General features: G+C 40.2%; 62 protein-coding genes, 2 long non-coding RNA genes and 1 other non-coding gene across 121 annotated transcripts; 33 read left to right on the top strand and 32 right to left on the bottom strand.

Annotated features, from left to right (window-relative positions):
• Positions 1-38203: 38203 nt before the first annotated feature.
• Positions 38204-40470, top strand: LOC111601602. The gene is made up of 4 exons (XM_023318266.2): positions 38204-38721; positions 39350-39731; positions 39798-39934; positions 39994-40470. The coding sequence occupies exons 1-4, from the start codon at positions 38599-38601 to the stop codon at positions 40081-40083; spliced, it is 732 nt and encodes a 243-aa protein (XP_023174034.1). The 5' UTR covers positions 38204-38598; the 3' UTR covers positions 40084-40470.
• LOC111601610 lies at positions 38783-39042 on the bottom strand. The gene has a single exon (XR_002751565.1). It is a non-coding gene; the product is annotated as a U11 spliceosomal RNA (small nuclear RNA).
• Positions 40471-40809: 339 nt separating the features above from the next.
• Positions 40810-42709, bottom strand: LOC111601597 (gustatory and odorant receptor 63a). The gene is made up of 3 exons (XM_023318262.2): positions 42448-42709; positions 42243-42392; positions 40810-42187 (listed from the first exon to the last, which is right to left on the bottom strand). Exons 1-3 carry the CDS (start codon positions 42658-42660, stop codon positions 41060-41062), a joined length of 1491 nt encoding a protein of 496 aa, XP_023174030.2. The 5' UTR covers positions 42661-42709; the 3' UTR covers positions 40810-41059.
• A 337-nt stretch (positions 42710-43046) lies between these two features.
• Positions 43047-44710, top strand: LOC111601598 (hsp90 co-chaperone Cdc37). The gene is made up of 4 exons (XM_023318263.2): positions 43047-43293; positions 43354-43557; positions 43614-44273; positions 44329-44710. The coding sequence occupies exons 1-4, from the start codon at positions 43261-43263 to the stop codon at positions 44611-44613; spliced, it is 1182 nt and encodes a 393-aa protein (XP_023174031.1). The 5' UTR covers positions 43047-43260; the 3' UTR covers positions 44614-44710.
• Positions 44711-46675: 1965 nt separating this feature from the next.
• On the top strand, positions 46676-48054 carry LOC111601600 (dnaJ homolog subfamily B member 13). Its single transcript, XM_023318264.2, has 2 exons — positions 46676-47792; positions 47848-48054. The coding sequence occupies exons 1-2, from the start codon at positions 46808-46810 to the stop codon at positions 47967-47969; spliced, it is 1107 nt and encodes a 368-aa protein (XP_023174032.1). The 5' UTR covers positions 46676-46807; the 3' UTR covers positions 47970-48054.
• A 299-nt stretch (positions 48055-48353) lies between these two features.
• LOC111601596 (patj homolog) lies at positions 48354-51071 on the top strand. Its single transcript, XM_023318261.2, has 2 exons — positions 48354-49924; positions 49986-51071. The coding sequence occupies exons 1-2, from the start codon at positions 48416-48418 to the stop codon at positions 51048-51050; spliced, it is 2574 nt and encodes an 857-aa protein (XP_023174029.2). The 5' UTR covers positions 48354-48415; the 3' UTR covers positions 51051-51071.
• Positions 51072-51084: 13 nt separating this feature from the next.
• LOC111601601 (protein JTB) lies at positions 51085-51918 on the bottom strand. The gene has a single exon (XM_023318265.2). The coding sequence runs from the start codon at positions 51812-51814 to the stop codon at positions 51350-51352; it is 465 nt and encodes a 154-aa protein (XP_023174033.1). The 5' UTR covers positions 51815-51918; the 3' UTR covers positions 51085-51349.
• A 274-nt stretch (positions 51919-52192) lies between these two features.
• LOC111601560 (nuclear transcription factor Y subunit beta) lies at positions 52193-55675 on the top strand. Of its 3 annotated transcripts, none has more exons than XM_023318202.2 (4): positions 52193-52428; positions 52694-52828; positions 54386-55066; positions 55178-55675. In XM_023318202.2, exons 1-4 carry the CDS (start codon positions 52311-52313, stop codon positions 55579-55581), a joined length of 1338 nt encoding a protein of 445 aa, XP_023173970.2. In that variant the 5' UTR covers positions 52193-52310; the 3' UTR covers positions 55582-55675. The 3 variants fall into 3 exon arrangements, with proteins under 3 accessions (XP_023173970.2, XP_023173971.1, XP_023173973.1); XM_023318203.2 differs by lacking the exons at positions 54386-55066; positions 55178-55675 and adding exons at positions 53081-53707; positions 53765-54318 and having other exon boundaries at positions 52196-52428; XM_023318205.2 differs by lacking the exons at positions 52193-52428; positions 52694-52828; positions 54386-55066; positions 55178-55675 and adding exons at positions 52966-53020; positions 53081-53707; positions 53765-54339.
• Positions 55676-71784: 16109 nt separating this feature from the next.
• On the top strand, positions 71785-73223 carry LOC111596514. Of its 2 annotated transcripts, none has more exons than XM_023310779.2 (3): positions 71785-72067; positions 72146-72455; positions 72829-73223. In XM_023310779.2, the coding sequence occupies exons 1-3, from the start codon at positions 71838-71840 to the stop codon at positions 73186-73188; spliced, it is 900 nt and encodes a 299-aa protein (XP_023166547.2). In that variant the 5' UTR covers positions 71785-71837; the 3' UTR covers positions 73189-73223. The 2 variants fall into 2 exon arrangements, with proteins under 2 accessions (XP_023166547.2, XP_023166546.2); XM_023310778.2 differs by having other exon boundaries at positions 72823-73223.
• An 11864-nt stretch (positions 73224-85087) lies between these two features.
• LOC111596521 lies at positions 85088-114459 on the bottom strand. Its single transcript, XM_030225318.1, has 15 exons — positions 114298-114459; positions 110938-114225; positions 109480-110042; positions 100174-102026; positions 99563-100082; positions 98610-99503; positions 97692-98180; positions 97431-97607; positions 95152-95535; positions 90825-90894; positions 88233-89019; positions 87252-87795; positions 87027-87189; positions 86820-86926; positions 85088-86753 (listed from the first exon to the last, which is right to left on the bottom strand). The coding sequence occupies exons 1-15, from the start codon at positions 114427-114429 to the stop codon at positions 85616-85618; spliced, it is 11109 nt and encodes a 3702-aa protein (XP_030081178.1). The 5' UTR covers positions 114430-114459; the 3' UTR covers positions 85088-85615.
• A 4139-nt stretch (positions 114460-118598) lies between these two features.
• On the bottom strand, positions 118599-120002 carry LOC111596506 (mitochondrial import inner membrane translocase subunit TIM50-B). Its single transcript, XM_023310768.2, has one exon. It carries the CDS (start codon positions 119846-119848, stop codon positions 118613-118615), a length of 1236 nt encoding a protein of 411 aa, XP_023166536.1. The 5' UTR covers positions 119849-120002; the 3' UTR covers positions 118599-118612.
• Positions 120003-120085: 83 nt separating this feature from the next.
• On the top strand, positions 120086-122819 carry LOC111596505 (ATP-dependent RNA helicase p62-like). Of its 2 annotated transcripts, none has more exons than XM_023310767.2 (5): positions 120086-120643; positions 120730-120759; positions 120829-120912; positions 120971-121746; positions 121812-122819. In XM_023310767.2, the coding sequence occupies exons 1-5, from the start codon at positions 120580-120582 to the stop codon at positions 122667-122669; spliced, it is 1812 nt and encodes a 603-aa protein (XP_023166535.1). In that variant the 5' UTR covers positions 120086-120579; the 3' UTR covers positions 122670-122819. The 2 variants fall into 2 exon arrangements, with proteins under 2 accessions (XP_023166535.1, XP_023166534.1); XM_023310766.2 differs by having other exon boundaries at positions 120086-120646.
• Positions 122820-122939: 120 nt separating this feature from the next.
• LOC111596512 lies at positions 122940-127654 on the bottom strand. The gene is made up of 5 exons (XM_023310777.2): positions 127566-127654; positions 124229-124707; positions 123461-123598; positions 123105-123293; positions 122940-123040 (listed from the first exon to the last, which is right to left on the bottom strand). The coding sequence occupies exons 2-5, from the start codon at positions 124695-124697 to the stop codon at positions 123012-123014; spliced, it is 825 nt and encodes a 274-aa protein (XP_023166545.2). The 5' UTR covers positions 124698-124707; positions 127566-127654; the 3' UTR covers positions 122940-123011.
• Positions 127655-132571: 4917 nt separating this feature from the next.
• On the bottom strand, positions 132572-134935 carry LOC111596517. The gene is made up of 6 exons (XM_023310781.2): positions 134794-134935; positions 134542-134641; positions 133516-133750; positions 133312-133449; positions 132999-133178; positions 132572-132784 (listed from the first exon to the last, which is right to left on the bottom strand). Exons 3-6 carry the CDS (start codon positions 133730-133732, stop codon positions 132762-132764), a joined length of 558 nt encoding a protein of 185 aa, XP_023166549.1. The 5' UTR covers positions 133733-133750; positions 134542-134641; positions 134794-134935; the 3' UTR covers positions 132572-132761.
• Positions 134936-139496: 4561 nt separating this feature from the next.
• On the top strand, positions 139497-140028 carry LOC111596520. The gene is made up of 3 exons (XM_023310784.2): positions 139497-139578; positions 139643-139913; positions 139967-140028. The coding sequence occupies exons 2-3, from the start codon at positions 139682-139684 to the stop codon at positions 140011-140013; spliced, it is 279 nt and encodes a 92-aa protein (XP_023166552.2). The 5' UTR covers positions 139497-139578; positions 139643-139681; the 3' UTR covers positions 140014-140028.
• A 1167-nt stretch (positions 140029-141195) lies between these two features.
• On the bottom strand, positions 141196-142103 carry LOC111596515 (39S ribosomal protein L17, mitochondrial). Its single transcript, XM_023310780.2, has 2 exons — positions 141743-142103; positions 141196-141685 (listed from the first exon to the last, which is right to left on the bottom strand). The coding sequence occupies exons 1-2, from the start codon at positions 141938-141940 to the stop codon at positions 141257-141259; spliced, it is 627 nt and encodes a 208-aa protein (XP_023166548.2). The 5' UTR covers positions 141941-142103; the 3' UTR covers positions 141196-141256.
• Positions 142104-142344: 241 nt separating this feature from the next.
• On the bottom strand, positions 142345-143057 carry LOC111596518 (DNA replication complex GINS protein PSF1-like). The gene has a single exon (XM_023310782.2). It carries the CDS (start codon positions 142973-142975, stop codon positions 142373-142375), a length of 603 nt encoding a protein of 200 aa, XP_023166550.1. The 5' UTR covers positions 142976-143057; the 3' UTR covers positions 142345-142372.
• A 134-nt stretch (positions 143058-143191) lies between these two features.
• On the top strand, positions 143192-148848 carry LOC111596508 (staphylococcal nuclease domain-containing protein 1). The gene is made up of 5 exons (XM_023310771.2): positions 143192-143335; positions 143392-143591; positions 145089-145929; positions 146172-147607; positions 148012-148848. Exons 2-5 carry the CDS (start codon positions 143490-143492, stop codon positions 148420-148422), a joined length of 2790 nt encoding a protein of 929 aa, XP_023166539.1. The 5' UTR covers positions 143192-143335; positions 143392-143489; the 3' UTR covers positions 148423-148848.
• Positions 148849-148881: 33 nt separating this feature from the next.
• On the bottom strand, positions 148882-150412 carry LOC111596511 (augmin complex subunit wac). The gene is made up of 5 exons (XM_023310776.2): positions 150338-150412; positions 149708-149874; positions 149599-149643; positions 149275-149542; positions 148882-149215 (listed from the first exon to the last, which is right to left on the bottom strand). The coding sequence occupies exons 2-5, from the start codon at positions 149709-149711 to the stop codon at positions 149041-149043; spliced, it is 492 nt and encodes a 163-aa protein (XP_023166544.1). The 5' UTR covers positions 149712-149874; positions 150338-150412; the 3' UTR covers positions 148882-149040.
• Positions 150413-150421: 9 nt separating this feature from the next.
• On the top strand, positions 150422-158900 carry LOC111596507 (disco-interacting protein 2). Of its 2 annotated transcripts, none has more exons than XM_023310770.2 (16): positions 150422-150818; positions 151623-151694; positions 151771-152211; positions 152275-152657; positions 152888-152978; positions 153047-153599; positions 153661-153998; positions 154141-155466; positions 156086-156195; positions 156260-156341; positions 156401-156505; positions 156577-156946; positions 157008-157668; positions 157730-158178; positions 158243-158391; positions 158456-158900. In XM_023310770.2, the coding sequence occupies exons 1-16, from the start codon at positions 150716-150718 to the stop codon at positions 158557-158559; spliced, it is 5337 nt and encodes a 1778-aa protein (XP_023166538.1). In that variant the 5' UTR covers positions 150422-150715; the 3' UTR covers positions 158560-158900. The 2 variants fall into 2 exon arrangements, with proteins under 2 accessions (XP_023166538.1, XP_023166537.1); XM_023310769.2 differs by having other exon boundaries at positions 156035-156195.
• A 36-nt stretch (positions 158901-158936) lies between these two features.
• LOC111596509 (probable G-protein coupled receptor Mth-like 14) lies at positions 158937-161348 on the bottom strand. Of its 2 annotated transcripts, none has more exons than XM_030225286.1 (6): positions 161202-161348; positions 160743-161144; positions 159883-160585; positions 159333-159466; positions 159184-159269; positions 158937-159124 (listed from the first exon to the last, which is right to left on the bottom strand). In XM_030225286.1, the coding sequence occupies exons 1-6, from the start codon at positions 161321-161323 to the stop codon at positions 158946-158948; spliced, it is 1626 nt and encodes a 541-aa protein (XP_030081146.1). In that variant the 5' UTR covers positions 161324-161348; the 3' UTR covers positions 158937-158945. The 2 variants fall into 2 exon arrangements, with proteins under 2 accessions (XP_030081146.1, XP_030081147.1); XM_030225287.1 differs by having other exon boundaries at positions 159883-160570.
• Positions 161349-163723: 2375 nt separating this feature from the next.
• Positions 163724-177920, top strand: LOC111598078 (nucleosome-remodeling factor subunit NURF301). 4 transcript variants are annotated; one of them, XM_030225292.1, is made up of 13 exons: positions 163724-163796; positions 164408-164865; positions 165470-169387; positions 169445-169825; positions 169882-170208; positions 170276-171817; positions 171887-172020; positions 175647-176100; positions 176163-176724; positions 176787-176930; positions 176995-177358; positions 177431-177515; positions 177590-177920. In XM_030225292.1, exons 2-13 carry the CDS (start codon positions 164577-164579, stop codon positions 177793-177795), a joined length of 8406 nt encoding a protein of 2801 aa, XP_030081152.1. In that variant the 5' UTR covers positions 163724-163796; positions 164408-164576; the 3' UTR covers positions 177796-177920. The 4 variants fall into 4 exon arrangements, with proteins under 4 accessions (XP_030081152.1, XP_030081155.1, XP_030081154.1 ...); XM_030225294.1 differs by having other exon boundaries at positions 163771-163791; XM_030225293.1 differs by lacking the exon at positions 163724-163796 and adding an exon at positions 163811-163891.
• A 787-nt stretch (positions 177921-178707) lies between these two features.
• Positions 178708-180608, bottom strand: LOC111598081 (arrestin domain-containing protein 17). The gene is made up of 4 exons (XM_023313127.2): positions 180466-180608; positions 179582-180078; positions 179338-179523; positions 178708-179278 (listed from the first exon to the last, which is right to left on the bottom strand). The coding sequence occupies exons 2-4, from the start codon at positions 180032-180034 to the stop codon at positions 178898-178900; spliced, it is 1020 nt and encodes a 339-aa protein (XP_023168895.1). The 5' UTR covers positions 180035-180078; positions 180466-180608; the 3' UTR covers positions 178708-178897.
• A 2106-nt stretch (positions 180609-182714) lies between these two features.
• On the top strand, positions 182715-187218 carry LOC111598079 (ras association domain-containing protein 10). 5 transcript variants are annotated; one of them, XM_023313125.2, is made up of 6 exons: positions 182715-182797; positions 184757-185313; positions 185373-185695; positions 185771-185835; positions 185893-185979; positions 186518-187218. In XM_023313125.2, exons 2-6 carry the CDS (start codon positions 184762-184764, stop codon positions 187198-187200), a joined length of 1710 nt encoding a protein of 569 aa, XP_023168893.2. In that variant the 5' UTR covers positions 182715-182797; positions 184757-184761; the 3' UTR covers positions 187201-187218. The 5 variants fall into 5 exon arrangements, with proteins under 5 accessions (XP_023168893.2, XP_023168891.2, XP_023168890.2 ...); XM_023313123.2 differs by having other exon boundaries at positions 185771-185979; positions 186563-187218; XM_023313122.2 differs by having other exon boundaries at positions 185771-185979; positions 186521-187218.
• Positions 187219-187296: 78 nt separating this feature from the next.
• On the bottom strand, positions 187297-188576 carry LOC111598080 (osteopetrosis-associated transmembrane protein 1). The gene is made up of 3 exons (XM_023313126.2): positions 188222-188576; positions 187963-188147; positions 187297-187903 (listed from the first exon to the last, which is right to left on the bottom strand). Exons 1-3 carry the CDS (start codon positions 188538-188540, stop codon positions 187502-187504), a joined length of 906 nt encoding a protein of 301 aa, XP_023168894.2. The 5' UTR covers positions 188541-188576; the 3' UTR covers positions 187297-187501.
• A 581-nt stretch (positions 188577-189157) lies between these two features.
• Positions 189158-226911, top strand: LOC111597779. Of its 10 annotated transcripts, none has more exons than XM_030225304.1 (15): positions 189158-189650; positions 196694-197018; positions 202346-203823; positions 215274-216372; positions 220921-220941; positions 221040-221944; positions 222017-222369; positions 222432-222631; positions 222699-222876; positions 223333-223386; positions 223511-224111; positions 224613-225396; positions 225475-225611; positions 226158-226426; positions 226484-226911. In XM_030225304.1, the coding sequence occupies exons 3-15, from the start codon at positions 202353-202355 to the stop codon at positions 226748-226750; spliced, it is 6339 nt and encodes a 2112-aa protein (XP_030081164.1). In that variant the 5' UTR covers positions 189158-189650; positions 196694-197018; positions 202346-202352; the 3' UTR covers positions 226751-226911. The 10 variants fall into 10 exon arrangements, with proteins under 10 accessions (XP_030081164.1, XP_030081166.1, XP_030081162.1 ...); XM_030225306.1 differs by having other exon boundaries at positions 224595-225396; positions 226200-226426; XM_030225302.1 differs by having other exon boundaries at positions 224595-225396.
• On the top strand, positions 197405-198400 carry LOC111598077 (WD repeat-containing protein 61-like). The gene has a single exon (XM_023313118.2). It carries the CDS (start codon positions 197405-197407, stop codon positions 198398-198400), a length of 996 nt encoding a protein of 331 aa, XP_023168886.1.
• Positions 211696-213588, top strand: LOC111597180. Its single transcript, XM_023311742.2, has one exon. It carries the CDS (start codon positions 211696-211698, stop codon positions 213586-213588), a length of 1893 nt encoding a protein of 630 aa, XP_023167510.2.
• Positions 213713-215091, top strand: LOC111597181. Its single transcript, XM_023311743.2, has one exon. The coding sequence runs from the start codon at positions 213978-213980 to the stop codon at positions 215004-215006; it is 1029 nt and encodes a 342-aa protein (XP_023167511.1). The 5' UTR covers positions 213713-213977; the 3' UTR covers positions 215007-215091.
• Positions 226912-231512: 4601 nt separating the features above from the next.
• Positions 231513-235364, top strand: LOC111597783 (purine nucleoside phosphorylase). Of its 5 annotated transcripts, none has more exons than XM_023312652.2 (3): positions 231513-231859; positions 234071-234142; positions 234431-235364. In XM_023312652.2, exons 1-3 carry the CDS (start codon positions 231756-231758, stop codon positions 235284-235286), a joined length of 1032 nt encoding a protein of 343 aa, XP_023168420.2. In that variant the 5' UTR covers positions 231513-231755; the 3' UTR covers positions 235287-235364. The 5 variants fall into 5 exon arrangements, with proteins under 5 accessions (XP_023168420.2, XP_023168419.2, XP_023168422.2 ...); XM_023312651.2 differs by having other exon boundaries at positions 234068-234142; XM_023312649.2 differs by lacking the exon at positions 231513-231859 and adding an exon at positions 232029-232281 and having other exon boundaries at positions 234431-235353.
• Positions 235365-235686: 322 nt separating this feature from the next.
• Positions 235687-348768, bottom strand: LOC111597740 (supervillin). 11 transcript variants are annotated; one of them, XM_030225268.1, is made up of 19 exons: positions 348663-348768; positions 319227-323319; positions 290792-292481; positions 287030-287391; positions 284480-284962; positions 283779-284227; positions 283601-283706; positions 281681-283196; positions 276553-277160; positions 275070-275204; positions 270182-270683; positions 250281-250473; positions 250068-250217; positions 239746-239887; positions 239176-239689; positions 238956-239113; positions 236881-238896; positions 236574-236821; positions 235708-236503 (listed from the first exon to the last, which is right to left on the bottom strand). In XM_030225268.1, the coding sequence occupies exons 1-19, from the start codon at positions 348675-348677 to the stop codon at positions 236264-236266; spliced, it is 13620 nt and encodes a 4539-aa protein (XP_030081128.1). In that variant the 5' UTR covers positions 348678-348768; the 3' UTR covers positions 235708-236263. The 11 variants fall into 11 exon arrangements, with proteins under 11 accessions (XP_023168416.2, XP_023168415.2, XP_030081133.1 ...); XM_030225267.1 differs by having other exon boundaries at positions 250068-250473; XM_030225269.1 differs by lacking the exon at positions 284480-284962 and having other exon boundaries at positions 235709-236503; positions 250068-250473; positions 348663-348692.
• Positions 242601-245626, bottom strand: LOC111597784 (formin-J). 2 transcript variants are annotated; one of them, XM_023312657.2, is made up of 2 exons: positions 245497-245626; positions 242601-244046 (listed from the first exon to the last, which is right to left on the bottom strand). In XM_023312657.2, the coding sequence occupies exon 2, from the start codon at positions 243893-243895 to the stop codon at positions 242927-242929; it is 969 nt and encodes a 322-aa protein (XP_023168425.2). In that variant the 5' UTR covers positions 243896-244046; positions 245497-245626; the 3' UTR covers positions 242601-242926. The 2 variants fall into 2 exon arrangements, with proteins under 2 accessions (XP_023168425.2, XP_023168423.2); XM_023312655.2 differs by lacking the exon at positions 245497-245626 and adding an exon at positions 244238-244339.
• LOC111597786 (probable cytochrome P450 4d20) lies at positions 255535-258068 on the top strand. Its single transcript, XM_023312660.2, has 5 exons — positions 255535-255843; positions 255901-256287; positions 256346-256415; positions 256930-257126; positions 257204-258068. Exons 1-5 carry the CDS (start codon positions 255681-255683, stop codon positions 257926-257928), a joined length of 1542 nt encoding a protein of 513 aa, XP_023168428.1. The 5' UTR covers positions 255535-255680; the 3' UTR covers positions 257929-258068.
• On the top strand, positions 258770-259934 carry LOC111597785. The gene is made up of 2 exons (XM_023312658.2): positions 258770-259185; positions 259247-259934. Exons 1-2 carry the CDS (start codon positions 258787-258789, stop codon positions 259601-259603), a joined length of 756 nt encoding a protein of 251 aa, XP_023168426.1. The 5' UTR covers positions 258770-258786; the 3' UTR covers positions 259604-259934.
• On the top strand, positions 344823-345652 carry LOC111596970. Its single transcript, XM_023311446.2, has 2 exons — positions 344823-345421; positions 345509-345652. The coding sequence occupies exons 1-2, from the start codon at positions 344897-344899 to the stop codon at positions 345641-345643; spliced, it is 660 nt and encodes a 219-aa protein (XP_023167214.1). The 5' UTR covers positions 344823-344896; the 3' UTR covers positions 345644-345652.
• Positions 345838-347060, top strand: LOC111596971. The gene is made up of 2 exons (XM_023311447.1): positions 345838-346138; positions 346808-347060. Exons 1-2 carry the CDS (start codon positions 345854-345856, stop codon positions 346925-346927), a joined length of 405 nt encoding a protein of 134 aa, XP_023167215.1. The 5' UTR covers positions 345838-345853; the 3' UTR covers positions 346928-347060.
• Positions 348769-363956: 15188 nt separating the features above from the next.
• Positions 363957-365592, top strand: LOC115483415. The gene is made up of 3 exons (XR_003944347.1): positions 363957-364154; positions 364290-364626; positions 365516-365592. It is a non-coding gene; the product is annotated as an uncharacterized LOC115483415 (long non-coding RNA).
• LOC111596968 (WD repeat-containing protein 35) lies at positions 365490-371752 on the bottom strand. The gene is made up of 11 exons (XM_023311444.2): positions 371450-371752; positions 371275-371386; positions 370784-371220; positions 370548-370716; positions 369893-370468; positions 369726-369829; positions 367614-367891; positions 366940-367554; positions 366578-366885; positions 365739-366516; positions 365490-365686 (listed from the first exon to the last, which is right to left on the bottom strand). Exons 1-11 carry the CDS (start codon positions 371471-371473, stop codon positions 365503-365505), a joined length of 3585 nt encoding a protein of 1194 aa, XP_023167212.2. The 5' UTR covers positions 371474-371752; the 3' UTR covers positions 365490-365502.
• On the bottom strand, positions 367941-369470 carry LOC115483414 (uncharacterized protein At4g17910-like). Of its 2 annotated transcripts, XM_030225276.1 has the most exons (3): positions 368858-369470; positions 368664-368784; positions 367941-368610 (listed from the first exon to the last, which is right to left on the bottom strand). In XM_030225276.1, exons 2-3 carry the CDS (start codon positions 368758-368760, stop codon positions 367955-367957), a joined length of 753 nt encoding a protein of 250 aa, XP_030081136.1. In that variant the 5' UTR covers positions 368761-368784; positions 368858-369470; the 3' UTR covers positions 367941-367954. The 2 variants fall into 2 exon arrangements, with proteins under 2 accessions (XP_030081136.1, XP_030081135.1); XM_030225275.1 differs by having other exon boundaries at positions 368664-369467.
• Positions 371753-372029: 277 nt separating the features above from the next.
• LOC111596972 (uncharacterized protein At4g17910) lies at positions 372030-373703 on the bottom strand. The gene is made up of 2 exons (XM_023311448.2): positions 372841-373703; positions 372030-372780 (listed from the first exon to the last, which is right to left on the bottom strand). Exons 1-2 carry the CDS (start codon positions 373607-373609, stop codon positions 372056-372058), a joined length of 1494 nt encoding a protein of 497 aa, XP_023167216.2. The 5' UTR covers positions 373610-373703; the 3' UTR covers positions 372030-372055.
• Positions 373704-374073: 370 nt separating this feature from the next.
• On the top strand, positions 374074-381504 carry LOC111596973 (glycerol kinase). Of its 4 annotated transcripts, none has more exons than XM_023311449.2 (3): positions 374074-374553; positions 378582-379208; positions 379571-381504. In XM_023311449.2, exons 2-3 carry the CDS (start codon positions 378587-378589, stop codon positions 380680-380682), a joined length of 1734 nt encoding a protein of 577 aa, XP_023167217.2. In that variant the 5' UTR covers positions 374074-374553; positions 378582-378586; the 3' UTR covers positions 380683-381504. The 4 variants fall into 4 exon arrangements, with proteins under 4 accessions (XP_023167217.2, XP_023167220.2, XP_023167219.2 ...); XM_023311452.2 differs by lacking the exon at positions 374074-374553 and adding an exon at positions 374797-374947; XM_023311451.2 differs by lacking the exon at positions 374074-374553 and adding an exon at positions 376582-377105.
• Positions 381505-383114: 1610 nt separating this feature from the next.
• Positions 383115-388482, top strand: LOC111596974. 4 transcript variants are annotated; one of them, XM_023311455.2, is made up of 5 exons: positions 383115-384232; positions 385545-385714; positions 385783-385845; positions 385911-386094; positions 386164-388482. In XM_023311455.2, exons 1-5 carry the CDS (start codon positions 383431-383433, stop codon positions 388209-388211), a joined length of 3267 nt encoding a protein of 1088 aa, XP_023167223.2. In that variant the 5' UTR covers positions 383115-383430; the 3' UTR covers positions 388212-388482. The 4 variants fall into 4 exon arrangements, with proteins under 4 accessions (XP_023167223.2, XP_023167222.2, XP_023167225.2 ...); XM_023311454.2 differs by having other exon boundaries at positions 386161-388482; XM_023311457.2 differs by lacking the exon at positions 383115-384232 and adding an exon at positions 384596-385463.
• Positions 388483-389114: 632 nt separating this feature from the next.
• On the bottom strand, positions 389115-392436 carry LOC111596969 (probable chitinase 2). Its single transcript, XM_023311445.2, has 5 exons — positions 392305-392436; positions 390695-390791; positions 390462-390626; positions 389903-390408; positions 389115-389837 (listed from the first exon to the last, which is right to left on the bottom strand). The coding sequence occupies exons 2-5, from the start codon at positions 390777-390779 to the stop codon at positions 389172-389174; spliced, it is 1422 nt and encodes a 473-aa protein (XP_023167213.1). The 5' UTR covers positions 390780-390791; positions 392305-392436; the 3' UTR covers positions 389115-389171.
• Positions 392437-392890: 454 nt separating this feature from the next.
• Positions 392891-396317, top strand: LOC111596967 (DDB1- and CUL4-associated factor 8). 2 transcript variants are annotated; one of them, XM_023311441.2, is made up of 6 exons: positions 392891-393361; positions 393428-394076; positions 394434-395255; positions 395313-395455; positions 395524-395767; positions 395829-396317. In XM_023311441.2, the coding sequence occupies exons 1-6, from the start codon at positions 393198-393200 to the stop codon at positions 396189-396191; spliced, it is 2385 nt and encodes a 794-aa protein (XP_023167209.2). In that variant the 5' UTR covers positions 392891-393197; the 3' UTR covers positions 396192-396317. The 2 variants fall into 2 exon arrangements, with proteins under 2 accessions (XP_023167209.2, XP_023167211.2); XM_023311443.2 differs by lacking the exons at positions 392891-393361; positions 393428-394076 and adding an exon at positions 394345-394371 and having other exon boundaries at positions 395829-396315.
• A 336-nt stretch (positions 396318-396653) lies between these two features.
• LOC111596976 (dynein heavy chain 12, axonemal) lies at positions 396654-409272 on the bottom strand. The gene is made up of 9 exons (XM_023311459.2): positions 407059-409272; positions 406823-407003; positions 404095-406764; positions 403713-404027; positions 403416-403658; positions 402266-403342; positions 398415-402192; positions 398033-398352; positions 396654-397970 (listed from the first exon to the last, which is right to left on the bottom strand). Exons 1-9 carry the CDS (start codon positions 409116-409118, stop codon positions 396741-396743), a joined length of 11874 nt encoding a protein of 3957 aa, XP_023167227.1. The 5' UTR covers positions 409119-409272; the 3' UTR covers positions 396654-396740.
• An 832-nt stretch (positions 409273-410104) lies between these two features.
• On the bottom strand, positions 410105-413381 carry LOC111596975 (ankyrin-3). Its single transcript, XM_030225277.1, has 5 exons — positions 412538-413381; positions 412190-412477; positions 411793-412125; positions 411629-411732; positions 410105-411569 (listed from the first exon to the last, which is right to left on the bottom strand). Exons 1-5 carry the CDS (start codon positions 413061-413063, stop codon positions 410685-410687), a joined length of 2136 nt encoding a protein of 711 aa, XP_030081137.1. The 5' UTR covers positions 413064-413381; the 3' UTR covers positions 410105-410684.
• A 74-nt stretch (positions 413382-413455) lies between these two features.
• LOC111596855 (DNA polymerase delta small subunit) lies at positions 413456-414933 on the top strand. The gene has a single exon (XM_023311292.2). The coding sequence runs from the start codon at positions 413564-413566 to the stop codon at positions 414863-414865; it is 1302 nt and encodes a 433-aa protein (XP_023167060.1). The 5' UTR covers positions 413456-413563; the 3' UTR covers positions 414866-414933.
• On the bottom strand, positions 414909-415492 carry LOC111596857 (U6 snRNA-associated Sm-like protein LSm8). The gene has a single exon (XM_023311294.1). The coding sequence runs from the start codon at positions 415209-415211 to the stop codon at positions 414924-414926; it is 288 nt and encodes a 95-aa protein (XP_023167062.1). The 5' UTR covers positions 415212-415492; the 3' UTR covers positions 414909-414923.
• Positions 415493-415531: 39 nt separating this feature from the next.
• On the top strand, positions 415532-416383 carry LOC111596856 (39S ribosomal protein L46, mitochondrial). Its single transcript, XM_023311293.2, has one exon. The coding sequence runs from the start codon at positions 415546-415548 to the stop codon at positions 416329-416331; it is 786 nt and encodes a 261-aa protein (XP_023167061.2). The 5' UTR covers positions 415532-415545; the 3' UTR covers positions 416332-416383.
• A 561-nt stretch (positions 416384-416944) lies between these two features.
• LOC111596849 (spectrin alpha chain) lies at positions 416945-434166 on the bottom strand. Of its 4 annotated transcripts, XM_023311280.2 has the most exons (8): positions 434088-434166; positions 423715-427835; positions 423092-423166; positions 420271-422194; positions 419608-420211; positions 419374-419403; positions 417650-418250; positions 416945-417581 (listed from the first exon to the last, which is right to left on the bottom strand). In XM_023311280.2, the coding sequence occupies exons 2-8, from the start codon at positions 427702-427704 to the stop codon at positions 417453-417455; spliced, it is 7353 nt and encodes a 2450-aa protein (XP_023167048.1). In that variant the 5' UTR covers positions 427705-427835; positions 434088-434166; the 3' UTR covers positions 416945-417452. The 4 variants fall into 4 exon arrangements, with proteins under 4 accessions (XP_023167048.1, XP_023167049.1, XP_023167050.1 ...); XM_023311281.2 differs by lacking the exon at positions 419374-419403; XM_023311282.2 differs by lacking the exon at positions 423092-423166.
• LOC111596850 (protein disks lost) lies at positions 428523-434165 on the bottom strand. Its single transcript, XM_023311285.2, has 2 exons — positions 434088-434165; positions 428523-432261 (listed from the first exon to the last, which is right to left on the bottom strand). Exon 2 carries the CDS (start codon positions 432153-432155, stop codon positions 428523-428525), a length of 3633 nt encoding a protein of 1210 aa, XP_023167053.2. The 5' UTR covers positions 432156-432261; positions 434088-434165.
• A 143-nt stretch (positions 434167-434309) lies between the features above and the next one.
• Positions 434310-434840, top strand: LOC111596852 (ragulator complex protein LAMTOR4 homolog). The gene is made up of 2 exons (XM_023311287.2): positions 434310-434542; positions 434600-434840. Exons 1-2 carry the CDS (start codon positions 434397-434399, stop codon positions 434814-434816), a joined length of 363 nt encoding a protein of 120 aa, XP_023167055.2. The 5' UTR covers positions 434310-434396; the 3' UTR covers positions 434817-434840.
• Positions 434841-434922: 82 nt separating this feature from the next.
• On the bottom strand, positions 434923-436564 carry LOC111596851 (vacuolar fusion protein CCZ1 homolog). The gene is made up of 4 exons (XM_023311286.2): positions 436390-436564; positions 436236-436333; positions 435449-436173; positions 434923-435389 (listed from the first exon to the last, which is right to left on the bottom strand). The coding sequence occupies exons 1-4, from the start codon at positions 436525-436527 to the stop codon at positions 434938-434940; spliced, it is 1413 nt and encodes a 470-aa protein (XP_023167054.2). The 5' UTR covers positions 436528-436564; the 3' UTR covers positions 434923-434937.
• A 297-nt stretch (positions 436565-436861) lies between these two features.
• LOC111596862 (polyubiquitin-C) lies at positions 436862-441013 on the bottom strand. 2 transcript variants are annotated; one of them, XM_030225289.1, is made up of 2 exons: positions 440949-441013; positions 436862-439379 (listed from the first exon to the last, which is right to left on the bottom strand). In XM_030225289.1, exon 2 carries the CDS (start codon positions 439367-439369, stop codon positions 437078-437080), a length of 2292 nt encoding a protein of 763 aa, XP_030081149.1. In that variant the 5' UTR covers positions 439370-439379; positions 440949-441013; the 3' UTR covers positions 436862-437077. The 2 variants fall into 2 exon arrangements, with proteins under 2 accessions (XP_030081149.1, XP_030081148.1); XM_030225288.1 differs by having other exon boundaries at positions 440685-440993.
• Positions 441014-441310: 297 nt separating this feature from the next.
• On the top strand, positions 441311-443148 carry LOC111596861 (very-long-chain enoyl-CoA reductase). The gene is made up of 5 exons (XM_023311297.2): positions 441311-441554; positions 441637-441864; positions 442357-442573; positions 442632-442747; positions 442817-443148. The coding sequence occupies exons 1-5, from the start codon at positions 441409-441411 to the stop codon at positions 443019-443021; spliced, it is 912 nt and encodes a 303-aa protein (XP_023167065.2). The 5' UTR covers positions 441311-441408; the 3' UTR covers positions 443022-443148.
• A 388-nt stretch (positions 443149-443536) lies between these two features.
• Positions 443537-446088, top strand: LOC111596853 (anaphase-promoting complex subunit 5). Its single transcript, XM_023311288.2, has 2 exons — positions 443537-443776; positions 443831-446088. Exons 1-2 carry the CDS (start codon positions 443657-443659, stop codon positions 445964-445966), a joined length of 2256 nt encoding a protein of 751 aa, XP_023167056.1. The 5' UTR covers positions 443537-443656; the 3' UTR covers positions 445967-446088.
• An 82-nt stretch (positions 446089-446170) lies between these two features.
• LOC111596854 (mitochondrial import receptor subunit TOM22 homolog) lies at positions 446171-447923 on the bottom strand. Of its 2 annotated transcripts, none has more exons than XM_023311290.2 (3): positions 447733-447923; positions 446788-446832; positions 446171-446699 (listed from the first exon to the last, which is right to left on the bottom strand). In XM_023311290.2, exons 1-3 carry the CDS (start codon positions 447751-447753, stop codon positions 446391-446393), a joined length of 375 nt encoding a protein of 124 aa, XP_023167058.2. In that variant the 5' UTR covers positions 447754-447923; the 3' UTR covers positions 446171-446390. The 2 variants fall into 2 exon arrangements, with proteins under 2 accessions (XP_023167058.2, XP_023167057.2); XM_023311289.2 differs by lacking the exon at positions 447733-447923 and adding an exon at positions 447012-447361.
• Positions 447924-450178: 2255 nt separating this feature from the next.
• On the bottom strand, positions 450179-486524 carry LOC111596848 (calcium-binding protein E63-1). Of its 5 annotated transcripts, XM_023311274.2 has the most exons (8): positions 486368-486524; positions 475460-475779; positions 473052-473090; positions 472939-472978; positions 460105-460248; positions 452453-452612; positions 452249-452397; positions 450179-450294 (listed from the first exon to the last, which is right to left on the bottom strand). In XM_023311274.2, the coding sequence occupies exons 2-8, from the start codon at positions 475493-475495 to the stop codon at positions 450272-450274; spliced, it is 591 nt and encodes a 196-aa protein (XP_023167042.1). In that variant the 5' UTR covers positions 475496-475779; positions 486368-486524; the 3' UTR covers positions 450179-450271. The 5 variants fall into 5 exon arrangements, with proteins under 5 accessions (XP_023167042.1, XP_023167044.1, XP_023167045.1 ...); XM_023311276.2 differs by lacking the exon at positions 475460-475779 and having other exon boundaries at positions 450180-450294; positions 486368-486522; XM_023311277.2 differs by lacking the exons at positions 472939-472978; positions 473052-473090; positions 475460-475779; positions 486368-486524 and adding exons at positions 465548-465745; positions 466426-466687 and having other exon boundaries at positions 450180-450294.
• Positions 486525-487144: 620 nt separating this feature from the next.
• Positions 487145-489022, bottom strand: LOC111596847 (transmembrane protein 267). 2 transcript variants are annotated; one of them, XM_023311272.2, is made up of 3 exons: positions 488788-489022; positions 488264-488712; positions 487145-488202 (listed from the first exon to the last, which is right to left on the bottom strand). In XM_023311272.2, the coding sequence occupies exons 2-3, from the start codon at positions 488555-488557 to the stop codon at positions 487819-487821; spliced, it is 678 nt and encodes a 225-aa protein (XP_023167040.1). In that variant the 5' UTR covers positions 488558-488712; positions 488788-489022; the 3' UTR covers positions 487145-487818. The 2 variants fall into 2 exon arrangements, with proteins under 2 accessions (XP_023167040.1, XP_023167039.1); XM_023311271.2 differs by having other exon boundaries at positions 488264-488728; positions 488788-489020.
• A 707-nt stretch (positions 489023-489729) lies between these two features.
• Positions 489730-491573, bottom strand: LOC111596846 (aldo-keto reductase family 1 member B1). The gene is made up of 6 exons (XM_023311270.2): positions 491454-491573; positions 491175-491342; positions 490939-491111; positions 490741-490885; positions 489999-490196; positions 489730-489940 (listed from the first exon to the last, which is right to left on the bottom strand). The coding sequence occupies exons 1-6, from the start codon at positions 491529-491531 to the stop codon at positions 489749-489751; spliced, it is 954 nt and encodes a 317-aa protein (XP_023167038.1). The 5' UTR covers positions 491532-491573; the 3' UTR covers positions 489730-489748.
• A 1559-nt stretch (positions 491574-493132) lies between these two features.
• On the top strand, positions 493133-496993 carry LOC111596858. Its single transcript, XM_023311295.2, has 2 exons — positions 493133-494330; positions 495117-496993. The coding sequence occupies exons 1-2, from the start codon at positions 493276-493278 to the stop codon at positions 496294-496296; spliced, it is 2235 nt and encodes a 744-aa protein (XP_023167063.1). The 5' UTR covers positions 493133-493275; the 3' UTR covers positions 496297-496993.
• Positions 496994-497986: 993 nt separating this feature from the next.
• Positions 497987-498273, top strand: LOC111596860. Its single transcript, XR_002751272.2, has 3 exons — positions 497987-498049; positions 498145-498159; positions 498224-498273. It is a non-coding gene; the product is annotated as an uncharacterized LOC111596860 (long non-coding RNA).
• A 7-nt stretch (positions 498274-498280) lies between these two features.
• LOC111596863 (probable H/ACA ribonucleoprotein complex subunit 1) lies at positions 498281-498726 on the top strand (the record flags this gene model as incomplete). Its single annotated transcript, XM_023311304.2, has 3 exons — positions 498281-498415; positions 498476-498522; positions 498602-498726. Coding segments are annotated over 3 exons (294 nt in total), but the record flags the coding sequence as incomplete, so codon positions are not given.
• A 2432-nt stretch (positions 498727-501158) lies between these two features.
• Positions 501159-502005, bottom strand: LOC111596859. Its single transcript, XM_023311296.2, has 3 exons — positions 501863-502005; positions 501323-501450; positions 501159-501258 (listed from the first exon to the last, which is right to left on the bottom strand). Exons 1-3 carry the CDS (start codon positions 501927-501929, stop codon positions 501181-501183), a joined length of 273 nt encoding a protein of 90 aa, XP_023167064.1. The 5' UTR covers positions 501930-502005; the 3' UTR covers positions 501159-501180.
• A 7945-nt stretch (positions 502006-509950) lies between these two features.
• LOC111604485 (zinc finger protein 528) lies at positions 509951-514318 on the bottom strand. Of its 2 annotated transcripts, none has more exons than XM_023322573.2 (2): positions 511708-511857; positions 509951-511638 (listed from the first exon to the last, which is right to left on the bottom strand). In XM_023322573.2, the coding sequence occupies exons 1-2, from the start codon at positions 511853-511855 to the stop codon at positions 510170-510172; spliced, it is 1617 nt and encodes a 538-aa protein (XP_023178341.2). In that variant the 5' UTR covers positions 511856-511857; the 3' UTR covers positions 509951-510169. The 2 variants fall into 2 exon arrangements, with proteins under 2 accessions (XP_023178341.2, XP_023178340.2); XM_023322572.2 differs by lacking the exon at positions 511708-511857 and adding an exon at positions 513256-514318 and having other exon boundaries at positions 509954-511638.
• Between the last annotated feature and the right edge of the window lie 6899 nt (positions 514319-521217).

Genomic DNA, 521217 nt, shown 5'->3' with positions numbered 1-521217 from the left:
GTGACGGCGCTGCTGAAGAGGGAGAGCTGCCTGCCTGATGGCTGACGAGGAGCGGGAGGAGCGGGAGGAGCGGGAGGCGCGGGAGGAGGAGAAGTAGCATCGTCCACTCGACACTCGAGTTGCCAGTCATGTGGCAGCATTCTAGTGTTGCACTTCAGGCTCGGCATTAAGTGCACAAGCCATCGTATTAATTGAATTATAAGCCTAGATTATGCAAAGATTTCCGGCCAGCAGCAGTTGAAGTCGATCCGACGTTCGATCAGACAGAGCAGCAGCTGGTCAGCAATTTGTGTGCATCATCATCAGGCGGGTGGCTGTGCGTGACTTGACATTTATTCAGGACTGCACTTGTTTGTAATTGTCGAAAGGAGATCGGAGAACGGGCAGGTCGCAGTCATAGCCGTTGCCACAACACGTTACAAAAATATCAACAAATCGTCATCATTAATAATGATCATGCTATCACTATATACATATATATATATATATATATTCACACACATATATATTTTTTTGGTGGTTCATTTGTCAAATTTCACCGCGCCTCTGACTGAGATCGACAACAAGATCGAGAGCTCGAGATCTGTGAATCAATGTTGTTGCTGCTGCCGTTGCCTTTGCTGTTGCTGTTGCTGTTGTTGTTATTTGAGCAAACATTCAACACTTGAGGCAAGAGATTTTTTTTGTGGCAAGCTACAACAACTCAATTCCCAAATACCCCTACCTACCATCTCCATCTCCATCTCCATCTTCAATTCCCCAATTCCCACTTGCCCGGCAATGAAATTATGAATGATGTGATACTTTTGCCATTGAGATGTTTTCACAGTCGCGGGCGCATGACATGCCCCAGCCATATCTTATTTGCTATATCTCTACATCGCATTCGGATACGGTTATATGGGCACGGGCATCGGCATGGGCATGGGTATGGGTATGGGTATGGGGCATGGACTGAACGGAACGGGTTAGCTGCCGGTCTGACTGCCTGGTTTATGATCGAATCTTGGCTGTTGTTGCTGCTGTTGTTGCTGTTGTTGCTGCTGCCGTGTTTGTGTTATTTCTGCTGGAAATGAGCGATCGCGTGCAATAATTTGTAGAGCTGTTGCTGTTGCTCGAGCAGCGTCCAGAATCGTATCCAATGTCGTTGCTGCTGCTGCTGCTGCTGCACATGCTGCACATCATTTTTCAAAATCATTCAAACACTTGTTAAATATTTTCTTAACCGATTGATGATGATTGTGACTTTGCATCGAATGCTGTGCTGGATTCTTAGCAGAGGCACGCGGACTTATCGACACATAGACATTCATCCTGCCACTCGATGCACACACACACTGGCACAACACAAACTTATTTGTGTTTATCAATAGATTCTGTTGGCTGTTGGCTGTTGGCTGTTGAAAAAAGGCCACGGCTCGAACCCTGTGTGCCAGGCATTGACTTATTACGATTTGTTGGCCTTTTCACGTCGCTGAAATTAATTGATATCTGTGGTATGCGCATTGTTATTGCCCCAATGCGTTGAATCTCGCTGATGGTGTTGCTGTTGATGTTGCTGCACGCCTGCAATCGGCAACGCCACAATGTCTGCACTTTGTTGATGCGGATGAGCCGCTGACATGCGGGCCACTTTTTGCCTTGATGATCGATTACAGAACGTGCCGCCCGCTCAGAAAATGGGGTCAAGTGTGAGAGACTCCATGTTGCTGCGGCTGTTGATGATGATGATTGGGTATATGCAAATCCCGACTTCAGGCACAAGCGTTGTAATTTCCATACTCACACTCACACCGACAGACAATGGGCAAAGCTTTCAACAGTTTTTGAAGACCAACCTCAGCGCTGTGATGTGTCTCCTTTTTACTTCCATCAGACACAATCTTTGTTCGCCGTTCACCGTTTGGGGTCCCTCCTGTGAGTCATGCCGCCTGGCATTTTAATTGATTTTGGCCGAATAATCTTGTGCCATGACTGAAGCTGCTCTCGTTGTTGTTGCCGCATAACTCACTGGCACACGTCCTGCTCCTGCCAAGCACGTACTCATAGCCCTCCAGCTGCTGCTTACCTAGCCTGTGCCAGAGATTGGACATTTATCATGTTGCCTGGCCATTGCCGCGAACTCTCACTGCGTAGGCGTTGTCCGCTGACCACCGAGTTGAATGTGCGTGTGTGTGTGCGTGTTTGATTACTGCAGTTGTGTGTGTGCGTGCCATCATTGGGCGTTGGAGCACGTAAAAATGTAACACCAACTGCAAAACTGACAACTTACGCAGCAGCGCTGTCTAGTTAGCCATTTTATAGCTAAACTTGGCTTCCAACTGTAGCCATAATAGGCAGAAGCAGGCAGCTAGAATTGATTAAGCATAGATAGATGATGACAATGATGATGATAATGATGAAGATAATGATGAAGATAATTACGATGATAAAGAAAATAATAAAGATGTTGGTAATGAGGATGATTTAGATGATGATAATGATGGTGATAATGCCAGGAATCATCATAGCAAAAATGATGTAATAAATGATAATTATGATACAAGTAATAATGATGAAAGATGACGTTGACAATGATGATGATTATGATGCTTATGAACTTGATGATTGTGATGATGATGCTGGTGAAGATTATGCTGATGATGATCATGAAAATGAAAAGAAAGTTCATGGTGATGAATGATGAATAATAATTATGAATGACGATGATAATGAACAATACTGATGAATGATGAATAATGATTATGATGGTAATAATAAAGAATAATAAAGATGAGGAAGGATGAAGATGATGAATGATGAATGATGAATGATGAATGATGAATGATGAATGATGAATGATGAATGATGAATGATGAATGATGAATGATGAATGATGAATGATGAATGATGAATGATGAATGATAAATGATGAATGATGTATGATGACATGAATAATGAATGATAAATGTTGAATGATGAATGATGCATTGAGAATGATGAATGATGAATGATGAGTGATGAATGATGAATGATGAATGATGAATGATGAATGATGAATGATGAATGATAATGATGAATGATGAATGATGAATGATGAATGATGAATGATGAATGATGAATGATGAATGATGAATGATGAATGATGAATGATGAATGATGAATGATGAGTGTTGAATGATAATGATAATGAATGATAATGAAGAATGATGAAGATGAATGATGAATATGATGTTGATTGGGATGATGATGCTTATAATAATTATAATGATAATGATGATGCTAATCATACAGAGAGCCATATTGATAGTCAGAGATAGGTCTAGGCCAAATTCCATTTCCATTATTTCCATATGCTAACAATATATAGCAACAGTAGATCTGGCTATATTCTCGCTAGTCGTCTGCACTGACAGCTATTGCTGCTTGTCCAGGGCGCTGTCCGCCGTACCAACCCTTTGCCCTCAAAGTTTGCTTAACTGTGCGCGCACAGGACACCCAGCTGTGGTCGCACAGGCCAACAAGCCAAGCGGTTGCTGCCGTAGCCAGAGCCAATGCAGTTGCTGTTGTTGTTTGTGTTGCAGCAGCAAAGACAAGACAACAACAACGCCAACAACAACAACAGCAAGAAGAGCAACTGACGACGACAACTTTGCAGTTCGCCTCAATGTTTGTGCAAGCAACATTCGCATGCAAGTCAGCAAAGTTTGCATTGACACGCAGCAGCAACAGCAGCAGTAGCAGCAGCAGCAGCAACAGCCGCCACCGCCGCCACAGCAGTCGAGACGCATTTGCATAAAGCTGGGATGGCAGCAGCTGAGGGTAGGGGATGCTGAAGTGCTGTGAAGGCTTCCACCGTTGCTCTGCTGGTGTCATGGTGCCAAAAAAACCAGACAAACGCAAAGTGCACAGCATGGCAAACAGCAGCAGCAGCAGCGGCAGCAGCAGCAACTTTGCTGGCTATGATGAAGATGGACGTGTTGCTGGTGGCTTCACATCAACGGCAACAGCAGCAACAACAACAACAACCCCATTAGGCCTCACATAAACTGCATGCAACTGGGCAGCGCGCTCCTGTGGCGTGGTCATGTTGCTATTGCTACCGAGCTGAGTTGCTGACTTATGGCAATTGCCAATGCAACATTTGTTGCCAGTTGTTGTTGCTGTTCGGCTGGTTACCCCCCGCAAACATTTGTTTCAACACGTACGCGCAAATGAGTTTACAAGGTGCGATATTCATGTTGCTGCCGTTGCGATGTTGCTGCCGCAGTTGCAGTTGTTGCTGGCTGCTGCTGCTGCTGCTGCTGTTGTTATCCATATTTACTATGCGCCGCATGAGCAACATGTTGCCAAGGCAGCTTTGCCTGTATATAAAACATTTTGCTGGCTAATCGTATTTTTGCAGTTTTATATTAATATCGATGCAGCAGCAACAACAACAACAGCAACAACAATGACAACAATCTATATGAAAAACTGCGAATGTTGTTCGATTTGCTGCCTCATTTTTTATTCGGGTTTGCCACAGCTGCCGCTTTTTATAATTTTAATTAACGCATTCGTTGCAGTTGTTGCTGCTGCTGCTGCTGTTGCTGTTGTCGCCTGCTGCCTGTTGCTGATGTTGTTGTCGTCTTTGCCCAACATGCTAAAAGGTGTTAATTGGCGAAATTTCCATGTAGAGACTAACCAAAAGGAAACAGAACTTTGTTGTTGCTGGCAACTGTTGCTGCTGCTGCTGCTGCTGTTGGCGTTGTCGCCTTGCGCCTTGTCAACAAGATTTGCTTTATTAGCCAGCTTTCGGGTGGTGGCTGCATATCCGCAGCAACATGCCACACACCAGCAACATGGACTTTGTTTCAGTTTTGCTTTTAATGAGTCGACGCCGCGTGCCCCGCGTGCCCCGCGTTGCAACGCGTCTGTCTATGCTGGGTAAATATTTTCATGGTTTAATTTCATAAAATATGACAATTTTAACTGGCGGACGCTGACATTGATCATTGAAATCCCTAAGTTATCGCTGCCTATTCACGCCGCTGTCCGCATCACATGAATTATGCGCGGCACAGCAAATCAACTTAAAGTGCACAGCAACACAGCTCGACAGGGCAACAACAGTGCAAAAAGCTCCTAAATTTTACTTAAGAACGTGTGCGTTCAACGCCATCAATGGGCTGCCATTGCCCATTGCGCGTTGCCATTGCTGGCTGCCCCCATTGCCACAGTGGAGCGGCCACAGCACCGCCTCAGATGATGACGATAATGATGATAATCATTAACACCTTTTGCCGCACAGAGAGCGCACAGCGGCACAATACGCCCCAGCAGACTACCCCATGCCAAAAAGCAACAACAGCAGCAACAGCAACAGCAACAGCAACAGGAGCAACAAAAGCAGCAGCAAAATGTATACGAAAATAATTCAAAATGAAATTTGCTTTATGATGCGCAACCGGGCGACGTGCCTACGCACAGTGGAACGCATATGATTGAAAACTTAGAGAAATATGTTTGCTTTTTCAGCACTTGCCATTTCACTAGGCCTTATCTGGAAAGCTAGCGCTGATCTGTTTCATATAGTGGCCCAAGCAACTGGCTGCACTCATCTATCGAAGCCAGCACAATCAAAAAATTTGGTTTAATTTTAAAACTTATTAATGAAAAGCTTTATATACATTCAGTCCATAAGAATTTGTTTAATTATATATATTTTTTTATATATATGGATTAGAGTTTGTTTTGTTTGGATTAGAGTTTGTCTCAGAAAACTTTTTCACTTTTTATTCAATATTATATATTAAATAAAAAAATGTATATTCGTTCATATATTTTATTCAGTCCATACGTATTAAATTGTATATTTATATTTTTTAATATTTTTGAATTTATTAAATTGAGGATTATATATATATTTTTTTTATATATATTTTTTTATATATATATTTTTTATATATATATTTTTTAATATTTTTTAATTTTTATTTTTATTAAATTGAAGATTATATTCGATTAGGGTTTGTCTCAGAAAACTTTTCACTTTTTATTCAATATTATATATGTGAAAAGATCAGTTAATAAAAATATTTATACCACAGAATATTATTATTAAATAGAAGCTTAGCTACTTTAGCTAAGCTTTTGTATAGTCAACTCTTCTTATAATTTTCATGTATGATGCGAAAATACTCAAATATAAATTTTTAAAAATTAATTTTAGCTATGATTTATAAGCAATTTTACTTCATTGACTTACTGCTTTTAATAATATTGAGTGAGTATAAATTTCTGTATTATATATAAAAATGCATATTTAATAATTACTATTTTTTTCTTGCTATTTATTTTTATATTTATAATTTTTTATTTCTATTTCTTTAAATATTTTCTAACTAAGTTTCCTTTTCACATTAAACATATTCCAGGATCCTTTTCATTGATGCCATTTCATACAGCTCTTGCCCCACTGTAGCACTGGCTATCTGCGTTGATATGAAATATGTGCCGGTCGGCAGGCAGCGGAGATTTATCGAGCGCGAAATGTAATACGCGAGCAACATATCGTGCCGTTCCCTTACTCCTTCCATGCCATGCCATTCCGTTCCGTTCCTGTGCCCGCCCGTTCAGCTTAGCTCGATGTGAGTTGAAGTCCAGTTGTCCCGGTCCGCCCGTCTCCTGCTCTGCCATTCAGTTCGGCCACCGTTTTGGTCGCCACTTTGAATTGGCTTAAGCGACGCCGCCAAGAGATAGACGCTAGGTAGGCCCGGATGGCGGGTGGCGGTCGGCGTGCGTCGAGGCGGTCGGTGACTCGAGATGTGCGATTCGGCGCGCTTATAAACTGCATCCTGCTGGGCGCACTCCAAACGGTTGCCCCGACTGGACATTAACTAATGCATGCATTTATTTTTTTGTTGTGTCCAAAAGCCACCGGCAGGGCCCGACTGCTCTGGTGCTGTGCTTGCTTTCCACAGTGCTGGTGTGTGCGCGCTCCGGCCTGCTCCAATAACTCATGGTGACACTATTAAAGCGACGATTTGTAGCTGGGCATAAAATAAATGCGGATTAGACTTTATAAAGGACAAAATGCTCATGACTGAATTTATGCAGCAGGCATTTGTGGGCGTCACTGTTGGCGTGTTGGGCGTGGCAGACGGAGGGGGTGGGGGGCCGCAGTTAATTGCGATTTCAAAATCGTTGCATGTAGCACACGAATGTTATCAAAATCAGTTGAGTAAATAAACGTAACCAAAGCAAAGCAAACCCCAGCCCAAAGCGCAAAGCCCAAACTCAAATCCAAACTCGAATCCACTCGACAAAACACAACTCAGCCCGAATCGAGTCGACAAAAATAACAAACGTGACAAATTTTGTGAACTCAACTGTGAGTGGCAGCAAAAAACAAGACATAACAACAATGACAACAACAACAACAGCAACAACAACAACAACAGCAGCAACATTTCGATGCAACACAAAACTTTCGAAACGAAGGCTGCGCGCGGGCGTGGGCGTGGCAGCAACTAAAACAGTCGCCAACTTTTTCAGGCGTCGGTCCATGCGCGTGTGGGCGTGGCACCCACTCACTCAGCTCCTCTATTTGCCATGTAAACACAAGTTTTTGGCGCAAAAACAAAAACAACAATTGAAGGATGAAATTTCGAGCCGAGGAAATAAATGCGAATCGCAAGACTTCAACCCGCATCGCAGCGCCTCACAGCTGCCAAATGAAAGTGCAGGAGAAAACTGCCCTAGCCATGCCCCCACACAGATTTCAGCTGTTTGCATTAGGCGCGAAATGTGGCAAGTCCATTGCAAAACTAACAGAGGAGTTCAGTTTTCAGAGGGTTAGTTAGAATTGGGATAGTCTCAACTCGACACTCAGCAGCTAAGGCAGGCTTACTTGAAGCAATGAATCAAGCCAATCCTTTACTTTGTTTTGGCCTTGGCTTCAAATCAACTTTGAGCCTTTGAGCTTGGTTTATAAAGCTTGTTTTCTATGCTTATAATATATATATAGAATATTATAGAAATCTATAGCTCGCCTCAGTTTGTGGCACATTTTTATAGATTTCTAAACAACAATTTAAATATAGCGCCTCATGCTTTTGTCAACTTTTTGGTAACAGGCTGAAGAAGGCATGGCTAGCGCCATAAAGAAATTCTGTTCTTGAGCAGCACAATGAGCTGAGCAAGCAACATATATTTAGAACTTTAAAGAGTTTTTCATACACTTCAAAGTCTATTCACAGTCAGCTGAGAACGAAAAATTAAAATTAAAATTATTTTTCTAAATAAATATTTTATTTTTTATATATTTTCTATTACATTGTGAAGCTAATTTGTTCTCTATATTTCTCAGCTTCAATTATAGCTTTAAGTTCTGAGACCAAAGAGCTATTAAGCTCTTTATACATATATATATATATATATATATATATACATTTATATTTATATATATATATATATATATACATTTATATTTATATATATATATATATATATATATACATTTTTATATATAAATATAAATATATATATATATATATATATATATATTCCCTCAACAATCACAAATCTCATTCACTTCTAGCATTCCTCTTTAATCCATTTAGATACTCGCATATTTCAACTCTTATATCTATGCCTCAATGGACATTAGTCCAAGATTCCTAATTGTTCCATCGAGGTGTTAGGTAAACATGCCACTGCCCCTTGTCAGCCTTGGACCCTTTGCCCAATGCTGAGCAACAACAACAACAAAAAATAAATAAAAAGTAAAAGTCGAGAGTTAGGAAGAGGGCCAGGGCAAGGGCAGTCCCTGGAGCCGCTGCTGGGGCTGCGTGCGTTTCGACGGGCACGTAATGAGGGTCAAAACGCGTGTAAATGCAATGCAAATGTATGTTAAAGTGATTAGCAGCCTTCAAAGAGATGCCTGGAAGCTGGGCTGAGAGGGTGGGCCGAATACACCAGAGGCTGCATTTGCGCTAAACCTGAGCTGAGTTGAGCTGCGCTGAGCTATGAGGTGGCGGAGGCGGAGGCGTTCTCAAATCCCCGCACAGCAGCCGGCAATAAAAACAGTTACAGAAACAGAAACAGAAACAAATAAAAAAAAAAGGGAGCAAGCAGCAGGAACAAATCATGACGGCAACTATTTGGATGGATGATGAACTTCCATTCGACACTTCATTGAAGTTGACAGATGTGGGCTGGGCTCAGCATTCGCAACCCCAGACAACAACAACAATGCGAGCATGGAGCACGTGTGTGCTGTCGGCTGAAATTTTTGTATTTATGCGAGAGCTGCGAAGGAAACATTTACAAATGAAGTTGTAATCGGAAGTTGTTCGTTTGCAGCGCTGTCCTCACAGCCTCACCCTCCGACACCCGCTCAACGCCTTTCCATGCACAATAAATTGAGCGACAATTGTACAAATTGTCAAGGCGGAAACGCTGCCAGGGATAGTTGAGCAGCTCAACAGTGCGACGGGAGCAAATGGCGAGTCCAGCGTGCGGGCTAGAGGATTAGGTGACTAAAAGGGGTGCTAGCTGTGGCTACTGTGTGTGTGTGTGTGTGTGTGCATCCTGCATACATATGTTCACTTTGTGTGTGCTGATCCTTTTTTGGCCGCAAATATTTGTTTTTAATAGTCGCAAACGCGATGTTTGCGAATGCAAATAGGATTTACCAATTGAATGCCTATTAAAACAGGGTGGGCAGAGTGGGGGCGAAATAATAACACTTGTTTCACGGCACAAGCTGTTTGTCCAACTGATTAGCCAGTTAGTTGCCCAATTTGACATATGTTGAGATTGCGTCGATTGCTGCGAGCTCAGAGACACTTAATATAGTTGTTGCTGCATGCGAGCTACCTGCAAACGAGAGCGAGAGAGATCGGATGGAGTCTGTTGCCTGTCTGCCTGGCTTGGCTTGCCTCGTGTTGCCTTGCCTTGCCTTGGCTTATCTATAAAATTCGATCGTTTTGAAAACGCTCAAAATGTGATGTGGTGGCATTTTCAACTTGTCTGCGTCTTAATATTTTTACTTTCTTTATGGTGCGCAATAGTCGAAGAACTGGTTCACGGTTGGTCGGTTGGGGGCCAACGGTTTCCGGGCTAAGATCGGACGAGCGTTTCATATGGACATCAGTTGGCTGCGTGTGCCGCTGCTGTTCTCGCCGTTGTTGCTGTAACCGTGTCGTGTCCATTTCGATTATCACCAAAGTGAGTAATTTAATACCAATTTGGCGGCCATGGGGCATCGGCATAGAGTTGACAGAGATATGCCCACTTCAAATGTCAAATGCGAGCAACAGATGCAACGGCAGCAGCAACAGCAGCTCCCATTGGATGCTCGCTCTCTCTTTCTCTCTGTGGGAAAATCTCTGATCTGAGCATTGAGCATTTAACTGGAATCTTGAGATAACCGGACAACGGCAGCTGCCCTGCAGGACCGACCGTTGGCTTAGCCAGGTGATTACATTGAGCTAGTGGCTGTCGCCCTGTGACAATTTACATGACGCACTCAGCGATAAGCAGCGGCATTTAGCGACAAACTGGGTGCACAGTTCAAAGGACTGAAATCGAATTGCAGCTATACATTATGATAATTTCGTGGAAAAGATACTTAAGGGAACTTATAAATAGGTTGACTTTAGCTTTAACAGGAAATAATGGCGATAAGCACAAACCGTTGTTAAAAGCCAATATGACTTACGTCTTCTCTATGAAATGCTCTTAGCTAGAGGTAGGCTATGCGATCTGTGGGCTTTATTAGTGACATAGTGTCTTTTCAGCTTATATGTAACTCTTTGAGCCCTTTGCTCTCTTTATAGGTTCCTCCTTTATAGACTACAACTCTTATTTGCTTTTTCTCTCTTGTCCCTCTTTGTTTATGCTCCAATTTTTTTAATTTTAATTTCTTAATTACACAGCTTTCATCACAATATCGCAGGTACTCCTATTTTTTCTTGTTCTGGAGCTCTGCTCTTTGAATCTTAAGCTAACTCTATTTATTTCACTCGCTTGCATTATTTTCTCTCTTTTACTAACTTTAACTCACAGTCACTTGCACTGCATGTCTCTCTCAATCCTCGATTCTCTTTCGTGTTCTTTGTCTTTATGGTTGTATTGCTTTCTCACAAATCCTCTCTCAGTTTTTTGCCTTCTTTAACTCTATTTTTCTTCAACTCTCGCAGTCTCTATATAAATATATCTGTCTTTCTTTCACTATCTCTTTCCTTCTCTCTCTCTCTTTTTCTGTCTTTCTCTTTTTAATATTTCGATATCTCATCTGTTTTTCATTCTCACATCACATTCTCTCTCTCTCTCTTTCACTCTTTTATTCTGTATCAATCCCTACCCTTACGTCTCTCGTCTCTCGCTTGCTTTCAATCTGTCTGTCTTTGTCTCTCTCTCTCTCTCTTTCCGTTTTTTATCTTTATTTTTCTCTACTTCCCCTCCTTCTCCTTTCTGCTCTCTCTTCATTTCTCTCTCTCCTTCTCTCTCTCGCTATTTGTCCCTTCTCTCTACTTTTCTACTCTTAAACTACAGCCTTTCTATGCAATTCTCATGCTTTCATTAAAGTTATATTGAAAACTGCCAGTCAGAACTTCTGTATGATCCATATCCTGATAGCTAAGGCCTAATATGTAATTCCCTTAGCCACATCCAAATCTACATCTATATTACGTATTCCCTGGCAGTGTAAAAAGAAATCATCCTCATTATTAGAACACTTGCAGCAGATTATTGGCTTTTTAAGTGCTCATAAAATAAGAGTAACAAAAAATATTGTGCGCCATGGTGCCAGAGTGAAGAAGATCAAACCGTTGTCTCTCGCCCCAACGTGATGAATACATTTCCCACGTTTTTTTTTTTTGTTTTCTGTGCCGGCAGAGATTTTATTTTTAATTTATTCAGAAGAAATCTGGCTGCAGTAATCGAACGGGAAACCGAAAAAGACAACAACAAGAAGAAGAAGAGGCAGAAGAAGAAACCTGCCAACCAACTGATACGAGATGATGTCTATGACTACGACTGGGTATATATCTTTGGACTCCACTGGACTGGCCTGGACTGGCATCGGGTTACATTCTTTTGTCGGAAATTTATGACTGTTCGGAGCGGAGCCGTCGGTCTACTACTGTGGAAGCAAATGGAAGCGGTGGAAACGATGGAAACGGTGGAAAATGCCCGCGTGTTTAGCAGCATTTAATGGCTCATTTCGGCTTGATTTCTTTTGCCTGCATATGGGCCGAAGATACGATGCGTTGCACCACCAACTGCATAGAAAACGATGTTCGATTTTGGGACTTCCTAGCTTTTTTTTATTTTTTTTTTGTTGGGGGCTGCCTTTTAGCGGAAAAGCTGTAAAACTTGTTGAAATGCTTGTAAGATGGTCGTAAAATGTGCACAGTGAAGAGTCTATTACAATGATGCCATATCGCTGATAACAAGCTCCGACATGAAGTCGGGTTGAAGTTGAAGTAGGAGTCGAGAGTCGAGAGTCGAGCGTCGGCAGTCGGCAGTTGCTTTAACGGCATTGGAAAGGTGCAACGAGACGCCACTTGGGGCTGGAAAATTGAAATGCAGAGTGGCCATAAAATTGCCAAATGGCCAAGGAGCTGCAGCCACATTGTTGCCCAGATACTTGAAATTTAAATGCTGCGTTCTGATTTGCGGGCGTTCACTTAGCGCGGGTGCCAATTGGCAACGCCGCTCGTTAAGCTGAGAGTTATTGGCTAACTCCTCATATTGCTTAACATGTGCACAAGACTTGCAGCTAATTGAAAAAGAAGCTGCTTTCACATATTATGGCAGGGCATGAGTTATGTGAGATATATTTAAGAGATACTCGAATTTTGATATCTTCAACTAAGGAAGAGGGTAAATAGCAATACTTTTTGAGCAGAGCTCGCATATATAATATATATAATATATATATATAATCTCTCACACAATAAGGCTATAAATAATAACATAAAACTAATTAAAATTGGGACTCACACAAGACGACTCAAGTTGTTAAATAAAATAAAATAAAATAATTATAATATCAAATTCGAAGAGAAGAACCTAAGCATTAATATTAGCATATCTAAAAATTTATTCAAATTTGAATAATTTTTGAAACTGAACCACCATTTAAAGGTCAATTTATGCTTCAAATTTAATGTGCACTTTTAATTTTTTACGATGTTTTCTAACGCTTTTAGCATCGAGAGAAATAAAAAGAAATTTGCATAGATTCAAGCGAACGTAAATGAAAACTAGTTCAAGTGGTGTACTCAATATTTTGGCCATTAGTGTAATTTACTTAATTTTGCCAGATCAAAGGCTACCACTCTGAGCTTCCTCACTCTGCCCCAAGATTTTTCTCTTAAATATGCAACCATAAAAACTAAAAACCATTTGAATATATCAAGTGAAATAAGTTAATGCACTAATGGATGCTCTTTCCTGTATCGTTCGTATGTCGTCCGACCATTTTAGTAGCGTTATCAAAATTCATAAGCGATTAAACATTTAAAAGCCCATAAGAGATTTTCATAAAAAAACGATTTAGCGGCGCACGAATATATATATACATGTATATATATTTGAAATTAATAATACGATATGCATATGCAAGACAATAAAACACAATAGAAAAAATACTTGTTTCTGTCTTTCTTTTTTATTAAGCCAAAAGCCACAAAATGATAATTGTATTTGTGAAAGACGATGAAGGGAAATTATGAGCGCGAGCGAAGTTTAAACAGCGACAATTAATCAAACGCACAGACCGGGGAGGGCGACTTTATAGAGAGAAGGAGAGATAACTCTATTATGCATGACTACAACAACAACAACAACCACATTTTAGTAGCGACTAGCAGCGATTTACAAGCGTTTATCATTTTCGATTTTCAATTTTCGATCTTCGATTTGAGTTTCAGTTTCTGTTGCAGCTTAGGTTTCAGTTGCCTAGATAAATGCGATTAGAATTCTCGTTTCTCTGTCGCTGGCCTGAATAATTTATTTGAATTTTGTGATCTGTCAACAGGTTAACTTAACTGACTTTCCCAAAAAAATGCTAAGAAAACTGTGCCCGCTGGCAAAAGGGTTGTTTATCTGCCCATCAGCAGCGGCAGCGGCAGCGGCGGGGGCATAAATTAACTTGTTATGCTGCCCATGGGAAAAACTCTATTGATGCCTATCTGTCGTCTGGCTCTATCTTCTATCTACATCACAGACTTATGGCCATTGTAGCAGACCACAAGCCGCACTCTAAACATGACACACAACACATTTTATATATATATACGATATGTGTATATATCTATAGAGTGTGGAGGAGTATGCTTTGGTAGCGTCGTAATTACCGGATTAAGGACACGTGCCGTTGACTTCCCATTGACTTGACGCCCTCTCACTCTCTACCTCTCTCTCTCTCACTCTCTCTCTCGCACTTGACGTTCGTCCTTTTGTTTGAGTGCATAAGCCGCGTGCGAGTTCTGCTCGCAACTTCTCCTGATTTAATCATAACTATGCGCCTTAGATAAGGCTGGAACTGAAATCAAAATACAATTTGTTGTCGCGTTCGCATTAAAAGTCAATCAATCGAAATTAACAAGTTAACAATGAGAAACGAAACGAAACGCAGCGCTACGAGACTCCCTGCCCAATGATAAATACTCGATATTGTGGGAAGCACCCCGAGCGACGAATCGAACTGGAATCGAAAAACTGGACGAACGCGCCGCGCCATTCATTGTGTAATTATGTGACAATGCGAACTGTCGCATATACATTTCGTCAGAAGTCAACTCAAAAATGGAAAAAAAATAGCGCCTGAGGACACTCGAAAATGTGAAGGCCTTACCAGCTCGGACTCATTATAGACGCAGCTCAAGTGTTGCAGGGGGTGTGCGAGGCGCGTTGGCATAAAAAGTATTTTAACTTTATATAGATGAGTTGGGCGTACCGCTGTTTATGGTAAGGGTATTCTGTAGTCGAACTAGAGTTGAGCAAGCTAGTAAAACAAGCATTAGCTGCGCCTCAATTTGAAACTTAATTTGGCTATAAGCTGGTGGCAGAGCTGGCATTAGAAAATAATTGTAACCAGAAGACTAAGTCTAGCAGGTTTTAAGAGTATAGCTGAGTTTGGTAAGGGTATTCTGTATCCACTAGTCATTGGTTCACTAATTGCACTCGTGGCTATATAGACTATATAGATAAAAAGTTATAAAAAATATGAAAAAGTTAGTGAGGTGCTGGTATAAACAGCTCTTAAATGCAGCTGCTTTTGTTAAAGGAAGTAAAGTAAATAGCACAAACTACTTTTAGACAACAGCTCACTCAATATACCCGCACCTTACAGGGTGTATACTGGTTATGAACACAATTTAGCATACAAACTCATAAAGAATACTAAATACCCAACTAGTTGCAACTGCTTCTGGTAAGGGTATACTCGAGTCAACCTTTTTGCTCAGCTAGTAAAAAAGCACCATAGACTACCATGAGTATGGTAGGGTATACTAGAGTCAACCTTTTTGCTTAGCTATGCTTTTGGCATTGACTTTGCATAGATCCCTATCACTATTTGTCTACTATTTTTCTGTGAGCTACCATAGACAATATGAGTATGGTAAGGGTATTTTCGAGTCAATCTTTTTGCTTAGTAAAAAGTCTAAGTTAGTGAAAAAGCAAATGCTTTTGGCACTGGTTTTGCATATGGATCATTATTTGTCTACTATTTTTCAGTCTGGTGCCATAAACAATATGGATTTCACGCCTAAGCCAAGTGTGTCTGGTTGTGGGCTCATCAATTTGTCGCTGCTCCAGTTTTATGGCTGCTTAACGAACAAAAAAAAGTTTAAATAAAAGAGAATAGAGTCCGAGCTGGGCATAAAGAGCAGCTTGAGTAGGGCATATGTCAAGTGGAAACAAGTCGAAGCTTATGGAGCGCCCATAAAATCTATAATTCGAGCTGAGCGATAAGAGTTTATACACCTGAAACAAATAAAATAGCTTTATTCTTTGGAATTTGATTTTTTAATTGATTTGAGCCAGACTTTGATTCGAATAGTTTTTTAATTGATTTCCAATAGGAGATCAGACCTGAACTGAACCGGCTGAACGCATTTCACAAATATATTTCTATTTCTGTTTTTTTATTTACGTTTTGCTGGACATAAAAAGTGGAGCTCGACAAATTTAATGCGTCTTTAATGCGCTGGAAAATAATGGAGGCGCTACACGAATTCCGCCACAGCCCCAAACCTCAGATTATGCACGAAATAATATTGGGAAAACAAGCCATAAAAATGCGACAAATGTGTCGAGGCGAGTTTAAGTGGTCGTACCTTCAGTTGAAAGCTATCAAAGATAATATGCATATAACACGTTATACTAAGAAGCATTATCTCTTAGCTTATGTTTCACTTGAGCCGAGTGAACTGTGGCCTCAGTTACATTTGCCATTTGAACTCATTTAACTAAGTGAAATATTGATCGAGCTGCTTAAGCTTTGCTTTCAGTTGCACTGCTTGCTGCAGTTGAGCTGAACGTTTACGAATGCAGCACAAAAAGGAATTGCAAATAACCACCAAGTGCGCTGATATTTATATAAAGTTTAGCTTAGACTCATGTATATAGTTTAGGAATAGATAATAGAATTAGATATTTTGTTTTTTGTTTTGTTGTATTTCTGTTCTTCTTTTCTTGATGTACTAAAGAAACTGAGAGAACAATGATGTTGAGGCTCTTTAGTAGACATTCCTTATCCTTATAGCCTGGTAATTGATATTGTTCTAATTATATATTATATTGTTTATATATATATATATATATTATTTATTATATATATATTATTTCTTTTATATATAAACTTCATAGGAAATATAATAAAAGCTTCACAGCCTCTTCGCATTATTCTCTTGGCCTTAAATGACTTTGAGTTTTGTGACTAAAGAGTAGTAAAATGTCGAACTTTAGTGACTTGACTTAGTTCTAAGTGCTTAGCTAGGTAGATAGTTCTTAAGAAAGTTACTACTAAAACTAAATCATATATCCTTGCTTGCTGCCTCATTAATTTTTTTCTATAAATAATATTATAAAACTAAATCAAAAGCTTGACTATAGTTTGAGAGTTACACTGCAAGAAAATTAACGCAAATTTACAGTTAAAACTAGTTTCGCTTTAGGCTTATGAATAAATGCCTATTTTCTATACAGCCAGGAGCTCAAGTCGTATATGCCTAAGGTTTGGAATATATATAAATATGCATAGCAATTTTATATTATAGTAATATTATTTATTATTTATTAATTTTTTTTATAGCACAACAGTATTAATTATTAAATTTTTTATAGCATAACAGTATTTTTTATATTTTATATATTTAAATCCTTTTTTTTGCTGTTCTTATTAGACTTCTCCACAACAGAGCTCACCTTATCACTATCAAAGCCAACACAATTATTGAACTGTTGCTACTTTATAGATCACTAAGAAGACCTCTTAACTGTATACATTATGTAACTCAACTCAGTCTGCGAAGTTATCTTCGTACACCTGAAAAAAAAAGGTGCACATTGCAGTCTTCCTACGACAGAGGCGCTCTTAATGTGGGGGTTGTTCAACTGGGTTGTTGTTGACTTTTGTTTCTGTCCATTTTGTGTAACTGTCTCTTGTGTGTGTGTGTGTGGGTGTGTGTTTGTTTCACTTTGTGTTACACCAAAAATGCGCCGCAAAGCCAAACGAGAGGCTGTTGCAAGCGCCAATGCAAAGTGCAACAGCAGCGGCAGCAACTGCAGCCATTGCACTTTGCATAATGGCTTAACACATGGGTGTGCGTGTGTGTGTGTGTGTGTTGGCGCTGTGGTGTGCAGCCATTTTGTGTCTGTGTGCGTGTGTTTGTATATCATTACTTATCAGATACTTATTATGAGCACACGATATCGTATATTTTGGCATGCGTGTGCTGCTGCCTGGCTGTGTGTGTGTGTGCGAGTGTGTGCGTGTGTGTGTCACATCTGTGTGTTTGGTAAATATGCAAATGAGCCTGTTTGTTGCCACTACTGTTTGCCATTGTTGTTGTTGCTGCTGCTGCTGCTGCTGCTGCTGCTGCTGTTGTCGTGCGTTGATTATTGTTGTTATCGTTGCCTGTGTCGGTGTTTTTGTAGTTGTTATTGTCGGGCACCGCCAACGACAAGCCCGCAAACATTTGATTATGATACGAAATCGATATAATTTAAGCGATGCCAAACCAGAGAAACGGATGCGCACAGTTTGTGAGTGGAGCAGCAGCCCTGCCCGGCTCGCCTAGCCTTTGACGCTCGCAGCTTTGTTGACTTTGCAAAAATAAAAAAAACAACAACAATAAAAAAAAGTGGCAAAAACTGTTGGCCAAAGTCAACAGCAAGCTTGCTACCTTTTGGCTTTTATGAGACGCTGCTGCTGCTGCCATTCATCATCCTCTCCGCCCAGCTGCAGCTTGGCGGCTTCCGCACACATCGCGTGTTGAGAGCGGCGCACATTTTAACGCCTTTTTATGTTTTGCCGCCAAACAAGTGCAACTCTCTCAGCAGCAACTGTGGCAGTGGCAGCAACAATTGCAGATACACGAAAACTAATTACAGATTCTAATCGCGTCATATTTTTGCGTTCAGTTAGGCTGCGTTTCGTGCGCGCGTCCCATCAATATTGGAGCCACGGCGAGCTTTTTGCACTGCCATTGGCCCTATGTGCCAGCCCCCCAAAAAGCTACACACATACACACACACACACACGCACACACACATAGTGTTGCCGTTCGTTCGAGTTGTTAGCATTTCTTTGGCCGTTTGTTATTTGTTTCCTTATTTTTTTCTGTTTCTTTTTTTATTATTTATGTTTGCTTCATAATTCTTTTTCTTTCTTTGCGCTATTTTGTTGACTAGTGCAGCGGAAATGGCTGTAGACGCGGAAGTGAATTGTTAGGCGCCTGCGACAAAAGGCCCTTTGGCTGAAAACTTGGCTGGAATCTCGGGAAAGCAATGCAATAGCTGATTGAGTTGCCGAGTTATGTCGAGTTAAGTATTTGTATAGCTAAAGAGTTGGGCAAATGTGAATGGAAACTGAGGAAATAGCACGAGTATATCTGATATTAGGAATTGCTTAGCTAAACAGAGCATAATGAGAGGAAATCGCCCAATTGGAAAGGAGCTTCCGACAAACTACAAAAAATACTTGAGTTTGATTTGGAAAGGAAATTTCTAAATGATGGGAAATTTAAGAAAATGTTTAGAAGAGTTAATACGTGGGTAGTTTTAATAGTTTTCGAAAGTTTAAGCGCTAAATTAAATTGTATTTATTATATATATATATCTTATAGATCGGTCGCTTAAAATATAATAATTATTTTTCAAAATTTCAATATTTATTTAAAGAAACAAAAACCAATTTTAAAGGCAATTCAAGCCATTTCAAAACTGTTTTGCCGGCGCTTAAACTTCTTCTCTTATTTCATATACCCTAGTTACAAATTCTACGAAATTCCGGCACAGGCCAAAAAGCCGCAGCCGCATTCACAGCCGCAGCCGCAGCCGCCGCCGCAGCCACAGTCGCAGTCCGGAGTCCGGAGTCGCTGTTGTTGCAGTTGCCAGTTGCCAGTTGCCAGAGGACAACGTCAAACCACGGCAAAAACTCATAACTCAAATCGCCAACAGCTGTTTTTTCCATCGAGCAGCAGCAGCTGAAATTGAATGCAGCGAAACACCCTGTAACGCACGTATACGCTCAAACCCACCGAAACACACACACAGACGCACACAGTCGCAAGCGAGCTGAGCGACAGGCAAGCATTAAGCGTGGTTGAATATTGGGCAACGCCCCTTTAGTTTGAGTGAGTTTTTCTGCGCGCTCTTTGGCGTTGACATTTTGAGTGAATTGGCTTGAGTGAATTTAGCAGAGCGCAGACGCTGAGCATAAAAACAAAGCAGTAAAACAAAACAAAAAGAAAACAACAACAACTGGCACACGTTGCTGGTCATAAAAGAAGCAACAACAACAACAGCAACAAGAGCAGCAACAAGCGCCGTTCTTTTAACGGCTTTCAAAACAAAATGCCAACCATGAGCCCATGCACAACAACAACAACAACAACGCGGCGAAAACTAAAAAGCAAAATGTGTTGAGCTATGCGTTGGATAGCTGTAAAGCTCGCTGCCACTGTCGCTGTCGCTGCCGCAGTTGACGTCGCGAACGTTTGTTTAACTTTTGCGCATTTTGATGTGCGACAGCTTCAACTTTTCAAGTGCTTGCGCTCCACACACACACACACAGCTGCATATGAAAGCGCATGTGCCTGTGTGCGTGTATGTGTGTGCCCTCTTCTACATCCTGTCACAGGCCGTAGAAAATATTTATGCAAGTCAAGCACCGAGCATTTATGAACTGTCAAACATTCTCAACGCAATTCCAATGATTTTGATACTTTAACATTTTCGTAAAATGGCTGGCAGCCAACAGGCTGGGGTTGCAAAAGGGGGCCACGCAGAGTACACACACACACACACAGATACATAGTTGCACGTGTGGCACACACAGACAGTTGAACTCGCATTGGCGTCAAATTGGCGGTGTTAGTGCATATGTGGGTGTTTTCCATGTGGTGAGTGGCTCGAGTGACGAGTGTCGAGTGGAATGGCAGAGCAGCATGGCGGTTGCCCATTTGCCTCTGTGTGCCTGACTGTGTGTGTGTGTGGCATAAATGTTGCACGCGGCGTATGAGCAATTTTCAAGTGCCAGCGCTAAGCCTTAAGCTGACATACTAAAGAGTTTCTTCTTTTTTAGGGCAGCTTTAAAACTGACGTCGGAGATATGCAGTTGAAATTTCACAAATGGGCGTGTACTTAAAGCGCCTTACGAGCTGTATAAATAATAAAGTTGAATATAATATTTTTAGTTTAATTGCGCTTGATTAATTAATTTATCAGTATAAAAGTTTGCTTAATCTAGACTACACACCATGAGGGAAAAGTAAAAAGTTTCGAAATCTGTTGAGCTTTCCCTGAATTGTATTAAATATATATGAGTTTTGACCTATTTCAGTTATGCTTGTATCTAAATACAGTTTTGTTCATAAAAATAGTAGCTTAAATAAAACACATGAACTACTTGAAGTATGAAAATATCATTTGGACTAAAGACTTAATGCATTTTGATTAATAAATTGTATTCCTAAGCTTAGTTACATGATAGTTAGTTCAACTATCTGATAGCTGCCTACCTATTCTACCTAATCTTACCCCTAACCTAAACTTTTCTAAGACGCATATTTTTAGATATTCCATATAGCTATCAAAAGTATCATTAGGCATAAGTCCATTAAATTTAGATCATATATGAACAGTTTACATTTTTAGCCCATTTTATAGAGGTATCAAGGCAATATTTGGTTAAAAATTTGTAACAATTTTTGATGTGAAATTGGGCTAGGAGAGAAAATACGAATCACTCAATTCTCATAAGTTCTGATCCCTACCATTTAGCTATCAAAAGTATCATTAGGCATAAGTCCATTAAATTTAGATCATATATGAACAGTTTACATTTTTAGCCCACTTAGTAGAGGTATCAAAGTAATACTTGGCTAAAAATTTGTAACAAGATTTGATGTCAAATTGGGCTAGGAGAGAAAATACGAATCACTCAATTCTCATAAGTTCTGATCCCTACCATTTAGCTATCAAAAGTATCATTAGGCATAAGTCCATTAAATTTAGATCATATATGAACAGTTTACATTTTTAGCCCACTTTATAGAGGTATCAAGGCAATACTTGTTTAGAAATTTGTAACAATTTTTGATGTGAAATTGGGCTAGGAGAAAAATTACGAATCACTCAATTCTCATTTAAATGCCTAGACTTCCAAAAAGTTATGAGACTATAAGTTCTGATCCGCACCATTTACCTATCTTAGGTATCATTTCATCAGAAATTCAGAGTTTAGCTCAAATTAGTTGAATTTTGGGCAAGTTATCGAAAGCATATAAAACATTGACGCATGTCTATATCCAACTACATTTCAGCTAACAATTGTTAACTCTTAATGTTCTCATCGAGCTATAAAACTTTCGTAGAAACAATGCGTTCACACAATTTGAGAAATTCCCAGATCCTTTGGCACAATGCCGAAATCAGTGGAGTAATCAAAGGGCGCTACACTTGATCATGCCGATGGCAGGCAGTCGAAGGGAGGCGCTCTATAAAGAGCCACGGCAGGGCAAACATTGTAAAGTCGTAGTCGCAGCCGTAAAGCCAATGGTCGAGTTCATTAGAAGTAAACCGAGTTCGAAGGTGAGAATGGGCAAATCAAATAGAGTTTGCCAGGTAACAAAGCAGCGCCCAGTGAAAAGGTAGCGCCGCCTGCGCGGCTCTCGCGCGGGCGCTAAGTGCGAGGTGTGAAAACGGTCAGTGAAGATTTCCCTGAAAGAGACGTCCCAACTCAGACCCAGCGTCGGCTTTAATTGTATTTGTAATTTTCATGCATTTACGACGCTTTGAGCAATTTGGCGTCAACTTTTTAAATCAAATATGTCGACGGAAGCTGCAATAAAAGAACAAAAAGTTGCTTAACATATTTTCTCTACTTCTGCTTCAGCTTCTTGCTCTTTTTTGGTTTTCTTTTTTTTTTTTTTTGCGCCAGAGAACTGGGAGTTGGATGGCCGAAACAAAAGGCAGCCGTTGCTCATTTGCATGGAGGGCGCAAAAAATGGAGCTGTGCTCTAACAGGATATGCCGAGCGAAGCACCAATAATCCTTTTAATAAATATGATATCGCAAAGGACCAAAAAAGCCACAGCCACAGCCACAGCCACAGCCAAAAGGCTTGCCCACTACCCACTCCATAGATCCCTTCGTGTCGGCTGCCGCTGCTGCTGTGTTGGCATCATTTGCATTTTATGCAAATTTCACAGCAGCAACGTTCCAAAGGATACACAGCAGAGCTCAGAGAGCAGCCAGCTCTGCTGACTGAGAGAGCGACAGAGATGGAGCTCTAGCTCCACAAAGCGAATATGTAAATGAAAAGTACTGATGTTTTTTAAAAGCTTCCAAAAATAAACAACATAAAAATGCGCAAAATACGAAATGGAAATGGAAATGGGAATGGAAATGGGAATGGAAATGGGAATGAAAATGGTAAATTCACAAAATGCATATTTGCTCTTTGTTATACGACGATGGCCAAGTGAGGCGAAAACCGTTTGCCAATGCGCTTTGGAGAGTCTTTAAGGCATTGAGCCTGGTTGGAAGATCTTTAATAGATATATATATATATATGTATATATATATATATATATCAGATCATATATAGATATATATAGATATACTTCATATATACTATATATATACTACAACTATGCTTGAACTACAATATGATCTCATCATAATCCATACACTCTCATTTAGAGCTCTATAAGAGAAAGGCTTTAATCATATTTTGTATGTTTCTCAAGCTCTAACTTTGCTATAACTATGCCATAATTATACCATAGCTTTGCTATAAATTTGTTATAGCTATATACACTTGCAGATCTTTCATCATAATCCATTTAAGCTTAAGGCATAAACGTGCCTGCCTTGAACCTTAAAGATCTATCTTAAAAATATGACATTATAATCATTGTTCGCTAAGCTTTTGATTAATTATTAATTAGCTTTTAAGCCAACACAGATTCTCACTATTCTCTTGGCTTAAGGGTTGCGTTTCAAGTATCAAACATCAAGAAACAAGTATTATATACCTTTAAGCCTAAGATAGCTCTCAAGACAAAGATGTATATTAATTTATATATAATGCATAATAAATAGATAAAAGATGGAGGATAGATAAAAGATACATTCTGGATAGATAACAGATATAAATTATGCAAATAAAAAAATATAATGCACTGAAAATAATAATAAGGTAGATAGATAGATAATATATAGCTTAAAGATAGAAGGCAGATAAATTATAGACAGATAAAAGGTAGATAATAGCTATATAATATATAGAGTAAAGAAAAAAGATAGATAGATGATAGGTAGATATTAGACAGATTAAATATAGATGATACATAGATAATAGATAGATACTAATAGATAGATAAAAGATAGTTTAATAGATAAATAATATATGCTAGACATAATAGATATAATAGAAGCTAGATATGAAAATAAGAGGAAAAAGATAGATAGATAGATAGATAGATAAAAGATAGAAGACAGATAGATTGTAAGCAGTTAAAAGATAGATAATAAACAGCTAAGATATGCAGCATAGATAATTCATAGATAACAGACAAATAATATTTAATTAGTTTCTCTATTCCAATTGTCTCTCAAATATATATACAAAAAACCTTTGCCGTTTGCTGTTAAGTGAAATTCGAATAGATAAAAGATAAATCATAGATATATAATAGATGGTTGTTGTGACACCTGTCATATAGCTAACACCTCCCAGCTTCATAGAGCATTTCTCATTCGCATCTAACTCAAATTCGTATTTACTTTGATTTTTTTCTTGTTTGTTGGAAAATATTGTCGAATATTTTCGACAGGCGAAGGCAACACAAATACACACACAGTCACTCACACACATATGCTAATGCAAACACACACATGGCGTTAGAGGGAGATGGCAACAGCTGTGTGTTTTCTGCTTTCCCCCTTTCGCACATATTTACATGCAAATTGTTTGCTTTAAAATATGCACAAACTTTTCTCTCCATTTTCTTTTTAGCCAAACGCAAATCAGAAAATAGAAAATCAGATGAAAAAAATCAAAACTCCAGAGAAGTATTTTTTATTATTTTAACATATTTGGCAGGCAGCTGTGCGGTGGGCGTGGCAACAGCCCACTTAAATAATTAACAACTCGCGCGCATTCCCCCATCCGCAGCACCTGCAAAGGCAAAGGCACAGGCACAGGCAAAAGCAATCAAAGGCCATTGATCCATTATGCAATATATACATCAGATATATGTGTATATGTGAATTTTTTATCGCCTAATCATTAACAACAATTGTGCGCAATTTGCCGCAATGATTATCAGCGGCAAACAAATATGCAAAAATTGATCAATTTATGAAAAACCGAAAGTGCAAAAGGGCGTGAAATAAAACTATAAACCCAGCGGGCTTTAGGGTTGCGATACACACACAGATATATATATTTTTACAGCGCATTAAGTCGCGCGTTAAATTCGATTTGTTAATTTACAAAAAGCCGCAAAACTATTTGAGCGAGGCGTTGCCATGGCCAAAAGGGGGCGGGCAGGTTGTGCGAGTGTCTGCGCTGTGGTTAGTGCTGCGAGCGGGTGTTGGTTGCAGTGCTGCAAGTTGTTATTATTATTTATGAAGGCAAAGTTCTCGTGTTTCAAACATACATTTATATACATATACTATATATTATTTTGCTGGACGGCAACAATAAAATCAATTGAAATGTTGGCAAACATGTCAAAATAAATTATACACAAGTGTGGGCTGTTTACCAGTTGGGTGTGCGAGTGTCCCAGTGTGTGCGTGTGTGTGTGTGTGTGTGGCAACCACAGAAACCGAATTTTAATTTGCACGCTTGCAGCATTTGTTAGTCAAACTGGTTGAGGTGGTTGAGCAGGACGAGCAGACCCAACCCCCAGTTTGAATTGAATTGAAAACCCAAACCCAAACCCAAACCCAAACCGAAGCTCGAACCCTTAGGGAACTAAGCGGCTTACAAAGTGCTCAACGGAGACAGGAAATGTCGCTAAGCCCATCGGACCGCCAACCCACCCAGAATGGTGTCCGCCCTCGAGAGTTGCGCAACTTTTACGCCTATTTGCGGGCATAATTAAGTTAAAGGCCGAAAACAACAAAAGAGCGACCAAAAAGTCGAGAGCTGCACTTGAGTAGCGAAGTCGAGGCGACTTCATTGTTCCATTTCCCACAGTTGCGTGGACGGAGACGCAGTTACAGTTTCGGCACCTTGCGGCATAGCAGTCCAGGCTGGCTGGCATTGGGCCCCAGGTGAGGTTAACCCATCATAAATCAACGGGCCACGAGAAAGATCATTAAAAGCGAATCTCGCTATCATAATAAAGAAATCACACGAGAAAACAAACTGAACGAGCGACTCTCGCTCCCGCTCTCCCTCTCGCTGCTGGGCTCTTTATTTGATCGCTCAATCAAAATGATAAATGGAAATTAATATTTCTTAATATTGTTTACAAAGTGAGAATTATACACACGATCATTGCTTTGCATTCCCAACAACTACAAATGTAACATAATGTGCAAAGCTTAAGCGCTTTTTTCAAATATATCATTATCAAATGTGGGATAAATACAGAGCGAGAGAGGGAGAAACGGAAAGAGAAAGAGAGGGGGAGATAGCGTTAGAGTTGAGGAGAGAAATTTACTGAAGTTTTGCTGAATACTCTATAAAATGTGAGAAAATGTGTCAGAAGACTTTACCTGATGTAATATAATGTAAATTTTAAGTACTTTATAATCAAATTTATAATCTATAAAATATATAAAAATACTTTAAAGTTAGTTAAGATCTCCTGATTTATTTCAAAATTTAGCAATAGCATTCGCAACATTTGAAATCAATTTATCATTCAGATTATGCTTGGCCTAGTCATAATTCTTTAGGCCAGAATATGCAATTCATAAATCTTAATCTACAGCAGAAGATGTAAGCTGTGTTGCTTTGTTGTTTTATGATTTAGAATGCGAATGAGCAACAGCAAAAAGAGAAATTCATGAAGCGAATTCATAAATCAATATGCATTTTTTATTGATATATTTAAAAATCTGAAATTAAAATTGCTTAAGTGAATATTAACTTAATATAACCAATCACTGAATAAAAATTTAGATTTCACAAAATTAAAAAAATAAGCAGCCTTGTTCACAAAAATAGTAGTGCGACTGAGCACAAAATGTTAGGCAAAACAATTCACTGATAAACACAATATTTTGAAAATAATTTTAAACGAATATTAAAATGAACATATTTATTATTTGATTATATTTTTTAATTTTTGGTGTGCGCTTCAGTGCTTAAGAAAGAAAATTCTCAAACTGCGGTTGTTCAAAAAAATAGTAGTGCCTGCTAAAAGAGGAAGAAAAAACTGATTTGGCATGTATATATAAAGAAAATCTCTTCAAAATTATTTATTACTGTTATTCAAGCTTTAAAAACTTAAAAAAAAATTATTAAAATGTGGAAAACAGAAAATTGTATAAAATTTTCATCAAAATTTGAGCTCAGTTGCTTCCAATTTTAAGCCAAGTCGCAAACATCCTTTCGCTGGCAAGTGTATAAAATTGAAGTCTACCAAAAAATTACATTTATATTAAAACACACACACTTATACACACACACTCATACACTTACGCATGCCATTTGATGGGAAATGCGCTGCGGCCAATATTTCATTGCTTGAGCATTGTTTGATAAGAATTATTGCAACATATCAATCACGAGGTTAAGTGGAGCTGTGCGGCGAGCGTTGTGAAATGTGACGGGGCATGTATCAAGCGGCACGCAAGCGGCCAAAAAAGAATGAAGCAAAGAGAGAAACCACAAAATGAAAACATTAAAAACAACAGTCAAAAAAAATATGTTTAACTAAACAACATGAGCAGCAGCAAGAGCAACAACAACAACAGCAATAGTTGTGGCAACATTCATCAACATCAAAAACAAACAAAAAGGCGCGAGTCAAAGCCAACAAACAAATAAACAGCGTAAGAGATGGCCATAGAGACTTTTGTTGTTGGCGAGAAAGTGAGACAGCGAGAAAGAGAGAAACGCCCCAACCCCCAACCCCAGCCAAGCCCAACCCCTGACCATAGCCAGCAATTTATTGCGGCTAGTTGAGACGTCTCAAAACTTGCCTGCATAGTTGGCCAGCTGAGAGATGGGAAGCTGGAAGATGGATGCTTGGCTAGCTGCCCCCGTTGACTTTGACGCCGCTTTTGGCGGTTGTCGCGGTTAGCTCGACGCGGTCGACTCTCTGCCCCTGACTTATGGCCCCGCGCGCGCACTTTGGCCGATTAATTGACTTCTGCGCAGGTTGCCCCAACTCGACTTCGGACTGAAGCCTATGGGGTTCCAATTAGGGCATGGCTCGCCGATCGCTGCATGCAGCTGCGCAGTCACTGTGAAATTTCGGGCAGGAATATTGAATTGAATTATAGCTTAGATCTGATAGATATATGTGCCATAAGACGCAGTGAGGGTGGATAGAAGATGAGAATGAAAACTTTGTAGATATCGATAATCTTTGGTTGTTCATATGGATTGATTGTTGGTCTGAAGATATATAAACGAGAGATGTTATACGGAAGTTATAGATAAGATACTATACTATACTTAGCTTGGACTACAGTTATACTAAATACTTATATATGCTACACTTATACTATTCTTAGACTATGCTCATACTTTACTTATACTATACTTATACTATACTTATACTGTAATTATACTTTACTTATACTATATACTTATACTATACCTATACTATACTTATACTATACTAATACTATACTTACACTACACTTATACTATATACTTATACTATACTTATACTATAATTATACTTTACTTATACTATACTTATACTATATACAATAATTATACTTTACTTATACTTTACTTATACTATACTTATACTATACTTATACTGTATTATACTTTACTTATACTATATACTTATACTATACTTATACTATATACTTATAATATACTTATACTATAATTATACTTTACTTATACTATATACCTATACTATACTTATACTATAAACTTATACTATGTTTATACTATATACTTATACTATAATTATACTTTACTTATACTGTAATTATACTTTACTTGTCTGTGCCCTTGAGATGGTCAAGAAACGAGTCACAACTTGGCAATCTCACGGGAAAAGGCTTTCTACAGTATCTCTAGCTCAAATCTAGGTCTTTAATATGATATACAGATAATTAATTAGATTTGCACCTGGAGAAATCGACATTGCAAGGTCAAGCTGAAGCTCGGATCATTGAAGTTCGAAACGTTTCATGACTCACTTTATGCTTATTGAGACTCTCATGATCTAAAATGTTTGCCTGCTCAGAGGTTCAAACCAGCCTCCAGAACAGATTCCCATTTATTTAGGCGCTAGACTCTATGAAAACGCTTGGAGATTGGCCTATTCATGCTAAGCTAAGCGCTTCTATGTTGCACTATAGAATATTTGACTATATTAAATTCTTTTTTTTCTCTCCTAGACTATTCTCTTCTTTATCCTTACTTTATACTTACTTTAATATATTCTAAAAATAAATTAGAATATATCAAAATGATTTTAAAAACACAAAAATAATTTTCTGCGCTTTATAATCTTTCTCTCTGGTAATAAATATATAAAGCTAATAAAATTTTAAAATTGTATATTATTTATATATATCTCATAAATAAATATAATATATTTATATATTTATACTTATTTACACCTTATATATATCTGTCTATATATTATTTCAGCTAATGGTCAGCGTCAAGCCACCCTCTTGAAAACTAGTCCAAATTGCCGAACTCGTTCCACCCCAAAACGTGACCCAATATTGAGTTCGCATTCAAGTGCGGCAGACTTTAAGCAAATTAGCAACAATGACAACAACAACAAAATGTTTGCTTCTCTCGATCCAAAGCCAGATCCGAGTGTGACTCCGGCTACGGCTCCGACTCCGACTTGACAACACGCTTGGACGCAGCGTGGTTCGCCTAATCGTGGCACGTGCCTCGACATACATAATCACAGGGCTGACAACAAATAAAAATAAATATGGCAAAAAAAAAGGGTCGAGTGTATGGAAAAAGGGCAACAGCAGCAGCAGCAGCAGCAGCAGCAGGGAATCCGCATGCGAACTGCGAACTGCGAGCTACGAACTGTGGCACACAAAGATAATCCAATCTTATGCTGCTAATTTTACAGCATCAGTTGAAATAGAAGCGCAAAATAAAATCAACTTTTGTGTGTGTGTGTGTGTGTGTGTGTGTGCGTGTGGCCATGTGGTTAGGGCTTTGAAGTTCTTAGGGCTGGGGAACTGAAAAACCGCTGTGAAACTTTTGCCAAAAGCCCAGACAAATAAATTCGATTATGTGAGCAGTCGCCAACCCCCACAGGCATGCACAGGGTGTCGCCACAGGGTGGCTCCATTGTGCGTGTGTGTGTGTGTGTGAGTTTGCAAGCAAAAGTTAGCTCAAGCCCCTTAGCCTGGCTAATTCTAATTCGTTTATGTAGTTCGCATTTTGCATAGTTGCATAAAATATGAAAATTCAATAAGCAACGCCACTTGCACGCCCGCCTAATTGTGCAGCCACGCACCTGTTGGGTGGCAGCGGGTGGCGGCTGGCTGCACGTGCAGCAGCCAAGCTGTGGGGCACGCACGAGCTGCATTCGCAAGTGGGCGTGCATAATTTATGTTAATTTGCCTGAGAAAAGCGCCAAGCCGAAGCAACAACTGTAAAGCTATATACATATACAGTTATGTCTGCATATATACGTATATACACGAGTTGTATAGTTGTATATTTGTGTATGCCTCAACTTGCCCAGCCAAGTCAGCCAGCTAATGAGCATTAACGGCCTCATGAAGCACATTTCAAATGTAAAATGCAAATGCAACAGAATCAAAATGTTGCACGGCCAAGCAGAGCTGGCGAATCTTACAAGGAAAAGTAGATAAAAAAAGAATTTTTAACATTTAACATTTGAACAACTTATGGGAATGCAATAAATGTGAATTTTAATATATGAATAAATAGCTTGTAAAAAAACACAAACTTTGCGCTACTTTTGAGCAGAGAGAAATTCTGCGACTAGCAGACTTTGAAGCGCTTGGTTAAACCGAAGCTAAATCAAATTTATTTATATCTATATATATATTATATAATTATAAAAAGTATATAAATAACTCCATAATATAAATTAAATTAAGAGTTTATTATTTATTGTTTTCAACTGCTCACATTCAGCACTACTATTTTTATGAACAAGCGGCTTTCAATGCACTCCACTAAAAACCAATTAACTCTGAACGAACTTAACTCATTTTTGTCCTAATTAGCTTCTTCGTGTTCTATTCAAAACTAAAAGCTTGCATATTTTTATTTTTTAACGAATAACATAGTTTTTAATTTGGTTTATATTTTGTCTAGTTGCACTACTATTTTTATGAACAAATCTATAAATCAGCTTTAGCTTGAAAGAAGTTCTGCTCTTGCACAACTTGAAGCTAAAGAAATTGAAATTAAGTTAACAAATCTGAGCTTTTAAGAATTTCATTTACCTAAATTTCTTTACTAGGCAAATATGGGAGTTAGAACAGATATAAGGCTAAGAGGCGGGCAGCACTTAGACTTATATTCTTATAGACCTAGACGTATATTCAAATATATAGAAAATATAATTCATATAATATAATTATATATAGGAAATATAAGTACAACTCAGTGCCTGCCTCACACACTTGTGCCTCTTTCCAGCCCACACTAGACTCTGCTACCTGTGGCATAACCCTTTCACGCCCCTCTTCAACTACTCGCAATTGTACAGAGCATAACAAACTAACTGCGCGCCACGCTTCATGCTTCGTGCTTTGCATTCACATCAATTGGGCGGTCACAGCATAATTATTATTACTCTATATAACACATGTCTCTGAACAATCAGCCCAAAAGTGATTAAAGTTAATTTTTAGGTATCTCCCTGTCTCACTCTCTCTCCTTCTGTCAATTAAAAGATCATTGTGCGGGTCGCGCACTTCATTAAATGTCAATTTGTTGACGTTCATTGACGGCACTAATAACTTCATTAGGTGTGCCCAAAGGGTTGACACCCCAACACATAATGCTTAAAAATGTCCAAAAAGAATAATAATAATAAGCAGCAGGGACAGAGGCAGAAGAAGTCCAAGTTGTATAATAACCCGCATAGGAATACCCCTACAAACTTTGTGTTTAAGTTTCGAATTAGGGGCAATCCTGTGCAGCGAGAATTTTCTTTATTTTCATTTTTAGTTTTTCTGGCCCAAACTTGTCGCAAGAAAAGTTGCTGCTGATTTTTATTTCCGGTTGGCAGTTTTCCATTTTGCATTTTCCATTTTCCATTTGCTGCCTCTTTGAACATTATGCACACTGCAGTGATTTTCACAAAAGATGCAAGACGCACACACACACACACACAAATATAGATATATATATATATATATATATATATATATATATATGGAAAAATCATTGCCAAGCGAAAGCTAGAGCTAAAGGACGTCGAAAACTTTTGCTGCTTTGTACAAAATTCATAAAACTTCCGCTTGGTCAGATTGGGGGCGCAGCTGATGGGCGTGGCTGTTTGGGGCAGGGGTTGGCTGCTAGCTGGCAGCTTTGCCTGTGCAAACAACAAAATGGCGCATTTTAAAGCGCACCCTAAAGAAAAACTCTCGAAACATTTTCTCATGCTAAGCAGCGCAGAAATTTGCTCCTTTTTTTTTGTGCCTTTGCCGTTTTACTTTGTTGCCAAGTTTGGCGCCCGTCGCCATTTTTACTATTTTTCTTTTGAGCTGCATGCTCCGTCTCGCTCTTTGTGGTGTGGGCGGGCTGTGCGTGCGCAGGGCCGGCGGGCGCTTGGCGCAAAAATAAACAAAAATCAAAGTTGCAAATAAGAAGAAACTACAAAGTAAGTTAACATAAAAAGTTCGACGCCTTCGCCTTGTTTTTCCGAAGTTTGGCCAGGGCTTGGGCTGGGGGTGGGGCCATGGTGCCATGGCATACTTAGCTACCCCCCACAAAGCAGGCAGCACACAAAAGATTTTGTCGAGCACTTTTCGGGCAACAAAAGCCGGAAGCAGTCGCAGCTGCGGCAGCTGGAGCAAGGGGAGCAACGTCGTCTACATCCTCTCAAGTGCTTCCTCGGTCGTGCTGCGGCTGCTGCTGCTGCGGCTCCTTCTCAGCATGCAGCCAGCGATGTGGCCGCGCAGCCAAGCGCAAGGACGACAACGACTGCGACTTAGCTGCTGGCAAGCTGCCTCGCCTACCTCGCCTGCCTCGCCTACCTCGCCTTGCTCCTTGGGCATGCTGATCACGTTTATTTATTGTGCACATAATATGGGCGCACATCCTTGCTTCATCCTTGTCGCCGGCTCCATGCTTTTCTCGACTGCTCCTACGGCTACGTGCGACGCATGCATCGCTGGACACGCTGCTGCTGGCTCGAGTTTTTCCTCGTTTTCTTCTTGTTTTCCTTCTGCTTTTCAGTTTATTCTTCTGTTTTTTTTTTTTTTTTTTGTTTTTCTATTCCTGCACAGAAATTCAATTATCGTGAATGCGAATTTTTGCCCGATTCGGAATCCGATTCCGCTTCGCATGTTTTGTTTCAAGCATCGGCAGACTCGGCGAACTTTCAGCGTATCAGCATTTTATTTGCTGTTGATTTATGCAATGCCCAACCGCCCCACCCAGCGTCCTCTCCCCTCCCCCAAGCACCCAGCTACCTCACGGGCGCCCCCATCCCAGCGCGCCGTGCTCACTCAAACAATCGCTGCTGGCAGCGCTGTTGAATATTTGCCAAGTATGCTGATTGAATTTTTTCCAGTTGACTAAATGATATCAAGGATATTTGCCAAAGCAGCGCTCTGTGCCGCCTCCAGAGCCGCATCCGTTTTAAAGGCTGGGCGCATAGCTTTAGTTGAGCTTTAGTCAGAGTGAGAAATGCTTAAATAAAGGCGACTAGCTTGGCAGCATTGCCTGACTGGAATGTGTCGTAGACTGGTCAGCTGTGTGTAGGGAAGTGCTCTTCTATGCGATTTTCATGAATTCATCTAATGCTAGGCTTTGGTATCTTATGACTATTTCAACTTGCAGCTTTCTCTTACTTAATTTGTTTGTTTGTCTCAATAATTCTCGCTCTTTTTATGTCAATCTGCACCTGTTTTGAAGACTTACTATCAGACGGACTGTGTATATCTTTCTTTCTCTCTCTCCCTCTCTCTCCCTCTCTCTCTCTCCCTCTCTCTATCTCTCTCATTGTGTTACAGCCTCTCTAACTCGTACACTACCTTACAATGTATTTGTATTTTCCCATCAATCTTTCAATCTCGTTTTTTTTTTCTTTTAGAGCTTTATCCTTTCTCTCTATCTCCTTGTCTTAGACTGTACCATCTGTCGCTCTCTCTCTCTCTCTCTCTCTCTCTCTGACACATTCTATTCCAGCTTTCTCACACTCTATATATCTCCCTCTCACTAACTCTCTCACTCTTTCTCGCTCTGTATTTTTATCTCTCCTACAATAAACCCTTCTCCTTTCCACTCTTTCTCACCCCTACAGTTGATCTTTCTATATCTATATATTTTTCTCTCTTACAGCCTATCCTTCTCCCTCTCCCTCTCACTCTTCTTCTTGTACAGTCTATCACTCCCTGCTCTACTTTTCTATACCTTGCCTGCCCTATCCCTTGCTGTCTCTCTTTCTCTGCATCATCTTAATACTATTGTCGTCTCTCTCTCTCTTTCTCTCTCTTTCTCTATCTTTCTCTCTTTCTCTCTTTCTCCCCTCTCTCTCTATATGTTTTATTCATTCTCTTTCTCTCTATCTCCTGTCATTCTCCTCACATATCACACCCTAATGCCTTACTTTCTCATCTCTTTTACTTGATCACACTATAAGTTCTCATAATCGCCTCTCTACGCAATTCTCAAGAATTCAAATCCAATTTACAACTAAATTCGTATCTTAAGAGCAGTATGCAAGTCAATAATATATAGGGCAAGTCTTTTGATAGTGTTGCTGCAGCCATATCAGCTGCTCTTAATTACAATAATCAAGGATGCGCCTTGCTCGCAGTCAGATGTAGAGGAGCTGATTGATATCAATATTCAAGCTTGGCCAACGTGCCAAGTGATAGATACTTGGCTTGGCAGTCCACATCTGGAGAGTTGCAATTAAATTGCAATTTGTTGCTCATTCAGCCACACACGAAGCAAACTGCACAGCTAAGCATTATCCTGGCTGCTGTCCTGGCTGCCAGCTGGCAGTTTGTCGTTGCTGCCGTTGATACGGACCGAGGCGGACCAGGGCAGGGCATGGGAGTATTATCAATTTCCAATATTTAGACAGGCAACTAGTAATAATCACGTTTGCTCAACGTCAACCAAGCAGCATATGAACTATGAGTGTCCTGCCAGCACAGAGTCCTGCCGAGCGACGCGTGGGCGTAATTAACACTTTGTGCCCGTGCAGCAAATCGAGCGGCTTAAACTGCACCAACAGCAACGAATGAATTAATTAATATGCCCAACGTGTGGCCTGGCTGTAGTCCTGGCTGCCATAAAAGGCGTTAAATTGACACAATTGAAAACACCCCTGAGATTTGTGGGCGAGAGGCCGTCGCTCCCACTGCCTCGCTGTGGGTTCAATTGTTGTCGCTGCCGTTCAGCGAGTGCGTTTAATCGGAAATGCTAACATCTTCATCGACGGCGATAAAAACTGTGCACAAGTGGCCAAAATCGCGATATGCGGCTCTGCGCTCTGAGCCAACTCTGTTTGAGCCATGCAAATATGCGTATGCGTAACAATTGATATTTTGGGCAAACATTCGCATGCGAGCAGCCAGAACGTGACATGACTAATGCCAGCTCAGCGCCACTTGAGGCACTCTTGAGTCTTATATATTTATTTAATATCGACGATGTATGTGGAGTAAATGGAATTTTGTATAATTAGATACAAATATGAATAAGCTGTTAGGATAACTTTGAAGAATTTGGTGATGAGCTCAGAGGAGAGTTTTGCACTTTACCTAATAAATAAATAAATAAATGTAAGATATAATATAAAAATTACTGCCCACAACATCTTTATAATTATTTATGTATATATTTTATATATCTATCCACGCTTCAAATCAAACCTCTTCCAACTAACTTTGCCTTAGTTCTCAAGCAAGTCTTAGATATTTTTAGATATTATATATACTGCATAGAAGTCATATATACTGCGCCTTCACTGTAGTTGCCAAAACACAATTGAATTTTGTTTCTGACGACCATTTTCTAGCAACCATTTATAGGTTATTTTTAAAATTTTTTAAAAATTATTAACTAAAATTTGACAGAACCAAATTTTATTTTATTTCAAGAATAATAAAATAGACTTTAAAAGAAAAACAATTGCAGAACTTTGACGCGATAGATATAGAAAATATATGTATGAATAAATAGGGTAATAGGAGTATTCGGAGGTACGCCAATCAAAATCTGTGTGCTAGCTCGATATATAATATATATAAATATATATATGTATATATAAATATATACCTGAGGCATTCATCACAAGAATTGTTAGTCGAAAATGAATTAAGTTTTTGTCTCGCACTTAACAACTTCCTCGGGCTCAACCCAGTGCATCTGCCCAATGCAAGACCCAAGCCATTTAGCTGTTGGCTTTGTTTCGTTCCGAGTGCTACTTGGCCATCAAATCTGTTTCAATTGCTGCCTCTGAGCAAGTGACTGTCAAAACAGGCAAACAAATTGTGCAAATAAGTCGAGCGAATGTTATTTATGCGCAGACAATTTTTCAGTGATTAAATAACGAGAGCGAGAGATAGAGAGAGGGAAATCGAATCGATTCGCGATCGAATTACAAATAGTGAAATGACATGAAAGTCTGGCTAGCTAACCAGGCAGATATATATATATATATATAGACTAGACTAGATCTCGAATCGGCTGCACGGTTAATGGCCTGGAGGTGTGCATGCCAATTGTCATGCGCTGAAATGCTTGTTAACAACAGCGATTGCTTTTGCTGTTCCAGCTCCCACTCGTCGTCCACTCGTCGTCTGTTGTTTTTTTTTAATCAAAGCTGGAGCAGCAGCTACTCCTGCTCTCGGAGTGGAGCGCTCCTCCCCCGTGGCAATAACGCCACACATTTGTAATGTTGCTTCTGTTTTTTGCAGTTGCAGTCGGCGAGCTGGAGAGCCGGAGAGCTGGAATTGCGCTTAGAAGCATTTTACAAGTTACTTTAAGGCAATCAATTTGTGGCCCCAGCAGCTGGGGCCAAAAAAGGTGCAGGCAGGTGGCTAAGCAGGGGAAAAAACCAATCAAAAGAGCGTTGCGAACGCAAATTGAACGCCAAATGGTTGCAAGATGATATTTCAATACATGCAGCAGCAGCAGCAGCAGCTCAGGTTCTGGCCCAAGTCCAGGTTCAAGTCAAGGGGCCATAAATTATGTGAACGGGCGACGCCTGCGCGTAGTTGCTTACTTTTTTGCAGTTATGATTATCGCGCTTCCAGCTTCCAGTGAGCGAGCGCGCGAGGGGTTGCGGAGCCGTTGCGGCCGAGCCGTTGTTGTGTGCAAACAAATGTAAAAAATTTTTAATTGACTTTTGGATTTGCGCCACCGCGCCAACAGTTGCAGCACTTTTTTTATGGCCACTCGCGTGCATGCAGCTTAAAAGTTAATAAAACACGCCCAATGATAACAAGACGCAAACCAGAGAGACAAGCAGACAGACAGCCAACATATTTTGCCCCTGAGGTCTTCATCATCGGCATCATGATGATGTTGGAAACATTGTGATCCTTAGCCAGCTCGTAGAAAAACAATCAATTAAGCGCGCAAGTAGCTGACACAGAAGGAGCGCCAGTTGCCAGTTGCCAGTTGCCAATGCCAATGGCAACTGGCACGACTCCAACTCCAACTGCACGTCCAACTCGAACGCCAATATGAATCCAATGCGATTCCAATCCGACTTTGGCTCTGATTCGCATTGCTTCACAGTGGCCAACGGCGGCGATTGGCGTTTTATGGCCTGTTTTGCTAAAATTTATGTTACATTTTTATAGTTCAGTGTAAATTGACTTTTAAAATGTAAAATTTATCATAGCAAACGGGCCGGCCCGGCCGTTGCGGTGCTCCAAACGCTTTTTAATTGCTTTATTTTCTCATATGCCGCACATACATCTGGCAACGCTGCCAACTAAAAAGCTTCCATCAAAAAGCTCACACGATAAACATCTGCGCGTTTTCAAGCACACAAAAAAAACACCCCTTGAAACTTAAAGCTTTTAAGGGTAGTCAAAGGAGGCTTCTACTAGATCTACACAAAAGATAAACAAAATATTTTTTATACCCTTTGAAATAGTTAAAATTTATCTAATGAAATTTATAAGTTTTAACAGTTTAATGAAAAACTAAATACATATACTTACCCCCTTTAGACTCAATCTTAGGGAGAGCATACAGCTGTGTGTGGAAAATAAACAACTGTCAAGCTTTTCAAGTATCATAACAGACCTTGGTGCCGTTTTCTTTTGCGGTCTCGCGAAAGCTTTTATTAAGTTTAGGGCACAACGTCGCGCGTGTGTTGGTAGCGAGCCCTAATTCTCAACCCCCAACCATTTTGAAGCTTCTTCATTGGCAATTTGGATGACGAAACACAGTCGCGAGCAGCAGCAGCTAAAGTTAAGAGTCGCTAAGGAAAAAAATCCATAAATTGATTGTGCGCCAAGGTGTAAACAACAATAGAAGCTAACTCAAGGAAAAACCCCGGAAAAATCATGCTGCCCGCGATCCGAACGGGTGTCAAGTGGAGCTGTCGCCAGAGCTGGGACATGCTAATGTCGCCCGTCACCCCACGTAACTTGCGGACCACAGCGCTGTTGACGAGCATCTACCAGCTGGTAAGTGGAGACAAGGACCCCTCATCTTCTTATATATCTTTATATAATGTATTGGATTAAGTGGGGCGCAGCGCACGGACTGCCGGCACGCAGATAAATCTGCAATCCGGCTGTTGCAAACGTGCAGCCACTAGCCCCAAACACAAAAATTATGCACTGGATATGCAAAGCCATACCCCACTGGGCGCGCTTGGACCCATCGAAGGCGGCAATGTGACGCACGCCCCCGCCCGCAAAAAGCGTATGAATGGGCCAACGGCACAATGCGTCTGCACCAATATTCCTAAATATTGGAATGTGCCGAAGACGAGCACCCTTTTTAATAATTCAAGTGAAACAAGCTGCATATAGCTACATACAGTGCTAAAACCGGTTGAGAATTTTTGACGCATTTACTGACACATTTTATTATACATAGAAATTTGGCAACACTGCAAAGATCAACTAAATCGACTATGACTGTAATCTGCAAGCCTTTTAAACTCATTCACTAACCCTTATTGTTTGACACTCAAATCTTTGTCTCACTCTGACGTTTGCTTAGTCAGAGGTCGTCTGATATTGTTTATTTATAGAATTCGTATATCGTTACTTTACATGTTCTCTTTTATTCTCTTTTTCTGTCTAGCTCATTGCGCACTCGATATTGTTTGTTGTGCTGCTCTGCCTGGCGCATGCGGAGCAAATGCGGAATCTGCTCGACATGGATATATTGGATCAGAAGGATAGCGGATTCTACAACATGTCGCCATTTCACAACGATATGCGTTTGAAGACGGCTGCTCAACTGGCAGATGCTACCGAAAATGCACTCTACGTATTATCTGGTATTGCCAGCGTCTATGCATTGAGTGCTATAGCCCTATTCTTTGGCGTGTTCAAAAATAAACCAAGTTTGATAATACCCTGGCTGGTAATTGAATTTCTAGGCGCAATAGCTGTGGCTGTTATTATATTCATGCTAAAAGATACGAAATTACCGATACTATTTGGCGGACAATGCGCGTACTGTGAGTAATTCGACTAACTTTTCTCTTTTAAATTATGTTCAGACTTAAGATTCTTTCCCACTTTAGTAATCATCTGCTATACAATGCTCCTATTGGATGGTGTCAAATGGTATGTCATGCATAGTTTCTATCAAAGTCTACGCACAATGAATAAACTGCGAGAGATTGCAACTGTAGCAATACCCTGCCCAGCACCAGGCGCTGTGAGTTTAACCTAACCTAATCCATAACCTATAGAGAAACTAAAGCATTTTCCATTTAGATACCCTATCAGTTTCGCAGAGAGCATATGTACTTGGGTAGCAATGGCTATAAGCATATACTGACTGAATCACCGGATGGACAATGTTAAATAACGTTACAAAAGACCAGAAAAAACTTCGGCAACATAAGAATTAATCATGCACACCACCCCTCCCTATCAATGCATCGAAACTTCCAGCATCAAGTGTCTTAATAATTTTTGCAATCTCATTTTATTCCTATTTTGAGCGTTTTTTGGAACGTGTGTGATATGGTAAAACAGAGATAACTATTTTAGATAGCGAATGCAACGAGAAGGATATATAAATAGACATATTCTTATGGCAATATATACACATACATACATACATGATTAAAACACTAGCAATATATATTACAGTATGTTAGATACACACTAACTATTTTCAATGTAGTGCTTGAAAAATCTCACTTAAATCTTTACTCCCGTTTAGTAACTGTAAACAATTTTACTTAATTTAAATAAACAGAAATTAAAATAGATGTCCAAGAATGATTTAAAACAGTTTCGCCGCTGGGTTTGAACCCGGGTATTTAAGGCTTAGCGTAGCAATTGTCTATACGTTGAGCTATGGCCCAGCGAAGCTCGCGAGCTGCCACATATCAATATGTTGGCATATTAACTGTATTAAGTACTATTATCTGTATAGTTGTCTCCTTTGCACACATTAAATTGAACGCAAGCCGTTCCCATTGGCCAGTTGTAAATTACTTAGATTAAATTGAAATTTGTGGCTAACCCTTAACCCAAAAATAAAAATTATAAATATAAAATTTTAATACTTAATGACCGGAATTTCTGTATTTGTTTTATTTTCACCTTTTTTTGCGGAACAAATAACAATAAATAAAGCTCTAACAAAAACATCGCTTGCGATAACATAACTAAAGCAAAATGTTTAAATTTGGCCATATTCATATTGCTTTTTAGATTATACAAATATATAAGTAATTCGCTCTTATGCTATGCTATTCTAATGTTGTTTAGCCTCTGTGCTGGTTTTTGTTTACTTTCTTTTTTTAGCTTCCATTTACCTTGACCTATTTTAGCCTTTGCGGCCACGCCCAGATCGGTTAACTGTTGTCGAGGCAGTTGTTGTTGTTGCTGTTGTCGTTGATGGTGCAGCTAAGGTGCTAGGGGCACCGAGTAAGGTCATGTCATTGCTTAAACTATCCATTAATAAATCGACCACGGTAATATTCGAGTTGCCATCTCCGTCGCCCTTGTCTGTTGGAATGCTGATCTGGAACTGGAGCAGCACCACCAAATAGGTGACCATCGTGGTTAGCAGACCCTTGAACAGAGTACGGTTCACATCAAAGAACCCGCCACAATTGATATTCGACGGATTCATTTCGGTGGCACGCAGAAACATATTAATCTCCGTCTGGGCATCCGTATTCATCCAATTGAGTTCGACCATCAAAAGTTTCTTTTGAAAATTCGTACGCACATTCACCGAGGCATAATGCGCCTCATCGCATATATAGAAGAGTAAGCCTATATTCCAAAGCGCGGTTATGGTCAATCCGATATCCTTAATGCCGAATCCCTCCGAGAGCTGTGACATAAGTCCATAAATCGACAAAGTTATGATAAAGAACAAGTAGAGACTCATGAATACGAAAGTGTAGCAGAGTGCATTGCCCGTATCCCGGGTCAACTTGCTCAAACGTAGCCAGAGGACACGATAATCGGCCACCATAGCAGCGGGACCAATATGCTTTAGAGCCTTCTGAAAACGTTCTGCCAACAGATAAGCCGTTGTGCTAATTGCCTCACAGATGAGAAACCACCAGGCGCCCAGCATGGCCGTCAAGTTGTCCAATATACAATAAGGCACCACCTGGTTGAGATTCAAATCCGACATGGTTATGTGTGTGATAACAACAGAGAGTATCGATAGTATTGGCAACACGATGGCAATGTAGACCGCCTTCTGGCGCAGATTTAAAGGCAAACTATGACCAGAGATTTGATAGTAGAGCACCTCAAAGTCATCCCAGTCATTGAACAAACGTGCGATCTTTCTTGCCTCCCACCAGAGAATCGGAATAACGATAATTGGAAGGATATTCACCAAGAATAGATACGCAATGACTGCCTCCTCGAAGGGTCCGCTAAGCGAGCGCACAGCATGAATACGATTGTTGGCCACATAGCCCACATAGAACTGAATCAAGTAATTAATCCAAAAACTTTTAGTCATCAGCGTTGGAAAAACTCACCGCAAGCAGCATAAAGAAAACGACTGAGTAAACAAAAGCAGCTGAATTTAGTGCAAATTTAGCTCGAGAAGGACCTCGCCGTACCATGGGCAGGACGCCAATAATTCGCAGAAACCAATTAACCGGTGCAATATTGCGATAGAAAACGCTCTTAGAAAAAAAAATCTTTAATAAATACAATTTAAAAGTTTAATTTTGTGCTCACCGGTGTAAAATCTGGATTATTGGAGCCAATTGTGCTGATTGAGCTTCGTTTTCCATCATTGGGTGGCGCTATATAATCACTGTCCAACCGTTCAGCTAGTCCAATGGAATACTTCCGTACGCCATGTAAATAGGCCTGTGCATTGCCACTGTTTATGGGCTTGGCATTCAGGAATACCATGTCCGGTTTTTTGCGTCTATAATAGCTGGCCATTGTTCTTGAACTGTGAGTAATTTCTATTCCTTGCCTAGTGCCTTGGGCTCAGTTATGGTTATTAAAAATGCATTTAACCTCGCCCTTTATTTGTTTCTTATTGTTTGCATTGCAAGACCAACTTGAGTTTCCTGTTGATTTCGTTTGTTTGTCTTTTGCATGCATTAACCTTAACCATGTGCCCCATTTTCAAATTTGTGTCAATGCGCGCCCAAGCTTCTACAGTGTTTTTGTTACTCAACACTGTTAAGACTATCGAAAGCGAATTAGTTTTCTTAGAGCTGTGTATCTGTTATGCATCGTATTTAATACATAACATAATGATATAAATGTCATGCCAAAATGTCAAACGAACATTTTAATTTCATAGTCAGTAGTATTATCAAATTTAATATTTTGTTTGTCATTAATTGTAACGATAAAGGCTGGAGCTTTTGCGTTTTGAATTACTGTGTCAATGAATGTTATGCGTTCCATCGATTACAAGCAGCACTATCACAAACAATTTCTTTTATCGATAAATTGATTGAAGTACATCGCTATATTTCTAGAACTTGCAAAGAAAAGCCGATAAAACAATAAAAAAATTGCATTGCCAAAATGGTTGATTATAGCAAATGGAAAAACATTGAGGTCAGTGTACTTAAAAATAATTCAATTAAATCAGTTAACTACATTTGAAATTGGTTACAGATTTCCGATGATGAGGACGAAACACATCCTAACATTGACACGCCTTCGCTGTTCCGCTGGCGACACCAGGCTCGAGTCGAACGCATGGCCGAATCGGAGAAGGAAAAAGAAGAATTGAAGAAAAAGAGACAGAGCTTCCAAGCACGTCTTATTGATGTAAAGGAGCGCATCAGCAAAAAAGACGGTGACGAGGCGGCTCTTCAGGTGATTAAAAATACCTATTATCAAATTGGCCATGACTAATGCAAATATTATTACAGTTAGAATTGGAAAAGATTGAAAACGAAGGAAAAGCGCTCGATCGTTATGAAAGTGAGCTGGCGAAGAAAGAGAAAAAAACTCCTTGGAATGTGGATACAATAAGTAAACCGGGCTTCGAAAAGACTGTGATCAACACGAAGCCTGCACGCACTGCAGATGAAAACTTGACTGAAGAGGAGCGTGAACAGCGCATGAAACAGTTCGTCAAAAAGAACGAGCAACTGTGCAAACAATACGGCATGCTGAGTAAATATGACGATTCCAAGCGCTTCCTACAACAGCATGTGGAATTGGTGTGCGAGGAGACAGCCAACTATTTGGTCATTTGGTCTATAAATTTGGAAATGGAGAAGAAGCATGAGCTGATGGCTCATGTGGCGCATCAGTGCATCTGCATGCAATACATATTAGAGCTGGCAAAACAGCTAGACAGAGATCCACGCGCTTGCTTTAGCTCGTTCTTTTCCAAAATCCAACAATGTGATCCTGAGTACCGGCAGCAGTTCGATAGCGAAATTGCTGGCTTTAAGGGGCGAATTCAAAAGCGGGCACAAGAAAAGATGCAAGAAATCATAGCTGAGGTAGAGGAGGAGGAGAAACAGCAGCGCCTGGGACCAGGTGGTCTAGATCCCGCAGATGTCTTTGAATCCCTGCCAGATGTAGGTTAAAACAGACATGTAATAGACTTATTTAATATAAAAACCTTCCTAACAGGAACTGAAAGCTTGCTTTGAGTCTCGCGACATTGAGCAGCTGCAGAAGATTATTGCCACCATGCCGGTGGAGGATGCCAAGTATCATATGAAACGTTGCGTTGACTCTGGACTCTGGGTGCCAAATGCTGCCGATGCGCCTCAGGACAAAGATGAATCAGAAGCGAAGGTCGACGATGCGGCTGGCACTGAAACAGCAAAAGCGGATGCAACGGAGAAAGATAAGTCAAAATCTACCAAGGAGGAGCCAATCTATGCTGGCGTTAGCAGCGATGACCTCGATTGATCCGTTCCACCAGCACTCTTGTTGCATGTTTACTCTATAAGTTTAATTTTAATATAAATGTGTCCCCCCCCATTATGAGTTAATCAAGTTCAGTTTGTATATAAATTAATATGTTGCTGGTCCAGCGATGAACTAGGCGTCGGTGGCAGGTCCAGCGTTGATCGGGTATTTATAGTCTTAATCAATAAGTTGCTGGTCCAGCTATGAGCTAGGCGTCGGTGGCAGGTCCAGCGTTGATCGGGTAATTATAATCTTCTTATGATGATTATGTTGGAGGGTTTGACTTCACCCCCTTTTCTATTAACTGGCCTTGTGGCTCAGCAATGATCAGAAATATAACAATTTGATTACGGCGGTGTGCCGGAGTAGTGCGGGTTTATTCTTCAAACTTCAATGCAAAACTGATTTTTAGCTACATAGAATATTTCACTTAAGCTAAGCCAAAACTCGCATCACACCACAATGTCATGGTCGGCAAGCCGACTCAGCAATCTTAGGCAATAACGGAAACTCTTGCAGTAAACAAAAGTATCTGGTTACCGCCGCTGACCATTGCAGTTATAGCGCGCTGATACAAAGTATGCAGTGTCGCAATTGCGAGGGCTGTTTCTTAACTTACGAAACACGCGATAGCGAGGGTTGGTTATAAACTTATGAAATACCCTATATTAAATGTTATGTGTTAACTACTCCCCCTTCAAGTGTAAGGCCGCCCTCGGCCGACCCAATTCCGGCGACGACTTCTCGTAATTGCTTCGCAGACTTCCTTGCGTCGATGAACCGCCAAAGGGTGAGGCCAATGCAGATTAAAGCACAGCATATACCTCCAATGATGAATGCCACACGATAAGCTTGATCAGTTCCGGCGTCTTTCTTGAATTGCTGTATCTCCTCCAAATTACGTTCATTTAAACGATGAAGATAAGGGAGGCTGAGGACATCTTGGCTGGCAGTGATGTTCAGCAAGGGAGAGTTGGCAATGCCCGGGACTCTATTGCGTACGTTGTTGTGGTTGTAAAACAGAGTCCCGTTGATCGCGACTCGGTCCCCGAACGTAATGAGATGCGTGCCGTGTACTTGGATTTCAGTGCCGTTATCCACCTGGATCCTTGCGGACCCGTCGTTAAGAATGATGATTCCATCATCTACGTGGGTGATTATTTCCAGGTTGCTCGGCTGGATTTCACAGTGTGCCGTGCCACCTGCATGGAGCTCTTTGGCACATGAACTCTCTAATGCCAGACGACAAAAGGTGGCTCCAGGTGAAGCGGTGCAACTCTGCAGTGTGTGGGTTTTTCCATCGCATTCGGCTATGACGTTGTCAGGCAATCGCAATATGAAATTCTTGTGAATGACAGGATAAATCGTAATTTTTCTGCAAGCTTGTTTAATATGATTTAAATTCCAAAAAAAAAAAAAAATTTTTTTTTTTTTTTTTTTTTTTTTTTTTTTTTTTACGTTGGGCGCCAATTAATATGTTGCTGGTCCAGCGATGAACTAGGCGTCGGTGGCAGGTCCAGCGTTGATCGGGTATTTATAGTCTTAATCAATAAGTTGCTGGTCCAGCTATGAGCTAGGCGTCGGTGGCAGGTCCAGCGTTGATCGGGTAATTATAATCTTCTTATGATGATTATGTTGGAGGGTTTGACTTCACCCCCTTTTCTATTAACTGGCCTTGTGGCTCAGCAATGATCAGAAATATAACAATTTGATTACGGCGGTGTGCCGGAGTAGTGCGGGTTTATTCTTCAAACTTCAATGCAAAACTGATTTTTAGCTACATAGAATATTTCACTTAAGCTAAGCCAAAACTCGCATCACACCACAATGTCATGGTCGGCAAGCCGACTCAGCAATCTTAGGCAATAACGGAAACTCTTGCAGTAAACAAAAGTATCTGGTTACCGCCGCTGACCATTGCAGTTATAGCGCGCTGATACAAAGTATGCAGTGTCGCAATTGCGAGGGCTGTTTCTTAACTTACGAAACACGCGATAGCGAGGGTTGGTTATAAACTTATGAAATACCCTATATTAAATGTTATGTGTTAACTTATACGTTGAGAAACGATACCTCAAATCAAATTCTCAGTAAACTGCGCATGGTTTTTCAAATAATAATCAAGCTATCCACTTACATAAACTCTGATAATAAAATCGGTTTTATTTAGTTGAACTATCAATATCTATCAAATATGAATCGTCCCGAGCTGGACTATTACTCTGTGCTGGACATTCCGCGCAATGTCACCAAGGAGCAGATTACCCTGGCATATCGGCGCATGGCAGTTCGTTTATGTCCGCACAGGGATAAAAAATATGAGATGGATTTTGTGCCACTGGCCCAGGAGGGCAAATTGACGCATTTGTCGCCTATGTCAGAGACCAAACAGTGGGCGTATCTAAATATGGCATTTGATGTGCTAGGCAACGAGCTGTATCGTGCCATCTATGATCGATATGGCGAGGCAGGTCTGTTCGAGGGGGTGATGCTGCCCAATGGCTATTTCCCACCCTATCAATACCATGGCGATCATATGAAGGTATATGAACGGGTATTTTCCAGCTATTCGCCGTACGCGAATGTTATTGATGCCATTACCAATCCCCCTTGTTTGTATGCTACTAAAGAGCATGGTATAGGTGTGCGTCACAAAGATGCGGATACGGAACGTATTATATACTTGTCTTTGGAGGAGGTGCGCACAGGTTGTGTAAAACTTATGCATGTGTGGCGTCAGGAGATTATTGACGTTAAAGAATCACGGCTGGAAAAGCGAAAGCACACACTTAAACTCATCATCCAGCCGGGCACTACTGCTGGCACTCGCTATTGCTTTAAGGAGGAGGGTGATCGCTATCCAACGACCATACCAGGTGACATTATATTCATTGCCGCCGACAAGCCGCATCCGACATTTGAGCGCCGCAACATGCATGACCTGGTCTATCGCTATGATATCAATATAGCTCAGGCCTATACGGGATTTATCTTCTTCGTGAATACCCTAGACAAGCGGCAGTTAAAGATCGTCATCTCGGATGTGGTAACTCCAGGTTACCAGAAGATTGTGCCATTGGAGGGTTTGCCCAAGTGCCGCAATCTGGATGCTGTGAATGCAATTAAGCATGCCAATAAACAAATTGAAGAATTTGGTGATCTTATAATAGAGTTTAATTGTAAATTAATCAACAAAACTAGGAAACAGCTGATTATTTAACGGTTTTTTCACAGATATATTTCCAAAATACTTAACACCAGAAATGAAGAAATTGACACGTGAATTCTACACGGAGTTTCGTAAATTGGAAATGGAACTGGAAAAGGAAGAGGAAATGCACAATCAGTATTCATAGTATTTTAATTAATTTATTGTGAAAATAAAAATTGTCTGTAGTTCAGCGTAAGCAGCATACCTAGCGTGAAATATCGGTGAAGCATTATTCGTGTATCGGTTAGCGTATTACATATCGATAGGTTATTCATTTTTACGGACAGGTAAAACACAGCATAATTAAAAAACAGCAAGTAAAACAACAAAGAATAATTTGTGCTAAATAAATAAGAAAACGTATTGTATAACTATTGCAGTCTATTGAAACTCGCCATAAACTCGAGCAAAGCAACAACAAATTGAATAATACGATAAGCAAAGTGATATTTGGCTACATAATTCAATTACTGACACCTGTGCAGTACGTCCCTCCCCCATTCCTTCAAGTTTGCTACGGAAATTCCAGCGATACGCTTGAGTGCAAGTGGAGGCTGGCTAGCTGACCGCACCCACAATTAACGGTACACAATGCACCTAAGCGCCGATATTTCCAGTGCCCTCCAGCAAATCGAAGCTGTGAAAAAGGGCATTGACGACTCAGAAGATGCAAAACTGCAAATGCAAACGGCGGATAGTTTAAATACGATAATGGGCATATTAACAGATCCAGTTTTTCGCACCATTGCCCATGTGCAAGAGTCACTCTTCGAGCTGGGGATACAGCTTGGCCAGCATCCGTCCATGTTGCCCAATGACTTCGACATTGATGTCTCGGGAAATTTAGTCCTCAGCTTGAATGGAGGTGATGTTATGTACGATTCGTCGGCCCCAGCCAGTCCGGACAAGTCCAGCTCCACGGGCGGCGACGTAGAGCAACGTCCACAAAGTCAAAATTCCAAATCAGCCGCTGCGGATTTATATGCCACGGACTATGCCCAGATCCAGGCAATTGAGCTTGTCAACGATGGCACAGGTCTGGGTTTTGGCATCATTGGTGCGCGCAATTCTGGAGTCATTGTAAAGACCATTCTGCCAGGAGGCGTGGCCGATCGCGATGGTCGCCTGCGATCTGGTGATCACATTCTCCAGATTGGCGATGTGAATCTGCATGAGATGGTGTCTGAGCAGGTAGCTGCAGTGCTGCGACAATCGGGAACTCACGTGCGTCTCGTTGTGGTGCGTCCCATTGAGCAGAGCTTGCCTACGCCACAATATGCCTTGGAGCCGGGCAGCGCTGTGGTGCCCACTCGTGTGCTCGTCGATCCCGCTGAGCTGGAGCGTTATCTCATTTCAACTGGCTATCCGGAGATCTTTGGAGAGAGTTCGACGGCCTCAACGCCACAAACAACGACGGAGGATGAACGCTTTGTGTATCGCGGGGAGACTTCGATGCTTATTGATCCCAGCATCGATCTGGATGAGCTCCTGGCTTTGCCCGAAACTGAGAAACTGCAGGTGGAACTGAAGAAGGATGCGAATGGATTAGGTATTACCATTGCCGGCTATGTTTGCGAAAAGGAAGAACTCTCCGGGATCTTTGTAAAGAGTGTCTCTCCGGGCTCGGCGGCCGATCTAAGTGGACGCATACGCGTTAACGATCGCATCATAGAGGTGGACGGTCAATCACTTCAGGGCTATTCTAATCACCAGGCTGTTGAGCTGCTTAAAAAGTCTGGTCAAGTGGTTAATCTGCGACTAGAGCGTTATCTACGCGGACCCAAATACGAGCAACTACAACAAGCTATTGCTGCCAATGCCAACGAAAAGTTGCCTACCAGCTCACCGGGCACGCCCTCTCGGGCGCCCTTACCCACACCCACAGCTACGCCTTCATCTACGACAGTTAGCAGAGAGATAGAGGATGAGACGTTGCCTGCACCGGAGGCGTTTATGATGACCACGCCGCCATCGAGCTCTCTGGCTACGACCACCACGCTGAGCAGCTTTGGCGCAGGCAAGCAGTTGGTGGCTGTTCGAGATTCGTTGGAAGGAGCGGCTAAGATTGTAGCCACAGATGTGGTGGCTGATAAGCAGGAAGTACATATAAATATATAAACTTTAAATATATCAGATCGCTCACATTTCTCCTTGCTTACAGACAGCTGTGCATGCCAAGAACTCGAGCCTTATAACACGCCACAACTATTACATGGAGTCGGAACTGACCGAGGAAATGGAGTCGGAGATTGTGCGAAAATGGCAAAAGATAGTGGGCGCCGATATGGAGGTGATTGTGGCGCAAATTAAAAAGTTTGCTGTTGGCGGGTTGGGCATCTCATTGGAGGGCACCGTCGATGTGGAAGGTGGACGCGAAGTGCGCCCACACCATTATATACGCTCTATACTGCCCGATGGACCGGTTGGAGTGAATGGTGTACTTCGCTCTGGCGATGAGTTGTTGGAGGTTAATGGCGAGCGACTCTTGGGCATGAATCATCTGGAAGTTGTGGCCATATTGAAGGAACTGCCATTGGATGTCCGTATGGTGTGTGGACGTAGCAAGGTGACGTCTCTGCTTCCCTTCTCGGATGATACGCTGAAGAAGCTAAGCAACAATTTCGAAAATCTACTGCCGGCAACAGATCGTCTGGTCAAAGCCAAATCCGATGGCAGCCTAGCAACAGCTGGATCGGTGTCTGATGCGGACTCAGTAGCCGTAGCTGCTGCGTCATTTAACAAGTTGAAATCTCGTTCACTGGAACCACTCACTGGCTTGGCCATGTGGTCGTCGCAGCCGCAGATTATTGAACTGCTGAAAGGCGATCGCGGCTTGGGCTTCTCCATATTGGATTACCAGGATCCATTAGATTCGAATGATACACTGATTGTCATACGTTCGCTGGTACCTGGCGGCGTGGCTCAGCTGGATGGCAGACTAATACCTGGAGACCGTTTGCTCTTTGTCAACTCGATTAATTTGGAGAACGCTTCACTGGATCAGGCTGTGCAAGCCTTGAAGGGTGCGCCGAAGGGCGTAGTACGTATTGGTGTGGCCAAGCCGCTGCCCATGACGGATAATTCATTGAAGGCATGCAGCAATGCCAGCACCACCAGCGAAGAGACGTTGGATGCTCAGCAATCCCCACCAGCGTTGCCCACAGTAGCGCCTCCGACAGCCGCCAAGGGCGCCGAGCCGGATTTAATACCCGACTGGAGGAAATAGATGCTGCCGTTTAAAAGCTGTTATTATTATTATATTTATATTAAGCAAACAATTATATTATGCACCAATTGTGTTGACCAGAGCCGCCGAAAGAAACGCGGCTCGGCTTGTCCCCAACCATGGACAGCTGCATTCCCAACAATCGCAATATTTTCATTCCCCTTGGAGTATTAGTTAAGTGTGTGTGAATTTAATGTACTTACAACTAAATAAATTATGCAAATCGTTTACAATATTAGTTAGTTCGTATATGTACTATATACAATGATGAGTATCCGATAACGTGGCTCTTTGCTGAGCTACTGCTCCCGATTCAACTGCCTTTCGATACGCATATAGTTGCGCCTGGAGAGCACACGATCCCTTGCATAGCTCACCAAATAACTGAGCACAGCGATCACAAATGCAATAGCTTCGAACTTTATGAAATTGCGCTGCTCGATGAGAGCCACTCGATCACAGCTCTTGGTCACAATTTCGCCGCTTTTGCAGCGCAACACCTCCTTGTAATGAGTGTGAATGCAGACGCCGAGACTGCGACTCACAATATCGAACTCGGAGCAAGGATGACACTCCTGAACAACGGTGTAGGTCTCGTGTTTCCAGCAGGTTGAATTGTTCTCGATGACAAATCGTTCACCACGACGCCGAGCAAAGCTGCCCTCTGCTGCATAGCGGGATTCAATTATTAGCACTAGAATGGTGACTAGGGTAAGGGCGGTAAGGCCCAACACCATGTGATGTTTTTGGCAGTTCTCGAGCATATTGTGTTTACTTATAATGGCAAAAAAGAAATAAACTTAAATGAAAGTCAAGTTTGTTTTTGCTTGCACAGCTGTTGAACTAGGGCTACACAAACTTAATCACTCAACCAGTTTAAGCGATACTAGTTAACGATATATAACAAACGTGTGTGAGCTAAAAGATTATATCTTAAAACCCTAGTAAAAATAAAATGATTACACTTCAAAAATAACAAAAACTGCAATTAATTAATTTTATTAGATTTGTAATTGAATAAAGTCATGCATATCTGTATATCTGGATTTGTCCTATATATCGTTTTAGTTGCTAATGCATTACGCTAAGCATCGACACACGAACATCGATACCTATCGATAGTACGGGCTGTTTACGAAAAAGTAAAACATGCAAATACCAAGGAAGGGACAGAGACCAAAACAATTACGAAGATAGCCACAAAGGGAAACGTGGAAAATTTATGAAAATCTGTGAAAATTGTGTGGTAGCGCATAGAAAATGGTGCTTCGGTCGGGAATTATAATTCCATTTCAATTTCGCGATACTAAGAAGCTGCTCATGATTGGCGTGCCCGAGGAGAATCGAAATTTAAACATATGGGACTTGAAGAATGTTGGTAAGCCTTGTTAACGGACAGTAGCAGGTGCTCAACGGTAGCAGGGGGCGGGGGCTTGGTACAGGAGGCAACGGCGCACGCTGCCGCAGGCCCAGGCAGGTCGTTAAACTTAATTGCCTTCAGAAATATGTGTGTATAAAGAGCAACACCCAAAATGTGTTTTAGGGCTGCAAACGCAGCATAAATTCTGATTTGGACATTGGAATTAATCAATTTTTTCCCGTTTTCCGTTTTGCTACTATTTCTGATATCATTTCGTTTTCAGTTCGCGCTGCATTTGGCATCTACAATTTTGAGTTTCGCAACAAAAAGATCGGCTTTAACATACCCGATGAACTGCTGCTACATTATTTGGCCCAACGTCACGACCTCACAAATTTCGTTATTGAAATAAGCCAAGGTAATTGCATATAGCCATTTAAGTTATCCGCGTTACACACTAGCGTTTAAGCCTTTTAACAAAACTTGGAACCATTTACATATACATACATATACATACAATTGTATATTAAAAACAATATATCTGAATGCGAATGCATTTGTAGATCTATCTGTGTATATAGACGCGGCAACCGCTAAACGTGCTTTGCTTGTAAGTCTCTCACAATTGCACTATAATAAAAATCCACATTGAAAATGCTCCCTCTTACAGCGCTAGATGATGGACACGCTAAGGAGCTGCTGTCCTACGAGCCTTCCTGCTCAATGGCAGTAATAAAGCAGCAACAACAGCAGCACCAACAGCAGCAGCAACTTCATAATCCACATCCAATACAACACCACGTGCCACTGCCTCAGCGCTCTAATGAAAGTGTCAGCCATGCCCACGACTATGTGGCTGGCCCCCCAGCCTTACCTGGATCACAGCCAAATTCGCCAGCCTTAGGCGTATGCAATGAGGCAGTTGACTCGCCGTTGGAGCATGCGAACAACTCGAATTCGGATCATGCTGAGACAAACCAAAAGCTGCGGCTCACACAAACCTATGCGGAACGCACGCCCGAATCGTTAACACAATCAATAGATCCGATGGACATAATACCTAAAGCGGAGTCTGAATCGGAAGCTGAGCGTGCTGCTCGTGCTGCTCGCTTTCAGGCGCGGGTACAGCAACAACAGCAGCAGGTGCATCAGCATCAGCAACAGACACAAACGCTGCATCACTCGCTGCCTTCCCAGCAGTTCTTCTCCAACTATACGCACAGTCTGCCGACTATGACACCACCAAATACGTCCCAGCAGGCGCCCTACACTCCAGGTCTGATGAGTCGATTTAGAAGTGAGTAACAGCGGGTTATGAAGAAATTATATCTAAAACTGTTAATTTTACTTCCAGAACGTGGCGAGCGCATGTCCAAGGACCAAAAAGAATTGTACGTCAAATTCTTCGAGGACAATCCCTGCATGCTGTCGAACCATCGTCGGCACGATGGCTTAACCGAGCCACTGTGGGGCAAGTTAGCGCACATGCTCAATAGCGTGCCGCAGGGCGCTGTGAAGAATGTCGATGATTGGAAGCAAACGTTCGATGCCTGGCGTTATCGTATTTTCATGTATACACGATACAACTCCAAGCTAAGCATGTCAGAGACGAGCGACCCTAAAAACTTTAAGCCGCTGACAGCGACCGATCAGAAGGCCTATACCATGTGGACCAGTCATAAGCACATTGCACCGCCAGATTATGATAAAATGGATATGTTTGTGCCACTGGACGAGAGCACAACGGCAACGAATAGCTACGACTACTAAGGCAGTCCACAAATCCCCAATAAGTGCAAATGTTAATGATAATCAGAACGAAGATGATGTGTACTTTAACTAATGCTAAGCGCTAAATACATTATGTTTAAGCAACATATATAATACAATTTCTGCTTATCTATTTTCTATTTTTAGACTTAAGCACGTTTTTCTATGTAACCTTTGAGACTAACATGTTCCCCTTTGTTTGCAGTGTACGATGGCGCCTTGGACAACTATGTGCTTCATCCCCAATGCCGCTGCGGTGCTCAAAAGCTGCTCAACGATTCGCCCACGCCAGAGGAGCCCACAAATCTGTGCCAGAGTAACACGGTTATAGACGCAGTGCCTTCATCGGCTACAATGACGCTGCCTCCTTGCGAGGATGATGAACAGGAGAGTCTGAAGTACCGCATCGATAAGGCTAGTAGTGGTGCTGCATCTGCGGAGCTGGGCATGCCCGCCTATGATCCATGCACACCCAAAATGGACTACGACACGCAAGACGAGCTGCCGGATTCGCCGCACTCGCCACACCCACAACAGCAGCTACAGCAGCAATTGGTAACAGCACCGTTGCCATTGCCGCCACCACCTTCACATATTCCGCATCATCATCAGCACGACGACGATCAGCAGCAGCAGCAGCAACAGCAGCAGCAGCAACAACAGCAACAACAGTTACTACAGGAGCGCATACAGCATGAGTTCATGCTGCAGCAGCAGCAACAGCATCAGCATTTGCAGCAACAGCAGCATTTAGCGCTGTTGCAACAACAGGAGCAACAACAACAGCATCAACAACAACAACAGCAACAACAGCAGCAGCACCATCAACAGCAACAACAAGGCGTCAACATGGCTTTAGCCCCAACGGGCACAAATAACATTCGACGTAAGTAAAACATACGAGACAGTCAGACGGTCAGACAGTCAGTTGTAAGCTAAAGGGTATCTGCTTGCCCATATTCAATTTTATAATAACATTTCTCTCTCTTATCCACAGAACGCAAGGAACGCATGTCTAAGCGCCAAAAGGAGCTGTACGTGCACTTTCTGCAACAGCATCAATTCATCAACGATCATCGACGCAACGATCCCGTGTTGGACCCGTACTGGCTTAAGTTGGCGAATCTGTTGAATGCGGTGCCACAGGGCGCGGTCAAGCATGTGACGGAGTGGAAGCAAACCTTTGACAATTGGCGATATCGTATCTTTTTGTATGCGCGCTACAATTCGAAGCTGCAGGATGAGGAAGCACAGAATCCGCGCAACTTTAAGCCGCTGACACGCACCGACAAGCAGGCGTACATAATGTGGATACGCAATCCGGATACTGCGCCGCCGGATCTAGATAAAATGCGCAATGTGTTCTGCAATCTGGAGGAAAGTACGACGCATCAGGACTAAAAGCCAGCCGGTCTTTCAATAGGCCGGCTCATCCGCAAGCGCTTTCGCAAATTGCCATTGTTCTAGTTTATAAGAGACGGTTTTCTATATATGCATATAAGCACATATATTTTGTTTTCATGTTAATTTCGTGTAATTTTATAACTGGAAATGCATTTTCCCTTTATTTTTTTTCATTGTTATGCTAATATATGTATAAATATATTAATTGAGTAAATTGTTTATGTACAAGTGGGAAGTGTGGCAGGTGAGAAAAGGCAAATGATTTAGTAGTAGCAATTGGTTTGAGGCAGTGTGTCATGCGAGGGTAGTATAAAACATTTTTGACCTAACAAGAAAGAACAAATTCTTTCAAAACAAATGTAGTTCTTCAAGTTAAGTGTTAAATAATAAGTTCTTCAGTAGAATCCTTATACATATTACATATTCGAATGTCGTTCTTACTTAAACAACAGACCCAACAAAACTAAAGGTCAGGGCAAGTTGTCCAGATTGAGCCTTTTATAAAGAATCTTAAAATGCAATTCTGGCCCGTATGCACTTTCAAACTACTTTCGCTTAAATCAATGACAACAAAGGTTGTGCAGGATAGCATCAACAACGAGAAAAAAAAACCTTGAACCTTAATGGAGTCTTGTTCTGTCTGAGAGTAGAATTCAAAGTTGACAAACTCCTTTCGATATGAACTGAATGAATGTATTGTTGCTGGTAGAAAACATGTGTATTTATCTGTGACTTCCCTATCTGAGAAATACGAATCGAGATCTAGACACCTACGTCTATGTAGACTTCTTATGCGTTGATTAATTTGCTGCCCGCGGCGTACAGCATCCAATCTGTGGGTACTTGTCGCACATGCTTCGCCTGTTGCTGCTGCTGCGGCTGCGGCTGCGGCTGCTGTTGGAAACTAATCCGGCAATCATTAATTAACTGTTCAATCAAATCCGATACGCTCAATGCTGTTGACTGTCTGATGTTTTTTTCCTTTATTTTTTTGGGCGCTGCACAGAACCGAATCAGGTTTATTAACAAGCCCGACACTTACATGCATATCAGCTAAGAAGAGTTTCGAATTTTGTTTGCAAATTTATTAGAAATATTTATATATATCGACAGATATATGCAAATGTCATACAGATACGTTGCAGAGTCTTAAGCGTCTTTGCAGATATTTGCAAATTGGCTCATAAACTGCTCAGCTGTCCGGCCGCTTGTCGCTTATCTCGGCGTCGTCCGTTGCCAATTGCCATTACTAATAAAGATAAATGAATGTGCGCTCATTAAATAAAAGGCATTGAGCTGGCTCTCTACACTGTGCACTGCCAGCATCAACTAGCTGGCTGGGGCTGTCATGTCGATATCTATTCCAGATCTGTAGCATTCAGTCAAGCGTTCAAGATCAATAATATTCTCAGCATTAGCATATGCAGCATTCAATATGGCAAAACTGTAGGCCGTGCCAGCTGACAGCCTCAGCTGGGTGGCTTTGGATTTATAAATTATGACAACTGGGCCCAAACAATGCTAACTGTAGTAGCCATGCATAAAACATGATGTAACTCAATATAGAGCACAAAGTACATGGCAGAGTTAATGATCTTGCGGTTTGCATACGAGCTTTGACATAAGGACGGTTCAGCGTCAAGTCAATGCCAAGGAAAAGTGCGCATTTGTGACCGCGTTAATTAAAGATTTTATCTAAGGTACTTTGTTTATGAATTATAGACTTATTTCAATATTAATTATACAAATTATCTTATGCAAGTATCGATAGAGCAATTTCCATTTGTTCAGCTCATTTTATATGGTTTCACAACATATTTTATATGTAAATATTTCTATACACATTCAAGCTCATCTCTAGTTTATCTTATCTTATCTTAGTGTAAGACTTCAGTTTACGCAATGAGTGGGAAAAATATACATAGATAGCTGTCTGTTATCTGTCAACTTATCACAGCTGACGAAAAACGATAATTTTATTTGAATTAAAATTATGAAATGGCTATGAACAAGCGAGGGAGGTCCAAACAGTTTTTTAGATCAACGAAATAGATTTTATAATTTTTAATTAATATTACTAACTTTAAACAATGCATACAAATATATATATATATATATTTATGCCTTGCCTTATCAGATCAATGCCAAGGACCAGATGTATTGCTTTTTTTATGGTTTAAGGTTTTGCTATATTAGATAATTAGCTACAAAACTAGTTTTCTGAAAGCTTTTTAGCTTATAATAATATATACTTAACTAAAGATACATCATTTATCTGATATAGTTTATTTATTATATTTATCTCTTTATATACTTACCTCAACCTATATTCACATACATAGTTAAGACTTTCTGCATAAGTTGATAGCCAAGCAGCAATACATTAAGTTACTTTTCAATCTCTAAGCACATCTCTTTAAAACAGCATTAGCCGCAGCTTGCCTTAAAGCTCCTTTTAGCTTCTCCATCATACTCTAATTCTTGCAGTTGCATTAGCTGCCTGCATGGCCGGGTCTTGCCTTGCCTTGGCCAATCTTAAGCTGTTTGCAAAATACTATAAATTAGCCTGCCTGTCACTTTCGATAGTTTACAAAAATTACCATCAGATTATGTGGACGCCGAAAAATTCTCCCACACTCTCTAAGAGCCGAAAAAAGCCACTAAGCTGCTGCTAGCAGTAGCTGCCACTTGTACGGCCCACAAAATCATCAGATCAATCATAAGCACGAGAAAAAAAAGCAAATGTGCTGTAAAGAAAAAACGATAAAAAGACCATAAATGCGATAGAGATCTTTTGTAAGACCTGTTTGGTACATGGCCCGCCCCGACATCAAATCAACTTGTCAAGCCAAAGCGTTTTAAGCAGACATTTCTGTTGATTTACTATTGGAACCAAATACACACTCGCATAATTGCAAAAACTTGTGTATGCTAATCGATCGTCCGCTTGATTGATATGGCCTTTTAATTATATTTACATTTTAATTATGGCTGCTTAAGTGCCCTGAACATGAGCCACATGCATACGAACAGAGTTCTATATACCTTTTCGGAAAGTTCAAATAAAAATGAGATAATACAAATTGAGATGAGCAACAATTTCTCTTCAAATTCTGAGTGATATGATATGATATTTATATACATATACTATATATGATATATATGATGTTTTTGGCTGCAGCACAGTTTGGCATAAATTCCAATTCCAGTTTAGCCTTCAGATAAGGCGTGAAGTGTAGCACATACAAATAGAGACTTATGCGATATATATAACTATTTATGTATATAGGCCTACATATGTGTGTGATATATATATCAAATTTCAATGTCGCTCACGTAATGTCAATGTAGGCTCATTTTTGTGTTTTGTTTCGGCCAAAACGTTTTGGCCATTAAAGAGGTCAGGGCTGTTCACTGGCTGATAGCACGTGTATATATATAAAATAATCCTGCTGTGCTGCGCTTCATTAAAGCATTTCCAGATATATAAAACATCATTAACATATTTAATGCAAAGGAACGCCAAAAATTTATCAAAAGCTGCGTAAATTTGGATGCTGCATCAAATTAAATTTTTTTTGCTTACATAAATAAAAATATTCCTGATTAATTAATAAAAAAGATGTAAAAAATTGCAATTTATGCAAACGCTTCAGTAAATGCAAATAAAATATATGTATGTATATATATATATATATTTGTATATAACAATCAAATTCCAGCTACATGTCCAGCCGGAAGCTGCCCTAGCAACATATGGGAAAAACTCGCTTTGGCAACACAATGAAAAACCAAAATAAAAACGAAAAACGAAAAATCAAGCCGAACTGGCCGAGAGCCAGTCGGCAGGCAGCTCGCTGCTTCGTTTTGTGTCTCGGCAAGCAGCTGATGCACAGAGCTGCGGCCGGAGACCAGAGACCTGAGACTTTATGCTGATGCTACCACATTTGCTGCTTTCAGTGTGGCCCGTGTCTCCAATGTGTTTTGTCACGCTTAAAGCGCTGCCCTCGGTATAACAAAAAAAAACAAAACGATAAACGAAAACAAAACAAGCACAGTAAACATTCAATAAAACAACAGCAGCAGCAACAAATAATTCAGAAATGTATGTGCAGTGTCAACAGATGATGCAAACAAATATAAAAAATCGCATTACAATGGTGTTAATTATGATAAATATATATTCACACACACACATAAGCATATGCATCTGTATATATAGACACTAGTGCAGTTCTCAGCCAGTAAAATTTGGCACAACATGCCAAAAAGGCCATGCAAATTCCTTGCTGCAAAACAAAAGACTTAGGCAACGAACTTGCGTGTAGCTATGCAGCTATGCGCCTGTAGGCAGACAGGCCACAGCCCAAAAAAAAAACACTCAACTGCTGTCAGAGCCGTGTTAAATTTATGCAAATAAATAAATCAAAGCCAAAGCCTAAGAGCCTGAGCAGGAGGCGTTGTTGTCGTTGTCGTTGTTTCTTGCAGCACGCACTAAAAAATAAAAAATATGAGAAGTAAACGTCTCACAGAGTTGGGCGCACTGCAGTTTTTAAGGCCGCATAAATTAAGCGCCGCAAAAGTGGAAGGGAAAAGTTAGCAGCATAATTGAAAAATTAAATATATAAAAACAAAATTAAACTTAAGCTCGTATCATGTGCATAATAATACGAAACTAAACGCATTTTTAATGGCAACAGCATTGAAATGAGTATTTTCTAAGGCTTTCAGATGCATAACTAGGCAGTCACTTATACAGTAGTTATGCTGTTTATAAGCCGGAAATAGTTTTAGATAATTGCAGGTACTCAGCGCGCGTACACAAAACAATCTAAAAAACTTCTTTAAATTTGTTTTTATTTTTTAGTTGCATAAAAGAAAGAGAGAGAGAAAAACTAACTATATAAAAGGAATCCATATAAAACAGAACTGGAATGCAAATCGTGTTCTAGTTAGTACTTGTTCCAGTGCACTGGAAAACGAGTTCACAGATCATTAAAACCCATATACTCATCTTAACTAAACTAGTTTCTCAACTTAAGATATTAAACAAACTAATTAAATATATATATATATATATATATATATATAGATAGAGAGTGTTCAATACCATTTAAGATCATGTACAAGTAGTTCACTTTACGCCTTTAAAACACGTTTCAAAATCGCAAAACTTTAAGATTGAAGTCAGGTATTATCATTCGATATATATTTATATATATATATACATTGGTCAAGTTACTACATAGTCACGTTTTTTTGGGCAGCAGCCATGACACATAATAATTCTTTTGACTTTTTATAAGTCACTTTTCAATTTACGATGCCAAATGATGGAGCCGGGACAGCGGTGCAGACGGTACTTAGCATGCGTGGCATGCGCTTACATTTGGCTGCAGTCGCGACACTGAAAGACTGAGTCTAAGAGCCGAAACCAATTTAAAATTACTCGCACTTTTAAATTTAAGACAACAAAAATTACAAAAAAAAAATAATTGTCATTTAAATTGTTATTTACGCATGCGCGGCAAGCGCCGACGTTGACTGCGGCGTCGCAATGCCGACTGCAAAAAAAGTTTGACTAGGTCAGTTAGCGAACATTGCGGGAAGTTTATTATCAGCTGTCAGCGGGTCGCAGATCTATTTACGAGCGTTTGCAATTGAGACTGCAAATTGTCAGCGTCACCAAAGCAAACAAACAATCGCAGCAATCGGCTAACTTTAGGCGACATTCACTGTGGCAGTAGGGTCCAGTTCAGTCCAGTCCAGAGATTGCATAATGAGCGTACAGTTCATTTGATATTTTGCTTCAAATCTGATTTGATATTGTCACATTGAGCGTCATCGTCATTCAATATGCGAACAATGCCGAGCGTCTACAATTACCGGCACACAGTAACAGTCCCAAAGCCGACGCCAAGTCCGAGTCTCAGTTGAAGTCGCAGTCTGTCAATGGAAAATGTTTTCATAACTAACTCTAGCAGCAGCGGCAGCAGCAACAGCTGTGAAACTCGACTACAAACTAATAACAATCATTATAAACATCGCAAATAGAGGACAGCAACAAAAACAATTACATGTGTATATATAGAATCTATGTGTGTGTGTGTCTGTGTGTGATATCAAATGCCAAATAATTGCAACGACGACGACGACCCTCAAAAAGCGAAATGAATTAATGAAAATATTGATATATGCTCAGACTATGCGCATAATTACAACTATCAATAATCAATAACAAATAAAACCAATTTATTTATGCATTTTTACAGCTAAACTTTAATTTTGATTACAAGTTTCAAATTACAAATATGGTAAGTAATCAATAACAAAATAAATTATATTAAGTTAATTTTTAATCTGGAATAACTACAAAAGAAATCGAAAGGACTTTCAGATATGATCTGTATATTTATACATATATAAATTATCTCTTTATATATATAAACAGAACTCGCATATGAATAATGTTCTGGAATGTGCTTCAGGTTTTTTAATTCATTGACTGGCCCGCTGCTTACAGCTGTCTGCTAACAAATGCAAATACAGTGAGAGAAAAAAGGGCTAGAATAAACATGTGCATTCCTTTCTTTAGTACATTCCTCACTATATTCTTGTCTGCCAATAGCAGCAAGAATTTACTTTAATAAAAAAGGGTTTCTCAGAAAAGTTCTTTTTCTAAGTCTTTTGTATGGCATGCAGAAAAAGTTATTTAAAAAATGTCAATATTTAATTTGAGTTCGCTGTCTAAGTCTTTTAATTATCATACCAGAAAAGCAAACTAAAAAACTATTTGATCAGTTTTAAATTTATGCAACAGGGTTTAAGCAAAAGGAAACTCATCTTCAAGACGTTCGTTTCCTAAGTCTTTTGTTTGTCATATGCCAAAAAGTTAGACAGAACCTTTTCAATCTTTGATTTAAGTACCATTTTCTGTCTTTTTTTGCGCCAAGTGTATTTGAGCACATAAGCGTGTATATGGAACGTATACGTAATTTCTCACAACTTTATTCGAAATTAAAATACTTAATAAGCTGCACAGCCGCACGAACTGATTTAATCAGCAAACGTAACCGCAAAAAGTTTAAAATTAAAGAAAAAAAAATAAAACTGTCACACACTTCGTGATTATAAATCATGATGAGAAGTCAACCGCAAACAGAATACGTGCATAGCCATAAACTTGAGATGAATATCATTTATTTTGGGATGAGACATATTTGCGCAATTGCATAAAGATTCGGCTTGGCTAACACACGAGCTTATTAGCAGCAGTAGGGGTACTCATATTGTGGTAAATTGGATTTTGCTTGCCATTTGTTTTTTTTTCTTTGCTCTCGCAGCAAACAATTGACAATAAGGCAATGACCTACAATAGACGTTGTTCTTGTTGTTGTTGCTTATTGTTTGCAATGTTCTTGTATCTAAGTTTGTGATTTACCGTTGAACAATGCGCATGCGGTTTGTCAGAAGCAGAAGCTTGCCGAAATTTAGCTTTCGCCGAAGTTTGTGCCTTAAGTCATTTGTTTTCCACCTTGTACAGATGCGCACCGGAAGCATGTTTTGTGCTCTTGGTGAAATCAGCGTCATTAATTGACAAATATACAACTCTATAAATATATATATAGTTATTTTTGCAACATCATTTAAGTGTAATTAAGGTTTCTTTTGCCAATTTTTGGCATTTTTTTTTTTCGTTTAATGAAACGAACTTCCTCATATAAACTCAGTGGATTGAGCAATTTGGTTAGTTAATTTCTCATGAAAATTTAAATTGATGAAACGCTTCACACTCTTATCTAAATGCCATTAAATATTTCATTCCAAAAACAATTTGTCAGCCAATTAACTGATGGGAAATGTAAAAACAAATATTAATTATCTTTAACAATTTCTATTGTGATGCTAATTCGTTTTGGGTCTCATAACTAATACATAATTGATACGGTATATGAGATATGTGCGCATATCAAATTATACAAATAGCTATGTGAAATGTTCGAAAATGCATATTTTATGCAAAATTTACAACTTAAACTATGCAAATTATAAACTCGAGTCTCAAGATTTTGGTTTTTTTTGTTTTTGAATCAATAATGCAGTTCAAATCGAATGGCTGCTATTGAATGGGCAGCCAATTTGGTTGGTTAACTGTAACGGTAGCACATTGACCTCTTGGCCAGTTGAGAGCTGCTGTTGCACTGGCCCATTGTTGTGGCCGAAAGCAGTTCGATTTATTTATTTATTTTTACATTTTCACAACACGAACGAAACGAAATTCCAGACAAACGTCGAAAAGTTCAAACAGCTAAGTGCCTGAGAGGCATTAACTCGAAGCTCTCCAACCGCTGATTAGCTGTAGCCATAGCTTTAACTATTGTTGTTGTTGTTGCAGTTGCGTTGCAGATTTATGATTAGCGCCCAGTTAGCCTCTGAGCAACAGACAAGACGCAGCGAATGCCCTACTCAAAATGCAAGTTATTATGTTGAAGGTTTTTTGAGATTTTTTTGCGAAACGTCGGCTACGCCCCCAAATGCCACAAATTCAATGAGCCGTGCTGATATCAGGCTGACCAATCAGACCTGCAACAAAAATGTTGCAATTTTTTAATATATTTTATTGGCAAAAGATGTTTCAGCTGCCAATTGAAGCGCGCATGGTCATAGATCAGAGATCTAAGCTAAATTGCGTTTAATTAAATTTGCTGACACGCCAAATGCATGTTGAATGTGTCAAGAAATTATTGTAGAGGTCAAGTTTACGAACACCTGGAAGACGTATAAGCTGCGCTCAGCTATAAAGAATCAGATACACCTACAGCAGTCACACAGTCAGACAGTCGGGCAGGCAGACAGGCATTGAGCTGTCTCTTGCTGAATGGATTCGCGATTCCATTAACCCCGCCAAAAACGAAATATTTTGCCAACGTAATTGAAATCAACATGATGTCTATTTATTTATTATCTTATTTGCGTTTGCTATTAAATTTCGCTTGTTTATTATTTTTAGAGGCTGATTGACTCCCACGTATCGAAATTTGAGTCTTGAGTTTTGACTTTTGGCATAGCAATTTTTTTTTTTTTGGCATCAATGAGGATTTATATATATATATATTTATGAATTGTATTTATTATTCTTTTGTTGTAGCTGCTTGAATAGCATGGGAACATGCTGGCAATTAATCAAGATGCAGCTAAATGGATTGAGGAATTTTCAAGCAATCAAAGCTGTTGACTGAGGCGAAATTTTGCAATATTCACTCAAAGATGATTTAGCTCTTATTTAAGTCTTAAGCCAGGCATTCTAAATGTGGTTTTAGAAAGCTTCACCGCTTGTACATTCACTAAGACAAAACTCCACTCAAATTCACGCCAATCAACTATCGTAAGTCAAGCATCTTCTGTAGTGTGCGATACACGACATCGACACCATCGCCACAATCGACAGCATCGACACCATCGCCATCTTCATAATTTGTGATCCAAAAAACCGCTAAAATACTTCAGATGCCAACAACAATTGTACAGCACCATTCAAAAACGTGTGCGCTCAAATGCCTCACAAGGTTGTTGTGTGTCGGCTCAATAGACAAGAGACTTGTATTATGGTTAATAGCCCGAGCCCAAAGCGGCGGGGCGAGGGCAGTTACGGCAGCTCGAGCTGGCCAAAAGCTGACGAGGAAGCTGCCACCGAATGTAGACGTATCTATTGAACAATGCGAGCAATGCAATGCGATCTGACCAAAATTTTAAACATGTTCAAGAGGGTTCTGTGGCAAGTATAGTCGATAGGGCGACACCCTGTAATATTGGAAGAATAGATGATATTTCTGGGTGACGAGATTTTTCCCTCATAACTTTATGAAACATTAAGTCTTCTATAACTTTTAGCTTTGAAACATATTTATGTCAAATAGCTTAAGGCTAAGCCCTTACAGTTACGTTATTTTCGTAGAAAACTCGAAACAAGTATCTAAAAGCTTAAATATATTGTTGATTTGCGTATACAAATTCTCAAATCTAACATATAGTTCATTCTAGTTAATCTTTCAAAATTAATGTTGACATCGATATTTATCGGTTTTTGTATTGAAGACTTTGGCTAGCTTAATTTCAGCTGCGAATAATGAATGAAAATTATAAACAAGTTAAGTTAAATTAAAGCCTAAAAAGGCGAACTGTCAGACAGATAGACAGAAAACTATCAGATCAACAGTTGGCGAATAGATAAATCGATAAGGCAGACATTTGCGTTGAGCAGCAGATTTTTAGATAAGCCAAAAAGCATATGGAGCGATAAACGGACAGAATGACAGAAAGTCAGATAAACAGACAGAAAGACAGATCGATTGGCAGAAAAGCAGATATAGATAAATCGATATGACAGATATATGCACAGGTAGGCAGATAAGTATACATATATTTATTTATATATATATACACTATATATAGACATTTTTATATTTACTCTCCTCCACTTTGGCTATGTTACATAATCGCAGGAAAACACTAAGCCCCTATCTAACAATTTTGAATATAGGGTACTCAGAAACCGTTAAATGACTAAGCCCAAAGGCAAGCTAATGCCAAATAGTTTGAGCAAATGTTTCAGCTTTTAAAAGCGTGAAACAAGTTTGCTTTTTTCTTTTCAATTTTGTCTTTTTGGTTGCTTCTATGAAATTGGCCAACATTAGGCTGTGACAAACAAGCGCAGCCGCAGCAAATGTAACCAACTGCCAGAGTGAACAGCTTGGTGTTAAAAAGCCATGTTAAAATTTAACGCCAGCTTTGAAGGCGCAGCACGGACAGACGAGTCGATGGGGGCGATGTGTCATGTTGTTTGTTCTGGCCACAAGGTCATCAAAGCACGCTGAGCTAATTGATGGATGGATGGATGGATGGCTGGTTGCTCGAATGCAGTGAGCGACAATTTGGCAAGCCTTGAACTTCTCCACTGAATGGAAGAAGAAGAATAAGAAGCAGTAGAAGTAATAGCAGCAGTCAAGACTTTCAGCTGGCTAGCTGGAGGCCTAGGCCAGGTCAATGGTTAGCCCTGGTAGTCAAAGTTTTCTGTTTTTATATGCAAATGAGGCGCATTACCTGAGACGTTGTAATACAGCAACTAATTACTTGACACGCTTCGACTGCTCGCTCGCCGGGCAGATGAAGTCATTTTATGGCTGTAGCTGTTAAACCCTTTATTTACGGCTCTGTATGTGTGATTCTCGAATCGAGCGTCAGCTACGCTCCAAGCGTCAACTGAAGGCCAGCCAGACAGTCGGGCAGCCACAAGTCAGCCAGTCAGCGAGTCAACGAGCGTCAGCGAATCAGCTGTGCCTGAAGAACACAATCCAACTGTCTGTCTGACCATTCAGTGATCTGCCGGATGTCTTCTTTGCGTTTCTCTTTACGGATTTAGCTCTTGCGCTAAAAAGCGATTAAGATGTAAATTTAATGACTATGTACGCTAAGGTTAACATGTAGAATACAAAATTTATGGCTAATAATTTTTTTTATAATTTTGACACATTGATAGCACACCCACCTGAGATTAAGCTGTCTTGTCAATGCATAACTATACGCGGTAAAGTGATATAATGTGTACCTGTGCTATATACATATAGCTATAGTATAAACTGACATTTCCTGTTCTATGCGCCTATAATTTATGCTGTCTTCGAAGAACTGATGTTGTATTAGAGGCTATGACTAGGCAGACTTTTGGGAAATAAGTATTAGCAAAAATATGCTTAGCAATCCCACTGTTTAGAGGAAATTGATTTAGCTGAAACTGAATCCCAAATAACTTAAGTTTTACAAATTTCCTGTACTTTATGCAGATCTTATGCTACCTTGAAGTACATCATATTGTATAAAGAGCTAGTATATAATTGAAATATCAGCTCATAATAAGCTCCTTTTTATCTTGCGATTTGCGTACGCTTCAATTGCCTATTTAAGCAATTATTTTCACTTCACTTCAATTTCAATTCATTAAGCCCAAAGCGTAGGGGCTTCCCCTGCGAGCTCATGCAGCTTAAGTATGAAAAATATTATAATATAAAAAAATTCAAAAATTCAATAACTGCAAACTGTGAACGAAAGATCATGAAATGCCCTGAAGAAATGATTTTCGATGGCTCATTACATATTGAATTGATATATTGAATGCGATTTGATTAATGATTTTAAAGCCAATTCGTGATGCTGTTGCAACTTTCATTATTGTTGATCTTTGATATTTCTGCCTTTTCGACTAGACTTTCATCAGCCACCCACATCTGATGCTTTTTTCTATGAATATATTCATTTATCATTTTGCAATGTTGGCCCGCATTCGCATGCTTGCCAAACTCTATGCAGCGCCAATTTTAACAATATTTCTATGTATCAATAATTAATAAAGTGCAATTCAAGCCAGCCCGCATGCCATGAATTTCAAAATGTGAAGAAACAGCAGCAGCAGCAGCAGAAGGCCATGCCCTCATGATAGATATAAATGATTTCAATTAGGGCGTTTAAAAAATGATTATGGCTACTTTTTGATCCGTTTAACAATTTTTATTTTTATTTTTATTTTCTGCTAATAATGTTGCTGCTGCTGCTGCTGTTGCAGTTGCAGTTTTCGTTGTTGTTGTGCAATAAAAGACAATGCGCTTAACGGGCTTCGGTGTTGCACTCGATGTCAGATAAAAGATTGCCCCGACCGCTGGACCACACTGGACAGCTGGCGCCCCCGCCTAGCACACTTTTCTGTGGCTCTAGCCACATTAAATTAAATCTAAGCTTGACCCAAAAAAAAAAATACAAAAAACTACTTAAACGTTTGCACAAAATTTCGTAAAAATATTTGCAGCTTTGTTAAGCACTTAATTTGCAGCTGAGCCAAACTCTAAGCGGAATGCCGAGCAAATCGTTTTAGGATAATAAATGATTATTTCGCTGCTAAACTGCGTTAATCAAAAGTTTAATGATAATGGACTGTGGCTATGGACGTGTTCAGCTCTGTTTATTGATTGTTTTTAATTAGTCGATTATTGTTGCTCTTGTGGCTAGAACAACGCCCGCCCTAATCGCTCGATCACGGTTCATTCCTGCTCATTACGCCAAAGCCGTTGAGGGAGAGTAGGAGGAGTCACAAAAGGTGATATCCATGTTGGGTGTGCCGTCCAATTACAGCGATCCCCGGCGATGCTGTTACGCCTTTTTTACACAAAAACCATGTGCACGATATTGGAGTTCATTCAACCGGCGGGCACTTAAAAATATCCACATTGCGCAGCGTAATTCTGAAAAACCTTTTATTGGCCTGCCAATCCACAGCACACGCACAGCAGCCAGATTTAAATCTAACAATCCCGACCCAAGTCTCGCAATTTAATTAACATGATAAATGCGAGAAACTCCGTGAGAGTTGCCAAAGAAAACTATGCGAATACTTAGGGCGCACATGGCGTATACATTTAGCCATACACTTAGCGAAACGAGGAAGATATTAATGTTAATATAAAAACATACCTTGCCTACGAAGCTTCACGGGACGTATACATAATTTGTGCTCTTTGAGAAAATGTATAAAATAAATTTTAGTTGAAGAAGATTTCTGTGAGTGACAAGCTACAAGTAGCGTATACGTATTACGATGAAGTTAAAGACAAAAACAAGGAACAATTCAAGAATCTTTCTTACTTATGTCCAAATCTCTGCCGGAATGTCCGTTTTGCAATTCATCTAAATTCAAATTATTTCACTTAAATAAGTCTGTCTAGTTTTTCGCTAAGTGTAATTATCTGTGAAGCTAAGTGAATTTCAAGTTCAAGGCCACCGTCATTATGTGTCGGAAGTGACAAAGAGCTATAAGTAGACAAGCCAAAGCCCCTGATCGCAATTGAGTGGCTATTGTTGCATAATATTTCTGATGCCGTCATGCTACTTAACAACGGAGACTTGGCAGAGTGGAGCTGCCCAACTGCGCCATTAAATTATCTCATTGGCGTCTTCGACTTATGCTTTGATCTCTTTTTTTATTAAATTATCGGATTGAATTTGATATGCAGCGGAAATTAAAGCGCCTACCTGATATGATCTGTTTATACAATTTAGCCGGCATTACAACATCTCGAAAGCAGCTTCCAAATAAAAATTAATTTAATCGCAGATTTCGCAACCTAATGGACCCAGTCTTCGTATACATTAAATCGCTGGGTAATGAACCGAGCCATAAAAAGTGAGACTTCAAAGCAGACATTACTTGCATATCTTGTGCTACGAATTTGGTTAATCGATCACAGTACTTGAATACACAAATTCCTATTTGCTATGCACACGGCGCATTGTCGACATAGCTGAAATTGGCATTTGTTATTGTTATTATTGTTACCTTGTGCAAATAATATGCATATCGCCAATAAAAAATCATATGTATATGCGTGGACATCGAACGTAGCCTTTATACTACTGATTTATAGCAGTTATTCAGCTGCAAGCTTGAGTAGAATCGATGTATATGGTAGCTTTCAGGAATAATTGACTAAGAATCGATATTCATTGTGGGCTGACCTAAAAATAAACATCGATATATAAGCCAACTAATTAACTTAGAAAAAGAATCGATGCTAGCCATAATAAACACAAGCTGTTATTTCTAGTTAACCAACAAAGAAACGATATAAGCTTATAACACGCCTGACAACTTTATTCATTTGTGAGTTACACAAATATTATGCACTTCAACCAATTAAAGCCCGTGCACAGATTTATAGGTTAAGTAAGTGGCCGTTCGTTAGTCTTGGCAAGTTAGAAAAGAATGGATTTGCTAAATTAGAATGCAATGGTCACACTCTTAATTCAACAGGCATGTCAACTTTATTTATTGCGATTTGCAAGTATAAATAAAATATACGATCACTTCATATTGGTTAACATATGCCTGGCAATTGTTCAAGTAAACACATATTCAATTTGCAAAGCAAATGGCAAAAACAACAACGACACATTCTCATCATCAGCGAAAAAAAAAACAAAACAAAAGAGGATCAGACAGCAGACAGTTATTCACCCACACTCACACACACACATATCCGACAAGCGCTACTGCAGTGCATTGGCATGTTGCAGGTGGCATCGATAAATCACGAGTATCGATATTTTTTTTGTGCGCGCATTGTCAAAAGTGCCGCCGATTGACAAATTGGCAACGAGCAAATTTGGCCAAGGAGAGCGTCGTGTGTTGATTGTGAAAATTGTATTGTAAAATCGATTAACCCCCTCAGCCCAGCTGCTAACACCTTTGCCCCAAGCATAAGCATTTAGCACCTTTCAACTGTTGCTGTTCAGCTTTTTGTTTTCCTGCAACTGATTTCCATGTTTAATGGCTCGTAATTGATCATTAGCCGCAAAAACACTTAGAGAACCTGCGACAATGTTGGCAATGCATAAATAAATAATAAACGGTTATAAACCGAGCCAAAGCTTAAGCTTTCATACATTCAATTTTTATATAAAGCAATAAACGCTATATAAAAAATGTTAGATAATAAAAAAAAAGCTTTGAATGCAGCCTAATTAATCAACATAAATCAATTATTAAACAAACCAATTCAATTAACAAAACAAATGCTGACTATATATATTTATCTATTTGTGTATATAAATATTTATCGAATCGCTATAAATCATGCTCCAAATAAGGGGGGACACAATGACTTTGAACTTTTAAACAGTATCTGCATTAGGCCTAATAGTGTTAACAACTTGAGAAATTTTCACACAACAACAGCATCGGCAACAACAACAAACAATGGGACTAAGCTTACAACAATTTGTGCCGCTTATTATTATTTAATTTTACACTTGACATTGTTGCAAGACGCGTAATTATAAATTTTTTTTCTTTATTTATGATCGAGTTCAAGAGCAAAAATTTGATTTTTGTTTCTTAATTTTTGTTTTTGTTTTTGCTTTTGGTTGCATCTAATCGCTATATAAAGCGCATTTAATTGGCTTAGCTGAGCTGTTGTTAATGTGGCAATTGCATCGCAAGCTTTAAGGCAAAGTGAGTTGGCAAGCAAATAAATGTTTTACATTCTGCAAATTGGTACAAGTCGTTCTACACACATACATACGTGACTACATACATACATACACATTACTATTGGGGGCGAACGTTCTCAAGGCAAATGCCTAAACGAAGCAATCGACGCAATCGCTGCCAATCGCTTTGCAATCGATTACTTTTGACAAATTATTACCACATGCATTCACCTTATAAGTTTCTTCTGTTGCAGCCTTCCATTTGCCTGCTGCTAGTCATCTGCCTCGCCGCGTGCAGCCAAGCGATACGCGTGGATTGGGGCACCAATACGGGTCCAATACTGCCACCGCCTCCACGTACCACGCCCGCACCGCCTAGCCGGCCATACCGCGAACCGGCGCCTGTTTGGGAAGACCTGAGTGACGATCTGCCCAACCCGCAGCCTTATGTGTAAGCAGCAATCGAAACTGCTCGGCTTCGTTGACTTGGTTGCTCGCTCACTTTTCAATGAGTTGTCTCTCTTTACAGCTATGTGCTGCCGCCTCCATCTCGGCCGCGTACCTGGGTCATACCCGCTGGCCCCTATGCACCGCCGAACTACAACAATCAGCCGCCCAAGTACAACTATGGCCAGTTAGTGGATACCTATAGCAATGGAGGAGCGGGACCAGCAACTGGCACTGTCACTGTGCCGGCGCTGGCCGCTCAGTATGTGCCTGGAGTGGGCATCAAGTATACTGCGATTGCGCCCAACAACAACAAGCTGCAGGGCAAATACAATGCGAAGACCAAGAAATACAAGGCCTACGAGAAGGCCAAATATGCGCCATGGAACTATGTAAGACAATACGATAATCGTAAGCGTTATCTGCGCTACTGATATGCATATACTTATAAGGAGTCCGTTGTTCGTTTTATTAAATTGCGTGTACAACAACAAATTAAAGCCAAAAAAAAAAACTACAACAGCAACAACAACATCTAAACGCTTTTGACACTTTTGTAAATGCTTTTTACACAATCGCTGTACAAAGTACTCCCACTGCACACCTATACACAACCACAGCCACAATCACCCACCCACCAGTCGCCACCACTCGCCAACAGTTGCAAATCGCAATCGCATTTGCTTTCATGCTCATGTACCACGTCCCCACGTTCATGTCCATGTCCATGTCATAATCACATGCATCATCTCTTTGCAGTTGCAGCTGCTGCCCGTGGAGGAGAAGGCGCTGGACTGGCAGGAGGCGGAGGAGGCGCCAGTGAAGGAGGCGCACTCCGAAATGCCTCTAGACACACTTAGCTCCTCCACGACTGCAGCGCCCAACAGCAATAGCAGCAGCCCAGCAACAGCAACAACAACAGCAACTTCAGCAACGCAAACATCAACAACGCAACAACCAACAACAACAACAACAACAACGACGACGACGGCCACTATGTTTGCCAATTACAAGCTGGCACATGAGAAGAGCGCCTACCTGAAGAAGCACAACAAGTTGAAGAAGCTGCTCGAAAAGTTGCAGGCACCCAGCAACCAGACGCAAGCGAACGCGACCTCAAGTTGAGCGATGCATAAAAAAAATTTAAAAAAAAATCGAAAAAAAAAAACGAAAAAAAAATAATAAAAAGTGAATATATGCGAATTATACGTTAAGACTTGCCCCAAAATTTGTAAATACATAATAAATCGAATACAAAAAAAAACACGTTTCATGCGAATCGATTCGCTCACATAAAAAACAAAAGACTCAGGCAACAAACTTGGAACTTGCGTGCACTACAACGGGGCGTCAAGTTGTGCCTTAATAGCGCACCGCGTGGCAAAAGGGTAAATACTTAGTAATACACACACTACACTCTAAAAACACACACACACTCTAAACACACTTGGCTGTTAGCGGTTAGCTGTCAAAGTTATAACGGGGCCAGGTTATGTTAGCTTGAAACGATGATTGGTACTTTCTTGAACGGCTTTTCATAGCTGGCGGCAAGCGCAATTAGCCCGATCGTTTAGTAATATGTATGAACAGCTTCTGGTGGTCCATCATTTAAATGCCGTTGATCACAGAGCGGCAGACAGACCCTGACCACGGCGGCTGCTGTCAACATGCGCCACACATCAGCCGCAGCAACAAAATCATTAACGACCGCAAGCAAGAACAACAATGTGCATTACCAACTGGCGGTTAAGGCTCACTGATTTTTTCCAGTGTATTTTTGGCTGCTGGAGTCATTAACCAGCGCTAATTTCCATCGCATTGTCAACGAGTTTCGGTTTCAGTTTTTTTCTCTCTCTTTTGTTTCCTTTTTGGGTGACTTTTTCTCGTTTGTAATTGGTTTTGCTTAGCTTTTAATTACGCGCGCTTCACGATCTCAGAGCATAGTCTGCATCCATTTATAATAATTAAGGGTACAAAATTTCGAGATAAGATTTCTGCTTGTGTTACACAAAACTCCTTAATTAAATACAATTTGTTAAAATTGACAACAATTTAACGGGCTGAAGCTAATTGCTAACGCTGATATACATTGCAAAGCAAGTGGTAGGTATGTCTATACAAATATACACATATATATATATATATATATATATATATATTTTTTTTTTTTTAAATAATTTTAAGCACTTGGGCTGTTCTTGCTAAGTGTTCTACGTTAGCAACAGCTTTTGTGCTTAATAACTATTATTTTCTTGTTTTTATGCTTTTTGTTGTGTAATCATTTTTTATAGCTTTTCTAAGTATATTAATTAAATGTTTTTTTTGCTTATTCATTTCTTATTATATGCCTTTAATGTATTCTTTTTTAACGGCATGGCTTCTGAATGGCAATGAATGGAATTTCTGGAAAACATTTTGTGAAGAACCTACATGAAATAAAATACATGCTTCAAATCAGCTGGCTTATATACAACTTTTTGATGGTATTCATATCTTTCGATTTATCTTTAGTTTCTTAAGATATTAAGATATCTAAAGGTACATATCTATATAGATATCTGTATAGATCTGTGTGCTTTTAGATATCTGTGTCTTAAGATATCTGAGCCTATTTAGATGTCACTATCTCTCACTATCTTTCTCTTTAGATATTAGTATCTTAAGTTATCTTTATCTTTAGAAATCAGTCTCTTTAGATATCTATATCTTATAATATCTTTCATGCAATGAGCTAATTGCTATATTAAAACATTAGCAAACATATTAAAAATCGATAAGATAAGCATTTTTCGCAGACAGAGCTTATTTACTTTGAAATAAGTATAAAAAATGAATTAATAATTTCAGTATGCAAATTTAATTAATAATTTCAATCAAATATTAAAAATTTCAAATGGGCGTAATAAGTGGATGTCGCATTAATCAATGTTATCGCCTGAATGAAACAAACGAAACAAACAACAATGTTACCCATCAATAAAATTACGCAAATTTATCTCAACGCTGATTTTTTCTTTATAAATAATGTCGCTTGTTGCCCAACTGAAGTCAATTAAATATTGTTAATTTAAATCGTAATGATAAATATATATATTTGTTTTTGAATACGTGCATTGATTGGGAGTGTGAGAAAGAAATGAGCAGCAAAGCGGGTCCGTTCGACTGATGCAATCAACTGATGAATGCATGAGTGTGTGGGTGGGTTTGTGTTTGTATATGTGCGTGTGCTTCCTCCAATTCAAGCCTGATTAACATCAGCTTGTGCGTTCTGATGGAGCAAAACACCGCTTCCTCTAGTTCTCGCCTCTCCTCCAGTCTTCCTCAAGTCCTCTTCTGTGTGTCTATATAAACACATAAATAATTGTCTATGAGTGTGTGTGAGTGTGTTTGCATGTCTACCTGTGTGTTGAGTGCGTTAAGCAATGACAGTCAGTTAGCCTTGGGCAGCTTCTCTTACCTCTCACAGCTAGCGCGCTGGTCTTACAGGTGACTGTGGCTGCCATAGACATGATTCCCGCAGACGTTGTGCACGATGTACAAAATGTGCAAACGGCTGGGAGTAAAAACTCGTAGTGTTGAAATAGTGGGAGTAGCGTAGCTAATACGATGAGGTTCGGCTACAGACGGTAGATTGTGCATAGATCCAATTATATTTACATTCAAAAAAAAAAAAGCTTATGAAGAAGAAGAAGTTAAGATGAAAGACAGCTAGAGATGTCAGGAAATACATATGCATAACGAATGTAAAATTCAGTTAACTGGAGAGCTTGAAAAAAAATAAAAAAAAAAACAAAATTAAAAAATAAAATGACATAAATAATAAAAAAGTAATAAAATAAAATAAAATAAAAAATAATTTAAAGAAGAAAATAAAATAATATTATAAAACTAAAATCAAAAATAATGTCCGAAGTAAAATATATAAGAAAACAAAAATAATATTAAAAATAATTTAGAATAAAACAAAAATTAAAATAAAATATACTATAAAAAGTAAAAAATAAATAAAATAAACTACAAATAAATAACAAATAAAATATACGAGCAAAAGCAACAAATTTGTTTCAATTTGTTTTCCATAAGTCAATAATTTATTTCCTTTATATTACACTGAAAGAAATTAGAAAAATATTATATGCGATGCAAGCAAAAAAAATAGATAAGATAAAAAAGTAGAAAATCGAGAATATATATATAAAATCAACAATAAAAAATTAAATTATTCATATAAGAAAACAGCAAAAATGAATAAAAAACTTTAAAGCTATAAATAACAAATCAACAAACAAAGCCGACATCACATTGATTACAACAACAAAAGAACAAACAGTTGAGATAAAATAGATTACACACATGCTGAACTGCTTAAACATATTAAATTTATCTTGGTTAACCTCGTCACCTTTTGCTGAGCCTCAGTTGCATCATGACTGTGTGGCGGGCGCACTTTGCGTATGCGCAATGCTCAGGCAATGCAACCGCAGCAGTAGCTGCAGCTAAATCAGTGCCAGGCCCAATTCCAAAGAGCCAAATCTGAGCTGAGACATGTGTGCAGCTGGCGAAATTAATTTGATTAGAAACGTAACGAAACGACTCTGGCAAAAATCATTTGGCGGCTATTGGGACCACTGAGAGGTGGGCAATAAAGCAGCAGCTGGGCGACTTCCTAGCCTCGCCGAACTGATGCTGATTATATAGTCACGTTGTTAACTACATCTTCACGGTGCTGAGAGGCGCAACACAAAAAGAGCTTGCAGCGTGTGCTGCTGCTGCTGCTGCTGGTGCATGCCACAGTGGCGCAATCGAATCGAATCAGAGCCGACATCTTTCACACTTCGTTAAAGGTAACGCGGGCAAAGCCACCGCCAAGGCAATTTATTGTCAAAAGCGAGAAGCGATAAAAAAAACTGCAATATGCACATTATGGCCAAGACTCGAGGCTGCTGCCACTGCTGCTTCCACTGCTGTTGCTGCTTTAGTTGCAATTCGCTTTGGCCCTAACGTGACGGGCCACACCACATAGGCTTGACCCGTCAGCAAAGGCACAAACCCCCAGCCGGACCCGGACTTGAAGGCAAAGCCCAAACCTAGTTTTTGTTAGCCGGTGATTGCCCCGCTTATGAGCCAGGCCAACGATCAACTTTCTTTCGCTCTTGCATCATGTTGGCCAAAGTCTGGATACAGTTTACAGTGCAGCACGTTTTGGCTAAATGCAAAGATTTGTACAAGTGACGCCATCGCGCCCATCACCAGGGCAAACAATTGGCCACTCGCAAGAGCCAGGCCCATCATCTCTAGCATTAGATAGTCAAGCCCAACTCCAACTACAGAAACTCCAACTACAGAAACAGCGCCAGTTCCAGCTCGCCTTGTTGCCGCCTGTTCACAGTTCATAAAAATCAATGCCCTTTTGATTAGCCACGGCCATAATTGAGCGTTGAGTGTTTTCTGAGTTGTTTGTGAAAGGCAGCATCCATAATAGAGAAATTGTCTAATTAAGCTTGCGCTTTCAATTGGCCATGGTCCATATTACGCATACGCCCCATTGCAAATCTAGAGTTTTCTGCGAGCGCGGCTCATTACACAATTTTTAGTCAGCATATTTTACTTCTTTTTTCTTTACTTTTTTTATCACTTGAAATTGTGGCCAATGGCGTAACCAGTTAACCAGAAGAAATATGATTTTTAGTTGTGGCCAGCTGAGTTCACAGACAAAGTTCAGGTTTTTCCTTGAAAGTTATTAACATGAAATTATTGTCATAACTCACAGCATAACGAGTGGCAAGCCAATAATCAAGGCGCATCTTCTGGCAGGCCGACTGAGCGCTCTGGCAAGAGCCTGTCCAGACAACTGGCAGACACTAGGCCAGGAAATACGAGTTTCGGCTGAAGCGTGTTTCCTTGGCTAATTGTAAAATGAAAAATACTTTGCACTCTTTTCGCTTTAGTTTTCGTTTTCATTTTCATTTCTATTACAATTTCCAAAGCTGGCCAATATTAAATAAATGCGCCAAGCGACGGCGACGGCGACTGCGACAGCGGCAGCGACAGCTTACATGTGGCACATGTTTATTCATAATAGCCAACACGCAACTGGACCCGGTTAAGCTGCAGAGAGATACAGATACAGATACAGATACAGTTTGAGCTGCGGCTACAGCCTGCAGATGCAGCGATCCCCAATGGACGTGCTCATATAGCCAGTCAGACTATATAGTTAGTCGGTCAGTTGCAGTTGCAGTTGCTGTTGCAGTTGCAGCCGAACGCCCCAGTTCCACACTCGACTCGACGCCCCATCAATGAGAAATGAAAACATTTTATTTGTTTTGTTTGAGCTGCTTTTTTCTATTGATTTGTTGCCAGATTTCTTGTTTTCCTTGCGCGCTCCGTGTTTACATAATGAAATGGCTTTAGCCAGTTGGCTGGCCACGTTTTCAATAGTTTGCACAGCTATGCGGGTGCTTATCTCACATGGTTCAGCTCGTAACAAGGCATATGCCATCTATAAAGGGGGGCCAATCAGCAGAGAGAAGAGTGGAGAGAGAGGGGGCTGAGGGAGGGCACTGCAATCGTGTCATGCGATGCTAACCTTATTCAATGTTTATTGTCGTTATCGTTGCCAATGTTGTTGCTGTTGCTGTTGCTGTTGCTAAGGCCTCGCAATGTCGTGGCGCTACCGTTAGGTTGTAAATGTTGATGTTACGAGCTCTATTAACTCCACTGAACAAAATTAATGTTAACGATCGCCGAGAAATGCAACTTTTAGCTATGAAAGAAAAAACTTTGCAAAAATTTCAACAGAACTAATTTCAAGTTATCTCAGAATCTACAAAACAGTAAAATTAATGAGCTGTACACAGAAAAAAAAAACTAAACAGCTGAAGCAATATTTCCTTTACAAAGATACTAAAAATAGCAGACCAACAGATAGAAATGAATTAACTTTAGCTGGAATAGAAGCAAAATTTTAAAATATTCTGCGAGTAAATTGGAGTTGCAATAATATAAAAATATATATAAAATATCTGCCTCGATTCCTACTTTAACTGTTGGTTGAAAATAATATTATATTTTATTATAATTTTCGGATTTAAAATATTGTGACGTTTTATATTAAATCTTACAAAAGGTCTCTGGGGAAAAGAAAGACTAACGAGAGCGCATTTCAAGAGAGAGAGAAAGGAATAAATATATATACATAAAACTCTCTCTTTCCTTTTTCACAAACTTTCTATCTCTCTCTCTCTCTCTCTCTGCCTGAAGTTGGCGCAATCTCCCCTATCATAATTCCACTCTCTCTATCTCTTTCGTTCACTATCTTTCTCACTATCTCCCACACTCTCACTCTCACTCTCAGCTACCTTTCACTGTCCAGTTACCCTCTCTTTCTCTTTTCACCTCCAATTTCTCCATCTCTCACACTCTATTCTTCCGCCTAACTCACACTCTCATCTTCTCTCTCTCTCACCGAACAATCTTTAACCTAGATTCAATATCTTCTTCCTCACATATTATGTACAGCAGCGAAACGAATTTAAAATGAAACGCTTTAAGTAGATTTAAGGTTTTTATTTTGTAGTTAATTGAATACTTTGACGCAGACTGATCACCTTCGTCATGGCCATTGTGCAATAGCTGCTTCTGCTCCATGCTTTTATTTTGATTGCTACTTCAGCTTAATTCAGAGCGAGTGCCCTTTCAGTCTACTGCAAATGCAACTCTCTTTTAGCTGGTTTCCTTGACTTGACTGAAAGTCAGTTGGCACTCGGTTTAATTGCGACAAAGTCATTAAAAAAGTGCTCACTGTACCGGAGCATTAGCCAATTAAAGTGCGCCTAGGACAAATCCGACAAATCAGATATAAATGCAACTGAAATTCGCTTCGATTCCGCTGGACAGCGAGCAGTGAACGAAAAGCGAAAACGCGAACCAGTTTTAAATGCAAATTTTACATAATGTGCTCCAAATGGGCAGCAGCTTCACATAAATCTACAGACAGGTCAACAACATAAACAACAACAACAACAATAACACGCGACAGCAATGACAATGACAATTGTATGCAAAAACTGCGGAAAAAGGCCAAAGTAGCCGAAAAATACAACAACAACAACAACAACAACAATAAAAACCTCTAAAACGCGAGACATGCAAAATGAAGTTCATGGAAAATCAATTGCATGAAAGTTGCCCCAGACCAAATGAAGGGGAACTGGAGCTGCACTTTGTCGAGACTCTGGCCTAGCTCTGTCTATGGCTCTGGCTCTGGCATTCGAATATGAGTCGTAGGCTCTACCTGCGCCTGTTCGATTTATGGTATTGAACTTTGCTTTATGCAAATTCAAATTTACAGTTAACAGCTTTTTTTAATTTTTCATAATTTTTTGATTGTTAGAAAATGAAAGTCTTCCTTTAACACTCGCCAATGTGTTTGAGTGTATTTTATGTCGCGCTATTTAAAGATGTCTCGACAGTTGTCCCAAAGCTATCGCAATTCTGATTGTCATCAAATATAATAATCGTTTCAAATTGTTTTCATAATATTATGTTTATCACTAAATTCTATTATCCAACATCAGTCGCACTACTATTTTTATGAACAAGGCATTGCTCTGCTTCGATTTTTCAGTATAGTTAACGAACTAAGTTAACTAAAGCTAATGCCCTGACTTGTTGTCTAGTTGGCGAATTAGTTCAGCAATAATTCGATTTAGCAATCTGACCGCCCTGCTCCAAAACTCACCTGCACGCCAGCCTTACCTTGCCGCTTTGTTCAGCAATAATTGCAATTGGCGCACTCTCTATATGCAACATGCTCATATTCATGCCCTGTTCGACTTCTATGCAACGAGCACCCACCTTATTGTGAGTGCAGCATAAAAAGCAACAAAAGGGCATGATGCCGCACTTTGTGAAAAGAAACGGGCCAACAGGGGCTTGTAACTGCAAATTAGTTTGAGCACCATAAAAAGCGGGCTACAAAACTGCAACAACAACAACAACAACAACCACAACAACTATAGCGAAGCTTGCAAAAGTTTTTTTTTGGAAAATGAAAATCTATTGCAACCAAGAGTTAAGCCAATGGAAAATCGCCTTGTGCAGATTTTTCATGGCTGATTGTAAAAGTGACGCATCATATGGGAAGCTCGATTGTTAGTCAGTTGAGTCAATGACATTCTAATACACACACACACACATATACAGATGGCACATTTATAACTCATTTTGTAATATGCAAAACGTGCGCCGACAATCTCCTTTCTGAAAGCCTCGTGTGCTTGCGTGTGTCTCATGCTTGCATGTATCTCAGCTTAAGAATCGAATCGAATCGCATCGAATCGAATCGCATCCAATCGCATCGCATCGATGCAGCATGTCACAATTGAATCAATGCTTAAAAAAAATAAAACAATAAATGCAAATAAAGACATTCATGAAAAGTTTCGACACTTCTTTAATAAATATTAGCTATTGCGCAAAAAATCTCATTAAATATAAACTTAACTTAAACAAAATTCATTAAGAGTTCACTTTGCTTACATTTGGCTGCAAACCGCAAAGCGAGTTCAAGAGAGTTTGATTTTATTGTGGTTTTTCGTTTTTATTTTTATCTCTCGCAAAATTGAGAAGTTTGGCACGTTTATTGTTCGCTTTTGTGTTCAATACGTGGCTAATTTTTGTTTGATGATAAAGGAAGTGGAGGAAGGCAATTAGGGATGCTAAACTAATCCATTGTTTGATTATTATATATATACATAGCAAACTGACGAAATGATGATGATGATGACGTACAGTAAGCATAAAGTAAATGATATCTCAATGGCATATTAGAGGCATTCCCTAGAGTTGAATGGTATCTCAAAAGCATATTAAAAAATTAAATTAAATTAAATTAAGAAGTGTATTGAAGGTATTCCCTAGAAATAGATGACACTTGTAAGCCCTATTAAAGGTATTCCCTAGATATAAATGGTAAAAGAGATCTCAAAATGTAGTGAAGGCATTCCCTAGAAATAAATAGGCATTCCATAGAAATAAATTATGCTTATAATCCTTTTTAAAGGTTTTCCCTAGATCCTTTTATATAAATTATGTATCAAATGTATATTGAAGGTATTCCCTAGAGATAAATTATATTTAAAAAGTATATTAAAGGCATTCAATAAAAAAAGGCAGCTCCTAGATATAAATGATATCGCATATAAATTGTTATACAACTTCTTACTAATGCACAGTTAGCTTTTAGTTCGTGCGAGCAAAAAAAGTACACAAAGGGCATTCCCTAGGGCGTGGTGAAAGGCACAGAAGTCACAATACTTACTGCATTTAGGAAAATTTCTATAATTTTCTTGTAGTCCGATCTCCGGTCTTGGCTGATCGCTCAACTAGCCACATACCACCCATCAAACATTTCACAGGCTGACTAAAAGAAAAAATGAGGCTTAAATTATTGGGCTGGCATTTAACATGACAGCCACATTAAATTGTCCACTTTGGCAACCTGTGCCGGCACCATATACGAGTGCTATATGCGAGCACAAAACAGTTAATATAGGTATATAGCCAAGTTGGCTGCCGGCGTTGCTATAATTGAGGTTTGGCGACTCGGCTCGGCCCGACTCGGCCCGACTTGGCCCGGCCTGGGGGCATTTTTATTGAAGTATCTGGGCGCGCTCTCTTAAGGAAATGCACAGACGCCAACAGCTGAAAAGATTTTAATTGTCACTTTCGTTGCCGGGCGAAATTTCAAAAATTTTAATTCAAATTTAATGCGCTCAAATGAGTTGGCCATTGTGCAAGAAGCCACCACAGCGCACAAGAGACACAGAGTCGACGAAGTGCGAGCATAGCTTACTTTTTGTGCACTCGTATCTTTATATTTATTTTCAGAGGTGTTTGGCTCGGTTGATGTTGCAAGTGCTGCAGCTCGTAAGTCAATCACTTTGAATCCCATTTAAAAACACTCGGCAACAGATTCAATTTGCTACTTTATGCAATAACAGCGCGCGGACTTAGAACCGAGTCTTAATTAGGAATAGCTGGGACCAGTTCCAAAGCCGTGCAGAGCCGAGTTCGGCCTTGAGCCAGTTAACCAGAAGATGCCGTCGATTTGGTAATCCGTTGGCCATCAGCGTTGAGCAACGGCCAACATATTATCTGCGGATAATCCGTTCGCCCGAAGAACTAGTCGGACCTCAGCCAAACTCAGTGGCTGCGTCGGTCTCTCACTCGCCGACCGGTTACAATTATGAATGGCTATTACTAGTTATTTAAGTCGAATTCAAATTAAATTGATTTGTAAATTAGTCGTGTCATTAACTAACGCATATGCTGTCTCCTGTTGTAGTTTGTTGTACCCCTCCCCAAAAGATCTATCGCCAATTAAATTCGTTCTCATTTGTAAAACATACGTTTTATGGGGCGTATGCTTGATTTGCGTAAATTGCAACATTGAAAAACGATTAGCATTCATTAATATTTCAAAACTAGTAATAAATAAATTATTATTACTGAATTGCAACAAATCGCATTCTTGTACAACTAGAACACTATCGAATAAAATATAAAATGAAATCAAACATTTCACTGCATACTCTTAGGCTTCAACAACAGAGCTCAATAATAGGGTTTAACATAACGAGATACTAGCGAGACACCTCAGAAAGTCAGCGAATATTTCTTAAATTATATATCTACATAATACACAATTAAAATAAGCATTCGCATTAATAATATATTTATCAGTTTCAGTGTATTTTACAGACCAACAGCAATATGTAGTATTTATTGGCTTAACAGTAAAACTTTGAAAAACGCGCCTTTATCATTACTCCAAATTGCTCTGATTAACATGACGTGAAATTGCATTGAACATGTAGAGAGAATTTAGCATTATTTGTTATGTTATTTAAATTTGCTATGTTATTAACGGACGTTTCAAGAATACTGTCATTTAACAGTGCTGTTGTTATGTTAATGTTAACATTATTTTTCTCTGCGAGTATTCAAATCGATTCTCAGCCGATTATTTTGCTATTTGTATAAGTGCGCGCGTTATTTGATTATGAGCTATACTCTATTAAATTTTCAAATATATATTTGTTCGTTCTACAGTGCCATGACAAAAACCTATTTACTATTAACTTAAATGGATAAAACTTTACTCCGCCTGAAGTAATGACACCTGATGACGACCGTTGGTTGAATAAATATTGCATAAGCGAAGCTCTTTATTTACATTTATGTTTTATCGCAATCATTGTTATCTATGTACATTGCCCAACCTTTTCGAGCTTCAAAATAGCCCTAAATTGTAAATAAAATCTTATCAATGTATCATAGCGTATATCTGCTAGACGAGCAATCGATCAAATATTAAGTTTTATATAAGTAAATGTCGGTTTGTTGCTATGTACTTTGGAATCCGATTGATAAAAAATGTGGTTTGTTTATGTGCTCAGTAGACAAAGTAAAAAAAAAGTATCGAAGAATTGTCGACTAGGGTAATTAGCCAATGGGTGATAACTGTGCATAACCCTATGCATTAATAAATACGCATCTATGGAAAAGTCAGTTAATATTTTATATATTTTATTTTTATATTTAACTTGTGAATTCCGCACCTGATGTTTACATACATATAAAAGCATAGATTATTTAAATGATATCAAGGCCGGAATTCAAACACATCGCTGATTAATCTGGCAGCCAAATATACTTGATAGGGTGGTCCAGAGATAACATTTGCAAGAATCATATTTGTTTTTACAAAATCTATTAAATAGTAAATTGCTTTTAGAACATTTTAACTCAATATTATCTTAATAATAATATATTTCAACTTATTTTGGTATATACGAGATTTTCTTAAGAAAAATTAAATTCGCTCATGTTTTGAAAATTTCCTTGTTATGCTGAATTGTTTAACAGTTTTTCGATTTTCGTTTTTCGATTTTCATTTTCTTTTTGAATAAAAATTACAAGGTATAATTTGATTAAATATACTTGCTCAATAGTTTGTCTCTATATTGTGTAACTCAATATTGCTAAATATTTTGATAACCTGTTGCTAATTAACGCATATTTATTATTCTGGTAATATACAAATGGCTATAATATGTTTTCAGTTTCTTGTGTTTGTTCGTAGTTTGCCAACACGTGCATATGAGGCGGGAGTGGTTAATATTAATGCACCAAAACTAAAAAGAAATAGGGCAATAGGGAAAAAATAACATTAAATTGATTAAAAACAAAATTTTTTATTTATATACAGATAACAGGTGGGCGATTTTGGAAATGAATTCGGGACGAGATTATGAAAATGCAAAGAGAAAAAAAAGAAAAAAGAAAGAAAATAACAGCAACAAATCTAAAATAATTTAAAAATACGTTTTTGTGTGAATATTCGCACAGGCATTATTAAAATACGGCTATTATAAGCATGTCACATAAGTTGTATTTTAATGTTTGCACTGCGATGCCTACGTAATTGCATATATCCATATGCATGTAGTGTAAATTATAAGTAATTATGTCTTAAATAGGAAAACTAAGCAAACGAACTGTTTGCCTCTTGTTGCTCGGCAGCGGCGGCTTTAACCAATTCGATAGCCGCAACACGTGCGGCTGTCAACGTTAAGTCCGCATCGAAGCCTGGCTTGTGGGTTGGTGACTGACTCGGTGTACAGTTGGAACTCTTTGGCTTGCGAAACCAGTTGCCCAGCCGGCGACGTCCCAGGGACCCAGTTGACGTCGTCGAAAGCTGTTGCCCAGAGCCGTTGCTGGTGCTGCTGGCAATGGCGTCGCGTGACTGTGATTTTTTGGGTAGCGTATCACAAGAGCGATACGGTGATTTAGCTGGTGATTCGGGTACAGAACTGTCGCCACTTGCTGATGCGGTGCCCTGAGCGTGCTCACAGTCTGCTAGCTCATAGTCGGATTGGTCTGAGTAGTAGCCTGGCCGTTCCTCATAGTTGAACTCAAAGCCCGTCATTTCGGACACGTACAGTGCCTTGCCGCCGAACTGTCGCTCCAGGGCGAGCGTATTGAGAAAGCGGTGCTTGCGGTTGGCCGAGCGGAAGCTAAAGTCGTACCACTTATCTCGCGACTCGCAGTAGATTCTAAGTGAGTTTTTGATTGTGTGACCAAACATTTTTCCATCACGCACGTTCACGATGCGGCAGCGATCTAAAAAGATTCGCCCCTTATAAATGAAATTGCTGCGTTTGATAATATCGCGTTTGCAGTAGATCAGCTGGTTATCGAATAGAAACAGGGTGCAGCTGCTATTCCAAAGGTTCTGCTTCTGGCGCGTCGCATCGACTTGAAGGAAGAAGCGTGTGCTGTGCAAGTGCAGCGGTGGCCCCTTGAAGTTTTGAAAACTCGACTGATGTCGCGCTATGGTCTCGCTGTGTCGTTTGCCTTCATTAACAGCCTCCGTAATGCCCCGCATCTTTTCCAGCGCCCCATTAAGGGTGGCATGCGTATCCGGAATATCACACTGGGATACATCTATCTGATCGTAGTCTAAATTATCTGTTTGGCCAGCAACTTCTACGCTAATGTTGCTGTTTAGAGCAGTCTTAATAATTTCATTGAGGTGCAGTGGATAGCGGCAGATGCGTTGCACTGGCGCCAGCAGATGCGCAGACAGCGGTAGCTCAGCCAGATGTTCGGATTCGCGGCAACTTCGGAGAAATAAATGCGAGATATTATTAGTGAAAGCGATCAATGAGTAAATAGTATAAACTTACTTCTCCAAAATAGTGCGTGCATCTTTGATGCGTTCATAGGATTCGAGTTCAATGAGTGCACGGGGATATGCATTGCAGTAGGTGGAGTAGCAGAGGAATCCTTTGTTCTAACAATACAAGAAAATATAATTAAGGATGAGATATTAAAGCTTGTAACTAATATATAACTATCTATATTATCTATATCTATATACCTAAGAGACTTACCATCTTCAGAAAGACCTTAGATATTTGATTTTGTTCGATGCCCTGCCGCAAGGCGTCCAGAAACTTTCGCTGAAACTTGTAAATGGCTGTGATATTCGAGAATATAAGTCGTATGCTGTTCGGCGAAAATATGTCGATGCGTTTGCTCATGGCAGGCAAATACCTATAAAAGAGATAATTAAATCAATTTGAGATCATTTATCGAGCAAAACATTCGCTGCTTACCCGTCACATATGGAAGCCAGCAGCTTCACGTAATTGATTTCAGTTTCTAGAAGTTCACGTATAGCGCCATTCCGTATGGCATCGTAAGCATCCGGCAGTACATTGATGTGAATTGATGGCATGAGTATGGATGTTGGCGGCGTTTCAATGACTATAGTGGTAATATTAGTTTGATCCGCAGTCAGCGTGGCGTTGGCATCCTCATTGGCTGGGCTCAGTTCACAAACGGGCACTGGAACTTGAAACTCTGCATCGGATGCCGCAACTGCTGTCTCTCCCAACATCGTCTTATCGGCATTAAAATATGCATCCAGCTCACAGCCATGAATGATGCGCACAAAGTCCTTAGGAAACCAGCCCAGTTCTGGATCGAGTATTTCTTCCACAAGACTAGCATCCTCCTTCTTAATGCGTCCAAACCACCAGGGTCCCACCTCCTTGCGCAATATCTCTATCAAAGTGCCACGCTCGAGACCCAACTCCTGCGGACCAGCCGCCGTGAAGTTGTACAGCACTTCCGCATAGACGGGACAATAGTTGTTAGCTGTCGAATAAGTTGATATGAATTAGTGCTTATGTTTATTGTAAGTTAATTGAGTAAAGTAATATCATTTAGCTTTTATAGTAGTTTTAATTAGCTATAGCTTCAGACTGCTGCTAATAGGAGAGACTGACTTGAATCATGTTTGAATTGAGAGACGTGAATTGTTTAGTTATATCTCATGACTAACAAGTCGATATGGACTTGGCTCTCTCTTTTTGCCTGTGACAAAAGAAATCTTATAAGAGCCGAGATTTCGTTACTTATTAGGTAAATTTCTATATAAATGAAGCTCAAATTAAGTGGCATGTTGCCACTTTGATAAATAATGAGCAGATTTCTTGTAGACTCTGGAAGACTTTACGATCTAACAATTGGAACTTTCTTGCAGCTTTCATTCAATATCTTTAAACTTATCTTATTTCAAATTACAAACTTACAATCTTCGTGTGAAGCGATGCTGTCACTATCGCTTTCCTCATTGTCGGTGCGGCACTTGCCATACGTATCCAAGCCGTTGGGCTGACTGAGCGAACGCGTGGGCAATGATTCGGGTGCTTCGCGTTCTCTGTTGCAATTGTTGTCCAGATTAAGCTGATCGAAGGCTGGTGACTTAACAGCATCCTTCTCCAGTATGCTGGTCGCCTTGGCCGAGTGACAGCGGCGTATGGAGCGTGTCTTTGGCTCCATGGCATTTGGCATGTTGGCTGGCACAGCAGCTGCTCCTTGACGCTGGCCGCTTGCCAGCGCGCGCATATAGTGCTCATCCTGTTCGAGCTCAATCTGGATACCCGAATCACCCGAGTTGCATTTGTCGCGGCGATTAAATTTCGTTTTGCGACGTTCCTTTGAAGAGCGCCAGATTAATGGACCAAAACGATATTTAGCTGAGCCTGCATCGACAGCAGTGTTGCCTGCGGGAGCTTTCCCATTGCCAGCAGTTGGCGCCGTTGCTGTCGCAGTTTCCAATGGTAACTTACTGTCCGTGCTACCGACAGCTGCTGCTGCTGTTGTTGCAGGAAACGGCGTAATTTGCAACTGATTCTTGCTGTGTAAAAAGGGCAAGTTGCGCTTAAATTTCTGTAAGACGCCTAAGCTGTTGCTGCTGTTGCTATCATTGATGGCTTCACTTGTAGCATCCACTGCGTGATGCGCCTCCGTAGGCTGCTTGGACGATTCCGGTGAGCTGGTTAGTGTTGGACTGGAGACGGCGCGCATCTGTTGTGACTGCAGCAGAAGAAACAAATATATGTGGTTAAAACTGTTCGATTGAGATCGGCAGCTGCTGAGATGAAACCACATCTATATTATTAACAACAAATGATACCTAACTACTTAAGTTTATTTGTAAACAGAAATCAAAGGCATCACTGACGTCCATTTGCAGAACGAATACACTTCACTTCAGAATCGAGTTTTTGTTTTGTGTCTGTTCGCGCATTGATTTCTTATCGAGATTTTGTTTACTTTCTCGAGTATTTTTGTACATTTCACAATAAAATTGATAAATCAACTCATTTGCCAGCACACACAATTGACTTTTTTGGGTAAAGTTATGCGCGTACAGTCCATGAAAACCAGACCACAACAAAATCTTATCAAAAGGGTTAAATAATTGTGAAAATGGAACTATAAAAATATGGAACAGCGACAACGATTGCTGATTAAAATCTGAATCACAATTATCGTGGCTAGGAGGACGAGGTGGCGTTACCTGTAGCAAGCAGATTCGCCACTTGCAGCGTCGCTCGCTGGGCATTTGATCGTTTGGCAAATGGCTAAAGTAGGTGTGCCGCTTGCTTCCGCCGGACTGTTTGGGGCCATCCGGCATACCCTCATCAAAGCTCCAAAACTTAATCAGACCATAGGTGTCCATGAGTGTTGGTATTATCAGTTTCTTCATGGTTCTCTACTCTTTTTTTTTTTTTTGCCAACACTGGGCAAAATATCACCGCCCGCTGGCAAGTGTCAACGGTGGACGTGATAAATAATAACTGAGTGCGACAATTGCAAATGCGACGCTGCGGCAGCGACCACAAAGTCGATGCCGATGTCGATTTCAGCGTCAAATACAAATGAGCGTGTGCCTGTGTGTGTGTGTGTGTGTCTGTGTGTGCCCTTCTGTTGTGGAAGTGCGGGCAAAGTTTTGATAAGCGTTGGCCAGGAAGGTGGGGCTGACTGGCTGGGGGCCGTGAGTGTTTTTATTATGTTGCGCTATTGGTTATTGTCTGCACTGGGCATTCAGTGTTAAGGGTTCGAGTATCTGCTGATTTAGTCAGAAGTCAAGTGCCTTTATTAGATTAGCAAAGGAATTGCATTGACGGAGCACGAGCCAACACACTGACAATGCTGACATTGTCAATTGTATTCATATTACAATCCCGGACTTGAATGTCTGCCAGCCTGGGTCGTCACCTTACGCAAATACATTGTTGCATCCATAGTTTTTGTTTATCTTGATTAGTGTTTACCCTTGAGTCAATGAAATGCCCAATAATGATGATGAAGGCATTCAAGTCGAAATGACATATTCGAGTGCTTTTCGAAATCTATTTTCAATTCATTTGTGTTAGCAATCTTAAGTTGATTAATCTAAGACTATCTATGAATGGTGAATTGAACTAAGATGTGAACTGAACTAACATAGATTTCTATCTGTATCTGTATTTGTATCTGTATCTGTATCTGTATCTGTATCGGTATCTGTGTCTGTATCTGTATCTGTAAATGTATCTGTATCTGTATCTGTATCTGTATCTGTGTCTGTATCTGTATCTGTATCTGTAAATGTATCTGTATCTGTATCTGTGTCTGTATCTGTATCTGTATCTGTATCTGTAAATGTATCTGTATCTGTATCTATATCTGTATCTGTATCTGTATCTGTATCTGTATCTGTATCTGTATCTGTATCTGTATCTGTATCTGTATCTGTACCTGTATCTATATCTATATCTCTGTCTGTATATCTCTAATCTTCATCTTCATCTACTTCTTTATACAATTATAAAACATAAATTTTAAATACTTACCAAGCACTCGTTAAAGCCATTGCATCGTATGCCAATAATGCTGATATTATCCTTTCCATGTCTGGGCAATCTGTATGGAAAGACAACAAATAAGAAAGAAAAAACATTCAGTTGAGTAAAGTTCATCAAATTTCTGGGAAGAATTAATGCGGTTTGCGCAATTGTTTGGTGTCAGCAAACTTAATTGAATGGGCTACCTGAAGTTACGTGATTTATGATCGCATGGGGTTGACCCGAGCCGACCCGCATATTGCCATAAACTTTTATACGGCCTGTAAATCTTTGGCAAAATCTTCACTGCAGAAAATTAGGTAGTTTTTCACTTGGAATATGCTGGAAATGCGACACCAAGGAAAGTGTTACGGCCACAGGTAAGAACGTGTCTTGCTACAATGGGCGTGGGTTGTTAGTTGTAAAGAGCTCAACTTCAAAACAAATGCCATTGCATTGCCTAAGCAATGGTTAGTTCTATGCTGGCATAGTATTAAATATTATTGGAAGTCCTGCTGAAGGACATCAGGTAAGTAAATACGAGTCGAATAAATAGTGTATATAGGAAATGGTATACAGGCTATGGGGGAAATAGGATGTAGGAAATAGGACATAGGATATAGGATATAGAAAATAGGATAAAGGATGTAGGAAGTAGGATATAGGGAGTAGGATATAAGTTATATGATATCCATTCTTAAATAAGTCCAGCTTCCTTTGCAAACAAAAATAGCTAAGATAAAATAGCAGCAAACGAAAAGAAAGTGTAAACAGATGTAAAAAGGTAAATGAGTGAAATTCTATTCATTGTAAAACACAGGAAATGGCTTCGCTCTGAAGCAAGAAATTACACTCCGCTTCAGCTGCATTATGTTGTGCAGGTACCGCCTGTATCATATGTACTTTAGTTATTCAAATGTCACGTTTGCTAAAACTATATACTAGATATATCGAACAGATGAGTAAAGTATCTGGCTGGGACAGCTTGCCACGCGAGCAGTAATTGAGTAATGCAACTGCTGATCAGCTCATATCACTCACTATTGAAGTTGTTCATACTTCGTCTTACCTTTGCAAAACACGCGTATTAAATCGTTTGCACTTTCCGCTCGATTTCAAGCGATTGCCGAATGCTGTTTGCATTGAAACTGTCATCGATTCTGTATTTTTCATTTTCATATCCGTTTTATAGGTATTTCGCAGTTTTTTCATTTTCAAAAGGGTTAAAACCAGTTCTAGTTGGGATTATAAATACTTTTCGATATATATTTATAATTTAAAAGCTCGAAAAAGTTAAGGTTTATAAACAGGCTTCACATTTTTTGTTTTATGCACTGCGCAGCGAAAGGCGAGTTGTGCCTACGATGTTGACTAGGGCAGACTGATCAACAGGGTACTCAAGGCCTGCACTAAACGAGCCAGAAAACAACCCTCCTCAGGTTCTACTTGTTTTGCTCAATTTTGTATATAGCGAGGGATGCGAATTGAGTGATTTTTCAGATTGTTGATCATGAGCTCAAAAACAACCCTCAGGAACAACTGTCGTTTAACAATGAAGAGGGCTGCGAATTAACTTGGTTTAGGATCTTTGATTTTCACTATGCTTAGACTTCAACTCAGGGACTAGGGCAACATAGAGTATGTTTTTATATACTTCAAAATCCTTGTTTTCTTATTTCTATATAATAACATATGTCCTATATCGCTCTACAACAGCTTGACAATCTATTTAGTCATAACACTTGTCTGGCAAAGATGTCTATCTGAGTGTGTTCAGTGCTTAAGGAAACAGCTGTTGCGAGTTTCCTTCAGGCTTTACCTAAGAAAAATAAAGCAGCTGCACAACTCACTCAAAAGTATCGAAAATGTGCTCAAAAAGGATCAAAGAGGAAACTGCATACAAATTTAAAGTAACGAAACATCTGCCAGTGCTGAAATGCCACACACACAACCAGTTTGTGGTGGTGCTGCAGCCATAGAGTGTATATAGTGTTTACTCTCCATTTACTCTTCAGCTACCTTACGTGTGCATGTGTGCGTGTGTAGCAAGAATATACGATGCATTATACGAAATGTGGAAGTTCCATTTTTAGACACCATTCTGTACGGACTGTGTAACACGTGCTACTCGCGCAACTGATTTAGTGGGAAGACAGACTAGAGTAGAGTAGAGTAAATATTTAGACTATAGAGCTACAGCTCTATACGTTGAGCCCAACAAATATTTGATTTACTCAAAAAAAAAAAAAAACAAAATTATATATAATATATTTCCAAGTTAAATGCATTTACAGGTCCAAGCATTTAAGATCTTGAGGCACATACAATTACAAAACAAAAAGCAATTAGTTAGATAATGGCCCAGCTCTTATTACATTCTTTATATCCTTCTTACTCACTGTTTTCCTAGAAATATAAAAGATGAAAAACTAATGTCATTGAACTTGCAGCTGCTATGACCATGAAGTAGTTGCTTGCTCTAAGCGGAAGTACCTAACTAGGATATGCCGCGCTGTGACGTCCTTTCAACATTCCAGCTTACTTCCCACACAAATACTTGAGCTATTTATAAATCGGATGTATTTGTGTTTGCCTCAGCCCTACACTATGGGAATTGCGTAGTTGAGTTCCATTAAACATTCGTTATAGCATGTCTATATGGCCTAATCTGATTAAGGCGAGGTAAACAAAAATTACAACATGGATTTTTATAGATAGCCATCAGTATACGTCGCAAGAAAACAGTAAAGCTATTTCATACTTCTATACTGTGTTCGTTTGATGAGAATGACCGATATCAGATGTGTTATCAATATCACTTATAATATAGAATTTTTGATTTTCGGCTAATGGTTTTACTTCTCTATATGGCCATAAATTCAATGACATCAATTTTTTTGTATATATGTCTCAAATTCAACATAAGGAAACTATATACTTTTTATTATAGACTGTATACAGTGGAACTGCCTTTAGTCACATCTTGAGCTGAACAAATGTGTTAGCTGGCCTTATCACATTTTTAGCAAGAGCAATTAAAAATTTTTGATAGCTATGGAATTCGGTTTTTGACTCTTTGTTGAGTCACAACTATGTCATAGACATTCTTAAACGTTTTTTGTTTTCTTTTGGAGAGTATTAGGATTGAAAGTAATAAATTGTGAAATGTTTTTTTAATGAATGCGATTGTATAGAAAAGGCTATTAACAGCTAACGCTTTTGCGTAAGTTATCCAAAAGAAAAAGTTGGTTTTTGGCCAAACAACTAGTTACGTTCGCTTTCAACTAAAATAAAAAGCAATTGCAATGCAAAAAAATTAGCAAATACTGTATACTATAGTTTAAGCTTTAAGTAAGCGTGGGCTTTATTATGTATTGAATTATTATCTATTATCTCCAATAAATGTGATTATTTAACCACTTTTACCATATTATTAAAGCTTAATTATTTGACTTACGTCTGCGCAGATGGCGCTACTGTGACTGTTGTTGCAGCGTCATCTGTGGGATGATTCCAATGCATGTGCACGTTATCAGAATTTTCAAGGGACATACTATCAAATTAATGTTTTATAGCACGGCTGCTTCTGGCACAACTGATATCGCCTATGACATAGGCATTGATTTTTATATTCACACTGTCTTTATTCGATGCGAACATTGGAGCACATTCTGTTGTACACATAGTCAGTGCTGAGTTTTAAAAAGTGTATGACTTTTTTACTTTTTGTTATTGATTTCGGTGTTATTTTATTTATATATTTTTGGCAAAATGCCCAGAACGCATACATACATGCATATATGTATATATATGATTGCGCATCAAATTTTAGCGTCGACCGGCAAATTGCACTTCAATAACTAAAACATCTTTATAAACTAAATATAATATATTTAGCTACTACTCAAAATAACCATACATTAGTTTTTAGGTTTCTTTTAAATTTTTCTTAATTTTATCCCAAAAAAATTGCATCCGATGCGCGCTGCTTTTTCCTTGATTAAAGACAACAAATATTCCCTACCCTTTCAATTTACTCACAATGGAAATGCTAAACGTAAAATGAATCTGCTAAGCTCAAAATGGTCATGTTAGCTCACTGCATCCCAGCACTCACTTTCTCTACAACGCCAATTATTTAAATTTTTGCCGTAAGCATCTTTGCACCTAACCAGCGGCCATCCAACCTTTAGGTATAACAATATTTTTGTATAATTGAACACACATTAGAATTCACACAATACATATACATATACGAAATTGTGCAGTGAGTGTGCAGCTGCCGTAAAAATGTAAACAAGGGTGAAGTGAAGAAAAAATGCATCTGTTAACTTACATCTGGTCTGATTGCGCTGAGACTGCAGCAGGTGCAGTCATTGACAGCGTTACATGATTCGAGCACATATTTGTTGCGTTATTCATTGTATCGCTGCTCTCGATTGGCTTGCAATACGCGGGAATGGGTTGCTGTTCGCATTCGTTTGATTGCTTTTCGTTTTTTGGGCTTAATTGCACTGATCCATTGGCACAATTTGCAATGGACACACTATCTAATTGTTCAGCCAATGCACGCGAACTATTGGCTGAATTGCAATCTTCTTCGTCAGATACTTCGGGTTTTTCTTTCTGCTTCACGCACATAATGCATACATGAAATTCTTTGGGAGATGCTGGCTGAGATAAACTTATAATTGTAGACATTGCCAATGATGTTGCAGTAGTTTTTGAATTTAGTTATTTTGTTGAAGTTAGTGTTTTTCACTCAATATATTACCATCTCAGCTCTTGTATTACACAAATGCGTTTGACATACTACATATGCATACACATTCGAATATATATCTATGTATGTATGTACATAAATTATTGCGTCGACCGGCGAGAGTGCACTTTTTTTAATTAGATTAATTGACACAGATTGCGTTTCACAATTATTTCTTGGTTTCTTTAAAAAATAAAATCTATGACTATTTCAGTAATTAATATTATTAAAAATGCATATTAATTATTTTATTCACATAGTCTATTCACAAATTATTCACGTCTCCTTAAGTTGACATGCAACCGTCTCCGACGCTTATTCTTCGACAATAATTCAACAACAAACATAATTCACCAGCTATCGACTTGCGATACATTTTCAGGTACCAACAATTCAACTCAAATTGGTACTGTTAAACTCAAAGTGGTCATGTTAACTAAACTATAAGATGCTACATCTATCTATAGCTTTAACAGATAATTCAAAAGCATTATTTTCGCGCTTCTTCGTGCTTATGAATTTCAATTGTAATTAATATTTTAAAGGCAGTTTACTTGTAATTTGATAATGTAATGAGTTCTTTTTTATTTTAGTTTATAAATATGTAAGATAGATACCTTAACATTTTGCCATGCGCAGTGGCAAGCTGAATATTTGGTACTTTCCAAATTTAGTATAAAAGTATAACAGAAATATGTAATTGTATACCAGTTGCTTAAGACATCTGTTATTAAATCCCTTTTGAATTTTCTGCATCATTAATTGCTATTAAACAGATTAACTTGTCTGCTTCTTTACGTTAAGCATTTCATTTCAAATTGATAATGTAAATGTTAAGAAAGTTCGAGGTTACAAAAATGTTGTTGTTATAGCCTGAGGCCAAAAATAGAAAAATCACTTCAAAGAGTCGAGACATGTCTCATTTGGGACTTTGTTTATGGCTGATGTGTGTTGTGTGTGAGCTTGTATAAATAAGTAAGCTTAACTGAATATTGTCGAGCACTTTTGACGAGGCCTTAGATGATTGCTGTTCACAAAGATTTTTAGATCAGACGCACAGAGGTAACTGACACACTGATCCATTTGTCCTAATAACAAAAATTGCTCGGCTACTAAGTACTTTTTGTTTTAGACAGGAGGAATCTGTTGACAGAGGAACAAAGAGACTCATAACTTATTTATAGCCTCGCCAGCCGGCAAGTAAAAATACTGAGTAAAAATAATAAATGGCCTAAGGTCTACGCCTGTCTAAATACATACGTATGTATGTGTATCTGTATGTCTGCATGTATGTGTGTGCCTAAAGTGCAGCTGTGCAATGGTTCAGTGAACTTGGCTAAGCATTGGAGTCGTTGGTTTTGTGTCAACAAGCCTTAGAATTTCTTAGCTAGGTGCCTATCTGTACGCGTATACAAAGTGTAAAGAGTATATTAGTTTTGCGCAATGTCCTGACTGTGTGGGCGTAAGGAACTGCAATATGCACTCATGCTTAGCCTCGTCGAAAAAAACTATTTATTCTACAGTCTTAGAACTCTTATCAGCAAAGAAAACTCTGTTGATTCTCTACACACTATTTATATTTGAACCCTGAACGGGTATTACGCAGTTGGCTGTGCCCGCCTGTTACATTGCAGGTTTTGGTTTGTTATTTTGTTCCAAGAATCTTACTGTTTTTTCTAGCTTATATAGGGCAATTTACTGAGTGAGTCGAACAGCTGCAAACGTTTTAACTTCCTCAAAAAAGGACTAAAAACTGAGCTTAAGTTTGACTTATAATTAAGGAGTTTTTTTTTTTTTTTGAGAGAGAAACTCAAATATTAAATAACAAAATCAATTTCTAATATTAAACTTACCTTAAATCAGTTGCCATTGTTGGAGATTTCTGTTTTGCTGTAATTCTGCTCGGCAGGGAGTTGGAACGTTGCCGTTTGTAAACTTCAGGCCAAATGGGGAATATGACTTTTTTATTGCGGTAATTCTGATCTGTTAACTTGCTCTGCTTTGGCTTTTCCAAGCTACTTTTCATATAGCTAAAAATTAGATGTAAAAAATTAAAAAAAATTCTTTATTTATAACAATTTTCTGAGCATTGATTTTAGCTTAGCTAAACTTACCTCATCGACGTTGCCGTCGGACTGCCACTGGTTGGCTGTGCTTCGTTCATGGACGAATCAGAGTTTCCCAGAAGCACAAGTGAGCTGGCTGTCAGTGGTATGACACGAGGTCGTATAACTGCTGTGGGCTGTCGCTGAGTTTTGCTCTTAGTGGATTCTGCATTGACGCCACCGCTGCATAGGAAGGTCCATTGTGGACCTGCAGGTGCAGGTGCATTGTTGACGCGTGGAGAAATCGTTGATGTTTTGCTTATGTCGAACTTGAGGAAGTTTCCGTTTAGAGCCACTTTGGAAACATGTTGTTGCGGCTGTTGTGCATCTTTCGACACGAGAGGCACAGAGTTTTGTTTACCTATTGCGGACTGCTCTAATGTGACAGGTGCAAAATTTGGCAGGCTGCTGGCGCCGGTGCCGCTGCAGGCGCCGCAACGTGGCCAATAGTCACCAGACGTTAGACTCTTTCTGCATTTCTTGCCTTGCGCTGCTGGACTGCAAAAGATGCATAACAAGAAACTAAAAACTGTCCAAGGGCCGCAAGGCATTGTGCGTTTTCGTATGCTCAGGTGATTTTTTCTTAGGTTCTCTTAAATTACATTTAACTCGCCATACTCTAGTCCATTACCCATTATTTGTTAGTCGATAGTGTTAGCATAAAGAAGAAGTAAATATGAGTTAGTTGACACCGGTTCAGTGTGCATAAGCAGTCTTGTTACAACATGTTGAAGCCAACTCTGGGAGCTGGCTTTGGTCGAATTAGTCGCTGAAGCTTGGCTTTGGAATTGTGTGTTTTGATAGGGGCGACCTTTGGTTGAGACCTTTCGTGCGTTTTCAGTTATAGTTTACAGAGAGACAGTTAGTTTAGTCATTATCATAGTCGATAGATCGATATATTTTTATGCTTGTCAGTCGATTCAATACCTGCTGCTGCGCGGCAGTGCACCTGTCGTCGGTCTGTACAAATTCTCATCACGCGAACTGGAACGCTGTGGCTTCAGCACAGTCGTTGGGTGCTCATAGATGTGCGTTTCGTTGCTCATAAAGTTCAGCTCACTGTTGCCGCCCGAATTGATCGTTTCGCGGTTGCGCAGCTGCACGGGAATCTCGTAGTCGCTGTCGCCACGACGAAAGTTCATGATCGGCGATTTCCTTAGCATCTCGTAGGTCAGCTCATGATCGCACAGGCGCGTGCCATAGCTATTGCCTTGTGGGCTGCTAGTGCGCTGCGCCGTTAGATGGATGTTGTTCGAAGAGGAGCCGGACGACTGGGGCGAGCGTGTGGTGCCCCGCTCATGACCAGCTGCACCCACTGGCGAGTTGGATTGCCGCAAGCGAACATTGGACGTCGACTCGTTGCCGGGCTGTAGAAAATGAAGGCCCGAGCCACTGCTGCCATTGTTGTTGTGCAGTGCCTCGCGATAGTCCTCGTCAAAGGAGCGACTCTTGTCGCAGTCCAGGCGCAAGCTCTGATTGCCAGCACCGTCGCCGATGCAGCCGCTGTTGTGAGCGGAGCGTGTGGCATTGTTACTACGATTGTAATTGTTGTAGTCAAAGTCGAAGGAGCGTGCCTTGTCCACGTCCATAGTCTGACGCTGTCGCGTTGAGCTGCCGCCAGCTGCGCTCTTTGAGCTGGACAATATTTTGTTCGCTGATACCGTGGCACGCAAGGAGTTCGGAAACATGCCCGTGATTGCCTGCTGATAGTGCACTGCTGCCTGCTGCTGCTGCTGCTGCTTCTGCATTGGGTTCGCGCCGCTGACAACTTTCATGGCTTTTTGTGTGCGATTTGGTGAGCGTTCGCTCAGCTGCAGGGATCTGCTGTGAGGGACTTTAGTTTATAGACTGCTTAAGAGACGAACAGCGACTCTGCTTACCTGGAGCGACGTATTAGATGCTCCTGGTCCACCTGCTTGGCTGCAGAGCGTCCCACGGAACGGCGATAATTGACAGAGCTCGCGGCATTAGCGGCTGCAGTAGCTGTGCTGGGGCTGCCATTCAATAGCTCGTGCGCCTCGCCGCCGCTGTAACTGGAGCTCGAGGAGCTGCGTGAAATGGTCGGCGGCGCCTTCTCGTCGTGTCGCTGTCGACGCTCTAACGTATTGCTGCGGGAGCTAGAATTCTGACGTGAGGCAATCAACGAAATCTGAGATCCCTTCCGACGTCGCTCCTCCGGAGTCAGCGAGCGCGATTCCGGCGTTAGCGAACGCTGCTTTCGCAAGCTGCTCGACGAGCTGTGCGAGTCATTGCGATCAGGTGTTAGGGATCGTTGACGCTGGTTCTTATACGGCGAAATGCTGACGTTGCTCGTGCTAAGGTTGGGAAATTGATAATTAGTTGCTGAAAGGAATTCCGTAGAGCTGCCATCTTCGTTGTCCAGCTCGTCGTTGGAAAGATCTGTGAAGGCATTATGGAAGATTCAGATCATATGAGTGGGTAAAGACTTTAATGGAATTTAGAGCAAGAACTGATAGAGAGTAAAGCTCACCTGAACGCGCGCCGCTATCACAAGAGTTAAGTCGATTATTGATGGTCATATCGAGGCTGCGGAAGCGCGACATGCCCAAGGCGACGGGCGGCTGGACACCTGGGCCACTATTGGCAATGCAGTTGAACTGAGACTTCCGCGAACGTCCGATCACATTGTGGCTCTTGGAGCGCTCAAAGGTGCGATCGTGCCGTGAGCGCGGCGAGTACTTGGCCAAGTTGCTGCTAGCCACGCTGTAGGCCGGCGGTGCTTCCTTAACGGACGCATTCAGATAGGCTGTTGTTTGCGGCTGCAGATACTTGGGCGAGTTGTCGCGGCTGCGCAGAATCCGGCCGGAGGTGGTGCCCTCACGTTTCGTCAAGTAGTTCGGCGAGTTGCCAGTCAGCGTGCTGAAGTTGAGCGAACGCTCGCGCTGCACCGCCAAAGATGGCATGGCTAAGGGCCGCTCCGACAAGTTGTCGTCGAAGCTGCGCGAAAATGTCTCCACGTAGCTGTTGGTGGGCGTCGATCGGCGCGTATCGTACTCAAAGCTGCGCGAGAAGACCATGCCCTTGCCACTGCCACTGCCATTGCCATTGGCTGTGGCAGTGGCACTGACAGTGCCGGGGCCTTGCCTTAGCTGTGGCTGCTTTTGCAGCATTGGCTGCACCACTCGCGACTGTTGCTTGGGCGAATATGATTGAAGATTGACTTTGCGTCGCTCCTGATGCCGCAGGGCGCGACTGCTGTTGCTGCTGTTATCCTGAAATGCGGGCGGAGGCGAAAGAATAGGCGTTATGGGTGGCGGTGATTCCAGATCGTTGTTGACAGGCAGAAAGCCGGGGCGCTCGTTGAGTATGCTGGCCAATTGGGGATCCATGATTCGATAGCCTGGACGCAGCGCTGGGTCCCTTGATGAGATGCCACCTAGACGCGCCTCATTGCGCTGAATCAGCTCCTCGACCTTGGAGCCCACAAACTTGGGCTCTCGCTCACAGCGGCTTGACGACTGATGGACGAACGACCTGGCCAGTTCCGGCCGCTGGGCATGATCCACTTGTATAACACGTATGGAGCTGCGACCATGTGGCTTGTCCATGATACCAGAGTCGCCATTGTAGTGACTGTAATTGACGCGCCGGCTTTTGGTATCATTGTTGGAGTTCAGCTTTTTGCTAACTTGCACCCAGCCCGATTTGTTCAGGAAGATCTCCTCCTTGTTGCCGGCACGCGAGTGGGACTTTCGCATGGCATCGGGTATGCCGTAGAAGGTTTCACCAAACAGATACGTGGGTACGCCAGCATCTGTGGATGCTGTAGCAGCATTGCCAGCGCCACCATTACCACCCATGTGGCAGAGCATTCTACGCGCCTCCAGCTTCTCGTTAAAGTTTCGCGTGGATGCCTCAAGACTCTCACGTCGCTTGGCGACGTACTGCTGGAATGCGGAGAGATTCTGCTGCAGCTGCTTTTCCTGCGGCAACTTCGGCAGCTCAGCATTTAGCGAATCCTGAACTGAATCCCTTTGCGACTTTTTGCTTCGGTGCGGAGATTTTTCTGCCGCATCTCCATATTCCTGTTTCTCCGAACGCGCCTGCGGCTGCAGCTGCTGCTGCTGTTGCTGCTGCTGCTGTTGATGATGCTTGGAGGGACTGGTGCGTAAGCGTGTGCGTCTTCGCTTGGGCGGTAGAGCGGGTAATGGCAAGCTGCTCAGATCGAGCTTGTCGTGCGTCGACGAGGATAGTTCGTCGTTCTGGGACTCACGCGTAACTGAGTCACGCGTCAGGTGACTATCGTCCGAAAATGCCTCGCTGGAGTCGAGGCACGTCAGGTCCTGGCAAGTGATTACTGTTTCTGTAGGCACTGTAGGATCTCTGAAAAGTCAGATCAAATAATCAAGTCAATCAATTCAGCTAGATTGGACACACTTTATTCAAGTTTAAGCAAAGCTTACGTAGGCCCTATATGAAAACTATATCAAACTTACAAAACGTGTTTGCTTCGAATGTTAACACCCACGCAGACCTATAAAATGTGGCTTGCCTTAGATTATATACGCAAGAAGCTCTTCACTCAAGAAAAGCACAAAAAAACAGAAAATCTCTGAACATATGGCATTATGTATTTTGAGTTGAAGTAAATACTTTTCCATATAAGGAAAGCAGTTTGTATACCCTGTAATCAGCGCAATCAAAGGGTATGATGAAGCTGTATGTTGCATATATATTTCTACAAATATCGCTCAAGTAACTTAAGAAAACATAAATTAAATGAATGAGCTGCTTACAAAATATCTTCTAGCTGTGCTCTCTCTCCCTGTCCCTCTCTCTCTCTAGCTGCTTCAACTTGTTTCTCTTTTCGCCTTAAGTGGGTTTGAGTTTGTCTGTAGCCATGGTAAAAATTCTTTGAGTTTCTAGTTTCCAAATATAGTATTGATGTTTTACCACATTTCATCTTGTATCAAAATGATATACATACATATATAAGCATACGTATGTATTTATGTATATAAATACAAATATATTTAAGAAACGATTGTGAAATCTTTATGAATCAAATAAGTTGCGTAATTAATGCATCTGTCAGCGATGCCTGTCTGAATGCATTCCTAGCACGATTATACGCTGAACCCATTTAAATTTTTAATTTCGGGTATATTTGTTTTGTTAAAGTGCATGAAACAGAGACTAGACTAGAGACTAGAGACTAGAGACTAGAGACTAGAGACTAGAGACTAGAGACTAGAGACTAGAGGCTAGAGACTAGAGACTAGAGACTAGAGACTAAGGACTAGAGACTAAGGACTAGAGACTAGAGACTAGAGACTAAAGACTAGAGACTAGAGACTAGAGACTACAGTCTAGATAATAGATAATAGATACTAGATACTAGATACTAGATACTAGATACTAGATACTAGATACTAGATACTAGATACTAGATACTAGATACTAGATACTAGATAGTAGATACTAGATACTAGATACCAGATACTAGATACTAGATACTAGATACTAGATACTAGATACTAGATACTAGATACTAGATACTAGATACTTGATGTTTAAAGCTAAAATCACAAAAATTCTTAGTTATTTTATCACAAAATAAATCCAACTTCTAATTCAAATACAAATGAATATATTATTAAAAAGAATTTTAATTTCTTTCCATGTTTCATATATTGAATGAAATAATAAGTTCCATTTGCTGAAAGTTTCATTGCAATCACTTAAGTAATGCAGCAGTTATTAAAGCAAACGTTTGGTCAACTGAAGAAGCCACGTGGCAATTAGCGCCCAGCTTAAGCATTTTCGCTCTGCATGCGCACAAATACATGCAAATGCGTGCACGCTCTTTCGAGTTCTATAAATAGAATAGCAATTGTGATTGAATTGTCGTGAATTGTCAGCTGCTACTTAAGCTGTACATGTGTCGCCATCGGAACAAGTGTTGAAGTGGCGCTGGGATATGAGACATTGCCTGCAAAATGTATGAAGTCGTGAGAAGGACTCAGGTTCGAATCGCATCGTGTGAAAGACAATTATTTCTATTTTACAATTGTACGTTGCTATGCAACAGATATTGGCAAGAGAGGAACGACACTTCTTCGCATCTTTTTATTTTAAGAAAAACTTTATATATATAAAAATCAAAAAAGTTCAGCTTCCATTAAGTACAAATTTGGAGCGAAGACCATATGCGTCTTGTGTTTGTGTTCGGCATTACGAACAAATATGCACATAACTGTATATATGTATATGAGCCGTGTCTTTCGTAACTTGTAATGTGTGTGCGTCTGATGGATATGGATGGGCAACAGCAAAACAACAATCAATTTCACTAGAACAACAAAAATACACATAGAATTCGATCTATCATTTTCATGTGCCATGTTTCCCAGCATCTGCTATTATCTTCGGTCATGTGTTGAATGTCAGCGCGTTTGCTGCCGCCTAACTTTTGGGCGAATGTATTGAAGGTAAGAATATGATTTTAGTAAATTAAATATGTATATTTAATTTGTCTTAATAATTAATAAGAAAAATAACAAAAATACATAATGAAAATCGAAATTAGTGGATTTTCATTTAACTTATACAACTTTTGCTGCAGTATCTAAAGACTCTGCATGCATTAAATAAGATCCAAATACACTTTGCGTATTGACAAATTGGCCTCCTATGGTCATTGCCCGTTGGGTTCAATGAGCAATTGGATAATTGCTCGAATATATCAATTAATAGGCGCATGGCTAAGAAATTGCGAATTGTTGCTTCCTTATGCGACCGTATATTATGTAGTTTACTTAAAGTTTTTTTAGCGAACTGTAAGAAAGTGAAATTTGCACTTAATAAACGGGAAATGCCATGGTACACACATCCGTCTGAGCAACGAGAGACACGTTTGACACCCTGTAACTGCAGCAAGTCGTTACGAAGGGTATATTGAGTGGCTTAGCTGAGATAGATCAATGCGTGATGTTATCAAACTTTCATCAATATAATTGAAAGTGATGCACAACAATGCAATTCCTTTTTCGTTACTGCGCTTAGTCTTTGAATTCTCTATTATATATATACTATATATAGTAGTTGTAAAATCCGTCAGGAATGTTGCATCCACATAGGCAACGCATAATAATGCAACCTATAAAACTGGTTTCGCCTGTCAGCGCATGGCTTCGTGCTGCGTGCTTCGTGCTTCGTGGGGCTATTGTATGTTGAGCATGGGTAAATCGATTGCACTTGCCATCCAATTTTTACTTGCACTTTCGAGTCGCTAATGTTGCAACCCCCCAACCCCCTGCCCCACGTCTTGCGAGTAAATTTGCTATTTCTGCAAATGCAATCGCAAAACTGGCCTAACGATCCGTGGCGGCTGCCAATAGTCGAAAGCCAATGACCAAGAGCAAATTATGTGGCGGTCATAGAAAACAAGTTTTACCGCTTCAATAAAAATGTTGCACGAAAATATAGCGAAGCAATTCCGCGTCGACTAACAGTTAGTCAATATTTCATCAAGCGATGTACTTAGTTTATCTATATTTACACTGGCCTAGTCAATATTCTTCACTTAATTCACAAAAATCCGTTTATTTCTGAGCGAGGTTCGCCACTTGACTGACAGCAATGGCCTCCATGCGGCGCGTGGGTGTTTCAGCCGAAACTCTTCATAATTGATGAACCCTTTCAACGGAATATCTTCTCACTTCAGCCAAAGCAAGTCAAGTACGCCCATCATCCACATTTCGTATTAACCAAGTTGAGCGTTTGCCCTATGAAATTTACATAATCAACATAAAGTGATTTAAGCGTTGTCAAGCAGCTATTGGACTAACTTTTCAAATGGCTCTTACTTGCAGGATGCAAAGGCTTCAGTCGAAACTGCTAAGCAGACTGTTGAGCACTATGTGGTATTTTCTTAAACAAGTCATATATAGATACCTAGGCATATGAAGAGTCCCTTACGGTATCTCCAAACACAGCAAGAGACACATGCAAAAGTAGAGGAGAAAATACAACTGATGTATGTATGTATGTATGTATGCATGTATGTATGTATGTATGTATGTATGTATGTATGTATGAATGCATGTATGTATGTATGTATGAATGCATGCATGTATGAATGTATGAATGTATGTATGTATGAATGAATGTATGAATGTATGTATGTATGAATGTATGAATGTATGTATGTATGTATGAATGTATGAATGTATGTATGTATGAATGCATGAATGAATGAATGTATGAATGTATGAATGTATGAATGTATGAATGTATGAATGTATGTATGTATGTATGTATGTATGTATGTATGTATGTATGTATGTATATATGTATGTATGTATGTAAGTATGTATGTATGTATGTATGTATGTATGTATGTATGTATGAATTTAGGTATGTATGTATGTAAGTATGTATGTATGTATGTATGTATGTATGTATGTATGTATGTATGTATGCATGTATGTATGTATGTATGTATATGTATGTATGTATGTATACGTAAACTAAGACGATGACATCCTTAGACCTTCCGTTCAGGGTGATTTAACATGAAATTTCTCATTATTATTTCTCCTTATAATACTTCCATCAAATCCACATATGCATTGCCTCAAATTTATCAGTTATCCACCTTATTGTACAACAACATTCGCATGACAGTCGCCCATAAAGACTAAACAAAAAGATACAACAAACATAGCTGACCTTGCTCTTATGGACTATCCATATGGGCTTTGATAAGGCACTTTTCGAAGGCATTCAAGTTGGGCCAACTAACAGGTCATTGCGCATCAATTTGTTATTGTCAGTGGGGGAGCACAAAGTACTTTATATACGAGCAATGCTCCTTTGATTTTGAGGTCAATATATGAGGCATAAAGCGAAGCTTTGAAGAGATTGCTCTCTCCATGGCATTATTCTAGTTACAGTGCAGCAAAAAAATCCTTTTTGGGAACGTAACAAAAATTTATAAGCAATAAGAAAATAAATAAAATTAAAAAATACATACGAAATTAATACAGTTTTATTATTTCATTAATTTTGCAAAAGAGTTAGAGCTAAAAGGTCCATTAAAATCATGTGTTTGGCTGAATCAAGTCTTCGTACACTTTGCTTTCCCAGAAAGAGCACAATTTTGCATAACGACATTCAACGAATTTTACTCAAGTGGATTACTGTGAAATGCCATGAAAATATTTACCTATTGAAGAACAGCAAGCTATTGGAAATTCTTGGCAGAAATTGCTAAAATGATATAGCTCAGTCGTTGCACAGAATTCAATCTGGATGAAGGACAAAGGGAGCATGATAAATAAACCAAAATCAGCTAGAACGAAAGCTTTCTGCTCAGCTTAGTTTCAGCTATAACTTCAATTGACTTCGATTCCCTTAATATACGGCTTAAGCCACCTAAAAGTAATTATTTCTCTAACTTTAACAAAAAAATAATCAAGATTTGCGAACTTTTGGCTGCATTCTGCCAAAAGCTACACTCAATTTAATTTTAGAATATTTTTCGCCGCAAATCAAATTTGTGATATTATTTTGACGTATACTTAATATGTTAGAGCACTGATTGCTTTACCGTTATGAAATTATGATTACCATTTGTTGGCTTCATTTCAATTTTGTGGCTCTTCAGAACCAATTCAATTGCCAAGCTGCCTACAAACTCGATGGATGCTACTCTTTGATTTGTGGTCGTGTTTACTTTTCTTTTGTATTGTATTTCTGCCGAAATGCAAATAGAATACATCGAATTCCCACACACACACACACACACACACGCACGCACGCACGCACACACACATACATACACACATGCACACAAAAAAGAAGCAAAATATATATTTTCTGTTTGCTTGGCTTTGTGCGCAGGAAATATATTTTCCGCAAATTATTGATTACCACAAAAAAAAAGATATTAGAAAAGTATTTATAATATAAATGAGAGCAGAGCAGCATATGAAATGCCGTTGCTTAAAGGATAAATGTAGATGAATAGCTGTAAATCGATTTCCATTTAAGTAAAATGTAATTTAAATTGTTGAATGGAATATAGAACGAGGTTTTAGAAAATTTTTAAAAAATGATTATATTTTACTTCAACTGTAATTCGCATTCAATATGGAAAGCATTTTTTTTTCTGTTATTTTTTACTACCGTTGAATTGAGTCTTAAAATTATTTGAAATTAATTTTTTTTCTCTATTTGTTCACCCCATAATTTTTTATATTTAAAAGCGTTGTTAACTAAAATAATTTATTAAACAAAAATAAGAATAAATAAATTAAGCTATAAAAAAATCCAAAACAAAAAATGAAGTTATAAAAAAAACAAACCAAAAATGAGAATATTCAAAAAAATTATAAGCAAGAAACAAAAAAAATTGTTGTACACTTTAAAAGAATTTTAAATATTTGTTTGCAAATTTCATTTTAATTTTTTTTAATAGATATTTTTTTTAACTTTTAAATAATAATTTTTTGTTTGCCCTAAAATTTAGCAAATTTAAAGTATTTATTTACTAACTAATTTTAAAAAATTATAAAATAACATTAAAATTTTAATTATAAACATAAATTATATTAAAAAAAAGTCTAACTTATTTTTAGCAATTTATATATATATATATATATATATATATATATATATATATATATATATATTTCTTTTGCCAATTTAATTTTCCATTTTATTTTTTTTTTTGCCACTTCACAAATTGAAATGATTTACTTCTTATATGCAGTTGAGTTCGCTTGGCTGCCTCAAGGCTGCACTTGGCTTCTTATAGTGCTCTATATAATTGGAATCCCTTGACAATTCGGCTCATATTTCGCCTTTATGCATAAATCACATCTCTAGCGGCAGTTCGAGTATGAATTAATTAGCTATAAATGACAGCACGACCTGACGCGGTTAGCCAATTAATTACTGAGCCGCAGCAGCAACAACTACAGTTACTCAGATTGCAACATTAGGCAGTGTTAGCTTTACATATTCCAATCAGAACTTGAAGCTTAGCTGAATTCTAGTTGGAATGAAGTTTCTTTTTATTAACTGCCAAAAATCTAGGCCAGATTTTTACTATTAAAAATATTAACCATTACCTCTAAAAATAATTATAAATTCCACAAATAAATGCCAAGGTCAAGCAAAGGCTTTAACTATAAATAGCCCAGTTAAATAGGGAGTTATGAATAAAGCTTAACCAGTTCACTACGCAGAGACTATTAAATATAGATATAACCTTCACTTCAGACATAAAGATTTCACTTTTAAGTTATTTAAAGAGCTAATAAATATATATAAAAAAAAAATAAATAATTAGAACACTATTTAAGCTTGATTAGCTCTCGCCTACGCTGAATCGCTTCAGACGTCAAACTATTTCACCATATATATATATGTATATATATATATATCGCCTGGTCAGCAGTTGCATTTATGCTAATTATTGATCAGATTTATTATGAAAACTTTTTGCACTCAACATTTGCTGCACACACACATAGAGTCACTCACACACACACGCGCGCATACATGCTTTGCAACTTTTCATGTTTGTAAAACGTTTTCTGCTTTTATGATTTACCGTAAAGCACTCACTGATTATCGATTGTAAGCACAGGTGCAACAAATTTTTGGAGTAAAAACATTTAATGCGCACAACAAGTGTTTCAGTTGTTCAATTAGTTAGTTAAAAACTTATGTATGCATTAGGTAGTGTGTGTGCGTGTGTGTGTGTGTATCTATATTGTTACAGATTAGCGGCAGTTTAGTGTGTGTTTCACGTTAACGCGCGTACCTGTTCGTTAGCGTTGCGCTATCCGTGTGTGCCGACTTGCAACTGAGCTCCAATGTTGCGCCAACGATTGTTGAATCGCTGGCGTTGGCAACATTTGCTGCCAGCGAACTGGTCGCTTGCCCCTCCACATTTGTTGCGTCAACATTTCTGGTCGTTAGCTCGGTTATGTTCGCATCATTATTGTGTTTTGTTTTGCTCGCTGCTTCGATGTTTGTTTTGACTGTTGCTTCGCTATGCTGCCGACTCGCTGCTGGCTCGCTCTGGCAACATGTAGCGCCATCTTTTTTGTTGCCAGCCTCTGCTGATGCTGCTGATGCTTCGGCAACATGTTCGTCGTTTGTCGGCTCTTGACTCGATGCCATCGAAGCTCTGCTTGTATCCATTGTTGTGCTTGCTAATGCGTTTTCTTCATTGGCCTTGGGCTGTTGTTGTTGTTGTTGCCGTTGTTGTTGTTGTTGTTGTTGCTGTTGTTTTTGTTTATTCTTATCCACCTTCGGGGTCAGTTCCATTTCTGGTGTCAGCATCTCAGGCTTATCAACCTTTGACTGTCTTACAGACATATCCTGTAAATATGTGAAGTTAGAAAAAATGTATAGAAATTTTTGCATATATTTGTCAACTATTTGTATCTATAATTAACTCTTTTTCTTTTGAGTGAAAAGAGAGTATATAAATTTTGTGCCATGTTCGTCTGCTTGTCTGTTTGAATGCCAAGCATTTCGCAGCTATTGAGGCTAGAGACTTGGAATTTTGCATATAAGGTAAGTGTTTTATAGCCATGTTTTTTTTGAAACGTTCACTAAAGATGCAATAAAATATATTTTAATATAGAAAATCGTATATCTAGTTATTTAAGAGAGACTTGAACTTCGCCTCGAAAATTTGAAATTTATATTTTAAATATATATATTAACTGTTAATTAGCCACGCCCCTAGAGGTCGCATTTAAAAATGCTCAACACTTTATTAAATATTGATATATGGGTAAGTATATATGTAAAGCTGCGCTTACTGGGGCGTGGCAAAAGGGGCTGAAGTGTTAGCTTCTGCAGTTTTAAAATTTGAGCTTCAAAATGTTTTCGAGTCCCTTTTGGGAGTAAAAATAAATTGAGCTGTTCTGTAGGTCAATCAAATATTTGATCTACTACACTGAAAGCTTATTAAATTGAGGCAAAAATATATCTTTAAAATTTCTAGAAATCTAAAATTTCGTTAGATCACTTCTGATCATCTCTAAAGATAGATCTGACAGCGGTTGGGGCAAGAGCAATTCGAAAAAATTAATATCTTATAAAACCAAGCTCTTTTCGCAGCTGTAAGGAGTATTATGCAGTCGTACACGCCCGACTGCAGCATTGTGACTTCCTCTAAGAAACTCTAAACTAAGATTTCAATTTACTTTCAGTAACTTTCTGGCAATTCCAATGTTTCTAGGGCTATTTTAGGCTAAAGACCTACCCCATTCTGTTGATCTAGGGAAGTGGCTGACTCTGTGGCGCCTTCCATCAAGGGCAGAGTCACCAAAGCTGAGTTTTCGCTACGTGCATCGTAAAACACATCATCGTCATCCGCTTCTGGAGCAGCTTTACTTGACGCCATTGCCACATGGCTGTTGGCAACATCCTCCACTGCCGCTGCCAAGGCCACAGCTGTCTCGATTTCCTTGACCGTTCCGAGACTAGTTTTGGCTGCCGTTTGATCTAAGATTGTTGGAGTTTCGCTGGCTTCGCTCTCCAAGGAGCGCGACTTGGTGTCATCCCGTAGACCCTCCATGTTGGCCTTCAGCTCTTGCAAGTCCGAGTAGGTAGCTGGCGAGGGTGGCGGCGGCGCGGGTATGTCCTTGCGACGGGAGCTGGCCGGCGGATTGGTCCCACTTGAATGCGCCTTGCCGCTGCTGGTGCGATGATGTTTCTTGCCCGACGTTGCAGATGCCACAATTGCCTCGCTGGGGGCTGCAGGTGCACTGCGATCACGTCGCTCCCGTGGCTCGGTTTCCTTGTGCTTCGCCCTCTGCTTGTTGCTTTTCGGCTCTTCCTGCGACGTTCCCAGACTTTGCCACTTGGGCACGGCGCCAGTGGAGGAAGCGACGAGTCGATCCAGTGAGGGATATTCCCGCCTTTCGGTTGGCTGCGGCTTACGACTACTTGACGCGTGGCTCGCCTTCTCCGCTGGCTGTTTCTTCGGCTGATTTTGCAAACTGGTCCTTGGCGCAGGCGTTGGCTTGGCGGCGTTGCTGCCACGTCCTTTGCTGAGCGGCAATGTGGTTACGATTGGCCCCGCCTCCAGTGGCTCGGAGGCAGTATTCGTGGGACTCAGTCGTGGATTGTTGTTGCCGCTGTTGCGGTGCCCGCGACGCGTCGACTCCAAGCTGTTATTGCGCTGCATTTCCGACTGATAGATGCTGCGCTTGACATCGTTCACATGCTTGAAGAAGTCCATGGCGTACTTGTTCTGCTTGAGATCCAGCGGCGGCGGCGGCGGCTGCTCCGTTGCCTGCTTGTAGTTACTTGGCTCCGTTGGTCCACTCGATGGCAATGTGCCGGCGGCCGTTTTGCGCGGTATGCCACTGCTGCCGCCGCGCGCCATCGAGCCATAAATATCGTCGAAATCGGAGCTGAAGTAGCTCGACGAGCAGTCGCAGTTGCGGCACTCATAGCGACTGTTGTCCGAATTGCTGCAGCGCTCCGCCGGAGCTCTGCTCGCCTCCAAGCCAGCGCTCATAACGCCATCGAAGCTGCAGCGCCGGCAGTCATAGGCAACGCGACAGTTCTCCGTGCTGCCAAAGAGTCGACGCTGATGCGCGCTCGCATTGGACGAGAACAGCCCCGAGCGATGCGGATAGCGCGTGTAGCGCTGCGAGTTGTCGCTGCTGCGCAGCGAAAATTCGCTCAGTATCGAGGCCTTCGAGTCGCTCTTGTACATCTGAGACTCGAACTGATCGAGCAGAATCTGCGAGCCGCCAATTGGCCTGCTGGCCGCATACATCAAGGGATGCAACGGCGGCGCGCCCACGCCTTCGATGGCATAATAAATGTCACCTGTGGCCGGCGCTGCGAACACATTCGCCTCCAGACGCGCCATTGTATTATACTTGTGGTATGGCAGTGAGTCGCTAGAGGACGACGACTTCGTATTGATGCGATGCACACCGGCACCAGCAGCACCACCTCCATTCTGATAGCCCACAATATAGCCCTGCGGCAGGTGTGCGCGGCGCGGTGTCACCTGCGCCAGCAAAAGGCCTCCGCCCACAGCATAATGATTTGTTAACGGATGACTGGCTACGTTGTGTTGGTAGGACTTTTGATGTGGCTGATATTGATTAAAGCCAACATAAGCTTGTTGCTGTTGTTGTTGTTGTTGTTGTTGTTGCTGATGATGTTGTTGCTTGTGATGCTGCTGCTGCTGCTCAGTAATCGTCGCAGTTGTGGCGGCTGCTGTCGCCGTTGACTTCTGAAATTGCAGTATCGGATTGTATTCACCTGTAATGGCCACAGGTGTGGTCTCAATTTTATATACGCCCGGATTATTGGGATTGTAGGACTGAAACTCGAGTATGTGCGCCGCCGGCAGCGTGCGCGCCGTACCCGCTGCCGCCTGCTTCTCGTTGCCAGTGTCCTGCTGCAGCTGTGCACTGGCACTGGCACTGGCCGTGGGCTCAGCTTCGATCAGGCAATATTTGCAATTTTCATTGCTGCACTGCTGCATGCACAGCTCGCAATCGGCAAAGCCGACGCCAGCATCTGGCAAGCTCTGCTGATGCTGATGCTGATGCTGGCTCTTGCCCTGGCTCTGGCTTTGGACCTCATCATCGGACTGCACAGCTGCGGCTGGCTTGGCTGTGCTGCCCTTGAGCTTCGAGCTGGAGGAGCTCGGCGTATCTTTAAAGAAAATCTCCTCATAAATATTCTCCTCGCTGCGCGTGTGCAACTTCTTGCTGCTGTTGCTGGCTGCATCGGGAGCGCTGCGTTGCTTGTCCAGCTTTTTGGAGCTCTTCAAGCCCTCCTTGAGCAGGTAGTAGTTAAAGCTCTTGATGCCGATTTCGCCGCGCAGCAGACGTCGGCCAATTGGCACTTTGACCGTCGCCTCTGAGTTCTGCGCTGAGCTGCGCACCGAATAGATCTCGTCCTGATCGCTCGCTCCGCGGCCCAGCTTGACGTCTGCTTCCAGATATTGCTTACGACTGTGCTCTTTGCGCGATCGCGTTTCGTTCTCGTAGCTCTGTTTGGCCTTCGCTGTGAGCTGCTGCAGCTGCAGCTGTGCGCCCTTGCGACTGTTATCGAGACTCAGATTTCGTTTCTGCTTCGAGACGCGCTTCTGGCTCACGGCTTTCTTATCGTTCTTATCGGCCAAGCTGCGCTCCAAGCTGAGCACGCGCCGCGGCAGGCTGCTCTCCTTGAAGGGCCTCGCCTGCTCGTTCTCTGAGCTGCTGGATTCAAAGTCGTAGTCGACGCTGACCACTGTGCCACTGTTGTTGTTGCTGTTGTTGTTGCTGTTGCTGCCGCCGGCCTTGATCGGCGCATTCATCGCATACTTGAGAAAGTCTTTGGTCAGCTGACTGCGCTTGCCCAAGGAGCTGCTGCTGGCCACCGACTGCGCAGCGCCTTCCGCACACAGCTTGTAATCGCCCGACGACTTGCCCGAAATGCTGCTGCGCCGCAGCGGATTGGCTAAGTGGCTAATGTCCTCGGTGTAGGCCGGATCGTCATAGATGCGATCACGCACAGCTGCTGAGCGATCCTTTGACTGACAAATGTGTGAGAATTCGCTTAGCTTGGGGCATAACAAGAATCAAAAACTTGACAATTTTTCACTTACCTTGATTTTGATTTTCTTACGACTGCGATGCGGCGTCGTAACATCCGTCAGTTTGAGTATCTTTGGTCTGATTGGGCGTTTCGTTAACTTGGCCCGATCGTTTACCATGTCCAGAAAGGCCTCCGTTGCCATTGCTATTGGTTAATTACTAAATTGGTTCTATGGACACTATTTGAGAGGTTTTATGGAAGTTGCACTTAGGCTAAGGCAAACTGTACAGAGTGACCCAGCAAGAGTGATGCTATTTGTAATTATTATAGTTAAGCAGTTGCTTAAGTTATAGACAAAATTCTATAGTGAAAATATGGTAAAATATTTGCCATTTAATTATTTAATGCCTTTTGTTTACTAAATGTGGGAAAGTTATAAATTAAAAGTCAAATTACTGAGCTACCAACTCACTTGTTTATACATAACATTACAAGAGCTGCACTGCTGGCGGCTGTATAGCAAAAATATGAATAAAATTTATTTTTATAAATAATGGCATACATGTGGCTTTTAAAGCAAATTATAAATAATGTTTTATATTAAATAATTTTTTTTTTATTGCAATTTCTTGTGCTATCACTCTTAGTTGGTCCCGCTATATTTTCTTATCATTTCAAACACTTTAACAACATTAAGTGGTTATATATGAGCTAATATAGTTTTTGTGTATAACATAATTATTTGTATTGTTTTTATAATTGTATATATATTTATGCTGTATTATGACTGCTGTATTATGACTGCTGCCCTTTGCAGTTTGACTTTTGTTTTGTCTGTTTTGGCGTTTGCTCTGCGCGCACATTGAGCCTGGTTAAGCGAATATGTTTAGGGTGTGGCTGTAGTAAAACTTATGAAGCGTATTTGACAATTTGAGTGCACTAAAATATAATTGAGAACAGAATAAAAACCTTAACAATTTTGCAGCTACTTAAATGCAATTTGTTGGCCAGCAAAAGTTGAAAATATTTTCAGCTGACAGTTTTTCTTAAGCATAAACATATGTATATAAATACGCATACTTGTGTATATATACATATATATAGATAAGCGTATTTAGTTAACTATTTGGAATGTTTCAGACAAATTTTGAGTCTACTTCTGGGCAACTGCAGCTGAGCGAAGGAAAAAACTGCTTTGGAATGCGATGGCTCTTGACGGAGGCGACTTGTCACCATATTGTGCACTATTGATTAGAAGTGATTGAAGTGCGAGCATAATTTGATTATAAATTTTCACTACACGCCAAGAGTCAAATGTTTGGCAGAGAGGAAAAACTTGATAACACACACTTTTGATCAATTGAAATTGATTTAAAGTTCTGCTTGGGCCCATCGCCTGTGCATATCAATTTTGATGTACTTATTTACTATTCTTTTTTTTTAACACACTCACACACACACTCGCACGCTTTTACTATGTAACATCTACTCAGCAGCGCCTAATGGCATTCATCTTCGAGTTACGAACCGAAAGGCTACGGCGCGACACACGAACGCAGCGTACGTTCCGTGCAAACTGAATAACATTTACTTTGCGGCGTTACCAAAAGCTTTTTGCAAAAAAAAAAAACCTCATATATATATACATATGTACGTATATCGAAAACGGAATTTGAAAACACACTTTTCAGCACCTATTTAGCAAACTGATGAAAAAGCTCCCAAATGTCAGTTGCGTGCAGCAGATGTGCCAGATTCGGCAAAAGTCGCCCATTTCCTTGACGCTGGCTTAGTGAAAGTGAGAGGCATCTCTCTCTCTCTCTCTATATATATAAATATATCCTTGTCTTGAGTGGCGCATGCGTTAGAAATTCTGAGTTCCGCTTTTGTTGCCATTTGCAGCGTGTTGTGAATGCACTAGCTGCAGCACAGCATCCCTTGGCTAGGACTTTCCATATTGAAATATGCTTGGAATATTGTCCCAAAATCCATTTGAATATGTTGCCATAGTTACTTGGCCTCTACTCTAAGTAGTCGTAGTAAATCGGGCTTGCTTGAGCCAAAACATTGAGATTTCTCTTAAATTGCCCATGGCCTGTTCTCCTGTTCAGAGTTGCGGCGCATGCCATTTGCCAGACATTGTGAATATTGTGAATTGTTGATTGTTGAAATTGTTTTCGGTTTGTTTTAGCACGTGTTTCACTACACACAAACGGCGTACGCTGCATAATTGTAGCCGGCAACATGTTGCTGAGTTTGCGTGGGCGAAGCGAGACCCACGTGTGCGTGCTGCATGTGTGTGTGTGTGTGTAGAGTTGTTATTCCTTTTGTATATGATTATCCATAAGGATACATATACATATATATATTCATAAATATATTTCATTTAAACATCTTTGATATTCTATTTAACATAGGCTCAGGCCATGGCTGGCTTATTGTTCCTTTGAAGCCAGCATTGGGTTGTCATGCTCGTGCACAAAGTGAAGAGAGTATATTGGCTTGATGATATGTCAATCTTGTTTATAGACAGCTTGCCAGACTGTTGCTGTAGCAGCTAACAAGATGAACTTTAAACTCATTTTAAACTCTTGTGTAATCTCAAATGTTAATGTTAATGTTAATGTTAATGTTAATGTTAATAGTAATGGTAATGTTAATGTTAATGTTAATGTTAATGTTACTGTTACTGTTACTGTTACTGTTACTGTTACTGTTAGTGTTACTGTTACTGTTAAAGTTAACTATGTATAGTAATATATATCATTTAGCCTTAAAGGCTGAAAAATTTGAATATATATACCAGTATATACAAAAACCATCTATATAGTACAGCTCTAGTATAGCTATCTCTGGATGCTTAAAATCTTCTACACTTGTCTAGCTAAAATTTAAATATTTCACATTTAATTATAGCTTATATACGCCTCTTGAGTTCGTCGCATATCAGCAATACTATATCTTTCTCAGTCTTAGAGCTAGCCTTACCAATTTGTGCAGCTCTATCACTTTTGACTGCCTCTAAACGATTGACTTCCTGCGTAGTAGACCTTAAACTATTAACTGAATACCCACAGATATACTTGAAACGTAAACGAGTATTGCGCAGTCAGTAGCAGGCGACTACAGCGCTTTCACTTGTTATTCCTTGTACTGCATATTGGATGATGCCAAATGGGTAAACTTTTTCAATTAAAAACTTTAAATATTTTCACGTTTTTGAGACAAATTTATTCTAATTGTAGAACGTTGACCAATATGTAAACAGCAAGACTTGTGTACCTGTAAGAATATATATATACATCATGTGTACATCATATACATCATATATATACAATATATATACATCATATATGCAATATATATACATCACATGTATACAATATTTACACATCATATATAAATCAAATGTACATCATGTGTACAACATATATACATCATATACATCATGTATACATCACATATATACAATAGATATACATCATATATGCAACATATATACGTCACATGTATACAATATTTACACATCATATATAAATCAAATGTACATCATGTGTACATCATATATACATCATATACATCATGTATACATCACATATATATAATATATATACATCATATATGCAAAATACATCACATGTATACAATATATATACATCATATATAAATCAAATGTACATCAAATATACATATACATCACTTATGCATCATGTATGTACAATATATATACACCCTTTAAACATTATACATCACATAAATACATCATACATCATATACGTACATCATTCAAATGCTCTCACTGAGTTTTGAGTCACTTTCAAGTCAAATACAGAAATGTCTGGATGCATCGACAAATATATCAATGGAAGGTCTGGGAAACAAGGAATTATATAGAAGAAGTTCACATGGACATTTTCTTATAGTTCTAATGCTAACAATTTGGCTGCCGCTCATCTTGTATACCTTGAAACGGCAGTTTGACAACTTGAAGCGGAGACGTCATATTGCCAACATTAAGAAACTGCAGCTGGAAGTAAGGCGAAAACTGAAACGGGAACAGCTGACATTCAACGTGACTCGAAGTATTTTGCATGCCAGCATGACGCAGTGCGGGGCCAGCAGGGTTAGGAAAATAGACCAGCTGACGGATCTGCAAAGTCTGCATCACGACATCAACGAGCAGTTGGAGAAACTTGAGATTGCGCTAAATTGTTAACGAGATTTCCAACTAAATTAACCAAGATCAATAGTCAGAAAATTAATGGTTCTTCGATTTAAGAGTAAATAAATATTATATACACATTATTTTTAGCGTAATTTGATAAATCACAACAGTGCAAAGAGAACGTAAATGTCTAAACCTATAAGGCTGCAACAATGTACCTTTAGGACTTCATGAAACCGCGGGACCAGTTCTTAACCATTGGCTTTGGCTTACTTAACTTTTCAAACTCATCCGCCTGCATCTGTTCAGAAAGCTTTCGCTGATTGTCACGAAATTTGGCAATGGGCTCTTCAAATTGATTATAATATTGTAGCACCTCACGCACATCGTCTACTTCGCTGCTTCCCAGAACGCTCAGGAACGAGATAAGATCAAACAGAGTTGTGTCGTCGTCGTTGCCGGACCAACGGGGTATCGAAAACGTATTCCCCGGATGCATTTTGGTCGAGTTCTTGTCCCAATCAACGACTACCACACGCTTCAGATCGCGGTTTAGATTATCAAGATTCTTCACATGGTGACCACCTACAAAGTGAGTTGAATCGCGCACAAGACGGTACATGATATATCCGCTGGGATCAAGAGCGTCGAGCAGAGGAAAAACGGTCATTCCCTGCTCAGCCGTATAAACAACGATTTCAAAATACTTGGAACATTCTCTTAAGAAAACGTCGACGCCAGGGCGTTTTTTAAATCGCCATCCTGTTTGGTAGGTCCAATCCGGATGGATTAGCAAGTCCTTAACCTCAAGTACCAGTGTGTAGGGCGGCTGAATGTACGGTGCCTGTAACGGATCGGGCAGTAATTTTTGACTTGAGGGCTCCTGAATGAACCTTTGAAAATGGTTCATCGACTTGAAAGTGCGTGCCATGTATTGTTGTACCAATGGCATTGAACTGAACTCATCTGTCACTTCGTTACCTTGTTCATCCAGCGACGGCTTGCCAAAGAAGTAAATTGCCCAAAATGAAAATATCACGCCTCCTACTCCAAAGACCCCAAATCCTATTTTCATACGCTTCCAGGCCCGCTCCATTTCTCTAAGTTCCTCCTCTTCCTCCCGCTTACGCCTATCGCGACTTGCCTCATCATCCAACTCCATGGATGTTTGTGGAAACAACTTGGACAATATCTGCGTTGATGTTTTTTCGCACGTGGAATAGCGTCGATGGATCAAATGCACCAGGTGTGGTGGCTCCAAACAATAGGAATATATATTACTATGATGCGGAGTCGTTCGTGTTTCTTTACACTTAGTACCCTTCTGTGTGTGTAGCTTTACACTGCTAATCATCGTATGCCATAAGCCTGAAGTTAGCGCCCGAGAAGTATTAATGAGCTTGCGGCCGAAGCGTGAGCCTCCGTACAGCATTCGCCCTAATGCGATTGGAGTCATTTGCAAATTGTAACGTATGTCTGCAGATTCAAATAAATGAATTATTTTGATTTTCCAATTTACGAAATGGCCACTGAAAAATTTGACATTTTTGTTTAAATCAGCCGAGTAATTTTTTTTTAATTTGTTATTTTTGAATGGTCACTAACCGATGACAAATAAAGTACGCATGCTGTTTTAAAAATTGTAAATATCAAAATTATTATATATTATATATAAAATAGAAAATAAAAAATAAATATTATTTTAAATGTTGCGCGCGCTTAAAACTGACCAAGACAAATGCCAGTGCTGCCAGCTCTTCACTTTCTTTTGCTAAGTGCAACCAGATCGTCAAATTTTAATGGCACTTTTGTTTAATAGTATTGCGAGGAGAAGAATGGAGACAAGAAGACAACAAAAGAAATACAAACGATGCCACCTCTTCATTTTTATAAGCGCTACCAGATCGTCACATTATAATGACACTGTTAGGTGAAAATATCGAAATAAGAAGAAGAAAGCTTTTAGAAAAAACAATACAACAAAGGACACATAATTTTGCAAATTTATAATAAAATTGCACAAAAAAAATATTGTTGAGTCTATATTTGTAATTGTTAAATGTTCACTTAAAGTACCCACAGTACAAAAGCTCAAAGCAACGAAGCACAACAAAAGTTAAAAAGGCCCCAAATTAAAATTGGGTTTCTTTTTTACCGGTTTCGTGTTGAAAATAAAGTAAACTTTATATGTCGCCACCTCGACACAGTGGCTTTGGAGGCGGTGGAGGTGGCGGTGGCGGCGGTGGTGGAGGTGGTGGAGGTGGTAATGTATAATATTTGATAATAAATAAAAATAAAAGACTTGCATTCATCAAATAATTTAAACAAATATTACAGGACGATCGGGCTTTGGTGGATATGGAGGTGGTATGTACGAATTATCTATAAGCTTTAACATTTATATAAATTTAACTATCTTAAAATGAATAATTCCAGTACGTTCTGGTCGCATAGAGAACCGTTCACGTCGTAGTGGCGGCATGAACCGAGCTTCTGGTGCTGCGAATGATGATTTTGGCAGTAAGAAATTAAACGGTTTTTCATATATTTACCATAATAATAATCAATTTTCGGCTAGGCTTGCACATGATCAACTGGTCCGAGATGCGATTGCAGCCATTTCAGAAGAACTTCTACCAGGAACATCCGAAAACTCGTAATCGCTCGCCAGAGGAAGTCGCTGGCTATCGCAGCCAGCATCAAATCACTGTGCGTGGCATGGCGCCCAACCCCATTCAGTGCTTCGATGAAACATGCTTTCCAGACTACTGCATGAATGAAATACGTCGTCAGCGGTACACAGAGCCAACACCAATTCAGGCCCAATCGTGGCCAATTGTTATGTCGGGCAATAACCTAGTCGGCATTGCGAAAACAGGATCGGGCAAAACACTTGCCTTCATACTGCCCGCCATAGTGCACATCAATGGCCAGCCGCCATTGAAGCGCGGTGACGGCCCCATAGCGCTGGTCGTGGCGCCCACCCGCGAACTAGCCCAGCAAATTCAAACGGTGGCCAATGATTTTGGGTCCAGCTCGTTTGTGCGGAATACATGTATTTTCGGTGGGACACCGCGTTCCAAACAGGCAAACGACCTACAAAATGGTGTTGAGATTGTGATTGCGACGCCCGGTCGCTTGCTGGATTTCCTACAGAGCGGCACAACGAATCTGCGGCGATGCACATATCTGGTACTGGACGAGGCTGATCGGATGTTGGACATGGGCTTTGAGCCGCAGATACGAAAAATTCTAGGACAAATTAGACCAGACCGTCAAATACTAATGTGGAGCGCGACGTGGCCAAAAGAAGTGCGTCAATTAGCCGAGGACTTTCTCGGCAACTACATACAGGTAATTGGAACTCCATGCACTCTTCGAGCATAATATATAATAAGTCGATATTTCACATAAAACAGATAAATATCGGCTCCTTGGAGCTGTCAGCCAATCATAACATACGACAATATGTTGAAGTCTGCGCTGAACACGAGAAAGGAGCCAAATTGAAGGACCTGCTGTCACACATTTACGACCAGTCCGGCATGCCAGGGAAAATTATCATATTTGTAGCCACTAAGAAGAAGGTGGACGAGCTGGCGCGGTTTATCAACGCTTTTGGCGTTGGCGTCGGCTCCATACATGGCGACAAATCCCAAATGGATCGTGACAATGTTTTGAATGACTTTCGGAGCGGCCGCGCCAACATTTTGGTGGCCACCGATGTGGCGGCACGCGGCCTCGACGTGGACGGCATTAAGTATGTCATTAATTTTGATTTTCCACAATCATCGGAGGACTATATACATCGCATTGGTCGCACTGGGCGAAAGCATTCCACAGGCACATCCTACGCATTTTTCACACGAAAAAATGCGAAGTGTGCACGCGCCTTGATAGAGATCCTGCGGGAGGCCAATCAGAATATAAATCCAGAATTGGAGCATATAGCCCGCGATTCGGGTGGCGGCAGTGGACGCAGCCGTGGAAATCGCGGACCCACCAGAAACTACAACGGCGGCAACAATTCATTCAGTGGATTCAATGCGACGAATGCGAATGGTGGCAGCGGTTCAACAGGAAGATCCAATAATTTCAGCAGCTTCCGTGGCAGCTATAATGCGTTTAGCGAAGGTGGCAATCACTTTAGCTCCACGAGCCACGCGACAAATGCCAACTTCAATGTCAGCCAGGGCCAGGGCCAAGGCCAAAGAAATTTTGGCGCTGGCTCCGGCTTTTCATACGGCAACAGATTTTCGAATTCGGCGCGCCATTGAAAAAGAATTGTTGAGCTTATCACTAAGTTATTATGAAATTGTTTCAACTTCCACTCATCTCAGCTCATCTCATGACCCATTTCGTATTTATTGTCACTAAATATTATGACATGAAGATTTCAATCCTCAAGGCATATGCAAATGATATACAAATAAAAAAGTTTTTTTTATAAATGTCCAAAATGCAGCGAAGAAAATAATTTAAAAAAACAGTTTACAAAAATATTTATATTACTATTGGGCAGCGTTATTATAAATCAACAAATTGAAATCTTAACGCTATTAATGTTTTCCGTGTATGTTGCTAAATACTATGTTGATTTAGATCTGTGCCCCAACGCCTCAAGCCGGAGGCGATGTCTGACGTGTGCCTGGAATTGATATCAAGTTAGGCGTTAGTTAGTTGTTGGCCAAGTGGTGTTAGAGCCAAGTTACCTTTCTCCTTGTGCTTGCGCACTTTGCTTGAGCGACCGCCGCTGGCTGCACCTGGATTGCACTTCTTATTGATTGTGCGCACAAGATCGCAGCTCTGATGGCTGCCGTCCTCCGAAACCTTGACCTTATCTTCCCGTGTCATTTGCCCAGCTTTGCACTCCGACCAGGTGCCCTTATCATATCGGCAGGCTAAAGTGAAGATGAATGTGTATAGTTGTAATTAATGTGTGGGCTAAACGAGGGCCGTTCAAAAAGTATTGCAACTTTTGAATCGAGCGGCAGATGACCAAAATTCTGATAATTCTTGGGTTAACATAAACTTTGAAATACTTTTATATAGTTTAATTTGTACTTACATTTCTTGCACTTTTTGTGTATGGACCGAGTGGGCTGGCAGTTGGGCATGACCTTCTTCAGAGTTATCGTACGCGTGCGCATGTTGGTCTTGGCATCGCATTCCGACCAAGCACTTTTGGCATAATCACAGGATTGTCCTGAAGATTGATTATGAAATTTATAAATATATTTAATTTATTCTTCTAATCGATTATTTTATATTTTTTTTTTTATTTCCTTTTTATGTATATGAAACAATCAACATTTAATAAGAATTCCTCCAGCAAATACTTAGAATCTGCGATTAGAACGTGACCAAGCAAGAGTGATACTATTTGCGATTCCTATATTACGGCAGTTGTTTAAGTTATCGATAACATGTTGCTGCTAAAATATAAAGTACAATTTGCCATTTGATCAGGAATCATTTTAGGCCTATCATATATATGCAAATAAAAAAACTTTACCCAAATTCAAACTCAGCTGTCAGCAATGCTGGTAGTTGTGAGGCAGAGTTAGCCATTCCAGATACCTCATTTAAAGCTATTTGAATCAAGTGATACATTCTATATAATGGCATGACTGAAGCTTCTATTTAAAGCTGCAAATAGTGTAATATCTGAAACCATTAACGTTTTAATGCAATTTCTTTTGCTATTACTCCTATTTGGTCAGCTCTTATATAAATTATTTTTAATATCAAATACTTAATTTTTATAGCTCTATTAGCAGACCGTTATTTTAATAATCTTTGGCTATAAGCTCTTATGTGAAAGCATTGAATTTACCATTTTCTGATGTCTTTGCTTTGGCTCCTGATCTCTTGTTCGCACGATGGTGATGATGCTGCTGATGCTCCTCGGTCTGTGGCTTTGGTCGCTGCTCCTTGCCGCCGGTTGCAGGTGACTTCTTTGAGCCCGGCTTGCGAGCACCGGCTGCATCAGCGCGTTGCATCTGGTTATTTGCCTTGTTTGATTTTCTGTTGTTCTTCACACGTTTATTACCACCCGTCACCGGAGTCGTTGCCACAGGCAGCAACTTATCAGGGTCCGCTTCACGCGCTGGCCGCACTATAACGTCGCCGGAGTAGCTTTCAAGGACCAGGCTTGCACCACTGGCGAGTCGCGCCAATGCTGCCGAATGAGTCTTACCGCCTCCACGATGACCATGGCCTTGGGTAAGCGTTGTCAGCAGCGCCAACATGGCCAACAGGCAATGGACAATCGCCCGTAAAGTTACGCGAGTTGAAATCAACATTTCAGACTTGCTGAAAATACGAGACGATACGAACTTGAATATATATATATATATATAAATATATATATATATATATATATATATGTATATATATATATATATATATATAAATATATTATATATATTATATATATATGGTATATAGATATACCAAAAGGTAGCAAAAATTATTAAAGCAATTTTTGTTTTATTTTAATTAGCTTTGGAGCTTTGTGTGACCTGTGACCTTATTTATAAACTACTATGCTTATACCTCAGGTGCTTATACCAGGTAGTAGGCAGAAGGCATGATTAATACCATAAAGAATATATATAATCTTGATCAGCAGAAATAGCCAAGTCGATTTGGCTCTGTTGAACTGTTCGACTCTCTGTGCTCTATATAAATCTTGAACTCTAAGGCTCAAACTAGAAATCAAATTTTAGTAACTATAGCAATAAAATTGATATTAAAGAAATCGATAATTATTTACGTAAAATCGATCAAAATGCTAACAAGCTTCAGCTATTTAAGCGTTGCTACTTCGAATCTTGAAGAGAAAATGTTTTTTTTTTTAGTTTTCGTAGTTGTTTTTATTTAAGGCTTAGCTTTTTAGCTAAGTACACATATGAGTGTATAGCTAGAATTTCGAAAAAAAAAAAGCTGCTCGCAGTACGAGTATCTGCTAGTGGAGCACTTCCGGCTAAAGCACTCTAAATGGTTTTAAACTGATTAAAGGTAAACAATTTGTATAAGATAGAACTGAACAGAACTGAAGAGTGACTAAAGTTGCCTCAGACTTAAAGTGTATATTTGTTATATAGTCTGTGACCTGAGTTAATTACTATTTTGTGTTTTTTCGCTATCACCTGCACGGCCACAACTTTAGCAACATCTAGAACAACGTAGCCATCAGCTTACATTTACGTAACTGGCACAGCTTCTGCTGGTAACAAAAAAGTTAATAAACAAATTTGAAGTCGAGAAAAAAACATTTGACATGGCTAGTAAAACATAGATGCTTAAACAAAAGCATAAATTAAGCACTCTCAGAATGCAACAAAAACAACAACTTGAAGCAAACAAACAGCGAGAACCGAACAAGTGCCAGAGTCTAGGGCTAGCCACAAAACATTTTTACAATTTGCACTTGCAACTAGTCAACAAAGTTGAAAACTTTGGCTTAACCCGAAAACAACTTTGAAATGAGGCAGCGTGAGAGAGAGAGACAGAAGAGAGTGGCAGGGGAGAGGGGTGGAACGAGAGGGTAGAGCTTTAAGTAAACAAGCCCAAGTTTGTCAAGTTTCAAGTATCATTTTCATTTGAACAAGTAAAATATGAACAACTGAAATTGTTTGTCTGAAATTGAGATTATTTTTTGGGTAGCATCTGCCCTCGGAGAGCAGATCTATAAAAAACGTTCGGCCCACATCTGGACAGCATGTGCAGCGAACATGATTTCCTCTGGCTTATTTCTGTTCCAATTAAAAATACAAATTTATGATTCAATGGCGACAAAAACTACATTATTTTATCAGAATTTTGATTAAGCTAATGAACAACGTTGAACGGGAAAACATGGCAGATTTTATGATATTATTTTGCGGAATATTTCGCATAATTTATGTTAGTTCAAGGCATTATGGAATTATATACTCGGGAATTAAATACTCCTGATCAGGACTGAAAATCTGACATTTAATTTAAAAGTCTAACTAGTGCCAAAGTTGTTCAACAATTAATTTCTGCTTTGGGTCGTGGTATCTTCTAGTCAAGCACTGCCGACTAGAGCTGACTTGTTCTCTTTGCAGTTTGCAGCGCTGGCTTTACTCACGATTGCAATTCTCATATGGTTAAAGCCTAGCAGAAGCAAGCAGTAAAGTCTATTGATGATAGAACCGGAAGGAGCTGGCTCTATTGTTAACTTGGCTAGCTGCCCTTTTTTGTATGACAGCCTGAAAAGGAAAACTTTATTTGTGAATATATATTTATGCATTTGAATATATGCAGACATTCTACTCTATCTATCTATAGATATATTTGTGCCTCCTTTGAGTAGTTTGCAACCCATGCATGCCTCCAATTGGCTTTTCTATTGTTCCTTGGCTTCAATGCTTGCCCTTCCATTGTCATTTTACCTAGCCCAAGGCAGCTGCTATCCGTGTTCCATGCAAGTAAGAGAAATCAATGCAACGACAACTTTTGTAAGTAAAGCAAGAACTTTCTCAGAAGAAGGCCGTGAGCACTGCCGTTGTTTATATAACTAGATGAAAGTCTATTTTTCTATTATCTAGGCCAACGATGATCGAGATTGAGTTTCTTCTATGTTTACACTACGAATAGTAGGCGTGGCTACATAACAGGTTGCTTGGTCTAATGAGCACATGTACAGTAATCCAATTGATTTAGAGAGTTCTAGTTTTATGGCTTTAGATACAGGTATAAGCTGCAATGGATATTGGAGTTTCCTTTACAAAGATCATAAGAAGTCCTCATATGCCAAACCCTCACTTGTTGTGTAATAAAAATCTAAGCACTTTATAAGGCAAAACACGTGGAATTATTTATTCCAAAGATCAAGTCCTGAGCTTTCATTGCACAAAACCAATATACTCTTTTCACTTCATACACGAGCATAAAGTCAACTCAGCTTAATCCTTTATCTGCTTTCTCTTAACTCTAATCAACTCAACTGATAAAAATTTTTATAAATATTGTTTTCCAGTTGATACAATTTTCTATAGTTTTACTCAAGAAATTCTTGTTTTTCCTATGGCGCGCGCGCACCTTAAACAATAACACAAATAACACTGCAGAGAGAGCGAGACAGAGGATAGAGAGAGAAGGAGGGAGAGAGCGAGTTAAGCACTCGAAGGCTTCACTTTTACCTGAAGTTAATGCACTCGGTTGATTTTTCGTGAAGCTTAAGCTAAAAACACAATTAATGAAGCTATAAAAAATAATTTTTTTATTTCAAGACGCGTTGCCGCTGCCGCTGCCACTGCCGATCGACGTTGTCCAGAGCTGAGCGAGAACTGAGTGAAGCTGGCCGCGACGCGACGTGACGCGACGCTGCAACAAGCAACACTTGAAATTCGAGAGGCAACAAAATAACTCAGCTTGCCACACACACTCAATACACTGAGCGAAATAGATTGAGTATCTAATGGATTAGACAGTAACTGAGGTGACAGACGCTGTTATATCTATGGGTTTATATATGTTTATATATATACATATATATATATATAATATATATATACATTTATATGACTCTTATCTGAAATATTTGTTATTTTAGTGCAACGTCCCAGCAAGTGTCACCAAGCAGCAGCCTCTATTCATCCATATGATTGATGGAAAGTAAATGCATATTATTACCGATAAGACCAAGCGAGATAATGTATATATATACATACATATATATTTATTTATATTAATATAAATATAAACAGCTTTATTTGTGCAGCACTTAAATACAAACTTGCTAAAAAAGGCAAAAAGGAAGTTCATAATTCATTGATAAAAATTATATTTATATAAATGCTGACCCAGCTAGAGTGATACTCTTGCTAAAAGCCTTAATTCAGCACATGTTTAAGTTATTGACAAAGGCTTAATTTTGTAAGCTTCAATAAGATATGCCATTCGAGCTTATATTATTTATGGCCGGCAATACTTAAGCAAATAATTATAAAATAAAATCGAAATTTAGGCTTGCTTCTAAGTCGAGTTAAGTCTTTTGAATCTTTAATCAAGAGCTTAATGTAGATTGCTTTGAAGTGCACAATTTATATTGGAAATAGCAATTAATATTGAAGAATTCTTATAAGATCTTACGCCTAGAGCACTGATATAGCATTGATATAATATCTTAAGAGCATTGATATAATATCTTAAGCCCATTCTCTGCTATTGCAGTGTCTTTTGCTATTTCTCCTATTTGGTCACCCTATACAAAGGCCAGCCAAGAAAGTCTTAATGCACGCCGAGAGTACGCAATTGTGTAACAGCAGCCAGATCCAGATTCACAACATATTTTACTTATGTAGGTATATATATGTGTGTGTGTCTGTGTGCATGTATGCGTGTTATTACTCTCTATTCCATGAGAGATAGGAAACAAGTTTTGAGTGAGTTTTTGCTTGAGTGGGTCAGAATCAAGACAAATTCAACGTCGCCGGCAGAGTGCAATGTGGACACTGTTTTGGTGATACAAAAAAAAACTTTTCAAGTGGTAATCGAAAAAGGCAAATGGTCTGCAGCCTGGCAATGAAAAGTAAATTAAAAATAAAAAAGAAGCAAAGAAATAAATTTATAATAACGCTGATGTTGTTGATATCGTAAATTCATATAAGCAGCAAATTGAATGTCTGTATGTGCAAACGAATGTAAATGCATTATACAGTAAACATATGTGTACATGTGTGTACTGGTGCTGTTAGAAGTCACAGATTGTACGGCAATAAGGCGGCGTTATAAATACATATATACACATACACACATATAAACATATGTATGTATGTATGTATATTTACTTTATTTGCTTCTTTGTTTACTTTTCAGTTTCGTCTTTTAATACACATGCATGTATGTATATATTGCATTTGTGTGTTTGCATGCCTGCATGTATGTATATATGTATGTGTCTATCTACATACGAAGATGGTGTGTATTTGACCAGTCGCCAGAGAGGCCAGAAGGCTGCAAGTTTACAGACAGCCGACAAGATTTGTTTGTTTATGTGCAGAGTTCGCGTTTTCCCAGCAAACACCGTAAACAACTTGGATTTGGCTTTAAAATTCAGTTTACAGTATGTTGGTCTCATTCTTTTTTTTCTGTTTTTTTTTTTTTTTGGTTCTTTTTCTGCGCATGAGCATTCACCTTCTACTGCTTATGCTAAAATATCCATTTTTTATTCTCTCTCCGCCTCTCTACACTGGCGTTCTCCTTGTGAACCTGCTCTCTTTGCTGCCCTGCACTATGCTCTCACGCTCTCTTTGACTTCACTTGACTTGACGCTCTCTCTCTCTCTGCATTTGTCTTACATATTTGTTGGGAAATTTCATCTCAATTATATGTTGATGTGTTGATATGTACCTTTTTTTTGCCCGGATTTTTTCACAGGAATTTTCTTATGTCAGATTATTATGGGTGTGCGATAATTTATAACAGACTTAAGATTTGATATACATATATCTGTAATGAATGACAATAACAAAAATATGTGTATACAAATGTATGTATGTATGTATGCTAAAATTAAGTAGTCTTTCTTTCAACTTATTCACACACACTTGCACAAGTAAATATCTATGAATGTATTTATGTATGTTTGTATTTATGTGTAGTCATCAATGACTTCTGACGCCATTACGTTGTTAATGTGGGAAACGTGAACTTAATGAGCGTGTTTTACACTCATATACATGCATAAGCATACATAAATACACATATCCATTCATTCATATATACTTGTAGCTTTTACCCCAAGCAAATTCACCCAATCGTATATAAGATGACGCGCTTAAAACATACGCGACATACGAACATTTTTTGCAGAAGCACAATCAAATTTAACTGCAACTTGATACCGACCCCACAGTTCAAGCTGATATATATATAAATATATGTATACATTATGCTTTTTGATGACTATGCTGTTACTCAGTTCTTTATTCACACTTCTTCTCTTGATTTAAATGCGCACGCTGAACGTTGCCCAGTTCCATATTCCTGGCTTAGCAGTTCCAAATGTCAATGGCTTCGTATGTATATAAACACGGAAGATGTGAAATGAATGAACCATATATAGATAGGCATAAACATATATGCATGTATACTGAATTTGAAATATTAATAACGTATGTTGTGAAATGAAATAATTAATCAATTAGTTATATCTAAATATATGAAAATATCCAATTAGCGTAGAGCTTATTAACCAGACACACCTATTTTCTAGCGCCTGGCGTTGTGACGTTATGATTAAGCTAAATTTCCTATCATCCCTCGACGACCTCTTAAACAGTTCCAAGCTTTTTGTAGCCCGAAACCATTAAGAATTGAAATTGAGGGTATATCCGTTCTGTTTAAATTGTTATTATATGCAGCAGTAGACAAGCTCGACCTCATACTTTAGATGTAATCTTGATTGGAAGCAATAATCACGTCAATTCAGAGCTATTCATCTGTCTCTCTGAACCTTGAACTTGAAATCTATAAGAGCTAGATACTTTATATATAAAACTTGGATTCTTTAATTACTATATCTTGTGCTTCAGTCAGTCGATAACTTTAGCTGCTGCCATAAAATCCAACTTCACTTTTAATTATTTAAGAATTTATCTTAAGATAGAAATATATGTAAAGAGAAATATTTTTTTTGTCAGAAAATGATTTTAAGTTAAGACTTTTAATTATAATATTTATAATATTATTACGTACATATATGTGTACCAGAGTGTGTGTGAATCCATGCAGAGATACAAGCTACAATTTTGAGATAGCAGCTCAAACGCAAGTTCAGGGTATCTTCCAGTTGGGCACGCCCTAGTCTAGAGCTTTCTGACTTGCTTGGCCCAGAGCACAAACGGCATTATGTGTATAGACGGAAAACACATTTCGGTTAGGTTAGAAAAAACTCTTCTAGATTTGGTTTTTATTTAAATCTTTATGTCAAGTTTTTTATTTATAATATTTGATGTAATTTCAGTTATTATTTTTATTTTTGTTTTTTTTTTTCATTTTTGTTATTTTTGTATCCTTCATGGTATTCTTACGGTATGTATATAAATACGTATGAATGCAAATGACTATATTGTATGTATATAATTTCTGATTTACGTGTTGACTCTCCGAATAGAATGAAAATAATTTCAGTTAAACACATTGACATTAAATATTCATATAAATTGTTGTTTCCACTACATATAAGAGTGTATGTATTTCGTAACATTTACATAATTTGATGTATACGAAAACATGCCCATATGTAAACACTCTAATAGATCATACAGTTGTATGGTATGAAAAATGTTTGTTTTCTTTTCTCTTTAATTAGAACCGGACCTGATATACTTTTACAACTATTAGAATCAGTTCTAACTGATAAAATCTTTTTGTTTATGTTTTTTGGGAGAAAAAGGTTTTTGGTAAAATAACATATAAAAAATTTCTCGCTCAATAGAAATCATAAATTCCGTTGGTAGTTAAGATTCATGAACAGTACTATTAGTCATATATAAAGTTAGGGTATATAATATGTAGGTTTTGGTTTTAAAATACGCAATCGGCATTTGGAGCCATTGGCCTAGCTCATCACTCATCGATCATCGTTCGTTCATATTACTTTTGCAATACTATTGTATTACTCTTTACAATATTTACACTAAGTGTTTTTTTTTTTTGGTTTTTTTTTTTTTGTTTATGTTTTGTTTATTTAATGTTTCGCATTTTAAGTGCATGCCTAAAGGTTTTACTTATATCATTTCATATTCAAAATTCATTTTCATTCTGCTCTCCTTTTTAGTGAGATCAAATACAGAAGCTGATATTTGCAGACGAACATTTTACATCATTACATCAATTATATGTTTGAATAACGCTTTGTTAAGTATGAGGGAGGTTTTTTAATTAATGTGTTTTATGTAAAGTTATTTGTTTATGCATAACTCGGCTAATGCTTTATAAGAATTGTCAGACAATCTGCCGGATTATTAAGTGTATCCTATTATCCTCCGGTTCAGTCATATTGGTTTTTTCTTTTTCTTTTTAACTTGGATAAAACTTGAATAAACTAAATTTCTTTGATTTTTGGTTCCACATAATATTTTTAATTAATTATTCATTTGTTCAAACTCTATGTTTTTAATATAGATTTTATGTTGTTGTTTTTTTCTTTTTGTTGTAAAACAAATCTACAAATTTATTTATGTATTCAAATATAATGTTTACGGTTATGTAGGTTTATTTTTTACGGTTTTATTTAGAGTTCATATATATTTTTGATAAACGAGAGTTTCTGGGAAATAATCTTATATTTGACTTTAAAAAAATCCGTAAAATATGCTACCAGAGTTCACTTAAACACGTCCTTTTCGAGCAGCTATGGTTTATGGTAAGAAGCCAAGGAAAAATTGTTTTTTTTTATATAGAAATTGTTAAGGGAATCATAGGAAATTATATAAAAATATATATGATATCTGTTCAACTCATGACACTCTTTTTTGCCTACTTCAGCTTCGGCATAAGCGTATACTTGAACAGACCTCTTATATATAAATTTATATAAATATATATAAAAAATATTTTTAGCTAACCTTTATCCTTATTCTTGCGCTGTTCCTTGGCACTCTTGTCCTTGGACTTGCCGGGCTTGCAGTTCTTCTTGATGATGCGTGTTGACTCGCATGATGGATCACTCGTGGCCTTCAATTTATCGGCTCTGGTCATTTGGCCTGTGACACACTCAGACCAAGAACCCTTTTCATATCGACACGCTGAAAAGAAAAACAGAAATTTAAATAGTTTATAATATAAATATAAAGCAAAAGAAAGATAATTAAAAAATCAAAAAGGTTTCCCAAATCTTATTATTAATAATCATATACTAAAGCATATATCAAATTATACCCTTTTTGCACTTCTTTTGAATAGTGCGAGTTTGATCGCAAGCCGGATCGCCCTTTTTCAATGTCAAAGTTCGTGAGCGTGTATTGGTCTTGGTATCGCATTCAGTCCATGGATTTTTGCCATAGCGACATGAGAGGCCTGTAATCGAATAAATATAGTAAGCAAATATAATATTAAAAAATATTAATTAATATGTCAACTCACCATCGCTCTTTGTGCCGCGTTCGTTGCGTATTAAGACCTCGTGATCATCTTCCTCCCAAATCTCACCTTGTGTCGCCGCTGTCGGCTTGGTGAACTCGGCCACGGGCAGAGCCAGTGGCGTCTCCTGCAGCTCTGTGGTGCCACTCACTAAATTTGGCAGCAAAGTCGACCATGCCACGATCATGGCCAGCAAGAGCCCTTTGCAATTGTGACTCATTCTGCGTTTGTTGATTGCCTGAAAATTTATTATTTTTTAAGACATATTTTTAAAAATGTTTAAATGCCAATAATAAAGTCTAAAAGTTATACCATAAAACATTAAGAAATCGACAAATAAAAGATTAATTAAAAATATAAATAGAAAAAAATTAAATAAAAATATAAATAAACAAAAAGAAAAACTTAAAAAATAATATATTAAACATTATAAGTTAAAGTTAGTTATTTTTATGAAAGTAATCAAAATATAAATAATTTAAAAATAATGTGAAGCAATATAAATAATTTAAAAATAATCTAAATCAAAAACAATATCCAAAATTTAAAAAAAAAAAAACTTATAAAAAATAAAAAAAAATAAAATAAATCTAAAACATTTAATGATACATTCAAAAAAATAAATATGTTAAATAGAAAAATAAAATTACAAAATAATATAAATTTAAAAAAATATATATATATAAAAATAAGTTTATGGATTGTTTTTAAACTTCAATTTACGATTATCAATTATTTAAAATATATGCGAAGTAGAAATTAAAAATTGAAATGATAAATGTTTTTTAATATTATATATAAGTTATATAGACATGTATAAAACTAAGGAATTTGTGGTCCAGGCATATCATTTGATTGCATATAAGTAAATATAGATACATATATGTAAAATTCTTGTTCTTCTTTGTGTATAGAAGAGAAAGAAAAAATATAGAAAAAAGTCACCTGCCCACGCTCCTTAACGCTGGGCGCTCCCATGAGTTAAATTTTAATTAAATTAAAAACAAAAGAAATTCATTTTTCGCTTACCCTGTGCAAACAAAGCGTCCTCAAAAGTGCTCAACTAAGTGTGCAGTGACGCAATACGTGCTGTAGATTCAATAGACCCAGACACTGGCACCAAGAACCTCTGCAAAGGCACAAATTTTTGAGTAACGCTCGCCAAAGGCTGTGACGTTGCTTAAATGTGAAAATATGTGAAATCTTAAAGATTTTCGTTTTCGGATTTTCTTTCTTTTACGTCTTTAGTCGCCAACTGCGTAGCACAATTCATGAACTAACCGTTATACACACACAAAAAGGTGGTGGACCACCGCTCACACTAGGGCCAGTGGAATCGGTGATTGTGACTGTGGATGAAGCTGAGCACCGTTACAAGCGGGAATCACTTCGGCAGCAATTTTTCCTGAACTGCTGTCGTTGCGCGTCTCTTTAAAACTGAATGGCCAAAATATGCGAAAAGCTGCAAAAAGCCCCAGCCAGAGTATCCTGAAGGATGTTATGCTCTCATCTACGTGAAACACACACACACACACAATCTCTCTCTCTTCTATCTACTATGCTCTTGCCCGCCCTCCCTCTCGCTCTTTCTCTCTCTCTCTCGCACTGTCCCTCTCTCGCCGTTTTTATCATAATAAAGCTGCGCATGTTCCAAAAATAGACGCCTCACACAGCTGCAGTTGCTTCGCTTCCTGTTTCAAGATGTTTTGCCTTTTGTGCAGCTTTAACTAGAATTTCTCAGATAAAAATAAACTTATTCAAATATCTACTTATCATTAGCAAGAGATTAAAGCGAGATTATGGGAAAAGGCAGAAAAGACATTTAATCAACTTTGTGATATTCGTTTCGCATAGAAAACTCATCTATTCTCTATGTCTATTGTGCTGCATTTGATAAGAGCTGATTGAAAGTCTTAATTCAGCTTGCCCTTCATTTATGATTTTTTACCTATTTACTAGATATTTAATGGACTCATAGGATAAGATATCGATAGGATAACATACTGAGCTGATAAAGAACTATCTAATTATTGTATTTTGATATTTTTACTTATCATGAACTAGCATCAATATTGCCTAAACTGACAAACAGACGAACAGTTAGCAAGGCAGACATAGCATCAAACCAATATACTCTTTTCACCACCTGAACGAGTATATGAAGCAGAAAATTTAACTTAATGTGGTTCTATAAATATTTATCTCAAAAATAACTTTGCATATGATATTATTATTATTATTATTATTATTATTATTATTATTATCATTATTATTATTATTATTATTATTATAATTATTATAATTGATATTATAAGCTGCTTAAAGAATCTAGATAAATGAGTTTGAGCTGCGTCACACATGTGTACTTAATATATACATTCATTTATATACAAATTGTCTGTACCAGTCGGTAAAAACTCGCAGAGGCTATTGAGACCAACAGCCGTCATAAAATTTAATAATGCAAATGTAATTTAGTCACACGGTCAGTCCAAGCGCAGTTCGAAAAGTCCAATGAAATATTGAAGCACTCATAAGCAACGCACAAGCCACAGCTCAGAGCCAAGTACGCCCCAGTACAGCACAGCCCACCCCCTCCCTACCACCCACCACACACTTGCTGCGATTATGTTGCTTACCTGAAAGTCTGATTTACATATGTAGATTATTATGATTAAACATATATCTGCTGGATCTTTCAGTTAAAACTGCTTAAATTTCGATATACTTAAAATAGTCAAAAGAGATTTATATCGATTTTTGAAGTGATTGCCAAGCGATAATAGTGAAAATCTTTTCAGTTCAAGTCAAATTTCAAAAAGTATTTTTCTTTACTTTTTTCTAAGTTTAAAAATACCAACAAAAAAATACCAAGGAAAACTTACTTAAATTTTGTAATATACTTAATATTCACATCAGTTGAAGAACACTTTATCTGAAGTCTGAACACAATCAGCTAGAAGCTCATAGCCATACAACCGACTCTTAACGCAAACTGCTGCAACCCATTTGGCCATTTGGCCATTTAGCCACTGGTGCAACGTTGGTGTTGGCCAACGGATGCAGTCAAGCAGCAGATCACGTGCCTCGAATTCATTTGTAATTTGTAATGTCTATAAAGACAGCATGTGCGCCTCTCTCCTAATTGTGCGAGTGTAAAACTGTGCACATCAGTGCACAATTGGGTCAAAGGTCCGAAATGGACATCTCCCATTTTAAACCACTCAACTTTTTCGATTTATTCTAACATTTCTATGCTCGCTCAACAAGTATGAAAAGAGTATATTGGTTTACTTTTTCTAATGTGTTTAGGCTAAAGTCATTGGGATCAAGGCATCGAATAGAATATGAACGAGTCTTACGAAAGTTTTCTTAAGGTTAAAGGTTTCGGGTTTAAGGTTATGTTAATGCTAAAGACCTGTACTAAGTAAACATATGTCCACCCCTTTTGGGGCGTGCTCAAACTATATCTTTATCAAATATAAAGCTAGAATCCAAAACTTATGGATTTGTATCAGTGTTGAGCTTCTCTCTAGCTAAATCTATCAACTAATATAATTATTGAATCCCGTACAAGTATTTGATAGTCGTGTATGCCCGCTTGGAACGTTCGCTGAGCTCGGTAGAATCAAGCTACTACACTTGACGTGTATTCATAATAAAGATGAAATGATAAATACAATCGACAATGAACACGCAGGGCAAATCTCGTTTATCTCGTGGGAGTAATTTGAAATATTTGTTTATTGCTTACACTTGAACCTTTTTTTCTGCTTCAGCCAAATGGATTCCGGCTAATATTGCGCACATGATATGTGTATGCTGATGCTGTACGCTGACCCATATAAATCCCCGGTCGCCCCCCTCCCACCACTTGCACAACCGCAAAAACAAGTCGATATCGGTGCGCGCGTATCAGCAAATTCCAATAGTAACAAGGCAAAGGCTTTAAGCGTAGCTGCTAAGGGATGCCCTGGGATATGGAGCTCAGTTAAGGTGTAAGCGCAAATACAACTTATATAGATAACAAATAGATGAAGTGCATGGCGCTGCTGTTTATTAAGTCTGATTCGACATGGGTTTCTCTCCCTCTCTCTATCTCTCTGTACCTTTGACGTTTACAGGGTATAGCTATGCAACTACATTTATAGTGAGCTCAGTCTTGGGTTGGATTTTTGCCAATTTTTTTTTGCCTGCTCGTATGCGTGGCATTCATTTGTGCTGTGCTGCCTATGCTGCTGGCTCTGCTGTTGTTGTAGGTTATTGCTGTTGCTATTGACTTGTGCTCGCAGTAATATTTTCATATTGCCTACTGAAAGATTAAACCACAAAATATATTGCTTCTTATAGCTTGTTCATATCGGTCGCGTAGCCATTTTATTGCAGCTAAGGCTACTTATAGTAAAAAATTACATTTTAAAATGCTTTTTTATAACCTATTAGGGTAAGGGATAATATTTAGCGTGAGTTTCATATGAAAATATGTAAGGTTTTCCATATTTTCAAGTAATGAAGCACGCAAGCATTACAAATAGCAACCTACTAAGAGGTACACTGAACAACAGCTAAAAAAAAATTTAAAAAAAAAATAATATTTGAAGAGTAGTTAAAAAATCGACCTGCATATCGACCTTCATCCGCATTCTGCAAGACTCGAACTCGAGCCTGCTGCTAATGATATAACACACTGCTTAAAACCTCGTCTCAAACAGCGGCACCACCCCACACCACCTAATTCAATGCCAAATGCATAACTAAGCTGCCAGCTAGCAAATCAAATTCAATTCAATCGCTTTCGCTAGGCTATTTATAGCATGCCTATGAGGATGCACGTTTGTGCATGTATGGGTGCACATGCACAGGAAAAATGCTTAAGCTTCGCGCTAATTGCCACGTGACTTTGCCAAAAGCCCACAGAACTGCTTTAATAACTTTTGCATTACTTGAAGGATTTTGATGAAATTTTCAGCAAATGAAACTTAATATTTCATTTAATATGTGGAACATGCTAAATTTATGTAAATTCTTTTAAATACATGCTATATATGCAGCTGAACTTTTAGTTTATAGTTTGTGTGGTTAAAGTAGCTTTAATTTAACATACAAAAATACATAAAATTATGTTAACTTAACAAGAAACTAAGCACAAAATTTGGTTAATATAGCTCTAAAGGTGAGCGAGTTATGCGCAAATAATTCAAGCTCTCTATTGATTTCATGAGTTATTTTGCTGAGATATTATGTATGTAATTTGTATGTATGTATATAATATGCATGTGTTATGTCTCCATTGTTTTACATATGTGTGTATGTATGTGTGTTTGTTGAACTTTTCGCAGAGGCAAACTACATAAGGATGCCAGCAACAACGTAAGCAGGAAATGCAGCCATCTTGACGTCTGTGGGCACACAAGCAGCACACAAATACATACTTAAGTATGTTATGAGTGTCATCAAGTGATGTAAGTCGTTTTTTACATATGTATGTGTATTGGATCTACAAAAACACATCTGAGTGTCCGTTTATCCAATAACTTTAAACTTTTCAGAACTTGTTTAATACATTTCATGTCGAACTTGTGAATGAATCAGAATTGTGACGCTTATGCGATCGGCCTAGTGTCCGATTTGTCGACCCATAAAGTTCACGAACTCTGCTCGCAAATATGGTTGAGCTGCACGCAACGCTTCCGCTAAGCAACACTTCCGATTCAGCTGAAAACGGTGTTCCAGTTAGATGAGCAACGGCATCGGAATTCGTTGGGTTTTCGCCGGCAATAGCGGGATAAACAATAGCGCACTGCGATTGTGCCCAATGTTTATCATTGTGTCGGTGAGCAGCAATGGCAATAACAATAACAATGCGCCACAATCGACGCGTTGTCATGACAATCGCTAGGCCAGATGGGGGGATTGAGCTCGTCGACTACAGGCGCAGACGAGCGAGAGCGCACAGTAGCGTTTAAGCTCCCCAGTGATAATCAGTTGGATTCAGTTGTCGCTTCTTGCTACGAAGCACATGGAGTATTATCGCTAAAACTAAATGCCAAATCTATGTGCCAATAAGTAAGTTGTTTATATCACACGTCTATGATTGCCAAACGTTAAAGTCTCAGCAACTACTTAACAGAAACGCGTGACTCACTCAAAAGTGCTAAAAGTCTGAAGTATGCCTTCGTTTCGCATCTCATCCAAAATATCATTGCTACTACTGCTGCTGATCTGCGTGGCATCCATACTGTGCGTCTTCTCTCTGCCGGCTTTTGAGTATTTGAGCAATCAGTGCAAGGGCCTGGACGACTGTGATCACTTTCTGCCCATTTGTGCGGCCTACACGAACGAGCATCAGTTTTTCTACAGCCACTGCGATATGTTGCGCGAGATCTGTCTGACCGGCAAAGGTAAAGTTTGAATTGAATAAGCCAAAAAGTGACTAATATTGTATAATCTATAGATTGGAAAATGGACTTTTTGAGCCATTGCAATGTTAGCAAGCTTTAGCCATACCTCGCCGACGGACTGCTTGTTATATAGGTTCTAAAAGACTGATATTTAATAAAAGAAAATATGCAATTCATAAATATATTGCATCAAAAATCCATATTTTCCTATTTCTAATAAATGCATATAGTATAACTGTAGAGCAGTACAGCGTAAAATGAACTTTAATTAGGTTTAAGAGGTGCATAGCTTTTCGATCTGCTGTAAGTTAAGGGTACATCAAGAATCGAGAGCTTTTCAATTAGATCAAATAAAAAAAGTTTTAATAGAGGGAGAGAGAGAGATAGCAAGTGTGCTCTAGGCAAAAGTGCCCGACTAGCAGATACCTTGAATCCTGAGAAGAGCTGCTATTTCAATCACACTACCTTTTTTCATGCAAATCAAAGCTTTCAGATCTTGTAATATTCAAATTAAGCCCAAAAAATGATCTATTCTAATCCATAATTAACATAGTTGCCGTCCCCATCTGCCTGTTACATACGTTTTCACAAAACCAATAAACCCAGATTTGCCATACTCAATGTGTTCAGGGTATAACAACGAACCAAGGCTCAAGTTACTAACAATATATACACATTTGTCAATAGATCCATAAATATAAATCATTTAAATATATTTTCTGTGTCTTTCAAATTACTTTTAATTACCCAGAGCTCTAGCCTAGGCTTGACAGCAACTAAAAAGTATGCAGTAAACATATAGTTAAGCAATTGGCTTTATATATTATACTTTAACTCATTTTTGCATTTTTTTTAAATTTTGGTTTTCCTATATTTCCATCAGAGTTGACATAAAAAATGACGTTTATTCCATTCTGATAGGCCACTCCGTTGAGTTTGTAATAAATTATAAAAGCCACAAAGCTTTCATACGTGTTTTATCAGCTCCAAGCTGCAGATATAAACACGCGCACACACACCAATGCCAAGCCATAGGCTGTTGGCCCATCCTTTTTAATAATTATATATAGAAATACCCATACATACATATACATATATATACACGTGTAAGTAAATACATGTATATACATAGATATGTATTTATTGCGCGAGATTATTTGAAAGGGATGGTCAAATTAAAGCTTTATCAAGCTTTACGCTCTCGCCCGGCATTCTCTCCCTCTCTCATGTCCGTCTCTCTCTCCCTTCAACACATATGTAAATACCAGCAGCTTAACATCTCTTTATATTATAAATTAGCTTAGAAAAATGTATTATTACTTTCATTGATTTACAAGAGTTAACTATGCTTTGGGCGCTTCTTCGCTTTGCTCTGGCTGCTCGGTTACAGGTACTTGTGCAGGTGTTGAGGGCGTTGCATTCTCAGTCTCAGCCGCCAGTTTGTTAGCCAAATTGGCCAGTTTCTCACGTCGGAACTCCTTGCGCGCCTCGTCCAGCAGTACATTGTGCAATAGATTGCGATTCTGGCTGTTATCGGGAGTAAGTACGGGAAAAGGATTTCCACGCAGCTCCAGCACGGATTTTCTATAGAATATTCCGGGATAGTCACGTGGCGCCTTGAACATGCGCGTGTAGGATATGTTGGAGTTCTCGTAGCGCGGCACTAACACTTTAAATAGTTTGTGCACAAGTTGCTTTTCCAACAGCCAGTAGTCCGCCAGTTCCATGGTCGCTTTGTGTCGGTCGCCATGGCGTATAGCATTTGAGATGAGCTGTAAAGAATTTATAAGTTAGTAAAACTTAATAAATTTCTTCTAATTAATACTCACCAACTCTGCATATCCACGCGCTTCATCAGCGCGATTGTAAAACAATTCAATGCGTTCGTGTTTGACCAGCGCTGTCACGGTTTTTCGTAGCTTCAGTAGGCGGCCTTCTGGGCCATCGACGTTCTTTAAATGACGTTTGTTTGGACGCACAGCTATTCTGAGCTGTGATATTAGCTTGCTGACATCGGCTTGATTCATTTTAAAACCAAATTTTAATTCACTAAATCTGGGTTCACGTAATGATGGCCAGTCCAATCAGCTGAGAGAACAGAAGACGTTTAACATCTGATTACATGGTATTAACAGCGCACATTCGATTGTAACTAGAAACATTTTCGATACTTGGTTATATACTAAATATAAAGAATGGTGAAATGAAAGTTAGACATAAATAAAACTATTTATACGAACTTACAAAAAATCAAGCACACAATTTAACTAAACTATCTAGTTGGCACGTAAATAGCTAGCCGGTACGTAACAGAACCAAGTGAGCAGCTATCGAGAAAATCTATCGATTGCTTCGTAACGATTACCAACCAATTGAATAATTTAAGCGTAATTCCATTAGCAACATAATAATCATTGAAGTAATATTTGTCGATGATTTATTTCTCTTTTATTTATACCTTACGCTATGTGCTGCAGAATGCCTTGACGTACCAGCGGTTCCACCTGTGCACGGGGCAAGTAATGCTGACTGTTTTTCCTTAAATGTACCACTTCGCCATCGTCGAGTTCAAATTTGCCATAATTCTCAACGCAACGCACCTCGATATATAGAGATTTTGGTGGTCGTAAGTTTCCAGTTAAGTCAATGCCCTGTCCATCACCAACGGAACGCATATATGCGGCCAGAGATTTAGAATAATTGTTGAAAAACTGCACTTCTGGCTCACAAAGTGCCGGTTTTATATCACTAGGTATAATAGGTCCGAACTCCCAACGCATGGCTTTGATACGCTGCATTCGCTCATAAAGGTAAGCTAGCAGGCATCGTTTATTTCGCTGTAGTGCAGCATGCCTGTAGTTAAGCAGGGGCCACAAACTCCGATCTCCCGAACTGTTGTAATTAGATGCCTGGGCCACATTCTCCTCAAAGATAGCCTTAATCTCCTCAAGTACCTGTCGTACACCGTCATCGTCGAATCCTGGTATAGTCTGCGACGATCGCTGAAGATCCTTTAACAAATCAAAGGCAATATCGCCAAACATTTTATTTGAACGGCTCATTTTTGTTGATTAGGTACAATACATAAAATTTCGCGCTTTATTATAATCAACACTAATAGGGATGGAACTCATCGCAAAATTTTCATATATGATCTGGTCATACAATTTTATAACTTGAAAGTGGATTAACAAAGTAACATATTAATTCTAACTCTATATATATTTATATTTAAAAATATTTGTATACATGTATACATACATTTATTAAACTTACTTAATTTATGTACACAATTTAACTCATCTGAGCGTATCTAGTATTTTGGATAAATTAATTATCCAATTGGTATTTTCGTCAAGAGTGTATTTCGGACCTTGAAGTATTTGGTCACACACAGCTTACTGAGCAGTGAAAATTCTGAGGTGATTGTATTGTGTGGTGTGTTCATACTCAATTAACTTAATTAAGTTAAAAACAGTGTTAGGTGCACTTTAAATCAACGTGAGGAATTCAACCCGCTTACTAAAACAGCCACGTATAACGGTCCGCCGGTAAAAACCGCACGCGTACGAAAATATGGCAACTGCAGCTAACACGACAGCTGGACCAGCGAAAGACGGTGCGCCTGCACCAAATGCACCAGCGCCTCCAAAGACTTTAAACGGCATTGTGAAACAAGTAAGTGTACTTTTAAAGTGTTTTCCAGTCTGTGTACTATTTAAAGCAAACTCAATTACATGGAGTAAAGAAACCTCATATAACTAATATAAAATATGTGATTATCAGCGTGGCAAATACGGCAAATGCCACTGAAGCATGTGCGAAAGAGATGCTCATATAGGCGAGTTGTGTGAGAGTGACACGTCGCACACGCTTACACACTCATACAATGGCTGAATAGCATAACGTAAAGAAACGAAAGTTATCGAAGGTGCCAACTTGGCAGATTTTCTCGTTCAGCTGTGGTTATAAAATGTATTGAGTACAAATTCATTTACATATAACGTGAGCATATGTATTTCAGGCATACTGTTGCCACTGCCACAATTTTCCCTGTCAACGTCATCAGTCCGTAACAACTTGCCGGCGTTTTGAAACATGCGTTTTTATCTGATAAACACACATACATACATAGGCACAAATTTACTTGCCGTGCGGTACGATTAATACAAAACTATTCGTTTCTAACCTCAAAAAATGCTTGCACAGGCGCAAAACGTATGCACATACATACATAAATGTAAAAACATACATATTTACTTGCATGCATTTTGTATATGAAATGTATGTACTTCCGCAATTGTTATTGTTCATTCCTTATTTAATTTTATTTATATCGTAACAATGAGTACACTTTTAGCTTGTTTCTTTTTTAATACTATGTATTTATAAATATATAAATACATGTAAAGAATCTATCAAAACGGACACATGGCAGTTACTAAAGGTGGTTATCAACGGTTATCAATTGCAACTTATTAAAATCGACTTCACATGTGATGACGTTGCAAGCACTTCATAGCAGTAAAGCTGTGTTTTTGTTTTGCGTTAGTCCGGTCCAATGCCGCGTCATCATTCCAATTTGAATTTCCATCTTACAACTTTTAGGTGAAAGACCTGTTGATATTAAAAAATGCCGGAAAGCCGTCGCATGACAACACCTGTTTATAAGTTTCATGCGCTTAAGTTAATAGGCCATAAAAATCAGTTAACTTATCGCCCATGCGTAGCTCTCTACTAAAGCAATTGTGGCATTAAATAGGATAATTTGACCGATTAAAACCTTAACTTTTAAAAGTATTAATCTTTATGTATATTATAAATGTGTGCGAAAAATCTAAAATTATTAAAGCAGCTCACAAATTGATTACACAACTATTTAAAAACAACAAACCCGTTAAAATTGTATCAGTATAAAAATAAGCGGAAAAAATAATTCCATTTTTAAGGGATTATCCTAAATATTCACAACACTTCCTCAATTTGCCTGTATATAATTGGGCGTTATCACATACACATAGTATGGTCACACCAATTTGGTGCAGCCCTTTAAAAGACCAAGTTGGCGCCACCTATCGACATACTAGCTCTCGAAAACACGTGCTTACATTACTTTGTCTGCAAAGATCGATTTCATTTTAACCTCATTGCTTGTGTGGCGTGCGTGTATTTCAGGTGCTATCTGGTGACACGGTTGTTATTCGCGCCACCAAAGGTGCTCCGCCACCAGAGAAACAAATCACTTTCTCCCATGTACTCGCCCCGAAATTGGCTCGCCGGCCTGGTGCTGGCGGCGATGAAACCAAGGACGAGCCCTGGGCATGGGAATCGCGCGAGTTTCTGCGCAGTAAACTGGTCGGCGCCGAGGTAACTTTTACCTTTGACAAACCCGCAAATTCCAACCGTGAATACGGCTTCGTCTGGTTGGGCAAGGACAAGGAAACTGGTGAGAACGTTGTTGAGTCCATTGTACGTGAGGGTCTCGTAACTGTTCGCCGCGAGGGACGTCCTACACCCGAGCAGCAGACGCTTATCGAACTGGAGGATCAAGCGCGTGCTGCTAACCGTGGCAAATGGGCGCACAATGTTAACGCTGCCGATAAAGTGCGGAACATTAAGTGGGCGCATGAGAATCCAGCGCATATCGTCGATATCTATGGCGGCAAGCCTGTTAAGGCAATCATCGAGCATGTGCGCGATGGCTCCACTGTGCGTGCCTTTTTACTGCCCGAATTCCACTACATTACACTTATGATATCGGGTATTCGCTGCCCTGGCGTGAAATTGGATGCCGACGGAAAACCTGACCTTAGTGTCAAGGTTCCCTACGCCGATGAGGCTCGCTATTACGTTGAAACACGCCTCCTTCAGCGCGATGTCGAGATCAGACTAGAATCCGTTAACAATTCTAACTTTATTGGTACGATTTTGTACCCCAAGGGCAACATTGCTGAATCGCTGCTGCGCGAAGGCTTGGCCAAGTGTGTGGACTGGTCCATGGCCGTTATGAAGACAGGTGAGCTATTGAAGGTCTAACTTCCATTGGCAATTGGCTTGACGTATATAGTGCCCTTTTGGCTAATGCCTTGTGTTGTACTATGTATTTTCAACTGTCGTTTGCCAGATGAAATTGGCGGATTCCAAGAATATAGTGACTGTATCATTGTCACTGCGTTCATTTCACCCCGTCTACAGATATTTACAAACAAACAGAGACTTGTATAGATGACTTATGATAATTTTGTTTATTTACTATAGGAGCTGACAAGTTGCGGGCAGCTGAACGTGTTGCGAAGGAGAAGCGGCTACGCCAGTGGCAGGATTACCAAGCGAAAACGCCTACTTTCAACTCAAAGGAGAAGGACTTCACGGGTACTGTGGTCGAGGTATTTAATGGTGATGCTATTAACGTACGCCTTGCCAACGGACAGGTGAAGAAGGTATTCTTCTCCTCCATTCGGCCGCCACGTGACCAACGCGCTGTTGTTGGTACAGACGGCGAGGAAATCGTAAAGGCTCCACCACGTGGCAAAAACTATCGCCCACTTTACGAAATTCCGCATATGTTCGATGCGCGTGAATTTCTCCGCAAGAAGCTGATTAACAAGAAGGTGCAGTGCAATCTGGACTATATTTCTCCACTGCGGGATAACTTCCCGGAAAAGCACTGTTACACTGTTCTTATCGGTGGCCAGAACGTGGCTGAAGCAATGGTGGCCAAGGGCCTTGCCACTTGTGTGCGTTATCGTCAGGACGATGACCAAAGGTCATCTGCGTACGATCAACTGATTGCTGCCGAGCAACAAGCTATCAAGGGTCTGAAGGGCCTTCACGCTAAGAAGGACAACGCAACGTTGCGCGTCAACGATCTTACTGTCGAGCATTCCCGCATCAAAGTGCAGTACCTGCCTTCTTGGCAACGCGCTTTGCGCACAGAAGCCATTGTTGAGTTCGCCGCTAGCGGCTCACGCCTGCGTCTATACGTCCCCAAAGATAGCTGCCTGGTTACCTTCCTACTTGCTGGTATATCATGCCCACGTTCTTCGCGTCCAGCTCTCAATGGCATCCCAGCCCAGGAGGGTGAACCTTTTGGTGATGAGGCGCTGACGTATACACGCGAGCGTGTGCTGCAGCGTGATGTATCCGTGCATATTGACACCACCGATAAAGCAGGCTCATCGGTTATTGGCTGGCTATGGACCGATCAGAATATTAACCTTTCTGTAGCTCTAGTCGAAGAAGGTCTTGCTGAAGTGCACTTCAGTGCCGAGAAATCTGAATACTATCGACTGCTCAAGAGCGCCGAAGATCGTGCCAAGGCTGCCAAAAAGAACATTTGGGCCAATTACGTAGAACAAGTGCCTGAGGAGAAGGTTGTCGTCGAAGAGGACAAGGATGAGAAGGTTGTAGTAGAACGCAAAGTCAACTACGAGAACGTTATCGTGACTGAGATTACCGAAAATCTGACATTCTTTGCCCAATCTGTCGACAATGGACCTAAGCTTGAAACATTGATGAGCAAGCTACATGCTGATTTCCAGGCTAATCCACCTATTGCCGGCTCGTACACGCCCAAGCGCGGTGACTTGGTCGCTGCTCAATTCACCTTCGATAATCAATGGTATCGCGCCAAGGTGGAGCGCATTCAAGGCAACAACGCCAGTGTCTTGTATATTGACTATGGCAACAAGGAAGTAAGTATTCAGATAAATATTAAAATGAACTCCGCAAGCTCCTTAGATCCGTTTCTGTCTCGAAGCGAAACGCATGAGTCATAAGTTTGCCATATAAACAATGCACACATGTTTGACGTTAGCTGCGGCCATGAAGTGATGCACACCAAACTCTACAGCAATCTATGAGTGTGCTATGTTCAGGGAACATTGATTTATCCGCACCAAGACTCTGCAGTTGGACCATATTTTTTGATCCAATCGTTGAGCAAAGCGGCTCTAATTCTGCGTGTTTCACATGAATATAACATGCTTTTTGTTGGGGGCATCCAAGACATGGCGCAGTGACAGTCGGCAGTGTGCGACAGAACCACTACCTTTACAAAGATCAGCATTACTAATCTGTTTTCTTTTGCTTATTGTAGACTCTGCCTATTAGCCGGTTGGCTGCCTTGCCACCTGCCTTTAGCAGCGAGAAACCTCATGCTACCGAGTACGCACTCGCCTTAATCGCACTGCCCGCTGACAATGAGGACAAGGAGGAAGCATTGCGCGCCTTTTCTGACGATGTGCTGAACCATAAAGTGCAGTTAAATGTTGAGTTGAAGGTCGGCGGTGGTCCCCATTTGGCCACCCTGCACGACCCAACAACGAAGACGGACTTGGGTAAGCAGCTCGTTGCCGATGGACTTGTGCTGGTTGAGAAGAGGCGCGAGCGTCGGCTCAAGGAGCTTGTGGAGCAGTACAGGACTGCACAGGAAGCTGCCTTGGCTGCACATTTGGCTATTTGGAAGTACGGCGACATAACGCAGGATGATGCGCCCGAATTCCGCTAGGAGATGGTTCAAAGCGTGCAGTAGGCAGGCGGCGTGTGGAGCGCGCGCTGCTGGCTGAAATGTTTGTCTGCCACATACCCGCCCTTTATATATTACAACAACAAGCAACAACTTAATGAATATGAAATTACTAATTCTATAAATACACTCACACAAACAAACACACCAATTTATATACATATATAAATATATGATGCATATAACCACATTGAAAACATTTGAGCAACAGGAAAAAAGAGAAGAAAAAAACATGGAGGAAAGGTTGAAACTTGAAACATTTGTATGCTTTAAGCAGCTGATAAACCGTTCAAAATTCGGTTTTACGGTTTTTAAAACTTTAATAATTCTTTAAACAAATATACAAACATACAACGTAAACAAAAACTAGCAGCAATTGACCATTTTGTAAACGGTTAACTTCCAATAAAATAGAATCAAAGTAAAAATCGACAAGTTACATTTTTTTGCATGCATAAAGTTTTTCTATTTGTAAACCTAAGCGAAAAGTTAAAGCTCGATTATTTTAGATTTGCTGATTTTGTGTTATGGTAATTTTTTTGAATCAACTGATTAAATAAAAACATATTAAAATCATTTTTATACAAAAACGAAAAGGATTTATTTCTTTTGCTCTAGCAAATCGATCTTCTCGATAACCGTCTCAATGTTGAAATCATCTGGCACTTTGAGGCCCTTTTGTCTGTCCACAAGAGCCTTAGACTTACCCTCGATTTCATTGATTTGCTGTTGGACAGCCATCGTGGTCACGCGATTACTAACTGTTGTTGTAAATCTGTGTGAATTTTGAATTAAACAAAAATGGATAATATTTAATCATGCTCATTATACTACCTTTCTAATGATGCAATGTCTTTTTCTGTTTCTTCTTTTGAAATCTGAAGTTTTTTTAACTTTCCTGCCTGCTGGGCCACAGTTAGCTTGCTCTCGATATCCTCGCGCTTCTTCGTATAGTAAAATTCGCGTAAATAATTTAAGTTAAGTTCGTTTAGATTTCCGTCTGCTTGAATTTCAACACATTTGTCCAGCAACATTAAAACATCGTTTGGCAAGTCGCAAACCTCAAAGTTAACGAGTTTCAGAATCTGTTCCAAGTGTTCTCCTACAAAACTCGTTAATACTTAATGTTGTCAAAGTTTTTTTATTGTGTTTACATACCCAAATACTTTAAAGCCTTCACCTCATCTTGCAGTTTTATATAGTCTAAAAATCAGAATCAAACATTAATTTCAAATACGAAAACGCTTGCAATATTTTAAAGACGCACCCATTTTAACGCCAAGATGAATAATGAACAAAACAAACTTTCTTATACCGGTTCAATCAATTAGAAATATAATTTTGGGGAAATGGCGCAAAGTATTAAATTCTTTTCGTAATGCAGATTCAAGTGTCAGTCTCTGAATGTGGCAGAGTTATCGATATTTTTCAGCCCTGAAAATCGAATATTTAATTTGATTTAAATATTCCCATAAAACTATTTTTTTAGCTAATCAGACATGTATTTCCTTGTTTTACCACATCTGAAAAGCAAATATATAAGCTGAATTTAACATTATTTGAATAGCTATCCTATTGATTTTAATATAAATTTTTTATATTTTGCCATTCGGCTTACAGTTGTTACTCATTGCATATTGATAAGGTTGTACATTGCATTCATTCACTATTCGCTGTGAACGTGACACGATGTGACGTCACATTTGAACTTTCTCTTACTATCTATTTATATTTGAATTCAGTTTATTATGAATAGTCATCCGCCTTGATCATAGCATGTAATAACAAAGTCTTTTTAATATAATATTTTTGAAAACAAGCTTTTGTCATATACAAGATTCTCAAGATGTGACATCATGCGCAGTGAGAGCTAAGTGATGCCCATTTATTTGCTTACCTATGTTTCTCACAGCCATGGCTTCTACTTTTTCTTTGTTTATATATACGCGTTTGTCGGTGCGGTTACTGTTGGGGCTTTTTAGCACGGGCTGGTGTGTTAATTTGTGCAAGCAAAATGCAAAATATTAATACAATTGTGAACAAATAAATAATATAAATACTGTGCTTGACGCAAACGTCAACTTCGTTAAATGTATTTAATGTATTGCAAATCTATCGATTTTTAGAAACGAAGTTGCAAACTAGCGGTGTGTCTGTGTGTGTTTGTATGTTTATGCGTATGTGTATGTAAGCTTACATACATTTGTATGTATATTCTTATGTACTAATAGAAAACTCCAGCCATTAAGAAAAACAGCAAAGGTCCATAGCAAAAATGTCTGCGACGGCTGCCAATTTTTTGGGGATGGACCTTATCTCATCACTGCCAACTGATGTACGCGAAAAGCTAGCCGAATTGGAGTTGGAGCTATCTGAAGGTATCAAATTTTAATTGTATACATGAAATTTAGATTAAGTTTGCAACGCAATAGACATATTAATTAATAGTTTTATATGGTCATCAATATAAATAAACGGTGCTCTTTCTCTATCCGATAATATCGATAATGTAAAATTGGAACACGATGTACTCGTAACCTGTCATGGGTAACATCAGATATTTCCACTAGGAAATTACCGCAGACAGCAGTCACTGCGGGTAGGCAAGAGGGGCTGAGGGGTGGGGGGTCTTTGTCATCGCGCCAACCCCTTTAACTGCTATTCATATAAAGCGTCTGCTTGTGTGCGGTTTTGTGGGATAAACGACATGTGTCTGCACGTTCATACATACATACATATGTGTACATGCATGCCTGCATGTGTCGTATGCGCTTGCATGATTACAGATGAGCACATAGCACATATATTTTTTAGGTTTGTATGCGTCTGATGATATGACATGATGATTATTTACATAAATATATACATATATATATATATATATAACAGATGGGTTCTTCAATTCTTTTGAGAGGTAGTTTAGCCTAATATGCGTATGTGGATACATACATAGCACAATCAATTAATAACGATACACTAAGGCATATCTGTTAGGTGTGGCTTATCAGTTTGATGATAACCCAAACCCGGGTTCGGCGTATGTAAATAAGCTAGATATTTTGAAGAGTAGAAAATAGTTTCATTTCTGTGATTGTTTATTTTAAGTAATGATATATGGCAAGGAATTGGGTCATATCATATCAATTTCGTGTAAATTAAAACTTATATTTGACATTTTTCAGGGGACATCACACAGAAAGGATATGAAAAGAAACGGGCCAAGTTATTGCAACCCTATCTTAAGAAACAGGAATGTAAGTATATAATGTTGTTGTCCATTCTGATTTGGCCAAATGAGTTTATTAACGGAAACAACGTGATTATTAATAGTAAACGATGTGGAAAAGGCAAAGAACTTGCCGCCACCGCCATACTACAACATAAAAGATACCAACAATAGCAACAACAGCAACAATAGCAACGTCAACAGCGATGGCGTCATCATTTCTAGTGAAGGCTATAGTTATGTGACTGAAGTACCTTCATTACCCTCATCACAACAAAGGCATTCCAAAAAGTCTGACTTCCACCAGCCTAGCTCAGCCATATCAATATCATCATCATCCGCAACGCCTCAGGGCGGATCTGGTGCACCTGGCTATGAGAATATGCGACCGCAAGGCGGTGCCGTCGGCGATCCCGGCTATCAGAATACCCGCGAACCCAACACCTTCCAAAACCATGGCGCACATCCCCCATCAAACAGTAGCCAGCATCGGCAACGCCGAACACAACGTAAAGTAACGCACAATGAGAAACGATATCATTCCGGTAGGTCGATTAAGAGAGAAGCATTATATTCAATTATCTAATTGACGCGTCTCTTTTGAATAGAGGTGCGCCAGGAAGCTGTACAACAGGCACTGGCTGCGCTTAAGAGTCGACCAAAGCCGAGCCTGCCAATGCCCTCTAAGCGCAGCTCTGTGCTTAATCGGAGTCCCGGGTGCAACGATGAATTGGATTCATCCAGTGATGACGAATCGATACCAGAGGAGCTCATTTCACCCGACAAGGAATATAATTATCCGCGTGATCATATAAGTAACAGTATGCTGCCTCCGGAGCCAATTATAAAGCCGCCAATACGTGAGTCATCCATGAGCGCACAGCAACAGCATTTACGACACGATGTCAAGCAATCTCAAGCGCCAATCCAGAAATATCCATCGTCGGGCAGCGCCGCCGAGCGACGGCCACCGCAGAATTTACCGCCTCTGGTGAGTAGCCCAGACGAAACGACTTCATTATTTATGTTCAGTTATTGCTTTGTGCTCAAGTCGATTGCTCACAGTTTAAAATTAACAAAATACAATTATGAGCGCTAGCTAGACGAATTATTGATGACCCAATGACATGTGCTAATGCACTAGACAGTTAGATAGACAGCTAGTTAGATTTATATACATTTAGAACTTTGTTTTCAAATATCTTTTTGCTCCGTGCGCAGCCCACATCGGACACTTCGAGCACAGACTCCCCACCAATTGGATATAAACGGGATCATGAATTTACTGATAAGGCCTATAAACAAAAGCATTGTAAGTATATCGCTTTCTCCAGATCCAATTTCATTTTAATCACTTATCAATTTCTATATTCCGTTTAGTTAACGCACCAGACATTACACAGTTTAACAACGCACACCGCATCGCTGATCGGGTTACACGTTATGTGAACGTCTCTCAAACGGAGCTGAATGAAACTGATGCGAACGGCAAATGGAAGGTTTCGGCCAAAATTCAGCAGCTGTTAAACACTTTGAAGCGACCCAAACGACGACCGCTGCCCGAGTTTTATGAGGACAATGACATTGAGCTGGAGATAGCCGCCAATCCCAAGGATCCGAATGCACCCAAGCCCGAGGGTAGCACCATGACTCCAGTGCAAGGTGAACAGCTCTCGATACCAGCCGGCTTACCGCGCACACTGGAGTGTGCGCTCCAACGCTACGGCATGAATTCCTTTAAAAGCTCAATGGCCACCGTCTTGGATCCTAATGGTAAAATTACCACAACACTGACCTATGGCAAATTGCTATCGCGTGCACAAAAGATCGCCTACGCGCTGTCCACAAAAATCTTTAGTAAAGGACCTGAGCAGGTGACACTGAAGCCAGGCGATCGTGTTGCTCTGGTCTATCCAAACAATGATCCCTTGAGGTAAGTTTTTGATCTGAAACACTTCTTCGGCCCCATATAATATTCTGGAGTATTTCTTTAGTTTTATAACAGCCTGGTATGGATGCATGTTTCGCGGCTTGGTGCCGCTGCCAATTGAATTGCCGCTTTCAAGTTCGGACACGCCACCACAGCAAGTGGGATTTTTACTAAGTTCATGCGGCATTACGGTGGCTCTAACATCGGAGGCATGCCTCAAGGGACTGCCCAAGTCGGCAACTGGCGAGATAGCCAAACTGAAAGGCTGGCCACGCCTACAGTGGTTCGTGACCGAGCATTTGCCCAAGCCACCCAAAGATTTCAATGTGGGCAATTTGCGTATTGAAGATACGGCTGCGGCGTATATTGAGTATACAACTGATAAAGAGGGCAGTGTAATGGGTGAGTTCCTAGTTCAGAAGTTTATAAACAAATGTGCTTAGCCTCATAGTCTGGCTCTTGTGATAAACTGCACGCTTTTCAATTGATTTCTTTTGGCATTAAAGTTAACTGACGTCGACTCATTCAACTCTTCTCCTTTCAGGCATTACTGTCAGCCGAGCTGCCATGATCAATCATTGTCGTGCATTGACAATGGCCTGCCATTACACTGAGGGTGAAACCATAGTCTGTGTGTTAGACTTTAAACGCGAGGTTGGCTTATGGCATGCCGTTCTCACATCCATACTGAATGGCATGCACGTGGTATTCATTCCGTATGCTCTGATGAAACTGCGCCCATCGTCCTGGATGCAGCTGATAACGAAACATCGGGCTTCGTGCTGCCTGGTGAAGAGCCGAGATCTGCATTGGGGCCTATTGGCAACAAAGGATCATAAAGATATCTCATTGGCTTCGTTGCGCATGCTGCTTGTTGCCGATGGCGCCAATCCCTGGTCGTTGTCATCGTGCGATCAGTTTTTAAATGTATTCCAAGCTAAAGGCCTGCGATCAGACGCTATTTGCCCCTGTGCCAGCAGCTCTGAGGTGTTCACAGTCTCGCTGCGTCGACCGGGGCGCTCATCTTCAACTGGTTTCTGTCAATCGGCGACTGGACGCGGCGTATTATCCATGGCCGCACTCTCGCACGGTGTGGTTCGCGTTGACAGCGAAGATTCTTTGACTTCGCTCACACTGCAGGACTGCGGCCAAGTTATGCCAGCCGCACAAATGGTAGTTGTTCGCTCAGAGGGCGCACCGGTGCTCTGTAAAACGGATCAGGTGGGGGAGATATGTGTGACGAGTGGCTCAACTGGTGCTAGTTACTTTGGACTCGATGGCATGACAAATTCAACATTCAAAGTCCAACCCCTCTTGGAGGATCCAGAGCAGCCGAAGGAGAGTGGCGGCACAATTGTGAGCAGCCCCAAGCCAATTAGCGAAGAATACTATGTCCGCTCAGGCCTCTTGGGCTTCCTGGGACCCGGTGGTTTGGTGTTCGTGTGCGGCTCACGTGATGGCCTGATGACAGTCACCGGTCGCAAGCACAATGCAGATGACATCATTGCCACGGTGCTGGCCGTCGAACCCATGCGCTTCATCTACAGAGGACGCATTGCTGTATTCAGCATTAAAGTATTGCGCGACGAGCGCGTCTGTGTCATAGCCGAGCAACGGCCCGATTGCTCCGAGGAGGAGAGCTTTCAATGGATGTCGCGCGTACTGCAGGCTGTTGATTCCATACATCAAGTTGGCATTTATTGTCTGGCACTTGTGCCGCCCAATCATCTGCCAAAGACCCCGCTGGGCGGCATACATTTGTGCGAGGCGAGGCGTCGCTTCTTGGAGGGCTCCCTCCATCCGGCAAACGTTCTAATGTGTCCACACACGTGCGTCACCAATCTACCAAAGCCGCGAGAGCTGCATCAAGGTGAGCGATTGTTTGCTTATTTGGAAATACGGCTAGCATATAACCTATTGTTAATCTATTGGCTTTGTTGGTTCCTATCTGTGCTTTCTTTATACATATTCGTATCTGATAAAAATACAAATATTGTTTTCCTCTTTTTTATTAATCACCAACAACAAACAACTACAACTACAACAACAATGAAATGCTGCGGTTGCTTCCCACTATGCCCACTACAATAAATACGCACCACTAATAAACAACAACAACAAACAAACAACAAACAAACAACAACAACAACAATTACTACTACTACCACACTCACCTCAACACTGTATCACATATACATAATACAAAAAACAATACAATACCTATACAAATACCATCAAAATATGTCAACAACAACAACTAATTGCATTGCTGTGCTTTCAAATTAACAAAATTCACAATTAATGCATTTGCATACGATCTATATAACTCATACTGTTAATGCGCATATCCAATCGAAATCCTTGTACAAAAACAACAATACCATTCTACTACTAACTACCAAAAAAAAAAAAAATAAAATAAAAAATAAACCAAAAAGGTGTGCAAACAACTGCAAAACTAAGCTCAACATCTGGCTGTGGTATTACAGACACGGGTGTAGGACCCGCCTCCGTCATGGTTGGAAATTTAGTGCAGGGCAATCGTTTGGCTGTTGCACACGGACGCGATGTGGGCATGGCTGAAGATGGGGAGCGTAAGGTAGGTCAATCGCGCGCTAGTTAAACTCACCAAATTCCTAACTAATTTATCAATTTATGAACAGCCCCAATTGATAACGGGTGTTCTGCGTTGGCGCGCTAACACCTCGCCGGATCACATAATATTTACATTGCTCAACTCAAAGGGTAAGACAGAGTCCATATTGAATGGATTTCCTTATCTAAGACTTTATATATTTCCGTAGGCGCCATAGCAAAAACGTTGACCTGTTCTGAGCTGCACAAACGTGCTGAAAAAATTGCTGCCCTGCTGCAAGAGCGTGGAAAAATTGAACCAGGTGATCATGTTGGTAAGTTTGAAATAGCTCGAGATCTTCTACACAGACTCAGACTAAATACAAGTTTCATCTTAAATTTCTAGCGCTGATATTCCCACCTGGCTTGGACTTGCTGTGCGCCTTCTATGGGTGCCTTTACCTTGGTGCAATACCTATAACAATTCGGCCACCGCATCCACAAAATTTGATAACAACTCTGCCCACTGTTCGCATGATTGTCGATGTTTCGAAAAGTGGAATTGTGCTCTCTATACAACCGATTATTAAGTTACTAAAGTCAAGAGAGGCGGCATCATCAATTGATCCGAAGACCTGGCCACCCATACTCGATATCGATGATAATCCCAAGCGTAAATTGGCTGGCATAGCAACGGTCTCGTTGGACTCCAGCGCTTATTTGGATTTCAGTGTATCGACTTGTGGTCGTCTAAGCGGCGTCAATATAACTCATCGGTAAGAAGTGATCAAATTAATCTAAGCTGCAATAATCTAATTTTCCATGTTTATGCAACAGATCTCTGTCTAGTCTGTGCGCCAGTTTAAAACTGGCCTGTGAGCTGTATCCATCCCGTCATGTCGCCTTATGTCTGGATCCATATTGTGGCCTTGGCTTTGTTATGTGGACTCTTATAGGCGTATACAGTGGCCACCATTCCATTCTGATTGCCCCCTATGAGGTGGAGGCCAATCCCAGTTTGTGGCTCTCAACGCTGTCGCAGCATCGCGTGCGCGACACATTTTGCTCGTATGGCGTTATTGAGCTATGCACTAAGGCATTGAGTAATTCGGTTCCATCGCTCAAGCAACGCAACGTGGATCTGAGATGTGTGCGCACATGCGTCGTTGTTGGGGAGGAGCGTCCGCGCGTGACACTGACCCAACAGTTTTGCAAATTGTTCCAGGGCCTCGGCCTGAACACACGCTGTGTATCAACGTCCTTTGGTTGTCGCGTTAATCCAGCCATATGTGTTCAGGGCGCAAGCTCGGCTGAAAGCGCCCAGGTGTATGTCGACCTTAGGGCTTTGCGCAATAATCGTGTTGCATTGGTCGAGCGAGGTGCGCCCAATTCGTTGTGTTTAATTGAATCGGGCAAATTGCTGCCTGGTGTAAAAGTAATTATAGCAAATCCAGAAACTAAGGGTCACTGCGGTGATTCACATTTGGGTGAAATTTGGGTAAGTTATTATTTAACTAATATAGAAACATTTTAATGGCAAATTCCTTTTCCATATTTAGGTGCAAGCTCCGCACAACGCTAATGGTTATTTTACTATTTACGGCGATGAGACGGACTACAATGATCATTTCAATGCCAAACTGGTCACGGGTGCCACCTCGGAGATGTATGCACGCACCGGATATTTGGGCTTCTTGCGGCGTACCGAATGCTCTCAGGCAGCCTCCATATTGGACGAGACCACACCAAGTGTAGCAAGTCGTGACAGTGATACAGAGTCATTGAACTCAATGAGCCAATTGCAATTAAACTTTTCAAACACTTCGCTGGGCGGCAACTCGGAGCATAGCCTGGTGGGTGGTGCCGTTAATTCCAGTGATCAGGAATTGCACGATGCTGTGTATGTGGTTGGTGCTCTGGACGAAGTGATTTCGTTACGGGGCATGAACTATCATCCAATAGATATTGAAAATTCGGTATTACGCTGTCATAAGAAAATTGCCGAATGGTAAGTTCTAGATTATAGCTTGCAAAAGGAACCATTAAAACATTCCGACTCATTTTCATCTCAGCGCTGTGTTCACTTGGACCAATTTGTTGGTTGTTGTTGTTGAACTGGATGGCAACGAATCGGAAGCGCTAGATTTGGTGCCCTTAGTCACAAATACGGTACTGGAAGAGCATCAGCTGATTGTGGGCGTTGTTGTAGTCGTTGATCCTGGTAATTGCAGTTTATATACTAAATCAAAATGTTTGTTTCATGCATTGAAATTCTTCCATTTTAGGTGTTGTGCCCATTAATAGTCGTGGAGAGAAGCAACGTATGCATCTACGGGATGGTTTTCTGGCTGATCAGTTGGATCCCATTTACGTAGCATACAATATGTAAATAGTATTATAGCGCTAAATCCTGCGCCATCCAAATGTATGACACACAAATATTTATTCATCATCATATAATGACTTTTCCTTGTAATCATGAAACACATAACAAAAGAACACAATTAGATTTGCATGATTTAGAAGTATTTGACATCGACAAACAAACAAACAAAGAAAAAATAACCGAAACGAAATTGCTTCATCCTTAAAAACGACATTAAATCATAGTTGATACAATTACCACACTGACTCTCCTTATCCAAAAATGCCCAAACTCAATGACACTTTATGTATAAAAGTGACGACAGCAGAAAAACACAATATTAACAACTTTCTTTATGAAATGCAATAAACAATTTATATAAATAAAAAAATTATAAGATGACTAAATTCTTATGTAGGATTCAATGGTTTGGTAACCGCTTGCAACTCGGTGCCGTCACTGATCGTATGCGTGCCGCGATCATGCCACCAGCGGCATATTATAGTGCGACGTCTGCGTACGACCAGAAAGATAAGCATGATCCAGAGGCCTTGAAGTCCATTTATCATATCACAGAGCAATAAATAGACTAAAATGAAAATAATACATTATTTATTATATTTTGACATTATTTAATCATAGCGTTACCTTCGTTTCCAGGCGAGTAGAACGTAACTATTTCGAAAAGCCAGGCTAAGATGATGATAATGCCCAACAAAGCTACACACTTGGCGCTGTTAACGAAGACAGAGTTTATTAATTTATAATCTAGGACCAATTTAATTTCAAGCACATACTCTTTTTTAACATCCTCGTATTTCTGCTGATCAAATGGGCGTATGGGATTCGCATTATCCTTTTCATCGTCATTGGCACGCAAATAGCCGTTGGTTTTGATGCGTTGAAAGCCAAAGAAAGACATTACCATTACCTAATAATAAAGGAAGAGAGTTTATATTAATATATAGGTATTATAGAATTATATATTATAATACTCGTTCATGAAATCAAAAGAGTATATTGGTTTTGCGGAATCTTTGTCTTGCTGTTCTTATGAACGCAAAACCTGGAGGCTAAAAAATTGAAATTTGGAGCAAATAATCGTTGGTACACTTGTCTTATAATACGCCTCATAGAGCCATGGTATATACTATAGCTGATCTCAGAGAAATTCTATTGTTTAAGCTGCTAGAGACTTGGAATTTTGGAGTTGGAATTTGAGTTAAAGCCCCAAAAACCACAGAGATCTCAAAATTGCATTGTCGAATATGATTTTTGGAATACATTTATCTATAAACAAGTTTTATGCAGTCCGAGATGTCCAACTGCAACATTCGTGAAACTTACCAGAAAGCTAAGACCCAACAGAGTCGAAACGGGTGGTATGAAGTAACGCTGTGATTCTCTAATGGATTCCGTGAGTCCCTGCTGGAAATATGATGGCATGCCCTGCAAGCCCTTCTGCACGGTCAAGGTAACTAGGATAGCTGGTCCAACGATGGCGAATGCACAATAAGCGCCAAAATTCACAATGGTCCACGTCTTATTGAACTGAATGTAGCGCGGCAGCTTGTACCAAATATTCAGCAAAACATTGCAGCAAATGCAGAAGAACCAGAAGAAAAAACTCAATATGAAAAACTGTATGACATAGCCGATGAAGCCGCCGGATGGTATGTCATAGATGTGGACCATCGAGTGCACGAAATAGCCGCAGGCCAAGCACAGCGACATCATGGCCAAGGACCAGCCGTGCAGGTTGCGCAACAGCTTCAGCGTCAGGTGCAAATAGGTAACCAGCAGCAGGCAAGGCATGCTGATTAGCATCATAATGGCCACAATGACCACCTTCGCCTTGGACACCTCCTCCACCTGCGTTATGCATATGAAGGCCAGCAAATGGCCCGATTTGTCCTGGTCCAGGCAGTAATTTTGCTGCACAGTATAAGACTCGTTGCCGTTCTTGTCGATGATCAGGAGCGAACCATCTTGCAGGACAAAAAATAGATCTTCTGTATCTTCGTATTGAAACGAGCTGAAAAAGTTAACACTGCAATGAATACAAAGAGTTACAGAGCACCAAAAAAAAACCACAACAATAACAACAGATATCTTAGATATATGTATATATATATATATATATATGTATATATATATATATATAATTCCTGATGGAAACTTCTGTGAAGTCTTCCGGAGCTACATACCTATTACAGGGATTGCCAATTTCGATGGGCAATTCTGTTGGGATTTCCAAGTCTTCAATGCAATTGTCATAGAGCACCGCACTGATGACAGTTGGCTCAAAGCCCAGCACGGCATTATCGCACATTGAGTCGCTCTGGTTTTCACGATAAAAATCCAAGTTTTCGCCCAGTGGACAGCATTTTTGTATCCTGGAGCTAGACGACGCTATGGGCTGACTTCTCGACTTCTCGCGCTGTGAACAGTCCGTGGGCTGAGCTTGTTTCCGGACAGCTGTCAGCACGGGCGCCCGTGTGCTCGGCACTGTTGTTGTGCTCCTATTCTCTATCGAATCATTTGACATTGGCGTCGTATAAACATCGATGGAACTTGTATTGCTCAATCGTTCCCATGTCGTGCCTGTACTATAAACAAATGGTAGTTCAATTAAACGGTACACCAAAGCTAACAAAGCTAAGAACCTGTCAGTGGCCAGTACATCCGTAACACTAGAAACATCTTCGGCTTTGGCTAGCATCAGAATAATGCAGAGGTGTGTCACAAGACTTATTTTTACATAATATTTCCAACATTTTGTGACCATTTTAAGTGTATTGCAATATTTATACTATTTTCTCTTGTTAAATGTAATTCTGTTAATGTTAAACTGAAAAGAAAACAATAGAAACATTATTTTAAAGCAAATTACAAATTAAGGTTATTATCATTTATCATCATGATCATTAGAATCAATATATATAATATCATCATGTTCATTATGACTTAAAAATAAACTAAATGAATATAATTATACAAAGTTATAGTCATGAAAATCATTATTATTAATCATTATTATTAACATCATTATGATCATCATGATAACTATAAAAGTCGTTAGGATTATAATATTTTTTAAAAATCAAACCATTATTTAACATTAAATTAATTATAAATAAAATAGTAGTTAACAATAAATAAACTAATTCTACAAAAATAAATAAATAAAATTTTAAATAAAATATTTAAAACTAATAAAATGAGTACTTAAATTTATTTATATATATATATATATATATATATATACATATACATATATATATACATAAATTAATATTTGTGTTTTATTTTCTTTTTATTTTTATATATTTTTTATTTTATATATCTTTTTAAAATATACATACATATATATTTTATATTATATAGATATATATTATGTAATTATTTTTATTTAATGTTTTTTATAATTTTTTGTGGTTTATATATATATAAAATATTAAATAAACATATATAAACAAAATATTTTAAAAACAGTTAATTTTGTATTAAAAATACTTTAAACAAACAAGCGAATACTTAAAATAACATTAATAACTAAAGTAATAAAGCAAAAACAAGTACATAAATAGTAAATAACAATTATTTTTGTATATAAATTGTGCATTGCATTCCATTGCATTGCACTGCACTGCACTGCACGGCACCTCCGATCCATACCAACTTAGGGAGACGACTGAACAAGAGCTGTAGCGAGCTCTGCCTTTTATAGCTGACCGATTTTCACTCAGACTTAAACAGAGCTCTTGAGCGGAGTTTGCTCTTTTTTATGCTCACTTACTTTCACTCAAGAAGTAAAAAGAGTATATTGGTTTTGTGCATTACTTAAACAGAATATTTAAAGTCAATAGACAATCTCATTATTACGGTTTTCATCTTAATTATCATTAATTAAGATTATTATTATCATTATGAAGCTCGGCACTTGTTTTTCTCGCTGTTACATATTTACTCAAATAGAGCTGAGTTGCTTTGGAGTTAGTTTTCATATGCTCTATTTAAGCAATGCAAATACAACGATTAAGATGGACAAACAAAACGCAGATGACCAATTAGACTGAATTTAACGCCAGATCAAGTGCATATGTGAGTGTCTGTATCTACGTTACGCGCATACTTCTGTTATACTGTTACAAATGTACATACATACTTCTGCAGAAAACAGTTATAATCAATGGGTTCAGCGTAAAATTAACGGCTATCAAGAACAATGTTCTTGCTTGTATTATCTTTTACGTGTCTACTCCAATTATAAGGCGCGTTCACACTTATGACGTCATATTAATGAGTGTGTGCTGATCAGAAATTCTTGTTATTTTGTGAAGAACAGCAGTAAAATTACTTATGACTTATACATGCCCGACATACATTTGTATCGGCCATATATAAATGAAAACATTTTTCTTTAAATGCAATGATAAGCAGACTGACGACTCCACAGAGTAGGGGAGACATTGTTGTTATTGTAATATAAAACTAATAATAGCGAAACACAGGCCACAGTTGTTGCTTGCTATAATAACTATAATAACGTATGCACGAACACAGGTGCAAGCCAAAAATTCAACATTAAGGGAGACAGGTGTGTGTATGTATTGGAGGTGAATCTTTATATGGAACTCACATGTCAATAAGCCAAATCGTTTTAGTTAACACAGTTGATGTATGTGTTTGTATATTATCTGAATATTATCTCCACTAATATGACAAATTATCGAATAATACTTATCAACGTAAGTAAACGTTTTCTTACACAATATCGTTTCGAACATTTAACACCTTATTTTGAAAACGCAACCGATGGGCGCGCACAATGAAGTAATACTAGCGAATAAATGCGTCCAGCACATAAGTGCTGTAGGCGCATAGCCGCTGATAAGATAACGAAATATAATCGCAGGGCTACAGAAGCCTTTAGTATTTTTAACACAATTTTCTAAAAATAATATGTATTTTTAATTTATAATTCTTACTTCTAAGATATATAACTAAGTTTAATGGAAATAATGCAACGATACCGGCGTAGTCGTCATTCGATTGCCAATTTGAAAAATTAGGATCTTATTAACTGATATCGATAAGAAACCCGATTGCAGCACTGCGTATAACGCTCATGCAACCATGTACAATATAGTACGTTAAACGACTACTAGATGTCGCTTGCGACATTAGCAAATGAAAGACGCGCTGTGATTGGTTGACTGTACGCTATTCGGGTTACTAGTGCAGAAGTAAAATGTAAGGTAAAAGTCGCTCCAACAGTTTGCTTAAGAATAGTTAAATAATATTAAAAAATAAGTATTGCAACGCGTTCGCAATGTGATACCAAGTTTAATGGGTAAATGGCATTAAATATAAATGTCAATTGTGCTAATCTCACATAACTGTGGCAGTCTGTAAAAATTTTTTCGGTTTTATAAATGGCGGACAATGTGCGTTGGCTTCAGCTCTATAGACACACGCACACTCACTTATTCAATTACACATACAGACACGAACAATTGTGTGTGTCGAGTACCTAGCACTACGTTAAGTATTGAGAATGTATAATTTGGCAAACCTGGCTCAGGGCAAAGCATCCTTAACTGTGTGATTTGTGCGTGTGTGTGTGTATATTATTTTGGCGCCATATATGCAATTAGCAAACATTTTTAATATTCGAATTGTAAACAAAATGTTATTTCTATGAGATTTTGTGAATTTTATCGATTTTTTCTGCACATGTACATGCATACACATATGCGTCAATACAACTGTATGCGCAAATGAACGTGAGCGAATACCAGTTACAGTTGATGTTGCATTTACCAGTAAATTGTTTTTGTTTTAACAAACTTTATTTTTGTGTTTCTAGATAATGTGCGTTTTTCGAGAAGAGCTAAGAAAGAAATAAATCGTATTTGAGATACCAGAGTACGCACACACGCTAACACTTTCACACACGTACGTACGATAGTTTTAAGCAGAAAGTGGGTGGCGAAGGCATCAAACGCAATAACGACGCAAAGGCTGATCAGAATATAATGAGTGGTCGCGGTAGCCGGAAGCGTGGACGCCCGCCAAAGACGCCAAACGAGCGCTCATCGGGACGTTTCAACTATCATCTGCTCAAGAAACCAAAATATCTCAGTGAAGGTAAATCCCAGCCAAGCACTCCATCGGCGTCGCGCTGCATCTCACCACAAAGCGATGAATGCAGTCGCGGCAGCCACAACAATCGCAGCGGACGCGGTAGCGGATCAAAAAGGGGCCGTGGACGTAAATCGAACGCTCACGCTAACACCAGTACCAACAATTATTCAGGAAGAAAAGGTAAATATATAATAACAAAACAAAGGAATAGATTAAAATAATGTAAACATTGTAATATTGGAGCTAAACATGAGATAACGATAATAATACCATTATGATTGTTATACATAGATCATTATCACTAAGTAGTACGTATTTGGGGTGAATATTAATGGACTCAGCAGTCTGAAAAAAATCTGTCAAGCTTTTTTTATACGAAAGCAAATTGTTAAAACTCCATTCCGATTGACAAGTAAAGTAATGTGCTATTGTCCTCGATTTTTGAACGAAATTGTACAAATTGTAATTAGTTGCAAGGCTGTTAGTCTTCAAAAGGAGTCCAAAGAGAATAAAAGCGAGGAATCGGTGACAAAAATCGATCTTTTACGTTCGATTTTTTCATTTAACGACTCCACCAAGTCTGGTTTAAAGCCAGGAATAGGTCTAGAAAGAAGAAGAAAGGGGTGTAAAATGACAGGCATGAGCTCTGGTCGTTTAAAGGGTAAATGTTGAACATATAGGCACAGATATATATATGTATATATATATATAATATATATATATATATTGATGTTATGTATTGTATTGTAATTCTAATTGTTTTCCCGTCTAAAATTTGTGACAGGTTTCGAGTCGGAGTATCATTACGGCTCGGATTTCGGTGATTCGGATGAGGAAAAAACCGATAATGAAGATGATTTGCTACTTACGCCTAGCGATGATGAAAGCTTGGATGCTGCCAATGAGAGTGAGTCCGAGTTTTCAGTCTGCAGTTTTACACAAAATGGCTTAGGCCGACCACCGCGTCCGCCCAGCCCGGAGCCAATTTGGCTGCAAGAAGGTCGAGAATTTGAGCCACTTCAATTGCCCGACTCGTCTGAAGATTTATTTGTAGACAATGCGCATGTTTTGCGCGCTGTAAGTATTTACGAAGTATTGAGACGCTTTCGTCACTTGGTACGACTTTCGCCTTTCCGATTTGAGGACTTTTGTGCTGCACTGGTCTGTGAGGAGCAGAGTGCACTGCTCACGGACGTTCATATAATGCTCCTGAAGGCGATATTACGCGAGGAGGACGTACAGGGCACACATTTTGGGCCGCTCGATCAAAAGGATACTGTTAATATAAGCCTATACCTGATAGATGCCATTACCTGGCCAGAAGTGTTGCGCAGCTATGTGGAAAGTGACAGGGAATTCGATCGTAACGTTTACAAAATACTCAGCACTGGCGAATATCCCTATACAGGCGTCGAACATCGTCTGGTTGTGCTGCAGTTTTTGGCTGATCAATTTCTAACTGCCAACTCGGTGCGCGACGTGATGGTGCAGGAGGGTCCCATACATTATGATGATCATTGCCGCGTTTGTCATCGCCTCGGCGATTTATTATGTTGCGAAACCTGCCCCGCTGTCTATCACTTGGAGTGTGTCGATCCGCCTATGAACGATGTACCTACAGAGGACTGGCAGTGTGGCCTGTGTCGCTCGCACAAAGTCTCTGGAGTTGTCGATTGTATTCTGACGCAAGAGAAACAGGGCGTCCTCATACGTCACGATAGTCTCGGCGTGGATCGACATGGTCGCAAGTACTGGTTTATTGCGCGACGTATTTTTGTAGAGGATCAAATCGACGGTGTTACTTGTTGGTACTATAGCACGACAGCAAAATTGGAGTTGCTGCTGAAGCGTTTGGATGCAACAGAGCTGGAGACTCGACTTGTTTCTCAGCTGACTGACCGTCAGGAAGAAATAGAGCGTCAGATGAAGCTAACCGAGTCGCTCACCAATGAGCACAAACATAACAAGCGCACCTTATTAGATCTAGAGAACGAGGCTACACAAGAATTACTCGAAAAGGATTCGTCCAATATTTCAACAGAAGAAAGTAGCGATCAAGCGGGCGAGTCCGCTAAGAAAGCTGAAGATAGTAAAATGATAACGCGTCAAAAGACAAATCAATTAAACAGCGGCACACTCTATTTCAAACTGGGCATGGAGCAGGGCTTTAAGAACTATGTTAACCAGTACGCCACCAATCCCATAGCACTAAACAAGCCGCAACGCAATGAGGAGCGCGATAAACGGCGTCATCTCTCCCACAAATTTTCCCTGACAACTGCCTCCGATTTCAAATGGATTGGCATTACAATGGGTACATGCGACAACATTATCACAACACTACGTCAAACCCTGCTTAACTTTGAGTCGAACATAGCTGCGTCCTTCATGAATAGCAATTGGCTGACCAACAAGAAAATGTGGAATAATGCTGTAATGAATGCCAAACGGGCCACAGATTTCGCGGCTGTTATGCTGCTGTTCCAATCGTCGCTGAAGAGCGTCGTCTTTGCCAATGTGTGGCACGAGCAGCTTGGGCACATGCATCTGCAGCGGATCACAAGCGGCGAGCGTGAAGAGCGCAAAAAGCAGGAGAAGCGTGAAAAGCGTGAACGTGACGATGAGGAGGAGCGAAATCGTCTCGCTTTTAATTATATCAAATATTCGCTGGGCCTGAAGCATCAGGTCTGGAAGCAAAAAGGCGAAGAGTATCGTGTTCATGGTCAATGGGGTTGGCTCTGGCTATCCAGCAGTCGACGCTGCGGCGTTCGTGTCCGGCGTACACGTGCCCAGCCCTTGACACACAATCGCATCTATGTACACTACACGTTAGGTGAGGAGAAGAACGTCAATGAAGTTATCCTCGTTGATCCGCGAACTCAGCGCTTCATTCAGCAGTGTAAGACAGTGCATGATGCGGGTCAGGTGTGCCATTATTTGCCCGAACAGTACACACACGTAAATATTGTCGAGGACGTTGGTGAGCGGGTCAATGGTGTTATTGATGTGAGCAAAGCATTGTGTGAACCAGGACGAATCTATTATCCAAAGGTGGCGCGCAAATGTCGCCTGGATGATTTGCTGGAGCGGCGCACCAAATTGGCGGAGGTCGAGAAACAAATTTCTATAAAATCGGATGCGGATGGTGATATCAAGCCACTTTTAATAACAACAACAACAGCTAATGGGACAGGCAGCCATAAGCAAACGTATCTAGAGAAGCGTTTAATGCGCCTCACAGAATCCTCAGGCAGGAGTATTCCATCCAACGTTAACTTAGATCTCGTCAACTCACTAGCCAAGCAAATACAAACAGTGCGTTTGCAGTTCAGTCAACTGAATCGCTACGCCAAGACCTTCCGCTGCTATACGAAGGAGTGCAATACGAATTCAAATGCTGTTTCGCAGATTACTCAGAACACGTGTTACTCCCCTCTCTGCCTACAGAAAGCACGGGCCAAGAAAGAATTGTTGTTGCTGCTGCGCAAGGCACACACAGCTGGCAATGGCTCGAAGGAGACGGTGGCAGCGATTTTGGGTGCAGTGAAAAAGCCGTCCATACTCGAACAGAAATTAACAGAGGGTAAAAAGGAATCTGTCCAATTGGCCATCGATGAGTCCGATGATCACAAATTACACGAAACCGAAGCGCCCCTCGACTTGCTGCAAGACTGGGAGCAGGCACGCGCGCATGCAGTCACCTTTAGTGATCATTTGATCACAGGTTGCCTACTGAAAGAAACCGAGAATACAGAGAAGGTGCAAGTCAAGGAGGAGCAAAGTACAGCAAGTAGTCTGAATCCGGACTCAAATACTCAGGACTCCGACAAAATGGACTACATTGAGAATATGGACGTGTGCAGTAATGTTGAAATAGAGAGCACAGAAGATTCACTGACTGTGGCAGCGAGTTCAACGGCAAATATCGACGATATTGATATGTTTCCCGGCTTGCGTCGCAAGCGCACACTGAAGCCTAAGAAGGCATATATTGGCACCAAAGATGTATTAGACCAAACTTTGGACAAAGATATACCGCTCAACAAGCAAAATCGTAGATTTCCCATTACTCAACGTCCTGTTAAACGTGAGGATGTCACCAAATATGAGCGCGAATATTTTGAAAATGGCAATGAACGTGTTTACTCCTCAACTTCACCCAGAGGTCGCGTCTATCTGCTGCGTGATGAGTCCAAATTGTATGAGCAATCTGTGAAAGCTGATGATAAGACAACAGTTGTCAAGAAGGCAAATTATGCGCGCTATCCGCTCATTTCCAATTTCCTGACCCATAAGCAAAAGCGTAGTCTTTTGGTCTTGCCACGCTACGAGCTGCTTAAGCTATCCCGTCTGGGCGGTAAAGCGCCGGCTAGTGGCTTTCATCATGCCGCCAAAAATAACTGCATTTGGCAATACCAGTGCTCTAGGCCTCTGTTCCGTACATGCTGGTCATATCGTACATCCAATGCCACAACTTTGTCGTGCATAGCATTGCAGTTGCGAATCCTATGGTCTTGCTTACGCTGGGATGATATGATTGCCAAGCCGCCATCCGCTGATGGAAAGCATCAGGTTACAACAGAGAATGAAATCGTGACATTAGAACTGCTTAAATTACGGCACGCCGGTCGCTATGGTGAGAAGACGAGTTATCTCCGACGCAAGGTTGTTATACCTTTGGAGATGCCAAAGACTATCAGGGGTAAGTAACAGCTTCAATTTGATAGATTTCATAATTAAGAATTGTCAACTTCCTCAGAGGTAACTTCAATCCGTTCGGGTCTGCGCAAACGAAAGCGCGCCGAATCCCCCCAACCGACAGAACCACAAATAAGCGAGGAATGGGTGGATGAGGATAAGCTTGAGCTGTGGGAAATCAAGTTTATTGGCGAGAAGCAAGAAAAGGCACGCTTAGCCACTGTGACACGTTCTGTGACTTCGCGGCAACTGGAATCAAGCAATGGCTCCGGTTCTAGTGTGTCCGCCATTGGCAGTCCAGGCGGTGGACGGGTTCTGTTGGCACCAAAACCTGGCGAAGATGTCAAGGATAAAATGGAACAGCAATTGAAGCTACAACGGGCAGCTCATCAACAGCGTAAAGTAATTGGTGTCAACGAAGTCACGCGTTCATCAACACCTGGTAAATATTTGAAATTCATAATTTAATAAATTGCTAATATAATCAAATGCTTGCAGTTAAAGGACAAGTGATTGGTAGTAGACGTGTGATAGTCAAGAACCCGGATGGAACAACGCGCATCATACAACAAGCAACCACACAATTGGCTCGCAGTTCAGCATCAGCAGCATCGTCAGCAACAAGCCCCTCGCCGTCTTCGAATGCATCGCAGGGCAATGCCACATCAACGACACCCGCTTCCACGCCACACAAAGTACAAATTATACGTGGACCCGACGGCAAAGTGAGCGTTCGTGGACTAAATCCAGGACAGCAGCTGGTGCAAATGCCAGACGGCAAACTGCATGTCTTAACGACAACAACATCAAATGCAGTGACATCAAGTGAGTGCATCAAACAGTTGTTATTTATCTTTATTGTTGTATATATAAATTCAATTCATGCGTTCAGGTGTCAAGGGTAAACTGCCAATAAAAACACTGACTGCGCCGGTAGCATCACATGCGCTGCCAACAGCGACGGGTGCTGTAAATGCAACATCTCCAGTGATCAAACAAATTGCAGTAAAACATGTTAACATAGCTAAATCACCGGGTGCGCAAACCCTTGCATCATCTCAACGTGTTACTCTGCCTTTAGCACAAGTGAAAAATAAATTATTGCTTGCGCAGCAGCAACAACAACAGCAGCAACAGCAGCAACAGCAGCAGCAGCAGCAACAACAACAAACTGGTCAGACCAGCACAGCTTCGCCAATTGTTCAGAAGCTTGTGCCGAAAGTTGTAACAACTGCTTCGCCGAATCAGCAATTGTTTGTTCAACCTGGCTCAAAGTTGCTGGTCACACAAGGTTCGCAAGGACAAAAGGTTATCATATCTGCATCACCAAGTCAACAGCAACAGCAGCAAGGCACTGCAACAGTACAACAGCAGCAAATTGTTCAAGCACAAACAATTCAACAGCACATCCAACAGCAGGCGCCACCACAGCAACAGCAGCAACAAATTGTGGTTAACCAGCAGATGGGCAGTCAGCCTACACAAAAGGTGATACAGCAAATTGTTAACACAAGCAACGTGCAGCAGCAAATTGTTGTTGGTGGGCAGCGCATAATATTGAGTCCTGGTCAAACGATCGTTACGCAACGCAATGTGCCGCAAAGTCAAGCCCTGCAAATGGTACAGCAGCAAATACAAACACAACAGCAGCAACAACAACAACAACAGCAGCAGCAACACATCGTACAGCCACAGCAACAATATGTGGTGCAAGCCAATCAAACTGTTCAAACGACACCCACAACGCAAACAAAATTTGTTAAACAGGTGGTGGTGCAACAGCAGCAACAACAGCAGCAGCAGCAGCAGCAACCACAAGTGATCGAAGAGAAACCACAGAGCAGTACTACTGAAAACGCTGAGACAGCCACACAACAAGTGCTTGTACCCAACTCAACGCTGGCTCAACAACTGGCGCAAGGCAAATTGCAAGTGGCAACAATTAATGGACAGCAAGTCATTGTCAAGCCGTTGGGCAACAATCAAGCTCAAATCGTGGCACATATTAAACATCAGGGCGATGGCAATGCCCATATTGTGACGAACAATGCCACGCCCGCCGTAGCCCAAGCGAGTCCGCAAAACTCACCTGCTAAACAGACGCAGCAGCAAACTGTTGTGCAACAAAGTCCACAGCAAGTCGTTATACAGCAACAGCAGCAAGTTCAGACGCAACCACAACAACAGCCGCAGCAGCCACAGCAGCATATTGTACAGCAAGTGGTACAGCAAGCGCCAGCACAACAGCCCTTAAGTGTTGAAGAGAGTCTCCTGCAGAATCAGCCACCTGGCACAGTGATCAAGTGTGTGACGGCACAAGTATTGCAAACGGAGCACGGACCACGTATTGTGCTGCAAGGACTTGTGGGCAATGACTTTACAGCACAACAACTGCAGCTGGTGCAAACGCAGGTGAAGCAACAGCTAATGAAAGGTAAATGCTCAATATACTATATATCGCTAAGTTGCACACACTAAAATACTATATATCTTTTGTCATCAGCCCAAGAATCTAATGGCAAGCTAGGCGTTTTAGGCCCTACAAAAATCTATTTAGCCGTGCAGCCAGAAACAACGGCACAATCGTCACAGCCGCCGCCCCTAACGCCCGTGCACCAAACGGCGACACATCAACAAGTGAGTAGCTTTTAAATGCAAAAATCATATAGGGGCGAGAGAGAAAACGCGCGGAACTCTTAAGCACTTAAATAAAACGTAGGCAGCGCTTAAACCAACCAACCAACCAACCAACAAACCAGTCGACAAATTATTCAAGACACATTGTTATATCAATAATAATTTAAAATATAATTTTAAGTTAACATTTACCAGAGAACAAAACGCATGTTGCTATGATTTGGAGTAATTTTCATTTATCAATTTATTTTTTATTTTCCTTTTAATTTTTACTTTTGTTTTGGTATCTATAAATTATTTGTTAATCCTCGAAAAATAGTTTACACATTCCACTGTGGAACGTGAGAAAAGCGTGATTTAAGCAATTGCCCAACGAATAGTTCGCACAACAAAAAGGCTTAATTTTGCAATATAATTATTTGTCAACTAATTCTCCAACATACAAACACAGAAAACGTACATAATGCTACACACATACACACACACACACCTCTACATACACAGACACACGCACACATCTATAAATATATACAGACTCTCATTAATAAATTATATATTGTGCAGTTGGCGAATATATATTCTAGAAACGTGCATTTTCTTCAACAAATTTTAATTATCATTTAAAATATACACGTATTTATTTAATTTGTTTAATTTTTAGTACCTTTTTTATTATGTTTATAATTAGTCATGTAATTTTAATTTAATGCCATCTAAATACTTATCGTTAAGCTTAAGAGAAGAACGAAAACAAAAACAAATAGCAGATAGTTGATAATACATTCAGCACATTGGTTCAGCCCACACCTGAGCATTTCAACTGAGTTTGTTGTCGTTTTTTTTTACCTTTACCTTTTAGCGAGCAATTTAACAGACTGTGACCGTAATTTTTAGCGACCAGGGCAAAAGTATTAGACAAACGACGCGTGAAATGCGTGTAGAATTTTCTTGCCTAGATTTTCAACATTTTTGGTTTTATAACTATCTATCTCTATTGTCTATGTTACTTGTAATGTATGTAAAGCGCTTTTTGCAATAAACGAAATGTATTGAAATATACAAAATAACGATGACCAATCCTGTTTCTTTTCATACAATATACTCAAGAGCAGATCAACTAAAAACATAAATGAAAAAATATATATAATATATATATTATATATATATGTATATATATATATATATAGCTGTACATTTATTAATTCTCACTTCTTATATTGATAGATTCTACTGAGACACAAAACAAAAAATAGAAAAATAAATTTATAAAAAAACAAATCAAAATAAAAAAATTATAAAACAAAATAAGTATTTTGAAAGCGTAAAAAGTTGGGCATCACTTTAATTCAATTTTTTATTTTCAATTCAAAAATCAATTACAAATTTATTAAGTTTTTTTCAATAATTTTGTAATATTTGTAATTTAAAACCAAAATATTTTATGCATTGTAAATATTCTAACATAAGATAAAAAACAAACAAAATTGCAGCAGAAACTGTGTCGCCTAACTGTTAATTCGAGGGGTTAGCCAAAAAAATTAATAACCTCACACTACCTGTAAACACCTGTCACACACGCTCAAAAATGGACGTCCAAAAAGAACAACCAAAACGCGTAATTCAATTTCATTTAAAACTAATAACTCTTAAGGCTTTGACACGCATATATTTTCTCCATATTTTCAAAGCCCCTTCCTTTATTTTCTCTATATATAATATATATAAAAAAAAAGAAAACCTAAACAAACTAAGCACAAATAATTTTATTGAAACTGTGGTGCGTAAATTTTTGTTTCTGAGTTAGTTGGATGATTATTTGCAAATTGGCCTTTGTGTTGACAAAAAGCGCTCGCTTTCTATATATATATAATGTATGTATGTACGTATGTATGTATGTATGTGCATACATCATACATATACATATTCATATGCAGTAATTCAAAATGTATGTATGAAAAGAAATCGTTGTAATTCCCAGTGTAAGCAAAATATATATGAAAAAAAAAACAAAACAAAACTCGATTTACATATGTTAAAAAAAAAACAAAGACTTTAATCAGATATCAGTTGAATTAGTTAACAAAAACAGAGACCGAACTAAATTTGTTGTTTCCATGGCCAAATTCAAATTTGCTTTAAAAAATCTAATAAAAACAAATAAAAATTTATATATATATTATAAAATATATATATAAATATTGCTGAAGAGATTAACCCACACACAGAGTTTTAGTTGGCTGACTTATAATACATATATATATTATATATGTATATATATGAATCGGAGGCAGTGCTGGTATTTTAATACCAAATGGCAAAAAATAAATAAAAAACGACGAATTTCTACCCCTACGTCCCGCGTAAGCGCATGCAAAAAAGCTATAAAGAATATATATATATATCTATATATATATATGAATTAATAACACAAAGGCTTAACCATATTTGTAATCATCTCATCTAAATCGAAATAAATTTTTACACTTTAAAAAAAAAACGAAAAAAAAACGAAAACTTAAATACCAGAGTTTCACACACACACACACTAACAAAAACACGCAACGTATCAGACAGTCAGTCAATCAATCAATCAATCATAGCTCATACTACACGAAGCTACACGAAAAGACGTTCAAAAATTAAAACATTTTTGCCGCAATTTTCATAATAAATATTTTAAAAGCAAGCTTTTTTTTAAAGAACTAACTTTGTACCATTAAAAATCAATTTCGAATACCTTTAAAATATATAAATCCATGCTGCCACTACTTAAAAAAAAACCAAACCAAAAAATGAAAACAATCCAAAACGTTATCAAATGCATTGCCTAAAAAAATCCGTGTGTCAACAACTACAACTCCCAAAAAATGAAAAAAAAATATCACGTGTTAATCTCTTCGTCAAAAACCAACTACTACAACAACATCTCAACCACAAACTACTACAAACCATAACAAAATCGTAAAAAGGTTGCCTGGAATAAATACTACAACTGATCTCTGATTAAAGCCAGGTAGGTGCCTTATCATATCTACCATTTAACATACCTTAATTAGCAACTATCGACATAAATAACTATAGAACTATATATATATATATATAAATTAGTTGAATATTGTTTGGTGTAAATAATATGATGTTATACGATATACAATTAGGTTGGTGGCATCTCAATTGTGTACGTTGTAAGCTCGAATTATGTTGTGCCAGGCGGTGATCAAGCTAAGCCTGACAACAATGATGATGACGATGAAATTATTGTTGTGTGCAGTCCGCCGCGTAAGAAGGAAAAAGCTCTAGCAACAGTTTCCCCAACAATCGCTGAAACACCAAGCGAAGCCACTGTGACGTTGGCTAACCCAAGTGATGCGGTTAGCGCGGATGCAAGTAATGATGATGCATGCAACAACAGCAACAGCGACGACAGCAGCAACAACAATAACAATAACAATAACAACGATGACAACGACAACGATAACAACAGCAGCAACAATAATGAAGTTAGTTTTAAGTCAGAGGCGGAATGTGAAGAGCTACCTGTAGTTAATGAACAATCTAATCATGATCATATGCAGAAATTAAATGAATTTGATAGTGCTAAAGCCGTCAATCGATATATATTGCAGACCAACGATAACACCAGCATCAACAGCAACAACAACGACAACGACGCCACCGCGCCTTCAGCTAATAATGAGGAGGCTGCCCCAGCCAACGACAGTTGCTCCGCAGCAAACAGCACAAGTGCCTCTGGCAATGGCATCGAAGTCGACCTCGACTCCAGTTGTCTTGCCCAAGCTGATAAGCATAATAGCATCACAACAACAACCACCGCCACCACCATTATCAACAACAACAACAACGGCAGCAGCGGCAGCAGCAGCAGCAGCAGCAGCAGCAGCAACAACAACAACAACAGCAACTACAACAACAACACAGCTGGAGCAACTGCTACGGAGGCGAACGTAGACTATGCCGTAGTGGCATCATCAGGCGATCTCTGTGCGACATCCTTACTGCAAGGCAGCGAGAATGAGCGAACCGAAGATTTTGTCGTAACCAGCGGCTACATACAAGAAAGTAAGCTAATATATCAAGTAAATCACTTGACTATATACTCATCTAAGAAAAATCTTTTATAGCTATAACAAATGTACTCAATCAAGGCAATCTGAGTCCAGAGCTGAAGGAGAAATTGGTGAACATGCGCCTGAAGCAGGAGCAGCAAAATTCGCAGAACTTGGGCGAATGGACGCCATCAGCAAATAGATCGAATTCTATAAGTGAATGCGCCAGCACCTCTAATCGCCGACGCACTGCTTCGCGGCATAACAATAACGACGATGATGAATGGAAGATACGTACACCGTCTAAACGTCATCATGGCTTGCCCACCGTTAGCCAGAATAACAATAGCGCAGTTAAAAGCAATCGAAAGCCACTGCCTTTGGAGGATGCGGCAAACCTGAGTGAACCCAAGCAAACGCAGTTGGAACGCCATAAAGACTTGCTAAAGAAGAGCATCTTGCGAAAACGTTCGCTGCTCGAACGCAATTTACAAAATGAAATTCGCGAGGAAGTTGAGGCCAAATCCAATCGGCATGTGCGGGCCATGAGCACAACAACGCCAGAGAAGCCAATCGAAAATGAGCGCACGTCAGTGTTCACTGAGCGTCTGATGGATCAAAATACAGAGCTCAAACGGTTAGTAGAAGTTATAAACTTGTTTTCTATGGCGAAACTATAAAATATCAATTGAATTGCAGGCACAGCAAGCCGTCAATTGGCCGCAGTCTTGGCGCTGAGCCGACAACACTGCACAACAGGCACGGAGTTGGTCGGCCCAAGAAGTTGACTCGCAAGAAGGAGAAGCTATATTGTATATGCCGCAAACCTTATGATGACACCAAGTAATGCAATGCGCAGTGCATATATCTTATAGTACTTATTAAATTAAATTTTTTATAATTATAGATTCTATGTTGGTTGCGACTTGTGCAGCAATTGGTTCCATGGTGATTGTGTTAACATTACCGAGGAGGCGTCCAAAAAGCTAACGGAATTCATTTGCACCGATTGCCAGAAGGCGCGTGAAACTCAACAACTTTATTGCAGCTGTCGGCAGCCTTACGATGAATCACAATTTTATATTTGCTGTGATAAGTGCCAGGACTGGTTCCATGGTCGTTGCGTTGGTATTGTCCAAAGCGAAGCGGAGTATATTGACGAGTACGTTTGCCCGGAGTGCCAGCGGAATTCGGATGCGAATATTGCAAATATAAAGAGTCTAACGCAGAGTGAAGTTATTGAACTCAAAAGCTTAATCAAGCAAATACAGGTAACCAGTCAATTAGCTTTGAAGTCAAGTTAGTTTTGTCTCTGACCCAACAATTATATTTCTCTTTTGCAGTCCCACAAAAGTGCCTGGCCATTTATGGAGCCGGTTGATCCGAAAGAGGCACCGGACTATTACAAAGTGATTAAGGAGCCTATGGGTATGCTCTTCTATATTGTTATATAAACTGTAAATTTTAGTCTAAAATCTTCGACTTGCTTCTCTCATGCACAGATCTCAAGCAGATGGAAACGAAACTCGAATCAAACACCTACAGTAAGCTCGCTGAGTTCATTGGCGATATGACGAAAATCTTTGATAACTGCCGCTATTATAACCCAAAGGAGTCCTCATTCTACAAGTGTGCTGAAGCACTTGAATCGTTTTTTGTACAAAAAATCAAAAGTTTTCGAGAAAATGTTGTTGGTCAAGGCAATTAAAAGTCATTGGAACGAAGCTTTGGCTGTTCATACAATTGGCACCGGTTGCAATGGATTTAGTTGGGTTCATCACAACCATTATAAAAAGCAAAAGAAAAAGCAAAAAAAATAATGATTTTATATAGGTAAAAATAAAAAATAAATACTTTTACTACAATTAAATTTAAATATACGTAGAGGTTAGCCTGCTCTAATATACATATTACTGTATTTTTAAATATATATACATTATATAAGTATATAACATTAACTGAAGCTAATATATAAGTAGTTGTATTCTTTTATCTTATAAATATAAACGGAATATGAATTTCGTAATTAATTTCAAACAATTTTAAGTTGAACTTCATGTGAAGAACAAGAACAACAATCCAAGTAGTTTTGCCTATGTACAGCCAAAAATGATATGTAAATAAATAACACACACCACACACACACATGCATTTGTTTTGATACATATGTATGTACAAAATATAACAATATATGTAGTATATAGTATATATATATGAATATGAATATTATTTAGAGGATTTATCACTATATTGCCTGCACTTATGAACGCCTAATGCGAGTTTGTGTCAGTGAACGAGCAATTGTATTATATTTGTAAATAAAACAGATAAAAGTAACTTGAATTGTTGTGCACTGAATAACGGTTTGTGATGTGGAATATATGAAATCTAGTAATATTTAAAAAGCTCAGATGTAGACTTAGTAAATTACCATAAAACAAATGCTATAAAAGTTTTAAGGCTCAGATCGAGCGAATTAGATAGAGCTATAAATAGTAGGTAAAGGGAAGAGGTAGCATACATACCTGTATAAGTGTTGCACATGGTGCAGATTGTACGGATATATATATCTATATATATGAAAGCAAACAATAATTGAAACGACGTCAGCTCATTGCGGGGTTTTTCGGGTATCTCCAAGTCGGATGCGCCCGACTAGAGCCCACTTATTTGATTTTTTTAGTTTTGTCATCCTTGAAATATTACAAGTTATTAAGAGTTAAATAAGTTATAAATTAATGTATGGCAAAAAATATTAATCCAACAACTATTTGTTTTGCTTGCATCGCATCGAGCGGTTATCGTATTTGTTATGCATTTGGCTTTTCATGTAGCCACGGACGGAATATGGGCAATGTCGAAGGGTAATGTGTGTCCGGCTTCAGCACAGATTCGGGCCATGTATTGGAGACGTCATTAGCATTATTGCGGAATGGATATGTGGCCAATACAATTGGCAGCTGCAATTTGATTTCCTTTTCCAGAGACTTCGGCTCGATGACGAAGAAGACGTCGTACGTAATTTTGATCAGATGGCAACCGTGGAGATTGGTTGGCGGCAACGGCGGCACATAGAGGCTGTCATTGTGCCACTCGTCCTTGCCGCCCGGACGTATCTTGCCACGCACCAAGACGGCTAAGGCGCGCTTTTCCGTTTGAACTGTCTTCCCGCGAGCCAAATACTCAATAGTCTATAAGACAAGATTTGATTAGACAGAACATTAAGCTTCGAGTACTTTTCTGAACTTACCTCAGTTAGCGATGCCTTGGTTCGTTTTATGGTAACGTTGCTAGCATTGGATATGAATGCTGTGACGAGTATATTCTCGCCGGGCACATATCCACCACGATCCAGGACCACACGACATTTGATCTGACCTCCACCCACGCAGGCAACAACGCCCAGTTTGTGTTCCACCTCGCAGGTGAAGGGTTGCTATAGAGAATTTAGGATTAGCAGTTTCCTTTAAAGTACAATACAATACTTTATTTACCGATAGTATAGGCTTCTCCAGGTTCAAATCAATGGGATTCATAACGATGAACACTTGATGGTTCTTGTGTGTCAGGCCTTTGGGTTCGCGCAATGCTGCGGTACAGAAATACTGTATCCAACCGAAGCTGCCCAGGAATGTCGAAGGCAAGCCGATGGGCAGACCCAATTTGAAGGGAAAACTATGTATGCCTGGCGATAGTATTGCAGGACCCTGATCCACATCGCCCAGTAAGCGCATGCGAAAGTCTATGTAATTCTCTTTGTCGTAGGTGCGTTCCTGTCGCCCACCTGCGCGCACCACGCCCTCGCCCACCACATGGAAGTGCAGACCCAGAGCAGGTGTCTCATCTTGTAGCTCAATAAGTACGCGTCCCGACAGAAACTGACCCGGAAAGTACAGCAGCGACGTATTATCGAATATAATCAGAAATTTCAATAATTTTCGAGGCATATTTCTGCTTTAAGAGTTCAGATACGCTTATGACCTTGAAATACCTGTTGTATATAGGTAGGAAAAAACGATGAATTAGTATAGCTTAGTTAAGTTTTAAATGCTTTTTAGATACACATATCTAATGAACTATTTGTGTCGGAGAGAAATTTACAATAATTTTTAATTGCCATTAAACGATGCAAAAATCGACGCAATCAAAGCTTTTCCCTTTTTAAGTGTCGCTGCAGATTGAGCTTCATTATACACACACGCACACACACATTCCCACACGCGACATACACAATATATACAATATATACATATTTTCGTTTGAACAATCCGTTTGTGGCTTTATAAACGTGGGTGCAACGCCAAAATGCTTATATACTCGTACAATGCCCGAATACACTCATATACTCATTGACGTTTTGTTTGAATACCTCTCGTACCTAGCTTCGTACGTTGCGCTATTATTGCTTTATGTATTTTTCTTGATTTTTTATTTTCCTCTTTTTCTTTTTTATTTTTAAACTATCTCAGCTGCGCAAGCGCTTTTGGGCCGCTCCAACAAGTTAACAGCGCGCACTGACGATTGTTTAACAACTAAAGCTGTTACGATTTTCAGCTAGCTTAGTCGACTCGGCATCATTTCTAGAGATGGTACAGGTACGTGCTTACTCATGCGAGCAGACTGAGCTAATGAAAGCTACGCTACTGAGTCCCATTTTATCCAACAATTTAGAATGAAAATCAAAATATATCAACATTTAATAAATGTAAACAATTATTTAAATGTATTTTCCTGTTTGAAATGAATACATATATAAATAGTATACATTTAATATTAAACTTGAGCTGAATAGAACCAAAAAAAAAAATAAATGAAACATTTATCCTTTTTAGCAAATTTCTATTGAAAGTCTTATTACAACTTTTACTAACACAAAATATTTAATAAATATACAATTCGCTTCTTGTTTTGGCAGAACTTAAATATTTGTAATTTGCACATCTCTATTTAAGCTCTTTTTTTAAGTACATACATTCAGGCTTATAAATGTCTGTTGTGTTGACGCTGAGCCAAAATACAGGTTTGAAGCTAGTTTGAATTGCTCAGAGAGCGATTGGGAGAGCAGAGAGAGACAGAGAGAGAGGTGAATTAAGCTTGACACTAGCAGCGTTAGTTATTTGCACTCAGAGTGGTGAAGTTGGGGGTGAATATAAGACCAAATTCAAATTATGCGACTATGATCAATGTTTTGACTAAAGCTTTTTTTATTATGTTTGTGCAATAGTTTTTTGGTCATAATAATTATAATATACTGTTAAATGGAATTAATATAATATATTTTTTTTAAATATTTTCTTAAGAGCAAACCAAATTAAAATATTTACATTTAATTTAATATTTTAAAAAAATTTCGTTAAAAACATTTAATTATAAGAAAGATCAGACATGATAAATCTTTAAAAACTATTTAGTCTTAACTTTACACCGAAATTGTGAGCTTTTAAAATCAGCTTCACAAGTTATTATAATTTTAGGTAACTTTTGCAGTAGTTACAACCACTAAACTGAAAGTGAAAGGTTAAAAACCGTAGCAAAAAAACTTGACGACATGAAAAAATAACAACTTTTTGCAAGTGCAAGCAATGAGGAGGAAGGGAAGGAAGGACGACGTCACGTTTTAAATGGACTAAACGAAGTCAAAACCAGACTTGACGATTGCAGTTGGATAACTTAGGAAAAGTGGTAAACTTGTTAGATAGATACAAACGGCTCTGCTACACATAAAAGCTTTTTGTAATTGTGTTTTTATTCACTATTTATACACCTGAATCTTTAGTTTCATAACACTTTGCAGCAATTGCAAGCAAACAAACAAACAGTCGATTGACTGCTAAAGCAGCATAAAATTTATGCGGCTGGCGAGACCAGATCAGTTAAGCTTTGACGTTACATTAAGAGTAAAGAGAGGAGAAGCACAAGAACTTTTGACTTCTGTGTGTGTGACACACTGCAACTGGAGCGGAGTTTACAAAAACACACACATTTTTGGGTACCATTGTATTGCATGACAATGTGCTTGTGTGTGTGCGTGTGTGCCTGCTAAAGTGCTCGAGTCTGGGTCCGTTACGTTAACAAAGCTGCGATGTTACATTAAGAGTGAAAAGAACTTTTTTGGTTGAATGATTTGTGTGTGTGCTCCAGTGCAAGAAGAGCGAAGAGAGCAGCAACACATCAAATTCTGTTTGTGTTTGTGTGTACGAGCGAATGTCTCAGCTGAAGTGCTTGAGCATAGCTCCGCTACGTTAACTAAGCTACAACGTTGTAGTAAGAGTGAAGAGAACAGAAGTACAAGATTATTATTATTTTTTGTTGTATTGAGTCATCTTTGTGTATGTGACATACTGCAAGAAGAGCGAAGAGCTCAGCAGCACACCAATTTGTGTTTCGTTGTGTATAAAAAAAACTTGAGTCTGTGTGAGCGTTGACACAGTATTAGCTAAGTTGGCCCACTGCCAATGAACGTATATATGTATGTAAGTATGTATGTATATAAGTAATGTGCGGCTTGTTTTGAAGCTCTTCAGCGTGAAGCGTGAGTTTCTCTTCAAGCTGCACCTGAGAGTTGAAAGCTTTTTCTTTTGTTATTTTTCTTTCTTTTTTTGGATTTTGTCTTCAGTTATAGAGACGACGCCAAAAGAGTTGGTTGGGCTTGGCGGCGGGCCAGCAAGCAGTTGTAGCAGGTGTAAATACCAGAAAACACATAAGTCGATGTATGCTTATATATAAATATATAAATGAAATATAAATACTTAAAGAAATTGTGCGCTGTTTCAAATCGTAACAAGTTCTTAATGACTGTCTGTGAAATAATTGGGCGAAACATTAAATCGGTAGTCAAAAACAACAATAAACAGTGCCAAAGAACAAGTCGAACAACAACAATAACAAGCGCTTTGGAGCGTGTAGTTTATGTGTTTTTCTTCTGTGTTAGCTTAAGAAATAAGAACCGTTATAATTGCCACTTTTATGTAAATCAAAAGAGCTGTTATGCTCGTTCGTTCCCGAATAGAAAGGAGTATTTGGATTGTGTTCAATGTCGGAGATTGTTTGAATGCCATATTTATGCCTTTTGTGGGCGTGTCAAAATGAAATATGGAAGCTGTGTATTGCACAGCTTAAGAGTTATTGAGCTACACGTTCGCAAATTAATAGGAGTATATAGATTTGGCGCAATGCTTACTGGAAGCTTGGAGATTATTCGAAAATGCTATAGTTCCCAAAATACAGCTTTAGTTCCAAAAAATATTGCGGTTAAATCACTTTTATTGAACTACCTTTGTGATACAGCTTTAGAATTTCTTAGTCTTTACAATTTATTCTCTTGAGCGATTATCACACAGTCAGTCAGCACCTGACTCTACGTGGTACTTACCAACTTTTCCAAATTATATTCCCTTAAAATTGTCTGTGGGCTAAGCTTCATGCGTACTTTACAATGATTCGTTGTAACTTTCTAAGCCCCAACTTAATTCCACGCTCTCGACATAATTTAGCCATTATTAATGGAAGTTAAAGATTTGTGTACACTTGCAAGCTGAGTTGGCCAGTTGATCAGTTCGTACTATGAATGCGATAAATTACTCTGGTCATTTTAGTGCTTCCATTTTAAATGCCAAACAAACTTCGTTTTGGGTGTGGTAAACCTGCTGCTGTCTGGTTACTAACGAGCCGTAGAGTCGTAGAGTGGCCAAAATGCCATGGTGTCGGCGATTTGTAATTCTGCTCGAGTCACAACATACACCCCATACTATGTATATATATATATATATCTGTGTATACACATAGACTTCTTCCCAGCGCCCATTCTAATTTGCTAATCAGAGTAAAGAGACGCTCTTTACATACATAAAGACTGTCGTTTACATTTATGTAGATTAGGTGTAATAAACTCCCTAAGAGTGTATATCTAGAACTACATTACGAAACGTCAAATGCTGGTCTAAATTCGTATTCCTATAGAAAATAGGTGTGCAGGGAAAATGAGCAGAACAGACAGCAGAAGGCGTGGCACTAGACACTATATATAGTATATATATTCCTGAGTTATACATACTATGAATACTATATATAGTGTACTACATATAGTGTATCGTTAGATATATATAAGGCTAGGTTCTCCAAAACATTCTATAGTAATAATTTATAATTTTGCTTCGATAACTCCTACCTTAAAATCGATAAGAATCGATAGTTCAACTTGCTGTAGCTGTAGTGTTTAAATTTAATGTGTAGATTCCCCTTCTCCCTTCCTTCCCACCTTTTTGTACACGTTCCTTTCTCTATCCTACCAAAATATAAGTCGAAATATATAGATATTCATCTACACTACGCCATTATATATGTGATTAATACTAGGTGCAGGGTTCAGGGTATTCGCTAGTCGGGCACTCTCAGCCAGAGCTCACTTTTGGTTTCTTGTTCTCTGCAGAGCTTTGTAAATATCCATTTCATTTAGGAAATTGAACAAAGCAGACGCAGTTCTCTTACGGAAGTACCTCTTTGTTCGCTTTGATTTGTGACTCAGCTGAGAAGCCAAAGGAATTCAGTCTTTGAAGCTGTTTCCTCTTCAACTTGTTTTCATTTGCTTTACAACAAATGTGAACAAATGTAAGAAAATCTTTGGTTTTTAAGACTAACTCGTTGCTTTCTCTCTCTCTGACTCCCCTCAGTGCCAATGATAATGCTGAAGCAGGAATCAGTATCCTTGAAGAAAGCCTCGGTCTCTGTCGTTGCTCCCACTTCAAATTACGCACATTTTGTCAAACAAAACCGGGAAATTTCTTGTAATGCTGACATTGATATGAGCCCCGATGTGCATAATGCTAGGGATAGCTTGCCAGATCTGGTTTCGGTCACGATGGATGGCGAGAAACATTGGGTCTCTGGTGTTGATCCGAGCACGACATGCACCGATCTGATATGTGCGCTACTCAGTTATAAAGATCTCGAGGGAAAGAGCAATGAGCAGTTACCAATATACCACACGTTATGCCACAAATTGGGTAGATCCATTCAGACGTCTAGCCAAAACACAAGCCACAAAGCAACATTAAGAACAAATACCAAAGAAAATGAACAAACTTCTTATAGCAAGGGTCTCAATACCAACTTACATCAATATGTAATTGTTAAACAATTGCGGGACAGTCGATTCGAGGAATATTTAGATGGTAGCACTCGACTAATGGATGTCATTCCGACTGCTGACAAACTGGCCAAAAATCAGGTAATCCAAAGATTTCAACTTCCATATTCCGTATTAACATAAAAAAACCCTACTTCCAGTGCGAGCTCCAGCTCAGGAATCTTGCAGTCGACTCTACAGCGCGCATCTGTAATCAGATGGAGAACCAAATGTTCTCGATGCTATCCATGTCAACCGATAAGGACAGCGGCATGGGCAGTCCCGTGGGCAGTTCCCGAAGTGAACGATACCGTCGAAGGCGTGGAAAAGCACATAGAACTGGCGTGACGACGGCAGGTCCAGCATTACCAAAGCAAACTAAGCAATTGCAGACACAGCCTGGCACTCTGAATCCGAATGAGCATCTTATGAATATTATAATGGCCCAGGATGAGACCATAAAGAGACAAATCTACCTGCTGAAGTAAGTTCGAATCTCTCGCACTCTCTCTTTCTGAGAATAGCTCTCCACGTTTCTATCTCTCACTGCAATCTCTAGTCAAAAGGAGCAACAAATCCTGAAGATTGAGGACGAAAAGCATCGAGCAAGGGCACTGAAGTTGGGTAAGAACTATATGATCGATACATACTTGAATGCACTAGGTAAAGCACCAGATAAAGAACTAGATGTACCTGGCTTTGAAGACCAGCTGGAATGCGTAAGAAGCTCCAACAAACTCGGGCCACAGCCCGCATGTAAGCAAGAAGGTAAGAGCTACAATGTAGGAATTACAATGTTTAGCACAGTTTTAGAACAGTTTTAGTGTAGTTAAAGAACCCAATAAATAATGAGTTGTACAATTCCTAACACTTTTAATATATTTTTAGTACTGCTTCACTTTTAAGTACATTTTTTGTTGTGCATTCGGAACACGTTTTACTATTTTAGTAAATTTCAATAAATTGTAGTTTCGTTTTAGATATATTTTAATTTTAGTAACTTTTTAGTACCAATTTTTGAACAATTTAAAATTATTATCTTTTGGTTCATCTTCAGTATTTTAGTACATTTTTAGTACAACTTCAATAAATTTGTATTTTTATGGCACCATTTTAGAACAACTTCAAAACAATGGGACAAATTTAGTACATTTTTAGTACCAGTATGGTATAAATTAAGTAGATGCTTGAAGTAACTTGAGCAAAGTTTTAGTATAAATGTCTATATTTGTACTCTTTTAGTACAATTTAAATGGAATTTTAGTACATAACGAGTTCTCAATAAAAAACATATATATATTTCTAGTAGATGCTAAACAACCCGGTGAGACATTTTCTAATATTTCGATAGATGCGAATATTTATTGGCTGGAAAAGGTTTACACGTTAAATATGCGACTGCAACGCGAGGAGGAGGAGTTGCTGCGTCTGCATGCCAAGGTGCGTAAGCATCAGATGCGCCACGCCTATCACACGAAGGACGAGGTGCTGCAGCAGATCGACAGATTGGATACGAGCTTGGCCAATCAGGTGAACGACATCTACAGAATAGAGCGCCAGTTGTTGGTGGCCAATGAGCAGCTGAAGGCTAAGTTGGGCGTACTCGAGAGCTTGGGCAATGAGCTGGAAGTGATGCCAACTGCAGATCACGAAGTGGCTGTTGCGACAACAGCTCTAACTCTCAAGCTCAATGAAGACCTGATCGCGCATCGGAAGTCCATAGCTGAGCATTTGATACAAAATCTACAGGAAAAGGAAGGAAGACAAAACTATGTCAAGAACCTAAGCAAAAATAATGCCAATGGCAGCGATCAGACGGATGCCAAATTGTTTAAGAAACAACTATTTTTCGCAGTCGATAATACTGAAACTTTAGATCAAAAGGAGGAACAACCCATGACAAGATATTCGTCAAGTACCGAAAGTAATACGCTTTTGACCTATTTCGAGGCTGACGTCGATATACAGAACTTTGGTACACTTGTTTAATTTATATAAATTGGTTTTTATAATAAAGCTCTTCGATGTAATGGGACTAAGCTTCATGTACTGTTACAATTTACATTGGTTCCAATCTGAGCAACGTTTTTGTATTATATCTTAAGAACAACCTGTATATATTCATTGTTAAGCGCAAATAGTGAAAAAGAGATTCTTGATCAATATTAAAATATAAACTTAAACAGAAATAGTTAGTAAAGTTTACACTAATTTATATAGTAGATTATTATTACTTTTCATATAAAAATGACACAGCATTCATGTGTTTATGTGTTTATGTGAGTGTATGTCATGCGCAAGCACTTATAACGGTGAATCCCCTAACAGTCGTTTGCTTAGTCTTAGGATTCAGAACTGGTTCATCATCGCTCGATGAATCTGAATAGCTAGTGTTTAACACTTTCGATATTTTATTAAGCTTTGCGTCCGTAACAGCTGGCGGCTCCGCCGGCGTTGACATTAATGCAGCTGTAATGAGCTGATGTGTGGAAGGCGCGTCCAGTCCTGGTTCCTGCTCGTTGAGCAGTCCGTGATTAGCCTCGCGCCTCTTCGTGAGCACAATGGCGCCGCTGTAGAGAAAAAGAATTGGCACCACAGCGACAACGACTACAGTTATTAGAAATGTTGTCATTTTCACCTCACGCTGACAGCATTTAAGATCCTTGGACCATAAAACGCGCGTTTTATTCATCTGAAAGATAATAATTGTTAACTGTGAAAACAGAATAAGAACATGTAGTTAACACTTACAATATCCTGCATGTCAAAGCATATTTTGCCTTTGCTCTCCTTGTCCAAATTCTTGTAAAAGTTGTTCATGACTATGTACTGCACGACACACTTGCTGCACTTATTGCTGGGATTTTCGCTCAAGCAGCTCGAGAATTCCCGATACGTGTTTGTGAAGATATCGGAATTGTTGTGTTTGAAGCACTCTGTTTATGGATTAGGTTCACAATGGATTAATCACTTAAATCATATGATTCATATTTGAATTAGTCAGTCTTACCATCACAATAGGCTCGGTCCCAGAGCCCCTGCATCAAACTTTGTGTGGTTGTTAGTATATTCAAGCGATCTGCATCTGTGTAGATCTTGGAACAGTTTTCAAATTTCATCAGATTATTGTATGCGGTTGACATTAGGTCAAATGTTACTTTGCATGCATTGCACAGGCGAATCTCATTTACAGGTAATGAGAACCTTGTGTTGCAGTAAATGAAGTCCTTTTGAGCGTTAGCCAATTCGCGCAAAAAAAGGTCACAGTTTTTGGATAAACTGGGCCTTGTTATGCAGATAACTATAATTATTAAAAGAAAAGTTCGCATCTTTAGACGAATGAATGCTGCTCAGCAGATAGTTGTTCACTGACGAATTTGTTGGTTTATGGTCACTCAAAAGTAAAACGCTAACAGTGCCATTTGAGCGTTACAGCTTTACTTTTTCTCTGCGCTCTTCATAATGGTTACTGCTGTTATTCGCATGTTACTTGCCCTTGCCTTTGCCTCTCTCTCTCTCTCTTGTTCTCGCTCTCTTTTCATACACGATTATTCTGCATGAGTTTGCATAGATACAGTTAGTTGTGTTCGAGTCGTCGGCGCACGGTGTTATGGGGCGTATTGAGCGGCACCGAAATTTTTCTTTGTTCATACAAAAATATTTTAATATCCGCGACGGACGTGTGTTTTGCGGACGGCAAGCTGAATAATTCAAATTGTTTGCCCAGGCAAAGTACACTACGGAGTAACCAAGTATTTTTTCTGTGTTTGTGAAGCTTATAAAGACCATTCCTCCTGGTCAAAAATGCCCAGGGAACTGCGCAACACAGTTGACCAAAATATTTGCTCAGACGACGCGTTTCTACGTACATAAAATAAGAAGAAAAAATAATGAATTAAGCCGAAACGATTTTTAACTATAAAAAACAATAACAACTGTCTGTTGGACCCTTTTTGAAAACAAAATTGCAATTTTAATGATATATGCATGAGAACATGTATACATAACTGTTAATTTGCAGATTTACAGACCTGAAAAAAACGCAGTTCGCTACGGAGTACACAAACCCGAGTTAAATATACATATGCAAAAAAAACATGACAAAAAGGAAATTGTTGCTAAATAATCATGTATTGTGCATATATGCATATCTATACATTCATATGTGTTGAAGTGAATGCAAAACAAGCTGCAAACGTAAACTTGTGAACGTGGACGCCACTCCTTTTGCGCAAAAAGAAAAAAAATTAAATGTAAAAAGGCGGCGTCGTCGTCGTCGTCTGTGCGTGGATAGAGATTGAGTGAGAGCTGCTGCGCCGGAGTTGAACTTCGCATATGCATACATACCAACAAGCATAGGGTGTGTGTGTGAGTGAGTGTCGGCAAATTTCTACAGAGCACATAGAACTATTGCTATTGCACACAACAAATTGTGATAGGTAGGTAAAGCGAATTAGATTAGATAAAAAAGTAAAAAATATGGTAAATATCGTAAAGCGGCATTTTAAATGCTTCTCTTCGGTCTTTGCCGCCTGGTCACACTGCGCAGAAGTTGAATACCAAGGCAACGCAATGCAAAATGCAAGCATAATTGTGATATATTTATGGCAACTGATCGAACAGCTGGCTCGCTACCTTGGGACACCTGGCCAAAAGCTGACACATTGCATTTACAGTTTCTTGAACATAAAACATTGCTCCTTTCCCTGTGTCGATACCGTTTTTGCAGTCGTTTTATAACTGGTTTTTAATTCGACTTGCGCAGTATTTGGTCAAACAAGCTAAAAAGAAACAAAAATCTCGCAAACAGCAAAAGGCTTGCCAGAGAGGGAAACTGTTGATCAACATAGCGGAGAGGAAGACAAAAAAGAGAGAGGGAGAGAGAGACAGTCGCTAACATTGCAAAAAAAAAAAAACAATAACATGAGTGTGATAATCTACAGCTTTCGCTTTTGCTTCTGTTCTTGCTGTTGTCTTAGGCTCTTGTCCGTTCTTTCTTTTGATTATGCTTTGTTATCGTGCAGTTGTTTTAATGGATCTTCGTGCTGCTCTGCTTGTTTATCGCGCATCGGGCTGCCTACGATTTATGCAAATGTGCAAAAGACTCCAATTACATTTATAGTTCCGCAACAAGAATTCAGCAACCATTGTGTTTGCGAGTGTATGAGTGCTTGTGTGAAGGCCACATTGTTGTTAGTTTCTATACTTGACATAATATGTATATGCATGTATGTGTAGTTTTGCACGCACATTAGTGTATGTTATTGCATGCATATCTGCCTATATATGTATGTTTGTATGTATTTCAATATGCACATGTGCATTCTCTTCCTACCATCGTGTCCACTATTTGGAGCTCTTCTTCCTCTTTGTTTATTTTTAGTGTAGAATTCTGGTTACAAAACATATTAATTTCATTGCCTCCATTTCAAAGTCGCTCTGTCTGTTGTTGTTGTTGTTTTGCTATTATTGTTTTTGAGGTTTTTTTGTTGTGTCTTCTTTCGCCCTCTTTGTCTTGCCGAAGCAGAAACAGTTGCGACGTCGATGTCAGCAACAGCAGCAGCAGTGGCTGCTGCTGTATTGTTTTTATTGCCTTCTCCGCCCCTTTCTCTTTCCTCCTCTCTCTTTCCACCAAAAAGTTTTTGTGTGCTTGAGGTTAATACTGGGTTGGGGTCTGCCCGCTTGTACATCGAGTCTGGTGCTGCCGTTTGTATTATATAAATATTGTTTATTTATAGATTACCGTTGGCTTGCACTTTGTATGTAGAATTCATCTTTTTAATTTGTCGCCAGTATTTAAATTTGTTAATCGCCTACGCTGGCGCCCATTAATTAGTCAAATGCGACTCGCAACTAATTGCAAATTATTCTTAATTAATGCTTGTCCAAAAAAGTAAAAATACTCAAATATAAACTTAGCGTATGCATAAATACATAAAATTAATACTCTATGTGGTAGCTTTAACACAGATCTCTCAAGGGAATAGAAGATAGAAGATCAAAGATTGAAGATAGATTCGTAGAAGATATACATATATTATACATATAAAAATTATTATATATCTTAGCCATTTGTGTCCCTGTGGCTTACACTGAGCTAAATTGCAACCTCAGATTCGCTGATTCGCTGAGTAATCAAATAAATTACAATTAAATTTAATATCTGCAGGAAATCGTTGTCCATGTAAGCTAGACAATAGTATTTCTATTGTCTGCAAAAGTCAACAAATATTTACTGAAACATAAATTACAGTTATGTGCAGTCTACAGATCAGGTTAATTAATTTGATTGGCAACAGTAAGCAAAGCTCTAAGTTTCTAATAAAATAAAAAAAAAAACAAGACAATTTACCATGCCGCTTGTTGTTGTAGGTAGGGCAAACAGTCGCTCACTTGGCTGTCCCGGTCGGAGGCAGTGACAAGGGCAGGGGCATGGGGCTAGGCGTTGGGCTAGAGGTGCCTACTCGTTCTTGCAAGCATGTAACGGCTGTTTCAAGTACTTCAACCTTTCTTGATGCTGTGCTTAGACAATGCAATGTCCACTTTTTGCAGTCGCAGTTGAAAATGAATGAGGCAAGATTAAGCAACTGTGGCATCAGCAGCAGCTGTTGAAACAATTGCCAACTGGCGAGAATATGTTGCTTATTCTGGGCTCTTATACTGTGTGGCATTTCTTGAGTGCAGCCATGCCCACACAAAAAGTGTGCGGCAAGGGGCAGACAGCAATGCAATTGCATAATGCGGGCCTTAAGTAATGTTTTTATGAGGAAATAGTTTCCTCTGTTTGCCAGAGTTGCTGCCGGATATAAAGGATAAAGGAATTATAACTAATCAAGGGTGACCTAATATTCCTGTATTTTTTAATATAATTATAAATAATTAAAAATAGGTTTAGCTATTTGGCCGACAACATTTGTACATACTTACAAAGTCGATCGATAATCATTTAATTTATTAGACTACCTAAGCTAATTCCGGATAAGCCCTGCATTGGGGCGACTCCTTTTTCATATTTGATGGCTGCGTGGGCTGCTTTCACCCCGAACATGTTGAAAATTGCCCATATTAGATTCGGTTGACCAGCGAATGTGAGGTGTGCGTTCGATTGTTTCGCTTTGCCTTCATTTATTAGCCAAATTGGCAGTTGACCAAGTGAACAGGAATTGATGTGTGCAAATTTATCAGCCAAAAAGGGTGCAAAGTGCGTGTCTGGATGCGCCTAGCCAATGGTCCAGGAAGTTCAGACGGAGCTTTTGCTTTATTGAATTTCATATATTTAATGCAGTACAGAGAGAGAGAGAGAGAAAGAGATAGACAGAGCAACAAACAGACAGAGAGAGAGAGAGAGTGAGAGAGAGAGCGAGCGAGCGAGCAAGAGAGAGGCTGTGCAGGAGAGAAGGTTTGTTGCTGAAGTAGACTTGCCTGGAGCGCTTCGCCGGTTACATAATGACAAAAACGTTGCTCATGACATTCCGTTGCGCATGGTTGGGCATGAGTGGATTCGGAATCCCGCAAGGGAGCTAGGTGGTCCGGGTTGGGAGGGCCGTGTGTTGTTGCTGTTGCCTCTGTTAAACTTTGTCTACCTTACTACCATTGTAGTTGCTCCGTTGTTCGATTTTTTTACATTTGCCGAGTTGCTTTTAATGTGCTTTTCTTTTCTTTTCTTTGCTATGCTATCCTGTGCATCTTAAGTTTTGCATTTCTAAGGGTTGTTTCTTGGCTTTGCTTTGCATTCTTACATGCACTTCGTGCTTTTTTTTTTTTAAGTTTAGTGCAGCTTCTGCAAAGTACAGTAAAACACAGCGGGCGCAAAGTGTAAAGCGTAAATTGTGTGCTTAAGGTTGACTCAACTTTGCACTCTCCGCTTACTACCCATGCTTCCATCCCTCTATTTGTAACAGCGGCTGCATTTCGACTAGCATTTGGCACGTTCGCAGCTTCTTTTTATTGCGGCTGCAGCCACAGCGAGTTAGAGCCAATTTATATAGATTTACACTGAAGAAAAAACGTGTTAGCATACGTATATTTCATTCAATTGAATCTATATGTATAAATAGAAAACAATTACGACTTCATTTAATTGAATAATTATTCTGATTGCAAGCGAAGATTCATACTTGAATAGAAACTGATTTTTAGCTTTGATTAGATTCGCAATAGCTCTTTGTTTGTTCACAGGCTAATTAACAAGCACCAAAAACTAGGAAGATTAATTTCTACTATGTGCTTAGACTATATATAACATTGATAAGATAGAGAGGCGTACGACAGTTGTCTGAGTCATGGAATCCATTATTGATTGAGATTCTCAGCCGTAGCAGACATGGTGACTATCACGCGGCTACTGTTTGAATTTTGATACCCTCTGTAGAAAATTGTTTGGGGTATATTGTTTTAACACAAATATACATATTGCGGACGGATAAAGATCGCAAATTCAGTGATAAGCTATGTCTGTCTCTGAATATCAGGTAAATGGTACACCTCTATCTTATCATTCATACGTAAAGAACCACAAAACCAATATACTCTTCTCACTTCGTGAACGTGTATAATCTTTCATGTTATTTTAGCCAAGTTGAGTTCGGAGCTGGCAAAAAGTTTTTCAGACCAATGAAGCAATTATAAACTAACAAGATCGATTTATGTTCTTATAATCAATTCCCAAATCAAATTGCAATTTGTCACAGTAAACGAGAAGATTTGACGAAGAATCGAGATGAGAAAATATTGATTTTTAATTTGTTCGTGATTCGTTCGTTGTTTATGATTGTTGCTTGAAGCGTATCAATTGAGTATAAACGCTTTAATGTAATTTGGTTAAAATTGCTTTTCGACAATGTCACGCTCTCACTTTACGGATTACGCAGAGAGGGAATCGACTCTCGACTCTCGACTCTCGACTCTCGACTGTCAACTGTCGCCTCACGACACGGCTTGACTTGGCAACTTTTCGCTTTCGATTTTAAACTGTTACCAAATGTGATCCAGCTTGGTAGTATATAGTTTATATAATTCACAGTTGTATCAAAGATGTGTTGAGATTTTAAGGCTAATAAGAGAGTAATTTAATATTTGATTTTCTTAGACTTATCTTATTTCTTTATGGGAATTGGCCGAACTATAACATGAAATTATCTATTTGTAGAGAAGGACAAAAGATAGATAATAATAAGGATAAAACTTAAAGATAAATTCACTATCTATCAGTGGATTCCACATTCAGCTTCATCTGGTTTCTCTAGTAAAACTGTATACATTAAGATAGCGACTGCTTAAAACCAATATACTCGATTCGCGCGGTGAACGAGCATCAAAATCTCTGATCGTCTGTAATCGATTAGAGTGACGGATCTGCTTGTTGGAAAGCGTATATCCGCATTTTTGCGAAGACTTCAAGCCGATTGACTTGTCTGGCTGAGCTGAGCAAAAGCTCCTTGTTGCGTCCGCTTTCATGGCGGGCGCTCTCAGGGGAGTCCACAGAAAGCGGTGGAAGAAGTCCTATTAGTGTCAGGTTCATTGCCAGCCATTCAACTCAACTTAGCTGCCGTTGAAGCCGCAAGTCAACTAAATCGGCATTTTAAGTGGCTAAGTAAGTCGTGCAGTAATACTTAACTAAACAAAATTTTATACTTTCAGTCGTAAGATTTAGCCGTGAGTCTGGTTTGCAATTGCAGTCGAAAAGGCGAAAATTTCAACTACAAAATTGATAACAATTAAATGGGAAATTATAATTTTTTTCCCATTCAATAATTTTGATTCTATTTTTTTCTAATTTATTTTCTTTTGCTGCCTAATTTACAAACAAATTGCAGTTTGTTATTTATGTATTCACAGTTAATTAAAATGGAAATGCCGCCATGCCCACATTTAATACAACATTTACATGGTACAGCGCGCAGGCAATTTATGTTATGAGAAACATCGAATAGACATATATGCAACCTGGTCTAAACGGTGTAATTAATGGAAAATATCGTGAGCTCGTTCAGGTGTAAAAGACAAACGAAATATGATAGCTAGAAGGAGAGAGATAGAACGCGAAAACCGATAATCGAAGTGAGCTAAGGGAACGTGTTCTGCAATTTAACTTTCTGTTAGAATTTTTAAGGTTCTTATTGGTAAAATTAGATCAGCTTCATCAAATGTAGCTCGAGCTCTAGATATATTTAATCAGTTCTAATAGATTATAATTAACATCTAGAAATCAGCAGCAGCTGCAGCTTAATAATTGTCATTTAAGCTAATGTCTAAGCATTGCCCATAGAAAAGAGAACGCCTTTCTACTGACTTGACCCGATTCAGTGTTTGATTGCAACACAGATACGCTAAATGACATCGAGACGCAACATAATGTGTTGATTGCCTTGTCTTATGGGTTACAATCCAAATGCTGCTGATGAGTCGATGATATAAAGCTAACTCTGGCAATTTGTTGTTGTTGCTGGCTTGAAGAGTTTCACATGAAGGCCGCTGGCCAATTCAATGAGTGTGGGATTTGGAAATGACTACTTTTTATGTGTGTGTGTGTGTGCGTTTTTTGACGATTTAAGCCACTTGTCTTCGCTTTGTTTTGCACTGAGCCAACATGTTGAGTATCTCGCTTTTTATCATAGCCATAAAAAAGTATGTAACTCGAGGCGCTGCGATAGGGAAGTCTGATAAATCTTGTAAATTACATTGAAGACTGCGTGCTCAGGTGTGTGGCTCTTCGGGCTCTACGGCCGTCTGGTTCTGTTCTAGTTGTTTGCCACATGGTCACGTTGACTTTTTATGGCATCGCCGGTTGACCCATGCGAACAAGTTGTTCATGACCTTTTATGGTGCTTTCTGTACATAGCAAGTCGAAACCAAAACGGAAGATGATTCCATGACAGGTTTACTTTTAAGGTGTAGGGGATCTTAGTAAATAGTTAGAGTTAACTATTCCGAGAAGTTGCTTTATATGAAATAATCCTCATAGTTTAGCCGAAAGTCGTGTGACCCACTCGATGTTAGTGTAGCGACTTTTGTTTTCATTTCTGATGGCTATTGAAATTTGTGGCTATTTGTTGCTGTTTTTGTTTTTACTTATTGGAAGGCTTTCAGTTGAGGCGTCAACGCGTTTTGTATAAGAAATTTGCAGCACTTTCTCTCTCGCTGCTGTGGGTCTCTGTGTGGTGCTCTGCGGTGCTGTGGGCGCTGCCTTGGGCATTCAACCTCTGATCGCATTGCTTCATAGAGCCAAAGCTGCGAGACTTGAACAAATGGAACTAATGGCTTCCGTTTGAAATACTTCAGAGCCAAGTCAAGACGAAAGAGCCCAAAAAATAAAAAACTCATTTTGACTGCCTTTTTTGGCGTTGCTTCGATAGGCGCACACAAAAATAATGTGGCAATTCTGTTGAGTTCGTTTTGCTAGGCGCGGTTCAATGAACCGCGCGCCAAGTTTTCTTCAACTGCAAGCAAAAATTTAATTTGTTTCTGTTATTTTGTTTTGCAGAAATTTGCATTTACAACAAACAAAATGCTTGGAACGGCGGTAGCTTGATTAGCAAACAGCAAGAACAACAAAAAATTAACAACAACGAAAACGACGCTCGCCACGCTTGGGTGCCATCAGCTGGGAGGAGTAGGTGGGACAGCAGCAACAGCAGCAGCAGCTATTACAACTATCAACACCTGGAATTAACACAGCCAAACACAATTGCAATGCCAAAACTTTCTACAGACGCTAGCGCTTAGCTGTTGGGCATAACCCCAAAACTAAAGTCAATTCGAAAGCAACTAACAACAGCAGTTAAAACAGGACACAGAAATTAAGACAGGTGAGCAAGCATCTGAGTATTATCCGCTTAAAATAACAATTCATTAATATGGATCTTTGATTGAGTGTTATAAGTCTGCAAAATGTCTTGAAGGTGCGCCAGACTGATGGCTGCACAGATATGATTACGCGTTGGCAGAACAATGAGTAAATCTTGATAGCTTATGCTGGTTAGAAAAGAAACCAAATATAATTGATCTTAAGACTAAAGATCTTAAGTCTTATTAAGTATGCTAAGCCTTAACGAATTGTCACTAGATTAGTAGGAACAGAGATTACTTCGTTTTAAATATCTAGGCAGGCGTTATTATGTAGTGATAAGGCAACAGTCAACAATTAGAAAACAAGTAGAAAATAGACAGTAAGTAGAACGGAAGAAAAAGCAACATGGAGCAAACAGCAAGCGTCGAAAAAGAGCCGGAGAACAGAATGTGGTGCTGTGCCTGGGGCTTGATCAAGCGACAACAGAATGACCAATGTTCCGAGGATGAAGACGGATTTACACATACCAAGCTCAAGCCCAAGGAGTTTGTCATTACGGGCGGCATTCAGCCTCAACTCAAAATTGTTCACATTTCGCCCAGCGAGGAGAATGTCTTTCCGCATGAGTACAGTCATCAGCTGCCCGGAATGGGCATACATAACGTGGCGTTAAGTTCCGATAATAATTGCATCTCTGCCGTCTCTATGGATGGCAATTTGATGCTGCTTAATGTTAAGGGTGGCGTACGCTTGCCACGGGTCAATCATTGTCACGTTAGTAACTTCTGGTCAACGGCTTTCAGCCGCAACACCGACTGTGTCTATGCGGGCTCGGGCAGTGGACACATTTTCAAGTATGACACTACGTTGGGTAAGCTGCAGCACAGCTATGACACGGATCGCTGTGAGAATGTGATGGGCTTGGCCATCAGCGGCGATCAGCGTTTGGTGGGTGCTACCGACTATGCGGGCAATTTCACACTGCTCGACGGCTCCACGGGTCAGGTGCTGCGTCGCCGCAACTATAAGAAGCCGCTGCGAAGATTAGTCTATGATCACAGCATGCGCCACGCATTGGCTGCCTGCGATGATAAAACCATCAAGGTAATCGATTTGCCCAGCGGCAGACTGCGAGAGAGTCTGGCGGCACACGATGCGTTTGTTATGTCAGTGGCTGTATCGCCCGATGGCTTGCGATTCGTTAGCGGCGCATACGATGGCTCCATCAAGGTGTGGGACGTCCGCACGACAAAGAGCTCGTTGTCCTTTCATTGTGGCAGCAATTCGAATCTATGGGACGTGGCATTCAACAAGCTGAACAACAAGATCAGCTTTGTCGGCGACGGCAAGGGCCTTAACATTTACTACTGTTTAGGTAATAGGGAAATGATGCTTGTCTAGAGTCATCTATTTTTTTTATGTATTGTGAAAAATGTTGCATATTTTATGAAAAAAAATTGCATGTATCTAGTTTTGAAACATTCACACAGAATACACACCATATTGTCCTGCAAAGTGAATTTAGATGTCAAGCTTATGCATTTGACGGTTGGCGGCTAACAGTTGACCGTTGCGGTGCTACTAGAATTCCTGTTTAATAATTCAGGTGAGCTCTTTAGCTACTAGTCGTTATCTAGCATTTGGCATCTGCTGTACGCCTTCATCATTGCATTGACCATTTCAATTAAGCGTCGCATCCTTTGATTCGTTCGTGATTTGCGGTCATATTCATGATATTGCGTTGGCAGATGCCAGGCAGGCGAGATTAATCACTTCAATTGGCGAGTTGGCAAGTTGGCCTCATCCATGACTGGGGCTTTAGGCCCGACACACAAACAACTCCACGCCGCTCTTGGCCAAAACCACAAAGTAGAACCCACTTGAGCAGACTTGCCAACTCGTTTTCCCACCATTAAATTGGCATAATTTGTCGAACAAGAACAGCCGACAACAGCGAAGGCAACTTGTTATACCCATTGAAAATGTGAGTTTTTGGGTATGCTCTTCCGGTAGGCAAAAGTCGATTCCTAGTCAAAGACTCAATATAAATAACTATTTCAAATTAATTTCTTTAGTACATATCTTCTAGATAGTTTAGCATACCAAAATTGTAATCAATATTCACTTAGACTTAGACTAGCTCAAATGCGCAGCTCTATAATCTAGTCGGACTGTCGACTGGCATCAAACTTCCAGCTCTGGGTATAATCTAGTCGGACACTGCCGACTAGACAACTCTTACTTGTTTTTTCCATTGCTGTTGTTGGCTTTGTCGTGTATCAAAAAACACTTTTTGAATTGTGAATTCTGTGAATTGTTTTGCTGCTGCCGTTGTGTCTTGCCTACGCGAAAATTCTTTCGAGTTGGCAGCGAATACATAATTCTCTTGCTCTGATATCGCGAAACTCGAATGCAATCAGAATGAGACACAAAACAATAGACCAAAGTCAAATGAAGTCTGATGAAATCCTGGGAATTTTGGACTGTTGAAATATGTAATAAAAGAAATGAAATTTAAATATGAATTCTAATTGGATATTTGATATAGATCAGTTAGATACTAACAATTGAAGTGAATGCTAATTAGATATATGCGAAGTGGGTTTTGTTCACTAAATCATCTTATGCAAGTCGAGTTTTTACCTTTTTTAGCTTGCCACAGCAAGTACTCGAGCTTAACTTTTTGCTACCTCACTAATTGCAGTCAATCTCCATGGTAACTGTTCTCACCTACACCTTGTTGCACCTTTGGCAATCTATCGTCAATCTAGCTGGGAGCTATTGTTCATTGTTGACATTGTTTCTCTCTTTCTTGACACAATTATATCATACGATATCGTGTGCTATTGTTGTTGCTGCTGTAATTGCTGTCAGAGTTGACGGCACGTGTTGCCTTGAAGTTTGAGCTGCTTTTCTTTTGGCTATCCTTGAGCATTGTCGAATATAACGAGCGCAATTTAACGTTTTTCCGACTAATTAGTATTCGTGCAAATATTGGGCATTAGTATTGCCATTAGTATGACTGCAAATTATTATGGCGCAAAGTGTAAATATGATCAAGTAGCTTTCGTTTGTTTGCCCAATATGAGTTGTGTTTACTCGTTAATTGTTGTGCTCCACATTTGATTGGGTACAAACTGTGTGTAATATTATATGCTCATCATGAATTGAGCTGTCGATGGGTAATGCATTATTCAATTTGCGTGTCTTCGTGGCGCAGCATTTCCCTGTGGCACTCGCGTCGTATACGTGATATCTGAATGCAGCTACCGCAGCACGTTTTATCAGCTGCGCTTATCTCGCTTGTCTCTTACTCTCCTGCAATGTAGCAACAATATAGTCAGCATAGCCAGATCAGAGACTATTTTTATCTCAGCTCTGTTTGGTTTTATCTTGTTCATGGCCGCAAATGGCATAACAACTTTAGCTGAGATTAGATAAACGCAGCGCAGCTCGTGCCGGGCTCAATGTGCCTTTTGTCTATGTGTGTGTGTGTGTGTGTGCGTGTATCAAAATCAGCTTTGGTCTATATTTCTTTGTTCTCTTGCATTGTAACAAGTTTTGTGCCCAACTTTGTCTGCTTCCACATAGTGCACAATTCTCTGCATTGTGTGTTGTGTGTGTCGCGTGTGTTGTGTGTGTGCGTTCGCTATCTGTGCCATTTGTTTGCTTCTCTCCGTCATTTATTGTTGCACTCGTATTGACTTTGTGATAATTTTGTCATAAACCAAATATACAACTCAAAAACAAGTGACTTAATATATTTGTGTATATATAATAATAATAATAATAATAATAATAATAATAATAAAAGTGTTTCATTATTCATTGTGCTCAACTACTATGTGCATTGGTTGTTTAATTTACTGTTAGCTTTTGCTCTTGTATAATGCAATTATTCAGCATTTTATTGAAAGTTCAGTTCTGATAACACTTTCCATAGAACACTTTTATTTTCATACTCGTTCACGAAGTCAAAGGAGTGTATTAGCTTTTTTAAAGTACGTCTCTCTCTTTTGAAACTAGACAAGCTTAAAATTAGAAATATGTTTATTATTTATATAAATTTGATTGAACAACGCGAAATACTATAACTTATCTAAGATAAATTATATGAAATGTTGAATTTATGCTCGTGTAGAGTAGCCAGATCTAAAGTATTATATCTACTATATCTTCGAATATTGGGGGCGTGGCAAATTGGCTAAATCCTTTGCAGTTTCTTAGCCAGAGCTGCAAACGTATTGAGTGAACGAGCATTATGCAGTCGATGACGCTCGTCTGCTACAGTTTCATTTGTTGTTATTTTGACTGATTACTCACGCCCTGGCAATCGCTGTAGCGCACTCTAAGACTCGCTTGGGCCCATCTATAAATGAATACCCATACATTAGGTGTACCGATAACAGTTACCTTTGCCATATCAGGGGAAGCAGAAAACAAAAAAAAATAAACGAAAACAGAAAATAGCTTTCAATGTCGATGCAAAAACATTTGCTTGCTTTGCACACCTCACTCACTCTCTCTCTCTCTCTCTCTCTCTTTCTCCCTGTTTGAATTGCTCTCCCTCTCTCTGTCTATTTCTCTCACTTTGACCCTATAGCTGCCAACGCCTTTTTAGCAGTCTTTAACGAATTTTGGCTTAGTTTGATAGTAAACGTTGCCAAAGACTTTCACACACAGTGCTTAGCTCTCGATCTGACCCACCCAGGGAAACTGCGCTTGTTAATAAAAACAACAAAAAATAATAATAAATATAGCATTAAATTATATTGAAAGCAGAAAGTGAAAAGTGTAACGAAAGTTAAAGCAAAGGTGCAATAATGGCACAGGTAAAATTCACGATTTTGTCACTAAAGGCAAACGATTTTGTGATATCAATCAATTAGTCATAGTCAAAATTTAGTTATATTTTAAGTTTACAATCAAGTTTCATTCATTACTTTTAGATCAAGTATGGAGAATTTTAGTTCCAAGTTTATCAGTTACCACTACTTTTTTTGACAATGTCATAATTATTATTAATTGAATTTGCTCTAACTATTTTTCTTCTATTTTATTAGTTTATTACTCTTAGACCCAATATGTGTAGTTTTAGATCCAATAGACAGATTTTTTTCATTCTGATTTTCTTTCCTTACCAACATGGACATAATGTTATTTAACTAAATTTAATTTAATTTATTCATTATTTTTAGACCAAGTATGAACAGCTTTAGATCAAATATAGGTGATTTTTAATTTATTTTAGTTTATTACGTTAGGTCTTAGTGTCAGAGCTAATAACTATCATTAGTCATAGTCGAATCGGAACGTTATCTAATTTCTATTTGTTCTCTCTTTTAGATCCACTATGGAGAAGCCCATGCAGCATGCGCCCGCTCCCGTTGGGAAAGTCTCTCAGATTGCCAACATCTTTCAGCGAAAACCCATTGAAATTCAGCCGGTCGAGCAGCTGAGTGCCGTTGCAGCAGCTCACGCAGCAGCAGCCGCTGCAGCCGCGGCTAATCCAACAACAAACGTGCGCACCGAATCCCACTCGGCCAGGTTTAACAATGCTCGTGCACTCTTCGAAAAGCTGGGCGTGGAGTCTACAAACACGAATGTGAGCACACGTCTGATGCGCAGCAGCTCACGCGAGGATAATCTATACGAAGGCTCAGATCGTTCCTCATCGCGCTCCTCGGATCGTTCACAGTCGCCGCCGAAGCGACGCATACCATTCCCATCCGGCGCCAGCCTCAACCAGAGCAACAACATTTCACAAAACTGCACGGATCGTTTGAATAACAGTAAATTTATTGTGGATCCTACGCCAGCTGTCAAATATCCGCAACACAATCTATCACGACTGAAGTCGGAGGAGTTGAATACAGTGGCCGTGGCGCCGCCAACGACTGGTTCGGTCAGCGCACTCTTTGCCAGCGGCGGCGGAGGCGGCGACAAGCCGGAGAAGCCCGAACGCAAATTCAATTCGAGGGAGCTCATCGAGAAGCAAAAGAAGTGGACCTCACACTTCACCAAGACAAAGACAACACGCACGCACAGCGATCTCAATCGTTGCGATATAATACGCACGGTGCCCGGCACGGGACTAATTATGGATGTTGAGCGGACACCCAAGGCCAGTCCGGAGCTGCGACAGCATGCGATTGTGGTTGCCGGGTCGACACCCGGTGCCACACCGCCGCCGTCCTCAATTCCACCCGAGATTAAGCCACGAAGTGGCAAGATTGGCAGCCCCGTCAAGTCGCCCCCCTTGCCGCCCATTCCAGCCGTTAAGCCAAAGAATGTTAGTCCCGTTAAGTATAACGCAGTGACTACTAAATGCGCCGAGGCAGCGCCTCCGCCGCCACCAGCTAAATCGGCAGCTGTGACGGCGGCCATGCAACGTTCAGCGCTGCTGCAACAGGAGCAGCAGCAGCAGCAGCAACAACAGCAGCAACAACTCAGTGCACCTGTGCCACCTGAGAAGCCACGTAAAAAATCCATTGATCTTATTGAGGATGCAGTGCCAATAACTTGCTCAACGCCCTCGCCCACCAGTTCGATGAGCGCCCATCTGCAAGCAGCCAAGCGAGGATCTATAGACGCACCTGTCTCTGGAGCACCTTATGCAGGTAACAGCAATGGCCTCAGCGGCAGCACCAATTCGGCAACATCTGCCTCGCCAGATCAGGCCAGCGCAGCGTCGGATCCCTCCTCGCCCGTTTGCACGGAGGATGAGAAGCAAGAGAATGAATCCACTGAGAAGTCGGATAACGAGCATTATCAGAACAAATATAACAGTGTGCCAAGGCGACGCCGACGCAGCGACAACGAAGGTAGGCTCGAAATTTATGATTATTTTTTTATCCTTATGTGGTTGGCTCTATAAGGCAGACTCGAGTCTCAGAAACAGAAATAACTGAAATGCCTCTCTAGCTGCCTGTGCGAATATATACTTGTGTCTAAGAAAGGCAGATGAAAATATGAAGTGTCCATAGCTAGATATATATATATATATATATATAGCTTACAGAGTTTTGTTGATTAACACTTGAGAATACTTGATTTTCTCTATATATCTACGAGCTCTGGGAACGTAGGAAATCTGCTCTCTATAGAGCTAGGACTATCCAGCTGCTTCTTCTGCAGACATGTCCTATGTTATACGGCTCATCCGTTGAGTCGGAAAACAGCTGAACGAGTATTGTGCAGTCGGTTGCAACATGCTCAGTTGTTGCAGCTGAGTTCAAACACCTCAACCGATGTCTGTGTGTGCTAAGAGCCCCTGGGCATAGTTGTAGACTAGAGAGACATGGAGTTCGAAGTGAGCCGACGTTAGTTTGTGCGCACATTGGTCGCCAGCTTGCTGCCCTTACAGCCAGCCCATCGTTTATTGTAACATTCTTTTTAAACTGCGCACAATTCGTGACTGCAATCGCCCGCCCCTTGTGCGCCTCCCCCCGCCGTTTATTGTAGTTTGTTGTGAGGTAGGGGCAACGGCAGCGGTAGCGGCATAGGCAGAGGCGCATTCCAATATGGGTCAAACACAGCAGGCATATCAAATGCAGCCCCCACGGCTCGAGCAGCAGCAACTGCAGCATTCCAAGCTCTATGCTCGTCTCCTCCTCGTCGCCAGGTTCTTCAGTGTGCAATGCAATCTGCTGTCGACCATCTCGCTGCGTCTGTGTGTGCGACGACTTGGCGGATTTTGTTGGGATTCTCTTGATATGGCCAGCAATCGACTGAGACGCAGCAGTTTGCCTCTCCCGTTCCCATACATGAAATTGAATTAATTCTAGATTAAGAATTCAAAGATGCGTTGTTCTTGCTGCCTTTTGCCACTGCTGATTACTAAATTGAGCTACGAAAGAAACGGCTAGATCTGGCTAGAGTGGCATCACTGCTCCTAGCAGTGATAATACTCGCTGAATGCCGAGCTATGCACATGCGACCTGCCTATCTGCGCAGCTGTTTCTAGGAAAGCGAAATCGAATGGAGTGCATTGCGGCCTGCAACATTTTTTAATTCATAATTCTTAAGTGCTCAGCGCTGTGTGGGCGTGGCCTTACCTTGATTCTTGATCACAGAGTTGATGCTGCTGCTGCTGCTGTTGCTGCTGTTGTTGAAGACAAAGCAACTGGCAGGCATTATCACTTGCAATTGACTTGGGGTAACATACCCTGTCTTCATCTTGACTCCATTGAGCCCCATTGAGGCCGTGAATTATGATGTTTTTGTGATTTAATATTTTGTGTTTACGAGAACTTATCCGATTTGCAAGCTAAAAACATTTAATTTAAACAGCTTTACTTAGATCTTAATTATAATATTCTTATTAGAATTTATATGCCTTCGCGTATAGCTATAGAATTCGCATAGAAAGAAGCACACATGAATGGGAACTGAATTCCACTGGCAGAACAGGAGGGGCGCCCGTAGGTAGGGTGGCACCCGCTGAATGGGGCTGGCTACCAGTCGCATGAGTCTATAAATAAAACAAAGAGGACTTTAGTTGAGCACTGACACAGGGGCAGGGTGCTTAAGGGCCAGTGCAGCACTAATATCAAAGCAAATCCGCTATTCTATGTCTATTTGAAAATATATATCGTGTCTGCCAAAACGTTTGACAGCTTTGCTCCACTTTATGTTTTCTATGCGTATATATAAATATATAATTAAAGAGACAGAGAATCAACGTCGAGTACGAAGACAGATGTGCCTTGTTTTTGGTTAATCCATTCAAACATTCAACCATATTGACATCTTAGAGAGTCTGTTGTCTGTCTGTTTGTCCAGAGACTAAGCTGGAGAAACGCTGCAGCTGTGACTGAAAGTTTCTAAACAGGGTGCAACAAGTTTTTAGCGTGGACTCAAACCACATCAATAGAGGCTGGTCTTAGCAAGTGCAACAACCAGTACAAAGCTTTTAACATTTCATTGCCGCTAGATGGCGACAGCTGCTCTTATTTCTTAATACATTTTTTGTTTTTTTTTTTTTTCATTTGAATTTATGAATTTAGGCCAGCATTATCAAAGAACAGACTGACTAAACTTATATATGTATATAAGGAGGTTTATGTGTAAATCGAAAAAAAGTACAGGGCATTCATTAGTCCATTACGCACTATTTAGTGTGTACTCCTTGAGGTCAATGCCCTCATATTGCGTGAATTTTTGACAGCCACTTCGCTTAGTTGTTGGACATATTTATGATTTAGATGTTTGCCCACCCAAGCAGCATTCCCTGTTGCTTTTCTTGAGTGGGAAGCTCAGTTTTTCCATAACAAATGTGTACGGACCCCTGTTTTTTCTTGCGCTGCTCGTTGTATTACAAACTTAGTTCTGAAAACCCGAATTCTCGAAAAAAAATTATGCCTAGTGAAAAATGCCTAGTGTCTGTGACACCCTGTGACTCTGTGCACCCTGTGAAGCGAAACTTTTGAGCTGTCTGGCTGCTGCTTGTCTGCGAATCCCCCAAACGGTGGGCAGTTTGCCAAAAAGTGCGAACATAGAGCGAGAAAGAGAAAGAGCGATATATATATAGAGAGAGAGAACAATGTGAGAGAGTTGCTCATTTGCAACTGTAGCCGATCAAAAAAAATTCTTTCAATCTTACAAAATTTTGCGCTTGATCATTTTAGTTAATGTCGCGTTTCGGTGGCGTTTCCATTGATAAAGCAACAAGAATTCAAAATAATTTGATGCTGCGTTCGCATTTCAATTGCCCAAAATATTTCGTTCATTTCGTTTAAAGAAAACTAAAAACCTAGAAATAATTATTAAAAGATAAATTGTGATAAAAAAAATTTCAAATCCAAAGACGAAGCATTGTAAATATGGAATCAATTGTGTTGTGCGTTTTCAGATGATTTGCCAGTGTCAGAAAAGAAACGCGATTAATCGCTGGCATTATCATGGACATGTGTTCGAAGCGTGATTGAATATTACTCGAGATGTTCGATATGTGTTTAGTTTTTTTCTATTTGAATGAAGGTTGCACATTATGCGTTGATTATGTGAGCGGCAAGTTGAAAGTATAGTAGATATGGGCACAGATTTTTGATTCCCAACTGGGAACTTAGAGATATTACAGAGGATGCGATCAGCGGAATAAAGGCGAAATGGATTTTTAGGCTATTCTCATATATTTCATAATTGATTTTTAACTCAATGAAGATATGGTATATCTTTGATACTTTTATTGCGCTTCTAAAGGTCTTATAAACCATAGAGCATATTGCAAGGGCTCGTCGAAAAGTATGTGTCTAAAGTATTCAGTTGGTTGTAGTTTTGGCATTATTGCAACATAGCAACAAGCTCAAAAATAAAACAAACAACAACTATGAAGGCAAGTTGCGATGCTTACAATTTTAGAAATTCATTCTAAATTTGTCTAGCGACAGAAAAGAAACAAAAAGAAGTAAGAATGTTGCGGTGGGCGGGCGCCAACGACTGCAAAACACTCGTTCACGGTTCAAAAACAGGTTCGAAAGGAAGTTTGCATTAACTTAACTAACAGATATTGCAGCTCTATTTGCAATTTTGCCTAGATATACCTGTGTTTGCATAAAACCAATATACTCTTTTGACTTCATGAACGAGTGTAAAAAGAGTCAATGGCTAGACCAATTTGTTCGCTATTGTTGATGGATAAACTTTTCCGTTTCGCTATAAAACGTTTTGTTTTTTAATTTTTATATATATTTTTATCATGCTTTTGGCATTTCTCTGTTCTGCGTCGATTCGAAATTATTTATTAATGTTTTGTTGATATTGAGCACATCTGAAAAATTGCCTTTGCGCTTAGACTTGCATCATTATTTCAATTGGAAGCCACTTTTCGCCTCTCAGCTGGCCTTCGCTCTTACGTTTATTTGTTATTTTTTCCTTCTGTTTACTAATTGCTTATCAAGTCTATTTACTTGAGCGGAAATGCATTTACTTTGGCTATGTGCATTCGAAAGCGACCTCATTCTCTTCATTGACACGCATTCGCCCTTGCCATTCGCTTTTCTCACTCTTACATTAAGTATTCATGATTATTTAATTGAGATACGGTTGATAACTAATTGGCGTTAACTATACTCAAGGGTATGTGTCCTGTGCCAAGTTCTAACTATTTAGAATTGCTCGTTCCTTTGGGTCAGTCTACGATAACCAAATGTGGAAACTACTTGCTCTTTTGCTTGGCTTGTCTATCAGCTCCAGCTCGGTATTCCAAAATGTCATCGACCTGGCAGACAAAAGTTGAGCTACAAGTTAGCCGTCGAAACAAAAACGCAGCCTTTATTATGCGCAGTGATGTAGCCAAAGAGTTCCTGGCACTCACATATAACTCTGAGTTTGGACGTCCCACCTATCATATTGTCAAACAGTATCTAAGATCCCTGCCGGCCACCTATATCCTGCCGATGGGTTCACCATTTCGCTATAAGTTTCAGAGTATGTTAAGTACCTTCTATGAGCATGGGTTCTTCGAGTATTGGTGGCGAATGGATGTTCTTCAAAGGAGTCGGAGCTCATACCATTCCGACGAGTTTTTCGATGAACTTGATGAGCAAGCGGACCAGGAGGATGCAGCAGATACGGCAGAATGGCGCAAAAAACGAGTGGTTCTCACTTTAGAAATTCTGCAGGGTTCGTTTTACTTGTTGATTATTGGGCAACTTCTGAGCATTTTCGCTTTTATCATGGAGCAGGGATATTTTCACTGGCGTCGGCCAGTAATCAACGTTTAATTCGAATTGCGAATCTTGAGAATATTCTTTCTTCTAGCGCTGAACCATGTCAAATCTAATTGTAATTCGCTTTTAATAGCGTCGTGTGTGAACTAAAAACAACTGCGATTTAAAATGTGCCTCAGCATACGAAAATTATTCGAAACCTGTCGAGGTTAGTAAAAGTGTTTTCCTCCATTATTATTTGCAATAAAAGAAGTGGAACATACTATCTAACTATATCTATTTTTTATGTTAAACATATGTACATATATATGTGACTTTGCCTCTTGGGAGGTCCCTCCTATTGTTGATTAAACAAGCCATTTATGTTTGATTTATTCCCATCGGCTGTTCATACTATGTATATGTCTGACCGTCCTATTTTATGGTAACTTCTAGTCGGTCAGTCCTAGCGCAATCACTCTTACTTTTTAGTTTTTTTATTGCTTCTTAATTGAATCAACACGCATGTTTAATTGACATTAATTTGGTGGACAAGCATTTAGAATCCTTCTCAACTTGTTCAGGAGCTGTTAAACAGTCACCGCAACAACAATGTGGGCGCTATTCGGTCTTATTCTCGGATTATCCAACTGCACAGCGACTAACGCTTCAGCTGCTACACTGGGTCTATCGGAGATTAGCTGTCGCATTGCCAAAACGGAAGCAGCTCAAATCACCTACATCTATCGCTGCGTTAGCTGCCTTGCTTCTAACTCTGTTTCCTATCTGGAGTTGGAGCAGGATCTACACCTTTGCATTGGGAGTCAGTTGCCCAGCTGCGTGCGCAGCTTGGAGGCTCATGAGGTCGAACCAATTCGTAAGCCGAGCAGCATGAATATCTTCCTCATTCCTGCTGGCGACGCGGGTCAGCCTCTGGTACATCGAATCGTGGACATGCTGAATCCACGACAGCCACGCCGGCATTTCCATAAATATTTGTTCGTTTGGCCGGAAGCTAGCGAGGAACAGCTAAAGGAACTCTTTGAAGGTTGTTGGAGTAAGCAGTTGCTGTTTGCCCTGGCCATTACCGGACCAGATACTGTCTACGATTTCCATCCGTTTGGAGAAGAGGGCAAGCAGCTCACAAAGTTGATGCCAAACACTGATGTCTACTACGTTGATAAGTTAACTAATTTGAGAGGATTCGAACTCCGCTTCTCAATGTTCAGTCATCCTCTTCGGGCTCTGGCTTTAAATCCAGTTGAAAGCAAAGGTTACAATGCCACAGACGGCAGCGTTGCCCGACTTATAGCCAAAACACTGAATGCCACAGCTCGGTATATTACACCTAGTGATAATGAAGCTTATGGACGTTGCCTTCCGAATGGCAGTTTCACGGGTGTCGTCCATGATTTAATGAATGGTTCGACCCACATTGGACTCAACATGCGATTCGTGCTAGAGTGCATTTCGCCACACGTTGAAAGTCTATATCCTTATAGTCGAGCTGACATCTGTTTGGTGGTGCCTGCCGCGGGAATGCAGCCAGAGTTCCAGATTTTTGCCACTGCCTTCCAGAGATCCGTGTGGCATTTACTACTTGCGAACTTCCTTATAGCTCTTGTACTCTTTGCCGTATTGCAGTTGCTGTTGGAGAAAATTGTCGGAGAAAGGCGCTGTCATTGGTACGATGTTTTCGAAATGCTCTTCAAGACACATTTGGGCCAACCCGTGAATCGATTCTCGGGAACTAGTTCTCTGCGGATTTTCCTCATGGGATGGATTCTATTCAGTTATGTGCTGACAACAATTTACTTTGGCAAGTTGGAAAGCAGCTTTGTCCAGCCAAGTTTTGAAGAGGAGGTAGATACGGTGGATGAGCTTATGCCACTTGGATTACGAGTACATGGGGTAAACACAATGTTTCAGGCTGTGCGCACTTCCCTATCAGATCACCAATATAGACTACTAACATCAAACGTTAAGGTGCATCCTCTTCAAGATAGTGAACAATTCTATGAGATACCAATCAGTCGTCGAAACAAGAAAGATGCATTTATCATGCGTACTGATAAAGCAAAAGAATTTCTGGCAATCACCTTTAACTCTGAAGTGGGACGTCCCACTTATCATATTGTCAAACAGTATCTAAGATCCTTGCCGGCCACCTATATCCTGCCGATGGGTTCACCATTTCGCTATAAGTTTCAGAGTATGTTAAGTACCTTCTATGAACATGGGTTCTTCGATTATTGGTGGCGAATGGATGTTCTTCAAAGGAGCCGGACTTCACAATCCGACGAGTTTTTCGATGAACTTGATGAGCAAGCGGACCAGGAGGATGCAGCAGATACGGCAGAATGGCGCAAAAAACGAGTGGTTCTCACTTTAGAAATTCTGCAGGGCTCGTTTTACTTGTTGATTATTGGGCAACTTCTGAGCATTTTCGCTTTTATCATGGAGCAGGGATATTTTCACTGGCGTCGGCCAGTAATCAACGTTTAATTCGAATTGCGAATCTTGAGAATATTCTTTCTTCTAGCGCTGAACCATGTCAAATCTAATTGTAATTCGCTTTTAATAGCGTCGTGTGTGAACTAAAAACAACTGCGAATTAAAATGTGCCTCAGCATACGAAAATTATTCGAAACCTGTCGAGGTTAGTAAAAGTGTTTTCCTCCATTATTATTTGCAATAAAAGAAGTGGAACATACTATCAAACTATATCTATTTTTTATGTTAAACATATGTACATATATATGTGACTTTGCCTCTTGGGAGGTCCCTCCTATTGTTGATTAAACAAGCCATTTATGTTTGATTTATTCCCATCGGCTGTTCATACTATGTATATGTCTGACCGTCCTATTTTATGGTAACTTCTAGTCGGTCAGTCCTAGCGCAATCACTCTTACTTTTTAGTTTTTTTTTTATTGCTTCTTAATTGAATCAACACGCATGTTTAATTGACATTAATTTGGTGGACAAGCATTTAGAATCCTTCTCAACTTGTTCAGGAGCTGTTAAACAGTCACAGCAACAACAATGTGGGCGCTATTCGGTCTTCTTCTCGGATTATCCAACAGCATTGCGACTAACGCTTCAGCTGCTGCACTGGGTCTATCGGAGATTAGCTGTCGCATTGCCAAAACGGAAGCAGCTCAAATCACCTACATCTATCGCTGCGTTAGTTGCCTTGCTTCTAACTCTGCTTCCTATCTGGAGTTGGAGCAGGATCTACACCTTTGCATTGGGAGTCAGTTGCCCAGCTGCGTGCGCAGCTTGGAGGCTCATGAGGTCGAACCAATTCGTAAGCCGAGCAGCATGAATATCTTCCTCATTCCTGCTGGCGACGCGGGTCAGCCTCTGGTGCGGCGTATCGTGGACATGCTGAATCCACGACAGCGACGCCGGCATTTCCATAAATATTTGTTCGTGTGGCCCGAAGCTAGCGAGGAACAGCTAAGGGAACTCTTCGAAGGCTGTTGGAGTAAGCAGTTGCTGTTTGCCCTGGCCATTACCGGACCAGATACTGTCTACGATTTCCATCCGTTTGCAGAAGAGGGCAATCAGCTGACAAAGTTGATGCCAAACACTGATGTCTACTACGTTGATAAGTTAACAAATTTGAGAGGATACGAACTCAGATTTTCGATGTTCCGTGATCCACTGAGAGCACTACCTTTAGAACCAGTTGAGAGTAAGGGTTACGATGCCATTGATGGGAGCGTTGCCCGTCTGATAGCCAAAAGGCTGAATGCCACAGCTCGGTATATTGCACCTAGTGATAATGAAGCTTATGGACGTTGCCTTCCGAATGGTAGTTTCACGGGTGTCGTCCAGGATCTGATGAATGGTTCGACCCACATTGGACTCAACATGCGATTCGTGCTAGAGTGCATTTCGCCGCATGTGGAGCATTTATATCCATACAGCCGAATTAATATCTGCTTGGTGGTGCCTGCAGCGGGAATACAGCCCGAGTACCTAATTTTTGTGACTGCTTTTCAGATAACTCTGTGGCGCCTGTTGCTGGCTAACTTTCTGATTGCTCTTGTACTCCTTATCGTATTACACCATTTTTTAAGGAAAATCGTAGGAGAGACTGGTTGTTGCTGGTACGATGCTTTGCAATTGCTCTTCAAGACACATTTGGGCCAACCCGTGGATCGTTTCTCGGTAATTAGTTCTCTGCGTGTGTTCCTCATGGGATGGATTCTATTCAGCTATGTGTTGACGACAATATTCTTTGGTAAACTGGAGAGCAGTTTTGTTCAGCCAAGTTTTGAGGCGGAAGTGGATACGTTAGATCAGTTGACGCCACTTGGCTTGCGAGTACACGGAGTAATTACGATGTTTGATGCTGTGAGCTTATCGCTATCGAAAGAACATTTCAAACTGCTTACCAAAAGTCATCGTGTACATCCTCTTCAAGATAGCGATCACTTCTATGAGCTGCCAGTCAGCCGTCGAAACAAGAAAGCAGCCTTCATCCTGCGCTTAGATAAAGCCAAAGAGTTCCTGGCAGTTACCTATAACTCTGAGGTGGGACGTCCCTCCTATCATATTGTCAAGCAGTATCTGAGGTCCTTGCCGGCCACCTATATCCTGCCGATGGGTTCACCATTTCGCTATAAGTTCCAGAGTATGTTAAGTGCCTTCTATGAGCATGGGTTCTTCGAGTATTGGTGGCGAATGGATGTTCTTCAAAGGCGTCGAACTTCATCCCAATCCGACGAGTTTTTCGAGGAGCTCGACGAGCAGACGGACCCGCAGGCGGAGGATGCAGCAGCGGATATCGTGGAACGGCGTAAAAAGCGAGTGGTTCTCACTTTGGATATTTTACAAGGCGCATTTTATTTATGGATCATTGGTATTTCATTGAGCATTTTGGGTTTTTTAGTGGAACAGGGATACTTCTACTGGCGGCGAGCTTGAATAAAATATCAAATATTGGGTTAGGGTTAAAACAAGGTATATATGGTTATGGTTCTTGAAACAGATTTGTTAACCAGAGAGCGAGTCCCTGTTGCCCTCTTTATATATTATAAGAATTTATTGTCATTTACACACATTAAAAAAATATTGACAAAATTCCGGAATTTTTCGTTCTAAATTCAACAGCAAAATTAAAAGACGCTGCGCACGGCTTCTTAAGTGATTTTGTTCCATTCGATATCAACTGCAAAACAAACTTCCTGAATAGTGCCATAAGTTGGGGTTTCTTGTTCCGCTGAAACCAACTGTGCGTCTGAGTTTCCACGTCCGTTTAGGGACTTGGTTGTTTGCGAGAACTGAAAATAGGTTTCTTCTCTCGTCTATTAAAAATGGCAACTGGCTATTATGGATCATCTGGGCAACTGCAGTCCTCTCGTAATGAGAAGCAGTCAACGAACGCGGATCGTCCAAAACGGTGCGCAGCGCCAACTGAAAGAGGTAGCGAAACTAGCATGAGAAAACTGAGATGTTCAAGAAGTCGATTCGACGAAAGCGATGACGAAATATCTGGATTGGAAAATGTGCTCAATCACGATTTTAAGCTAATGGTGAGCGTAACTCCCAAGCCTGAAGAGGCATTCTGTCCAAAATCGTCAGACTATCAGCTGGCCTCGCATTGGTACAAGAAACTAATCAACTGGAATTGCCGCACACTTGAACAGATGCGCTTGCGGCACCGGTACATGAGTCACCTGAGCGTCTGTTTACATAAGAAGCGGCTGACCGGTATTTTCAAAGAGGTGCCCAGCATCGAACTGACTTGGGTTGACTTTACACAAATGAACAATACTTTTGGTGCATGTTGTACAGCAACAATGACCAGCTCGGTTGCCTGGCAGAATATGGCACTAATGATGCTGCCACAACAATTGGCAAGATCACCTGGTAGCTGTTGCGAACAGCCGGCCAAATCGGAGCAATCGGACTCTCGCTCTGCCGGCGGCAGCAACATGCGAAAGCTTTCAAATAAGCCCGCACACAAAGTCACATGTAAATTGAAGCCGAAACTTGTGCCGAGACATTTGGCTGGATCGGAGGACTTGCAGAAAAGTCAACATGACTCTGCCGATAGCCAGGCGGCTTCTAGTGGTCAACAGCATCATTGGCCCATAGACGAGCAGGCGCGCACGGATATGAAGTATCTTTTAGAAGTGATCAACAAGGAATTGCGAGGCCAGCAGAATAAGGAGACGGATGAATATCTGGAGCTGGAGATGCGGCGCTATCGTGACTTTTACGCACGCCATAGGCATAATGATCCTGACTTAAAGGCCAATGTGGCTGCGGGTCCACAAAAAGAGCGAATCTTCATGCTTATCAATATGAAAAACGATTTGGTCAAGTTATTGTCTGAATGAGAAATTCAAGCGCCAAGTTTTTGTCTTTTGTATGTTATTGTAGCTGAACAATAAAGTTCTTCATGTTCTATGGCAAAATGACCAATGTGCTCGACTTTTTACTCCAGTAGATTCGCTCAAGTAAGAAGTGGACATGGCTTTTCTTTGGGTCTAACAAAAGTATATAATATATGATCACTCGAGGCTCAAACTCGTCTCCTCCTTATTGACTAAGCCAGATTTAAATGTATTTTCTATATTTTTACACGTTTTCTTCTCCCGTTGCAGGTCAGAAATCTGTAGACGAGGCAACAGTGCAACAGCAGCCGCCACAACATCAATATTCCAGCTCGAATTCCGTAAACGGATCTCCACAGCGTGTGGCCAATAAGCGCAGCAGCATCACCGTAAATATGCCTGCAGCAGGTTTAGGTCAGCGGCCACCTAGCATCATTTCGACAGCCAGCCAGGATGAGGTTGGCTGCCTGGATGAGGGTAAAGACGGCATCAAGGCGAAGCTGCAGTCACCATGCGATGGCAACCAGGAGCAGCCACACAGTCTCAACTATGTGGACGTTGGCTATCGTCTCAATCCCGATGGCAGCGAGTCGCGTGAGGTGTTCAGCTCCGAGGCGGATCTGTATGTGACGGCAAAGGTGAGCGATATGCAGCGCAAGTTCCATGGCGCCAACGGGTTCGTCCAGGAATCTAGCACAGTCTATGCCATTATTGTGCCGGAACAGCAGCAGGAGCCACAGATGGCAACACCTGCTCGAGTGCTATTGCAGTCGCCGACTACAAGCGTGGATGGGTCGCCGTTACATCGCGGCGCCTTTAATTCACCGCCAGTGGGCGTGGTCTCACCCATACGGCGCGCCAGCGGACAGCAGCAATGTGAGCAAAATGGTGGAGGCAATGACGAAACGTGCAGCACTAAATCCACTCCCCAAATGTCACCAGTCAAAGGTATTGCGCCCATTGCCTCCATTGATCCGCACGAAGAGGAGCTCAACCTAGAGGACGAGGAAGACGAGCAATTAGCTGTCGAATATGTAGATGTGCTGAACGAGGACGAAGAGGAGGAGGAGGAGGAGGACGAGGCACCAGTTTTGCCCGAACGATGTGCGCCTGCACTGGAGCTTCAAGATCTGGAGTATGCGGACACCAGCGCTGGCGAGGATGAAGACGACATGTTGCAGCACTTGAATAGTAATGTCATTGATGAAATGATCAAGGTGCACATAACGCCTGCAGCTGCAGCTGCACCTGCGCCAGCACCTGCTCCAGCTCCAGCTCCAGCTGCCGCTCCAGCCGCGGCAATGCCTCGTGATGATAGCTTGCCAGATGCCATGACAGCCGCTGAGGCCGAGCGACTGTTGAGTTCAAGGTGAGATATGATCCCTTTGATGTCCTCATGCATGTGTATATATTGGTTTATCTTTTTATCTGTTCGTCTAGAATAATACTACAACTATATCTTTAAGATCAATCACGAACGCACAGCGAGTATTATGCAGTCGGTAACGCCCGACTTCCAAGTTCTTGCTTGTTTATAAATAATCAATTTAGTTTGTAGTGAAAGCATGTTGTATGAGCTAATTAATTGTATTTATTTATTTAATTTAAATTACGTTTGCAGTTAGCCAAACATTTTTCAACATAAGACTTTATTATTCTCTTCTCATATTCTTCTTTATTTCGTTCTTCCGGATTCATTCACTCTCAGCTTGTATACATATTTATCTTAGCTTTCCTGGCTTTCTTTGTTTCAGCCAAAATCAACCTTGTAGTCAGCGTCTTTGGATAGAATTTGCTGCATTCAAGGAATGCTGTTCACATTTTCAACCTTTTACGCAGAGTTCAGAGATCTTTCGTTTGGCTGCTTTGAGCTGGCAACCGGGCACAGTGACCTTTACCCCTTTTTGTTATCCATAATCTTAATGTTCCGACCATGCATCAATTTGCCTGCGCTTTGCTCTTGCCTCGTAGTCATTAGTCATAGACATACGCAGCGGCCAGGTGTGACCCACAATATGGCTGGACGTGCAATCTGCCCTCAGGAGATTTTCGCACTTATTTATTTGGATTTCTGGCCTGGTTTGGACTTTGCTAATGCCATTTGCACACTGGGTTATTTTTGAGTGGGTCGCTGCCTTTGGAAAATGTATATTTATAATCAAAAGAGCATTCAAAATTGTTTATGAAGATATTTAGTATAGAGTCTAAATATAGAATTGCCTTAGAATTCGTTTTTACAGTTCAGTTACTCTTCCTATGTCAATTAGTCAGCCAATCCATTCAGGCATTTGTTGCTGCTCCTAAATTTGTGTGCAAAAACAAAATAAGCCATCAAAGCACTCAGAAGAAGCAACTCCAGAGCAGGAGGAGTCAACGAGAGAGACGAACAGGCATTGAGTGCTGTTAAAACTGTTCTCATCTGTTGAGTGGTTTTCGAGCAGCTTTCACTCATGGCCTCTTCTTTCCTTTACTCATTTTGCTTGATGTTTTTGTGTGCATTGACAGTAAAATGACTCAGAAAAAAAGGACTCAACAGAGCTAACTCAAGGGCAGCAGTAAGCAAAAGAGAGATAGCGCTAGAGAGAGACAGGTAGCAGATTCAGTACAGTTGGCTGTTGAGTGTATTTCTGTTCTCACTCGCTCTCTTGCTTGCTCTCGGTCTCTCTCGTCACAGCCTTCGTTGACTCATTTCGCTTTCGGTTTGCAGTTTTTCGAGCAGTGGCCGTGCAGCGTGCAGCATAAACGGCTGCTGCTGCTGCTGCTACTGCTGTTGCTTTTGTTGTTGTTGCAATTCAGTGAAAGCAATCACATGGCCGCCATTCGTTCGCCTGTCGCATTGCTGTTGCATGGCTCCTGAAAGTGCTTGAAAAGCTTGAAAAGCAATTGGCATTTTGTATCGTGTTTCAGCGTCGTTTTAATTAACATTTTGTGCATGAACGAAAAAGGCGACCAAAAAAGAGCAAAAACACAGTTAAACTTAATCGGTACGGAAGAAACTTTAATTAAAACGTAACGCATACGCCTCATATTACAATATTTTCGCGACCGAGCAGAAAAATTAAAGCATAAAGTGTTTGAGGCTCTTTCTTTGGGTATGTGCAAAATCTATAATGAAAATAATTTATTTATATACCGTTTATGTTTACTTTCGCTGCTCATCCATTTGAATGTCGTCTAGCAGCTTAATATTTAATTGTCAACATCTGTTTGGTGTTTGACCAGTTCTTAAATATGTTTCTAGCCTGGACATGAGTCAGCCCAAAAACCAATATTACAATTTGAGCACCCTTTTGACCACGTTGCGTGCTAAGTTGGCTTTTTGTATTATTTAGAATTAATACGGTATTCCGTCTAGTATGGAATACATTAAGCTTCAAGCAAGGCAGCTTAAGAATAGTATAGAATATAGTTTTAGTTCTTATGATATATTATATATAAATCAGGCAATAGCTTGTCTGGCCTAAAAATGGAATACACTATTAATAATTTTAAGTCATTGTTGAAATAAATCACAGAATTTCAAATGGTTTTCGCTTAGGCTGCAATTCTTTAGCAATTGTCTCGTCAATCCAAGCATCAAGTAGCGTCTCCTTTACAAACTGATGTTAACAGAAAATTAAATCTGCATTAATTGCTTAACTTTTACATTTACTTGCTTCCCTTTCTTTGTATAAACATTGCTTGCTTTCTCTAAATAATAAAGTTCCTCTTTGAAGGTTTTCAGACTTTACAACTTTCTTTTAATTTATAGCTGAATTTAGTAAACATATGCTTATTGAGCTTTAACTAATAAATAAGTTAGTTAAATTGAGCTACTAGCTTAATTCCTCTATCTATTTCTTAGCACACTCAAGCCTTTATCTACTGTCCGGCATTTGTGACTCTTGTTGCATACTTAGTGTGGTTGTAGCATTCTTTATTTTTTGTGTTATGTCCGAACAGCGTCATCATTCACCTTGACTCAGTTTTTTTTTTTTTGTATTGGGTCCGAGTGCCAAAAATCAGGCCACAGAACTCACTTTATCAAACTGGCAATGAAAAGTGCAGACAACTTGTATAATTTACCGGCCTGCAATTAATAAAGGGCAGCTGCGCTAACGTTTTTCCTGGTATTGGCCAAAAGCTGAAAAGTTCACTAATGGCTAAGCATTAATTCAATTACAATTATCAACAATGGCTGCGTCTCGGCTGTATGACGTCACAGTGTGTAGAATCAACCTTGCAAATGCACTCAAAAACGAAAGAAAAGAAACCACTCGATAGGGACAAAATGAGAGTTTGAGTGAGTGAGTGAGTGAGTGGGTGGTTAGAGAGGTTTGTTTTGTTTCCCGCTATTTTGGCTGCTCATTTGTGTTGCAATGCTTTCAATTTTATTTTAGCTCTGTTGTTCCTTAAATTAATTAAAACCATATGACAATGCCATAAGAGTTGACCATGTTTTTAACACACACACACACACACACACACACAAGGTGTGTTCTTATGTAAAACCTCTCTCTTGTGGCTTTCCCTAATGAGCATTGCCCTGCTCTATCAGCATGCCACGACGCCAACAACAACAAAAGCAACTTGGCCCCTTCACTCATTTCGCGTGCACTACAGCAATAACTGTGTGCCTCCCTCTCCCTCACTGACACTCGCCCTTTCCATAATTACATTTGACTTTCACATTCTTTGCGTTTCCATTGTGTTTTACGCATTTAAGGACACACAAATTGTGTGCTGCGTATTGACTGAAGACTAAAGTTAGCAAATTATTAGAAAAACAATATTAAAAATCGAAACTTTTGTGATTTATAACTAAACGCTTATAGAATATATTTCTATTCTAGTTTTTGTTTAACTGCCTCAGTTTGTTCATTTCATATACATAGGCTCACGCTGCGTATACGTAATGTGTAGTGTGCATTGCGTTAAGTATACGAGATGTGTGTTCAGTGAAGGTGCAGCTAGATACGGATAGAAGCAACACATCACACAACAATTTAAAACAGTTTTTGTTTGTTTTTAGTAAAAACTAAAAAGTTGCATAAAAATAAAATTTATTGCGGACTTTAGCCAAAGAAACAAATTGAAATTCAGTTAATGTATCCTGCACATAACTATTTATAGAGTGCAAATGAGAGAGGTAATAGAAATGCTAACAAGGTATTCAAAACTGCTGTTTGCCGTGTGCAGCTTCGTGTGTTGTTTGCTGAGGCAGCTTACCTCATTATCAACAACATAATCAAGCTCTTAGAACATGCAACAACAGCACAGTTGCGTACTAAATGAGTATGTAGCTAGATGTGTGTGCGTGTGTGTGTGTGTGTGTGTGTGTGTGTGTATTTTAGCTGATTAACAACAAGAGCAGACGACAGCAACTTTGCCATTTGCTGGCAGTAATTACCAGGCGCAGACAAAGAATACCAGACGCACACACACACACACACACACACACACAGACGCATCCAGCATACAATGACAGCTAGTTCTTGCTAACACGTGACGTCACGCACCTGGCGAGAGTGACACAAACACACTTAAACGTTAAATGCACCCCACTTACGCTGCTCATGGCACGCTTTCCGCCGCTCAGGTGTCGCATGCCAAGTGGCGTATACGCAATAATTTTATATTCACATAACACGCCGACCAGCTGCCTTACTTGTATTTGATGCTCAAATAAACTGACAACAAAATGTACTTTACGCCAGAGTGCATGATTATTATTTGTAATTAAATTAAACTTTAATTTGCATGTTTCCAGCATATTTATATACATTATATTACCTTTTAGTTTAACACATATTTAATTTGCATTATTTTTAAAATTTTCTTTTTGTATTTTGATTTTGCATTTGTGCCGTACTGACTGTTATTGTTGCTTCTGTTGAATGTCCTGCAATGTAAAACTTTTGCGTATGTGTTTGTGTAGCATTTTGGAAAACAAAATCAGGTTTGTGTGCGGAATTCGATCCTTGCGATGCTGCTGCTGCTGCTCGTTTAATCGTGTTAGTAATGCCAGTATCTATCTATCTTATCATCCATTGACAGACAACAGTCGCTGCTGTCTGACGAGCAGGCCAAAGAGGTTGAGCAGATACTCAACGTCTCGCCCAACGTGGGCGTGGCTGTTGCTGCCGTTGTTGCCACAGCAACATCGCCGACCAGCATCAAGAATCTCATCGAGGAGCAGTCCACAGGCAAACAGACAAAAGACACACAAATTGATGCTGTCCCAGTGTCCGTTGTCGCAGACGAGGCAAAGCCAGCTGAAGCAGAAGCCGACGGCGAAGTCGAAGCCGTAGCTGGAGAAGAGCTAGTTGAAGAAGACTTTGATTCGGATGACGTTGAGGCGGTGAATATTGTGGGCATAGGACATGCAGTGGCCACGACTGCTGCATTGAATGCGACATTTGTTAAGGCGGATAGTACAGAGACAGAAAACACAGCAACAACAACAACCACAACAACACCCTCAACTGCAACAGCGTCGACTACAAGGCATGACGAGGACGAGCCCGAGTGGCTGCGGGATGTGTTAGAGGCGCCAAAGCGTAGCCTAGAGAATCTGCTAATAAACACAACGACACATCGAGCAGAACTAGAGAACGGTTACGAGGCTATTGAGGGAAAACATTCCGATTTAAATCAGACCTATATCACGGGAGAGTCGCTGCACGAATCAATTGTCTCCGTGGAGTCCACGCAATCAGATGCAACGTTCAATCAGACGACCACCATCGACGACAGCATCATCTCGAGCAAGCACAACTCAACGTATTCGTTAGCGGACGTGGAGCAGGCAACCAGTTCAACTATATTGAGCACTGGCCTAACCGAGCTAGACGACAGTCAGTACTACATACCGGAATATCCGCCGGTGCGGAGCAAGGAGGTTCTGGTCGAGGCGGGCGTGCATTACTTTGAGGATGGCAACTTTTGGATGGAAGTGCCCGGTGGGTTGAAAGCTTTGCTTTGACTTTCGTTAAAGAAATTCAATTATTTTCTTTTTCAATTTATCCAAAAAGGTCTGCTAGACTTTGACGACGACGACTGCTCATATCCGCCCATCACAGTTCGAAAGAATCCCAAGGTGCGATTCAGCTCCGGCCCCATACACGTGTATTCAACGTTCTCTGTGACTGACTACGATCGCCGCAATGAAGATGTTGATCCGGTGGCCGCGTCAGCCGAATATGAGCTGGAAAAACGTGTCGAAAAGATGCACGTGTTTCCAGTTGAATTGATGAAAGGTCCTGAGGGTTTGGGTCTTAGCATCATTGGCATGGGCGTTGGTGCCGACGCTGGCTTAGAGAAACTAGGCATATTCGTTAAAACGATCACAGACAACGGCGCCGCAGCACGTGACGGACGCATACAAGTGAGTAAATTTCATTCCCCACAATCTGTACATCATATTTATAATCTATTTCTTGTCAACAGGTCAACGATCAGATAATCGAAGTGGACGGCAAGAGTCTGGTGGGCGTTACCCAAGCTTACGCAGCTTCAGTATTGCGCAATACATCCGGTCTAGTCAAATTTCAAATCGGACGCGAACGAGATCCCGAAAACTCCGAGGTCGCCCAGCTCATACGGCTGAGTCTGCAAGCGGATCGAGAGAAAGAAGAACGCATTAAACGGTAAGTGGATACCTATCGGAACTATTCAGTCAAGAACTTATTTGATTCACCTTTTGTTTAACCATAGGCAACAAGAGGAGTACTTGCGACGCACGCTCGACTACTCTGAGGACTCGACACAGCCCGTATCCGCTAATTCAAGTGTGTGCGAGGGACCGTCGAGTCCCGTGCAGGTCGAACATCCAATGGAGGTCGAGGCCACACACTCGCAGGAGGTTGAGTCGCTGAAGCGACTCCTCCAGGAGGTTTGTGCATTGCGAATCGTTTAGACAATCAAATTATATTTAAAGTTGTGCTAAAATCGTGTTCTTTTTCTCTCCTTTTGCTGAATTTCAAAATTGGTTTGTACCACGCGGAAATTGAAACACAGCATAAAGCGGTAATTGGTTAAACGAAATACAAAATGTCTCTAAAAGATACAAACAGTTCGACTAAAGTCAGTCCTCATTGCATCATCAAGTTTTATTTTGTTTTTATATCGGAAAGAGTTCATTGAGCTGATAGCAGTTCGTTTATAAGACCATTATCTGATAGCCATAATCATAGAAATGATTATAAGCTCTTTAAGTCTTAAGCATTTTGTGGTCAAGAAAACGATTATACCTGATAGCTAACGTTGCCAAGGGTACATCATTAACTGAACTTCATTTTGTGTATTATTTATTATTTATTTGATTTTTGTTTATTTTTATTCCATCCAGAGCGAAATGTGTTGCATGGTTAAGGAAGAAATTATTCAAAATCTTAAACGAAAGGTTTGTTCATTACAAATTTTTAATTTAATCATGATTTGTTCATCAACCTCATATCATCCCATCATCACAAATAATTCCACAGTTAAAACTAATTATGATCCCCTTCTTCCTTCCCTACGTGCAGTTGGTCAAGCTGGAGACAACGGGAAATGAGAATGAATTGCTCAGCGAACGCTTGCGGCAGAGTGAGCGTGAGCTGGGCAACATTAAGAAGGAGGCGGCCAATCTGCAAAATATGCTGCAGCAGTCGCAGGCCCAGTACATGGCATTGGACAAGAAGTACAACAAGGCCAAGCGGCTGGTGCGCGAGTATCAGCAACGGGAGCTGGACATGTGCCATCGCGAGGAGTTCTATCAGCAGTTGCTGCAGGAGAAGGACACGGAGTACAATGCGTTGGTCAAGAAGTTAAAGGATCGTGTCATCCATCTGGAGCATGAGCTGCAGGAAACGCAACGAAAGGCTGGCTTTCCAGTCGGCTTGCCATACGACAGCGCCACGCTAAAGCTGACGCCACAAATGATGCGTAAGACGCCGCCCAAGCCGCTCTTCCACAAGCTGGAAACGGAGCTATCCGATACGGAAATCTCCGATCTGTCGCCCGATGGCGATGGCGTCAAGACGGCAACAGTGGAGCGCAAAGTTCCCGTCAAGGACGAATTAGACGCGGCCGTGCCGCAGCACGAGCTGCTGGACAACTCTGTCAACAAGACCAAGATCGAGCTCGGTGAGTAGACGGTCCATTATTAGCTTTTGTTCAGCTGCTCGCACTTCATCAATTCAATTTCAAATTCAAATTCGATTTCGATTTCGATTTTGTTTTTGCTGTGTGTGTGGAAAATCGTATCGATTAAGTTCGTATTGTTCTTTGATGGAGTTTAAATGCTTTGTCTCTGTGCTAAATGTTTTTGTTATTCTTCTTTTTGTTCTCTCTCTCTCTCTCTCTCTCATTCTCTCTAATCTCTCTCGCTCTCTCTCTCACACACACACATACTCTTTGTATATTGCCGCTGTCGCTCAATTTGATTTGTGTTTTTGATCTGCTGCGTGATCGTGTGCGTTCCATATTTGTTTGTTCGTTTGATTTGATATTATCACCGCACTGCTGCGCCTCCTGACCACTTTCACACCTACACACACACACACAATATATATACAAATAAAAATGCAAAAACAAAACTCGCATCGAATCACAAAATCTAAACAAAAGCCTCCCGTGGTGGTCTAGCCAATCGCCAGCTGCCATCGTCAAACGTGCCCAATGGCAGCAACACCAATGGAGCCAGCGAGCTGCTGCTTAATGGCAATTTGTCCAAGCGTAGCAGAAGCAATAGCCGCAGCTCCGATTGCACACTGGACGACAGCGATGAGGAGGAGGAGGAGGAGGTGCAACTGGAGCAGACTGCCCACATTTTGGCAGCGAGTGCGCCGCCTACGGCGCATGAGAGCATTAGCCTATCCAATGGCAATTCGCATCTGCTGGCCAATATGAACAACTTGTTGCAAAGTCATCCGCCTGCCTCGAATGCAATTATCGGCAGTGGCATTATCCCAGCTTCGAACGGTCATGTGGGCACCACAACGGCCATACTGCTGAACTCGACTTCGACATCGGCGTCGTCCAGCTCGTCGAATCAGTCGACGGCGCGCGAAGCACAAATCAATCAGCTGTACGCTCAGGTACACAAGGATCCCAGCAAGCAACAGCAGCAGCAGCAACAGCATCAGGCATCCAGTTTGTTTAAGACTGCGCTGGGCTCGCCGGCCGATGCTGGAGGCGGCTTGAATGACTTCCATCGGGGCAGCATGACAACCTTTGGCACTGCCAGCAATCGTGATCTCAACAGCTCGTACGATTCAATTGTGGGCTCGAATGATAAGCTGGCCGAAGCGAACGATCAAGGCGAGAACTGGATGTATCCGAGTCGACGACGTGTCGCCCCCAATGGCACCAAGCTGCCGGGCTCCAGTTTCACTGACCAGCTCAATCAAGCACTGTCCGATCGTGAGAGGTGGGTGATCACGCAAACACACAGACACGCACTCACACACTGTTACACAAACTATACTATACGTTCGGAATTTTGCAGGCGTCTTGGGGACGGCTCCTCGCGCCACTCCAGCGACGATTACACGGAGATCAACAAGAACCAAAGCGCCGCAGCGATCAACTGCAAAACGCTGATCAATGAGATTCGCCAGGCGGTCAATGAAGCACAGCCAAAAGGTGAAATAACAATCAAATAATGACTCTCGAAATCGGTTGCCACAACAGACCGTTCTTCGATTATCTATCTTAAAAACTAACGCAAATTCTCTATCCCGATTATCCACAAACTACTTTAATACGTTGAGAGCCAGCAGTTCATGTGCACATAAAGACATTCTCTCTGTTTGCTGTATACATACCAAATTGCTAAAAAGAATATAAAAATATTTATGCTGTTATACCTAACTGTTATACTTAACTGTTATATTGAACGTTTATACGTGTGCCATTTCATTGAACGTATCCCTTACTATACTAAATACTGTTATACTCAACTGTTATATTGAACGTTAATACGTGTGCCATTGCATTTAATGAATCCCATTCTACATATGCCAAATTGTTATAGCCACTTACGTATCTTCCTCTATCTATCCGTTCATAAGGTGCATACAACATGGCATCCAATAAGTATTAACATGAAACTATTATCTCTCTCTCTCTCTTTCCCCCTTTGTTCTCCTGCTATTTCCACTAACAAAACGCTTTGTAAATCGTCTAAAGTTAAACAAGTTGTTCCGCAATCGCTCTCCCCGCCCGGCACAGTGCCCTGGCAGCAACAGCATCATCATCAGCAGCAGCTGACACAATCGGCGCATGCCACAGGGCCGCCCTCGCCGACGAGCATGTCGTCGGGCTGCTCCTCGCCCGGATACTCACCCAGCCGAACTCTGGATCTATCCGGCTCCAGTTCTAGTTTCTCGGACCGAAAAGCGGCGGCTGCTTGCTACAATTACAAAGGCGGACCAGTGCACGAATGGACCAAGGAACAGGTAAACACATATCAATACAATCAAAATGTTATATATGAGACAATTTGAGTAACGCAGGTGGGCCACTGGTTGATGGGCATCGAGCTGGAGCGCTATATACCTGTCTTCAAAGAGCACAACGTGGAGGGCGGCGCTTTGCTCACGCTCGACTCAAAGGACTTCAAGACCTTGGGTGTTTGTGGCGACGATAAGAATCGGTTGAAGAAGCGCTTGAAGGACCTGAAGGCGAGCATCGAAAAGGAGCGCAAGGACATGGAGCGAGAACGTCGCGAACGTGAAAAAGCCATACGCAAGGCCGAAAAGAAGGCGGCCAAGAAAAAATAAGTAGTTGAATTCTAGACTTTAAGCAACAAAGTAGCCAAAAACCAAACCATATATGTATGCATACTAAGCAGTCAAAACATCTCTATGCATACCCCAACAGATGCGTTTAAATATATATATATATATGAGTATATATATTTATAGGAATAGAACACTTATATACACGTATATATTAGTGCATAAACTTATAAAAGTAATATAAGAAGAAACACATAAATTATTTGTACAACACACACACACACACACAAACACCCACACATACACACTTACATAGAGATCTATGATACGTACTACGTTTTAAACTATTGAAATTAGCACAGCATAGACGTATTTATCAACTATTCTAAAAATAAACAGTGAAAGTAAAAGAGAAACAGAACACAGACATGGTCCAGGGTTGGGTGGGTCAGGGATGCCCAAACTGACAAATCTAAGCATTGAAATCCACAAAAGGTTTAAAACACAACTTAAGTTATCCAAATCGAAAGAGAAAGCATAAGCACACACCAACATAGAAACATAAAACAAAAGAGAAAGCGTTGGACTGACTGATTTTTATGAATTATTTTTAGGGAAAAGCGAAAATAATAATAAAAAAAAAAAAACAAAAAAATAATGAAAATATTAATAAAGGAATCACTTACTTGAATTGAGAATGGCATACGAAACAATTGTACGACTAGAACACTTAAGGAATTCTCTGAACAGACTTGAAGCGGCCTTGAGCAGCTGCTTTGACTAAATTTACAAGACACACATGAATGTACTAACAATTTATCTTAAAAATAACTATAAATATCGATAAATGTTTAATATTTAAGTTAATTGCAATGCGGCAAACAAACACACAACACGCAACAAACAACACAATGTCTGTCACTTTCTTTGTTTTCAATAGCAATTACCTTGTGCAATTTTTAGCATAACATTACATTACAATATATATATATATGTATCTCGATAATGTGTAACAAGAAATGCATTGTGTTTGCCAAGATAGCTGTACCTTTTGCTAAAGTATTCGTATTTGCTTAATGATATGATTCGCAAGCCACTTAAGTACTTAAGTCTCACAACTAAAAGTCGATAAGATAATTGATCGGTTCATGGCGAGTTCGTCGTCAATGGACCACGTCAGGTTAAACATTGAGTGCAAAGATCTTAGCATAGAGATGTCCAGATATTCATATGTATTTGTGCGTTTGCTTGTCTCTAACTTTATGTTTCAGCGTGACTGCAGTTTATCATTACTTTACTTTTGTATAAATATGTTTAGTTGATATATTACAAATATATATGTTTAACATGATATCTACATTACTTTTTGCTTATCTCTTATTATTTGTTATTTATTATATAATTTTATGCTCAAAGTTGTTTCGATTGATTGGACTTTTAAATTAACGAAGTAATTTATTCTGTAGAATTTTGGTATATTGTTTGCTTAGGCTGAAACCCTCTGGGTGATAATCGAACAGGTTCAAACTCGATTTGCAAATTTCAGTTTTTAAATGAAATCTATAGACCTAAAATCATAATTTTCATAAATATTCATTTGACTTTAAATGCTAAATAGTTTAATAACAAATTAAAATTTAAATACATATGTATGTGTGTATATAAGTATATGAGTATACATATGTGTATGTATTTGATTAGCTCGCCATATATCAAATACACATTTCATTTAAATGACAAACCAAGTATTGCATCCATGTGGAAAACCTTGTTAGAACCTAACGCCCACACACAAACACATTCGTGCCTTTGTCATTGTGAAAACCGTCCCAGTTTTTGAATCACAGAATATGGCCAGCAGATCTGTTCCCCAAACTTCTGCCTGAATATGTGTTAAACCATTTCGAGTGCCGCAAATGCCTTAAATGATAAATTTATGGAAAATTTGAGTTGCCTTTTAGGAAGTTTTTCTTTCTCTTTTTTTCGCCGGTTTTTGCAATCAAATTGAATTTTGCTATTGGGTTTCAGGTTTAACCAAACGTATCTGATTTAAAGATTAATTTCACTATGATTTTGTATAATTTTCGTCCCTCATCGGCATTGGCAGAGAGGCAATTTGATATGCATATGTGTGTATTCACTTTTCAAATGCATTTTCATATTGATTCTCGACTGTTGCAATTAATTTTCGTATGCTTGAGTGTAATGCAGTTTATAGAAGAAATCTGTTTTAAGCCAGTTGAGATCTTTGGATATATCTCTAAAAAAACAGTAAAAGCACAAAAACAATAAAAACAATAGCAATGCAACCACCTTGGCTACTTTATCAATCTATATATATTCAAATTAATTGAAAAATCAATAAAAATAATTAAAATAAACAATAACAAAAAGTATAAATAATAATATTTTGTTACTCCACTCTCATAATCGAAGTTATTTATTATGCATTAAGAAAGCTTTTTCAGTGAATCTATTAATAATTAGTTTTTTCCTGTTATGTACTATAAATCTGACATTTACCCGCAGAAATAGGGTAAAAACCGTTTGACTACGTGTCTTAAAATATTACCTAATGACTTACGCTCGTAGCAAATAGGAGCAACGTGACAAATACATAGACAAAAGTGAGTGAGTCGTTTCATGTACACATTGAAGTCCATTTGATAGACTATACACATAGTATACACAATTTATTTTTATTTTGCGGCTATATATCGATTATAACTTCTAATGCGGCTTATGTTATCAGAAGAATAGAATAATAGTCACCAGGTATTTATATACTAGACGAATGCATTTTGTAGTAAAACCAATATACTCTCTTTACTTACTGAGCGAGTATAGCAACTACTTACAATGTGTCTCTAATGTCTTCCCGCAGCTGCAACTTTTCTCTTTGGGAGCAGAACCTATTTATTTAGTAAAAATTAAGCAAATGCAAGCACAGTTTTATTTATTTATTTTACTGAGACAAAATAGTATAAATATGTGGCTTGGGCTACAACTAGTTTGCGGTGCCAGTCGACGCTTCATAAAATTTAATTTTAAATGCCATTAAAATACTCTTAAAAACTCTCAAAAAAATACCAAAATTTCTAAATTGAAAATACTAAAAACTCAATTCTTTATAATGGTTTGGCATCAATGACAAACTTTGTGCGTATTCCAAACTTTGATGCTGGGTACACATAAATGAAATATGTAAGAAAAATACACAAAAGAATTTCTGCTAGGTAAACTAATTCCGCAGCTGAGGAATGCGCATGCTGGACCAAACGTCAACAAATTTCATAAGGGGATTTTTTCTTAATATACAAATATTAATGCAGCTCAAGTACTGTTAAAGGCGTAGCTAAGTCGTCACTATATGTACATGTAACGAATATACTCCTTTCGCTCAGTGAACGAGTATAGCCACTTGATGGGTGTATCGTAAATACGTTTTCGTATTGTGCAACCTTTTTTTGTTTTCCCGTTTTCTTTCAAAGATTCAGTCAAGAGATAACTAACTGAGAATCTGGTTCTGGAATTTCATCTTATCAGTTGGAAATTTTCCATGCCTTCGGCTTAGCCAGTCGATCGTCGGCTACCTGCTGCCATAGTCGGAGATCAGAAACTGCTAGAAGTTGGTCATCTTTCACAGTCAGTTTCATAATTCTTAAAAATATTGAACTTAATTAGAAAAGCTAATCTACATGCTCCGCTTATGCGTGCTCTGAGCTATGCGTGATAAGCGTGGTTAGCGGACACTATGAGCTTTTTCCAATAATTGCACAAAGATTAATAAAACTTGTTTACTTGGAATTCAATTCGCATCAGGCGCACAAATATAACAACTCGATGACGTACAGCCTCGGCTGGCTGTGCCCCCCTCGAAGCCGAATTGATAACCCGGCGTATTTCAGTTCAGTTAGGATGACAGCGGATTAGTGTGTTTTTTATAATTAGAGTTCCTTAATTTAAATCTTAATGCGCGTCATTTGCAGCTGTTGCCAGGTAATGCAAGCTGCAGCTGCGATTATATACCTATAGTATATGCACTCTAAATGGGCTTTCACTGCTTCGCCTTATCAATCGAATGAATCGAATGATTTCAGCATTAAGCATGATTTTTATTAACTTTTTCGCCTTGTTTACGGAGCACACTTTCTGTGATAAGAGCGAGCAGGGCGTGGGGCATGTTTTAAAAATAAAATTTGTATTTTTTAATCGGAGTTCGTGACAAAACCTGGTCTAAGCGAATCGCATTTTTGTTTGTGCCCCAGCCAAATTGGCATTTTCAATGAATTTATAAACTATTCTCGCATAGTTTGAAGCACTGACGACCTGAGTTCCTATCGAGTGTCGCAATAAATTCGTATTTAGCACCGAAGCTTAATCTTATCTGGGAGCCACTTTTAATTGGTGATATTAATGGCAATTTCGAATGATTAATTGAGTTTATTGAATTTCTTATCGAACCGGGGGCCTGTTTACGTTTCTTCCTTTATGTATTTCATTTTCAGTTTTGCTTGTTATTATTTAGAAATCTATTAAATTTGACCAATTGAATCGTTTGAAAAGTTTCGATTCCGGTTTATGCGTCTGACGTTCATATAACAACGAGCAGCGGCAGCCGCAGCGTCGATCCTAAATTGAATCTTAAACAATAAACGTCGACGGCGACGGCGACGCGCACTGTGAAGTAGACAGCGCAGCTGGCGCTGGCGCGGGCGCCGGCAGCGCGTATCGACTGCGGTTTAAAAGGTGCGGCGTCAACGACGACGCGGCTCAATTATCAAAGAACACTCGAGCAGTCAGGCAGGCAGCGCAGCTGGGAAATTAAACGGCAACTGAAACGCGAAACGCGTAAACACAATAAAGGAGAACTAAAAAGAAAATCGCGACTCTAAACGAGATAACAAAAGACATTCCAGTGGTTGGACTTCAATTAGTTTTGATTTGTTTATAATAAATCGGCGAACGGCGCTCATTAGCTATCAGTCAGAGTGTGAACCATCCGCTGAGATACTAGACACAATCTAAGTTATATAACCACGGAAACATGACCGGCTACAACTCGCAGAACGACGTGGCTTCGTCCAACGGCAACCAAGCTGGAGCCACTGGGCACAAGTCGACGGAATATATTGCCCAGGAGAATCATACGTGAGTAGGCCCTGGAGCAGGGCGTAGTCCTTGGCCCATTTGCATATTAGAACAAAAGTGCAATCAATAATATTACATTTCGTGAGTTAACCAAGTTATTAATACGTGACCTGTTTCCCAGCAAAACGAGTTCAAAGGAAATCGAATAGGCCTTGAGTTGGGCATGTCCGAGCCGATTTGGATTTCAGTTTTAGTGTTCTAAATTCTCTTTTCTTGTTGTGTACAAAATTTGACTTTGAAAATTAAACGCTGGCTCTGCGCTTGCGGCCAGGCTTCTTGCTATTATCCTCACTTCGCACAATGTGCTCGCGCGATTGCTGTTCCAAGGGCGGTGTCAGCAGGACCAAGGATGGGAATCCCTGTGAGAGAAGAGCAGAAAAGCAAGAAACTGATATTATAGTGCCCACACCTCAGAGTTTGCTGTAAGTCGTCGGATCTGGCTTGACCGATGTCCGAGCACCAACAGCTGTGCACATGTTGCCCTCTGCCATCTCAATTCGTATATCAGCTCTATTGAACTGTCCTTGATCTTGCCGCTGAGATTGGACGTTCGCAGCCGAACATAAATTAAGGGATTCCAGAATACCAAATTGCTGCCCATAGGGTTATCAGCTTGCCTAGTGTTCGTCCATCTTCGGGCTGCTTGCGAGATTACGAAAGCGAATTTGCGTTGATAATTCCTGTGTGCTGGAAATGCTAATGCCCCCAAGCGATACGTTGCGCCCGCTTCGACTAATTGTTGATAAGTATTCCTTGCCAATTGTGCGTAGAGCGTGTTTTGACCCAGTTAGCCAGCAGTTGTTCTTGATTGGCTAACAAAAATGGGCGTGTGCCACGATCTTGACATAGGCCTTTATCTGAGACAATTAACCAGCTGCGCTCTTAGTTACCAATTGGCAACAGCCGATAAAGCCAAGTGTAGATTGCTATTTGTTTTTTACTGTATGCGAATCTATTGATTATGATTGAGTTTGGAACTGCCTCAGGATCTGACATCTATTAAAATCAATATCAGTTGCCAGCTGATAAGCAGCTGCAATGTACCTCGAGCACAGTGTATCTATTTGCAGCACTTGTTTCCAGGGTTAGAGTATCTCCTAGTCGAACCGCAACGATCTCCACATGTTTCAGTTTAGTTTTCAAACTGGTTGCAGCAAAGTTTTGCGTCTTTGCTAAAAAACAAAACTTTTATTTTGGCTTTCGAAGAATCGTTTCGATATATATTCAATACATTTAGCATAGCCGGTTTCAATTTAATTATTTGACGTTTTAGCTTTGGCGAATTAAGTATTATAATTTACTTTTAAATGCTAGAGCTCATGTAAAATCAAATGTTCTCTAGATCGTGTTTGTTGCTTATACCCTGAACCCATTGAAAATTCAAATTTAGGGTATATTGGTTCTGTGATCATGTGTGAAGGAGGCGTGGCAGAGAGCGTAAAGCTTATTTATTCTTGAACAGGATATCAAACTGAGTCGATTTAGCCATTTGTTCGTCTGTATATCCGTATAAGCGGAAGGATTTCATTAACTCAACTAAACTCAACTTAATCTCAACTAGGATCAAAGTAATTCAACAATTAAGGTTGTATGATTGGTTTCTGGGTATCTCCTAGTCGAGCATGCCCCACTGGAGCACTCTTGCTTGTTTGTTTTATATTGCTGATCAATAATCGCGTGACGAAACTTTTACAGCGATTTCATTAGCGGGACAGTTGTCTGGCTGAGGGAGATAACCTGTAGCCAGGTCGAAGTGCCCCAATACCTAATCAAATTACATGACAATCGAACGAAAATAACATGAATTCATAAACAATTTTAGTGTAGAAAGACGATTTTCATGCTAGTGAAAATGATTCAAAATGAGAACTTTTCCACCTCTGATAAGCATTTGTCCATTTCAATTGGGCTTGAATGAGACTCAAATGATCTAACACAGCTATAAGCTCTATATATGTGTCAGACGAGGTGTGTTTGAAAAGTAACGCAATTGTTTTGTATTTCCTTAAAATCATCTTAAGAATATCTCTTTGTTCCCTTCAAAGGGAAGCGCATTTCTCGTAATCCAATAAGAATTTTATACCTTTTACTGGCATTAAAGAACCCATTCCATTTGATCGGTCCACGTATATATATAGCATTCCTTTTGATATGTATTTATGTTTTGGCAAGTCTAACTTAATTTTGAACTTTTTCAAACACTTCCAGCAGAAGCGACAACCGCATTGTATGCTCCCTGACACCCGACGAGTTTCGGGCTGTGCGCATGATGAGCGAAGACATGTTCGTAGACAAATTTATATCTGATACTTAGTGTGTGTCTTGCCAATGTCTTTATCACATTCGTGCACATTCACAACATATTTCACTTCACAAATTTGTTTACCATTAAACTAATTGCACGACGTTATTGTGATCGATAGAAAGCATGCAGAATTCTGGCCACTTCATCGTCTCTGTTTGCGCCAAGCGTAGGCACAGTCACAGTCACAGTCATTTCAATGTACTTTTCTTCTACTATACTACTCCACGCTAATGATCGATGTATTTATATGTGTGTGTGCTTTTTAGGTATCCTTATGAAATGATTCAGGAGATTGCTGACTTTCTTGTGAAAGGATCTGGGATCAGACCTAAAATTGGCATCATTTGCGGCTCTGGACTTGGATCCCTGGCCGATCTTATACAGAATCCCAAGGTCTTTGAATATTCGAAAATACCAAACTTTCCGGTTTCCACTGTGGAAGGCCATGCTGGCAAACTAGTGGTCGGCTGCTTGGAGGGTGTCAATGTGATGGCGATGCAGGGCCGCTTCCATTACTATGAGGGCTACCCGCTGGCCAAGTGCTCGATGCCGGTCCGCGTGATGAAGCTCTGTGGCGTTGAGTATCTATTCGCAACGAATGCAGCTGGCGGCATCAACCCGAAGTACGCCGTGGGCGACATCATGCTAATGCATGATCATGTCAACATGCTGGGCTTTGCTGGCAACTCTCCGCTGCAGGGTCCCAACGATCCGCGCTTTGGGCCACGCTTCCCCGCGCTGGTCAACTCCTACAACAAAGACCTGATCAATAAGGCGATCGACATTAGCAAAGCTATGGGCATAGAATCGAGTGTGCATGTTGGCGTCTACTCCTGCCTGGGTGGACCGACGTACGAGACCATTGCCGAGCTGAGAGCTCTGCGCATGATGGGCGTCGACGCGGTTGGCATGTCGACGGTGCACGAAGTAATCACGGCCCGCCACTGCGACATGAAGGTGTTCGCCTTCAGTCTGATCACCAACAAGTGCGCCACCGAATACAGCGAAAAAAAGGACGAGGAGGCCAACCACGACGAAGTCATGGCTGTGGCCAAAAACAAGCAGAAGGCGTGCTGTGAGATGGTGTCTCGCCTTGTGGCAGAAATTCAAAAATCATTATAGACCAACAAAACCCTACGATTCTAGACTCTTTCATAAATTTACAGTTTTAGCTAAAATTTAGCTATTTTAATTTAAGTATATGCCTAATACATAATTTTAGAGAAGGTTTAAATAAATCTTAACTATAAATCAGGCAATGCAGTTTGCTCTAAGCCGTAAGTCAGGCTTTCGTTGGCCAAGTTAAATAGTTTAAAGTTATTCGTAGCTGTTCAAGGTTTGTCTTTAACCAATTTCTATTCGAAGAGTTACTCATTCATGGATTAAATCTGATTCATTGATCATTGCCAAATGGATTCGAAAATTCACTTTTAGCAATTGGTCCAAATTGCTTTGCTAAGCGTCTTATAAATAAATTCCAAAATTAAGTACAAAGTAGAGCAGTAGAACCGAAGTTTGTTAATTTAAAAATTGTATTTGTTCAGTAAAAGCTAAATAATATAACATAGAATTGAAACATAAGAGAAACATATGCTAAATTGGACAAAGAATTAGATTTAAATCAAATTTTGATTACACAAAAACTATGAACATACGAAAGATCATTCGTATTTGCTTAAACCTTTTCTGTTTTGGCTCTTTAAAGTGACGTCGACAAAGCACTACGTGAAATCAAAGCACAGCAACTTAATATGTACAGGGTATTAAATTCTAGTGTTTATTGATAGCTCAGTGCAAGTTCACGATCATCTTCGTGCCTTTGTGCCGCCTGCAATCATATTGTGCCGTAATCATACGATATAAATGTGTGTAAAAAGGTGTGTATATGCGTATAAATAGCGTGTGTATATGTACGTTAAGTAAAGTACGAGAGTATATAGAGATATGCGCATGGGTATGTCATGTGGTAGCTGTGCACAGTTCTGGTAGAGTACACAGTGGTCGTATATAAAGAGTACGAAAATATTTGGTTGCAAGAGTAAGTAGTTTGTGATTGCGTTCACTTAAAAGTCTATATGGTCACATGGTAGTAGTTTCGCTTAGAAGAGGCCGCGCTCCTTCTTCAGCTTGGTCTGCTTCCACACGGGCAACTGGTCGAACTCCGAGCGACTCACGCCGAGCGCTTGCTGAAACTCATTCGTATTCAAGTAGAGCTCCAGGCGCGTAGGCTCAATGCCTTCCGGCAGTGGGCGCGCCTTAAGCACCTCAAGCGGATACTCGGTCTGGGTCATTTGTGCGAGCATTTCACTAATGGACATGGCCACATCGGTGCGACCATCCTGTAAGACAGAGAGTAAACGTGAATTTGGCTTTCATAGAGCACCTACACTTGGAGAGGAGTTCACTTGCCTCGACGTTGATTTCACGAACATCGTCGCGCTCGCACCAGTTGGGAAAGAGTGCTCTGAAGGCCACTGGCTCCAGGCCCGCCCAGACAACGTGGCCCTTGATGCCGTGGAAGGCAACCGCTTCGTTGTCGCCATGCTTAGCACGCCAATAGTCGACGGCCGTTTCTAGGGCGGCGCGTCGCTCTGAGATCCAACGGTTGACACCAGCGCGATTGTCGTTGGTGGGGCTGCTGCGATCCTCGGTGTTGACTGCAATCAAAGCGAGATTAGATCATGTCCAATAGGCTCAGCCTGACTCGGAGACTTACTTTTAATGTCCTCCAGTGGCCACCAGCCCATCCAGAGCCACAGCTCGTCGCCGTCGTCGAGCAGGAAGATAGTCGGCTGCCGGGCATTGTAGAGCTGGGCCTGTGAGAACGGATACGGGGATTGCAAGTCTTGGCAGCGCAAGGGATCGAGTAGCTCGTGGGCCGAAAAGACGCCTTGCGTGCTCGAGAAGTTGAACATTCGCATCGTGTAATCGTAGCACTTGGTTGACTTCAGCAGACTGCCATAGTTGGGCGTCTCGGAGAGACCGAGCGCCGTCTTACAGGCATCGCACTCGGCGCCCTCCTCCAGCTGCTCAACTGCGGCACTCGCACAGTCGAACATATCAGCCGGCAGCTGCTCCACCAGCTGCTGAGCTGCCGCTAAGGCGACGCTGCGCGTGTGGCTTGCGCTCTTGCAGCCGTGCCAGACAAGTACTTGCCCCTCGGTGCCATGGACTAGAAGCATGGAGCTGCGCGAGCGCAGTTGCCGTGCATCGCATTGGACTTCCTGGAGCAGCGATTCCTCTGGCAGATTGCCTTGCAGCTGGTACAAGCGCCACTCGGAACGCTTGGCCAGGCACTGGCTCCTGCGACCCTGATGCTGCCACAGCTGGCCGAAGAGTCGCACAAAGGCGGTGCACTCATCGCCTTGCGCCACACGCATTTGGGCGCCCTTCTCCTTGTCCAGCTCAACGGTCAGCAGTGCTGCGGCGCCCTTCTCATTGGCACTCGAGTCGACGCCCTGCCAGGTGAAGTAGACGCAACGATCGCGGCCAACCGTGCTGCGATTCGACACCTTGCCACTCAGCTCGCGCACTGTGACCGAAATCTGATATATCCAGCGCACAATATAGCTCTCCGTGGAGTAGAAGTGGCCGTAGGTCTCGCGTGCCTCGGCCGCATCGAAGTTGAACTCGTGGATTTGCCACTTATCAATCGACTTGCTAATTATGTCGAAGTGGCGCATTGTGTCGTTGTCGTAGTAGAAGTTGCCACGGCCCAAGTTGGCCAGCTCGAGCACCAGGTTGGGCTCCAGATAGGGTTCGCCCTTGTGCAGAGTGGCGCCATTTGGGGCGCGCACCACCTGCACACCGTTGGCCAAGTAGTCCTTCTCGAGATCTTCGCGCTCCAGCTCTGGCCAGTCGCTGAACTTCTCCTTGAATAGCACCGTCTCCATATTTTGCGTAATCCTGCCGAGCACACACCAATCCGGGCGCTGGGGGCAACGCTTGGCATACTTCGTGCTCTCCCGGCGGCCGACGATGCTCGCGTAGTTCAGCGGATTCAGATAGCACTGGCCATAATCGGCGGCGTCCGAGGCATCGAAGTGCTCCTGGGCGAGCCGCATGGCCGCCCGCTTGTCATCCGTGCTGGCATTCTTGCCATTCCAGACGTACAGCTCGCTGCCAAAGTCAAAGACCAGCACCTTGCGTGTGTCGAGCATCTCCACCTTGGGTATGCAGCCCCAATACTTGTCGAGGGGCATGAGCACGTCGTCCTGGAACTCGTAGATCTTGTTTGTCTCGATCAGACTGCTCTCGAACACGTCATCCTCGTCCGCATGCCCGGAGTCGGCGATCGACGATTGTCGCTCCTCGGATTCGCCCAGCAGCGACCAGAACTGGCGCCACTCGCGCTCGTTCACGTACTTGCCGTCGGTGAGGATCACCTCCTGGGTGGCTGTGCAGCCCAGATCCTTGTTCTCTATGATGGCAGCGCAGATCTTCTTGCTGCGCGAGATCTCAATCACATTGGCGAACGAGCCCACGTAGCGGAACAGCTGCGTGCCCGCAACCAAGATGAAGCAGTCGCCGCGATTGAGCGACACCTGTGCAGGTGCCACCAAGCGCGTCTGGACGTGCGTGCGCCCCTTGACATGCAGCAGCATCAGTCGCTTGTGGGGCAGCCATGCCTGCTGCAGCGGCAGCGCCGACGACTTCAGCGCCACCGACTTGAAATCTTCGATCGAGGCCAGGCCCGCAATGGCCTCTGCTGCCAGGTTGCCGCGTTGTCCATCTGCCAAATGCGGATCGATGAGGGAGGCTCAAGCAGCAGGAAAATATTTCACAACTTACATGACTCCAGCTTAAGGCGTCGCAGCTCCCGCTCGGCAACGCCCGTCTTCAGTTCCGTGTACTCGGAGCGGATGTCGCTGCGTGCGGCCAGCGTCTTGAGCGGATTGCGTGCAGCGCGTCGGCCCTTGGGACCCTGAATGTGGCGCTTGCTGACCAGACTGAAGAGCGAGAGAAAACCATCAGAGCTCAACTCAGCTCAAGCTGCAGCTGCTCGACTTACCGCTCCGTGGACTTGATGTCATCGAAGGCGCTTATCTCCAGCTCGAACGATTCGTCGTTCGCTTGGCCCTTGGCCTGGACGCCAAAGAAGCTCTCGAAGGTCTCCGCATCGTCCAGTCGCGGCACTTGAATGCGGGAGCCCACATTTGTGGCCGCCTCTGCGCTCTTGTTGTTGGCCAGCTCCTTGTGCTGCTTGGCATTGCGCGGCGAGCCGTCCGACTCGGAGCTGCTGCTGCTGCTGCTGCTGTTGCTGCTGTTGCTGCGCGTCAGTGTGACAGCCTCCTCAACTGTGACGCTCAAGCTGCGCTGCAGTGCACCCGCTTTCGTGGCGTTGGTCACCATCATGGAGGGGCTCTTGGCCAGGCCCAGCTGCGGCTGATTGGCGCTGCGCACCTCCAGCATGGGACACTTCTTGGCCGCATCGTTGGGCAGCCGCTCGAACTGCAGCTCGACTGGCGATTGCTCCTTCTTCTGCAGTCGGCCAGCGACTGTGAACTTCTTGGCATCCGTTGGCCCTGCGAGCAATGTTTGACTATGAAAACAGCTGCGCAGCTGCGTCACGTGCACTTACCTATGCGCTGCTTCCAGTTCTCTGAATTCGATTTGAGTTTGCCCAGGCGATCCGAGACTTTGCCGCCCTCAAGGCTGGCCACGATCAGCGGCGATGGCGGCAAGGGCTTATCAGAGATCGATTGGGCCAATGAAAGTGATTCCTGTGCGGGAGGAAGGCAGTTAAAGAGCAATTAGTACGTCTTGAAATGATTGTGGGCGTTGCATGGCAAATGTCAAAAGCAAAACAACGAAATTGAAATGAATTAAGCGCGCACATTGCCCACAGAAATGGTCATCAGTCAAACCATTTTGGGCTGCTTAGATTTAGATTTGGCCAACATTTTGCTCGGTTATAAAACTTGGGTTATTCCCAGTTGATAACATGACTCACTGGCCTGGCCTGGCCCGGTCCGTGTTGGCTGTTTAGTTAGAAGGGTCAACAGTTTGTCAAACAAAATCCATTTACCAGTTTCGCTTTTTGCATTTTACACACACATCCGAGTCACACCTTAAAGCCAAGTTAATTGATTAGCCAAGCTCCAGAGTTGTTAACAGCGCGCCACGGGATCTGTGACTGAGCTACTCGAAGCATTTCATTGCCTTGTCCCAAAAAATTAAAACACCGAGCAACTGCGCAGTGGAAGGTGAGACAGGTAACGATAGCTGTAAAACAAATAGCCTTAAAGAGAGGCGGAGTGAGAGAGCCAAGTGCGATTAGATATGGGCAGCTCGCACTGATAGCCAACTAGCGACTGGGCTCAAAGAGGGGGCGAGGCAGAGACAGAGGCAGAGCGAGACTGAGATAAGATAAGCAACAGCAAGAGAGAGCAGAGAGAGAGCAGAGAGAGAAACATAGTTCAGATTGTTTACTTTTTCGTTCTAGCTGCAAGTTGAACCCACAAATTTAGTGTAAATATCGCATATTTATGCTTGTGGCACACTGAAGATAGCTGCGGATTACCTAGGGCCTATCGCTTGTGGGCATAGACGGCACAATAAATCATCTGTTATCATTGCATTTGTTTATCGAAATTTCCAATTATTGGCAATGCGCATGTGATTGAATAAGCCAACGCTTTGTTACGCTCGCAGCTATCAGCTACTCACAACCTTCGCGGATGATAGCGAAATACAATGAAATTCTCCTCAAGTTGATCAGAATGCGTCATCCGCGGGGCAGAGCACGGCTTTGTGGCTTAGCTGACGATTGCGAGCGCCGTGTTTACGATGAATCATCTCAGCATTAAATGTGATAATAATAAAAAAGGGTCAAATCCAACTAAAAGGCAAATAAATAAATACAAAGACGACCTGAAGTGACGAAGCCTGAATACGCTTTGTTCAATCCATATAGACTTCACAATATACATATTCATAATATTTGTATATTTAGCTTTCCTATCATTAAGTTGGCAATATTTGTTAATTAAAGCCAAATCAACATTTAGCCAGAATCATTTGATCAGTTACCCTAAACTGGGCAGCTCGTTGGCCATGGGCTTTTGCATACGCCCACCTGTTAAGCTGAATTTGGCTAAGCTGCTGGCCAAATTTGTTGTGGCTGTTGGCAGAGGCTACCAACTGCCTCAACACTCACTCAGTGAGACATTTGTCCAATTGGAACAGCTGCAATTGAGGCGCCATGAAAATCCAATCAGAATTCGATGCTCGATGATTTGGCAGTTGGAAAAGTAAATTTACTTTAAAGTGGTGCAAACAGCAGTCACCTAGTTGCAAGCAACTTCTGTAGTTGTGCGTAGATAATAATAATAATAGAAATAGCAATAGAGCAGTCACTACTATTTCTATGAACAACTACAAGAATTGCGCTTGCTGAAACGCCTTTTCCAGAGAGCAGTAGCTTAGCTCAGTAGAGTATTTGAATAGCAGTAAGAACTCGTTGCTTGCCTTTTTTATCACTAACATAAAGCGTTATCGTTGGTGCTATTATATCTTTCGCAAGCGGCCCATTCATTGATCTCGACTAAAGTGAAGCAGCCTTTGTGAGGCAATTCCAGGCGAGTGCTCAGCTCTGCTGATAAGTTCTTCTCTGTTGCGCCTAGGGTCAAAGGTATTTGCACTCGAGCATCGTAAATATATCCATAAAGAATTTGATTAATGATAGCAAATATATATATATAAATATATATAGCCTGAATGGATTTGTATTCGATTTGCGCTTTGCAATCTAAGAAAATTAATCATCATAATAAAAGCCCAAATGCCAATCGACAGACAAATTTCTTTGGCTAGAACAGATCGGAGCTGTTCTGCGGGCTAAAAACATGCTGAAAATGAATGTTTATTAAATAAAAGAAATGTGTGTATGCAAATTAATAAAAACAGCTGCAAAGCAGCCAGACGCAAAGCACAAATTTTTCATATTCTATTGCACTTTTCTCTCTCTCTCTCTCTCTCTGTCGGCAGCTGTTGCAGACATAAATTAAATGAAATTCTTACAATTGATTGTCGTAAACCATTTATTTATTAAATACATATATATATATAAACATACTCTTGTGTATGTGTGTGGGACATAAATAATACTAACTACAAATTCGTAGTCGTCGAACCTTTGCTTAGCGAGTGCTCGAAGCATTTTAGTACTTTTCATATTTATTTGTCACTTGAGATAATTTGGTTGGTTTTTTTCGTAATTCAATTACGGTTTTATTATTAAATCATAATGACAATAGTAATAAATAAACAGTCACAGGCAACTGAGAACTGAGAACCAGAATAGCGACCAGGCAAGCAGACGATACGTGGCACCAAAGGACCCTCTCGCCCATGCAACTAAGCACAAATCGAATTCACTAGGCATAATTAATAATTATAGTCATTGCAGAAATAGTTATAGTAATAATAATCCATAACTGTTATTCCTCTATGTGACTTTTATTTGCTTAAGTTTTCGCTAATTAAACAAACAAAATGCAACTGGCAAATGCTGCGCAACAGCCAGGGAAGGGCGAAGGCCGAGGCGGAGGCGTGGCGTATCGTATGATTATGAGTCAAGCAAGCAATAGATAAGCGAGCAAGAATGAGATAGAAAGAGACAGCTGGAGAGGGAGAGGGAGAGAGAAGCATGCTGAAAGCCTTTCGAGCTCGCACATGGCACAAACTAAGTGACCCGAGAGCAGCTGAGCTAGGAATGCACTCGGCGTCAACTGAACTCAGCCCAACTCATCAGCATGATCTCAACTGGTCTCCAGCTGCTGCAGCGTCGTCTCGTTGACAAACAGCGTCTCCTGCTCCTCGTTGAGCAGATCTGTTATGGAGTAGGCGGACAGGGGCCGCGAGAATCTGCGCTCCGAGAGTATGTCGTCGATGCAGGTGATGGGCGAGAGGCTGTTGCAGTCGACGGGCTCCTCGGCGCTGCGCGCGATGGCCTGGAAGATGTCCTCCATGCTAGACTTGAGGCATAGTGCCGGCGGCTGGCGCAGCAGCAATGGTGAATGTGGCTCAGGTGAGCTGCACAGCGGTGATGCCGTTGAGGGCGTGGCTGAGGTGCCGAGGCTGCGTCTTATGCTCGGCACAGGCATTGCCGACATGGGCTCCCAATCATTTACTGACTTTTGTTGCTGCGGCTGCGGCTGCTGCTGCTGTTGCTGCTGATCCTGCAGCTCCTGCCACAGTTGCATGGCATGCTCAATGTGCTGCATCTGTGTGGCAATGCTGCCTTTGCGCGAGACGCAGGGCGTCGTCTCGCTGGACCCCTCGCTGGCGCCCAGCAGGCGCACTTCGGGCAGCGCTACAGGTGTCACGCGGCTCACCTGCCGCGTCGTATTGCCCGACTCGAACATGCGCGCAATCTTTGTCACATTGTTGTGCTTAATGGACGGCAGCTCCGGCCGGGTCAGCGGCTGTTGTCGCTTCGGATAGACTCGAGTCACCGGCTTGCGTTGCTTCGGCTGCTTAGCCGGCAGCTCCTGCGTCTGCGCCTGGGCATTGGCTTTGACATGGGCGTGGCAGCACAGCTCAGGGCCATAGCAGCGATGGAATTTGTGACGATTCGCCTCGAAGTCAGCGTCCGCGAACCGTTTCATGCGCATCAGCGACTTGGGCAGCAGCGTGAGCAGGACGTAGGCCACCAGTAGGTAGGGCAGGTAGTTCAGCCATTGCCAGGCTGTCTCCAGATACACTTGGTAGTCGCTAGCGGTAGTCATTGCGGCTAATGTAGCTGCTCTTTTTCTGTTACTATCTGCAATTTGCTTTCGATTTCGCGAGTATTTATTAACTGTTTCCGTTGGCAAACACAATTCTGATATCGTTTTCAGTCTTTGATAAGCGACACTTTTACCATGACATCACGAAACACTAAATTAAAAAAAGGTTTTTGCAAAACAAATTGTAAATAATTTTTATAATTTTTGAAAATATTTAAAAATATTTTCAAAATATCTTTATACAACACAAAAATATTGCAAAAATCGCACAATCAAATATTTACTGTCTGCATTTTGCAATATCTTTTTGTTGTCCTTTCTCTTTCCTACACTCACACACACCTTTCGTTAAGTGCTTTCTGTTGTGGTTTGCAATCAGCAGCCGCACAGTTTGTCCTTATATTAATGCATATATACAAAAACATATTCCAACGCTCGCTTTAGTATCTTGGACTGACATCTGATATCCGCACAAGGCTGTCTTTTATTTATTTTAAAATTCTTTTGTTTTTCTTTAGATATTTATTTTGAATTTGTTTTTGCTTTTGCTTTTAGGCGCGTTTTGCATTCCGACGCACCCAACAGTCGTTCTCTTCGGCTTCTCGTCTTAAATTTAACTGAACGAACGACAGCGAACGCAACTTTTATCAAGCTGCGGCGCTCTCTGTAGTCTTGCTTTCTCTCCACTCGTTTGGCGGTGCTCTCACGCTCTCTCACGTAGTTATTCTTCTTCTGTGCTTTATGATGTTTGTCTTCGTTGAGTTTCGATGACAACGTCGCGAACGCGGTGGCAGCTGCACTTGCGCACTTAGGTTCAATAATTGTAGTGAGCGTACAAGTAGTTGGGTTCAAATTGGAGCATCATTCTTATTGGTAATTTATACATAGGTCAATGCAGCAATGTGTGTTTGTGAATGTGACCAATCAGCATATGAATTTCTTCCATTTACCATTCATATGACCAAGTGGTGGTTTCCAATTAGAATATTTATTGGTAATGGATTATACTGCTTAAACAACGTATACTGATTAGATCTATTTACGGCCAGTTAGAATGTTCATTTGGCTTGCAAATTTATTCGTTTTCCGCTTGGTTTCCATATATTCACACTAGTTTTATTTTATTTCGGATTGAAGAATATTCTATTCGTTTTGCGATGAGGTATCGTGTATTTATTTTTAAAATATTACGTGGACTTCGATTTGTAATAGTCACAAAATGCGGGCAAGCGTAATACAGCGCATAAGAAAGTTCTCAAAAGTGAACATGTGTGAGTCTACGTGAGTGTATGCGCGTATGAGTGAAACGACCAGCCTTGAAATACATTTATCTTAATAATTGTCGTGAAATTTGTGTCAACGTTTCACTACTGTAAATGCAAATGCAACTGCAAAAGTCAAATAATATGTATGAAAATATTTATTTGAGTTTATATAATTCGCTTCCTGCTGCGCCGCATTCGACAGTTTATGCAACTTATTTTCGCAGTCAGGAAACTACTTCACATTACTTTTTATGCAATCAGAGCGAATGGAGCGTGCGAGAGAGAAAGAGATAGCTGCAGCGGGAGCGACAGCGAGAGAGTTCAATATACACACACGTCAATTTTGATTTGCCGCTTATCAAATTGAATGTCAATGGAAAACGGGCAGCAAAAACAAAATAACGCATAACAATAACAATAACAATGGCGAAATGAGTTTTGCGAGTTGCGAAGCGCTCGCCTTGGAGTCGCGGCTCGTACTGCGGCAGCGCTCAGATCGGCAAGCTACAAGTTCCGATTGCAGACTATCAAAGCCGGCTTCGAAAGTGTGAGTGAGAGAGAGAGACAGCGGGAGAGTGGAGAGTAGAGAGCGGGAGAGTGAGCGTGTTGTTGTTGACTCGCAGGCGGCAGACAATGAAAACAGACTATTTAAATTAAATTGAGCGCAAACAGGAGAGATCTTAGGCAGCAAAAGAGATGGAACGGGAGAGGGTGAGAAAGAGAGTTTGCAAATTTACTGACATCTCAGTCAGCGAAGGCGAGGGAGCGGGAGAGGAAAAAAATTTGCAAATTTAGTGACGAAGGGCCTGATGCGTTGAAATTTGGATAAATCATTAACTTAAACGCAGAAAACATGAATCATTTCTTAAGCAATCTTTCAGATTGATACGTATATACACTATATGTATGTGGCAGAGCCGCTTAAAGATGATGAAAGTCAGATAAATAGCCAGCTTATCGTGCACAGAACAGAAATGTGCAAAAGAAAATAATGAATCACATAAAGACACCAAAAATAATCAGCAATGAGCAGAGAGACAAGCGACAGGGCAGAGCAGGGCAGAGCATATGAATGCGACCCAACTTGCTTGTAAGAACGTTTTTATATAGAAAACAACAATAATAACAACAACAACAACAACAACAACAACATCTAGCTACTGTCATTGCGTCTTGGCGAGGCATGGACTAATGAACAAGTACAGCAGATCAGCGCAGCAAAGCAAAGAAAAAAACAACATAATCGCAACAGCAAGCGAACAATACACGAGTATAATAAACTACGCAGCAGAGGGGCCACAGATAGAGCTGGGGATGGGTGGACGGAGAGATATGTGTATGTATGTCTGGGCAAAGCAGCAAGTATATCAAATTCACTAAAACAATTTACAATAGCTAGAGGAAGGCAGAGGCACAGGCAAAGGCGAGGCCAAGCCCAGTTGGTTGTTTGGGGGCTTTGCTTGGCAGATGAGCACGTTCAAGATCAAGCCGCAGATCAAATGCAGCCACAGCTGCTGGACCCAGCAGCAGCAACAGCAGCAAGAACTACAAGAGGCAGCAGCCACAACAGAGGCAATAGCCAAGGGGCGGGCGTGGGGCGCATGTGGAGTAGAAGCTACAACTCAACCCAAACACTAGCGCTGCTTGGCTAGAGGAAGCGAAGTAAATGGAGTGGAAGCTGCAGCTCAACCCAAACACAGCCCAACAACCGCCTTCAGTTCCATCCTTTTTATTTGATAATTGTTGTTGTTGCAGCTTGTTGCTGCCCACAAGGCAAGTTTTTTTTTTTTTTTTTTTTTTTTTTTTTTTTTTTTTTTTTTTTTTTTCGTTTTTATTTCTTTATTTTGTTGCAGCTTATTGTCTTAGACTCTATAGCGCATTTAGCTCTAAACCTTAACTAATGGGAGGGCAGATATGCCAATTATTCTGCACTTGTAGCTACTATCTTAATTAGTTCTAATATTGTCTAGAGGATGCAATCTCTTCAGTCTTCGCCTATTGTTGTTTATAGCCAGGTTGCTTGCGAGATGGTTAGGATGCGCTGCAAGTCTGTCCGCGTATCTTGAACTGTGTCGCCCAATGAGTTCAGCAACTGTGGGAATTGCTAAATCCCTATGTAAGACTGAGTTTCTTACAAACCAGCTGGCTCCAGTCCATCTGCGTAGTGCTTTATTCTGCAGGGTCTGAATTTTGTTCCTTGTAGTCTTCGCCGAGGAGCCCCATAGAGAGATACCATATACGAAGGTTGGGACAACTATTGCCTTGTAGATGGCGGCCTTGCTGCTGTAAGACAACTTGCTTGAAGCTCTCAGCATCCAGTCGAGGGTTTTTAGCTTGCTTTTGCATTTTGAGGTTACTTGACTTATGTGCGCTTTAAAAGTCAGCCTTCTGTCAAGAGTGATACCAAGGTACTTTACTTTTGAGGCTTTGGGAATAGTGGGCCCCAATGCAACGCTTGGGCAATCTCCTCTTCTAGTGGCGAAGGTAGTATGTACAGACTTTTGTGCATTAATGGTGATACACCACCGTTTTGCCCAGCGTCCGAAAGAGTCCAGATATTTTTGTAGTGAGTCTGAAGCTTCTTGCGCAGATACGTGACGTGATAAGATGGCGGTGTCATCTGCATAGGTCGCTATGAGTACTGCATCTGTACTTCCTATATTTGGCTCGGGAGTTGGCATATCTCCTGTGAATAAAGTATAAAGTGTTGGGCCTAGAACACTACCCTGTGGTACTCCAGCCATAATTGGTCTAGTCAAGGATACTGTTTGCCCCCTTGACACTTGGAAGGTTCTTCCAATAAGGTATGAGGATAGCAACGCGAAAAATGGGGCTGGAAGGGTGGTCCTCACTTTCTGCAGCAGTCCCAGGTGCCAAACTCGATCAAACGCCTGTTTGATGTCTAAAAAGACGGCAGAGCAGTACATCTTTTCTTCAAAGGCTCCAAGGATATGGTGCACAACTCTGTGAACCTGTTCCGGTGTACAAGGCAAGTTTAGCTAGTAAAAAATGAAGAAATGTAAGTTGGCAGGCAACTGCTGCAGCGTAGGCCCTGCTCTCTCTATACAGCAGACGGTCCATAATGCTGTCTTAGCTGATTATGATGATGATATGCCTGGCAAACGTGGCCACTTGATTGTTACGATTCAAGCCGAATTCCACCTAAGAACTGCCAGTGTGACCTTTCCTAGGTAGAACTAATTAGTCTCCAACTTACATACGACGATCTGATATTGATAATATAATGGATTAGTAAGGAGTAGGCTCTACAACTGAGCTACATATAATTATTGCTGATTCAATTCAATTCAATTAAGTTAACTTAAAATCAAATTCATAAATTGATTTTTATGCATAAACCAAACCAAGCCCAATCTAAATACAATATTTTGTGCACACGATAAGCTGATTCATGCAATCAGTTTTCATAGACTTTCCAACGGCCTTGCCCCACTGTTACGAGTATGGCGCAGGCGTCAAGTGCTTGAGCGTCTAGTTATGTACTATCTACATATATATATATATGTATCTCTATCTATATTTGTATCTGTAACTGCTCATGTAGACAACTCTTCAACTTCAAGAAGCGTGAACAACGACAATTCAAAACTCATTTGACTCGTGCCCACATCCCTGGGTTAGATCTTTCAAAACGGTTTGACATGAATTTGCCTCGGAAATTTCTCCCAAAGCGACAAGCTGCTGCCATATAGAGAGTCAGACGGGGGCAGCTCACGTTGATTATGATGATGCCCAAAAAGGCGTGGCGGTTGTAATTAAATGTGATTACTTGAACATTAGAGTACAACAGGCTGGGGCGAGGGAGGTGTCTGAACACCCAACAGACCCGCATAATTATAGGCCTCGGCGTAAAGCGCTCTTAATAAGGCAAACAGAGAAAGGAGGCGATGGGAAAAGTTCACTCAACTTAACTTTGGCGGATTTCATTTGAAGTTCAATACAACAATTTTTTGCAAGTGTTGGAACAAAATGTCACCTAGCCATAAAAAGTCCGACAGGTAATTGGTAATACAGACGCGCAGCCGTTAAACGAAAGTAAAACGCCAAATTCAGCACACTTAACCGGGCTGGCAATAGTAGAAGTACAGTAAAAGCTTCATAACAAATCGGATTTACAGCCTAAAAAGCTCAAACTTTCTTGAAATTCTTTAAATATCGTTTGTATACTCTGCTTGTTGCTGTCAATATTTACAGTGTTAATATATATATTTATATATATACATATCTGTGTCAAATTAAATCACTTAATGTTTTTCAAATACTCTTAAAACTGAGCTGAAGTCAATGGTCAACAAAATTCAATAGAAAAATAATAGAAACACGTATAAAAATAGTAGCATACTTTTAGGCAAACATTTAATGGCGCCATCTATCGTTAGGCAGAATGCGTTGACTGCTGAGGCAGTGAACTATTCGACATTAGCTTAAAATTACAATTGGAAATTTAAGGTTTTTCGAATGAAAAACATTTAATTTAAAATATATAAAAAATAAGGTAAAAAATGTGATTAGTTATTCGTTATATATATCGGTCTATAATAGACAAATATCTTCATAATATCAATCTGATTTAAGTTAAGTTCAATGTGTATTTCTTTGAATTGTGGTTCGCACTTTTTGACTAGCTCTCGTTTAGCCAGCGCCTTTGAACGCTTGGCTAACAGCTTGGAGGCAGGCAAGAGAAACTAAACTAAAGTTAGTTAGCAGCAAACGTTGCGCATAATTACAAAATTGTTGCAAGCGACAATAAGGAAATAGTTTTCACGCAAGTGCGAAAGCAATTGAAATTGCGATTGTAATGAAAAACGGAAAAATGGAAAAACTTGTTGGCAACAGAGACCAGAGTTGGCTCATAGATTAAGTAAATCACAAAACTCTGTACTTACATTGACGAAATTCTCTCGACAAATATCGTCGACCTCATCGCGCTTGCTGATGCGCTTCTTCCAGTCGTCCTCGCCGCTCTTCTGCAGCGCTGCCAAACGATCGGCAATGGAGCCTGTCTTGGCGATATTGCGCTGATCGGGACCCATAATCTGAGAGTAAACAACGATTGAATTGGAAGCGACGTCAATGTGGAGTGTGCCAGGTAAACTCACCTCAGTTTCTTGATCTTCTGCAGTGGCGTCTGTGTTGAGAGCTGTATCCTGTTGCTTATCTGGCTGCGATTGCGTTGATGTGTTCGGCTTATCGGTATCTACATGACGCAACTTCACAAACCCACCTGCATTAAGTGGCGGCAGTTGGGGGCCGGCTATGCCCGAGTAACTTTTGCTTTTCGCAATGAGATTGCTGCAAAGAGATAAACACAAAGATAAACTGTTAAAGAGTGTGTGCTTGTGGGTGTGTGTGTGTGTGTGTGTGAAGCGTATCTCACAGATACTCGCACATCAAATGCAGTCAGCCAGCAGCAATCGGCATTCAGTTTGCTAGATGATTTCGTTGCCTTTTCTATACGCCCCAATCATTCCATTAATAACAGACTCGTGATGCAGCATTTTCTGTGCCACTAATGAGGATCAAGCGAACCAGAGTTGATAACTCTTAATGCTTTTTCCGAAAACCCGAATGCACATTCTACAGCACAGGAAGCAATCGTCGCTACATTTGCCAGGCAAACTTTCTCTCCTCATGGCACATAATTTATAAATGCCAGAAAGACATTTTAGTCAGATACGTTGTTATAGCTAGGCTTAGGAATAGCTTTAACTTTGCGATCTGCTCATGATCAACCTGCAGTTGGGCTTAAGTTTTATGGAAGATAGGATATAAGTAACTCCTGATACGATGAGTTTAATAAACATGCTTCATGGACGTGGCTCTCTTGACATATTCTAAGTATATAGCCTAACTGGCTTCAATCTCTTCTAGAGCGAAACTAGTGAAATAACTCTAACGAAACATTTCCTTCAGTCCTATCACAATAGTGCCTCATTACTCATTTTATAATTAAAACTAATTTGATACGAAAACAACATGAAATAAGTAGATTAAGTACAATTCGTATGGTCATTAGCTAACACAATTGGCTTGTAATTCGTACAGTTAGATTTTCCTTTAGGCCTTAGTCATTCAGCAAACAAATAGCCAAGATTTGAGTCGATGCTCAGCATGAGTCAGAAGATTGTAACTTACAGTTTTCTTTGATAGCTTCACACTGAGTTCAGAAATTAGCTTTATAAAGGTAAAGTCTGGTAGATAAGACTGCGGCACAGTTGTAGAGTCACTGAGAAACACTTAAGACCGTTGCACAGAGCGAGTGAGTGAGTGCGAACTGAACGTGGCAAATGCCTGCAGACGATTGAACGTTGCTTGCAACGACCATCGAAGCTTAACACCTGGCTAGTGGCTAACGCTGGTTTAGTGCCTGCAGGTAAACACAAAATCCCGACAGTTAAATTGCACATTAATTTGGAAATTCTGACAGCCTGTTGACAGACACTCAAAGTGGGAGAAGCAGGTCAAAATTTGAGCAGCGAGCTGCAAGTTCACCAGGTGCAAAAGAGCAGGATAACTACCTGAAGCCATGACCAAACAAGTTTGTCAGTCTGTTGACAGAACATCAAAGTTTTTGTAATTTGAATTATGTGGAAGCTAACAAACGTTTAGCAAAGAGTCTCAAAGTCAACTTAACACGAAGAAAGCAAACAAGACACAAGCTTAAAAAATATTGATAGATATATCAGTGTAGTCTCTCTCTGTATATATATATACTGATCATGATCTTTGAGGACATAGCTTATGCCCTGATTGATTTGAACACTTGAAAATCTAGCCTAGTTAGCACCTCGTTTTTTTGCAGTGTAAATCAAAGTAAAAGCGTAGATAATACTTGAATTGCATGCAGTCAAAATAACTTATGGCTCGATAGGTGATTGAGTAATAGGTCAAAGTTCACAGCACACGCGAAGGTCTGCCGGGCAGCTCCTTTTGCGGCGAGGCCTTCCTTTGTTTACACACCAAATGCACAAATTGATATTGAAACAATTTAGCGTTCAATTAGTTTGAGTGGTCAAGGTGTGGTCGGCCTGGTGAACACCCGCCCAGCTGGCAGCCCACAAACAAGTTTTAATTCCCTTTCAGCTTGGCTCGCTCCGGTTACCTAATGAAGCTGTGAAAAACAGCGAAAACTGACAGCTAAACTGCTAAATGTTATGAATTGCATCACTTGCTGCCGGGGCGAGTTCGAAGTATTTTGTAATTGAATTATGCACAATTTGCGATTCATAATTCGTAATTATCATTTTTGTACAGCACGCGATCAGCTGACTCCGCAATGATATAACAAAGTGAATTGTTTTATGAACTGTGCTTAGCACGGCATAAACAATTCAGGCGAGTCTTAAGCACGACATCGGCCAATAAAATGTAACGGAGGCAAGGCTTCCTCAAATTCAAAGATCTTCAATGCGAACTTGAACAGTTGTTGGCGCGGTTTGCAGCAAGGTGAGACTGAAGTGCAGCGCGTCAGGGTTACGGCTCGAGCTAAGTTCGCACTTGTCTAATTATTATACGATTTATTGGTTACACTAGTAGCAAAACCGCAAAACTAGCAATCCAAGCGATCGCATTGCAGCTTCGCTGCGCTGTTCAAATGTAATCATAGACATCTCAGACTCAAGCAAAATGAAACTTATGCAAGCCGAGCCCCGAAACATAATTGCAAAAGATTTGCTAAACTTTGCGAGCTGTTCAAGTGTCATCGCCAACCTCTTTTGGGGCTGCCCAAAAGGCACTTGAGTTAAAGATCGCGGCCCAGAGCTTTCCCACGCGGCATTTCATTTGTGGAGCCTACAGCTGAGACTCCCTCAGCTCCCGCGATGTTAGTCATTATGCAAAATTACAACGTCAACGCGATCTTTACATCTTCCGACCTGTCCCCCGACCTGCCTCGAGCTCAATTTACCAGTCGCTTTTGTTCAAGCATTTGCGCTTTTAACTTTTCATTAGACTGACCTTCGCTGACTCTGAATCGCAGCTACCCAGCATTTTTCGCTTTTCGTTTTGCCCACGTTTTAGCTTTTTAAATATTATTTTTAACAATTTCAGACAAATTTTTACTAAATTCTATGCACGGTTGAGGTGTTTAAAACAAGTTCAAGGCGGCTGATGATGTAAGTATATATTTTATAAAAATTCTATCTATAGTAACAGCTAAACTTAGACAAAACAACTTCGACATCTGAGCAAGACGACTTTTGTTTTTTACATCTTGATTATCGACTCTAGCAATATGAGTATCAGTGCTAGCAACATTTGCTTGGTGTTTTGGTTTTATCAACATGAATAATAGCCTTAGCAACATTTAACTAATGATCTTAGCAACATTTGGTAATGTATTTGGGTACATTCTGAGGCTTGTTTTTGCCTTAAGAAGAATGTTGCCAAGATGAATATATGTCCTAGCAACATCTAGTATTAGCAACATGTTAGCAACACGAGCATGACTCCCAGCAACATTTGAACAGCTGTTTTGCATTGTTGCGGACAGGCGCAGAGCTGACAGCACGTGCTGCATGCAAGCGCAGCCACCCCCATTAATGTTAGCCCCACCATGCCTCAAATCACCACCCCCCAACCCCACTTAGAATAAGCCCAGACATGTTTTTCTATCGTTTGCCGGTTGCCGGGGAGACCAAAAACCAATACCAAACAAACTCCATTCTTTGTTTGTTGGCGATAAGTTTGGCTCGACAGAGAATGGAGGGGACAGGAAGAGCGGAAGCTCTCGCAGAGAGTGAGAAGGGGGTTTAACGCAAATGACGCACCAAGTGGCCAGAGCAGCAGACTGTTCGACTAATAGCTATGAAAATGCATTTTTGGCAAACGTCGGAAACTGCGAGCAGACGACAAAGGGAAATATTTCATTCGCTCTTAAATTCTATGTATATTTGGGGATGTTCTGCGGTTGCCTTGGTTGGGTTGTTGCTCCAGACGTGCCTCACGTGCAATTTCTGCTGCACTTCAGCTCCAGCTACAGCTGCCGGCTGTTATTGATTGCTAGCCACTCCCTGATTCTGTTGGTCTAGCTTCAGCTCTTGAGATATTGCCGACAAGTTTGTCATAAAGTCTGTGCGAAACCAAAATCTTCCGGTTTTGGTTTCGTTTCACATTCGCTTCATGGGAAAATCATGAGTCAACAACAATTTACTGTGTTGACGGGTTTTCTGATGTGACGCTCCCGTTTACCGTTTTGTCTGTTACAGAACTGGCTGGTAGACACTTTGATAACTTGTTTGATTCGCTGGCCCAGCCCACGCAATAAACATATCCGGCGCGCTCGCTCGGTCTTGCCTTGGCCGTGACTTAATTGAGCGTACACGAGTGTATGCCCCTAAGTCCCTACCCCTACCACTACTCCTACTCCACATCTAACTGGCATGAACTCTGCGCCAAGTTCAACTCAACTTCAAAAACTAAAACAACGGTTGTCGTCGTCGTCACAGTCCATTCAACTGTAGCTCGAGCCACAGCTGTTGATGTTTCACTGCCGGGTTGACAAAACCTTTAACTCATATGTTTGTGTTGCGTGTGCAGCATGTGGCCTGAGTTTCTACTAATCTGAGTATTTTAGGTTCCACACTGATACTCGTATATTCACATATAACAAATCTAATTGATGCAACAAATAATTGTTGCAGCAGAATTTAGAACCCGTTTTAATAGAGATACATATTTGTAGGCACTTCGCAATGTTTCTGTTCCTTGACACGCAATTTCAGCAGCATTTTGTTATCTTTGTGTCTGTTGACATCAAATTTGCAGAAGAAAGCGAGTGCAACAGATTACAGCTTAGCGTGCAGTGCAGGGTGTTTCGCCGCTGGACATTGCCCACTAGAGCACTTGATAATTTATATTCTCAGATAATACGGTTCAATTATTTTGCTAGCGTTTTTTTTTCTATATTTTTAATCGCATTGCGCAATGCAAACAACTCAAACTGAGCGCCGCTCAAGTCACGATTTGATACACTGCGAGAAAAGAGAGCACATGTTGTTCCGGTTGATGCAAAGTCAGTGGCCAGCCAAAGTTCGCAGCTTAACAATGACATTTTATTAGATTGGCTTTTAATTATTAGTATTAATACGAACATGCTACAATATTTCGCCGAGTGTACACTTATACACTTATTGTTATGCATGAATACAGCTCGCTGTCGAACAGTCTGATAATCCGCGCACTTGCTAGCTGTTAATGAAGGCAGTTTATACGCCCGTGCTATGCCAAAAGGGGTAATACTGTTGCAACATTGAAATATTTAGAACGACAGCGACTAAAAACCAGTTTGGGGTAAGCGAATCTCCATCTAAAAGTGAGGCTGACACTGCGCTCCGCTGACTCCGACTCGGACTCGGACTGAGGCAGGGTTAGCCCGGCTAGCGCCTAGACAGATAGCACAGTCAAGTCGCGCACGCCGCGTCGACTACAACATAAAAGCGAATCTGTTTCTATATCGCAACTTTCAGTAACTGAACAAATCTGCGCGCGCTTTTATTAATATGTGGCTGACCTTGTTAGTTGGCGCTTTGACCCTGCTGCTGGCCTGGGACTTTGTACGCAAGCGCCACAGCTATGCCACACTCAGCAGATCGGGCATTACGGGTCCCCTCTCGCTGCCTCTGGTCGGTTGTGGCTTCCAAGCGCTGCAACTGGGTGCAGACAGTGAGTTCTAGTTCGCCTGGCAGCCCAGCTTTTGCTGACTTTCGCTTTCTCGCTTAGATATTATCGACTATGTCGGTGGCTGCTTCAACAAATATGGCAAGACCTTTCGCATGTGGATACTCAACGAGTCGCAGGTGTACACGACGCAGCTGGAGCACTTCGAGGCCATACTGAGCAGCACCACGCTGCTGGAGAAGGGTCAGCTGTACCAGTTCCTGCGCCCCTTCCTCAGCGACGGACTGCTCCTGAGTGTGGGCAGGAAATGGCACTCGAGGCGCAAGGTCTTTTCCACAGTCTTCCATTTCAAAATACTGGAGCACTACGTGGGCATTATGGATAAACAGGCGGCCATTTTGGTAGACAATCTGCAGCCAGTGGCCGATGGAGAGCAGCTGGTAGATACGCTCAAATACGTATCGCTGACAGCTCTCGATATCATTACCGGTGCGTATATCATTAATTCTATATAGTTCGGGAAGTAAATATTATATATTTTGCATAGAGACGGCCATGGGCGTGCAGGTAAATGCACAAAGCGATCCTGATTTTCCCTATATAAAGGCGCTGAAGAGGTAAGCAACTTGGGTAACGCCATGTGGTAAGGTCTAAGAGCAGGTTTAGCAAGAGCTCGCAGTAGGGAGATAACTTCATGTGGTAAGGTATGAGAGGACGTTAAGGGGTCCAAATAACAGGATAACCCCAGGTGGTAAGGCCTAAGAGGAACTATAAACTAAAGGGGTTCCAATAGACGCTTCTCTTCTAAGTTTATGTGGTAAGGCATAAGAGTAGGTGGAACCCCTTCCAAAAGAAGAACCCTTAAACATTCTTATTTGATAAGACGTTACGGAGAATCCCATTAGTTAGTTAACAAAGCTTCGAATTGCTGAGATTTTATAGCTTTATAAAAGCAAGTCGCTTAGGCAATTCCAGTAGACAAAGTCTCGTGAGGATGGTCTAATGAAATTGCGAACACGTAAAGGGTAAAGTGTAATAGCTAAACTATTTTTTATAGAGTATGTCTACACAGCAATTACTATACATTTCGCTAGCTCGTAGTTGCAGCGTAATAATTTTGCAAACTTTCAGCGTCGTTTACATCCAGCCGGATCGCATGCTTAAGTTCTCTCAGCGCTATGAGTGGCTTTTTAGAGTTACGGCTCCATTGTTACATAGGAAACTGGTGAGCGATATTCGCATCATGCATGACTTCACCGACAAGGTCATTCGAGAGCGACGCGAGGCGGTGGAGCGAGCGAAGGCCGACGGCACCTACCAACCGTTGAGTAAGTCGAGATAGCACTTGAATTGAATAGCCGACCATTGCAATAACAAGCATCTCATCATTCCACCTAACATCTAGGTCTGGGCGACGTGGACATTGGCAGCAAGCCTCAGATGGCATTCCTCGATATACTCCTGCAGGCTAACATTCAGGGCAGCCCGCTCACGGATGCCGACATACGCGAGGAGGTGGACACATTTATGTTCGAGGGCGACGATACTACCAGCAGCGGTGTGGCCCATGCCCTGCACTCCATTGCCCGACATCCCGCTGTTCAGGCGAAGATATATGAGGAGCTGCTGCGAGTGCTCGGCCCCGATCCAAAGGCAGCCATCAACCAGGCCCAGCTGCAGCAGCTCAAGTATCTCGAGTGCGTCATCAAAGAGACGATGCGACTCTATCCAGTAGTGCCAGCGATCGGCAGATATACGCGAAGGGATCTCAAGATTGGCGATCAGATCATACCGGCAAACACCAGCATCTACATGGTGCTCTACTTTGCGCATCGCGATCCGAAGTACTTTCCCGACCCGCTCAGCTTCAAACCCGAACGTTTCCTAGACGACGCAGAAGTTGCAGGCATCAAGGGGCAAGCCGCCACATTTGCCTATGTGCCCTTCAGTGCTGGCCCCAAGAACTGTATTGGCCAAAAATTTGCCATGCTCGAGATGAAGATGCTGCTCAGCAAGGTGATACAATATTACGAGCTGCTGCCCAAAGGCCCCGAGATAAAGCCAATGATGAATTTCATACTGCGCTCAACAACTGGCATGCACATAGCTCTAAGGCCACGATTCAAATAGGAATTGCTCGAGTCTCATGTGGCATTATGAAAGTACCTATACCTAAAGTACCTAAAATAAAATAAGTTCAGGGATCTTATAAGGGTTGTATCTAATACTAATACTGTAAATAGCGCAATATTAAAAACGAATTTGTATGTAAGAGATCTTAACTGCGTTTTATTACTGGGAGGTCCTCAGCCAATGTCTAAGCCAGGCGAGTGACAAAGGAAGTAATGCCCAAACTGCAGTCAAGACAACTTGAAAGAAGAAGAAAGGGAAGCCCCTTGAAAGGGGAATTCTGCAGAGCTTATTTAAAAATGGGTTAGATAAGCGGCAGCTGCAGCTGCTGATGCTGATGCATCATGCATCACATTATCTATATGAGATCATTTGAGTCACATTATCAATATTTGCCCAGATTGGGCGCCAACGTGTTGGTAGAGTGAGACAGCTCTTAATATATATTTGTGTAGCAAATCAACGGAAATCATATCAAGTTGAGTTTATCTTTCAGCAAACACATCTAGGCGCTGCAGCCGTGCAACGTCAGCTGGTTATGAATGTAATAAACGAAAGCAAAAGTGCAATTAGTATTTTATTAGAAGTCTTCAAATAGACCATGTAGAATACTAGCTTATCAACTGGCATCAGCTCAGACGTAGTTTCCACACACCATTTGATGAATGACGTGTTTGTAAATAAACAAGCGAACGGATGGAGGTCTATTTATCTAGTTTCATTTAAAATAAAAATTCGCAAGATGATAACCAAGGAGATCACATAATGAGCTTATCAGACATATTCGGTCTGCATATAAAAGCGAGTCGAAATAGACGCAGTGCGCCAAAAGCAACTCATACTCTAGACTCTGCAGACATGTCGTTGGGATCGGTTAAGCCTCTGGTATTCCTGGCTGCAATGCTGGTTGCCTCTAGCGAGGCTGTGATGCGGCCACTGCCGCCTTACATGGGCATGCCCACACAGGACGGTCTAACCCGTCTGTTCTTCAACTCACGGGTGACACATCGCGATCCGAAGACGTCGGTGTCCTGCTTTGCTGGCTACATTGGCGAATCGAATCTCATTGCGGAGCAGTACAGTGGAGCCTACAGTGAATGTCTGCAGCAGGCGCAGAAGTCACGTCGCGGCATCGACACTGACTTCCTGCCAACTCGCAGGAAAATCGAACAATCCGCCCAGTCTGTCTGCAGAGCTCTAACGAAATGCAACCAGGTTAGAGGCACGCTGGACTCCTTTAACTGCCATGCAGCAGCGGTGAGTAGAAAAGCCCCCAAATGTCAGGTGTGAAGTGAAGTCTCAATATGAATTTCAACAGGGCTCCAACAATACAATTTCGACATACGGCATTTCGGGCAACGCTTCAGAGTCGGCCACATTGCTGCAGGAACGCTATCGCCTAATCGATCTGAATCATGAGCAGTGCAATCACAAAGCCGAGCGCACCTACGTCGAGTCTACGGCCAGCAACTACAATTACTTGCAGGCCTGTCTCGACGGTCGCATCAAGCCGAAGCCCATACCCACGACCACCAGCAGCAGCTCAACAACGACAACGACCACAACCACGACGACGACCACCGAGGCGCCAACCACGCCGGAGGCAACAACTACGGATGCCCCGCCAGCCAATCTGGAAGATCAGTTTAAGCAGCTTTTAAACTTGCTAAACTAATGCCAAAGCGTCTTATCAACTACTTTGGCGAGCTCTTCAAGAGCTAACCTTTTAACATTAGACAGCAAATATTTAACTAAATATACTTAAAAGCAAATGTAACAAAACTAAGGCAGATCAACTTTGCCCATGCATGAAGAACCTTTCCCTAAAGTCTTTTTTGAGATTGCGCAACTATTGAAAACTATAAGAGCGGCAACAACTTATTATTAGAAGTAGTAATGCAGGGCATAAGGTCTGCCTTAATCAAATGTGTGTAAGGGAACAGCGGAAGTATTGGTAGAACCCATAACGCATAAACATATGCTTAATAAAGATCAACAGCTGAGTGAAGGTAGACTTACAGAAGGACTGACTATGTTCTGCCTGTCTGTCCGCATTTTGGTGTTTTGTTTGCAATCGAAGTTCGGCGCAGAGTACGACTCAGGGCAACTGCTAAAGATATTTGCTAGAGCCAGGGCAACTGCTAGAGATAACTGCTGGAGCTAGGGCAACTGCTGGAGCTAGGGTATCTGCTAGAGCTAGGGTAACTGCTAGAGATAAGGTATCAACAATAGCTAGGCTAACTGCTAGAGCTAGTGTTTCGGCTAGAGCTAGAGTAACGGCTAGAGCTAGGGTATCTTCAAGTCTCTGCCAAAATAGGATATCTGCTAGAGCTAGGCTGTCTGTTAGAGCTAGGATAACTGCTGGAGCTAAGGTAATTGCGAGAGCTAGGGTAACTGCTAGAGCTAGAGTAACGGCTAGAGCTAGGGTATCTTCAAAGCTCTGCCAAAATAGGAAATCTGCTAGAGCTAGGCTGTCTGCTAGAGCTAGGGAAACTGCTAGTCAGTAAACCCCTATTGTAGCACTTACTACTCTGTGACCTTCACCACTTAGCCACATCAACGCCAAAGCATTTCAAGATAATCTGCCAGAGACTCTCCCCTCTTTATTAGCACTCAACGATAATTGGAGGGGGCGAGATTAAAACAATTATAAAAATAAATCTATTAAAAAATTATGATGCTTATAAAAGGCTCGATTAAAGCAACGCTTCTCAAGGAGTTCTTGGTACGCGGAGCTAGAAATTGATGTGTTTGGCTATTAGAATTGATAGGCCATATAAGGCAGACAGGTAAATAATCAGACGCTTTTGGAAACGCGATTGGGCAACACATTTGCCTTTTATAGAGTTGAGTGTGCGCCTTTTATGTTCGGCAGCTTCTCAAAAGAGTTTGTCTAGGGCTCACAGAGTCACACACACGCACACCTGTTGGTCTGAAGCAGGTGGCTATTTATTAGCGCAATTGGCATGGTATGCGAAGCAGCAATTTATATGGTCAAGATCGCAGTTTTCTGTGGATCTGGATCGTATTGTGTGTTATTCTTGGTATCCGACCGTTGCGAGAAATTCTCCTATGCGTTTTATTGGCTGTGCTGTACACGCTTTAGCCTTGGCCAAGCAGGTTTCTTGGACGCAGTTAATATGTATTAGAAAAGGAAAACAAAACCAGTTACAGCAAAGTATCTCTGACATGAGTGGCAATAAAATAGGAGCTTTAATCATTAAGCGGCCATAGCAATAAATAATTAACATGTGATAATTAAAAACACCTTGATATGCCACGTAAATTAAAGACAAAAAGAAAGTAAGAGAGAAAAGCTTAAAAATAATATCTAATTAAATCCGGCAAAAGTCAGCAAAACTCAACGTTTGTTAAGCTAAGAATGAGACTTTTTCTACGTATTGAATCACGTATTGTCTGAAGATTACAGTAGAACTTTTCTATATATGTAATCTATGTATATCAAAGATTATTCTGTCAATAGCAATGAGCACGAAAGCTCAATCGCTTTTTATACCCTGCACCTGCAATTGAAAGTGGGTCTCTAGAAGGGTCTCGAGTTGATCTGTCCGTATGAACAAGACTCAGGGTATCTCCTAGTCGAGCACTCCCGACTACAGCTTTCTAGCTTGTTTATGAATTCTGTCGCGTATGTTGAAATATAATTACACACATACGCAGACACACCTGTGCGATTCTACACGATGATGAAATAGGAGGCGGCAGCTATGCAGCCAGCCCACCTGGCGAAGTCAGCTAAACGAGTTTCCATAAGCTTTTCACTGAAGCGAATGCGAGAACCCAGACAAACAAACGTCAAGCATAACAAACGAAGCAAGCAAATCAATTGAAAACTTTGCATAAATAAAACAGCACAGGTGTGTGTGTGTGTGTGTGTGTGGACAACTAGCCAAGAGTGCAGGTGCAGCTGGCTGGTGCTCAAGTTGTCCCCAAAAGCAGAAATAAATAAAATTTCAAGAAAAAACAAAACTAGTTTTGCGGCGACTACAACAGCAACAACAAAGCTGAACAGAAAAGGAAATCGTCGGCGGCGTTGCTGCCTTTTAAGGCATTTGCTTGCTGCTTGCTGCGCGTTGCGCATGCGCCTCGTTGATCAGCGCCCGTGTGTGTGTGTGTGTGTGTGTGTGTGTGTCACTTTGGCTCGCTTGCAACTCGTTGCGCATGCGCCCCATACTCTCAGTTTCAATGTGTGTGTCGCGTCTCGCTCTGCCTCTGTGTGCGTGCGTCACGTCTGTGTATTCAGGTCATTCGCATTTTCACATTTTAAGGCATGTGTTTGCATGTTTTCATTTTGGTATTTTTGCTACTTCTTCCTCTTCTTTTAAATGCAGTGTGCCTCACTTGCGGCTTGCAACTTTTACTTGCAACGCCTCCTGCTGACCGTCGTTGCCTGCGATTCGAGTGCAACGCTTTTGCTTTTGTTGTGCATTGTTCGTTACTTAATTGCGCCAAAGTCATTAATAATCGATTAACCATAGGAGCGAACATGTTTGCAGAGGATGCTGCAAAGCGTGTGGCATGTCCGCGAAGGAAGTGGCAACGTGACGAAGCCAATTACGAGCATTTAGCTTGCGGCAACAATCTCAGCATGGGTTGCATCCCATGGTAATTTGTGTTTCCTGTGCAGCTCTGACAATCAAGACAACATAATGAGCAGCTAGATCATTTGAATACTATTTAAACGGGAGTGACTGACTAAGAGCTACCCAGACCAGCCAATATCTATAAAGGGATACTCATATAAGATATGTCGGAAGACAGAGTGTGTAAGGACAAACTAAATGCTAAGCTTTCCACTCAGTTTAGCTCTTTTCAGTAGACACATTATCAGATTATAGAGAACACCTGTCAGATGATGCGTTGTCAGTTGCTATCTAATCACAAGCAACAGCAACACCAATTCTATCTAATTGATTGAGTGACAGGAAGACAGTTGAAAGCACAGGCTGGCATGGTTGGGCCTCGCAGAATGCAACTCAATTGATCAAATAAACATTTATTGTGTGTCACTCGGGCTGTCAGGACGCCCAGAAGGCGAAACGCTGATTGTGGCTAGGCAGTGGCAGCCATGCCCCTAAAAGGAAGCAGCAAGGAAGCCGGCATAGGCTGCATAGCCTGAATATATCAACTAGCTCGAGTGGCAGACAAGACAAAGGAAAATTGAATGAGCAGAAGATGCAATGAACTGAAGACACAGACACAGACACAAACAGAAACAGAGACAGAGACGACAATGCTGAACTAGTAAATGCCCGATGATGATAACACAGGCGAGAGACAATGCAAACTCCGACACAAAGAGCTGGCTTTGAGTTGGAGTTGGAGTTGGAGTTGAAGCTGGAGGCGGAGACAGAGGAAACATTCTACTGCAACGGCGATTGGAGCACTTGATTTGCCTTTGCCGTTCGGCCAGCTGCAGATTTATGAGCAGTTGTCAGACAACGCGCAGCGTGCAACATGCAGCATGCCACAAAGTAGCCGAGACTCTGGCCACGACTCAGACAGGGCAACAATCTGGCCTGCCAGGTTCATTGTACCAAGCCCTGGATGCTGCTACTGCTGCAGCCACAGTCTACTTTTTCCTCTCCTCCCCACTCTGGCTGAGCTGCGAAGCTAATGAGTTGTCAACATTTTGACTGCAAATAGAGCACGAAACACGAAACACACCAACAAATCTCAGCAAATAATACTGAAAACATTCCGCAGACATATCCTTGGCAGCTGGCGCTTCTGAGCTGCTCAAACTGTAAGCTCCAATGCCTCATCAACTGCCAACTTAAGCCAACTGTTTGAAATGAATTCTCATTAAAAATAAAAGCAATTAAGTGGGCGCAGCCGATAGCTGATATACAATTACGATTACAATTATAGCAGCAACAACGGCGTCTCCTGCACACTTTAATTCTACTTAATTAAAAGTAACAAAAAACCACAACAACAACATAATTATAGCTAATTTGCTAACAATTCTGTTTATATACAATTATAAAATTCTATTCATATTCTGAGAAATTAACTACATCAAATGAGCGTACTAAAAACTCAATTTGAAACGTTGTTTGGTTTTACGTTAAAAATTAATTCGAAATCAAAATGAAAACAGAAATTTCTGCAGATTTGCATACAAAATTAAAACAAATCCAACTGGAACGCAGGCAAATGTTGTCTAATCAGCTGGAAAGTCGATGAGGGGAAGGCTACAAAAAGTGCGAAAAAAAGTGAAAATAGAAAAAAAAAAATATATTTGTATATATATACATATATATATATATATATATATATATATATATATATACGTATATATAACAACCTAATGAACATATTAATAGCTTAATAATTTGTCGCCAAAAATCGATAAGTTTCGAATTAGGCAGAAAATAAAAGATGGAGCAGAGTTTTGAATACAAATTCAGTCGCATGTGAATGAAAACGAGGGTAGTCTAATAAGTAACGTAGCTAAAAAATAAATAAATATACAAATATATGTGTTCAATCTATTAATCAGCTTAATTCGATAATTATCGATTAATTTATTCAAGCAATTTATTTTTTTAATTCAAGCAAAAGCGTATATCCCGCTTCATTACAGCTTATTTCGATATTTATCGATTATTTTAAGAACTTCAGTTCAAGTAAAAACAGCAGATCCCGCTTCAGGTATGCAGACTAAATTTCTATCCTAATATGACACGTAATTCGATATTTGTCGATATAAGGCAACACATTTATTGCATATTCATAATTAATTGATTTTGATTTAAGCAAAAGCAGCATCTTGCCAAACTTCCCCAAACTTCCCCTATTTATTATATCTACACTAAAATCGATATTTATCGATTTTGGGCAACTTACAACTATACGGATGTCAGCTCAAACTAAAACAATATACCCTTAAACTTACTTACATACAGGGCATGCAAACTCCATTCCCACGCTTGATTCGATACTAAACGATTCTCTGCAAGAATCCCAACTCTTAACGTTATTCATATGATTAATGATTTTAGTTTAAACGCTAAGCGCATACCTCTCTTCACTTAATTTGGCTGCTTACAGGGTATGAAAGTTGAACAAAAGTTGCCGCAGCAGCTGAACCAAGCGTAAACAAGTAAATAGACCAGAAACATAGACACAATATGACAATGGAGTCAACGTTCTCTGCTTGGGATTGTGTAATACTTTCAGCAAGTGAAATTAGAGAACAGCTGCCTATGAAAGCAGCCTCAGCCGCCTCCTCCTCCACCTTCCAGAGGAAGACCAAATAGAAATAAAACCCAAGTTCGAACTCGACTTTAATTGATTTGAATGCTGAGGCACAACAACTCCATTCGTTTCGATCAAGATATACAAGAAAAGAAAAACAAAAAATCGTATTTATAGCTATCCAGAGAACTTAATGCTCGAATGCATCTGATTTGGTTGGAAGAGGGAAGGGGGCAGACACACACATAATTTATGGCCTGTTGCCTTCAGAAAACTTCAGTTTTCTCAGTTTCCCAGTTTGCCTGCATCTCTTACCATTAATGGCATCGCTTGGATCGATAGATCATAGGCCACGAGCGCATGCCCGACGACTAAAAGCGTTGATAATTCATCAACAACGTATGGAGATTTATCCCAATGGCGTGCGATCAGTGGGGCGATGAATTCAATTATGAGAGCCAGCGAGGTCACAGATCCACGACTCTGTACGTGCATGTGTATATAGATGTGTTCGACCCAGTAGAGCAGCAAACAGTGGAACTTAAGTGTGAAGACAACGAACGTAGCATACTCTTTAACAGACATCAATCAGCTCTGAGGTATTTGAAACAGGCAAACAGCTGCAGTTAATATACATTGATATATGTGCGTATATATGCATGACTATTATATATATACATATATATATATATATGTCATATATCAAATATTATACACTTCCATACAGCATTGACATCAATTTGTCTCAGCCTTAAGCTGACTTCATGCGAGCTCTTGCGATTCTAACAGACAAACAGCTGTAGATAACATATGAATTTTAGAAAATTTTAGATATATATATTTGTATATATATACGTATGTATGTGCCTATGCCACGTATGTGCACACACATGCAGTCTTTAGTCTCGTCGCAGCTGATTAGCTTGTTGAGTGTTTTCCTATTTCTATTGCTTTTTGTAGACCTGATTCATTAGCATTGAGGTTCACGTTTTTCCTGCGAACGTGCACATACATAGACTTATATATAAAAGGTAAATATATGCACATGCATGTCTATAAATGTTTACCCTTAAGTCGCATATATATAGAGAGTTATCTGCGACGACTTACCAATTGCCACTTGAAACTACTTTCGATTATCAGGCAAGCCAAGCCAGAGATAGGCGTAATTTATTGTCTATTTATGGATCGACAACTTATCTAATACTATATACCATCTGCGGCTGTATGCCATAAATCAAAGCAGAGTCTGGCATACCCAACATTTTGAACTTCTTTTTCTTTCGCTCTTTGCCACCAAAAATTATGCAAATTCATTGTAAAAGCGAAAAGGCATCTTTTTGCGGTCTCCACTTGAATTTCGGGTTTTGGTTTTACTTTTGTCTACTTAATTGCCCGAAGGCAGGTCGAAACAAGAAAATATTACGAAATACTCCGAACATACGGTCTGAAATAGGTCCGATAAGGAGCTATGCCAATTCGAATTGTTTGTTCAATAAAATAAATTGTTGTGTGCAAATATAATGAGGGAGCGTGATTGATTAGAGTTTAATATCGGAGCTTAACATTTCAGACCTTGAGCTAAAAAATATTAAGACCTATATATATATATATATATAATTGAACAGTGGAGTAGAGCCAGAGGAGGTGATATGTACGTAGAGAGTGGAGAAAGAGTTAGCTATGGAAGGCTATAGAACCTGAGAGACAGATGGATACAGATAATCTATATATTTTAAATAGCTTTAAATATGTGCCTAAATGAATAGACATGACTGTAGATATATATGTGCATATTGAGAAATATATATAAACAATATATTATATTTTATATTATAGATTATATATAAACAATCAATGTCTTTAGATGAATAGTCATAACTGTTGATAGAAATTATGAAAACAATATGCATTAAAAACGTTACTAGATAAATGAACATGACTGTAGATCGCAATTGGATATATAGAAATAAAAGGGTAATGTCTGAAAATGTTTCTAAATAATATATATTGATGTCGCTTGTGAGCAAAAATATAAAAGTTATATTTAATGAATTGAATCTAGGTATATGGCCATGAGTGTAGAGAATAATCAGAAATAATGGATATATATACTGATATAATATATGAAATGTGTCTAGATGAATGTAGACGACTGTTGCTCGTAGTTAAATATTTAAAAATAAATATTTAATGCCTACAGATGAATGAACATGACTGTAGAAAGTAATCGTATATATGTGCATATATTTAAAAACAATGAAAATGCCTTAGATGAATGGACACGGCTGTTGTTATTAATAGGAAAGCATTGAAATTGTCTCTAGATAAAATTGTCTTCCAATGCAACCAACACTGTTCAAGCACTATTGTTCACGTCACTCTATGCTTAACATACCCTGCCGTCTGCCTATGTTGCAGAGTATAAAGCTGCAACTAACTAGGTGCAGGCGACGCCGCCATGAAGAGCAGAAAAAAATAAGCTAAATACGTGAAGAGCAATAGACCTCAAATGTCCAAGTGCAAATAAACAGCAACAAACAAGAGACAAAAAGCGACAGCAACAAAAAAAAATAAGTAAAACAACAAGAATATTAAAACAACAACAAAATCTGCGCCGCTGCTGCTGCTGCTGCTGCTGCTGCTGCTGCTGCTGCTGCTGAATCAGCAAATATTTCAATGGAAGCGAACAAGGCGATTTACAGTTTTGGGTTATTTTTTACTTGTATTTTGTTTTTATCATCTTTGTTGCTGTAGCTGCTCGCTGTGTGTAGCTCGTTGCAGCAGGTAACACAGAAGGGCGCAAAAGGGGACGCGACAAACAGTCTGTGCAAAACTGGTCAGCTTCAAATCGTATCGTATTTGCGCTCAGTCCCTCTCTCTGTCGCACTTTCCCTGTTGCGTTCTGCATCCCGCTCTATCAAGTCATAAAAACTACCCGAAGATTTCCTTGCTCTGAGCTGGAGTTACAAACCTTTGTTTATAGCGATGCAGCCCACAAGCTTCTCTCACGATTTTTTGTATTAAGCCAAAGACGTTGTTGCTCTTGCTGCCATTTTAACTTGCACTTTCAATTGAAGCCAATTATTGGATGCAATTAAATTGAGAACTGATCACAAAAAGCGACAATGCAGCTGACAATGGTGACGCTTGCAGTTTTTCAGTTTTTCTTATTTTTTATGCTGTTGCTGTTCTTTTTAGTTATGCACTCGCCTTTGGCATACACAAGTAACAAAGTCAAACACTCACATACACACGCGAACAGTATTAAAAGTGCATTATTCAATTGCAATTTGCGACCGGCACAAAATGCGCGCGAATCGAAAAGAAACACAGGAAAAATCAAGCGCTGTCCGCAACACGTCCACCCTCGCCGAATGCAGAAACGAAACTACTAGCTAATGCAATGTTAACAATCTGCAGCTCTGCTGTTACAAATGTAGAGAAGCAGGAATATAACATTCGCCCGGCGAATTCGACTGTTTACTGCGGCGAAGTAGCATACGAAGATTAAAATGTTTCTTTATTTGAACAGAGCAACAATTACTGCAAAAATTATACCTTAATTGTATGCAACGGCTTAACTAGGGGCAGGTGTTGAACATAAAGTAATCGTTTCGGATATGTATTTATTTATGTATTTTAAAAACCGAAAGTCAAGATTCAACAATGCACAATGGCTCTCAAACTGGTACAGCTGATAAACTACCTCATGTAAGGGAGGAGCAATTATGTTAAGTGTGTGCTCAAACCAATATGTTAGCTTAATATAACCAGGGTTGCAACAGCGCTTCTGTAAACTAACACTAATCGCTGACCGCTGAGCACTGCGAATAACCATGAGCATGCAAGCATGTTGTATGTTAATTTAACATTAGCAGACCTGAAACATCTGTAAGCGTTGTCAGCTGATTTTTGTGCGCGCGCTTTTTAAAGTGGAATACAAAATGTAATGAACGTTCAGGCATGCGCATAGTTAACATAAGCAGCGCTGCCACAGCGTCGTTTTGCAAGTGATGCCACTTACACTTAGAGCGCGCGCTTTTCAAATTTTAATTTAAGCTTTAACGAGCATGCAGATTAATACAGCAGGATTAGTTGTAAACAAAACTACAGTTAATTGGGATTTTTGTCAACTTTATTATTAATATTTATTATTTCAGTGTCACGCAAAAAATATGTGGCAAATGTAGTTTTTTTTACTTATTTAAGAAGTTTTTCCATAAATAAATATAGATATTTTGTTCATGTTGTATATTATTTAGTAAGCAATGCAAATTGCACTTATTGACTAGTCGATAAACAATTCTTTTTTTTTTGTATATATATTTTGTATCGCTTTAGTTTTTGTTGAACAAAGTTTGCTGTGGTTGTTGTTGTTGTTGTTGTTGGTACAGCACTTGCAGTTGACTTTTATATTGTTGCCGTTGTTGTTGTTGTGTCTGTTGCGGTGGCTGCACTGGTCGCCAATAATAACATCTAGCAATTGGCTTCACTTTGTCAAGGAAACGTTTATTGTTTCTTTGCATTGAAATAATTGTTCTTTTATCAGTATAGAAAAGTTATTGCTTAACACAGACAGAATAGAAAAAGTTATGTTGTAATATGGAAACATGAACCGAAGTTAGAACTTTACGCGTCCAATTACAGGGTATACTACAGTCGAGCAGCTTGTACGTACTAAATATGTTGCTTAGGTGTAAAACGTATTTCGTTTGTTTTTAACTCTGTATGTATAAATTTTGCATACGTGGAACCAGTCTTGAGATGCACACACACACGCGCACACTAATGCAAGTATAACACTGTCTGTGTCTGTGTGTGTGTGAATATATGTGCACATACATATGTATATTATGGCTGCTTATCAAGTAGGTTAGTAGCTAACGGTTAACAGCGCACACACTGATGCAAGCATGACACTCTGTGTGTGTGTGTGTGTGTGTAATACACATGTATAGCATAACGGTTAATACATTAACAGCGCACGGCACAGGGCAAAAACACTCCAGCTTGGACAAGGACTCACCCATCTGGCTGCTGCTGCTGCTGCTGTTGCTGCAGCTGCTGCTGTCGTCGCCTTCTAGCCACGGCGCTATTCTTGATTATCGCATCGATCTCACGTCCGCCGGAGCTTTCGCCCTCGGATGCCGACGCGCAGTTGTTGCTGCCCGCAGCTGAGTCGGCGCTAAGACGCGGCGCGCCTATGGACGTCAGATTGCGCACCAGATTAACGGCATCGTCGTGATGCGTCGACGTGGGCGTGGCATTCTCCTTGGACACATTGCGCAGTATTTGGGCCAAATTGCGTTGAGGATTCGCTGCAGCCGCATGGTCCGTCTCATCGCGCGTCGCATTCGCCGTCGTCGCCGACTTGCGCAGATTCGAAACGGTGGCATGAGTGGAGCGCTGCAGGCGATTCTTTAGCTCGGCATTCAGATCAATGGGCATGCGGCCGCGACCCATGAGCAGGCCCATGCCCAAGGGTTTGCCACACTTCAATATGCTCTTGGGAGCATCAGCGGGCTTAGCTGCAGGAGGAGAAGTAAATTAGAGTTTTTATATAAATGCAAGGATGGACCGAGGCTGATTTGCTGATAAGTCAAATACTTTTCAAGCTACCCTCGCATATACAAATATATATACAATACTAAAAAGCATTTCAAGCAATGTCTAAATCAAAGTTCAGGCAAAAATAGTCAACTGCATGCTCGAAACATAGGTTCATGCAGCCATGAGAAGTGCATAGAGAGGCGTGCTTAAGTACTTACTCAGCCAAATGGAGTTCCAAGTGATTGCTCACATGATCTTTACGCAACTGTTTCATTTATTTACTCATTAACAATTTGCATAAATAATACAATTAAATATAGTTAAATATGTATGTAATTAATGCCGTTTAAGGTACAATTCGTTTATATTTAAATAATTAATAAAAAACGCATAAATAAGCACACACAAGTAGTTGCACACTATATCGAATGGAATATGTATATAGATATATAGGTATATATATAATTAACATAATTAATAACTGTTTATTACTGGAAGTGCTCCGACCCTGGCTTAAATATCTCTTTGCCTCTCTCTATGTATAAGCTATTATAACTTGATTCAACTGGAAATAATAATATATCTGAATACAACTATTTAGTTATCGTTTCGTTTTGTGGAAATGCTTTATTTTGTTTTTATTTATGGATTTGATAATTCGATTCGTTTCAGGTGTGGAGCAAGAGAGCGGGAGCGCATCTACCAATATCAGCTACAGAAATCACATTGAGCACATTCTTTTTTTCCAAAAGGAGAAGAGAAACGCTCACGCTGCATCCGAAGAGCGCAATAATTTGAAAGAAAATGCCAAACGTAAGTGAAATTTTCATGCTGCTTTCCCAGGGCACTGGGAAAACACATATCGAAAAATTTGTGAAATTTTATGTAGTTTAGCCAAAAAATTTACAATTTTTCATGTGCCCAAAATCTCGCCACACAGTCGTCTAAATTCCTGACCAGCCGCATGCAGCTCGTCCTGCGTAATCACGATGTCCTCATAGCTGGCAATCCGGCTGCAACTGTTGGCGGGCGAATGGGCTCGCTTCGCACTCGGCATCGCCGTTGGACTAATCGAGCCGCCATCGCTCACCGATGTCTCCATGGACATGGCGCGTGTTCGCTTCAGCTGCTCGCGACGTCGCTGCACCGCGCTGGAGTTGCTGCTGTTGCTGTTGCTGTCGCTGATGCTGCTGTTGATGCTGCTGTTGCTGTTGCCCCTGCTGCTAGTGTTGCTGCTGCCGTTGCTCTGGGCAGCTGGCAGACGCACATGCTCGTTGAGCGCCTCCGCCTTGAGCCGCGTCTTTGTCGATTTGTCGCTCTCGTTCAGGCCAAAGTATTTGGCATAGCGTTCGTTTACCTTTGAGCGTTTCAGCGCTGCATTGCTGGCCATGCAAACGGTGGCAACTGGACTGCCGGACAGCTCTGTGGTATGGCGGCGATTGATGTTTTGCTGCGGCGCCACCTGTTGCACGGTGATCTGCGAGAAGTGAGACAGCTTCTGATGCAACTCAAGCGGTTGCTGCTGCTGCTGCTGCTGCTGCTGCTGTTGCTTTAGCTGTTCCTCTGGCGGCGGCTTCTGTTGATTGGACGCCTGATTCTCTTTGCCAGAGTCTGAGCCGCTGTCGCTGGCCCCATTGCTGTACTTTTGTTGTTCCATTTTCGCTGCTTTGCTCTGCTGCTGCGGCTGTTCTTGCTGCTGTTGGTGCTGCTGCTCGATGAAGGGGGATTTGATCTTGCCTATGGTACGCACACCCATCGATATGTGTGTGTCCTCCAAAGTTTGCAATCGTCCGATGCAGCTGCTGCGATAGCTGCTATTGTTGCCCTTGTTGCTTCGATCACTGAGGAACGTGGCCGGCAGCACCAATTTGCCCACAGTGCGCACCCGCACACGGCGCGTTGCCGGCGGCACATCATTTAGCAATGGCGTCGTCGCTGTTGTTGTTTTTGGTTTAGTTGTTAACACAGACGCTGCGGAGGAGGGATTGGGCGCGGTGGCAGAACGACTCAACTGATGGAAGCCGTTGTGCGTACGCTCCAGCTCCTGCTCCATTTGCTGCTCCTGCTGCTGCTGTGGCTGCTCCTGCTGCTGTGGCCCCGTTTGTTGCTGCTCCTGTTTGAGCTCATTGATGATAGGCGAGCATTCCATGGGTGTGGGCGTTACGCATTCACTGCTGCTTACAGTGCTGCTGCGTTGCAGATGATCCATGGGCGGGCTGCGTGAGTTGCAACTGCTGTTGGGGCGACTGGAGAGGCGAGCGCCACCACTGGCAGCAGTGGCACCACCACTGCCGCAGGCAGCGCTCTCGCACAGGCTGCTAAAGAAGGCGAGGCGTTCGGCCAGCGACAACGATGATGGTTCTGTGGAAGGAGTTGGTCAAGCATTGTTCGTACGTTCGCTCTAAGGACATTGGGCGTGGCACTTGACTTACGCATCATTGTACTCTCTTATTGGACTTGTTTTTAAGGATATATGCTATATAGATTTACTGCTGCTGCTCTTCGTTGTTCTTGCTGCTGCGACAAGTGTCAGCTGGCGACAAAAGTTGTTGCCGAACTGCGCTGCGGGTTTTTATCACTTGTTGCTGTTGCTTTTGTTGTTGTTGTTGCTGTTGCTGTTGCTGTTGCTGTTTTAGTTGCGCGATAAGCATTTGTCGTTGTACGTTCGTACGCTTTTATCGACCGCTAAACACTGACCACAGCCTCTCAAGTGGAATCTCTGATTTGCTCTGGTTTCTTCATCAGCTATTGCCTGGCCCCTTAGAAAGTTAGCATTGGTGACTTTTTTCTTTTTTTTTTTTTTTCTTTTTTTTGTATACAATTTGTATGGAAATTTATATATATATTTTTTTTGTAATTTTTATTTGTGTTTGTCTGGTTGATGATATGTCATGTGTTTGCCTTTTGTGTCGCCTAGCTGATTCTTTCTTTATTCTGCCTCTGTCAAATGCTGCTTTTCGTTTTCGTTTTCGTTTTGGTTTTCATTTTCAGCGCAGCTTTCGATTTTCTTCTTTCCCTTTGTGCGCTTTGTTAGCCTAACTAACCAGAAATTCCGAGACTGAAAATCTTACTTAGCGGCGAGTGAGTCGCATTCAAATAATAGCAACAAATAACCACAGAATTAGTCGATGAATTGGCATGAGGAACGAGCTAATAATGTTTCAGGTCAATGACTGTGCTACTGCTGCGAGGGACATTACTATCCAAAATAGTTATATAATGGCAATTCTTGTGAAAAGGGTATTTCTACGGAAATGATATAGTAGAACACTCACGCAGTCTACTAGTGAGTAGAATAACAGATTCACGCCAAATAAGTATACCATTTACATATGGCATATGGTTGACGTATAACACACTCACACCAGTATACCAGTTACTCATGCTCAAGTATAACACATTAACGCATAGTATACACGTGGTATAATATATTCACACTCAGTATATCAGTTAGTTATGCTCCAGTATAACACATTCGCACAATATACCAAGTACATAACACACTCACGCAGGCTACCTATTTATATATATACCATAGACACACTGACACAGCTATGTCAAAAATATATAAAGAGGAAGCACAACTCATCCAAAACTGGGTAAATAAAATCAGCTATGCAATTATGAACGCTTAATTAAATTAACTAAAAGCTAACGAATAATCTATGCAATTGAAAAATTTTAAATCCAAAGGAAAAAAGTAGTAAATGCAGTTGAATATCAAAATGAAAATCGAAGCTCACGTGGCGTATAATTAATTACATAAAAAATGTGTAAAAAGAAATGTGTATGAATTTTATTATTTGTTGCATGCGTCATGCGGCAACAACAACAACAACAACAACAACAACAGCAGCAGCAACAGCTATCTAGTGTTAAATATTTTGTTAGATAAACATAAAAATTCAAAATGCATGCCAAGAATATAATTATAAATATGTTTTTTCTTGAGTCTTGCTGTTGTTCAATTCACTTTTTATGGCGATATTTTTTTTAAAGTCCTCACTGCCAATTGATTGGAGCAGGGCAAAATGCAATTAGTTAAACGCATATGAAATGAAAGAAATGGCAACAACATCAACAAATATTTAACTTACACTTAAAGAGAGTCACAACAACAAGAACAACATTCAATATGCATTTATTTGTTATTGGCAAATTGCACTGCAGGAACGCAAAACAAAAGAGAGCACAAATGAAACGTAAACATGTACTAAACGAGCGAGAGAGTCAGGAACAGCAGCAGTTAGAGCGTAAGACAGAGTGCGAGCGCATGCAATGAATGGCTCTCCGCTCTCAGCTTTTGCTGTGCTGTTCGCTTTGCTCTCCCACTTTGTGTGTGTGCGTGCGCTGCTGGTACTTACCGAAGTCAGCATCGGTAGTATCCTGTGTTGTATTTGGTGTACTCGGCGCCTCGTCGCTAAAAGAATTGTGCGAGCTAGCAACAGCAGCTTCGGTTGCTGCCATCGGCGGCGGCGGCGGCGATTGTTGAAAAGTTGCTGGGGCAGAAGAGAGAGACAAGGAGAGAAATAGTGGATTAGCATTCATTTCATTAAAATTTAACATTATATGAAGCTACGCTCTTGCCATCTCGTACGCACTTACATTCTTTACAATCTAATTTCATTAATACATTGATCACAACTTGGAACTGTAAATTTTTTTTAAAACTGACTTGTGTACTATGAATTGACTCCATATTTTCATATTATATTATTGTAATTTTCGACACAACACTCAAAGCACTCTTCAAATGATATTGTAAACATAAGAGTTATGTTTACTGAGACTGAAACTTATCAAGCCTGCTGCTGCTCTCTACCCTTTTCCCTTCGCTTTTGTTACCCAAACCTCAATTAGTGACTGATTGCCAGACTAGTGTGTGTGCAGTGGAAAGGTGTGGGGAACGGAGAGCAGGTGAATGTTGAGCAAGTGACACACATTTTACAGCTTATTAACTTGGACAACAACCATGCCGGCCACAATGGAATTGCCACTACAACACGCTTGCAAAATACATAAATATATATATATATGTTGTCTATGAAGTGTCGCCCATAGAGCGTTCACTGAATCGGCGTGCTGACCAGACCGAAACCCATTGCCATATCAAACACTGTGAAGCTTATACAAAGAATATTTTGTTTATGTATATATATATATAACGCAATGACTAGTTCAAGAAAGTGAACTGGTTCAACTGAGTAAGTTGATTTGATACATATTAAGGAGTATCTTATATAAACTATCTGATGCCATTCGACGATCATTAGTCACCTATATATCCGGACTGTTCCTTATTAATAGTACTCAATGGAGTTCAGGGGAGTGATTCCATTGAACTGAATTCAGTCACGAGATCCAGATTTTAAGCATCTGAGACTAACTAAAACACAAGTAGTTTAGATTACAGCCCAGCTGTTAATTCAATTTACAGATTTACTCGAGGTAAGTCACCTGCTCAGGTGCAATTAGAAATGGTATAATTTCTAAATAAAATAAATGTGCAAAAAAATGTTTAGAATTCGCTACTTTCTAACGCTTTAAGCTGGGCTCTAGAACCGGTTCTTTTAACCTGTTCACACTGAACCACATCAACTCTAGTAGCTGCTACTACGAACTCGTATTAAACGTAACTGTCTTTTGTTATTGTTGTTTTTGTTGCTTTACGCATCGCTGCTCCAATGGCGAATAAAGTTCGCAGTTGGTTCCCCCCTGTCAACTGTGCCTCTCCACTCTTTCACTGTTAATGGGCTAATGCTAATTTCTGTTTTGTTGATGATATTTGTGGACTGTCTGCGCTGTTGTAGTTGTAGTTGTTGCTGTTGTTGTTGCAGTTGTACTCACCTTGACTGCTGGCCAATGAGCGCGACTGCGATGCCAACGGCTCTTTACCGGCCGCCTCCCTTCGGCTGCGCGATTGCTCCTGCAGCTGCTGGAACATACTGGCTCGAGCACGGACACTGTTGCTGCGAGTCACGCCCACTCCAACGCTCGACTGGGTGGTCGTGGAGGTGTCTTCGCTCAGCGACTGTATGGCCGAGTCATTGTCTATGCCGGACATCTCAAAGACGTGCTCAGAGTCGTTGTTGCCCACAGATAATGTCAGCTGTTCGCTTATGCTGGCGTTGATGCTGTCGCTGACCGAATGCTGCTGGATCAAGCTGAGCGAGGAGTTGACCGGTGTCGGTGCCGGAGTACCTGCGACTGTACGCTGATGCAGTCGTGGCTGCGTGGAGCTACGTGCCAAGCCGAAAGAATTGCCGGCCGTCGAGTGGGTCGATGAGGAGAGCAGCAGCGGTGCTGGCACGTGGCTCAGCGGTTGTCCAGTGATGGGCGAGATTAACGGCTGACTCTGCTGTTGATGTAGCTTGTGCTGATGGATTTCCAATGGTTTCGTGGGCTTAAAAGCCGACGTTGCCGAGATGTCAAATGGCGTGGTGTTTGCTTTAAAGCTGCAAGTCAACGAGTATGAATTGAGGGATTATATTTAATAGAAATTTATTATCAAATTTATAACAATCAAAAGAATATATTAGAAGTCTTTGGGTTCGCCACGTCCCGTATATCTTTGTATCAAAACCTTCATTTCCACGATTCTCTCTCCTCTCATTTTCTCGCTGCCGCTCACTATCTTGTGGCTCTTCATGTGACAATCTCTTAATTCATTTATATCTCTCTTATCCTTCTTTCTCTCTATGCCTATTTTCTTCTATATCTTAACTCTCTGCTTTCTCTCTATCTCTCATTATTCTCTATCCCTCCTCTTTCTCTTTCTCTACCATCTGTCTATCATCTCTCTGTAATCTCTCTAGCACCTCTCTAGCACCTCTCTAGCACCTCTCTAGCACCTCTCTATCATCTCTATATCATCTCTCTATCATCTCTCTATCATCTCTCTATCATCTCTCTATCATCTCTCTACCATCTCTCTATCATCTCTCTACATCTCTCTATCATCTCTCTATCATCTCTCAATCTTTTCTATATCATCTCTCTATCATCTCTCTATCATATTTCTATCTTCGCACTCTATCTCTTACGGTCTTCTTTATTTCTATATTTCTTTCTTTGTCTCTCAAAGTTGCTCTTTTTCTAGCTCCAACTCTAACTCCCTCTCTCTCTCTCTATCTGTCGCTCTAACTCTCTCTCTCTCTCTCTATCTATCTGAGATCTTTGAACAATGCGCAATTAGGGGCAATCATAATTATAGACAAACTAATTTTTCCCTACGCTAATTACGCACGTTTTTTATTTTATGGTGAAATTTGATTGACAACCCTCAGGTAAAAGTTGAGCTGAGCCAATTTACTGCAATAATTAGCTGCAAAGTTTTTTTTAGCTGAAAGCGAAATGACTGTGTTTATGCACCATTATAGCTTAGTCAGAAAGAAGATCATACTCGGATCAGGATGAGAGTGTAATTCAAATTATACAGCTAAATTAAGCAGCTCATTGGCAACTTGTTCAGCTTTTCAGCCCCGATATATGCTGCTTTCAGTTTAGCTACTAAACAAAACATTAGCCGCATTTTTTACAGGAGAAAAACCCGAACGAACTATAAATAAACAAAGTATAATAAACCTAAAAAAGAAATATACTAATTGGATTTGAACAGTGGGCAAAGAGAGAAAAAGAGAGCTTATTCTAAAGAGAGCAAAGAAAAGATGCCTAATAAAAAACAAATGTGATAAAAGCCAAACAGCTGTCGACGATATTTAGATATATATCGATCTTTTTTGCATATATATATTTTGCACACATATATAGAGCACACACACATATATAGAACAAACTGATATTTCACTAATTTTCGACTAATACTAGAACCACTGTTAACCACACTTTTCAGTCTCTGACCCAATAATATTGTTCAATTTTGCACTTTGGTAGTTCACTAAAAATTGGAAAAATAATTTTGAAATGTTTTTTTGGATGTGCAAATTTCACGAAAATTTGTTGATTTATTTTTGTATTATTTCGTGGGGGAATTTATATATATTTCCATTTGAGTGCACAATTTCCATGGATTTATTTTTAGAACATTACGAAATGTTTTGTGCTAAAGCTTTTCCATTTGGTTATATGTAATAACTACCGATGGCAACGATTAACACGCGCTTTTTAGCAGGTGAGAAGCGACTTCCTCTCTCTATCTCTACCTCTCTCTCTCTGTCTGTCTGTCTATGGGTACTACCGCCCGATAACCGGTGTCTAAAGCAACTGGCGACAGCTTCGAGAGACCGGTGCTTGGAAACTGATAGATTTGGTGAGTTTCTTTTACCTATGCGACGGCTGATAAGAACCAAGAGCCGATAGATTTGATATTTTTTATCAGTTGGCTTTTTTTGTTATAACGATTTACTATTTATTTATTCTCTTTATGTATTGTAAAGGCAAACACTTGGCACACACACACGCACACACATACATTTCAAATAGATTTTCCCGAAATGAAAAACAAATTTTTAGCCGGAGCGGCCCCGTTGAAAATTGAAAAGGCGATCGCGAGCAACTGAGCGCAAAATTTGTAAAAACAAAGTGGGCAAAGCGAAGCCGACGATCAACGGCGCCTCTGCCCCAGTCGCAGTCGCAGCTGCAGTCGACGTCGGCGTTGACGGCTCTGCCGTAGCGGCCACAGCAAAATTTAAATTATTTTCAGCTTTGTTTTCTTTTTATTGCCCATGGTCTGCATACATACACATATACAAACAAACAAACAAACACACACACACACGCACATTTATTTTCGTACGCTACTTTTCTCTCTATTTTCCACAATTTTAAAATGTTTTTGTTGTAGGTAAAGTTTTCATTGGGATTCTCGCACTTTTCTCTTTAGTAAGAGAAGAGCAGAGATTGTCACAAATTTACAGAAAACTGGGGATCCGTCGTTAATTTGATTCAATTTTGCATTAGTAATTCCCAAATGGTTTAACTCAATAAAAAATTGGTTTTACAGAAGTTTAATCACCAAAAATATCAAAGTACTCAACCAAAGCCAATTCAATAATCTAATCGTTTTCAATCAGTTATTTAGTTTCGTAACTATTAGACAATACTGGTACTATTTACTATATGGTACACATTTACTACGGTCCTTGACATCGTACACGTTATCTGGCCAATTCCAGCTAGTGTTGGCCATTAAAACGCGTCACACCTTTTGTATAACACTTATCGTAGAGTCGTTGAATTTTTATGGCTTGCCAATTGCCATTTCCAATTCCAGTTCTTTTTCTATTTCTCTATTATTTCTATTTACCGTTTTCTGATATACGCCTCAAACATTCTTTCGCTGCTTCGCCGCTGAAACAACATGAGAAGAGGAAGAGCGCTCAACCCTTAGCAATCACTAACCGAACCAAGTTGCAAATATCTGTGGACGCTTTCGTATGCGACAGCCAACTGAATGCAACGTTCCAAGCGACACGTTCACAATTCTAAAAAACTAAAGACGGGCCTTGAGAATCCCCATAAGACACACCCCGCACCCCCTTTACAGGAGGCATTGCAAATATGGCTGGCATAAATTTCGCATCACAATGGCAGTCGCCAAAAGCTATAGACAATACATCGAATCGGATCGGCACATGCAAATGTGGAAGACTACGAAGCGTAGTAACAAAAGAGACTCTTTTTTCTTATGATTGACGAAGCTGGAATACTCTAGATAGTAAAACTTGAATATATAGATATATGAATATATATAAGTATATATGCTGATTCATGATAACTGACATATATAAAATATATTATGGAGGGTAAAGAGTAGTAAAAAGAAGAAGTTTTCTTATGGTTGACGTAGCTTGAATACTCTAACAGCTAGCTGAGCTCGAGGCTGTATGGATAAATGAGACTTGATTTGGGCATAAATAGTATGTGGCTTGACAAATGAAATTGTGAAGTATTATGCACTGCATAATACTCGTTCAAACCACTAAATTTTAAGAGGAAGTTGTACAATTTGAAAATCTAGCTTCAACAGTTTGGAAGGTACGAAACTTTTGTATGAAATTTTTTTTTTTAATTTATAAAATAGAATTGATAAATATTAAACTGAAATATTACTCTAAACCTATAGTCGTCATTGCCTTGATCTAACCCCAAATAATTTTTTTTTAAAATATTATAGATATATATATTATATATATTATAGATATATATATGTATTATATATATATATTATAGATTCACTTCCTACAGCTAAGTCCATACAACTTCATTGCAAGACTTTTTGATAGGGTATATAAAAACTGAACACTGAATATTATGACCAATATCAGCTTTTGTTCGTCAGAATTTCTGGATACGCCTTGAGGGGTGTGGCAAACGGAACAAACGCAGCCGGTAAAAGAAAGAAAAAAAGCCCCAACACATAAAATGCTGACATGAAAACCCCGTTAAATAGAAGGTGTCGGTTCGGTCTCCGCTTGCGTCTACTATTTGAGCAGTCGAAAATACTAGTTAGTAACGAGCGGTACACTTATCTGGAAACGGGGTTTACGATCGTGCCATTGGCGCCGACACATAGGGAATTCGCAGAAAAAGGGCGTGATGAGAGCTCTTGGGCGTGTTTATACTAATTGCCAAAAGATAGCTATTACCAAGGTCATTTGCGCATGAACCTGCGTTCACACGAAACACAAAACATTGCTCTCAATTTATTGAAATGTTATCAATCTGTGAGTGGCACACCATAGACACGTCTGTTCCGCCACTCGAACCACTCAAGCCCCTCTCAAGTATCGCAACCTTCTCCTTTTACGTACATTTTCTGCAGCCCAGCTGACCTCAGTGGTCACTCAGGTAATTAGGCAAGCAATAAGCCGCTTAAGGTGACAACAGCAAAGTGAAATGCGATTTGTGACAGGCTTCAATAGAAACCGCTTGGCGAGCTCCTCAAGCTGGTCTCAAGATTCCGAGAGATGCTAAGAGATTCCAGATTCACATTCTACTCTTTTGTCATACTTACAAGCTCTTCTCCTCGCTGGTCACGGGCTGCGTCTTGAAGCGATCTTTGTAGAGATCTCTGCGTATAACACTGGGCTTCAACAGTTTGGGCGAGGCGCCGCAGTCGGGCAACTGCGTTGTTTGCTGCAGCGGCGACTCCCAGCTGGTGTTCAGACCAGCTGAGATAGCCGTGCTGGATGTTGGGGGTGTCGATAGCATTTCCATATGCTTGATTCGTTCAGCCACCGAGATGTTCGACGGCGTTGTCACAAGGTCGACGGGCGTCTGCGAGTTGGTTATGGCATCCAAGGCGGCAGCTAGATTCATGACAGGCGGCGCATCCTGACGCTCCAGGGAGCGCGTGCGACGCTTAAGCAAACTATTTGCGCTCTCCTCCAGAGCAGGCTGCATGGAGCCAAGGGAGCGACGCTTCGAGGGTGAATCCGTTTTCAAAATGGGACGCATAGTGTTTGAATCATTGGCAATTGTATCATTAGCTTCCGGAGTCACCTCACTAAGATCGAATTCCTCGCGGCTGCTCTTGCGACTGCTCTTGAGTATGGGCCGAATCTCGTGCTCGTCCGCCTCGCCAAACGATTTCTTCTTTAGTATGGGCTTTGGTGGTCGTGCTGCCTCCTCGCTGGAGGTGCTTTCCTGTTTGAGTATGGGCCGAATCTCGTGCTCCTCGCTGTCCTCGATGCCAGCGAGGCTACCATCATGCGCGGCCAGCTCAGCGGCGGCCAATGTCACCGCCTGCGAGATGGAAACGTGCTTCGAAATGTGCGAGCCGCCATCCGAGGGTGTCGACAGCGAGTCTTTCTTCTTCAATATGCTATGTGGCTGCGACTCGTTTGCCGATGGACAGCCATCGCTTTTGGTGCTCTCATAGCTGCTCTGCTTGAGGATGCCGTGCGCCTGGCCAGAACTAAGAGTGATGCCCGCCTCCTCCAGCGAGTTGCGACGCGCCGACTTGATCAAAATACTTCGCTCATCGGGCGAATGGGAGCGAGAGTAGTAACGAGACTCATCGAGGCTCGATCGTTTCTTCAGTATGCCCTGACGCTTGCTACGGCTATTGGTCGCCAGCGGAGTGTCCAGCACGTTGGCCGAGAATGTCACCGGCGATGCATTGCTGGAAGCGCTCGAGTTGCACTCGCCAAATGCGTGCTCCTTCTTCTTCAGTATGGAAACAATCTGATTGGGTGCAGGTGGCGAGTTCTGTGTGGAGGTTGAGGCTGCCACTTCATCCGTGCTCCTGCGTCGCAGGGCTGACTCATGTTGGCCGGTTGTCACCTGCGCCTGTTCGGCAATCTTCTTAATCTCGGCCAGCTCCGTTTTGGTGCGCTCGTTTAGCTTTTGGCTTAAGCCGCGTGCCAGACGCAACGATTCCGATTTGGATGCCGATTCGCTGCAGGAGCTCCTCGGCTGTGATTGTGGCTGCTGCAGAAGCTCTCGCAGCGACTCATCATCCCCCGGCATCAGTGGACGAGCCATGCCCAGTTCGCGACGTCGTCGCCGACGCATAGACGACGACTCATCTGCAAGCCAAAAAAGGAAACATCAGTTAGTGCAACGCACAGCGAACCGAAATCGTAAATGCAACAAGAAACATGAAAGAAACACATGCGACTGGACAGTGGGAGCAGTTTAACATATTGGAAACAGCCGGTATGCATAACAGATTCGATCAGGAAGCTTTCGTGGTATACGAGTTGATGCAGTTGCAAGCATTGAATGTGTTTGCTAGTTGCGTGCCACATGATGATCACGATACGTCGAACGTTGCACTGAGCGCTGCCACGATGCAACAGCTTCTTTTACACGATCGCCAGCGGGCAATCAAGCTTGACAACGATGCCAAAATTGGATGAGCTAGCCACGCCTCTGCCACACTGCTGCTCCACTGGTTGACTTCGTTGGTCTGGCTTGGTGGCCCACTTACCGCTATCCTTGGTGGCTTCCTCGTTGTATGAGCGATTCAGATTCGATTTACGTTTCGCTGATTTATCGCGATCACCGCTGCGACGTGGCGAAGGTGAGGCTTCCGGCTAAAAGAGAAGAAAGCAAATATGATTTTTAAATGAATCCAAATATATATATTCTATATATAGAAGTCTTACAGTTAGCTTGTGCTTTTGCACGGGACTCAGCTGCAGGTTGGTCAGATTATCACGTTGCTTGTCCATGGTGGCTCCGCTTCCCTTCTCTTGCTCAACGTCTGCGCACATTGTCGAGCTTCGTGGTCGCATGTGCAATGTGCACTCGGCCTTGGGCGGACTTAGAAGTCCGCCTGTAAAGTGCAGCTCGCTCAGGTTCTGCTTCATGTGAAGATTATTGGCTGTGGCCACCAACGGACGTCGCTCAATGAGCTCCGCTGGCTGCGAGGCCGATCGTGGCGTATGTCTTGAAGTATCCGAGTTGAAGCCGCTGCTGACGCTGCGCTTGGGCGACAGCTCCGAGTTGCTGAAACGTCTTCCAGGTGGCGTTGAGCTTGTACGCTGTGCACTGGGCGAGCTATAGCGTGGTCGTGGATGCTGCTGCTGCTGCTGGTCCTCTTCTTTCTTACGATCTGTATGTGTGTGTGAGTGTGTGTAGATTACAAATGGTTGGGAAGACAGCATGAAATGACAGTTAGTTAGGATTCTTTAGCATTAGGTTAACAACGTCTACAAACGAAGAGCAATATCTAAGCTACAACTAGGTAACCAACACCAATAGAGAGCAGGTCTAGAGAGGGTGTGCGTGTGTCGCTGTGTGTGGATGTGTGAGTGTGAGTGTGTGTAGATGTATCTGGTGTCAAATGACTGAATGACAAACTCACCGAGCGCTGCGGCACGCAGGCGACTTGCTTTGGTTGTGCGCACCGCTGGCGAGGATTGGGGCGAGGATGAGGAGCTGCTCAAGAGTGGGCTACACTGCGGAGACGTGTTGTGGCTGCTGCTGCTTGCACCACCGCCACTGCCAATGATGCGCAGCGGCGAAAGCAAATTTTTACGTCGCTTTGAAGGCGACGCTGCTGCTGCTGCTGCTGTTGTAGTGGCAGTTGCAGATGCTGCCGCTGTTGCTGCAACAGCTGTTGCTTTGAGCACAATCAATGGCGCTTTGCTGCTGGGCGTGGCAAGGGGTGGCATGGGCGTGGCGTGACTAACAATGTGGCAAGGCTGTTGCTGCTGCTGCTGCTGCTGTTGTAGATGCTGCTGACTGTTATTGTTAAAGCGGCTGTTGTTGCTGTTGTTGTTGGTGTTGCAAGTAAAATAAATGCTGCGTTTGTTGGCGCTTGTCGAGGAAACGGTATTGAGTATCGCTGCGTCACAATTAATAAATGTTTTCAAGGATATGCGTGAGTATCTTTAGAACAGATTAAAGCAATTTCAAAGCTACGTGTAATTTGCAGTGTCTGTGCGAGTGTGTGTGTGTGTGAGAGAGCGAAAGAGAGAGCGAGAGTGTGTTTGAATTGCATAATATGCAATCATTGCTTGATCGTGGCGATCATTGTTTATGACAAAGGTTTATCCGCCAAGCAATGGGTCGAAGTATACAAATAGTGAAGTATTTCATAGTCGTGTATACTTTAGGTGAAGCCCATTAGCAAATCGAGCAATGCATACTCAAATAACTAAAGTTTAATATCGATTTTAATCGATATCATATCTTATCGATCATTTAGAAAAAAACTTAAATTGCCTCTGCTATAGCTGTACTTAAGTCTAATATATCAGGTATCTTTTAACACTTTCAATGGAGAATATTTAATAAGCAAGTTGAACTCCTCAAATCTCTTTAGCCTCCCATCTCGTTGGCCCATTTGAGTCAAATAATCTTCTAAAAGCTTGCCAAATCGTCAGAGAGAAACAAGTTGAGCAGCTTCGGTTCATTGTCCAGTTGTCCGTCAGTCAAAGATCAGTAAACTTTATGCTACGAACATTGCCCTAGACAAAAAGATTCCCGAAGAAACCACATGAGGCAAGAGTGAAAAAATACAAACAAAGAAATGAAATTAATAACGCATAAGCCCAGATAATAAAAGACAAGCCCCGAAAATAAAAACACGATATATATAATAAAAAATATCGTTGCAAAATTTGTTAATCAAATCGAATCAATAAAAAGCAAGGGAAAATGGGTTAAGCTAAGTAATTTAAGTGGAAAACAGTGATATTTGAAGAACTTTTATGCGTTTCGTGGGAATTTGAGGACTGCATTCATTATGACATATGAAGTTATCAGCTGAAGTTTACGAACTATGTAAATTTGTCAATCAATCAAGTTTTTTGGGCACTTTCTCAAGCGCCGTTGTTATGAGAGACTGTCAAAATGTTTTATGAAACCCTTTAACAAATTGATAATAAAAAAGAAGATGGCAAAAAGTTTTGAATGAATCAAAGTTTGTTGTTTTTGTTTTTGTTTGAATTGATAAATATATTATACAGCCGTAGCCGTGTCGTATGCTCATTATATATTTTGTTTTCTCTCTCTCCCTGTCTCACTCACTATTTAGCAATTTAATGTTATCTTTTTGTCTGGTATCGAAATAATCTATGCAAAAATTGCCAAATCAAATCTTTAGATCTGCAGATAATGCAAAATATTGCCAAATGGCTTTAAGCATCATAATATTAATAATTATTTTAAAATTGTGATTGTTTCTTATATAATTTATTTAGACACGTATTGAAGTCTAATTTTTTATTTTCTTGAAGGTCTTTGCAAAGATTTGCGCTTGATTGGCAAGCAATACAAGATCTAATTTAGTTCAAATTACTTTTAAGTGCTCAAAAAAATAAAAAACAAAAAAAGAGCAATGTGGCAACATTTTCAAGTGTTCGACTCTTGAGGTTTCGACTAATTTGCAGTTTTAGTAATGTTGACAGTTCACCTTTACGGCTGATGGAGCCCAAAGGGGAGCTAATTATGGTGTTTATTGTTTTGTGGGAAAGCCAGAAAAACTAAAGCCGAAAATGCAGAAGAAAGACAAGCTTAAGAGTTGAAAAATCATACTTAATATTGCAGGATCTACTAGGTGAGCATAGATGATGGCAAGCAGAGATTTTAACGGTATAGAGAAGAGACTATAATAGTTAGAATACCACAGAGAAAATACCCTGCCTAAAAAGATTTAGGAGCGGAATGCGCATGATTCAGGCAACAAATATGGTTTAAAAAGCTAGTTAAAAAGGAAGTTGAGTAAGCATCATATATATATAAATATATCTATATCTTTATCTACATCTAGTTAAAATTCAACAGTTCAAGCAACTGAATAAATGGGCACAAAACAATAGCACAAACGAAAGGTAGACAAAAGGACAAATCACAAACTCAACAACACAAAGCAAATACGTTTGATTTTTTTTTTAGTGTTTCAACTCACCTGAGTTGCCGGCTGTGGGGCGTATATTAACGATGTTGGATGCTGCGTTTGTCTGAGCCGCTGGCGACGTGCTCTTAGGAACTTCGATGTGTTGTGACTGCAACTGCAACTGCTTGGCATTTGTCATTACAGAGGTAGCGGCTGTCTCATAAGCAGAGCTATTGCCATTCGTTGATGATTGGGGATCGTTTGAAGTTGCAACATCAACAGTTGTTGCACCTGTTGATTGCTGGTGTTGTTGGTGCCTGCGTGTGGGCGATGGCGAGCTGTTGGATGAATCGCTGTAGCAGCCAACTGGCGGTGGCGGCGACGAGTGGCCAGCACTTTGACGACTGCCGGAACGTGGTGTCCGAGTTATGAATCTGCAGGCAAACGAAAGGTAAATATTATCAGTAAAATTATGCAAAACTGTGTGTTGGCTTAGCTTACAAGCAAATGTAACTGTGTCAGTTATCGCAGATAACTCAAGTTAACCAAAAATTTGCCAAGGAAATGAACAGAAAGAAACAGTTTTTGTTGTGTTCCGCTAGATGCGGCACAGCTAGACGCCTTCAAACACGCTCAACAACTGCCGACGGGCAAACTGAAAGTAACTCTGCCAACCCAAGCTGCAGAGACGACAACGGCAATAACAACAACAACTAACAACCAACAGCCAACAACAACCAGTAAGCGAAGCTAATAACAAGAGGTTGTTTTTTTTTTGGCTGCTGGCTGTTTGGGTTTTGCCGCCGCTTGTTTTGTGTAGTTTTGTATCTTGCAGATACACACAGGCGCAACAGCAAACTCACTCGTAGCTACAAATTAACTCAAACTCAAAAAGATAACACTCAAAAACTCAAAGAGCGAAAATTCGCACATACAATTTGCCCAGGTAGCTGGCTGCTCTCATTCGTATCTGAACATTCGTGTTGCTATATCGCTGTTGTGTTCCTGTTGTACATATATCTTTTATCTCATCAAGAACAAAGCGCAACAAGTTATTTACTGTTGTTGCTGTCGCTGCTGCTGCTGCTGCTGGGCATGCGCAGGTAGCCAAAAAAAAAAAGAAAAAAGTATCTCAATGTCGTCTGCTTGTCATGTAAATAATATCCATGTGGCTGCTACGTCTACAACTGCAACTACAACTTCCTTAATGCATTGCAGTCGCTCATCGAGTAAGTCGTAAGTCGCGAGTCAGTAAGCCACTCGGTTAGCCAATAAAAAGTTGTTGGCCTGAGCTCATCGAGCTGGGAGCTCAATGTCAGAGCGAAACAGGCAGAGCTAAAGGAGCTGGGATATCTCTTTGAAAATAATTGGGCTAAGACAATTAAAAATGAATTGTAATTCAATATGTTTTTGTGTTTTGAAATGCCAAAGATGCTTCTGCAGTTTTTGTACTGCAAAAACGTTGCACTCGAGTCTATATCCGACTTGATAATACCAGCACTTAAAACGAAAAGAAACGAATAATTGTTTAAGAAATATTTCCCAATTTGTTAATCTTTAATAAGTCTACAATTTTTATAGAGTAGCTCAATAATAATCTATCTATAAGATTGGCTCATTCTAGCTTTAAAATCTCATATATTTTGTCTTTACATTTTCCGGCTCAAAAAGTCTTAGCCTATTATCAAGTGAGAGTCTCGGAGACACACATCAAATTTAGCATTTCACAAAAACCTATATACCCCTTTTTCACTGCAAACATAACAACTATAAGATGTTAAGCATCTTTACTACTCAAGGCTATTCCAATTAAGAAGGTCGAAGACAGACATATCATCATTAACGTCTCGCCGCTTCAATTACTTTTAGACATCTGCCAAATGGAAATTTCCAATTTTTATATATCATCTGGCTGGCAGGCATTCAGGCAAAAGATTTGACAGTCCAGCTGTTGTCTGCATGGCTAAAAGAACTTTCCAACTAGTTGACTATGTCAAGGCGAAGCTTTTTGGGACGCTGGGGGAAAACAAAAGGAAAAGTGATGCACCGCTGAGCAACCGGTTAGCCACTTTTCGGCTGCGCAGCTGCAGTGCCGGCCGAGCCAGAAAGCGAAATCAGGACTAGTTAGAAGACACAGCCAGACGACGAGACGACGAGACGACGCGATGCAATAGCCAAATAGAAGACGCGACACCTTTGAATCTCGACTGGGCCATAAAACGTTTACTCGAGTAGATAGCTGAGGCTGATGCTGATGCTCTAAGCAATATAGTCAATAAAAACCAAATTTAATTGAACGCGATCAAATTTTCTTAGGCCGTTTCAATAAATTCACTAATTTTTTGTTTTTCCTTTATTTTGTTTTGTATACCCTGCCAGAGCAGGGTATATTGTAAGAGGCAGCAAAAGGCGTGGTGACTAAGCTTTATATATGCTTAAGTAGTATGAACAGTCGCGTCGACTCAACTTTTCTTTTGTGTATGTGTGTGTGTAAAAGCGCTCGATCGGAGAGCTACTACGATATAAGAACTGACGACTTGAACAGCTAAATATATGTCTATTAATATATACAAATATTTCTTCTCATTGCATTAATAGAATAGTATTTTTCCAGAAATTTTCTTCCCATTGCTTTAATAGAATAGAATTTTTCCAGAGGTCAGGGTATTTAACCGTCGCGCACTCCCGACTAGAGCACTCTCAGTTGTTTCTTTTTGACAATTTTCCACTCTTTTTCTATTTTGTATTTTAATTTTTGTCTCTTTTCTGTTGTCGCTTTTATGAGGCATTTTTGTAGCGAAAGCCGATGAACGGCCTATGGAAAACTTGTCGCCCGGTTTTTCAGTTTGTCAGTTTTTATTTTTAAAGTCTCGACCGTACAACAGGTGCTTTCTAAAGTCGGGTTCCGGGGTCGGAGTCGGGGTCGATATTCGCTTTTGATTTATCTTATTATAATTGATGGAACTGCTGCACTGCACTGTACTGGACTGGACTGGACTGCTAAAGATGTCTCTACCAACATTCAACATTCAACCTCAAATCAAATCAAAACAAAACAATGGACAGACAACATAACAGCGCATTAATACTAACAAATGTTTTAACAATATGAAGATTTGATTTGTTAACAAGAGAGTCAAAGCTGATGTTGCTGTTGTTATATTTGTTACTGATTTGCTTTGGGGGCCCGGCTTTGGAATTGTGTAACAAACAGTGAACAACGTGAAGATTTGTAACCACAATTGAATCCGATTTGTTTTAGCGGTGCAGGATTAGGAATGCCCGAAGCTCATCAAGTGGAGAGTCAAGATTTGACAATGGTTCATTTAATAAATTGTTTACAGTTTCACATAAAAATGTAGTTTCTCTTTCATTCAGAAAGATAAAAACATTTTGAAGAAAATCAACGCAAATTTAGAAGGGCAGTTCGAAAAGTTCAGAAACTTAATGTGAAGTTAGATAATTCAAAAAGGAATTATACTTCGAACAAGCATTTCAAAACCAGTAAGTGTTCTTGAAGGGAGTGCCCAATTAGAAGATATCCTGCGCTGATATTTCAATCATTCTCTAGATCACCTCAGCACAGCAAAGTCTCTAATAACAGAGAACGATAAGTCAGCTATAAGCTAAGCCAAATAATATCAAAATAAATTGATTAAATATATATCAGATATATATTTAATCAATTTGTTTTATCAGATATATATATACATATATATATATATATAAATCAAGCATTTACAGACAGAACTGCATTTACTATAGATATAACATGTTAAGAGCTACACACAGATAATAAATAGATAGGTGTAACATAGATAAATAGCCACTTACCTGCGTGCATTAGTCGCCTGATGATGATGATTGGATTGTGGTTGAGACTGAGACTGGGTCTGGTTCAGGTTCTGGTGAGGATCGTCTACGGTCACAGAATGCAGGTGATCGAGTGTGTCGGGAGATGCGGACAGTTCATTATGATCATGTTGATAATGAAGCTCAGGCTGATAAGAAGGATGATGATGATGACTGTTATGATCTTTAGCACCGTTTAAAAGCGGCATCGATTTTTCCATGCTGGAGCACAGCTCCTCTTGCCAGCGTGTAAGTGTTTCAATAACTTCCCCTGGCTCATAGCTGAGAGTTTGTAATTCCTTTTGATCTTGTTGATCCTCATCAGAGTCTTTCAACTGCTTTTTGCTGTTGCCCCTTTTGACACAACGACTTAGCTCCGGCAACGATAATTTCGGTGGCTCCACAAATAGACCTTTCATATTTATTGGCTGCTCCTCGCTGCAGCTCAACACCAGCTGCGAGACAGGCGCTGAGTAGGGCAACTTAGAAACTAGGCCATGGCTCTTTACGGGCTCGGACTGCTTCCTTAGCAGCTCGACATTACTGCTAGGCGCCGATGTTGGTGTCAATTCCGGCTCTGCCTGCTTGAGGTAGCTGGGCTCGGCCTCTATGGGCTTGCTCTGTGTCAGATTTGTTGTCTTTTGACTAGAGTGCAATGCATATGGCGATTCATCATCCGTGGATACCTCATCAGAGGGCACCACCCGGATGATGCGCTTCTGCTTGTTCAATTGCTGGCGGTGCTTATCCGATGGCTGCTGATTGCCGCTGCCGCTCATTGAATGTCTGTGATATTGATGATGCAAAGGCCAAAAGGTCGCCAGTGTGTTGCTTTTGTTCAACTGTTGCAGATGTTGCTGCTGCTCCTGCTCCGGTTGCTCCTGCTGTTTGTCTTTCTGCTCTTGCTGCTGCTCGTTGCTGCTGCTGCTGCCGCTGTTGCTGCTGCTGTTGCCTACGTCTAGGCCCTTCTCCTTGCATATTATGTCGTACAGCGCGCTAATCGGCCGTGATTCGCTACGCACGCGTACGGCCCGCTTGGTAGAGCGTTGATGAAAGCGCTGTGTATGACGGCTGTTGCGACCGTTAGCAGCGCCTGCAACACCTACTTGGGGACTAGCCTGTACTACAACGGGTGATCTACAACAACTACTACTACGGCTGGCAATAGGATTTTCGTTTTGGATTTGGTTTTGGTAGGTTTCACCTTTTGTAGGGTTCACAGAGGGCGGCAAGGATTTGGCGCAGCGTTCTTTGCTGTTGCGTTGGCGCCTTCTGCTGCTGTTGCTGTTGCTGTTGTTCTCTGTGGACACAGAGTCGCCAAGTCGAAAAAATTTTGCACGCTGATTGATTGCTTGATTGTTGGCTTGAGCCGGAAAGCAACGCTGTTCAACTATCTGAGTGCTGGGCGTACTGTACACACTCTGATAGTTCTCATTCAATGCACCATCATCTGATGCATTTGGCGTATGGATGCGTAGCTGCAAATCCGTATAATAGGCTGGCGTTGTATGATGATGAAAGTGCGGATGCTGTCCCCGATACGAGATTCGTGTTATCGAGCCAGCTGATTCGTCTGATGCTTGTTGTTGTTCTGCTTGTTGTTGTTGCTGGCAGCTAGTTTTGGCAGTGGCGGATGCTGTGGATAAGTCACTTGAGGCCGCAAAAGTAGTTTCTGCATGGAGAGAGAGAGAGAGAAATATAGTTGTATACGAAGGAAAGTGCAAAGTAAATGTAATAAAATCTTAATTTGACTAAATTCATTGCAGCTCGTACAGCTCCATGAAGCGCACAAGCACAGGACGCCCCACGGTACTTGTGGGCGTTCTCATACCTGCGAGGGGGGGCGGGGCCAAATCGTCTCGCCAAGTAAATCTTGGCAGCAATTAAATTGCACCTGAGCACTCGTATTAATATGTCAAGGTGAGGTGAGGGTTGCTCTCGGCTTTTTATAGCACACAACATTACATTAGCGAAGGGAAAGCAGCGCACTAGAAAATTCTGTTAAATGCAATCTTTGTGACATTCTCTGTTGCTGTCCCAAGGTATGAGGCACTCGGCCACTCGACCTAGCCCTTTCAGTTTGCCTTGGCAAATCAGATTATATATATATATAACTTAAAAGTTTACGATTGAAGACAAACGTAATGCGTGAAAGCGTCGAGCATAACCAACAACAAGAACTCAAAACGATGTCTATATATCTGTATAGGAAGACAACATTGCTGCACATACAAATATCTTGGCTCCGGAACTGAGGCATATTTAGATTTGACTGATTTGTTATTTCACATTCAAAACCTCCAAACATGGAACAAAGCAGAAAAGCTAAATTTAAAGTCGATAAATAATTAATTCAATTAAGCAACACAAATCGAGTTTATTAAAATGTTAAGCAAATTAATTGTAGGTAGACACATCAAGGCTTACATTTGGCAACAGCCGTTTAATTATTTTAATTGTTTCAATGGCTCTTGAAGGGCTCTGCGTCTGTGTGTGGGCGGAGCTCGAGTTGTGGCCACAGAGCAAAGCATTTATGGTTTATAAAATTGAAAGACCCGCCCACGTTAGCCAGACAATTTCGACCGCCACCCACTCCCCCTCTTTTTATATGCTTGCCCTTTTTTAATAAGACTTAATTGAATTAAAAACCTTCCATATATCTAATATCAGCCTTTAGAATTTACGTAGCATATAAATTACGCATTATTCGAAATCCATGGAAATCAGTATAAAACCTAAACAAAAAGCAAATTCAGCTGCGGAATTCTCCATCGCAATTTGCTTGCCAAATTCTAAAAAAAATAAGATATATATCGTAATAAATAAACAAAGTCCACAAGAAAATGCATTTGCTATATTTCTTGGCAGCTTGCCGTTTCGTTTTCAGTTTTATTAAACAAACTTTTTTTGTGTTGCATGTTAACGTTTGGTTTCGCTTCTGTGCGGAAAAGTCGACTAACTAATTGTTGGCAGAAAAAAGAGAAAAAAAAAACTGAGAGTTGATTCGCGCAACTAAACTGCATACAACAACAACAACAACAACAACAGCAGCAGCAGCAGCAATCACAACAACCACAATCGAGTGGCAGCCTACAAATTGGCTGTGCAACATTTTTGTGGCTTCGACTGCCTATTACCAAACGCTTCTGCCTCTTGTTGTTGCTGGCCCCCGCCCATCGTATGTGGCAAGCTGATTGATCGATTGTTTCGCTTTTGCCTCGGCCACATTCGTTGCATAATTAATATGGAAAGTGAAGGAGAGAAACAACGAAGCTTAGAGTAAACTAACTTGCCACATGCGACTCAATAACGAAAATTGTCAAACAGCAGGAGAAAACTTCACATCGCACTTTGTGTGGCACTAAAAATTGGAATCGATACTGCATAAACAAGCAAGTTGGAGTGCTATGAGCGGGAGTGCTCGACTAAGAGCTACCCGGACTCTCGTGCCAAGCTGTTGTTTCAACTATTCTAGCTTTTAACTAATTATATATTTGTATCTGTATCTATTTAACGTTGAGTTCTGCAATCTGTCATACACACGACAGTTAGAGCTTCATTGATTCAGCTTTCAATCTTGATCAATAACAAATAGACCACCCTTTGACTATTAAAACCATATACCTTGCCTTTGTCCACTTTCAATTGATTCTGTGTATAAAAAAAGTCGCTTTTGCAGTCGCTGTTTACAGTTGCAAGTCTTATTTTTAAACGCAAGGGCAAACTGCCCACATCACATCGTCGACGTCGTCAAGTGGCAGACAAGAAACTGTGCCTCCAACACAGACACAGCCACATCGACAGCGACAGCCTCTGCTCGCTCTGCTCTCTGTCTGTCTCCCCAACTCTAAAAATAACATTCACGTTTTTTATGCCGCTTGCCAATGCAATGCATTGCAACAAATTTAATTATCAAGAACAATTCATTCACTCACATATCGATATCTCTTATCGATTGTCTATAAAATGTTCAACTCCTTGGCACGTGGGTTATCTTTATACAATTCTGACACTTCTGTGATGGTGCTTGGTGCAACACCAGAGTGCTAAATTCTTTATGTAATGACACTAAAAGCGCTTAAGCACCCTCATGCACCCTGAGCTATGTATGGATAACATTTAAGTAGCTTGGGTTTAAGAAATTAGGTTTTCATTTTATGCTTGTTTTTTATTAATTTAAGTCCATGGTCTTATATCACATGGCTCAGCAGCTAGGATCTCCGACTTCAACTCGCTTCAACTTACTCTCACTCTTTGTATAAGTTATACAGAAGTTGTAATTATACCAAAACAAGGTCTATGCTTGTCAAATTATATATTACCAGCATCAAAGGCTTAGTCTATCTACTGCTGTTCGACTTTCTGCCTGTTCATCGATAACTTTTTCAAATTTTATGAATGTTTTGTAGACTTCCTCTCAAATTGAATACATTTATGTTTTAGCATATATTCTTGCTGATTCGATTCGAGGGATTTTACTTTACACAAAAAGATAGTAACATAATACAGCTATTCACAAATTTTGTTATTAAACCCGTTTTAAATTTATGTTTTCTTCTCTACTGATGATGATGAAAAAATCTGAAATATCTTCGAATTTAATGACTGACAAAATGTTGCCATTCTGTTTGACAGCAATGATAAATGAGCTAATTGGCAATCATTATTTATATTTAGAAAATATTTTTAAAGACTCAACTCAAGTTTTTTATTGCCTGACTTCCATTGTAGAACAACTTCAATGGGGATTGCAAATGAATTTCGATTGGAACATTTGTTGGATCGGCTGTCTGCCTTTGGCTTGGCGTTTATTGGGCTCTTAAGCCCTTCTATAAAGCGATTGTAGTTGTTGTAAACGTGAAATAGGTATCTTAAAACAATCAAAATTAAATAAAAGCCGACAGTTTTACAACACTACTACACAATCTCCGGCTGGGTGTGTGGACAACAGACCAACTTAGTTTAAACTTAAGAACCCTTTTTATCAACCGATATGCCAGACTGTAATGGGGGTAGGGAGCGAGAGACAATAACAATTTGTAGTAGGTAAACAAAGGCTATAGAAATCATTAACAGTTATTAAACAATAACATGGCAAAGAATTTATATAGGAAATTGCTGAGATAGCTGGTGAACAGTGGACACCGAACAGTGGACAGTGCTCGAAGACGACGCCAGAGTCTAAAAATAACAAGTGATATAGCATACGCACAGCGTAAAGCAGGCAGTATACGACTATGTAATACTCTATTAGGAAGAAAACAAAATTATGAAAACTGAAATCAATATAAATACAAAGACTAACAAGAGATATATGCTGTAATAAGAGCGATATCCTGTAATAAGAAAACTATTTTATATCCTATGAGGAAAGAGAAACCGATATAAATGCAAGATATAATGACTGGTACAGCCTGAGACGACTGAGTAATACCCTCTAATATGACAACTATTTGTTTGCATAAGCAGAAAAATTGATATGTTTAAAAAACTGACTAATAAACAGTATTTGACTTAAGTTGAACATAAAAAGTGAAACAATATATGACTACCTTATACCCTGCAATAATCGCAATAAACAATTGCTCTGAATAAGCACTAAAACCCTATATAAATACAATATATTTGTGTATAAATAGAAAACAAATTACATATTACAGAAAAGGAAAGAAACTACGATTGAGTAATACCCTGTAATAAGAAAATCAACTATTGTTTGGAAATCGATATAAATACCAAAAACCAAGCTGTAATATTTGAGTATTAATAAATATAACAAATGACAATTGACAATTACAATCTACGACTGAGTAATACCCTTTAAAAAAATTGTTTAGCAAAGCAAAAAATCAATACATTAATTTAAACATTGCTTTTAACATAAATTATCACAGCTGGTTAGCTTAAAGCGCAATTAGTGTGCAACTTAATGGGCTTAAGTGTTGCACCACTTCCATAGGGATCGTAATACGCTCTTTGTTTACACATCGAAGCAATCATGAATATTGTCATGAATATTGTCCACACACAGACTCAATTACAGGGCAACTGTCTAAAAGTGTAGGCGTAGGCGTTCGCAAATTGCAAATGTTCAAAACGTATCTAAGTACGATAGGAATGTTTTCAGATATATGCATATCTGTACCTATCTGTATATATCAGTATAGATGTTCATATATGTTTATACTAACTGCGATAGCGTGGCATATCCATATTGCCGCTGCTTTTGCTTGACTGCAGCTGAAAGTGTCGCTGCGTGGATGCGGGAGAGCCGCTATGGATGGGACTATCCAAATTGAGCACGCCTTCGCGTATAAGACACTCCTTTATGGCCAACATATTGTACACTGCACTACATAGGCTGCATTAAAAAATTGGGCTGCAAGGCTGCAAGGCTGCCGATGCAAGATGTATGATTTTTATTTTAGAAAGTAAGACACACACACGCGTGTTTTATATATAGAAGATGTTTCTCATTTCATTTCGTTTCATTTTGCAACTGGCTCTGCACTTGAGGCGAAAATAGAAAAGCGCGACAAGCACTGGCACTGGCACTCGCACTCGCGCTCGGCGTCTGCTTTACAATAAAACTCGACAAGTCGAAAACTCTTCGCCTGTAGTTTTCCAAGCAACAGTTTTATTTATTTATTTTGTTGTTGGCTGCTGCTGCTGCTGCTGTTATTGCCATCCGTCGTAGCTGCGAGCGACTGAGCGCTAGCCGAAAGTATCTAGAACTGTGGCCAGCCGTTTGTTCAGTTTAGTTCCAACACGATTTTCATTCTTTATCTTTGGACTCTCGACGAAGCAAAAGAATTAAAACAAAACGAACAAGCCGACTGCCGACTCTGCCGATTGCCGACTGACTAACTCAGTATCTATGTGTGCTAGCGCTAACTGATTGTGCCTGAGTGTGTGTGTGTGTGAGTCTGTGTAGGTGTGCGTGTGGGAAGAAGCAGCAAAATCAAAACAAAACGAAAAACGTGCAACGGTAACACAGCTAAAAACTGCGACAGAGGCAAAGACAGAGACAGAGAGAGAGAAACAGAGAAAACCCCCCGAGACGCAGACCGTTCACATTTATACAGATTATACTCTCTCAGCTGTTGGACAGATGGATGGATGGTTGAATGGATGGGTCAGTGGAAAAGATATTGTACAGTGAAACTGGCTTTTAGTTGATTGGCTTAGAACAAGTTCACTTAATACGTGGGACGAGTCCTTATCAATTTAGAACTAGTTCATTTCGCTAAGTTTCCTAAATTTAACGGAATATTTGACTTAATAATGATTTGAACATCAATTAAAATATATTCTAGCTATCTTTTATGAACTAGCTCCTTTGTGGGCAAATTTGTGATTTTCATTGGATTTTACTAAGGTATATAGAATGCGGAACTAGTTCATATTAATTTCATATGAGTGTAAATTACAAATCGAAAGTATTTATAAATGAAAGCAAGCAATTTAGCTAATTTTATTAATAGAAAACTAGTTCATAGCACTGAATGCATCTGAATGAGCACTATTTAGAGAATATTTCTGATTCTAATCGATTTCAATATCACCCAGTTCATTTAACTAATGTTCTTCTTTGTGCTTTGCACACTTTCTCAACTTATTAAGTTCACTGTGCCAGCATCTGCAGATGAAGCGAATCACATCGCATCACATCAAGCTGCCCATCAGTAGCAGCTCCATTATATCTCTCTTCAGCTCCACATGCTGTGCAAAACGAGGAACTAGACACAAAACTCATTAAATGCCACTGCGCAGCACAGAAGGCGCCAATACAAAAGCAACAAGAGAAGAACACTTCGATATTGGATGAAGAATATCTGGTTATTGAGGTTGGTCAACGGTAAAACATTGCAGTAGGAGGAGGCTGAAAGAAGAGGTTAGCTGAAAGACATTGCACTGATCTAGAAATGTATCTGAATTTGGGTTTCTTGATACAGGATCTACAGTCGAGGCAAGCTAAAAACGGTCAAGTCTCTAAAGGAGTACGAGAGCTGCTCTCATAGTCCTAAGTTGTATAATATATGTTTATGGGAATTCTCACTAAAAAACTTTTCTTTTGACTTTAACGCATGCTCGTAGCTTTCGGTATTTTCGATATGCATATTTGAACTATACAAGAGTTCGCATTTCAATTTGTGTGCATCGCTTGTGAATTTCAAATATTTATAAAGCCTGACAGGCTCAGTTACCTACCAGGTTCATATGTCAAAAGTCAAACGTGAACTTTGCCAGCTGGATTTTTGCATGACATTTGCTTCTGCTCATGTGTGTGTCCGTGCAACTGCGCTTGTGTTTGTAATTTTAAGTGCTTTTAGAAGCTGCTGAATGGATTTCGAAATTGTGATATCTAGCTGTGGGTATTTGCTAGCTGTAGCTGTATGCATTGAAGGTCATAAACGGATGGACAGAAGTATCAGAGTGTAAGCTAATTGAGTCTCATTCTCATTCTTTAATTGAGTTGTTGTCCAACTATTTCCGTTGTGGGCGTCAATTTGATTTATGAGCCATGAGTGAGATTATGCCACTCGACCACTCGTTTGCCTGTCAGCCTATTTCTAAATACAGAACTCTTTAATTGAAACCACAAAGCGCCACCTAGCGCCGGTTTCAGCTGCACCTCACAGGCTAAACTGATTTCTGAGAAGTAATTTGCATTTGTATCTAAATGAATACGAATTGTGCGCTTCTGTTACGGCAGCTTGTTCTTATCTGCTGATAACGTACTGCGTGAGTTCAAAAATTCGTGATGGTCATACATATTGACGCACCCTATAATAAAGCTGAACACAAATTGGGTATACGTTGCGTACAGGATAAATATATCCTTCCATCTTTCTATCTCTATCTATCTTTATTTACCTGTATCTGATTATATCTATGTCTATTTATTTGTATCTTTTTATCTTAACCTCTCTCTCTATATATTTCTATGTCGCAACGTAACAAGTACAGGGTATGTCTTAGTCAATTACTGGCTAAAGCATATTTCTGTTGCTCTTCACATTTTTGTTTTGTTTTTTTTTGCGAGAATATTAATACTCGTGTAAACATAAAGAGAATGTAAAGTGCAGGTAAATGCGGAGACACCCGAGCCACGAGCTTTTATATATAGAAAAAAAAACATTTATATATATATATTTATATGTACATACATATATATGTATACATATATATGCACATATATATACATTCAATTCGTGGGCCATTTATGAGTTAAGTATTTATTTCTGTGCAGCTGTTGCCCATGCCATGATAAGTTTCCGACTACTTTGTGCGATTGATTTATGTCATAATTACGTTCATCAATATGCAGGATATGCGGCGTATGATTGATGCGCTTGCCCATACGGCACAGGTATGCAATATTAATGCCTACAGTCAACAAAACAGCCAAATACTCTTGAAGGAAGAGATACATTTGGCCAATGATTGAATATCTGTACCTCAATAACGTGATGTCTCACATAAAATGCTGAGGGACTCACAGCGTCGGCATATGAGTAAACAGAAAATTGGACAGACAATTATTTATACAAGAATTTATCGACTCATGAGAATCGCAAAGTAAGGCAATGGCAAAAAAAGGGGATATCTGTGTAAGAGAAATGTATACATGAATTCAGCGAGTCATGAGAACCGCAAAGAAAGGCAATCTTTATCAGGGGGAAACGTATATAAGAAGCAACACATGATTTTTGCAAAAAGAGATGCAAGGAATGAGATATTTGTACAAGAGAGTTATCCAGAGAGAGAGAGAGAGAAGTGAGAATCACAAAGAAAGGCTTTGCTTAAAATAGAATTTCAATTTAAAAAAACTCCGTTACAACTTTAATATAAACATTTTCGCAATTAGATTCAGAACTATGAAACAACTCTCAAATTTAAGCAAATTTATAATTTAAACTGCACTACAAAACACAAAACAAGTACAAGCCATAAAAGTGTTTTCGACTGAAGAGCCGAAGGCCGCTTTGTAGAGCATTCACCAACCAAACCAAAATTTGTGTTCGCTGTATGTGGGCGTGGCACGTAATACGATAAATGCAAGTGGATTAGGCACATGCACAATTGCAGTTTACTTTCAGGCCAACAGCAACAACTAAGTGGCTAAACTAGATGAAACTATGTCAGAATTAGACAGCAATGCAAAAAGGCGTGTCACAGGAGATGACGGCAAATTGGGCATGGCACGTGCGGCAGGATGTATAATTTCGGTTGCAACAACTGTTGTGGCACGGCATTGTTGCTATTGTTATTGCGGGCTGCCAAATATTGCAGCATTCAAAAAGAGTAAGTTTCGTAATTTAGTTATAAAACTAAAGGCAACATAGAGATGAGTTGAGAGGTCGAGTCATGCTCGGCAACCAGTTGCTATGCCAAATTAGGCTAAAAGCAGCTTGATTGGCATAAGGAAAAGAGAGCCCGGCATTTGCTGCTTGATGTTTAAGTTGTTCATTCTTGGCTGCATTGTTTGCAGCACGCGTTGCAATTAGCGCTGACAATTAAAGCAAGAGCAGGAATGGGCAATGAGCAATGAGATTAAGGTGCATTAAAAAGCGAGCGAGACCGAAACAGAGAGAGAGAGAGAGAGGAAGCAAGAGAAAACAGGCAAGCAGTCACAGAATGGCAATGAAAATGTCGATGTAGACGCTGAGCCTGATGCATGCCACAAGGGGCAGACAAGCAGACATAAAGACTAATGGAACTTGCTAAGTAAGCTGAGGGGGAAAGCAGCAACTCGTTAACTAAATAAATAACTTGATCAGCGCGTTGCAGAAGCAACAAGCATTAATTTAATCACAATTACATTACATTTAATTTGTGGCACATGGCTAAGAGCAAAATGAAAGAAGCCAGCGAAAAACAGAGGCACAATGGAAAATCGCACGAAAACTGCAACTGCCACAGCAGAAATCGTAAATAAAACTAACTTAAACAATTTGCAGCTGATTGTGCATTGGAATTGTGCTGAATGTCACTTAATATATCAGCTGCAAAGCAAATCCAGCTGCGTAGCAATCGACAAATATCAGCAACTGAAACCAGCTGGTTATAATGAGAATTGTCGAGAGACTGAGAGAGAGAGAGAGAATGAGATTCTCAGAGTAGAGCACTTATTTAAAATAACTTGAAAGCAGCTGCAAGCTAACTAGTGATAAGAGCTAAACGCTCATAGCCAATGACTATGAGAATTGCATAGAAAGGCGTCCTAGTAATAATTCATTGGAAATTAAATAAGGCAGACTTCTCGATGATAATCTCTTGGCCACAGCTAATGAGTAATAACGAGAGCTGAGCATAAATGAGTTTATGAGAATTGCATAGAGGTGCGCTGAAAAGGAAGTAGCTACACAACACTATTATAAAGAAAAGTATTAGCAAAGTGTATACCAGTTTTTGCAGTGCATTATGCCAGGCAACAGATAAGGCAGGCCTTCTCCACGCTCATGTCGTCGACCCTTGGCTTGGCAATGACGTTGTTTGAGGCCAGTTCATTGCTGACTTTTTCAGCAACGGTCACAGAAAGCAGACAACAAAAGTTGCTTTACAAAAGCAAGAATTTTGTTTCAAAAACAATAATTGAGCCATAAAATAAATGCGAAACAAATCGAAAATAATATGTTATCGTAGGCGTAAAATGCTGAGGCGGAAGCCAATTGCGAGATCTTTCAATTTTTAAATTGAAATTGAAAAAATGATATTGATTGTAGGCCGCATGCAATTTGCATAATCCTAAGTGTTAAACAATTTTATAATAATAAATCATAAGCAAAGCTGACCATATTTGCTGAAGACTGACAATCCGATAGTTCAGGATTAAAATCGAAACGCGGAAATTATTTTTGTGCAAACAGAAAATAACATAAATCTGAAGCTTCGAAGCTTTAGGCTAAGCTCACAGCGTTTTTATCATTATTTGCAGCAGAACAATGCCAACTTGACGTCGCATTAGAGTCAAGTTGACTTTAGATAGATAAATTTTCATTGCTGTAGTTGAGCTGGGCATTTGGCTATAGGGCATCTTCTAGTCGAGTAGACTTTTCTACACTCTTCTTTTATTGCATTTCATTGTTGTTATTGTTGCGTTCAATTTAAACTTCAACGTCAAAGCACGTTGCAAATTACGTGGCCCTTGAAGGTGACAGCGTCAAGAGAATTGCATTTTATGATGACTCGACATCCATTGTGCGAAGCGTCGTTAGGTGACCCCCAAAGCCCCCCCCACCCCAATACCCTTTGAGCCGGCAACAGCTGTGTGTGCGATGCATGGTGCAGGGGAAGTTGAGGCACTGATGAATGCGTTCAACTGGCATCAACTAAGCTGAGCAGGCTATATCAATATATATGCAGATGAATCTAACTTACAGTATGAACCATATTAACTTGGCTTAGTCTATGCCAATATTTGCAAATAAAATATATAAAAAACATTGCGAGTCAGTCGACTCGATATCAGCTCATATATTATATTTATATCTACATTATCTATATGCATTACTTGTCCGAATGATTTGAATTTTGACATTAAACAACAAAAAATTATCTAAGAATGTTTGAAGTTGGGTAACTACTAACAGCATAATATACGTACATAAATATTCATATATATTTTTGGTCTTGAGTTGAGTATATATTCCATATTTAGGGCACCTAACAGCAGTTACAGTATTCCCTATCAGACATGGATACCATCAATTGAGTCTATATTTCAACCTTGAAGTCACTAGCTTCATATGAATACGGCTAAAACAGGCGAACACAAACAATGCCAAAACCAATAAACCCGCTTCAAAAAACGAAGAAGTATAAAAAAAATTGCGTATAATTGAATTAATCAAATGTTTGGCCAACGATTGGCACTTCAATTTTCATATTTTCTGCTTGCAAATTGTGGTCGGGGCTTAGCATAATTTATTGATCAATAATCATTAAATAACGTTTACATGCAAATCGCTTCAATTACGAAGCGAACAATATTTCAATTCCAAATCTCTTGTCGTTCATTACGCAAGCGAACAAAAGATGCTGTGAGAAAAAAACACGCAGACAGCGAGAGAAAAACAAACATCAAATGGAAATTTGTAAACTTGTCGATGCAACGTTTCGTATAATTGTGATGCAAATGTGAATGAGATGCATAATGCAACAAGAGGAAGAAAGCAACATAAACAAAAGATGAAACAATTGACAATGGATTTGGGTTGGGGTTTAGTGGTTGGGGCTAGGGCCAGGAGGGGCATCTTTATAAATTAATTAAGAAGGCGTGACATAATAATCTGGCAGGCCTGATTTCCATAATTAGCTGCAACCACGCAGCGACAATAACAAACTAGCACAGAGAGGAACAGAGAGCGTGAGAGAGGGAGAGAAAGGCATATTGGCATCAGCATTACTAATTCATATATATTTCTTATAGCAATTACGGCTGATGGCCAGCGATTTGTCACCTGAATTAATGTTACTTGCAGTGTGAAAACGCGGCCAGCAGTTAAATTACGGCCACAGCCAAGAAACTTGGCTAATAGCCATGCAATTTGAGCTAAAGCCAAGAAAAACGCTTAAATAGTTCGAGTTCTGAAATCATTTTCTTACGGTCTAACAATATTTGGCTTAATCTACGTACTCATAAATCTTGCTGATTGGAAAACAATTATCAAATATCAAAAAGCCAAGCATCTGGCAGCGATCTTCGTCGAAAAAGTTACTTTTGGCCAAGTTAAGCAGGTAGCAAAGATAGCTTCATTAGGCATCTTCTGCCCGCTGCGCGCACTTTGAAAGTTGCTAATGATTGTTATTTCTTTCTTCATTCTCAGTTGTGGGTTTTGCTGTTGTAGAGTACCTGGCGACAAAGTTCTAGCAGTAGCTTTGAGGGCGTGGTCGCTTTTGACAAGTTGAATGTTTGCCAACTGGCTAAAAGGCTCGGGCTGCATAAAAGTTATGTCAGCAATGCAATTTGCGAAATGGCCAAGGAAAGAGTGGTAAATGGGTCAAAAAAAGTGCAGGTCACAAAAAATACGAATCGCAGTTGGCTGTGAACTGCTGCGCAATGCTCTATTTACCACAAAGTGGGCAAAAATATATATAATTCTTGCCCTGGACTATACATGGAGAGTAGATGTGAAGGGCGGGCTTATAATAAAGGTACTTAAATGATGAGTTATATAACAGCCTGTACATTTAGAGCCATTACAGTTGACCAATATACTCGTTTAAACTTTCTGAACAGCGTAAAAGAAAATATTTGCATGAGTGCAAAACCGAAATAGAATTATCGCAATGCACTTTCCCATCGAGCTTTAGTTCTTTAAAGCGTTAAGTCGCATCTGATGCACAGTTATGTGTTTGGTATTATCTCATTACTGGGATATCTTTCGAGCGACTGACTGCTTATCAATCATTCACAATCATTGTCCAGCCATATAATCCAATAATTCATAACGCCATTAACAAAGCTGTCAAAGAAGTATCTCTTCTTGCACAATAACATTGCACAGAGATGAGGCCACAGTAGCGAAACCAAGCAGAAAATGATCTCAATGCTGTAGCAGCAGCATCAGCAGCAGCAGACATGCCTGACTGCACATGAATCAATGGAGGTAACTGAGCCAACTCCCATTTTCACAATCAATGCTGTGCGACCCAACAATGTGGCCAAAGAGTGGGAAAGGCAGGCTCAGTTCGACAGCTGTCACTTAATATTTAGTTGATTTTTTATTAAGAAGCCCTACATACCCTATAATGAGCTAAAGTGGGTATATAAACAGAATGTGATATGATATGAGGAAAATAATATAAGAGTAAAGCAGACTCTCGGAGTTTTAAATAAGTATATAAAATGGGTAGATAAGAAGATAAGTAGTTAAAAAGTATAGAACTAGTTAAGGAGCGGAGTAGAGCAATAGAAAAATAAAGATATAGAGTAGTTAAGAGATAAAAAAGTAGATAAAAGACATTATATGGTATTAAGATAGCTAGTAGCATAAAGCTGTCTGCAGGGTATCTGCTAGCACATCACTCTTTGGCACATCACTTTTTAGGCAACAGCTTTCTGTGCAATCATTGCGAATGCTGCGCAACACCTGACAGGCGACTGCTCCATCAATTCTCAATGGGCTCAAAGTGCTTGTGGCATAATTTTGGATACATTTTTTTTTGTTGGGTATCCTTCGGGCTTTTCAGTCTGTTTGTTCTCCTTCAATAGACTAGACGCTTAAGCTGTGTCTGTTGTGCGTTGTTCATGCTAATGTTGTTATTGACAGCCAACAAACAGCAACAATAACAACATGATAACAAGAACGAGGGCCATTGTGACAATTCGCGTCGCTTCGACTACGTCATCGACAATAGCTTTTGTCACCCAATCGACAGACAAGCGGAAGGCCCAGTTCCAGTCTCAGGCCCTGAGTCAGCGGAAGGAAGTGAAGAGCTGACACTCAATTTTGAATTGCATGGAACGGGCCGTGTGGGCGGAACGGGGCGGGGCCTTGACAATAGACGTCAAAAAGTCGCACGTTTCGTCAAATGCTATTTTAGGGATTTATCGATTTAATTAATACTTCGACTTGGACAGGGTAACAAGCAGCGAAATACGCTCAAGTGGGACGATGGCAAGAATAAATTATGAATAAAAATTCGATACGTTGCATTAATCAAAGTCAAAAGCGAATTATGACCAATATTACGGCTTTCACGTCGCTCATACGCCCTGTGGTGTAACTCAAATTTTTATTAAAACCAATTTCGAAAAATTGTCAACATTAAAGGCGAAGAAAAATAAGAGGCGACGATAAAAACAGTTGAAACAAGAACTCCAATGAAAAGCATAAAATTTACGATCTGAGGCTAAAGGGCGCGGCGATTGGGGAAACGTTGGATTTATTCATTCTCAGTTGTTGCCTTAGCAATGGCGCAAAAGCCAGATAAACTTTGAAGGTTTCTCCTTGTTAGAAAAAGCTTCAAGAACATTTCATGCTTGAAATGTGGCCTCTGACCTTTTCTATAGCAACAATAACAAAGCTTTAAATTTAAAAGTCACGTATGACTTAATTAGCTACGAAATATTAAAACAACAAAATGAAATTTCAATTTCACTGATTATAAAATAAAGAGAGAGAGTGAGTGAGAGAGGGACTTCAGATATGCTCCATATGACAATGAAAACTATTACGGCTAATTACAGTCTCTTATGTCTAATTAAATAACGCATTGCTGCGTTAAAAACCAAAAAACAAAAATTGTATTACAATTTGTTTTTACGCATTTGCACCATCTCCTTTCTTATCTTATACTCAGTAATTAACTAATGTTTAATATATAATTTTTTCTTCTTCAGTTTTCTATGTTCGTTTTATTTGCACGTCAAGTTTTTAGATTACCCTCGCACAAGCATAAGCCATAAAAATTCTAATTTTTTAGTTAAAACACAACAATTTGCTAAGCCAGCTACAAAATGCAGTTTCCAGTTGTAAGTTGGAACATGTCATTGTCATGGCAACAACAACAACAAAAGCAGCAACAGCAACAAGAGCTACAATAGAGCGAAAGCAAGGGCATACAAACAAAACGCACGGCTGACTGAAGCCAACAACAACAGAATTACGAAAGCACGAAAGAACACACAGAACAACAGCAAGTTTGCCGCTCTATAACATGCTCTCTCTCCTCTCTTTCTCTCTTTATTTATGATGCTGAGCTAGTTCAAGCAGCGGCTGTTTAACAACAACAACTTCAGCAGACAGCACGACATTAAGCGATTGAATTAAATTAAGGCAAATTCATGCAATAAATTTAATATATTGCAGCGAACAAGAAATTATTTAAAGCAACATCTAAAAATAAAACTTTTTTTGATAAGCCGAATGTGACGTTAGAGTCGTGTTGGCAGCGGCGCCGACGCAATAAGCTAAAAATAACAGCAAAACCTGCGTACATTGAAAGAGAGTGCAAGAGAGACGGGGCAGGAGGGGAGGGAGTCTTGTCTGCTGGGCATCGCACTTGCTCGCAAACCGAAAAAAAAGAGTATTGAGTACCATATATATCTATATGTACACAAACACATGTACACATTTTAAAAGTAGAGCGCGCCAGCATTTACCGTTGTAGTTGAAAATCTAAAAGCAGTTGACATGACATGCTGAAAACTAAAACTGCGCTTAACATCGACTGCTGCAGCGTCATTTGCTTTTATAAGCATTTCACACAGCAATTAACACCCCGACAGAGAGACTGAGACAGTCTTTCTACTGCATTTCAAAGATCTTGCACTCATTTACACAAAAAATTATCAGTTGGTTAAATTGTTTGTCATTTAGTGTACATATGTAGTTCAATTATTTGACTTACGGTTGAAATAGTTTTGCAATGATTTATAAACTTTTTTCAATTACTTGATATCAATGTAGCGTCACGCCGGTGATTCAATCGACCGTAGTTATAAGCAAAACCAATTTTGTACAGCCGCAACGGCAGATTTGAACACACACTGCTGAACTTGTTTCAATCACACAGACACACACACACAGCCACAAGTTGGTGCACAACAATAACAAAACACGGCAACGGAAACGCAATCCAATGCAAGCCGAATACAAAAGCGCAGCTTGGCACTGCAGACAGACTGTGATGCGACGCAGCAGCCAGAACTTTCATATACTAACATGAACCGACGTCGAGCAACGCAGACAAAAGACTGAGCTGAAGTTGCCAAAGCCATAGCCGCACACAAGAGACAAAACGATAACAAACGAGTACAAGCTCGCTCGCTCTCTCTATCTGTCGCGAGCGCAGCAGTTTATATAGGTGTGGGTGTTGTTGTTTTTGGGAAAGAGAGACATTGAGTGAGAGAGCAAATGACTGCAAAAAGGGAAAGGATCGCGAATAGTCAAAACTACAGCACGAACTTGTCAATGTCATGAGAAAGCCCAAAAGAGACGAGGAGCACGGCGACAGTCAGATTGAGTGAAAGAATGTTAGAAATCAGTATTTTCATTGGAGTTCATATGAATTTTGTCTTTGTGCAGCTCAATTTGCTGAATTGCAGTTGTCACAATATGCATTCATACATACATATATAGATGACAGACTGGATGCTAGTGCTAATAAGGTGGTTGGCAATGCAGGTACCGTTAGATGCAATTCAGTGCACCAATGGCAGGTTGGCTAGGTGGATGGATGGATGATTGGCCCGATAGATGATGGAAAAAGCGCGGAAATGTGAATTGCCATAGAAAATTGTTTTATGCACCGTTTTCACGTTTCACGTTTGCTCTAAATGCCAAACAGTTCTGCCAACCAGTTCGCAGCGCAGCATTAGCAGCAGTCAACAAGTTCAATGCCATTCCCCAGACAACAAATACAGCGTGTATTTACCTATCTTAACTGAAATTTGGAATGCAAGTTCCTAAGATAAACATAAACAAGACGCGTGGCAGATATAAATGCAAAAGCACTCACTCATACATACATACATACATATTCAAATATTTATTGTGTAGGATATAAAAACTGCATTCCCATAAACTTTTGCGCAGGCGAAAAGCGCTGAGTAGAGCAGACAGCGCCGCCGGCAGCACAGCTGCATAATTTTACTTTAAAGACGATTTTCAGTAGAAAATTCGATATGTAAATAATAAAATTTGTATTACCCTCGTTAAAGCTGTGCTGCGTGGATTACGAACTCACCCAAAAATCCGTTCAAGCAATTATATTTATGTCATGACTCACCTGCAAAAAAAGAAAAGAACAGTAAAATAAGTGAGACTACAAATTAGAAGCGTACTTTGTATGCAAGCAAATAAATTAAGTTTTAACACAGAATGTCACTTAAAACTGTCACTGCAAATGAAACAAACCAATTCGAAGCCTTTAATGAACGCACGGCACGTGCTACCTGTGCAAACGGCAAACAAAATTAGCTAATTAATTAAAGCAGCAGCGATAAGGCAAAAGCAAAAAAGAAAAGTAAAGCAAAACAACTAAAGAGAATGAAAAATTGCGCGCTGCAAAAAAACAAGCAAAAACTAACTTCGAGCTCTGCACGTCACTCAAAAGCTGTACGAGTGAAGCGGATGGTGTGAAGTGGAGTTGCTTAGACTAAAGTTGAAACTGACCACACGCATGTGAGCGTGTTGAATATGTAAATTATTTGCTATGTTAAGTTATGAGATCCAACAACACTCAAGAGTCATACAAAATTTCCCTAAATTAAGCACACTCAACCGCTAGATGCCTTGGGGATATTTAAAAGTTTTTTATTTACATTTAAGCAAGCCTCAGCTGAGGGGCTGCAGTGGATAAATATGTAGATTTTTACAGTTTATTTTCTCTCTGATAGCCACTGAGTGGCTTTGCGTATGCTTACCTTAGTAGAAATTCTCTTAACAGGATTCAAACGATTTCTTTGCCCTTGGACTTCGAAAATTTCAAACAAATTATACATAAATCAAACCTTAATACTTTTTTGAATAAAAAATGCAGGCGTGTACGTGTGTATGTGTGTGCGTGTCTAATTTAGTACTTTGTATATTTTTATGCTATTGTCAGTGTGTGCTGCAAGATAACAAGAAACGTTCAACAATTGTCTGGTTTAAAGAAATTTGATTGAAAGACAAAATATTATTGTCAAACATTGAATTCGAACCGTTAGCCTACTACACGAACAGAATGATTAGATTCAATTTGGCTGGCAGGTGCTTCAAAGCATCAATCAAATAAATCTTTAGGATGTTCTTTGGTTTTTGCACACAGTTGGATAGAAAAGCCCACGAGCACAACGTCGACAGCGACGCCAACGACGACGGTGATGTCGACTGCAGCCTACGTGCTGCAGCCAAAGAACCAAAGCATAAGGAATATTGAAAAATATTTAGAAAAAACTGTTGAACGAATAAGAAATACTGTGTAAGTCAGAATTTGTTAAATATATAAAGCAAAATTTAATAAATAGAAAACAGTACTTAGTGAATTTATTTGGCTTTGCTTAAGCTTTTCTAAACAAATTGTACGTGCATGAGATACCCTGTATAGTACGAAATACATATCGCCTCTGCAAGTTAAGCCCATTGCTCGCACCACTCTTACAGGGTATATAAATGCAAACAGCGTTTGTTGTCAGTTGTCTTGTGTTCAGCTTGCAGTCAATCAGGCAGTCAGTCAGTCAGTCAGGCGTATTTTCTGTCTCTCTCTCTCCCTGCCCCTTGACCGTTAATGATTCAGGCAAAGACAACAAAGACAGCAACAAAAAATAAACCACCAAACAATCAGTTGGCAATTTTCTTTTATATCCAAATGTATGTTGAAATACTTTAACTGTTATTTCGTGTATACGTGCATAAAACCGTTATAATACGGTTAAAAGGCAATGCGCTGACAGGAAGACAGATAGAGAAAGAGGAAGAGGGATGAGTGGGAGAGTTGGTAAAACATAATTGTATTGAATCACTCACGTATTCGAAGGATACGCAGAGAAATATAAACCAAAAAGTGAGCTACAGGTAAAATGGCAAAGGTGCGTGGGTGTTCAGGTGGAGCAGAAGGCGAGGGGCTGGGGGCGGTGTCGTGTAGCTGTCAGAATGGATCCCCAACTGGATGTTGGAACAAGTTAATCGCATTTTGCAAAAAATATTGAATTAAAATGAGAGAGAGAAAATAAAATATATACGAGGGTAGTCTGAAAAGTATTAGAGTTGACGAAGAAGCTATGTATATATTTTTTAAATATTTTTCTATTAATTTCTGTTAGTCAATTTTTCAAATACTACCATCTACAATATAAGGTAATCTTCTATCTACTTCACAAGTTGTTCAAATTTAACAAATATATGGTGAAAAGAATTCCTAATACAAATTTGATCAGCTTTAAATAGAAGACAGGTGGAACACACCTGTAAAATTCACTCGATTTAAACTTAAAAATGCTTTCAGTCAGAACAAATTTAAAAGCAATAAATAATTGAGTAGCTAGCGAGCATATTTGGCTGAACTTGTTCCGAGAACTGAACTGAAGTTCATTTCGCATGCATTTTATTTACTTTCCAATGTAAACTTCAGACAGGTGATGCTTGTACCTGCGCCTGGCAGTCCATTAACCCAGGCCAGACAATGACGGCGAAACTACCGAAAAACCACTAGAAATTCAAGTGAATGTAAATACGGCAAAAAAACAAACTGCCAAGGAAAATAAGAAGAGGAAGAAGACGATGAAGTAGAAGAAAAATTCAAACATAAAGCTGAAGAACTCGGCCGAGACGAAGGCAACAACAAACTGCAGCAGGACAAGGAGAGGAAGCTTAGCAAAAGTGCGTTTGATTGTTGAAGGTGCGTTCAACTTGGCCAACAACAACAACAGCAAACCGTGGGGCCTGACTGTGGGCGTGTCGCCACACTAAAATGCCACTTAAGTGAAATGAATTGCAAGAAAAATTAGCTAGGAAAAAAATAGGAAAATAAATTGTATTTGCCATAGCGCACGCCGGAAGCCAAAGCTAAATATTTGGACAATAGAGCCAAAGCCAAAGAAGTTGGCCAAGAGCTATATAGACTTTATATGTATATTTATATATGTGTGTATATAATCTTTTGTCAAACTACATCACAAAAAAATTGCCTATAATTGTTATATATATTTATATATGCGAGGATGGCTTGAACATTCAAAAAGCTTACGAAAAATTTGGTTGGATCAAAAATTATTCTTTAATTTAATTCAGTTAAATTTTGATTTATTTTATTATAAATTAAATACATTTTTTTTAATTTCTTATGCTTTATATATAAATTCTATATATATCATTCTATTACTTCACATTAAGATCCAATATATAAAATTTTTTGTAGCTTCGCTTTATGGACTTAAATTTGTCAAGCTACCCTCGCTATATATTTTTAACTCTAACTTTGGTTTTTTTTATCTATTCACATTAAGATTCATTCTCATTCTTTTCTTCAAGCTTCACTTTAAGTAAAAGCGCAAATTTATCAAACCGCCCTCACATAAATATTTACACTTGCTATGGCTATAAACACTACGCTACACAAGCACTTAGACGCACCTTTTTGCACTTGCCGCTTTCCGCATTAGGTAAACTTTTCTGCTGCTCCTCGATTTTTTTTCTTTTGTTTATATTTTTTAATATTTTTATTTTTTTTATTTTACGCCAACTTTTGCCCAATTGCAGCAATCCGACACGTACTATGCGCACTTAGCGAGCCGAGATGTGGCTTTGATGGAGGCCAGATTCATACTGCAGCCAACAACAAAACAAAAAAAGCAGAGACAACACCCAGCGCTGAGTAAATACACTCAGCGCGTAGGAGCAAAGGCAACAGCTGATTTTCTAGCCGGTTTTTTTTTGGTTTGCTATTTTCAACTTGAAATCAACGGCGAATTGGGCAAAGCTCGCTCTAAACTCCTTCGCTCCTTATGCTTTATGCACTAAGCGAAAAAGTAGACAGAAATATTTATATATTGTTGCACATTTTTTGTGGAGCCATATTTTGGTACACATATTAATATTAAAATATAATAATTATTGTTAGTGATTTTAAATTGTGCTTATTATATGCAGCACTTCCTTTATGCGTTTATAGTTTTCGAAGCTGGCAGTGCCGCATGAAAACTGTTCTCATTTCTTTAGCTGTCTCGCTCTCTTTATTCCTTTTCAAGCACCCAGCTTGTGCGCCTGCGAATTCGCCGTGAGCACTTAATAAAGGCAAGCAAAGTGAAGAAGCGTTTCAGTTGACCGACTAGCTAATACCCAGGAATATAATTATTTATGATTTTTGATATTGAAGTTTAATGATTATTATTGCTAACATAATTAATAGCAAAACAAATCAATATAAATGAAAGAATATATATATATATATATATATATATATATATATATATATATATATATATATATATATATTTATGAATATACATAGGATGCTGATGAGTCAACAGAGATAAATGAACATGAATACTGCCTTTTAACACATGCTTATTTTCTGCAGGGTATGAGAGCGTAACATAACAATGAATCTTAGTTAGGCGAGAGAGCCACAACAACAAAAGCTGCTGCAACCCTTGGAATTGGGGCCAGTGGCATTTTGTTTGTACCTGCGCAGCAGCTATGCTCCCCAATCTCTCTCTCTCCCTCTCGTTCACTCGCTCGTCCTGCCCTTTCTCTTCCTTTCTTACAAACTATTTACACGCGTTTCATTTGCAACGGCGACCGCAGCGCATTGAACAGCTCCAAATATTGTTTTGCGTGGCATGCAACCAAATTGAAGAGGCTTTTGGCAGGGGGTGTGCCAGGTAGGGGCAGAGGGTCAGTTCTCTAGTTCTGTAGCAGCCGCAAAAGCCGCAAAACGAGGGCCGCAACAGTAGCCAAAGCCACAGTGCGACCCACACTTGACCGCATGGCTTGAACAGCATTTGCTAGTGTGTGAGTGTATGTGTGTGAGTATGTGTGTGCGTGTGTACAAGGCGTATGAGTAATGTGTAAAGTCGCAAATCTAGGCGCCTGCCTTTGCGGTGATAATTATTATCTGTCGTGCCACAGACACACTGAAAAAAGGATTTCGCAGCGCATAATTAGGTAGGCGCTCGTAGGTGCTGCAGCTAACAGAAACGCCCACTTGGTCACGCCCACCGTGAGTGTGTAACAACTGCAAGTAAAATGGGTGCGAAAGGGCTTTTGGCATAGCTGCGAGGGAATGCCCAGCAGGAATATACCCTGTAAATACGTCTTATAGACAAATATGATCGAATCTGGACTTAATACAGATAGAAAGCAATCAATAGTTGATGCTGTTCAAATATACCCTGTATTTAGCTATGATGTGAAATATACCCTAACAAAAATATAGATCAGATTTATATTAAAAAAAGTCTATATTCAATTAAAATGCTATTTTCATACATTGTACGCAGTTTTATGACTGAATACGATCATTTTTCAGCCAAATTTTTATATACACCAGCTAAACTATACCCTATAATCCGATAACAAAGCTTGATTCTGGACAATACGATCATTTTCTTGACTATATACATATCTGAATAGAAAATCAATTATGTTTGACTTAATTATGTTACAAAATGTCCGACTTGAAAATACCCTGTACTATGTATACTATGCCTATAGCATTTTCATATATAGAGATCAATATATATATATATATATATATATAACTGATATATATATATATATATATATATATAACAGATTCGCAATTGAATCTGCAAATGGATATACCCTATACAAATGGGTCAAACAGGCACGCTTGACTTTTGCTGCCAAGGAAATTTATTTATGACAGCAGGCGGCGATTGCGGTCGTGTCTAGGGGCTCAACTAGGCGCTGTTAAGGGTTGGCACACTGCGTGGCATGTAGCATGTGGCAAGTGAGTTTTTAACAAATTAGTTCCGTGACATTTTTATTGCTATTTAGACAGCTGAACAGGTGAATGAACTTTCCATTGGGTCACAGCAAAAGGAACTCGAAATTGATTTTAGATTTATTTTTCTCAAATTAAATTAGTAAATAAAAGCATTTTCTACATATGTATATAAATACAAAATTTGGCTAAATAAGAATTTTGTTGGCTTTTTAACGTTTTGGGTCAACAAACGATGCCCACAAAGCCAAAAAGTTCATACGCTAGCGACCTGCAGTTGAATGTCCTTTTTATGTCAATTCAACAGACGTCGAACAACAACAACGATTCGAGGCGGAGGAGTCGTGGCTCCACATTATGTGGCAAGACTTTCGATTTTATTGTTGTTGCGTCTGGCGCAAAGCTTGCAGCAAAGGAAAATTAGCCAAACTTCTAAGCAGCCGAAAAGCATTGCGAGAAGGTCAACGTATTGGATATATACACGTAGATAAATTTATCTATAAATAAACTATTTATCTAACTATACACATACCATATCTCATCGAGGCAATAACAATAAAAAAATATAAAAATAGTATTCAATTAAAATCTTAAAAAAATTAATAATTTAAAATATTTAAAACAAGAAATTTCAGTTTTAAACATTTCAACACTATTCAACATAAAATCGGAAATATCATAACAACTCTTAGCTAAGCTGACAACCACAAATATAGTCGATTCACAAACCAGTTCGAAAAGTTGGTTTACTTATCAGGTAAAAACTTAGTCAAGACACAAACCAAAAGCGAAAGCTTTTAGTTAGAATCGAAAAAATTTCTGTTCTGCTAAATGCTAAAATAAATAAATATATGTACAATAAATTCAGTTTAAGACAACATTAGTTAATATATTATTTACAATATTATTTGACTTTTGGCAGCGGCATTTTGCATAGCAATAATTATATTAAAAACACGAACACTTCAAGCTTCTTTTTTATTAGTAAAAAATATTTAGCGAAGAGCTGGAAAGAGGAGCACAGATTAGCATTAAATACTTTTATTAAAGCAATTAAAAAATATTTATAAAACTATTATTGAAAATAAAAACCAAAATAAACAAATTTTACAAAATCTCAGAATAAATAAATCAAACAAAATTCAGTTAAAAAAATAAATACAAAAATATAAAATGAGAAATAATAAAAAAAAATAAAAAAAAATTTTAAAGTAAGTTCTACAAAATCTACAAAAACAAGAAAAAATATATTCATAAAAAGAATTTAAAATTCTTAAATTAAAATTTACAAAAAAAAAATTTTAATTTAAATTTTTTAAAAATAAATAAGATAACACAAATAAAATCTACTTAAAACTCAGATAGAAAAAAAAAAAACATTTTAAAAAATCATTTTTCATAAACTAAATAAAATGTAGAACAAAAAAAAAATATATATAAATTAAAAAATAAATAATACATAAAATGATCTAATACAGTAAAATTTTTATTAAAAATGAGTTTATAATATATTCTACAAAAACAATTAAAACTGCAAATAAAAATGCAACGAAATAATATTTTGAATGTTTTCCATTTTTTTTAAATAACATTTTATTATTAATAATATTTATGCGACGATTTGTTTTTGTTTTTTCTTTTGTTTATGAATTTAACATATATATTGAAAAATGAGAGCAAACAACTTTAACTTAACTAAACTATTAAATTTTGAGCTGAAAATATACAAAGAGAGATTTTTGGAAATGTTTTATGATTAGTCAAAATATAAATATATATTTGTATATATACATGACGATATATATATAATGTTATTCGATGTTTTTCTTTCGTTTCATGTGCTTAAATAAATAAGTTTTTATAACAATATTAATTATATTAAATGGAACAGAGTAAAGCAAAAAACATTTAGGAAATCATTGGCACAAGTTGCAGTTAAATTAATAATAAAAATTAATTAAACGAAGTCGAGAAGTGTTAAAGAATTTTTAATATTAGTTCGTTTCGATGCGGAATTAAATGCACTTGCACAGTGGTGCAAAGTTCTATAACTAAAACTATAAAATTAAAGAAAAAATACTTTTTGGGCTATAAATAAACATAAATAAAACTAATTTATCGATAAACATATTTCGCTTGCACAGTGGTACACACAACAGTGGTTGCACAGTGGTTTCAATAAAAAATACTTTCATACAATTTATATAATTGTTTATAAAAATATATCGTTAAACATATTCAATGCAAATATATATATATATATATATATATATATATATATATATATATATATATATATATATATATATATTCAATAAGCAATTTGTGTTGCTGCTAACAATTTGCCAGCATCCCACCCCTCCCACTTCAATAATTACAACATTAACAAACAACAACTACAACAATACGAAGTGTGGCGCTCAGGCGAGCGCAATTGCCACAATGATAATCACACCAATTACGATCAGACACAATGTGAGCAAATCGTTTGGTGTAATCAGGCCCACGGTGCAGGCGACTAAAACGTGCTCGAGTGTCGTCAAACCGCTTCGTGTTGCGCCGCCGACAATGCCTGCGCCCGCGCCCGCTCCCACCCTCATTGACCGAACCTCGCCGAAGACGGACAGCGCTTTCGAACTTGTCGTCGGCTCTTCGTCTGTCCTAGCCGGAAGTTCGCTCTCAATTGCATGCGCTGTGCGCTCATTGGCTCTCTCGCTGCTACTGTCACTGTCATTGTCGCTGCCTCTGCTACTGCCGCTGCCGCTGCCGCTGCTCTGGTTTCCGTTACGTGTTAAAGTATTCGCAATAGCAATTTCATTGGCTTCGCTGCTTGGCTTCACGCTGTCCTTGTCACTGCCGCTGCTCTGCTTCTCATTTACCGTTGAAGTATCCTTAATTGGCATTGCATCAGCAGCGAACCCTGTCTTAATATCATTGCTGTTCATTGAGTTCGCTTTGGTTTCATAATTGAGCTTAAGCTCGGAAATATTTAAGTTTATTTGCGGCGTCTCGTAAACGATGCTCTGTTTACGTGGAACTAGTTCGCTTTTAGCTTGCTCTTCGATTTCTTCAAGGAAAGCTTCGTCAAGTGCTTGAGCTACTAAATCACTATCGTCAAGTTCATTGTCATCCAATTGGCATTCGTCAAGTAAAGATTCAGCTGTTAGCTGAGTATCGTTAAGTTCATTTTCGCTCAAAATACTTTCGTCAGCTGGCTTTATTAACGATTCACTTGTTAGATCATAAACGGCCTCGCTTAAAGCGAACTTTTCGTCAAGTTCAGCTTGTGGCTGCTTTTCTGCAGCTGCCTCAAGTTTTTCGCCAGTTTCGTTAAGTGCGACGTCCTCTCGCAGGCTCTCCAGTAGTTCTTCCTCTGTGGGCAACGGCGGAAAGTCCTCGTCTCTTTTAGCCAACTCGTCAGCACCTATCGATACTTCCGATACGTAATGCTCCTTAACCTCGAAGCGCGTATTGAACGTCGTCTGCAGCTCAACTGAGGCATTTGCCTGGGCTGTGGTTAGTGGATAGTCGGCGAGGCTAGCATTACCCGAGTCCGGATTGGACGATGTCTCCTCCAGCGAACTTAACGAATCGAACTGGGTCAAAGCGGGCATTGGAGCTGGTTCCAGCTCCTGCCTATCCATAACAATGTTCACTTTGCTGGCATAGATGCGATTGAAATTGGGCGACAGCTTAAGCTCAGTTTCTGGCTCCGCTTTGCTCTCTTCCAGTTCCAGTTCCAGCTCCAGTTCCAGTTCCGGTATGGGGGCTAACTTATTACTATGACTACTACAACTAGTGAATGTGTTGATGGATGTGGATGGGTGGTTAACATCTAGTTGAGGGTCAACATTCAAAACTGGATTAGTAGCAATAGCTTGGACGAGCGCACAGCGGGGATTAGTAGCGGCATCTGAGGAGCTGCTCTCATTGGCATTGGCATTGGCATTGGCATTGGCATTGGCATTGGCTGGGGCTTGTTCTTGTTGTTGCTGGGCGGGGGCAACGCCTTTACCTGTTAGCTGCTTGCGACGTAGCTGCTTCGACGGTTTCTCCTCGATGCCAAATATGGCGGCCAGCTCCTCGCTCGAATTGTACTGCGAGGGCGAGGAGGAACGTGCTCCACCCGCATCGCCACCCACCGGCGTCAGCTGCAATGGCGGCGATGAGCAGGACGAGGACGAGGACGACGGCGACCGGGCAAAGCTGGCGGTTTGATTTTCACTCATGTTGTTGTTGTTGGTGGTGCTGGTTGTGGCATTGGTGCTATTGGTGCTCGGTGTATTGGTGCTAATTGTTGTGTCGTTCGGCGTCGACGGCACATCGTACGATGTGGTGCTGAATGTCTTGATGGGATCGGTGCTGGGTGCATGATAATCGCTACTCTGCGACTTGATATAATCGCTCGACGAGTACGGATTGAAAGAGGTTATGCTCGAGGACATGGGCCGATTGCCGGTCGATGGACTCGACGACTTGGCCAGGCAATCGCTGCTGGAGCTAAACGAGGAGGCGGTGGTGCTCACAGTGTTCGCTTGATGTATGCCGCTGCTGCCACTGCCGCTGCTCATGCTGGGCGCCGTGGTGCGCTGATCGTCAGTGCTCGATGTGGTGTTTGTTGTCCGGCTCGTACGATCATCTGTGCTCGAGGTGATGTTGTTGTTGCTGCTGTTGTTGTTGTTTCCTGTTTGTCGCGCTTGCAGCTCGCACTCCCGCATTATGCGATCGATGTCGTCGATCGCTTGCGCTTTGGCCTTGACCTCTGCAATGGGACAAATGAGAGTGGCGTCAGCGTGGACCCGCTCGTGTTGGCTACTTTTCTTATTACAGGTGGGCAGATTATCGTAATCTGGCGGCGATTCGGCGTTGCCCAATTCGCTCAGCTGTCGCATGCAGCGCTTGGCAATTGCCTCGATCTTGTCCGATTGTATGGGATCCAGTTTCTTAATCAAGTGCGGCATCACCAGCTGCTGCTGCTGCTGCTGCTGATCCATGGGCCGCTGTTTCACCTGCAGCGCCTCGTGCACCACCACCGGCGGCTCGGTGGTTACAATATCCTTGAGTATCTTTTCGCACACAGCGTTCGCCGCCTCGGACACCTCATCGATGGCGCGTATTAGCTTGCCCTCCTTCTGCAGCTTGCGTGGATGGGGCTCGTCCGTTTGATCGGGCAGCGTGTCCAGCAGCAGCTGGCCACAGCGCTTGGCCGCCTCGGAGACCGCTTCGATTTGCTGCAGTTCCTGCTCCAGCTTTTGCTGTTCCGCATTCAGCTTGGGCCTGGCCGCCGTGATCAGCGCCTCCTTGCGCAGCTCGTCCAGCTCCTGGGTTAGCTTAATGCTGCTCGCCTGCGCGTCCTGCGCAATCTTATTGAGCGCATCCTCGAGCAGCGGCTCGGGCGTGAGACTCTTTCGCGGCGCTGGCACTGGCATTGGCTTCGACTGCTTCTCCTCCTGGCCCAGACGCTCCGGCAGCTGGGCTATGGCCCCGCCCTGGCTGGGATGCCTAAAGGGTATGTGCGTTTTCTTCTGCAGCTCCTCGTCCTGCGCCTTCAGCTTGCGCAGCAGCTCCAAGGTGCCCGGTATGTCGCTGGCCTGCTCGCCGCCCAGATTCGACATGGAGCCGGCTCTTTCAATGCTGCGCGTCAGCTCGATGTAGCTATTCAAGTCTCCGCCGGACGGCTTGGCCGCATCCCGCTGTATCAGATTGTAAATGTTCGCCGATTGGGTGCGCGTGGCGCGCTGCTTCTTTTGCATGGGATAGACGAAGCTGGACTTGGGCCAGGGCGGATCTTTGCGCAGTGCACGCACCGCCAGATCATCCTTGACAATGTCTGGCGAGCCGCTCTTCTTCTTCGGCTCCTTTATCACCGGCTCCACGTGCAGATAGTCGCTTTGCGGCGCCGGCACAATCGGCCCCACGGGTATGCCAAACGGCGGCTGCCTGTCCGCGGCGCGATACTGCAAATTGGCCAGCTGCAGGTTGCGATAGGCCACATCGTCGCGCACCGGATCTGGCTCACCGGCCGGCGAATCCTCATCGTCATAATCATCGGCATGGGCCAAGGCGAACTTCTCGAAGTCGCTCGGCGTGGGCATGCGTGGCTTTGGCTCCGCTTTCGGCGCCAGCTCCGGCTCCGGCTCCTCCGGCTTCGTCTCCATGGGCTCGGTCAGACCCAGGGACTTGTATATGGCCTCCAGTTCATTGATGGCCTCCTCCAGGTTGGCGGGCTTCTTGCGTGGATAGTAAAGTGGCGCCATGGCTGGGGCGCTGGCCTTGCGCTCGACGAAAATGGGCGCCTTCTGATGCTGTTCCCGCTTCTCGGCCACATACTCGTCGTACTTGTTGGACAGGTCCTCGCCCGAACGTCGCTGATAATGATGCGGCATTGAGTTGGTCTTGTGCACATCACGATTCCGGATTTCCACATAGTTTTCCCGGCCACGTTCACTGGGCTTGATGTGCAAGCTGCCGCAGATGACGTTGCTCGGCTCTGGGCACGCAGCGGGCGCTGGCGCTGGAGCAGTTCGCTTCGGCTTCTGCACCTCGGAGTACATGGGCATGGGATAGCTGCGCAGCTCGCTCAGGCCCGAGCTAGAAATCGAGCGCGGCTTGGCCAGTGGCTGCTGCGGGCGCTGGCAATCGCTGCTGGCCGTGGGCAGGCCGCTCTTCGAGGTGCGCAGCACGCCGCTGGAGGCGGGCTCAGGATCGGCCAGTCTGACATCCCTGTCCAGCAGATGTATGGGCTTCCGAGAGCGCGGCGTTGCGTCGGCCACGTAGTGGAAGTCAATGCCATTGGGCAGCGACTTCTTGCCGGGCATCGCATTGCGTTCCGCCCGCGTGATGAAGCGACGATGCTGCGACTGCGCTGGGGCACTGGCTATGGAGCTGCTCGGCTGCGAGTTGAGCGAGTGCACGGACTGATAATGCGACGCCGTTGGCTGCCACATGCGATCATCGGAGACGCAGCGACCGCGCTGATCGAACGCATACGAAACGGGTCGCAGGTCGCTCGAGCTGTAGCCGACATGAACGCGCCGCAGTGGATCGCGCGGCGGCGGCGGCGGTGGCAGCGGCTTGCTCTGCATGCGTCCATTCACATTCTGCAAATGGATTTGGCTGTCGTAGCTAATGCTGCGCTTCGCATCGTTCTGCATGGAGTTCTGCAATGGACGCCATTGCACATAGCCGGAGGAGGCGGTGGCGGAGGCGGAGGCGGAGGCGGAGTTAGGTGATGCCTGATAGATGGATAAAGGCAATGGCTGCGTCTTATAGCGCTGCTGCTGCAGCTGCTGCGGCACATTGCCATGGCTCACCTCGCCGTCGCGGGACAAGCGTTTGTAGTAGCGCTCGTTGCGTGCCGCTCGACTGCGGCGGCTCTGACCGGCGGCGCCCGGACCAAGCAGCGCCTGGCCGCCGCTGTGTATGCTCTCGTCGCTGCGGTACTTGGAGAACGTGGATGAGTTCAGTGAAATGATCTCCTCCTCGCTGGAGTGACCCGGCTGCTTGCCACGCTGAGCTGAGCGCGATTTGCTAGGCGGCAGCTGCTGCGACTGCGACTGCGACTGCGACTGCGGCGTCAGATAAAGTCGACGATCCAGCGAATTGCTGGGCCGGCCGTAGGGGCCAGGCTGGTTCTGATAGTAGGGCTCAGGCGGCACCATTTCCACGGGCAAAAAGAACTCGTTGTCCGCATGATTTGGCTGTGACTGCGGCGCCACAATATGATCGAAGTTGAGCGTTTTGCTGCTTCTGCTCGATTTAGTTGGATTTTTGGATTTGGGTTTCGTGGCGCTCTGACGCTGGGCGGGCACAAAGCCCGCTTTGCGATCCTCCTCGCTGGAGCTGGCGCTGCCAGCATCCGCAGCATCCTTCTTCTTGTTGCGAAACAGGCGGCCGAAGGACCATTTCTGTTTGCTCGACAGCTGCTGCGTCGATGAGCCGCTCAAGCTGTGCTGCTGCTGCTGCTGCTGCTGACTGCGCAGACGCTCCATCTGCAGCTCGTTGTTGTTGTCTAATGTTGCTTCAGTGGCCGCTTTGTTGTTGGCTTCATCGGTTAGCTGTAGCTCTTTGGGCAGCGGCAACTGAGGACGCCAAGTCGTTTGAACAATCTGAAAGAAGAGAGAAGAGAGAGAGAGATAAGTTAGTTATAGGCGAGCAAATCAAGATAAGTTTTATTTAAACATTTGTTTTATTTGCACTTAATGTTGCTCACAAAGAGCTGCTATTGTTGTATTGTTGTTGCTGCGATAAGATTTCATTATGTGTTAACTTGGCTCAAAGTGCTGCAGATAACTCGAAGCGCGCTTTTGACGAGCAAACTCGAAAAACACTTGAGCATATAGCATAGCATATATATACATACACATACATATATATATATATATATACATACACACACACATATATATATATATATATATATATATATACATTTATTTATGCTAGGCTTTTCAAGCAGCTCAAAAGTTTTGCTTTTTCTTGTTTGATTTGCTTCACAGCCACAAAGCCAACTCCGGCCAAGGTTCATTGCACCTCAGGCACAGACTTGGCTTAAACAAGTGCTTGCCACATTTACTTGATCGATCTAGAACACATTTGCATAGCAAGCTATACATCCCACGCCAGAGCTAGAGCAAAATGCGCAGAGTTTTCCCAGGCGGAAACGACTCATTATCAAAGCCTTAAGCCAAAGGCAAAAAAACACACATATCTTATCAATCAAGATAAGCAAACTTTGCTGACATAAGAAAATAGCATAAAACATAAAAAATTACAGAGAAAAAGTAATTAATAACTCAAGTTGAAAGACAAAAAGTTTTTTAATCTAATCTCAAGTTGAGCGATAAATAAATAGATAAATAAAGTGCATATAACTTATAGATAAACACATAGATAAATACAAGTGTATATATAACTTATAGATAAATATATTTTAAGTTATGTTGAGCCTGAATTTTTTTTTTAATTGCTATTTTTATTTGCAATGTCTTAAACTAGACAATAAACAAATTTGTTAACAATAATATATTATTACTCCAGAAAATCCAGCGAATTATATAATTGTAGCTGAGGCCCTAAGCGCTATACAAAACTCTGCTTGTTGCTAGTTCTACTATATAGTTTGATCGTTTGGCCAGTTTACAAAAGTTTTATATACAGAAAAGCCAAAAAAAAACATACGAGGTCTGCTAAATTTTTTAATTTCTATTTGAACTTATATTGATGCTCAAAACTTGCTCACTTATTTATGCTGAAAAGTTCGCTTATTTTAAATGTTTAATGTTGGACGTCTTCGTTGTTTGATTTTTTCAAAATATAAAGCAAAATTTTGGCCAAAAGCAACAACATTCAATGAGGTCACAGACAGCAGATGCTTCAGCTCTGGCCTACAATAAATTTTAACTTGCTGCCATAACTAAAGAGGCTCAAGCTGAGATGAGGCTAGGCGACAATTGTGTTGCTAAAGATGGCATTGAAGTAGAACAAGAAGTTCACAAAATATGATTTCAAATTTTAACAGTAATATCTGCTGGATAAAAATACTTTGAAGAGCGCAAACATAGATATTCATAGCTAAATATTGAACAGCATTTTTATATGACAAGAAACTCAGAAACTCTTTACATATATTTCGTATAAATATATTTATACTCTTATTGACTTATTTTTTCCACATTTCTATATATATCTATACGAATCATATACAGAAATAAATGAAATTGCGTGTGAAATTCAATTTTTGCTCATTTGCCTCAATTATTTGTTCAATTTCAATTTTGTTTATAGAAAGAGCTCTGAGACTTTGGGCGTGGGAGACATTCGTGCTATGATACATCATTTCCGCTGACGATCTTTTATCATACGAGCAGACAGCGAACACTTGAGCCTTATTAAAAGCAAATAAACAATTCACAAATGTAAACAGAAAATGTTTCAGGTCCAATCACAAGTCTCATATGCTAACTCAGATCTTAATTGGCAGCTATATTGATCAGATTATGGTTTTAATATGTTTGCTTTAATAAAAACTTCTGAGCGGATTTAATGCGAATTGTTTCAACACGTGTTTGCCCGCCTTACAAAAGTCATTCGAATGGATTTATGGACTGCAACTTGATGCTAGAAAACTGGCCACAATAAAAGTCAACAGCGCACAGCAGCTATGTGACTCAGTTGAAAGATAAATTTTCAACAGCATTTTCGTATGTAAAATGGAATATGGAAATATTCAAAGCAGCTGCGTAATGTTTGGCACACAGCCAAGGCACAAATCACTCATACGCACTGTGCAACTCGTGGCGGGCTGTGGCGCAAGCTAACAAAACACAATAGAAACGCACGCAGACACACACACAGCGAGTGTGCGTGTGTGTGTGTGTGTTTGACTAAAAATAATCACGCAAAAAATTGCACACAAAAAATCGTTTGCAAATTGTTTTCCAATTGAAATGGCAAAATCTGATTGGAAAGATGTGAAATTTCAAGCGGAAAAACACCAAATTTACGCGCGATTTCAACTATATAATGGCAATCTATATAGAGCTATATAGAGGTATATGCAGCGAAAAGCGTTCTGGGTTGAAGACGCGCGACCACTCGACTGATAGGACAGGAAAACTTGAGCACGAGATCGAGGCGATCGCGGCGATCGCGGCGATCGCGACGTTCGAGAAGCTTTTTTCTCAAGCTCTTTTCCCTTTGCCAAAAGAGCAAGGCAAATGAGCTTAAGAGAGCAATGGGGAGAGAGAGTAAGAGAGAGCAAATGACTTTTATTTAGGATGATAGGACAAACAAGAAAACTGTTTATAAAATCGGGCCGATCGTGTCGATCGCTGCTCGACCAAGCTCTTTCCCTGCAAAAAGAGCAAAGCTTTTTAGCTTGTGGGAAAGCAAAGAGCAATGAATAATGTTAGGATGATAGGACAAACAAGAAGCTTATGGCAGTGCCAAGAGCAATAGGACAAACACAAAAAAAAATTTACATGAGATCGTTGCTGTCGAAAAGCTTTCTAAAGAAAGAGCACAACCTAAGAGAAGATGCCCATACCCATGGCAGCTATGTAATAGGTTTTTAAGTGTGCCTCATCAATTCAATTAAGTAAACAGTAACAAAATCTAAATGATTTTCCATTTGGTTTTGAAGATCTGTAAATAGAAGTCAATGAACTGTTACGAAAGTGTTACGCGTCCCCGAGAGACTTTTAATTAACGAAAAAAAAAAACGAAAGACTCGAAATGGGAAAGACAATTTAATGAAAATGTTGCTCTTACATCCCCAACCAACCATTCATCCATCCGCCCACCCAATCATATAAGCGACAAGTCCAAGTAGATCAGAAAATGTGTCAGCTGACATTAAGAAAATCATTAATGCCAAGATTTTTGTGCATCAAATAAATTGAAAATGTGGCCCAAAAGTGATGTTTCGGGTATTTTAAATAGATTGACTAAGGTGAACAACTTGAAATCTTTTGCATCTTGCTCCAAATAGCCGCGCCAGAGATTCCTTAATAAATGATTCACTTAGACGCTTTGTTGGTTCATTCGCCTCGTCTCGGCTCGCCTCGTCTTGCTGTCAGCCAAGTAAAAATATTTCTACAGACTAACAAAAAATGGAACGAAGTGCGTTTGTAATGCGGAAGATATTTGCGCTGTCGAAAAGTAAAAGTACCATTCCTATCTAGATATATATATAGAACTACACTAACTTTCTATATATAGACTTTGCTCTACTGCAGACCCATTCATAATGGGTAAGCAGGGTATGTTGGGTGTGTCCAAATGTATGTGACAGTTAGTTGGAGCTGTCAGCAGAACTGTGAGCAGGTATATATATATATATATATTCGTGATCACATTTGACATTTAAAACGATCTGTTCATGTTCAGTCACTCAGTCATTCAGTTGGTAGAGCTGTAAGCTCACTTTTTTTTATTTAATTTAATTTTTAATTTAATTTTATTCAACTTATCTCAACTTTCCATTAACATTTTTGTAGAATCGATTAAAATCGATATCAAACTTGACATATTTGAGCATATTTCACATATATTTAGAGCCAATATATATAAATTTCTGATCACGTTTGACATTTGAGTTGATCTGATTCGTTCGTGTATCATTTACCAAGCATGATAAGAGCTTGAACTGTAAAAATGAGCTAATCGATAATTTTAGTTTAAAATTTACAAGATATCGTTTAAAATCGATATCAAAATTTTCTTATTTACTACATTCATCACAGATTTTAGCAGCTAAAGCTTATCTACTATAAGCTATAGAGCGATCAGGCAGACTTCACATGAAGAGAACAACGTTTTCACAGCATACTGAAGCCCTTAGAGACTTCATTATGGAATTTACATTTCCTATTAACAATTGAGCTGAAGTTTGAGTAAAATTCTTAATTAATATTCATACGTTTAGCTGGCTGAAGCTGTTGATTAAAAGGTAATTCCTTTTTATTATTGCAACAGCTGTTTGTTATCGATAATTTAAGCAACTGCTGAAATATAGTTATCGATAACACAGTTCTTCTATTATCCTAGGGTATCTTCCAAATGTGCACTTCTATAAAACTCTTGTTAGTCTGCTTAGACAGCTGAAGTTTGGCTAGAATATGGGTCAGTGTGCATTTAAGCTAAGTAGCCCCGAACCCAAACAGTCGGCAATCGGCAATCGGCAATCGGCTATCTCCAATGACCAATAAGCAATAGCTAATTAAAAGCTGAAAATAATTTGATTTTTAATTAAAATCGCAAACATTTTTGCAGCTGTTCGCTTGGAAAGTAAATGAACTGCAACTGCGACGCATTTGCTGCCAAAAATTTATTCATCGAAGGCAATTTAAATAAAAGTTTAATGACTTTTGCCTTATTCTGCTTGATCGAGTTTTAATATATTATATGCTCGTTCAGGCAGTCAAACTAAGCATATTAGCTGCTTAGATTTATAAATGAAAATATAGCAAATCTGTATAAAAATAAATATAATATTTATACTCGTATATCGTATGAAGATGCATGTTTACACTTGTGTATATTGAAATAAAAACATAAAAAATACCAAATGAGTATAAAGAAATTCGAAATAGACATCAAGTGGCATTTGCTATGGAACGCGATGTGGTCAGCGTCTGGCAATGTTTACATTTTATAAAGAAGGCGTCAAGCAGCTCGACACGCCGACTGCTAATAATGCATTGGAGATGCTACAAGTTGCATTAAGTCAACAACAACAACAATAACATTAGATTTCTCTGCCATGCATAATTCAAACTAATTTAGGGGACCTCAACTGCTGCTAGGGTCAATGACAGAGCCCACAAAACGCAAAACTTGGTCAGCTGGAAAAAAGGAGTCAAGTCAGCTGAAAAGCAGGAAAAGCTAGACAAATGAAAATCGTTTATTTATGCACAGCACGTGTTGCATGCAACAACTTGTGGCAACATCTAACCCTCGCCTCGCCCCTGTGCATTTGTTTATGCAGCGTTCTACGCTTTTTATTGTGCTGAACTGCCAGCCGCGCAACGACGGGTGGCAGCAGGAAGTAACATATTAGATCTTTTTCTATTGCTTCTAACAAATTTTTTAATTATGCAATTTTAGTTTTCTTAAAAGCATTTTGGATGGAGGTTTGAGTTGACTTAGCGTGAAAACTACAGGTTTATGGCTTTTCCTGAATTTTCCTGAATTTTTCTTACTTTATTATCTGCCCTTTCCATATTTAGTTTCAATAAGAATACATATTTAGCATTTTATATGAATGAATTTAACTATTTTGCATATATGTATATATATGTTATATATATATATAGATTATGTCTATTTCAACTATTTGATATCAGCAACTCTCATCGCTTTCATTTTCACATACTTGGGCCAATGAACTTGAGAGCCGCCAAAAAATGTGTACGAAAAAAGGCAGCCAAACATGTTAAATAAATAGAAAAAAAACATATTTGACACGCATCTCCATAGAGAGCAAGAGAGAGAGAGAGAGAGAGTGATCAGGCAGGGCTGCAGTTGGCGTATTGGTTTCTACACACAAATTGAATTTGTTTTTGTTTTTTCCAACTTTCACTGGACGTCATTAATTTTTGCCCGCCAGAGGGCGCTGCTAATGAAATAATCAACATGCTTGTAATACAATACACAAATACACACTGACACAGTGTGACAGACAGACACACGCACACTATCATACAGACACACATGCACATCCACACTGACACAGACGGGCAAGACCGACTGACAGACACCTAAACAGAGAGACAGACTGACACAGCGTCATAAACACTCGCGCACTCACTCACTCACTTACTCGCTCGCTCGCACATACAGCGACGACCACATGTCTCTCAATCGATACATAGCCAGACGCATGCATCTCCACATTCACACACACACAAATAGTCAAACAACTGTACACACACACTTGCATCTCAACGTCTGCACACACGCACTACAAAACATCTCAAGTCATTTAAATCGATTTTTAATTGCCCCGCACAAAATGTGCGTTGGCTTTGCTTAAGCAAACAAAACAAGTTGCAGAGGAGTCAGGTGTCGATTGTTGGGCTTTATTTAAATATTTTTTTTTTTTTTTTTTTTTTTTTTTTTTTTTTTTTTTTTTTTTTCGTTTTTATTTCTTTATTTTGTTGCAGCTTATTGTCTTAGACTCTATAGCGCATTTAGCTCTAAACCTTAACTAATGGGAGGGCAGATATGCCAATTATTCTGCACTTGTAGCTACTATCTTAATTAGTTCTAATATTGTCTAGAGGATGCAATCTCTTCAGTCTTCGCCTATTGTTGTTTATAGCCAGGTTGCTTGCGAGATGGTTAGGATGCGCTGCAAGTCTGTCCGCGTATCTTGAACTGTGTCGCCCAATGAGTTCAGCAACTGTGGGAATTGCTAAATCCCTATGTAAGACTGAGTTTCTTACAAACCAGCTGGCTCCAGTCCATCTGCGTAGTGCTTTATTCTGCAGGGTCTGAATTTTGTTCCTTGTAGTCTTCGCCGAGGAGCCCCATAGAGAGATACCATATACGAAGGTTGGGACAACTATTGCCTTGTAGATGGCGGCCTTGCTGCTGTAAGACAACTTGCTTGAAGCTCTCAGCATCCAGTCGAGGGTTTTTAGCTTGCTTTTGCATTTTGAGGTTACTTGACTTATGTGCGCTTTAAAAGTCAGCCTTCTGTCAAGAGTGATACCAAGGTACTTTACTTTTGAGGCTTTGGGAATAGTGGGCCCCAATGCAACGCTTGGGCAATCTCCTCTTCTAGTGGCGAAGGTAGTATGTACAGACTTTTGTGCATTAATGGTGATACACCACCGTTTTGCCCAGCGTCCGAAAGAGTCCAGATATTTTTGTAGTGAGTCTGAAGCTTCTTGCGCAGATACGTGACGTGATAAGATGGCGGTGTCATCTGCATAGGTCGCTATGAGTACTGCATCTGTACTTCCTATATTTGGCTCGGGAGTTGGCATATCTCCTGTGAATAAAGTATAAAGTGTTGGGCCTAGAACACTACCCTGTGGTACTCCAGCCATAATTGGTCTAGTCAAGGATACTGTTTGCCCCCTTGACACTTGGAAGGTTCTTCCAATAAGGTATGAGGATAGCAACGCGAAAAATGGGGCTGGAAGGGTGGTCCTCACTTTCTGCAGCAGTCCCAGGTGCCAAACTCGATCAAACGCCTGTTTGATGTCTAAAAAGACGGCAGAGCAGTACATCTTTTCTTCAAAGGCTCCAAGGATATGGTGCACAACTCTGTGAACCTGTTCCGGTGTTCCATGCTGTCTCCTGAAGCCAAACTGATGGTTTGGAATGGCCTCCTGGCGTCCCAGATGTGTCAGTACTCGTTCCAGAAATATTCTTTCGAATATTTTGGAGAGTACTGGCAACAGGCTAATTGGTCTGTACGACTCAATTTCTCCCACGGGTTTGCCAGGCTTAGGAATCATCACAATCACGGCGCGCTTCCAGCAGGCTGGAAAGTGCCGGATGCGGAGCATGGCGTTGTACACCATAGTTATGTAGTCTATGGTGGAGTCAGGCAGTGCTCTAAGGACTCTGCCGTTTATTAGATCATATCCAGGGGATTTTTTTGCCTTCACTCTTCTGATGTGTTCAAGAACCTCTTCTTTTGTACATCCAGTTATCTGGTCTTCAGCTGGGAGGGGCGAGAGAACGATGTCTTCTGTTGCTTCGATTTCTGAGGCCTCTGCGGTAATCACCGGCGTGAATTGGTCTTGAAGGTGGTTTGCAAAAGCCTCAGCTTGAGCTTCGTCTCCAATGTGCCAGGAACCAGAAATGCTCCGAATGGGATGACGTCGTATTGGCTGCCGTTTGAGCTTTCTTGTAAATTTCCATAATTGAAACTCTGCGTCAGTGGGCGATTCAGCTCGTACCAGCGCATCGCTGATACACCTCTTTTGAAGCAGGGCGAGAGCAGCTTTAAGATGCCTCGTGGCTTCGTTGTACATGGATTTGGCATCAGGCGTGCGTAATCTTAACCAGCGTCTCCTGGCCCATCTTTTGTGTATTAGTAGGTGTTGGGCCTCCAAGGTGAGGGGGATGTTGTACGGAGACTGTTGTCTTGTTTGGCAAGATGGTGGGGCGGCTTGGTGCGCAGCTTTGACTATTTCTTCCTGCAGTTTGTTTGCTGCGTAGTCCACGTCTTCAGGAGTGTTAAGTTCCATTTCTATGTGCAAAGAGTAATGGAGCTCGCGCCTAAAGACTCCTAAATCTGATCCTGCTGGCAGTAGTTGTTTCCTAATGGGCAAGGGCTGTGGCTGCGCGTGGATTGTGACTATTAGTGGCAGGTGGTCAGAGGATAGGTCCAAGGATTCTTCAATGGTCAATTGCCGGTCACAGATGCCTTTGTAGACAGCGAAGTCGATTGCCGAGGGCCTGTGTCCATTAATTGGGTAACGGGTGGGGGCTCCAGTCGCCAATATGCTGAATTGTAAGTTTTGAATCGCCTCAAATATGACTTCTCCGCGACGATTCGCACTATTGCTTCCCCAAAATGGGTGCCATCCATTCCAGTCGCCGCCGATGAGGGTCTTATTCAACCTTTGGCCTAGAACCTGTTCCATGTGATGATCACACAGACCAGTGTTTGGCGGAAGATAAATTGACGCAACTTCGATCGCTCCAATAGACGTAGGCAGGGTGATGGCTGAGACCTGCATTGTTGCGTTGCAAATTGGCAGTAAAGGTGTATGCGGTATTGTTGCTCGTATGAGGATTGAGGATCCACCAAAGCAGTTTGCTCCTTCACCATGAGCCTGATAGTGTTCGTATCCGAAAATTTGTGTAGTGGGGCACTCATGAGTTTCTGTTATTAACATTATATCTATGTTTTCTTGTGAGAGAAACGCAGCCAGTTCCTGAGTCTTGTTTCTCAGGCCATTGGCGTTCCAGATACCCACACGTAAAGCCATTATTTGTAGGCAAGCTTGGTTATGATGGCCATTAAACTGTTTAGCATGGTTGCTTGTTGGGATTGTACTTCTCGCATCGCTTTGAGCTCGGCATTAATTGCGTCAAACTGACGTTGTTGTTGCTGAAGCATTTCAGTGAACAAAGTGTCACTTGTGGTATTCTTATTTGACGGTCCACCTCTAGCGGCCTGTGCGTAAGAAACACCACTAATAGGCGTTGCAAAGCTCGTGGCTTGGGTAATGCTCCGGGGCCTTGTAATTTCGGAAGCAGTACTCGGACCCGTAGACGGTGTTTGTGTGGGACTCCTTTTTTGTGCTGGGGATTGCAATTTGCGCAACCGCTTGTATACTTGGCAGCCCTTATAGTTGGCTGGGTGCTGTAACTCACAGTGCACACAAGTTGGTGCCTGGTCCTTTTCGCGGGTGCAGTCTTTGGATGCGTGTTTCCCGGCGCAACGCACACATCTGGGAGCTTTGTGGCAGTAGCGTTGTGTGTGTCCAAATTCTTGACAGCGATGGCATTGTGTCAGGTCGTTGTATCTTCTTGGCAGTTCCACTGTGCAGCGTTGCCTGCAGACAACTCGAATGTCCAAAATTTCTTTGTTGTTGGGGGCCTGAGCCACGTCAACAAAAAATATATTTAGCGGTGTTTTGTCCATACGGCTCAGTGGGTTGTGCACATTTGTAATTGTGTGGCCTTTGGTTTCCAATTCCTTTTTAATTAGTGTTGTATCAGTGCTGGAGTGAAGCCCTTTGAACACGACTCTATATGGTTTGTCCTCCTTAAGCTGGTAGCAGTGGAACTCCAATTCCAGCTTAGTAAAGTGGTCTATAACTCTGCGATAGTCCTCACTGCATTGGGTTAATACACCTATGTTATTCTTCTTTGGCTTAATTACGTATGATTTAGCATCAATTACTTTATCTATTATCTGTTGAAGTAGGGCCACAGACTTGATGTTTGGACACCATATGGGGGGCGGACGAGGTTTCGGTGTAGTTTGCTGGTCGGTCAATACTGGGGCTTCTGGAGCTACAGGTGATTCGCTGTAGTCTTCATCTTCTTCTACGAGCAGTGAAAATCGATTTTCTGATATTAATGCTGCATTGCTGGTGCTTGGTTCGTCGAAGATGAGCCTTTTCTTGATGGTTTTTGGTGAATTTGGCTGTTTACGTTTCGTGTTTTTGTTGTTAGTGATGCCTTGCACGGAGGCGATATCTATTTTTGAGTTTATTGGCATGATGGAGGCTTGCCTATTTGCCATCACAACGTTAAGCTGGGCTTGCATTTCTGCATTTACCTTTACAGCTGTAGCGAGGTTATTGACATTAGATGTCATCGCGGATTGTGCTTTTGAGTGCAGGCGCACTCGCGCCAAGCGACGAAATTTCGTAAATTGCAATTAAAGCAATTGAGTTACGCGGAAGCAAGCGATAAGAAAACGCTGCGTGTGCGGTTTTTGTTGCTGTTGCGTTGAAGAATGCACCGCAAAGTTCTATTTTTAGAACTCTGCAGCAGTAGAGCTTAAGCGAAGGCTGTTCGAATTCACGTCTTTACAGGTCGAACGACTGATCGCGATTGTTATTTAAATATGATATACAAAATTATAGTTGAAGCGACGGCCGACTAATTTGTAGCATTTATATTATATGAATATACGAAAAGGAAACGAAAAATTAGAGAAAAAAAAAAATTAAAATAAATAAACATTTGCATAATTACGCAAACGTGTTGAAAACTTTTGTAGAAAACTTATGATATGTGATATGATGCGAGTGCCAAACAAATGTGGGAACATTTCCTAATCAAAATCACAGAAAGAGCGAGGGAGAAAGAGAGAGACAGCTGAAGCAGTCAATTCGTATGATAAATGAATACCGTGTGACTTTATTTTAAGCATAATTAACACCCAAACACAATGTGCCAAAAGAAGAAGAAAAGAGAATATGATATATATTATATATAATACTTATATATATATAGTATATATTTTGCATATTTTATGCATGAGAACTTATAGTTGGAAAGTATACGGAAAATATATATTTTATATTAAAACTGTAAATTTTAAATGTAAAAAAATTTTAATTTAAATGTAAATTAAACTCAGTTTATACATTTTTTTGGTGCTAATTAAGATTCTAAGAAACTAACTTAAGCAATATTTATAGCCATAATAACTTAGTAGAAATATGAGTTATCGAGTTATCGATAATTGGTACGGATTATCTACAGCTACGCTTTGAAATGTTTTATATAAAAATTGACAGACAGCTAGAACTATATTTGACCCATCTGTTGCTCATGTTTAAGAATATATGAGCTCGGTTCAAAAAGTAATGCGAATTTTTCACAGTTTACGAATTATCGATTTTCAATATCTTACTAAGAAAAGCAAAAATCTGTAGAAAGTTTTTTATGAAAATTATATACATATTTTTTTATAGGTATATATGCAACAGGAACAGTTAAAAAGCTCTCTTTAAAGACAATCCACAAGCCTTCAAATATGTTCCGTATCAAGTCTCTTGCCTCTGACCAGACCTCGACCCAGCTTTAATTAATGCTTCGCTTACTGGAATAATTTTTATCTAGTTGTTGCGTACTTTTCTTTTAAGGTAATTGCTTTAAAATATTATAAACACAGAAACAAATTCGTTAAAAAATTATTCCTCAACTACAAAAAAAAAAAAGAAACAGCCTCACGCAAATTGTGAGAATCGTGCGTTTATCGCTCGAGTCTCGAAATTTCCGTAATTTTATAGTATTTGCCATGGCCCAAAAACAGAGAGATTCACATGCACTTGTTTATATTGTGTTAAATACAATAAATAAACCAAAAGTATATATATACATATATAGCTTGAATAATACATGTGTATATAGCATATATATATTATATCATCTTTATGAGCGAATGTCCAAATTTGTTTATTTGCATACATATTACTCAAGGGGCTTGCGACGAATGAACCGAACTTGAGAGCTAGTTCATTTTGTTTTTTTACACAAGTTTAGTGGTTCATTTGAATAATCATTTATTTTTATAAATTTGTGAACTAGTTCATATTTTTTGTTCCTATAAGTTCACTGGTTCATTTCAAAAAGAATGAACCAGTTCATATTCCTTGTTCGTATAAGTTTATTTTTTTATTTCAATATATGCATAACTATTTAAATGTATTATTTGTGAACTAGTTTATATTTTTTATTTATATAAGCTGGTTCATTTCAATAACAATGAGTTAGTTCATTTAATGGCACTATAAATTGAACTTCTTTATAACTTTTTAGCTTTCAGTTATTGCGAGTTGAAGGTAAAGAAGAAATTTTCCTATGTATATATATATATGTATATTAGATAAATATATAGATATCTGTTTAGTTCAACACGTTTTGCGTATTTTAAGTTCATGATGATTTCAACCACATTTTCTGCTTTTGTTTGTATTTTCGTTTTCAAACTGAAAGCAATTCATAGACGTTGCGAAAAAGTTTTTTTTTGGCAGCCAGGCAACACTTGGGATGAGCAAATTTTCAAAATTTGTTTATAACTATATATATATATATATATATATATATATTTGTATATATGTATATATAGAGAGAGATATATACTGCAGTTAATATACACATTTAGCTGGCTTCTCACCTCATTTGAAATTGTAGAAATATCTATGAACTGATTCATAAGAACACAGCAGCTGAATTGTGCTTATATATATATTTAAAATATAATAGATCGTCCAGAGCACATTCGCTTTAAGCAAATGAAGCTCGAAACTAGGCTAGAACAGCAGCAAGTCATAAAAGTTAATAACAATTGGCAGCAGCCGCAGCAGTTGAACGGAAGCAAACGCTTTGTATATCCGGAAGCAGTTAACAATTACGCCGTATAATTGAATGCTCAGTCTATGTGCATATATCCTGTAATCGGGGCTTGTAATTGAACTGAATATGGAAATGCAAGTAGAAATTATATATAGAGAGACAGAGAGATGTAGATGTGGCTGCACGAGTGGCTGCAGCGACTGTTTCAATCTTCACAGTTGGCCAACAAACTGTGAAAAATAAATTGAACACGTGTGGCGAGGCGTTTGTGGCTGTGTCCATTACCCTCTCTCTAACTGGCTAGCTGCTCGCCTGCCGGCCTGTCGCCTCAGCTGCTCAATTTATTTGTGGCACGTCTGACAGGTGTTCTACATTTGGGGCTGCGCTCTTTGTGCACTGAACCCCAAGGGAAAATGGACTAGAACGGGGTATATTTACAGTAGGCAATGCGGACAGTATCATAAAGTCTATAGCACATGTTCTTGAACAAATGTGTACAGGGTATGTCCGAGTCGATCACTTAGAAGTGCTATGCTTTTTGTGTGTGCTGTATGCTGGCCGCTTTTATGGCCCAAGGTTCGACCCTCGCGCCGCATTAGTTGCAATTATTGTGGCCTCTTGACATTCTTCTTTATATAATGTGCATTGGGCACTTGACAAACATTTCAGCACTTACGCATTATCGATCTCCACCTAAAGTGTCATCGATTTTGCTGCGATAAAAATGAAACAAAAAGAGCGAATCGAAATTAGCTGATGCTATTAGATTGTTAACGAACTTGCCCTTTAGAGGCTTCATTGAAGCGCAATCAATTGGTAATTAACTAATGCAAGTAATCTCTATCTCCGCCTCTCTCCTCCTACCTGCCTCCCTCTCGTTTTCTTTTAATTTTTATTGAAACTAATTGGATTACAAAGAAATATACGCACTTTGAGAGCTGGGTCAACAGCCAGGCAAAATTCAATTTCAAATTAAATTCAAACATTTTTTTATATCGTTGCGTATCTGTTGCTTCACAAGTCTTTTACTCTCTCTTTCTCTCGGACTCTGGCATCTCGTAGAGTTACTTTTCTATAGAAGTTGTAAAAATAGGGTATTTCTGGTTGTGAATACCCATCTAACTGACAGACAGAACTGTGCTCAGCCTTCCATTAACCATCGGCTGCCTACTCCAGCTGGGTCTATCCATTCATCTGCTTTTTCGTTCTCTATAAAGACTAGATTCACATCCAGCTCCACTCAAGTTCGCCTACAGAATGTGGGAATGTTTTGCACAGCTATTTCAACATGCTCAGGGTATTTGCTAGTCGTGCACTCCCGACTAGCGCTCTCGGAATTGCTTTAGTTGTATTCATTTTATAGTTTGCCCAGCGCAGTGTGTGGCATGGAAAATGCACTAAAAACAAAATTAAAATTGAAATTATAAAAAAATGCTATAAAAACAATTCAGCGCACGCTGAACACAGTGAGCACTGCCTAAGACGAAACACAATGAGTACATGCCTGACTAACAAAACAAGACAAATAATTGAATCAAGAAGTTAATGGCAGACATTTTTTTGTTGCGTGTACGGCTCAATTTTGGTTTGCTGTAGCGTGCGTCTACTGTAACCACAAATATTTTATTTGTCCATTATATTACATTGCTTATTTCTGCTATTGCTGTTGCTTTTTACGAGACTTTTGCTTTAGCATCACGTAATCAATTTCATTATGAACAAAGCGAAAAAAAATTGGATCGAGTTTACGTGTAGATCTTACAAGAGTTTTAGATAAAGAAAAACATTGATTAACATAAGTTTTGATTAAAGTGAAGCAAAGATTCTGTTTCACTTGCAGATAAATAAGTGAAGACTCTGGTCGCTTGATTATATCTAGATAATTCTTATAGAAGCAAATAGATATGTTGTGAAGTCTCTTTTAGTAAACATATAATTTCTATGCCTCTACATATTTATATAGTTGAATCACAAGGTGATTCGAAATGTTGTCAGTAAAAGCAACAATTACACAATAAACTCTATAGATTGCCATAAAAAAAGGTACAAAATAAACATATAAAATGATTAGAGACGGGCAGTAACGACTGCGAAATACTCGCGCCTAGTTCAATTATGGAAGTTTGTTTACTAATATCAATTAAGTCTCATTTAGCTATATAGATTTATGCGAAATACACTCAACTATATGTATATATATATATACGTCATACTTCCCTTGGCTATGTGAACATTGCTGCACAACCAATATACCTCTCTTGCCACTTGTACTGAATAAAAAACATTAGCTGTTCGTGTCGGGCCATAAAAGCCCATTTCATCAATGTCATGTTGAATGTTGCATGGGAACCCACATCAGACATTTGGCGGCTTTTTTCTCTCTTTATTGGGGAAACACGTGCGGCAATTATGGCGGAGCCTAATAATTTTTTTGCTTAATAATGCAGCAATCGAAACGAAATACCAATAATAGCCATATGATAGCTGGCTGGACACGTTAGGTTAGGTTCGAGCCGCAACGATTATGCTCATTAGGCAAATGAAAAACAAGAGTTGAAGAGCGAGAGGAAACACAGTTATTAACCAATAGCAAATACACTGTCAAAAGGTGCACACACAACATGTTTGAAGTTAAGCTGCCAAGTTGAAAGGAAAGGAAACTGCAGAGAGAATTGCTTAAGTGGCTAAAAGTATTTTGCTGTTTGGGCAAGTTGTAGGCAAAAGTTATGCTCAAAGGCTGAAAAAAAAATGAACAAAGTAAAACCTAATCCTTAATGAGCTTAGCTGATCATACGAGGCATTTGTCGCATAATTGTATATATAATAAATAGTTAACAAAGCCCATAAAAGATTTAGCAAAAACTTGGTTAAAATTGTGTTCAGTTACCCTTTTCAAGCTAAGCTTTTGCTTATTTCAATTAGCTTACCGAACATAAAATAAACATATAATATGAAGCCTTGCCTTGTTTGTCTCAACTGCCAAGCGGAGACCTCAAACGTCTGGCCTTAGAGCCTCGCCAAGTTGATCAAGAAACAAGTTTCCAATTGAAACTTATCGAATTACATTCGCTACGTGATTTTTCATTGAGTTCCGCTAACGAATGGGCTTAAAGTGTACGGGAAGAATTATAGTAAATTTAATTAATGAAGGCGACTTTTGACTAATTTACATTTGGGTTTTAGCTGCTATTAAGAGAGCGGGCAGTGGGGAGATGGGGAGATAGGGAGAGGCCTCTGCAAGCCTGTTAAGACAGTCACGCCTGCATTAGCCACGCCTCAATGACACTGAACTTGAAGCCCCTTCGAAATTTATTCAAACATTTTTTATTGATAAGCCATGAAATGTGAGTGTCAAATGATAAATCATATGAGACGCAAGACCAACAAAAGAAATGCATTTAACCAATTAATGGGATTGTAGATTGAGCAAGTTTTTACTGGAAATTTTTGAAAAGAACAAAACATTGTTGGAAACATGAAATGGTTAAAGCCAAAGGAGCTACAACAGGTAACAATGCTTAGCAGCGAGCAGACGAGCGTAAGAGACTGCACAATACTCGTTCACTTGTTTAGAAATTTAGATGAGACCAACTGAGCTAGAGATCACTAGAGACGCAACCAAAACCAATATACTCGACTTTTTCAATTTCAATAGACTAGCCATAAATAAAATTCTTTCAAGGAATTAGAAAATCCTGTTGGCCGTCAGGTAGTCAATTGCTGGAGGTGTGTTTTGTTGTTGTGCTCAGAGCAGTTCAAAGACATTTGATTCTTAGAGTTTTGGGGTTCATGTGTTGCGTGTGCCACAGTCGTGATTCACATAAAGGACTTAAGGTAATTAAAATACATACACCTATACGTTTTTTATTGAGGCCACGCCCAGGCAGTCAATGCCTTGCCCAGGCTCAAAGAAATTCCTCTGCCGCACGCTTGTTACCTGAGCCAATTACTGAGCCGAGCTGAGCATCGATCAGATGCTTTGTATGACTTGTTACTTGCTTGTAGTTCACTATGTTATAAAATCACAGCTAATGCCAGACGAGCCCAAACCACAGAAAACTCAGTGAAATGCAAAAGATTGAACGAGTCGCACTGAGGAGCAGCCGAGTGGAAATATGGAGCAAATCAATATCAATAACTATATCAATTTCCATTTTTTCATTAGCCGAGCCATGGCTCGCCTTACGTCTGGGAAGTTGTTGACCCAATACACATATAACGGATAAGATCAAGGCTCAATGACAATTGCTATTGAAATTTGAACTTATTTAGTGTCTAATTATCGACTGGGAATACCCTGCATTTGGGTGGAGAATCGGTAGGGAGAGTTAGAAATAAGGAAAGTATGCAAGAGAGAGAGAGACAGTGTGGAAGAGGGAGAGAGAGAGAGAGACTTAATTAATTTCTAGAGAAAGCAGAGAGATGAAGGCGCAGAGAGGAAGAGATCTAAAGTAGTAGAGACAGAGAGAGTTAGATAAAGAAAATAATAGAGAGGAGGCAGGAGGATAACAAAAGAAGAAAGAGAGAAAGAGAGGGTGAGAGAGAGAAAATGAGAGAAAGGCTTAATTGATCGACTCGGAATACCCTACATTTAGATATTTCCTACAGAGAGCAGAGATAGACAGAGAGATGAATAGGAAAGCAAGCAGAAAACGAAAGGAGTGATAGAGAGAGTGTGAAAGCGAGGAAGAAGAGTGAGTGAGTGTCAAAGAGAGTCTAATGATCGACTGGGAATACCCTAGAGAGAGTTACAAAAAAGTAGAGTGCGTAAGAATGAATCAGTGTGTGAGTGAGAGAGGCTCACAGAGCGAGAGAAAGATGTTTGTTGTCTGTCCATTAGGAGTTTGCCTATTGCAGTCACTTCAAGCAGAGCGTATACACCCTCTTTAGCCATATAGGCAGGGTATATATATATATATAACAAAAATACTTTGGGGCTTGTCTGGTCTCCCATTGGGACAAACTGTCAACTGATGCCATTTGATGTATCGGAGCGGACCTTATCGCTAGTTATTCTGACCGCAGATCATTTGTCAATGTGTCATAGGATCGCATTATTTGTTTTTTATTTGCGTCTGCTGCATTGTTTATAGTTCGTTTGCTGTGGCATCTTCTTAAATTCTTTTTGCTGTCGAAATCTGAGCAATGTTATTGTCTCACAAAATTGAGTAAATATTGCTCCGGTTCGGCTCGGTTTGGTATGCGGGCAGCGATGGGTTAGCTGAGATTAGCATTCGCCTCTGATGCGGCCAATGTATTTGTTTAAGGTATAAAGCTAATGCGGCGTCGTATGTGGCAGACAGCTAAGAAAACAAGACGCAAGCAGCTTTTTAAGAATAAACAAAGTCAAGGCAGTGGCTGAGCATACGAATTGAATATCACAAATATAGAAAAGTCTAATCTTAAGTTGCCAACCAACTGATAATATGAATATTGGGTATATATATTAAAATATATATATCATCATCTTACAGACAACAAAGAAAACTTTTAATAAACAAATTTGTTCATGCCAACTTTGATGATTCACTTTTGCCACAGCATAATTTCAGCATAAAAATAATTGAGCAACAAATTTCAACACGTTTACTTCAGAAACAGAGAGTATATTAGTTTGAGTGAGAGAGAGAGACTTGAAACTGTAAATATAATAATATAATCGTTTGTCAGCCCTGTTTAATGCATCTTGTGTAGGTCTGACAAACCAGAGAAAACTCTAATCACATCAGACAACTCTGACTCCATAAATTATATATATATTCCTAATCTAATGATTGGCATCTCCGCCCAGTGTTCAGAGTATCTCCTAGTTGGGCACTTCCAACTCTCATTTATTTCAAACTGTGCACGAGTATTATGCAGTCAGTTATGCTCGACAAGCTTGTACAACAAGCACTTGACACTTCAAGTGTTTGGCTCTTGTGGACAAGCAGCAAATCACAATTAACTAATAGCTGTCAAAATTCCAGTTTGCAGTTAACGAAAACTGTCATAACATTGTTAACCCACCGATCAGGTTGAGAAATATTACAAATTTCAAATGATTTACGCCGGCCCACACTCAATTTGACAATTTGGCGTTGGCGAAAGAAATTTTGCTTTCGCATTGCTTTGATTTTATGCTCAAAATCATGTATTTGGACATGACTTTTAACTGCCTGTTGAGCGACGATTTTCGCCACAAATCACAATCGGCAAACTGGGTTAATTGGATTGGCCCCTAACAGTTAAAGGGCCTACACAGCGCTAAATAGAATTTTTCGTGTAGGCATCAAAGCGACTTGGCAAGAAAAAAAAAACAACAATTGCCGCAAGCTCAAAGTGAGAGCAGCAAAATTGAAGAGAAAAAACTGATATCAATGTTAAAAATAATTTATAAAATTTTAAATTTTCTAAGGAATTGTTACAAAATTTTAATATATTAGGACAAACTAGTTAAAATATTTTACAGACAACTTTTTTAAAATTTAAAACTTGATTTGATACTTTAAAAATATAAATTTTTTTATTTTTTTTTTGAAATTTTTTTTTTAAGGAATTTATGCTTAATAAATTTAAATAAAATAGATTAAAAATGTATAGACTGTTTTTAATTAAAAAATTTAGAAAAGCTTCAAAATTTTGATTTAACATTTTATTTTATATAGTTTAATTTTTTTAATGATTTGATTAATCATATTTTAAAAACAATTTTTTTAATTTAAGAACTATTTTGCATTTAAATATTTTTATTTGATATTTAAAAAAAATTTATGAACTTCAATTTGAATTGTGAAATTCAAAAAATTTTAGAAAAAAAATAAATGAACCTATATTTTTACATAAATTTTTTTTATTAATTAATTTGAAGCAGCTTTGATGCTTTATTCAGATTTATTCAGGTTTAGCCAAGCCAAGAGTTTATGCTATTGATAACTATTCTCAAAAGACATTTTCACCCAATTATGTGTGCATTGTGTACAGAATGCAGACTGACTACCGTTAAATTGTTCTTGGCATTCTTTAGCAGTGGAATTTTTGTTTGTGAGTTTGATTAAATGCATTGATCATTAAGAATCTTACGGAAAAAAACAAAGCAAAAACAAAATGAGAAAAAAACTAGTTTAGACAAAGGCAGCGCAGCTAGCGGCTGCTTCCTGGCATAGAACGACGTACGGTCTAACCGTTGCGGCTCGACCATAGCTGAATGCTGAAGGTAAGCCACATTTTCGACACCGAAACCTTACCAAAAAAGAAACAAAGACACCTGCTGCCGGCCAAGTCGACTCAAGTCAGGCCGTTAGATGCTGCGTCCAAGTGAGCCAAACAATGAGCCACAACTCGAGCCACTTGGTCCACAGAGCTCTTGGCCAAGACAGCGCTAGTTGCGGTATGCGCTTTATAATTGTGCAGCCTGCGAAAACTGACCCACTTTGCGGTTGCAGCCGTTGCAGCAGTTGCAGCAGTTGCACCAGGCTGGCCACAATCAACTTTTGTTAACAATGCGCATTAAGCCAAACACTAATCGAGCCTCTTGCTGTGCTTACAGTAGCTTAGCTCAACATTTTATTCGGCCCGCCAAGCCAAAAGCTGAGGGCGTTCAAAAAGCCATTTAGTTGCACCAGGAGAGCATAGGTAGGCACGGCTATAACTGACTACACAATACTCGCTCAACTTTGATGTTGTTTGATAGAGCTTCACAATATGCTGATCTAAGCACTTTAGTTGTATAGCTTCAGTCCGATTTGAGGTTGCACTATTGAGAGATTCACTTGCCACATTTAGAGAAGTTATAGTTGAGATTTGGGATTTCAAATGGATTACGCATATTAATGTTTCGATTTGATATTCAAAATTTCTCTCAATTACGCCCACAAGTTCGAGCAATACAAACTTCGCAATACTTTTAGAACACACCTCCTATATATGATGTGCAACTTTTAAGTGACTTTTATATGCATGAATTTATAATAGAAATATGAAGTATTCAAAAACCAATATGCTCGCTTTAAACAGTTAAACAGAGAATGACGTATAAAATACATTAAAAAGCAGCCCCATTATATGCCAGATAATACCTAATAATTTATGTAAAAAAGAACCTAATGCGACACGTTCACAAGTTTCTAAATAAAACCTTTGGAAAGTTCTTTTGTGATCAGAGCCAAGAGAAAGAGTAAGAGTAAGAGTAGGAGAAAGAGATAGAGCGAAATCCAATAGCACTATTGCTAGCAGCTAAAGCTAAACTGTGAAGAAAGTCAACAAATAATAAGAAGTTTAATATTTCGGAAATTCACAATACATTTGAAATTTGAATCATTCCAAACTTAAAGAATATTTATGTTTTTTCTTTCGGTTATCTTAACAAATAAAAAAAAGTGTATAAAATCAAATTAAATTGTATATATCGCAACTCTGATGGACAAGATACGGGACACGTTTGGTCGCTTTTTCTCAAAGAACTCCGACCAGGCGCCTGGGCAACACACCGCCGAGGCAATCGAGGAGGAGCTGAAACGTAAGGATGTGATCGATCTAATGCAGCAGCAGCGTCACCAGGACCACAAACAAGATGACGAACAGAACAAAAAGCATAAGTCGCAGGACGGCAAGAAACCACCAACGCTGAAGCCCAAGGACGACATGCTAAAAGACGACGTGAAAGCGAGTCAGGCAAATATCTATGAAATAGCAACGACCAATTTGTCGGAGCAACATGAGTTCGCCAGTTCTGACACTAGCCAACAGGCGACAATTGATTACGAGATGGAATTTGTCGACTTCATCAATCGGAATACGCCGCCCGGTTTCGGCATTAAATTGCAGAAAATGATGCCCTATCTCGGCGCCAGCTTCGTGGCCTGGCCCAGCTATTGGATGTGGCGTGGCTTCAACTGGCAGACGAGACGTCGAACCGAACGGATTGGCATGTACATACAAAGGGTAGGGATGCCAAAAACATAGCATACATAGGCAGACATGTATATACCCTGCATAAACATATATGTATACCCTTCATTCTCATTGCAGACCTTTCAGCATGCTAAACTCATGCAGGTGGCCATATTGAGCGTCGGCTTGCTCATGGCCACCACGGCACGTGGCTCAACGGACTCGTTAGAGGTGCACGAGGTGTCCTACAAGTTACCGAGAAACCAAAACTGAAAACTGAAAACTGAAAGCTGAAAACTTAAATAGCAGGCTATGACGTAGCGGAGCATGTCATTTAGACAGGCAGGGATAGAGACTGAGAAGCGGGTAGAAAGAAAAGGAGAGAGAAAAAGACAGAGACATTTTATCTTTGCTACTTTATAAATCAAACTAGTCCAAGTCAACTTCTCATCAAAATTGTAAGCAAATTTTTGTGTTCTAATAATGGGCTTCACAAGTTACATTGAGCGTATGAAGAATTGGGCAGTCTCCCGTGTGTATAGAGTCCCGCTAACCTCAGACGAAAGTGACTCCAGCAAAAAGCGCTTTCCCAACTTGGGTGAAAATATACAGCACGTGGTACAAACACCACAGTTCGAACAGGTACTGAATACCGCGTCACCTTATTTGTTAGCCAGCATGGGCGCCTGGCCAGGATATTGGATATATAGAGGCTTTGACTATCATTCGCATAGGGCGCATATACCGTTACCCATATACATACGTCAGGTAAAATTGATAATGAAACCAATGAAAAATCAATCAGATATCAATGATAACAATAATAACAATAATAACAATAATAACAATAACAATAATAACAATAATAACAATAATAACAATAATAACAATAATAATAATAACAATAATAATAATAATAATAATAATAATAATAATAATAATAATAATATAATAATAATAATAATAATAATAATAATAATAATAATAATAATAATAATAATAATAATAATAATAATAATAATAATAATAATAATAATAATAATAATAATAATAATAATAATAATAATAATAATAATAATAATAATAATAATAATAATAATAATAATAATAAAAATAATAAATAATAAAAAATAATAATAATAATAATAATAATAATAATAATAATAATAATAATAATAATAATAAATAATAATAATAATAATAATAATAATAATAATAATAATAATAATAATAATAATAATAATAATAATAATAATAATAATAATAAAAATAATAATAATAATAATAATAAATAATAATAAAAGTAATAATAAAAATAATAACAATTATAATAATTACATTGATATTATTGATAATGATAAAACTGATTTGGTATCTCCATTAATAATAGATTGATAACACGAACAGCAATATTAACTCGATTTTCCCTCTTTGCAGACGTTCTACCAGGCGAAACTGCTGCAACTGATCATTATTATGACTGGTATTCTAACCATTGTGAAGAATCAAAAGAATCTGCATGTCTTTCCAGGAATGGGCAACCGGAACGACTCATGATTCATTTCAACGATTGCTAGTGCACCTTCATTATCAGTTCCCAATACTAAATTCGCAAAAAACTTAAAGCTTAATAGCAATGGCCCGTTTGCAATAGTACTAAATCAAAAAATAAAGGAAACCCAGATTTAAATTGACTTTTTAATGAAATATCTAAATAACAAAGAGTAGTCAGTGTCGCTGCTGTTGCTGCTGCTGCTGCTGCTGCTGCTGCTGCTGTTTCTTGGCATCGCCTTTCAGCATTTTGATTTTATTGGCCAAAGTGTAGGGATCCATACCGGCGGCCAGTAGGTCAATGCTAGTTGCGATCGCATCCAAATTGAGACCGGCATTGACCAGCTCGGATATGCCAAAGATTACTTCGACCAGAGTTTGAGCGTTCTGAACACTGTCCTTGCTTGGTTCCCGATCGGACATGTCGAAAATTTCGTTACTTTTTAGTTTTTATTTGCTTTTCAAGTTTTAAAATAAAAGGGCACAAATAAATTGTTACTCAATGCACAGACTGCTTAGATAAGTTGAGATGCCATCAAAGTTTCAATTAAGCAAATTAATATGGGAATATCTATGTAGATATATATTATTTAAAAACTTGGTAGTCCATGAAATATAGTCAGCAAATTGAGAAAAGTCACTATATTTTTCAGTTTTATATATTTGAAATTTTATTATAATTATTTAAAAATCAAACATGAAATCCTGCTCCAAATTGCGTCGCTTTCAATACAACTTCTTAACCCACTTAATCTCTCTAAGCTAATTTGGCTGAATGCCAAGTTTAAAGTTCATTAGCACAAAGTGTCGAGCCGACTGAACTACTTCATTATCAGACACACATATATAAAGAGTATACATATATATATGTATACAAATGCGCTCGCCAAGTGGAAAGATAAATTAACAACAAATTAAACAAATTACTTGATGTTTAAATATGGAACTGCAGCACGCACAGCAAAGTGGGAAAAAGCACACAAAAAGACAAACAAAAACAGACAAAAAATCACAGTTAGCGAACAATTAATACAAAAGAAGGGAAAAACTGTGAGCAAAGAATGCACTTAGTATACCCTTTAAAAAATCATATATAAATATATATGTATAAATAGCAGGCGGCCTCATTAGTGCCTATTTTTTGGCCAAAAATTGGATGCAGTTTCTTGGCTTCAGTTTTTGCAATCGATTTTCTTTATTTATATATAAATAAGTTGATAATATATATTTTTAAGCTCTATATATATAAACAGCTAATTTCTCTGAGAACTGAAGAGAATTATTAAAGTACGAGGCTGTGCTACAACTGAACAACTCTAAAGACGTCATCAGAGTCGAAGCTGCAGAAGCTGACAAAAATTATTGTTTTTAAATGCCGCAACAAGTGGAAATAATATATAGTGAAGTTTACTTTGAAGTGCATAAAGTTAGAGCTGTACCTAAATAAATAATAAATTTCCCAAAAAAAAAAAAAAACACTGTCAAACTCTTCAAACAGACCTCGTCAATATACTGTCTACAAAATTTAATATACATTTTTTTAATAAAACTCAACAGTCACAAGCAGCTTAACTAACTACATAAGCTTTAACAGTTTAGGGTATTCAAAGTATTTAAGTAAATCTACTTGCAGTCATTGTTATTAATGTTGTTATTGTTGTTGTTTTTTGTTAAGTAAAAGCAGTTTTGGTGATCTATGGGATCTGTTTGTATGTCAAGTAACTTAGTTAAATTCTCTCACCTGTATGAGATACATTCTGTGGCAGTTGTTGCTTGCAGCGTTATACACACACACACACAGGCAGACACTCGCACAAGACACAGAAATCAGAGATGAATATAATTATGCAGCAGCCGTCTTAAGCATTTACGACTGCACTTGCGAGAGGGTTGGGCCCACAGACAGGTATCGCAGTATCTTTTTGTAACTATCTGTAGCTGTAGCTTGATAGCCGTGTATCTATATCAGCTTATTCTCCTTCTGCTTCTTGTTATTGTTATTGTTATTGCTTTGCTCTACTTGGAATGCAGCGCGCGCGTTTGTTTCTTGCTGCTGACAGTCTATTTGCTTTCGAGTTTAAGCGCAATTGTTTCAATTAAATGGAAATTAGTTTTTCCACTTTCTCACTTAATGAAAATAAATTGAACACAAATACATATACATATATAGAAATTAAAGTTTTATGGCTGGGCAAATGTTTCAACGAAGCGATTTCCAGCGCGAAAAAAAAGGAGTTCGTTATGGAGGCTTTACTGTATGCTATTGTACCATTTTATATAGTCAAGCTATATAAATGTAAATAGACAACAGTTTAAAAAGGTTGAATGAAATTAAATGTTCGTTTATTTTATTTTTAATTAATTATTTTTTTTTAGAATTTCAGTTTTTTGTTGTGCTAGTTTGTGGCACGCTTCACTATGGCAATGTGCGGAATGCCTCGAAATGCCTATACAAGAAATGCTTTCATTCCAATTGAAAATCGATCAAACAAACGTATTTCAAATGCGGGCTCAATGCAGCGCGCGTTGAGCAATTTATGAACTGGAAGTTTGTGCGCAGGCGCACGTTTACATTTTGATTTCGATATTTTTAAATTTTTATCAAATTTCTCATATTTAGTTTTAATTTGTATTAGTTTTTATTTGTGATTGATTAGTGGCTTATTCGGTTTATTTTAATTTTTATTTTTATTTTTTCTCGTTGCAACACAACGCAGGTGTTTCCTCTCGTAGAGTTGAGCGCGCACTGAACGTAACAGTTCTAAAAAAAAGTTAACTATGCACTTGCTCGAAATGGCACTGCTAAACTCAAAATGGCACTGCTAGTGGAACGTGTTCGATGGCTCGTTAAAAACGCAACAGCATTATGATGTTTGCACGCGCTTATATTTGTTGTTGTGCGCATGGAAATGTGTTCGACGCTTGCTGCTTGGGCGACAATCGAACATGTTGCATGACAACTTGTGGAATTTGTTAACATTTTTGGGGGGGCAATCAAAAGGAATTTCGGCTCATTTGATAAGTAATTTGTATTATGCGAGGGGGTTGGCTTAATGTGTATTAAATTAATGAAAAGTGTGTGAGGAAAAGGTAAAGATATATAAAATAAGTTTGGCGAAAGTAGCGTTTGAAGAATTAAAATTAAACTTGTGAAATTTAATATTAAAATTAAATATTTACAAAACTATTTATGCAAAAATTTGGGCATAAAATTCGCATAATTTTATTAAACATTACAGCACAGTGAAATGCATTGCCAACTGGTAACAGGTAGCTTACCTGGCCTACTGTTATTGCATATATATATAAATCCATATTAATTGATGTTGGCCAAGCGACCGACAAAGTGCGTAACCACAATAAATTTTAAAGCAAAACAGGAAATTTTTGTTAAAAAAAAAACATTTCATAATCTGCCATAAATTGCAAATATGACGAACGAGCAAGCGAACGCACATTCCGCTTGAGAAATGGGCGTGGCACACAGCTGAGTTGCAACGGGCGAGATCAGCGGAGTTAGCATTGACTGGCACCCTTTTTGGTGGCATGCCACACCCGAGTCACTGCAGCAGCAATTAAGTGAAAATGAAACTTGCAACAGCAGCAACAACTCTGATGGCTGCGAATGTGTGGCAGCCGTGATAAATGCGGTTATAAAAACCTGCAATCAACAAGCAACAACCAACAGCAAGCGAGCAACTCGCAAACGAAAGTGAAACAAAAGGCGCCGCCGACCAACGAACACGAGACAACAACAAGCAACAAAAAACTTGCAATTTCCATTTTAATACGCAACAACTTTCGGCTAGAGGCAGGCCGAAAGGAGTCAACTTAGCCACCACTCACAGTCCAAGTGCAACGTTTGGTGGCAACCTAGCTAAACGTGAAGTGGCAACATAGCAAAGCTCAATGAAATACCAAGCCGCTGAATCGACTTGAAATGCCCAGACAAAAACAACAGCTCACAGCTCACAGCTCACGGCTCAGTGCTGCAGAGCTAAGCTATGGAGAGCAAAAAGGAATTTATAATTCCCAACTGGTTGTAGCTTGAGCTTTGAGTAACAATAAGACAACAACAAGAATGGGGAAACGGAAGACTTTTGATAGAGTTCTATATAGAGCAAAGCTGCTCAGCTTTCTGGAGTTTATTACTTTTTAACACTTCAACTATGTGAATCCCAATTAGTTATAACGCAACAGAAAGTAGCGAGGTAACGTATGAGGTGCCAGGGACACAGAGCACACAATATCCAATAAGTTATAGATTGAAAGAAGTTGAGAACAAGCCGACTCTTTAAATAACTTAAGCTAAAGCTATATACTACACAATATATATGTCTCTAAAAACTGCTAAAACGTTCAGCACAGACATAACAGACTAATCAAATCCAGCTCTTCCACTTTCCTTCTCGTCTTTCGCCAGGAACAAGCTAAACAAATATCCAATATAAAAACAACATTCGCTCTATTATCAGCTTTCATCTAATTGAACTAAATAGCTAATTAGAAAAAGGCTAAATTGTACAACACAGACACAACAGCCAAGCTGCTGCTTCTCACTCCTTCCCATAGTTCGTCTTGATCCAAATATATCTACATAAAATCATTTGCTGCAAGCTACAGTTCAGATAGCACTATAAGTTCCATCATGTAATCTGACTTGGCTATAAGTTACAAAGTCTAGATCTCACTAGAAAAAAAGCTAAAGTGTTCAGCACAGACGCAGCAGACAACGGCAATAACAACGAGAAATCCTTTTGCTCTTCGCTTCACCTCGCAGTTCGCCGCAGTCGGAGCAACTGCAGCGGGCGGCTTAGCTCTTTTTGCCGGGTATGTCATCAGCATAAATTTTAGTTCGCATTCATCACAATTTTCATGCATTTAATTTGTGTTATAAATTGTCTGCCTCGTACAATAGGCGCATGGTACATGATGGGCACAGACAGGGCGTCTTTAAATTAACTGAGATTCAGTTTTCGTATACCCTATAGTGTATTAGCTTGGCCAAAGAGGCATGGCAACATTGAGTGGGTTTGGCTGTTGCTGAGAGAGAGAAAAAGTGACTTGTGAAATTGTGACAAGCAGAAGTATGTATATTATTGATCGGGAGGACGCGCTGCATCGATCGAGACATGTTCGCCTGTAAGTCCCAGAGCTAAAGACTTGAAATTTTGCATGTAATCAAATCATAGTCGGTCACTGCCCACCAAAGCTGTCTTTCGCGCCATAAAATATTTTTAAAATCTTTTATATACATAGTCAAATAGTAAAATAAATTATTTATTTCAAATAATCTGCATTTTTTTTTATTATCTGAAATTAACTAAATTTTTATGAAAATTACAAACTGCGAACAATTCATAAAATCAATTTATATCTGCCATAAGCTGTATATTTATATATATATATATTTATATATATGTATATATATATATATATATATGGCACAGTATAAATCTAGTATATATAAAGAGAGAAAGGGAGACTTTGGCAATCTCTTTAATCAAGGTGAATAAGCTATACGAAATTTAAAAACTTTTTCAAAAAATCTATAAGCCACAAAAAATATTCAAAATATCAAAAAAAAAAAATAAATAAGGGAAAATAAGCAAAAATATTAAAAGAGATGTAGTTGTAGTTGTTGTTATGTTGCAATCAGTTAAGCCAACAACAAGTTTGAAATATGTAATCAGACAGCAGACGCAGTTGACAGTCATGCGGCTGTCTCAAACTCAAAGATTGTTTGGCGCGACGGACGCTCAGGTAGTTAAGCCAGACAGTCGGGCAGGTAAAGTATCTAAGCCACACTTGTAATTCATATTGGCAATCGATGCAGTCGCCAGAGCAAATGAGGCGCTGCCGCAAATGCATTTACACGAGTTGGGGAAGAGCTAATTATGCCAAAAGTCATTCAGGTGCGCTAATGGGCAGGTAAACGAAATAACCCTGATAATCCAGACAGGAACTGCTGCTAGCGTCGTTATATAACCAGATCCTAAGCAAATAAGCGACTGATGCCGTTTTTATTGACTTACGCAACCTATTTCCGTTTAGAGCCCTCGGGAAACTTACCTGCAAATAGATAAATAAGAGAAGAGGGGAAAAACACTTTATTAGTCATCGAGCTAAGGAAAAAACGCTTTTCACAAGGGTATATAATAACAGGCCTGTGCGAAAATATGCGTGGAAATGATTAAGCCATTTCCGTTGTCAGGCAATTTTCAACAATTTCCATTGGAAAGTGCAGCCGCAAATTGCGCTCGAGCCTAAATCAAGTTTTTCCATTCAGAGGTTTTTCTATTGTTTTTTCTTTGTTTTTGTTTTTTTTTTTTTTTTTTTTTTTCTGAGTCCAATAAAGCCTAATGAGTCGGGCCTAATGAAAGTTATTTGCCATAAGCCATAAGCCATCGAATTTGATTAGCTCTAAACGTTAGTCACAACTCTTTATAGCTTCGAAAATGGAAATAGCTTTCGTTCACATACACTTAATATGGATTAGCATGAGTAGCCGCAGCTGTGACGTATATATGAGCTTGATCAGGATCTCTGTCTGTTCATTCAACCAATTTCCAATCTGTCTGCTCTCTCCTAGTCAAAATAGAATGCTTATGTCTGCACGAGATGCAGGGTATCATCTAGTCGGACACTCCACTCCAAATCGCTTCAAACCACCACAAGGTAGGGTATCTCCCAGTCGGACACTCCCATTCCTGCACTCCTAGTCAGAGTGCATGACATAACGCTTCCATCTTCATATCGACAGCTCAAGGTATCTACTAGTCGGACACTCCCATTCCTGCTTTTTTTCTAATATAAACCTGATAATTCGTCTCCAAAAATCAAGATGTTCGACACCTGCTTGACCTGGCCAGCCCAGTTGATGGATGGGACAGTCTCTGTCTCAGTCTCAGCCTCAGAGCTGCTATGCATCAGTCAAACGACTGTCAACCGCCAGACAGGCGGGCAGACAGACAGCATCTTGGTGTGAATTTATTGTTGGTTTGCGAACTCAAAGATCTCTCTTTGAGCTGTGTGTCGAGTTCAATGGACGATGGCGCACACACACACAGAGAAGGGTCTTTTATTTCTTCATTTTTATGGACAGTTAAACAATTATATTTGGTATTTACAGCCAGTTGACTGGCTGCTCGCGAAATATGAGCTGCGCAGATGTAAAGATGATGCAATGCAGCAGCAGCAGCAGCAGCAAAAGTCTTGAGGGGCAACTGCATTGGCAGGAGCAAACGAGCTGGGCCTGAGACCTGCCACTTGCCACTTGCCACTTTCGTTTTTCTCTTCTTTTTCCTCTTGCAACTTTCCCAATTTAAAAAGCTCACTTTTTGTTGCTGTTGTTGTTATTGTTTGTTGCATTTATTGCTTCTGCTTGGTCACGTAATTTGATAAACATTAAAAATTCTTGGCTGCCTGCCACCGACACCCCAGCTGAATTCATTTATGAGGCCTTGCCCCATCGGCATAAATCACACGTGAAAAACTTTTGCTGCTGATCCTAAACACATGAATTTAATCAGACTTTTAATATCTGCCAATGGCTATTGCCACACAATATAGACAGGCAGTGCCTAGCTGCGAGGTGAGCTCGATAGTATGGGTATCTGACATTAGCAATCTATATAGTTGTAGTTGTAAGCCAGGCCTAGGCAGCTGTCACGTAATACATGAAAACTTCGCTTACTCTTTGAACGCATCTCGTATAGCTGACGGTAGACGTCAAATATCTCTCTCTCTCTTTCTCTGTCTGTCTCCCTCTCTCCCAGTCTGTTGCCAGTTTTACTTAGCCAGATGCAATCTGAATCGCTGGCACGCATCGACAGCTCAAGCAGCTAAAGTGTGCCCTAGTCGAGTGTGCCTGACTATCAAATACCCTGACTGTGTTCCCTGAATAATGTTCGAATTGAATAAGTGCAGTGTTTATTATTTAATCTTACTGAACTTTTCAAACATTTACCAAATCTTATAAGCAAAATGAATCTATATATTAAATATAATGTAAGATGATATGCGTGACATTTAAGGTCAATGGGAATTGACTTCAATGTATTTGATATATTTATCGCTTAGGCAATAGTTTGGTAAAAGTAAAAGTAACATTTCTAAAGTCGATTCCTACCTAAAGCGGGACTTAGAATATAATTTAGAGCTATATAGGGCCAGTCAAGTCTCCTGCTGCCTATAATAAACATTGTAAGACAATTAATATGCTCTATTTAGTTATTTTCAATCAGTTTATGATATGAAAATGGCGTGGCAGACAGCTATTTTGTTTCTCATTACATTCTACTTTATTTGTGTACATAAATTCTTGGAATTTTATATACAAATTGACTTTGATTGCCTTTACAAATCTGTAAAAATTCAATTCAATTTAATTAAATTTTTTCAAAATTTTGGAAATATCTTAAAACTGGATAAAATCTCTATTACTTAGAGTTCTCACTAAAAACTTTGGAATATAGACAAAAATTTTATCAATTTATGCAACATTTTAGTTTTTTGGTATTTAAATAACAGAAATTATTTGAAGCTTTAAGACTTAACTTTTTTATATTTCATAACTATTTTAAAGCTAACTCTTATTTTTTTAACTGAATTAATGTTCTCAATTTGAGATCCAGCCATAACTCTATATTTTTCTTGCCAGTGCATTTGTCAGTCATCTAACTTGTTTTCTTTTCTCCATTTTTTGCCCATTTCATTTTTCTAAAAAATATATATAAAAAAAGATAGCGACAGCTAATTGTTAAAGTACGTTGGAATATTTTTTTTAGAAAATACTTTTGCGTCGCCTTTGAGTGGTTTTTTAGTCATTTTTTTATATTTCTTTATAGTTTCTAGTTGGAAATCTTTGTTGTGCTACGCAGTTGATTTGTAAAACACTCACGTGTCAGCGTTGTCGCCAGCATAAAAAAAACCATGAAAAATAAATAGAAAAAAAATTAAAATGCCACAAAAAGCACGTTTCAAGTTGTAAGTTGTAAGTTTTTGTTGTTGTTGTTGTTGTGGAATCTAGAAATGGTTTTCATATGGACATTTATGTTAGCATTTGTATTTGCATTGAAGTTATCTATGACAAAGTTTATGAATATCAAAGTCAAGTCAAACTAAGTCCAGGTACTCCACACACATGGCCAATCCTTTTTAAAGGCGTGTCCCTCTTTTGTTTTTATTGTTATTGCTAATTGTTGGTTGTTGCTGCACATTAATTGCCAACTTATATGCAAATGCTGTAATATTGCATTGCAACAAGACATGCCTCGAGAACAATGTCAGTGCCCAATCAAAGACTGGCTCAAAGCGAACACTTCATACACAGCCAAATTCTTAAAGGCGCGAATCAATTTGCCAAAGCAGCACAGCCACAGCCCACGCAGAATGACAACGACAACAATTGCAAAACTATATTTAAAAATACATTTTTAGTTTCATGTGAACTTGAATGAAATGCCAAGCTTCAATTGGGTTAAAGACAATACAAGTCTATATAATTATATGCCAGTAATAGAGACTTGTATGGACAATGCTTGACTAGAAGATACCCTAAACAGAAGAAGCTGATATTTCACTTTAATACAAAACAACTCAGCAGTCGAGTATATTAGAGTTAACTGAACTTATGAGACGACTAAAGTAACAACAGCAGATGTCTAAGGCTCGAGTTCTTCAGAGCGACATCGATGGGTATTTTCTACTAAAAATATATAAATTCAGTCAAACAATCTACTCACGTTGCATAAAAACACACTCACTAGTCGAACAGCTACTAGGAAATAGTTCAAAAAACAATTCAATTAGTTTGAAAACGGAAAATGAAACTAAAGTTTGAGCCCAACATAATTAGCTAAAGTAAAAAGAAATACAAATGTAAACTAGATCTATACTAATCAAGAGAAACTTGTCTTCAAATCAATTGGCCAAGCTGCGCGAGCTCGACTCGCATTCATTAATCATAATTATAATTCATGTTCAGAGTCTTCAAACATTGCTCCACAATTCTTGAAGCCTAAATTTGAAAGCGCAGACACAGCTTAACAGGTTTGTCATTGAAAAATCGATGATTGTATGTGTATATTGTATGCCAAGATTCGAGCTAAGTTTGTATATTATTTGTAAAGATTTGACTTGAGTTTGTATTGAACAATTTAGATAACAAACAAAGCTGCCACAAAAAACAGTTAAAAATGTTGCAAATTGAAAGCAAATATTAATGAACACAAATTCCCTTTTTTTGCTTCAAACCATATGCTAAAATAGACAAAACTTAACTTAAAAGCTCAAGTTTTGAACGACTTGCCATAGTTGATAGCTATAAGGATCGCTCCTCGATGAATAGCTTCTTTGATTTATTCAAATTGTATAAGTACGTGGGTGTATAGAAGAGACAGCGCGGGGTTTCGGGTATTCTCCAGTCGGGCACTGCCTACTAGAGCACTCTTTTTTTTTTTTTTTTTTTTTTTTTTTTTTTTTTTTTTTTTTTTTTATCTTTATTTTGTTGCAGCTTATTGTCTTAGACTCTATAGCGCATTTAGCTCTAAACCTTAACTAATGGGAGGGCAGATATGCCAATTATTCTGCACTTGTAGCTACTATCTTAATTAGTTCTAATATTGTCTAGAGGATGCAATCTCTTCAGTCTTCGCCTATTGTTGTTTATAGCCAGGTTGCTTGCGAGATGGTTAGGATGCGCTGCAAGTCTGTCCGCGTATCTTGAACTGTGTCGCCCAATGAGTTCAGCAACTGTGGGAATTGCTAAATCCCTATGTAAGACTGAGTTTCTTACAAACCAGCTGGCTCCAGTCCATCTGCGTAGTGCTTTATTCTGCAGGGTCTGAATTTTGTTCCTTGTAGTCTTCGCCGAGGAGCCCCATAGAGAGATACCATATACGAAGGTTGGGACAACTATTGCCTTGTAGATGGCGGCCTTGCTGCTGTAAGACAACTTGCTTGAAGCTCTCAGCATCCAGTCGAGGGTTTTTAGCTTGCTTTTGCATTTTGAGGTTACTTGACTTATGTGCGCTTTAAAAGTCAGCCTTCTGTCAAGAGTGATACCAAGGTACTTTACTTTTGAGGTTTTGGGAATAGTGGGCCCCAATGCAACGCTTGGGCAATCTCCTCTTCTAGTGGCGAAGGTAGTATGTACAGACTTTTGTGCATTAATGGTGATACACCACCGTTTTGCCCAGCGTCCGAAAGAGTCCAGATATTTTTGTAGTGAGTCTGAAGCTTCTTGCGCAGATACGTGACGTGATAAGATGGCGGTGTCATCTGCATAGGTCGCTATGAGTACTGCATCTGTACTTCCTATATTTGGCTCGGGAGTTGGCATATCTCCTGTGAATAAAGTATAAAGTGTTGGGCCTAGAACACTACCCTGTGGTACTCCAGCCATAATTGGTCTAGTCAAGGATACTGCTTGCCCCCTTGACACTTGGAAGGTTCTTCCAATAAGGTATGAGGATAGCAACGCGAAAAATGGGGCTGGAAGGGTGGTCCTCACTTTCTGCAGCAGTCCCAGGTGCCAAACTCGATCAAACGCCTGTTTGATGTCTAAAAAGACGGCAGAGCAGTACATCTTTTCTTCAAAGGCTCCAAGGATATGGTGCACAACTCTGTGAACCTGTTCCGGTGTTCCATGCTGTCTCCTGAAGCCAAACTGATGGTTTGGAATGGCCTCCTGGCGTCCCAGATGTGTCAGTACTCGTTCCAGAAATATTCTTTCGAATATTTTGGAGAGTACTGGCAACAGGCTAATTGGTCTGTACGACTCAATTTCTCCCACGGGTTTGCCAGGCTTAGGAATCATCACAATCACGGCGCGCTTCCAGCAGGCTGGAAAGTGCCGGATGCGGAGCATGGCGTTGTACACCATAGTTATGTAGTCTATGGTGGAGTCAGGCAGTGCTCTAAGGACTCTGCCGTTTATTAGATCATATCCAGGGGATTTTTTTGCCTTCACTCTTCTGATGTGTTCAAGAACCTCTTCTTTTGTACATCCAGTTACTTGAGTTACATCCAACTTGAGTCGGGCATAGCGCGACTATAAATCTATTTACATTTGACTATGCAACAAAAACATCAATGCTTAAAGATTGAAAATGATTCCGAAAAGAACCTTTTGAATGCCATACCTTCCAATGACCAAGCTTGGCATACTTTACGAACGACTACTATTACGCTCGCTGAAATACGATCAAGGAAGAGTGAAACATTTCCGGCTCATGCTACCAAAGTAGAAGCGAAAACTTTCAAAGCACACTGCTAGTACCTTGCGCACAGTTACTGTTATCCTTATCTACTAAACACTGCGATTACAGTTGAATTCAGTCTGTCTTAAAGACCCACACGCAATGCAAAACGCATTGACGTAGCGCCGTGGGTGCCTTGAGTTTGGCCCTGGGCAATTGTTTTAATTGAATTGTTTATCGCGGGAATTGGAACGGGAGAAGTAGGCACAGTGTGTTGTCATGACAGCGGCCTATCTTTTACTACTGTTGACCCCAATGCTAGCCAAATAAAGGCAACATTTAGCACATGCCCCAACTTGTATTGACCCAGTTCGACGTATCCACAACAAGCAAACAGAAGACGAGATACAGACTATATATAGATGTTGAATAACGATTTTCGATTCAGACTGCATTGGATCTATGGAAATGGCAGAAGATCTAATGAAATCATATGCAAAACTATCCCAAGGATCGATTTTTTTTTGTATATTTTTTGTATTTTTAAACCACATAAATTAGCGAGTTTTATTTTTATATTTCTGAATTTGTTGACTCGAGGAATTTGTTGAGCGAGCAAGTTTATTAGCCTGCGAAGCGTTTTTATTATATATTTGAATTCATTTCAAATAAATACTTAAATACTAAAATATTCTTTTAAAAGCAATTTTTCTTAAGATTTTGATTTGTTTCACAAAATTTTTCATTTTTCAAAAAGCTTTAATTATGCGAGAAAATAAATAAGACAGCGCAGGATTTTCAGCAGTTCGTAAAACGACCCTGATAATAACAAGTAGGAGTTGTAGCATTGGAAGTGCTCGACTACCAGATACCCATGCTATGCCAGGCCAAGTGATCGATTATTTAAAAACGAAATCTTATGGCTTGTATTTCAAACTTCAAGCCTATTGATCTTTTAGACATGCATACAGATGGAGATGCCTCTTGATACTCATCAAGAATACATATGTCTTGAGGGCTCTACCTGCCAACCATTCATACATTTTCGATCATTTCTGATCGATTTCATAGAAATGGTGAAGTTATCGGTTCAAGGCAATATTTTAAGTCTCTAGATCTAGAGATGAATATGATCAACTCCATCATCAAGAATATATATATATAGGGCTTCTGCAAATATTTCATGAAACCCAATATACCCTGTTCACCCACATGCACTGGGCTTGATGCTATAAACAGCCAGTTCAGACTGTAACAATATGTCACTTTATTTTGACATTTGGACAGGCAGACAAACAATCTACATATATATTTTTTTCAAGATTTTCTGCGAAAATGTTGAAAATATTTGTGTGACGGAAGTGCGCGTGTCGCATGTGCAGCACTCCACAAAAATATATATCTATATGCGTAAAATAGAAAATGGCAAATTATACCAGAGCGTCACAGTCGCAAATCCCTAATTGATATTGGCGTTGCGTTGTGTTTGTTTGGCAAAAGTTTCGATATTGATGCCAATGCCTGAGCTGCATGCAAATTAAGCGCAACATTTAATTTCCTTAACCTACCAATAATAGGTGAATACAACCATAAAGTCAGAGATATAAAGATATATGTACATATATATATATATATATATATATATATATATATATATATACAGACGATACGCCTTGAGCTGCATAAACAATTTGACGTCAATTCGACTCGTTATTTTTATGAAAATCTGTTCAGAAAGAAAAAAGAATTCAAATGAAAATTCAAAAATAAAATGAAAAGCCCAAAATACGTTATTCCCATAAGATTTGTAAATGTGTACGCAGAGAAAAGATACAGTGAATTGTGCTTAAAAAAATTAAAAATTGCCTAATTTAAGCAGAATTTTTTGAAAGAACAACTTGACTCAAGCTGACAAATTTATAATAGAAAACTGCAAACTTGTTTCTCTAAGTGTATTAAATAGTTTATTGAACTACTTTCAATGCTTTTTAAAACCGCTAAATAAACATTTTTATATATATAATAGATTATCGACAACTATATTAAAAGGCTTCGAAATGTTAACAAAGAAAAACATTTAAATGTTTTATTATATTTTTACTATTTTCTTTCGCTAAAACAAAATTTGGACAGAGGCCAGAAAATAGATTTTTTGGGCGTAATTGATGACGTCTGCTTAAGTTACTTTTTTCTCTCAGACAACTCGCTGAATGCAGTCGAAAGCTTTGCAACCCCAAGCGAAAGCCTCGCATGATAAGTTGACCAAGACCAAATGACTCAGAGCTCGACTTTTGGCCAGCCGCAAAGGCAAAGAAGAAGAAGAAAATGCATAGAAATGAAATAAAATACAAACACATAGACAACATATAGTATTGAGATATGTGTGCAAGTGAAGAGGGCACAGAAATATTTAGCCGCTGACCCTTAAAAAGCAATATTTGACATTTGTGCTCAAAAGATACATTCGCCATAGAAATAAAGCTAAAACATTAATAGACCATATGTAAAATTGTTTCAAGTGTAGCTGAAAATTAAGCTTTTGAGAATCGCATAGAAGACGCTTGTTATGTTAAGTGCAAGAGAAAACAGTAAGTTTATTTATAAGATAAATATACTTATTCATTTCATATTCTATATTGAGCTTATCGGAGAAGATTATCATTGTTCTTGTTCAATGCATGAGAATCACATAGAAGGCAGCTGTCACTTGAGAAAAAAGAAAGATAATTTATTGCTTGGCGCATAAACATATATATATATGTATATGATGTGTTCCAAGAGTATCTATGCAAATATTTGTGATTTGTATGGCATGAGAATCGCTTAGAAGAGCGATTTGTATCCACTGAATTCACAGTTTGTACATTTTGGTAGTCACTAGGTCACTGTGAAGAAGAACTTAAACTAAAAACGCAACGCTTGTGTCTAGCATTGGAGCATGAGAATCAAATAGGAATGCGTTTGTTCACTTTAAATTTAAGTCAAAACTTAATTAAGAACATAAATATATTACAAGCTATAGGGCAAATAGTAATGTAAGTAAATGAGGCAAGTAATTTTGGTCTAGCAATTGAATTGAATTGAAATTTGCCCATTGCGCCTAGACCGGCAGCGCTACTTCGAGGCGTTTTCTAATACACAGCCCTGCGGGGCTTAATTGCCGACGCACTGATCCAATTTTAGACAGCTGCAAAACTTAATGGAAACTGTTTCAAAAACAAGAGAAAGAGAAAAAAAGAACTAACAAAAAATAAACTATGGGCAAACCAATCTGGCTGTAAGTTCAAAATAGCGAGCATAGAGTAGCATATAGATGTGTATCTGTATATATAAATATACATATACACATATATATGTATGTATGTATGTACAGTGAAACTGATGCATGATGGAAGCATTGTTACAGACACAAAACAATAGCGGATATGCTAAAAAAGTGTTTATAAACAACCAGCAACTGGGCCGACAAGTGATCGAGAAATATCGAGCATCAGGTAGGCTGGTATCAGATGAGATCCACTCTATGAGCATTAATATTGCTTGAACTAAAAGCTAGATATCGCAACTCTATTGACATGGGAAAAGAAGAAATATTATAGTTTATATATCAAAATATTTCCAGTATAGAAATTTCAATCTACAATCAAATAATGAATGAAAAATCGTTTATAATTTATTATATATATATATATCTTATAGAGGCTCTTTAATCTCTAAGAAATATGCCTTCTATCTACTCTTCTCCAAAAATATCTAACCAATATACAAACTTTATGCTTCAATCTGGTAAGAAACTTAACGAATAAATAAAATATTTGAAATTATCAACACGCTATAAAAATGCTATATATTTCTAATATAGACATTCACATTTCTAAAGCAACTTTGTTATCAGGCATAGTTTTTTAGACATTCAAAAAGTTTCACATTCTAAAAATATATACCTAACTTAGAATACAGAAACTTCCAGCCTCTATACTCTAAATTATGCCGAGCAACGCCGGGTAATACCAAGTCTAATGCATTAGAATACTTACACTTATGAGTTGTACTTTACGGCATTCAAATTTGGCGCTATCCAAAGTATCCGAAAGTTAACGGGAAATGTCTTAGAAATGCCGTTGAAATAAGGCTTTGCTGCTGCTTCGATTTTGGGATTTGGTGTCGGTTTGTTGTGGCTGGATTTACATCGGTTCGGTGCACGTTGTCACAGAAACTCGTGCAGCACGTTGTAGGGCACAGTACATGGCGCAAAGAGTAAAGTGTGAAAAACAATGACAAAAAACAATAGCTACTATTGATTGTTATGCTATGCCGTGTTGAAGTTATGCGAAGTTGGCGCTCACTCTCTGCCTGTTTCTCTGGAATATGTTGTGACAGACAAAGGGGCTTAAACTGTTGACAATCCAATTAGCGCTGCGATGTCCAAACGAAGCCGACAACGCGTTTGGTTAACTGGGCGCATACACGATTTTAGATAATACAATCGAAAACTTGCTTCAAAAACCACTTGAAATTCTTAAAGAATCCACAACAGATCACAATATATTCACGTATATATATATATATATATATATATGTATATATATATACTTTCGATTTGTCAGACAGCAGCAAGAGGCGAAAAGTACGGCGGAAAATGTTACGGAAAAATGGCAAACGGAAAATCCGTCGACGCGACGCGCACGAACACACAACAAAAGTCAAACTGAATAGCGGCCAAAGCGAACAGAAGGCGAGCGAGTGCCTTGCTCGGAAAATTCGAAATTCGAGCAAGTGCAAAGAAAAGCAAAGAAAATGCTAACAACAAATAATTTCCACTCAGAGAGAAAAACGGAAAATTGAAAACAAAACTTATTGCTTATAAAAATAACAATCAAAGAGCAGAAAAAACATCGAGTGTAAGCGCGAGTGCGAGTGAATTGCACAGCACGTAAAAGCGCTTTAGTGGCGATTGCACGACTATGAGATACCCTGCAAAGCGTAACCGAATAACAATATGTCAGACTAAATCAATGAAGACTGATGAAGTAAGTCTGTATGAGTGTTGCATACATGGGTGACAAATCAATATGCCCGACTTTATTCAATTTTAATGAGTATAAATGCCTTTTACATACACTTGATCTAAATGAACATGCCCTATTTACATTTATTTTTAATAGGTATAAAATCAGTTAACGGGTGCATGTTACAAAAAGTAGAGCTAAATCGATATGCCCTGCTTTATCAATTTTTAATGGGTAAATATGTAAATAAATAGTGGGTGGCAGTGCGTGAGGAACTGAGAGATGTTAAAAGAAAATCAAGGGATTGCTTTACATGCTTAAGGATAAGGCAACCAAAAGAGTGACTAAAAAGTAACTAAAAGTTTAATGGAGATTGAGTAATGCACGTGTCCAATAAGTATATAATACACGTGCCTGCACGTGTCGCACTCACCTTGACAAAGCAGCAGCAGGTGTGGCAGGTGTTGCGGCTGGAGCAGCGTCAGCTGAACAGGTAAACAGGTTGCAGCAGTTTGCAGAGCGTCCTGCATTATCCTTGCACAATATTACGTGCGTCCTTGACCGTATCGAGCGCGCGTTTGATGCACACGCGTATTGCACTAAAGCATTTCGCACTGCGTTTTGCGCGCACTTTAAACACACACACAAAAAAAAACAAGCCAAAACAAATTGGCAACTTTTTGGCGCGCGTTTGGAGAAGCGTCGAATTGCAAAAAATGCCGCTTGCCAGCCAGAAAATAAGCAAATGCAACACTTACCTGTATTATATAGGCTAACTAGGCGACTTCACTAAGCTACAAATCACTGAATTTAACACTATTTAACACAATTTAACACTCCTGCAGGAGCCAGTCAAACAGCGAAACAGCAAAACAGCTGAGCGGTGCAATTTGGCAGGGGGAGGCGGTGTTAGGGTGTTTGGGCAGGAGACCGTGCACCCTGTGGGATTGCAGCGGCGCCGGAGGCACTTTGTGTGGCCAGCTGTATGCGTTTGAGTAACACTTTTACGTGAGAGCGTAAATTTTACGATTCGCTTTAATAACTAAATCAGGCACAAGTTCTGCTAGCAATTTGCAGGCGGGTTACCACTCACACAGCTAGTGCTGTGAACTACGCGAACTTGAGTGTTGAATAATGCACGAAGTGCTCCACACTAAGCAAACTATTAAGTTTCAATCTTTTGCCAGCAGATGTCGCTCATAATAGCGATTTTCTTCATAAGCTCCAACAGGTGGCGTCACTCAGAGCAGGCAACTTAACGATGCAACTTACTCACCCAACGAAGCGTTCTATATAACACTTGTTTACTTAACGATAATTGATGTACATTGTTTACAAACAAAACAGCTTAACAAATATTTTATAATGTTCACTTTATTAAGGCAATGGGGCTGTGGCACAATGGGCATGTCCGATGCCTTGTTATCTCCATGGGCGATGCACAGTGATGGCAAGTAGAACATATCCAAATATTGCTCGTCGGCTGGGTGATGGGCTTGCCCGAGGAAACACAGCCCGGAAAACGTGCGCCACACTCCATGCAAGATGGTAAACTAAAAAAATATTAAAATAAATACCAAAATGAATACGAAACTAAACACTCACTTGTCCGGCACATGGGCTGCACAGCCATAGCAAGCAACGGTGTCCACTTTGTGATCCTCAGGCTCATTTTTGGAGAATATGCTTACGGCCAGCTCCTCGTACTCTTGCTGCATCTTCTCGGGCAGCGATTCCAGGGACTCCAGCTTCATGAATGCCCTGGAGCAAGTGTCAAAGGATCTGTCTGCACAACTAGCCAAAGCCAGGAGGCTATATATATCCTCAACAGGCAGGACATCATCGTAATCACGCAGTCGCAAGGATGTGATCACAGCACTGTGCATGATTCCAAACCGTAGTTGTCTCTGGGCGAGCAGCATAAAATGATAACCCTCAGCACAATGCCAGATACGCTCAATACAAGCGGCATCCTCCAAGCTAATCTCGTCCAGCAAACGATTGCGATCGATGGCATAATCCAATTGGGGAGTGGCCAGTGACTTCAAATGCTCCTCAGCTAGCAGGGCAGCCAGTATGTATATCTTCTTGATGCGCAACAAAGGGGCTCGCTTCTCCACTTCCTGCTCGGCCAGCTTACACAGCAGACGCGCTGCATCCAAATGCTTGCCGGCCTTACGCTGCAGCTCAATTGCCTCCGGCAATCGTCCTTCGTTCAAGAGCTGTGCTGCATGCTTGCTAAGCAACACGTTCACCTCGGGCATTTGATACCTCTGAGCCAACTCAACGGCCTGGCCCCATTGACGCAGATTCACGCACGCATTCACGGCAGCCTTTGGATCCCCAAATTTCAGATAGGCTGATACAGCCTCCGAGCACATGCCTGCATTAATGACAAATCAATGTTAATAACAAACGAATAGATATGGAGTCGTAGTTCGTACCAACAGAGACTAGCATCTCAGCTAATTTAGTCAGCAGCGGACTCTTCTCGGACAGCTTGTCGACGAACGTCTCCAGTTCATCAAACTGTTCCAAGTGGTAAAGAGATTCAATGGAGCCCTCTAGGTAATGGGACTTTTCATAGTACTCCTTGGCACTCTCCCAGGACTTCAGATTAGCAAAGTGGTGTCCAATCTCACGCCATGCCGTTTCCATTTGCTGATCCGAAACACCGGCACCGCCCATGCGATAAAGTTGCACCACTCTAAACCAATCACAAAGAGTCATGCGCAAATCAATGGCCAGATCCCTGAATAGCAATGGAAGGATTAGTGATAGCTATATATTAGATGATTGAACAAACCTTCGGTCCGCATCCATGTAGAGCTTTTCAGCCTCATCAAACTCCCCATAGAAGGCAGCAATCTCTGCCTTCTGCAATATTTGTGAGCTGATATTTCGCAGTCGCTTAATCAACTTGATGCCCGCATAGTTGGCACAGCGTACAAATGCATTCTCAGCTGTCTCCAATTCTAGTTGCTTTAGTGCCGATTCTGCCAGGAGACGCCACAGGCGTGGATGTGGATTATCCTCTATAAACTGCTTGGCATCCTCGAGTCCGACATGCTCCAACAGATCGTCCGTGTCGCGCAACGACTTCACCCTCAACTGGATGAGATGCGATGTATTCTGGAGCTCGCCGCAGCTAATGATGTCATCCAGCAGTACGCTCGTGATCTCCAAGTCCTCGAAAGTGCATATATATCCAGAGCAAGAGATGGGCTCTTCGGGATCGTTGCCACGAAAGATATACATGCGCGTCTTTTCCATTAGGGCCAGTAGCAAAGGATTGTCCTTGGCCCAGCTAACAGCCCAAACATCCTTGCGTTCCACTCGACTAAAGTTCAGCTGCGTCTCTCGATTGTCATCCAGATCCAAGAGAGTCATCACACCCAAGTTGTCGATGATGGCAGCGCGACTGTCAATAAGAAATGCAGTTACAATTTGGACAGGTGATTAGAAGCTGGCACAACTTACGTGGAATTGCAATTGATGGCAATCTTATGGATGTGGGTGTGCAGAGTGTGGCGATTCCTTAGCGAAACATTTGCCACGCTGTACTCATTTATTACGCCCGACTCACAGGCGACAAGCAAAAGCTTTTCGGACAAGGCAAGCGCACAAATTGGATCATTTACGCGACGTTGCTCGCCCTGCATCAAGAGATCCTTGGACAATTCCACGCCAGTGGGCGTGTCATGGATATGAAACCTTTTCTCCTTGCGCGCCTTAACCCCATGCAAATTGGAAGTGCTCTAAAATTAACAGAAATTTTTATTATATTGATACTACAGTAAAACAGAAATCCACTAATTGTTTTAGGCTAGCCGAATGCCTTTCCTGTGCAATTGGCATATTGCAACAGTTGAGAGCAGCATGTAAATAAATATGATTCCCACAGACTCATAGTCATTTCGGTCCTTTGGCCTTAAATAGTATTTAATTCCACCCAATAATGAATTGGCAAGAAGAAAGAACGTAAGGCCGTTCATATTCAATGCTTCGCAGATAGTAAATGTTGGAATGCCTTTCGTGCCCTCCAACTTATTTAAGTACTTATCTGTGCCAATTATTGGATCGGTCATAACGCTGTCGATGACAAAGTCAAATATGAATATGGTAAGGCTGATCATGGTTATGGAAATGGCGAACATCCAAATAACGTAGCCCAAATTGCAGGTGACCCGAGAGACGCCCACAACTCTATTGGCGGCTGCCATCAGTAGCCAACAGGTCAAAGATAAGAGAAACATCTGACGCAACTTGCGTTTCATTTCTTGATAGCTAAGCAATGTGTCGGCCTGGAGCCATTGGCTGAGGCACATAGACAGCAAGTAAATGGCAAAATATCCTGGCAACGAAAAAATACCTTCACGATTGGCAGCTAGCAGAGAAGTCCGCGGAAAATAATCCTCCATAACAATTCCCGAAAGTGGGCCAAAGGATAGACAATACTGATGGGTCAACAAGAGGCCTGTAGATTCCGAATGAATATATTAGAAATAATTGCGAATTTTGCACACTTGCCGAATGCCATGGGAAGGAGTTGGGCATCGTTACGCGTTATGAAGCTGAGCAGGCTGCCGAAGAGCTTGGTAATGCCTAGTGTAAAGAACGCATTCATGTGTGTGCCGTACTCATGCTCATCCTGTTGAAATTTAAGCACATAATTAAAACCAATCCGAGCAAATCCCAGCCCTATAAGCGGAAAAGTTGAATACTTGGCACAGCGACGTATGTCGGCCCAGTTGCAAGATCGCCGTGAGACCAGGCCCATGGTAAATACAAAAAGTCCGATTCCGCTGTCCATTAGAGCGGCACCATAGCGACGACTCTTCCTATATGGCCTATGAAAGCAGCTAAAGTCGATGGCAACTATACAAACTGCTGTGATCAAGTGAGTCAGCGCACGCACTATGGTCATAGCCAATGGCCGACTGCCCAAATTGAACTCACTTCGAGCTCTGGCACGACAAAAAGCGCGCGTACGATAAATATATATCAATAAAAATAGACTCTTAAGTGCAACAAAATGATTAATATACGAATTCGCCACTGTTGTAAAGAGAATGGACGGCACAACGATCAACGTGAACTCCACCAGGTAGCATGTGATACGACTAAGTCGATGTGCAAATTGACCAGTTACAATGCGAGCGTATATAATGCCCAAAAATGTGGTCAAAATAGCGATCATGGTCTCAAAGGCCTGCCACTGCAATTTCATGGCGGCCAATTCAATGTATTAAAGTGCATTCGAGATATTCTGTGTTTGTATCTAATTTAAATTTTTGTGAAATTTTAAACAAAAGTAGTTGTTTTCATTTCGAATTTAGTAAACAGAATTGAATGACATATCAAGCGGAAAAGCTTTCTACTATATATACTATATACATATAATATATATATGTATATATAAATATATAAAGACTAGATTCAGAGGTAGATAGAAAGGTATATAGATATTTGACAGATAGGTAGACAAGATGATTAAAATATAAAGAGCTATACAGATAGTCGAAAGCAGACAGATAGATAACCAGATTTATGATCAAATAAATATATAGGCACCCAGCCATATGCACTAACCTTCGGCGTATGATAATGCCAAATGAGTATTTCTTCGTAAGAAGCAATTACAACGTAACCGGCGTTAATGCCCACAAAACGAGGTTTTATATCCGTATACTTGGCTGTAGGATGAAGAAGTGAAAATTATAATAAAATATTTCGATCATTTAGTGCAGCCTACTCACAGTCCACTGTAGTTCCAATGGAGTTGCAAAGCAATAGTTGATAAACCCTGCCGTCAGAGTTGCTGCTGTTGTTACGTGCTTCCAGCGTGCTAAGCGCAATTTCTTTTATGTTGCTGCTAACACATTCTACGCCGAGAACGCAATGCTCGTTGCTCGCAGCCAAGCACAGGGTTGGCTCCACCTCCTTGAGGAAACTCTGATTCGACACCGTGTTCCAGAAGGTGATGACGTTAGTCGAGGTGCTGGCATTGCTGTTGCTGCTACTGTTGAGAAAGACGACGGTCTTCTCAAAGTAGCACCAAATGTATTCGGGCCGTATGTTTGCAAAATATATAAACGAGTCGACAGCCATAGCAATGCGCAACGATTTGCCTTCCCAGCTAACAGATGTAATGTCACTGCCAGGCACTTTTAGGGTTCGATGTAGTCTTCCCAGCGGTGAGTAGAAGCAGACCTGATTGGTATCCCGCATTGGACTGGCTGCCTCTAAAGATGTGCCACAAATGGCTAGCACACTGCCGTCATGGTTCCACTTGGCGTCCACGTTACGCATGCCGGTATCGAAAATTGCAGGAGCTACGAATATAACACGGATACGGATAAATTTTATAAATATAAATAGCCCATAACTGTAATCGACTCTCAGCTTACTTACTATCATCATTTTCATTGCGCATAATTTGCACCTTTCCGTTCTCATAGCAAATGGCTAAAACAGGTCGACTGCGATTGTTCACAGTGCCGCTAAACCAGCTGATGCTTGCAATGCGCTGTATACGACCCGCTGAACTGCCAAGCGCAATGCATTTAATGTTGAGCTTCATCTGTAAAACAAAACATATATTGATATGTTAGTTTTAATAGCATCTATAGGATCATCTTTAGACGCACCGCAAAGTTTCCTTGATTATCATACAGATGACATTCGCCATTAGCCAGGGCAAACAATATAAGTCGATTATCTGGACTCCACTGTACGCCAGTTAGATGCGTATTTTTAAGCTCCTTGCCAAATATGCGATTGCCATCAACGGAGCCCACGATAATGGCCCCATCCTCATAGACAATGCAGATTTTAGTGCCATCCGAGGTCCAACTCATGCCAGCCACCGTTGATTTCTTACGATCGTTGGTCATCTCTTCATACCAGGCGCCCTTGTACAGCATCCATACCATTATAACGCCGTCTACATCCGAGGATGTTAGCTTATGCTGTGCATCGTTCCATGTGACCACCTTGACAGACTCCTTGTGACCATCCAAAGTCTGATTCATCGAGAGATTGGACACGGCGGCCAGGCCGCCTTTGCTCTGCCCATTGTTGGCGGCTGCAATAAGATTATTATTCATTTATTTTATTACTCATTTTATATGTGTCTAACCTTGATCTAATTTGAGCACCTTCAGTAGTCCTTCAGTGCCGGCAACCGCAATGTAACCTTCCTCCTTGTTCCATGCAATGCAATTCAGCTTAACATTGTTAGGGATCGCTATCTGTAAAAAGATGCATCAATTTAAATGTATCGATCAATAAATATTTAATATATTTTCATTTACCTTTTTGCTTAGATAAACAAACATTTTTTTAATTTACGCTATTTTTCGCTCTGGATTTTGTTTACACCTGTTTACGCTTGAAAATTATTGCCATAGCAATGCTTTGAGTACGCATACACCTGTTTACAGTTACGTTGCCATAGCCTTGCATTGACTGCACAATTCACATTTGCTTAAGAATTCATATCTTGCAGCTGCGCATGCGCCGTGGATTTAGTTTTTATAGTGCGCATATTAAAAATTATTTACAAAACACGGTAATCCAAAGAAACTTCTTTATTTACGTCTCGATTCTTTCAACCAATTCTACTCGAAGAAGAGAGTGTGTAAGAGAGCACCAAAAACTGACATCGCTGTGAACCAGTTTGCGTTGAACTGAAGCGATGTGGAACGGAACTGAATTTGTTCATAACGTTCGCTATTTTAAAAAATATCGGAAAGTTGCACAGTGTACAAATGACTATTACAATATATTTTTAAAAGGTAATTGACTGATAAGGTTCATTCAATCAGAAGAAAGTAAAACATATACAAACAAATAGAAAATATAAAAACTTTATTTTATATATCACAGCAAGAGGATATGTTGATTGATTGTTCATTGATTTAGGCGATGCGAATACGCCTTTTATAAAGTTGAAAGACGGCACCCGTCACCAGGAACATGTAGATGAGCAAAATGAACACTGAAACAGCATCTGAACGATCTTCGGGCTTCAAAAAGATATTGACACAACCCGTTGATATATTGGCCAAAAGAAAATACACAAGGCCATTCATGTTCAAGGATTCGATGATGATAGGTAGAGCTCCGTTATTCTTGATGGCAGCGGCTTTCGTTGGAATTAATAAGCCTTTCTCTAGATTCTCAGTTTCGTTAAGTTGTATTTCGTCCATTAAGCGCGTCAATTCGTTAAGCTTCGTTCCGTTTGCTTCGATATGTTTGCTTTGGAATATGAGTTCAAACAGCAACATGATTAGCCACATAACGGTGCTTACTATAGCAGACATCCATAAAATGTAGCCCAAATTGCAGGTGACACGTGAGATGCCAACTACATAGGCGCTGACTGCCGTTAGAGACCAGCAGACAATCGCTAAGATAAGTAGGGTAAAAACTTTCCCAATCATTTCATTAAAGCTGTACAACTTTTTGGCGAACAGCCAACGGGCGAAGTAAATAGATAACAAATAAATAGCCACAAAACCGGGTATCGAAAAAATGCCCTCGCGATTAGCACTCAGTAAAGTGGAGCGGGGTACATCATCATCCATCACATATTCCGAGATACCGCCGAAGGTGAGTGCCACCTGATGGCATGCCAGAACACCTGTAAGCATGCAAAATAAAATTAGTCAGTGTAAATTTTGTACGAAATTGATGAACTCACAAAATGCCAAAGGCAACAGCTGCAAGTCACTGTGTGCAAAATAACTGAATATACTACCAAACAGCTTGGTCAGACCCAGCGTGAAGAATGCATTCAAATGGACGCCATACTCATGCTCATCCTGTCCATAGTTAAGCGCAAGGATCGCTATGACCCGTGCAATTCCGAGTAATATGAGCGGCAGTGCCGATCGTAGAATATTTCGCCGCAGTTCACTGCAATTGCGCGGACGACGAGACACCAAACCCATTGTGAACACAAAGAGGCCAATGCCCGTGTCCATGAGATGAGCACCAAAGAGTCGACTCTTTCTATATCGGCGATCAAAGCTTTGAAAGTCAATTGCGAGTATACAAATCGATGTGATCAGATGAGTCAGCGCACGGCAAATAGTAATGGCAATAGGTCGGGTACCCACGTCAAATTGGGGTTGGCTTTCGATACGCGATATCGAGCCCGTACGCATAATGTAAACGAAAAGCACAGCTATCATAACCGACACGAATTGCACACTATAATCGCTAGCCACAGTCACTAAAAGAACGCCCGGCACGGCGATCAATGGAAATTCCAGTAGGTAGCATAACGTAGGATTCAATCGACTTGTCCGGCTGGGGGTCAATATCGCACGGGCCAATACAACGCCCGAGAAGATGGCCAAAATAACAAACAGCGATGAAAAGCTCTGCTCTATCGAAGCGAACGAACGCTTATCTGTATGCTGCTGGGGTATATCATACACTCCCAATGCAATTCGTCCGCTGTCCATGCTTGTTGTCCAAATACTGGCGTACCATAGCGGCAGGTATAACTAAAATTATATTTTGATAATAGCCTACTCTGTATACATACACGCACATATATTCGATGATAAGCTTATATGAAATATCGAAAGCGGTTACAATAATAATACCTATATATTGAGTAATAAAGTCTAACAAAGATAAGCATTTGGGTTGTTATTCTTGCTTTCATTCCGAATTTACAAATTTTGGCTACGCACCTTGTAACGGATTACAATTTGTTAATAATAATCTTTTCGGATAATCTTGAGAATATAAAGTCTGATACTTCATCATAGTTTCATATAATAATTCTACGAATTACATACTGATTGAATAAATGGTTTTTGGCGCCTAAAAATGTTGACTGCGGCGAAAACGTAACAGTTGTGCAACCTGAACGATAGGTGTTGTGTAGTATTTACGCAACCCTGGTTAATTTGGCAATAAACAACTAGAAAAAAGGGCTCGTCAGTGAAGTTGATTTTATTAAGACACAATAAATATATTTATGAGAGGTTGTTTTACTCATGGCTTCCGTATTCCATAAAAGCTGCAGGTGCTTTGCAAAGCACTCTCTAGCTATAAATGATATCCAAGTGCACAGCAATAGCCAGCTATTTTAGCCTTAGTTATAGGCTGAGTAACCGGTACACGTGCTCGTGTTGTTTTAAATATCGTTTGTGTTATTAAGAAAAAGTGCTGTAATTCATATCAGGCAAGGCAATCCTTACAGAGATATTTGTTTAGATATTAGGTAAATCTTGGCTAACCACACACGCCATAAATATAAACAAACATGCACCCAAGATAAACATTAGACGTGTGGCTGCTGCTCGCAACTGTGACGTCATCAGCGTAAATAAAATCCAACCAATCGCCAAGCAGCTTTGAGGGGCTTGTCTACTCGCAGTTGTATATTGTGTACACGGTATGTATATGCATGTGTTAATATCTATCTGAGTGAGTGTGTGTGTGTCTCCTATTGATTTATTTTGTTGAGCTTCTGAGCGGCTGAGTATCACGTGCTGTTGCTCGCCCACCCACACGCCTTATTGGCAGCTACTGCTGCTCGCTTTCTCTCTCGATCACTTTCTTGTCTTTCTCTTGTTTATATAGATCGCGTTTGCCAATCTTGCATAGTCATCAATAGATTTTGGTTCAGTTTGTCGCCAACTGCGCGAACGTTGACAACACGCGGAAATAAATATTTCATTTGCATACGTTGCGTGCCGGCTTTTATTTGTTTTTGTAAACCAAATTTACGTAACTGACGTTTTACAAGTTTTGCATTTGCTGCTGCGCATTAGCATCCGTTTTAAGGTGTATGTTGAAAAGTGCATATATTTATAATTATTATAATAATTGTGCTTGTATTTGCGTGTGCGTGTGATTAACAGCCAGCAATTGGCAAAGTGCTTATAAGAGCGACTAATTAACAGATTTGACCTTTAGAGGCTGGCGGACATATGATTACCATTTATTGCTAACGCCATCTATGAGTTGACCTTGAGTTACTTTTTTATCTTTATTCTGAATATTTGACATCAATAGGTTTATAGGCTTATGGTTTAATTTATTGCTGGCGCCATCTGTTGCCCTTAGTTAACAACTGTCTATTTTATTCTTTTAATCACCTAATCAGTCAAGATAACCCTTAGAGACTGACCTCCGTTGATCATAAATCATTGCTGGCGCCTGTTTTGTTAACCCTACATCTACATTCATGTTACAATCTGCCAAGCAGCATACATATATATTTTTTATTTTTTTTTGCAATAAAAATGTACAGTTCTCGTATTGCACATTGTTTCTCGGTTTGTTGACCCTACAATATACCTAAAGTAATATGAGTATTTAACATATACATATTCGTATTTAAGTATAGCTGTCACAGCGTTACCTTGTTCTGCATCGAATTGCCCCACGATGCAAATGTAACACCTATTTATACGTGTACACATCAAGGTGATAAACACGTGTAATAGAACGAAGTTTGGACGCCCTGTCAAGAGACTTCACATAGTTTATATGCTATACGCGTGGTTAGAGTATATTTCGAATGGATTTCGATATAACCGATTTTTGTTTATTTCGCATTTTTAAATAATATTAATGAAGTTGAAATCGTTGCATAAAGCAAGTTTTCTTTTGTTTATGTTGTCCAACTGCTGAAATTCAAAAAATTTTAAACTGAATTATTTTTAGCAATATTTGTGCTATTTTTAGACGACCAAGAAGCTCATTGAATGCAAATGCATGCAATGAATAAAATTGCTTTTGACTACAAAAAATTAATAAGTGCTTCCTGTTTTATAATAAAATTTAAATAATAAAAAAAATATATAATGGAATAATTTTTATACTCATTTTTATCTAATTTTAATTTTTATTATATTTCATTTTATAAATAATATTTATTTTATTTAATTTAGTTTTTTTTTGCCTATTTTTAAATGTATATATTTATTTTGTTTTTATATATTTTTTATTTTTATTATTACAACTATAACATATCTTGTTTTATATTTTTATTTTTTATAATGTAATAAATCCATCTTATCATTTATTGTCATATTTATGGTAAGCACTGTAGCAATATAAATTCTAAGCAAATGTATTTGTTTAAATGTCAAGCTAATGTGCCCACCCGCTCAGACAACATTCTCTCCTCGCGCTTCTCTCCCTCTCTCTCTCTCTCTCTCTCTCTGTCTCACTTACCACCTACTCTCAAATCAGCCGGCTTTTCTTATCAGCTGTTCACTCTTCTTTCTTCTGTATTTATCGCACTTGGAATTGTGTGTCGTGTCAATGTTTGTTTTCAATGCGTCGCCGTCTGCACTGAAAGCTCTTGCTATAAATATATATATGTATATTTAAATGTATATGTATATAGTATATACAGACGCGCCTTCGCTTTGATATGGCTGGCGGTTCGAGCAGCTGTCACTAGCTCCCTGACTTTCAGATACTTTTTGGCGCTTGCCTTGAGCGGTTGTTGTGTGGGCCTTATACAAAAAAATAAAGTAAACTAATAAAGCAAAAACAAATAGTAATAAAAGTTGCAACAAACACGAAAACACATCTAAGTGAAACACAACAAACACACGCTCGCTGGCTCGCGTTCTCCCCCTCTGACTTCATACAAAAACAAAACAAAAGCAAACACGTGCTCTCTCCTCTACTCTAACACCCTTTTTGCATACCAAAAACAAAAACATATCGGAGTGTAATACAAACAAGTGCTCTCTCCTTTACTCTAACGCCGTTTCGTCAAGCGAGTGAAAGACAAGCAATAGCTCTCTCTCTTTCTCTAACTGCCGTTCTTCAAACGAAAAACAAACGCATTACAAAAAAACACAGCTGAGTGAAATACAACCACACGCACTCTCTCTCCTTCCCTCTTTCGTTTGAGTATTGGCACAAGTGTGAACATTGTTGTTGCCTCTTATTGCTGTTATCAATAATTGCAGCAACGACAAGGTAAAGTTTAAAACTGCAGCAATGAAGTTTTTAATAGCTCTTGTTCAATCGACCTGCGGCTATATATAAAACTGATAAATAATACCAAGAAATTGTTGATCAATAGCTCAAAGTGAATATATTTCAATATACGTACGTACGTACTTATTTACTCCCCACGTCTTTATTTATAAATCTAAATGACGAAACAATTAAACTACCAAGTCGCATATATATAGGAAAATTACCCTATTTTTATATATATAGAGAGAGAGAGAACTCCGAGTGACATTGACTCGAACTTGGACTCGTTGATCAGCTACATCAGGAAAAGCATTAAAATATTACTATTTACTTATACATTAACACACAGACATACGTATGTATATATAGGCTAAAATGTACTCGTGTAAATAATTGACATCACTCGATCATTTTTTGTCTCTTATCTATTTACTCTCTGGACTCTGCCAACAAAAATTTTAAAACAAAAACAAAAACAAAAAGCTTCAACAAATGTACAGATAGCAACTGTTTTACCATACATATATACACATTTATATGTATTTGTGTTTGTGTTTCGTAGAGGGCTCGACCGTTCAACCAACAAAGCTTTGGGGCTTGGCTCCAATTCCCAAAGAGTACAAAGTCAAAAGCAAACATAAATAAAAACAAATATTGCCTTTTTTACCGAATGGTAAAAAGAAATGATCTTTCGCAAAGAGTTAACATTGGGTATATAAGGTATTTCTTTTTTTAACATAGATCATGAGCAAGTTCTATAGTATTCTATTGAAAAACTTAAGCTAAGCTCATATTGCATAGAATATCTTCAAGCAAAGTCTAAAAGACTGCAATTGCATGTCTGGTACGTAGTCTCATATGTATAATGTATTCATACAAATGCTATACGAGGTCTGTTTAAGAAGTATGGCGAAAGATAGCAAAGTGTATAGCCAAAAACATCAAAAACTAACCAAAGTACACGCCGTGTTAGCTTTTTCTTGTTTCCGAAACTAAAGAGACTCATGAAAAAACGACAAAGGGGGTCAAGATACACTTGGTACAGACCTCGCATATTTAAGAAACACGAGCTACATTTTTATAACCGATCGCTGACCCTAAAATAGTGTATATAATCTTCTAAGTCAATCTACACGTGCCTATCTGTTCGTCATAACGTGCGTCGATCTCGGTTGCTATACTAGCTAGGGAGTCGATCTCATATACAATCATTTCTCAGTATAGTATAGTATAGTATAGAGTAGTATAGAATAGTATAGTATAGAATAGTTTAGTATAGTATAGTATGGTATTGTACAGTATATTTATATAGAAAGACAACCATATAGTATGTATTGCAAATTTGTAGTAAAAAGTGAAGACGTGAAATTTCCTATCGAGTTCGTCGCCTTCTTCATTATCGTGAGCTAAAAATAGTTTGATTTTCGCATTGAATATACCCTTGCCTAATCTAGACTTTCTCTTCTCTTACAGCCAGCATGACGGAGGGGAAGAACGTGCCGAATTCGAGTGCTGATGTGCCCTTTCGCAGCAAGGAGCTGCGTAAGCAGTCTCTGATCCAGCACACAGGACTCGTGGGTGTCATCGATGAGGGCACCAAGACAATTGGCTTCTCGATCTATACGACGCCCGATTTCAAGGAAATCGCTGCACATCGTGTAGAGTTGAGTGTTATATCGCCACAGGATGGCTGGTACGAGCAGGATCCCCTAGAGATGATGGCATCGATAAACAAGTGCGCCGAGGAGGCAATCAAACAGCTACCAGAACTGGGTTTTAGCTCCAGCGACATTGCCACCGTCGGCATCACCAATCAGCGAGAGACGACAATCCTGTGGGATGCTGTCACCGGCAAGCCACTCTACAATGCCATCGTTTGGAAGGATATACGGACGAGCAGCACAGTCGAACAGATTGTGGCCAAGGTTCAGGATCCGAATTATTTCAAGAGGAGAACTGGACTGCCCATCTCAACGTATTTCTCCGCCTTGAAGATACGCTGGCTGAAGGACAATGTGCCCGAGGTGCGGCAGGCGTGTCGCGAGAAACGCTGCAAGGCCGGCACAGTCGATAGCTGGATCATATGGAATCTAACGAATGGTAAGCAAAAATCTATTAGACAGGGTGACTCAGTTACATTATAGAGCTTACCCACATTATAACCATGAATAGTGGAGTGGATTTTATTGATTTTGTGCCTAGTATGGTTTGTTAACTCTTCACGAGACATCATTCAGCGGTTCATCCATGGTTCCACCTTCAGGTCCGTCCGTTCGTCCGTGCTTCCTTTTGTGCAGGTCGTCTCTCCTTTTATAGTACAATCAGATAGAGTGAAATCATTAATAACATCAATTTGCAAGAGTTTGAAGCAAGAGATCTACAGGGTATCTCCTAGTCGGACACTCCCAACTTTATTAAGATATTCTGAGATGTTAAATAATCAAAATCCATCTCCCTGCTAGGTGCTCTACACATCACGGATGTGACAAATGCTTCACGCACGCTGCTCTTGAATCTGGAAACTCTAAACTGGGATCCTGTGCTGCTGAAAACCTTTGCCATTCGCGAGGAAATGCTGCCCAGCATACGCAGCTGTTCGGAGGTCTTTGGTAAGATCACCTCGGAGAGGAGTGCACTACGTGGCATCACATTGAGCGGCATCTTGGGCAACCAACAGGCCTCGCTGTTGGGACAGATGTGCGTGAAGCCAGGCCAGACAAAGAATACATATCGGTCCGGTTGTTTTCTACTCTGCAATACGGGCGACAAGCCCGTCTTCTCTAGTCACGGACTGTTAACAACGGTTGCCTACAAGCTGGGACCCCATGCACCAACGATATATGCGCTGGAAGGCTCTGTCTCAGTGGCCGGACATGCTCTGTCCTGGCTGCAGCAGAAGGTGCGACTCCTGCCCGATTCGCGAGACGCTGAGAAATATGCTGAAGCAGTGCCCACAGCCGGGGATGTTTACTTTGTGCCCGCGTTTACGGGTCTCTATGCGCCCTATTGGCGGCAGAATGCACGCGGCATTATAATCGGTTTGACGCAGTTCACGCGAAAGAATCACATAGTGCGCGCTGCCCTGGAGAGCATTTGCTTTCAGACACGCGACATATTGGAGTGTATGCACCAGGAGTGCGGCTACGAGATAAACAAACTTCATGCGGATGGAAAGTTGACTACAAACAATTTGCTGATGCAACTGCAAGCGGATACAGCGGGCTTGCCACTGTTTCGCTCCCAGCTGATGGACTCGACGGCCTTCGGAGCGGCCATGTGTGCCGCCCAAGCCGATGGTGTCGATTTATGTAAATTTGAGCCGGAGAAACGTTACTACGAGAACGTCCATTACGACACCTTTCTGCCGACCACAACGGAACAGGAGCGCGAGGAACGCTACGGCAAATGGAAGCGAGCCGTGGAACGTAGCCTGGGCTGGGTCATCAAGCAGAAGAAGACGCGCACACACACCGAAGAGAACTATCGCATGTTGTCCTCACTGCCAGCGAGCATTTTCCTTATCAGCAGCTTTGCCATGCTCGTCCATTCCCTATCAGCGACTGTGAAGTCATAAATGACAAAAAAAAAATGTTTCGGTTGTAATACCCTAAGCTTATTGAAAAGGTATAAAGAAAGGGTATATTGTGTTTATACCAATGTATGTAAAAGGCAGTAGAAGGCGTAGCTGAAGTATATATCTGAATGGTTGCTAGATATGTCTGCATTTCGGCTAATTCTTTAACCTATAAATTAATAAGTCTATCGATAACCTAAGTCAGTTCTTTAAACAGACTCAGGCACAAAGTTTGATATAAACGTTGTTGTAATACACAGCTTATGATAGATTGATTATAAATCGTAAAATCTTCGATCTTTGCTACATACTTACATACTTTTGCCTTGAAAGGCTTCGGGTATCTGCTAGTCGAGCACTGCCGACTATTTAATACGTCTTTTAAAGCCGATGCCATAACAGATTTAGAAAGTCCCATTATCGGTTGTGATAATTATTATTTAATAAACGGAACCTACGATCCCATGTACATAACTATCTATGTAGCCTTTCTATTCTAAATGCTTCAAAAGTCTTCGATTGCTTTGGCTTTAAAGTAGTATATAATATATATATGTAAATAGTTTATGTTTTCCACTCATTCTCTGCCTTCGACTTGATATTTTTTCTGTTTCTGTGTAGCTAGTAATACGTATATAATTCGAGTACTTATCTTATCGCTCTACAAGCTGTACTAGGCGCTAGCCTCAAATGTTGATAAATCGAAAAATTTCATCGATTACCCACGCAAAAACCCAAATATTTATATCACCTAATTGTACATACATATAAATATTCATACTATATATTTAACCAGAGCGCAAATGACATTTGTATATTACCTAATACTTAATATATATATCTGTATACTATATGACGTTTGTCTAGTTTATAGGCTACAAATATACGGTTCAAAATGATAAATGACTTTATTAATATAGATTTCGATATCGGATTATAATATGAAACAAGCTCATATCTTATGTAACAATATTGTTAAATAACGGCTAATTGTCTACGATATACGCTCGCACGCAACATATATTTATCAATGTACTTGGAATGTATAACATTATCAGTAGCGGAAATGTTCATATCGCTCAGAAATAACTCTAACAATCTAACGATTATTGGAGGGCGTATGCCTCCAGTCTGCTAGAACAGGCGCTATAAACAATTGTTTTTTTTTTTTTGGGTGTGTCAAAGAGAGCAAAGGTTTTAGATTGGAATTTGATTAGCCATCAATGTGTATTAAAAGATACGGAAAATGTTTTTTGATCGGTTTTCCATATTGAGTTTGCATGGGATATAGACATTATATATACATATCTGTCTTTAGTTTCTAGGGATCAAGCTAACATAATATATTATTGTTAACTTTCCTAACATCCCTAAATAGTTAAATTTCCTTCCTAGCCAAATACTTCTTCTAGCTTAACCCAATTAAAACTATCCGTTTTAGTCAGTAGTAACTGTAGTGTAAGCCGCTGTTCATTTAAATTGGTTCTACAGGTTGCCTTATATTTACATTCATACCACACACACATGCTCACACACATAAGTGGCACTATGCAACAACAACAGCGAGTTCTTTTGCCTCTGCTCAGGTAAGAACGCACAAATAACAACAACATAAAAAGGCCAAACAAAGAAATTGATTTTCACTGCTTTGCTCTGTTTTGAACTACACCTTCAGAATTTTTACTGAATCAGTGTACAATAACAACAACAACAACCAGAACCGGAATTCGTTTGAAGTTGAAGCGCGCACCTTTTCCCAACTTTTCTCTTCAGTTAGTGATTGTATGTGTGTGTGTGTAGGAGTGTGAAGTTGTTGCTCATGAGGCGCTCATCAGTCTTTGCATGCGTGTGTGTAGGAATGTGGAGTTGTTGCTTAAACAGCGCTGTCCGTTCAGTGTGTTTGTATAGAACTATGAACCCGCTGCTCAAATTGCGCTCTTTGATTTGTGTGTGTGTGTACGCGCTCTCTTATATATGTATATGTGGAGTTATTGCTCAATTGTGCTCAGCGGTTTTTTTTTTGGCTGAGTGTGTGTAAAGGAGTGTGGAGTAGTTGCTCAAACTGAGTGCGCTTGAGTCTAGCATTATGGAAATATGCTCAAATTTGCGCTCTTTAAGATGCGTATGTGTGCGTATAGCAGTGTGGAACTGTTGTTTTAATTTTGCTCCGTCTATTTCTGTTGAAGTGAGAGTTCCACTTAATGTTCAAGTGTGGAGTTCTTGCTTAACTGTTGTGTGCATGTGAACCGAACAATTGAGTAATATTGAGTGTATTAACAGTCTGCTCCTGTTCAAGTAGTGCTCTCGGATTTGTGAGTGTATTGACTTCATGCTCAAGCTGAGTTCTTTTTCTCTCTGCTTTGAGCAGCACTCAATGGCAATCCTCTCACGATCGCTAGCGAAAAGCCACAGTCACCGCTCAACTTTAGTCGCGTTCGTTTCGTTCCGCCGAATTGTTGCGGTTTTCTTTGTCGCTGTTGTTGTTGTTGCGACGTTTTTGTTTATGTTAATTCGATCGTGTTCACTATTTATTTATTTGGATTGGCCTCTACTGCCGCATTGGCAATAAATTTTGGTGAATTTATCGTGCACGAAATTGAAAGCGCAAAAGTTCCTTCCCACAGCCACCATGGACGGACATACCTGATACCTGTGTTTGTTTCTTTCTGAGTGAAGGCATTTATTAAGCGTTTGCAGCTAAAAAGGGTCAAACCGGTTTAGTTTAGCCAGTTGCCCAGTTATTCAGTCATGGATATTGCTGCGGACTCTAGCACAGCATCGATCTCGGCTTGCCTGCAACGTGTTGCCTCACAGTCGAGTCTCGTCCAGGCCGCAGCGCCTCATCATTATCATTATATACAATATCCGGCTCAATATCTGCAACAACAGCAGCAACAGCCGCAGCAGCAATGTCAGTGCCCCTGTTCCTGTGGAAGAGCCGCAGCAATGCAGCAGCAACAGCAGCCGCAACATCCGCCGCATCCAAACGCTTCCATGGCTGTCGACGTACTCGTCCATCAGCAGACTTCGACGTCGACGGCGACATCGACACCTGTCCAACAGGTGGGAGTGAAGGCCCAGTCAGCGCAGTCTCTGCTCAATCATTCCTATCAAGCCCTGCCCAATGAGGAAAATCACAATTTGCCCTTTGACAGCTCGACCCTCAGCTCGCCGAGATGCGAATGTGATCTCGAGTGCAGCTGCGCTGCCAACAGCATATCCGTCTCCATCTCACAGCAGCAACACAAGCGTAGCCTCCTCGCAGATGCGATGCTGGGCGCAGACGAGATTACGGTCAGTGAATCGGACAATAACAGCACCATGATCAAGAAGAAGAAGCCACGTAATGCGAACAACACGGCGGATCAGCTGCCAGCCAAGGTGGACAGCTGCAATGACATCTACCATGATACGGAGCTCGAGGCGGTTGCAGCTGTTGCAGCTTCCTCTGCTAGTGGAGGTGCCAAATCTCAAGGCCTGGATGATAATCGTCCACCGTTGCCGCCACGCCCGCCGCCCAGGCCAAGGAGCAATGCCAATGGTTCCACAGGTGAGTAGTGCATAGAAAATTTGAGAGCATATTTAGATCTCAATGGGTATACCCTATATGGTGTACAGTGCTGGCGTATACCTCAGTCATCCTATAACCATTACTAAGGGAATAAATATAGTCAGGGAATAAATCTGGGTACATGGTAAAGGATCTCTTCGTATCTCTTCATATATCTCATTCGATGTCCACTAAGGTTAATCAAGAAGGAATACAAATAGCTGAGTACAGGGTATCTTGTAGTTGAATATACTTCTTTCAAACGGAGTAAGAGTTGTATATATCCATTATATATACTCAAGACATTCCCAATAGATTAGAGTCGAATACACATTCCCGCATGAATAGTCCAAATTATCATAAGTCAGCGGGCATCAGCTGCTTACCGATTGCAGGGTATCGCCTAGTCATGCGCTTAATTAGTTAAAGCTTCCCTTTAACTGTAACAATCATTTCATATTATCGTATTCAAGGAACAGTTCTCGTTGGGGTAATCCATGCCACTATCTGCCAGCTGATTACAGGGTATTTTAGAGACAGGTGCTCAGACATGAATGGTCACAGTTTCCCACTTGCTGTAACTGTCTTTGCGTATCATCGTAACAGCATCCGTTCGGTTGAAGCCTTCTCATCCGCTAGTTCGACGCCTGCGCATTCTTCCTCTCTCTCTCTCTCTTTCGCTGGAACTCCCTTGGGAGACATCCGTGATTGCAGAGGGGTTGGTTGGTTGGTTGGTTGTTTGGCTTAGTAACTGTGCGAATGTCAGTACGGAATCGAAATCGGAATTGTAGTTGACACCGTTTCGCAACTGCAACGCACGCTCCGTATGGGGCGCAGCTTCCGCGTCTCCCATTCGCCATCTCCCAACATTCAATGTTCGCGCAGCTGCCCAGTTGAGGCATCTGAAACGGACTTGTGTGTAGATATTTTTTCGAGAAGTGAAAAAAAAATATTTGTATATGAAAACAAATATACTGTATATATAGTCTATATATATATATATACAGCATCCAAAACAAAATAAACGTTTGGGCACTTGCGAGATGTTCAAATTGAAAGAGTTTTAAGAAAGTTTTAATTGTTCTGCAAGAGACGGGCATACTCGACTAGCTGCTCAACATGCATGGCTATCCGGTGATGCAGTTTGTGCAGTATAGCATGCCAACGCCTTGCACCTGGGTGCCAGCGCCACCGACCGCAGCGGAAGCACATTATCATCGCGGCTCGATGGGTTAGAGGATTGCTTTAAGAGTTCTTAATATGATTCGCATTTCCTTTCTCACTCTCACTCTCACTCTCTCTCTCTTTTCAGCGCATCGTCCTGGCGCTGGCATCAAGAAGTATGTAGTGTGGTGCCTCATCTGTGGTGGCTTCAGCTGCCTCCTTGGCGTTCTCTTCCTGGGCGTCTACTTCCTGCTACATTCCTATACCATAACCGTGGGCAACTTTGAAACGGTGCCCACTTTTGTGCCCGCCACACTGGTAAGTTTCACCTGGTTGATCCATCTATATGATATATACAGATATATATATCACCATTTACTTTACAGCTCATTCTAACAGGCGTTTGCATCATGAGTCTGGCGCGTCGTCGCAATCGGTACAGCTATTTGGTAGGTCTAGCCTTGCTCCATCAATGAATTAATCCTGACTTTAGCTTCCTCATCTTCACTTTTAGATCAAGCTTTCAGGCGCCTGTGGCTTGGTCTCAGCCCTAACCTGCGCCCTGGTCACTGTGACCACGACGGTGCTGCACATGAGCCGACTGCAGGCCTTGCGCGAATGCGAATACGCGCAGAAGACGCGCACCTGCACCTGCTACTCGGATCTGATCGAGTCCCAGGTGGATCGCGTGGACAAGGGTAAGCCTGGACGGGCGAAGTGTATGCCATTTGGCAGTCCACTAACTCCGCTTCACTCTCTTTCAGAAGGTGTGCGTCTGGTCTTTGACTCGCTCTCAGATTGTGGCGTCGTCCATGGTTCGCTCTACTCGTGTCTGCGCGCCATCTTTGGACTCTCCGTTGCCGGAGTCCTGATTGCCGTGTTCAGCTGCATGCTGGTCTACCAGCTGCTCAGCCATGAGCGCAAGAAGATGTACTGGGAGCAGCTGGAGCTGCGCTGTCGTTCACTCTATGCCACCCAGGCGCCGCCACCGCCGCATAGTCTGAGTGCACCGGGTCGCATGCTCAACTGTCGTTGCTGTGAGCAGTGCCATGCCCATCGGCAGCTGACGAACTCGTATCCCTGGGATGAGGCGAGCGCAGCAGCCGCAGCAGCAGCCGTAGCTGCAGGCGCTGGTGTTGGAGTTGGACCTGGAGCCGAGCAACGCTTCTGGACCGCCCAGCCGCCAGGGAATTTCTATTCACCCAATCCAGGCGGCGGCGAGGAGGCGCTCAGTGGCTGTCGCAATGGACGCAGCGGCTGGAGCTGGCCGCGAATGCCATGGCAACGCACCACGCCGGATGCGACACGTAGATTTCGACAAGCAGCTGCCAGCCCGGATTCACAATACGGCTTCAGCTCGGCGACAGCTGTAGCAGATGGCAATCAGATGTTGATTGAGGAGCCTGTCGTGGCTTTGACAACGTTACCATATGGCGTCTGGGGTCCACCGCCGCCGTACAGTGATCCCAATAGTCCGGCCAGACGGGGCTACTATCAATATCTGCAGGCGGTTAATCCCGCCATGCCACAACAGATGCAGCAGCAGCAGCATCAACAGCAGCAACAACAGCAGCAGCAGCAGCTGCAGTTGCAACAGGAGCAGCAAGTGCCACAGCAATCAGCTCAATCTGCCACCATGGAGCGCATGGATACTCTAAGTGTTGGTGGCGGAGGCGGCTGCACAGCCTCATCTGTGAGTGGCTTCAAGGCCAAAGCCGTTGGCCACGCGGAATACGAAAATACGCACTCGGACAGCGATGGCTGCAATGGTTGGAGGGAGCGCGATCGCTGCTCCAATACCTTGCCCACGCGCAAGCTAAAGAAGCGCATCGAGGCGGGCGCCAAGAGCATCGGGCCACAGAACACCCAGAACAGCAGCCAGCAGCGACCAAATGTCCAGCAGGTGTTTGCCAAGCAGCAGGAACCCGAGGTGGAGGAGGAGGAGGAGGAGGAACAGGTGCTGCAGGCGCAGCCAACAGCTGCCAATGGAGTTGAGAACAATGGCTATCAGGACTCCAATGGAGCCATAGCCAAGGGCCAGGAAGCTGCCGAATCGGAGGTTTACTTCGCTGATGTGAGCAGCTGCTGCAATGACAACTACTATCATCAGCCGCATCAACAGCCTCACCAGCATCATCATCAGCACAGCAACTGCAGCAGCAATCAGAGCGGCAGCAACAGCAACAACAACGAGGATTATCTGGCGCAACGTTTCGGACGTAGGGAGCATTCGATCAGGAGTCGCTTGCCCATACCGCAAGCCCGGCTCGAGGATGACTACGAGAGCTCCAATCTAAATATACCAACGCTGAAGAGCGCCGCCTTGGATCAGCAGCAACAGCAACTGCAAAAGGACATCTCAAGGCAAAGCATGTGCTCTGTGGAATCAGAGCCCAAAACGGAGTTCACAGACCTGTCGCCATCGACGCCCTGCGATGGTGCATTGCAGCAGCTGCCGCCGCCACCTGCCAACTTTGCCAGCGATCCGCCTGCCACGCAGACAACAGCTGCTAACTTTGTCGCCTCGTTTCCCTATTCATCGGAATCGCAGTGTTTGGAGGCGCATCGGCGTTCCACAAAAAATATACACGAGCTACTGCTGGCTGGGAATGGCAGTGGCACCGATTCCATTCACGCTCCAGCCCACTATGAGATCATCAACGATCGCTATCAGCTGCAACGCTCGGCCGCCGGCAGCAGCAAGCAGCACAAATCCAAGTCGAAGAGTCGCTCGAGAGAGCATTTGGATATCTATGAAGGTAACCGTTGTCCGGGCGCCGAACGCACCGATTGGTCCGAAGGCAAACGTTTGTGAGACGAAAATGAAGTTTTCGTCTAGGTTTCATAAACAACTCACTCACACATCCATAAACAGATTACTGACTTATGATTTGTAAAAATGATTGCCATCCAAAATGAAGTCGAGTACATTTATATTCGATCTCTAAGTGAGCTTAGTATTTCTCTCCCTCTCTCGCGGTCTTTCTTCTACGTTCCTGCTTCCCGCGCTTTTAAGCATTGAGCTTCAATTGAGCTGTCTTGTTTCAATTACCTACTCACACACACACACAGTTAACTCTTTTGCCTATGATCATCGCATATGTATATGTAATGTTTACCATCCATAATGCAGTCAAGTACAGTTATTTTCGCTCTATACATGAGTTCAGTCTTATTCTCTCTCTCTCTTTATAAATCTCTTTGGCCCAACACTAAGGTCCATGAGGCCATAAAACATGCTTTAACTTGACATTTTTACGTAGCATACACAAGTACTTATTACATAGTACTTATATACATATATATAAATCATATTGTAGTTTGTATTGAATGTTGAAACTGTAGCATTGATATTCTAATATGAAACAAATTATGTTGCTTACTTGTGTATTTATATAGCACACACAATCCGATACATAAATGCATATTTATACAAACACACACAAACATATATATATATATATATACATATATAAATAGTTAATCGTTAGATTGCAAGTTAAATTTATAACAAAAAATGTACACATTAATAGTTTAATATGGCAGCTATTTGACTAAATAACAGTTAAAGTTGAATCGAAAAAGTCGATAGGACAGCAAGGGCTGCAGCATAAGCTAACGCACTTATCGATGTTCGGCGCACAACTATCGAGTATTCAGAGAAGTGCGCGCAGTTTGAAAATATACAAAATTATTTGTTTAAAATTAATGATGTTGATATTTTATTATTTGGGGAACAAACATATAATAAAAACTAAGGCACGTATTGGACTTTTCAATGTGTTAGGTTGTGTAACAACACGCAAACAGAGCTGAGCGTTAGACTTATGCTAATTAAGGATGTTGCAGCATTTTTGCCATGAGGTATTTCGTTTTCGGAGTCATCTGGTATTACGACCTCATCGGCAGCCATTTCCTCGAGAGCAAGTGTAGTGGCCTCATTGATGGTACGCAACAAAGGATAATTTTGATTAAGTCTTCTCGGTGCACTTTTAACATATTTAAAATCTGCATAGGTGTCGTCATCCACTTCGCATTTGCCAAGAAAGTCATCCGTGTCCACGGACCACACCATAACGCCCGCCAATCGCTTCATCATAGCGAACTTGACTTTATTAGCAATGGAGCGTGAGCTATCGAAAGACACAACATTCACGTCCAGCGTGAAGACATTTCGCTCAGAGCGAGCAACCATTTGACTAGTTTCTGCGTCCCATTTCGTTGTCCAGCCGGAAGTCTTGTTGCTTAATATATCGCAGATTTCGTTATACCCTAGGAAACCATCCTCGCGTGTAAATGGACCACGGAAGCCAACGCCATCGCTGGCATCGTTCACATTGCCCTCAGCAACTGTTTTGAATGTGCGCCCGTAGAAGGGCAGACCTAAGACTATCTTAGAAGGCGGAGCACCCAGCTTCAATAGATAGTCGATGGTAAATTGCTGCAACAAATATCAATAATTATAATACATATAGGTTGGATATAATAAGTAATTTGTATAGCTACCACACTCAACGGATCCACAGCAGCTGCTGTTAGCGGTGCATTGTAGCCAATTTTTTGATCCCAGCTGCCATGGTAATCGTAGCACATGATGTGCAGATAGTCGAGATACCTCGAGATTTGTCGCACATCGTAAGCCTGATCGATAACATTCTTAGCAGCTCCAATAGCTGAACTTAAGAGCAGACCGTAATTATCAAACTCCTCTCTCAATGCCTTTGTCAGGGCGACAAAATTTTCGCGATCTTGCGGACTGCCGCCGCGTTGCGTTGGATACTCCCAATCCAAATCGAGGCCGTCGAAATTGTATTTGCGCACAAAAGCGGAAACTTGTTTCACAAAATGCTCGCGCTGCTGCACATTGGCCACGAGTGTTGAATAGTTCTTCGAGCCCTCATTCCAGCCCCCGATGGCCAAGCTGACCTTCAGATGCGGATGACTGCTTTTTAAGCTTGTTAAACGCTCATAGCCGCCCTTGCCATACTCCTCCTGCAAGTCCTGCCAAGGATCTACAACAGATGTCACATTATAAATTTGCATAAACAACAAATAATTATACTACCTAATGATTTGATGGACGCTTGTGTAATATCGAGGCCCGCAAAAGCATAGACCGCATGTGTACAAAGGTTCGCATCGAAGTTCTCTATGGAATAGGCACCTTGGCCTGGTCTATAGACAGCCCAGGTGGATATGTAGCAAACAACCACCTTGTTGTGCGTGGGTCCTGAAAGCATGTAAAGAACAAATTGTTAAGTCTAGCGACCCTTTGCGGTCAACCGCTAAGTTACTCACCTGTCCTAGCCGCAACTGAAGCCAAAAATGTTGCCAGCATGAGCGACAGTAGCGCTTGCCTACAACTGCTGCGTACCGTCAACATTTCCAAAAGCAACTAAAAAATATGAGAATCACAAATTGAGTGGGCGAAGCTTAACTGAATTGCATATATGCATAAAGCTGTCAAGCTGCAAAGAAAATTGTATCTAAGAGATACTTTTAATTAAGCTCAATTAAGTCGCCTTTTAATTGAGTCCCCCTCTCAGCAGAAAAGTGAAAGGCAACCAGAATCTTGCATGCATCGGCTCTCCGAGTGAATCATCGAGGTAAGCTCAAGATTTTATAATAAAGTGGACAACTGTATTTATTATTGCGGTAAAAATAAATGGTTTTCCTTGTTAACTTCTTTCAGCTTGCAGTCGCTTATACCCAGCAGCAAAGCATTCAAAAGGGTACATTGGTCTGTGAAGTCGTATTGAGGAGGCTGTGGTCAAATATTTTAAAATAATAATTATTAATTTCTAATCTTCAATAACTTGCTTAGCTGTTACCACTTCATATATCCCCCAATTAAACACGCATAACTCAAGTTAATTTTGATCGTTTCCAGGGTATGTGATAGTCAGCCACATGCAGGTATTTCACTCTCTTGTGTTTCTTCTTCGCACTTGTATGGATATTCCACCATCCTGCCTGGCTAGCCAATAAAATAAAGCATAAATTACAAGAACGTTGGCTGTGAAACCTGATTCTCAACTTTCGCTCGTGCACCCCTTAAAAAGGCATCCAAGTAGACTCCTATGGGCAGCCGGCACAAATGCATACGAATCGAAATGAGTATGATTCATTCATTTCCGAGCCGAATGGTTCAGGTAACGGGTCAAGTATTTAACGACATCTACAGCAAATAGGTGTATCGTCTGGCAGGTTGACAACCAATTGCTATCAGTATTGTTGTTGATCAAAAAAGAACATTCTGACTGCAGATAAGAAATATACAAGGCATAAATATGCACTTGCAAAAAAACAACATGTTACAATTTCATGATAGGCTTTGTAATTGTTTTATATTTCCTTTTGTTTTGACAAAAACAAACCGGAATCAGCTTCTTCGCATTTTGCAGGCACACAACAACAGCAATAAACGCCACAGAGCAACTGCGAATCATGCGAAAACAAAATCGAAAATCGAGATGAAAAAACCAGATCGCAGCTCCAAGAACTCAGCGGAACTGTAAATTAATTTGCTCAACTTTTGATTTCGAGTTGAAATGCGATGCGTAAAGAAATCGAGAGAAAACCAGATCGCAATTTCAAGAACAAAGCGGAACTAGAAATAAATTCGCTCAAATTTCTTCATTTCAGCTACGCCTGCGCTCCAGTCATGCATTGTATGCATATACGTATGTTTACATGTATGTGTGTGCACGCTTATGCGTGGAAAGCTAATTAGCGCTAAAACAACTTCAACTTCAACTTTAAAGAGAAACACATTCACAAGACAACGCACTCGAAATTCAGAAATGCTTGGAGCTGACGTGCATAGCATGTTCAAGACGGAAGAAAACATTTTATATGTACACATTGTGTTTATGCATGTCTTAAATGATTGTATAAGATTTACGTACAATATATTTTTATTGCTGCAAGACGTGTTTTTTTCTTATACCTCCAGGCGAACGCGTCGTCCGCTTTGGTACCGTTGTCGACGCGTTGTAACCAATAACTAAGCTACTGCGAGCTGGCACTGCGAACTCATTGTGAATTCAAACACAGCCATAAAAACCAGTCAAGCCGAACTACCAGTCAGCCAGCCAGAAGAGCGCACTCTCAAGTCGAAGAGTCAAAGACTAACTTCTTGCGCTCTGAATATCGAAGAAGTCGAAGAGAGCAGAAGAGCCAATAGTATCAATCATACATATTAAGACCATATTTGGGCAACATAATATGTATATAACATACAATATTTACAATATTTTGAATTAAGCTTCTCAATTAAAGACACAAGTAACAATTATGCTGACTCAAATTTAATTAGAATTTAGTACACTCAAATACCATTTCATACTTGGCGCAACATACTTATCGAGGTTGATTAATTGCAAGAGTTAGTAAAACATATTGCTGCGATATCTTAATCGTAATCGGGAAATTGATCAATGTCCCATCGTCAATTTACAAATGAAAAAATATAACCGAAAATCATATTCGGTTTCATTAAGCAAAGTTATTCAAAAATTTATGTAAAAATTTTGAATAAAATTTAATTTGAATTTAGTACACCTAAAGCAAACAGAACAATACCATTTTTATACTTGGCGAAATATGTCTATCGATGCCGATTAATGGTTAATTGATAGACCGACTACTTACGCAGCCCTGAGCTATCGCAGTTGCTGGTGTAAACTATTTCCCATCACCGCTTTAAACATAAACAATCGTCTTAATTTCTGCTGCGTACACAGGAAAAATTGCAGGTTGTTAAGATAAATGCAAATATTACACACACTGCATTTGTATAATGGACGTTGAAGCTGAGGAAGTGTGTGTTTCGGACGCAGCAACAGCATGCAAGCGCCAAAAGCGCACCAACTCCAAAGACGAAAGCGACTATGAAAACGAAGAAGAAGGACCACCACAACCAGAAACAGCAACTGGATCTAAGGTGGACCCCAAGTTGGTTGGGTAAGTGAGCAAAAAATGCTAGCTTCTTACTTATACATAATTCATCGATTTTTACAACGTGTGCAGCAATGGTGAAAACGAGACCAGCAACAACAACAATAACAATGATAATAAGAAGAATGAAATCGAATTAGAAGCAAGCAACAAACAACAAACGACGGATGAGCCAATAAGAACAGCCGACGAGACAGTACACTCTGCTGTTGTCAAAACTTCAGGTGACGCAAATGCGGAGCCCAATAATTCTAGATCTCTACAGATTCTGTGCTCAATGAATAATATCTTGCAAAACGATTCCGGTGATATGCCGACAGCTTCCGAGTCATCTAGATCTGATGCTGTACTGGAGATATCGGCCAGACGCAATGTTAATGATGATGATGAAGATGCGGCTGCAAATATCGATTTAAATTCGCATGTATTTCATCGACAATTACGACAGCGTCATCGCACTTATCGCTCCACAATCGCGCTTAACTCAGATGACTTGGACGCAAGCAGTGGCAGTGAACATCAATTCAATGAAAACAACAACAGCGATACCAATGATACGGATGTCGATGGCAATGATGATGAAGCCGTGGATCAGGCAGCAAATACTGATGACGATGAATCTCATTCGCAGGAAGCTCAATTGCAAGATGACAGCAGCTCCGGTTCGAGCGTTGCCTTTTGGAATCGCTATTACACATCCAGCAATGAGGAAAACGATTCTGTAAGTCACGAACAATGTATTTGTAAATATTTACAAGAAAATTCATTGGTTCAATGAATTCATGATCGATTATAAATCGATTCTGGTAATGATTCAACAATTCTATTGATTGTTTATCAAATTTGTTACGAAAAACGAATATTTAAATACTGAAAAAAATTTGTTCTAATTGTCAAAATATGCTAGAATCAAAACAAAGACACAAAAACATTCAGTAGCCTAGAATTGTAAGCAATAACTATATAGGGATACAAATATAATATTATTATTTAGATAAAACATAATGTTTTTCAACGTGAGTTGTACGCTCCCCTCATACATGTAATGGCAAATTTCAAGTATATGTTTCGTCTGCAGGATGGCGAATATAATGAGACGGAGGCCAATCCTGCCGATAAGGCACAAATAGAGGTTGCAGTCAACAAAGTCATGGGTAAGCCGAAGCCCGATTATAATTGGAATTTCGCACAGGAGCTGATGCGAAGGGAGCATAACTTATTCAATCGAATTGATTGGCGTGGTGGACAAACCTCATCGCTAAGCTTTGGCCAAGGATATTACGCCACCAGACAGGTGGTTGAGCGGATGAAATTATTGGATGCCTTGAGCTTGCATCGTTGCTGTGTCAACTGCTTGAGTTTCAATCGTACTGGCGATTTGATTTGCTCGGGCTCCGATGATCTGTGCATCATTATTTGGGATTGGGCAAAGGGCAAACCACGGCACAACTTCAGATCGGGCCATAGCTTGAATATATTCCAAACAAAATTCATTGACAGCGTCGGCTGCTTGGACATCGTCTCCTCCAGTCGTGACGGTCAAGTGAGACGCGCTGTCATCCCACCATCTGGCAGCAGTAGCACCAAAACCACCCGTCTCTACAACCACAGTGATGCTGTGCATAAGTTGGTTGTCGTTCCACAGAGTCGACATGAGATAATGAGCGCTGGAGAGGATGCTGCAGTGAAACACTTCGATCTGCGCAGTAATGCATGCTCGACCATGCTTCGGTGCATCTCCAGCGAGGATAACAGACGTGTACGTCTCTTTAGCATTGCACATCATCCGTATATGCCAGAGTTTTGTGTTAGCGGGTCCGATGACAAATTGCGCGTCTATGACAAACGCAATCTGAACTCCAAACCTGTGCACGAAATGACGCCCAAGGACTTAAAAGATGTAAGTATTAGTATAACACATCGAAGAGCATTTTAACTAATCTATACACTCTCTTAGATAAAGATCACGCAGATTACCTGCGCGGTTTACAATCACAGTGGCAGCGAGATACTCGCCTCTTACAGCGATGCGGGCATTTATCTCTATGACAGTCGCAATTATAAGGATGGCGAATATCTACATTACTACGAAGGACACATGTAACTACAACGTTGCGATATACTAAGCTCCAGTACATCAAATGATCATTTTATCCTTCCATCCACAGCAATAGCCGCACCATTAAGGGCGTCAATTTCTTTGGCCCACACTCCGAATACATCATCAGTGGCAGTGATTGTGGCAACATATTCTTTTGGGACAAGAACACCGAAGCCGTGATGAACTTTGTGAAAGGCGATCATGCGGGCGTTGTCAACTGTCTGGAGCAGCATCCATGGATGCCAGTGCTGGCCACATCTGGACTAGATCACAATGTCAAGATTTGGACGCCCAGTGGTCAACCAGAAGCTGTAAGTGTTTGGCCCATCTTTCATTTGTGCTTGCTAATCAGTTATCTTTTTGTTGCTGCAGGAGGTGCCGCGCATGGATGCCTTGAAGGAAACGCTGCAGCGAAACTTTAGACGTAGCATTTTGGATGTGGGCGACTTTGATATCAATCAGATACATTATTTCATAAGACAGCTAATAGAACCAAGGCGCAATGCAGCCGCTGCTGCTGCTGGACAGAATCCTCGCGAGCGCAATCATAATCTATTTAGCAGCAGCAGCAGTAGTAGCAGTAGCAGCAGCAACATCAGCTTGAGTCCTGGAAATGTTGCTACTGGAACTGGACAGCAGCAGGAACAGCAGCAGCAGCAGCAACGTCGTCGTGGCAGTCAGCCCAGTAGTTCTGATGAGGGCAATGCCGATGTTCTAGGCTGTCGTTCCCAATGAGAGAACAATAATATCCCCATCATGATCATTATCTCATCATCATTATTAGCAACATAATTAGCAGCGGCATTGTCATTAATCCAAAGTCTACACTACGTATTTTCTTGACTTGTTTCCTGGGTCTTCTAAAGTCCCAGGGAGCAAGCAAATGCATGTGTTTTTCCCTTTTTTATATTTTCCGTGTTGGCTCTACGTCTTATTATTTTTTAAAGCGTTTCAAATGCTGTGAATATATATATATATATATATATATATATATATGTATATATATATATATAAATGTATATTAAACGAATAAGAGCGCGCATATTCTAATTTCGAAAGAATGTCTAATAAATACAAACAAGCAGTGAAGCACATAGTCATAGTTACTCTATTTATTTAAATGACATTCATTTTATATTGTGCTGGCTCCTGTCTTTTATTTATGAATTGCATATAGATATATATATATATATATAAAATATATATATTATACTAAGAGCACCGACAATTCTTCGGATTTCTCTTTAATCTGCGTGCAACTTTATCTGAAATTCTTAGGTATTTTCAGTCGTTGGTTTGACAAATTAAGGCTACGCTCCTCTTGACCCAGTGGGAAGCTTTCATTTGAGTGTTTAGTAGCAGAGGAACCACATAGTTTGTCGAATGTCCAGTGGTGGACAGCGTACCCCTGCGCTCAGCTGTCTTGTATAGCGGACAGCGATAACGCGTCCCCTCGTTAACCTCCGAAAGGGTTATAGGTCGAAAATATATCGCGGGCATCACATACATCAGAATCTTCGGCAATTGCTCGGCCAACGTATTGTGCTCCCAATGCCAACGAGCGCCCTCCAAAAACAATCCATTGCAAAAGATGCCATCTTCCGGTGGCACGCTCTTCGTTTCGACTTTGAGCACATCATAGTCAAAGGTGAGCGTATCAATGGGTATTTTGTATTTTCTGGCAAAATTTTGCATTGCGCCCGTTAGAAAGGCTTGGGTGAAGAAGAATCCGGATAGCCAGAAGGTAGGTGGCTTGCCCACACGATGCCATTGATGCAGCCAATTGAGACGCTTGTATAGATCCTGCACATAGGAGCCGAGTGGCTTAAGGCAGGGATAGGACTTACCCATCCACTTCGTGGGTATGCGATTAAATTTCATGGCAATCATAACGTTTTCCAAATCGGGAGTCATCACAATGATACCTTTAATGGCCATGGCTAAGTCTCGGCAGGAGGCACGAATCTCTTTCTGCAACTTTAGGAAACGTTCCATCTCTTGAACGACAACCGTATTCATTGACTCATTGTAATTCACCGGGTATTTCTCTCCCGCTGCCTCGACATCCATGTCTGGAGGCATTTCAGTTTCAATTTGCTTAATTGTATCTAATATCATTTGCTCGGGACTAACCCCGCCGCCAGCGCTGCCCGCCGCCTCGCTGCCCAGCAGAAGGATCATCGAATCCAACAACGTTTTAGTTGTCTGCAAATCACGCGTAATGCCAGAGTTAGCGTGCAAGCCATAAACTTCCGGAGGGGCCAACGAAGGAACTGACTCGTCTAAATAACGTAAAATCTCCCGATGCTCCGTTTTACGTGGCAAGATATACCGATCATCATTAGCAAAGCGAAAGCGATTATCATTGACCACTTGGGAATTACAGAAGTCAGCGAGTATTGTAACGATACAACGCCTATCCCAATTGTCCGTAACGCGTCCGCCGTAGTTGCACTCGCTGGTCAAATAGGAGATGGCGTCGTAAGGAACGTGTTCGTATTGATTGAGCAGCATCTGGAAGAGCGCAAAGCTTGATTAATATCAATTCACATCGATTCATTTCGAATGTAATTTACGCTTAGCTGCAGCACTGAGATTTGCAAGTCGGACTCATTAAATCCGTAGGGTATATTCCAACCTAATGGACCATATTTACGCCGTTCCTGAACAACCGCATGGAAGAAGCAAATGCCGAATAGCAGACGCGTAAAAGCTCGATCCTGCTTAGCACAGCCCATATAGAACTCCGGATCATTAATGGGCTCCGAATTGTACGAGCGCGTTAGATTCTCTTTCAGACCCGTCGGCGGTTCATTTGTCATCTTCACGCCATTCTGAAGGATCGTTACGGGGAACTGTGGAGTCGGATAGGCAGTCAACCAAATGCGAAAGTTTGCTGCAATCGAGATCAAGACAATCATTGAGTCCAATAGTCAATAGCAACTGTTGGGAGCTTACCCTGCGTGTTAAACGTATCCATGTTCTCCCACAGGAACTCTAGTGTGGGCATCCAAGATGCAGCCAGATGACAATTCTGTAGGCATACCCAGTAACCCATATCCTGTGCATTCTTAATCAAAGCCGTGGCAATCGGTCCCTGGCCCTGGCCTAGCGAAATGCTTTGGAACGTCTCCTCCTGGCCCATTTTTTCAGCGAAAGCCAGCAGAGAGCCCAGGGGATCTGCACCCGGTGACAAGATGAAGAGTAGTGGCGTCAAGGCCGTCGAATCCGCATACGATTTGGAAATGTCAAATTCAGGCGGCGTCACGTATTGATCCCCAATTGTATTCGCTATGAAAAGCCGAACGGCGAGGAACACAGAGTCCGGACGAAGTGCCTTAAGCACTATGATCTTCTCAAAGGCTGTGGTCTTATCCTGCCAGGGTTGAGGCAACGCCTGCAGATGGGGTGAAGTGTGATCATAGATCGCTTGCCAGGCTGGTAGATTGGCACGGAAGGCTGCAACGATTCCCTTGAGCTCTTTCAGCTCCTCCAACCGCAGCACGTTTAACCAAACTGTATCGGTTATCCAGCTAGGATCTGGATTTGGTGGTATATTGGTCGACTCCTTGGCATTGGTCAGCAGGTGCGCTAAGTGCCGCATCTCCACCTGTCCTGTGCCCAATAAAATTCTGGCTGTCAGTATAAACGAGAAGAGTAGCTTGTCCTTCTCAAATATGGAGCGACAAACGTTGTTATACAAATTTTTGGTGAAGCCATCGACCAGGAACTTGATGCGACGCGGCAGTTCCTTCGACTTGTTCGCCGTCTCAATGGAGTACATATAGAGATTGATATACCAGTTGAGCGAAAACTGATACATCGGATCTATATTGGGTAAATCGGTGATCGAGTAGTACAATATGGAGGAGTGTACGGCAACGGGCTTATAATTCATGCGGAATGCCTCGATTTTTGCAGACGTCTCCTTGGCGGCTTCCTGCTTCTCGGTGATGTCCTTCGACAGGGTTTTCGAATCGGCCAATATAACGATGGCTGCCTCGTTCTCCAAAATGTCGCCCTCGCTGCTCGTCAGTGTCTTTAAAATCATATTCTCGGCATCGCGCAGGGCTCCCTTGTTGGCGGCTGCCTCGGTAGTGAGCATGATGCGCAGTTCTTGCAGATCGGGTCGCTCCTTGGCCACCACAATGCTGAGCAGTTGATCCATTAAAGCATTTTGCGTCAAAGCGAAATTGATGACAGTTACTTTATTGAAAGTCTCAGGTAGAAAGTGAGGATTACGCAAATTGCAGGTCATATAGAGACGAAAGTTTGGAGACACCGGCACCACATTCTCACCCAAGCTAATGTACTTAATGCCGCCCTGAATGAACGTTTGCTTCATCAAAATTGGATCTAGTGGCACCTCCAGCTCCTCTTGCACATTCTCAATGATCACCGGCGAGCCCAATTCCAAGGCTTCGGCAATGACCTTCATGTAGTTGCTCTGATTAAACTTGACACAATTCAGTCGATTTTTCCTCTCCATGTTCTTTAGCCAATTGTTCGCCTGTCCTTGGGGATCGATGAACAGGCTGTAGCGGCTGGAGTTGGCCGATATGATGGCATTCTCGCTGGAGAACTCATCATTGGGCAGTCCGTCCAGCTGCCAATTCTGTATGGTGACCTCCAATCCAAGGACAGCCGTGATCGAATACTTTTTCGAACAGGGTATCTGCAGTGCATTACACTTCTTAAACCAATCGAGCACACAAGTCGAACGGTATTGCAGATTAACGGCAGATAAGTAGGCAATGATGCCACAGGAGATGAGCACGTCGCCTGGCAGATGATCATATAGATCTTGAAGATCATCGGCGGCGTTACTCCAACGCGACTTCTCTCCGCCCAGTCCGCCAATCAATGCTTCAGCTCGGATCAGTTTATTTCGGCAATTCTCTGCATGCTGCTCTGTGTTTTGCATCTCAGCGTTTGCTTTGTCCAGTTCGACATTAAGCAACGCCACCTTCTCCTCCAGGGCAGCTGCCATGGCGCGCTTCTCAGCCAGAAAGGCCATGGTGTCCGCATACTCTTTCTCAGCCGCAGCAAGTTTGGCTTTCTTAGGTGCCACCACCTTGGCAACATTGTCATACAGATCCATGGCAATCACCCATTGGCATAAGCCTTTGGCGGCGCTGGATGCCTTGGCCACAATGTCCGGCTGGAAGTCCTTGTTGGGTATGAACTCTTTGCGTATACGCTTCATAACCTCGACGGGTATATTATCCTTATCGAAATCTTTGAGCGCAGGCAGAAAGTTCATGTCGCCTAGGATACGCTTGCTAGGACCCCAGAAATCGTTGACCATCTTGCCAGTGGCTGGATCTGGTATCCGCTCCGCTGGAAGACCCTTCATCACACACACTGCTGCCATGACAAGCTTGATAACTGGCGGTGGATTCTTCATGGACTTCACCAATGTTATATCAGCTGGTTTCAGGGTATTCAAGGCGGCCAAAGCATCTTCCAGCACGGGTATAGCTTTAGCCAAGTCCTTTTCACATTCACGTTTGAGCACCTGTGCCGCTTCTGCCTGCACGGAAGCTACCTCCTCGTCCTGTTTCACCTGCTCCGCGGCAGCGCTAGCAGCAAGGGTCTCTTTATTTATTTCCAACATCATTTTACGCGAAGCCTCCGCCAAGGCCACCAACTTGGGCTGCAGTGCACCCAAATCCCGTTGCATAATGGAAATCGCAGCAGCTGCTGAGGCCAAGGTGTCCAAGCCACCAATGTAGCGCATCTTAGCCTGCATGGTCTCGTCCTGCTTACGTGCAATCAGGGTCTGGAAAGATCTGATGAGCTCGATGAAGGACGCGTTGGTCTGATAGATGTGTCGTCCAGCCATCTGACAGAATTCGCGCGTGACACGCGCTGCCGTGGTATGGAAATATTGGCACGTATCCATGATAGCCATTTTGATTTCCTCCGATGGCACGTTGACATCCACCAGCGACATTTTGGCAATCATTTGCAGCGCTTCCTCGGGCCAGCTATCATACCAATCGATGGTGCAGCAATTCACCAGCGACGGATACAAGCGAACTCTCGTTCGCAGCGCATCGCCAATGGGTGAGAAGCTGAGCACAATGTGCAGCTTCTGCTTGCAACGATTCACAAAGAAGGTGAAGACCTGCAGGGCGGAGACATCGATGTTGCGATTGCCTCCTTGCGCAGCCAGACGTGCCATCTCGATCACCTCCTGCTTCTCGTCGATCGGAAAAATGTTCGGTACTTCGCCCTGATTCAACAAACAGTCAATGTCCTGCAGAAAGAGCTCCATTTTAATTTGATTCTCTGTGATGAGAAATGTCGTGTGCTTATTCAAGCCGCCCGCTTCCTTCAGTATGGCCTTTATGTCATCGTGCCATTCGTTGGCGCCATAGTTCTTCGTTATCTCGGGCTGGAAAAACGATGTCTGCACCATATTGGTGGCCAGTTTAGTCAGCGACTGCCTGCCCGAGCCGCCCAGCCCAATCAGCAAGGCACTCGCGCCCTGTATCGAAATTATGCGGCAGATACGATTCAGGTGCTGCAAGGCAAAAGTAAACAAGGTGACGTCCATCTTGGATCTACGTGTCGAGTTGTAATCCTCCAGGCTGGCTGCGGATATCTTGTAAAATACATCCATGCTGGGCACTTCCTCATAGCGTCTTTCATCCGGCTCACTGTCCTCGTCGAAATACATACCGAACAGAACTGTATTGGCTTTCTCCATTGTAAACTCTGGTTGATCATCCTGGATGGAAAATACAAATACAAATTTTAGATTTACAGTTGAACGTGCAGTTGGATCTGTGGCATATACGAACCGTACAATACTTTTCAAAGACTGTCTCCACTTTTTCCCTGAAGTTAGCCTTCAGGCACTCGTTGAGCTTGTCGAACATCCAGTTGCGATCGACTTCGTCGACAAGGCGATCGAAGAAGACGCGCATCGCCTCATGATACCAGACCCTAATCAGCATTTTCTTATCATTCACAGACTCCTTGCGCACCAGCGTGCAGCCAGTGACAACTCGTGAAATATCTCGCAAATTGAATATATAATGGGATTTGGCGGGCGTGGCACGTATCTCCGATTGCACGCTCTTGTAAATGCTCTGAGTGGCGCTGATTATTTGATTTGTGAGTACGAACACATCCTGTCCATGGCCGGTGCGTCGAAAGCCACATAAAGCCACATTGAGAAAGATGCGAAACATGGTGTCGTCGCTGAACGTATTGATCGAAAAGACATTGAAGTGGTTCAGGAAGCGTGGGTAGACATCCTGGCGACTGCCACCAGGTAGGCCGCAGGCTGTCATTATCAATACATTATGCATGTAGATCTTGGAGCTATCCTTCAGATCATAGACATGGCCATAGTCAAAGAACTGACGTAGCAACTCCAACGGTGGCTGAGCGCCATAAACCTCCTTCACTGGCATATTCATATCGTCCACGAAGAGAACGCTCTCCATACCTTTGGGCGGGCCATAGATGCCGCGTTTCCACTTTTGCAGCTTGGCTATGATCTGTTCCTGCGTCTGATTGGCACTAATCATGACTGTGAATGTAATGAAGCCCGTTTCGTAGAGGTCGGGATTCAGCTTATTCATCAGATAGTTTTGTATGTAAACACTTTTGCCCGTCCCAGTGGGTCCGACGAGCAGCATTCGCTTCTTGTGCTGCACATGCAGCTTGAGCAGGTGTAAATAACGAGCTGTGTCCACAGTGGGCACAATGACACCTATCTTCGTCTCCTCAATGTCCATGCGTTTGGCCATCTCGGGGAAATACCGCCAATTGCCACGTTGCTTAAACACAAAAACATAGTCCACAATGAGGCCGTCTATGGGAGGGGTTATCTCCATTTTGCCCAATGCCGCGGGCTCCTTTTCGTATAGCTAACGATGATGCAATTTGGAATTATTATCAAGCTAGGAATTATTATTGTTTTTAGAGGTAATATCTGCGCACCTTTCTTAGATACGCATCGAATTTCTCTCGGGAATTGATATCTAGTACACCGCCAATGCCCCAGACCAGGGCATAAAGGATCGCAGCTTGTATATAGCTCTCTATATACTTGTCATAGTCATCCGGATTTTCCTCGATGGCCTCGTCGAGTTGCATATCAATCAAATCAAATGTGGTTAGCATGCAATTAAACTCGCCTGGCTTGACGAACTGACTGCAGAAGCGTCTTACGAAGGTCATGCACTGTAAGAATATAGATTAAGCAATCTGAATAAGAGGAAACAAACCTTATCTTACCGGCATCAACAGCCACGACAGCATTTCCAACATGTACTTCGTATTTTCCTTGTCCGCCCAGCGTGGATCGGCTTTCTTGAGCCACGTATTCGCGAAGGAGCGCCAGCCTAAAGTCGATGCCTCCATGTAGATCATGCCACATCTTGAAACCGTGGCTGGCGAGGCTTGGGCCAGATCCATTACCTCAAATACCATGGACATTTCGTTGGACATCGTGATCACCTCACCGCTGGTCAGGCACAACTTCTTGTTGTCATCCAGCACAGTGTTCATGTTCTCAATCCAAACAGCGTCAACGGGACCATCGAAGATAACCTAGAGAAGGAGGAATAGAGAAACTGAAATTGTGTCCTATACTAGTCGAGCTCTCTCTTTTGGCTACCCATTTTCTATCTGGCGTGGGAGTCATTGCGAAGTCTCGGAAGATTTTTGCCACCAGTCCATCAGTCCATTCATAAGATATGGGATCAAAGGAGCCATACAGCTGATTCATAGTTATAGACTTCGGATTCATAATGCCCATCAGGACGTGCTGGAAGTAGGGGCTCTTGGATGGAGCCTTTATCTTGAGCGCCGAGAGTACTTTGGCCAGCACCTGCAGCGTCTTCGATTTGCCCGCCAGTGGCTCACCCACAAGCATGAAACCATGGCGCACAATGATCATCTCGTAGGTTTGAATGACTTTGAGAAGAAAACTGGGCGCCGGCTCCAAGATCTCCTCCTCGCAGACGCGTATGAACTCCTTCTCCATGAGCGAGTAGTCAATGTGAGGCAGCTTAATACCGGGAAAGATGTCCGAAATGATGCCCTCGAAGAGCGGCACATCAAAGGACAAAAATTTCGGCAAATTCACATCTATCAAGCTGCGCAGCAGCAGTATATCCTCGACCTCATTCGGGAATTGTTTCTTTATGTTACCGCAGGCAGAGAGCACAGTTTTCACGGCTCTCATGCCATAATCGTAATGATTCTGACTGGACAGCTGCTCCGAGCAGAGGCGATAAGTGGTCACGATCTTTACGGCCAGCTTGCGTGCATCCACAAAGCCATAGGAGTACAATGATATCTCACCAATCATGGCATAATCGGGCACCATCATGGCAACCGAACGGAAAAGTACCTTCAAATTGTCCGGCAGCTCGGACCGACCCGCATAACCGGGATTCATTGTGATGCAGACATAGCAGGCGGGATTTAAGATCAATTCCGTGCCTTCAAACATGAATTTGGTCGCATTTGCACGCACTGCCTGAATGATGAGCAAAATCTGCTGTGCAACGACCGAGAGCACCTCCAGTTCGATACGATTGAACTCATCAAAACAAGCCCAAGCACCACAGGAGGCTAAGCCCTTAAAGAACTTGCCCATGGCCTTGTAGTCCAAGCCATCGGAGCAGTTAAACACTTTACACTGCACAGCCAGAGCCTTGGCCAAGTCTTTTGTTGTCTCCGTTTTGCCAGTGCCAGCGGGTCCTTCGGGAGCGCCATTCAAATGCAGTTGGTAGGCGCCCACCAAGGTGCGATAGCAGCGATCGGTGAGCGGGGTTATGACCAGACGATCCGAGTTGCCCAAGTACTCATTGGCAAAGGGAACCGTTGCATTGATAATGCGCACCAGCATCGTCGAGTCCTCCCAGTAGTAGCGCATCTGGGCCAGCCACTGGAAGTCATATTCGCTGCTGATCTTAAGTCGTATCAGGTCCTCGGTGACATCCTTGGCATGCACATCAATGACAATTAAGGACTTAATGGTAATACGATTCAGATTGCTGATAACGGGCGAACGCACTAGCGTAACAATATCATTCAGCTCCTTAGTTAGTTCTTGGAAGTATTGATTCATTACGGCCTGGTTGCCGCCATAGCTGCGACGGAGGCAGCTGTGCATCTTGGAGGCCCAGTATACCTGGGAGACAGCCAGGACGACCATCTGTGGCCACTCCAGCACCCAGTCATTACGCTTCAAAGTGGGATAGTGATTAAAGGAGAGCTCCGATTGGTAGCGCACGGCCTTTAGCATCTCCTCCTCCACACAGACGAGCCACTTCTCCACACTCCCTCCGGCTGCAGCCGTTGAGATCTGCTCTATGAACATAATGTGCTCCTTGTCGCTACTGAGCATGGCTAAAACATTTTTAGCTGCATCGAATTCCAGTATATTGATGCCCTCGAAGCATTTGCTTAAATGTGGCTGAACGCGCAAAGGATCTTTTGTCTCGGATAGAATTTCGAGCATTTCATCGTTGGCCAGGAAAAAGAAACGTGGAAAATATAATCGCTTCTTCTCCAAGTAGTTGCTAACACCTGTGGAGATATCCTCCAACAGTTCGTTGGCCTTCTGCAATGACTCCAGTAGACCAGAAAGCGGGGCCGTTTCCATAACCAAAGGATTCCTCAGCACCAAGCCCATATTACGTGTATAGGTCTGTTCGACTGTGGCAAAGAGGCGACCCTCCTCTGGCATCTGGGCCACAATGTCCTTTGAGGAGAAAATGGGCAAGAGATAAAGGAAATTCACCTGCACCTTGCCCCACTGATCAAGCGTCTCATTAACGCGCATTATTTTCTCATACCAAGCGCGAACTTCTTCCTCGCAGGGCTTCATGAAGGCTGAGCCACGCATGGTCAAAGTTTTAAGTATGTGATCGTCCAATAGAGCCTGTATGTCATCCAAGCTGGACAGGATTGTAACGCCGGTCTCTTTGTACGGCCCGACGGGGAACACCTTGTTTTCCCACTCCTTAATCATGATTTGCAAATTGTTCCACAGTTGTAATTCCTTATTGGCGCTAATGCTGATAATTTCAAACTGATCGAGTATTGGGTTCAAGCCGGAGTTGAGGATTTTACGAAGCGTCGTTCCCGCATCTGGCGTAATGTCAAAGCCAGCAATTTCCGACATTTCCTTCCAGTGACGCTTACGGAGCGCCGGATTACAAAGAGTATTTACAACAAAAACACCAATGCTGAAGTCCTTGATGGACCTCACCATCGAGGCGCAAAGGCGTATGGGTACAGGATGTTTCTCCGGATCGGGATCCTCAGTTTGGCCCTAAAAATCAGAAAGTATGTATAGAAAATGCTGCACGGTCTCAAGACTTCGCAGTTACCTTAAATTTGCAAACTGGATTCTCGACCATATCCTGCTTGATCTTAATGCGATAATATTTTTGATTCTTTTGAAACTCCTTTAGATAATCTTCAGTCGTAGTCTCCACAAACTTTGGTTCCAAGTATTCAAAAGGACCATCCATCCAGACGCTTAAATACCGCTGCCATTCAATGCAGAGTCTATAGGAGAGGAATATCAAATAAATATCTGTCTTTTACGTTGCATTATACGTACTTCATAAGTTCTGCAAAGGGATAGACGAAGGTCTTGATAACCTCTAGAGTTGGATATTCAGTTTGATTGACTTTGAAGAGCTTCTCCTCCTTGTTGATCCAGGCCACATAGTCATCAAAGGTTTTGAGCTGATCTATAAAGTTTTGGAGTATGATATAGGACTCACGAAACTTGTCCGGTCTGCTCATATCATCGATAATCCCTAATTTGGGCACCATTTCCAAAATATCGACGTTTAGCTTCTTGACGACCTCCTGCAGATGCTCCTCAAATAAAAACTTGTATTGCTCCTGCTGTGATGCATTATAATCACAGATCTCGTTAATGTCCTTGATCCAGTTGATCGTCTTAATGGTCAAATCGAAGTGATATTTGGACATCTGGGTAAGCTCCACAATGTTGGTGCCCACTTGCAAGCAATATTGAATACGATCCGTAAGCTCAGTCAGCTTCTGCATCTTCACGTAGATCATATATTCCGCGCTCTCGAGCAGCTCCTCTGTGGATTTGGGTATCAGCAAAGCATTCTCCTTGATCTTCTCGAACTCCACACAGATTTCTTCCTCCGCCCGAATATGTTCGCTTATTATAATTGCTGTGATGTGTGAGATAAGACTCTCGGCCAGAGAGCGCAGTGCTTGGATTACGGGTTCGATGTCAATGACCGCAATTTCGAAAAAATCCGTCGCCGGTTCACTGCGTAGCATATTTATATATTCATAATAGGCTTCGATACGAGCAAAGTATTCTTCAAATTTGTGCGGCTCCTCCAGAAATTTGGCAAGCTCCAAGCGCACCTCGTCAGAGTATAGACCTTTGTATTTCTCCCTAAAGCCATCCACATAATCACTTATTTCAGTGTAAGTGCAATAAACGATATGTTGTGCCTTCTTGATTACCTCCTTTACATAGTTATCATTCATCTCAATTTTAAGATAGTCGTTCACCTGTGCAAAGGTAGTCAATGTGTCCACCTGCGGCTGAAGGGCTTCCATGCGATAGCCCACCATTGAGATTTCGGTGATAATCTCACCAAACATGGACTGAAGATTGGCTATACTAGGCCTTAAGTCCAGACCATCTGATAAATCGTTCCAAACCAAGGATAAGCGAAAGACGGGCATAGTATGTGGACTACTACAGATGCGATAGAGTTCCTCAAAGGTGCGCATTTTCATTTGGTTTAACTCACGGTTCATCAGACCTTCCAAGCCGCCCCACGCTCGCTTCCACACGTTCAATGGCATCACACGTTTGCGCAGCATTCGCTTCAGAACAGCCACCAATCGGACATACCAATTCCAGCGTAAAAATGTGTTTACCTTGTCCAGCTGATTCTGTATATACTTCCGATAGAACTTGGAAGAGAGCGCCTCTTTGCCACAGAGACCCAGCTGCTGCTGCTGGGCGCCCATGCTGCTAATATATTGAAAATTGCACGCAAATGTCGGCAGATCCGATATGGAGATGCTGAGTATAACGCGCATCGGAGGCTGCAGGATAAGCAACTTCTGTGCGATCTTGCGACGATTCTCCAGATAGACTTTATAATTTGCTGAGCGTCCTGGTAGACTGGAAAGAAAATCGGCATGAGGTAAATCAAACTTGGTTGGATCTTCGTCAGAAAATTCGGGATGCTGCAATATATTCTTCATGCTATAGATTTTCATTAGCCGATCGTATTCTCCGTGCACATCAGCCATGTACGCCTTAACCAGTTCTGGATACTTGATTTTCAGTCGCTCCTGTGCGAAGCTTAAGATCTTGGCTTCCGTTTTGCGGAGCATGCGCGGCACAGCAATTTTACGCACCTCGCGCCGTAAATTGTCGATGTAGTGCACCTGTGGTAGCGGTCGCATATCGGGCTCTGGTATCCAAGGTTTTTTCGAAATCTTCACTTTGATGTCCGCCGCCCGTTGCTTGAGGAACACAAAGTGGCGTCTCTCGTGCACTTCGGAAAGTCGAAAGGTGAGCAGCGCGTTCTTCAAATATGGCTCATCGTCGTATTTCGTAATGTCCGAGGACGGACGATGCATCTGCTCCAGCTTACGGCTATACATGATGCAGGCCGGCTAACTGTTAATTCCCTTTATGCTGCACCTGCTGCTCATGTGAAAAATATATATCTGAGCGTTGCAAATAAACTTGCAACAAATTCGAATGTCCTGTTAATCGTTACTAAGGCAACTTGAATACATATATATTGACAAAAATATATATATATAAATTCTGTGTATTCGTTTTTTTGTTGTCATTCTTTATTATTTCTAGACACTTCCTGTAGTAAAAGGCGTTAGCGTCCATTTTGAAATTCCAGTTTTGCATATGTGTGTATGCATTTGTATTGTGGATTGCATTGGTTCCAGTTCATTTGTCGTATTGAAATTTCCCTTTGTGTAGGTATGTATGTATTAGTACTTGCTTAACTTGCCGATAACAATGATATTCTTATCGGCTCCAGTTCGATTTGCCTATTCAAAGATCCGTTTTGCATAATTGTGTGTGTTTTGCATTTATTTAATTTGCCGATATTGCTATCGGTTCCAATTCGATTGCAAATGACATTACAGATCAGATTAACAATTTTTTGTTTTAAGCAACAATAATTACAATAATAATTATAAATATATATACATAAATATATGTATATATTTATGTATGTACAACACTTGTTAAATTGCCTTCAAATATACAATATTCTAAAAAGAGAACCCCGAATTGTTCATCAAAAAACAGCCTTAACTTTATGCAGATGTCAGTAAATGTAAATGTGTGTGTGTAAATGTGTGAGAAATTGTGTTTTTCTGTTATTTGGTATTTTTATAGGCATAAGAAATAGCTTAAGGGCGAGGGTGGGCCGTAAAGGTTATACAATTGAATTTTTCAGAATACAATAATTTAGTTATGAGCGTTTTGAACAATAGATTCATATAAAAGAAATTGCACATGTTTGATTTTGATGATCTTTCTTTTTTTTGTAGGTACATTTAAGCGTTTTCATATCTTATCTTCATAATAATTATATAATGCATGGATATATATATATGTATGTTTTATATATACTGTGTGTTTAGGTATATAATAACAGTATGTAACATATTACACATAGCCACTAACCCATTAAACAGATAGATGGGGCATCTATAACAAACTTTATCAACAGCAAAAGATCTTAACATTGTTGATTTTCACAAATGATGCAAAGATTAAAATTTTCCTATGAGCGTTACTAATCCTTCAACTATTTTGCAATACTTCGTACTCTAAATAGAAAGTGTGCATCGCTGGCTGTGCTTCCACACACATACTCACACACACACACATACACAATCATACAGATTTGAGAGTAAGCAAAAAAGAGAGTGGCTATCCCGCTCAATCGCACTAGGCTTATGGCCCCTAGCAGTTGCGCTTTCTAAATTAAGAGAGCCAATCAAATACGATATTCAGTTTGTCCCATTTAAGTGTTGTATGGTCAGTGATATATGTATGTAGCTTAAAGGGCAACAAAACGATTGCAATAATGATTGGTTGCAGTTGATTCTAATTAGTCAAGTCATTGGTCGTTAAAGGGTTTACATTCGACGACGCTCTATGTTATATATTATGTCAATTGCTTGCACTTGTTATCTTTCAAATTGCAGCACATAATCCTTTAGCGGACCCGGCAAATTCAAACGATTTACATTCTGTGCCAGCTTTCGGTTCATTGCCTCGTAAATGGCCATGCGTGCCAGCTGCTTAAGACTGCGTGGCCTTCGATAGAGCGTGGAGATAAGGGCAATTAGTTGTTCGGTCTTTTTGTTGGGCACTTGGGCAACGTAGAAATTGTGCAAAGACTTGAGGCAATTGTAGAGCGGATCATGCTCCATAGTTAGATAGAAGAGATGAATGATGCGCGTGAATGTCAGCTGCGGATCGTTGAGTATAAATTCTTTTTTCGTTATCAGTATAATATAGTAGAAAAGCAGATAGCGTGAATTTGTGCGAAATGAGTTGCGAAACGTATTGTCGCCCAGTGCAGCAGATGCAGCGCCTCCACCACCTGCCCCACCTGCTGCTCCACCTCCACCAGCACCTGCACCGGGACCAGCTCCAGCGGCACCTAGCGCTTCGCCATAGCTGGCAATTTCGCTAGAGAAAATCGCAATGCCAGGTGTTGTTTTGCTGCTCAGCACAATATTTGGATCGGCTCCATATTGTATGAGCGTCAGGGTTAATTCATAGATGCATTCCATATCCTGGCAAGTGCGTACGTTCTGGACCATATCCATAACGGCCTGCAGAATGTGCTGATATGTTTTATTGCAGTCCAAGCCATGCTGCAGCAGCAGCAGCAATATATTCTTAATAAAATCAAAGTTTGTGCGTTTCTGTGCATCACAGTTAAGCGTAAAATTCTCACTGACCGTAAAGACCAGCACGTGCAAAGGTTTTAAATTTGCTCTGTACGAACAATTGGGATTTGCGCCATGTTGTAACAAGATGCGAATGCAATTCAAATAGCAGACCTAAAACCAAAGTAAAGCTATATTATAACTCTGTGTGGGCGGGCGAGCAGAAAACTCACCTTCATTGAATGCGTAAAGTGATGTAGGTGATCTTTGTTAATCAAAGGCACCAGTAGCACCATAATAGGCACTGAACCGTCACGGCCCACAATATTTGGATCACCTACAGAGAGAATATTTAAAATTATGTCATATTTGATCATTAAAGAGCTCCACAACTTACCATCTTCTCGGATAAGCATATTTAGCAGCTCGTAGCAGACCTCCCAATCACGCAAATGACGAAATACGCAAGCCATGGCACTGTTGCCTGCCTGATTGATAGAAGGCTTAGCTCCACTCTGCAACAGAAATCTAACCAAATGCAATACATCCCATTTGCTCCACTTATCATAGCCATAACGTGCCTCCTCTAATGCATAGCGCACAATTAAAGCGTGTAAAGGCGTATTGCCTAACGAGTCGGGCGCATTTATTAACTCCTTACATCCGCGATCAAGCAATATACGCAATGTAGCCTGCGTATCCTCGGCCGATTTGCGAGCGGCAAATATAACTGCAAGACAAAAGAGTTTGTTTAATAATTGTTTCATAGCCAATTAGGAGATATAAAGACGCACCAACATGCAGCAGGGTCATTTGCTGTGTACAAGTTCTCACTGTGGTTATTGCACCATGTTGTATAAGCAGCTCAAGAAAGCGTCCATCATGGAGCACAGCATGGTGTATGGGATAATATTCATCCATGATCAGGTTTATCTCTTCCGATCGTGTCACCACAAGCTGCTGCACACAATTCCAAGCGCCACGCTCACAGGCCAAATGGAGCAGAGGCTTCTTAGCCCTAAATGGTATCCAAGGCTCCTCCATCTTTTGTGTCATCATGCTTAGCACATTGTACTGATCGCCTAATAAGAAAGAGAGCCACACTTAGGAGTTCATTATTGATATAATTCAATTATATCTACCATCAATAGCATAGCAGAGGGCATTCTGCAGCTTCGTATTCAGCCTTTCGCTCACATCATCCACATTGCTATGCCACTTGCCACTCTCCTCGCAGTTATGCGAATGTGCACCTGGAAAGCACATTCTTGTATCTGCATCAATGCGAGCTCCGTGCCTCAACAGCAGCTCCACACACTCCTCGTAACCACGTAGCGTGGCAATATGCAATGGTAGGGAGCAGGGTGCTCGGTTAACATCTGGTCGATGGCGATGGAGCAGCCATTTGGTGAGATCGATGTGATTGAGTCCAACGCTGCGCTGCAATATGTTGTAGCCGCAGTCGTCATGTATGACCAGGATATTCTCATTTTTGGGTATCTGTATTAGCAGACTCTCTAGCGTTTGCAATGAGATTTTTGGATTGGCACGCAGTATTTCGAAAAGCGTTTGGATTTTCTCCTCTGTCGCCTTGGAGACCTTATGGCCATCTCGATGTGAGAGCAATGCCGAGCCCGAACGAAACACTTGGCTCACCGAGCCGCCCATATCTCTCTGTCGCCTCTACCCAGCCAGCCAGCTAGCCAGACGGGAGTCTCACAAATTGAGATTCGGAATTGGAGCTTTGTGTAAAAAATCAATACAGAGAACGAGCTTGCACGCATTCACACTAATCAACACTTGGCACTACACACGCATATCATTAGACTTTGCCATTTGTAGTTGAACATGTGGCTTGCGTTCTTATTAATCGAAAACATTGTTTAAATGCATTTAAAAAAGCGTTTTATTACAAAACACCCAAAACTTTTTCTACGCTGTAAATTGTAAACGAGTTAATCTGATTATCAGCTGGTCGTCGATTGGCTATCGATACGACGTTTGTCTTCCGATGTACCAGGGCTACATTGCAGACTCAGTGACGATATACCATCGATACTATTAAGCGTACATCGTTCACGATTTGCAATCGCCAATTGCATTGTGTTTTGTTGGCGCGCAAATGCTGAATGTGATACAAAAGTAATTAAATAAATAAACAAATCAATATGGCCACTCGTTTAAACTGTGCCTATGAGAACCTGAGCAGTTCATTTTTGCTGACGACCACCGATTATCAAAAGCAGTTCTGTCATTTGTACACACACCGCTTGGCCGAAATGACGCGCCTATTGACGCCGCTTGCTCTGAAGGAATGGGGCACACAGGTGCCCATAATGAAGCTTTGTGAGCTGCGCGGCGAACAAAATGTCCAGTGCATCATCATTGGCACCATTTACAAGCATCAAGCTCACAAGCCAAGCATATTACGTGACATCTCTGAGGAAAATCAGTTGGCTCCACAACCGCAAAGACAAAACTACTCCGAGCCGGAAGACAAGCTAATTCTAGAGGATGAACTGCAGCGAGTGCGACTGCAGGGTGGCGAATTCTTAGACTCCTACAAACTGGCCACGGGCATCGTTTGTGCTGTTAAAGGTGGCACAGACAGTGACGGCTTTTTTAATGTGGAAAATCTGCTCTTCCTGGAAAGTGGACCACAGAAGCCGCTGAATGTAAAGAAAGAGGGCAGCAAGTTGGTTCTAATCTCTGGCTTGGATCAGTTGCAGTCGCATAATTATGTAGAGGCCCTGAACATGTTTCAATACTGGTTAAGCGGATGCTTTGGCAATCACTCTGAGGCTCAGACCCAGGTTCGACTTATCGTTGCGGGCAATTCCGTGCGAAGCTCGGCTATGGCTCATGTGCCCACCCTTCAAGTGGCACGCCAACAAGCGAATGCTAATGATACTGTTCAAGCAATTAGCCAATTGGACAACTGGTTTGCATCATGGGCAAAAGCTATTCACGTGGATGTGATGCCTGGAGCATACGATCCGGCTAATTTTATGCTGCCACAGCAGCCCTTTCACAAATGCATGTTTCCACTGGCTGCTCAATTGTCATCCTTTCAATCTGTTGCCAATCCTTATGTCTGTCGACTGGATAGCGCTCTTGTAGTGGGAACTTCTGGTCAGAATATCGCCGATTTGCTGAGGAGTACTTCGTTGGACTCCTCACTCGAAGCTCTTCGCTGTACGCTTAAATGGGGCCATGTAGCTCCCACAGCGCCGGATACATTGGCCTGCTATCCATACATAAGCAGCGATCCATTTATAATGAAGGAATGCCCACACTTGTACTTTGCGGGCAACTGTGAAAAGTTCGAAACGGACTTGCATGTCGGCTCCGATGGCAAGAGAACGCGTCTCGTCTGCCTGCCAAGCTTCTCGAAAACCCAGAGCATTGCAGTTATAGATTTGGCCACTCTAGATTGCCGCCAAGTCAAATTTAGTATGGAAATTGAATAGCTATATCAATAAATATCAAAATTTCATGAATTTATTCGAACTATAACTACGTTTACAATCAATGCACTACTGGTCCCAGTGGCTCGCCTCTGATGTTTGCCAAATCCAGCCGGGAGTCGATGGTATCATCTATCAGTCCAATAACAGCAATGTTGTCGCCACGGATTATGTGAAGACCGAGCACAATTTGCTCAATGCCCGACGTTGTGGAGAAAACGCGCTCATGGCATTCGTCGATGATGATATTTATGGTCTGGTCGAAGCCTTTAAGTGTTCCTATAAAGTTGCGCCCGTCCGCCGTGATAATGGAGACTGTGTGGTTAATGTACGACTCCAAGCCAGACATTGTGTCAGCTCTTAAAGCGAAAATTAAATTGTTTAAATAAAAGCAACGCGAATGTTCGTCCTCGCAAAACGTTTGGAATTATTATCGTGCTATCGAATGAAGACAAATATGTTATCGGCTGTCGAGCAGCTGTTCTTGAATTGCAAGCCGGGAATTGTATTAGCTGTTTAAGCGATGTTTTTACCAAAATAAAAAAATATTGCTATCGATATGATATTGAAGAACAAAAATTTACTATCGGTAGACGATCAGCTGCTCGCCATTCGCCTTATGCTCATGTAACAGAAGAAGGCACACTAGTTTGCTTGGTAAAAAATACAAATTAAGACTTAAAATGCTACGCCGCCTAACACAAATTAGTTCCAAGCAACTGACCCGCGCACAGTCCACTTCGACACATGCCGCCAAGGATAAATGGGATCTGTATGCTGGTATTCTAGTTGAACGATTGCCCGTGATATCCAAGACATTAAATCCCTTGGAGCGTCAATTTCAAGACCTTCTGTCTCAAGTGGAGTACGAGAACAGTCTTAAATCTGATTTTGAATTAAAGCATGAGCGTGATTTAGTGCAGAAGGAGCTAATTAAGCAGGGTAAAGTGCAGGTGGACCTCGATGACTCGGTGACCAAGCAAACAGCCCAAGACCTGAAAGATGCCTACAAGGAGGAGCTGAAGAAGTTTCAAGTCGCTTCACGTACCACGCCCGACGATGACGCCAAGAAGCTTACTTCCACAAATCGTTGCCTGGAGGATACGCTATATTTGGTGATCAAGCAAAAACTTGGTGAGCGGGAGCATTTCGTGCTACCGCAGGGACTGCGTAAAGATGGCGAATCCATGCGGCAGACAGCGGAACGTGTGTTAAGTGAACGCTGTGGCAAAGATCTGCAAGTTCTCTTCTATGGCAATGCACCTGTTGGCTTCCACAAGTACAAATATCCCAGCAAGCAGCGCTTGGAAAGCGTTGGGGCCAAGATCTTCTTCTATCGCGCCTCCCTACGTGCCGGCAATGTGAATGTGGAGCAGCAAACGATCCCATACGAATGGCTGCCCAAGGAGACGCTAAACAAAAAATTAAATAATGCCTATGCGGAAAGCATAAAAAAATTCTTGATTTAATTTTTATTAATGTATGTGTTTACGAAGATGGTCTGAAGAATAAAAGATAAAACGAAGATAAAAAATGAAAATGCATTTATTTAATAGAAATTTGTTTGGTAGTTCGCTAGCTTTTCATGCTTTTGATTCCCAACGATTTCCTTTTTCTTTTGCAAATTTCAAAAATTGTTATACCACTTGTGTAATGAAAACTTTATGTTTTTGTTTGGATTCAAGCAAATTTTTTAAATAAAACACATTATATTATAACTTTAGACATCCAACAATGTATTTAATTTCCATACTTTTTTTATGTATTGTATATTTCTTTTGTTTATATTTGATCGTTTATCAAACTGTAAACATTCGAATTTAAAAATGTTCCTTTTCAATTTGTAAATTTAACTACTTCAATCAGTTCAAAGCATTAAAAAAACTGAAATTAAATTTTCAAAATTAAAACACATTTATTTTTAACATTTTTAGACATGCAGCAATATATTTTTATTTGCAAATTTGTTGAAGTGTAAATAGAGGCAAATAGTAATTTTTATTTTTTTTTTATAAATATTTTTTATATATATTTTTTTTGCATATTTTACTACTTGCATTTCGTATTAGTTGCCGATCATAGAAACTGGGAGTTATAAAATTTGTATTTATTGGTTTTTGTATCTTATATTGTGTTGAATTTTTAGCCAATATTTGGGTAGTCATATTGGAAGCGAAGCTTTTAGAGTACGACATTTTATTGCATATGATTTTAAATTTAAGGGCATATTTTTAATATTTACTGAGGCTAATTTTTGATCATGGTTAAAGAGCTTCAGATATTTTCTGTATTTTTTTGTGTGGGGCTATATAAAGACATACATAAATGCAAAAGCTACCAATATAAGTATCTATAGCTGTCAGCTTGTGTAGAAAGTACAAATTATGTTGTTATATAGCAGCCAGTTTATGTCAGCATCTATAGAACGTGTTTTTGGGTTCATTCTGGCATTTTTTACTTAAATAAGCATAAATTGCATTCTGTTGACTTAATTACTAGAAAATTATCATCGAAAATAATCGTGTAAATATATATGTGTATATTTTTGTTTAGAAATATATTGTAAGACATTTTCTCAGGCGCATCGAAATTAATTCTGGAATAGCGTTCGCGTAAAATCTATGTAATCTAAAGCATCCTTAATGGGCTGGCCAGAGCGCGGTTCGGAGAAGGGTTTCATGCGCTGTACACAGTAGTCCGCCATGTCCTTGGTAAGATTCTAAACGAGATAAGAATATATATTTAATATATTTATATTTATAAACAGCTTTATTTAAAGAAACTTACGCAGTAGAGCTCCTCCTTGGTAACATAGGGACGATCGGCGGCGGTGATTGCGCGGAAAGCATTCTCAATTTCTTCGTAGGATTGTACATTCTCGGTTTCCTTGGATATCATAAAGGCAATGTACTCCTGCAATGAGACATAGCCATCGCGGTTGGGATCGACGACATCGAGAATGGCCTCGAACTCGGGATCCGGTTGACCCTCCTCAACCATGGGCAGATCGTAGCCAAGGGCGCGAAGGCATGATTTGAATTCCTGATGATTCAATTTGCCGCTCTTATCCTTGTCGAAGTGCTTGAACATCATGGAGAATTCCTTAAGCGAATCCTCTGAGACGCCCGAATGGTTGCGTGCCTGTATCTGTTGTTCCAAATTATGTTGCATACGCATCGATAGCTGATCCAACTGATCCCATTGTTGGGCCAGCCCCACTGTCGAATGCTCGGTATAGCGGTTATCCAAAATCAAATGCTCCTCCAACAGGGCGCCCAGTTCCTCGATTTTCTTTAGATCCACACGACGAGCACGCACCTCCGTGGCCTTGACGCGAAGCGCCTCCAGTTGCTGCTCCAATGAACCAGAGCCTTCCATCATCGAAGTTCTGTTCGCAAAATTTGTTTGTAAATTTTCGTATTCGAAACGGAAAAGCATTTTATTAGTAAAGCACAAAGCATTTTTAAATATATATATATTTTTTCGTCTTTAATTTATTATGGTTTATAATGCATATAAGAAAAGCAAATCTTGTTAGAGGTCTGTGGTTAAGGGCGGCAGTTTGTTGTTTTTAAATTCTTCTAATACTTTGTTGTTGTCCTTGAATGTTTCATTTATATATATATACAAGTGTAGTAGTCGGTATAACGAGTGTGTGTACGAATTTTAAAAACTTTTGCCAAACCATTTTCTAAAAATTCGTCAGCAAACACATTCGAAAGTTAAGCAGAGCGCTTGGAATTTTTTTTAAATAATTAGAAAATTTTGTAAAAATGTATTTGAAAATAACTTTGGCATTTACAAATGTGTATTAATTTTAGCCAATTTGTTTTATAATTAATTAATTAATAATTAATTATTAAAAGGACGAATTTCAAAAAACTTTTGGCATACAAAAATTTTCAAAAACTTTTCTGCGCTCAGAAATTGAAAAATACAATTTTGAAATATTTATATTCAGCAACTAATTAAGACAAAACATCACTATAAAGCGAGTTAAAATAAAAAAGCCAACATATATTGTTAAAGCTAATCAAACGAAAAAATTGAATGCAAAATTCGCATTTACTACTTTTGTTGTTTTCTTTTATGCTACTTTGTTTGTTACATGCTGCATTTAAGTTTTTTTTATCGATTGGAATAGAAAAAATAAGTTAAAAAGTAGAATTTGGACTGAATCGAACGCTAAACTTATCGATAGTTAAGAAATCGTTTGATTTATCGATGCTAAATGCTGCTTGAACTAGAACTAGATTTTGCATTAAATATATTATCTTTGTTTTTCTAAGTAAAATATATATGTACAAAGGATTAGCTAGAAGCTAACTCCATATCAATTTTATATAGATATATAAATTTTTAGTTTTTGCTGTTAGTTGAGTAACGCAGCGGCGGTTAATCTTTTAGCCAGACAGAAACAGCAACGGAAATAAAACAATAACAAAACAAGAGAAACTAAGGAAAATTTAAACGCAGAGATGTGGATGTCCCTCTCGTTTCTTCTTAATTACCCTTGACGATTATAACCCAGCATATAATATCTAGAAGAACAGAATTGAGCATTTCAGTTACGAAATTATTTGAGATAAAACGAAATTACGCGAGATTTCACAGGGGTAACCACAAGAGTTTGTTTTCGTTAACAAGAATTGAATTGAGTTGGATTGGATTGGATGAAGGAATGAAGAAACCGACACCAATAGCAACACACTAGACTGGACTGGAAAATGGTTTAGTTCACTCACCTTGTTTCGGTTAGCCATTGGTGGAAGAGATTTGCGTGCTTGGCGAATTCCTTGCGTAGCTTGTCGTTCTCCTCCTGTCGTTTGGCCTCCTTGGCAAGTTCGCCATCGCGTTCCTCTATGATCTTTTGCAGATTACGCCAGGTCTCCTCAAGAGCTTCCATGGTGAACCAGGTGTAGGGATTTGGTCCAACATTAAAGCTCTTGATCTTCTGGTCGAGTGCTGCCAATGCCTTAAAGTCTGCTTCGGCCGACGACAGAGACGCTTGGAATTGGGCGTGGGCATCACGCAGTGCGCGTATTTCTTCGATCGAATTGCAGCGAACAGGATCTGTGAGATCCTCCTCGGCATTTTCGAACCAAGAATTGAAGGCCGAAGCTTTCTTGGCAAATGTCAAATAGAGTTCCTCGATTTGGCGGAATTGCTCCTGCATGGCCAGCAAACGTTGCTTCCTCGTGTCCGATGCATCGCGCAATTTCTGCCAACGCGCAATCACATCGCCATGACGCTTCAATATAGCCGGCGACTGAGCATGGTTGGCATTAATAAGTTGATCCTTCAGAGCGCTAATATTGTGAATGCCCTCCTGTTCAAAGGCATTGAGACCTACAGAGGAGAAATGTTGATTAGTCGCTTATTATCGAGTCATAATTGATATCTATTACCTGCATCGAATGTCTCCTGCTTGGTCAATAGCGTTTGCACAGTGGACAAATCACGTCCATATTCATCGGATCTTACATAGTTCTCCTTGTCATCGATCCAGCTCTCGACCACATCCGCCTTCCACATGAACTGCAAGTACGCCGAGTTGTCCAACAATGCGCCCTTACGGCGTGCGGCTAGAGCATTTAAGTTATCGAGCTTATTGCGCAGCTGCTGGCAACGTTGTCCAATGGAGTCACCATGATGATTCTTGGCTTCGACCAGGTCGCTGCCCTGCTCACAGATTAGCGAACAGCGATCCTTGTGGGCAGAAAAGTCAGTCTCGAAGGCATCGTGCTTCTTAAGGAGACCCTGCACGGCGGCCATCGAATCACCATAATCCTCCACAGAGAGCAGTTGCTGCTTTTCTGTGATCCAGGCCTCCTCCTCTTCGACCTGGGCTAAGAATTGCTGATAGGTGAGCGATTCATCAAGTTTTTTACCACGTGTAGCAGCCAAATTTTTGAGTTCTGACCAAGCCTGATTCAAAGCCTTCAAACGTTGCTCAATTTCAGGAACACCCAAATTGGAAACATCCATTAGCTTCTCGCCGGCCTCCTGTACAGCTTGTATAGCCGGCTCATGGGAGGCCAACTCGGCTTCGAGGCGCTTGTGCTTCTTCTTAAGATTCTGCACACCAGTTAAGTCGCGTCCATAATCATCAGAACCGACGAGCAGCTTTTTCTCCTTGATCCAGCTCTCCTCGTCCGCAATATCGCGGAAGAATTGATGCAGAGTCAGTGCCTCATTGAGACGCGCTTGACGATGGGCAGCAAGATTACAGATGCGTTCGTAGCGTTCGTTAATGCTTAGACGCTTCTCCTGGATGGCAGCAGTATCGAATTGACCGCTCTCGACCAAGGAATCGGCCTGGTTGTTCATGTCCTTGATGCGGTCTTCGTGCGCAACGATATCCGCTTCGACCAACTGATGTTTCTTCATTAGGTTTTGTACTGATGCCAAATCCTTACCAGAATCCTCAGTGGTCAACAAACTCTCGACCTCGCCCAACCAGAAATCCAAATCCTTGACAGCAGCGATATACGTCCTCTGCTTGTTGGCCTCCTTTAGCTTCAGCGACTTCTCAGTCGTCTTATGGGTCAAATATTCCCATTGATCAGCTATTTGAGTCAAACGCTTCTGCACCGCATCCTCCGATCCGCTGCACTGTTTCTTATCAATCAAATTGCCACCCATTGCCAGCACGCTCTGAATACGATCTGCATTAGCAGCAAGCTCCGCTTCGAAGGCTTGATGCTTCTGATGCTTGGACTGAATGTTCGCTGGATCCTTGTAGCTCTCCTCGGTGGCCAGCTGCAGTTTCTCTGCAATCCAGTTCTCGATCTCATCCGCATCGCGTGAGAATTGCTGCAACGTTTGCTCATCGCCCAAGCGGGAGCGCTTCTCGATGAGACCTTCCTTTAGGTGACGCCAGCGTTCGAGCACCTGCTTGCGCTTATCATCTACCAAATTGGAGGCATAATGATTCTGTGCAATCAGTTGATCGGCAACCGTTTGCAATGCTGCGATCTTCTGCTCATGTCCATTGATCGCCTTATCGAAGTCCTCGTGCTTCTTGATCAGTGCCTCCACATTGCCACCAGCATTGGCATCGTCATCTGCATTGAGGAAAGCCTCGCGAGCAGACATCCAGGATTCAGCCAATTCACAGTCGCGCATGTACAGCTGCAAATCGAGATTTTGCTCCAGCTGCAAACGACGCTCGGTCCAGGCCTTCTCCAAATCTTCGCGTGCCTTAGCCAGATCCTCAATCTTCTCCTTAATATCAGGCGAAGCATAATGATTAGCCTGCAACAGCTCATTGCCGAACTGCTCGAAGGCGCCAAAAGTTCCAGCACGTGCATCAATCTCAGTGCGATGTTCCTATATAATAAATAAAATGAATTAGTCTTTGAGTTTAAGCTGATCAATCTAACGATTGGATAAGGTATAAATGCCGGGTTAGAACAACAAGAAATGATTTTAATTGGCTGTTTGTTGTATTCGTTGCAGCTTCTAATATAGATTAGTCAAAAATACCAAATACGTCGAACAGAAACATAAACTTGATATATGATATGCGAGGTGACTGCGAGTTGATAGTTTATCGGTGCTTTACAGATAATGATTGGAGTCAGTAGATCATTAAGGTGATATGAGCTACCTCGGTCAATTTTGTTCACTAGTTCAGTTAGTTTTGCAGCTCACAATGGTGCAAATTTTTGTGTCAGTCAAGAGTTTTGTGAGTCAGTCATGAAGGTTACTTCTAATGATCCTCCAATTGAACCAAACGAATTGTCTCTAGGAATTTGTTGACAGTAATTAGTTTAGTTTACAAGTCCTCAGTCTGTAGTTACTTAAGGAGATTATCAATATCATATGGGATGACTGAAAATTAAATGTTTATTATATGATTGTTTTGGACCAGAATATCAAGTGTTGTTTTATGAAAATTTGTGTATAAGTACAGAACACGGGTTATTGAGCGGCTTTCAAACTCTAATTGACTATTCGCAATGAACTAGCCCAAAGGGTAACATTGCGAATAGCCAGAAGAGTGATAGAGAAGAGAGCGTTTGCTAGTGAAAGCTGTAGATGAACGAACTTTTGTGGCGGCAGGCAAAAACTCGTTCAAAATACAAAAAAAGAACAGTTAAGAACATACAACGCACAATGATGTATAAACATGGGATGACATGGATAATTAAAAGTATGATGTTGATAATGTTGATGATGATCATGATGTTGACGTTGATGTTGATGTGGTTTACGAACAACTACCTCGTCGCCGGATGGTGATGCACCTGCTGGGGCGGAACTGCTGCCCAGCGTGAACTCGATTTCAGCACGATGTGCCTGTGTATTTAGAGATGAGAAATAATACCAGGGATGCATATAGTATATGTATATGTTGTCATGAACCATGAACCATTGTTGTTGTTGTTGTTTGTTGTAGTTGTTGATTGCAGTAGACGTTGAGTTCAGAGTTTGAATTTAATTGGATTGATGACGTGATTTAAGATTTGGTTTCAGGTGGGAGGCATTGACAATACAATACCCCGCAGAACAAAACAAGAGAACGCACAGAGAAAATCAGAATTAAATGAAAATTGTAAAACCGGGAGTGCGAAATGGAACCATAATAATATTCATTTAACATATGACAGTTCCAAAATAGGAATAACTGGAGAAACCGTTGCAATCAATTATATATATCGATTATAAGATTAATTTCAACGGATCCAATACACGGATAATAGATTTCTGAAGACTTTCAAATTGATTGCATATGTTATGACGATATATATAAATGGATTACAACTTTCATAAAAAAAAAAAAACAACTCAAGACAGATGAAATAATTATAAGGTAATTTTGAAAACAAATAACAACAAATGCCCACCTGATGACGTTCGATAAGCGCTTCGGCTCCCGTTACATCATTGGCCAGTTCGTCAGAGGTAACCAGACTCATCATCGAGTTGATCCAGGCGAGCAGATCGCGATAGTCGCTAAGGAAACGCTGCAGATCGTACGAGTCGAGTAGCTTCTCTTTACGTGCTGTCGACTTGGTAATGATCTGATCCCACATCTCGTTGATCTCCTTCTGCTTGGCATAGGTTTGCTCGGCGGTATCCGGATGCGATTGCATCAACCGATTTGCCGTCTCGTCCAGTTGGCGAATCTTGTCGCGCAGGGCAGCTAGATCACGTTCCACGCCCTCATGTTTGCGCTGCAGCGTCTGCACACTACGCAAATCCTTGCCAAGATCATCATTGTTCAAGGCATTCGCCTTCTCCGCAATCCAATCCTTGGTCTCATCAATGTCCCGATGGAAACGCTGCACCTCATGGGCCGAGCCCAGCTGGCTAGCCTTCTCAGCGGTCAACGTTTGCAGATTGTTCCACTTCTCGTTAAGATCCTGCATCTGGGTCTGAATTTTCAGAGCTGCCTCCGTTTGTCCAAGTGATGTCAACTGAACAGCAATCTCATTCATGTTAGCCAAACGCACTTCGTTGGCCTTCAGATCATCATTAAAGTCATCGAACTTCTTTTGCAGCACCTCCACTTCCTCAAGATCCTCGCCAACTACATCAGCAATCTGGGCATGGTTCTCCTTGTCGCGTATCCATTGAGCCAAGTCTGCGGCTTCACGGACCAGCACATAAGCCTTCACTGTCTCATTGAGCTTATTCTGACGCTCACGGGCAAGGGCTAGAAGATTATCATACTGGGAGTTTATTTGGTTCTGGCGCTTGGCAATTGAATGATTATCCACGAGGTTTTGCTGCGATGCACTGAGGCCGGCCTCGATCTTCTTGATGTAGGCAGCGGGGACAAAGCCCTGGCGGTCATTGACCTCCACCTTCCACCAGTCCTTGTTGTTGGAGTTGAGAAGTGTGAGAACATCACCCTTCTTCATGGACACCTCACGGGGCGACTTCTCCGTGTAATCATAGAGAGCAACGACGCACTCCTTGCCGGTAATGTCCACGACAGGGGTTTCCTGTTGCCTGCAATTCTTGGCCTGCTCCTGCAGCGCTTGAATGGTATTGCCAAAGGCTTCCAGATCCGAGACAAGTGCCTCGTGCTTCTTGAGAAGCGCCTCCGATGAATCCTCGTCCTTACCATAGTCGCTGCCCGTAGCAATGGGTTCCTTTTCACGCATCCAGGACTCCGCCTCGTTGGCATCAGCAAAGTACTGATGCGCCTGCAGCGAATCATCCAAATCCTGCTTGCGTTGGTTCGACTTGTCCTTGAGAGTGTTCCATTGCTCCTGCAAGGCTTCGAGACGCTGGCGTATGTCATCGCTGGCAAATGGCTGATCCTTAAGCATATTTTCGCCAGAGCTAATGACATTGAGAAGTCGCGCCTCATGGTTGTTAATCTCGGCCAGAACAGCTTGATGTTTCTTGATCAGATTCTGAACGCCAATCAAATCGCGTCCGCGATTGGTCGATGCTGCAATTGGCTCCTTCTCGCGTATCCAGGCGGCTTCATCCTCCAAATCGCGGAACAGTTGCTGAACCTGCAGCGAATCTAACAGATGTTGCTTACGTTCACCCATCGGAGCAGCCAGAGCGGCATAGCGAGCCGAAAGATTGCCCTCCTTGTTACGAATGTTATCGGAATCAAAGTGACCTGATTCAATAAACTTATTAGCTGCCACATTGATGTTCTCGATGCGATCCTGATGAGCCATAACATCAGCTTCAAGCAGAGCATGCTTCTTCTGCAGATTCTGCACAGAGGTTAAATCCTTGCCATGATCCTCGGAGAGCAGTTGACCCTCAATCTCACTGAGCCACAGTTCAATGTCCTCGATGGTACGATTGAATTGCTGCTGCTGACAGGCTTCGTTCAGCTTGGTGCCCTTCTTGTCGGATGCCTGCACCAAAGTCTCCCACAGCACAACAATCTCTTGCATTCGTGTATTGATCTGATCCGCTGCATAATGCTTCTTCTCGATCAGCTCGGTGCCTACATTGGTGATGTCCTCGATGCGTGACTTATTCGCGTTTAGCTCATGCTCGAAATTCTGGTGCTTCTGCATTTTACCGTTCAGATTTGTGGGATCCAGATAAGAATCGTCCGTGGCAAACTTAAGTTTTTCACTGATCCATCCCTTTGTCTCATCGCAATCCCTCTCGAACTGCTGATAGCGATTCGAATCCTCAAGCAGCTGGCGACGCTTCGCAGACTTCTCCTGCAGTGCAGCACGACGAGCGAGTAGCATTTGTCGACGCTGAGCCACATCGTCGGCAGCATAATGCTGACCATCAATGAGTTTGGTGGCAAAGATGTCCAGCGCCTTGATCTTCTCCTCTTGGGCAGCCAGGCTCTTCTCGAAATCCTCGTGCTTCTTAATCAAAGCCTCCACAGAGTCGAGGGAGTCTCCCAAATCCTCATTGGCCAGGAACGCCTCCTGTTTGGCCATCCAGGTGTCAGCCTGTTCGGTGTCACGATAGAAGAGTTGCAAGTCCATACATTGCTCGTACAGAATTCTGCGATCCTCCCAAAGGGACAGCAGCGAGCTCTTATCGTTCTCCAGAGCAGCTAGCTTTTCTTGAATCTCAGCGGCAGCGTAGTGCTCACGCTCCAAGAGTTTCCGGCCCGATTCAGTGGTCAATTTGAAGCTATCTTCACGTGCATCGATCTCGCCTTTGTGCTCCTGATGACGCTCCAGCAGCGCCTCAGCTCCAGCCACATCCTTGGCTAGTTCATCGGCCGAGATGATAGCCTTCATGTTATTGATCCACGAGACCAGATCACGGAAATCGGCCAGGAAGCGATGTAGATAGTAAGACTCATCCAGTTTTTGTTTACGCTCGCGTGCCTTAGCCGTCAGACTCTGCCAATAGTTGGCGATCTCTGCCTGCTTGTCCCTTATCTGATCGCTATGATCTGCATGGATGGAGCACAGACGTTGTGCCTCAGCACCTAGCGTGGAAACCTTATCCTCCAGAGCAGCCAGATCCCGCTCGACGCCCTCATGTTTACGCTGCAGTGCCTGTACGCTGGCCAAATCGCGACCATAATCATCAGAGGACAACACCACATCCTTTTCGGCAATCCAAGCGACAGTCTCATCCGCATCGCGATTGAAACGCTGAATCTCATGGGCACCAAAGAGCTTCTCTTGGCGCACAATGGCCAATTGCTTGAGACGCTGCCAGGCCTCATTGAGTTCCTCCTTACGTTTGGTTATGGTATCCCTCTCTGGGTGGCCATCCTGGATGAGCTTGTCAGCCAGTTGGTTGACTTCGGTAACACGATACTCCTGTGAGGCCATATCCTTTTGGAACTCGTCGAATTTACGCTGAAGCACCTCCACGTGCTCAAGATCCTGACCAAATTCATCGGCAGTCACAAAGGTCTCTTTGTCCTTAATCCAGAACATCACCTCCTCGCATTGACGCAAAAATTGAACGAGGACCAACGCCTGCTGCAGTTTTAAGCCCTTTTCAGCCAAACGGCTGAGCAACAGCTCCCATAGCTGATGTAGTTCGTCCAGGCGCCGTTGAATAGTCTCCGATGCAAAGTGCTGCTGATTGATCATCTCCTGGCCGGTATTATCCAGCGATACGATGGCATTGCTATGTGCGGAAACCTCCGCCTCGAAGGCTTGATGCTTTTGAATCTTTGCCTGCAGGTTGGTAGGATCCCGGTAGCTTTCCTCGCTGGCTGCCTGGAGTTTCTCATGTATCCAAGACTCAAGCTCATCGGCATCGCGTTTAAAGTATTGAAAGCGACGCGAATCTTCCAGCTTTTCACGCTTCTGTCTCGTTTCGATTTTGAATTCATTGTAACGCGACAGGACCTGTTCACGACGCTCCTGAATATCCTCGACAGTCTCGAGGATCTTCACCTCTTTTGGCGTAAAATTCTCCATTCTGATTTCTACTCGTTAAGTTCGTTAAGTTTAATATTCGTTCGTTTTGGTAGTAATTTTTTAATTTAATTTAATACTGCTGCTTGGTTGCTCATCAAATACCTCCTCTGCCAAAGTTCGCCCGTGCTCAACTAAAAAAAATGAACAAAAAGAGAGTGAGCAACAATTAATTTCAATTAGGTTTAGAGAGCGAGAGCGAGAGAGAGAGAGAATAACCGTTGATTGCATAACCAGCGTTCGCATTTTTACAAAATTAGCACAATGACACACTCATACAGACACTCAGAGACAGAGACAGAGACAGCGATAGACAGATAGAGAGGAAACACAAAACACAGCTTTGATAAATATATACAAACATATTACACACATCTCTCATGCACAGTGGTGGAAATTGAACTAAACTAGAACAGCATTTCAGCAACTTAATTTTGCAATATATTATATCTTAATAAGAATGTATTAAGTTAAAGCTTTTAGGCCATATAATCACCAAGCAATATGTTCTTCCAAATGTGGAATGTATTTAATCCACGACATACCAAAGATAACTGTTTTTTTTTCCTATATGTTTGTCACGCTTTTTACATAGAGACCGCACATACACACACATTTATCGTGTTCCATTTCACAACGACAAATTCGTCAAGTTGACGTAATCGGCAATTTTATGTATCGATAAGCGGTACTGTTATCTTATCGATTTCCTACACAACATAAAAAATAAGTTCAAATACTCGTGCAAAAAATAGAGTTTATTCACAGCAACTAACAATTGTATGATAAATGCAAAGAATGACATAATATTAACTTTAAGCTTAAAAACTATCCAAATCTTGCGACAAATCCGCTAACATTTCCATAAACAAATGCGATTTATCGTCGTCATCGACTTTATTGTTATCGCCATCGGAGTGATTTTGAGACAATTGGTGGAGCAGCTGTGATAGCGAGCTCCACACAGGCGGTGTCCAATTCTCCTTAAACAGTGGCAAAAATAATTGATTGAGCTTATCGACGCTGAGCACGCGAGCTTCCAGCATGGCGTGAAGCAGGTGATGCAGCAGCTGAAAGCTCGAAGGATTAGAGCTAAGCTCCTGCACAAAGCTGACGTTGAGCAGGCTTTCAAGAAAGCCAGGTGTTGCATCATCAGTGGAACACACTTGAGGTGTCAGCCATACCTCGCAGCTGGTACTGATGACGGCCTGTGTTAACAAATGTGGCTGCCGGAATATAAGCAACTGTATCAGACGCACCAACACAGATCCAATCAGCTGATAGAAATAGCGTGGCAGTTGTTTTAGTTGAACTGCCTGTTTCGTCCTGTCGAGCAATCCCTGCAAATCGGTCATATAAGACAAATAATCGGGTCTCATGCTGAGGCAGTACACCCACTGCTGCAGCTCATGCAGTATCTCGGACACACTGAGTCCACTCGCTTCCGTTAGGCACATTTCATTGGAATTTCCACTGCTGCTGGCGGCCTGGTTATTGCTTTTGTTCGCACGACACACCTTGCTGGCAACCTCCTGTAGGTCTCCGTGATAAAAATTAGACTTAATGACACTCGTCTCTAACCACTGCTGCAGCTGTGGCTGCGCCTGTTGTCTAATCAAATGGGTATAGGTGCGACGCACGACCTCATGGGTGTTAAGGGGCAATAGAGCCTGTAGGGATTGTACGATGCGTTGCTCCAACATTGCAGGCACTTGCTCCGCCCATTGTTGAGAGGCTTGGATACGTGCCTGTTGATAAATACGCTGCAGCTCCCGATACACCTCTTGCTGTTGCGTGGACTTAATGCCATTGACCTGCGTATCAGCAGCAGACTTGGAAGGCAGGAGTATTGACTGTTGTGCATCCTTGACCACACATTTAAAGCTGCGTTCCGTAACAAATTCCAATAGGCGTCGCATGGATGCATTCTGTGAGTGCAGAAATGCGTCCACTAATTTGCGCTGTTTTTGATCGAAAGGTGAAGCTTGCACAGTCTGCAAAGCATCATCTGTTTCCTCTGATTGCAACTTCTTGCTTCCATTTAGCTGTTCCAGCCGCGTGGTTATATAACGAAAGCGTCCATTCCGCTGCACTTGTCGTTGCGAGGGCGTAATGGAAACACAAAATTCATGAAGAGAAGGACAAGCCACTGGGAGAAGCTGCTCCAAAAGGGCCGCTGCCTGACCCTTATACGAAATGCTCAGGCTACGCAGGCAATCAGCGACCAATGCTGCACTTGCTCCATCTAAAGATTTGGAGCTCCTTTGACTATAGTAGCCACTACTGAGCACAGGCTGGGATTCCAATAGCCAGCCAATACAGATACGTGTAATAAAGAACTGTTGATTCTCATTGGCAAGAGCGCCTTCGTACAGCGCATAGAGCAATTCCAGTGTAGCCAGCGTAGCAGGCAGTTGCAGTGTGACCAGATCTAACATGGCTAAATACTGTACCAGCCAAGGCAACGTAATGAGCAACTTGTCCTGGCGCATGGCTCGTTCCAGATGCGTGCGCATCTCAAATGGCGGCTGAAATTGGCGTCGTAGCTGCAGTTGTTGAGGACAAGCGTAAGAGTTGGGCGACCGATTATAAGGAAAGGCGCAAACATACCCTAGAAATTTCGCCAACATAAGCAACTCTGCAAGAGCCTGTGGCCGTACGATAAACGGAGATTGAACCACCTCGCCATCCTCCTCGCCATCGGGATTCAGTGGCAGCAACTCAAAACTTGAATCATTATGACGCAACAGTTGAACATAGAGCGCCAGCTGGAGCTGTACTAGAAATGCCAAGGATCCGCATTCGCCAATAAAATCACGAAAAAACGCCTGAGTGCGTGGAAACTGATCCTCGACGCTAGAATTACTGGTGATTAGACGCTGAGCCAGCCTATTAAGGCGCTGTTGGTCAAGCTTTAGGCCCAGTTCTTCGGGTGATTCGTGAGTCTCTCCACTGGACATGAGCAGCTGGCTGACAAAGAGCTTAGCAAAATGCGCCATATTCACAGCATGTTCCGACTGCGCAAAGATCTCTCGCACACAGTTACCCAAATCTCTGGCAAAGCAGAAGACACGATTGAGATGTAGTTGCTCCCACTGCTTGAGTGCCTTGTAAAAAAGATCTCGCTGTGTCTTAAATGCTCCAAACTCTTGTTGAGTAGGAAAATTATCACGAGAATCCTTCTCGTGTTGGTAGTAGACATTTTGTTGAGGGTTTGGTATTTCCGGGAAATTCTCCCATTTGCTTTTCAACTGCTGCTTCTGCTGGTACGTCAGTTCCAGCTGGCTCTGCATCTCTTTGGAGAGCAGCGACAAACGTTCGTGCTGGAGCAGCACAGCCAATGATTTACGATCTAGTTGCATCAGCAGTTCTTTCTGTTGCTCCAGTAATTGAACTGCAAAGTAAATGCACTCCTTATAGCCCGTGAGTAGGGCGAAGGATGCTTCCGGTTCAGACTTTGTAGGATTCTCATCAGCTTCCACGTTGCGTATGTTGAGCAATTGCAGCGCATAACCGATTTCACTTAACACATTTGGCACAAGATTCAAATTCATGAGCAGTGCATAGATGCTAGCAAGCACTTGTAGACTCTTGGTTTGTCTTACATGTTCCAAACTGACTGGCTCTATATCTCGAATATTTTGCTCTCTTTCCCGCTCCCTCTCCTGCTCAACTGGCGCTTCACTTTTGATTTCCTGTCTGCGTAGGAGCAACGTCTTTCTTGCCTCCTGTTCTAGTTCAGCTCCTTGGCTGCGATCCAGTTCACAAGTCTGTGAGAGACGTAACAGATTGTTTTCGTTGCTAAAAGAGCTGGTGTCGCCAAAAGAACTGCATGAGGAAACATTTTTGCTGATAGTCATAGGAACCACGCGTCGACGTGGTTTTTGAGACTTATTGTTGGCATTATCTTGAGTTGTATTTGACTGTGGCGTAAGCTGCTTCTTCTTTGAACGCTGCTGGCTATGATTGGGTGTTGTATTGAGCAAAAAGTCACCCAGACAAAAGCTGCTAGAAGAAGCGCTTGCTCCTCCGCCTGCACTGCGATTAGATGTTCGATCGTTGCTTTGCGGTGTGCTGTTAAATTGGCCGCCAGTGGAACGACGTCCATGTGACTGCTGTCGCACAGGCGTGGATACATTGCCAATGCTCAGTTGACTTAGCTGAGATTCATTTAGTTCATGTTCTGTTTGTATTGGCGGCTTTGGTTGGCGTACAGGCGTTTGACTTTTGGATGCATCCGATTCGTTGCTTTGGCTGTTACGAAAATGCTGCTCCGTGTGCTGACGAAGTGCAGCCAGAAAGTAAATGGCGAAATCTTCCAAGCTGCTCTGCTCTCGCTGAAAGTATGCCTTGAAATTTTCTGGCAGTTGAGCCAACTCGATAGATTCAAGTTTATTCAGTAGGTGCTTTAGATGTTGCTCCGGTTCCAGTTCCAGTTCCTCCGCTTGCTCCATTTTCTGTTTCGTTTTTATTTATATACGTCGCTATGTTTTTGTTTATATTACGTTCAAGCTCTCGTTCTCACAAAACATTTTTCTATCTTTCACTCAGGCCCCGTTCCTGCAACGGAAGATGAGAGAAGAGAAATTTTGCTTGTACGGTCTTTGTGTTTGTCTTGTTGCATTTATTTTGATTTGCTTTCTTGGGGAGTATTAAAGTTGCCACTTTATTTATTTTTATTTTTCGATGATTACTTTCTTTACACACACACAAACGTAACGAAACTATTTTTAAAGAACGAACTAAATTCAGATTTATGCCGAAATATTTGAAGGTTTTACGATAGCAAATTATATATAAAATTAATTAGATTATAGTATGTAGTGTATGTAAAATTAGGTTAGATAGATTTATTTTCGTTCTACCAAAAATTAATTTTGTTTGACATGCAATTTTATTGAATAAATCACAAAGGAAAGCATTCCCTATGAAATATTTTTACCATAATAACTTTACTTAACGAACTAAATGTTAGTAAATAAATTTTTTTTGTGAAAGCTGCAATATTGGTTATGATATAGCTTTTATACAAAGCTGTTATACATTTAAAGTAAATTTCTTAAACAGAATACGGCTAATTTTCTAATAAGAGAATTCGAAGAGAGCTGAAAGTCAAATCAGTAAAGTTCGAAAAGATTCTTCAATTGGCCTTACTTAAATGACATCATCACCCATGGGAGTTGTCTTACAGTAGGGTTGGACACACTAATATACAAATATCAAAATTTAATTTTGTCACGCGACTCGTTTACGCCATCGCCCTAATACACGGCATGAAATTGAAGAAAATGTACCCTAGGCTCGGATTCGGGGTTTGTATTTAAGGCAGCCATACAAAAGTCGAATACAAACTCACATACACACACGCTTTAAAACAAACACAAACAAATGGAAACAATTGTAACTGTTTATTGCGTGGTATAATAAACAAAAACAACATACAGCAAGAGAGCGAAAGAGTGAGATAGAGAGAGAGAGAGATACAAGGGGGAAAGTGTTCGAGTACATGGGACTCCATATCATGGTTATACATTTTTGTTTGGAATGCGAGAAGAGCGAGCGTGCTCTCTTTTTAAATACAATCACACACACAGACCTCACACATCAGCGCTATAAAGCGAAACGGCGGTAACATACATCTCTACATATATACACACATTTATTGAAGTGTCTATCAGAAATAGCTGGATGACGTAATGCACACAACTTGGAACTATGAGCAATGAATGGATATTATGAATGCCAAAATTTAAAAAAAGGCAATCAGTGCAACAAAATTATACATTTTTTAAATGTATAACTCTTTGTTGAATTTGTCGTACCGGCAATTTGCACACAAAACATATTGCGCAACTTCATCCTACATAAACAAGACATTGAGAAAGTCAAGGACATTCATTATTACAAACAGGTATCGAAAATTTTAAATAAGAGGCAAACAAAATATTAGGGGTTGCCATCTTTTTTAAAAACACCAAAATACATCTCTTCGGCTTGTATCCGTGCATGCTCTCCATCTTTCTATCTCTCTCGCTTTCTCTCGACTGAAGTTGCGGCACAACCCGATGACGTATACACAACACACACACACACACATATGAACATGCTTAAAAAATGGTTCACATGTAGCGTAGATACAGAAATGTACACCCATTACACACTTTCCAAATGGAAATAATGTTAGAAAATCACTTTGAATAGGCTTTTAACAATTCAATTGTGGCACTGTGCACACTTTCAAAGCATAATTAGATTTTCTGTGTATAAAACCGAGGGTGTGGCGTTGACCCGAAAAATTTTCACTAATACACACACAAGCCGATTTTCAAATGCAATTTAAAGCTGTGTGGTCGATAATTGTGCAAATAAAACAATGTGCAACTTACACTTTGGACCTTGATAAACCGCTTTACAACAAATTTGTTGGTTTAACTATTGATTTTCAACTTTTTACTTAATTTTCACGCAGCGCTTTAAATTTCACACGAACTGCACGGGAGTACTTTACTGAATGTATTGTACTAGAGGTGGGGTCGAAATCGTTGGCGATGGTAGTCAAAGTTGAGAGTGCTATCGATATGCGCATAATATCGATTTATGTTGGTGTGCTCAGTGAATGGCAATAAATGCAGCTGCTAACAATAACAATAAAGAACAGATTTTAAGGCGTGAGCGTGAGTTTAAGGATTTGAGTTATGGACAAAGATAAGCTGGTTGTGCCCAATCAAATTGGTTACTTAATACTAAAGGATGATGGAGCAGTGCTGGAGTCGGGTGGCGACTTAAAAAATGATGAGCGAAGCGCAAATGTAATAATGGGGCTGCTGAATCTAACCGAAAGGCAAGTAAAACTAATCTGAAAGTGATCAAACTAATATAATTTGTTCTATGCCTGCAGCATTGATGACAACTTTATTGCTAACAATAGCTGTGAACGTATTAGTATTGATTACGAGCATCACAGCTACAGCATATGCATGTCAAATCGTCATATTTATATTGTAAAATTTAGTAAAGGCCAAAATGGAGCAACCACCAGTTCGTCGTCCTCGACGAGCGTGTACAATGACGCCAACAATGAGCTGACCGCGAGTAGTAGTACGGTGATGGCTTGAAAGGAACAACCACAGAGGCAGCTCAGCCCATGCTGCGGCCTCTGCTGGCAACCAGCAACGAGGAACAACAGCAGCAGCAAATACAATTGGAAAACGCCTTTCATTTATCTACTATTACTTTTTATTTGTCAAAGAATACATCATCTGTGAGCTCCTGTTCAAATATACGCTTTGCCTCCTGCGTCACATCGAGAAGCGTAGCCTTACTCTTGCTAAGGATCACATAATATTGTCGCCAATTGCAGCGCCGCTTCACAATCCAAAAGTCATTCGTTGTCTTCACCTGCAGCTCCTCAGCAGCAGCAATTTCTTGTATAGGATTAGCCAGATCTGCAATAATGCTCATTACATTCCTTGGTATGCTCTTTGCATTACGATGAATATTTGTATGATGCTTGAGGCTTTGCTCGTTGATAAAGAGATATTTGGCTGACCCATCATCATTGTTAGCTGCAACTGTGGCATCAGCACTCGCATTCAGCTTTGTGGCGGATGCAATATCTTTAGCCAGGCAGCTGAGCTGTGGACCCAAGTAAGCGTGGAGTTCTTCATAAAACTCCTGCGTAGGCACAGCTATAAAGAAACCTTCATTTAGAGAGAAAATTTAAGCAATTAAATAAGATTTTCTTTACCATCCACAAAAAGACAGAGCGTAACATTCAATGCACGATATATAAGCAAATGATGTAAGCTAATTTGCTTATCCAAATCCAAGTAGATTTTTGTTGTGATTGGCTCTTCTCCTTTAAGAACAAATGCACCCGCACGATAGGCCTCCACAGAGCCTCCAGCAGAAGCTAACCCCAGGACATACGCATGCAAGCTATACAAATCGCTAGCAGATAGTTTGCCTCCACAGACAACTTGGTCGTTGTAGAACATGATACACTCTTTGACCGCTGAAAAAGTATCGCAGAGCATACCAAAGTTATGGGCGCGCAAAAAGAGACTTTTATCTAGAGCAAGATACTGAATGGAGTACAGCATGTCCATAATATCACATTGACCCAGATCCTTGAGTGAAGTCAAGTACCGATCATAAAATGTTTGCAGCTCTGCAGCCAGCTGTTGACGTTGCTCCTCCGCTTCCTCATTGGTTGTGCTCGCTGTTAGCTTCGCCTGCAGCGTACCATGATGAAATCGATACATATAATAGCATTGCCTTAAGACAGCATGATATATCCTATCAGATACTTCTCCCCCCCTATACTCAGCCACCTCGACGCCATCTTTGAGCTTCACCTCCTTGGGCACATTCAGCACCATCACAAGCCAGAAGCCTGGCTCGGGCTGATAGAAAAGCTGTGTTGTCTTTTGTGTATGCAAAGCCTTACAATCGTCATCGCTGGTAAACGTTCTGGTAGATGTAAAGATATGTACATTTTTCTAAGGGTGTAGCTATTGCTGACGCTGACTCACCCAGTAAATGTAATGATAGCTTCGCTGAGACCCACATCTTTGATTTTTGTATTAAGTTCAATATCATTTGGATGATAAAACAGAACCTTTTTGTGTTCCTGTTGCATGACAAATACATTTTGTAGGCGTTTCTTCATGGATTTTTTTAACTCACCTCGCCTTCCTTCTGGCTTAAATTGGAATTAAATACATAGAAGCTACGCAGCGTGATTTCCACACGATGCAATACCTTAGCCATTTCGTTTGCACGTTCGCCAATGGATTTCTCTTGTCCAAAATAAACGGGGAGCATTCACTTAGAACGATTTAATTTATTTTTGTATTGCACTTGACAGTCACAACGAAAGGTTGCCATGTTTTGCAAAACAAATACCATTCACAGTCAAACGTGCATACGTGCCGCATATAGATGCACCAAAAACAAATGTATCCAACTGGACAAGTTAGATTTCTTGTTTCATTCCCTTGCTATGTATACTCATTGGTCTAAATTTAACACGAATGATCGTCTTATAATGTTGGTCAATTTTTTATTATTTCTTATTTGGCCGTTACCCCGTAACAGTTTCTATTCTGCGATTTGTAGCAGAGTATTCCCGTTCCCATTTTCCATCAACAAATTAATATTTTGAATAAATTTATTTTTATTTGTAATTGTATATGGAATTTGAAGCAAGAATTAAGCCAGAAGAAACAGCAGACAGGAAACTCGGCTCAATGCTTGAACTTGTAATTTTGAATTTGTTCTTGCGATCTAGTGTTTTGCAGAAATAAAAAAAATTTGGAAACTCTGTAGCTTGATTTTAAGTGTTGGATGATTGATTTTGGATTGTCTTTTGCAATTAGGCTAGGCAACCGCCGCGTAGACGCAACACCAGGTGAAGGGTGGACTCTTTTTGGATGTTGTAATCGGACAAGGTGCGACCATCTTCCAGTTGTTTGCCGGCGAAGATCAGACGCTGCTGATCTGGGGGGATACCCTCCTTGTCTTGAATCTTGGCCTTCACATTCTCAATCGTATCGCTGGGCTCAACCTCGAGAGTGATGGTCTTTCCTGTCAGGGTCTTCACGAAGATTTGCATACCACCTCGCAGACGAAGGACCAAGTGGAGGGTTGACTCCTTTTGGATGTTGTAATCGGACAAGGTGCGGCCATCTTCCAGTTGCTTGCCGGCGAAGATCAGACGCTGCTGATCTGGAGGGATACCCTCCTTGTCCTGAATCTTAGCCTTCACATTCTCAATGGTATCTGAAGGCTCAACCTCGAGAGTGATCGTCTTTCCTGTAAGGGTCTTCACGAAGATTTGCATACCACCTCGCAGACGAAGGACCAAGTGGAGGGTTGACTCCTTTTGGATGTTGTAATCGGACAAGGTGCGGCCATCTTCCAGTTGCTTGCCGGCGAAGATCAGACGCTGCTGGTCTGGAGGAATACCCTCCTTGTCTTGAATCTTGGCCTTCACGTTCTCAATCGTATCGCTGGGCTCAACCTCCAGGGTAATAGTTTTTCCTGTCAGGGTCTTCACGAAGATTTGCATACCGCCACGCAGACGGAGGACCAGATGAAGGGTCGACTCCTTTTGGATGTTATAATCTGATAATGTGCGACCATCTTCCAGTTGCTTTCCAGCGAAGATCAGACGCTGCTGGTCTGGAGGAATACCCTCCTTGTCTTGAATCTTGGCCTTCACATTCTCAATCGTATCGCTGGGCTCAACCTCCAGGGTAATAGTTTTTCCTGTCAGGGTCTTCACGAAGATTTGCATACCACCTCGCAGACGAAGGACCAAGTGGAGGGTTGACTCCTTTTGGATGTTGTAATCGGACAAGGTGCGGCCATCTTCCAGTTGCTTGCCGGCGAAGATCAGACGCTGCTGGTCTGGAGGAATACCCTCCTTGTCTTGAATCTTGGCCTTCACATTCTCAATCGTATCGCTGGGCTCAACCTCCAGGGTAATAGTTTTTCCTGTCAGGGTCTTCACGAAGATTTGCATACCACCTCGCAGACGAAGGACCAAGTGGAGGGTTGACTCCTTTTGGATGTTATAATCTGATAATGTGCGACCATCTTCCAGTTGCTTGCCGGCGAAGATCAGACGCTGCTGGTCTGGAGGAATACCCTCCTTGTCTTGAATCTTGGCCTTCACATTCTCAATCGTATCGCTGGGCTCAACCTCCAGGGTAATAGTTTTTCCTGTCAGGGTCTTCACGAAGATTTGCATACCACCTCGCAGACGAAGGACCAAGTGGAGGGTTGACTCCTTTTGGATGTTGTAATCGGACAAGGTGCGGCCATCTTCCAGTTGCTTGCCGGCGAAGATCAGACGCTGCTGATCTGGAGGAATACCCTCCTTGTCCTGAATCTTAGCCTTCACATTCTCAATCGTATCACTGGGCTCAACCTCCAGGGTAATAGTCTTTCCTGTCAGGGTTTTCACGAAAATTTGCATACCGCCACGCAGACGGAGGACCAAATGAAGGGTTGACTCCTTTTGAATGTTGTAATCGGACAAGGTGCGGCCATCTTCCAGTTGCTTGCCGGCGAAGATCAGACGCTGCTGGTCTGGAGGAATACCCTCCTTGTCTTGAATCTTTGCCTTCACATTCTCAATCGTATCGCTGGGCTCAACCTCCAGGGTAATAGTTTTTCCTGTCAGGGTCTTCACGAAGATTTGCATACCGCCACGCAGACGGAGGACCAGATGAAGGGTCGACTCCTTTTGGATGTTATAATCTGACAATGTGCGACCATCTTCCAGTTGCTTTCCAGCGAAGATAAGACGCTGCTGATCTGGAGGGATACCCTCCTTGTCCTGAATCTTAGCCTTCACGTTCTCAATGGTATCTGAAGGCTCAACCTCGAGAGTGATCGTCTTTCCTGTCAGGGTCTTCACGAAGATTTGCATACCACCTCGCAGACGAAGGACCAAGTGGAGGGTCGACTCTTTTTGGATGTTGTAGTCGGACAAGGTGCGGCCATCTTCCAGTTGCTTTCCGGCGAAGATAAGACGCTGCTGATCTGGTGGGATACCCTCCTTGTCCTGAATCTTGGCCTTCACGTTCTCAATGGTATCAGAAGGCTCAACCTCCAGGGTTATGGTCTTTCCCGTCAAAGTTTTAACGAAGATCTGCATTTTAGTAATTCTGAAAATAAATTAAAAATAGAATAGAAAAAAATAGAAAATAAAACTCCTAACAGACCTCAACTCTATGCATTATGAAATTAAACTACTACGATGACTAACAGCTGTAGAAAATTCGAGTATTTCTCGGATTGCTTTGTGCTTGACCTCAGACGCACACACATGTACATATATATATATATATACATACGCGATAATGCGTATATGTATGCATATACCCTCTTTATTGCTTTTCCCATTTCCTCCCTTGGTCAATTTCTTGAACAAAGGAAAAACCTTTGTTGGCGGCCATTGCTGTCATTGGCCTTATTATATACGTATGCGTATATATACTCACGTATTTACAGATTCTTGCGTCTGAGCTTTCGCAACGTATTACTTTTGTGTTCTATAATAAAAAGAAAATCTAAAATACGCAGTGTATTTTCTTACAAATACTACAATTTGTTAGTGCGCAATTGATTTTTCCCTGTATATATATAAATATGTATGCATTAGATAAGTGCGTGAAAATAATACACGCACACATACAGATACGTTCGCAGCTACATTTATATCCTTCTCAATGAATGTATGCATTTATATGCCTTCTCGAATTTTCAATGACGCCACAAGCGGATTTCACAACAAATTTGCAAACCAATAAGTAGTAAATCATACATTTAAAAAAACACGTAACCCAAAAATACGGAAGAAACAATGGCGTATCGAATATCTATTTATCCTAGTTCACAAGTTTATTTTTTTAAATAATAATATAAACTCACTTTTGCGTTCACTGATTTTTTAACTTTTGAATATTTAATTTTCCACCCTAAGTTAACTTTATTTCAGTTTATTTTTGCTTTTCTGCCAGTTCTCTTGCTTCACTTTTTGAATACTTCGGCTAATTCTGTTTGTATCTCGCTTTTTATAGACTTGTGACTGATGGAGAAATTTTGTGTACTACGTTGGGGAAATTACAATGTCAATATGGTTATCCTGCTCACTCCCAAATGTCATGTAGTTACATTTGATTATAATATGCTTGATTTAAACGTAAAAGGTTATTGGCTATTCTCTTTAATTCATTAATGCCTGTAGTTGTATTAATATAATGAAAGAAGATTGAAAACTTATACCAAGTAGTCCCTAAGCAATGCGTTCGAATCGTAATGCACAATTGCAGTTGCTTATAGTGATGTATATTTATCTCACTCTCGCCCCCGTTCAATTTCACCACAGCAATATACCACCACAACATAAGGTTGCCAGACCGCTGGGCTGAGCCTAACCCATGTTCAAATTGAATCATTCTTTTACTCACCGTTTTTTAAACCGTTTGTCTAATAGCTATTCGCTGATTTTCACTATACCGTTTGGTTTAGATTGCGTTTTTTAACTATATATTGATAGCTTGTCTGCTCAATTTTCACAATTTCTTTTAGCTCCAAGTGTTTACTTTGGAAGTCAAACGGAAAATGACTCGGTGAAAAACAAGGTTGCGTCGCACAAATATCTTTAGACGCTTAACGTTTTCAAAGCTTACTACGAAATAAATTTTTTTTGTATTCTAAAACTACACACTCACCACACAATTAAAAATTTTTTGTAACAAATTCAAGACAAGACCTGCTTTACGTGCTGAGTCGACTGGCCTAGTAAAAAGTCAAATATATCAAATACAGGAAATATGATGTGCTAAGCAATGTTAACTAAGCATATATTTTTGTTGAATTGTAAAATTTAAAAATGTCACATTGTACAATGGAAAACTTGACTGAATTTATGACTTACCAAATTTGATATAACATTGTCAATTGAGTTTTACAACTTTTAATATATGAACTAGAAAATTTGACATGATAAGCGTTGCTAGTTGAGCACACAATTTTGTGATGTCACATACTGCCGCATTTTACTTAACAGTGCTATTTGAGTTGTATAACAGTAACATAATCTACGTAATCTATCTCTGATTGGCGACCTTTCGATATTCAGTAACACTAAATAAAGACTATCTATACGGAAAATAGTGGCAGTCACGAAAAATGGTGGAGCTGGAAGTACTAAGTGCCAAAACTAGCAAAGCCTACGGCAAGGTAAATGTGTCCTCTACCTCGGTGGCGATTAGCGAGCTGCGAGTAGTGATTCACAAAAGTTTAAAGCAAACGCCGCATGCCGACCGCATATCGCTGTAAGTGCACCTACACAGTTAATCACACGCATGCAAGCGTGGATAAAATTTCAAAAATTAAAAACAAATGTTTTCATTTAAGTCGCTTGGAACCGCGTGGCAGGAGCTTGAAGGATACGGATACAGTTGGATCGCTTAACCTCGGCAATGGGGATAAGGTCTACATTAAGGATTTGGGACCACAAATCGGCTGGAAAACTGTTTTCCTGTCTGAGTATGCAGGTCCTTTGATTGTTTATCTTATTTTCTATTTTCGGCCAGAGCTCATCTATGGCAAGGCAGCTGGGAATCCCATTTCGCTGACCACTCAGTAAGTCATTTTTAGTTATCTATCTCTTTCGCTCTGTGTGTGTGTGACTTTCGCCAGAGTAACGCACACACATGTATATACATATATATATATATATATATATATATATATATATATACACGTATTACGCACACAGAGACAGCCGTATCGACCCGCTTGACCCAGCGGTCGATTTTGTGAGCTTATGCAAATAATTTGTGATCAGCGCTGGACTAGCTTTTACCTGTTGTTGGCTGCATAATCATTAACACGCTTTCAACACAATTTGTATATACCCTGTACGCATAAAGTCGTGAAATGGGGTTTATAGGCTGGCAAATAACGTCTAGACTATACCCTAATATCAATATATGCAAACAAATTTTCACAAATTATATGCAAAGTTAGTCAAAAAATTTGAAGCTTAGAGAAATCTCTTATTTATCTGGTTGCCTAGGGAATCTATCAATTTCACCTTATAATTTATTAATCATAATTATTTATCATTCACAGCATAGCCGCTGGCTGTTATACGGTTCACTATGTGAAACGTTTGTTGGAGACGATCTTTGTGCATCGTTTCTCTCATAATACGATGCCGCTGCGTAATCTGTTTAAGAATTGCAGCTACTATTGGGGCTTCACAGCGTACGTCTCCTATCATGTCAATCACCCGCTCTACACATCCCCATGCATGTGTACCGTCTATGCTGCATTGGCTGCCTTTGCTGTGAGTCCTGCCCAAATATTTTCTGATATAACATTTCTAAAATGTTTTTGCTTTTTAGCTCTGCGAGTTGGGCAACTTTTCGGTCCACATTGCTCTACGGAATTTGCGTCCACCGGGAACCAAGGTGCGCAAGATTCCTGTGGCCGACAGCAATCCATTGACAAAGCTCTTCAAGTGAGTAAATCTATCTTTTATCTTGATTGTAAATTTAATTAGTATTCAATGCAATGTTATTTTTTGCAGTCTGGTCTCTTGCCCCAATTATACATATGAGATTGGCGCCTGGGTTTGCTTCTCGGCAATGACCTCCTGCTTGCCCGCCTATCTGTTTGCATTCGCTGGTGCATTCCAGATGACTGTTTGGGCTCTGGCCAAGCACCGCAATTACAAGAAGGAATTCAAGGATTATCCAAGGGGTCGCCGTGCCATTTTCCCATTTCTTATTTAAAACAGCAAATGATACCACAAATTTGCAAAATTTAGAGGTGTACACCACGTACTGCTATTCCAATTTATTGTCTAGAATTAATTAACTTCGTTAAATATAAATGGGTAGAAGATTGACGGACTTTGTATATTGGCTTGTGCCACACTAATATTTATTTGTTTATTAGGCAAACATGAGTTCACGAAATTGGTAGACTTTGAACCTATCACCTTATATCGTTTATACACTGTATCTAAAGCTATGATATATTCTCAAACCAAATACACTAGTTTTGAGAAACAAACGCCATAAGGGATCAACTCTGACTCAGTTCTTATGTAATAGAGTGTTTCACAGTCTGCAACGCTTTCACTTATGTTTATATTGATCAAATTTTTGAAATTTCCGCCAAATTGAGTAGTACGTCTCAAGCAGGTTGGCAGCACCCTGGTTACTATATCACGTTAAGTTAGCTGCTGCTTAGTGCAGTGAAGCACTGACATGTATGACGTTAATCAATTTTTTAAAAGCCCGCCAAACTGACCTGCCATATGTTTTAAGGTCTTTAACGTATGAAGTGAAGTTGGCTGTTGCTCAGTTTGTGCGTGTGTGTGATTAGTTTGTGTTTTTGCCGGCACGAAAAAAATTCAGGTGAGATGAATTTATTTGAGGAGCTGGATACATTGGATCCCAGCTCCAAGCTGGTGCCCCCGCGTATAGAGACACCAACACCCCACAAAGTAGCTGTATTGATACTACTCAAACAATATGTAAAGGTAAGTGCATTTGTAGATAAGCTGATATATGCATACACATATAAATATATGTAGGATAAAAAGACGTCAATGGATTCGGGAATTACGATGCGTCCACAAAGACGTCGCATGTTTTGCATGCTCATGTTCAAGCTGGTGCAGGAGGCTGACATGTCGTACAATGAGCTGCATCACTTGATTACGAACAAACCGTTTAAGCTGGACACACTTATGTTGGAGGCCTTCGAGAAGGCAATGTCAGAGTTCTGTGGCTCGGCCAGCATTGAGGCATTGTTTGACTTCGCGGAAATGCAAAATATCGATACACTTCTGAATGAAGACTATGGCGTTAGCCAGTTCAGCATGGTTGGCGTTTATGTCAGACGAATCGCTGTTGTACTCGAACGTTTCACCTTCGCCGAGATGATGTGCATGTATCGGAATATATGTCTATACTATGAACGTGGCATACGCGCCTTGTCATCAGGAGCACGAAAATTAATTGTTGGCGGTGTGCTGCATAGATCGCAAACGCCTCCACCGCCAGCGTCGGAGGAGATCAGCAAGGACATAGTTGAGCCAAAGCAGGAACAGACAGAACTTAGCCAACCACTAAGCAGATGGGCTCCGAAGCAAGCGAAATTTTTTATTAACAAACAATCGGAGCTGTTGGATAATGACGAAAGCAGCGCTTTGTCACCCAAGCAGCTCCAGCTCAAGGTGCAGCAGATTATTGAGGATCTGCCTTTAAATACAACCTCCTATTTTCTGGGATACATGAATCAGCTGCGCATACGCGACTACTATAATGCACTATCGGCTCTGCATCGTGCTTTGGATCGTTCGCCTGTGCGACTGATGAGCCAAGAGAAAGGCTATCAGTATTTTTGCATCAATCTAGCCGTGCTGCATGCAACTTTTGGGCATCGGGAAGAGGCATTGGCTGCACTCAGAGAGAGCATTATGCTGGCCCAAGAGCATGGCGATAAGAGAAGCTTAAATTTAGCCAACACCTGGCACTGTTTGCTGCGCGATGAGCTGCCCCTATCGTATGTGCAGCGCAGCGTAGCTGACATCAGCGATGCGGACGGCAATCTTCTACAGAACTATACGTTAGCACTTCACTTTGCTGTGAAGCTCGGCACTGTGGCTGGTTATCAGCCGTTGCGACTGTTCGATTTGCTGCAGAATAGTGATCAGTTGACCAATCGAAATAATCTATCCAACCATGCCTCGGAAGCTTTGGCTTTGAGAAGTGCTGTTTGGTGTGCTTATGGAAGGCACGAGTTATCAGCTTTGTATGCTCAGCTGCTGTTGTCCGTGCGGGATCGTTTCAATTGCAGCGGATCTGCTGGGATGGGCAGCGCTTTGGCAAGCTATGCCATGTGGCTGCATCTGCAGGGTGAATTGCGTCTCGCTCGCGTATTGCTTCATCGCGCCCGTGAACAGCTGCCACGCATGCCCAACGCTGAATGCTGGATGATCAGCCAGTGCCATGTGGTAATACAGTCGGGCATTTATCGCTGTCGTTGGCATGAAGCTCTAAAAGCCTGCGATCAACTTCATCTGCTCGATCCATCGGCTGCGATGCAGCAGCGCGCTGCCATCTATGTCGCCAAACGCGAATTCTTCAATGCACGCCGTCTGCTGGATAAGCTTGCAGCCAAGTCGGAGCTGCCGTTTCTGCTGCGTATGCGTGTCCAAGTTCTACTCGCCTACTGCAGTTTGGCAGAAGGAAATTTCTCTAGCGAGGCAGTTACGCTACTACTGCGTGTAGCCGAGGATATGTCCGAATCCCAGATGGACTACGAGCTGGCCATGGTGGATATGTTACTCGCACAGGTGCTTCTAATGCTGGGCATGCCACAGAAGGCGTACCAAGCCATTAAGCGTAGCATGGATGATATACACATAAATGGCGGACTCTACGAAAGGGCCAAGACAGACTTTGTATTCGTGCGTTGCCTGCTGGCCATTAAGGAGGCGGAGGCACGCAAAGCGCAACTATTGAAATCTTTGGATATACTAGAGCGTTCCGCACAGTCCTTTAAGCAACTGTCGGCACATGCGAAAGTCTTGGATGTCTATGTATTTCTCGCTCAACGATTCAATGAATACGGTGAACGAGCGCTGCGTAATAAATACGCTGGAGAATTTCGTCGCTACTTCATGGAGCATCCCATACCAAGAGAATATCTCGGCGGTCCGTAATTAACTCTTAATAAACGATTTTATTAATTTTTATAAACATTAATTGTTCTTTTCTTCTTGATTATGCGTAGGCCAACTACAAATACTTGTACTAAACCCTATTTGAAAGTTCTGTGCCAACTGCTCTGAACGAGTGGATAAAAAGATGGTAAATGCTAAAGGCGTTGACTCTGCTTGACTTTCATACCTTGCTATTTGTATGAGTGTGTATGTGTGTGTGTTTCAGTTTGGTTGTAATGTTAATTAACATTCACTGGCAGGGGTACGTGAACTGAATCGAGATTGATTCCAACTTATACTCTAGAGCGTGAGGCACTATCCCATTTTAAGTGTTGCTGCTGTTGTTATTGTTGCGTCCCCGCTGGTAAATTGAACTAACGTATTATGCATATATGTATATATATATATATATCAAAGTTGTTAATTAACGAATCAATGGTAAACTGGGCGACGCTCCAGTTGCGGCCATGGCACTGCCTGGACCAAGTAACACTTGCTTTTGCTGTGACTTGTGTAGCTCCTCCATTTGGGCGCGCTCGGTCTCGAAAATGACGGGAGCAAATAGTATGACGGAACTAGTAAAGAATATCCACGACGCGTTGCACGAGAACTGATAGAAGCTACGGAAACTCTTCACCGCAGTGGTAGTCACGGTGCTGGCCGCATTTCTCACTGATTCCGGGAACATTTCTGATAGTCCCATCATACGTTCACCGAACGACTCGTCTGGTTCCTTAAAACAAAAATGTGAGGTTAGAATGTACATATATATATATAAATATGCTGCATGTTTACAAACATAAATTGCGAGCAAAACTTACATCATCGTAATTCTCACCATCTGTTTGCGGTTCGTCATTTGCGGGCTGTAAAGAAAGCAATGCAATTGATGCACGTTGTAATAATCAATATGTACGAATGCATATACATAACTATGTATGTGTGTACGTATGTACACTTGATAAGCAGATGGACTAGTTCTCTAATTACGTGAGCACGATAACTAAAACGGCAGGGGCTTTAAAGTGCACGCGGTTTTACTTACAATGGCTACTGTGCGCCGCTCTGGCGTTTCGTCCTTGCTACCACCTAACGAAGACATCCCGCTATCCTTTTCAATGAACTCAATGTCAGGATCAGAGTCCATCAAATCCTCAATTTTTGCGTTATCGGTATCCACTTTTGCGGCTTTATTTTAAACTCTTAACAATATTTTCGGCGGGTTCAATGAAACCCTTTTATATATCGCGCGTACAACACAAAAAACGTTAAATAATACAATGGACAATATAATCAGTTCGCACTGTCGTTTTCGTTGTAAAAATTGATTTCGTGCGTGCTCCGCGATGGTACCTGGCTATTGCTCACAGCGGAACTCGTTCAACTACATTGAACTGGTCTCTTGCGTGAACTTACTCAAAATGGTAGCCGGCGAATTAGGTTGGTCACGATTAATCGCACAAAAAATAAATAAATAGAATAAAAAAAAAATATTTTTGTTTTAAATTCTTATTAAACAACGAAGTCATGTTAACTAAACAAAGCCTTACATTTTAGTTTATTTAAGATTGTAAACTGCGTTTATCGTTATTTCTTTTATATTTTAATTATGCACTGATAGCTAAGGTGAACTACTCAAAACGTTAAACAGCGAATTCGCCTGCTGAATACTTATCGATAAATAGTTTGAAACATAAATTTAAAAATTTTGTAAGACGAAGCGAAGATACAATCAGAGTAGTTGAAAGACCAGAGGTTATAATTACCTTATCATCTGGATCGCTCATGATTTTTAATCAATAACAATGTCACGTGTTATTATTTTTTTTTAAATCTTTTTAATATAAAATATACACGATATGCACAGAGTGAAATTTGGAAACGTCGACAAATTGAGCGACAATATTTTGCTTACTGAATGTTCCTTTTGTACTTGTGAATGTTATACTGAAGTGTGAGGCGATGACGGGAAAATTAATATCCAAGGCCTACTGTTTCTTCCAATAAGATTTAAAACATTTTTATTGAGCGTTGGTATATTGTTATTTATTTTTTATAATTGTTCGTTTTTTAAACATGTTTTTGCCATTTCAGATACCCGAAAACAATCAAAACTTTAACAAAACAAACAAGTAAAAAAGGTACCTAAATTATAATGCATATACTTAGATAATGTCTTAATTTTTTTACTGTCAGCCATTAAGTTATATTAGATACAAACAGCATATAGTAAGAATATATTTAATATATAGTTTAGTATATATTTTTGCATTTATAAATAGTTCAAGCACAATTAGATATCATAAAAATCTACGTTGAAACGAACTGCTTTTGAATTCATATACATATATGATATATATGTATATATACAAATTTAATTTTTTTTAAATTAAAAATTTTTTTTTTCAATTTTCATCTGTCTGGCAATTTTTGTAAATACCATACAAAAATGTTGTTGCATCTTGCTTTGCTTTCTATTTTTTCATTTGCTTTCGACTATTTGTACTATTGACCTGACAGAATTTTGGTTATTAGAAAACACATGCTTGTATATGGATCTAAATATATATATAATATATATAATAATTATTAGTTCGAGTTAAATTTGCTCTGCTCCAAATTGCAAAAATAATTTGAAACCACTGCCACAAGCCAAATTTATAAAATATTTACTTTGAATTGAACTTTTAACTTTTATATATATTTATTATTTTTATAATGTAGCTGGGACGGCGATGCAATGGACTTTTGAATTTTGATAGATATATTATTTTTCGTTTTTTATGTGTAATAGATAAACTTAAATAGGAAGCAAAACAATTGGAAGGTTCTCAAGTAAGGTGACTAGATAAATCAATTTTGATTCAATTTGCTTTGCTTTTGATTTCTGCGAAAATAAAAATGGTTTCTCTTGTTTATTAAATATGTTTCTTCTTTACATTTATTTTGGGAGATTTTTGAATTGCTTAGCAATTAAATTGCATTTTGATAATAGTTTTTTTCTTTTGAAATATTTTTAGTTTTTTTATTGTTGTTGTATTCATATAGATATATATTTCAATAGTTTAACAATTACGTAACTAGACATTTAATATAATAATATTATTATAAATATATATATATTTGGGCTTAACATTCGCATCAAATTGAATTGTTTTTGAAATATTTTATGGCTTTGCTGTTTGCTCAAAATACATTTAAAGCAATTTTTTAACTTATTTAAGACACAAACATATGAACTCTTTTTATTTTTATTTTTTTCGATATATATAAGTATATGCAATAGTTAAATTTTTCATGCCCTGTTGCTTCTCTTATATTTTTTTTATTTTATTTATTTATTTTTTTGTAGTTTTTTTTGTCAATGCAGCACCCTAAACACAATATCACTCACGCTCTCAGACTTATCCGAATTTGCATATATATATATATATATATATATATATATATATATATATATATATATATATATATATATATATATATATATATATATATTTATATGTATTTTATATAATGTAATTTCATATAATTTTGTTACTTAAAAAAATTTATGGATTGGTAAAAAATTAAAAACAATTAAGAACTTAGCAGTCAGGCGCAGCCGACTGTGTAATACTCGTTCACAGCATGAAAATGACTAAATTGATAATGTCCTCTTATGATTTCCCATTAGCAGGATAACCGACACAGACCAACAGTTGCAAAGGCCAAAGATATAGAAATATATAGAATACCTCATTTGCAATGGCTTCTGAAGGCATAGATAGGTAAGCTATGCTTAAATTGTATAGCAGCTCTATGTAAAAACTAGCTATAAACCAGTGGAACTTATAGTTTCCTCTCATATTCAGAATATCTTATCATTATACCTTCGTAATATCAATTCTCTAAACTCAAGTGTAGCTTAAGGCTTTGAGTTCAAAATCCAATATACTCTTTTCATTTTGTGAACGAGCATAATTATACAAAACATTTTCCAACTATCAACTAAAGTAGTACAAAAAATGAATATTAAAAATTTGCTTATCTTTTTTTTACAAATGATTTAGAAACTAATATGTATGTGTTGTATGTGTGTCCAAGAGAAAATTCCAAATGTTTTTTCGCTTTTCCATGTGCAAAACTTTTAAAAGTTCGTTCTTATGTGCTGCTGCTTTCTCTTAGTATCTTAGCATAATTAATTAAATATAAATATAATGTTTGTTTTCCCTACAAAACATTCATGAATTCTGGCTGAGTATAATTAAGTTTCATTTGTTAAACTTTTGCCCAATCCAAACGAAATCGCGGGGAGGTCGACGTTTACAGCAAAAGTCTCGTAAACTCTGCAAGAAAAAAGAATGAAATGAATATAAATTAAATATATGTATTAAAGTTAACGAGAGCTAAAAAAGTTTTGAGCCCTTATTTTCAATGGGTATTGCGCCAGTGGATGTAGACGTTGTCAATTAATTGCTAAGAGGTATGTCTCAGGGGCTTTGCTGCGTAGGTCCTGGTGTGAATCAACAAAAACAATTTTTGATGTTAGCGAAACAAAACAAACAATATAAACAATAAATATAGAACAAATGTTCGAACTGGAAATACCCTGCAAGTGTGCGTTAAACGTAGCAGAAAGTTACTAAAAAATGAATATAAAATGAAGCCAAAAGATAAATATTAAAATTGTTCTAAAAGGTACAAAGAAAGTATATTTATATTTATATTTTTTACTTTTCTAGGATAAATAGAAACTAAACATTTAACGTACAGCTAATAATATAAGGCTATAAAAAAATTGTATTTAAAATAAACAAATATTTGAAGGTTCTTTAAGGAATGAAAGGTTCTCAGCTATTTTTTTATGAATCATCTGGTGCAGCTAGTGCATAAAAAAGCAGAAATAAATAACATTGTTTGCACGTGTGTAAAAAAAATAGGCCAAAATAAATAAATTGCAGATGGCAGCCAATAACTGGAGAGCAGGAGAGTTGGCTTGCAAGCGGAGTATTCCAAGGTCAAAGTAACAACTTGTAATGCCATGGCATCTGAACCTAATGATTAAGTCAAGTCGACACTCGCTCACACACCAACATACTAGACAAAGTCATATATGTGCTTGGACGACACACATACACACACATGAAGACATATTTGAGAATGAATGAAACATCTGCCTTTGGGTTTCGTAAATCAATTTAATGCCACGCATGGGACACATCGAACGTGTCCTTAGGATAAATGTTTACTTTTGACTCTTTATGCCAGCCAATGATATAGTTCATACTATTGAATACCCTTTCCCAATGTAAATGTAACAAGTTCTTTGGCTTTTTTCTCTGTTTAACCATACAAATTTTTCTTTGTGTTGGTTAACAACAGCAAAATCCCCCTCTTAAATGGTTTTGAACTAGTTATGGTATCAGAACTGGAACCAATTGAAACTTTAGTTTCAAATGTGAACTAGCTTTCAGATTGAACTTGTTTGGTATTCAAAAATGTTTATTGAACTCGAACTTGCACTAATTCAGCTGCCATCATAAAGAACAAAACAAATAAATTATGCGTACATACATAAAAAACTGTGTTAAGGACCTTGAGTCTAGAGCAACGCGGGATTCTTTGTTAGTCCAACTGCTGCGCCTGGGGTTATTCAACTTGAGTTCTCGTTTGCTGCGGTTTCTGTTTATATTTGTCTAGCTGATTTATGAGTGAGGCTTTTACAAATATTGGCACAAGGTTATATAGGTACACCTGAGCATGTGGATGCGTGTGCGTGTGTGTGTCTTTTATGCTGCAGCTTGATTAACGCACAGACAATAGTAGTAAAAGTGAAGCTAGCGCATTTTGCGGTTTTATATTTTTTTGTGTTTCTACGCACTGGCAGAAATAAAACTGTGCGATATGAACGACTGCTTAATTCTCGTTCAACATTTAAAAATAGCTAATTTTTTTTTGCTAATTTTTAAAATTTTTCGATTGGAAGAATGGAAGTCATATGTTTATAATACTGTAAGTCTCTAGCTTCAATAATAGAGTTTATATAGCAGAAGCTTTAATAATGTATGATTTGCCGAAAGAGTAGAAAACAAATCTTTACACTACATTAAACGAGGCTATAGACGTATCTATATGCTCTATTCAGCTTCTTTATACTGATGTACAAACAAAGCTAATATACCCTTTTTTCACTGTAGGAACGGCCATAAAAGGAGCTCTAAACTGGCCTTACGCTTGCCAACGTCACTGTTGGCCTTTGTGGGTGCAGCGTGTTTGTGTGTGAGTGTGTGTGTGACTTACCCTCGTAATTAATGCGCCCATCCTGATCCAAATCGGCAATGGCGAGCAGCTGCTCCAGCTGCTGCTCGTTCAAGGGCTCCCCAATCATTTCCATGGCCGTTTGCAGTTCATCTCGTGTGATAAATCCATTGCCATCACGATCAAATACTCTGTGAATTAGGCAAGGAATCAGCTACATCTATCAATTTAGTCCCGTCGACTTACCTAAATGCGGCTATTAGATCCTCGGTTACATCGTCAGCCTCGTCGACGGGTTTGCTGGCGGTGCTGGAGCTGTCATCGTGCTGTTGCTGCTGCTCGTCTCGCAGCGCTTGAATTCTGCCCACCCACTGAAGAAACTCGGCCTCGTTGATTAAGCCATTGCCTGGAATTGAAAATGTGAATTTAGCAGGTGTGTACAGGTATGATGGCAAAAGCTTTGCTAAAAACAAGTGCAACAACAAATACTTCATATTTTTCTAATTTATGCCTCGAACTGAGTGAAGGAGATATGCTGGGGGCGTCAGTTAAAAGGGTTTTGCTATAGGGCTTTTGAACATATATATGTAATATGCAGTTCAATATCATATTTTTACGAGGGCAGCTTAAAAAATATGAATTTCAAGAATAAATATTTTTAACTTTATTTTTAAACAAACATAAATAATTTTGAAAAATTTAAAAAAAAAGGATTATAAAATATTTTGAAAAATTTAAAAAAAATAGCGATTATAAAAATATTTAGAAAATTTCAAGAAAGCAAAGGGTTTGTAGTTCAAAATTTTGCAGGGTATGTGTTAGTGAAGCACTGCACTATTCTCACTTTTTTGTTACTGTTTGGTGGTTTGAACAATTTTTGCACGCTTCAAGCGACAGTTACGAGCATTAAGCATTAAGCTAAACGACCATTGTTCTACACACACACGCACACATACGTGCACACACACACGTGCGCATAGACTTAACAAAGTGCAGACAAACGTTGCCTACTTTTGTGCGCAGCAGGTAGCTTCGCCCACCCATTGCACCCGCTCAGAAAAACGTTTTTTGCTGCTTTTTTCGTTTAATTTTTTAGCAACTGTGGCCAGCCTGTTCAGCTCTCTTTCGTTTCACCCTTTCTTTTCGTCCTTTCTATGTTTCCACTTGCGCTGAGACTTTTATAATTAAGTGCTAAGATAGAAGCAAAGTAAGCACTGTTAGCGCTTTGCTGCTTGCCAACTTCCGGTCGCAAAAACATGCCCAAAAGCCTTGACCTTCAGCAAGTGGGTCGCCAGTGAACGGCTAGCAGATACCCTGTAATATATTTGCTTATGATATCATAAGATAAGCTGCTTGAAGTACTTTATTTTCGCTATTAAGAATCATGAAAAATAGTTTAAAAAAATTATTATGTTCTAATATTTTTATTATTTAAGCGCTATTAAGTATTTTTTATGCAAGCAAATGTTTATGTTTTGAGTGCACTGCTTTATTGCAGCTCAAATATACACTTTTATGCATAATAATGTGATAATGCGAGCAATTTGCTGTACGTTTATGTCTCAGACAGACTCAGCATTTCAGTTTCGAAATATAAAGATAACGATTTGAAACTTGAAAATGGAACACTTAAAATGTTAAGGTCACACCTATGAAGAAACCTTCCAAACGCAAGCAGAACAATATTTTACAAAGTTCAGTCAGAAGCCCAATCCTTTTAGTTGCTTCACTGCTGAATAGCTCTACAACTAGAAATGAATTTTAATTTAAAGATATAAAATAGCGATATATTCACTCACTTATAAAACTAAATGTTACAATTTTCTATACTTAAACCAGGTAATTTGTTAAGTTGCCAAGTTTTTCGGCAATTGAAATGGAGACTACCTCAAGGTCTTCACCTTCATAATCAAGGACCTGCTGACGACGTAACAGATGAAGAAGAAGATGTAAATTCTAAAAAATTTACGAAAATTGTTTTTTTTTTATTTTGGTAGCGACGTCCACAACACAACACAAACAAGCTGAAGCCGCATGGCCTTGCTGGACATGTAGTATGCAGCATATACGAGGGTTGCTTCAAAAAAACCAAATTTATGTGAAAATTAGAAAAAAATATATTATTTAAAATTTTAAATTATTTTAAAAGAACATTTTTTGAACTACCCATGCAGCGCATCAAGACACAAAACTATTCTGAGTAGTTATCAAAAAAAGATGTAGTTTTCTATAATAAATTATTAGCTGACTGTGTGTGCGAGTGAATTTCTTTACAAGTCTCACGGAATCTTATCGTCAGACATTAAACTCAGCGTGGCATATCCTGCAGTCTGCTTTGGGCATTTTTTCGCAGATGCTGCTGCTGCTGGCTCTGACATTTGCACAAAAAGCATTTTCAATTGTCCTGGCTAAGGCGTGGCTGAGTCTGAGCTTGAGCTGGAGGATTTTCCGGAATGTTGTCATTTCATTTTTAAATACAATACGAAATGTTTACTTGTGCAGGTCCAAGGATAATGAAAATGGCGACGCTGTTGTTTGCCATTTCAATCCCGCCCCGTCATGCTCGCTAAGGACATTTGCCCAATGCCAAAGCCGAGTGGGATGAATCATTCTTGTTTTTGTTCGCGACCGAAATGTTGCCTCGACGACAACAGCAGCAACAACAATTCGTAATTTCTTAGCTACGGGCAGTATGCATTAAATTGTAGTTAAATACCCTGTATATGTTGCAGATAGGGTGTATTATAGTTGTGATAATGTGACTAGTGTGTACTAAAGGATATCTGTTAGTTGAGCATTTGCATGGTCTAAATATGTTTGGCCCGAAGTGGCTTAAACAATTTGTACTGATCTACAGGATATCTGCTAGTCGTGCACTGCGCTTTGGCAGTTAAGCGTCGATTGATTTTGGCTATTGCCTCAAGGTTTACTTGACTCTGGCTTTGCTCAATGATTCGTTGACTAGCTTTGTGGCATTTGTGTGAATCAATGCCTTAACAACATTCACTTAAAGGAAAACAATATGTGAGCTGTGTTGGCTATCGATAATTGAATCTGGAGCGTAACTACATTGTAAACTAGAATGTATATATCTATACCTGCCAGCAGTATAATCAATTTAACTGCTCATCAAATTACGGCTAAGTAGATCGATGAAGGCGTGCAGGCATGCTGCAAATTAAGTGCTCAAAGCAAGCCGCAAGCGAAAGGTAAACAGCAGCTGCAGGCGATTGAGTTCAATTGAATGGGTTATTGTAGTGAGCTGAACTGAATTGAACTTGTTCAGTGATAAATTGAGCATATAGTTCAGTCATGAACAATAGTCTCGACTCAGTCGTTCAATCAGTCATGAACGATTCGCTTTGTTCTCTGCAGCTATTCTGCAGCCAATCAGTGGCTGAGTGAACAGTTAACCAATAGGAGTAGCTGACGATTAGCTAGGGATGACACGATCAATCGATAAATTGGTAAAAATCGGTTGCTTGATTTTATTATTGAATTGAAAGAAAATAAATAAAACAAAAAACAATTAAATAAATAAATAAGGTATAAAATATAAAATTCATACATAAAAAATTAAAAAAAATATTAAATTAATAATAAAATAAAATATTATTGATCGATAAAATAACAAATATTATTGATAGATTATTTTCTGTAATGCCCATAGAACTATGCCGATATTATGTAATCGTACCCAACTTGAATATGATTGATTGAACCAATTCGATCGAACTGGAACTCGCAGCTCTATTATGCATAACAAACGGTAATGGCAACAACAGTCAGCAGTCAGTGGCAGTGGCAAATGGCAACAGCTTCATGCCAAAATGCAATCAATTATTGGCAAATGCACCTGCTGGTGTTGCTGTTGCTGTTGCTGACCTCAACAGCGCGACGTGCAACGGAAACGGAAGTGTGCCCACAAAGTGTTGCATGTGTGTGTGTGTGTGTGGGTGTGCGGGTGTGTAAAAGCTTGATTGCTGAAGCAGACTCTCTCTGCAGCGCTCATTTTGCTTGTAAAACATGTCATAAACATTGAGCACTTTGCCTTTGTCCATGTGAACATATGGAGAGAGGATTACAAGCATATGGCCGCATTACATACACACATATATATATGTAACTATAACATCAATATCACTAGAGAACAGACTATTAATCACTTGGTTAATCGCCATTTGGTATCAGTTGCAGCTTGAAACAAAGCCAAAATACAATGTTTTCAAGAAGTCTTATTGAGTTTCCCTTTTTCAGTGTTAGCTCACACAACCATATATATATTTTTAGAAATATTTTAATCTATTCTCTTTCAACTTTGACTTGATTGATTTTTATGCCTTAACAGAGAGGGCGCACACTATTTTCGCTAAAATTAAGTATTAAGTATTCGAGTCTGACATAAATTATATATTATAATTTTTTATACTTCATTCTAAGCTGAAATAGCCTTGTAAAGCTCAGTCTCTCGTTGTCTAAGCTAGTTTTCGGCACTCGGTGTATAACAGTTTTTTTTCGGCGTATAACAGTTTTTGCGCTGAGCTATTAGTCAGATTTGTTTTAATTTTCTGTGCACACGCCCCATTGCTCTTTTGTTTTTGCTGTTCTGTTGTGGTCTTTTATCAGAATTTGGTTAAATTGTATACAAATTAGCTTACGTCAAGTCGATGTCTAAGTTGCCTAGGCCATAGTGCAAAGGGAAGTGGAATGTCTTGGAAGGACAGTAATAAATTAAGTGGAAGCAATTTTAAAATGTGAACGAACTTTAGAGTTGCGTCGTATTGTTCAGAATACGTTCAATTGAATGAACTAGTTAATTGAATCGTGAACCATATAGTTCAGTTAATAATAAACGCCAGTGCTTAAGCAAAGCATATGATATTCAGCTATTCAGCAGTCAGTTAGGAGGGACTGAACTAATAAAAATCATTTCAATCGAGTCAATAGTATATATCATTAAAAATCTTCTGAACTAGTACTTAAAATGAACATTAGAAAATATTCAGCTATTTGAACTAGAATTTCTACCTCGAAGCTAAATGCAGTCTGCTTAGCGTTTGGCTTTAAACAAATCGCAAAGCACGCAACGACAATTTAATGGTCTGGACAACAGATAGAACAGATGTGTATACGTGTGTGTGTATGTATGGTTGTGTTAGTCGTTTCATAAAATCACGCAAAAGCAATCTGTAGCGTAAAAAGCATTTAAATTTTATTTTTAATGCTTTTGGAGGCCACTTTTAGTGGACATTAAGGTTTTTTTTTTTGTCATTTGAAGCGTTAATTAATTGTGTTTGTTGATGGCAAAAAATAAAATAAAATAAACTGCCTAGTAGCCGAGGAGCCTAGGACAAGTACCCAATGCTAGCAAGAGCAAGTGAGCTCCCAGCTTATGCGACAATTGACCCCAAAGGTTCGAGGCTCTTAAAGTTCACAGCGAGCGACACATAAAGACGAGCATAAATAACTTCTGGAGGCACGGCAACGAGGGGGCCAGGATAGACGAGAGACAGAGGTAGCCGCTGCAATGAGGTTTTAGTAGCTAAATCAGGGCGAGCTGCGTCGACTGCCTGTCGAATGGGGCTGAACTGCGAACCAATAATGAAACCCAAGCAATGTAAATGAAGCCATAAAGTGTGCGCTTTGCGCTGCATTCAACACTTTTTGTGGCACAAATTGATGAAATACTATAAAAAAAATATCGAGAGTAGAGAAAAGTAAAAATAGAATGGGGGAAAACGTATCTATAACTAGAGAACAAGGGTTCGGCTTCGATAACTGTAAACTTATATACTATTAGAGAAAATAGAATATTTATAAAACGTTGAAAATGTTGCAGACTTGAGTTCATCTCTTTGTTGAATGACTACAAAATGTTAGCTAACCAGTAACAGATCAAAACTAAGCGAACCCAGCGTCCACTTTTTTTGGTGAGAGCGTCACTCACTGATCATCTCTGATGAATATAATTTCAGGGTAAATAAAATAAATTTAAAATATTTTTAAGCTGTACTGTATTTTTTTGTATAATTTCAATAAAAAAACGATCATTAAGTGGAATTCCTCATAAATTATTGTTTAATTTTTTTCTCCCCGTTAAGCTCAGCAATTTTTTACACTACACTCATAATTGAAATGGTGCGCTTTAACTAAATAATTATTTAATTGCTGTCTGAACAGAGTTTGCAGCTGCATTTGATGAAATTCTTTTCACTCTATGGTTGAGCGTCGAAGAGAAAATAGTTTTTTGACGAGTTTTTGCTTCTTGAACAATATTTTGTTTAATAGCATAAAATTATTTGCACATTTTCGCACGTGTCACTGCCTGAGGCTTGCAGGTCACATAAAAAGAAGAGAAATAGAAATGCTTACATAAATATGTGCTTGGCAAGTACATAAAGCAAACTCTGCGGCCGCTGTCGGTGGCAGCCATCAAAACAGCGCTCGAAAGCTGTCAGCAACAGTTGCGGCGTTCTTGTTATACGACATGATGTTGCATATGTGTGTGTGTGTGTGTGGGTGTGCGTACTATAGCAAATGCGAACTGTGCGTGACTCTGATTTCAATTCGCAGCTTTTGTTAGAAGCCAAGCGAGTGCCACGCCCCAAGCTCGGCATAAAATATGAATTTCAACTAACCGAGCTTAAGGGTTAATTAATTGATTTATAAAACAACAATAAATGATAATTATAAACAAAAACAAATGTATAAAATGCAAAGAATCAAAATTGTCAAAAATATGCAAACATAATAAAATTTAAAAAAAAACTGAGTTGAAAATTTAATTTTCTGCTTGGCTGGCATAATTTAATTTTCATTGTTTGTCAGCACAAAAAGAAGAAAAGGCAGAAAAAGAAGCAGAGCAATAATGCCTGATCAAATAATAGCACACAAATTAAATCAACAATGCGAGCGTGACCACAACGCAAATGCCAGCCAAACACGAGGAGGCGGCAGGAGCAGCAGCAGTAGCAGCAACAGGACTCGACTCGTTGCTGGAAACTAATAAAAATGCGCTTACTGCCAGGGAATGTTGCAGAGCAGACAGCGCTGAAGGGAATTCCCCATATAATGTAAAAATTGCATTAGCTAACGAGTAAATTAAATGAAAAGACAAAAAATAGTAAGCTTTACAAATTGGCTTAATGTGGATTTTGGCATTTGAACGAGGCTTTAAAATGCACGATTCGATTACCAACTGCTGCTAAAAGTCAAAGCTGTGATTTAGAATTTAGATGACGTAACTTAAAGCATGAATTGAGATGTTGCTGAACAAAGCCACTATAAATGAAAACAATCGCAGTTAGCATGACAAAAGCGAAACTATTCAAAGCGGCGTCTACGTGGCGTATACGTAACACTTAATGCCGATTGCTGTAAAAACTTTCTTTGAATGAATACATGTAGTGACAAATGCACATACATACCTACACATACACATATACTCTCAAACACACGTGTACTCTAGAAAAGGGGTTCCTCGTTGCGTATACGTAATATTTAACGAGTTGGCAGAGCTCTGTGAATGTTTAGTTTAGAGCAACTATATGCACACATATTAAAGTGATAAACTTGTAGATATATATGTATATATATATATACAGGAAATTCAGCTAAATTCACATAAATATTGCGTATACGTAATATTTAATGTCTTTGTCGAGGCTTAATTTCTGCGTGATTCTTTAAATGCTAAATGTGTATATAGCTTAAGACACGCACACACTTGCACGCACACCCTGCCACACTCACACACACATACACCCATATGCGTCTAGACACAACGAACTCTTGTTTGGCTTTGTGGCAACATTTGTATGAAATGGCCCACTTTCTTATGTTATTGTTGTTGCTGTTGCTTGTGTTGAAGCCGTCTTGTCGCAAGTGGTGGCACTTACCTGAATGGCTTGCCTCACGTATGAGATCATGTATAATTTCATCACGCACATTAATGCCCAGATTCTTGAGCATGAACTGCAATTCATTCGCCGTGACGCGTCCATCTCGGTTTCTATCTAATAGATCGAATGCTGTGCGTAGATCTGCAAGTAAATAAAGTAAATCATACATTAACATATATATATAAGCCCACTCTAATAATAAGCAACTATTTATATACAGCCATTGGGCCCACAAATGACTAAAATACGCAAAACAACAAGCAAAACAGATAAAACAAATCCAAAACAGTCGTAAAAATCAAGGACAATTCAGCAGAAATTGCGTGATTTTCAATGGAAGTTGCACGTACAACGCAAAAGCGAGGATAACAACAATTTTTGGGGCGAAAGAAAACAAAACATAAATGACGAAAATCGTTGTCCCAGAAAATGTTATTACTTTATCTAAGAGTGACAAATGCTGCTTCCATTTGATGAATCGGCTTATGCGTTCTTCTGTGAATTATGAACTTAATTTATGGAAGAAAATGAACTCATTCAAATATTCAGTAGATTCTGGAACCATAAATGCTTCAGTGATTGCCGACTTTTCCTGAACAACTCTATAGAATAAATTTTTAGGCTTAATAGAACTATATCTTTGCCTAACTAAGCCAAAAAATATTGTTTCTGATTTAATGACAAGATAAAGCATAACTCATGAAGCTATTCAATTATTGTCAAACTATCAAACTTCCCTCGTACATATGTATCTGACATCAATGTGCTTATGTTTCTGCCATGATGCCTGCTGAAAACGGAAATTGTTCACGCTTCAACTTTGAGTTAGCTCTTAGTCTGCTTAGCCTCAAGCCATGTGTGTGTGTGTATATCTATCTGCGTTTGTGTGTGTTTGCCTGGTACATCAATTAAGGAAGCGCCTTTGACATTGAGACTTTAGCCTTAACCAATTTGCATTTATGGCAAAAATATAGTTTGAGAAGCGGCTGGGCGGGCCTTTAAATTTCCAACAGCTAACAGAAGCAATGTCAAATCGATCAAACTTGCAGTTCGCCTATAATTATGGCAAATAACAAACTAAATTTATAGTTATCCAATCAAAAACAAATTATGGCGTTATTAATTTACTTGGCTACAAAAAGAGTGCAGAGTTTGCCAAACAAAAAATAAGAATAAATAAAAAAGAAATTTCAAAGAAATTATACGAAATACATAAAAAAAAATAAAAAGTGATAAAATATGAAATATATAAAATGTAATATATACATATATAAAATATACTATATATTAAAAATAAAATTAAAAAATTCATAATATTGAAGAGATTAAAAAATGTTATTAAAATATACAAAATATTATTAATATGTATGTATATAATAATAAATATATATAAACGCTTTAACTTAAATTAAATACAAAATTTAAATGCTATAGAAAATTATAGAAATGATGAAAAGATGTTTTCAACGAAAGTCTCAGAATGTGGCAAGTATTGTCTGTGAAGCACTTCCCCTCTGCAGCTAAGCACCAAGCATACCAATGTACACACACACACATAGCCACACACTCGGAAGTGGCTTGTGCTGTTGTTTGTATGGCTTGTAATTGCGCACGTGTAAATACCTCACATATTGACACATTGACAATATATTCCATAGCAACAGCTATAGCAGCAGCAGCAACAACAACAATGATACTGTATGACATAAGAACCGATTGGGGTTGCCTTTTAGCACATTTGACAGACATTTCAGTTTTCAGTTTTCAGTTTTTCCTATGGCCAATGCAAGCGAAGTGCAGCAAAAAAAGTTATTGGCTTCAGTTTGCAAATGTGTCTAAGCTGCGAGAGCAGCTAGCAAATAAGGCTACACAACTTATTACTTTAAGTAGTGTTTAAATCATTGAAAATAGTTGTAAAAATAAATAAAGAATTATTTAATTTAGATATAATATATATTTATACACATATAACATTTCTTATCTAGCATTTTTCAAGCTGCCCTCGTTTACAAGAGGCAGACAGACGGTCTAGCTTAGTGGACGCCATCAAGCATGGATATATATGCATATCATGCCTCACTTTCCCACAGTTTATATAACTATTTGTTCGCACACTCAACTATCTGTTCTTATGACACTTGAAATTTGATACTTATTATATATGAAATATAAAAAATATATATAATTTATATTTGTAAGTGTTTACCTAAAATTCTATTATACTTAGTCGTTTTTTTTTTTTTAAATAATATACCTAATTTATAACTATGCTCTTCCTCTTTTACTATGTGCCTTTTCAGACTGCCTATTTCTAGTCTGTTTCCTTTCTTCTTAGTATCCGACGCGCCTAAGTAGCCATCTCGCTCTCACCCAGCGACCAGCAGGGTCTACGCTAAGCAACAGCTATCTTGGTCACTCTCTCTCTCTCTCTCTTTCTCTTGCAGAGTCATAATAAGCAGATGCAAGCGGCAAGCGAGACCCCAAACTCACTCAGATCTAGCTCTCAGCCTCTCACTAATACTATTGCAGCAGCAGCTTTATAACAGTTTTGGTAATTAAGAGAATGAAATCGCAAACCAAATCGAGCTAACATTAGTTTTTATATATCAAACACAAAGATATGCCCCCTAACCATATATCTACACATCAAATATATCATAGGTTATCTAGTTACATTTAGTCATTAGATTGAACTACTCTAAAAAAGTGTCATATTTAATGGGCAGTTTAATTACACGCCTGACGGACATGAAATAAATTGGAACGCAGCGAATAAGCCGGAAATGTTTGCTAATTAGCGGCAATGTCAATGCCGTTTAAATGTCAACTGTCCAAGTTGGCCAGGCAAAGAAGCCACTGCACCTTGTTGGCTGTTGCTGTTATTGGTGTTGTTGTTGTTGTTGCTGGTGTGACAAACAGTTAACGAGCAGCGCAAGTGTTGGCGCTTGCAATTATGAAAAGTTTTTAATTGCGAAATTAAATCAGGCACAAAGACAAAGTTTTGGCTTCCCCAAGCATTACGCAGTCAAGAGGAAAGTTTGCAATCTGTAAATGTCGCAAACAACTAATTGCAGCGACCACTCGACAGCTTTACTAGAAGGCGAAATGACCACGGTTGTTCCCCTTTGAAAGGGCCACGAAATGCGACTCAGTTTTCTTCTGTTTAAAAAGTAAAAGTTTCTTTAACATAAACATTTCTTGTTTGTTTGTTTTTTGTATAGCGAGTAGCCGCCTCGTTGCCTCCGGCTTTGTTGTCTGTTGCTGTTTTGCTATCGAACTTGATAATTGCACCAAGGCATTCAGCCATGCATCCATTGCTCAAGGGTCTCATTCGGTTGAGTCTCGGATTTGGCCAATGTAATTGAATTGCAAAACTTGCAAATAGAAAAGTAAATAAGACCCAAATAAGACTGCAAAGTTCGCAGCTTTTAAAGGCGAACGTAAATGAAACTTGTCAAGAAAAACAACATTAAAAATTTATTGTATATATCAAATCTTCAATCTGTCTCAAATTACGCTTAATTTCAAACTCTGCTCTCTTAAAAGTAAGAAAAATAAAAGAAGTCATTTGCTGAATAACTACAAGTTCGTTCATTTTCAATCAGTTATGTTCTTTTCGGCTAGTTCTTCACTCAATCATAATGAATAGCTGAATGGCTGAATATGAAAAATATTTCATTTGAACAGCTGATTAGCTGAATATGACAGATATTTCACGTGTACAGCTGAATACATATAGCTGAATAGCTGAATAAAACGTGAAGCATTGAATACTTTCAATTATCATTCATGAACGATTGTATAACTAGTCAGTGAGTATTGCCTATGACGAATTTAACTGATTGCTGAATAAGTAATTCACTTAATGACACTTTCTGTCGAATTTTGTTTGAACAATAGTTGTCACATCACCAACAACATCAAATTGTCACACGTTTTTCAACACTTGAGGACATGTCTAGTTCAAGTGGGCGTAGCTTGTCATCTGAGACTGAAATTGAAATTGATATAAAAATGGGAATAGGTACGGGAAGAGGAACGGGAACGGAAACGGAACAGGAAACGGAATCGAGTTGTGTGCTGCGTTTGTCATATCCATCGTATACAACGACCCTGTTGCCAATTTACTCTGTCTGCCTTGTCAAATGAATTTTTGTTGACACTGTACTTACGTCCTTCAAGGACATTTTGCATTTTTGCAATGCGGAAAGCCCTAATAAAATTACCAAGCCAAGTTGTAAACATAAAAGAAATAATAATATCGAAAATTTGATAGAATTTCTGCGCTTGATTCCAATTAACTCGCCTTGTGGTCGGTAATAAACAAAACCAAGCGAAATGCTCGCATTGATTAGATTGCGAAAATGCCTTTAAATGTGCTTTGTTATTGGCCGCGTGGGCAGTTTGACTTATTACTCATTTATATTGATCTTCGAGTACTTTGAAGTTTGCACTAGTTACTAGAGGGTAGTTTGAGTAATGTTCGAACTTAACGCAAAGATATTAGAAAATCAATAAAAAGCTTCTAAAAAGTTAATAAAAAACTGGTAAGTAATTTTTTATTGATAAATTTGTAGACTACCCTCGTAACCAAATGTTTTCAATTTCTGTTTTAAAGCTTAAACTAATTGTCTGCCTTGTGGCTTATTCGTAAGCCAGTTTAAATAATTTATTGAAAAAAAATTTTTTTAATTATTTTTTTTTTAATTTTTAAGAAATGAAGCGAAATTTAGCCCTAAATAAAAATACAATTAAAATGTATGTATTTATGTGGGAGAAAATTATTATGAAATAATCTTTGTGTTTCTTGGATATATATAATTTTAACAAATTTTTAGTTTTGTGTTTTATTTTAATTTTAAAATATATTTATAAAGCTTGGGTAGTTATTAAATTATTTTTTTAAAAGTTTAATGCTCAAATAAAATTGAAAATTAATATTAAAAAATTTTTTAATTTGATCTCCAATTTCCAGAATTTATTAAAATAAAAATAATTGTAAAGTACATTATGATTTCTATAATTATAATTGTCAGATAAATTGTATGGAGAAAAAAAGCAGACAATTGCTGAGTCAATTGCTGCTTAGTTGAATGTGTTCTATAGTAACGGAAATGATATTTCATGTGATATACGAGTGTTAAATTACTATTTGTGTTGCTGTTCGTTCCGTTTTATACCCATGTGCTGGCATTTCTCATAGTCTCATGTGATTATAATAACGTGTACTCGATAAGATATACATGGAATAGAGCTACTGCACATAGAGTTTTTTATCTTTCGATAGAGCAGCATAAACTATAAATAATTTATGATACATTACAACATATTAAACAATATATTTTTGATATATTTTGTTAATTAATTCTAATTATTTTCTCTATTTATAATTTATATTTGCTAAGATTTAATTATAAACAAAAACATTTATGGTTCATACTTAGCTCACCTCGCACTTGACTTGCGATTGCTTTGTGATCCATTTCTTCAGATTTCCTATATATATATATAGTATTTATAGCTCGCAGTTCTTTGCGTTATGTATACAAATGATGTTTTTTTTAGCAACAATATTTAATTTTTGCGTTTGTACTTCACGGGCATACGGGACGTATGAGTAATATTTTAGTTTTTCTTTCTTTTTGATGGAAAAAATATATGATTATGATTATTTGTAGTTGTGGCATAAGCAAAGCAAACCCCATTCGTGTATGATGCACAAAGCAGCTGTTTTTTGGGAATTCTAATTAACTGAATTATGCATGGATTTCCGTTGAACTTTCACGCCTTTGACCTGGCGAGCATTTTAATTGCAATTAATTACAAACGAATCAGTTCTAATTGAGGTCAAAGCAAAAAAGAGAGGGGTTAAGTTGTTTGCCCTTACTTATATTATATATATGTATGTGTGTATGTTTATGTCTTTTACGAATCAAGCCTTTGCTTCAACTTCTGTGTCTCTTTCATCAATTTCGCGGCTGAATTGTATTAATGTTTTAATTATGCTTGATTTAGTTAAATGTCTTTGTTTTTGTTTTTCAGCCCTTTTATCAATTAAAATGCTTCAATTTTTTTTGGCTTTGTCTTTTGAAACTGATAATGCCTCAAAAATTAATTTATATTTAAGGCATTGAAATTTAAAACAAAAACGTGTGACACAACGGGCTCAGCTGTCGGCTGCCCAAGTTGCAGCGCTCTGCAAGGACACTACAAATTTCGAATCATTAAATTTCGCGCCACTCAATAAGATTTCAACGATTTAATATGCATATTCGAATCAGTGCAACAGAAATGAAATTTTCAAATTTTTGTCAATACCAAAGGAATGTGGAAAATAACAGTGACAAATTGCTTTGCTTTGCCAAAACACTTTTTCTGTCTTGTTGCTGTTTTTTTTTTGCACGGCACGCTAACTGGAAATCAGATCTGATACCGTTAGACCGATTGAAAGATAGCACACGAACAATTAGTTTGTTGTTTGCTTTGCTCTGCTCTGCTATGGCTGAGGGTACGTGCTCTGTACGCCGCTGGACTCAGAGTGTGTGTGCTGTTCACAAGCGCGTCAACTTCGCAACTGAACCGTTGGCCGAAGCGAGGCGCGAAGTGTGAGCCGAAGTGCAACGAAGTCGGTCGTCGGCCATTGGCAGCAGCGGCAGCTTCGGTTTCGGCGGGGCGACGCATCACTTCGGCTGGGACTTTCATTCATTCATTGCTGCTAGGCAACAACGTTGCAGCTCATCAACATCGGTTTCTTTTGTTTTTTGTTGCTGTCTTTGTTTTTATAACGTCCTTCTTTAAAATGTATGCGCTCGCTAATGTTTACATACTCTCTTTTCAATTTTTCTTCCATTTTTGAATTCCCCTCGCTGTTTCTTAATCTGTTACAGCGGGAAAGCGGATTGGAAAACTGTTTGTTATGGCGCGTTTACGTGATTAAGGAGAGTTTTTGAATTATAAAGCAATTTTTAAATATTTTCGATTGCAGCTTATACATTTTTAAAATAGTATAATTAAATAATAATTCGCAATTTATATGTATGAAATATTGAATTTACCCATTTCAAGAAAAGGAAATGTTGCATAAATTTACTTAAGTAAATTGACCTACAGTAAAACTTGTCTTTAATGAACACCCTGTATTTAGCAAAGCTTCGTAGGCAATCACATGCAAGGAGATGCTTTCCAATGGCCTTGTCAGCCGCAACCGCGAAACATAACGGCATAACAGGCGCCAACACTAGTGCAGCGAGTACAGTGTGCAACCGAAATCAATTCGCTTTCTCGCTCTGACACGTTATGTTTGTGCTATGCAGGGGTAAAGCCAAAACTCTCATTTGACGCCTGGCCGTTCTCTCTCTTTCTCGCTCTTCCTTTTCGCTGGCGGCCATGTGTCAGCTCAGCGAATATGTGGAACAAAACAAAATGTTGGAATACATTTGTTAGTGTTGGCCTGAGTGTCGGCTGAGACAGAGGCAGAGGCAGTGAGGCAAGTGGCAGGCAAACAGTAAATCTGTTTTGAAGTGTTTTTTTTTTGTTGTTCGAAACTGGGGAAAAGTAGCACGTAACGGTTTATGCAACAATTTGGTGGCTTTTTATATAATAATGCAATTTAAATTGATTTATAAATTAAGGTTGCACTGCGTATGAGACAGAACCAAGGATCCAAATTCTATATATTTATCAGTGTGATATAATTTAAAGAAACTGCATTTATCTAGTCAAGCTTAAGGGTTTTAAGTACACCTAATCTTTCTTTTAGTTAGTTCACTGAACTGGGCTTAGCACACAACTTTTTAATTAAAATAAATTGCAAAAAAAAAAAACTTGTAAGAAAACACAATGAAAGGCACACGATAATTAAGTTCGCTTAGAACGCTGCTTTTCGTTGCCTTTTCAGAATGATTTAAGGCACAGTTCGTTGCAGCTCCCACATGCCCGAAGTGTGTGCGAGGGAGACAGATATCTTTGGTAGAGTCACGCAGCAGGGCAACTAAATAAGGTCACGTGCGAAAAGTCAGGCGAGGCAGTTGAGCCTGGCCTTAAGACTCTATTTGGGTGAACTTTTACATAAATGCGAGGGGGGCTTGAAAAATTCGCGAACTTTAAAATGAATATATATATATATATATATATAGTAAAATGAATTAATTAAAATAAATTTATTTAACATTAATAAATATATATATATGTTTATTATTAACTTTTTCAGTAAAAAAGTTTTTTTTACATTAATAAATATATATATATATATTTATTATTAACTTTTTCAGTAAAAAAGTTTTTTTTGGGTAAGTATTATGCGGTCATGCCCGACTTACTTAACGTTTTTGATGCGCTTTAAATAAGTAGGTATTTTAGCCTTTTTTGGGACAGCTATTAAAAAGTTCTATATGGGCTATTTGCACATATGAAAAAAATGAAAATGAAGAGGGAAAAAATCAATCTAAAGTGCTTGCAATATCAAAGGGTTTTATGTCTAAAACGTGCACTTAGCTAAAAGCTCTGTTGACCAGGCCAATATTCCGGCTAAAGGACATGCGAGAAGGCAGTGAATATAAATATGCATTTAGCATATTTTTACACATTTTGTGTATCAATTTTTATTGACAAGTATTAAAAATTAATAATAAATATATTTAAACGTATTTAAACGTACAATTCAAATATTAAATATTTTATTAACATAAAATTTAAATTTAATTAAAATGCTTAAATTCACATAAAACATAGATATTTGCCTTAAAGCGGGCTTGACAGTTGCCGTTGGCAAGTTATCTCATTTTTCATTTTGAGTGAAATTTTGAAATTTTTTCTTTCTTTAATTATTTGGCTGGCAATTTTGGCGGCTGGCTCGTAACTCAACTAGTGAAGTCTAAAAAAATCGCTAGCACCAAAAAAATAGTGAATTGTTGCGCAAAAAGTTGCGTAATCATAAATCAACAGATATAAAAAGAGGCGTGGCGAGCAGCAACAACAACAACAATATTATTTTTATATCGCTTGTCACTTTCCATCAGCAACAAATTAAAAGGCAACTGACAAATGTTTTTGCGTCTGTGTGCGTGTGTGGGTGGGTGTGTTGTTGAGGGTGTTGACTGCACACTCCAAGATAGATAGACATTTCGCTAGCAATAATAGTGCTGTGCGCGCTTTACGAGGGCAAAGTGTTTAATTACATTTTATGATTTCTTTTAGTATTGCAATAATTTGCTTACACTTTCTGAAAGTCTGACAAAACACTTGAAAATTATATTAATCGAATATTAAATCAAGCCCGACTGATATCTCAGCTAGTCCTTTGACTGTCAATCAGCTAACTGCAGGCCTTGTGTAGAGTGTTGGATTGCCGCTGAAGCAGCGTTCAATGTTGTTGGCCCACAAGGTTGCAGTTATTGCAGCCATTAAGTAACATACGCTTAACTACTTGAAGCATGCCAGATAAACTATTTCTCAAGTTATGTGTTAACTCACATATGTGAGTGTTACAATGACTGGGACTACATTTAAGTTAGGTAGATATATAAAAACGATGACAGCTTAATTCTTGAGTACATCACAAGTAGAGGTGTTATTGTAAGATCTCTCTATAAGCAAATTTGAGTTGCATAAACTGTGAAAGAAAATTTAGGGAAAAGTTGATAGAGAGAGAGAGGCAGCTTGAAGATAGCTTCAAGCGGGTCTAACTATATATATATATGTATATGTATAGAGAGTAACTTGAATTAAATTAATTAAAATAACGAAAGACTTGTAAATGAGGTACTCAGATGACTGAGCTACAAAACTTAATGCTAAACTCCTCCCTGAGTATCTAGGCACTGGTGACGGCTTGAAGAAGCAGACGACTGGGAACAGCGATCCTACTGAACTCACATAACTCAGCTACAGCGATAAATCTTGAACTGTTCTATCGCTTTGCCTTAAATAAAAAATTCTTATATAATAATTTATATTGCCTTGGTTTCCGACGGCATATGGATCAGGCATAAGTTCCTAGACTCGATCGTGTTGATGCAGAGAATGGTCATAACACTCAATGCCATATTCAGGATTGAACAACTTGAATACATCATACGAAAATGCTTAGACTTATCTTTCAACATATTTGTGAATGAATTTGGCTTACAAAAATTTGTAAGGCAAATTTGTGGGAAGTGGAATTTGATAGGATTCACTAGGGATTCGCAGACGTCCGGGTTAAACAAATTGTTGACAGTTCACCTATTTTATTCACAACTCTAGCAGCTACTATAGCTATTCCAAATAAGTTGAAAAGTGATTGACTTTTTTTAGCAACTTTTTAGGCTTTCAGCTAATTTAGCAATCTCTCAAATCATGACATTATAAATTAAGAAAAGCCACATAACGCGCTAAGCACCTTCGCACACAATCACTTGGTCACTGAACTAAACTGCGATAGTGATTATGAGCCCACACAACAGTTTAATCAATCAAAAAAATGTATGTGCTTTAATCGGCATTTAGATTGAAGTCCACGCGCGTTTACATTTTTAGAAAATACCTTTAAGTTTTATTTACTTACACTTATCATCTTTGCTCATATTGGCAAAAAAAGTGTGTTTGGCTCACTTTGTTAATGTTTTATTTGTATTAACAATCAGTCACTCGATCAAACGGTTTTTATGCGGCTGTAGAGCGGATCATATTTCAGTCGTATATAGTCAGTTGGTTCTGGTTTAGGTACTGGAACTGCAAGTGCTCCGGTTGAAATGCTAAAGCCCCGTTGTACGATTTATCTACGAAACTCCAAAGATAATGACTAAAATTTTTGTTTTTTGACCGAGAGCGTGAGCGAGAACGAGAGAGTGGGAATGTTTATGTAGTATATGTTATATTGTATTATATTTCATTATGTTGTTGTTCTTGTTGTTTTTTTGTGATAGGCGCACCTGGAGATAACTGCAATAGTATTACGAGAGCCTACACACAACATTTTTTTATCAGCTCGAACCTGTCGACGCTGATTTCATGAACTATATGAATGTAATATAAGTAACTAAGCAAGTATACCCTGTAAATATATATTTACATCTCAGGTGTCGTAATGCTTTGATTGCTGTCTTTTATTTGCTTTTATTCTGTAGAGATTACGATGAGATACGTAAGACCTTACTCCAAAAATGAAAAATGAATGCAAAGGAAAGACAAGTGCTTGGGATTTACAAGTGGGCTGCTTTATTACTGTGCTATCACTCAATTTGTCTGTCAACTTTAATTGAAAGATGTCAAAATGTTTAAATTCGATTATAGAAATTTAGAGAAATATTGTAGCTGGAACGTGGGTGAGATATGTGGTGTAAGAAGTTCTCTTATTATTGTGCTTTCAATAAATGAAATATGGAGCAACCTTAAATATTGTCAGTCTCTTATGATGATACTCTAGCCTACAGTATATTAACCTATTATAAAGATATATGATACAAGCTTAACCTTAAGGAAAGTTAGAAAACTTTTTGTGATTCTATACAACAACAAAGTGATCTTGAAGTCATATAAATCAACTTTCTAAAGTAAAATCTTAGACCTACATCTACATACACTATCCCACAATAGATCAAGATATTTGAGATAAAGAGAGAGAGAGCAGAGAATGTATATGAGTCAGTGGCAGAAGCAGAGTCGACTAAAGAACTCCACTCAAACTCTCATTCATTTTAGTTGGCTAAAATCAAAATTAAAACTAAAGTCAAGGCATGATTAAAAGTCAGATCGGTAAAGAGTATTTCCTGGTCTCGTAATTGTATCTTTCAATTGAGTTTATTTTTGCAAGCTGCCATATTAATTTGATAAGACCCCAAGAAGACGGCGGAGCAACAATTGGTCAATATTTGCAGCTGTAGAAAGCGTATAATTCATGCACGCCTTGTTCTTTGCTCAACATCATAAATGAGTAATGCGAGCGAAGACGCAAGCAGACAAAAATATAGAAAGATCTGGGGGCTCATGATAAAATGAATACTCTATAGCCATTTAAGCTGGAGACATAAATTTCACCTTGTTTGGACTTGGCTTAAGAGATTGGGTTAAGCTTATTTTGCGTCAAGATTTGTGTCACGTGATTTCCAACTGAATTTCGCTATCAGCAAATGCGAAGGTGGGCAAATTAATTAAATTAAATTTTTTTTGCGTGTGTCTTGATTAGATTAAAGACGCAGCCGTGGCAATTGAATTGCGCGGCTCTTCAATCGACTCGCAAACTGTTTACCAATCAGTGCACCTGTTCGCCAGCTCAGCTGCCCAAAATAAACGATCTGTTTAGCTGCACATTAGACAGAAATGAAAGCAGCAGCAGCGAACAATAATTAATTTTAGCATTTGGCGACACGCTAAAGGCGGCCACGTCTAAATTTAGACAGGCTTTCAGTTCAAAAGTGCAAGAATCTCTATGAATGTAATATGCAATGCAGGCGAATGGCCACATTACGTATACGACATGTAAACGACTGTCTGTTGGGCTATTAGCAATTCGTATTTATAGGAGCATTTGTTGAGGCAAGCCAGCTCAGCATATTTTATATGTATCTGTCCCTCTCTCTCTTTCTCTAATTATGTTAAATATATTATATATTACGTATACGCAGTGTGCGCGCTTCTCTGATTGTCTAGCCAAGCATAGGCAGTGCTTTCTTTTTTGATATATGCCTTTTAATTGATATTTCATATTAGTTTCAGAATCATAAATTAATCTATGTATATATCTTAATTTACATACAGCAATAAATTATGCTGCCACATATAATTTATAAGCAATTGCCTAATAATTAGCAATATTATATTTATATATTTATATATATAATTTTTTTCACTTACCATTTATTTCAACTTCTGTAAAGGGTTTCTTTTTAACAGGCTTTAATTAAAAACAAAAAAAAATTAATAAAAGAAACTTTTTAGAAAATGAATAAAATAATTAATTAATCTACCTTTGTGGCACGTTTGCCCAGCAGCGCTGTACCCAACATCTAGAAGACAAAACAAAAATTAAATAAATAAAAATAATAAATAATAAATAATTCTCAACTAAAAATTGTTAGTAGTAAACAATAAATACAGTCAAGCGAAAAAGTTAGTAGCATGTCGAATTGTTGTGTCTACTTTTGGGCGCAGTCAATTAAATTATTTTAAAATTAAATGAAATTAACTTGGCAAGCAGCTGGGTGCGGTTGCTGGTAGCGTATATTTACTGTGCTTGGCTGCATGCGTTTCTTTATTTTATTTTTTTTGACATTTCGTTTATTACGTCGCTATTTAAGCATCCATTTGGGTCTACGTGTTGTAAAAGCTATTTTCATTTTAGAATCAATTTTATTTTCGTGTCAAGCATTCGGGCTATTTGTTATTTGTGCCCAAATCGAAAAACTCAGACAACAAATAACCACAAAACGAGCAGAGAGCAAATTAATTCCCCGTAAATAAATATTTCAAATGTCTTAAATATATGAAATAGTCTAAACTGTTAAATACATCATTAACAATTTAAATATCTGACATTTTAAATATGAGATCTCTCTGTGACCTTTACAATTTTTAAATCAATACAATTTTCTAGTCATTATGCTGTAAAGTCCTGGCCTCATCAGTATGCATAGGACACTGCCTTGGCACTGGCTGCAGCTGGCATAAACATGCATTAAGTATGCCAAGACACTCTCAACTTTACCTCACGTATTTCCCGAGTTCTAAATAACAATTTCTTCAACCATTTTTGAGCTGCCTGATAAGTTTTTCACGAAATTCAAATAATAATGAAAGTTTTGGAAAATATAGCATTATGTAATATGCATTATTAAATATATATGTAGATAATTTATATTTAATTATTCCTTATTCATTATTCATTATTTATTATAGATTACTCATTATTCATTATTCATTACTTATTGCTCATTGTTCATTACTCATTGTTCATTACTCATTCTTCATTGCTCATTGCTCATTATTCATTACTCATTACTCGTTTCTCATTACTCATTACTTATTACTCATTACTCATTACTCATTATTCATTATTCATTACTCATTACTCATCGCTCATTGATCATTGCTCATTGCTCATTATTCATTACTCATTACTCATTAATCAATCTTTATTCTTGGCTTTTCATTATTCATTGTTCATTGTTCACTCTGCATTACGCATTATTTATTACTCAGTATTTATCACCTATTATTTACCATAATATATTCTATTTTCGCTCTTGAACGGTTTGAAAGATTAAATTGGCAGCAATAAGCTAATAATCGCTTTTGTTTATGTTGGTCGAGTGAATTTTTGTTTAAACACTGAATTTTTTTAATGCCAAAGAAAACATTTAGCAGCCGCCGCCGCCTTGAAAGGTCTCATGATGGGGAAACTCAGATCGAGTCAAATATTTATATGATTTTAAATATAATTATAATTTTCGATAGACATAATGCATAAATCGATATGAGAGAACGATTCGAAATAAAGTCGGAATACAATCTTCTGTTAAAAGCTTGTGTAATATTTTGAATTCCAGTTTGTGGCATGCACTTACACTTTATTTGGGAGATTGGTTTGGTTATCAAAATATTGTTTACGATGTTTCGTAATACAACAAAAGTCAGAGACTTATGATGCGCCCAAGATATCATCTGATCATATGAAGAAACTATTAATTGATTTACTTTCTTATAATGCAATATTTTTTATATTTTCATACTTTTTATCTAGTATTTTTGGTATTTTTAAAGTAATTTTCTCCAAGTTATTATTTTAATTATTTTTGTTTGATATATGGTTTTATGGTTTTTATATAGGTAGCCAGCCACACGCTTTCTTTTAATCTTGTTCATCTAGCTAGATTTCTTTTGTTGAAATAATTTTCATTGTTTACACCTTGAAAATCGTGACGTTTCTTATGAAGTGCTAAACTTGCCATTAAATCTTGTGCCCATAATTCATATAAACATTATTTACCTTCTGGCAACAATTAATATTTACAGACGTATTAAAAAGTGTTTAGCGAAACAATCTTGATGCCCGTTCGCCAAGTGAAAAGTGAGTATATTAGCATATACATTTATATATATTTATTTTAGAGTTAAATGCAGTTGGATATTGGTAAAACTTGATTAATGAAAAATAGCTTTTTGTTATAAATTTAGCAATTTTCTGCTTCGTGAAAGAGTATCATGCAGTCAGTTGCGCCCGACTGCACTATGGCATCTCTATATGATATTATAGCCATATTTATATACACAAATATTTACACAATTGTTTAGCAGTTGCAGCAGTTCGGTTCGGGTTCAATGCGGTTCAGGAAAACAGAGAAGGTTTAGTTACTTGCTGTGATGTGATGCTACTCACCTTTAGCTGTTGACGTAGTCCACTCATAGGGCTCATTCAATATTGATAAGAGCGAAAGGCAGACAGAGAGCGAGAGAGAGAGAGAGACAGAGAGAGTGCAAGCGAGCTGGGTTGATGCCTTGTGACGGTGGCGTATGTGTAATATTTATATTTGGCCTACTTTTTGCTTCAGCTTGAACATAAAACGTTGTGTTTTTAACTATTTACAAATTGTTTTTGCACAATTTTTATTCTTTTTATGTTAATTACGTTTTTTTTTTGTTCACTTTGCATTAATTGCCGCCGCGTGCAAACAATTAGCAAAGAATCTTTACGAAATGCTGTTAGAAAATTAAACGCAAAAGCAAAGAGTTTTTTAAATAAACTGTAAATGAATTGTTTAATTGCACTTCCTATTGAAATTGCTTAAATTTAAGTTTTATTGCAGTTCTTTGTTTGGGTTTTACTTTAATTTGTAATTGTTTAGCTCCACGCTCAATAGAATTTGATTTCTGTTTCAATTTATTTTATTTTCACTTTTTCCTTCTTAAGTTTTCTTTTTATTATTTATTATGTATGAAGCTTCAACTGCACATCAGCATGCGAACTGTTTTTTATATTTAGTTTTTGATTTATATTTTTATACGAGCGACGCGCGACGATCGTCTCGCAACGGAGTCGCAAACAATATTGAAATCTTTTCATTTCGAATGATCTACGAAAGCCAGCCGAAATCTTGGCCAAACAATAACAACAACAACCACGACAGCAACGACTAAAATATACACAAAATGTGAGCAACAAATAATAAAATAAAAAAAAATAACGAAGCAAAAAAAAAAATAACACAGCAGAGCAATAAAATAAAATAAAATAAACTAAAACTGAAACTGAAAACAAAAACAGCACGAAATACCGGCAGCTGCTGTGCCAGACAATTCATTGTTGTTGCTGCTGCTGTTGTTGTTGTTGTTGTTGTTGTTGTTTTTCTAGCTGTTGTTGCTGCTGCTCTCTTGCTTGCCTGATCTCTTCTTGTTGTTGTTGCGTTTGCCATTTTGCCTAATTTTCATTACTGATTTACTCAAATTTGCCTTTCATACTTTTTATTTTTCCTGATTTTCTTGTCAACACGCAGAGTACGTGTGTGTGTGTGTATGTTATACGTGTGTGTGTGTATGATAATGTGTGTTTATGTTAGTGTGTGTGTATTCTGTGCGTGTCTTATTCTTATGGCTTGTCGTATTTAAACTAGACAAAGCCAAATGGCACACACACAATTTGCTGCATGTATATCTGATACATACATACATACATATACATATTTATATATATACTATAAACATACATAAATATATACAGACATGTATATATACGTGGCTACACGTCCGACATAAAACACAATAAAGCTGTCCTGAAATATTTTCGTATCATTTGCTACTCACATAAATCCAGATTAAGACCACCACAAAGAACTCAGCTATTTATATATAGTTGTAAATAGGCGATTTTATTGGGCTTGATTGAGTGATGGACTGGTTGACTGATTGACTGACTGATTTACAGACCGTTTGAATGAATAGCAAACTGATTGCCAAATTGTCTAACAACTGATTTCATTTTATTCGATTTTAAATCAGATCTACATATATAAACCTTGATTGATTGACTGACTAACAGTTTAACTGAAGCTCTGCGAAATGGCAGCAGTAAATATTTAATATTTAAGTTCAGAACGTGATATTTTAGAATAGATTCTTTTAACTTATATATATATATATATTCTGAACTTAAATATTAAATATTAATATCTATATGCCTTATAGATCCTCTCCATTGCCATTTCCAAATCATTTTTAAATGATATAAATATATATATATAAATTAATATGTTGCTGGTCCAGCGATGAACTAGGCGTCGGTGGCAGGTCCAGCGTTGATCGGGTATTTATAGTCTTAATCAATAAGTTGCTGGTCCAGCGATGAGCTAGGCGTCGGTGGCAGGTCCAGCGTTGATCGGGTAATTATAATCTTCTTATGATGATTATGTTGGAGGGTTTGACTTCACCCCCTTTTCTATTAACTGGCCTTGTGGCTCAGCAATGATCAGAAATATAACAATTTGATTACGGCGGTGTGCCGGAGTAGTGCGGGTTTATTCTTCAAACTCCAATACAAAACTGATTTTTAGCTACATAGAATATTTCACTTAAGCTAAGCCAAAACTCGCATCACACCACAATGTCATGGTCGGCAAGCCGACTCAGCAATCTTAGGCAATAACGGAAACTCTTGCAGTAAACAAAAGTATCTGGTTACCGCCGCTGACCATTGCAGTTATAGCGCGCTGATACAAAGTATGCAGTGTCGCAATTGCGAGGGCTGTTTCTTAACTTACGAAACACGCGATAGCGAGGGTTGATTATAAACTTATGAAATACCCTATATTAAATGTTATGTGTTAACTACTCCCCCTTCAAGTGTAAGGCCGCCCTCGGCCGACCCAATTCCGGCGACGACTTCTCGTAATTGCTTCGCAGACTTCCTTGCGTCGATGAACCGCCAAAGGGTGAGGCCAATGTAGATTAAAGCACAGCATATAGCTCCAATGATGAATGCCACACGATAAGCTTGATCAGTTCCGGCGTCTTTCTTGAATTGCTGTATCTCCTCCAGATTACGTTCATTTAAACGATGAAGATAAGGGAGGCTGAGGACATCTTGGCTGGCAGTGATGTTCAGCAAGGGAGAGTTGGCAATGCCCGGGACTCTATTGCGTACGTTGTTGTGGTTGTAAAACAGAGTCCCGTTGATCGCGACTCGGTCCCCGAACGTAATGAGATGCGTGCCGTGTACTTGGATTTCAGTGCCGTTATCCACCTGGATCCTTGCGAACCCGTCGTTAAGAATGATGATTCCATCATCTACGTGGGTGATTATTTCCAGGTTGCTCGGCTGGATTTCACAGTGTGCCGTGCCACCTGCATGGAGCTCTTTGGCACATGAACTCTCTAATGCCAGACGACAAAAGGTGGCTCCAGGTGAAGCGGTGCAACTCTGCAGTGTGTGGGTTTTTCCATCGCATTCGGCTATGACGTTGTCAGGCAATCGCAATATGAAATTCTTGTGAATGACAGGATAAATCGTAATTTTTCTGCAAGCTTGTTTAATCTTTGGGAATTTAATTATAAAATGTATAGTGTTAATGGATTGAAGGACCTTTACGGACGCAACGGACATAAGATCTCCTATGGGAGTGTTGGTGGGTTCCTCTAGCCAAATTGATTTCAAATCTGAGTGGTCCAAAATGTTTGGGCTAACAATGTTAGCCTTTGCAAGAGTAATAGCAAGCATTAAATTTTGCAACTCCATTACCAGCATTCTATTTCTAGACAATAGTGTCTCGAATAAATGGCTAGTGTCAACTTGTGAGTTTTTGGCTATCTTGAGAATCTTATTGACAGTGAATGTCAACTGGTTAAGCTGGTCTTGAACTCTAGTGTTTATTTTTATCTGTCTATTGTTGGCATTTACTAGCTGCCTTTCAGTAAATCTAGTCTGCTCTAAATCCCTGGCATCAGGTGTACCCGCCACAACCTTCAGTATGGACCCTAGGAAATCTAAACTTCTGGCGACTCTATGATGCGTGCCTAACGCCTCCAATAGGTCTTGTAGATGTACCGTGTCCACACTCAGAAGTTTTTTCATGTGGGATAGCGGGAACATGTCAATTAATTTGACCGTTTCTTCCACAATTCGCACGTATTCTGAGAGGTTTGCCGAGTGCCTAACGTAGGCGTATTCTTCCCATATCAAGATTTCGCCGTCGATGATGGGAATGTACTTGGCACGCGAGTAGTCAGTGACATGTGCCGAAGCCACTGATAAGAAAAGGAGTACTATGGATCCCAACCTGTGAAATAAGGTTGTTTCCTTTCTTTTTAGCAACTCTTTTTTTTTTTTAAAAGGTTTGCCCACCACCAAAAATGTTTAATAAAAACTATGCCAAGTGGCTAAAAGTAAATTGAAAAACTATATCTAACTTATACAAGTTTGCCTAGTGGCTTAAAAATAAAAAAAAACAAGAGTCATCTTAGGTTGTCCTTGTGGACCACCCTCCCTCTAATGAGGACCTCGGTCCCCAGGTCTGCATCCACGGCCTTCTCATCACATAAAGGTGTGAGTTTGTTTCCGAGTCGTCGGTTGGACTTGACCAAAACTTTGTCACCAACGTCAAAGACCCTATTCTGCCGATTTGCGTTCTCCCTAGCTCTAAGCGTCATCTGAGCGTTTCTGATCTTTTCTTGTATTTTCTCTTGTGGCTCATCTGGTTGAGCCTGAACCACATCAACTGGTCTCTGGTCGATGACCGAATGGATCGACTTATTGTACTCAGTTGTAGCCAGTAAAATGACTTCTACCGTGTCACTTATGCCCTTATCGATCTTTAGGCATCTGGCTAGCTCCAAGAGAGTGCTGTGAAAGCGCTCAACCTGTCCATTCGAGATGCTATGCAATGGTGGTGCATTTGAAATGCTGACCCCATAGTTGTTTGCGAGCATAGTCACGATGGTCTCTGAGTTCAATGACGGTTCATTGTCACAGTAGATGGATCTGGCTTTTGGATAAAAATTCATCAGCTGCATTAACGCTGGCTTCAGATCCACGATGGTTCTTGAAGGGACCGGTTGGACAATAGCAAACTTAGAGAACTTGTCGATGCAAGTGAGAAAGTATTTCCTGTCAGTGGAGAAAATGTCTATGTGTAACATCTCTCCTACATGTGAGGGTATCGGAGTTTCCCCAATCTCTTGTTTTTTGGGGTGACTATCGTATTTAGCCCTAGCACATGTTTTGCAATTTAGTACTATCTCATTGGCTATTTTTGCCATCTTTGGAAAGTAGTACTCCGAGAGTACCTGCTTAATATTCTCTTGTGCAGCCCTATGGGCCCTATTATGTTCGGCCGTGAGAATTTCCCTTCTTTCTCCAACTGCCAATACGTCCACTACGCGATTTTTGCAGTGCCAGAACTTTGTGGCCGGGTATCTTCGAACCAATGTATCTTGTATCATTGCAAGCGTGTGTAAATTACAGTGGAGAGCATTCACGCATTTGGGTGAAACTACATCTTCGAGCTCGTCTAGCAGCGATTCGACGCAAGTATAGTTGACCAAGTGGCGTTTCTTATTTCCAAAAAGAATAAAACTTCGTTTTAAGGGGAAACGCGCCTCTTCTATAACTATTTGGTTTTGAAAACAGTTCAAGGGCTTATCTGTTGTCTCGATGGTGTTGGTAAGTGATACCTCACTGTGGATCGTTGCTGCGCAGGACTCAATCTCTTGTTCATTTACAGCGTTGAGCTGTTGTCTTGACAAGGCATCCGCAACCAGATTGTCCTTGCCAGGTTTATAGAAGATACGTGCATTAGACTCGTCAATGCGCGCTTTCCACCTTTTGATCTTCGCATTTGGATTGGATTCCGAAACTGCGAAGGTCAAGGGTTGATGGTCAGTGAAGACATTAATGTCTTTCACCCCATACAAATAGTGCCTTAACTTGGCAAGTGACCATACGATGGCCAATAACTCTCTCTCATTTGTTGCATAGTTAACCTCGCTGTCCTTCAATGTTCTTGAAATCATTGTTATAGGACGACCCTCTTGTGACAAAACTGCACCTATGCCGTGAGCCGAAGCATCGGTCGTTAGATCGAATGGCTTCTTAAAATCGGGGTACCTAAGCATTACATTCTCGGATGACAAAATATCGCGCAATTTCTGAAACGCCCTTTGCTGCACTTCAGAGAATTGAACTTTTATATTTCTGGACCTATGTTTACTGACTGTTCCATTTTCACCCTTTAAGATATTCGAGATGGGTCTTGCTATAGCGGCGAAGTCCCTAATGAAACATCTGTAATAACTTGCGAGGCCTAGAAATGATCTGACCTCGAACAGTGTTTTAGGTTCTGGATACTCTTGTATTGCCCTAACCTTTTCGGGATCCGTCGTGGCGCCAGTGCTGGTGACTATGAAACCAAGAAAGTTCACGCTTTTCTTAAAAAAACGTGATTTTTCGACGGAGACCCTCATGTTTGCTTCAAATAAGCTTTTTAGGACCCAATCCACGTGTTTAATGTGGGATTCCTCATCTTCTGAAAAGATGATTACGTCATCGACATAAACATAGCAGAATTTGCCAATCTGCTCTCGCAGTATGTCGTCGATGGTTCTTTGGAAGATGCTTGCTGCATTCTTTAATCCAAAGGGGAGTCTTTTGAACTCGTATTTCCCCCCGTTCACAGAGAAAGCGGTTTTTTCACGGTCGCGTTCAGCGAGTATGATCTGGTGATATCCAGACTTGAGGTCTAATGTTGAAAAGAATTTGGCTCTTCCCAAATTCCCCAATATCATTGATATATTTGGTATAGGGTATTTGTCAGGCACGGTTCTTTCGTTAAGTTTACGAAAGTCCATTACCAACCTCATTTTCCTATTGCCTGCTTCATCAGTACCCTTCTTGTCTACTACCCATATTGGGTTATTGTAGGGAGAGACGGACTTTTGAATTATATCATTTTTTAGCAGATCTTTGATTTCTTTGTTAACGAAATCAGCTGCTCCCATTGGATATGGGTAAAGCTTGGCATAGATCGGTTGCTCATCTGTGGTCCTAATGGTAGCCACGACTGATGTGTTATACGGCAACGCCTCGTCTGGGTCCGCAAAGGCCTTTTGTCTAGCTTTTAGCATTTTCAAAAAAGAACTTCTAGCTAAAGGGGATGCCTCTGCACAGTCTACATTCGTGAAATTTACATTTTTGCACGTGTGGAAGGTGATTTGTTCGACCTCCGTACCCCACTTAAGTTGTCCTGAAGCTAGACAAAGCGAAGCAGCTGCCTGCTTTAGCAGGTCAAGGCCTACAATCCCATCAAAAGTTGATAAGTCCGGCAGAATAAAAAAGGTTGCCTTTAACCCAAACATTGAAACAAAGCATTTGTGTGTGATTTGTGTCTCGCCGTGAATGGAATGAATTTTAAAGGGGGACTCTACCGAGCGGACGCCTTTCAACCCCTCGTGTGGCCGAATGAAATTCTTGGCCGCGCCCGTGTCTATGAGGAATCGCATGTCAGTCCCTGCTACTCTTCGTCTGATGACGGGTAGCAGGGATTTGCTCCTAAAAAATTGAGGGCTTCAGAGTCATAACTATCGTCATTGATTTGTGCCGCTGCGCTAGAGGCGGCATCAGCATACGCCTCTGCCCCCTGTCCCACGTCTTGTGTGACGTGATTCAGCCTCTGCTGATTCCTCTGACCGCTTGTGCGGTCAGATGCGGGGTGCTTCCTATTCGCGTAAGCAGGGGCCTGAGTGGGCTGCAAGACCCTTGAGAAGGAAGGATCGACCTCCATGGGCACCGGTGCGCCATTATTATTGTGCTGCCTGTTGCTTCGTTGGTCAGACTGCACTGGGGCCCTGCTTTGCTTGCTAAAGTGCGGATTCTTTGTACCGCTAGCTTGTGTTTCGGCTTGTTGCGAATGCCTCTCCTGTTGGTGACCCTGTGCTTTTGCATGCGGCTTGCGCTCTTTGTCTTCTAGACTTTTTGCGAAGTTAGCCGCGAATGCGTACCTTTCATGGTTTGACTCGACTTCTTGTGCGAGAGCTAGTGCTGAAGGCAAATCTCTGGGCTTTGCTGCAAAGAGCACGTCTGTAAGACTGCGCTTGAGACCCGATATGAACACACGCAACGCATCGTCGCGGAATTTTTCACATAGGCCCTTTGCTAAAGCCGGCTCATATGACATGTTAACTTTGTTAGTGAGAAGAGCGAGTTTCTTCTCCACCTCATCGTAATATTGAAGCAGGGACAGGCCACCTTGCCTCAAGGTACCTAATTCCTGTTCAATGACATGAATTGGTCTCTTGTCACTGTATGTGAAATCTAGGCGATTTATTATCGCATCAAAATTCAGTACAGTACCAAATGAGGCCAGCACCGCGTCTGCGGGGCCCCTAATCTTGCTTCTTATAATGATGACAGCCTGATAATGACGAGAACTGCCATTATGTGGTCTGAAGATCTCGTAAGCGGCTAATGCTGCCTGCCTCCAAGATACATAAGATTCCTGTGCTCCTGCGAACTCAGGTAAGCACTTGACGGCATCTAGCGGCTCGTCACAGTGAATATCGTTTCTAATTTCTATAGCAGAATATGCTACTACTTGTGGGGTGGCAAAGCTTGTTGCTGCTATTTGTTTAGCTAACTCATTAATTCTTTGAGTCAATGCTTGCTCCCTCTGCTGGTTTGCAGCGGCCTGTTCGGCTAAGGCATTGCTGATGGCCGTTCTTACTACTTCCCTAAGCTGATCTGGATCCATTCTATCTGATGGTGGAGGAACTGCCGGTATAAGTCTTGTAGACGGAACTCTGATACGAGTGTCACAGTCGGAATCTGAGTCGCTAGATTGCTCGCGAGGGCTTCTATATTGGCTGAACCGTGGCATGCGCAGGCCAGTGGCCGCGAAAAATTAAACGGGCCGTCAAAAGATGGGTCGAATTAGACACATAGAAAGTAACACTAAGTATTTTTATCAGCCTAAATTCTCAGAGCAGCCACTCTCACGTATTTCAGAAACTTGGTTCTGATTATTATAATCTAATCTGTTGCAATACGAAATACTCACTAGTACTAACAAATTTTTTATAAAGTAAATTTAAGAAATTTTGTGTTTGAAAAAAAATGTTGGCTGGAGTATCCACTTACATGATTTAAATTCCAAAAAAAAAAAAATTTTTTTTTTTTTTTTTTTTTTTTTTTTTTTTTTTTTTTTTTTTTTTTTTTTACGTTGGGCGCCAATTAATATGTTGCTGGTCCAGCGATGAACTAGGCGTCGGTGGCAGGTCCAGCGTTGATCGGGTATTTATAGTCTTAATCAATAAGTTGCTGGTCCAGCGATGAGCTAGGCGTCGGTGGCAGGTCCAGCGTTGATCGGGTAATTATAATCTTCTTATGATGATTATGTTGGAGGGTTTGACTTCACCCCCTTTTCTATTAACTGGCCTTGTGGCTCAGCAATGATCAGAAATATAACAATTTGATTACGGCGGTGTGCCGGAGTAGTGCGGGTTTATTCTTCAAACTCCAATACAAAACTGATTTTTAGCTACATAGAATATTTCACTTAAGCTAAGCCAAAACTCGCATCACACCACAATGTCATGGTCGGCAAGCCGACTCAGCAATCTTAGGCAATAACGGAAACTCTTGCAGTAAACAAAAGTATCTGGTTACCGCCGCTGACCATTGCAGTTATAGCGCGCTGATACAAAGTATGCAGTGTCGCAATTGCGAGGGCTGTTTCTTAACTTACGAAACACGCGATAGCGAGGGTTGATTATAAACTTATGAAATACCCTATATTAAATGTTATGTGTTAACTTATATATATGATTTAGTGATTGATTGACTCAGAAACAAACTGACTGATGAGCAACTGATTACTCAAGATCTATAAAAACAAATAACTTATGCACACAACGAATTTCCGTTTTTAGAACGGAACCCCACAATGTAATTATTATTATAAAAAAGATAAAAGTAAATGGGAGCAGCGCGTTGCTCACATTTTTGGGTGACAGTTCGTTCAACCCGTTCGCTCAAATCATATAAAAAGATGCGTGCATCGTGCAATATGTGGGAGTTAAATGCGTTTAGGTTGTCAGCCTCGACTTCTGAGTGGCACACGCTGCGTATGAGTTATTTTTAGAGCAGCTGTATTGAATGAAACTTGGCAAAGTGCAGCAAAGATTGATGGAGATCAACGGCAAGCGGCAAAAAGCAAATCTTTGATAATTTCCTATTAGCCAGCTGTCTTAAGGTGTCCCAACACGCGGCGTATACGTAATCTGCGCAGTGAGTCAATTGTTTAATGAAATCCCAGACTAATGAAGTATTGTTTAGAGAAATCTTTGTTTATATATAGATATTGATACAACTGAAGTGTTTTTGAGTGCTATTTACAAATTGAACTTGACTTTTGCTTCTGGCTAAAAGCTGTAGACAAGTATTTAACTGTGCGAAACGTGCAGTGCAATCAGTGCTATAGATCAAACTAGCTATTTATCTATTATAAAAAAAAAATATATATATATATATATATATATATATATGTATATATGTGTATGTTAATAATCATATTATGAAAAAACATTCATTGATGTGCCATCATTTGCGTCTTTTGCCAATGATTTATTTCCATCTCTTGCTGGCGCGATACGTTCAATGTAAATATTTACAGCGTTTATTTTTGTACAATTTTACAAATTGTAATATATAAATATCTATCTATATATATAACATACATACATACATAGTACACTTGCAAGTATTATGAAACAGTTTCTAAATACATACATTGCGCCATCTATACGATCATACATTAGAGTTGGAAAATTGAGTAGTTGACAAACGTTTCTTATTGGTCAGTAGTTACGCACTCACTCTTGATTGGCTGCTGATTCGCTGAATAGCACGAATCATTCAAGATGATTGAACAAAATGAATCAGTAAAGATCTAAAGAACCAAGTGCAAATAGAGTCACGTTGAGCCGTTCCACTGAACTTGCTTAGTAGCTCATTTTAGTGACACGTTCAATTGAGCACATACACGCAACTCTAAAAGACACACTCACAAGCACACATACACACACATGTATACATATATATATATAAGAGATACTTAAGTGAGGAAGTTGTTAATGCGAGTTAATAGCGCGTAAATTGATATCGTTTAAATGAACTGGGGTAGCTTTTTGGCAAAACGAACTAATGAAAATGTCGCACATTGTATGAAATCATCAACTCAAATATATTATTTAACTAATTGCTCAAAATAAAAAACTTTAATTTTGTTGCCAAGTGCATTGCACTTACTGCAAACGGTTGCACACACTCTCCCGCTTGTTCAGCCAGATTGAAAACGAAATTGAAATCGAAATTGTATTTAAACTGAGTTGGCTTCCTTTGAATATGCAGAGATACGAACAAACGACACTCAGCCAAACGGGCACGCGGTCCAAATGGAAATGATCATTCACGAGCGATTCGCATTCGGTTTTGTCAAACAAATCTCTGCGCTGCTTTGTGCGCGTGGGTGTGTGGCAGTAAAGAAGGTGTGTATTCATTGTTGTGGGTTTATTTGTCTCTCAGCTTTTGTGTTTTGTTCGCTTTTCCCACATTCAGTTTTAATCACTTATTTATTGCTAACAGAAATTTTCCAAAGAAAATCTAAAAAAATATAATGTACCTGACCCTTTTCAATTGAAAAAGTTATAAATAGAAAACATATAAATATATATATATAAAAGAAATTTAAATTACGCAGATCTAGATTTAGATTGATTATATGTATATATAAATAGATAATACAGTTTATATCTAGGAGCTGCTGTACAAGGCAATTTATTGATTTCATTATAACAGTGATTGATTAAAAATATTTCCTAGTTAAAAAGAATTTAAAATTTTACTATGTATCTTTTAGTTGTGCGCTATGCTTTTTTCACTATATACTACGTACTTATTGCTATATATATATATATATATATATATATATATCACAAATTCGGATATTATCTTTGCTTCGGATACTAGTCGAAAAAACCTATGCATTAATTAAATAAATATATATATATATATATTCCTAAGTGTACTCTTATACGGAAGTGTAGTAAAAATTGTGTCCTGTAATGTGGAAGTATTTGGGTCTTTCGCTTGATCATAAATTTACTTAAGGCTAATCTATATATTAAGCTTGAAGCCTAAAAAGCATTTCGAAGTAGTTTAATTTTAATCAGAGATGCGACATCTGGAACAAACAGCCTTTAATTTCAGCATGTATCAAATATTCGCAAAAATACTAATACATGTATGATCCTTTGTGCGTGTGCGCACAGAAAATCAATTTTCAAGATGAGTCAACTGTTTGATACCCTTTCCAGCGAAAATCATGCATAAATTAAATTTTTGTGTGACTCTCTCAAACACTTTCTGCTATTTTGCAAAGCCCCGCACTCAAAAGGGAAAGGGTGCTTGCTATGTGTGCTTACATAGATACACACATGCAAACATTTGAGCGCGCCATAGAGAGAGTGCAAAAATTGAGTGAGAGCTGTTGAGAGAGCGAATGGCTATCTCGCTCGATCGCATTAGGTTTATGACCCATGCTCACTGAGCTTACGAGAAAATAAAGGGGAACAGCATATACGAAATTAATCCATTGAAATTGGATAAACCGAGCAAGTTATGCTGTGACAGAAGTCGCATCAATATGTATGTACGTTTAGTGGTAGTTGTTTTCAATAATTGTTCAGAGTATCACAATCTTATACTTGCAAATAGCGATAGCTACCGACTGAGCCGGCGCGATAATTGGTCTCGCTTAGTTTTATATATTGACCCAAGAAATTTAACACCCACGCGCTGCGACAGATATTATGCAGATAGCCCAGCAGATAGGGCGTTAGGATAGTGCCCACAATGTAGGCTAGTTGTGGAATGTGTTCCGTGTGATCATAGAAGGGCCAAAACCAATATCCCCGTCGCACTGCGTCCCTTGTATGATGCGTGATGAAGGCACAGAGCAGAGCACCCAACAATAGGCTGCTGCGAAAGTAATTCAGGCACGCGGTGCATATATAAAATAACAACATGGCCAAAATAATGCTGGAACAGTGCAAAAAAGGACGACGCATCAGATTGGTGGCATCCTGCAATGTAAAATTACCGTGATTTACATAATAGCCGAGTTCAAGGTAGTTAATAACCCACCTCCAAGTACAGTGAACGCGCCTCTATGAAGTGATCCAAGTCAATAAACGAGGAAACGACAAAACACGTGAAAATCAATATCCATCCATATAGTTGAGTCGTACGCTCATAAAATTGCATGGCAAATGCAATGCCCGTTAGGGCTCCAATTGCGGCATGCGTTGCATTATCTGCCAATGCCTTAAGCAGGGGATGCTGGGTGAGTTCTACAAAATTGTCCCCAAGCAGGCAGGTTATGGTCACCAGTGTAGTGAGCACAATGCGTAAGTAGACCATTGTGTGGCAGTGGGGCATCGATTGCACCTGCTTGCTGCTTCTCTGCACCTCTGCTGATGGTTACCTGGACTTGAATTAGCTATGGACGGCAGCGTTGCTCTTCAGTAATTGGTTGTTGTTGTTGTTTCGCCAAACGGTGCACACATTGCACGATCAATAATTTGTTGGTCAATCTATAGTTAGAATTTGCTGTGTGGATAAATAAATTTGCTTACTGTTAAGTGTGCATTGGCTTTTATGTCACTCACGTGTTTTGGCGTGCCTGCAAAGACAACAACTGCATTGTAGCAGGGTGTGGGGTATTTTTTGGGGGTTGCAAGTACACGTACACCATTACGTTGACTCTTTGATGTCACAACAACAACAAGCGGCATTTTTATTTGGGGCCTAAGGTCTGCCCCTCTAATGTTTTGATTTGTCGAACAGATGTGAAGTGGGAAGCGGCAGGAGGCTGGAGCTGCAATACATCTGGCAGCACTAACATTACGTATGGTTTGGTCACACTGAAGTAAGAACAGCTGTTTATTTAGCACTAAATTTGGCCTCAGTATATATTGCAGCTGTTTTCCTACATTTAAGCATAGTTTTTAATAATTCAGTGTAACGAGAATTTTACTGAATCTATATGCGAAAATCAATATGTTGGCTGTGTGGTTTTTCAGCATACACAACCGACTAAAAATTATGTGAGTTAGAATTAACATATGTCGCACATCTGGCAGCACTAAAGTTGCCCTTGGTCTGTCCGCGCTAACAACACTAGCAACAACAGCTGTTTATTGAGCGCTACAACGATGTATTTCAAAAACTGTAAAATTGCAAATTGCCTTTATGTACAGCTCTTATACATCCTATTTATGTATATTTATCATTTATAAATAATTCGAATGGGAATTTAATATATTTAACGTATAGAGGATATTCACAAAAGAGCAGTGGAATTTTCCATAAGTATACGATGACTTTCAGTAAAAGCTCTTTCATTCTCGCTCGCTCTAATAAGCTTGATCACGACATGGATGTGTGGGTGTATTTTTGATCAGAGTGATGACGTCTAATCGTAATAACTTATAATTTTTGATTTCCTATAAAGTTGCTGAACAAATTAGGCATCTATAATTATATATATATATACGTATATGCATTCATTCTGTATTTAATTATATTTTTTACATATATAATTATGTGTTTTCAAAATAAAAAAATTATTTAATAAGGAATATTAAATGGATAATTTTTGCTTTTAATAGCATGTTCCATTTTAATAAGACGCTCTCCTGTATTATAAGTGTCCAGTACTGCATGATCCGCTGCAGTAAGTTTGAAATCGAAAATATTGAAATTTTCCTCAATGCGCTTCGGATTAGAAGACTTGGGCAGAGGCACAGTTCCGATCTCGATCTACAGCCATTATATTTATATATTTTAAAGAATATATTCCACTATTTTAATTGCTTACCAGATAACGGAGCACTATCTGCGCCGTGGACTTTTTGTATTTATCGGCGATGGCCTGCACCTTGGCATCGTATATGAAGCTTGGTTGCTTCTTGGCAGGATCTGGCCTGCCCAGCGGACAGTAGGCGGTGACTACAATATTGTGTTGCTTACATAACGCAATCAGTGGCTTCTGATTGAGGGCCGGGTGACATTCGATCTATAGAGGAGATATGTGATATGTTAGGGTTGACCACTAATCATATAAGAAACTTTTATAGCACTTATAATCTATGCGGTGGGTCTTACTTCCACTTCGTATTTGCTCGCTTCTCTTATACTCTCTCATTCTCCCTCGTATACATAGAAATATATACTAGCAGAAGTACTAGCATGTGTGAGTGTGCATGCGCGTGTGTGCATGTGCGTGCATGCTCGCCTCCAGAAATTTATTTATCAAGCGTGTCAAAGCTGTGATGACCTCTCGAAGAATGAATATGCAAAAATAAAACTGATATGTGAGTGTGGCACAACCGTTAAGTATTTCGCAATACTTCGCACTCAAAACGTAAAGGGTGCGTTACTTATGCATGCATACACAATTGAGTGAGTGCAATTGAGTGTAAGTTAAAATTGTTAGGCAGTGTGACCAGATGTCTCGCTCGATCTTTGAGAGCGAAGTAAACTTGAGACGAGCAAATACGAAATTGAGATATTTTGTTTGTTCTGGCAAGCCCTAAGTATTGTAACCGCAGTTGTCTAACCTGATTATGTATCGGCTTGATTTTGCAGTTAGCTAAGAGGCGAGTCAGCTGCTCGGAATTGAAATTGGAAACGCCAATGCCTTTGGTCAGGCCCAGCTCCACGAGCTTTTCCATAGCACGCCAGGTGTCCAGGTAATCGACATCGCTAAGTTGATTAGAAGATTAACATATAATCGTTAGGGCAACTGCTTGACTTACCTGAGCTCCACCTCGCCTTTGGCATCGGTGGGCATCATCTCATTATCGCCGCGATAGACATAGGAGTAGGGCCAGTGCATTAGGTAGAGATCCACATAGTCTAGTCCAAAGTTTTGCAGCGTCTTACGGCAGGCGTATTCCACTTTCTCCGGCTCATGGAAGTGGCACCAAAGCTGTTCCAATATAAAACATACCTGTCACATACTTGTCAGCTGGACAGACAGTTTGCTGCTCACCTTGGTGGTTATGAAGATGTCCTTGCGCTGGATGACGCCTTCGGCTATCTTCTGCTGTACCGCCTTCCCCACCTCACCCTCGTTCTCGTAGAAATAGGCGGTGTCTATATGCCGGTAGCCGACGTCAATTGCATGTAATGTTGCCCTCTCACAATCCCCACCCAGCGACTGTGAACAAGTCAATTATCATTGTCTGGCTGTCTCTCTCTCTCTCCCTCTTCCTCTCTAGCAGCTGATAAGCTTTTCACTTATAACTAATAACTGATCTGAAATACTTGCCGTGTACGTGCCTAAGCCAATTGACTGGACTTGGGTTCCGTTGTTATTTTTGACATACGAAGCTTTGCTCGCGGACATCTTGCAAATTCTCTGGCAGCTGCCTTTCAACTGTTGCTCGAATTGAGCGCGCACTCAGCTTTTATATACGTTGCTCTCCGAAAGCTTTTGTGTGCTAAAAAAGTTTTGTTCCAAGAATTATTCGCTTGAGTTAATCAGACTGCGACGACATTTAAAATCCGCTAAATGGAACTAAATGTACTAAAAAGTTGATTTATAATTATTAAAGTATTTGGACTAAAAGGACTGATAAAACTATACTGCATAAAAAATATTGAATAGAAAAGAGAAAAGTTAAGAACAAAGTCCTAAATTAAATATTGTATAAATAATAATTAGTAAAAATAAGTGCTAAACCAGAAAAACGAAGCACTAAATTATACAATATGGGCTAAATCACAAAAAATAAATCAAACTTAATAAGTAATGTAAATACAAATTTATTTTGAAAGTTAATGTGTCACGCAAGATACTAAAGAATACTTAGGTTAGGAATTGATTTATATTGTCGGTATTTCATCAGTATTTTCTTATTTGGTTAGTGTCTTAAGCTTTTACGCTTGAGTATTCTGATATGGGGCTTTCTCTACCGTTATGGCGCGCATGCTTTAGCTTTAGCTTTAGCAGCTGAAACAATTTGGTATTGAAACAACATCTGTTATTCAAAGTGGCACAATGTAAGGCAGCAGGAGTCCATAGTCCAAAGTCCTGGCCATTCCATCGTCTCAAATGCCAGCACATTTGGCCCGTGTGGAACGCAGAGCAAAGGAATTTATGAGAATATATTGAAATTAATTAATTTACCAGGTGAATATTTACAGTTAAAGTGTGAATTTAAGTGAACTATAAAAAAAATAATATTTTAATATTATTAAAAAAAGCAAGTCTTTATGTTGTAAAGAAAATTTAACAAAAAAAAGAGAATTTATCCAGATAGAATGAGCTATATATAGAATGCGCTATATATAAAATACCTTTTTAAAATTTTTATTTAATTAAATGTAATTAAAAATTGTTTCATAAAAATATGTTTTATTTGCTATAGAAATGCGCATCTGAAAATTATTTGTATAGTAATTTTTTATATATTTTTTATTAGTATACGCAGCACGCCTTCAGCTGCGCATGCCCCAAACCCAGTCGAGGCCGAGACCAAGCAGCAGGTGCAAGTGGGAGGGCGAGGGCAACGCCTCACTGCTGTGAAAACTCAAGGCTACTTCGATTTAGACTCGGTTTGGATTGCCATAGGTTAGACTTCTGCGATTGGATTCGAATTGGATTCTCATTTAAGCACTGGCTACTCTTCTACATGCTGCAGAGGCTCCAGTTTACTTTGAGTCAGATACGTATTAGATGCAATTCACTTCAATTCGGAATCTGATTGGATTGCACTATGCTCTGGTGACTCTTATAAATTTGTGATAACTTAAAATTGTATGCTGTACTTAATATTTCATTGATTGGATTGGATACTCTTATACAAGATTGAAGACTCTGTTGGACTTGGAACAAGATTCAAGTGAGCTTTATATTTACACATCGGTTAGACGTGGAAATACTTGAAATTACTTGGAGCTTAATTTTAATTTAAATCTCAGTACTCTCCACTCTTGGCTACTTTGAAATCTGTGCTGACTGTCAGATGAATTTAATTTATACATACAGAAACTAATATGATTCCCATTTAGAAACTGGGCTCTCTTATACATGTGTGCAAATTCAAAGCAACTTCGAATTGCTTTCTAATTGGATTCCAAGTGGAAAGATGGCAACTGTAGCACATGGCTGCAGCAGTCCACGGCAGCGCTCGTGCAATGGCAGCAGCTCACCTGGCGGCCATCACAGTTCGACACCGGCGATGTATACAACAATGCCCAAATATACGCGCACTGCCAGTCAAACGTTGTATGCAACCAGCCAGCAGGTCTTCCCTGGAGCTGGAGGATCTGGCATGGATAGTCAGTATAACGGTCTATATATGCCAAGCGCAACGATGTCGCAGCGCCCACTGTCGGCCTCCGCATTGCCAGAGACATCGGCGGGTTGTCGCAACTATTGGAGCCAAGGACAGAGCCAAAGCCAGGGCCAAGGTCATCCTGGCCACAGCTCCTTCTATCACAGCAGTGGACGCCACTACAACTACAATAAGCGCAAATCAGCTGTGGAGCTGTTAGCTGAATCGAAGCCCTTCTATATCAAATCCGACGCGGTTTTCGAGAGACTGCAGCAAAGAGCTGGAAGTGGAGCAGGCGTTGGGGTTGGAGTTGGGTCTGGGATCAAGCGAGGCCATTACAGCTACGAGGAGCTGGAGGACAGACGCTATATGAGTCTGAGCAGGCAGCAGCAGCAGCAGGTCCAACAGCAGGTGCAGCAGCAGGTCCAACAGCAGGTGCAGCAGCAAGTGCAGCAGCAGGTGCAGCAGCAGGTGTATATGCACAATCATCATCATCAGCACCATCATCAGAGGCACAGTCAGGGCCATCCACGGGAGCGACCTGGCGTCAACAATAATTTGCTGCAGCACAAGCTGCGGCTGCTGCTCGGCTCGGAGGCTGCGGCCAAGGAGCGCTCCAGCATGCGACGCAATGATGGCAATGGCGATCTGTTGCCTGGCGAGGAGGAGAGCAGCGCATTGAGAATACCACCCCCTCTCTACCTACCCGCCCATGCCTTTGGCAGGGAGTCCACATATGGAGCATATCCGAGTGAGCCGAACAGTGGCGGCGAGGAGCCGCTGGTGCTTACCGAGAACTACAGGCCGATCAGTCCGCCGGCTGAGTATGCGGGCAAGTCGAGTCAGGTGCACAACGAGCGTTACAGGTAAGCACATAAGCTTTAAAGCAACAAAAATTTAAGCTCAATTCGGTATTTCTCTCGCGCTCTCAAAATCGCTCACTTCAAACTTGGTTTGCCGGCAGCAATATATACGCATATAAATAAATTCATGTACACACGTGTGTGTGTGTGTGTAAGCTCACTGCGGTCACAAATATATTTCTAGCATGTCGACGCTTTAATACCCTTTTCAATAACAAGCATGCAAAAATGAACATTAATATGTATGAACGTAACAAAACGTTTGACGACTCTCCAGTATAAAAATCGAAAGGGTGCATTGCTAGTAATGCATATACACATGCACACACAATCGAGAGTGCAATCGAGCGTAAACAAAATATGTTATGTGGCTATCTCGCTCGATCGCACTGTTCGAGCCGTACTCGTTGAGAGCGCGTAACAAAAAGGATGAAGTTGGAAGCTCTTGTTCTATTTTTGTTCTGTGTGATAAATGCTGCAGCATAGCATGTGCTATAAAATCAACTCTTATATTTCTTATGAGCAGCTCTTATATATCTGATATGTATATCTTTCGCAGTCTAAACAGCAGCTCTTATACTCGTGTATCATTAGATCTCTTTGCAGCTCTTATATATGCACATGTGTATATGATGCGCATATCTTTTATATCTGTTGAGTACCTCTGATATATGTATCTTATACACAGTTCTTATATAACTGATGAGCTTATACCTTTTTGTGCAACTTAAAGGCTATGAAATTGTCTATATATATATTTAATATCTGACCTAAATATTACTTTTGCAGATACAACTATCAACGCTCATATTCTCACTCGCACGAGGTGCCCAGCAATCCGGATGAGCGCGCTCCTTACTCAGCGAACGAGTTCAACATCAATAGTCACAAATCGCTGCCGGATCTGCATACGCAGATCAGTCGACACTCGCCACACAGCGAGATCTTGAGCTGCTGCAGTCGGGGCAATCGTTCGATCAAATCTGCCGGGGAGTCATCCATTAATCGGGATTCGGGCGGCAGCTCTGGCCACTATACGCATCGCAGCGAGCCGTGCTATAAGCGTCAGCGGGAGACTCAGTCGGGTACTGCCAGTGGCACGATCAGGAATTGCTGCAACCTGGTGGCGGCCACTCGCAGGGACAGCGGCTCCTCCACGCAACACAGTGCCAATTCGTATTGTGGCTATGTCACAGCCGCTGGCATTGATTGCAGATGCAAGCAGGATCCAGGACCTGGCTCTGGAGCCATTATGCCCGGCTATGACAATGCAGCTGCCGATTATTTGCTCAATTTTACGCCGACGCCGGAGGTGCCGGAGGCCTTTCAGGATTCGCCATCGCCACGACTCAAGACCCAGACGCCTCGCTATTCGAGCTCATCCAGCCAGCAGCTGCAGACCAGCTCGCAGGGCTACACGAGCATCAATCACTCGCAGAGCTCGCTGGTCCAGAGTCCCGGCTCGGCGCCCTCGGTGGATGACATTAGTCCGCCGCCCATACAGTTCAAGAGGCAGCGTTGCATTCGGTTCAAGAATCGCAATCGCTTGCCCGTCCAGCCGCGCACTTCGCCCAGCAGCGGCTCGGCGGGCTACAAACGGAACATGGAGCACGAGAACGTCTTCTTTCCGAAAGGTTTCTCGGCGGACATGGAGCGGGAGGCACTGAATGCCAGCATATCGGAGCTGGAAAAGTTCTTCGATCGTTTGGGCTTGAACGATGAGGCATTCCATGAGATCTACAGCCAGCCAAGGCGGCATCAACATAATCCGGAAACCGATTCCGATGATTCCAGCACTGTATTCTTCTCGGATGTGAGCACCGTGGACTCGATGCGATTGCCGGACAGCACGGAGACTCAGCCCCAAACTACGCAGCCGTATCGACCCTCGGAGCCGCCATCGATTGTGGAGCGCAACGCGAGAATTATCAAATGGCTCTGCAACTGCAAGAAGATGCAGTGCGTCTGAACAGGCTCCACACGCAATTTTGATATTGATCTTTAGAAATTGTTAATTTTATCTAATGTCAAGTCACTACCAAGGCCTTCTAAACCCAGCCGAATAGCAAGGCTCTAGGGTCGCGAACATCCCTTAAGACTTGAGAATTCCTAGGAAGCTAGAGTTGCGGCAGCTGAATCCCTGCTAATTATTCGATTTTGATACGGATAGCAACTAAGGCCGATGCTCAAATAGAATGCAAGATTTCCGAGAGTACGGAGGGTACTTGGTATCCTTGGAATGCCTGAAGGATGCTCCACTTTTGATATTGATCTTTAGATAAGGATAACTTTGTCGCTCGTCAAGTAACTACCAAAGCCTAAAACCCATTCGAACTTCGGAGTTTAAACATAATGCAGTATACCCTAGAGTCCTGGCGATCCCTATGATCGTCGTACAACCGAATCGCTGCTGAGGATTCTCCACTTTTGATATTGATCTTTAGATATGGTTAACTTTGTCTCTCGTCAAGTAACTACCAAAGCCTAAGCCCCATTCGAAGTTCGCAGTTCAAATTCAAGTTCAAATGTAATGGAATAATACCTTAGAGATCCCTAGATAGGGATTAATTATCCATTTGAATGTGTGTTTAGTCACTTTTTTTGCTGCCACGTTTTGCAGGCCCCAATTAAATAATTGTATTAACTAATCGTATAGCTAAATGAGAGATCATATTAATCGTATACATAAATGGTATTATTAGATTGAATTATTGTACAATTAGTTCTTGTAACGTGCATATATCGTAAACATATATACTACCTATATATACGTATATATATTTATATATATCTATATATTTGTGTAGTTGCCAAAAAACCAATTCCCACAATTGAAAAGTACTCGTAAAGAAATTGAACCTACCTATTTATGTAAGTGTAAAACGGTTTGCATGACGAATAAATATTTATGATTATCAAAACAAGCATTGAGTTTTTATCCTAAAGCCTAAAGGCTTGGCTGGAGTCTGACTGAGGTAAGCCACTTCACTGCTGATCTATTTTTTCGTTGTTGCCTCATTTCGATAAATATCGATTGCGTAGCAATGATAGCTATCGACTAAATAGTTGAGCTGTTCTGATGTTATATATTATACAATAATAAATTTGCCTTATATATAACTAAAATATAGTTTTAATAAACCTATTTTGGTAAATTCGATAAATATCGATTCAAAGTAAAGTTTCCTTAAAGTATAAGCAAACGGAATAACTGTTCTGTAAATATGTATTCTATATATCTATCTACTTGGCCTAGTGCTGATATATAACGTTCAATTATCGCCCCAAGTTTTTGGTAATTTCGAGAATTATCGATCTTGAAACCATGTAGAAGATAGGGCTGTAAATGGCTTCTATATGCTTAAAAGAAAACTTAAATTTTAGTAAATAGGTACTAGTACTTCTAGTATTGGTATTATTAACAACTTTTAGACAAACTTGCATTTTTTAGCTTTTTTGACGAGCTTAGATTGGAGCATCCACAAACTTGCCTAGTTTCCTGAATAAAACTTAATAATCATCCGGTAGCCCACATAGTTTTCGCTTTGTTCTCTGCCCTATATGGGCACACAATGGAACAGCTGTGTCGCTAGCCCTCGCTCTTTGTTAGGGGCACTATAAAAGCGTTGGGTAGCTGGGCTAAGGCTTATCAGAGTCAAAGGGAAGCTTTTGAAATGAACAAGCTTATACTTCTGGGTGTTGTCCTAGGTCTGCTTTCAATGGTGAGGAAGTCTTATATCTTTATCAATATATATCTAGATGCAATTTGATATAAATATAAAAACTATATTTTAATGCACGTCCGTTAACTTTTCAGGCCTTGGCTCATAATGTGAGTATTACTAAAAATTAAGTGACTTGAAGAGTTATCAGATTTTGCCTACGACATACTAAAGGTGCCGTACCCGCCGCCAAAGGACACTGGCAAGCATGGTGGATCGGGCGGAGATGGCTTTAAGCATGGTGGCTCTGGGGGTGGTGGCACTGGAGGTGGTGGCACTGGAGGTGGTGGCGCTGGAGGTGGTGGTGGCATTGGAGGAGGCGGAGGCATTACATCCTGTCCTCGACCCTCACCAGAAAGCATAAGAGTGAGTTTATTAATTTCCCAATATATATTTATAAATAGATATGCAATCTGTGACCTTTAGTGCCTGCAACAATGGGCGTGTCAGAATGTCATTCGCCTGGATCTACGGTAAGTGAAGACAAGCACCTGGCAAGGGGCTATCAAAGTATGCTAATGGATATATACTAATCCCTTTCGCACTTAACAGCTGTCTGCTCACTCTAAATGGCAACAATTTGCTGGGCAACCTGATCAGCATACCTGGCGTGTCGGGCGGTGGCACCAGCGGTGGCATTCTGGGCGGGCTGCTGGGCAACTAGAGCTGAAACCACAATGCACAATTAGACTAATAAAAAAATCAGTAAGGGTAACTCTAGTCGGGTGTGCTCGACTAGCGAATACCCTGAATGCTGCGCAAAGATGTTGTTTTAATCGAGCTTACCCACTGATATGGATAGACAGATCGACAGATGAGTACCTGGCAGTGAAAAATACATTTTCATTTATGGGACAGGCTACACCGTCTACCTGCTACATCCAATATCCCCCCTTTGGTTTGAGGCGTTAAGGGTGAAAGCTTAAGCTGAGCAGTGCAACGCATCGAATTGGAATCATTGCTTCGCCCGTTAATGGTCAGTCAATAATGATGATGGCCAACAGCTAACATGCAATTGCGGATTATGGTCAATGGGGGCGATAATCGAGCCACATAACAGTTAACACAATTATTGTTTAAGAGCTCGTTTCGGCCAAGCGCTGCACAGAGCAGCAATTAGTTGGCCAATTTTCAAATTAGCTGGCAACCACCTTTAAATTGTATCTCATTGAGGCGCACAGAGGGGGACAGAGCTGGGTGGGTTGGGCGGTCAGGGGTCACGGGTCACCTTAAAGCCTGGCCGAAAAACTTGTGGCTCGTTCGAACAAAGTCGCAAATCATTGAAGCATATGCAATTATTCATTTTGAGGTTGACTGCGCTCGAACGAATACACACAGATGCGAAAACGAATACGAATACGAATACGAATACGAATGCGAAGCGCTTCGAATACATGACCGCCTTGCCTGCCAGCCAAATTTAAATTCAACAGCAGTTCTTAAACGCATAGTTTTCCCTTTTTTTGATACCTGTACATCGAAAATGTACACATCGAAAATGGCTAAACAGGGTAGATTGTGCTTGGTATTAATGTATGAGATTTGATAGAGCGCAGCAGATGAAAATCGATTAAAATCGCTATCAAAAGTAGCAACCTTAGCTATCGATAACTTATAACATGTTCATAAAATCGATTTAAATGCATATTAAACTTATCAAGTGCAATTAAAATGTATTTCAAGCTATCGATAAATTTTCGATTTCTCTAAAATCGATAACAAATTTTAAATTATTGATCATTTGTGACATGCAACCGATAGATAGATATTGGCTCTCACAATTTCAGCTTTTGTTGCTTTTGCAAATATCGATAATTTTTTCTTTTATGAGGAAAATAAGAAATTTTCTTCCATGATAGATGCTGGGTATTTGCTAGCCGAGCACTCCCGAAAAGCAATCATAGTCTTTCTTTTTGTTTTAATTTTTTTTTGCCTTTTCTGTTTTTATTTTTATTTTTTTAAGTGTCCTTCCTTTTTGGCCAGATCGTAGTCCCATTTTAGCTTAATCCGTCACTTGCATCGACAGTTGCGATAGTCCTGTTGGCAACTTCAATTTCCTTTTGCCCTTTTTATAATTAACTTTATGTGTATGTATTTAGTTTTATTGCTCGTTAGACAGCCCCCGACTCGTCGAGCGAGGACAATGAAACAACAATTTGTGGCAACAGCAGCGCAACGTGTGTGAGGCCAAATGCCACAGCCACGGCCAACGCCACAGCCATAGCCAGAGCCAGAGCCAACGCCATCTTCATCGCCTTTGCCATCTTCATCTGCCATCGCCTTGGCCATTTTCACAGCCTTGGCCATTATATTAATTACAAACGTTTGCCGGGCCACATTTCCACAGCTCGAGAGTTCCTGTTTCCACTAATGGGCCACAGCAACTAAATCACACGCAAAGCTCTAAGGCGATTTTGGACAGCGAGCCAGTTAACGAGCTTCAATATACACACATATATATATTTATATATTGAAGTAATATATATATATATATATATACATATATATAATTGTAACATATTTATTAGAAGTAACTAGCATTTTAGTCATTCATAGACTCGAAGGCATCAAAGCTAACGATTCAAAGCTATTCGATTCTGTGAAGATAATAGCAAGCGCTGACGTGTTTAGATTCGAGTTAAGCAAGTCAAAGTGGAGTGGTTAAGACTATGTGACTAAGAGTTACCCTGTATGTATGTATATAGCTGCTCAGCTTCTATAGCATTTTTGAAGCTGAACCGATTTGGAAATCGATAACTTCCACTCAACTGACTTTGCTTTTGTATTTTATATTTTTTTGGCAAACTTATTTTGTGCATTGAGTAATATCTATAAGCTAAGCTGTTAAACAATCTTTGATGAGTTAAGTTTGTAAATTGTTTGAAATATGTCCAAATAGCTGAAGCTTGATTTCGATGCAAATCGATTTCATTCAACTACAAAAGCTTATCAATAATTATTAAATAAATTTCTACTGCCTTTGATACAAATTGAAAAAGAATCGGTATAAATTAGATCATTAATCTGATCAAGAATATATATATATATGTTGCAGGTCATACCTTCTTATGCATGTATATAAAATATATAAAATAAACTCTATTTCAGCTACTATACAATATTTATTCAATTTAATTTGATTCGTCCAAAGCTTTGATAACTTCAAAGCTAGCTATATCCGATTCGGTTGCAGCTTCCGCAACGAGATTCTAATTGAAGAAAGGACACAAAATTTGAAATTTCATTAAACAAATGCATTTGTGAAAGTCTTACCTCGGCGCTGGGTTGCTCTTTAAATGCCTCTGCTAGACCGGGATGTATATTGCTCAAGGACTCATCGCCATGTCGTATGTATACTGGTACATGACCCTTGCGTGGCTCCAACTCCTGATAGGGCGCAGCTAAGAAAAATTTAATTATAAGCCATTAAATCATTGCCAACTCTGTCTCCCTGCCTCTCTCTCTGTCCTTGTCTCTGTCTCTGTCTCTGTCTCTGTCTGTCGCACTCCTGATAATCTACGATGACATACACCCGGAAACCTTGAATCACAACGTAATTATGACTAACGAGCTGCTGCTGTTGCTGCTGCTGCTGTTGCTGCCCCTGCTTGAATCTACGCCTCTGCTTCACAGTTGGTTTTTCGAAATTAAAAAAAAAGTTTTTATATATATAGAAAACCTGTTTCAACACTCAACAATAGAAACGTGAACAGTTGTGCAAATAAAAATCATTTTGCATTTATTAATGCCTAATTTGAACTGATTTATATTTTATTTAGATGTTCTACAGACTCAACCAGGTCGGTTACTCACCTTTAGCCAAAATGCACAGCATTAGCATAAACAGCGCGATCAAAATGCACTTTGCCGATTTGAACATCTTCAATTGTGAATATATTGAATGATTGGACCTTTGAGAGTAGAGCTGAGACTCGAGACTGACAGCAAAACGTATTTGTGCCTAAAACTTATAGCGAAGTGTGTTCTCTTTGGCTCTGGCTCAGTTCAGTTCTCACCATCTCTCAACTCAATGCTCAAATGCTCAAGTGGTCATCATCAATCAACTTTCCACTCCACAGCATCTTTGTATGTTGCTTAGACAGCAGTGCCCAGACTGAAGACTAATCTCGCAAAACAAAAATGCTTATCGCAATTTGTTCTTCTGCTCTCAGTCTCTACTTTCCACTCCACAGCTGAGAATATTTATATGGCTCAGGTATTGCTGATCTGTGCGTGTAGAGCTAATACTCAAGACTGGAATCTTCAAGCAGCTGTAGCTCAGCTTGTTCTTCTGCTCAACCTTGAGCTCTCTTCAGCTCTTACTATGTACCTCACGGCAGCTTTAGATAAGCATGTTTATACCCTAACATCTGGTGTGAAAGGAATTATATATTGGTTTTATGTTAATGTACAATGCAGGCAGTAGAAGTCGTGGCAGCCTCCAAGATCAAGACGATATGTTGAGATGGTCTAGCTATATACGTCTTTTTCTCTGCCTATTCTTCAGTCTAATTTTCTTTATTTCGTACAAAGTCCTAGAGACTTAGAATAATTATGCTTATGCTTGTTTATCATTTAATTTTCAATAATTTTCATGAATTAATTAATTAGCGATAAATATCGATTACTTAACTAGAAATATCGATTACTTAGCTAGAAACTGAGTTTATAGGTTTCATTGATTAATACACAGATGGTTTGAAATAGCTTTCCCTATGCCAGATTCCGATGTCTAATTGAAAACTGTATGTTCAGGGTATCTTCTAGTCAAGCACTCCCGACTACTACACTATTACTTGTTGGCTATATAGATCTGCAGCGCTGCTCACACTCTCACCTCGACACTGCTTCCCACTCTATTTCGGAGCCTGCATATGTTATATAGGTTAAATGAGTAGACCAAAAATTGAAGCACTCTACTCTACTCTTTGCTCTGCTTAGTCTTGTACTCTCTTCAGCTCTGAGCTCAACTCTACTGCACAGCATCATTAACTGGGTAAATTTTATATGTTATATTGCTTAGATTGAAATCTGTGTGAGCAGAGCTAAGATTTAAGACGGACTGGTAAGACTTAGACCGCAGTTCTTCTTGCCTTTGTCGCTACTCAGTTAAGCTCTCTTCATTCTCTCAATTTATCTCAAATCTACTTTTCCACTCCACTCCACTTTACTCTGTAGCATCATCAACAGCTTGAGCTTCCAGCAATAAACTTTTGCTTGGCAAATTACTCATGGGTAGCTGATGATGATGATGCTGATGATGATGGTGGCTGTAATGAAGCTGTCGGCATTCGCGAACTTTTTGATACCCGGAAGGGGACAAGGGCAAGGGCAAGGCAGCTGCTTTAGCTATATGTAGCTCCAACTTCTACTTGGGAGCAGGTCGAAGCAGGTCTGTGGAGCTGTAGCTGGAGACGTCATTTAGTGGCCTGTGGCATTATCCACTCTGTGGCCATAAAGCAGTTGCTTCTTCTTCTTCGTCTTCAAATTCAAACGCTTGCAACTTTTTTGTTTCAAATTAATTGGGTCGTTAGAGAAGCCATTTGCGCGGGTTCTTTCACTTATTTTTTTCCTCCTCGTTTTTCTTCTTCGTCTCTCTGTTTGAATTGTTTGCCCACTTTCGCTTTTGTTGAATGTATTCAAATCGAGAAAATTGCTGACATCTGTAGAGCTCGACGAGTGTCAATCTGAGGGATTGGTTGGGCGCTGGTTGGGTGCTTCGTTTGTTTGCCTACTTCGATTGTTCCGTCGAGTGCGCGTCCTTCGACTTTGTAGTACAGCAAGTGTTATGTGTAAGGGCGCAGGATTTCAAATCAAATTGTTGAGCAAATATTCAACAGAGTAAATATGTTTATGCCGAATCAAGCAATTTCATTTAAACACACACTCACACGCCCATACACACTCATAGCCTGAGTGTGTTGACTCTGTTTGTGCACTTGTGACTGAATCTGAATTGAATCAAAGCATAGTTTATAATGCGCGCTGACATAAGCCAAATTAAATTTAATCAGGCTTAAAGACTACTAGTTACGTCGTCCCGCAGCTGGATGCTCTGGCAGGGAAACTGTTTTACGCGCTTCAACAGCTGTAAAATATCTTTAAAATTTGGAAATTTTATACTCTCTAGACTTATTATAGAGCTTTGATGAGCTGCAGTGTATGTTTTAGAGAGAGTCAATAAAGAAGAGTCTGTTGATTTAGCAAACTGTTCGTCTTACTGTCAGTCGGTTTACCTGTAAGTTCGTTTGTAACTCAGTTCTACTATCTGTCCATCTGTCTGTATGTACCTCCGTCTGCACATATCTCTTTCCCTCTGTCCTGTCTGTCTGTGCGTACGTCTATCCTTTCGTCGCTCTTGATGATTGAAGCTTGCTATATAAACCTTGCCTTATAAAGTAACAATTTGTGATTACGCCCACTGGAGGCGTGGTGAATCGGTGAATCGCTATATCTTTTACAATATAAATGCTAAATCCCTGAAGCTTGATTCTAATACTTAAGCACACCTGAATCAGTTAACATTTAAAGGGTACATAGCTATGCCCTTTGTCACAGCTGTTAAAGCCTCTTCTATAAAAATATATATAATCTAGTTCTACAGTTATGTTGAATGAGTCTTGCAGTCGCATTAACTCTTTCACACATACTCTACAAATATCAACATATGATTCATTCAATTGACATTGAATCGTGAATGAATATGAACACATTTAGTCGGCAGCAACTCGAACTGAATGTTTTATGATTGAAAAAAATATAATTATATATATAATTAATTTTCTTAGTAAATTTATAATTTATTGCCATAATTCCAGGCCCAAGGAAGTAAAAGAAGTATTTGAGTTTTTGTTTGTCTGTCGTTTATTTAATATGTTTATGTATTTTATGTTAGTATGTATTTTTCCGAGGCTCTAAAAATAGTTACATGGCTGCACTAATGTGTGTAGGTGTAGCTATAATAAGTAACTATATCTAATTAATATTATATCTTGTTTTGGGGTTTTTATATTCCATTTTGTTTTATACTCGTATGCATGTATCGTATGTATGTATGTATTTGTATTTGTATGTTTATACTATTATATGGTTTCTGTGTTTCTTATTTTTTTTATTTTAAGAATGGATAAGCATTATGTTTTCTGTTTTTTTTTGGGAGGGGGTATACATGTTATAGATAATATATATACTCTACATATTTTTGCCGTAAAATCGTTATGTATGTGTTCAAGTTTGCTTGTGTATGTAAGCGCTGCATGTAAAGTATGTAAGTATGTAAGTATGTAAGTATGTAAGTATGTAAGTATGCAAGTATGCAAGTATGCAAGTATGTGAGTATGTATGTTTGTTAAGTATACGAGTATGTACGATTTCTATATAGTTTATAAGATCCTCTGTAGCATATGTATATAAAGAGACTGTGTATTGGGCATTGATAATTTCGTTTGATTGATTATTATGTTTACTTTCTTTTTAAATATTATTTTAAATATTTTCTACGAAAGCAGAAACTATTTAATTGCTTGTTTCGTTCGCATGGTAGAGTTAAACATTTTCTAACTAAAAATTTGAACAAGAACAAATTCTAATTAAGTGAAAAGTTGCTGAATATGTATATATATATATATATGTATATATATATATATATAATATATATAGAGACTTGTACATAATTTACCGAAGATTGGTAAAGATCTGGTTTGGTATTCAAGAAAGACTGACAGAGAGTGTCTGAGAGAGAGAGAGAGAGAAAGTTGACTAGTTAAGTGTTATTTATGCTAATATATATATATATATATATATATATATATATATATTTCTATAGGTATATCGCTAAGTTTTGAGGGTTTCCTAATAGCAAGGAAATCCCATTGAATCAGTTAGTCTAATTGTGAGCAGCTGTTTAATGGACATATCTCTATGTAAGATGCTAGAAAAGCTAGCTAAGAACTTGGAAGTGACTCAAGCAGCGTCTTAAGTACTGTGATATGAAATCAGCAAATTTAGAAAATTACTAGAATATTGTGGTTAGTTATTTACTTCAGGGAACTTATTGAAATCAGCTCAAAGTATTCTATGAAAATTATCAAAAAATATCGATTTTAACAATTGATAAAATTAAGGGTAGCAAGGGCTGAAAATAAATATACCGAAAACCTTTGTCAGCTAGATGCCTTTTCCTCTGCCTCGCTTCTTCTTGCATGTATCGTACTCAGATATTTTTTTGAAAATTTAAAAAAGGTTTTGAAGGCCAAAAGTATAACTTTTTTTTGAAGGATGTTACTAGATGTACAGGATATTAGACTGCTATACCCAAGAAATTTACTTTTCTGCATTATTGTTATCAAACTGGAAAAAGTGTTGGCTAACGCTTGATTACTCAGCCCTGTTGATCTGTGTAATTTTTAACTAAATACTCTTATTCAAAGTTTGCTAAATAAAGCTGCAAATCTTATGAAAAGCCCCTCAAAACTTAGTTATATAAATATAATATTTAATTATATATGATAGTAAATGTATATACGATGTTTACAATATATATTGCAATAATATATATGTATATATGTATATATATAACTGTTTCAAGTCTTTTTGCATCTCTAATATATGAATATATAAATTAATATATATATATATATATATATTTATATATATATATATATATATTTTTACGTTACGTTACGTTATATTTTTTATTTTTTTTTTTTATAAAATATCTCATTTGTATAATAATTTAAAATTTTAATTTTTAATTTTTGTTGGTGTCATTGAACTTGAATCTCATTTGGTTCAGCTGCAGCTCTATGTGTGGTTGTGTTTGGGCATGGGTGTCGGTGTGTGTGTGGGTGTGTTTTGAGAGCGCACTTCTCTGTTGCTTCTGGTCAAATGGGGTTGGGTAGGGGGTTTTGTATTAACTTCTTTTGTAAGTTCTAAAACAAAGCATCTGTGTAAAAATATTTTGTTTGCATTTTTTGTTTTTTTTTTTACATTTTTTTGTTTTTCATTTTTTTTTCTTTTGTGTATAAATAAATCTAAATTGTAAATGAATCAATTAAACGCTTGCCTCAATGTACAATATATCTATATATATTTTTAATTTTTATTTTTCATTTTTGTTCTTGTTGTTCTTGTTCGTAATTATTTGTTGTATATATATGTATGTATGTATGTATATATTTTTTTGAATGTAAAATTGCAAATCACATAATTTGTTACCACTACTGTTCAATGGAATTGATACATACATATATATATATGTATGTATATATATATATATATATATATTATACATATATATATATATATATAGGCATTTAATGCTATTTAAAACGCTATCAATAAAGCCATGCATAAACACGATTTCGAACTATGGCCCTATAAACAATTGCACATAGCACTGTGGTCTAAATTCTAATTTTTTAAATTTTTATTTTTATATATATAATTTTTCACTTTTATTTTTATTTTTTTGCTATTTGTTTATGGGCATATGGCAAAATGTATTTGTTTATGTATTTTGTATGTAATTAATTGCTTTTTTTATATATATAAAATTGCTTATGTGTGTGTGTGCCTCTGTTCATGTAGCTCTGCAGTTAATAATTAATATATATAATATATTATATTTTATATTATTATATTTTGTTTTGTTTTTCTTTCTCGTTGTATAATTAAGTTCGAATTGTTTTCAATGTTTGTGTTTGTTTTTGTTTTTGGTTTACTATGCTTAATTTTGATATAAAAACTGCCTCTGTTCAATATATATATATATATCTATATATATATATATATATATATATATATATATATATATATATATATATATATATATATATATATATATATATATATATATATATATATATATATATATATATATATATATTTATATATATATCTATTATATGCATTAAAAAATAACCTCTATCAATTCTTAAATTATGAAATAATTGTAATTGACAATTTAATTCAAATGGTTTTTTATATTTTTGTGTTTCGGAATAAAAACTACGCATAAAATAAATACATATTTCTTGTATATATATTATATATACGTTTTTCGATTTCTATATATATATATATATATATATATATATATTATATATAAGAGTTACGTTCTTTAAAAACTATGTCACTTACTTTTGGAATTGCTTTTAGTTGTCATTTTTGTTTTACAAGTGCTTCATCTTCATCTTTTTCATCTTCTTCACCTATGCATCTTTGAATATCTGTTGAAACTTTCAGATGCTTGCCCAAAACTGTTTGGATATATGTATATAGACTGTTGTATCTGCGAGTATTAGCTATGCATATATGTGTATATATATTATATATACTCTCTCATATACTTAGCTTTGACTTAGGCCAAAGTGGCTTTACCATAATTGGGTATTTTATTTTTACTTTTCCTTCTATATGTATACTCGTTCTAGCTGTGAAGATCTGGGAGTATATTTGATTTGTGCACTGTTTGAAGCTGGGAAATGTTCAATTTGGAATTTGTATAGCTGATTGCATAAAGTATTACGATTTTTATTTTGAATCGGGAATTGCTATAATTTGAGGTTCGAGGTATATAAACTCCTTCAGTTAGATGTGATCAGTTGGAGTCGCGGCACATCGGAAAATTTTGATTTATGTTGTAAATGCAGCATGAACGAGTATCATGCAGTCAGTAGTGCCCGACTGCTAAGGGTTTTACTTGATTTCTGTTGTTGCTTGTATAAAATTAGTTTATAATCTGGATTATATGTACATAATTTAAATCTAGTAATAAAAATAACTATATATATATATATTATATATATTGCAAATTGTGTGGGTATATGTATGTGTGTGTGTTCTATATAACTTAATTGAATTTATCTTAAATTGTTTTTTTTTGTTGCTTTTTCTTTATATATGTTAATTTTTTGTTGTTTAATTGAATGCATTTATGTTTAAGTATTGTCCTTGTGATATGTTTCTAAATTGTTTTTTTATAATCATTTCTAAGTAATTGAAGTAGTTTTTTTAGAGCATATTATGGAAGTTATTCATCTTAAATAGGGAGTTTTTCTTTCGAATATATAAAGTTTTGTTGCAGTTTTTAAAATTGTGAGAGTATTATTTCAATCATCATTGCTTATCTGTTGGCCTACCGAACTTGTGATGCCTTTGGTTTTTGCTAAGTAAATATATATATATATATATATATATATATATATATGTATATATATATACATATACATAAATATATATATATACATATATATATATAAATATATATATATATATGTATATATATTCAAAAGACTAAGAGCGAGAGTTAGTTAAGAGAAAGTGCTAAAAAAGTCCACTAGTTAATTAGTTGCTAAGATTCGAAATGAGCTGGATTTCCTCTTCATTATTATTATTATTATTAGTATTTTATTCTATTTATATATAGATATATATATCTGTATGCGTGTGTATGTCATCATCTGCTGTACCTATGTATATAAACTCTAGAGCCCTAAAACGATGCCTTAAAGTATTTTTTTGCTTTCTTTCTATATACCAAAAACATGCAAATTGGTTCTGCTCGCTATGTACTCATATAATTCATATAGATAGGTATATATACACATATATATATATCGTTCTTGTATATATGCTTATATATATATATATATATATATGTATAGAATTTCTACTTATGTTCCATAATATTCGTTGTGTCAGATTTTTACTATAAGTTACATTTTGGATTCCATATTAAACCTTTTGTTATACATTTTTTGCATATATTTGTTTCTGTATTTTCTCGCTCATTCCCAAAACTAAGAGAAAATAATATAAAATAGTTAATAATAATTGGAATAATAATAATATTGAGAAACATGCTATTGAGTTTGAGATCTATATATATATATATATGGCATTATCGGCATTACCAAAACACATTCCATACTAAAAATTCCATGCTCAAAAAACTACTCATATAAGCTGCTAGTTGACTGTTTGATTCATATATATATATGTGTATATATATACATATATATATATTTCGATAAGGGTGCTCGAGTATTGCTTATAGGGTTTGTTTTTATCTTTCATTGTTATAAAGTATCTTGAAGTTTGTTAGAATATTAGTTTTGCTTAGGCTACCACAATATCTTGACTGTTCTCATCGCTGTCTAGCTCATCGGCTTCGATATGCTTTAGCTCCTCCTCATCCTCGTCCAGATCAATGTCTTCCACACTCTTGTCGAGCGATATGTCGCTATTATCTCTGAGGCAGGCCGACTCCAGATGCTTGTTCAGATACGATTTTAGCGCAAAGGTTTTGTTGCAACGCAGGCACTTGAAGTTCTTATCGCCGGAATGCGTCTGCATGTGCGCCCTCAAATTGGAGCGATCTGCAAAGGCCTTGCCGCACTGTACGCATACGTACGGCTTCTCACCTGTGTGGGAGCGGAGGTGGCCTTGGAGCAGCCAGGGACGCGAGAACAGCTTGCCACATATATCGCAGCTATGCGATAGTTTGTGCGTTAGCAAGTGCATGGCCAGAGCGGGCATCGAGACGTAAGCCTTGCCACAGGTGTTGCACTTCTTGGCTGACTGTGAGTCGAGGGAGCGATGCGTCTGCTTGTGGCGCGATAGATTGCTAGAGGTGGCATATTGCTTGCCACACTCGGAGCATTTGTAGCAGCCGCGTTTGCGCTTCGCATAATTCTCACCGCTAGCTGCCGATTCGCTGTTGCCTGCAGGAGCGGAACTGCTGTTGCTGCTGTTGTTGTTGCTGCTGCTGTTGATGTTGCTCTTTGGACGCTGCGGTTGCTTTTTGTCCTTGCTGGCTGCTTTGCTGGCTTTGGTGCGTCCATCGAGCATATTGAGACACATCTTCAAGGCAGAGGCACGCTGTTGCTGCTGTGGCTGTGGCTGTTGCTGTGGTTGCTGCTGTTGTTGCTGTTGCTGCTGTTGCTTGTTCCAGTGGCCGGATTCGGAGGAGGAGGACATATCAATGTCCACATCTGAGCTGTGATCAGAATTGGGCGGCGTTAGCGGCGAGCAATTGTTCGATGTTTCCGTTGCGCTGTTCAACAAATCGTACGAACTGCTGCCAATAAAACGAATATTTGAGCTGCTGCTGTTGCTGCCACCAACATTGGAGTTGCTGCCGATGTTGCTGCTGTTGCTGCAATTGCTGCTGCTGCTGCTGCTGCTGCTGCTACTGTTGCTGCTTTGGTAAGGCGACGGCGCATTTGATATCTCCTGCATGACATTTAAATTGTCTGCCTGCTTGGGCACAGTCTCCTGCTTCATGATGGTGACCACACAGGGTGGTATCAAAGGAGGCAAACTCTGAGATAGCGACAACAAGTCATGTGCCGCCTCCGTCTCCTCCAAGCTGCGTCCTCGATAGATAGCTGCAGCCACTTGTTGCTCCCTCTCCCGTTCGCGTTCCCGCTCTCTCTCCTTCTCTCTCTCCCTCTCCCGCTCCCTCTTAATGGCAATCGGCTGCGGCTGCCGCTGTGCTCCATTGGCATTCGCTGGCGGCGCATAGAAAATCACTTTGCCATCCTCGGCTGGGGCGCGACCAAAGGCCACTGGACGGCGCATAGATACTGCAAATATAATAAAAATGTTTATTTGATTACAAATGTTCAATTAGCCCACCCATGAGACCGACTGACAATCTAAAGGCTTATCACAGCATTCTCCTTTATTTGTTAACTCCATCTTTAAACCAGATATGTTGCAGCTATTCAAGAAAAAAAAAAGAAAACTCCTTGACAATTGACAACATCTAAAAGGAAGTCTGTCAATTGCACTTGCTGTCATTTGCCATGATAACAAATCACAGCTTTTTTCCCTTGACCACTGACCAGGATTGCCAAATGCACAGATAATTCAGTTATGAACTCTATATTCAGTAATTTACTAAATATCTATAAGTCTAAGTGCGTATGGTGTGTAGGGAATATGGATATGTAGACAAACACTTGTTACGTTATTCGAATGCTTAACTGCATTAGCACAGCAGAAGAGTAGAGACACCCTGTGCGTGCAGGCCCTGAGAATGGCTAGCTTTGTTTAGTATATATGTAAGTAATATTAAAACACACTGTAGCAATTAGAAATTTAAAGAATTTTAAACATAATCAAGTCTGCAAAGAAAGCTCTTTAAATATTAATTAATGAATGAGCAATGTGTCTTTTTCTGTTTTTAAAATACATATGTGTATTTAATAATACCTTAAATGTGAAAAAAAGCATTTGGTATGATTGATCTCGATATTTGCATCGATTTACATTACTATCGAAATAAAAAGACAAGCCAACTGCTATTTACATCTGAGCTGTACACTATGTACTCAAGAAGATTTAAGCATTCAATGAAAGATGTCTTTTAAAAATGAATTATCACATATATTTGTGCAAGCTGCCATGTTTGAACACTTCGATTTAATTAAAAGTGTGACCATGCTTAAGCACTGTTAAAACGATTATTTTTTGTGCGAAAGTAGAACTGAGAGACGCACTCCTAAAGCTTGCCTCTGCTTAAATATACTAATACGAATTCCTTAGTATTTTTGCGCTAGTGCTCGCTAAAGCACAGGAGTGAGGGAGAGACGGCTACTATTACTATTAAATATACTTGAATAGTGTATACTTGAGGTGTGAGGGGGATGACATTATTTCTCTAGAGCTGTGTTACATTTCGTATTCTCAATCGATAAGACTTGCTTGCTGCTACAGACTACAAGTAAAATGTGCCCACCCTGTTGGCCCCCTTGACAATGGCGCGTGTTGGTTTTCGTGTTTGCATTTGCTGCTTTGCTTCTTCTACACAGCCTTTTGTCAAGAGCAACAAGCAGCGACAACAACGACAACAACAGCAGCAACAACGACAACATCGACAAGAAGGCAAACATGAAAAATGCCAACATACGCTAAAAAGATTAGCTAACGGCGACAATGTCAAACACGCTAGAGAGTGGGAGAGCAAAATGGAAGGAAAGGTCTGTTGTCCGTTGCTGTAGTCCAAGTGGAGCCACAGTGGGGGGCCATAAAAACGTGCGGGCGACGGCTACTAAAAATAAATACACGAGTACACAAATTGTCGCAGCCACCTGTTCACATTGTTGTGACGCAACTTCTGGGCAGGTGGCAGCCACGGGAAGGAGAGCTAATGGAGGGCTATAAAGGAAAGCGGATATGTATTTAACTGTTGCACCTACCTGCGGATACTGTTTTGGTTGTGTTTGCTCCTCCAGCTGCTGCTCCAGCTCCAACTCCATTTTCAGTTGTAGCTCCTGTTGCTGTTATAGCTCCTGTTGCTGCTGTTAGATGGCGTTGTTTTTCCGGCTTGGAGATCACTTCCGCTGTTGCTGTTATAGTACCCGTTGATGACACTAGATGGCGCTGCTTCTCCTGTTTGGAGTTCATTTGCACCAGCGACTGCGCTGCCGACCACTCCAATTGCTGCTCATCGGATTGTGCCACCTCCTCCTGCTGCTCCATGGCATCGTCATCATCATCGTCGTCCAGCTCGATTATTTCACGCTTGAGTGCTGGCTTACGCTTGCTCTCCCTATCCTTAGCCTTCTCCTTATCCTTGTTGCCAGACTTAAGGGTCATCTTGCCTTGGCCATTGTTATTATTATTCTTATTGGCATTGCGCAGCACCGAGAACTTATCCTCATTCCAATTGATACTGGCCGACGGCCTTAGTTTACGTAGCTGCTGCTGCTGTTGCTGCTGCTGCTGCTGTTGGTGTTGGTTGTTGCTTCTGGGCTTGGGCTTTGGTTTGGACTTGGGACGTCGCCAGCTTTGCAAGTCGTTGGCCGGCGCATATTTCTTGCTCGCATAGGCAATCGTTTGTATCTTGTTGCGATTGGGCAGTATAAAGTCCACAGACATTGTGTCTACGTCGCTCTGTTCACTAGCTGCCACTTGCCAGTTCGATCAAAATTTTTTATAAACTACTTAAAAACCCTTTGGGCTATACTTTGTATGTTTGTGTTGCGGCTTTTCTTACTTTGTTTTTTTTTTGTTTTGCTTATATTTTGTTTTTTTTTTGTTTGTTTTGTTTGCTTATTTATTATTTATTTACTATTTTAGATATAGCACAACCTTCTTTCACATCGACTCCAGTGTAGTCAGTGCAGTAAAATGCTTCACTTTGACTCCAACTTTGACTTCGACTTTGACATGAGCTGCCTTGAGAGTAGCGCTACTTCCGTACCGGAAATCGGTTCTACTTCTACCTCTATCTCTACCTCTACTTCTACTTCTACTTCTGCTGACGTTGCTGCTGCTGCTGCTGCTGTGGCTGCTGGTGCTGCTTTTGCTTTTGCATTAGCTTTGTTAACGTGCATCCTTGATCTTGATTTGGCTCTCTCCTCCACTCACTGCCAAGCACTCCCCAGCAGCTTTCCCCTATAACATTTGCAGTTGTTGTTCGTCTTCTTTATATATATATATATATTTATATATATATATGTATATATATATATCTATATATATATATATATATGTATGTATATATATCACTTTTATTCAATACGCGTAGTATGCTTGAAAGAATCACTTTAGTTATTGCTTTCGTTGTTGCGTTTCCGTTCCGTTCCCGTTTCCGTTTCCGTGCATTAATCAAAGTTCTTTATAGAACGGGAAGAAAATTGTTTCCATTAGTTAACACTGAGCTCAACTGATACTTTAAAAATATATATAATTAAGATGACAAGTGGAAATTAATAAAATATTTGATAGTAGTTCAAATGAACTGGTTTATCTGAGATCATAAGTAGATCAAAGATTTTATGATTTTCAAACGATTTCTCAGAACGCTGATTCAATGGTTAATTTTTTTTAAAGCCAATTGATAATAGCTTAAAAGAACTGGTTCTTTTTTGTGCATATCACATATTCCTTATCAATATCAAACTTTTTTTAGTTCTCTGTTTATATCTTCATTTTTGTATAATTAACAAACGCAACGATAATAGTCGATAAGAACTAGTTCATTTGAACTTAGCCACAGATCATTCTTTAAAGTCTTTACTCAAATCAATAAATTTTTTCGTATATGTTATAAGCTAAATTATGCCAATACTATAATGCTAGATAGTAGTTAAAAGGAACTGGTTCTTCTGCTTCAAATCAGAATTGTTGCTTGTCGGATGGGACATTATGTATAAGCGCGATAATAGATTCAGCGGTAGTTCAAACGAGCTTGTGCTTTTGAGATCGTGATGTAAGCTTAGGATTTTTATTTATACTTTAGACTTATTCTTTGGAACTGGTTCGTTATTTTTGGTTTGATTAAATTCAAAAATTATTATTTTATACTCAGCTACTAATGCTTATAGCTTTTATAGATGCTCAAAAGAACTGGTTCAGTTCAAAAGAACTTGTTCTTTTAAGATTTGATGCAGAAGTTTTTACTTTTCATTCGTACTCAAATGTTGTTATTTAACTTTTATATTTATCTTTTTGTTATTGTTTATTGGAACTTGTTCATTATTAGATTCGACTCATATTATCTGTTTTGAATTCTGGTATAACTCCTTTTCACATTAGAAGAGTTCTAGAATAAACATTTTGTTTGGATGCCATATTTCGCCTTTTGCACTGTAAACAAATTCACGCACTGGTTCACAGCTCGGACGTTGCTGTTCACATAACAAGTAGAGCAAAGCCGAGAAGCTGCTTTCCAATAGAAGCTCCATGTATTTTACACCAGTTCCTCGACAGTTCATAGTAATCACAAAGTTATGCACATATTCTCTGTTATTTGTATTTATTTTTTGTTGTTATTGCAACATTTGGAAACAGCTTATTTAATATACCAAAAGTGGAAGTAGAAAAGGAGCATGGGGCAGGGTAAGGGGGGTTGTGAATTCGTTTTGGGGGTGCAGGCAGGCGGGCAGGCAATGCTCTTCCAATGGAAGGCGCGCACGCACACCAACCACGTAAACTATCTATCCCTATCCCACTTTTTAAAATGGCGCATACTCGTGAACTCGTTGGCTTTGTTTAGGAAATGCAGACTTCAATTGTTGTTTATCAAATTTGGCTTGAACATAAATAAACCGATTAACTCAATCACTTATGCCATTTTATAATACTTTCTCTACGTTTCACGCACTTTTTGTTGATTTCTTGCAGCTCGCAGTTGCTTGAAAATTGAACAAGAAAAAATGAATTTTTTTCGTTGTTCGCTGTGTTTCAGCGTACAACAACTTGTTTCACTCTGCACTTGTCGAATGTTTTTGTGAATCCGAAACGAGTAAGAGTAACGCACACCAATGCAGAGAGCGAGAACGCGAACGAGAGCGCGAGCGAGAGCACGCAAGAGTAACGATACGGAGAGCGAGCTTTTTCGAGCGAGCAACGAGTGACGAGTGCGGCATACATGCAACAAATAGTCAACTGTTGGTTGCCCTAGCCTACCTCACTGTGCTCGCACCCACCCCCATACACTCACACACGCACACGTAGTCTCTCTCGCTCTCTACCCCTCTCTCTCACCTTCTCTCTCTTGTGCTGCCATTAGTTGCACATAAACAATGCGCAAATTTATTGCATACTTTGCAGCGTTCGCAGCGAGTGTCGTTAGAGCCTGCTTCTGCTGTTGCTGCGGTATACGACACACTCACACTCACACTCACACACACACACACACACTGATTCGGCACTTTGTTGCATACGTCACATGCAACAAAAGTTTACAGTTGAACGTGAGAACTCATGCATAAATTGAGTTTTCAATTAAAGTTTTTCACTCGAATGAAATTCCTTGATGAAATTTTCACTCACAAACATTTGCCAAAGCTTAAATAAATCATATTTAAATCTGTATTTTCTGTTTTTTTTTTTTTGTTAGCCTGTTGAGAAAATTGCACACCTTCTTCTTCTTTTTCAGCTGGCACTTGCTCGTCGTTGATTTGATTTTGTATTTATATATATCTTTCTACATATATATATATATTTTATTATTTTTTATATATTTTTTTTGTTATATTACAGTTGCTTTATGAATTTTGTAATTTAATTGAATTTTTGGACTTTTGTTTTTGTTATTTGTTTTTTTTTTTCTGTTGCTTTTGTTGTTTTGAATTTAGCATTAATTTGCTGCCGCTGTGCGTCAGTTATTGACGGTACCACTCCCTTCTTCTACTACGGTGCGCTACGTTTTCACAGTTACCGTTCACGTCACAGTTGCTAAACTGAACGCTGTGTGTGTGTAATTTACAGCGAGTGTGCGTGATTTCGGGTCAGCAGCAAAGCCAAAAGCAACTACACTTTGGTGGTGGTGGTGGTGGCGTTGGTGGTGTCGTTTAATGGGCAAGGGTGAAAGCTTTAGCTGTGCAGGGTTGCGCAGATCTTAGTGCATAGGGCTAGAGCTAATACTTGTTTCGTGTTCTTCTTCTTCTTCTGCTTTGGTTCCGTCTTTGATTTGTGTAGATCGATAGGCCGCGCTTTTAATGCCAACAGCAACCAACACAAAGACACAACAAGTAGCCAAGCAGCAGCAGCAGCAGCAGTAGCCGAAGCCAGAGCTAGAGCTAGAGCCACCCCCGAAAGACAATCAACAAGCAATGCGCAGACGCACTCGCTCTGCTTTTAGCAACAAATGTAACGAGAGCACTCACACACACATACGCCTACACACGCATAGCAAGCAGAGGCAAGCACACACACTTGTGGATTGCCGAAAATTATGCAACAGCAGCAGCAGCAGCAGCAGCAGCAACAGCAGCAGCAGCAGCAGCAGTCGAATGGGCAGGCAATCGTTCATTTGGAGGGTTGCTATAAGCAGGGCTTGGGGTTGGTATTTGAAGGGTGGTGGGCTTTGGGCGTGTGTTTTGATGTCTGCCACTTGGCTGCCTAGCTGCCAAAAATACCTAAAAACAATGTTCCCAGCAATGAGAAATGGGGCGCTAACTTAAGCTGAATTATGGTTAGATATGAAGAGCTGCAGCACAAAAGACAACACACACACACACAGACACTCACACACATGTGAGCTGGTTAAAGCATTTAATTTGATTATTTTGCATTTGCACAATTGCCGCATGGCTTTTCTCTGTGTGTAACCGAAAAGCTGACACACAAGTTGGCCAGCAGCTTCACTAACTATGCCGGTTAGAACAATGGCCAGAACGAGGCATTCAGCCGCATCCACAGCGAGTTGTTTCTCCCGGTCCCATACAGCCGCCGTTCCCGGCTCCCGCCTGCTGCCTGTTGTCCCTTTTTCGAACATTTTGAGGTTTTGGGCTTTATTTCGTTACGTTTCGTTTGGTTTGGTTTGCTCTGTTTGCACAGTGCCAAACCAAAATCAAAAAAAGGGAACGACAACGAGGACAACAACAACAGACAGCAAGGACGTCATGGGCCGTGGCCCTGTGGCCCATTGCTATTGCTATTATTATGGCCATAGCCGAACTTCCATGTCCCTTGTGGTTTTTTCTTTCGCTGCTCCCCAGTCTGGGCCCGGGTCCGTTGCGTTGACATCAACGCTTCCGTTGCGAGCTTCCTTATTATTCCTGTCACTAAGCCGCCCTTTAAATTCGCAATGAATGCCAAACAGTTAAATGTTTTTCGAGCTGCGGAAGTGCAACCAAAAACACCCGAAGCGGGGGGCATTTGGCTGGGGTGGGCTCGGGCGCAACCCTCAAGGTTAACAGCAACAGGAGCAGGACGCGGCCAGCCGAAGACGGCAGCTCGCTGTGTGAATGTCCTGCCGCGATGCGGTTTGGCTGCCGCGGTTAGTTTGACCCTTTTATGGCGCCTTGTTATGCTTACATTTTTCGTCAAACGCTAATGGAGCTTAAAAAGTTGTCAAAAGCGGCGCGGGATTTATATTTTAATTTCACAGCGCCAAATAGGAAATGAAATGGGCCTGCAACCAGATGGGCAGGAGATGGGCAGGAGACAGACAATGGGACTGCGAGCGCCCCTCTTAGCAAATCAGACGCCAATCGCTGTCAGTCAACAGCTACAGAGTCCTTCTGCTTTACAGAGTCCTTCGTCCAGGGGCCAGCTCCATTTATTGCCATATGCTGACGACAGTGTTGCTGGCGGCAATCGAGCGAGCGTCTACGAAACGGCGACGGGGGCCAATTTGAGCTGTCATAAAAATGTACAACAACTGGCAACAAAGCAAACAATGCGACGAGTGCCAACAGCAACAGCAACAGCAACACAAACACACAACACACAAAACGCCAACAGCAACAGCTACAACAACAACGTCAGCTATGGCCGCATTCAGCAATTGTGCAAACAAATTGCTGTTGCACTTTACTTTTATTTTACGAGTGCGAATGCGAGCGCTTTTTTTTCTTTTCGCTCTCACATTTTTTTTTTTTGCCAAGTTTCTGAAGACCCAGGGAATCCCGCCTGTCAGCCAGCAAAACTGCCCCCAACTGCCACCCAATTTGCATTTTACTATCGCTGCAGGTTTTATAGTTGTTGCTGCTGTTGCTGCTGCTTTTTGATGCCTCACTTTTGCGCTGGTTTTATTTGCACGCCGCAATTTTCTTGCGCTCCTTCCTGTGCTCGGCCATAAAGTTTACTTAACATGCTGCTTTTTTGTGGAAGCTGTTGGCATTCGGATTGCAAAAGTCAAGCAGCTTACACAACTGCCACACAAACACACACAATATGCTCCGAATTCTTGGCGAGCTTGGCCCTGGTGTTAATTCCAAGATCCGACAATGCTAATGTCGTATGCATTTGTATTTGTAATTCTATTTGTTTTGAACTCGTAACTGGACCCCATAAATTATAACAATGTAACGCTTACGCTTGTTCCTACCTCCCTCTCGCTCTCCTCTCGCCTCTGTTTTATGCAGACAGTTGGCAACCACTCGATGTGGTGCGCTCTCGGTTTTGCGGTCCTGCGGCTACCGCCGGCTACCGCCGGCTACCCAAAACTAAACTCAACTCATTAAGAGTTGCTTTCGCAGCAGCTGACTTTAAGTGCATTAAAACTGAAAATATTCTAACTGCGATAATGCTCAGCCAAACGACCACAAAACGGGTCGCCTATATGACCTGGATATGTCCAGTGGACAGATTCGATTTGATGGACAAACTTGATTAAGTTAAGTCTAAAAGTTGACAAATTAAAACTTAGACAGCAAACCCTACTCACTGGTATATATATCTCTACTTTTGGCTGCTGAAAGCGGCAACAATGCTAAGAGCCACGAAATGTTAATTGAGCTCGCTGTATTTACCACAGGTAAACTTATTGTGGTCTAGATTTATGTATTTTCTGAGATGATCTATTCACTTCCTATATAAATAAATAAATGATAATAAAGAGTAGCTAACAAATTGGAAAAGGCCACGCTTTCTAGGCTCCGGCTGCATTTTATCAAGTTACAAGCATTCAAAGTTGATGAATATTTTATTTCGAATTAGATCTAATTTTTGTTCAAAATTTTATTAAGCTTTTGGAAGTTTTGATAACATATAAAATTATTAAACATTTTTAGGCGAATACGAATTAATAGGACTTTATCCAATGTTCTCTAAAATATGGACTTCACAAAGATATAAATTCAGCTCAAAAACTGAAGACTTGGAAAACGAATCGACATTTTCTAAAATTCTTAAGCTAGCTTTAGATGCTAGTTTTAAATGAAAGAAAAGTTCATTGGAACTCTCCAAAGACATTTTTTATAATTTTTTATAACGATGTAATTGCATTTGATTGAGTTTCAATGCATGGATTTTGGCCTTCATCAAATCTTTGACAGAAAATGTGATTTTTCCCGTTGAAATTTTAGATAAAAATAAAAAAATATTAAAACCTGAACGTAGTGAATCTTTTGTAACTAGTTACGCTGCTGTTCTAGTTCAGCTCCCCAGCTATGCCCAAATATTTCATTCAATCCACATTTGATTGTCCTAAAATTATGTATTCATATTTTCAATGGCTCAGCCAAAATACCTCAATTGACTTAAGAAAGCCCTAAAAGTATGTGATATAATCCATTTCAGTTCTATTATTTACAGGCTACAGTCCTGCCACCAGGTAGGCAACTTAATCTAAGCAGAAGTTAATTAATAAACTTTTGTGGCGCTGTGGAGGGTAAGAAACACAGAATTAATGGCTTAAGGGAAGCAGGAGATAGCTGTGTAAATAGAGGAAAGGTTTAAGGGGATACTTGATATATTTTAGG

The sequence above is a fragment of the Drosophila hydei genome, unplaced genomic scaffold, assembly GCF_003285905.1.
Source record: "Drosophila hydei strain 15085-1641.00,03,60 unplaced genomic scaffold, DhydRS2 tig00008128-arrow-arrow-pilon, whole genome shotgun sequence".
In the NCBI taxonomy this organism is placed as follows: Eukaryota; Metazoa; Arthropoda; class Insecta; order Diptera; family Drosophilidae; genus Drosophila; species Drosophila hydei.
The sequence above is the reverse complement of the archived record's forward strand: the minus strand, read 5'-3'. Positions and strand labels throughout refer to the sequence as shown.

Excerpts from the sequence above, each read along its gene's own strand:
- LOC111601602 (XM_023318266.2), top strand. The coding sequence starts at position 38,599 with ATGCTGCCCGCGATCCGAACGGGTGTCAAGTGGAGCTGTCGCCAGAGC. Across the intron at positions 38,722-39,349 it reads TGACGAGCATCTACCAGCTG|CTCATTGCGCACTCGATATT; the intron begins GTAAGTGGAGAC and ends TTTTCTGTCTAG. Across the intron at positions 39,935-39,993 it reads CCTGCCCAGCACCAGGCGCT|ATACCCTATCAGTTTCGCAG; the intron begins GTGAGTTTAACC and ends TTTTCCATTTAG.
- LOC111601597 (XM_023318262.2), bottom strand. The coding sequence starts at position 42,660 with ATGGCCAGCTATTATAGACGCAAAAAACCGGACATGGTATTCCTGAAT. Across the intron at positions 42,393-42,447 it reads ATAATCCAGATTTTACACCG|AGCGTTTTCTATCGCAATAT; the intron begins GTGAGCACAAAA and ends TTTTTTTCTAAG. Across the intron at positions 42,188-42,242 it reads TTTTCTTTATGCTGCTTGCG|TTCTATGTGGGCTATGTGGC; the intron begins GTGAGTTTTTCC and ends TACTTGATTCAG.
- LOC111601598 (XM_023318263.2), top strand. The coding sequence starts at position 43,261 with ATGGTTGATTATAGCAAATGGAAAAACATTGAG. Across the intron at positions 43,294-43,353 it reads GCAAATGGAAAAACATTGAG|ATTTCCGATGATGAGGACGA; the intron begins GTCAGTGTACTT and ends AATTGGTTACAG. Across the intron at positions 44,274-44,328 it reads TCTTTGAATCCCTGCCAGAT|GAACTGAAAGCTTGCTTTGA; the intron begins GTAGGTTAAAAC and ends CCTTCCTAACAG.
- LOC111601600 (XM_023318264.2), top strand. The coding sequence starts at position 46,808 with ATGAATCGTCCCGAGCTGGACTATTACTCTGTGCTGGACATTCCGCGC. Across the intron at positions 47,793-47,847 it reads TCTTATAATAGAGTTTAATT|ATATATTTCCAAAATACTTA; the intron begins GTAAATTAATCA and ends GTTTTTTCACAG.
- LOC111601596 (XM_023318261.2), top strand. The coding sequence starts at position 48,416 with ATGCACCTAAGCGCCGATATTTCCAGTGCCCTCCAGCAAATCGAAGCT. Across the intron at positions 49,925-49,985 it reads TGGTGGCTGATAAGCAGGAA|ACAGCTGTGCATGCCAAGAA; the intron begins GTACATATAAAT and ends CCTTGCTTACAG.
- LOC111601601 (XM_023318265.2), bottom strand. The coding sequence starts at position 51,814 with ATGCTCGAGAACTGCCAAAAACATCACATGGTGTTGGGCCTTACCGCC.
- LOC111601560 (XM_023318202.2), top strand. The coding sequence starts at position 52,311 with ATGGTGCTTCGGTCGGGAATTATAATTCCATTTCAATTTCGCGATACT. Across the intron at positions 52,429-52,693 it reads ATGGGACTTGAAGAATGTTG|TTCGCGCTGCATTTGGCATC; the intron begins GTAAGCCTTGTT and ends TTTCGTTTTCAG. Across the intron at positions 52,829-54,385 it reads CGTTATTGAAATAAGCCAAG|TGTACGATGGCGCCTTGGAC; the intron begins GTAATTGCATAT and ends CTTTGTTTGCAG.
- LOC111596514 (XM_023310778.2), top strand. The coding sequence starts at position 71,838 with ATGCATTCACCTTATAAGTTTCTTCTGTTGCAGCCTTCCATTTGCCTG. Across the intron at positions 72,068-72,145 it reads CCCAACCCGCAGCCTTATGT|CTATGTGCTGCCGCCTCCAT; the intron begins GTAAGCAGCAAT and ends CTCTCTTTACAG. Across the intron at positions 72,456-72,822 it reads AATATGCGCCATGGAACTAT|TTGCAGCTGCTGCCCGTGGA; the intron begins GTAAGACAATAC and ends ATCTCTTTGCAG.
- LOC111596521 (XM_030225318.1), bottom strand. The coding sequence starts at position 114,429 with ATGGCAACGGAGGCCTTTCTGGACATGGTAAACGATCGGGCCAAGTTA. Across the intron at positions 99,504-99,562 it reads CATCTAATACGTCGCTCCAG|ATCCCTGCAGCTGAGCGAAC; the intron begins GTAAGCAGAGTC and ends CCCTCACAGCAG. Across the intron at positions 87,190-87,251 it reads CTGGCTTCCATATGTGACGG|GTATTTGCCTGCCATGAGCA; the intron begins GTAAGCAGCGAA and ends TCTCTTTTATAG.
- LOC111596506 (XM_023310768.2), bottom strand. The coding sequence starts at position 119,848 with ATGACTCCAATCGCATTAGGGCGAATGCTGTACGGAGGCTCACGCTTC.
- LOC111596505 (XM_023310766.2), top strand. The coding sequence starts at position 120,580 with ATGTCGCCACCTCGACACAGTGGCTTTGGAGGCGGTGGAGGTGGCGGT. Across the intron at positions 120,760-120,828 it reads CTTTGGTGGATATGGAGGTG|TACGTTCTGGTCGCATAGAG; the intron begins GTATGTACGAAT and ends GAATAATTCCAG. Across the intron at positions 121,747-121,811 it reads TTCTCGGCAACTACATACAG|ATAAATATCGGCTCCTTGGA; the intron begins GTAATTGGAACT and ends CACATAAAACAG.
- LOC111596512 (XM_023310777.2), bottom strand. The coding sequence starts at position 124,697 with ATGTTGATTTCAACTCGCGTAACTTTACGGGCGATTGTCCATTGCCTG. Across the intron at positions 123,294-123,460 it reads ACACAAAAAGTGCAAGAAAT|CCTGCCGATATGATAAGGGC; the intron begins GTAAGTACAAAT and ends TCTTCACTTTAG. Across the intron at positions 123,041-123,104 it reads GCGCAAGCACAAGGAGAAAG|GCACACGTCAGACATCGCCT; the intron begins GTAACTTGGCTC and ends TATCAATTCCAG.
- LOC111596517 (XM_023310781.2), bottom strand. The coding sequence starts at position 133,732 with ATGAGTCACAATTGCAAAGGGCTCTTGCTGGCCATGATCGTGGCATGG. Across the intron at positions 133,450-133,515 it reads ACGCGGCACAAAGAGCGATG|GCCTCTCATGTCGCTATGGC; the intron begins GTGAGTTGACAT and ends ATTCGATTACAG. Across the intron at positions 133,179-133,311 it reads TCAAAAGAAGTGCAAAAAGG|CGTGTCGATATGAAAAGGGT; the intron begins GTATAATTTGAT and ends TTTTCTTTTCAG.
- LOC111596520 (XM_023310784.2), top strand. The coding sequence starts at position 139,682 with ATGCCTTCGTTTCGCATCTCATCCAAAATATCATTGCTACTACTGCTG. Across the intron at positions 139,914-139,966 it reads GATCTGTCTGACCGGCAAAG|ATTGGAAAATGGACTTTTTG; the intron begins GTAAAGTTTGAA and ends TATAATCTATAG.
- LOC111596515 (XM_023310780.2), bottom strand. The coding sequence starts at position 141,940 with ATGAATCAAGCCGATGTCAGCAAGCTAATATCACAGCTCAGAATAGCT. Across the intron at positions 141,686-141,742 it reads CGCGTGGATATGCAGAGTTG|CTCATCTCAAATGCTATACG; the intron begins GTGAGTATTAAT and ends AATTCTTTACAG.
- LOC111596518 (XM_023310782.2), bottom strand. The coding sequence starts at position 142,975 with ATGAGCCGTTCAAATAAAATGTTTGGCGATATTGCCTTTGATTTGTTA.
- LOC111596508 (XM_023310771.2), top strand. The coding sequence starts at position 143,490 with ATGGCAACTGCAGCTAACACGACAGCTGGACCAGCGAAAGACGGTGCG. Across the intron at positions 145,930-146,171 it reads CATGGCCGTTATGAAGACAG|GAGCTGACAAGTTGCGGGCA; the intron begins GTGAGCTATTGA and ends TATTTACTATAG. Across the intron at positions 147,608-148,011 it reads TTGACTATGGCAACAAGGAA|ACTCTGCCTATTAGCCGGTT; the intron begins GTAAGTATTCAG and ends TGCTTATTGTAG.
- LOC111596511 (XM_023310776.2), bottom strand. Across the intron at positions 149,543-149,598 it reads GAAGGCTTTAAAGTATTTGG|GAGAACACTTGGAACAGATT; the intron begins GTATGTAAACAC and ends CGAGTTTTGTAG. Across the intron at positions 149,216-149,274 it reads GACATTGCATCATTAGAAAG|ATTTACAACAACAGTTAGTA; the intron begins GTAGTATAATGA and ends AAATTCACACAG.
- LOC111596507 (XM_023310769.2), top strand. The coding sequence starts at position 150,716 with ATGTCTGCGACGGCTGCCAATTTTTTGGGGATGGACCTTATCTCATCA. Across the intron at positions 152,658-152,887 it reads CGCAGAATTTACCGCCTCTG|CCCACATCGGACACTTCGAG; the intron begins GTGAGTAGCCCA and ends CTCCGTGCGCAG. Across the intron at positions 158,392-158,455 it reads TGTTGTAGTCGTTGATCCTG|GTGTTGTGCCCATTAATAGT; the intron begins GTAATTGCAGTT and ends CTTCCATTTTAG.
- LOC111596509 (XM_030225286.1), bottom strand. The coding sequence starts at position 161,323 with ATGGTCACAAAATGTTGGAAATATTATGTAAAAATAAGTCTTGTGACA. Across the intron at positions 159,270-159,332 it reads TACGAGGATGTTAAAAAAGA|CGCCAAGTGTGTAGCTTTGT; the intron begins GTATGTGCTTGA and ends CTTCGTTAACAG. Across the intron at positions 159,125-159,183 it reads CTACTCGCCTGGAAACGAAG|TCTATTTATTGCTCTGTGAT; the intron begins GTAACGCTATGA and ends TTTTCATTTTAG.
- LOC111598078 (XM_030225292.1), top strand. The coding sequence starts at position 164,577 with ATGAGTGGTCGCGGTAGCCGGAAGCGTGGACGCCCGCCAAAGACGCCA. Across the intron at positions 169,826-169,881 it reads CACGCGTTCATCAACACCTG|TTAAAGGACAAGTGATTGGT; the intron begins GTAAATATTTGA and ends AAATGCTTGCAG. Across the intron at positions 172,021-175,646 it reads AAACGGCGACACATCAACAA|ACCAACGATAACACCAGCAT; the intron begins GTGAGTAGCTTT and ends TATATATTGCAG.
- LOC111598081 (XM_023313127.2), bottom strand. The coding sequence starts at position 180,034 with ATGCCTCGAAAATTATTGAAATTTCTGATTATATTCGATAATACGTCG. Across the intron at positions 179,524-179,581 it reads TGGAGAAGCCTATACTATCG|CAACCCTTCACCTGCGAGGT; the intron begins GTAAATAAAGTA and ends AATTCTCTATAG. Across the intron at positions 179,279-179,337 it reads CCAAGGCATCGCTAACTGAG|ACTATTGAGTATTTGGCTCG; the intron begins GTAAGTTCAGAA and ends CTTGTCTTATAG.
- LOC111598079 (XM_023313120.2), top strand. The coding sequence starts at position 184,762 with ATGATAATGCTGAAGCAGGAATCAGTATCCTTGAAGAAAGCCTCGGTC. Across the intron at positions 185,314-185,372 it reads ACAAACTGGCCAAAAATCAG|TGCGAGCTCCAGCTCAGGAA; the intron begins GTAATCCAAAGA and ends CCCTACTTCCAG. Across the intron at positions 185,696-185,770 it reads AGACAAATCTACCTGCTGAA|TCAAAAGGAGCAACAAATCC; the intron begins GTAAGTTCGAAT and ends TGCAATCTCTAG.
- LOC111598080 (XM_023313126.2), bottom strand. The coding sequence starts at position 188,540 with ATGCGAACTTTTCTTTTAATAATTATAGTTATCTGCATAACAAGGCCC. Across the intron at positions 188,148-188,221 it reads GGACCGAGCCTATTGTGATG|AGTGCTTCAAACACAACAAT; the intron begins GTAAGACTGACT and ends ATCCATAAACAG. Across the intron at positions 187,904-187,962 it reads GCTTTGACATGCAGGATATT|ATGAATAAAACGCGCGTTTT; the intron begins GTAAGTGTTAAC and ends ATTATCTTTCAG.
- LOC111598077 (XM_023313118.2), top strand. The coding sequence starts at position 197,405 with ATGGAGCAAACAGCAAGCGTCGAAAAAGAGCCGGAGAACAGAATGTGG.
- LOC111597779 (XM_030225302.1), top strand. The coding sequence starts at position 202,353 with ATGGAGAAGCCCATGCAGCATGCGCCCGCTCCCGTTGGGAAAGTCTCT. Across the intron at positions 223,387-223,510 it reads TTCAAAATCTTAAACGAAAG|TTGGTCAAGCTGGAGACAAC; the intron begins GTTTGTTCATTA and ends CCCTACGTGCAG. Across the intron at positions 225,612-226,157 it reads CAATGAAGCACAGCCAAAAG|TTAAACAAGTTGTTCCGCAA; the intron begins GTGAAATAACAA and ends AATCGTCTAAAG.
- LOC111597180 (XM_023311742.2), top strand. The coding sequence starts at position 211,696 with ATGTGGGCGCTATTCGGTCTTCTTCTCGGATTATCCAACAGCATTGCG.
- LOC111597181 (XM_023311743.2), top strand. The coding sequence starts at position 213,978 with ATGGCAACTGGCTATTATGGATCATCTGGGCAACTGCAGTCCTCTCGT.
- LOC111597783 (XM_023312649.2), top strand. The coding sequence starts at position 232,160 with ATGTGCTCGCGCGATTGCTGTTCCAAGGGCGGTGTCAGCAGGACCAAG. Across the intron at positions 232,282-234,070 it reads CCCACACCTCAGAGTTTGCT|AAGCGACAACCGCATTGTAT; the intron begins GTAAGTCGTCGG and ends CACTTCCAGCAG. Across the intron at positions 234,143-234,430 it reads CGCATGATGAGCGAAGACAT|GTATCCTTATGAAATGATTC; the intron begins GTTCGTAGACAA and ends TGTGCTTTTTAG.
- LOC111597784 (XM_023312657.2), bottom strand. The coding sequence starts at position 243,895 with ATGACTACCGCTAGCGACTACCAAGTGTATCTGGAGACAGCCTGGCAA.
- LOC111597786 (XM_023312660.2), top strand. The coding sequence starts at position 255,681 with ATGTGGCTGACCTTGTTAGTTGGCGCTTTGACCCTGCTGCTGGCCTGG. Across the intron at positions 255,844-255,900 it reads GCTGCAACTGGGTGCAGACA|ATATTATCGACTATGTCGGT; the intron begins GTGAGTTCTAGT and ends TTTCTCGCTTAG. Across the intron at positions 257,127-257,203 it reads CGGCACCTACCAACCGTTGA|GTCTGGGCGACGTGGACATT; the intron begins GTAAGTCGAGAT and ends CCTAACATCTAG.
- LOC111597785 (XM_023312658.2), top strand. The coding sequence starts at position 258,787 with ATGTCGTTGGGATCGGTTAAGCCTCTGGTATTCCTGGCTGCAATGCTG. Across the intron at positions 259,186-259,246 it reads TTAACTGCCATGCAGCAGCG|GGCTCCAACAATACAATTTC; the intron begins GTGAGTAGAAAA and ends GAATTTCAACAG.
- LOC111596970 (XM_023311446.2), top strand. The coding sequence starts at position 344,897 with ATGGACAAGATACGGGACACGTTTGGTCGCTTTTTCTCAAAGAACTCC. Across the intron at positions 345,422-345,508 it reads TTGGCATGTACATACAAAGG|ACCTTTCAGCATGCTAAACT; the intron begins GTAGGGATGCCA and ends TTCTCATTGCAG.
- LOC111596971 (XM_023311447.1), top strand. The coding sequence starts at position 345,854 with ATGGGCTTCACAAGTTACATTGAGCGTATGAAGAATTGGGCAGTCTCC. Across the intron at positions 346,139-346,807 it reads TACCCATATACATACGTCAG|ACGTTCTACCAGGCGAAACT; the intron begins GTAAAATTGATA and ends CCCTCTTTGCAG.
- LOC111597740 (XM_030225267.1), bottom strand. Across the intron at positions 287,392-290,791 it reads CAGGCGACTAATGCACGCAG|ATTCATAACTCGGACACCAC; the intron begins GTAAGTGGCTAT and ends GTTTGCCTGCAG. Across the intron at positions 239,690-239,745 it reads GAACTGGAAGCAGCGCATAG|GGCCAACGGATGCCAAGAAG; the intron begins GTAAGTGCACGT and ends CATTGCTCGCAG.
- LOC115483414 (XM_030225275.1), bottom strand. The coding sequence starts at position 369,363 with ATGAAATTGCAGTGGCAGGCCTTTGAGACCATGATCGCTATTTTGACC. Across the intron at positions 368,611-368,663 it reads ACTCCTTCCCATGGCATTCG|GCCTCTTGTTGACCCATCAG; the intron begins GCAAGTGTGCAA and ends CGGAATCTACAG.
- LOC111596968 (XM_023311444.2), bottom strand. The coding sequence starts at position 371,473 with ATGTTTGTTTATCTAAGCAAAAAG. Across the intron at positions 370,469-370,547 it reads GCGCAATGAAAATGATGATA|CTCCTGCAATTTTCGATACC; the intron begins GTAAGTAAGCTG and ends TTATATTCGTAG. Across the intron at positions 367,892-369,725 it reads GGCATTATCATACGCCGAAG|AGCACTTCCAATTTGCATGG; the intron begins GTTAGTGCATAT and ends TGTTAATTTTAG.
- LOC111596972 (XM_023311448.2), bottom strand. The coding sequence starts at position 373,609 with ATGGACAGCGGACGAATTGCATTGGGAGTGTATGATATACCCCAGCAG. Across the intron at positions 372,781-372,840 it reads GCTGTTGCCTTTGGCATTTT|GTGTTCTGGCATGCCATCAG; the intron begins GTGAGTTCATCA and ends GCATGCTTACAG.
- LOC111596973 (XM_023311449.2), top strand. The coding sequence starts at position 378,587 with ATGACGGAGGGGAAGAACGTGCCGAATTCGAGTGCTGATGTGCCCTTT. Across the intron at positions 379,209-379,570 it reads CATATGGAATCTAACGAATG|GTGCTCTACACATCACGGAT; the intron begins GTAAGCAAAAAT and ends TCTCCCTGCTAG.
- LOC111596974 (XM_023311454.2), top strand. The coding sequence starts at position 383,431 with ATGGATATTGCTGCGGACTCTAGCACAGCATCGATCTCGGCTTGCCTG. Across the intron at positions 384,233-385,544 it reads CAATGCCAATGGTTCCACAG|CGCATCGTCCTGGCGCTGGC; the intron begins GTGAGTAGTGCA and ends CTCTCTTTTCAG. Across the intron at positions 386,095-386,160 it reads GGTGGATCGCGTGGACAAGG|AAGGTGTGCGTCTGGTCTTT; the intron begins GTAAGCCTGGAC and ends ACTCTCTTTCAG.
- LOC111596969 (XM_023311445.2), bottom strand. The coding sequence starts at position 390,779 with ATGTTGACGGTACGCAGCAGTTGTAGGCAAGCGCTACTGTCGCTCATG. Across the intron at positions 390,627-390,694 it reads TTCAGTTGCGGCTAGGACAG|GACCCACGCACAACAAGGTG; the intron begins GTGAGTAACTTA and ends ACATGCTTTCAG. Across the intron at positions 390,409-390,461 it reads AGCGTCCATCAAATCATTAG|ATCCTTGGCAGGACTTGCAG; the intron begins GTAGTATAATTA and ends CATCTGTTGTAG.
- LOC111596967 (XM_023311441.2), top strand. The coding sequence starts at position 393,198 with ATGGACGTTGAAGCTGAGGAAGTGTGTGTTTCGGACGCAGCAACAGCA. Across the intron at positions 393,362-393,427 it reads GTGGACCCCAAGTTGGTTGG|CAATGGTGAAAACGAGACCA; the intron begins GTAAGTGAGCAA and ends CAACGTGTGCAG. Across the intron at positions 394,077-394,433 it reads GCAATGAGGAAAACGATTCT|GATGGCGAATATAATGAGAC; the intron begins GTAAGTCACGAA and ends TTTCGTCTGCAG.
- LOC111596976 (XM_023311459.2), bottom strand. The coding sequence starts at position 409,118 with ATGTATAGCCGTAAGCTGGAGCAGATGCATCGTCCGTCCTCGGACATT. Across the intron at positions 404,028-404,094 it reads CCACGCCAGATAGAAAATGG|GTTATCTTCGATGGTCCCGT; the intron begins GTAGCCAAAAGA and ends CTCCTTCTCTAG. Across the intron at positions 402,193-402,265 it reads TCTTTGAAAAGTATTGTACG|GATGATCAACCAGAGTTTAC; the intron begins GTTCGTATATGC and ends TTTTCCATCCAG.
- LOC111596975 (XM_030225277.1), bottom strand. The coding sequence starts at position 413,063 with ATGGGCGGCTCGGTGAGCCAAGTGTTTCGTTCGGGCTCGGCATTGCTC. Across the intron at positions 411,733-411,792 it reads TATGCTTATCCGAGAAGATG|GTGATCCAAATATTGTGGGC; the intron begins GTAAGTTGTGGA and ends TTCTCTCTGTAG. Across the intron at positions 411,570-411,628 it reads ACTTTACGCATTCAATGAAG|GTCTGCTATTTGAATTGCAT; the intron begins GTGAGTTTTCTG and ends CTTTGGTTTTAG.
- LOC111596855 (XM_023311292.2), top strand. The coding sequence starts at position 413,564 with ATGGCCACTCGTTTAAACTGTGCCTATGAGAACCTGAGCAGTTCATTT.
- LOC111596857 (XM_023311294.1), bottom strand. The coding sequence starts at position 415,211 with ATGTCTGGCTTGGAGTCGTACATTAACCACACAGTCTCCATTATCACG.
- LOC111596856 (XM_023311293.2), top strand. The coding sequence starts at position 415,546 with ATGCTACGCCGCCTAACACAAATTAGTTCCAAGCAACTGACCCGCGCA.
- LOC111596849 (XM_023311280.2), bottom strand. The coding sequence starts at position 427,704 with ATGGAGAATTTTACGCCAAAAGAGGTGAAGATCCTCGAGACTGTCGAG. Across the intron at positions 422,195-423,091 it reads CATCACCATCCGGCGACGAG|GAACATCGCACTGAGATTGA; the intron begins GTAGTTGTTCGT and ends TTTATTATATAG. Across the intron at positions 417,582-417,649 it reads CCAAGGAGGAGCTCTACTGC|AATCTTACCAAGGACATGGC; the intron begins GTAAGTTTCTTT and ends TATCTCGTTTAG.
- LOC111596850 (XM_023311285.2), bottom strand. The coding sequence starts at position 432,155 with ATGGAGCAAGCGGAGGAACTGGAACTGGAACCGGAGCAACATCTAAAG.
- LOC111596852 (XM_023311287.2), top strand. The coding sequence starts at position 434,397 with ATGGACAAAGATAAGCTGGTTGTGCCCAATCAAATTGGTTACTTAATA. Across the intron at positions 434,543-434,599 it reads CTGCTGAATCTAACCGAAAG|CATTGATGACAACTTTATTG; the intron begins GCAAGTAAAACT and ends CTATGCCTGCAG.
- LOC111596851 (XM_023311286.2), bottom strand. The coding sequence starts at position 436,527 with ATGCTCCCCGTTTATTTTGGACAAGAGAAATCCATTGGCGAACGTGCA. Across the intron at positions 436,334-436,389 it reads TAAGCCAGAAGGAAGGCGAG|GAACACAAAAAGGTTCTGTT; the intron begins GTGAGTTAAAAA and ends GTCATGCAACAG. Across the intron at positions 435,390-435,448 it reads GCTCTGTCTTTTTGTGGATG|CTGTGCCTACGCAGGAGTTT; the intron begins GTAAAGAAAATC and ends GTTTCTTTATAG.
- LOC111596862 (XM_030225289.1), bottom strand. The coding sequence starts at position 439,369 with ATGCAGATCTTCGTTAAAACTTTGACGGGAAAGACCATAACCCTGGAG.
- LOC111596861 (XM_023311297.2), top strand. The coding sequence starts at position 441,409 with ATGGTGGAGCTGGAAGTACTAAGTGCCAAAACTAGCAAAGCCTACGGC. Across the intron at positions 441,555-441,636 it reads CATGCCGACCGCATATCGCT|TCGCTTGGAACCGCGTGGCA; the intron begins GTAAGTGCACCT and ends TTTTCATTTAAG. Across the intron at positions 441,865-442,356 it reads CCCATTTCGCTGACCACTCA|CATAGCCGCTGGCTGTTATA; the intron begins GTAAGTCATTTT and ends TATCATTCACAG.
- LOC111596853 (XM_023311288.2), top strand. The coding sequence starts at position 443,657 with ATGAATTTATTTGAGGAGCTGGATACATTGGATCCCAGCTCCAAGCTG. Across the intron at positions 443,777-443,830 it reads TACTCAAACAATATGTAAAG|GATAAAAAGACGTCAATGGA; the intron begins GTAAGTGCATTT and ends AAATATATGTAG.
- LOC111596854 (XM_023311289.2), bottom strand. The coding sequence starts at position 447,113 with ATGGACTCTGATCCTGACATTGAGTTCATTGAAAAGGATAGCGGGATG. Across the intron at positions 446,833-447,011 it reads AGCGGCGCACAGTAGCCATT|CCCGCAAATGACGAACCGCA; the intron begins GTAAGTAAAACC and ends CTTTCTTTACAG. Across the intron at positions 446,700-446,787 it reads ATGGTGAGAATTACGATGAT|GAACCAGACGAGTCGTTCGG; the intron begins GTAAGTTTTGCT and ends TTTTGTTTTAAG.
- LOC111596848 (XM_023311274.2), bottom strand. The coding sequence starts at position 475,495 with ATGAGCCCTATGAGTGGACTACGTCAACAGCTAAAG. Across the intron at positions 473,091-475,459 it reads GACTACGTCAACAGCTAAAG|ATGTTGGGTACAGCGCTGCT; the intron begins GTGAGTAGCATC and ends TTTGTCTTCTAG. Across the intron at positions 450,295-452,248 it reads TGGGCGCATTAATTACGAGG|AGTTTACGAGACTTTTGCTG; the intron begins GTAAGTCACACA and ends TTTTTCTTGCAG.
- LOC111596847 (XM_023311272.2), bottom strand. The coding sequence starts at position 488,557 with ATGCCCCACTGCCACACAATGGTCTACTTACGCATTGTGCTCACTACA. Across the intron at positions 488,203-488,263 it reads CGCGTTCACTGTACTTGGAG|GATGCCACCAATCTGATGCG; the intron begins GTGGGTTATTAA and ends TTTACATTGCAG.
- LOC111596846 (XM_023311270.2), bottom strand. The coding sequence starts at position 491,531 with ATGTCCGCGAGCAAAGCTTCGTATGTCAAAAATAACAACGGAACCCAA. Across the intron at positions 491,343-491,453 it reads TTGGCTTAGGCACGTACACG|TCGCTGGGTGGGGATTGTGA; the intron begins GCAAGTATTTCA and ends ACTTGTTCACAG. Across the intron at positions 490,197-490,740 it reads TCAAGCCGATACATAATCAG|ATCGAATGTCACCCGGCCCT; the intron begins GTTAGACAACTG and ends TCTCCTCTATAG.
- LOC111596858 (XM_023311295.2), top strand. The coding sequence starts at position 493,276 with ATGGCAACTGTAGCACATGGCTGCAGCAGTCCACGGCAGCGCTCGTGC. Across the intron at positions 494,331-495,116 it reads GTGCACAACGAGCGTTACAG|ATACAACTATCAACGCTCAT; the intron begins GTAAGCACATAA and ends TTACTTTTGCAG.
- LOC111596859 (XM_023311296.2), bottom strand. The coding sequence starts at position 501,929 with ATGTTCAAATCGGCAAAGTGCATTTTGATCGCGCTGTTTATGCTAATG. Across the intron at positions 501,451-501,862 it reads GCTGTGCATTTTGGCTAAAG|CTGCGCCCTATCAGGAGTTG; the intron begins GTGAGTAACCGA and ends AATTTTTCTTAG. Across the intron at positions 501,259-501,322 it reads AAGAGCAACCCAGCGCCGAG|AATCTCGTTGCGGAAGCTGC; the intron begins GTAAGACTTTCA and ends TTCTTCAATTAG.
- LOC111604485 (XM_023322572.2), bottom strand. The coding sequence starts at position 513,937 with ATGTCTGTGGACTTTATACTGCCCAATCGCAACAAGATACAAACGATT. Across the intron at positions 511,639-513,255 it reads AACCAAAACAGTATCCGCAG|TATCTATGCGCCGTCCAGTG; the intron begins GTAGGTGCAACA and ends TTATATTTGCAG.